Source organism: Sphaerodactylus townsendi, linkage group LG02, assembly GCF_021028975.2.
Source record: "Sphaerodactylus townsendi isolate TG3544 linkage group LG02, MPM_Stown_v2.3, whole genome shotgun sequence".
Lineage (NCBI taxonomy): Eukaryota > Metazoa > Chordata > Lepidosauria > Squamata > Sphaerodactylidae > Sphaerodactylus > Sphaerodactylus townsendi.
The window spans coordinates 102485617-103062332 of NC_059426.1; the positions used below are offsets into that span (position 1 = coordinate 102485617).

General features: G+C 42.3%; 2 protein-coding genes across 7 annotated transcripts; one reads left to right on the plus strand and one right to left on the minus strand.

Annotated features, from left to right (window-relative positions):
* Positions 1-95716: 95716 nt before the first annotated feature.
* DBX1 (developing brain homeobox 1) lies at positions 95717-103627 on the plus strand. The gene is made up of 4 exons (XM_048483377.1): positions 95717-96294; positions 96817-96918; positions 99199-99398; positions 102283-103627. The coding sequence occupies exons 1-4, from the start codon at positions 95919-95921 to the stop codon at positions 102667-102669; spliced, it is 1065 nt and encodes a 354-aa protein (XP_048339334.1). The 5' UTR covers positions 95717-95918; the 3' UTR covers positions 102670-103627.
* An 8234-nt stretch (positions 103628-111861) lies between these two features.
* NAV2 (neuron navigator 2) lies at positions 111862-436959 on the minus strand. Of its 6 annotated transcripts, XM_048486861.1 has the most exons (39): positions 435815-436959; positions 337335-337452; positions 321559-321611; positions 308144-308216; positions 297671-297956; positions 294426-294494; positions 285877-286034; positions 253458-254562; positions 251885-252003; positions 249053-249161; positions 245793-246182; positions 224806-224928; positions 183435-183573; positions 175128-175419; positions 172573-173275; positions 170943-171410; positions 168732-168797; positions 166482-166526; positions 164592-164752; positions 162153-162341; positions 159023-159075; positions 158353-158376; positions 156441-156515; positions 155486-155569; positions 153136-153247; positions 150978-151123; positions 148750-148758; positions 148140-148312; positions 144510-144663; positions 142721-142880; positions 142036-142136; positions 138024-138119; positions 136509-136677; positions 133934-134169; positions 131700-131854; positions 131028-131296; positions 130415-130533; positions 120854-121057; positions 111862-117431 (listed from the first exon to the last, which is right to left on the minus strand). In XM_048486861.1, the coding sequence occupies exons 1-39, from the start codon at positions 436070-436072 to the stop codon at positions 117306-117308; spliced, it is 7389 nt and encodes a 2462-aa protein (XP_048342818.1). In that variant the 5' UTR covers positions 436073-436959; the 3' UTR covers positions 111862-117305. The 6 variants fall into 6 exon arrangements, with proteins under 6 accessions (XP_048342818.1, XP_048342819.1, XP_048342820.1 ...); XM_048486862.1 differs by lacking the exon at positions 294426-294494 and having other exon boundaries at positions 435815-436958; XM_048486863.1 differs by lacking the exons at positions 148750-148758; positions 294426-294494 and having other exon boundaries at positions 435815-436958.
* Positions 436960-576716: the final 139757 nt, after the last annotated feature.

A 576716-nucleotide genomic window follows, 5' to 3' on the forward strand; every position in this document is an offset into this window, starting at 1 on the left:
ACTGCCTAAAACAGTCTTAAATTACTAAACTACCTAAAACCTTCTAGACCAGCAGCTGTGGAAGAGGGTTTCCAGAGAGGCTAACCAAATGCCTAGGTGAAGAGGAAGGTCTTTGCAATGCACCTAAACTCAAAAAGGATAGGCACATGGCAAAACTCCAAGGGGAGACTGTTTCAGAACCAGGGGGCAATCATGGAGAAAGCCTTCCCACATGCACCCCGCCTCTGCACCTTGATGGGAGGGTGGTACCATTAGGAATGCCTCCCTCTGTGACCTCAGTGCCCAGACAGATACATACAGGTGCAGGCATGCCTTCAGTTAGGCAGATTCCAAGTAATTTAGGGCTGTGTACATTAACGTTGATACCTTGAATTGGGTCCATATTCTAGACCAGGGGTAGGAAACCTGCGGCTCTCCAGATGTTCAGGAACTACAATTCCCATCAGCCCCTACCAGCATGGCCAATTGGCCATGCTGACAGAGGCTGATGGGAATTGTAGTTCCTGAACATCTGGAGAGCCGCAGGTTCCCTACCCCTGTTCTAGACACTGCTTATCTCTTGTATTTCTAGCAAAAAAAAATCTAAAACAAAACAAAACATGAATACTGGAAGAAGGAAACTACATAGCCTTAATTGATCTAAAAAGTATTTTGATATGATAGATGGAGATTTGCTATGGAGCAAACTGTAGAAATGGGGTATAGATCTGAGATTATTATATCTAATAAAAAATGTCATATTGATATTATATGTCAAATTAAATATACTTCCGCCAGTCATCTAACTCCCAAAATGTTAACATCAAAGGGTGTCAAGCAAGACTGTGTCCTTGTACCTCAACTTTTAACTTGTTTATAAAAGATGTTACTTCAAAATTAAACTCTGTTAATGGTCATCCTCCTAAACTAGGTCACCGCCCAACTCTCCTGTTATTCTATGAAGATGACTTAACAATTCCCTCATGTACTAGTGTTGGCCTGAAAAGAATCTAAATTCTATCCATCAATATTGCTAAGATAACAAGCTTCTAGTTAGCTATGTTAAAACCAAAGTTATGGTGTTTTTTTTTTTATAAAGGATGGCATCAACAGAAATAGTTTATTGGTAATTCAGAAATAGAACAGGTTAAAAATGTCAAATATCTGGACTCCCCCCCCCCCACACACACACACACAGAGGCGTAGCTACCATGGGGACATCCGGGGACAAGTGCCCCGGGCGCCACCTTGTGGTGGGCGCAAAAATTGCAGGTTTGTTTGTGGTTTTCTGTATTTTTTTACTGTATTTTTTTCAATTTTGGCCTGCAAGGGGCGCAGTTTTTAGGTTAGTGGCACCAAAATGTCAGGCTATCGTCAGGTGACTCTTCTGATGATACCAGCCAAGTTTGGTGAAGTTTGGTTCAGGGGGTCCAAAGTTATGGACCCCCAAAGGGAGTGACCCCATCCTCCATTGTTTCCAATGGGAGCTAATGGTAGATGGGGCTATCATTTTGAGGGTCCATAACTTTGGACCCTCTGAATCAAACTTCACTAAACTTAGATGGTATCATAAGGATAGTATCCTGCTGATAACAACCAGGTTTGGTGAAGTTTGGTTCAGGGGGTCCAAAGTTATGGACCCCCAAAAGGGGTGCTCCATCCCACATTGTTTCCAATGGGAGCTAATGGTAGATGGGGCTACCCTTTTGAAGGTCCATAACTTTGGACTCCCTGAACCAAACTTCACTAAACCTGAGTGGTATAATCAGGATAGTCTCCTAAAGATAACCTAAAATGTTGGTACTGTTAGCTTAAACATTGCTCTCCTGACAGGCACCCTCAAATTTTCCCCGGGTTCTCTCTTTAAATCCACCCCCTTTAGAGTGGATTTAAAGGGAGAATCTGGGCTCCCTAGATTAAAAAAAACATTGAAAGTATTGTTGAAGGCTTTCACAACCAGATTCAACTGCTTGTTGTGGGTTTTACAGGCTGTGTGGCCGTGGTCTGGTAGATCTTGTTCCTAACGTTTCACCTACATCTGTGGCTGGCATCTTCAGAGGTGTATCACAGAGAGAAGTCTGTTATAAGAGAAGTCTGGACACAGTGTATAACAGACTTCTCTCTGTGATACACCTCTGAAGATACCAGCCACAGATGCAGGTGAAACATTAGGAACAAGATCTACCAGACTACAGCCATGCAGCCCAGAAAACCCACAACAACCAACATTGACAATGATGCTGTTTGGGGTGGATGGGTGGGAAATCTACCCTGAAACAGCATCACTTGCAATGTTGTTTAAACTAGAGAGCCCAGAGTCTCTCTTTAAGGTGGATTTAAAAGGAGAATCTGGGCCCTGTAGTTTAAACAACATTAAAAGTGATGCTGTTTCAGGGTAGATTCCCCCCCTTCAAAAATAGCATCACTTTCAATGTTGTTTAAACTAGGGAGCCCTGGGTGTGTTCACATTTGTGTGTTGGGGAATGTTCTATAATGTGATGGTGACTTTGAGATGACCTGGTGCAAAAAAAATGTTGTTTGGTCGTGGTGGGGGAGGAACGCTGCCCATATGCGGGGGGGGGGGGCGCTCAGATTTTGTCCCGGGCTCCATTTTCTCTAGCTACGTCACTGCCCCCCCCCAACAATTTAAAATGGTCAACTCATTGACTCCATGTTATTAATTTGGCTAGATGTTCTGCAACACAAATAAAAGTTTTATTTTTGAAAGGTAATAACTCATCTCAGCTGCAATAAAAAAATTTTAATGCAAAAGTGTTATCCCAAATCTTGCATAGTATCTGTATATGGATTATGGATGATAGTAATGTTATCAGTGGCATACCGCTAATGGGGACATGAGATGCCCCATGTCCCCATTAACGGTATGCCACTGATAACATTACTATCATGCCACCAAGACCCTGCCCCACCCCATCCTTCCTGCAGGTCAGCTCCTGCCCTCCCCAGGCCCTGGGGAGGGCAGAAACCAGCCTGCAGGGAGGGTGGGAGGGCAGGGTATAAATATGAAAATAAAATAAAATAATAAAAAAGAGAGACGGGGGCTGAAAAATAGGGAAGTGCGGCCAAGTAACGCGCTTCCCAGGGCAGCTGCTCACTCGCCCAAGGCTGCAATCCACTTTAAAACAAAAGAATCACAGATAGTGCAATCCTTGAAAACCCGTGTGTGTGTGTGTGTGTGTGTGTGTGTGTGTGTGTGTGTGTGTGTGTGTGTGTGTGTGTGAAACGCAGAGCAGACCTGCATTAGGAGCGGGATTCATGCAAAGTTGCCCCCCAACATGAGTCTTATACTGTGGTTAGCCTGCGTTTAGCCAGCGTTTATTGGCCCATGAGGTGCCCAGCTGTAATTTTTGTACAGTGCCCTCAAGTCACAGCCAACCTTTGGAAGCCTCAGCAAGAGGCTTTTAATGCAAATGAAAAGCAGAGGTGGCTTGCCATCGCCTCTGTGGAGGTCTCCCTTCCCAGTATGGACCATGCTTTGCTTCTAATGAGATCAGGCTATACCATGCTGCCTTCCTACCCCACCAGCTATAATACACAACTCATTATCCATCTCTCCAAAATGGTTATTTTAGTTGGATTTTTAATTGGATTTAGATCCGTCCTTTCTCTCCTGTAGGAGACTCAAAGGGGCTTACAAACTCCTTTCCCCTTCCCCCCTCACAACAAACACCCTGTTTTTCAGCCTATAGGTTTGTTTCTAGAGCTAGGATAGCAAAAGGGATAAAACTGTAGGACCCCACATTAGTCCTAAACACATGATATTTGAAAACATGAAGGAAAGAAGCAGGATTAATTTTGTAGTACTTCTGATCTTCATTGTTTGGTTGCATAGAACCTATGCACATACAACTGCATATGCACAGGGGCAGACTTCCACAAAGTGATCAGGAACTGGTTGTTGTGGGTTTTCTGGGCTGTGTGGCTATGAAATGGTAGTTTAACTCCTAAGGTTTCACTTGCTTCTATGGCTGGCATCTTCAGAGGCAAGTCATGTTAAGACGTGTTTCTCTCTGTGGCACGTGAGAGAAACACATCTTACCATGACATGCCTCTGAAGATACCAGCCATAAATATGGACAAAACATTAGACGCTAAAACTACCAGACCTTGGTCATGCAGCCTGGAAAATCCACAACAGCCAGCTGATTCCAGCCATGCAAGCCTTTAATAATACATTGATTGGAAACCCTTGGAAAGTTCTTGTACAGAGACAACTTTATATGTTGCACACACATGAATTAATGTAAACATGCATCCATGTGTTTTAAGCTGAGCATGCTCATATTCAGAAGGATACTATGACTGATCTGAAGCTACTGAGAGGTCCAGAAGAATTAATATTTCCCAGTGCATCCACCAGGATGTCAAAGACCATTTCAATCTCACAAGTAGACCCAAAATCAGATTGGAATGGATCCAAACAATCCACTTCACTCAGGAATCTCTGAAGTATCCCAGCCACCGCTTATTCAGTATGATCCCCTGAACTCAAGATATTTTTTTTCCAACTGGAGATGGAGAAAGAAATAGCGTTACTTTCTAATGCAGCTGCAGTGTCGTTGTTGGGGTGCCTATGAGTCAAGAGGATGAAGGAAAACAAGATAAAGTTTTAGCCAAAGTGATGCTTACTGGTAAAGGGACTTTTTTTGCCAACATTGCACTGCTGACACTGTAGCTCACAGATCATGTAAAGAGTTTAAGGGTACACTTGGGTCTAATAACACATTGTGTGTTTTTGCTGAGCCAGCATAATCAGATATGGTTTGCAGATTTTTTTTAATGGGAACTCAATTACTAGATGCATGGCACCTGATCTGAACTGGGACCTGGACTGGGAGTCACTGGCCATTTACACATGCAGTACTTAATTTGTGGCTGTTTGCTTTGCAGTGTTTTTTTAATGGTTTTTTGTTTAGGCAGGGATTATCTACCTTTGAAATGTTAATGTTAGGTACTGCAACCCACAATGGTGTATTCGAAAATCACTCAAAAACTTATTGTTAGGTACTGCAACATGCTGTATATTAAGCTAGAAGTCAAATGACCAAATTAAGTGAATGCTAAATGTAGTATATCATATTTTGACTAGAAATTGCTAATTGGAACATATTTCAACAGTTTCATTGGTTATTTATTTCTAAACTCAATTAAAAACCCCTCACAACCTCAAACATTTGAAGGACCATCACTCCTGGCATTTTAGCTCTGCTCCTCCCACCTGTACTTGTTTGCTGTGTCATAGTTTTCTCAGTCATTACTAGGGAAGGTGAAAAGTGCACCTTCTTCACTGTTTAGAAGATGTTGTAAAGTGACATGGATTAAGATGATTCTAATTAAATTAGTAGTGTAGTTGATGCTCTTTTGGGTTTGGATGTTTTAGTGGCTGCAAATATTAAGCCGTTTCTGCACGGGCCAAAAAAGCTGGTAAAATGCCAATAAAAACAGCATCATAAGTAAGGTGTTCACACAGCCATGGCTGCAGAAACGACACTGCAGCAATGCAGTGATGCTCCAGTGGCCCCACAATGGTGTATTCGAAAATCACTCAAAGAGCGAGTCTTTTCAACAATGGCGCTCCGCAGCCAAAGTTGTGCAAAGCGCCCGCCAGAAATCAGTGTTGCAGAGCCCGCCCCCTACAATGGCAGCCCACACTGGCCAATCCTGGCACTGAACGCCCATGACGTCTACCCTGGGGAAAAAAGAACACCGTTAGCAAAGTGCAGCCGTGCGAAGCGCTGTGGTTCAGCCAATGCCCTACCTGTCTACCGAGATCCTGCCCATGCAAACGCTCCATTGCTGCAGCGTTGCCTATAACACCAATGGCACAATTCTGTAATTGGCTGTGCAGAAACAGTCTTAGTTTGACTATTGGTAATTTCAGAGTAGACATATGATAAGTACGATGAGATTTCTCACTTCATACATCATTGTGTGATTGAAATGTTACAACAGAACAAGTTGTGAATGCACCAAGAATATGCAGCAAGATATCTGATAGTCTCTCTTTTGCAATGTCCCATCATCTGAACATCACACATTTATATTGTGGTTAATTTGGATACAGCCAGTTGAATTAGGAAAGTTTAATCTTATTAATAAAGTCAGCAAAACTGAAAGGCTGTGATCAATCAGAATAATCAGTGGAATACTAACCTCCTGAAATCCAAATGCAACCAAGACATCTTTCATGAGTGCAGTGCAGTTCCTATGCAGTTTTTTTTACTTTGAAGTAACTTTTGCATCTTTGAAAGAAAATAACATTGTCTTCCATTAGTAGACCCACTTTCTGTTTCATTTCACTTTGCAAGAACTCTTGGCTATACAACAGAATAATTAATAAAATCACAAAATGGGTTGGTTACTGAGGACACATGGCTAGATTGTGCAGATGAGATGGATGGCACAATGGTAATAATGATACATAAGCAGTAACTCTGTGCTCAGTGCAAAGTCTGTTGCCTTCAAAATATTTTCCACCGATTGTGGTTTCTATGAAAACCTATTCACATAGTGTGGAGCTTATGCCATACATAGACTAGATAAACTCCAGCCATTGCCTCACAATACTTTTTTTAAATTAATCTTTAAAAGGACAGGCTGCTGGTTAACTGAGAAGTCCCCTGTTTGATTGACAGTATCTGTCAGAGGCAATGAACTCCACTTGAACATTGCCTTTATGTTGCTGTGTAAAGTTGTTCAACTGTGACCCTCCCATCTGTTCCAGCTAATCTGAAAGTCATTTAGACCCGCTTTACCATTCAACCTAAACATAGCACGTTCTCCTGTTAACACGCATATGCAAAGTTGGGCTGTCAGAAAATCTAAGGGATCCCCCCATAAAAGTCTCATTTATGGAATCTGTGTAAACATTTATAGTGGGATTATTATTTTTTAAAATCCTATTTACTTGAATACAAACTCTACTTAATTTTTTAAAATGTTCACATTTTCAAGCCTCAACCAGAATATTCCTTTATGAATGCATAAAATTGTTCAGATGATATTTAAAACATTTAACAAGATACCTTCTCCTATTGACATGGTATCTCCAGTTATCAGTAGCTATTCAGTTCCTTATATTACATGTGTGTACTGTTTCAAGTTGTCCAAACTAATTGTATGAATTTGCACATCAGAGGTCTTCAGATTCACAGATTTGGAGTGGCATATTCATTTATTTTGATGAACACATATACATTATTTAATGCCATGTTCACAATAAATCTTTGTCTCAGAGTTTATTTACAATTCTACACATTGCTGTCATTAAATCTGTAAATGGCTTTCTTCTCTAAGTCTTACTATAATCTCCAACTCAGTGGTAGACCATGTTTTTTACCAGCAGTACGGCCCCCCTTCAATCTCCAGCATTTCCAGTTAAAAAGGAATTTGACATAGCTGGGTTGGATAGTATCCTTACTAGAGATCCGGGAGAGTCAGTATTGGACTCAGTGGATCAAATAGCCCTGATCAGTGTAATTCAGCTTCATATATGCCATTGCCTGTTTCCAACAACTTGGCAGTAAAGAGTCTTATGCTCCAGTATCAATGAGAGGTATTCACCAAACAAGGGGATGTCTCATAATCCCACTTAGGGAGGGGCTATGCAATAGAAAGCCAACATTGCATGCAGAAGGTCCCAGTTCCAATCCTGGATCTTCAGCCAAAAGTCAGTTGGGAAACACCATTCTGCCTGATCAAGACAGACCCTGAAACACTCACACTTCCAGATTCACAAAGCAGCCTTCAAATAATCACTGCAAACAATATTTTCATAGTAAAAACTCAACAGCATTATAAATAAACAAGAAGTAGAACTACCAACCTGCACTAATCAAAGTGATCCAATAACAACCATTAAAAAACACAAGAACAGACCCATAAAAATACTGGTAAGGCCTGTTTTGCTTAGATTCTGTGGAATGACATTGGTTCTGATGGGTTTGCTACAGTATCCCTTGCTTGTTGGTTTGGCTTGGATTCTCGGGGTTAACATGGATGAGTTGGCTTGTTGGTTGTATTTGTATTTGGAGACTTTTGGCCAGTGCTTGTTCTTGGCATTTGGCTATTAACTTATTTCTTCTAAAGAAAGCATTGACTTTTTCTCCATAAGAAACAATGAAGTTTGTGAACAAGGGCACCTTGTTTAGAGGTCTTAACAATTGTACCCCTTGATCCAATTTACTTGAAATTTGGGAAATCTTTAATAGACAGGTTCCATGCAATTTTGTTGCCATTTGCTTGAAAAACTGCTACTCTCCTGATGGTGTGTCCCCCACCTGCCTTTGAATAGAAGATGACGAATAGGCTTGAAAATTTTCAGCATTTTTTAAAAAGCAAATCAGAATTCCAAAATGGTATGGAGCATAAATACTCCAGAATACTGGTATCGAACCCATTTCAAAAATCTGGGGGAGGGGGACACACCATCTTTTCCTCCTTTGAGCATATCCCTAATATTGATAGCCTGTCTTTCTCAAAAAGATTCAAAGTACAAAGAGTGCTGCTGTAAAAGCACTCTTGACTGATCACCATTAGGGTTGCTTGAAGATAGCCAAGGTGCAGGAATAATCCAAGCTACAATATATTCTTCTCCAGTTTATAGTGTCAAGACATTATTCTCTTCCTCATCTATTCTCATTGTTCCCTCACCATTACCTCCACCATTACACATGTACATTCACACTTGTTAATGGAATATACACTATGAGGATTTCATATCTGAAAATTTGGAAAGTTATCTTCTTGTCTTCTCTATTTCTACCTATATGTATTAAGATCAGAAAAGAAAGTTCACAGTGCCATCCTAAATAGTTGCATCCTTCAAAGTCAGTTGAAGTGAATGGATTTATAAGAGTGTAAATGCTTAGGATGGTACTGGTAATTGTGACAAATGCACTTATCCTGCATTCATGTTACAGGGTGGAACCGCCCCTGAAAGAGTTAAGCCCTGGCCAGCCCTGATTGGCCAGAGAAAAAATATGCAGGTAGTATAAATACAGTCAGCGGGAGTGCTGAAGGTTGCTGGGTTTCTTGGTTCTTCTTTTTGGAGTCTTCGGACTTTCTGGCTCTGACTGAGCGTATGTTCCTTCGGGTACTTTTGTGACAGAGTGAGGTGAATCCGCAAAGTTCTCTCACTGCTGTGTGGCTGGATAATAGCTGAGGAAGCTATTGAGTCCCCTAATACCCTGAGTTTGGAGGCGTGTGTCCGCCCTCAGGTGTTTTTTTTTGAGGGAAACCTCTGTAACAGTCTAAAAGTCTGTCCTCCAGTACAGTGAACATCAGTCTTAGGAGGCCCAGCTCCTGTGGCAGAGAAGCCAGATTTTGGGAGTGTGGGAGAGGGAGGCTGTTATGCCTGAATCCCACTGGGCGTAGACTGAGTGTTTGATTTTTGTGGTGAGGTGCAGCGGACTGAAGTTTTTATTTTATGAGGGAGTGTGAAACCTCCAGTAACATCAGTTAAGAAACGTCTTTTTCTGAAACACTCTGAAGTAAAGGGACACCTGCGAGTGTCCATTTAGTAACTGAAGTAAAGTGCCTGCAACCATTAAGCATTAGAACAATCTTTCTCTGTAACCGTTAAGCTTAAAACAAACTGACTCTGCAACCGTTAAGCTTAAAACAAACTCTCTCTGAAACCAACACGCTTATTTCCTCTCCAGTTTATCTGAGAAGCCTCTGTAAAGCCAGCAAATAAAAGTTTTCAGTTTCTGTTCAACTTTTAAAACCGTTCCAGTCATTATTATTTTTGTCTGTGTGTCTGTGTTCCCCAGCAAGGGGTGGTGACCGTGAAAAATCAGTTTTGTGGGGCTATATAAGAAAAGAAAAATATTTTTGGTGGCAGCGAAAAGCAGTATATATAAGCCCCTTCTACTACAGTAATCAATCAAGATAGTGGTGGATTTCTTCATGGACAAGGCATGGATAAGATGATGATAAGTTTTCAGACCAGGCTAGCAGGAAGTTGTTCTTCTCATCATGAACCTGAGTAGTATGCCATAGAAAGGGCCATATTTTTACATCCTGCAGATGAGAGAATTTGGGGAGGACAATGGAAGTTGTGTGCCTACATTGCCTGATTTTCACACAAACACATATACACCATATACACCTATGTATTCCAGGATACTTCAAACTATTGAAATATTTGTCGAAGGCTTTCACGGCCGGAATCACTGGGGTGCTGTGTGGTTTCCGGGCTGTATGGCCGGGTTCTAGCAGCATTCTCTCCTGATGTTTCGCTTGCATCTGTGGCTGGCATCTTCATGGCTGAAAGATCAAGGAAGGAACAATTAGCTAGGACTGTATGAAGGGCTTTCTTGCCAACCTTATAAATTCCTCCTGGAATTCTTTAGCTTTAAAGGATACAAATCTTTAAAACCTTGTATCCTGAACTGTAATAGAATTAAAGTCAAGAGATATACACCATAAGATGCATGACTGCCATTGCTCTCCTGCAACTTTAACTTGCTTGAAACAGAATAGACCAATTTCTCCTCTTCCTCTCAACTACCTTCCATTTGCCATGATTGCTAATCTGTCTGCTTGACTCTGCCAGTAGTAGGGATGTACTTACTGCCTTGTGGAATCAGAGCTATCTCAAAAGTGAGTCAGGATGAGTAGGCAGCAATAATAAGGTAGCCCAACTGTCTGTATCTTTTCAATTTGTAATAAAAGACTCAATCATTTAATCAAACCAATTAAATTATTATTTTCTGAACCTGGATAGACATCAAATAAGCTTTAGAAAAAGATTGATTAACTTAAAAACAGAATAATTTACTACTTTTGTGTATGTTCTTTTTAAAAACTTTAAAAATTAAACACTAGTTATTTAGTGTTTTTAAAAAGCATACCTTGACTTTGTGAAATATTGGATGGTGATATACAAATATTATGTTCAATCTTTAAAACCGCCATTGGGAAACAAATATCACTGTACTAATATCACAGTCAAGAATCTAATAATTTCACATTGTTTACTTGTTCCTGCCTATAACATAAAATAGCTACAGGGCATACAAATGAAGACATTAAAAATGCATGCTCCACAGAATAGTGAAATAATTGGCCTGTCCATTGAAAAGATTTGATCTAAAAGCCCTAAATTAGGTTTACAAAACAACAGCATTTATCACTTTTATGGCATTTCATGTATATATAGTTGCAATCCATTCAATCCATTTTTTAACTGTGTTTGCAGCTTCACCACTCATCTAAACTGCAGGTTGATCAAAATATGTGTCAGGAGTGGAATTCAGTAGAATACATCCAGTTTGTGTGCAGAAGGACCCACACACTTCAATTTTAAGGAAAGAAAAAATGGTTCTATCTATTTTCCATTTCTACATTCAAGAATATTGGCATAACATAGTTTGATACATTGGGATAAAGTTTGCATAAATCTAAAAAATAAATCCAGAAAAATTCTCAATAGCTTTCTGAAACTTGAAAGTACATCCTGATTTCAAAGCCAAATATTAATTCAGCTGTCATCTTCAAAGACATTATTAATAGTTAACTTACTATATTGTCCTAGACAGAACATCACAATGAAACTTGTAGTTAAGAACATAAGAACATAAGAACATAAGAACAAGCCAGCTGGATCAGACCAAAGTCCATCTAGTCCAGCTCTCTGCTACTCGCAGTGGCCCACCAGGTGCCTTTGGGAGCTCACATGTAGGATGTGAACGCAATGGCCTTCTGCGGCTGTTGCTCCCGATCACCTGGTCTGTTAAGGCATTTGCAATCTCAGATCAAGGAGGATCAAGATTGGTAGCCATAAATCGACTTCTCCTCCATAAATCTGTCCAAGCCCCTTTTAAAGCTATCCAGGTTAGTGGCCATCACCACCTCCTGTGGCAGCATATTCCAAACACCAATCACACGTTGCGTGAAGAAGTGTTTCCTTTTATTAGTCCTAATTCTTCCCCCCAGCATTTTCAATGAATGCCCCCTGGTTCTAGTATTGTGAGAAAGAGAGAAAAATGTCTCTCTGTCAACATTTTCTACCCCATGCATAATTTTGTAGACTTCAATCATATCCCCCCTCAGCCGCCTCCTCTCCAAACTAAAGAGTCCCAAACGCTGCAGCCTCTCCTCATAGGGAAGGTGCTCCAGTCCCTCAATCATCCTTGTTGCCCTTCTCTGTCCCTCCAGTCCCTCAATCATCCTTGTTGCCCTTCTCTGCACTTTTTCTATCTCCTCAATATCCTTTTTGAGATGCGGCGACCAGAACTGGACACAGTACTCCAAGTGCGGTCGCACCACTGCTTTATATAAGGGCATGACAATCTTTGCAGTTTGTAGTTTGTAGTTATGCCTAGTATAAGTAGTCTGGCATTTGGAAACTTGTAGTTATGCCTAGTATATGTAGCCTGGCATCTCATGCACTTGGATTTTTTAAATGGATAACCAATAGCATTTGCCTAGTATTTGTTTGTTGTGGAACTTTATGGCTGTAACACAATAAATTCCAAGAACCAAAATTGCATAGTTAGCCAAATTCTCAGTTAGAGCAAAAGGCTTCAGTGCCATTAGCAAACTTTCTGTTTACGTGGGAATTGCTATTATTCAGAAACTACCACAGTGTGAATACCACAAAGGAATGTAAAATATGTCATAGCTCATGATAAAAGTAGCAAATATAAGGAAGTATTCAAAGAAAACAATTTGGATAAAAATATAAGATTGTTTTGTTGTTGTTTTTATTCTTTCTAAACAGTTTATTTGGGAGTGAAGGTGACAGGGTCTAACCCAATCTGATACTTAGATGGGAGACCACCAAGGAAGACTCTGCAGAGGAAAACAATAGAAAATCACCTCTGCTTCTCACTTGCTTTGAAATCTCTTTGCTGGAATTGTCATGCATCAGTTGCAAAATGAAGACAATTACGTACATAAGTAGTTTGCTTGTTACTCCTCCTGCAAAAACAGCTGATAGAATCTTAATTTGGGGAACATCTTTTCATACTGGAAACTGGGAGGAGTCATGCAGTCTTACTGTTTGGCAAATTCATTATTTTCTATGAAGTATTAAAGTTTTTTCTCTTAACAGACTTTGGCTATGAAAAACTAATTCTTGGCCTGTTTTATCTCAATTTTTTTCTACAATAACAGTAACCATTATCAGTGGTTTAAAAGTCCAAGATGTAAATACTATAATGCCACAGCGAGACTTAAGTGCACATACAATTTCCAAGGGCTTCTAATTTTTCAATCACAGTGTCAAGAAAAATGGATATAAGGTTCTTATGACATCGCTCTTGGGAGGCATACTGAATAGACAAGCATTAGGGTGGGAAAAACTGAATTTCATCCATTAAAAAGTATCAAGAGGCAAATTCATTAAACCTAAAGGTTTTTTTTAGCGAGGTAACAGCTTACAGTGTCTTATAAAGAGATATGAGAAAGGCAGGTTTCTCTTATCTTTTCATATTAGAATTGACCCTTTGGATCCTTAGGCCTCAGAGAGAGCTTAAGCAAGCTTAGATCAAGGAAGGATTTTGAAATTGAATTTATTCAGATTAGCAAAACCTTCCATGACAGGATTTACTCTCAACAAGCTGTTGCCAAGTTTGAGCACATAAAGCCCAACCCATTTTTCTGGCATACAATCAACTTGTTAGAGGAAGGGAAGAAATAAATTCAATACAAATATTTTCTAAAATGTGAGTATACTGTAGAAAACTTGTTGCTAGCAGTGTGCTTGGCAAAAAAAGCAGGACTTTTATCTCGTCACATGTATCCTTAAAGGGGAGAATAGGCCAATACCACGAGATAAGGATGGAGACAGAGAACACTGCTGCTAATCATAAACATTAATTCTCACCAATTAAAATTGACCTGGCCCACATCCAATTGCATGTGTAGCTTCTACAGCTATGAGTACAGAATTCTATGTTTTCTCAGCAATCCCACCAATCAACTGCTTAGTGAGTATGGAAAAGCAGTGAAAATTAAACCAACCTCCTCATTCACCCTCCCAAATAGTTGACTGGTAATAGAACTAATTTTTTCCATGCACGCATTACTAGAAGCTGCACTGGATGCCCACAGTTCAGTTAGCATGCTATGGGTACATACACATGACGGATCAACATGCAAAACTTTATTAAGGAATCAGTTTAAATTTAAACTGACGTTCAAGATTGGGCTTCACAGAACATTCAGGGATTTCTTTTGTGTCTTATTTACATAAATTGGCCCTAACATTAGTTTCCATTTGTCAAATAACAACTGAATTTTTTTGAAATAGGAAAACCGAGAGATTTCAAACTCTCAATTGTAAAATTATCTTACATGCGCTAATATCTTTCAGTAGTTAAAATCTTTACCAAGGATAAGTAAATTGAAATATTAATATGTAATATAAAATACGAGATGTGTGCAGGTGGGTATATAAAATTACAAACGTTAAATTAATTGGAGCTTCTTTGCAATAAGAGTTTTCAGGGGAAATCCATTATCTTTTTACTAGGAATCCAAAGAGAAGTTATTTTCAAGTTTCTATTGTTTGTAGTCTTTCATGGAGAAATTTTTATCATTTTTATATTAATTAATATGTCTCAAACATTTCTTAAAATAAACCAGCATTTAAAAATATATAAAGATGGAAATCTTTTATTTCTTTCATGCACAGCTCTCTTTCATTCACAAACTGAATGCTTTAAAAACAAAATTATTCCTCTTTGAGCTCAAACAAACTTTTAAATTGGATTATGTTTATTTATATATAATTTTTTCCACATTTTTATCCTGCCCAATTCCCTACTGAGCTCAGGGTGACGTACAATCATTTAAAAAATAGAATGCATTTAAAACAAGAATAAAATAGTTAATCCAATAAATACAATAAAATACGATATAATAACCACACTCATGAAATACCTATGACTGGAATACCTCTGTTTAACGAACAAGTTAAATGGATTTAATCATTTTAATACAGAATTTCTATCATTGTACCTCTTTTAAAATAGAAACATTCCCTCTGCTTTTAAAAGGTTAGACTCAGTGCTTGGAAACAGAAACTGGAGGTAGAAAATTATAGAAGAAAAAATACAGCCAAGTGTCTTTACCACAATGACAAAATAATCAAGGAATTGCTATAATTACAGGAATGATTGTAGATACTTCACAAGATTTGTTGACATTACTATGAATACTGTGAAAAAAACTGGGGGACTTTTTTATCGATGTTTCAAGATTTGTGACTTAACATATTAACAGTTAAATTTTTGAAAGGAAACAGCTTAAGCAAAATAACTCTTCAAGAGAGCTTAATGTCCTGCTTTTCAGATTTAGAAAAAAATCTGAAAGGCACTGTTTTCAGATGTCTTAAATGAACAAAATTAAAGCTGCATAATTAAACATTAGGCAGCAAGTGATTTCAAACCTTTAATTAAATGTTGAAGCATTTTTGTAAGAAGCAAGGAAATCAGACAAATTACAATCCAAAAGTTGTAGTAGTTTTATCTGTCACTTCTATACTTTTCCAAAGTATACATAAACATGGATTACCACAGCCAGGTCTAGTGACAATTGCAAATTCTTATTTTGTATACATGCTTAGCTACAATTCCATTGTATCTGACATTAGGTCAGTTTCTTGTAAGAAAGGCCCATGGTTGTATGTACACTATCTTAAATGTGTGTTTTTTTGTGACCTGGTCCATACCCTCAAACAAATGAAGCAGGGGTTTTTTCTAATGGATGTTGGGGTGGGGGGGGGGGAATTATCATTACCCATGCAGTGCAGCAAGGCATACAAACTTCCTTGTGACCGTATTTAAAGAAATGGACACAAAGAAATAGTCATTGCAGTTACAATAGAGGAAATCTAGTATGCATTTCCAAGGAATCACATTTTGGGGAGAATTACAGAATAATTACACATATGCTTAGATCATGAGCATTCAATGAAGCGGACAATATTTTGGGGATTTAAGATGTTGGTGTTGTGGCCGTCTCTAAGAAACCAGGATAATTCAGACATTCAAATGCAAAAATGCACCATTTGGAGAGTGTAATGCGGTCTGTTCTGGTCAGTGTTACAAATTCGGAAAGGATTCCCTGGCTGTAGACATTAGCCACTTAATACTTAAATCTGTTTCCAAATGTAAAGCATAGAACAAAAGTACTTTGCATTAATGAAATGTATCCTAACACTGGTGCAGTTACACATTTCATTAATGTGTCACGCTGGTAACATAAAATATAATTAAAACAGATACATCTGTCTCATAGGCAGATAAAATGTGTAAATTGTACCTACCACAGATTAAATGTCTGAATTTTTGGAAGGAGTTGAAATAAAACCCAAGATTATACACTGTTAAAGGATATCTAGAAATGTGATTATTTGTATTGACTTTAACGTGTTAGGTAGTTATAAGATTAGTGCTTTAGGAATGAAAAACAGTTCTGATAACCAGAACAAAGCAAATAAGAAAGAGAAAAGCTCTGTATAACTTATTAATATATAGTACAGTATAACTTTTGTACATCATTCTATACACAAATTCTGCTTCTCTGAATCTAAACATCATGTCCCCATCCATGTTCCAAAAGATGATTGCACATGCACAGCCCAGAATCCTAAATCAGACTTTTCAGAAAAAAGTTTGAGTCCCGTGGCACTTTATGAACAACAAAGTTTTATTCTTGGTATAAGTTTTCATATGCATGCACATGAAAGCTTATACCAAGAATAAAACATTGTTGGTCTTAAAGGTGACACTGGACTCAAACTTCTTTCTGCTGCTTCAGACCAACAAAATTACCTAGCAGAATCAGACTTTTCAGCTAAATGTAGCAGTCACTTGCAGGTAGATTTCCTCTGTTGTGTCAGGGGCAATATTTTCAACAGATTAGAGGGTCTTCCCTAATGATAAGCAGTATTATACTACATTTTTAACTACAAAATGTGTATTTCAATTAGGCGTTACTCTGCTCCATACTGGAAGATAGTGGAATCTATGTATATCCTGGAAGACCCAGGGGTCACTGCCAGTGATGAAGGGAGGAGAAACTGCGCCTGGGACATGAACAGCCCACACGCCCCCTCCCACCCCCGCTCTGCCCCACCCCACCCCCGACATGTGATTGCAATGGTGGTGTCTGGGGAGAGCCACCCCAGATGTCCCCATTGCAGCTTTGCCTCTGGTCACTGCAATGGACAATTCATTTTTAAAGTGTCATGTGACACAAAAGCCACATTGTCCACAGTTTTTCTGTGTATTAAATAGCATAGAAGAACTCTGATAGATACAGTATGTTCCAAAGCAGAGAGAATTCCCTGGTTAAGTAAAAATTATCAGTTGACAGGCATTTAGTTGGTTTTTAGACTAAGCCCCTCATTGACTATTAAATAAATTGGATAGATTCAAAAGAACTGCAAGTATGGATCTTTCCTTCCTTCTCCTTTCCAACAATTTAAAGCATTCCTGGGAAAAATAGCCACCTAAGGGTCAGGCAATGTGATGTGGCATTTTCAGTGGGAAAGGGGAATTTTGTAGAAATTGCTTTCTTCTCTTGTGAACTCCTTTCTGTTTATGAATGGGCATGTTTGGATCCAAGTCATTGTTAGTGCTACTGTACAACAGTGACCAAGTATACCACTATCCTGAAATTGAACTTCAGTAAGTCTTCTTTTCCCATTCAGATTCAACAGATACTTTCATTTCCTTTCAAGTTCTGTCTGACTTCTGGCTAATATGCATTCATCCATTTCAAAAAGACTCTGCCTAGAACACTTCTTGATCAGTTTCCACAGTATATGAAGTTCACTGGCAATACATTCATAAGTTTTCTTTCTTCCTCCTCACAATCAACTAAGGCCATTTTCAAGATGTGTTGCTGCTAGTACCTTAAATTATTTTTTTCAAGGTGGAACTAATTCACGAAGGATAGGTTTGTCAACAGTTATTAGCCATAATAGTTAGATTAACCTCCATTTACAAGGGGAGTATATCTCTGAATATCAGTTGCTAATGAAAAACAACAATAAGTCATAATAGCCATATTCTGATCTTAAGCATTCACAGGCATCTGCTGTTGGAAATGATATATTGGAGCAAATAAGCCAGTGGTCTGACTGAGCAATACAATTTCTACACTGTTATTACACTTTGATGACATTCAGCATGTGGCAGCTCTGTAGCCAACTATCACATATTTGGAGAAAAGAAAAACCTCTTCAAACTGACAATAAAAGGAAGAGCTCTTGAATATTTGTAACCTAGGCTGTTTCCGCACGGGCCAAAAACTGCGGCCTGGGGATGGTAAAAACACTGCCCCCAGGCCGCCGTTCGCACAGGCGGCGCTGCTGAAACTCAGCAGCGCCGACCTGGCTCTCCTTCCCCTCCCTCAGGGCGGCGTCAGGCCATCCTCAAAAACACCCCTTTAAAGGGGTGTTTTTGAGAAAACAGCGTGTTCCCTACGGCGCGGTGCGAACGGCACCGCCGGGAACACTCTGTTTCCCCCTTCCCTCGCTTACTTGCCTTGTCCCCGTCGTCGGCCTGCTGTCTTCCTAAGCCCCGCCCACGCTGTCCTCCGACCCCTGCTGGGGCCGCTCGCACGCTTGCGTGCGAACGGCCTCCACCCCCACGCCGGCAGAATTCTTGCCGGCGTAAGGGCGCCCGGAGGCCTGTGCGGAAAGGGCCCTAGACTTTGACTTAATCTCAAGAATAAGCAATTGTAGAATATTTCCTCAAGTATACACTATTGGATAGAATGCACAGGAAGCCAAGCACATATCTGTGTTCTTAAACAAGCACGTTAAGGTTGTTTATACAGAGTGATAAACATAGCAATTCTCAGAATTACACATATCCCTGGGTTTTAGCTTCCTTTACATCTTAACATCCAAGTTTTCTTGTTTGCCCTGCAGATGGTTCCATGGCTACAGGCCCATATAGATCCAAACCTGTGGACTCATCAGTTCAATTGTTATTTATTTTATTTATTGTATTGAACTTATATTCCACACTCCCCCACCCCAGCCAGGACCAGGCTCAGAGTGGCATATAATCAGTGGTGTACCTAGGCAAACTGGAGCCCTGGGCAAAACCTGAGTTTGATTGCCCCCCCCATGGGCGGCCACGCTCCCTCACCATGACCAAACAATGATTTTTTACACCAGGTCATTTCAAAATTTAAAAGGTTTAAAAGGGGGGGGGGGGGTTAAAAGGAAAATCTGGGGAAATTTGGGAGGTGCCTGCTGTCAGGGATGCAATTGTTAAGCTAGCAGCACCAAACTTTCAGGGTATCTTTAGGAGACTCTCCTAATGATACCACCCAGGTTTGGTGAAGTTTGGTTCAGGGGGTTTAAAGTTATGGACCCCATCTTCTGTTAGCTCCCATTGGAAACAATGGGAGATGGGGCACCCCTTTGGGAGTCCATAGCTTTGGACCCCCTGAACCAAACTTCACAAAACCTTGGTGGTATCAGTAAGAGACTCTCCTGATGATCCCTCCCAGGTTTGGTGAAGTTTTGTTCAGGGGGTCCAAAGTTATGGACCCTCAAAGGTGTAGTCCCCATCTCCTTTTAGCTAGTATTGGAAACAAATGGGGATGGGGCACCCCCTTTGGAAATCCATAACTTTGGACTCCCTGAACCAAACCTCACCAAACCTGGGTGATAGCATCAGGAGACTCTCCAGAAACATCCCTGAAAGTTTGGTGCTGCTAGCCAAAAACTGCACCCCCTGCAGGCCAAAAATGGAAAAAACACTGAAAATACAAAAAAATCCCACAAACGAACCTGCATTTTTGGTGCCCACCACTAGGTGGCGCCCTGGGCAACTGCCCACTTTGCCCAATGGGAGGAACGCCTCTGCATATAATGATTAAAACACACAGTTAAACAGTCTCAACATCAGTAAAACAATAAACAACAAAACTATTAAAGTTTCCAAATCTAACATAGATGGCTACCATATAAATCTTAAGCTCCAAAACTCCTTACCCTTTATACCAAAAGGAAAAAGTGAGGTAAAATAAAATGCGGTGTGAGAGAGGACAAATGCAACAGATGGACAGTGTGCATGATGATGCAGCTGATAATCTGGCACCTGATGTAGTATCGGTGCAGGAGGCCAGCTAATTTGAGTGGACAGTTGACTCACGCAGTGGACTCAATCAAAGGTCTGGTGGAACATCTCTGTCCTACATGCCCTGTGGAACTGGTTAAGGTCCCACAGGGCCCTAATGTCAGCTGACAGAGAGTTCCACCAAGCTGGAGTTAGGGCTGAAAAAGCCCTGGCTCTGGTCAAGGCCAACTAGATGTCCTTTGGGCTGGGAACCACCAGGAGATTACCATTCAAGGAACAAAGCTTCCTTTGTGGTGTAGGGGTGAGCCCGCGAACCCAGCAGAACTGTAGAGAGAGCGCCTGGAATGCCGGTGCCAGCTACGGCCTTCTGGGCGCACACGCTCCCCCAACCCCCGTTCCCCCGTGAGTCACAGGTCATGAACTACCTGACTCGCGGTCACCAGGTGTCCCAGACAAAGGGACAAAAGGGCTCTCGCCCTCAGGTGGGGATTAGACCCAGACGCGGACGCTTCCTCCTGCACGTAGCAGCCCGATGAGATCATGCATCACATGATGATCTCCTGCTCTCCCGATCTCCCGCTCTCCCGTCCATCCGACCCCTTTGCACGCCCACAATGAAACCCTAATAAAAGGTGTCGGGGACTAGCGCACGGCAGAGTTGCTAGGATCACGGATCCCGCTTCCTGCTGCTGGCTCTCTCCACCAGATGATATCCCCGCGTCTCACCTCTTCCTTGCGACCCCGCGGGCACGACTTCAAGCTGGTGCCGAAACCCGGGAATCTCCAACCTCCACCCGCTTACCGTCACCTGGGAAAGGGCCTCTCGGTACCGACCGTCCGCTGTATCGGTGCATCCTCGCACCCGCGTTCTAGGACACTCTCTCGTCTGACGAACCACCGGTAAGTATGGGAGCTTGCAAAAGCACGGCTTATGACAAGCACGTTGGCGAACTGAAAACGCTGACAAAAAGCGCCAGAGTCTCAGTAAAGAAAAGGGATCTGCGCGAATTGGTTGGGGAGATTGATAGGCAATGTCCATGGTACCCATAGAGGGGGACATTGAATCTTAAGGACTGGGAAAACATCGGGCGCACTCTGCACAGAGAGCCTTGCGCGCCGATGTCGCTGCTACTGACGTGGAGGCAATGTTATGTCGCCATCAGCCTGCAGGTCCATGGTTCCTCTGCCATGGATCTCCCTCCTTTCGATCCTTCACCTACAATTTCAACCCCGGAATTTTCTCTATCCACTAAACCGGACGCCTGTCCTCCTCTTTTTTTCACTTGCTTCCTTGCCTCATTCAAACTCTCCCGCTCGCACTCTCGAGGCTCTACCGCCTCCTCCTTTCGCTCCGCCTTCTGCTCCGCTTCCCCCTTCCATTTCTGTCAACGCCACATAATGGCGCGAGTTTCAAAACTCTAGCAGAGCGTATTAACCACGATCTGCGGAGGAAGGAAACCCTGACGGAAGATGATGCCGACCTCCTCGCTATGTGCCCCGCCCACTTCACCGACCATGTGGGGGAAGATGGCGTCATCCAGCGAGTTGTCGAGTATCGCCCCATAGGTTACAACGTTCTCACCGAGCTCCGCAAGGCAATACGGGACGTGGGAATTACCAGCCCCTATGTGAGAGGCATGTTGGAGGCAGTCATGCGGAATCACGTAATGGTTCTTGAGGACTGGAAAACTACCTTCCACATGCTCTTGAACCCTGCGCAATATGTTGTCTGGGAAAGCGAGTACCGCCAGCAATGCATAAGCAGAGGAGCAGCCTCTGGCGGTGCCTATACTGCTGCGCAGCTTTATGGCTGCGAAGCTTTCGCCCTTCCCAATGCACAGATTGTCCTGCCGGAGGCCACCCTTACGGTCGCCTCTGACTGCGCCTACAAGGCGTTTCTGAAAGTGCCCACTACCGGACAGCCGACTCAAAGCTTCTCCAACATCCGGCAGAAGCCTCAGGAGCCCTATGCTGAATTCCTGAACAGGCTCCAGGAGGCCCTGCAGAGACAGGTCGAGAACGACATAGCCCAGCACGAGCTCCTCATGCGCCTCGCCAAGGAGAACGCCTCCGCCGAGTGCCGCAGAGCGATCACGGGTTTGGGGAAGAACCCTGAAATGGCCGATATGCTTAAGGCTTGCCAGGATATCGGATCTCCTGCCCATCAGGCCAGTCTCCTAGCCGCAGCACTCTCCACCGCCAGGGGGCAACCCCAAGGTGAGTGCTTCAACTGCAGCAAGCCAGGGCACTTCCGGAGGGATTGTAGGTCGCCCAGTGGGGGGGCTTACAACCCTGACGGAGGAGGGTCCTCCCCCAGGAGGCGAAGGCCCCCGGGAAGGCCCAGGACCAAATGCCCCCAGTGTTGGGAGGGCTTTCACTGGAGAAGCGGATGCCCATCAGGAAACTCGCACCCGGGCCTCTCCCCAGCCCAGGACCAAGGAGGAGAATACTGAACCGATCTCAAGAACCGAGGCCCGTTCCCAAACCACCTCCTCCCAGTGGTGTCTCTCTCACCTGCACCCAACCTCTTTCCCTCAAGTTCCCCCATGAGATCCTCGTTGCTCCGACCCAGTACAGCGATCCCATTCCCTCGGAGGCCGTCGGATTAGTCTTGCCCAAGGCCTCCGCCGCTGAGCAGGGATTGTTTGTCGTTCCAGGGGTCATTGACTCCACACATCAGGGAGCCGTTCACATTCAGGTGTGGACAAACATCCCGCAGGAATTGCCTAGCGGGATCAGCTGCGCACAGCTGATCCTCCTGCCCCACGCGCTGCCTGCCGCCGATTCAATAAAGGCCACGAGCCCAAATAGCCATCGAGGCGCAGCCGGCACCACCGTGGCGGCAGTGGAGACGCCCATCGGTAGCTCCCGCCCGTACCTGGAGCTCACCATAGAAGGGTGTCCGTTCAAGGGGCTTGTGGACACCGGCGCTGACGTAACCGTCATCAGAGCAGCCGAATGGCCTGATCAGTGGCCAACAGAGGCTTGCCCGGGCATCTGGGGGGTGGGGGAAAAGCAAACCGCGAGACGGAGCATCCGCCCGCTCACGGTCTGCAGCCCGGGGCTCGAGCCGCAACTCACAGTCCGCCCCATTGTCTTGGACATCCACGTTAACTTGTGGGGAAGGGATCTCATGAGTCAGGTCAAGACGACCTTAGTCTGGGATGGATAAACCCACTCCCACTACTTCCCCCCCCCCCACGTGGATCACCAAGACCGCCGTTTGAATGAGGTGATGGCCGCTGCCCAGAAGAAGAACAGCTAGCAGCCGGTCACATTGAGATCTCCACCTCCCAACCCCGACTGTGTTCCCCGTCTCAGCCCTAGAACTCCTGCTCAGAAGCTCTTTTCTTTTTTCTCTCCCTTTTTCTAATTTTTCAACCAGCAAAGGCGGGAGGGCCAATTGACTGACTGGCCCTCCCTGGGTTAAAATCTGGGCCCGTCCTGGTACCGCAGCACTGCCAGGACAGGCCCCAGGTTAAAAAGGGGGCTGCCGCCATCAGATCCACTCACAAACCTGTTTGGGTTGTGGTTGCCCAGTGCATGGCAACTTTACCGGCGCCTGGCAACTCTACCGATACCACGTTCGATGCCAGGCGCTTAGCCGAAACCGCCCCTTAAGGAGTGGTTTCGGCAGGCGGCATTTCCCCAAGATACTCAGGTGCGATCCCAGTTTCTAGGCGCCAGGTTTGCCTTAACCTTTGTGGTCACGGTAAGTACATCCACCCTAAGATGGAACTTCCTCCAGTCCTTTGTCCCAAAGATCAACCCCCAAGTGTGTGATTGTCCTGTTTTTCTGATGCATCCCCCTCTCTATGAATGCTCCCAGAATCCCTTTTGTTCCTCAAATTAAGTATGCATACCCACAATCCCTTAATGATCCGCTCGCCCCCCACCTCCCTGGGGGCTCGGACCCTCGCTTTGACGCATCTTGATGACATTTTTGAGGCCAACTCTCCATAGGAGTTGCCTGCCCTTCGTCCCTCCCGTCCACATCCAAACAAATTAAAGAAAGGGGAGTAGGTAGCCCCCCCTTTTTGGGTGGCCCCCCTTTTGGTCGGTCTCATCCAACTGACTATACTCACTTAAACTTTACTTAAACTTGCTCGCCCTACCCTCTGGGCAGCAGATCCACACCATGGAGAGGCGCTGCAGACGGTTCAAGCCTCTCCCTCACGCCCAAGTCTACTACCGCCAGCTCCGAGATCAAGCCTGGCGGGGCCCGCCCCCCCCTCATAACCTGGGGAAAGGGATATGCTTCAGTCCTTCTCCCTACAGGTCCCCTGTGGATTCCAGTTCGCCATGTCCGGCCAGCCCATGGAGTGGCACCAGAAGGAAACCAACCCCATCCCGGAGATGGAGCGGATCTCCCTGGAGGACCCTGCCCCGCGGCCTCGACGGAGCCACCGCCAGCGCCAGAACGGTCCTAGGACCCGGATGACCTGGGGGGACGTCAAGGCAATGACCAGCCAGGCTCGGGAGTTGCTGCAACAACGTGGCCACCCCGAGACACCCGAGGATCTGTGCGCTGCCATCTTTGCAGTTATTACTGCAAATCCCGCAGTCACCATCATCTGCTTGTTCGGTTGCCTCCTGCCGGTGGCGCTCGGTCACCCCCTCTTGGATCTTAATCAAGCCAACATCTGGGAGCGGTTCACTGCCGCTGCCAATGTCTCGTCCTTCTGCTTGGGCCAATATCTGGGGGTGGGAAGTTTGCTGAGCTCCTGCCTGCTTCCCGTCTGCAAAGCCCCTGGGGACTTCCTAGAGGAGTCTGGCCTGAGCCCCTTCATGAATGCCTCGTCTATCAGGTACTCCATGAGCGCCGACTGGGGACCCGTTGTTTAGACCCTCCCCGCTGGCGCTCTCTCCCTCATCACCAAGACTGTTGCCAACCACGAGTCCAACACTTGTGCCCGCATTGCCGATGTGGCAGGACAAGAAGCCGGCCTGAGTCCAGTCACCGGCTCGGCCAACTGGAACTGCACACACGTAGAGGACATTCCCCCTATATATGGGAACAGCCTCCTTCCCAAAGGTTGGTTCTGGACTTGCGGGGAAAGAACCTTCAACTACGTCCCCGCTCGCCTCTCCGCTGGAACTCTTTGCTGCCTTAGCCGTCTCACCATCGTCCTGCCTCAGGCTCTGCCCCGGGAGCCCAAACGCCGTCGCCGCTCCATCCTTCCCCTCGACCCTTCCTGCCGGAGCGACGCGGTTGCTCTCTCAAAGCAGAGTATGTCTCCTATAACCTCCCCTTCTGGTGGGAGTCCCAGGACTCTTTCGCTACCTACAACGCATGAGACTATTGGCCGGCTTGGCCTGTGCCCTTCGCGAGAAGTCCATTAATTGTTCCACCTCCACTGCTCTGGATGCTCTGGCCTCCGAGCAACAGGAACTTCACCAAGCGACTTTAGATAATCGTGCCGCTATTGATTACTTGCTGTTACTGCATCACCAAGGTTGTGAAAATGTACATAATATGTGTTGTTTTACTCTCTCTGACAACTCCCATTTGATTCATATGAAAGTGCATGAGTTGCAAGATATTGTATCTAATCTGAAGTATGATGTGTTGCCCCATTGGTGGTCAGCCCTTTGGAGCTGGCTGCCAGGGGGATGGTTGAGTGCTATTGTACAATTCTTCATTGGTCTGATTATTGTGTGTGCCTTGTTGTTTGGATCCTGCAACGCTTGTCCAATGTGTCTCTGCCTTTAGCTTGTATTATGTGTAAGAAACCCTTTGACTTTCCCTCATGTCGCAACCAAGGTTCTCACGTTACGCACAAAACAGCTCAACCACAGCTCGAGGAGCAAGTTCCCTGGGGGAGGCAAGTGTTCCCCTAAATTGCCCCAACTAATTCGTCTCCCTTTCTAAAACGTTAGAAACGGGGAGATGTAGGGGTGAGCCCACGAACCCAGCAGAACCATAGAGAGAGCGCCTGGAATGCCGGTGCCAGCTTCACGGCCTTCTGGGCGCACACGGCATCCCCCAACCCTCTCGTTCCACCAGGATGGAGTCACAGGTCATGAACTACCCGAGCTTCGCAAGGTCACCAGGAATGTCCCAGACAAAGGGACAAAAGGGCTCTACCAGCCTCTCAAGGTGGGGATTAGACCCAGACGCGGACGCTTCCTCCTGCACGTAGCAGCCCGATGAGATCATGCATCACATGATGATCTCCTGCTCTCCCGATCTCCCGATCTCCCGTCCATCCGACCCCTTTGCACGCCCACAATGAAACCCTAATAAAAGGTGTCGGGGACTAGCGCACGGCAGAGTTGCTAGGATCACGGATCCCGCTTCCTGCTGCTGGCTCTCTCCACCAGATGATATCCCTGCGTCTCACCTCTTCCTTGCGACCCCGCGGGCACGACTTCATTGTGGGTGCTAAGGAGAGATGCGGCTTCAAAGGTATGAGGACCCCAGACAACTCAAGGCCTTAATACCAACATCTTGAACATTGTTCAGTATTTGACTGGTAACTATTGCTGCTTGTTTAGTACTGGTGTTATATGTTCCCTTACTGGTGTCCCAGTGAGGAGTCTCACTGCTGCATTCTGGACCAGTCTTAATTTCTGGGTCAGCCTCAAAGGTAGGCTGGTGTAGAGTGAGTTACAGTAATCCAGCCTGGAGGTTACTGTTGTATGGATCACTGTGGTCAGGTTTGACTGGGACAGGCAGGGGGCCAATTGTCCGACCTGGCAAAGAGGGGGAAAAGCTACTTTCACAGTCTCTGTGAGCTGGGCCTCCATAGGACTCCAGGATTACACCCCGGTTCTTGAAGGACAAGGCAGGTGTTAAAGTCACACTGTCTAAACATGGCAGTTGGAAAACCTCCACTGCCTCCCCCTCTTGGCCCAGCCAAAGGACTTCCATCTTTGATGGATTAAGTTTCAGTCTGCTTTGTTTTATTCATATGGCCATGGCCTCCAAAATTAGGCCAGAGCAGTAGGGGCAGCTCTTGGATGACCTTCCACTAAGAGAAAAGCTGGCTGATCTGCATATTGGTGACAATCCAGCCCAAAGCTCTGAATCAGCTGTGCCAGTGGCTACATGTAGAAGTTAAATAACATCAGGGAGAGCATAGCTCCCTGCGGCACTCTGTGGATTAGGGAGTGCCACTGGGACATTTTTCCCTCCGTTGTCACCTGCTGTTCCCAGTCCTGGAGAAATGAGGCCAACCATTTCAGGGTCATCCCTTTGTTACCCAGCATCCGTGAGGCAGTGGGTGAAAAGATCGTGATTGACCACATCAAAAACTGTGAAGATCTAAAAATACCAGCAGTGCTGACTCGCTTTGTTCCAGCTGTAAGCAGAGTTCATCTGTGATGGTGATCAGTGCAGTCTCTGTCCCATGGCCTGGATGCAAACTGGGCTGGAAGGGATCCAAATGATGCATCCAGAAATGCCTACAACAGTTCCGCCACCCCTCTCTCAACTACCTTACCAGGAACGATAAGTTCAAAACTGGCTGGTAGTTGGCCAGATCTGCTGGATCCAGTGACTGTTTCCTCAAGAGGGGGAAGACTACCATCTCTTTTAGCCTCCCCTGAAACAGGGGTGGGGGTTGATAATATCCAGCAGGCTGTTCTGACAATATCTAATATCCAACTACAACATTTCAGGCATTCACTAGCAACGAGGGGAATGGATAAAGAGGGCATGTGGTAGGTCTTACCACAGCTTGTAATCTGTCAGCATCAATTTCAGAGAGTGGACTGAAATGGTCCAAGGGGCCTCCAATTCTCTTACTGTATTAACAGTGGGTGAAAGGTCGTGGCAGAGCGACAAGACTTTATCTGTAAAAACCTAACAAATGCCTCACAGCTAATAGCCAAATCATTATTTTTAGATCCCACATTATTTTTAGATCCCGGCTCTGCTGGGGCCTGGCATCACAGGGCTGGAGCCAACGTCACACCTGCACTTGCTGTTATCTGTGGCCTGAGGGCCTCTCTGTTCTATTCTTCTGTGGCTTGCTTGTAACTAGTGAATAATGCAAACCTGCCCCCATCTCCCATTTCCTGGAGAGGGAAGTATGTCTGTCACTGGCCTTGGACTAACTCATAACAATACTGTATTCACACTATCTTTTCTTATGTGGGCAATTGTGGGAATCAATGGGAGGGGGTCACATCTGAATGGGCAATTTGAAGATATATGCTAGCTGCAGAAGATTGAGCACCAGCTCTGGCTTTCTTCAGCCCAGGTCTTGACATAGTTCAATAAAGCTCTTGAACCATACCTGAGTCTTGATTATTGACTGGCGTAACAGACCCTTACAAGGTCTAAAAATTGTTAAAGACTGAGTGACCTTGAATAATTGTGCCAGGCATAGCAGATACAGTCAAGGTAGCAAAGTAAGCCTTCTTGGCCACCTTAACTGCTATCTCATAGGATTTCATAAACATCCTATAAGACGCTCTTGCAGCCTCCATGTGAGTCCTTTGCCAAACTTGCTCTAGCTGTCTCAGTTCCTGCTTCATCAATCACAGTCCCTTAGTATATCGGGGGGGGGGGGGTTTGCTGATATGGGAGTGAAGAGGGCATTGGGGAGCGATCATCTCAATAACTTCAGAGAGCTGGACATTCCAGTCCTCCACCAGCAAATCAAGGGAACTGCTAGTAGGCATCAGATCCTTAGAGCATTTCAGAAACCTATTGGATCCATCGTCTCCATGGACAGGCATAAATAAGCCTGTCACCTATGTGGTAGGGGCATTATGATCCACCCAAGCTGTCAGGGTAAAGTGATCCAACCATAGAGATTGGCACTACAACATTAATCCCCATCTCAAAAATCAAATCTAGCATGTGGCCTGCTTAATGTCATGAACAACACCAGGTCCACTGCTTTTAGTGATGAGGTCGAATCTACATGGGCATTAAAGTCACCCATAACTTTAAGCTTTGAGTACTTCAAGGTCCAATCTGAAATGACATTCAGCAGAATCAGTAGGCTGTCTGCTGTCATGCTAGATGGCTGGTACATCAGCAGAACAGCCAAACTCTTCACAGTGCCCCACACCAAGCCAAAACAATCGATGCCAGAGATCTTTGGCATGGGGATTGCCCTGAAAGGGAAAGCCTCCTGGATGAGTATCCCCACACCCCGGTCCTCTGTCCATGACTGGTAAAGGACCAAGAACTCTGGTGGAGCAAGTTCTTTTAAGGCAACAGTTTCACTAATTCAGGTCTTAGTCACACATTCCAGGTCAACCTTACACAGTACCAGATAGTCCTGTAAGGAAGCATTCTTGTTGTTTAGAGACCTGGCACTAAACAACCTCAAAGATAGAGAAGGTTATATAGTCCTAGGCCTACTGCACTCATTTCTCAAAATGAGACAAAGGTCAGAAGGAGGTTTAGATTGCCTACATCTCCACCTCCTTCTCTCATATGACCTTGTTCGACTGCTATATCTCCCCTGCCCAATCATTACTGGAATCTTCAACCCTATGCTGGCCTCCCCAATATTGTAGGTCCTCCCCCCAAACCCCTGAACAATAAATCCTCCTTAGCATGGACGAACACAATTATCCCATCCTATTTAATAATCTAATCTAGGGGCGTGTTCCTAGCCTACCCACTAGTTCCCAGAAATACTCAGCCTAACTAACACCAACTATAAAATTAATCACTGACTACAATTCACACCTAACAATCTGGGTAATTTAGGAAGTTAAAAACAAAATTCAAAGATACAGACCCCTTATGTGGCTTACTTGGCTCACCTAAGGTCTCTGGAACTCTAATACTCTAGGTCTAATGAGGGGACCTGAACACCATGAAGGACTTCTGTTGTAATAACCTTGGGGTGGGCACAGATGTTAATATGAGCTCTAATACAGTCCAAACAAGTCTAAATAACACCATCAAAACAGCAGCTCCCAGATCTCATCTATATTTTATCCTTTCAAAGAGGCCAGGCCAAAGATCTTAATCTGTTTCCGCAGCTCTATTCCAGGCTATTGCCACCAGGACACTATTCTACCACCAGCAACTCTCCTATAACCCCCTGTCTTGTAGTTCTTAATGTCCCACCAAGCAATCAACAGATCTGCTTCTTGGGAAGACAGTTGCAGTTGTTTCAAAACAAACTAGGTCCTCCTCAACTCCTCCTCAATCTCCACACTTTGTCAATATTGATATCCCCAGCTCTGCAGTTGCCACTGGCACTACAGTCGTTGACCTTCTTTGCTCGATGCAACCACTCCCTGTCATTCTTTGCTGGCTCTGTCATTTTATTTTCCGGCTCTGACTCTGACCCCACTACCTCCACTGCCATTGCAGTCATCTTGGCCCATTTAACTCTGTCAAGTCTCTGAAGTTTGGTTGGGGCTCTGCTGCTCCACTCACATCTAAAGCACAGTCATTGCCTAGCGACCTTTGCTGCATTCATTGCCTTGGGCTCTTGTAGGCACACTCCCAGTAAGCAAGTATATCCTGGGCAGCTAGCTGATATTCAGGAGAGCTCGGCATTTTCCACAGTACCTTTCCCAGTATCTGTTGTTGTTGTTGTTGTTCCAACCACATACAGGGCTGCATATCAGTTCTTAATTGTATTCCTATATTCCTATAGTAATCTGTGGTAATTAAAATGACAACATAGCCCTAATAGGCTCTAAACCAACATTTAAAATCTAGGAATCTCAGAAGCTACGCAACTATGCATCTTGCTCCAGTGTATTTTATCCATTTAATTGCATTAAACTTTATTCATTAAAAAAACACTCATTAGAAAATGAGCAAGTATTTATTTTAATGGGTCAGTTGGCTACCTGCTGCATCCTTGGTAATAAATAACCTAAGTAAGAAGCCCAGTTGATAAATCATATAAGTACAAATATAGTATGTATAGACACTATATAAAATTCTCAATATGACCAAATATACAGCTGTGCCTTCTGTCATTGAAGTTCAGTGGTAGGGAGTAGGACTGTTTTGGTTTTTGAGGGAGAACTGTTCAGGGCCATGCCAGCAGCGACTACTAGACTTGATACAATGCAACTTGCATGACTCACCTAGGCCAGCTGCTTGCTACCGTTCAACAGCCAGTGTGGTATCATAGTATAGTATTCCAGCTTCCAAACCTTGGTTTCTATCAGTAAAAGGCAAGGGGGAGGATCCTTTCCAGAACCATTTTGGTCTCCCAGTTCACCCCCCCCTCCCCTTTGCCCTACCTGGAGGGAGTATTAATCAGATCCAGCTTCATCAGCAACCACTGGGCTGGTCATAATGTTTGACTTGCATGATTCATCCAAACCTAGCAGTGGCTACTGGATGGCTTGGCCAGATCAAGACATTCACAAAAAAGATTTTCTATAAAAAGGTCATCAATAACCAATATCTTGTTTTGTTCGTAATAGACCACATACAATGCTTCCTCTCTGTACACATACAAAAGACTTTGTCTAATTATTATCAATCAATCATCCCATGCATTAGAAAATGCTGGTGCCATGTAGGATCAAATCCTTAGCTGATGGTAAATTAAATCAAAAGATAATTCAAAACTCATTTAATTATACTAGAATCCAACAAGAAGCTTGCTGTTTATTTTCCAGATGCCCAAAAGACATCATAAAGTAGTATTAAAATATAAGTAGCATTACAATATAAAATAAAATAGTATTAAAATAGTATCAAATCATAAAATAGATATAACATATAAATAAAAGATGAATCTGAAATAGAAATTTAAAAAATTCAACTTTCAAAATTCAAATTTAGAAACATAACAATAATGTAAAAAACCAATGTTTTAAAAATGACATAATTTCCATCAGGAATCTTTTCTGGTTAAGAAGAGAAACTGTAAACACTCTATATTTGGGAGCAGACTTTTGTGGCCTTCCCTATTCTCCAAGTGAAAAATTAAGCCATGAAATTTCTTTTTTGTTATCAGCAAGACATGCTAATGTCACACATTCATGCCATAAGCATGGAAAATTGATGAAATTACAGTCTGATCAGGGAAATAATACAACAATGAGAAAAGAGGACTCCAGTTGGGTCACCATCCTGGTGGCAGCCTTTCTAAACAGGTGACCATCCCTTTTTTTGAATAATCTAAGGAGGTGCTTTCTGAATAAAGGTCAGAGGACTCTCACACATAATTAAGTTACTGAAGGCCGCCTGTGAGTAGGTTGTAGTTACAAATATAGTGCTTCTCTTTAATTATTTAATGGGTCTAGACCTATATTTATGGCCTGCATGCATGCATTAATAGTTTTTTAAAAAATAAATGCAATTGTTATTACAACGGAACCAGACATCATTCCTTTGGCTAAAGCTCAATATTTAAACTATAGTATTTCATTTCTGTTAAAAAGTATCCCCTCTTCTATTAGTAAAATAAGTGCTAATGCAAAATAAGTTTGCAAATGCTAGTAGTCTCTGCTGGATAAGGTCTGCAGTATAAATGCAGAAATTTAGTAGTGAAAGCTTTTTATAGCATACAGATACATTGACAGGAAAAACTTAATCTACTACTTAGGTAGGCAATGTTAACGGCATAGAAGCCTGACCAGAAAAGTTGGCAACCCTAAAAATAATATACCTTACTATATCAGAGTCCTATCTCAGAGCTCATTCATTTTTTCAGTCCAATCCAGAGGTCACAACAGCCAGGGACAGCTCCACCACCATGCTGCCTCCAGAGGGCTTTTAGGTGCAGCAAAAATAGGAAAAAAAAACAGGCTTTGAGGTGGTGTAACTCCAAGTGCCTGGCAGCACTGTTCCCAGCTATAAAGGCCAGGTGGAGGCTGACTGCAGTCAGCTCCATCTCTGGGAATGTCTCTAGCCTGCCCCCACGGCACTGATGGGGCTGGCTGAGGCACAGGAGCACTGATGCAGTGCCCAGCCTGGGTTTGGATGTCCTGGAGGACTGCGGTGTCTGCCCACTGATGTTTTTGGCCCTTTGCCAGGGAAAGTGCCTTGGAGAGGGCAAATCTGCTGTCACAGGCCTGCACCATTCCCAGGAGTTGATTAAGAAGAATCAGGCCATTAAGGTGCATTGATTGCCTGCCTTTTTCTTGTGGCAACACTTGAGAAAGGAGCAGCAGTGGACAAGGCAATTGGGCCAGGAAGAGCAGAGTGACTCTGGTGTTCATTTTGGAGGGCTTTTCTCAAAGCCACATCTTTTAAAACAGTGTATTTTTAACAGGGGTTTGCAGGGGTTATCTCTTTTTCTCCTTAAGGCTACTAGGAGCTGAGACTGCTGGAGGTGGGGCTTAACAGGGGTTAACAGAGGTTACTCCTTGTCCTGGGCTGCTAAAGGTGAGGCTCCTGAGGTGAGTCATTCAGTCTTTAGTTCAGTCTCGGGAACCAGCAGAAAGGAGCAGCAGTGGACAAGGCAACTGGGCCAGGAAGAGCAGAGTGACTCTGGTGTTCATTTTGGAGGAGCTTTTTCTCAAAGCCACATCTTTAAAACAGTGTATTTTTTAACAGGGGTTTGCAGGGTTTATCTCTTTTTCTCCTTAAGTCTTTTAGTTCAGTCTCTGGAACCAGCAGAAAGGAGCAGCAGTGGACAAGGCAACTGGGCCAGGAAAGAGCAGAGTGACTCTGGTGTTCATTTTAGGAGGGCTTTTCTCCAAAGCCACATCTTTTAAAACAGTGTATTTTTAACAGGGGTTTTGCAGGGGTTATCTCTTTTTTCTCCTTAAGGCTACCTAGGGAGCTGAGACTGCTGGAGGTGGGGCTTAGCAGGGGTTAACAGGAGGTTACTTCTTTGTCCTGGAGCTGCTAAAGGTGGGGGTCCTGAGGTGGAGCTCATTCATCTTGGGGTCTTTAGTTCAGTCTCTGGAACCAGCAGAAAGGAGCAGCAGTGGACAAGGCAACTGGGCCAGGAAGAGCAGAGTGACTCTGGTGTTCATTTTGGAGGGCTTTTCTCAAAGCCACATCTTTTAAAACAGTGTATTTTTAACAGGGGTTTGCAGGGGTTATCTCTTTTTCTCCTTAAGTCTTTAGTTCAGTCTCTGGAACCAGCAGAAAGGAGCAGCAGTGGACAAGGCAACTGGGCCAGGAAGAGCAGAGTGACTCTGGTGTTCATTTTGGAGGGTTTTTCTCAAAGCCACATCTTTTAAAACAGTGTATTTTTAACAGGGGTTTGCAGGGGTTATCTCTTTTTCTCCTTAAGTCTTTAGTTCAGTCTCTGGAACCAGTGGCGCGCGCCTAGCGGCGCGCGCAATTTCTTTCTTTTTTCTTTTTAAAAATATATAAATTAATTAATAAGGACATTTCTTGAGGGATAGTAGGTACAGATTGCTCCAAGGGGCACTGACTAAAAGTTTAATATCTAAATATCTAAACAAAAGCAGATATGAAGGCAGGTAGCCAGCAGGGGGAGGGGGGCCTCCCAGTTTCTTGCACTGCGTGCCAGATGTATGACTATCTGCCACTAGGACAGAAGTCGTGGGTGTGCCCCTCGCTGGGTAATGAGCTCCTGGCACTCAAGAGGAACGTGTCCTGTTCTCTTGAAGCCAAGGTGGCAGACCTGGAGAAGCTGAGAGATGCACAGAGCGCAACAAACAAGGCTTTCCAGGGACCCTAGCAGCCGGGTCCCACTTCCCAAGGTGACATCTCTCTCAGATGTCATGGAGAAAGAGAGCCTGGGTGACAGAGGGTGCCAGTCTGAGGTGGGGGACGATGTTCCCTTAGATGGGGACCCCTTCCTTAGCTAGTGGTCCAGGATATCTTCTGCAAGACTGGAGGATACCCCCCTCGGGGAGGTGGGGGGGGCTCCTTGTAGTGGGTGATCTCGGGATCATCAGGAATATAAGAGAGTTGGGTCTTGTGATACAGGAGTGATGACCGCATGGTGACTTGCCTGCCTGGTCGCGAAGGTTACCCGAGGATGTCACGCTATCGTCTAGAATAGGCTGTTAGCAGACAGTGCTGGGGGTGGAGTCAGCAGTTGTGGTCCCACATTGGTACCAATGTCATTGGGAAATGTAGCCGGGAGGTTCTGGAAGCTAAATTTAGGCTGCTAGGAAAAAGGTTAAAATCCAGGACCCCCAAGGTGGCATTCTCTGAAATGCTACCTGTTCCACGCGCAGGGCGAGCTAGGCAAGCGGAGATACAGGGTCTCAAAAAGGATATTGAAGAGATAGAAAAAGTGCAGAGAAGGGCAACGAGGATGATTGAGGGACTGGAGCACCTTCCTTATGAGGAAAGGCTGTAGCGTTTGGGACTCTTTAGCTTGGAGAGGAGACGTCTGAGGGGGGATATGATTGAAGTCTATAAAATTATGCATGGGGTAGAAAATGTTGACAGAGAGAAATTTTTCTCTCTTTCTCACAATACTAGAACCAGGGGGCATTCATTGAAAATGCTGGGGGGAAGAATTAGAACTAATAAAAGGAAACACTTCTTCACGCAACGTGTGATTGGTGTTTGGAATATGCTGCCACAGGAGGTGGTGATGGCCACTAACCTGGATCGCTTTAAAAGGGGTTTGGACAGATTTATGGAGGAGAAGTCGATTTATGGCTACCAATCTTGATCCTCTTTGATCTGAGATTGCAAATGCCTTAACAGTCCAGGTGCTCGGGAGCAACAGCCGCAGAAGGCCATTGCTTTCACATCCTACATGTGAACTCCCAAAGGCACCTGGTGGGCCACTGCGAGTAGCAGAGAGCTGGACTAGATGGACTCTGGTCTGATCCAGCTGGCTTGTTCTTATGTTCTTATGTTCTTAAGGCAAAATTCAGGTTTGTTGCAGTTACTTTTTCACAATAATATCTGTTGACTTTAAAATTCTTCCTGTCTTTGTCAGGCCCCTTTCGCACATGCAGAATAATGCACTTTCAATCCGCTGGATTTTACTGTGCAGAATAGCAAAATCCAGTTTTAAACAATTGTGAAAGTGGATTGAAAGTGCATTGTTCTGCATGTGCAGAAGGGACCTCAGAGCGCCAAGAAGCACTCCTTATCTGTAACCTGTCACCTGCATATGAAATTTTGCTACAAAATTTGTATTATTTTTTCTATTTGCAATTTAGCAGAAAGGACACCTTGCATGTGAAGTACAAACCCTGACAATATTATCCCAGCTGGATGAGCAACAAAGATATTACAATCAGAAACACGTTTTGCACTTAACTGTCTATAAAACAGGAAACCTTTTTTCCATCTGGTTCTGGTGGGTTTTCCGGGCCGTGTGGCCGTGGTCTGGTGGATTTTGTTCCTAACATTTCACCTGCATCTGTGGCTGGCATCTTGAGAGGTGTATCACAGAGAAAAGTCTGTTTCACACTGTGTCTAAGTGAGAAGGGAAAGTTTAGTGGTACATTGTCCTTGTTCCAGGGTCGGGAACCAATCATTAAGTGTTTGGGTGGAACTTGCTATGCAAAGGTGTGGTTGAGTGCATTGTATTGCGGGTGGGGTTATCAGTCCATTTTTAAAGTACTGGGAGCCAGGCTTTGCTAATCTTTAACATCTCTTCTTTCTTATTGAAGTTGTCCTGGTGTTTGTGAATTTCAATGGCCTCCCTGTGCAGTCTGACATAGTAAGCTTCTGAATTGTCCAGGATTTCAGTGTTCTCAAATAAAATATTACGTCCAGTTTTGTTTAACACATGTTCTGCAACTGCAGATTTTTCCGTCTGTTTGAAATTTGGTAAGGAAGATCCCTGGGTGGAAGGCTACAATCCTTGAGAATTCCATTTTATTTCAATAGGAATCAAAACTGTTACAGACATGAACATTTTATTTTCAATTCTGTTATGTTCTCTTTTTTAAAACTACCCCCTCCCCCGAGTAGTTTCATTTCTAAACTGAAAACTCAAAGTCTTCAGATACTCCAAATCCCACATCGTCTTGGCGATCTTCTTCTGCACTCTTTCCAGTTCTGTGATGTCCTTTTAGAAATAAAGAGACAAGGACTGTACACAGTATTTCATCTATACAGGGATATTATACTATTTGTTGGGTTTATTTTAAATCATTTTCATAATAATCCTCAATCATTTTCCTAATAATTTCCCTTTTTCACTGCGGCAGCACATAGGGGTAACACTTTCATGGAGCTATTTTGTGCTCCTGACGTATCTACTAAGACCCAAGATCTTTTTCCGTCTCAGTTCAGACCTCGTTAGTTTATATTTGAAGTTTGCAATTTTGTTCCAATATGCATAACTTTGAAATTAGTATTATTAGCAATAATAGTATCACAGTAGTATCACAGTAGAAATTAGTATTATTAGCAATAATAGTATCACAGTAATCTTGTGCAAAGGTGATTTTTCTTCAAAAATAACTGCATGGGAGTGGCTTTTCTATTTGTCGTCCTTGTAAGATGAACATTTAGAAAGGTGTCAGAAAGTCTAGCTCTTCAATATTTCACCATGTCTCAAAAATATTTTCTCTAACACATCACATGAAAATCCATATGGAAAATTGAGAAGGCGTTTTATTAGGAAACAAACAGCAGAACTAATAAGTATGAAAAGGTAGTCCTGTGGCTGGGTTGGCAGGGATCAGGTGGAGTATGATAACTACTTATTCTTGATGATGCGTAATTAACACCTGCACCAGGGATGATACTTGATGCTTCCTTAACCATGGAGACTGAAGTCACCCCATGTGACCCAACAAGCCTTTTATCATCTTTGCCAAGTGAGGCTATTGGTGCCCTACCTATCCTGGCCTGATAGAATAGAATAGAATAGAATCTTTATTGGCCAAGTGTGATTGGACACACAAGGAATTTGTCTCCGGTGCATATGCTCTCAGTGTACATAAAAGAAAAATACATTTGTCAAGAATCATAAGGTACAACACTTAATGATTGTCATATAGGTCTAGTAAGCAATCAGGAAACAATCAATAGTAACGAAACCATAAAATGTAAAATCATAAAATAAAATGAATTAAAATGAAATGTCAGCACAGGCTATAGTCATACAGTCATAAGTGGGAGGAGATGGGTAATAAGAATGATGAAAAAAGTAGTGCAGTAATTATATAATAAATATATAATAAATAGTTTAACATTATCGAGGAAATTATTTGTTTAACAGAGTGATGGCATTCGGGAAAAAACTGTTCTTATGTCTAGTTGTCTTGGTGTGCAGTGCTCTGTAGCGACGTTTAGAGGGTAAGAGTTGAAACAGTTTATGACCAGGATGCGAGGGGTCAGTAAATATTTTCACAGCCCTTTTTTTTGACCCGTGCAGTATACAGGTCCTCAATGGAAGGCAGGTTAGCAGCAATTGTTTTTTCTGCAGTTCTAATTATTCTCTGAAGTCTGTGTCGATCTTGTTGGTCTAGCTACGGTGATCCATACAATGGTCACCTCCAGACTAGAATACTGCAACTATGCAGGGCCACCCTTGAGTCCGCTTGGAAGCTCCAACTCATACAAAATGCAGTAGTGCAGGTCCTTACAGAGAGCCTGTATATGAACGTATACAATTTGTGCTTCACCAGTTGCATTGGCTGCGAGTGGTATACTGAATCAGATTCAGGATTTTGGTGCTTATCTTTAAAGCCCTAAATGATCTGGGGCCATCGTATCTGCGGGACCACCTCTTCCCATATGTTTCCTGATGCTCAGTCAACAACTTGCTGGTGGTCCCTGACCTGAGAGAGATCTGGCTGGTCTCAACCAGGGCCAGGGCTTTTTCAATATTAGGCTTTGCTGATGGAACACTGAGTCTAATGAGACCAGGGCCGTGTGGCACCTGAGGCAGTTCTGCTGGACCTGCAAGATGAAGCTATTTCACCAGGCCTATGGTTGAGACAGCTAAAGGATACTCTGATTTGGTGTAAGGTCTGGTTGGCTTGCAGGGGTTAGCAGCCAGGGTGTGAGATACCAATCAGTAAGCTCTCTGATTTTATTTCCCTTCTTATTTGCTTTTTATTTGATTTTAAAACAAACTGAAAGTACTGAGCTCTCCCCCTGACTCTTTCCCCAGTTTTTATCTGGACATTATCAGTTATTTTAGAAATGTTCTTATAGTCATACAAAGCCTAACTGACCTTTCCCACTGTAAAGAGAGATATCTAGAATTGCTGTAAACTTTTTGATTCCACTTCAACAAAACAGGTTATAACTCCAGAAGGACAAAGAGGCTTTCTTCACCACTAGAATATAAGGACAATAGAAAATATCAGTGAGATTTTAAGCACATAAGAACATAAGAACAAGCCAGCTGGATCAGACCAGAGTCCATCTAGTCCAGCTCTCTGCTACTCGCAGTGGCCCACCAGGTGCCTTTGGGAGCTCACATGCAGGATGTGAAAGCAATGGCCTTCTGCGGCTGTTGCTCCCCGAAAGCACCTGGACTGTTAAGGCATTTGCAATCTCAGATCAAAGAGGATCAAGATTGGTAGCCATAAATCGACTTCTCCTCCATAAATCTGTCCAAGCCCCTTTTAAAGCTATCCAGGTTAGTGGCCATCACCACCTCCTGTGGTAGCATATTCCAAACACCAATCACACGTTGCGTGAAGAAGTGTTTCCTTTTATTAGTCCTAATTCTTCCCCCCAGCATTTTCAATGTATGCCCCCTGGTTCTAGTATTGTGAGAAAGAGAGAAAAATTTCTCTCTGTCAACATTTTCTACCCCATGCATAATTTTATAGACTTCAATCATATCTCCCCTCAGACGTCTCCTCTCCAAGCTAAAGAGTCCCAAACTCTGTAGCCTCTCCTCATAAGGGAAGGTGCTCCAGTCCCTCAATCATCCTTGTTGCCCTTTCTCTGCACTTTTTCTTTCTCTTCAATATCCTTTTTGAGATGTGGCGACCAGAACTGAACACAGTACTCCAAGTGCGGTCGCACCACGGCTTTATATAAGGGCATGACAATCTTTGCAGTTTTATTCTCAATTCCTTTCCTAATTATCCCCAACATATTTTGTCTTTTTTCTACAGCTGCCATGCATTGAGTTGACATTCCCATGGAACTATCAACTAAGACGCCCAAATCCCTTTCCTGGTCTGTGACTGATAGCACTGACCCCTGTAGCGTGTATGTGAAGTTTGGATTTTTTGCCCCTATGTGCATCACTTTGCATTTTGCTACATTGAACTGCATTTGCCCACTCACCTAATTTATAAAGGTCCGCTTGGAGCTCTTCGCAATCCTTTGCGGTTCTCACCACACTACATAATTTGGTATCATCTGCAAACTTGGCCACCACGCTACCCACCCCTACTTCCAGGTCATTTATGAATAGGTTAAAGAGCACTGGTCCCAAAATGGATCCTTGGGGGACACCACTCCCCACATCTCTCCATTGTGAGAATTTCCCATTTACACCCACTCTTTGTTTTCTGTTTCTCAACCAGTTTTAATCCATAGGAGGATTTCCCCTCTTATTCCTTCATTGCTGAGTTTTCTCAATTGTCTCTGGTGAGGAACTTTGTCAAAAGCCTTTTGGAAATCCAAGTAGACAATGTCCACTGGTTCCCCCTTATCCACATGCCTGTTTACACCCTCAAAGCACTCTAGTAAGTTTGTAAGACAGGATTTGCCTCTGCAAAAGCCATGCTGACTCTTTCTCAGCAGGTCTTGCTTTTCTACATGTTTTATAATTTTATCTTTAATGATAGATTCTACTAATTTACCAGGAACAGATGTCAAACTGACTAGCCTGTAATTTCCCGGGTCCCCCCTAGATCCTTTCTTAAAGATTGGTGTGACATTGGCCATCTTCCAGTCTTCAGGGATGGAGCCTGATTTCAGGGATAATTTGCATATTAAAGTGAGAAGATCCGCAATTTCATGCTTGAGCTCTTTAAGAACTCTTGGGTGAATGCAATCTGGGCCAGAGGATTTGGTAGCATTTAGTTTATCAATGGCTGCCAGAACTTCTTCCTTGTCTACCACTATCATTGCTAGTTCCTCAGAATCGCCTCCTAAGAAGCTTGGTTCAGGTGCAGGAATTTTCCTCACCTCCTCTTGGGTGAAGACAGATGCAAAGAATTCATTCAGCTTTTCTGCAATCTCTCTGTCATCTTTTAGCACACCCTTTGTTCCTTTGTCATCTAACGGGCCTACCGCTTCCCTTGCTGGCTTCCTGCTTTTGAAGTACTTGAAGAACTGTTTGTTGCTGGTTTTGATGTTCACACCCATGCCTTCCTCATCCTCCTTTTTCGCCTCCCCTACAGCTAACTCGCTTCTCTTGCTTACCACCATTTTGTGTTCTCTCTCTGGGTATTCCTCTTTTATCAGTTGAGTTGGACTTCCCATTTTCTAAAAGACATCTTTTTTTTCCTGACAATTTCCTCAACGCCCCTTGTTAACCATGGTGGCTTTCTTTCGGACTGGGCGCTGCTCTTTCCTAACCTGTGGAACACATTCCAGTTTATTTTTTAAGACTGTGTTTTTAAACAACCTCCCAAGCATCTTGGACATTTATGACTCTCTTGATTTTCCCTTTCAGCTTCCCAAGCACTCATCCCCCTCATCTTTGAGAAATTTCCCTTTCTCTGAAGGCAAAATGTGTAACTACATTAGTAGTTGTCACTTGTTCGCATGCAGAGATACTCGAATCTGACAGCATTGTGGTCGCTGTTCCCTATCGGCTCAACAACACTGACTTCTCCGCACCAGGTCCTGGGTCCCCCATAGAATTAGATCTAAGATCACATCTCCCCTGGTTGGTTCTACAACCATCCTGCCTTAAGTTACAGTCATTTAGCATATCCAGGGGAATGTTCTCTCCTTACTAAGGACCTGAACATGCATTTTTCCAGTTTATATGGGGATAGTTAAAATCAGCCTACTTACCACGGTATTTTTTGCTTTTGTTGGCCTCTCTAATTTCTTTTTCCATCTCAGAATCCTCAGCGCTTTGGTCAGGGGGACGTATAATATATTCCTAATGTTAACCCATGATGAACCCCTGGTAGTGATATCCACAGTGCTTCTGTAGAGGAATCAGCTCCCCCTGCATTGTCTACCAAGTGTGACACTATGTTTTCTTTGATGTAGAGGGCCACCCCACCCCCACACGCCCTGTCCTATCCTTCCTGTAGAGCTTGTAACCTGGGATAACAGCATCCCACTGGTTCTCCTCATTCCACCATGTCTCTGTAATGCCCACTATATCAAAGTCCTCCTTCAAAAACTCCTGTACTCCAGCTCCCCCCATTTTTAGGTCGAAGGCTTCTACTATTAGCATAGAGGACACCTGTATACTCCTGTCTTTGTCCTTAACCTGGGATTTATGTGCTTTACTCCTCAAGTCTTTTGTAGACACTATGTCCCTTGTCACATCTACACATTGCTATGTTCCTTGCTTGCATGTGGGTTGATTTTAGAAAAACCTCCTCCTCTCTGGTTCGTGCATCCCCATAGATACTGTCATCTCCAAAACCTAAGTCAAATTCTCAGCTCCTGGGTCGGCTTTCCCCCAGGGCTCAGTTTTAAAAGCTGTTCTGCCACCTTTTTAATGTTGGAGTGCCAGCAGCCTGGTTCCTCTTTGGTTCAGATGAAGCACGCCCCTTTTGTACAGGCCTCGCTCTTGTCCCAAAAGGTTCCCCAGTTCCTGGACAAATCTGGAAACCCTGCCTGCCTTTACACCACCTTTCATCATCCACGCATTGAGACCTCTGTATCTCCGCTTGCCTAGCCTCTCGCCTCTAAGCGCTGTGCTGAACGGGTAGCATTTCTCAGAGAATGCCACCTTGGGGGTCCTGGGACTTCAACCTGTTACCTAGCAGCAGCCTCCAAATTCTAGGCTTCCCAGAACCCTCCTGGCTACTATTTCCCAATGTCGTTGGTGCCAATGTGGACTACAAACTGCTGGACTCCACCCCAGCACTTCGTCTAAAAGCCTATCTAGATCCTAAGTGTGACATCCGCAACCTTCGCCAAGACTCAGGCAGGCAAGTCACCATGCGGTCATCACACGCCTGCAAGAACCCAACTCTCTAAGACATTTGTAATGATCGACTGCATCACTCCACTATTTAGGGAGCTCCCTCACCTCCCTGAGGGGTATCCCTCAAAGTGCGAGAGGATAATCTGATCACCAGCTAGAGGAAGGGGTCCCATCTAAGGGAGCATCTTCCCCACCTCAGACTGGCACCCCTCCGGCCCCTCAAGACCTTTCTATTCTCCATGACATCTGAATGGGATCGCCACCTTGGGAGTGGGGATCCCGGGCTGTTAGGGTCCCCTGGAAAAGCCTCTGCCTGTCACCCCTCCTCTACCTTCTTTTCAGCTTCTCTCCAGGTTCAAGCCACCTTGGTTTCAAGAGAGAACGCACACGTTCCTTTGAGAGTTGCCAGGAGCTTCATTGCAGCGAGGGCACAACTCCACGCACTTCTGTCCTAGTGGCAGATAGGGTCATACATGTGACACTCCCAGTGCAAAAACACACTGGAAAGCCCCCATCCCCCTGCTGGCTTCCCTGCCTTCATATATCTGTTTCTTGCTTAGGATATTTAAATATTAAACTTCTTTAGTCAGTGCCCCCCAGTGAGCTATCTGTACCTACTATCCCTTCTCAAGAAATGCCCTTATTAATTAAAACAAAAAGAAAAACAAGCAAGCAAAAAAATGAAATTGCGTACATGCCACTCAGGCGCCAAGTGCTTCTCACGCTTGGTTTCTAAAGACTGAACTAAAGAGTGACTCACCTCAGGAGCCCCACCTCTGAGCAGCCCAGGACAAAGAGGAACCTCTGTTAACCCCTGTTAAGCCCCACCTCCCAGCAGTCTCAGCTCCTAGTAGCCTTAAGGAGAAAAAGAGATAACCCCTGCAAACCCCTGTTAAAATACACTGTTTTAAAAGATGTGGCTATGAGAAAAGCCCTCCAAAATGAACACCAGAGCTGACTCTGCTCTTCTGGCCCAGTCCTCTTCTTCACTGCTTCTCCTCTCTGCTGGTTCCAGAGACTGAAGATTTTAGAAGAATGAAAGCACCTGGAAATTGCTATAGGGAAAATAAATGAATTACAACAAACCATCAGTAAAAAGCTGCCCCTGTAGAGAACATGCCAAATTGTGCAAAACCAACAGCCCTGGTAAGAAGAATGCATATAAACATGAGACAGCTTCTTCCATCTTAATATCAGGCACAGAACCTCCAGCCCCTAACTCTGTGAACTATTTACATCACATTCCTTTGTCTTTGGGACCAAAGATGGTTATGTCTGTGGAGTATCAGGATGATGGCCCGAAAGGAGATTTGTCATCACTGGATGATGCTCCATTAATTGACTATGAACTAGATTTGAGACCTATGAGGGTGTTAGCCCATGATCTACCTCCTGGAAAATCATGGGCAGAGGAACTTGAAGAACTAGAAATTACCCATAATACATCCAATAGCCCACAAGCTGATGTCCTGGAAATGAGCAATTTAGATCACTTAGTCCTGTCAAATAATTTTCCTTTATAATAACAAATGTATATATCCCACCAGAACTGAACTAGATACCCAATCACACACCAATGTTTGGAACAACATGGCCCTTTATGTCGAAGAGCTTAAACGACTTTATCCATCTACAGAAATTTTAATAGCTGGAGACTTCAATACACATATAGGGGTGGACTTAGTAACCGGTATGGAACATACTGGGTTAGATGAAGATCAAGTGCACTTCCTGATCTTGCCTATTTTGCATGACTCTAAAGATCAACAGTTTAATACAACTGGTTGAATTTTACTTAGGTTTGCAATTAGATGTAATAAACTCTGGCTGAATGGCCTAAAGATCTTCAAAAATGCAGGAGAACCTTTGTTTCAACCAGGGGATCCAGTGTAATTATTACATTCTGATCTCCCCTTACCTCTTAAATTTGGTTCAGATATTTATATCAGAGATTTTTTTTCTAAGTGACCACTTACTATTATGCCTTAATTTGAGGGTCACCAGTCAGGATGCTCTCAATCTAGAGACTCTTAGGTCACAGAATTGCAAAATATGGTGGTTTCATTTCATTCCAGTACAAAAATCATACGAATTCATGAGGATCCATTTAAAATCATCTGGATCTGGCTTCTACCCAGATTTGTGAGTTGGGGCATGTTCTATAATGTGATGGTGACTTTGAGATGACCTGGTGCAAAAAACCTTTGTTTGGTTGTGGTGGGGGAGGGCGGCTGCCCATATGGGGGGGGGGGGCTCAGATTTTGCCCCAGACTCCATTTTCCCTAGCTATATGCCTCTGGGAGGAAAGAGACCTTAGCAGGGTACAATGCTACTGAGTCTGCCCTCCAAAGCTTCCATTGGGAAACTGAACTCTGTAATCTGGAGATGAAGTGTAATTCCAGGAGACATCCAGCCCCCATGGGGAGGCTGGCAGCTCTAATTTTACTCAAGCTTGCATAGATACAAATATTTAAAATGTAGTGAACAGTGGTACAATATACAAGCTCCCCAGGTTTCTTCTTCTGTCCCATCCCCTCCTCTATTGAGTTTCTGTTCCTCCAAGCCTACAGATTACTTGCATAAACTTGACAGAAGAGAGAGAGAGCTCAGATTGTGAACAAGACACTTTTCTTCTTTGCCTCTATTTCCTTTTCAACCCATTCTTTATTTTCAGTGTAAGTTGTAAGCTCACTGGGGCCAATGCTGTCTTTTTCTATAAATATATGCCATGTCTAACACAATGGCCCCATGATCTCACTTGTTGCCTCTCAGACCTACAATAATACAAATAATCATGTCTTTCTGACTAGCTGTTCTAAACCCACACCCTTCACACCCTCTTACTTACGGTGTCCACTTCCATTTGTCAAGGAGTGAATGCATAGTTTTATTGATGCAGCAAATGCATGATATAGCCAGCACCATTTATGTGTTAACCTCTACCACCATTGCTTGCAGCTCATGGTTGCATGACCCAGTCAGAGAATAGATTGGTAAATATTATCATGCTTATGTGCTAAGAAGATAACTTCCTTCACATCTGCATTTTCCCAGATTTTATTATCTTTTTTGTTGCTCGTGGGACTGAAAACAGCTTTTTCTTTTTTACTGCTCTGTCATGCATATTTTGAGGCAGGGTTTGTTTGTTATTTAACATAACTATTTTGCTTAAAAAACAGCAACAGAGACCACAACTAAAACCTAATAAATAATTAAAAATAAAAATATGAATAAAGCACAATCACAGAGAGAAATCAATAAAATTAAAACATCAGATCACCTTACCATAATAAAGCATTTTTCAAAACAAAAAAATCAAGGATGTTACAAAATAGGTAAAATTGGTTTATACAGTCAGCGCAAATAGTTGTTAATGGGGACTTAACAAAACCATGTGAGATACAGACAAAGAACAAGACAAAGTATGTTCACTATCTCCCCTCTTGTTTGTACTAGCTCTTAAAGTATATAGAGATATAAGACAAGGTGAGAGGACTGGGGCCATAAAATTAAGAAAGATACTTGTAAATTTAGAGCCTTTGCAGATTATTTGATCTTGGTTTTGAAAACCCCTTAAAGGGAGTTGAATTTTTAATGTTAGAACTGAAAGAATTTGGTGTATTAGCAGGTCTAAAGTTAATGAACAAAAGATTATAACAAAAAATGAATCTACAGGAAAGGGAAGAAACTGTGGATGAAATGCAAAATTCAACCAAGATGCAAAGGAAAGAGGAGGATTCGATTTACCTGACATGAAATTAGGAACAAGATCTACCAGATCACAGCCGCACAGTCCAGAAAACCCACCACAACCAATCGAATCCAGCCATGAAAGCCTTTGACAATGCATTGAAGTCATTGGGTTTAGAAAGTTGTAACTGTGGTTAACATTACACTATTGGAAGGTCAAGTATCTACCTCTCCCTGGAACACATTCTGCAACCTTTGTTGTGTATTACCTGTTATGTGCTAGCTGTTTTCATATCATTTGAGAATTTACAGTACTGTAGTTTGTGATGTTCATTTCATATTTGTGACTGCAAATGTTCATACTTCACAGAAACTTCTCGGGGAAGATGTCATCTATGGCACAAGGCTACTCAGACATTCGATGCAGCAGTTCTTAAGTATCTCTACGGCCACCTTCCGCACATGCAAAATAATGCGTTTTCAAACCACTTTCACAACTGTTTGCAAGTGGATTTTGCCATTCCGCACAGCTTCAAAGAGCATTGAAAACAGTTTGAAAACGCATTATTCTGCATGTGCGGAATGAGACTACGTGTTTGTAAAGCTTTTGAATTAATGTAGCTTTCCTGCAAATACTACTTGATAATGGTCAGAAACTGATCTTTCCCTTTTTGGAGCCAAAACATTGCCAATATTGCTGAGAGAATTTTAATGACCTCATTTTTAATGTCTGCATTGGAGACAAATTTTGCCCCACTCGAAAGCTTTTTACAAAGCTTCTAGCTTGTCTGGGTTCATCTGGCCCTTCAGTTCCCAAAACCCTTTAAAGATAACCAAAATTGGTTTCATTTAATAGGTGATGTTAAAAGACTTTCCCCATGAGTAAGAAGGAAAGAGGGAATAGAAAAATTCAACTTTTTGCCCTCTCTGACAGAAATCATTCCAGTTTGGCCACCTGATGGGCTCTTGGGGTTAATTAGAAAATCCCCATCAAGAGCTCAGAGGCCAATATCAGCTGTCAAAATCCCACATTCCCCTTCTTTCACCTCTTTCAAGTGCAAAACAACCTGTGTCTGAAGATGTGCCAGAGTATAAAAGGGCACACCACAACCACTGTGGGCTCTGACTTAGGCCTATTCATAGCCTTGCTACTATGAATACAGCAAAATCTCAAATGAAAGTTTTAATCTCCCCACGGCATTCATCCCAAAGAGAAAAAGGTTTCCCTTTTAACAATTTCTCCCCTTAAATCTTTTGTGTTGGTCTGCTTTGGTGCCGAAGGGAGGAGGGGTCACTCTGACCCAGCAAGGGCTTTTTGCCATGGAAAGCATTGCACCTAAACCTTTTATGCTGCAATCAGAGCAAAGGTTTCCTCAGACCAACGGCAACTAATGTAAATGCAGACTGAACACAGTCAATTGTGTGTATGGGGGGCGGGGGCGGGGGCGGGGGCGGGGGCGGGGGCGGGGGGGAATAAAAGGTTCATTTCAATGTATCTAATTTACCTACTTGTGTTTGCCACATTTTTTCCAAAAGTGTATCCAAACTGCCAACACCAAGGGTGACTTGGAAATTCTTCTGTAAAGACAAATGGACAACAATCCAGCCTCCTACAGTGAACTGTTCTGACAATTCAATAGATGTTAACATCTATCAGATATAGCTATGAGTCCTCAATACTGCATTTACTAATAGGTTATTTCACCCACCCATTTCAAGTTTAGTCAAGTTAAATGGATGTTAGTGTATATTTATGAATAATTCTGAGTAAATATTTGAAATACAAAAAAAAATCAATGTACTTACGTAACTCAAATCATGCAGTGGTCAGGAAAGCTTCCGCTGAACTGACTTTCCACAAACTATGCAAAACTGAACTATCCAAAAGGGCTTTTCTGGGCATGTAAAAGGGTTGCCCTGTACAAAATGGTTTACAAACTTGCCTGGGGATTGTGGTCTATTCACTGCTGTGAATTGCTTATTGTAAGTAGGATCCTCGTTCTGTAATTTCAGTATGTCATGAGAATACTCACACTATGCTTCTGTTCTTCCTGATGGTTCCAGACTTTTAAAATCCTAATGCACTGGTTATTTTATGTCCAATTTTGTTGATTGTACTAACTCACTATGCGTTTTCTTCCTTGAATCCTTAGGAGAAAAGTGGACTATAGATACATTTTTTAAATAGCAGCTGATGAATGAACAGAGATTGTCAGCTAAGACAAGTGCAGTCTCTCTCCTGGTTCTCTCAGCTTGTTGTCTGAAAACTTTAAACACATGAAGAGAGCTCTTAAATTTTTTTGGTAATCTTCCCTATCTTTAGCAGCCAGATATATAAAGATGGTTACTCATGGAATATACTAGATAGGTTCTGAGCATTTCACAAAGACTACAGCTAGTACTGCACTTTAATTGCCAAAACTGCATTGTATTAAGAACAAGAAGAGTTTGGATTTATACACCTCTTTCTCTCCTGTAAGGAGACTCAAAGTGGCTTACAATCTCCTTTCCCTTCTCTCCCCCACCCCTCCACAAACATCCTGTGAGGCGGGTGGGACTGGGAGAGTTCCAAAGAGCTGTAACTAGCCCAAGGTGTGTTGGAGTGCACAGGCTAATCTAGTTCCCCAGATAAACCTCCACAGTTCAAGTGGCAGAGTGGGGAATCAAACCCAATTCTCCAGATTAGAGTACACCTGCTGTTAACAACTACACTACTGTAGCCACTTTAGTTGATATCTGAATCTAATGAATAGAATAAGGCATAATCAGGAAGGTCCTCCAGAAATCCAGATCCAAAGAGATAAAGAGTCTCCTCCTATTTTTTTCTTGCCATATTGCTTTACCAAGTAGAGGCAGCTGTTCAGATATCACATTAAGCAGGAGAACAATTTGCCATATGTATGAGAGCTACTTTGCCCACCTCTTCTGCAAAACAAACTTTGTATGCAGCAATAAGGTCTGTTGTAAAAGTAGTACGCTGTCCTATATAACAAGACCTCATTTTTATGTTGCTGAAGTGAAATAAGTCCTATGCCCCATTCATTACTTGAAAAGATCTGTAAAGACATTAATGGTGCTGGTCCAGGCATAAGGATGGTTTTTGTATTAAAATGCATCTTATCCATAAATCTTTAGAAGCACTGCTTGGCCTTTTTGAGGGCTACTTGGCCTGTAAAATGCCCACTGAGTGACTTACAAAACCAAGGCAGATGCTATTCCAGTCTCATTTAGAACAGCCCAGTGCTTTCAAAGGGCTCTTCTGATCCCCCAAAGTACCATTCGAAGTCACCTTTTGTACCAAGTCTCTCTTACTGATATGAAGGAGGCATGATTTTATGAGTGAGTGAGAATGCTCTCCTCCCCTCAGCAGGACTGAGCTCCCTTCAAGTGATTATTGCTTTGTTTCTTTCCCTCAGAGCAGTAACACCTACATTGTATGAGAAGAGACAGAAAGCATTCATACCCTTCAGAAAGCCATTCACTTAAAGGCAGCTGGACAGACTAAGTGTTCAGCTTGCCCTCTTCACTCTTGGATGAGTTTTGTGCAAAGCCCCGGCTTGGAGGCCTTTGCTTCACAGATCCAAGCAATTAATGAGAGAATGATTGTTTAAAAAAAGGAAAGAAAAATGTTGCAGGGTTTGGTCTGTCTCAGTTATTTGCCTATTTGGGTATGTAATTAAATTATGCCACTGAAGTTCCTTGCCATAAAGAAAAATGGCTGGTTTCCTCCCCCTCGCCCCCAAATCATTAAAATGTAAAACTGTTTATGTAATTAATAGCCATGTATGGCTTTTCTTTTATAATAAAGGGCTAATAAGGGTTTGAATATATGACCCACTGTTAATCCAACAGCAACTGGAATTAATACTTCCCTAGTCAGATTCTTAGTCAAACAAGACATTAGGGGGGAATGGCATTAATTTAGTATCACCCCTTAATTCTGCCAGGCCGGTGAATCAGTTCTTTTCAAGGAAGTTTTTTGTAGAAGGAGGAGAGTTCAAAAGGTCCTAACGGAATGTTAAGGACCTCTCTGTCTTGAGATCTGCTTTTTACAAACCAGGACCGAATTCCAAATAAGCAGTGTGGCTGTTCATTTCTTTGTCCATTAAAAAATTAACAACCTTTCCATCGCTGCACTCGCCCTCTGTCTCCTTCTTTCACTTTGTTTTATGGCAAGACATCTTCCTTGTTGACTACTTGTCCTGAAGGGTCAGTATGTAACAAATAAGCAACTGGGTGTCATACAACAATTTAGAAGTTGTTTTGTATTTTGACTTCTATTTCATTTAACAGTTACACAGTTTATTTTGGAAACCTTCATGCTATGTTAGATTGTAGGTTTGCCCTTATTCTTGCCTTCTATGGACAGCTCATATTTCATAATAAATAGAAATCTTGTTGAGTTTTTCTTTTGAAGGCTAAATTGTGAGTCTCAATCAACTTCTGCGAGTCACACTCAAAACACATGTTTGAATCTTCTGTGGGCACCAAGAGGCAATATATTATTTTAATGAATTAATTAAACTTAATACACTGCTCTTCTTGGCCTAGTGGCTAGGCTCAGAACAGCTAACAGATCAAAAATATAGCAGTAAACAATTCACAACTTAAAAACAATATCCACAATAAAAACATATCCAACTTAAAAACAATTAAAATCTTACCACAGATGGTGATTACTTCTTTACATTATGTTAAGAGCCAATAGACTTCAATATAATCAATTCGAACACTCTAATCGCACTTTAATTATATTTATATCAGATTGAGGGGGAAAAGGAGAAGGGGTAAATTTGGGAAGTCAATAGAGCTCATAAGAAAACCATTGCTGGCCTCAGCCTAATGCCTGGTAGATCATCTCTGTCTTCGGTCGAATCCCCACTACCGTCTTAGTCAGGTTTTAGAACACAAACTAACCAGGTTTGAGGGACAACCTCCCCTTGCTTGCGTGGCAGATTCCGTTTCTGACGCTCATTCTCCCTGTTAATCAGCCAATCAGGGGAGACTGGCAAAGCAAGCTCGCCTGCTAGTGGGGATTGCTAAGAGTTCTGCAACCGGGTGTGTCTGCTGTGTGCTCGCTGCGGTGGGGAGGGAGAAACTCAGATGAAGAGGACATGGTTTCACAACGAACAGGTTTGGATCTGCGTGCAAATTTCGACCTTACGGGCCCTGCGAAACTGAGCTAGGTCCTGCAGGGCCCTAGTCTCAGCTGACAGAATGTTTGTTTGTTTGTTAGATTTGATAGGCCGCACTTCCCTTCTGTTTGTTTGTTAGATTTGATAGGCTGCACTTCCCTTCCGTACAATTATGTAAATATACAAATAATGTTAATAATAAATATTAAAGCTTTTAGTAAACAACTAACGAAGAAAGAATAAAAACAATCCAAGCAAGCTAGAACTTAATATAACAATATGACCCACCCACCCTGAGGGAGATGGAAGGGGGAGGGGTGGCATGCAAGGGAAGAGAGGGTGGGAGAGGGAAGGGATGGAGGGGGAGGCAAGCAAGAGATCAGAAGTTAGGGAGGGGAGAGAGTGAGGGGTGGCATGCAAGGGAGGGGAGGGAGGGGGCACAGCATCTGGATATGACCCTCCCACTCTAGCAAAAGGAAAGGGGAGGGAGGTAGGGGGAGGGGTGCCCTTTGAAAGAGCGCCAGCAATGCCTCGCGCTGAGGGGCGCGAGAGCAGCAGCGTTGGGGCGGCTGCGCTGTCGCCGCCCCTCTCAGTGGGGAGTGCCGAGGGACCCCGCGCTACTCTCCTCGAGTAGCGCGGGGCTTAAGGTAAGTGGGGAAAGGGCCTTTGTCATCCATATTAAACACTGATTTTCAACAGACCACCATAATTTCACCTAAGGGTCTTTTGCATAGAAGACAACAATATCTTAACAGTCACTGCGATTTTGGATTTTTGGAATTTATTCTGTATACTTTTCAACCTTTGCAGCTATCTCTTCATCTTGTATCATCATACATTTATTCAAAGTCAAGGAAAATTTCTTCTTTAAGATTCTGTTTTGATGGGTCTTATTCCTCTGCAATTTTTTTCAGTCTTCATTTCTTTTTCATGTCTTCATTTCTTGAATGAGAGGTGCGTGACTTGGATGTAGTCTTCCTTAGACAAAGTGAAGACTCTGCCAGGGAATGATGGTGGTAACACAGACTAGACTTTTCTACCCCAGCAAATCACTATGGTAAGCATTCCCTTCCAGTGTGATCCCAACCAGGGGAGGTTGTCTTACGAGTCTATGTGACTTCCTCTGGCTCTCCCCTTAATCTAGGGAGGTATGCCACTCCCTTAGAATTGCTAACTAGAACTTCAGATTCTAAAGCGAATCTGAGAATGACCATCTTACGTCATTACTAGATTGGATTTCTTTAATCCTGGTTCTGTTATCAGACATCTTATTCTATGGATTGCATTGAATTATAATGTGTAATCTGCTATGAATCTCAATTAGAAATGTCTGTGCATAAATGCCACCAAATCACAACTGACTTATTGGAAGTCCAGTAAGGGCCTTTCAAGGCTAGAGGGAAGCAGATGGCAGTCTACAAATAATGTAAATAAATAAATATTATTTGACAGTCAAGTACTGTGTTACAGTCATATTTGATCCAATCCTTTAAACAGAGAATGGGATTCCTAGGATTCCCAGACTATACTCACCTAATGAAGTAAAGAAATAGGTTGGCATAGTCAGACTACTATTTTGAGACAGCCTGCTACAAGGCAGACCCAAAGGAGAAAACTACACCCCACTGGCTTTCACCTATTGCTCACAGTTCAAACCAGTTCAATGAACCATCAATGAGTTCTATCCTCTCCTAGATAAAGATCTCTGACTTATGAAAGTTTATGTTAAAATAAGCATGGTTAAGAGTACCACTTCATTCCTGTTTTATTTTGGGAAAGATAGATCATCTACATAAAAGCTTTCACATAGACTCAGTTCCTTCTAGATCTTGCTTGAGATTTTTTGCATGGAATTCCAAAAGCATAAATCAAGAGTGAAAAGGTAAAAGTATGACAAAAGCATGATATTCATTCTAAGTACAGTGAATGTCTTTGTAGGATAAGATCTCAGGGCTATAGGAATACAGGATTGCTAATTCCAGTCATATTTTAGAATTAGAATCCAATCTGGGGCTGCTTTATGGGAAAATAGGACAGTTCTTACACTCATTTCCTGTGAGTTGCTATGGATAATTCTAGCACTCTAAAAATGTTTGTTCAAAATCTTATTTATTTATTTATTTATTTATTTATTTATTTATTCTTTAATCTTATATAAATCTATAAATATAAAATATAAATAAATAAAAATAAAAAAATATACCGCCCAACCCCCGAAGGGCTCTGGGCGGTGAACAACAGAAAATTATAATTACATAATAGATTTTAAATAAGTTGAGTTGAAATGCAGCAAATAATAACAACAATGCCCGCAACAATTCCTATTAGACTCTCCCAGAAGGGGAGAAAAAGAATGGGGCCCATAGATGGCATGGCCCGAAATACAGGAGGGTGAAAGGGGCACTCATATCAGCGGCTGGACACTCCAAAGGCCCGGCAGAACAACTCCGTCTTGCAGGCCCTGCGGAACTCACCAAGATCCCGCAGGGCCCGGCAGCTGGAGGAAGAGTGTTCCACCAGGCAGGGGCCAGGGCTGTAAAAGTCCTGGCCCGCGTGGAGGCCAGCCGCATCATTGAGGGGCCAGGGACTACCAGCAAATTGGCCTCCGCTGAATGCAGAGGCCTAGTAGGGACGTATGGGGTAATGCGGTCCCGAAGGTATGAGGGCCCCAGGCCGCGTAAGGCCTTAAAGGTAAGTACCCATACCTTGAAGATGATCCGGAATTCAACCGGGAGCCAGTGCAGACGACGCAGTATTGGTTGAATATGGTCACGGAAGGCACCCCCCCGTGAGCAGCCGGGCCTCCGCATTTTGGACCAGTTGTAACCTCCGGATCAACCGCAAGGGTAGGCCCACGTAGAGCGAGTTACAATAGTCCAGCCTGGAGGTGACCGTTGCATGGATCACCGTGGCCAGGTCTGTGTGGGAGAGGAAGGGAACCAGCCGCCAGGCCTGTCGAAGATGGAAAAACGCAACCCGGGTTATATGGGCCACCTGGGTCTCCATTGAAAGAGACGAATCCAGGTGGACCCCCAGGCTGCGGACCGAGGGGGCTGGCGCCAATGAGGCCCCCTCCCACACCAGCGGCTGGAAATTCCCACCCTCCCCCCACGACCAAGCTAGAGGATCTCCGTCTTCGATGGATTAAGTTTTAACCTGCTCTGTTGCAACCAACCAGCAACCGCCTCCAAACAGTGCTGGAGAGCTGCAGGGGTGATGACCGCTCCCCCCTCCATCAACAGAATGAGCTGAGTATCATCAGCGTATCATCAGCGTACTGATGACAGATCAGCCCAAAGCTCCATACCAGCTGAGCAAGGGGTCGCATGTAGATATTAAATAACAGCGGGGACAATAGCGCCCCCTGAGGCACCCCACAATGAAGTGGGCACTGCCGGGAGGCTTGGTCCCCACACCACACTTGCTGACTCTGATCTTGGAGGAACGAGGCAATCCATTGAAGGACGATGCCCTGTACCCCGGAAGCGGCCAGGCAGTGGGTCAATAGATCGTGATCGACCATATCAAATGCTGCGGTCAGATCTAACAATACCAACAGCGCCGATCCGCTATCTATGTCCCCTAAGGTTTTTATGTAACCAGATAAAATGTTCACGAAATGGTGTCACAATTATTCCCAGAAGTCCCACCTGTTCTTCAGAGCTCTTGTGATTCATGAAAATCCAAGTGATTGTCAGCCAATCAGAGTCCATGGAACTCAACTGGATAGGAGGATGTGAGCCAAGCTTAGGAAAGGTGAAGAAAAGTTTTCTTCCTCAGATTGGATTTTGTCGATTCTAGCTAAAAATATCAGATTAGCCAGGTTTTTAGTTGATCATTTGAGGCCAGCTTCAGAAGAAAATACTTTACCCATTCTCTATCAGCAGTACAGGATATTGAGAAAAGGGCACTCAACCCTTTGTCATCCCCTAGGTAAACACATCACAAAATAAGAAGCAAAATAGCACTTAAGATGATACAGAAAGGAGGGCTTTAGGTTTATTAGGCACTGGGGGACATTGCAGGACAAGCCAAGTTGTGCAAAAGGAGTGGTCTTCATTTGAACCAGAATGGAACTAGTCTGCTAGTGCATAACATTAAAAAAAAGGTTGCAGAGCAGTTTTTAACCTGAACCAGGGGGAAAGCAGACAGGAACTGAGAAGCATCAGTTTCAGACAGATTTTTCCTTAACAAAAATAAAAGGGGGAATGCTCCCAATTGCACAAATGGGTATTGAGGAAAGTGAAGATGTAGAACAAGGTAGTCCATTAAAAAGACCAAGGGTCCAGAAAGGGAAAAGCACACAGCAGAGATGTCTAGAGAGAAATACATGTGGAGGTGTTTCTGTGCAAATACCAGAAGCCTCAAATTCAAAATGGGGTAGTTGGAATGTTTGGTTTGGAGTGATTGCTTTTAAGGGAAAACATAGATATAGGGCCTTTCCCCACTTACCTTAAGCCCCGCGCTACTCGAGGAGAGTAGCGCGGGGTCCCTCGGCACTCCCCACTGAGAGGGGCGGCGACAGCGCAGCCGCCCCAAAGCTGCAGCTGTCGCGCCCCTCAGCACGCAGCATCCCAGGCGCTCTTCTTAAGAGTAGCGCGTGGCATAGAGGGGAACAACGAGAGTGGGGAAAGGCCCATAGTGAGCATAACAGAAACCTGGTGCAAGGAAGAGATCCAATGGGAGATGGTAATCCCTGGATAGAAACTCTACAGGAATGATAGAGAGGAGCATACTGGAGGAGGTGTTGCTATGTATGTCAAGGAGACATAGTGTCTACCAATGTCCTTTATCCTGCAAACAGGACCAGTCAGGGCTCCTCAAGTGCCCTTAGACTTGGATAATGAAGCTTCAGCATCAACAGGAGCTGAAGACTGGAGACAAGAGCCCTGGAAAGGACCACAGGCTTACACCTATTGACTGATTGATCCAGCAAGCATCCCTTGGAGCCCAAGTCTTAAATAGGCTGAGAGCTCTACTTGCTGTCAAAGCAGCACCTGGAACTCATTCAGTCAGCTTCAACTGGGTTCAGGATCCTGCAAAGGATTACATCCACCATGATCTTTACTTTTCCCTGCCTCCTCCCTTCACCTGTTAAAAATTGTTTTAAAGCCTAAGCATGTCTGTCTATTCAGATATAAGCAATACTGAGCTCAATGGCAGTTACTCCCTACTAATTTCTGTATTTAAAAACTCATTTATTTATTTATGTATTTATTTATTTTAAATTTTATTAAATTTATATCCTACCCTCCCTGATTGAGAGGACAGTGTACAAACATTTTAAAACAATTTACTAATACCAAAAAATTCACTAACCATGACTATTGTTTAAAAAAACCCCTCAAGATGGTGACAATTTGGCCTTTGACAAACCACTCGACCAAGTGAGCATAACCCTCATTAAACTGTTCAAGCATGGGCAAGTCAAGGGCGGCAACACAGTAACAGCATGTTGGTTTTTGTAGGAAGGCCAGCAGGTGACAGCGGGACACATGAGTGGCCCAAACCAAAGGCCCAGTGGGTCATCTCCATCGTACAGGCCCCGCAAAACTCTTTAAGCTCTCAAAGGGCCCTGGTGTCAGTTGACAGGAAGTTCCACCAGGCTGGAGCCAGGGCAGAGAAACCCCTGGTTATGATCAAGATCAATAACATGTCCCTGAGACATGGGAATCCCAGAAGATATTTCTATCCCACCTTACCTTTTTGATTCAAGGTGGATAGAAAGCATACTGAAATGCTCAAAATCCTACTCTACTCAATGTAACTTAGTCCCAGGAAAGCATCCTTCAAAGGGAACTATAAATCTACTAAATGAAAGGAATTTTGGGACTGTAATGCAATTGGGCTTTCAGAATGATAAAAGCGTGAGGGCCTTCCAAATAGCCTGAGGGAGACTTTTCCACAATGTATGAACCACCGCAGAGAAAGCACATGAATGGAAATTTGCTGATTTTACCTATTTGCAGGTTAACACCTTCAGAAGGCTTTGTCAGATGAGCAGAGCTATCACTACGGAATTTAATAAGAGAGGCACCACTGCAGGCATGTTGGTCTAGATATTAGAGTTTTGTAGGTGACAGCTAGCATTTTGAATTGAACCCAGTAATGGATCAGTAACCAATGGAGTATCTGCAGAAAGGGAGTGATGTGCAGATTTTGATTACGGCCTGACAGTAGCCAGGTTGTAATGTTCTGTATTAACTGAGACCCATTGCAATAGTCTACCCTCAGTGTAATGAGGGTATCAATCCATATAGCCAGATCAGCAAAGTCATGGTAGGGGGCCATTTTCCAAACTAAGTTGCATTACAAGAATGCTTTTTTTTTTGCAGCTGCACCAGCTTGCTTCTCCAGCTAGATCAAATATCATCCCTACACTCTTAACCAGGTCAGCAAGAGCCAGCATCAAAAGTGGGGGATCACCATCTCCTTCAGGATCTCAGCTTTCCCAACCAATATTATCGTCATCTTGTATGGATTCATTTTCAGGTTGTTTATCCATTCCATAGCTATTTAACTATAGCAATCAGACATTGATTCAGACTGCCTACCACTTCACCAAATGATTTGGATAAAGAAATTTAGAGCTGGGTAGCATCAGCATGTTGATGACATCCTATTTCAAAATCATGAATGATTTGATCTAAAGTTTTACATAGAGATTAAATGGCATTGGGGATAAGGCTACACATTAGAAAACATTCCCAGCAGCAACCTTCTGAGTCCATCCCATAAGGAACCATTTAAATCAGCCCAAAGCACATTCAATAGTCTCTACCTCCAAGCATTTCAACCAGGTGGCTTTGTCTGCTATATCAAAGGCTGTTGATAAGTCTAAAAGCAGTAACTGAGTGGCATCACCTTTGTCTATGTTTAGACAGAGGTCATCCAAGGGTGAACTATCACAGGCCCGGTCCTGTAGCTGAAAGATGTCCAGGGCAGATGATTTATGCAAGAACGCCAAAGTTGCTCTGCAATTATTTTTTCTATCATTTTGCTCAAGAAGGGCAAATTAGACACAGGGCAACAACTGACCACATCATTCTTCTCTAGCACCAGTCTTTTTTCACTGCCACCATTTAAAACAGTCCAGTTTTAGAATTTTTCCCTGATTTGTTCTAGGGTTGCCAATTCTGGTTTGAAAAACTTCTGGAGAGTCAGCGATAGATCCTGGAGAAAGTTTGGAAAGGGGAGGAATCTCAGCAGAGTATAATGCCACAGAATCAGTCCTCCAAAACAACATTTTTCTCCAGGGATCTCTGATATGTGGAGACCAGTGGTCATTCTGAGAGATCCCCAGGGCTCACACCATGTACATTATTTATACCTAATCTTTCTCCACAATGGGAACCCAAAGCAGCTTACATTTTTCTCCTCTTCGCCCTTTTATCCTCTCAACAACCGTGTGATAGGTTAGGCTGAGAGTGGGTGACTGGCCCAAAGCTTTTATAGAAGAGGAGGGATTTGAACTGAGGTCTCCCTAACTACAGTGGCTATTGAGGCTTGAGGCTTGGCTACTGTTGAACAGTAATAAACAGCCAAGCCTGGCTGAGTCACGGAAGTTACCCATTGTTTTTTCTGTTCTGGTTGATCCTAATAAGTCTTCCTCAAAATTATTTTCTCCCTGCCTTTTCCCCCAGTTTTTTACTGACAGAAAGCAAAGCTTGAAGTCTGACAATACTGTTGTGGTGACCTGGCAAAAGCTACTGAGGGCATACATTTTAAAAAGCTTCAGGCATTTTGAAGGGTTTTAACCTGCCAATATGCCTACTTTCGGATGTTGTACTGTAGACATGGCTTGGGATCTGGATATAGGAAGCAAACATGCATTATACATAATGTTCATTATGAACACAGATATTGTGATTTATATTCTTAATAAAATGTTCATTAAGCATAGCCATACTAAGATCAGAACAAAATGTTATGGTTTGTATCCTATGTGTTGGTTCTATTTGCACTCCTCTTAATTGGATGTGGAGATTGTCTTTACTGAAGAGTGGATATCTGTCACTCAAAACACTTTTCAGTTCCTTGAAAGTCATTGGTTTTATGTGAGCAGAAGTGCCTCGCATCAAGCAACACTCATTTTTCAGCAGAGGACCACCTCTACAATGGATAAAGGGAACAGAATAAAAAAAATAAGACATAGGATCCCAGCCAATGCTTTGCATTAAGGCTGCCATACATACACAAAGATCCATGTTCTACCCTTCCAGTGCTTGTTGTGGAAAATGCTATCAAGTCACAGTTGGCTTATGTTGGGCCCACAGACTTTTCAAAACAAGAGATTAACAGAGGAAAGTTACCATTGGCTTCCACTGTACAGCAACCCTAGGCTTCCTTTCTGGTCTCCCATCTAAGTATAAAGCAAGCCAATCCTTCTTAGCTTTTGAGATCCAACGATGTTTGACATACTCAGTCATATCATCATATTATGCATTTAAGCGCCAAGTAACTTTGATTTGAAGCACAGTAAATACCTGGAGTAAGTCTAAATCTTACAGAGAGGAGTGAATTTACATGGGACTGCTTTTTAGTGACAGCCCATGCGATGGGGAAATTTATAATGTCATGTGAATTAAGATGCCACATGCCACAGACAAATATGACAAATTCTGTAACAATTTATGTACAGCATTAAGATTCCTAGGGGGGCACTTCATGTAAGCATGTTTATCTGAACATTGGAAAATGTTTATATGAATTTTGGAATTAACAGTTAATGTTATATGAATGTGTTATCTCAGATTAAAGTTATCATGAATAGTGACTAGCATTACACGGTAAATGCCGTTTATTATTATTGGTCCTGACTGAAGATGCAATTTTGGAGTGTTTGCCTCTTTGTTAAATGTCCCCTGAAAAACTGAAATGCAGCATAACATTGAGGAGCTCCCTTGCATAAAATGGATTAATTTATTTCCTCCAAGATTAAGGTCATATCGATATCATGCATGATTTCTATTGGCTTTACGGATTCCTGAACTTAATGTTCAGACTCACTGAGGCTCTTTCATACTTGGCAGGTTGATATAGGAACTGACAATTCATTTCCACCCGAGTGTATCGTAGTCTACAAAGCTCACATAAATATTGCTGAACATATCCCATTGTGGAATGGCTAGTTAGTTTATGTTGGTCATTCAGCTTCCTACAACTCTCTGTAAATGATCACTTCTTTAGTGACTCACCTAAAAGAAATAGATGCATTCTTCTTGTTATGCTGTTATATTTTTCTTGTACTCTGGGGCTTCAGAAGGTCAGTTACTTGCTGATTTTGACTGGATGTGAACATGCAAAACAGGACTCACTCCCACTGTTATGTGCATGTGGTTACCAGAAATATCATTTATGAATGATTCATAAATATCATTTATGAATCTGTCTGTATAGTCAGGAATGTTACACAGTAAGGAATAAACTTGGTTTTGCTTATCTGAATGTTTTAACACTTGTAATTAATGATGGAAGTTCATATAGAAGAAACTGGATTTCTAAACACAAGATTCCAGTTGATGGTATTCCTTTTGACTTTTTTCTTTCCAAGAACAATTGGAAATGATGGCTCTTTTCTTTAGGCCTTGAACAGTTGGTGTCCGGATTTTTTGAAAGATTGCTTTCTCCCATCCAGTGCAGCGGTGAAGATCCTCTTCCCAATCGCTATCATTACTGCTTCCCTACTTGCAAACCCAGGCTGCCTTTTTCCACCTCCGTCAGGCCCGGAGGCTGGCTCCTTTCCTCTCCCAAGCAGACCTAGCCACAGTGATCCATGCAACGGTCACCTCCAGATTAGACTATTGTAACTCGCTCTACGCGGGTCTTCCCTTGCGTTTGATCCGGAGACTAAAGCTGGTCCAGCACGCAGCGGCGCGTTTACTTACAGGCAGCGCCATTTACGATCATATTCAGCCTGTATTGCGCCAACTGCACTGGCTCCCGGTGGAGTTCCGGATCATCTTCAAGGTGTTGGTGTTGACCTTCAAGGCCTTACGCGGCCTGGGGCCCTCGTATCTTCGAGACCGCATCACCCCGTATGTCCCTGCACGGCCTCTCCGCTCAACGGAGGCTAATTTATTAGTGGTCCCTGGCCCCTCAATGATGCGGCTGGCCTCCACACGGGCCAGGGCCTTTACGGCTCTGGCCCCGGCCTGGTGGAACACCCTTCCTCCGGCTGTCCGGGCCCTGCGGGACCTTAATGAGTTCCGCAGGGCCTGTAAAACGGAGTTGTTCCGCCGGGCCTTTGGAGGGACCAGCCGCTGAAATGGTGCCCCAGGTGCCCTAGTCGGCCTGTTATTCAGGCTACCATCCAATGTGGCTCGCCTCCCTCCCCTCCCCTTCTTTTCCTCTGGGAGAATCTTAATGAAATACGGGGCTGGTCGGACGCCTCCTATTATTATTACTATTAATGTTTGTTACCGCTGTTTTAAAGATTTTAGTGACTTGTTTTACCATGTTTTTATGTTGTACACCGCCCAGAGCCTCTAGGGGATGGGGCGGTATAAAAGTTTAAAAAATAAATATAAATAAATAAATAAGGTAAGGTGAGCAGCACCCAAAAACAGGACTTCTTCAGTGGTAGCACACTACCTTTGGAGGGGAGGGGTGGAGGGCACCCATCCTCTCAAAAGCACATGGATTTCTGTTGGAGGGGAGGGGTGGAGGGCACCCACCCTCTCAAAAGCACATGGATTTCTGTTGGAGGGGAGGGGTGGAGGGCACCCACCCTCTCAAAAGCACATGGATTTCTGTTGGAGGGGAGGGGTGGAGGGCGCCTACCCTCTCAAAAGCACATGGATTTCTGATGGAGGGGAAATGTGAGGGGTGCCCCCCTTCTCAAAAGCACATGGATTTCTGACAGAGGGGAGGAGGTGGAGGGCACCAATTCTGTCAAACACCCAGTGCCTGTTGATTGGTGGGGTGGGCCAGAGCAGCGAGGCAGGAAAAATGACCCTGGTTTTGCTGCTGTGGTGTTTTTCAGTGGAGTCACACAGGGGCATTTTAAAAGAACCTCAATTTTGGTGGTTTTTGAAAGCCCCCAGGGAAAAGGAAAAAATGGTGCAACATGGAGACAGACATTTTACAGCTTCAAAAACCATGGAAAATTCTCGGCTGCCCAGGGGTGTTCCCCGTACTACAACAAAAGGAAACCATTAACCCTTTGGGTTTCCCCCCTTAACTAAGAAAGGAGTGAGAGCCAGTATAGTGGTTCTGATGTTGGACTAGGACCTGGGAAATCCAGGTTCAGATCACCACTGGTGCCATGGAAGCCTGCTAAGTGACCTTAGACCTGTCACACTTTCTCGGCCCTGATCCTGCTAGTATTTGGACGGATGAAAAGGAAGGCAATAAAGCACCTATGGATGTCTCTTGCCTTGAAAAGGGGAAATTACAACTCAAGATTGCTGAACTTGAGATAATTCACAGGTTCAGAACATTGGATCTTCTAGGACTGAATAAGAACATAGAATTCTTATCTCACTGCAGATGCTAATTTGCTGCCCCCAGCATTTTCCTTACATTCCTTACAATGCTCATTGTACCCTTGGCTCCTTTACAAGCATTCTTTACACCTCTCCTACCTTCTGACTAGGATAAAAGGACTCTGAGATGTACTTGTATCTGACAAAGAGTGGCTGCAGCTTGACCGGGGCCCACCATTGCGGGCAGGAGGGCCTCAGCACAAGCTGCGCTTGCCCGAGTGGGGGGCAGCCATGCGGCCTCACAGTCTGACCCACACATACACGGGGGGGGGGGGGGCAGACCCTGATTGGCTCTGCATTCCTATGGAGCCGAAGACGGACGTCATTTGCAGGAGCCAGCTGGCACCTGCATATAAAAAGGGACATCCATGCGGATGAGTTCATTCTCACCTGGACGCCTATGGAAGGAAGGAAGGTTGCAGGCTGTGCTCCTGGGGCTGGTCGGTAAATCAAAATGCACCTTAAAGGACGTTCAAACCATGTTGAAGCATCTGAATTTTGCCTGCCGGGTTATTTCCCCAGGTAGGCCCTTCTGCGCCCATTTACACTTTCCTGAGTGAAGAGCAGCCATAATATATAGGACATGAAAAAGTTTATAAAATCAATCATATATGGTTGGAAGATGACTTTTAAAAACAGAATTTGGGTTTAGTCAGTAATTGATTGGCAGTAGATTCAGAAAAGTCAAAAGGAAGGTGCAAAAACGATGCATAGTTAGTTTTTCAGAATTTACTGCTACAAAATATGATCATAGCTGTTGGCTTATGTGCAGTGGTGGGATTCAGCCGGTTCACGCCAGTTCGCTAGAGCTGATAGCTAATTTTTTCTCTAGTTTGCAAGAACCAGTTGTTATCCCCTAGCCTGGCCTCAGCCCCTCCCTTAAAACCCAGGTTCTTACAGGGAAAATACCTTTCCCTTTAAGAGGACCTTTGATCTTAAGAGGACCTTTTCCTTTAAAAGATGACCTTTCCCTTTAAAGAGGACCTTTCCCTTTAAGAACCCTAAGGGAGGGATGGAGGCCAGGCTGGAAAAATAGAGCTTGCCAGGCTGGACAGGGAGGGGGAAGCCAGGAGTGGAGAGAGAAAAAAGGAAGAGGCCCACCCCATCCTCCTCCTTCCTCCGCCCAACTGTTCCTTCACCCAGGCCCAGTCAGGCTGCCTGAGACCACCACAGAGTTTCCAAAAATAAGTGGGGTGTGGGTGCGGCCTGAGTCCTTGGGGACCTGGCAGAGACCTTCCCTCTCCCCCTATCCACCACAAAAGGCCAGCTGAGCCCTTAGAGCTTGGCAGAGGCCTTCCTTCCCCCCTGCCACCCCTTCTCATTTTCCCTACCCCTAGCCACCCCTTGCCACTTTCCCCCACCACTAGCTGTTATGGTATGTGAAAAAATAGAAGGTTCATCTCCTAGGTCGCAGATAGCTGAGTCAGCAACAAGGAAGGAGCCAAAGAGTCTGGAGTAACTTGTGATAGCTGACCTTTAATGTGATTGGTGCAAGAGACTGTGACACTGTTCCTATGGAAGACTGTTGCTGGACAAAGTGCTAGCTTGAACATTATAAAAGGCAGTGTATAGAACTCTGTATGTATCTTCAGGCTTCTTACTTACCTTAGTGCTTAATTCTGTGTAGCTTTAGAACTTTGTATAATGTTTGTGTGCTGAGACTATCAAGTAAAATCTTCCTGTGGAAAGAACAACTTGGGTGAAGTGTCTTATTCCAAGAAGGTGGGAGACTGCTGAGTGTAAGCAGTTGGACTACTAGACCTCCCTGTCTACTATGGGTAGCTCCGTTCTACTCCGCTGATAGGTTATGGACCCAGAATGCCAGAATGCAGGATTCCAGATGCTAGATGCCAGGTCTTCTTGTGAGTAAGACAGAAGCGGTTGCACAAATCTGAGCTATGGTGCAGCAATTTGAAACAGCAACGAAGATGGCGTTTGCAAAAGCAAGAATGCCTTTCGAAAAGCTCAATGAGACCAACTACATGTCTTGGGCTTACAAGATGAAAAGCTACCTAATAACAGAAGACTTATGGACTATTGTGGAGACAAATCCAACAGCTGGTGATGCAGCTGGTAAGAGAGCAGATGAGAAATCACAAGCCTTAATAGTTCTAGCAGTGGAGAATTCTCAGCTCCAGTATATTTGGGACTCTGGCAGTGCAAAGGAGTTCTGGGAAGCAAGAGAATTTATCAAAAGGAAAGTCAAGCCACAGAGAGAAAGCCAGTGGGAGCCAGTCCTGATAATAGACATCGCTCTGATGGGACACCTACACTGCAACGTCTGTAAAGGCATATGCAGTGAGAAGGTGTTTTTCCTGCAGATCAAGAAATCACCTAGCCCAAAATTGTCCAGATGACAACAGGAACAAGGTGATAAAAGAAGAGACGGGGCAGAAGGGGAGATTTGCAACCAACAAGAAGAATTACCAGCTTGAATCTGCTATGCTGGTGACCAAAGCTTCTGAAAAGCAAAATTCCTGGTTGATGGACAGTGCCTGTACAGCACACTGTGTCAACCAGTGGCGTAACTAGGCAAACTGGAGCCCTGGGCAAAACCACAGAGCTTCTGATGCCCCGCGTGCGGTCCAATGCAATGCGCACCCCCCCTTGTAGCTACACCCAGTGGCATATCTAGGCAAACTGGAGTTTGGCGCCCCCCATGGGCAGCCACCCTCCCCCACTGTGACCTCCCAAGCAATGATTTTTTACACGAGGTTGTTTGGAAGTCACGATCACATTAGAGAACATGGGCCAACTCACAAATCTGAGGACAGGGATAAGCCATGCCAGACAGCAAAAAATAGAAATTTTTTTTGAAAACATTTTCAAAATGCTTTCAAAATAAGTTTTTTATTACTGCTATAAAAACATTTTATGGTGGTGTTGTATCCAGTACCCCTATTTGGGTGCAACCGCATCACTTTCAATGTTTCAAAGGGAGAATCTGGGCTCCCTAGTTTAAACAAGTGATGCTGGAATCCACCCCCAAAAGCATCATTTTCAATGGTGTTTAAACTAGGGAGCCCAGATTCTCCTTTTAAATCCACCTTAAAGGGAGAATCTGGGGTTCCCAGTTTAAACAACATTGGAAGTGATGCTATTTTGGGGTTGATTCTCCCCCACCCTGAAACAGCATCACTTGCAATGTTTAAACTGGGGACCTCAGATTCTCCCTTTAAATCCATGCCAAAGGGGGTGGATTTAAAAGGAGAATCTGGGGAAATTTGGGAGGTGCCTGCTGTCAGGCATGCAATTGTTAAGCTAGCAGCACCAAACTTTCAGGGTATCTTTAGGAGACTTCCCTAATGATACCACCCAGGTTTGGTGAAGTTTGGTTCAGGGGGTCCAAAGTTATGGACCTTCAAAGGTGTAGCACCCATCTTCCTCCCTTTCTTTTTCTTTTTTTCTTTGGCCTTCGGCGGGGCGCCTGTCTTAAACAATTTTATAAATTGGGTTGTTTAACCTATAGTTTTTCGTTGTAAACTGCTGCTTAGATCTTAGGTTTTAATGATTTTAGTATTTTATACTGTTGATTGCTGCTTGATGTAACAGCCATATTGGAAGCCGCCTTGAGCCCTCCGGGGATAAGGCGGCCTATAAGTTTAATAAAATAAATAAATAAATAAATTCTGTTAGCTCCCATTGGAAACAATGGATGATGGGGCACCTCCTTTGGGAGTCCATAGCTTTGGACTCCCTGGACCAAACTTCACAAAACCTGGGTGGTATCAGTAAAAGATTCTCCTGATGATACCTCCCTGGTTTGGTGAAGTTTGGTTCAGGGGGTCCAAAGTTATTGACCCTCAAAGGTGTAGCCTTATCTCCTATTAGCTCCCATTGGAAACAATGGGGGATGGGGCACCCCCTTTGGGAGTCCATAACTTTGGACTCCCTGAACCAAACATCACCAAACCTGGGTGATAGCATCAGGAGAGTCTCCCAAAATATCCCTGGAATTTTGGTGCCGCTAGCCTAAAAACTGCTCCCTCTGCAGGCCAAAAATGGAAAAACACTGAAAATACAAAAAATCCCACAAACAAACCTGCGCCCCCCACAGGGCTGCGCCCAGGGCAACTGCCCACTTTGCCCAATGGGAGGAACGCCTCTGGTGTCAACAACAGAAGTCTACTATGGAATGTGGAGTCTGGTTTATGCTAGAGCTCCATAGCCTATTGATTGGATGTGTTGCAGTACAGACGGCTTCCACCCAATAATGAAAAGGAAGTTTAGCATCTTGAAGCATACAATCTCTCATTACCTGTAGAACCCCTAAATGTCTCTCAGAGATTTTGTTCTCCTGAGGAGTGTATTGATTTGTCAGTCTGTGCACAATCCCTTTGGTTTCCAACCAACACTGAAATTTATTGCTCATGACCCCTCCTCAATCAGTTTGTAGACTTGCCACTTAATGGGGAAAATTTCTTTTCATCATGGCAACCCAGTTTTTAAATTTCTCAAATGCCTCTGACTTGTATTTAAGCAGTAAACAATATGAGTACCTGTGTTGCAATCAAATTTGCTAGAAAAATCTATGATGCTTGGACTTGTCAGTGGCGGGAGAAGACCTGGACGCCAAAGAATACGATGGCTAGATACCATAAAAGCTGATACAGGCATGAACATCAACCAGCTCAAGGAAGCAATACTTAATCGAAAAATGTGGAAAGAGCTTGCATATCGGGTTGCCAACGGTCGAGAACGACTGAATGGATAACATCATCATCATCATAACATAATCTAGTTTTGTGTACCTCTTTTATTGTTCTTATTTAAGTATTAACTGCATGAAATAATAAACTACCTTTCAGTATATCATTTTTTATACTTAAAATGGTCATTAGGGCGTCAAACCGGTCGTTAAATTATTTGAATCCCACCACTGGTTATGTGACTATAAACTATCAAAGTCAAATGTATAGCAAATTCTGTCTGCAGTTTTTAGATCAAGAGAACATCCATGCTCAGAGGAAATATTGCCAGAGAGTGAAAATTGCTAGAGAGTGGTGATAACTGGTTTTTCTCCCAGTTTGTAAGCTACTCATGGCCAGCAGATCGGCTCTGTGAAAACAGGATGAAGGACTGGGAAAAGCTGATCCACCCAAACACTTATTATGTTGTGCAAAATTCTTTGTAGCACTAGAAAAGTACTAGAGCACCTAAGCTTCACTTTTAAAATGGTTCGTTTATATGTCCTCTTCATCAAACAAGCGTGAGTGTAAGTCAGAGATAGGTCCATTGGCAAATGTATTTTATTTATTTATTTACTTCGTTTATATCTTAGCTTTTGCCCACTTGGGTCTCAAAGTGGCTTACATCATTATCCACTTTTCCTTTCATTCTCATAAAAACCCAATGAGGCAGGTCAGGCTGAGAGTGTCTGAGTGGTCCAAATTCACCCAGCAAGCACCTGTGACAGAATAGAGACTTGAACATGGTCTCCTAGATTTGCAGTCCAAAACTATAACCCCTATATCAATCTGGCTGTCTTCAAATTTAAATTTTCCCTCTGCCAACAAATATTTCTTTGCTTTTAAGTATCACTGTTTCAATCACTGTTCTATTTATTCATCCACCAGAAAATAACTATCAAAAATTCACAATTATACACACATATATGTATGCATGTGTACAATTCCATAGTGAGTATATCATAATAAACTGCCTAATAAGTCTTCAGTCATTCTCAATACGTGATCCATAAAAACTATATGGTAGAAATGGAACACTGTTCAGAAAGCAAAAGGTTAAAGCAGACATGTGTGCTACTTTGCTTCTTCAAACAAACTGAGACACTGTCAGAATTTGGCAATTCAGACGCCTTTAAAAATAGCTTCATGAACCCTATAGAGGTATTCCAGCTTCTGTGACTTCTCACGCGGTATTCATTTAAATGAATTTAGAGCTTTTCTTGTCCAAATCTCTGCAAAATAATCACAGGGCAGTTTTACCTCCTCTATTATGCAAAGATTAATCAGCCATTGCTTGAATGAGAATTAATTTATATTTGAATCAAATGAAGCCTATCGCTTTATAACGGAACCTTTAGGCCAAGGCCTTGCCTAGGTACCAACCCCATATTATTCATTTGATGAAATGTGAGCTGACATAAATACTATGGCTAACTTTCAATCCGATTACCCCGTTACCTCACATCAATGCTATCCCAGCCATCAGACTCTGGCATCTTTCTTTCTTTTCACTAGCTTTGCTAACAACTGACAACTCCTCCCTGATAAACAAGCACCCACGCTGCCTCCTCATAACACCCTCTTTTAACCCATCATTCCTGCTCAACAGGCCCTATTCAACAAGGTACTTTATTTTGTTTGTAGGAACCACAGACTGAACAGTTTTATACACACACACACACACACACACACACACACTCGCAAATACTAGTCTCCCTGGCTATAACTCAAAATATTCCTCTGACAGTTGAGAACCATTAGAATTCTAATGCAATTCAAACACATGGTTGCTTAGCTTTTAAATTTAAAACATTTATCCAAGTTTATTATGGACCCTCTCAATTCTTTTTTCCTATTAAACCAATGTATTTTGGGTAACTATGAACAAAGGTCAGTGAAACCTGAACTCATATTTTTCCAAACACCCTTATACTAAACTCATGTTGACAGCCACTAAATTCTTTCAGCTGGTCTGTACAAGAACTTCTGTGAGTATGTTTAAGAACCCTGCCCCCTGTAAAACTGTAGGCATTTAAAGAGTTGCTAAACAGTCCACCAGGTGCAAGAAAAGCCTGTTTAGGCAGCTCTGTAGCAGAGACAATTCATAATTAGATTAGAAGGCTCTCTTTGAAACTTTTATCAAAACATTTTCCCTGCTATATTGTCTATTTCACATAATTGATAACTAAGCATCTTAAGCCCCAGTTAAAAATCTATTTTAAATTAACTGGATTTGAATGAAATAGAAAAACAACAAAACACCTCCTTTGAATAGAAAAACCTGGGGTGAACAGATATTATTTTAGGTAATGTTTTTAAAACTATGGTTTGTAATTTACAGTGCTGCCCTAGACAGAGCTGCTTCCTGTGAAGGCCATTGCAAGGTTAGTTTCCAGGGTGCCATTCTGTAATAAGGGATCATATGTAGCTCTTCAAAAAAGCTTGAAAATTATCTCTATGTTTCTGCTCAGGGGAACAGAGCACCTCTATGAACAGTGCTAAATGGAGAGGTAGCCACATTTGTTGGTGAGACCAAAGAATTCAGAATGTTCAGGTATTTTCTGAGGTCCATGAGAAGGTCCTGTGTCCATTGGACAGTGAGATTGGTGTCTGATCATTAATCTCATGTATACTCAAATACATGTAGACCAGGAGTCCCCAATCATTTTGAGCCTATAGGCACTTTAGGAATTCTGACACAACATGATAGATGCAGCAATAAAATGGCTGCTGCAAATATGGACCCAACCATAAAATGGCAGCCTCAGTTTATGCTTAGTGACCCGGTGATGAGCCTTGTGTTGAGGTGGCAGTCTCTACCAAAGCAACATTTTTCAAAAACTGCATAGCCTTTCCATTGGCAAATAGAAGCCTTGCAGGACAAAAGCCCAGCCTGGGCCCAGCCACTTCTAAAATAACTTGGTGGGAATCAGAAAAGGTGTCTTCGGTACCATGGTGCCCATGGACTCCATGTTGTAGACCTAGTGACGTAGGTATAGATTTTTAGGGGTGTTTGGGGGGGCAAAGCCATGCCCCCACCCACCCACACCTCCCTAAGCCACGCCCCTGGCCTCAGTACTTATAAAAGCAGCTCTCCGAGGCCAGAGATAGCAGACTCCCCTGCCCTGCTGGCCCCACCCCACCCCACCCCCCACCAGCTGGGCTCCCAGCTGGTAGCTGACAGTCCCTTCTCCCTCCCCTCCAAGCAGAGGGGTAGCTAGGGAAAAAGGAGCCCGGTGCAAAACCTGAGGTTGGCACACACACACACACCCCATGGGCGGCTGCTGTGATGCTGAAATCCACCCCCAAACAGCATCACTTTCAATGGTGTTTAAATTAGGGAGCCCAGATCCTCCTTTTAAATCCATCTTAAAGGGAGAATTTGGGGTCCCCAGTTAAAACAACACTGAAAGTGATGCTGTTTTCGGGTGGATTATCCCCCACCCTGAAACAGCAACACTTTCAATAAGTTTTAATCTTGGGGATTCCTCAGATTCTCCCTTTAAATCATTATGCCAAAGGGTAAAGTTGGATTCAAAAGGAGAATCTAGGGAAATTTGGAGGGCAAAATGCTGTCAGGGGTCAATTGTTAGTTTTAGCTTAGCATCACCCAAACTTTCTGAGGTATGCTTTCCAGAAGACTCTCCTGGATGATACCACTCAGGTTTCTTGGTTAGAAGTTTACTTTAGGGAGTCCAAAGTTATGGACCTTCAAAGGTGTAGCCCCATCTTCTACTAGCTCCCATTGGAAACAATGGGGGATGGGGCACCCCTTTTGGGAGTCCATAATTTTGGATCCCCAGAGCCAACCTTCACCAAACCTGGGCGGTGTCAGCAGGAGACTATCCTGATGATACCACCTAGGTTTAATGAAGTTTGGTTCAGGGGGTCCAAAGATATGGACCCCTCCAAAAGGATAGAAATCCCTATTTGACTATTGTAGTCTTCCCATTGGAAACAGAATGCTGGGGATGAGGCACCTGCAATTCCCTTTGGGGGGTCCATAACTTTGGACCCCCTTAACCAAACTTCATCAAACTGTGCCAAAGCAGATGCCTCAAGACACTTTCTGCTGATACCTTGTTTACACATATCAAACAGTCACTTCAGTTGCCCTGGTATGAAGACAATGTAGAAAACATGCACAAATTCAAGAAATACCATGTTTCCCCGAATATAAGACAGTGTCTTATATTAATTTTTGCTCCCAAAGATGCGCTATGTCTTATTTTCAGGGAATGTCTTATATTTCTGTATTCTGTTCGTCAGGCATGCTTCCAAACAAAAACTTTGCTACGTCTTACTTTTGGGGGATGCCTTATATTTTGCACTTCAGCAAAACTTCTACTACGTCTTATTTTCCGGGGATGTCTTATATTTGGGGAAACAGGGTAGCAATACTGATTGCACATCTTTCCATCTAACAAATGTCTTCATAAAAATGTACAAAGTGGAATCACGTCACCCACTTGATGGCATTTGCTATAATCACTGAAAAAATATGGCCTACTTCTTACTGAGGATCACTTCAGACTGCAGGTAAGGGCAGAAATACTGGAATGCATCTCCATTTAAAACCTTCTCTGCAATTGGAAAACTTGCCTGTTAGGGAGAAAACTAGACTAGAATTATTTGTCCTAGTTTACTATTAGCAGGGAATTCTTTGTTTCAGAAACATTCCATCATGAAGGATTCAAACTGTGACATGAAGTTGACAAGAGTACAGATTTGCAAGCTTAGGCTCCAGATAAATACTGGTTTGGGTCAGTGGTGGGATTCAGCAGATTCGCACCACTTTGGCAGAACCGGTTGTTAAAATGGTGCTTGTAAACAACCAGTTGTTTATCCCACCACCGGAACTGGTTGTTAAATTATTTGAATCCCACGACTGGTTTGGGTCCCGCCTATAATTTATGTGGTTGGGAGAGGAGGGGAAAGGAGGTGATTTTAGCTAATTCCTCCCTCCCACTAGCACCCCAAAACTTTGACTCTCCCTCCAGCTATCCCTGAAGGCCCGTATCCTGTCTTGGAAGCTTGCAAAGTGACCTTGGATCAGTCACACTCTCTCAGACTAACCTATTTCACAGAGCTGTGTTGTTTGTTTGTTAGGATAAAGGAGAAAAGAGGAGAATAATATTATACGCTGCTTTGGGGAGAAAAGTGCAATATGCATTTCTAGATAAATAAATATTATGTAGATGTTGTGTTTATCTCAGGTTTGATAAGGATGAACAGTTAGATCAGTCTATCATTTCTATCACCAAAAGCCACTTATTGTTTCAAAAGATTGCAAAAGACCACTATTTTCATGAAACTGGAGTGCCGTGTGTAATAATAAGGACAAATCTTCAATTCAGCAGGTTACTATTCTAGGCTTCACCCAAAGTCGTGCAATGATTGTGCAGCAACAGGAAGGAAGGAAGGAAGGAAGGAAGGAAGGAAGGAAGGAAGGAAGGAAGGAAGGAAGGAAGGAAGGAAGGAAGGAAGGAAGGAAGGAAGGAAGGAAGGAAGGAAGGAAGATACCATGTCCCTGTTCAACAATGAAGAGATTGATCAAGATCTCATACATGTATTATTTACCTTACACCAGCGCAGGTCAAAGGATCTTATTGCGAATTTTGCAGGCATTAATCTGGCAAAATTCTCACTATTCAATAAAGTCTGGATAAATGGGCTAACTCAATTTTCCTAATTTTGATGAGTTCACTTTCGTATCATCTAGGGGTTGCAGCATAATTGACTAAATGGTGATATCACCTTATATGAGAAATGTTCTCAATTTCTTCACAGGCAAATGACGATCTCGCTTTAATAAGCATATTTTTGCTTAAACCATCACACAGTAACAGCACAATCTAAGGTCTTTGGTACCTTATCCAAAATTAATTGGTGTCCTTGAATGGCTCAGAAAACTATAGAAATTCTTGGTAACCAAACAAGTTTAAATTACAGATCTTCCATTATTAATACAGAAAACCCTTTGGAAGGAATAAAAGGATATGAAAAATTAATTACTTACATAACTGAATCCCTCACACAGGATTCAGGAAAGAGGTCTAAATTGAAAGGGAGACATAGCAACTGGTTTGATCAAGAATGTGAAGCAATAAACAGTCACATTGGTACTATTTGCTATTATTACCAAAACTCTCATACTAAGTTTCTTCCTTTAGAGTTTTACAGAATCTTATTAAAAAGAAAAAAATGTGTACATTAAACATAATTGGGGGCCAACTTGTGTATACTACTTTATCAAATAACTCCAAACAATTCTGGCCATTAGTCAATGGTTGAATGTGGAACAATGTCCCCTTTATGGCAAGCATCCCACCTTTACTTGGTTTGGTCACTACTGAAATCTATTTTTTTAAAAGAGTTGACCTGCAAAATGGCTCATATTGATTGCCCTGTTAATGATATTCCAGACTGGTCCTGTTACTTCTCAGGAAACTAAAGAGTTAACCCAATAGCTAAAAACTGGAAAATCCCACCTTCTGATACATTTATTGCAGAAATGCTAAAGGTAGATCTTGATTGGAGGAACCTATGCTAGCTGCTCCTTTTACTATGATGAATAAGTGCGGCCAAGTGTAATAGTAATCCCCATTTCTAGAAAGGGTAACTCCTCCTTCACAGCAAATTTTTAGACTGATTAGCCTCCTGTCAGTCAGGGGAAAATTGTATGCCAACTATCTTCTTATGAGACTAAAGTCCTGGATGTCTCTCCAGGAAATCCCTGGCCCTGAACAATTGACCTTTTGACAAGATAGTTCTACCCTGGTTTTGCTACTTGATACTCTCCAACCTAGTAAAGAAATATGTCATAAGAGGTAAGACCAAACTGCCTTTCACTGCCTTTCTTGACTTGAAAGGCAAAAGGTGTCCTGTGGGGGACTAGAGTTACTAAATATTGATAATAGATTATTGTTCCTCATCAAGAAGCTGTATATTTCTACAAGCTGCCAAGTTAAGTGCTCTCTGACAGGGTCGCCTACTGGAAAGATCCCCATTAATAAAGGAGTTGAGCAGGGTTGTGTTCTATCTCCTTTTTAATTTAATCTTTTTTTAAAAAAATGACTCAGCTCCTTTTCTTTTGGAAATAGATGGACACAGCCCAAGATTAGGTTCGACCCACATACCAATTCTGCTATATGCAGATGATGCTGCATTGTTGTCATCTACGCAGGTGGGCCTGAAACACTTGATGTGATGCTGTACTGAATACTGTTCAATCAACAGATTAGACCTTAATTGTGAAAAATGTAAGGTTCTTGCTTTTGCTAAAACTTCATGTTGTTATAACTGGCAGTTGTAGCCTGACCATAGCCTGGAACAAATAAAACAATTTAGATATCTAGGGTTCCTTTTCTAGTATAATGCTTCATGGACCCCCATTGAAAATCAGCTTTAGCTATGGCCAATACGACTTCATCAGCTGTCACCCATTTTTTTCACAATAGAGGTAATCAGTTTGTTTCCGCAGCTTTAAAAATCTTCAGTGCTAAGATAGGCACTCAATTTTATACAGTGCTTCATTGTGGATTGGAGCTACCAGCTGCTTAATCAAGCTCCCACAATCCACTTTTTTAATGCAAAATCATGGGAATGCCAAAGTGTGCTTCTTATGCCGCCCTTCGTGCTGAAACTGGACAGTACAAGATGGAGACCTTAGCAAGGCTTAGAGCATTTAAGTGCTGGCTGCAGGTACACTTTAACTCCAACTCTTCAAGTCTACTTTATCAGATGCTTTCTGAATCATATTTATCTCAACGGCTAGTTATAATTGAGAAGAAAATAAACTCTATTGACTGGTTCTGGTGGGTTTTCTAGGCTGTGTGGCTGTGGTCTGGTGGATTTTGTTCCTAATGTTTTGCCTGCATCTGTGGCTGGAATCTTTTATTTATTTATTTATTTATTTATTTATTTATAATTGGTTTTATATACCGCCCCTCCCCCGAAGGGCTCTGGGCGGTGAACAACACAATAAAACAATAGTTACAATAAAAACCCCATTAAAACAACAATCAATAATGTTATATTGGCATCCAATCAGAGGTGTATCACAGAGAAAAGTCTGTTACACACTGTGTCTAGTAAGAAAGGAGTGTTTAGTTTAGTCCCCACCCTGGGACATGGACATGGACAATATATACCCCACTAAACATTCCCTTCTCACTAAACACAGTGTGTAACAGACTTCTCTCTGTGATACACCTCTGAAGATGCCAGCCACAGATGCAGGTGAAATGTTAGGAACAAAATCCACCAGACCATGGCCACACAGCCCGGAAAACCCACCAGAACTAGTTGAATCCAGCCGTGAAAGCCTTCGACAAAACTCTATTAACCTATCTATTGAGTGCTTCCTGTTCTTCTGATGCTTATAGAAGCATAAAACCCAGATTTTTGAAAACTGAGGCTCAAAACCTTATTTGTACTATCTCTAAGACATGCTCCCCATTGAGTCTGGGAATCCCAAGCATATCAGGCCATATAGCTGATTATATTTCCATCTTACAAAATCTGAAGCGGCTCAGAACTTACGCTTCACTCAGGCTGTTTCCGCATGGGTGGTAAACAGTGGCCCAGGGATGGCAAAAATGCTGTCCCTAGGGAGGCGTTCACACAGCAGGCACCATGCTCATGCTGCCCAAGCGGTGCAGAAATGCCACTTTTGAACCTCGCTCCATGAGCGAGGTTTTTCAAAAGTGGTGCCTTCCACCCGCAGCCATGCAAACAGCAGTGGGTGGAAGACGGCGTTTCCCTCCTGCCTTCCCCGACCGGCTTACCTGCTCCTGCTGTTTTCCATCACCTTGTGGAGGCCAGGTTACATGCCTCCTGGCCTCCACCTCCAGAGCCATCACTCTGGCCAGGGGTGTGTGTCTGGCCTCCACAACACAACGGAAACCAGCAGGAGCAAGTAAGCCGGTCAGGGATGGCGCAGCCTGTGCGAAGGCTGTGTCGTTGCCTGAGCCCCTACCAGGACCGTCTATGTGAATTAACCGGGGGGGGGGTGCATTGGAATAATTTATGCCGATGCACCCCCGCTCACTGGCCATGCGGAAACAGCCTCACTTTAATACTATGCCATCTGCCCTACTCTCTGGAAGATTCTGAAAGTATCATCTGCAGAAAGAATCTGCCCGAGGGAGGGAGGGAGGGAGGGAGGGAGGGAGGGAGGGAGGCCGGACGGACGGACGGACGGACGGAAGGAAGGAAGGAAGGAAGGAAGGAAGGAAGGAAGGAAGGAAGGAAGGAAGGAAGGAAGGAAGGAAGAAAGGAAGAAAGGAAGAAAGGAAGAAAGGAAGAAAGGAAGAAAGGAAGAAAGGGTGTTGACTAACCCCTAAGGAGTTTGCCTCTCAATGGAATTACTCTGGCTGCTTTCCTGATGTTCTCACTGTCACTGTGAATGCAGAGACATATGAAGTGCCCATACACGTTCCACTGCCCCATCTTGTACCTGCCACACACACCCCTTACTGGAATGCTTTTTGCTCACTTTTTAATTTAAAAAAATGCACTATAGCAGTGTGTTTACCATTTATTGTTCCGAGGCCAAAGGTCCACCAGTGGTGGAGGAACAGTGAATGTAAGGTGAAATAGACAGAAAATGGTACCAGTTGTGGAAAGTGATGGAGAAAAATTAGGGTTCAACTGAAGAAGTTCAAAGGAGGCAAATAACAATGAATTCTTCCTTGGAAGAGAAGAAGAGTTTTGATTTATACCATGCCTTTGTCTCTTATAAGGAGTCTCAAGATGGCTTACAAACTCCTTCCCCTCCCCACAGTAGAAACCTTGTAAGGTAGGTGGGGCTGATAAACTTCTGAGAGAACTGTGACTAGCCCAATGTCACCCGGCAGGAATGTAGGAGTGGGGAAACAAATCTGGTTTACCAGTTAAGAGTCCACCACTCATGTGGAGGAATGGGGAATCAAACCCAATTCTCAGATTAGAGTCCACCTGCCCTAAACAACTGCCCCTCATTGGCTCTCTGCATGCATCCACACTGTGACCAAACATACTTTTAGTACAATCTTCCTAGAAAGATCTACCAAAGCAGGTTTGGGAAATGCACTCACTATGAGAAAGGGCAAAATCCAGAATGTGGGCAACTGCACAAAGACATTATGCAGAGCTGGGGGGGGGGGGGGGATGGTATAATTGTGGGGTTTGGGGGGGGGATAGAGAGCTAATGGTATATGTAGAAGAGCGATTCAATCACCAAGGTCCAGACCTGACCCAACTCCTATCTAAATTAATGAGTTTTAAACAATTTCAACAAGTCTGGGTTGGTTGGTTTTAATGTGAATTCTTTGCTGAACCAGATAAATTGAACAGAAATAGAAACTTAAAGTAGACAAGGCAAGCACATCCGGAAGAAAAGAAGCAAATTAACCAGCCTTGCAGTTGGTCTAGAAAAGAAAGAGGGGCAAAACTCCAGTGAATTACTTTTGACCTGATCAGATCCACCGACTCTATTTGAGAATGTGGTCATTCAGGGCTGGCCAGACTGAATGGAAGGGGTGAAAGCAAGTAACTCTTGCCTCCAGCTTCCTTTGCCAAGTCTGGTCTCTGCTGCTGTATCCAAGATCCCTTCTTTCTTTGGGGGCAAGGGAGAAAAAAGCCAAAAAGGGGGGGGGGACACCACACAGTTAACCACCTGTCAGGGCTGAAGACACAATACAGCAGCCCCCAAAAGAGCTTTTCATGCATGTGTAATATATTTGTTCAGCTATTCACTTAATGAAGCTGATAAATGTGATGCAAAACAATAGTCAAGTTAATCTATTTAGTAAAATGTTTTGAGACTTTTGGGCAATGTTAAGGAGGGTAGTGTTTGCTGGGCCATTTTCATTTCAATGCACTCATCCCCCCCCCCCTTGGGGGATGGAGGGGGTAGATTTCAGACAACCTATGTGAATATAATTTCTTATAAATGTGTCTTTAATGGGTTTAATTCACCCTTGCCAGCTGTTTTTGGAGCTGTTTTGAAAGAGCAAAACAAACGTGCCAGGTTTGGAAAGCTAGTTAAAATTAGTTTCGGTCATTGGGGCCAAGCTATATTTCCTGCAAACCATCTGCTTGATTGGCACAATAGAAGGATTTTCAAGGGAAAAAAGGGGGAGAAGAAGGAGGGGGGAGAGACTAGCTTTGAACAAGCCAACAGTTACTGTTCCTTGTGCTGAGTTCTAAAGGTAAATGCCTTAGGTGTCTTAATATAACATGTCCCATTCAGGCTCTCAGCAAAGTTAGTAAGCATCAATAAGGGTGCTTAGAAAAGTATTAAACTCCAAATAGAGAACTTTTCTCATCACTTCTCTCAGGGAAGCAAAAGAAGACACACATACCCCTTGAATACACATACAAACATATTAGTGCAAAGGTTCTGAGATTATATTGCTTCACTAGAGATAAGTCCTTCAACAACAGTAAAATATAGCCAAGCCCAAAAGGCTTCCTGGTCAGTCATGCAGATCTGATGCTGTGGGCATGGAAGGCTAGGAACAGTATCCTCCCCCAAAAGCGGGAAAATAGCAAGGTCTCACATAACATTTCTACATATGTGTGTTCCACTGAGTTATGGTAACCCTATGAATTAACAACTTCCAAAACATCCTATTGTTAACAGCCTTGCTCAGGTCTTCCAAACTTGCCTTATTGAGTCAATCCATCTCATGTTGGGTCTTCCTCTTTTCCTCCTGCCTTCCATTTTTCCTAGCATTATTGTCTTTTCTAGTGACTCTTGCCTTCTTGTAATGTGACCAAAGTAAGATAGCCTCTATTTGGTCATTTTAACTTCTGGGAAGAGTGCAGGCTTGATTTGATCTAGAACCCATTAATTTGCTTTTTGGTTGTCCACAGTTGTTTTCTTTTTGGTTGTTCTCTTTTCCAGCACCGCAGTTTTTCTGGCAACAGGTATCAGGGATACATAATTTTATTAAAATTATCTTTAAGATTGCAACTTAAGGTAAATTCAGGTCCCTTTAAACACATATTTTCCCACTGTTCCATTTATGTATTGCCCCCAAAGTTGATAGTCCATTTTATCATTATTTTACATCTAAATAATTCTTCTTGCAGTGAAAACCACCTAGGCATTTTTGGACATAATCTAGGTTTAAACTTATCTGATATTCTCAGAATGGCAGTCCTAGTGACATGCCTAACACAATTATTATTAAAATCTTTATTAACTTTAACTTTATCATACCATGAATAGACATGCCACCCATATCTCAAATCATGTCTTACTAGATCAAGCAGTTTCTCTTTCTCAACATAATCCATTATTTCAATCAAATTGAACAACAAATAGCAAAATATTATTTCAAATCTCATAAACCTAAACCTATTCCCTCTTTTTCATCTTGCAACATTTTCTGTTTAATGTGAGCTTTTCCCTTTGCCAGACAAAATTTGATTTATCCTTCTGCCATTGTTTAAATGGAATATCATTTGCCAACGATGGTATTTTTGTTAGAAACAAAAATACCATTATTAGTAGTACATTCATCTTAATCACAGAAATTCTCCCCAACAACAATAAGTGGAGTTTATTCCATCTTGGCAAATCTTCTTTAACTTCATTCCATTTTTAACATAATTATTTTGAAATAACAAACATGTAACATTTTAAAATGTTGTGTGTGTGTGTTTCTTTAAATTGAGAGGTAAACTGTAGAAAGAAGGGGGTGAAAGCGGGATGAAAGAGTGAAGTGATTGGTTGACACCAGAGAGTGACTGTGGAGAGTCTGTGCTAAACTGAGAGAGAGTCAGAGCGCGTGTGTAAAACTTGGGAGAGAGACAGCATTCTTTGTTAGAGACTGAGTTACACTGAGTCAGAGTGTATAGAAACATTGGTGAATTCTGCACAGCATATTTATAATGAATTATTGAATTCTTTTATGTTCACATGTGTGTCATCTGCCAGTTCAGGAAGCAGTGAGGCAGCAGTGCAGACGATACACAAGGAATGTGAGAAAGTGGTTGGCTGTAGTTCCAGAAGAGCCAGAATCAAATATTATTAAACACACACTCCTTTTCAACTGCTGCCTTCTGCACCTTTTCCATTGCCTTTTTGATGTATGGTGGCCAGAACTACACACAGTGTTTCAGATGGGCTCTCACCATGTTTGCATACAGGGGCATTATCATGTCAGTTGCTTAATTATCATCAGTCCCCTTCCTGATAATCCCCAGCACTGAATTAGCCTTTTTAACTGCTGCTGCGCACTGAGTTGACGTTTTCATTCAACTGTCTACCTCAGCTCTACGATCTCTCTAGTGGCCAGTCACAGCCAGTTCAGATCCCAGCATTGTATAATTTATGGTTAAGATTTTTGGTCCCAACGTGCATCACTTTGCACTTGTTTATGCTGCTGCTTAATATCAAAAAGGTGGCAGATCAGTTTTTAAACTAATTCCTGGGGGAAAGCCATTATTGGAGAGTAGAAGTGTGCATTCAAAAAACCCACGAAACAACCTATCAGTATTTTTCAGGGGGGTGGTTCTTCTGAAAAAATGGTGGCAATTTAAGAGAGCTGAAAAGCAGATTCAGAATCATTGCCCAGTTCCAGCCCACTTAGACCTGCTGCCATTTAAAAAAACTCCTGCCCTCCCTCCCACTTACCTGCTGGCTAGCTTTTAAAGCCACAGGCAGAACAGAGCTGAATGCTGGGCTCCTGGAGTGCAGCATTCAGCTCTACACTGCTGCCTCCAAATTCCATGTGGGCTCAGAGGTGGCAACAGCACAGAGCTGAACTCAGCTCCTGGATCTCAACATTCAGCTCTGCATGCTGCTGCCTCCCAGCTCCCTGTGGAGCTCAGAGGTAGCAGGAATTTTTTAAGTTGAGATTTAATAGAGCTGAACATTTTTAAAAAAAAACCCAAAAGCCAATATGGGGATTCAGCTGTTGGGGGGAGGGGTTCAAAAATGCAAACCTCTAGTGGAGAGCCTCCAGTTTGGAAAGATTCATCTCTAAGGTGTGATTTGGTAAATACTTGGGGTATTATTGGTAGGAATGGGCTAGAACCTGAGAATGAGAGTAGGACATTAAGGGAGATCTGTGAGAGTAAACCTGAGCCATGGATGCCTGTACTAGAAGTCATCAAGACAAGTTAGGGAAGCTGGAGTGCTTGATGTTAAATGACAGTTTAGATATAGTGGACATCTCAGAAACCTGGTGAAACGGCAGAAGTTAATGGGAGGCAGTTATCCCTCTATGCAAACTGTAGAAACAGAACAGGGAGTGACATACCTGGGGTGATGCTGCTGTTCATATCAAAAAGGGCATGAATTTCCTCATGAAATTACTATGGGTAGAGATGCTACACCAGACTCTAAGATTTACTTCAAAAAGGCAGTGCACTATTGCCCACTTAACCAAAACAATGAGGCTGTTGCACTTAGGTCAGCTCAGCTCAGGGAAGGCCACACTGCTTCAGCTTTTTTTTTCAGAATCCTAGGCAGATTCCGCATGGGCCAAAAACAGCAGTGTGAAACCGGCGTGAAACCAGTATAAAATGGTGTAAAAGGGATTACACTGTTTTCACACCATTTTCCCACCACTGTTTTTGAGCCGTGCAGAATCTGCCCTAGTCAGAGCAAGTCCAACGCATGCACACCCAGTTAGATTTACTAATCAAAGGAGTTTATTATGCACAATAAGATACTATGCTATAGCAGTAGCAAATAATTAACTAAAATCATACAATACATGTTATATAACCTTACCTGCAGAAATTAAGGGTACCAACTGAAATGAGAGAGTGGACAGCTGGTCACTTCACTTCCCTGGCTAGAGCAACGGTCGGGAGGCCTTGACAGCCACCAGCAGGGCTGCAGTTGGCCAGCAGGGCTGCCCCCCAGTGAGGGGCTGGTCGGCCGTAGATTGGGCCATGCACCTGGGCCGGTGGAGCGGCTTGCCCTAGCCCTTCAGGGAAGGCAAGGAGATAGCAAGAACTGACAGCAGTGCCAAGCTTTACTCCTACCGCAGTTGGAGATTGCATAAACAAGCTTGATTTCTTAAGATTGTATCTTTTCAGGTTTCTCTATCCCTGGATTGCTCTTCCTCAAGATTACATTTACATGTTGCTTCAAACATTGATTTCTAGTCTAAAATATTGATTTGCATACATCCAGATATTGCAAGCCACTCTCATAGATACCTTGACCTCTTTAACCACCAATTAACTTCTATATTCCCTTGTTTCTGGATATTTACCAGAACACATTGTAACTCAGGCAGTAAACCTTAGGCTTCCCTTTTATTGTGTGATGGGTTTCTGTTTATAACACTTGTCATGAAAACAGTATTTAAGAAAAAGATACTTACCAGAGGTGTCTTTCAGTAACTGGCTATGTCCATTATTTTATCAAACAACCTTTTCTTTACAGGTGGAAATCTTCCTTTTCCTCGGCTTTTCTGAGCTTTTAATTCCTTAGCTAAATTCTGATGAGGATCTGGGGTGTGGATTCCAAATGCAAAGGTTTTTATGCTACAAGGCTGTGATTGCGATTGAGAGGGAAATTAGGGAGGTGAATAAATCAAGAAATGTTGTATTGCTGGATTTATTACTTACCATATTAATCAAGGCAGGTGTACAACAGGTACAGTCAAAAGTAATTACACCAATGCATACTCAAAACTCACTGAGTATCATTCTATCTTTCATTCACTGATAACAATTCCAAAATGTTTTTTTTAAATAATTCAACAAGTAAGTACAAAGTCTGCTTTGGCTTATAAAACCTCTAGATTAGGTTTTATTTCGGAAATCCTTTGTCAAGCCAATCTGCAATGCATAAATACAAGTGTCAGTATGAGTTAATAACATACAATCTATTCATTCTTACAGTTTTCCAAATCCCAGAAACCCCTTCCATATATATTTACATATAGTGTACATAGTTTTTTCTTTCTTTTCTCCTCTAGGAGCACACTTCTTTTTCTAAAGCTACATACTGATACCTGTATTTATGCATTGCAGATTGACTTGACTACGGATTTCCAAAATAAAACCTAATCTAGAGGTTTTATAGCCAAACCAGAATTATTTTTAAAAACATTTTGGAATTGTTATCAGTGAATGAAAGATAGAATTATATGTTATATAGTTATTATATGTTATATAGTGATTAAATGATACTCACTTCATGAGTTTGAGTATGCATTGGTGTAATTACTTTTGACAGGATTTATTACTTAAGCTGCCCTGCGTTGACTGGACAAATGGGTGATGAAATCATGTCCTAAAAACAAGGTTTCTAACTCTCATAAGTTTTATTGATAGGAACAAAACTTCCTATCAGGTTTTGTTGATAGGAACAACTGGTCAAGGAGCTTAAAAAGGTAGGTGCCTGGACTTGATTACGAGCAGGGTTGAAAACCTGATGTGAGCTATAGATTTTGTTTCAGCCATTGGACAACTGAGTTTAGCATTAATGTCAATGGAGAGTTGTTTCCAAGGTCCAAAACATTCACAGTTGATTTCAAAAAGAAGAAACTTTGCAAATGGGTGTAGTGCATTTTCTGGGCTCTGTGGCCATGGTCTGGTAGTTTTTCTCCTAAAATTTCACCTGAATACCAACCACGGATATGGACAATATGTTAGGAGCAAAAATTACCAGACCACAGCCAAAAAGCCCAGAAAACTGATAATACCCATTTGACAACACGAACTTTGCAAAACCGAGGTCACTAGTCATTAAAGCAGAATTAAGAATACCCATTTGGAAATTACTTTAAAAATCTTGGAGTTATAGTGGATAGTTGAGCAAGAATGTTTGCTTGGTGTCAGCAGCAGTGAAAAAGCAGGACATTATTCTTGAAATTATTAGAAAGGGAATTGAAAATAAAGTGGCAAGTACAATTCAATAAGCCTTTATTGGCATATACACGATAGTTCCAGTTAAAATATAGTTCCAGGAGTGGCAAGTACTATAATGCCTTTATATTATGGTTGCATTTGGAATACTGTGTATAGTTCTGAACAAAATATCCTAAAAAGGATATTATGGTACTTTGCAGAACATGGCAGGACCTTTGCCCAAAAGTATACAAGAGGGCAACCAAGATGATTATGACGTATTCTCTATGACAAAAGTTTAAAGACACTGGTTCTTTCTAATTCATAAGAAAAACCAGTGGACATGATAGAGGTTCATAAAATCATCCATGAGGGGGAGAAAGTGAATAAGGAGAACTTTTTCTTCTCACTTAATACTAGAACTTGGAGTACCCAATGTAGATGATAAGCAGTAGGTAAAGGATGGAAAAATGAAATATTTTTATATATTGTATTAACATGTGTTAATGTAGTGCTAGCCACAAGCACAGATGGCTTTAAAAGGAGAAGGGAAAGATTCATTGAAGATATGTCCAACAATGGGAACTAAAGTGAATCTTCACATTCAGAGTGAATACCAGTAGCAAGGAGCCAACTTCAGTGAAAGGCCCTTAACCAGTGGTGGAATTCAGCCGGTTCAGCCTGGTTCAGGTGAACCGGTTGTTAAAAGCCCCCTCACTCCCCCTTCCCTGGGAGAGGAAGTGACAGGGGTTTTAGCACCTTGGAGCCCAGAGTAGGGAGAAAAGCCAAGCCAGGAAGTGCGGGGGAGGAGGTGGAGCAGAGGGCTCTGGCTCGGCTCTCCTCCTCGCCCTGCGCTCTCATTTCTGGCAGGGAGGAGACTTGGCAAGCCAGGGATGGGGGTGAAGGCGGCCTGGGTAACCTCCAGCAGGGCTGCAGCCAGCCAGCAGGGCTGCCCCCCATGGTAAGCTGAATGCCCACAGATCAGGCTGCACACCTGGGCTGGCAGCACAGCCTGCCCTAGCCCAGGAAGGCTACCTGGGCAGGTTGCACTGCGGTGGCCTTCCCAGAGCAGGCTGCATGCCTAGGGGCTGGCTGCATGGCCCATGGGGGCCTTTCTCTGGCCTAGGCATGCAGCCCAATCTGCGGCCAGCCAGCCCCCACAGGGGCCTCCAGCAGTTGCCGCCCACCTGGGCCTCCAAGCCAATGCCGGAGAAAGGACCACCCAGGCCACACAGCTGGCCCCTAGGTGCATGGCCCACTTCAAGGCCAGCTGCCAGAGCCAAGCCCCTTCAGTGGCCAGGCAGCCGGCCCAGACACATACAGCCGCCACCTTCCCTCACTTTCCCCCAGCCCAACATTGAAAGGGGGGTGCAGCAACCAGGTAATCGGGCAGCAGGGGGGCATGTGCCAGGGGGCAAAAAAACTAGAATCCCACCATTGCCCTTAACCTCTGGGACTTGTTGTTAATCCTCCAAGGCAATGAGTTAGACTCTCTATTAAGTATGATTCTGGGATAGGTGGACCACTGCAATGAGCTAGCAGCCCTCTTCTTACATTCTTATCCATGTACATTTATCTCATCTTCCTCCATGCTTATACTCTGGAGTGGTCTTTCATGCCCTCAGTTTTCACACAATTTTCACACACAATTGCACTGAGAATCCACTGTTACGTTCCCATCTTTTCCCGACTGGATTTGTGACATTTTGGGCCGCAAACTGCAGTTATTGGCTGGACTGCCGCACAGTCATCCTGTGAACATTTTATTTGGCTGAATAGAGCAATTGAAGTTTCACCACTATAGGAAACATGGCCTGGCTACGTAGGACGAATTCAGGAAAAACTGAGATATGAGAGTAAACAAAACATAACTATATAAGTAATCAGCTTGACTTGAGAAGGAAAATGCAACAGGACAGTTATCCTGTTGTCTGGCAGTCCTGAATAAAAATGTCCTGCCCCTTTATTAGAGGCTTAATGGATAGAAATGGGCAGCTGAAGCTTTTCATAGTATGGGAGTTAATTATATCACGTAGTAAATAACATCCCATTACGCCTCTATTAGAGAGACAAGACATTTTTTTTCTCCAGGAAGGTGGAAACACTATGCCTAGTAGCACCTGTATGTGTGTGTGTACAAAAACATTAATTCTAAGAACTCATTGATCCTGTTGTTGCTGTTGTTGTTTTTTCTATGGTGGCTCTTCAGTTGGCTGAAAGGAAAAGTTGGGCACTTAACAAAAAGACAAAGGGAACTTCTGTAGGAAAACTATCTATTTCACAAGATTCTTTGATTGTAACCACTGCCAATAAGTTAATAGCCTTTACCCTGTACTGCATTAACAGATATCAAAAGAAAAAGGATCAGGCATTTAATCTGGAAAAAAAGATCTCAAATCCTTTTTCTTTTTTAAATTTTTTTTGATAAAATCCTACTGTTCTTGTCTTCAAACCTTGATGGTTCATGCCCCAGTTTTGTACATCAAGATCTCCCAAATCAGGAGGCACTGCTTATTCTATTTTATTGAGAGAGATTTTTTTCAAGGTCTGGATACCAATTCTGAAGTTCAAGTTAGCTTCATCCTTGTCAAGGAAGTCCCGAAGAGGAATAAAATCATTCTTTGTTCACTGTATATTATCCTCAGTATCCTATCTGTGGATACTTAAATCTGGAGACAAGGACCATGGACAGAAAAAAACCAGATCTTTCAATAAACCTGACAAAAAGTCCAGGTTTGCAGAGAAATCTGAATGGAAAAAAATGTGGTGGGATGCCCCCCCCCCAAAAAAAACCAGGAGCCATGCCTGCATCTTAAGAGCTCACTGGCCATTGGGGTGGGGGTGGGGGGGTTGTTAAGTAACCAAAACAGTATTGCCAACTTTCAATCCTCTGTTGAAGGGGGTGGGAGGGCAGATAACATGGAAAGGGAAGGGGGTGGGAGGCAGAGGGAGGGGGGCACCCTTTCCAGGACTGTTTTGGTCTCAGATGGAGAACTCATTGGGGCAAGGCCTTGTAGCAACCACTTGCTGCAATCACTGACTTATATGACTCACCCAATATTGGTTATCATAAAAGCTTGTTACTGTTCAACAGCAGCCACCCCTCCCCAGCCAGTGTGATGTAGTGGTTAGAATCTCAAATTAGGATGTGGGAGACCAAGTTTTGACTGCCATGGAAGCTCACTGGGTGACTTTTGAGTCAGGAACACATTCTCAGCCTAACCTACCTTACAGATGAGGATAAAGTGGAGTGGAAGAGAATGATGTAAACTGCATTTGGGTCTCCATTGTAGAGAAAGGTGGGGTATAAATGATGTAAAGAAATAATAAATACTGCTAAGGAGGGAAGATTAAAAATAGCTGGATAGATGGGTCGCAAGAAGGGAAGGAAGCATGGAAAGGGGCTGCCTGGGAATGGGAAAGAAAAAAAACAATGTGGAAAATGAGAAAAAGGGAAGTGAGGTCTCTCCCTGCAAGTCCTTCAGGTTCCCGAATGTACAACTAGATGTAGTAGCCAGTGCTGTACCACTGGACATAGCTTTCCTGAATAGAAACCACAGGGAAGGGGAAGGAAGTAAAACTGAAGACAGTGGAGTGGAAGATAAAGGTGTGTTGGCTGGTCGGTATCAGGGAGAGAAAGAAGCAGGAAAAGGGGAGAGCCTATGGTGGCATTCAATGGGGGAAGGAAGAAATAGTTGGGAGGGGTAAAATAAGATCTCCCCTCAAGTCCTTATGTCATGATTATAAGATACTATAGTATATCTGGGAATCAAGTATCGATTCGATTTCAAATACCTTTAATGGCATATAAATAGTTTAAGATTAACTTAGCAAGATAATAACAGCCTTTACAACTTTACAACTTCTGACAAGTTAAAATAACACCATTTAAAAATTTAGCCATCGCTAAAGTATCTTCATTCAAAAATTCCATAAATATTGCGCTTCATGCTCCCTTTTTGTACAGCTGTCCACTGGTTCTCAAAAAATATATTCTGTGTGTATGTTCTCTACATGCCGCTCTCTACATTTTTCTGTGAGAAAACTAACGTTAATATGTCAGCAAGGGTTCCGTGTGACAATCACTAAGCATCATTATCTGTCAACCAATAACATCTTTTTCCCTTTCCATCTTGTCTGCAGTGCAAAGTGACTTTTTTATTCCCAATGAAACAAAAGTAGTAGGAATAATATTTAAACCTATTATGCTTTACTTTTTACACTGGCCTCAGCCCATAAACTAGTTCCATACCCACTGCTGTTTTCATTTACATTCTAGGTAGCTAGCCAGCACATCCTAAAAGAAATCCTCATTTCCAGTCCTTCCACAACCAGGATTGTGCTGCTGAACATCTCTATTACTTGCATGAAGAAAAAAATAACAATAGAAGAGTCAAAAGATGGGGAAGAGGTAGAAGCCCCCCCCCCCTTCCTCTTTAAATCAAGGTGGGTTGTTTTTTGTTTGATTTAAAAACCTACACCAGTGGCAGAAAAAGTGAATACTAGAGAGTTCATTCCTCTGCACGTGTGCAGAATGTCATTTCTTGACTCTGTAAGTCAGGCCGAGGAGTCTAGGGGTAGAAATTAGGCATGACCCAAGCTGGGTGTTGCTGTCCCAAGCTCTCCTTTGCTCAACCCACCACCCCCTGGGCCACATGAGAACAAGGCTGGCACTGCTCTGTTCCCCCTTGTCACCCTCCCCATGCCCATGCCAAAAGCCAGGTAGGGCTCATCTACATAAGAACATAAGAACAAGCCAGCTGGATCAGACCAGAGTCCATCTAGTCCAGCTCTCTGCTACTCGCAGTGGCCCACCAGGTGCCTTTGGGAGTTCACATGTAGGATGTGAAAGCAATGGCCTTCTGTGGCTGTTGCTCCCGAGCACCTGGACTGTTAAGGCATTTGCAATCTCAGATCAAAGAGGATCAAGATTGGTAGCCATAAATTGACTTCCTCTCCACTCCATAAATCCTGTCCAAAGCCCCACTTTTAAAGCCTTCATCCAGGTTAGTTGACCCATCACCGCCTCCTGTGGCAGCATATTCCAAACACCAATCACACGTTGCGTGAAGAAGTGTTTCCTTTTATTAGTTCTAATTCTTCCCCCCAGCATTTTCAATGAATGCCCCCTGGTTCTAGTATTGTGAGAAAGAGAGAAAAATTTCTCTCTGTCAACATTTTCTACCCCATGCATAATTTTATAGACTTCAATCATATCCCCCCTCAGACGTCTCCTCTCTGAACTAAAGAGTCCCAAACGCTGGCTCTCTTGTAAAGAGATTCAAAGTGGTACAAACTCCTTCCCTTCTTCTACCCACAACAGATACCTTGTGAGGTAGGTGGGGTTGAGAGAGTTCTGAGGAACTGCCAAGGTCACCCAGGAGGCCTCATGTGTAGGAGTAGGGAAACAAATCCAGTTCACCATATAAGAGTCTGCCATTCATGTGGAGGAATGAGGAATCAAATCTAGTTCTCCAGATTAGAGTCTACTTGAATTTAACTACTCCATCCTGGCTTAACCACTTCCTTAGGATCAGCTGCAGAGTTGTTGTTGTTGTTGTTGTTTTTAATGATGATCTAATTCAGGGTTTCAAAAATAATTTTTAAAAATACCCAAATCCATTTTAAAAACTCACAGTGAAGTTGGCAGATAAGGAAAGAAACCATCCATTGGAGACCTTTCTCCACTCCACTTTCTTTGGGGAAGGACGAAGCCGGGGTGGGTCTGACCTCCGGCAGTATTCCTATCGGAAGGCCTGGGCCTTCCCAGCCTCTCCCCGCCCAAATGCTGGCCAGCCGCGCCGGAACACCGACGGCCAGTATAAGCTGCTGGCTTCAAAGCTGCGCTGGGCAGCCCGATGTGATTTCTGCTGGTTCGAAACCCGCTGGGGCTCCCTCCTGCGGCACACGCAAAAGCTCCCCCCTTTCCCCGTTCTTCTGCCCCCAAAGAGAGGGGGGGACACTACAAAGCCGGCCAGAAATCCATTCGGAGAGAAGGATATGAAAATGAATGGCAGGAAGCAGCCCCAGCCCCCTCGGAGCGGCAGAGGTCAAACGGCATTCGTCAGAGGTCTTAGAGGGGGAATCCCTTTCCCCGGACCCCCCGGGGCGCCTGAAAAGGCCTCGCGGGGCAAGAGGACCCTTTCGGTCCGGTTTCTCGGCTTCTGCGGCGGCGCCTGCCCCTTTTGAAGAGCCGCCCCGGTCGCTTTTGCCAGGGAGCTTAAGGGATTCTTTCGGAGGGCCCCAAAACAGAGCCCGAGGAAAGGGGGCCACGTGTGAACCTCAGCGGGCGCCTGACCCAGCCCACAGACCCAGGAAAGCCGCCGCCGTTCAATGGAGTTGAGCCGGGCCGCCAAAAACAGCAACCCCCCCCCCCATCCCCATCCCCCCCTCCCCCTGGCCGGACCAGACATCCGCCTGGCCTCGGCGTCTCCGGCTCTGTCCCCGGCCCCTCGGCAGCCAAAGTCGCTGCCTTTCCATTGGTCTCCCTGCGACTCGCCTGAAAGAGACCGGCCTGCCACCAGATCCCAGGCACGTTTCCTTGGGCGGGGTTGGAGTTGGCTGCCAGATATCCCCGAGGAAAATAGTTTTGGAAGTTAAAGGAAAGATGAGTTCTGCTGTCTCTGGCTCTACCGGAACAGAAGGAGAGGACGGGATCGCTCACGATCGTCGGAAATGTCCCGAGACAGTAAATGAGTGGGATTCTCGTTTGCAGCCCCGCCATGCAATCCACAGTTTAGCCTAAATGAAAAACATTCCCCCGCCCCCCTCCCCCCGCAACCTGGCTGTAAGACGATGGATCTAGCAACCCCCGTCCAAGGAACAGAACAACTGGAGTTGCTTCCAAGTTAAAAGGGGGGAAAGAAGTTTGGATTCAGGCTACCAAATCAGGTTTGTTTCTTGTAGACTGAATTTTTCTTTGCATGGATCAATGAGAGAAATTCATTCAAACAGAAGGGAAGATAAACATTCTTCATGCTTTTCAGCGGTGAGACTCCACTGCCAACCTGGGGATAGGCCCTAAACATTGGATCTGTCCTTTTCTTCACTTTCTTCATTTCATGACTGTCAGCTAAAAATTGGAACAAGTAGCTTATTCGGGATAAAAGGTCTTCCCTGTTCACTTTCAGTGACTGTAAGCAGACTGTCTCTCCAAGATGGAATGTCTCTCCAAATCCAGTGAGCATCAAATAATATGCTGGAAGCCCCTGGCGTCAGGTTGGCTCAGATCCTAAGCACTGGTGGAGTGAATCTGATCCTAATCCACTGTATATGGGGTTTATGGAAGAGTTCCGAAGAATTTAGGCCCCTTCCACACATGCAGAATAATGCACTTTCAATCCACTTTCAATGCACTTTGCAGCTGGATTTTACTGTGCGAAATAGCAACATCCACTTGCAAACAAAAGTGCATTATTCTGCATGTGCCGAAGGAGCCTTAGGCCCATATATATACCAAGGCCCATGCAAGTAAACGGCCATAGTGCAAGCCAGCCAGGCTCAGGCACAGCCAGGCAGAGTCCTGGCTGGCTGGCTGCTTCGTGGTGCTTGGGGTTACCGCTTGGTGACTTCCTGCGTCCTGGGTTAAAAGAGGGAGCCGGCCGTCGCTCTTTCGCTGCTTCTTTCAGCCCTGCTGATCTGGCGACCTGCCCTCAGACCGCGAGTCGCCCCTTCGGAGCTGGAGGAGACCCAGCAGTCCAGCCTGGCGGACGGGGAACTCGGGACAACCCCCCAGGTCTAGATACAGCCGCACGCCTTTGGCACCGCCTCCCCGCCCCCCGCAAGGGCAGGAGAGAAAATCCCCGGGAGTTCATTTGATCCTAATTCTGTCCTTTGCTACAGGTGCTGTTGTTTGTTTGGTGTGGAGTTTTTTGCTCCCCCCCCCCCCTATAAAATTAAAGATGAAATTTTAGAAAACGCCACTCAAAGGATGGGGTCTGGATCCAAGGACTTCTTTCAGGAAAGCGTTCCTTCCCCAGCCTGTCCAGCGGGGGGGTGGGGGGGTCTGGGGATTGCGACTGGGGGGGGGGGATCTATCAGCACGGCTGGCTAATTCCGACGTCTTTTGCTCCAATCACTGTTGGACTGGAATTCAGAGAGAGGGTTTTTCAGCCCTAATGTGATCTAAATCGCAGATGCCCTTTCTCTTCTCGCCCCGTCCTTTTTGGGGGGTGGGGGTGGGGGGTCTTGAATGGTTAAAGTATCGACACGGAGATCATGGGGACAAAAAAAAAGGCCGCACCAAGGGGGAAAAAAGCCACCGAGAGAAATAAAGCTGGTTAATAAGATTTTTGGAAGGGCGAACGCTTTGTGTCCCCCAAGTGAAAAAGCGGCGGAGGGAGGGAGGGAGAACAGCTGAAGCTGACAGTCCGTTCATGCTTAATAGGATCAGGGCTGCCCGCCTCGGGCTGCACGCTTCGGCCGTCGAAAGGCTGGCTGGCACCAAAGGCCTGAATTGGGGGGGTGGGGGGCATTTCAAGCGCGGGACGTTTTAACACATCTGTTAGGTTCTGCAACAGGCAGGCAGGCAGGCCCCACAAACCTCGGCCACGGCGGCTTTTGCATCGCGGACTTGACCGGTCCTCCCCATCGGAGCTGTTTATACGCCAGGTTCTTGGCCACCATCCCCGCCCCGCTTCCAGGGAGAGAGAATCCCTTGTGTGTCCCGAAAATGGACTGTTGGCGTTGGTTTGTTATGTTGAGCCTTGAGAGACAAGAAAAAAACGGCGTCTTCAACACACACACACACACACACACTGAAAATGCAGTGAAATGTAGGGGGATCTCGCTGTGGAAAAACAAAACACCCCCAAATCCCATCTCAAATCTTGCATGAGGACCAACTAATAAAGGATGGAATACCTTAATGGGTTAATAGAGCATGGGGTTGTGACGTCTGGGATTGGTCTCCTAAAGGGCCAGCCTTGCTAACTGTAGTTAAACATTGCATATGGTTTAAGATTTAGTGTTTTAGTCTTTTTAAGGTGAATGGGTGATCTGCAGACATTTAAAATAGACTGTAATTTATGTTTTCATTATCTATAATATGTTGGAAGCCGTTCCACCAGGGGAACGGCAACATAGAAGAAGAAGAAGAAGAAGAAGAAGAAGAAGAAGAAGAAGAAGAAGAAGAAGAAGAAGAAGAAGAAGAAGAAGAAGAAGAGTTCCAGTAATCCGACTCACAACCCACTACATCAGCAGCTCTGTGTCTGCTCACAATCCCTGTTTTCGAATGTTTGTTTTGCCTTCCTCTGAGGAAGAGCAGGGATCACTGGGGAGTGTGAGGGGAGGTAGTTGTGAATGTCCTGCCTTGTGGATGGGATTGGACTAGATGACCCTGGAGGATGACCCTGGAGAAGCCTTCTACCTCTGTGTTTCTGTCCCACCCAGTTAGCAGAATTTACGATCAGGACTCGAACAATCTTAAACAGTGTTATACTCTTCCAAGGCTCATTCTGCACATGCAGAATAATGCACTTTCAAACTGCTTTCAGTGCTCTTTGAAGCTGTGCGGAATGGCAAAATCCACTTGCAAACAATTGTGAAAGTGGTTTGAAAACGCATTATTTTGCGTGTGCGGAAGGGGCCCAAGTCAGTTGAAGGCAACGGGTTTAAAACGGTGTGGCTTTGTTCAGGATTGTGCTGTTGGTTTTTCCAGTGCCAGGGAACCCCCAGGAACAGCAATGCTTAAGGGGAAACAACAGCTTTCTTTCAATGAATGAAAAAGAAATAGACCAACTTCTAAAGGATGGCTTGAGGGCTGGAAGATGAGGCGGATGGTCTGTGCAAGGACTTAGTCTGCTGTGCCTGTGAGCATCAAACTAGCGGAGAGCTGTAGGACTCTTCCTGTGCCGCAGATTTGGAGAGAAAACGGATTACCAAAACAACTAATAATGTTGAAAAACTTCTCTTGTCCATGTCAAAAATAGACACTTTTTTTCCAGCTGGAATTTCCCATCACACGCAGACTCCTAATAGCTTTGACCCTTCTGAGAAACCAATTACCTTGAGGGTTGGTTTGCTGTCCCAGTTTTCCGGGGCACCTCCCTTGCCAGATGGTTGTGGTGGGTTTTCCGGGCTGTGTGGCCGTGGTCTGGTAGACCTTGTTTCGCCTGCATCTGTGGCTGTCATCTTCAGAGGTGTATTCACAGAGAGAAGTCTGTTACACACTGTGCCTAGTGAGACAATGGCTAGTGAATACACCTTTGAAGATGCCAGCCACAGATGCAGGCGAAACGGTTGGAACAAGGTCTACCAGACCACGGCCACATAGTCTGGAAAACCCACTCCAACCAGTTGAATCCGGCCGTGAAAACCTTCAACAACCTTTGGAGTGTTTAAACTTTCGAACAGGGGAACTTGTCGGGGGATGGGGTTACCGTTGGGTCTTCCCCAGCCTCTGTGTAAAGGAGGGAAAAACCCCAAGACCCTAGATACCCACTCAGTCCATCACAGCATCCCACATCAACCCCCCTTTTGATCCACATAAAACTTTTAATTCCACGTTCCCTCATTTGTAGTTGCGCCTAGATAAGTTTATGGATATTTATTGATTGATTTCCAGAAACACAAAGGGGGGGGGGGGAGCAAATAAATTTAGGGCTTTCCTTTCAATTCCATCTCCTTTACCGCCCCCCCCCCCCCCCCCCCCCCCCCCGGACGCAGGAGACGAGATGTCATCAGAAACTTTTTAAAAAGATGGGCATTTAATTAGCCGGGTGCGTGTTCTGCGGGTTGCGACGGAACAAAAACCCTGCTGGGAGCCTTTGGAGCGACGTCTTTCCAAAAGAGGCGGTCAATATGCAAAATTGATGACCACACAGCCTTTGTGGCGGCCCATTGTGCGACGCTGGCTGATGAAGTCTAATCCAATCATCAATTGCACCCCGGGACCAATCGCAGAGCCCCGGGCTGGCGGTGAATGAAACTCAAGTGGGAGACCCCCATTGTGCGAGCTGTCACTTCGCAAAGCGCTTGAGCGCCGCCGGCCCATATAAAACCCATCCGGCAGGAGGCCCGGTCAGGAGAGCCCGGCCAGACTCGCCAGGGAGACCTTTCGAGGCGGTGGCCGTGCGGAAAAGCGGCGCAGGGAGGGCGGGGGCAACTAACGCGATCTATCTATTCATATCTCTTTTGAGGGGGATCAAAGCCACCCCAAGGCGAGGTTGGTCCTTGGAAACTTCGGGAGGCGCCTGGGCTCGGGCTCTTCGCCTCTGTCATGATGTTCCCCAGCCTGATCGCTCCTCCCACGGTGTATCCGAGTCTCCTGCGTCCCACTCCCACTCTCACCTTGCCTCGCTCGCTGCAGTCCGCTTTTTCCAGCCACTCCAGCTTCTTGGTGGAAGACCTCATTCGGATCACCAGCCCGGCCGGTTACCTGCCCCGAAGCAACGCCCCTCCGCCCAGCATGTCTCCGCCCGTCTCCGGGACCAGCACCGGAGGGACTGACGCGGGGGGCGCCGAGATGGTCCCTCCTTCCACCCCTTCCGGGGCTAGGCGGGGCTGCTCCTCGCAGACCTCCGCCTCTGCCAGTAACGACGCCACTTTCCTGAAGTTTGGGGTCAACGCCATTCTGTCATCTACGCCCAGGACAGGTAAGCTGGTCCTCCACGCTTGCCTCTTCCGGAGAAGCAGCGCTCCAGGGGAGTCTGAGCGGAGGGTGGGGGGCGGGGTCGTGAAATGAAAGTCCTCCTTAGCCCACAAGTCTTCCCCAGAGCAGCACTGCAAAGGTCCTCGGCAACGGGGGTTTGGGGGAGGGGGGAGAAGAAATGGTGGAGCGTTGTTGGGCAGAACTGGTCTTATATCACACCCAGAGGGGCTTCGGAGGAAGTTGTGGCATTGGGGCACACTCCAGGTGCGCTGGCCTTTTTTAGGTCAGAGTGATAAGAGTTAATATCCCGGTGCAGGTGGTGGGCTGCCTACAGGCTTGGATTGTCTGCCTCTTCTTCTGCTCCCGGGCACTGCCACCAAGAGTTAGCAAACTTGACTTTGCAGAGAATGATTGGCATTTTCTCTCTGCTCTCCCCCCCCCCTTTTTGACCGGGGTGGTTCTGCTTCCTATTTCAGACGATCTTGGGGCCATGCACTCCTCTCTAATATGCCTTTTCTTTCCCCAGAGACTCCCCACGCATTGCTCCAGAATGTCCCTCCCAAGACCTTCTCTTTCCCCTACTTCGAAGGAACCTTCCAGCCTTTTCTCAGGTCTTCTTACTTCCCAGGTAGGTCGATGGAGCTTTCCCCGAGCCCTTCTTTTATCCCCCCCTCCCCTCCCCTCGGCCGCCCAGCCGCCGCCCCGCGCTGCTCCTGAACTGCTGTAGGCAGTTTTTAAAAAAGCGATTTATATCTCGCGGTCCAGCGCAGGGAGGGGAGTGATCCTCCAGTTCAGAGGTTGGACGGGCTACAACATTCACGAATCAGTCGCGCCAATTTGATGCCCTATTTAGCACAAGCGGTGACTTGCCTGACATGTTGGTTCCCGATTTTCTCCCTCCCTTGCTCTACAAATTAGCCGGGATTGTCATGGTCCCAATGTGAGACGGGGCCTTTTTGACAGAGGCGCTGCCGGCCTCCTCTTCTGGGCGGCGGTTTTCCCACAGGGTCGCGGCGCTCGGCTCCTGGTCGCCAACAAAAGTTTCAGCACCATGACCAATTTGGTCAGCTCCCTCCGGGCAGCCACACACAGACCGGGCCCGGGCTCGGCCTTGCCGCTGATAGACATTTACCAGCCATAGACTAATTTCCCATTAAGGGTCATTCGCTCTACCAACGTTTTCACAAGACCACATGGTGTGCTCCCTTGTTTGGGGACTTCTGTGTGGCCGGGGCCAACCTCCTCCTCTCCAGATTTTTTGCCTTTAGAAAATTTGGCTGCCCCTTGGAGAAAGGCAAAGAAGCAGGTAGGTTTGGCAGCCTCTCAGAATCATAGCCCAGAACAGTACAGACTCATGCCTGGTAACCCTTTTGCTGCCAGGTGTCCTGCTACTTAACATTACTCTATTAATCCAAACCATCTGCCCTGTACCATCAAAGTGCAATATTGTTGACACCCAATTGTGTGATTGAGAGCACCTGATGTTACAGCTGAGCAGGTGTATATTTGAAAGAGAGGCCATTGGAAGCCCCACCTGAACACCTCTGGACCCTATACAGAAAGAAAAATACAAAGGTCCTCTTGGTAGGCATTTCTTTTTCTTACATTATGAAATCTCAATTGTTTATTTTTTCTTCCTGAAGACATGCTGTGTCATTAACTTAGTGTTTTTATGCCGACACATTTGCAACTATGGAACTGTTCTTGGGTTTTTTTACATCACAAAATTATACTAGTCTTCTTCTGGTGTTCAATGGACTATATAAGAATGTTATAAAAAACAAACATCCAAATAATCAGAAATGCATCATAAAAGTAACTCCAGCTCTTAATTCTGTAGCTGTAAAGTTAAAACTAACTTTTAAAAAATAACTCCATCAACAATCTGTTCCAAAAGCCAAGAGTCTCTCCATTCAGTCTCCTGATAATGGAATTTGCTTCCTTTCTCCAGCGTTTGAATGGCCCAACAAAAACAACTTGAGCCTTATATATAGCTTTTCATGTCCATTTAATGAAAATGATTTGGGGAAAGAGAAGACTGTGTCATCAGTATTCTTCCCCAGAAGCCTGGCATGCAGTTGTGTTTAGTTTGAAAGTGTAAATCTCTTTTGTTCCAATAATATATGGCTTTAGCTGCTTGTCCTCAGTCTTTTTCTGTTAGTTCATTACTACACAATTACTATTCACGCTTCATTAGAATCTCTGTTTCTCTTTGGGAGTTTTTCTTTCTGCCTTAAAGGCAAAATTCTGCCCTTTTTATCATACCAATTCCATTGGGAACCGGTCAGTGTGCTAATTAGCTGTTACTTTTTCATGTCTTAGAGTAAATTCTGCAAGTTCTGTAAGGAAAGGCGGTGGGAGGAAAGATTTATATAAAAAAAGATGAATGCTGATTGATCAAAACTTGCATCTAAAAGAGACTTTTTGTTCAAATCAGAAAAGTCCCTCATTTTCATCTGGGACATAATAAAGTGCCTGCTATGCAAAAAAAAATCCTTCTGAAAAATCAAATAGTTGAATGAGATAAAGGTTTGTTATTATTGTTATTATTATATCTTAGTCTCCCTGGCCTTTTCTTTTCATGATCTTTGAACATGGCAACAAAACAGTCCAACTATGATGTAACTAAATCTAATCTAGTTATCATTGGCTGAAAAGAATAGTTAAGTTAAGCGTAAATTCCCTTTTATCACTTCAGGTTTATAGGTGCTGGTCTGAGACAGAAAGTGTACAGAAAGAAAAAGAGGAGGGAGGGGAAAAACCCAAGGCTTTTAAATCAAAGGGTGATTCGCCTCTGACTTCAATGGGGGATGGATCACATCCTTTGGAAGCTGAACACTCATGGCTCAAGGGCCTCCCCCCTCCTGGACTGATTCAGTCAACAGTGCCTATTCTTTCTTTTTTACAGCCTCTTCCGTGGTGCCCATCCCTGGCACATTTTCTTGGCCTTTGGCTGCCCGAGGGAAGCCACGCAGAGGAATGCTCCGCAGGGCAGTCTTCTCAGATGTGCAGCGCAAAGCTCTGGAGAAAATGTTTCAAAAACAGAAATATATCAGTAAACCAGACAGGAAGAAGCTGGCTGCCAAACTGGGCTTGAAAGACTCTCAGGTAACTAATCATCCTTGTAATCAGTCACAGATAATATGGATCAGGGTGGAAGGAAGTTTGAGTGGATATTTGCCCTTTACTTCCTGGAGGCAACAAAGACAGTTGGTCAGATGCCCAGCTGAGCGAACAAGCATGTCCTTGACCACAACCCAGTTAAGTCAGAATAGTGAGATTTAAAGCAGGCTGGTTGCATTGAAGCCAATAGAATTGGTGTCCTCTTTTGACCACATTGACCTGAAAACAATTTCCATTGGTTTTGCTGAAACATTTCCAAATAGAGATATCATCTGGACCACCTCTACAAGGAAGGCCCATTGAGTTCAGAAATATACACAAGAGACCATTCTTAGGACTGAATGGAACACAGGATTGCAGCCTTCTGCCGGTGAAAGATTACTTTCCTCAGTTTTACATGCATTTAACATGAAGAAAATCCTGCTGTTTTTGAGTTCAATGGATTTTGTTTGTTAACACAGAAACATAGAACGAAAGGATCTCAAGGGTCATCTGGTCCAATGGTAGGAACTATGAAGCTCAGGAGTCATAGCTCAATGGTACAACTCAGTGGTACAACTCAGGGGTACAACAGTTGTTTGGATGCAAAAGGTCTCGGGTTCAATCCTCAGTTAAGGGGGGAAAGGATCATGTAGTAGGTGGCATGAAATACTTTTGCCTGAGACCCTTGGAGGGCCATTGCTTGCCTGAGTAGACAGTGCTGACCTTGATGAACCAATGGTCTGGTTTAATATAAGGCAGGTTCATGCATTCACCTGTGTGCATCACTAACAGCACAATCATAAGCAGAGTCAGATACTTCTAAAGCTACTGACATCCATGGCCTTAGGTGGGTATAACTGTGCTGAGGAATTGCACTGTAAAAGGCCATATAGCATCAGCTTTAGATTTCATCACACTGACTCTTTGTGACTCTTCATAGATAGCTCCTTGCCTTGTAGATCTTCCCATTTGTCACAGCACTACAACTCACCCTATGATGAAAATGGAATTCTGCTCGGTAAACAGCTGTACAAGATTGCTGTACAGCCTTCCCATGATGGGCTTCAAAGATGACACAACACAGATAGTTGTAGCACCTTGAAAGCTTTTTAATGCTCCCTCATCTTCATGCATAGTTGGAGGGATGATACGTTTAAAGTGGCTTGCCCCTTTGAAAAGGCTTGTTGTGCACTAATTGAAGCGTCAGAATTGTCTATAAGGGCAACCCCATCAAGAGCTCATTACAGTAGTTCGTTGTATAGATTGCAGTATGGAGCAATGTGACCAGATCAGATGAATCTGGGAAAGGAGAACTTATGAGCAAAATGAACATGAAAGAAGTGCTCTTCTCTAGCCAGCTTCTCTCATAATAAGGATGAGTTCAAGGATACTCTACAAACTGTCCATGATCTGCCAATTCTTCTGTGATCTCTTGTCAGATAGATCCCTATGCAAAAACTAATTATATGCAGTGGGATACTATTTTTTGTAAGGTTCCTGGCTTGTAGATAGAGCCGTTGCATGCTCAGGATATATAATGTAGGTTGCATAAATTTGTCATATTGAATGTTCTTAGGGGGGCTTATTGGCAAATCTCATCACCCTCTGTATGCACATAGATGATATGCTAGTAAAATGCAGTTTTCAGGTAACAGTTAGGGTAGCTTAAAGCCAGTCGTGCACTTACAATATAACCTCAGGCAAGCCACTGCCTGTCATCCCGAGCTGTCCGTATGAGCCATATCAGAATAGCAGTAATAGGGCTACACTAACAGGTTTGTTATAAGGATTCTGATATCTATGTGAATCACTTAGAACATTAAAAACAGTACAGATGTTGGTTAGTGCAACCTGAAGTGTGCTTAATCCAAGCACTTTGGTTGAAATGAGTTGTGAAGTGAGTTGCAAACAGCAAGTCGAGGAGAATTGGGCAGTTCCTTGAAGATTCGTCTTGCTTCCAACCAAAGAGCACATGCATGTGAATGGAAATCCAACTCAGTGTCACTTTCTTTGGCTGCGCAACAGTTTATCTGGTGGGATTTTTAAGTTTAGTTTCAGCTGACAAACATAATTTCAGAAATGCTCACTACTGTAGGCAAGAACTACACCAACGGAAAGGTCAGCCAAGTTTTGTATTGTTACTTATTTTTATCACAGCTAATAAATCTGAATTGTTAGGGCTTTTAATATGAGACTACACCTAAAGAAAGAAACAAATTGAGCCAATAAATACCTAGCATGCTGGACGCAAAGTATAGATGACTGAGGAAGGCAATGGCAAACTGTAAGCCTAGTCTGCCTAGTAAATGTAATAATGTGAAGTCACCCCATTGGTTAGTAATGACCCAGTGTTTGCACAAGGGACTACTTTTACCTTTTCCAATAAATATAATCTTTTAACTTCAGAGAGCAGAGAAGAGATATTTACTAACAGTGTCAGAACATCCCAAGTAGAGAACTACTTATTGCTTGGAGAAGTATCAGCAAAGGGGGGAGGGTGCCATTGTAAGATGGGCTTTCCAAGGGTGTGATCTGGAATTTTAAAAAAGCAATTCTGGAAGGAAGGCATGACAGGAAGAAGAATGGAGGGAAGGGACCCAGTCTCCAAGATGACTGTTGAAAACTATCTGTAACATTTTATCCTGCTCTTCTTTCAACGAGTTCAAGGCAGAAGAAGCAGTTCTACTTTCCTACCTTTTATTTTCACAACAAAGCTGGGCAGTAGATTAGACTGAGAGAGGCTGGCCTAAGTTCACCCAGTAAGTTTTGTGGTAGAATGGGAATCTAATGGATCTATAGCTTGTGGAAATGTAGCAGAGATTCTGGACAGAACCATTTGCGAATGCAATGAATAACAACCACACTGGCATATTTTTGAAAATTCTAGGTGAAGATCTGGTTCCAAAATAGAAGAATGAAGTGGAGGAACTCCAAAGAAAGAGAGCTGCTTTCCTCTGGTGGCTGCCGGGAACAAACCTTACCCACCAAGTTTAATCCTCACCCAGACCTCAGTGATGTAGGAAAGAAAGGTTCTGGGGAGGAGGAGGAGGAGGAAACAGTATCCCACCTTTGCCCAGCCAGCCCCAGGCATACCTTAACCTATCACCACCAGGCTACAGATCATCCACACCTGAGAGAGAGGCTGGATTCCCAGATGCTTCCCTCTCCAACTCATTCCTGCAGCCCCCACAAACCATCAGACTTCTCAGACTCAGAAGAGGAGGAGGAGGAAGAGGGGGAGGAAGAGGAAGAAGAAGAGATCACAGTCTCATAGAGACATCTTTTCTTGCTATTCCAAGACTTTGCAAAGATGTAAATAATCTAAGAGCTATTTAATTGAAGAGGTGGTGTCAGCCTGCAAGTCTACGTGGTTCACATATGCAATACACTGGTAATCTAGTATCCACTTCTTTACCCTGATTAGAAAACGTTACCATTCAGAACTTCCTATGGTTATTGCTCACAAGCCGTCCTCCTTGCACTTTTCCAATGGAAGTTATAGACTTTAAGGCCAATTTTTTAAAAAAACTTTAGTTTGAAAACCTGCTTGTTAGAAAACTGATTCAGTTAGTGATTCAGTCACAGTGGAGAACAAGTGAACTTCAGGATGATTCATTTTCTCCAAAGGACACAGAGATATTCCAGTAAACCATCCTTTTGAGAGTGGCTTCTATATAACATCCACTAGGCTGCTGAATGTCAGTGTCTTGCCACTCACAGCCTATAGCAGAATACAAATAGGAAACAGGGTCTCACATTATTTCTGGCACTGCCATGACTCTAAATTTGAATGTTTTATGTTAATTTATTGATCTCTCTTGACACCATGCCAACATGCATCCCCAGCCTTTGGCCATCCTCTATTTTGTGTCTGCTGATGCTGTAATGAGGATACAGGGATATGGGCCATCTCTTTGATTTTTGACTGAACTTTGCTGGCTTTGCACAGCTTTTGTAAACTGTACATTATTTTTGTACTCTTACGCTGTATGGAGATTTTTTTTACCAAGCCTACTGTGAGTATACAGATGGACTTTGCTATATTTGGATGGAGGAGGGGATACGCAGTTGGAGCTATTTTTAAAAATTGTTTAACTCAAAGAGAAGTTTAGTGGTTTAACTGTGTAACTTATAAAACCATTGTTTATTTTTTACTGTGTACAGATTTTAAATATGTATATATAACTGATGAAAGCAAATGCCAAATAAAAAAGAGTGTGAGGCTGATAGTTTTTTTAAGTCCAATGTGATTTTATTCATGTATCGATCTAAGTTGATTTGGGTAGTGATTCTTGGAACATTTACACCCAAGCTTTATTGTTTTTAGAACTATGCATGCTTGTCCCAAGGAAACGACCCAATGCCGCTGCATTGTGAAACTACTACAATGACTTTCATCAATGAATTAGAGATTGTTTGATTTCAAAAACTGAAGAGTTTTGCCTTAGAACAGTTGGCAACATTCAGCATTTGTTAATATGATAATACATTTGTCTCTAGTTTCCTTGAGTGAAGGTCCTCATGGACAGATCATATATCATTTATAATCACCTACATTTTAAGTGTTTATACTGCCTTTGGACCTGTGGAGCCAGTGCCATTCATCAGTCTATGACATTTTTAGTATTGTTTCAGGCTCACAGCACAATTGTATTACAGTTCCCAATGGCAGTGTCAACGCTTGTGATCCAGTTTAGCACATTTGATTAACTTGAATCACTTTCAGCTTAGGAGCCGGACAGGAAAATGGCCATTGCTAGAGCACTGCAGAGAGAAGCAATGCAGTTTTGCTACTCTTCCCTTACCCAAGCTCACCATATAGCAAGCTAGAGCCAGTCAAGGAAAGTTCCTCTTTTGTAAGTTAATTTTCCCCCCTGTGAAGTATACTTGGCAAATCGCAGATGGGGAAGAGAAAGAGCCAGTTGCGGGATACCAAAATCATATATAAAAATCATTCACAGTCAAAACAGAGTTTGGAACAATTTCAATGAAAAAGTGTTTCTTGAGCATTCAAGAGTGCTGTTCATATTTGCGATCAAATTGTGATTCAGATAAATGGTTGTCCATCATGGTTTAACAAGCATGTAGAACTCACTAAATTAGTGACAGTGGAACCATAGTCGATGCTCTGCTGTTCTATCATGAGGGAATAATTTTTGAGTAATTGAAAAGAGAGAGTGTGTGTAATTCCTTGTCCCTGAAGAAGGGTTGCATATATTAGTTCTACTTGCTCCTTCTAGAGACACTCTTGGGTACCTGTTACATTCACATCAAGGTCTTTTTTCTGCCATTCCTCCTGGGAAGCATTTTTAAAATGCTGCCAGAGAAAGGGAGGTGCCAAGGGTTGTTGGTATTAACATTCAACCTTCACTGGCCTTGATTACTTTTTCAAAGACCGATTGCCATACCTTTGGGGTTAGGATGCCTTGCTTGAAGTGTGCCAGCAGATTCTGACTTAGTCTCTCGGCCCTATTCTTCTGCTTGCGAGGACAGGAAAAAAATAATGGATCACACCATCTATAGGAAAAGCCACACACAAGTGTTCCTACTTACAGGATTGACTGCTCAGAAACAGATGGTGTGTGATGGACTAATTTTCAAGCACTCAGCTGTCAATGAAGAATGTTGTTCCTGCAGATGCTTGCCAACAGAGCATCAGTTATATATAGTCTTGTGACAAATACCCCACTTTGGGTTGAATCTGCTGCAGAATTTCTGCTTACACTAGAGTCAGGGATATCAAACATGCAGTTTGCGGGCTGTATCTGGCCCCTTGAGAGGGCCTATCAGGCCCACATCAGCTGAGGCAACCCCCTTGCTCTTGATCAGGCCTGGTAAGCAACCACACATGTGCCAACCTGAGCTGGCAAACCTACTCTGGGCCCCTCCAGTGCCAGCCACCTCGCCCAGTGGTAAACCTGCTGTGGGCTTGCCAGCTGAAACAGCCACCCCTCCCCGCTGGTGCTGACCACCTCACTCAGTGCTTCTTTTGTGGGCTCACAAGGGCAGGCAGACATTCCCCTCACTCTCCATTTGACCTGGTGAACCACCTTTCCAGGCCAATCTGAGCTGGCAAGACTGCAGTGGGCTCACCAACTGAGGCAGCCACCTCCCCTCCAGTGCCAACCACCTCCCCCAGTATCAATCTGGGCTAGTAAATCTGCTACAGGTTCAACTGCTCAGGTAGCCACCCACCACAATGCTGGTCATCTCCCCTAGTGCCAGTCTGGGCTAATGAGCCTGCTGTGGGCCTTTCAACTGAGACAGCCACCTTCCCCCTCCAGTGCTGATCTAGGCTGGTGAGCCTGGTGGGGGCTCACCAGCCGAGGCAGCCACCCACCTCACAAGACTCAGTCAGACCAAGTCATAATTAAGTCATATCCAGCCTGCGTAACAAACTAGTTCAACACCCCTGCCCTAAGTCAAACTTGTGTTCCCCACTAGGGGTTTTATGTGAGCAAGATGTTGTGCAGCCAGCCTTTGGGTACTAGGACATGTAAGTATGAAAGCAATAGGTATTTCACAAGATATTTCACAAACTAAAGTGCACTGTCTGTTTATGTTTCTCATTGCACATCAATCGATACAAGCTTTTGCCAAGCATTTAGGAGAGCCTAACTTCTCTCTGCCTTTCCCTCTTCTTACCTCTTGAGTGTGCACACATATACATATGCACACACACATACATATTGCACCATTTTAAATTTCCCATGGAGTTCACCAGCTGTATGCCATTTTGTACGCAGGGCTACCAAATAGAGGCTGGGGAATTTCTGGAGATTTGGGGATGTAGTCTGGGAAAGGGGGGACAGATGTAGCCTGGGAAAGGGGGGACAGACCTCAGTGTGGTATAATGATGCCATACTGTCCATCCTTCAAGGCAGTCATTTTTTTCTGTGGAAACTAATCTCTGCAGTCCCAGAGATCAGTTATAATTCTGGGAAACCTTCAGGCTATCTGGAGGTTTGCAACTCTATGTAAGTCATGTTTGGGCTACAGCCCATATAGACTGAGCACATGCAGTGGAGGTTAATCCCTTAGGGCAAAAAGGGCAGTGTCCCACAGCCAGCCCCAACTCCTTACAGTCCTTAGCACAGGATTGCCAGGCTTGGGGTGTGGCTGCATCTGACCATAGAGAACTGGAGGATTCCTACAGAGTCTCCAAAATGCAACCTCACTTCTGATGTCAGACACTATTCCACACCCTTGTTTCTCCTGCTGCTCCCAGCAGTAGTAGACAGGTAAGCATGGTTTGTAAGTAACTGGTTAACTGACAGGTAAGCATGGTTAACTAACGAGCTGTCTATTATAATTAAAGAAGCAGACAAGGGAGGCACAATCATTATACAGAATGGGACAGATTATGTAGCAGAGATAAATAGACAGTTGAATGATGAGACTTATTACATTAAAGTACATCAGGACCCAACAGAACATATAGCTTCTTTAATTAAAATAGCCATTAATGAAGCTAATTCCATGGGCTGGATCTCTGAAAAGATAGCCAACTATTTAATTAAAAAATTCCCTAGGATACCTGGGTTTTATACACTGCCTAAAATTCATAAATCGGGATCCCCCCCACCAGGCAGACCTATAGTGTCTGCGACGGCCTCCATTTTTGAGCCGCTTGCGATTTATGTTGATAGTTTTTTGCAACCTATAGTCAAAAACATTCCATCATATATTAAGGACACATCAGATTTAATAAACAAAGTAGAGGGCATGAAATGTCCAGATGGGGCAAGGGAAGGGGAGGGAGGGGTGATATGCAAGCGGTTGCATGCAGGGGAGGAAGGGTTGGCATCCCCTTCCCTTGCATGCCACCTCTCCCCCTACCTCCTCTCCCCCTCTCTCTACTAGGGTGGGTGGGCCATGTCCAGATGCCGGGGCCCCTCCCTCCCCTCCCTTGCATGCTACCCCTCCCTCCCCCTACCTTGCATGCCACCCCCCTCACTCCTCTCCCCCTCCCTCCGCTAGGGTGGGTGGACCATGTCCAGATGCCAGGGCCCCTCCCTCCCCTCCCTTGCATGCCACTCCTCACTCCTTCCCTTGCCTTGCATGCTGCCCCTCACTCACTCCCCTCCCACCCTCCCCTTCCTTTGCACGCCACTCCTCCCTTTCCCCCTCCCTCTACTAGGGTGGGCAGGCCAGGAATTAAAGAAATAGTGTACAAACATTGGCATATTGTGAGTGATTTACCAGGATGCTCCAACCCTCCACTAATTGGCTTTAGATGGATACGAAATGTCAGACAATGCCTCATAAGATCTGATATAAAATCCCACATTAAACCCAAGCCCGTAACCATTGGACACTATAAATGTGGACATTGTTCCATGTGTAGCATGTCCATGAATACTAATGAGATACAAGATCCAATCTCTAAACGTATATGGCGAATAGAACACTTTTCGAACTGCAATACAAGTAAGTGTGTCAATATAATTATTTGTAAATCTGGATTGGTTTATATCGGCATAACTTTAAAATCTCTTAGAATGAGACTAATTGAACATACCAGTAGCGTCAGGAGACGGAAGGAAGATGCTCCATTGGTGCAACATTTCATGAATCAACAAACACAGAGAGGGACTTTAAATTTGTGGTTCTATACCACTGCACACATTTACCACCGAGTAATATTGATGTCAGAAGACATCTATTACAACGGGAAGCCTGATGGACTTTTTTATTTAATAGCCATATCAGTGGATTAAGTAAAGACCTAGACTTTGCATGTTATTTATGAGAAAAAAACCAACCATGTTTGTATGTTTTGATAAATATAATGGACCTTTCTTATATGGTTTAGATAAGTGAAATGTCTCTTTAAATGTAATAGCACATGATGGATGTGAATGTCTCAGGTGTGACACATAGTATCAATCATATATTACCATGACTGTACCTTTCTATTACACCACATGATTGGAATAGCCACTAGGGAAACATGGAAGCTTAAGCTCGATTGTGTGAGTGTGATAAAAATTATGATATTTTACAGAAACTTGTCAATTTAGATTGCATATGAACAAATATATTCTATTTATAATATAAACTTGAATTTGTATCATTTGTTAAAATACTTACAAAATACATATATTTAGACCTTGAATTGGGAATTTATAGATTAATATTAATGTATTGTAAAGTGTTTACACAAACATTATTTATATGGATTAATAAATAATATTTATTATTTATTATGTAATATAAGTATATTTATTAAAAATATTTATTAACAACATTTTAAACATATTTATTGAAGATCATGAAACACACAAATATATACAAATGGATTGGGACAATAGAAAATTGCTTATATAATATAGGACCAGTTGACAGGAATTATGAAAATGGCAACATGCTACTTATCATACTCAGATTTTATATACATTCACTTGATAGAATCCCTATGGTGGAGATATATATATGATTTTATATATATATATCATATATATCATGTATATATATGATAAATTGAGGTGTCTCTCACTAATGAAGAAGAGTTGAAAACGCAAACAAACGTGTGTCGCGTTCTGTATATTCCCGTTATGATGGTGAGATCTTTCAAGCACCTTAATGATGACTTGTAAAGTATTTTACACAGATGTCAACGTCCAGGTGTGGCTAATTATTTCTGCAGCTGTGGAGCCGGAAACATTCCATTAACCGCGGATACCTGGAACACAAGTCGTATGTTGACTTTATACAAAACTTTTTTTCTGTAACACATTTTCATGTGATAGGAAGGAAAACTTATTCCTGATGGAATTGAATCTATTTGTTATATATACTATTGAAATGTGATGTTATGTACATGTTACTAATGTTGATTGAGATTAATTAGATCATCATAATTAAACGTTGAGGTGATAACAAAAATTGGGATATTGGATAATACACTATGCCATTGCAGCACTGATATGCAGCGTTGTGTTTGTTTTGTGTTCGTTTTTCTCTGTAAGCAAATGCCTGCCTGGGAGAAGCAGTTGGCAAGTCTACCTTAGCAGATAGTTGAGACGCTGGCAGGCTGGCAGGTATGGAGTCACTCAGTCTCTGCCTTGTCTTTGTTTACTTCAGCACTCAGCATAAGAAAGTCTGCACACAGAGGACTCCCCTCCCTCTAAACCTAGTACAGCCATCTAGTACAATGAACTCATTGGGCAATTGGACAGGGAGCAGTCCATAAGACACCACTGATCAGGCCTGTCAATCCTGCTCCTTTCCTAGTGAAGTAGGGTTGCCAGTTCCAGGTTGGGAAAGTGCTGGAGATTTGTGGGGAGTCTGAGGCAAGCAAAGTATGCTGAAAAAAGGAGCTTTTTGCTCTAAGAAGTTGAAGAGTGATAGAAGGTAACATTAATGTGTGCCTGAGGAAAAAGACTGGAGTACCCTCCTCTTCCAGTATAAATTTCATTGGCCCAGAAACCCAAACTCCTTTCAGGCTTCAGTCCTATACTTGTTTGCTCAGAAGTGGAGCTTACTGAATATAAAGTGTATAGGATTGCCTCATGGAAGGCATTCTGCCCATGCTCTCAATCATTTTGTTACCAGAGCTTTTGAAAAGTATTTCCTCCAGAAAGAAAAGGTGTTGGTTGGTACTCCCGAGAGTCACTTTGATAAAACCAGCAAATATTGATCTAGTTTGGACTGGATGCATGTAGTTAATTACGCGATGAGGAAGGAAGATCTTTGACTTCTAAATGTGATAAAAGGCCTTCTGACTTTGTTACTTTTCAATGTGGAAAATGATTTGTTGAGCTGGAGATTCTGGGGACTCTTGGGTCAAAGTGAGGTCTGCTGTACTCATATCTCCCATCCACGCACATACAAACCTTACTCTTCAGACTAGTGTGCTGAGTAGTGGGTGCTAGGAAAGGGGGGGGGTGATTTCTATCCTATGGCTTCTGTAGTGTGAAGTTGACACTTGCTTCAGTGTTCCTCTTTGATACAATTGCAATTGTTTTCTTCCGCAGTATTGCAAGGAAAGATGGAGACTATTAGTTGATTTAATTTTGTTGGTTGGTTTATTTAGACTATCTTGTTATAAGGTGCAGGAGTTCAGAGTCCTTTTGGAGAGAAATGTGAGATATAAGCAAATGTGTTTGCTACTTGCCTTCAGAATTTTCTGCTACAATGTTTTTAATCTATAAAGGTATTTGTTTAAGATTTTTGCTGGTTATTTTAGTAATACTGTTTCCTGTATTTTGATATGTTGTTGATTATTACTGTTGCAAGTTGCCTGATGTCAAAATTTCATTTGAGAGGGAGGAATCTCAATATTTCAAATGAATACTTTTGAGGAATCAACAAAACATGCTGGATGGGAAATGTTTCTTTGTGGGAAATACTGTACAGATTGTATGCATACGAAAGGAAAAGCAAATCATTACAGGCAGGATTGTAATTGACTGAAAACAAACAAATTATTTTGAAAAAGAAGTGTTGGTCCAGTCTCTGTTAAAAAAGTCTCTTAGAGGCCAAACCCGTTTCAATTGACTTTGCTGTCATCTGGTGGCCATACAAATAACTACTTTCTTTTCTAAAATTTAAAGCATGATTCAACCAAAGTCCTGCTGATCTCTCTATGAGAGTTCGGTACACTATATATTAAAATCACCCTAAGTGAAATCAAAAAGGTTTCAAGGTGTTTTGATATAAAACTGAAATAACTAAGTACCTCAATGGTGCTTGCTGTGGATCCCAGTGGGAGCCACATTCAGCTATCATCAGCCATTAACCAAAAGAGCCATATGACTCCTAAATACCTTTCATATCTGTTCTACTACAAATACAATAAATATTAATATTAAATATCTAGCAATAATTGTACATGTTGGGTTTTCTCTCCTCACCACTGAAGATTAGGCTGTCTAGGAGGTGAACGGAAGGCCTTCTTCCTTTCTCCTCAGTCTGAGGCCTCACAACTCAGTGAGAGAATGACATTGCTGAGGCTCCAGGAAGAGAGTAAAACCACCACTCCACTGTATGCAGTTTATTCTTTTCCAGGGTGGCTGCGGATGGTGGTTGTACTTTCTTTTTCCTGGAGCAGCTTGCTTTTTCCCAGTCTAAAACTTGGGTACTGGGATGAGAATGCAGAGGCTGCAAAGAAGAGGAAGATGTTTGCTGGAAAGGCCTTTACTTCCATCCCTGGCATGACGACCACATCTCAGGGAGGCTCATCACGCTTACCTGTCCTGAAAATCATCTGCCAACCACAAGTCCTTGCTCTCCTGGCCCATGGAGTCAGGGCCACATTGGGCAACAGTGTCCAGAAGAACCACAGGTGGCTCCCAAGCTACTGAGTGAGCATTACTGATCTAGATACAGCACAGTGAGCCAGGATTGATCCTGTGACAACAGGTCACCACTATTTTGCCATCATTGACATAGCATAAAATTACAAAACAAGTTCCAATCTTTATGTTCGTGACAATAAAAAATGGCTCTTCAGACCAACAAATCTGAATAAATAAGCATCAAATTTATTGAATCATGAATAATTTAAGACTGGTACAATCATTAGCCTCCAGGACACAGGACAGGGGGAGTGGTGTGGGGCAAGGCAGAGGGAGACATGATCTCAAACAGACCATTTGCAAATGCCAATCCTAAATGGTAACAGAAAATTAAATAGGGAGGTGGGGAGAAATCATACTGTACACAAAATACTCAGTTCCTAGTTTTTCTCTTTAAAAATGGCTAGAAAAAAGTCATCAAAATGCAGCACTTGTAATCAAATATTTACATTTCTATGTTACAATGAAAAATGTACATCTTGGAGAACGCTTCTCATAAATGGTTCCACTGGAAACAACTAGATCAAAACAGCAACCTTCCAATTAATAGCCACAATATTTTTTTTTTGGTTTTTTTTCTTTTACTTAAAAGAGATTTGTCACATTTAGACAAAGATTCAAGACACAGAATATCAAAATTTTAAGCATCATCAATGCAATAGTGTAGGATGGGCGGGTGGGGTTCTTTTTCTTGCAAAATATTTAAAAAAGACTAGCCAAATATTCCCTGTCTCTGCACCATTGTCCTAAAAACTAAAACAAAAAAATATGTATCCATTATCTCTCTCTTATGATTTGCACAATTCTTGGTAGCTATGTTGAAAAGGAACATGTATTGTGCTTCCAATTTATAATTAAATATGAATGTTGCATAGAGTCTTGTACTTCTCTTTAAAAAGTATGTTACGCCAACTTCATAGGGGCTAAAAAGACAAACTGGAAGCATTCTGAACAAAATGGCTGGCCAACCAACAAAGAGGGTTGATTAGACTGAAAAGATGAGCTAGGTTAAAAATGTGCATAACAGGCAACCCTGCTTCCCGAAGTTTGAGAAAGGACGCTACAGTTGTGTGACAATTAAAAAGAACAAAAGTACCTCAAAGTTCAATATTTTAGTCACCCAAAAAGGGTCCAAGAGAGAATAAACTCCTTTCATGTGTACAGCAGAACAATATACGGAATTCTCATCATATAACCTCAGTTCAGTGTAGTTAATATTGCAAAATACATGGTTCAGCAATATTTCTGAATTGCAACGGAGCCTGCCGAAAGGTGATAGGACAATATAGACTTCAGTTGTTATTTCTCTGAATCATACTATTCCTGTGAATAATTCCTGTGTCTTGATATCTCTGAAAACATAATCCAGTTGTACTCTTGAGAAGAGAAAGGGCCTCCTCACAAGAAAATTTCCCCAACCATTTCTTTGGAAACGTCAGGTCTACATAGGTATCTTTTTGCATATGTTGAACTGTCAGTTCTGAAAATAACTGATAAAAGTCTTTGACCTGTCTACATAAATCAGAATGCACATATCTACAAAAAACTTCTAGATCAACTAATCTGTTTTATACGGACATCTGCGAGAATATTGCCGCATCAAGGCAAATCTGTAACATGTTTCTGGAACTCAAGGTATCAAGCTGTCAACAGTTACACATTCATGTATATTCACTTGTAGCAAGAACCATCTGTTTAGAAAATACATGCAAAGGAATTCTGATGAACTGTATCTAAACAGATACAATAAAACCTAACAACAGTGATTCAGTTGTATGATTTAGCCCTGGGGCACAAGCTTGAAAACTGCTTATCCAGTTGTTTTCTACAACCAGAATAGGGGGGAAATGTGTGTATATGTTTGGGGGTAATTTTCCTAAACCTACTGTGACTGAAAATACATGTATGCAAGCTGACAACCCCCCAGAATTACATGGGAAACACCTCGAACGGATAACTTATTTTTCTAGTCTCCAGACAACTAGAGATGGTCCTGTGGTTGTTACCAATCAGATGAGTCTGACTATACGTCCAGGCAGTCTTCAAGACTCTGAAGCTATGAAGGAGGTATTATAGCATCCTAAGACTTCCCCTGTTCCACTGACTACAGGTTTCCCACATCACAGCATCCAAAAGGTTTAAATTGCAAACCGTTAAAAACAAATAAGTTAAGAATCAGTCCCTCCAATTTCAATTCAGAGGGACTGCTCGAATGTAAATATCCTTTCTCCACTTTACTGTTTTTGGATTTTTTTTCACATGGAAAAATATATTAGAACATCAAATTTAAATAAAGGAAATTTAATGTGTATTTTAGGAAAGTTTGACAGCAGGAACCTAGTTTTGTTGGGAGAATCCAAATGTGCCCTCATGATGGAAGCATATAGTTGGATGAAGTTCAGATTTTTGTTCTAGGCTGGTGTAATAATCTAATCAAACATTTTGTTTAAAAAGTGGTGCAATTCTTCCAAAATCTATCAAATTAGAGAGCAAGTAGTGGGCGAATTTCATAATTGAATAATATCGAAGCAAACATTCCTAACCAGTAGAAATTTAGAATGCCAGGGAGAGCTAGGTTAGAATCCTTTCCCACAGCAGTTTCTCTTTCCACATGAAGAGAAATTTTGATCTGGGAAATCTTTCAAAGCTGCATTTGATGGCCAGTGCTGGGAAACAGAGTGCTGAATCCCAAATTCCTCTAGTTTCATTGCCTTGATTTGGGGTCAGTGTGGCACATTCATTGGCTTTAAATGTGGATTAGACAAATTAATGGAGGAGAGATCCCTTGACGGCTATTGGGCAAGGTACCCACATGGGACTTCCAGTCCTGAATGTCAGTTGTGGAAGGACAGCACCCAGGAAAGGTTTCAGTTTCTGAAATCCTGCTATGGGCTTTCTGGACCTCTGGATGGCTGTTTTGGAAAACAAGATGCTGGGCCTCTGTCTGATCCAAAAGGACTGTTCTTATTTTCAGTAAACAAAATAGAATGAAGATTAGTTAACCTTTTTCTATTTTATTAACAGGAAATAATCAAATATCTTTCTAATTAAAACAGTTCAATTGTTTGAGCAAACAAAAATTTTCTTTTGGACTTATTATTTTAAAAGGGCATCAAGAAGAAGAAAAAATTATGGAAGAGATTCATGACTAGCTCTTAATGGATGAAAGACAACAAACAGGTTAAATTTCACTTGTGCCACTGAAAGCAATGAGGTATTACAAACTACCCACTCAACAAATGAGTTCTGGTAGCATCACAACTATGTGTGGGTTGTGTTATCAGACCCACAAAGATGAACACCTTTTTAAAATGTGGCAGATATTCTGCCTGCACATTTAAAAATCCACTCAAAGAATCTCACTTTCTTTTCGCTTAGTAACAATATGATTCAGCATCATAGAAAGGGTTTATTTTTCTTGTTGGTTCAACAGCTGTCCAATGAGTCATTTAGCTGCAGGCTGATATGGAAATTCTTTTAAAAAGCTCTTTTTCAATCCCTTACTTTAGTTATTGTCACATTAAAAACAACAACAAAAGAAATATTTAATCTTATTACAAACAATATTCACAGCAATTCATGCTATTATATTCCAAGAGATGACATCTTTAGCCCTGTTTTGTTTAAATAAAAACCCATCACATACATTACTAATGGAATTCTAACACAATTAGTAGAAAGTAAGTAAGGCATCGCTTTAAAAAACCAGCACCCAAAGATAGGTGAAAAGGCTTGCTTGTGTGTGACACTGTTGAAGACTTCAGCTCTAGTTGAGGTACAGTTTGAGACAACTGATAGGCTGCTTTTGTATCTATTCCGTCTATCTTTTTTTTCCTAAAAAAGAGTGCAATTCTTTGTGAGGAGTCCTTGTTTCTCAACAGAAACACCAAGCCCAAAAAAATTGACCTTTATTCTGTGCATTTGGAAAGGAGAAGGGGGTGAGAAGATCAGAACCAGGTTTTGCTGCTTGGCCAGGGTTCAAAAATGGGATCTTTCAAAATGAAAAAAATTACAGACAATTCTCCTTGACTTGAAGACTGCTTTAATTCAACTATGATATCAAATCAGCCTTTTTAAAAAAAGAAAAATTGTCAGTCCTTAATTTATGTCACAAGATTAAAAGCCTAAAGTGGAGACAAGGAGACCTTATCCAAAAGGGATAACAAACCCGTCTTCGAAGATAGTAGACAATATTGGTCAAGCAAAGGAAAGATTAGATTTGTGTATATCATTTTCTAGAAAGACACAGATTTTGTTTCTGACCTGGGGAGAGAATTTCCATGGCCCGAACTACTGGTAATGCAATGATTCCAAAGGAACATTACAGTGCCATTCTAAGCAGTTATACCTCTCTACATCCATTGAAACGACAGGTTTATGTACCTGTATTTAGATTGGCACTGTTAGACTTCCCTTTCCCCCTCACAATAGCCTTATATGCCTGGTAGAAAACCATTCTTTGAAACTGAGGGAGTTTCAAAATATTATGCAACTTGGCACAAGGTTTGCTATTCAGAGGGGCAGGGGAGTGAACAATTCTATTGGAAAAGTAAATGCAGGGCCCACAAGTGTACACAGTCCTTTGGATACTGACCATCGCCACTGAAACATTTTAATTAGGTTGATTGGTTTTGTATCCCAAGAAGATACAGGAAATTATGCACTTAGTTAAAGATCTGCTTTCATTTTTTGAGGTATCTATCAGTTCCACTGCTAAGAAATTAAGCAGGCTTTTAAAGCTTACTTTCAAAGAGGCTTCTTTCTTCAGCAATGGGAGCTGCTGAAGTGAAAAATGAAAGCAGAAAGTAGGCAGCATGTCCAAATCCACAAAGTTCTGCAGTAGCTCAGCCTTCATTTTGTTTCAGTGGAGGCTGACCACTAACAGCATTTTGTAGACTGAACCTATGCTGGGTATCTAACTTAAAATGAATGCCTGAAATACAGGCAGGGCCAAAGGTGGCAAGGAGAACAGCTTCTATTTTTGTATGTACTCATGTTAGGTGTCTATTTCCCTGCTCTGCAGTTCTTTACCTTTCATTACCTGGCCAAGCAGTCCTGTTATAGCACAAGTACTATCTGTAGCTGAGGTTAGCCTGCAAAGATGGCTTACAAAAATTCAGCCATCACTGAATGAGTTTGGTCAAAAGCAGTGTCGGCAAGATCTGCCCCCTTTCCTTCCTTTCTAGACAGTACATGGCACAAATGCTGTTTTGTTTCTTAGCTCTGAAGGCAAGCATTTTCTTTCCTTCCCCCCACCCCAAACTTATTAGGACTAATATTATTTTAATGAAAAAAAATACATGTATTCAGTGTCTTAGGCATGTGAGCTCACAGCAATGTCAAAAGAACAAAAATAAAGTAGTGCAGTTCATATTATTAAGAAAAGAAACATAATAATGATAAAAGCACAATACAAAAACATCAACTGGGTTGCCTGCACCCATGTTTGAATCTGACTAGGAGTGTGGGGTGGGGTGGAATTGGTTTGTATTGTTCTTGCGGCTCTAATACTGAGATGTCCATCTGAACCAAAGACCATTTATCCTCATGAATTGGCAATCAGATTTTCTAAGGAAGGCGGGAAGCAACCATTTCTGCTGGGCTTGCATCACAATGTGGATTCCAGGGATGAGTCAAGGATGTCATCGTGATGGCTATTGCTGTTGGAGTCGCTGTCATAGCTCTGGGGGCTCGAGTAGTTGGCTGCTTCTTGCAATCTCATCAGCATGTTCATCTGAGGAAATACAGGAATGACAGAAGGGTTACACACATGCACATGCATTTCTTGGGTAGCTGAACATCTCCTGCATAAATTGCACGAAATTTGCTGTTAACATTCAGTAGCTCAAAGGAGTAAAACAACAAGGGAAGGGGTGGATTCAGCTAACAGGCCTTTCCCATATGTGCTGACTTAAGCAACTTCTGCATAGAAGGGAATGAATTGGAACTAGGTTATGTAGGAGGAGCCAGGACACAATAGCTATATCAGCCAACACAAGTTGGACCTCCTATGAAAATCCTATGGGAAGGGCAGTTCATCGTCAAAAAAGTAAATCTTACTCTAAAAAGATTCAAATCACCCATGTTGGTCCCCACTGTGGTGGTTGACTTCTCCAGGTATAATTAGTATGGAAGTGCAATGGTGACACACTGAATGTCCAGTCACTAACTGGTGGCTGCTTATAGGCAGGTAGAAAAAATGCTGCCTTGGGGAAGCTCCCTCTTAAAGAGCTGCCACAGCTGCCACTGACTGGCAGAGTCCCAAACTGGCTGAGTGAAATGAAGGGTAGAAAAAAGCTGTGATAATAGTTGGAATGGCTCCCAACCTCTTGCAAGAAGGAAATCCTTCTGGGAGACTGGAAGCAGCAAGACAGCATTCAGTTTGCCATGGAGGAGGCTGATCAGTAGGTGTAGACCAGGGTTACCCAATGTGATTCCCATGGGCCCTTTGGTGCCCATAAATACTTCTCCAAGTCAGTTGGAAAGGCAGAACTAGTGACTTGCTGCCTTCATGAAAATAAACGGCTTTTCAATTTGGACCCCCCCCCCCGCCCCCGGCCCTTCCAATGACTGGAGAAGAATCCACGATCTTGTAAACAGAATCAAATGTGAGGCAGTGGAGGCTAATGAACAGTGGAGCATCTCCCTCCCCCCATCAACAGATGTCTTCCCCCTGTGGATCTTATCCTTCCTTTCCACCATCGGTCAGTTGTCTTGTTCTGTGTGCATGTTACTCCCCCCTCGGGTTTCTCCCGTTTGTGTGTGTATGCCAATTCCCGAACTTCCCTTTTGTGCACGCGTGTGTATTTGGCATCACCTCCTGTGGCAGCCATTTTGCAGTATTCAAATCTAGATTGATCAGATCTTAGTGAAAAACTTCTGTAGCATGCTATTTCTCCGCCCATTCTCTAAATTCCAAATGTGCCTGCAAATTCAAAAAGATTGGGAAACGCTTGCTTTAAACTACCCACTCCAGTTTATGAAGGAAAGGCAGTGAGAGGATCCCCCAAGGATCCGTTTTGGGACCAGTGCTCTTTAACCTATTCATAAATGACCTGGAAGTAGGGGTGGGTAGCGTGGTGGCCAAGTTTGCAGATGATACCAAATTATGTAGTGTGGTGAGAACCACAAAGGATTGTGAAGAGCTCCAAGCGGACCTTGATAAATTAGGTGAGTGGGCTCAGAAATGGCAAATGCAGTTCAATGTAGCAAAATGTAAAGTGATGCACATAGGGGCAAAAAATCCAAACTTCACATACACGCTACAGGGGTCAGTGCTATCAGTCACAGACCAGGAAAGGGATTTAGGCGTCTTAGTTGATAGTTCCATGGGAATGTCAACTCAATGCATGGCAGCTGTGAAAAAGGCAAACTCTATGCTGGGGATCATTAGAAAAGGAATTGATAATAAAACTGCAAAGATTGTCATGCCCTTATATATAAAGCAGTGGTGCGACCGCACTTGGAGTACTGTGTCCAGTTCTGGTCGCCGCATCTCAAAAAGGATATTGAGGAGATAGAAAAAGTGCAGAGAAGGGCAACAAGGATGATTGAGGGAGTGGAGCACCTTCCCTATGAGGAGAGGCTGCAGCGTTTGGGACTCTTTAGTTTGGAGAGTGAAATGCGGCTGAGGGGGGATATGATTGAAGTCTACAAAATTATGCATGGGGTAGAAAATGTTGACAGAGAGACATTTTTCTCTCTTTCTCCCAATACTAGAACCAGGGGGCATTCATTGAAAATGCTGGGGGGAAGAATTAGGACTAATAAAAGGAAACACTTCTTCACGCAACGTGTGATTGGTGTTTGGAATATGCTGCCACAGGAGGTGGTGATGGCCACTAACCTGGATAGCTTTAAAAGGGGCTTGGACAGATTTATGGAGGAGAAGTCGATTTATGGCTACCAATCTTGATCCTCCTTGATCTGAGATTGCAAATGCCTTAACAGACCAGGTGATCGGGAGCAACAGCCGCAGAAGGCCATTGCGTTCACATCCTACATGTGAGTTCCCAAAGGCACCTGGTGGGCCACTGCGAATAGCAGAGAGCTGGACTAGATGGATTTTGGTCTGATCCAGCTGGCTTGTTCTTATGTTCTTATGTTCTTAGAGGAGTTGGAGAAGGGTGCTGATTGGACTGTGGCCAAATATGTGGGGCTAAAACACCATCCTATGGTGAATCTACTCAGTTAAGAATACTTAGCATAAACCCTTATAGGTGCCTCTGAAACATTCATTTGGTATCATGGGAACCTTTTTTTGCACAGGTTCATTTCATAGCACAGTTGCAATGTTTAAAGACTGGCAACTATTTTCTTCTTGGTTTAAAGACTGGCAACTATGTTTTTGTGTCGGTTTATCCAAAGCAGCTTCATCTTCCAAGAATGATCCGTGCAATCAGACAAAAATACATGGCAGTAAGTGTTTATGTAAATATCACAGGATGAATCTGTTGAAACCGTTTCTGCAATACTATTGCAGTGTCTTGCATTTGAAAAAGGCGTAGCCTTTCTATGCAGACCATAATGTTGTTTTTTATAGAAGTCTGTCTGCCTGATCTTACACTTTCAGTGCTAGCTAGGTTGAGTATGTTCAGTGTATGCTGTAATCAGTTACTATGGGTAGTGTCTAGAGAAATAGCATGGTACAGAAGTTTTTGACTAAGATCTGATCAATCTAGATTTGAATACCTTCTTTGCTAGAAGCTTGTTGGGTGACCCTAGGCCAGTCACACACATACCAAACCCCCCATCACTGAGTCTTTATGAGGAAACAAATGGAGTAATTGAAAATTGTAAGTCACTTTGGATCCCCATTGGAGAGAAATGTAGGGTAAAAATGAAGAATAAATAAGATTCTATGTGGCTCTGAAGTGTGGCCACTGATGTTTTCTATCCTTACTTTCCTTTTGCAATAGTGAGGCTTATTTCAAAATATGAATAAGGTGAGTATGACAGAAACAGGATGATCTGCAAGCACAGTACAGCCCAGTATAAGCACAATGTAACTCTTAGTTGTATACACAAATGCCAAAATGCATTCAGATTCATTCACAACCCAGAAATATTGCTTTTCAGTTTCACATTTAACTGTCAACTGAAAAAAACTTGCAAACAATGTTAATCAGCTGTGAGACTGTAGAAGACAAGTCTCACCAGAGGATCTCCTTCAGCATCGCTGGGTGGAACTTGCTTGCTGGTAGAACCTTCCCGTGGCATTGAGTATGCATCAAATCCAACATCTTCTGGCCGCAGCTGCAGCAAAGGAGGCCACTCATGGTGTTGTGGGGTGGCTGCCCATGGGTAGGTGTCCATTACCCATTTTGCAGGGTCCTCCCAAGGTGCTCTCCTTCCATACAACTGAAATCAAGAACAAAGTCATCCTTTAGAAAAGGTAAGAAGTTTAATGTATTACTTTATGATATTTAGGTATTTAAGTTACCGCAGTAAGTACAATGATGCTTTATGTACAGAACGTGAATAAAATTATAGACTGAACATTGTTGTATCCATCCTCTTCAATTACAACTTTCCATCTATTTTTAGAGTACCTTAACTGCAAATTAAGTGCTAAGGAATTACCAAACTTCTGGAACACATATGAAACTGCTATACACCATATCACACCACTGGTCTATCCAATATAATAATTCTGATAGCCAGCAGCTCTTCAAAATCTGAGATCCTTTAAATGGAAATGCCAGATACTCTGTTCTGAAAAAGATCACAAGAGCTCCTCAATGAGAAAAATGCCAAACAGTGGCCAAAGTTCTCTGAAAGACAGTTCCCATGCTACCCTCACACACATTCCTGATCTTCCTTTGCAATGTGCAGCTCTTGGTAAGGGAGGAGGACTAGTGTATACCAAAATGAATTCAACATATTGGATGACTGTGATGCTCAATGCTGCTGGCAGCCCGTATCGACTGGACGTGAGTACTAGACTGTCTTAGAGCCCTCTGCAATACATAGGACTAGAATAGAATAGCTTTAATGTCATTGTGCACACACATTGTGCCTTGTGTCCACACAACGAAAATACACAACAGCGAAAATACAAAAATACAAAACATCCCCCGATGAACATCTCTGCAATCCGCACGAGGCACTGGGGGGCTGCAATCCGCACACCCCCAACTTACAGCCATCTCTACACAACCATCTCTATGCAGCCACCACCACGTCAACACATCACCATGGAGTAAATCATAGCCACAGCTCTAGGATAAAAGCTGTCTCTAAGCCTAGTTGTCCTGGTCTTCATGATCCTGTATCTTCTGCCAGATGGTAATAGTTCAAAAAAAGAAAAAGCAGGGTGGACGGGTCCTTCAGGATATACCGAACTTTTTTTAAGCAGTGGAAGCTATAAAGTTCTTCTAAAGAGGGGAGAGGATCTGGAAAGCATTCTTCAATCTGAAAGTGTGTATGCTACAGTTAATACAACATGATGTAAAATTTAACGAGTAATGCGAGATGCGAAATTGAGTAGATAGAATTTAATGCACATGAAATAATTTCCTGTTGTGCTAAAAAGCCAAAAAAAAGTACATTTGTAGGTATCATATAATTGCTTCCTTCTTCCTAGGAAGACAGCAGTGCATATCTGGTTTATATCTAAAACTGCTCAGGACCAGAGTTGCCAGCTTGGTGTAGTGATGAAGAGCAGCGGACTCTAAACTGGGTTTGACTCCTGACTCCTCCACATGAGCACCGGACTCATTTCTGGTGAACCAGGTTTGTTTCCTCACTCCTCCATATGAAGCCTGCTGGGAGGCCTTTGGGTGGTCACAGTTTGTTCAGAACTCTCTCAGCCCCACCTACCTCACAAGGTGTCTGTTGTGGGAAGAGGAAGGGAAAAGAGTTTGTAAGTTGCCTTGAGTCTCCTTACAGGAGAACAATGAGGGGTATAAGTCCAAACTCTTCTTCTTAACTTCTTAACTTAACAGGTGCTTTTAGATCAGTCTCTGAATGATAGTTGGGAAGGACAATGCTTATAGTTGCCAAGCAAGCAAATTATGAACAGTGCTGGTCCAAACTTAACATTGATATGCAGAATTCAGCAGGTGAAATTATTGAACAGGAGTTTATCACCTCTTGATGTCAAGAAGCTGAAACACTAATGTTTTTCAAACAATCAGCAATCTGATGTTTAATTGGTCTCTGCAGCTATATACCCATGCCACAAATTAGGTACCACGTATCAGGACAAACACTCAAACAGAGGGGGTCTGAAAAATTTCAAAAAGGGTGTGGTGGTAGATTCTGTAAAAGACCTCTGGAGGGTCATCCTTCTCCTCACCAAGGGATGAGAGTGGGAATTAAGCGGCCGGGCAAAGCGGATAAGTTGGAAATATTGTTGTTGCTGCTTGGGGAGCCCTCCCAACCTTGTTGGGTGAGGTTCCCCTTTATTTGCAAATAAAGTACAAAAAGATCCTTTGCTTCTGAATGATTTTATTGGAAAGGGTGAATATAACAATTCTGAAGCGCACTCCTTTACATTTCTATGTTACTACTTGTGACCAAAATGATGAAGCATGAGTACATTCCCACCATATATGAAAAGAAAATACTGCTTTTGGCACGCTGCAAAACCAACAACTATTTTAATTTGTTTTGTTAATTTTTGCTAATCTTAAAGAGAAGAGATACCACTTATGTACAGTTTTCAATAGATTTTCCCTACACAAAAGGCTTATCGTGAAATTCATACCTTGCATCAATATTAATTTCTATTTCTGGTCATCTAAGGTATTTTCAATTTTATACCAGTTTTTCCCCAAAAAATTATCAAATTCAAGAAAAACATCTAATAATAGCAAAATAATTATAATCTAATATCAGAAGTTTCTCAAAATATGATAAGGATCTTAAAGCAATTTTGCCTACTTTTTAATTAAATGCTCAAGTAAATTTTGATTGGGTAATGTTCTATTAATGATATTTGGTAATGTTCTATTAAACATCAAGAATTGTTGATGTTTTTATTATTTACCTTATGTAAGGCTGAACACACTAAAACGAAGTCAGCTCTGTGAAACAGGAATAACTTTATTGATATATGTCGCCCTAGCTAAAGGGTGCTGGAACTGAGCGTTCTTGCCCTCAGCTCCAGTATATGTAGGGTGTGTAGTGGGCAGTCCTAGGTAGTGGCGGGAACGAGGGTTGTTGGGGAAAACGAAACTGAAACTTACTGGGAGTTACAGGAAATGAAAACTGGTCCTGACACCTTATTACCATAAGAAACAATTAGCTTATCATTAATACAGAATTTACAAGTACCAAAGTCATTCAAATCTAACCTTCTCAAGGGTATAAATTCATCATTTGTTGTGTCATTCAGATCAGCAATAACAGAAGCTAAAGATGAAATATCTGGGGAACATTTCAACATTTCATGTACATGATTTGACAAAAAATAGTTAGAAGTCCATACATATGTCTTAATAACAGTGTTGACTTAAGACTAGATAGGCTGGTTTTCAAATTCTTTACCTTGGCTCAGTTACTTCCTTTTATTTTAACTCATCTACCAAGGTTGTTTTGAGCATAAACTAGAGGGAAGGAGGGCTGTGTACACTGACCTGTCCTCCTTGAAGGAAGGACAGGAAATAAAAACACATCTAGGCACATATTGCTATACTGAGATATTTCTAGTTAACAGTATAATAATCCCTTCTGTGTACACTGTACACAACAAAAGTGAGAACAGAATTCTTGCCTCGTATGTCCTTTGGTGCCTTCTTCACTCATTTTCATTAATTTCATTAATAAATAAATGCAAGACTACACTCACACATCGGAAGTATGAAAGCAGAACTCATCAAGCCTGTAGTACAAGGATGAGAGTACCCTATTCAATCAACTATTCTTTCCACTCTGCCACCCAATAATTGTTGGGCAGTATGTATAACATTTTGCCTTGCTGGTGAAAATATCTACTACTATGAACATAAAACGAGACAAGATATTGCTCTGCCTTTCTTAGATACCAATCCTTCCAGTGCAGACTGTCAGAAACAAGTATTTCAGTACAGGCAAGGACATCAGAACAGGGTCTTTACATAGGCAAGGATCAATGAATGGAATAGTTGTCCCTTTGAACAGAAAACATTTCATGAACTGTCCGTTAATCCATTCAATTTCAAAAGATGTTTTCCACATGGCACTCTCTCTCTCTCTCTCTCTCTCACACACACACACACAGCAATTTAGTGTTATATATTGTTATAACATTATGACGTTATGATTATTGTTGCTTCGGTTATATGATGTTATGAAATGATGTGATGTTATGACGTCATAAAGAAGCATCAACATTATAACTTCATGATATCACATCCTGATGTTATGATGTTATAACGCTATAATATCATGACATCATGACGTTTTAACAACGTTACAAGAACGCTATAATGGAGTTATAAAAATACTATAATGGTGTTACAACGGCATTACAACGGCGTTATAACAGCACAATAACAATGCAATTTAGAATTATATATTGTTATAATATTATGACGTTATGATTATTGTTGCTTCGGTTATATGATATGAAATGATGCAATGTTATGACGTTATAAGAGAAGCATCAACATTATAACTTCATGATATCACATCCTGATGTTATGATGTTATAACGCTATAATATCATGACATCATGACGTTTTAACAACGTTACAAGAACGCTATAATGGAGTTATAAAAATACTATAATGGTGTTACAACGGCATTACAACGGCGTTATAACAGCACAATAACAATGCAATTTAGAATTATATATTGTTATAATATTATGACGTTATGATTATTGTTGCTTCGGTTATATGATATGAAATGATGCAATGTTATGACGTTATAAGAGAAGCATCAACATTATAACTTCATGATATCACATCCTGATGTTATGATGTTATAATGCTATAATATAGCATTATTATAATGCAGCAGGGTTATGCCCTCCTAAGTCCATTCACTTCAGGATGGTATTAACACTTCCTTTAGGTTCCTGTAAAAAGACCTTAGTTCTATAGCTCCAAGCAGTGGTGGGATTCAGCGGGTTCGCACCACTTTGGCAGAACTGGTTGTTAAAATGGTGCTCGTAAACAACCAGTTGTTAAATTATTTGAATCCCACCACCAGAACCGGTTGTTAAATTATTTGAATCCCACCAGTGGCTCCAAGCCATAGACTGGCTCTGAAACAAGAATACTTCGCTACAAAATTATTTATCAAATACCTTACAATAGTTCAAAATACGGAGACTGCATCCAAACATACAATTATCTTCTCCTACATCCTCCACTTCCCTCTTCTTCAGAAATGGATTTTTATCAATGGATTTTTTGCCTTGAACAGCAAATGGTCACTGGGTAAATTTGTCCACTAGATGGTGCCATGTGATTGGTGATGAATTATTCTCAATGGGGAAGACATCTCAACAATGAATTTCAAGAGTGTTCAGAATGTTGTTCTTATCTGGAGATCTAGTTCTTGGAACCGTTTTACACAGTATAGTGGGGCAATCCCAACACCAAGAGTGTGAAGAAGGGAGCAGCAGAGGAGCATACCTATACAGCATTACACTGGAGACCATGTATTTGTCATATTCATTTGACAACATTTTGCAATGTAGTGTGCACCAAAAACCCATTTCATGTGCTGTCACAACTATTAAAATAGTCTGTGCTAAAAAGTGGAGAAAAAATCCTCCTAAAGTGAAAAAGAATGGTTACACAAACTGAACAAGGTGTTCTGCAGGAACTAAGGTTGCCAATCCCCAGGTGGTGGCTGAAGATCTCCTGGAATTACAACTTGTCTCCAGGTTACAAAGACAATTCCCCCTGGAGAAAATGGCTACTTTGGAAGTTGGACTCTTTGCCAATGTACCCCACTGACGTATTTCCCCTTCCCAATCCCCATTCTCTCCGGCCTTCACCCCCAAATCTCCAGGAATTTTCCAACACAGAGCTGGCAATCCCGGATTTAAACGACTCCTTCTTTAAAAGGGAAGCCTTTAAAAACATTATCTGGCAGCTAATGATTTACCAGATGGATAATTAGCACTGCTTTCTATCCACTGTATTTCTATCCACGGTAATATAGGTTCTGGCCTTAAGACTCCCTGCAGCTATTCAGTACTTAGGGCAAGCAGCATCAAAATTAGCATCACGTTACAAAGGTGCTGAACTGGTGATTGGACCTGTGTATTGTGGTGCTTTAGAGAAAAACATGGTATAAGTATTTAGGATCGGAGTGAAATTACATAAATCTACTATATTCCTGATAGCTGAGGAAGATGCTGCTTCTAAAAACTCTGCATATTTAGAAGGTTAAATCTGATCATATATTCATATAGAACCTGTGAAATGCACAGTGTAAGGTATTTTCTCCATCAAGACACTTGAAAACCTGGCAATTGGCTTGATTTAAGCATAATGCAGGTGAGGCACAAGAACTGACCAGAGTACCCTTATGAGGATCCAGGAGCTAATTTTGGGCTGGTACTTGTTAACCCTAACACAGTTAATAACCACACAGACTAGCAATCTCTGGAGTATACACAGATGGGCAGGTGTAGCTACTGTACACATATAACCACCCAAATTAACCAAGACACTGGATAAGCTTTTTTGCCTCACACACGTTACCTGTAAACCAGGCCTTTAAGTCTTATTACACAGATGAAGTGACTACCACAAGGTGGCAGCAACCATAGCAGAAAGGTTAGCATTAAGACCTATTAAAATGCAATTGACAGGAGTCAGGGAAGGAGGGTTTGGTTTCTTTCTTTTTCTTTTAAAAAGTGGATATTTTCCCCCACTTATAATGAGAAGAGGGTGATGATTACAAAACCTGTCAACTTTCACATTTCACAAGAAATTAAAACGAAGCAACTGGACGCAAGTGCGATCTCCTGCTTGCTCTTGGCCCTAACTGATATTTAAATGGCAAAAACAACATTGAACTCATCCAAAAACTTCATGTCCCTGGAGTCTCAGGGAGTTGACCAAAGAAAGGGTGGTTTCCACTTTTCAATTTATGATTTAAAAAATGTGTAAAAATATCAGTGAATGGGTATACAAGACAGACTTGACAAAGAGCGTGTGTGTGTGAAGTGCTATCAAGAAGCTCTCGACTCCTGGGGACCCTATGAATCAGTGTCCTCCAAAACAACCTACTGTTAACAGCCTTGCTTAGGTCATGCAAAATGAAGACTGTGGCTTATCTGATTGAGCCAAGCTATCTCATATTCAGTCTTCCTTTATTCCTGCTGCCTTCAACTTTTCCTAGCATTATTGTCTTTTGCAGAGACTTTTGTCTTCTCATTATGTGACCAAAGTACAATAGCCTTAGTTTAGTCATTTTAGCTTCTAGGGACAGTTCAGAGCAGAGTAGGACTGAGTGTTAAAAGGTAGTTCTTATTCTTACAGGTAAACTCTGTACTGTCATCCCTGCTATCTCCTGCTCAGGCTTCTCTGTATCAGGGTCGCAGTGTTTGTGCAGCTGCAAACAAGCCATTGAAACATTCTTACACCAGTCCAAAGTGCACAGATATCAGATTACTACACTGTTAGCTATTCATGGCAAATTGTGTGTCTTCTCAAAAACTTCACTGGTATATCTCCATCCACATATTCTAGGATTCCTGGATCTCTTTTATCAGTCAGCATTTTAACTGATGTAGGTATATTGTGTCATGACTGTTTAACCTGTTTACTGGCATTATCTGGAGCTTTTCCTACATGCTATTCACTGCGAGCCATAATTTTGCAGCATTTTTATAGGAACATATGCAAATTCATTCCAAAGGAACACAGTCAATTCTAGGACTCCTGCAGCAATACCCTTGCATTTCATCTCTTAAAAGGTTTAATTTTGAATGCTGTGGTCCAGGAGTTGAATATGGGAATTCAACCTGCTTGTGACAGCCAAACATTTAGGAACATGCAATAAGACCCAGACCAAAAGCCACAGCTTCTGGATATATGTCTGATGTGTTCGGAGAACATTTCCCAGGTGAACCTGAGTTGTCATTTAAAATGTAAAGCAGTTCTTTGGACCCTTCCACACATGCAGAATAATGAACTTTCAATCCACTTTCAATGCACATTGCAGCTGGATTTTACTGTGTGGAATAGCAAAATCTACTTGCAAACAATTGTGAAAGTGGATTGAAAATGCATTATTCTGCATGTGCGGAAGGGGCCTTAGTCCATCTGAAGTTTAAGTGGAAGTAATTCAGATTAATCTATTTGGAAGTTAATTAAATACAAGTATTCACAATTGTACAGAGCAAAATAATTTTAACTTTCAAATTTTAACATTCAAGTAAGTTTAAAAATACTACAGCAGGCAGGTTAGGCATTTTATGAAGCAATCCCCCCTGTAACTTTTGCCACAAAAATGAGTGCCTTTTCCCTGAACCCACTTCTGTTTAATTAATTGAAGCTACAAAGTATGAATAAAGTCTATTATAACTGGAATGCCTACCAACGTGAATTAAGAAAAAATGGAGATGAGCTTGCTATATTTAGGTTTATCTGAGCCATTTCTTTTCTTCATTCTTTTGAGACACTGTAATTCTTTATTTTTTTTGAGACAGTGGAGTTTTTGAAATATCCCTTCACAATTTTTAGGTATCCAGCAGGTTGTTAGTGTACTGAAAAGCAATCAGGATTCCCTTCTCCACCCCCCTTGAATTATCCATTCATATGAGAAATGGTCAGTAGCAAAATGATAATTAAAAAAAATACTCATACAACGATGATTACAGGGAGGACAGTTTGAAAGGAACACTGCTGTCAGCTGCAACATCATGCTGTGTATTCTGTTAGCTATTCCTGTCTCTGGTACTTGACTTGGGCATGGCCAAGAATAGGGTGTCCCTAAGAATAAGCTGAAGGGTAAGTGTTCTTGGCTCCTCACAGGGACAACTCCACCCCCTTTTAGCTCTTTTAGCATATTTAAATTTTATTTCTTTTTAATTGTATGGAATAGTATTTTATTACAAGCTGCTTAGAGTCCTATTTATTATAAATTGCTTTGAGTCCTATTAAAGAGAAAACTGGCCACTATTACCAGTGGTTCCGAATGGAAGCAGGATTCAAAACCAAGATTCAGCAGCTTAATCACTGACAATTTTCTGTACAGCATCATGTTTGCACTGACGCAGCATTATTGCAGCAAAACAAAGTTGCTAACAGTTCAAAGTTGTAACAAGTCAAAATTCTCAGTTCTATTAAAGCTAGGAACTGAAATATTCCTTGCTTTTTTGTAAAAAACATGAGAAACAGCTTGATAAATTTTTAACAATTTAAACAATTGCCTTATTCTTGTGAATAATAAAGAAGAAAGCCAAGTAACTCCTCAAATTCATCTTTAAAAAGCGGGGGGTGTGTGTGTGTGTGTGTGTGTGTGTGTGTGTGTGTGTGTGTGTGTGTGTACACACACACACGTATATATGCTATTCCAGGTGAAAGAAAAGGTTCATGCAGGTCTGCACAACTTGAGATCTAATAAACCAAACTCAAGGAGTTCAATAAATATACTTGTTTTGTTTTGTGTTTGGCAGCCTGCCCAGATAGTGGTCACACACTGTCAAGCCAAATACATGACAAGTAGATTGTATTTGGCTTGGCAAGTTACACATTGGGTTAATGTGATTGTATTATCTCTTAGTTTTTCCTACTGCTCTTCGTTTACCACATAGGTCCTCACCTGCAATCCTTCTCTGACAGCCTCAAGAAGATAGGGAACAATGGAGTAGTTCCACAGGTCAGTAAACCAAACTCTAGACCCATCTACATCTATTGGACAAGAGAGGAAGAGTCGTGGCCCTATGAGAGAAAAAATTAGTGCAGATTTCACTTTAACAATATTAAAGCACAAAATTACAAGAGAGGGAGAGAAACCAGAGGGGAAATAAAAACACAAATTTCTCCAGCAGATGCTTCAGAAGGAAGAACTTGGTTCCTGGAAGGACAGATACAACACAGAGATATTTATGATATCTCTTAATTAAGGTAAATATGAACATTTATTACTTACAATGAAGGAACCCATTAAACCCACTGCATAGCAAGCAGGAATTGGTTTAGAAGTTGGTCCCTCAGTATGCCACCTTGAGGAAATAGGTATTTAAAATGAAATTATCAAAGTTCCAACTGCATTCTATTCTTACATAAAAATCATATGATACTTTCTAATTGAGTCCATGATGTGGCATAAAGCTTTCGTTTAAATATATTTTTATTGTCCCTCACTGTTGTTAAAATTATATGGCCTCTCTGAAGTGCTGGAAAATATGTCAGAGATAGTTTGGACAGCTTACCAATCGTAACATCTGAAGAACTGTGAGCTTCTAGGAACTTGTTAAGGTGTTGCCAGACTTTGGGAATCCAGTCTATGATCTTAACCAGTTCTGCATTTCTCATTCTGCCACCAATTTCTGTTTCAACAAGTTTTCTTCTCAAGAAACGGCCAAGAAAACCCTTTACTGGCTCAGTGTGGTTGGCACACAGCACCCATCTGAAGTTATGGTGTAGCTGAAGATTAGGTGTAGAGGCAGTTGCCTGGTTCATTGTTCCAATAATGTAAGGACTATGAAAAACAAAGGGACCAGTATTTTATGTCTAGAACATTTCTTAGATTTTTTTTTAAATCATGGCTATGGCTGCTACCGTTTGTTACCACCATCTATCACAAACACAGTGTTTTGGAAACGTTCAATATACTCCCCCCCCCCTTCCTTCTAATCTAGCATTGGTTAAACGGCCTTGATGTTAGGGATCATAGCATTTTATCTTCTCAGCAAACAGAGCACTGAAAGGGGAGGTCTAGAGGATAAGTGGCTGAAGAACACCTCTATAAAACAGCTTAAAGGCAGAAGAAGTCTGCAGGCAACTAGCTAAGTAGATACAGAACTGAACGTGAACAAAAACAAATAAAGGACCCAGAAACACAAAATGCTACATGCTCTTGGAAGTAACAAGATTGCTATTACCATTTATGATACTTGCAGCTCAAGAGCCCGTTGAAGATCTCTCCCAGAGAGCTAACATGATGCAAGTTGTCCAGTATGATAACAAGTGGCATCTCCACAGAATTATTCTCACTGTTGCATTGGTCAGCAAGGTTGGAAAGATACTGGCGGAGTTCCTGCAATGAAGATGAGAAAGCAGAACTTGGTTTTCAGCTGGAAATCTTGGTAGAGATGACATTGTGAAATTCAAAGGTAACAGTGGCCTGCTCTGAACTGCAGAGAGCCAAACTTTTCTCAGGGGAAGCAACTTTTGGAATATCATTTATAAAAATAAAGCATAGGTAGCTTGAGATCCAGTGTGATGTAGTGGTTAAGAGCAGTTGGACTCTAATCTGGAGAACTGGGTTTGATTTTCCACTCCTACAAATGAGTGACAGACTCTTATCTGGCGAACTGGATTTGTTTTCCTGATGCTACACTTGAAGCCTACTGGGCAACCCTGTGCTAGTCACAGTTCTGTCAAAACTCTGTCTGGCCCATCTACCTCACAAGGTGTTTATTGTGGGGAAAGGATAGGAAAAGAGTTTGTAAGCTGCCTTGAATCTCCTTACAGTAGAGAAAGGCAGAATATAAATCCAACCTATTCCTCTTCTTGACATCCTAACTGCACAGCTGTCATTTGAACATGAATGATGTTCTCATAGTGACATCAGCTCCTTGAGGGGTAGGCAATTGCCACATCGCTTAGGCAGCCTCGTGATTGGGCAAGAAGTGAAATCTTCAGAGGGAGGGTAGATTCAGAACCATGAAAAGTGGAGCTATAGGACAGGATGAGGAAGACAGAAGAAGTGAGGCAGATAGGTTCATTGGCAGACTTTGCCTGGTAAAGCAGTCAGGATACCAACTTTAGTGTCACAAGTTTTTTTTTGTGGAAGAATCCCATGTCTAAAACTGTCATTGCAAAAATAGTTTTGGTAAAAGCAGAAGTGAGCTTCAAGAGTGAGGCAAAAAGCTGTACTCCACGATGTAATTACAGCAGATGATGGAGCCTCAGCATGCAGCTTCTATGTTGATCCCACTTTCCATTAAATAGAAGAAGTATTCCCTGTCTTCGGAATCAAGGCGACTGGTGTTGGAGTCCAGCCAGGCCTTCTCTAGGAGGAGACCCTCCCTTCTGGGCCCCAGAATTGTGCCTACCTGAGGGAGTCATGCAAGGAGGTGTGGGCTCACTGGTAATAGGTCCCAGCAGGGGAACAGCTGAAGTGGTGCCTAGGAAGATGCAGGAAGTTGCAGCCATGGGGAACAAAGCACCAAATGTTCTGGTTTTGCTGCCAATGATATCATCAACCAGCAACAGCTTGCTGGAAGGCAGCACTGGCCAGGAGAAGCCTTCCCAAGATGTAGAAAAGCAGGAGTTGGTGACTTCATGGAAACAGGCAAGGAGCCCAAGCAGCCTGACAGTAACCAGTGAGGGGATGGGCTCTTATGGGAGCTTGGCTCAATCAGTCTAGAGAAAGGGTGGTGAGATAATTCCTCAAAGCCCCAAGATTGCCTATAAAGGGGCAGAGAGAGGTACTGGCCAAGGGAAGCTGGTCTCCTCCTTTAGTTACTTCAGAGGTAGGTGGAGCCAGGGCCAGTCTAGGCCCAGATCCAAGGTGGTGAACCATAGGGTTGCATAAGAGAGGGTGGGAAGAAAGGAACGACTGAATATACAAGGTGGGACAGAAAGAAACAGAGTGAGCCAATTCTAGGAAGGGAGAGGAACTGAGTGCCAGAACCTCCTCTTTTTGCCATTCTGAGGCCTGTGGGGGAGTTCATCCAACCCCAACCAGGGTGTTAGAGGACAGGAGGACACAGTAGGCATGGGAGGAGCCTCACACAAGCAGGAAGCTGTTAAGGTTAGCTGTGGAAAGAAACACTGGCTAGAAGTTATTTGTGGCTTTGGCTTTACCCTGTTCCACATAAAGACTCAAGTAAAATTATAACTTCATCCACCATTTCCTCCTCTCCGCCCCCCCCCCACGTGCTCCACACACCCACTCATCACAGCCTAGTTTGGACTAGACAACAAATGGGGGGGCATGAAGTATGTGAAGGGGAAGACTGGAGGAAATAGTGGATGAAGTTACAATTTTACTGAGGTCTTGATGTGGAACATGGCATAGAAAGCTAAGAGGATGACAACCCACACTCCAAAATGTCCTCATTTTTAAATAATAGAAATATTTCTATCCTGTCACCTTTGGTGTACTTACCTTACTGGACTTGTGATCCACATTAAACGTTGCAATAGCACCATCGGTCAGTTCTCTGCCCTCTCTAAGCACCATATATTCTGACAGTCGATTGGCCAAGTATGTTTTTCCTGTGCCACTTGGACCAGATAAGATGATTCTTCTATGTTCCATTAAGAGTGATATGTAGCGCTGCAGTATAGGCTTTGGGATGAGAGATTCAAACACCAGACTGTCCAAACTGTTCTCTGCAATGCCTGTAACAACAATGATTTTTTAAAAGTTCTAAGTGATTTACCGAGGATTTATTACATCATGCATATGAAAAAAACAGCAGTGTTTAATGTGATATATTTTATAACATCCTTTAGACCTCTCCACCATCACCCCAGCTCCATAGTGTTGTCAGTCAATTCCTACAGAAAAAAAATACTACTACTTGCAAAGACACTTTTTAAACTGAAGTAAATTGGACATGTGAAATATGTGAAACTCCTTTGATCTAATATACACCAAATTCTTGTGGCTCAGTAAGAGAAAACATGCTTTGTATGTAGACAATTAATTCTTGGCATCTGAAGGTGCTGGGAAAGACTCTCTCTGCCTAATGCTGGAGAATAAAAATTTAAAGCTAGACAGACTAACAGTCTGATATAATATGGTTTCATATGTTCATATATGTGAACATGCACAAATGCTAATGTTTAGGTACATTCTCCATTGAACATAAAATAAACAAAATAGCTCTGTCTTCCTTACAAAGCCAACCTGTTCACTCTGAATATTCATTATACAATATGATGGAAATATCTTCTGGCAGAAAAATTTACATGTGAGAGAATTTATGCAATGTCAGCAGAGAAAAACTGGCCAACTGAGAAGGAAAAGCCAGCAATTCTTGAAAGCATGCAAATGGAATTTCAGCTGCAAGATTATATAAAGACTGAATTATTTAGTGCCTGAGCCAAAAATTATCAAGATTAAATATTTGTATGAACAGCTGTATCTCTAGAGGTATAAGTATTTTACTAGCTCCCTACAAAATGGCTGAAATGACACCTTTTAATCATATAACAATATCTGTATCAAGCTCAGTAAGCTTAGCAAAGTTTTTAATTCTCGGGGTCCTAAATCAACAATTGTTACATGACCATGAATTCAAGAAAAAGGGATAACAATACTCCTAGGACGAAGGAGTACTCAAAGAAAAGATCTTTGCAGAGCTTTGTCTTTTCAATGGATTTTTATTTCTTTACACCACTTCCCTGGCCCCTCTCCACAGAAACTGCCCATAGTGACCTACAAAAATAAAGAATAATAAGAACATGTTTTGTGTGCTGTCAAGTTACAGCTGACTTATGAGGACTCTCGGGTTTTCAAGAAAAGAGACATTACTAGCTGGGGCTTGCCATTGGCTGCCTCCCATGTCATGATGCTGGCATTACTCGAAGATCACCCGTCCAAATTCTAACCAGGGCTGATCCTACTTAGCTTCTGAGTTCTGATGAGATCAGACTAGCCTGGGGCAATCCAGGCCAAGGCAAAAAACAAACAAACATAGAACATTACAAAAAGGAACAAACCCTGCATTAAAACCCCAACCAGAACATAAACCAACATAAGATTTTGAGCAGCTGAAATCCTCAAGTTAAAAACAGCCTATAATTTTTTTAATGCACCCATTTAAGATGTTAGGTGATTCTTAAGGTGTGGCATACCGTAGGTGAGGAGCCATGACTGAAAAATCCCCATCACTATAGACTGAAGCAACTCTGCATAGGATTGAATTGTCAATTACTTACGGGAAATTAGGACCACAATCCTTGTACAACTACATGAAAATAATTGAAATACTTATTTTGAAGAATGTCTCCAGTACCAATGCCTTGGTTGCTTGGAGAGAGATCCGGCTCTAGGTGCCAACAAAAATAGCCTCATGTGCAGATGTCAGTACATGTTCTGGGAGTTGCCTGCTCCTGATATAAACAGAAGGCACGCACCCCATTCTTGTAGAAATATTCCATGAGCATAACGAGAAATTCCTTTCTTAGCATGCATACAGCTTTCCACAAACATCCCCATAATCTACAGCATTAACAATATCCTTGAACTCCAGCTATGTATTTTTTGACAGAAGGCAGGCAGCTACGTTGGATAACAAGGATAGCTTCAATTTTTTTGTATATCATAAAGCATATGAAGGAAAATGCAAGCTGCATGGGCTAACAAATACACTGGTCTTCAGAACGAGAGAGTGCTCTATCATCTATTCCAATTAGGAATATATAACTCCAAGCCTACCATATGTACTATTTCACCATGAACAATGTTGTGACTGTGCAAACCAATGTGTGTTCAATGAAAGGTGCTGTACATGCATTTACCACTCCAAGGAGAATAATACACACAAAAATGTTACTGCTTCTGAAATTGCTCATGATGGAGATAACCTGAGGAAGTGTGGCATGTAAGGAGTGAAAAAACAAAAGAAAATTATTACATATTTTCTGTTCCTTTGAGGTTTCTCCAAAATTGAGGCTTGGCAAGGCCTATAATTACACAGAGATATAGAAAAAATGGATCATCTGTAACTTACTTTTGATAGTGACTGAGATGGTATTGTTTTCACCAACCAGGTAGCCACAAGGCAGCAGCTCAGGTGTCTCTGCACTATTAGTGCGTACGATTTCTCCAATGCTGTATCCCAAGACGCTGTCTGAATTTAACCCAAGTTGACTCACAGGATCCACATGAATTATGTATTCCTGTGAAGTAGAAGGGGAAAAGAAAGAAATCAAGTAATCTTCCCTTCCCATTTCTTGGCCATAATAATGAAAGTTCAAAGCTAAATAGGTTTTTTAAAAATTTTTCAAAGGGAATTAATCCATAGAAGGAAGGTGTTATTGCCAAACAATGATATGGGAAAAGAAAAAGCCAAGTCCATTTATGTCAGATCAGATATTCACACCTGTTTGGTTGAGCATTTGATTAAATTTATAGAGTTAGGCAAAATCAATCAGCAATTCAGAATTCAACAATTCTGGGAATTCAGTACTTTTTGCATTATCATGACTAATTTCCTGGAATGCTACAGATAAAGACGATAATCTATGCCATCTTATTATGTATCTATGTTTTGTATTTAAATGTCAGGAGAAAAACAAAATGATAAACTCCTGCATTCATTGTATATTAGAGGCACCCCTGAGTACCAGATGGCAGGTACAAATAACAGGGGATATGTTATGATGCTTCCAGATGCATCTAGTGGGCTACTTTTAGAGACAGTGTTAGAAGAAGCTTTGATCTAATCTACTAGCAAAGGAGTTCTTCTATATTATAATGTACAAAGATACATGTGAAAACACATTAGGATTTCATCAGAAGGGAAATGTACAAGAACTTTACAATAAAAGTGAGTGTCTTAGGATTCTCAATTGGAATTTCATTGAACATACCAAAGTGAGACGGAATGTCTTATGGTCAAAGCACCTCCCTTCCAAAGACTTTGGATCTGTGAGGCTGGTTAAAAGGTAAAGGTAAAGTTTCCCCTTCAGTTGTGTCCGACCCTGGGGCACCACTGCGAGCAGTGATTTCATAGGCAAGCCTCTTTTGTGGGGTAGTTAGCCTTTGCTTTCCCCAGCTATTCTTTACCCCCTAGCTATGAGCTAGGTATTCATTTATTAACCAAAGAATGGATGGATGGCTGAGTTGACCATGAACCGGTTGCCAGGATATCTGACCCACAGGGGGATCGAACTCCTGACCATGTGAGTGGCAGTGCAAGCACTTAACCACTATGCCACGCAGCTCCGAGGCTGGTTACATGCCACTATCTAAATCTCAGAGCTAATACCATGGGCAATAAAAATTAAATGTGATAAGAACTAATTATGATAGTAGCTTTCCCATATTATGCTGATTCAGATACAGTAGTTTGTGGATCAGGGAACTCTCAAATAAATTGCATGTCTCAATATCCTCTACATAGGACTATGAAGTATTGTTAATGCCTGTAAGTGTAACAACAAAAAATTGTTTCCTATGTGAATCAAATAAGAAGCACTGAAGCAACACTGTTAGAAATATGAACAAAATTTTCACCACTTGCCTTGAACAGTCTTCGAACAACACCATCCAATACATCCCATTTGGTCTTTCCACTAACTCCAATACAGCCAATGAGGAAGAGACGAGGCCTAGAATCCTAAATATATAACAGTGTATTAAAAGACAATGGACTTGAGAAATCTTGCTGTTCCAAAGTGAAAAGTTGCCCACATTTGAAATATTTCATCATTCTACAAGCCCTGGTACTCCAGTCCTCCCAAACCTATGTAGATTGCACATTTCCAAGTTATGTGCAAATAGGGAAATAGGGGGAAATCTACTTATTAGCACATCATTCCCTCACTAAAGGTACCACACTCTTGGGCTCTAGTGCCAATATCTTCTAGCTTATAATCGCTCAGTAATCACGGATAACCAGCCATATTTACATTGTATGCAGAACAAGGCTGTACAATTCAAACTAGCATTTTAAATTGGCTTTAGAAACATATCAGCAGCCAACACAGTTAAGGGAATCAGCTGCATGTTTCTGCCTTCCAGTTGTACTAAAATATTTGAGGCTTGATTCCAAGCAATTTAATTGACAGCCAATCTATAATAGAAAAATGTTCAAAGTGACACAGCAAACTTTCTCCAAACCTGGCAACCGAGTGTTGTTGAGAGATGGGTGCTTCTTTCATTGCCTGATCTAGATCTTGGATTACTTCCCACTAATATTAGTTACTTTAAAAGTTAATTTAAAACCAGTGAATGAGAGAAAGACCGTAGGGCATTTTTCAGGTTATACAAGATTTATCTTGACGACACCTTCTTTTAAAGTCAAGTCTGCTTGGTTCAGTTTCCCTTTTATTCATTCCAAGTTACAGACACACTAGCAGGCCTGGACTGCGTGGAACTCCACAGCTGTGGCATTGTGTGTAGACCAGATTTCCCACTGTAACATTCCCATCAAGAGCAGCAATAAAAAAAGTAGTAAGGGGGAATGTCCTAGGAGGAATCAGGACAAAATTGATCATCTGAGAGTGGAAATTCTTCAGGTAAAATGGTCTTTCCACTCCAAGTTATGAGAATATGTTCAGTATTACATCCTTCCATTTCCTTTAGCTTCAGAATGTTGCAGATAGACAGAAAGAGAAACTGTCAGAAGACACTTTAAACAGCTGGCAGAAGAAACAGGACTAGAAATGGTTAAGATTATGTTGGTTTGTCTTGAAACCAAGGCGGATTCCGCATGGGCCAAAATCAGCGGTGTGAAAACGGTGTGAAAACAGTGTAAATCCTTTTACGCCATTTTAAACCATTTTATTCCATTTTCACACCATTTTCACACCGCTGTTTTTGGCCTATGCGAAATCCACCCAACATAAATATCTGCAGAAGTGTCCTAATAGATACTTAGAGATCTTCCAAATTACTTATCATCCCTCTTCTAAACTGAGAGGCTTCTGAATTGTGAAACAGACTGACTGCTTAACACAAGAGTGTAAAGGCAGGCAGGCAAGCAGGCAATATTATAGCAGGGCAGAAGCTAAGCCATGATGCATCAAACATTAAAGTATTTTTATACATTTATATCTAAACACTCACTATATTCTATTATATCATTATCTATTATAAACTGTGTCATTTATTAATTGTTTTCTGGAAAGAATCAAGATCAAGTTCTTATTGTGGCAGCACACACCGGGTCTTGACTTTACCTGATCAAATTCTTCTCCACACACAAACAAAAATTCCCTGTGTAGAAAAAATTAGAATGATTTTGGGTGCTGTGTGGTTTCCAGGCTGCATGGCCGTGTTCTAGCAGCATTCTCTCCTGACGTTTCGCCTGCATCTGTGGCTGGCATCTTCAGAGGATCTGATGTTGGAAAAGCAAGCGGAGTATATATCTGTCCAGGGTGTGTGGGGAGTGTCCAGGGTGGGTGGGGAAACCTTGTCTATGAGTAACAAAGGCGGCAACCAGGTCAATAGTTGAGGGCATCTGAATAGAAGTATGAGTAACAATGAAGACTATAGCCTGGGAGTAACCCTGTAGATAGCAAGGTCACTGGTGGGAGCATCTGAATAGAAGTATCCTGGCCTGTTTCTTTTGTCTATGGTCATCCTGTGTTTGTGTGGAGCTGGTTTGACACAGTCTTGACCCTAGTATTTTTCAACACTGGCAGCCAAGTTCTGTTCATTTTCAGAGTTTCTTCCTTCCTGTTAAAATTGTCCATGTGCTTATGGATTTCAATTGCTTCTCTGTGTAGTCTGACGTAGTGGCTTTCAGAGTGGTCCAGAATTTCTGTTTTTTCAAATAATATTCTATGTCCAGGTTGGTTTATCATGTGTTCTGCTATTGCTGATTTTTCTGGCTGAAATAGTCTGCAGTGCTTTTCGTGTTCTTTGATACGTGTCTGTGCGCTGCGTTTGGTGGTTCCTATGTAGACTTGTCCACAGCTGCATGGTATGCGATAGACTCCTGCAGTAGCTAGAGGATCCCTCTTATCCAAGAACAAGCCACATGAACAAAGATAAAGAGCCATCTAGAGGGAAGGTGTTCTTACCATACATCAAGGGAACCACTGATCGCATAGGAAAACTGATGAAGAAGCACAACCTACAAACAATCTACAGATCCACTAAGAAAATTCAACAGATGCTACGTTCAGCAAAGGATAAGAGGGATCCTCTAGCTACTGCAGGAGTCTATCGCATACCATGCAGCTGTGGACAAGTCTACATAGGAACCACCAAACGCAGCGCACAGACACGCATCAAAGAACACGAAAGGCACTGCAGACTATTTCAGCCAGAAAAATCAGCAATAGCAGAACACATGATAAACCAACCTGGACATAGAATATTATTTGAAAAAACAGAAATTCTGGACCACTCTGAAAGCCACTACGTCAGACTACACAGAGAAGCAATTGAAATCCATAAGCACATGGACAATTTTAACAGGAAGGAAGAAACTCTGAAAATGAACAGAACTTGGCTGCCAGTGTTGAAAAATACTAGGGTCAAGACTGTGTCAAACCAGCTCCACACAAACACAGGATGACCATAGACAAAAGAAACAGGCCAGGATACTTCTATTCAGATGCTCCCACCAGTGACCTTGCTATCTACAGGGTTACTCCCAGGCTATAGTCTTCATTGTTACTCATACTTCTATTCAGATGCCCTCAACTATTGACCTGGTTGCCGCCTTTGTTACTCATAGACAAGGTTTCCCCACCCACCCTGGACACTCCCCACACACCCTGGACAGATATATACTCCACTTGCTTTTCCAACATCAGATCCTCTGAAGATGCCAGCCACAGATGCAGGCGAAACGTCAGGAGAGAATGCTGCTAGAACACGGCCATACAGCTTGGAAACCACACAGCACCCAAGTGATTCCGGCCGTGAAAGCCTTCGACAATAAATTAGAATGATCTCACACATAAAAAAACTCAACTGGAATTCTTCTCCTTGACATACTTAATTGTCAATGTGAAGGGATTTTTTTTTGTAAAGAAGCATTTGATCATGTAAGTCACACTCATAATTTGAAACAGTACAGTGTAGATAGATTTACCCTCACAATGAGCATTATGCCTCAGTTGCCTGATGTTGGGCCTTTCTCCTTACAGCAAGAGAGGTTTAGAAATGATGACTGTTCTCAGAGTACGCCTAGTAGACTCACATCTCTTTGTTGTTCCTGTTAACACAGGTTTCTTTGCACGAACTATGTTTGTCACATTCTGTCCATCTCAATTTCATTTTATTTCTTCTAAGAAGCTCAGGCGCTATTACAGCTTTCTACTCCCCCTTTTTATCCTCACAGCAACCCTTTTTGTCAGGCTGAGGCAGAAGAACTGCCCACGGTGATCCAGTAAGATTCATGGTAAAGCAAAGATTTGAACAAGGATTGCTTCCATTCTAGTGTGACACCCTACCCACTACACCATGCCAGTTTTCAAAATAGTTTCACCATAAAATATTGTACACCATGGAGCAAGCAAACAAAACTCCAGCAATGCTTGAAATATAGGTTGAAAAACCATCCGCACCCAACTTACTTCTTTCCATCTCACTTCATCCTGAAATCTGATGATTATTTTAACACGCCTGCCACCTTCTTTCCGAGAAGAACCATCACCAGGATCATCTAGCAGCATGTCTGTAATACAATACATGAACTCTCTGTTAGTTATTGAGAATCACACATGATGTTCTTGACTTATAATGCAGAGGCCCTTTCAGCCCCTAGTGAATATACACACTGGTGTATATCGGCTTGATTAGCACAATGTATTCTGCATCTGTTAGACTCAACACAGAATAGTGAAACCCTGCCACCTCATTACTGAAAATCTGTCTGAACTTCCACTTTGATTTTTGAATCTAGCTTTGCAACTGAGTGGTCTACATACTCACTTGACAGGATTCTCAAGCTACTTAAGCTTATATCCGCTTACAGAATAGCAGAATACATGTATGTTCTGATACAATGTCAAGATATCCCAAAGAAGTGCTAAAAAAGCAAAATAAATTACAACTGAGTTTTCTTTTTAAAAATATCTAGAAAATGAGTTACATGACTTTAAAAACATTTCCGAGTAGCTGAAGTCATATACAGAGTACTGCAGTCTGAAGCAAAAGAGGGCTGCTGCTGATCTTGTAATAGATGGATTTATTCCAGTGCTTTTAAATTTTTTACAGCTGCAGGATGAAACTTGCCCATTGCCCTTTACATATACTCACCAAGACTAGCTGATTCTGTGAGGTTCAGGCTGTGCTGTGAGAGGCCCATAGACTGCCTTGGAGAAGATGAAATGGACACCTGAGATTGGGCCCTGCTGCAGCTGCCTTGGTTTTCAGATTTGAGCTGGTCATTTTCTGCTTTTAGTTTCTCAATCTCACTCTGAATTAGAAAAGATAAGCTGCCATTGAAGGAAATGGAAAGCACGCACCGTTGCTGCAGTTATTAGACATAGTCACGTCCTAGCAACTCCCTCCATCAAACAAAAAGAGGCAGCCTTAGAGGCATAAAATCATGCTGCGGTTAACTGATACCAGACTGGACTGGATAACTTTAATTTAACCAGATACAGAAAAACAAGATAGAGGCCAAAGAATAAAAGTTTGTCACTTCTGACAAAGAAAGGACAGCTGTTCACTTTTAGAGTAACAGCTTTAGCCTATTCTTTGGATTATGGCTGCTGTTTCATTGCGTTCATAAGGGCCCATCCAAGTGGGAGTCTTCTCTGATCCAGATGCCAGTGGGCCAGAAGGGGAGGGGCATGAGCAAACCTGGGGTTATCATGCTGAGTCATGAGCTGACTGGCAGGAAGTGAGAACTGAAGGCTGCACGAGAAGCAAAGCCAGACACTTGTGGATGGAGAGAAATAGCTGGAAGGTGAGGTGGAAGGAAAAGATAGAAAGGGAAGAAAAACAAAGAGAGGGGGCCACAAGGGTGGAAGGAAGTAAGTGATGAAGGCAGTTAGTAAGGACAGGTAGAGCTAGCATGGTATAGTGGTTAGAACAGAAGACTCTAACCAAGTTTGACTGTCCTCTCCTCCACATGAAGTCTGCTAGGTGACCTTGGGCCAGGCACAATTCTCTCAGAACTCTCTCAGCGCATGCAGAGGCAGGCAATGGCAAACTAACTTTAAACATCTCTTGCCTTGAAAACCCTACAGGCCACCATAAGTCAGCTGTGACTTGTCAACACTTTACACACAAGGAAAGGTAGGAAGAAGAAAGCCAAAAGGAAGAAAATATGATGGAGAAGAGAATATGAGGAGAAGGGGAAAAGTTAAACAAGGGGCTAGCCTTTAGAGCAAGGCCAGTATGTTCAGGTACTGTTAACCAATGACAGTTTTTAATTGTGTGACTGACAGACAATATGTGAAGCTTCCTTTTGCATACCCAACTCATTAATGAAATAGGAACTCAATGTACCCCATAGCCCTTACGTTTGCATGGTTTTTAAAATATTTTTGCTATTTTAAAATTGTTTAATGAGTCCTTTATTAATTCTAATGCATGTTTGGATGCTGCTCTGAACTCCCATGATGGATTAAAATCTGGATTTTGAACCCCATTAATTTGATTGCTTTATTAAGTTTCTGATTTTGTTGGTAAGTTTCTATAAAACAAAAAGATCACAGAAAAGAATGGATGCACTAGAACAGGAGTAGGGAACCTGCGGCTCTCCAGATGTTCAGGAACTACAATTCCCATCAGCCTCTGTCAGCATGGCCAATTGGCCATGCTGGTAGGGGCTGATGGGAATTGTAGTTCCTGAACATCTGGAGAGCCGCAGGTTCCCTACCCCTGCACTAGAATCTGACGAAGTTTGTAGTGGCTGTTCAGCACATCCTCCAAATGTATATTTTGTTGACAAGTAGTAGCAATTTTAACATCTGTGATGGAAGAGCCTTGTCTTGGTGGAAGGATAAATATAGTCTCAGGTAAATACACTGACAGAGAAGCTCTAATTTTAGGTTGCAGGTCAGGATTTTGGTGTGCCATTTCAGTTCTTTCTTACCTGCATTCTGTTCATGGCCTCCCGAAGCTGGTCGAGTTGGTGGGCGGAGCTTAGGGCCTCCAGACGGATATCAGTCAGTTTCATCTCTTTGTCTCTTAGCTCATTTCGTAACTGCATGACTGTTTCTGCTTCACTATCAGTGCATTCTGAAATCCTGGGAGGGGGGTGTTAAAAAAATACTGAGCAATTAACTCAAGAACATTAATTCTTAATAAGTTAGCATAAATGGAAAGCTTTAATGACTCGGTTTCTATGAGGTTTTGCCTAACTCCAGTTTTGAGATAAATGGGATACAATCATTAGAAACTGTCTCAGCCTGCCTCAAGGGAAACAAAAAGAGTACCTTGGCAGTTAATAGAACCAGGACACAAAACAACCATTCTGGCTGTGAACTATACTTAGCTTCAGTAGTTAAATTGCTCCGAGGGATAGCCATTCTGTGAGAAATCTATACATCCTGGAAATCCCAAGTAAATTAAGATAGTATAGACAGTAGCAGCGACTTGAAGATTGATGGGTTTGAAAAAAAAAGATTTAGCACTCAGCAGGTGTAATGCACAGCTGGGCCTCCCTCTACAGTTCTGGCAAGGTTTGGAACTCTACACCTTCTCAGACATGAAACATTCCTGTTCATTCTAAAGTGCTCAGACTTTATTAAAAAGCTTTTATTCTTCTGGCACCAGATTTCTTTTACCCTTTTTCCTTTTTATAGAGAACTGAGTTCAGTTACTTTCTTGCAAATAAAAAAGAAGCAGTAATATAGCCAGCCATTTTCTGGGATTTGTTCGTATTGAGCACATTCTGTGAATGGCATTCTTTTCAGTGTGGTCACTTTTTGTAGAATCCTAAACCAATCATTTAGCAGTGCAAAATGACAAACCAAAGACAAATCCCAGAAGACAGGTTAAAAATCTACCAGCATGAAGTGACTGGAGACTTCCAAAAATGTTATCTTCCTTTTACTAGAGCAGAAATTCTAGATCAAAGATCTGCAACAATTCCAATTGTTTCGATACTAGCATTTTTTAGACTTAACATAAATACTGCTAGATCTGCACTGGATAATAACCTCAGGCCATTTTCATGTGAGTGATTTGCCCTTGGTTTGTTGCGGTTGAAAAGGGGTTTCCCCCCCTGCTTCACCACAGCAACCTGGTGCTTTTGTGTACCCCCTGGGTTTCCCTCAACTTTTCTGCAATCTTTCCCAAACTTACTTTAGGATTGCAACAAAACCAGGCTAACTGCTATGTGGGCAGAAAACTCTGAATTTTCTGAGTCCTGCCCACAAGCAGTCATATCCTTTGCCCCAGTCCCTTTATCAGCCTTCCCCCTTCTCACATGCCATGTGGCTTTTTGAGTTTTTTTAATGGCAATTGGCATATTGATGTAAGTCTATTACTTTTTTAAAAAACTTGGAAAAAACTGCACCCCACAGAGACAGGGAGAATGTGTGGAAAGTTGCTGCCTAAAAGCCCAGCTGCCACTGTACTGCAATGGTAAATTCAGCAGCACTATGCTGTCTACAGGAAAGAACGGCCATGTGTGAAAGGTCTCAGTTAAGTGTCAAAATTCTCAGATGATCCTCTGCCGGACGGACCAACATTAATATTCTTCCTTTACAACATTATCAGGTTCTGACAGGGATAAATATTCACAGCTCTGTGGGATGCTTGTTCAGCTAAGACATAGTATGCCAACTATTTGATGCTGCTTACAAGAATGCACACTGCTCCTAACTGCCATTGGAGATTTGCCTACTTGAAATTAGAAATTATTTAGTCCAAAGATAGCGGCTAACTAGTACCATTTGTATTTTACCTACTTTGAACTACCTTACTTAAGTGTTCATCACAACACATATAACAGAATAAGCATATGGAACTCCAACATACTTGATAACTGCTCCATTACATAAAGGGAACAACAAATGGAATTGCCCTCCATCACAACAATGCAGAATTTTCCTCGTACAGATTCCTTGTGCAGTGAAGCACTTTCACAGCATTGAACTAAGAACATAAAGTCTGCTAAGGTGGAGGAATTCCAATGTCAGAAACATAAAATGCCCAAAGAACTCTGCAGCACACAATATTCTTTCTCTTCTAGTTACAAGAGAATCAATATGTATAGACTATAGCAGAACAGAATAAGACTAAGCAAGAAATACCAACAAGAAAGTAAAGGAATCATACTTTGAGTGTTGGGATAATATAGGATTTTGCTTATGTGACTTTCAGGCTAGAGATGTTTAAGTGGGAAAAATCTGGGAACCATCCACTGTCTCTATGTATTCATTGTGCTCTTCAGTATTACAACAATAGTTACCCCTAATAAGCAAACAAATTGATACGGAAGCTCAGACAGTTAGGTGCTCTGTCTTTACCTATCAGTTCTCTGCCATCTGTTGACTCTTCAGATAGTTGTCAAGACTTGTCAGTACTCATAGTAAATTGATAAAACTGACATTAAGAGATCAGAGATGAGCGAGTGTTTTAAAAAGAGAGTTGATTAAATGAAATCTAAAATGGTGGTGCCTTTATTCTTAAGAATGCAAATATCAATGACATCTACCTCTCATGATTATAGACAGTATAAAATGTATAATATTGCCTAGGGGATGGATGTTGTATATTTATATCCACATCAGTTTCTGAACTTCTTCAGAGACATTTGACAATTTCTTTAACCCAGTGGTTCTCAACCTTCCTAATGGCGCGACCCTTTAATACAGTTCCTCATGTTGTGGTGACCCCCAACCATAACATTATTTTCATTGATAATTCATAACTGTGTTTTCCGATGGTCTTAGGCGACCCCTGTGAAAGGGTCATTCGACTCCCAAAGGGGTCGCGACTCACAGGTTGAGAACCGCTGCTTTAACCCCTCCAAATCAGTCAGCTTATAACAGTCTTTCGGAGACCTAAGATATAGATTAGCAGTTGATCTAGTAGTTTTAGATATGCCTTGAATTTGTAAGCATCACTGTATAAAGAACAGCTGGGGAAAGAAAGTTAAGAGCCAAGTCCCATTTTCAATCCAGGTATATCAATAGATATAATTGTCTAGATGGCCTCATTTATGGCTATTTAAATCTGGAGACTGATAAATAAAGAACTTTCTACAGACCTGAAAAAGCCCCAACTTTGCAGAAAAAATGTAAAATCTAACCACCCCCCTTAAGAATAGATGTGCTGGTAGCTTTAAGAAACAAAAGTCCTCTCACTGGCCACTGTGGGAATTGCTAGGCAACCACAACGGTATTACTGCTGCTGAGCCTTGGTTTCTGTCAATAAAAAGCAGGAGGAGGAGCAGGGCCTTTTTCCAGGACTGTTCTGGCCTTTGAGGAAAGTTTTTGCAGATTTCTCACAGGGTAGCTGCGTCTGGTCTACTGGTCAGAACAGGGGAATACCACCCACAGGGACAGCAGCAGCAGGGAAATTACACATGGATGTTCTCATATGGAAACCACCATAGAAACACATAGCGGAGGGAGAATAATGCAGAAGTGAAGGAGAAAAGATTTTCCAGTGAAGACGTTCTGGTCAGTTCTTAATCTCCAGGTCTCCCACAGCACCAAACAAAATGGGACCCAATTCTGGAATAAATTTTATAAATGCTAACTGAACTTACAGGGAATTGGAATGAGAGGTTCTCAGCAATGGTGTTGAAATAACTGAGCAGTTGTGAGGCAGTTTTGGTGATGAAGGCAGAGAACAATCCGTCATCTCCTCAATATCTGAATGTGAAGATGCTGACTTGGGGGATTTCTTTTTACCAAAAGCTTGTTTGAAGGAGCTACGCAACTGAAAGTACATGAAAACAAAAGAGATTATGAATAAAACAAGTAATGTTTTATGCCAAGATGTAAATACCAAAACAAGGAATATCTGACATGGAACATTTTTATAATTTGTTACTTAATTCCATTTTTTAGCAGTGCAGATTAATAACCAAGTCCAGATTTTTCTTCTCTAAAGGTTTTCGCATCCTTTTAGGAAGCAAAAGAGTTTGAGGTGCTTTAAAAGTGCTGGCTGTTGAGAAGTACTTTTTGAAGTGCATCTATTCATTGCAAGACACAGCAAATGTCTTTTCAGCTCAAGGAACATTTTATGGAAGTGTTACCATGGATTGAAGTTAGGAAGTGATATGGCTCAGACAAGGTTACTGATGTTGACAGAGTTAATTATGTAAATGGACAAGTTAGCTTGGCATTTTAGAATTTAAAATACAACTTTCTTACCTCATTGACCTGCCAGAGGAAGTGCAAGCAAAAAAAAAAGGGAAGGGGAAGGAAAAAAGACAAGTTTTAACAGATAAAGCCAATGACAGGGAAAGCGCTGGATTTCTCAGGAGAACACCACCCCCACCCCAAAGTGTGCACATACTAAATAATTTTCTAAGGGTAACTTTTTAAACAGCACAGATCCCAACCTAAATTAACATTGTACTTTACCCACTGCCTTTTGCTGCCAAACACTGAATGCTGCAGAACCAGTTGTGTCACTCAAAAATAATCAGGTCATCACCATCCCTTCCCTTGCTCAAGGAGATCCGGAGCATGCCTTAGGTTCATGCACTTCAACTCTCTCTTCACAATTGTTAAGAAGTTATTCCTGACTTCTCTGTAAACCTAGCATACTGAAATTCCTGAATCCAGCATGTATTCAGGTTTAGGGGAGATTCTACACTCTAAAAATAGGATCTTCCTGATTCATTGCTACACATTGGGATGGGACTTGTGAGCCTCTGCCACACTGTCAGGGTTGTGTGGGACCAACATGACCTTCAGTCTCTCCTCTTGGTGCTTCAACAGGTCTCAGACCAGAGAGAATTAAATATACCCTTAGTTTTCCTCTTCTCTTTCTATTGCCCTCCCCTGTAGTCAGTTGGCTGACAAGTGGGCTAACATGTCCTCCCAGGCCTGAGTCCCTGAAGAGGCAAACTCCTTGGAGTAAGCCCGTCTCTTCCTCCTCCTGTCTTTCAGACAGTTGTTCCATCCTCCTGGGTTGACTGGCAACAGCTATTGCCAATCAGGCTCCGTCAGCCTCCGTCTTTGCCCTCCATCTTACTTAAATGCCTGTTCTACTTCTTCCCATCCAGCTACTTCCAGTGCATTAAGGCTGACGGCTATCCCAAAAGGTGGCTGTTCCTCCCTTGAGAGAGCCCTGCTTCACTGGGTCTAGCACCTGGCGGGTAGACTGACCTGCTGAATTCTACTGTCTGCAGGCTGTTGCTATGTAGGCTGCTCCAGTTGGTTCTCTCCCCTTCACCTCTGATAAGTACAAGGGTTCTGGGGCTATTTGGCCTATTTGGCCTGGAAAAGACTATTTGGCCTTAATACTTTCTTTAGGAACAAAGTCATCTTGGATAGAAAACAGTGTTCACTTATCTGTATACAAAACACATCAACACCTAGGGGTTGAAGGAACTACAGGAACTAAGGTTTTCAGTTTATACTACAAGAAGAGCACCAGCACCAAGGCAGAAGTGGTCTCACAAAAATGGAGTTTTATATTGGTACCTTTCCTCCAGCACATGGGACCTTGCATATAATAAAGGGTGAAGCAATGAAGGAATAGGAAGTGAAAAATTATTATTTAAAAGCCTTGTGGATATTATTTCCAGCACAGATTAAGCTCAATAAGCAATATATTCATTTCACAATTTTCATGATAATAAAGAGAGAGCCCAAGACATAATGAACGTAATTAATACATTTGTCAGAATATTATACTTGTTGTTCTCAAGAAACCAAGGTATGTATGAAACATTCTCTTTATGAATTTTACAATACATTTCTCTCCACCAAAATTACTGCCAGCAATCTGGTAAATTTTATCAATATTTGTGTTTAAGATAAAATCTACACATCCTTTTTTTTGTAAGCAGAAAACCAGTATAAAACTACTACATAAAAGTATTTCTCCAAGAAAATATTCACTAATACTATAGTGTAATTTAAACTTCCATTTTTAGGGCCAAACTACACATTATGTAGAAGATCTGTAGTTGGATCATCTGTAACTAGATTGTAAATACACTGGATATTTGTTCATTGAAGTACAACTCCAGGTACCTACTTATGTAACCGAAGCAGTGTTTCAGGCTGCTGTTAAACTTGAAGGAGGAAAAGCAGGAAAAGTTTCCCTTTACAGAGCAAACAGCATCATGAAAATGCCACAGAGATAGGAATGAACACTATCAACTCTGCTGCTCCCAGGAAACTACTAGTTGTACATGGCTGTATTTCAGTAAACAAAAATGGCTCTCTAACATAATGTTTAGTCTGGCCCTCAGCCATTTGCACTTAAGATTTTATTAAGTCCTCAAAATAGGTACACGATTTTTAAAAAATGCCTAGAATGCCCATCATAACTAAGGGCAGGGCTTATTTGGCCCATATAACAAATTTTCGAGGATGTTGGTTAACAGTCTCAAATGTATGTGATATGCTCGATTGAAACATACCCAGTTTTTTCTTTTCTTTTTCTTGGAATCACATTCTATGTTGCTTCCCACGCTGGAATGGCTGGTGGCACTGTTAATGCTAGACACACTGTCTGAAGAATGTTGTCTTCGGATCCGTAAATCAGTGGTTTGAGCAGTCCCACTTCCTATATACCAATACAGATTTATTGTAATATACCCACTTTTCTGCATATGGCTCTCTGCACCACACACCTGGATCAGCTGAACATACACAAAATAGTTGCTTATGTGCAAGTAACATATATGAGCTTGAAAGTTATCTTTGCACAAGTTGATTTATAGAACTGGTAAAAACCGTGAAAGATTTGTAGGGCTAGAACTTTGCATTATAACAAAGTTTCTGAACAAATTGTTGCACAAAGCTGTTGCCCTTTTCTTGAACTTGTATTTACAGAGTGTATGATTGCTGTTTTATTAAATGGCATTTTCCAGAGCAGCAACATCCATGCAGACAATGGCTTAGAGGTGACCTAGAGAGCACCTCGGTTTCTCCTCTGCTTCGACATCTGTGAACAAACCTCGTGAGCAACAAGTGCAAAATTATTTGAAAAGTGTCAGCCTCAAAAGCTTGGCCTCCTTCCCTCTTACCTGAGTGAAAGCCCAATGTCTGGATACTAGCCGCATAAGCGACAGGGACCTTAGGTTTCCACCTGGCTTCTCTCTTTCTGGCATGCCAGAAGGAGCCACCTCCTCCTCGGCTAGATCCTGAGCTCTCCATTTATCCTTTGCCCAGTGCTTCTCTGAAGGACTGCTCTACCCTTCTCCTACTCCTCACCCCTGTTCCCTGTGTTCATTAACTCTCTAGGCAATTCTGCACAGGCCAATAAACACAAGTGAAGGACAATAAAACACCATTGGGGGGGGGGGGGCTTAGCACAGATCTTGCCCCTAAAAAAATCTGCCATGTGTTACTTCTCCCAAACCTGGTTTTTGGAGCATCGCGCTATCAAAAATCCTGGGTTGCAGCCACTCATGAGTGAATGGCTGGGAAGGTGCTTTACTTGCCTCCATTTTCCTTTTAAAAAAAATGTGTGGCTTCCATCTGTGTAGCTACGCAGGTGCAGATGGTTGTATAGTGAGACATCAACATGGCTGTGGAGGTTCATTTGTGCATGCCTGTGTAGCTACACATTGGCAGGAAGTAAATTAAAAGGAGACATGTCTTCATCCGAAGGCGCTACAGCAACTTGGATTGTTTCCATGGGCTCCAATCGCTGCCTGCATGGATGCATGTGAACACGAAAGCATATTACTTTATCCCGATTGCAACCTGTTACACATTTGCTGTGAGGAAGGGGCCACTGATTCTCTCCCTAGCCCTGCCTCTGAGACAGCTGGGTCTCCATACCCCTCCATTCCCTTCTCTATGCTCTCTTAATTTCGGCTCCCTGACTTCTTCCTGGTGATGTAGTGGCTGTGTCCTGCTCCCCTACTTTTCCTTTCCTGTGTTTCCCAGGCAAGAGTCAGCAGCCTTTATGTTGAGCCCAGGCTTCACAGTCGGCCTTGTCTCTCAGCAAAGAGACAGGCCTCCTTCAGGAAGTCCTCCAAAGTGTCCTCCATCAGCCTCCTACCAAGTATGCTGGTAAGGGGGGATCCTGAAGAAGGGGTCTTGTTCCTCCCAAACTCCTCATTGGGATTTCAATGGCCAACTCTGGGAGGTCAGTGACACTCTCACTTGGCCTGACCTGCCGTGTTTTGTCTGCAGTCAGGTTCTTGCTGCTGGACTGGCTCTAGCTGCCACTATGAGAGAGAGGCTTGCTGCCTTGAGGAAATGCTAGAGGGGAGAGCTGGAGCAGCTGATGACCCGGTCTATGGCCTGGTCTGAGTGAGTGGTGGGATCTGGACAGAAAGCTAAGCAAGACCCACAGCATTCTGATCCTCGTTGCCAGTAGAAGTCTGTTTAATCTGTTGTATTTTTTGAGTATAAGGAGCATACTCTACAGTAGTATTAAAGATCTGTGCCCATTCATAGTGACAATGGGCCTCCTTGTCTATGACAGGCAGTTCAAAGACAGCTTGACCATGAAACATACAGTCCATCTCTAGCACGATGTTTTGCCTCAGTTATTGCCAAAAGGATGGACATCTTCAGAGTGCTGTATTGTCATTAAAAGTGGAGTCTGCGTCTTTCCCTTACCTTTGCAGGTGAGCTCAGGTGTGTTAATTACTCCATTAATGGCAGCCTGAGCAGCAGCATTTTGTTTCTTCAGCAGCTCAATGGTTTTTCTTAACTCATTCAGTTCTGAATCCTGAAGCACCAAAAAAACCCCAAAAACAGTGTTTTCTGTGAATTCTCCAAAAAGTGGCCAAGCAGCCAGACAAACAGGGGGAGGACAGTACAGTTAATAAGATGGATAAATGTAGAATGGGTAATTTAAGGCATGTTCAAATTCAGAACCCAAGCAGTAGTCCACTGGCATTAGAAAGGCTGGATTTCTCCCAAGATTTAGGGTTTTAATGTTTTCCCCTCAAGGATAGGGTTAGGGTTAGAACACTGAACAAAATTTATATTGGAGTAGGTTTGGCTATTACTGTAATGATATAAATGAGTAGGTTTGACTATTACTATAATGATAAAATTGACCAGCACCACTTATGAGGTGTTCCTCAGTCATACTGGCTAGAGCAGGGGTCTGCAACCTGTGGCTCTCCAGATGTTCATGGGCTACATTCCCCATCAGCCCCTGCCAGCATGGCTAATTGGCCATGCTGGCAGGGGCTGATGGGAATTGTAGTCCATGATCATCTGGAGAGCCACAGGTTGCAGACCCTGGGGCTAGGGACTTGTGTGCTATATATTTTACCTCCAACTTCTGCCTACTCTGCAGCAGAAGACAAGATTCATTTCTTTCAGTCACATGGATTAACTTCACCACCCTTATTCCAAGCTCCTATGACATGCCATGCTGGCTACTCTCCCAGTGATGGCACAGTATATAGATCTCAACTAATGCACTGCAACGTATTTGTACTTAGTACTTCCATGGCCCAAACAGGGTGCTGCATGAATATGCACCCAGTCATTTAGGAAGCGTCCCAAAATGGTTGCTCTTAGGATTCAACTAATACAGGAAGCTAGTTGCATAGGGCTGCATGACTTCACAGGACCTCTGCTGCTCCATCAAAGTTATAAACCAGTAGCAAAGAAGTTGAAGCTTAAACGTGGTGGGAGTGGAGGAACTGTTGACTAGGCTAATTTTTTTCTTTTTCTTGTCAAGGCTAAGTTATTCTCACACTGCAGTCACTGGGAATGGGAACTGTAAAATATACAAGGGAATAAGGTCTGTATGGCTCTTTACTTTAAGCATCAGATATTATAATTCTATAGCATAATTTAAGATGTGCATTTGGATATTCATGAAACAAAAGTATATCCCCAAATACCTTGTTGGTATTTTCCAGATAAATTCAGTTCAACCAAATATATCTGGGATTTTTTTTTAAATACAAAAAAATGGGTCTCAGAAAAAATCCCAAAATATTTGGAATTAATGAGGAATATCATTTGCAGCCTCTCAGGACTCCCCCCCCCCCTTTATTTCTTTCTTCCTGCATCTCCTGGAACTTGATACCACCTTGCCAGACTGCTTTAGGTAAAATTCTGTGAGTTTCAAGTTCTTTTGATGTTTTTTAAAAGTTCATTCTTTGCTGGGGTTGATTTGTATCAGGTTTGCCTTTTTGGATTCTTGTATTTTGCACAGGTTAAATGTCTTGTGTTTTATATCTGTGCAGATTCTCTTGTTTTACACTGGTTAAACTTAGCAATTGCTTTTAATGGTATTCCTAAGGGGAGAGATTCTTGGGTCTTACATTTTTCCATTGTGACTTGTCCACACTTTACATACAGGGAAAGGTGGAGGAAGAAAGCTGGAAGGGAGAAAATATGATGGAGAAGAGAAGCTAAGGAGAAGGAGAAAGGTTAAACAAGGGGGTAGCCTTTAGAGCAAGGCCAGTAGGTTCAGCTTTTTATTGTGTGACTGACAGACAATACATGAAGCATATAGTAAACAATGGAGGATGGATTGGGGCACCTGTTCAGGAACCTATAGAATTGGACCCTGTGGTCCAATCAACTTGAAATTTGGTGGGTTATTTAAAGGACAGGAATCAGCAGATTCCTGGCAATCTTGGTTCCAGTACCTTTCAAAAACACCATGCCAGTCCCACAGAAAGATTCACCACAGGGAATAATGGAGCAAAAAAACAAAATCAGACCTCCCCTCTAAAAACAACAACAACAACCCTGGATTGAAATACCATATTAGTATTTGGAACTCTGGAAACTTTGAATGTTGATATTTTTTTTTTGGCTCCAGTATATCCAGATCCAAAAAATACCATTTTTTTCCCTTTTGCACACCCCTAGTATTATGCAAAACCACAATCAATGACAGTTCAAAATTGGGCAATAGATATTACTGTAATATCTAGATATTACTAGAATCTCTTCCACAGTGTTTATGAGTTCACTTGAACTTGAAACTTGCCTTCTGTTCTGCTGTCATAGTTAGGCTTTGCAGTCGAATGGTCATGTTTCCCAAGCTCTGCTCAAACGCTGCCACAAGGTGAGCCTGTAAGTTAAATTGAATTGTTTAACTGCAGGTAGTCTCTCTATTGAAATGTTTAGAAGAGGGACTGCATAATGATACAGGTGGATGCTCCATGCTAAAACATCTTTCTAAAGGGCAGGCAGGTACACCATAGCATCATCAAACCACTCTGCCAACAAGCAACGCCATGGGTGCAACTGATAGCTGTAACTCACAGCCAAGAACACAGTGACCCCACAAGTGTATGTTCTCTGACTGGAGCTGAGCCAACTGCTGTGGCCAGTATAAACACTGTTGTTTCTGATTGTCATGTACCCTTTGGGCTAACTACAGTACATTCATTCCTAGCAACTCATACCGAGGGTAGCACTTCATTTAGAACCATTTTTTCCTGAGCTCAGGAAAATTGATTGCTAGCCTCTCCCCTCTCCACATGTATATGGACTTCTGTTGGACTCCCCAGCATTGTTCCTCATCAGCACATAGCTGTCTTGTCCTAAGTAACTATTCTCACACTCCCAGTGAAAACAACTATGAAGAGTACAATAACAGTTAGATACCTGGCTCTCATTCCTTCTGTGCCCTGTAAAAACACGCCAGGCTGAGTATGTAAAGCAATTGGCAGAAAATAAAACAAGCTTAGCATTGAATTGTGGGTTGTGAAGCTGAAATGTTTACTGTAAAAATATTGAAGCAAATAATTTCTGTTTGAAAATATATGTCAAATAAAGTGCCAGCAAAGACTTCCAGGTCGATTACTAGAGAGAGGAAAAAAGTTAGTAAATCCCCAGGTAAGGATTAGAAGGAAGTGAAATATGAGTCCAAAATTATGTTTGAAATGTTCATCATTGTCCAGACCACTGTTAGTTTTCAGTTTCTGTTTTATACTCACATTGGCAGTCAATTGTGTCGTCAGAGCTGAGACTTTCTCCTGAGATGCATCCAACTCCCTCCTTAGCTTGCGAATCTGGATAGTGTATTATTGTGATAGGTTAATTTTGTTTTAACAGATGATTGCCAAAATTAAGATACAGAGAATATACATAAATAGCTGCTTTTCCCAAACAGACTGCAACAGACTGGGCACAGTTAGTTTATGTACAGGTAGCCGTGGAAAATGATTAACCAGTCTGCTGGTCCTGAATGACAAGATTTGCAGCCCGAAAGGTGCTTGCTCAGCTTTGCTCCTAGATTCTCAAGAACAGTTCACTGCCTTAGTCGTCATGCAGGATCACATAACATGGGGAGGATGCCAACTAGGCTTGGAGATATGGGTGCACCGAATCCCAGATTCGGCCTGAATCTGGATGCAATCGGGCATATTGAAACTGAGCCCTTCGGGGGAGGGCGATTTATAAACCCAATAAAAAATAATAATAATAATAATAATAATAATAATAATAATAATAATAATAATAATAATAATAATAATAATAATAATAATAATAATAATAATAATATTCAGACCAAAATCAGCCGAATATGTCCTCCCTGAATATGAATGAATATTTGGGCATTTGGGCTTGGGGGGGGGCTGGTGATTTTATGTGTTTTGGCCTGCAAGGGGGTGCATTTTTAAAACTAGCTGCACCAAAATTTTAGAGTAGCATCCGAAGACTCTCCTGATGATGTCAACCAAGTATGGTGAAGTTTGCTTCATGGGGTCCAAAGTTATGGACTTCCAAAGTAGCTGTCCCATCCCCCATTGTTTCCAATGGGGGCTACCCTTTGAGGGTCCATAACTTTGTCCCCCCTGAATCAAACTTCACCAAACACAGGTGGTATCATCAGGACAGTCTCTGGATGAGACCATGAAATTTTGGTGCCAGTAGCTTTAAAAATGTGCCCCTGACAGGCACCCCAAGAAATTTGCCCAGATTCTCTGCTCTGCAGTGCCTTGGCTCCGTTGTAGCCAATTGGAAATTACTGTGTAAGCAGGCTGCACATTTTTAAAGATAGAGGCACCAGACTTTCAAAATGGCTCCAGGAGGCCCTCCTGGTAATAGCATCCAGGCTGGGGTTTCAATTTTATGATTGAAAACATCCATCTTCAACTGATCACTGAGAGTTGTTGGCAAATAATGAGTTCATCACTGAAGATTTGTAACATAACCGTGAGTATGACACGGCCATACGTGTCACGTGATTTATATATACAGGTTTGAAAATCCATCCAGCACAAACTTTTGGAGTCATTCTCATATCCTAGTGCAAGACCTGATGATCCAAACGGACATTTTTACTTACCTATTGAAATTACAATGGGCTTACTTTAGAGGAACTAATTTGGAACCTACATAAATTCTTTCATGAACTTGCATCTTTAAATGTTATAGCAATTAGATACTAGGATAATTAGCAATGTATCACTTCTAATATGACGGTTTTGCAAATATATTGATGTACATATTGTTTTTTATAGCATAGTTGGTATATGTTGTATCTTACAAATTCAATTAAGAACAACCCTACAAGGTTGAGTTTTACAGCTTCTTCCAAGATTTTTTTTCATCCCAGGAATTAAATATAATTCAAGGCCTAATTCAAGGCCATTGAGAATGGTCAATATCAATAAACATGAATATGCAGAAAGAAAATGTAAAGCATAATCTAGTTCATGCATCATATGTGTCATGAAATACACATAGGTTATGAAGAACAGAAGTCTGCATGCCTAAAATTAAATTGGGATCTTTGATGTTTTCAAAGTTGGGAGCACTGCATCCTTAATCATTCCAAATTTTAAAATAACACTTGTCACTAAAAGTAGGCAACTTATATTATGAAAAATAATTCCTTCTTACCTCTGACTGACACTTTTCTTCAGGCTAGAAAAAATAAAAAGAGACACTGAAATCAAAGCTGAAATTAGGATTAATCATTCATTTTTTAAACTTTGCAACTTTTTATTAATGGAAAACAATGTTATACTTCTAGATATCACTAGACCGTGCACACACAGGAACTCAACATAATAGGAGGGCAGACAGCAAAATTAAATAAAACAGATCAGTGTTCAATACTTTGGCCTTTGGTTTCACAATCCTATGTCCTAATATCTGTTTCAACTATTTTGATCTAATGTGTATACTTAACACAATTAATTTTATTTTTTACCCTCTTGATAGCCATTTGGGTACAGCTGTTTACTTATGGAGCCCAACTATAGAATCAATCTCTGATTCAGTCCAGTGATCTGTAGATAACTGTTGCAAGTATGTAAAGCACACAGTTATTCTTCCAGTGAATCAATGAACAAACAGAAAGAGTGCCAGAATCACAAACGCTACATGGAAGCACCAACAAGGAAGTTTTTTTTTATACTGTTTGTCGAGAAATTGAACCCAACATTGCTTATCACTCCTTAGTGAACCATAATTCCCCTTCATGACACTCACTATGATACCAGACCCAGAGAACGTAGGTGCCCAGTGCTTAGCAACAAGATGGAGATTTCTATTCTGCAACACTCACCGTTGAATAAATAGAGGATGTGCTGGAAACCAGAGAGAGAGAGGAGCCATGCACTAAGGAAACATAAAATAAACAAATTGCTCATCTGATTGTTGTGTACATAATACACACATGACAGCAGATTATTAACTGCAGATGCTACTAGCAGGTTTAACATTTCATTAGCAGCCTATTAAAATTGCATCACCAGTCATAAACATGTTTGCTCAAAACAAATCTTTGCAGAAGTGTCAAGAAGTAAGCTGAAATAAATGGAGGCATTATACAGAATATACCCCAAAATGGTCTCAAATAATATTGCTTGATCATTTTAATGTAAACGTTTGCCTGCCCGCTATGTCTCAGACGTTACAAAAGTCATGACAGTGCATGAAAAATGAAGCAGAAGATGACTAAAAGCGGACAGAGTAAAGGTTAAACTGACCAGTCCAGTTTCACCATATGGTTGCCTGAAGCATAAACAGCAAAAGGTAGTTAAAAGGTTTTACAAATTTTGAAAGTTCAAATAGAAATACAGACAAAGACTTATAACTTTCAAGACATGCAGTGTTAGAGAAGAAACTTGAAATATATATTGACAGTTTCCCTAGGGAAGATGTAGAAAATTTTTACGGAAGGCACTTTTGAATCTAAGCAATTTCAGCTGGTTTAGCATAAACGTGCCCTTTACAAATAACTTATTCTTAACACAAAGTATAAATAAACAATGACAATGCAGAGTGCCAAATGTCAGCATCTATATCAAGATAGTCAAACAGAAGCGAAAGGGATATCAATATCGAAACCCAATTTCCCCTCCTGCCTACCCTCCTATTCTTGCTTACTATAAAGGGATGGCTAATGCTGGTGCCAAGCCTCTTCAAAGCATCAAGAAAAGCAGTCTTTCCCTAGCAAGCTTCTCTGGCTAAACCTCATTCCACATACAGAATGGAGTTCTAAACCACAGTCCATTTTTCTAATATTACATCTTGTGTGCTCAAGGTTATCAAGTTTGCCAACAGCAACTCCACTCTGGTATGCACTTCTTTAAAAGACATTCTTGTAACCTTTGAAACTAGTTTATCTTAGATATTTCCAGCTAATTTTAAAGTGACCTTTATAGGAAAATAAATTCCATGGCATTATTACAATCCCAACACAGCAAAATGATCCTAAGCAACTTAACTTTACATTCATAAAATACCAAGCATGTTTTGGTAACCCCGTAGTAGGCCAACATGCTTACATTTAAAAAAAAAATCTGAATAGAGACTAAGAAATCATTCTCACAAATAAAATGATGTAGCTCAACAGTGAATGTTGAGCTACATCTTTTATTTGCAATATTAATTTTGGAATAGAACACATTTAATTCTATATGACCTCTTATTTTCCTATTTAAAAGGTTATAATTCTCAGTGCATGCTATCCCCCCCCCCCCAAAAAAAAAGTCACCCTGGGTCCCCATTGCCACCTGGAAGTGAGGGGAAGGAGGAGGACAGGCTCCAGCACCCACCACTTGGTGCCCTATCGGCAAAGCCATTAGAGGCGTGGCTAATGCAGTTTCAGGCATCTGGACAGCAGAGCTGGAGCTGCCTGGCCATTTAAGGCCAAGTGGGGCATGGCACTTCCTTCTTGGCTCCAGCTTTCCCTGACCCTTTTCCAGCATGGTATTCGCAGTTTGGTGGGTTTGGTATGTGTCGCAGCTTGGTGGGTTGCACATGGGGACTGATCTGTTTCAGGGAGGAGGAGTCTGCGTGCCAGCCCTCCCCACTATTGGCTGCCTCCATAAGAGGCAGGGAAAGCCTCAGTGCTGCATGCCCAGGAGGGGGCTGCTAGTTGGCTCTCACTCCCAGGCAGCAAGGGGAGATCCATTCAGAGGTTAGCACCTGAATGACTTCCATGGTCATGTTGCTCCTACTTCTCCCAAGCACTTGGGCCTGGGGGAATTGGTGACCACATGTATCCTCTATGCTGCATCTCTGCTTCCTCTGACAGTAAATCAATAAACAAGCTGCGGCCTGTTTTTTATTCCACAATCAGTTGTCTTGTGTATCTTTTGGGGGCCCTTCTGCCCTTCTTGGGCAGCAATGGAGTTGCAAATGCTATCATGAATGAGACTGCAGTTTGTGGAAAGGTGAAAAAACATAGTAACTCAGTAATTATTTCATAGTTTCACACAGAACTAAAGTAGTAGCCAAAGGAAAACATTAAGTTTTAAATTATGCCATTAAATGTTCTTAATTATTGAGCTCTCTTCAGTGCCTCCACAGTAAACTTAATACTTTGCATGAGTACATACAAAGAAATAGCTAATTATCCCATAAACTTGGGCAATGTAAATTCTAATTCAGATAAGCAAATAATCAATCAACCAAATCTCATATTTTAAAGAAAACAGCTTGTTTCTGAATATCACAGCACGGATGTCCAGAAGCTTGAAAGAATCTTGCTTGAAAGACATATACTGAAAATACAATTTGATAAGTTTATTGAGGATCGTTTTTCTAATTAAATCACTGCCCAGAACCAAAGACCCCCAGGGCAGGTGACAGTATGAGGAAGAAGCCTGAAATCTGGAAGACAGAGATCTACATTTTGCAAAACAAAGTTAGGAAGTTGCCACATAGAGTTTCTGGAATTGTTAAGGCAAGAAAAGGCAAGGAGATTAAGAGGATCTAAAGGAATAAACTTTGGGAGCAAGAGGGCTTAGGAAAAATCAGAGAGGGAATCAGTAAACAATTGAAAATGGAGTCAGAGCACATAAGATATACAAAGACCAAACAGGTTACATTAAAGAGGGAACCGACTATTTATGCTGCTAGGAGTGAGACTATTTTTCCCTGGGAAAGGAAGGTTTTAACAAAGCATTTGGTGACATCTAGACTTTTGCATGGTCAACAATAATGTCATTTGACTACATGTCCTTTTTAACCATTCACTGAAATCAAAACCTGCTGAAATCAGCATCAGATTTTGGTAACAGCTCTTTTTTTAAAAAAAATACAAACAAAACCAATGTGCCATTAATGCTAAATAACTGAGTTTAATTTAGTCTTTAATTGTGGTTGGGACAATTTCTTCATCAGCTGCTTTAATTTAAACCTGGCAAATTTATTCAACTGCTGAAGAAGATCTTCATCTCACTCACCCTCTTCAAAGCCGTCCCGGAATGACCCAGAACGGCTCATTGCTCTGCTCTTTTCATCCAGCGACACTGAGCTGTTCCGGAACCGGGTGTCGCTGTAAGGATCATAAGGGCCATCCGCATTAGAAAGACTGTGTGTCCGTAGCATGGTTGGGTTAGACAAACTCATCTGGGTTGCTGTGGTGGGACTTGCTGGAAAGTGAGTCAGACAGAAAATTCACAAATCTGTTTACATCACTACCAAAAAATATTCTATTAATATAATAACCTATAATCGGTTACTATAATCGTTTTCTGAAAATAATGCATCCCTCTGAAAATTCTTTCCTGGGAAGTGCTGGATTAATCTAATGACCACACCAACAAAACTGATACCAAACTTGGTCCTGGTGAGCAAATATAAATATCTGTGCAATGTGGTCAGATAAGGAAATGGAAGCATTTTCTATAAACTGGAAGAGCTAGGGGGAAAAAGGGAAGACCTACAATAAAATTTGGTGCATATTATTCATTAGATTTAGAAAATGTAGACTCCACCTTTCTGCCCTCATCAGGGCCACCAAGGTAGCCCTGAACAACCTTGAAAAGGTAGCAGGTGACATCTGCACATGCACAGGTGTCATATGTCTAACATATTTGATTGTCTAGTAACCCAAACACTATGTAGTTTTTTTTTCCAAAACTGGCCAGGAGGAAAGAAAAAATCAAGCTGGTGGCAGATTTGGATGGGAGAAGAAATAAGTCAGGGACAGGGGGAATGGTTGAAAATGGGGAGGGGATTAAAATATCAAATTAGGAGGCAGAGCATGGGGGGAAAGGTTCAACTGACTCATGAGAGCCAGTGTGGTGTAGTGGTTAAGAGCAGATGAACTCTAATCTGGAGAATTGGGTTTCATTCCCCGCTCTGCCACTTGAGCTGTGGAAGCTTATCTGGTGAACTACATTAGCTTGTGCAACACATGCCAGAAAGGTGACCTTGAGCTAGACCAGGGGTAGGGAACCTGCGGCTCTCCAGATGTTCAGGAACTACAATTCCCATCAGCCCCAGTCTTTAGCCAATTGGCCATGCTGGCGAGCTTGATAGAAATGCTGGATTCTAATTTATCAGGCTGGGATTCCTGAGCTGGACACAGTTCTTTGGAGCTCTCTCAGCACCACCTACCTCACAGGGTGTTAGTTTTGAGAGGGGGAAGGGAAAGAAGTTTGTAAGCCCCTTTGAGTCTCCTTGCAGGACAGAACTGGGGGGGGATATAAATCCAACTCTTCTTCTTCTTCTTCAACAAAAGGAGAAGAAGTGAAAATTTGGAGAAGGGGGGGGGACATTTCTTCTTCCTTACAAGTTTCCGTCTTCTGTGTCAAGATTCTTTTGTGTGTATGTATTCTTGTCAAAAAGTTCATTTTATTTACTATTCAGGTATTCATCAGTTCCTTCAAAACATAAGATATGCTGCTCTATGAAACTACTGCTTCACTGCAGCAGTCAGCAAATTGAAATGGAGGCTGCAAGTTTCTACAAGATATACATCATAACTTGCATGCCAAGCCTATGGGTGTATTTTTTGATTTTTCATATAGTAATTATTTTTTTTCTGGTAAATTGATAAACAAGACTTAACAAATCAAACCCACACTAAGAACAAGGGGCACAAAGCGTAGATAGAGAAATCTGATATACATTTCGAATTGGCTTTCAGTGAAAGGAAACTGTGCTGTGACATCTTCAGAGGTGTCACAGCCACATCCAGTAATTCCTCCACATTCCAAATAGATAGGTAATGAATTTTCCCAGGCAGTGCAAATGGAGCTGTAGGTTAAGCATTCTGAATTGGATGAAGCTTCAGGATGTGTCAGGCCATAAAGTAAAGTAATCATCTCAAACAATTCAGCGCATTCCTTGAAAGCTCACATATAGATATGCGCTTAACGATGAGACACTGCTGCTAAATCCATTTACTCTTCCCTTCCACAATCCTTTTTCAGTTTACCAAGCTAGCACTGCCCAGTCTTTCTGATCCTTCCTCTTAACACTTTCCCTCCCACATCTTGACATTGATGTCGCTGGTTCATCTCCTTGTTTTTACACCTACCTGAAGATATAGTGGTTTGACCTAACTCTTCTTACTACATAGTTCAATGTTGCCTTCATTAATAACCACTTAATTCATCCCCCGTCCGTCCATCCCCCCCCCCCCAAAAAAAAAGCTTGGGTAGCTGTCAACATTTTATTCTGAGAAATGAACATTAAAGAGAATTGCTCATAGATGGATGAGATGAAGTGAGTTTGGACAAAAGAGCTCCTTTGTTCACTATGATATTAGAAAATACTCATGTAAGCAGAAAGAGTGTATGGTTCTTTTTTGAAGGCAGAAAACAAATTCACTGTGTTAGTTTTTTCAAAGACATCATGGACTTCTGATTATGATACACAAATAGTTTACTCACCAAGTTGGGAGAAGTTAAATCTAGTCCCAGAAGGTGAGGTTATGCTGGAACCAGAAGAAAATGGAGAGTTGGCAACAGTATCCTGAAGACCTCCCGCAGAGTGTGAACGCAGCCATTCTTTGGCCTCTTCTTGATTACGAAGTTGTGCTGATGGGGTGTACCTGTACAAACAAAGCTAGCTTTACACTTTGTTTTGACTGGATGAAACTGGACAGAAAATGACAGTCATACCTGAAGCAAGTCTCCTGCCTACTAGAGGCCTTTGCCTGAACCTTTTTTGGCTTGTACCAATACAAAGAAATGAAGGGCAGAACTTTGGGGACTGACCTCATTTTTATGAATATATAGCAGGAATATACATTTTTCGTCACATATCATTGGTTACTTTGCTTCACATGGTTATATTCACGAGTTTCCTGTAAATTTCTGCAAAATGATACCTCTCAGCATTATTTTCTATCTGATAAAAATGAACTTTTGTTTGTCAAAGCTCATAATGAAATAAATGTTACTAGTCTTTAAGGTAAAATTGAATTTTATATTATAATAAAGTTATTTCAATATTATAATAAAGTTATTTCAATATTACATATGATAACCTAGAAAGGTTGTGTCGGTTGGCTACTTTTTTCCTTTTTAGGGCTATTTTTATATTGGTATGTGCTGACAGGTTAATACATTGGAAAAATTTGTAGGTCTATTTCCAAGGCTGTGTTAAACGTCATTTGTACAAATGAATCAGAAAGTCTGGAAAACAAACAAACATATCCTTATAAATCTATGGGTTCTTGGTCATATTGTTTTGGTAAGCAACCATACAAGACCCCCCAAAAGACCTGGAAAATAACACCTTCCTCTTCAAACCATCAGCCTTGGATTCTCACTATTTGTAGTGCATGTTGATAAAATCTGGAGCCTTAAACAGGCATACAATTGTCAATCAATATGCAATAGAACAAAGTACAAATACTTACCTCTTTTGATATTCAAATGTTTCAAGTTTAAGAAATGGTATTTCTCATTAGCTGGAGACTTTAACAAGCACAGAAAACATTTCAGACCTCTCAGCTAACCTTGTTCTCCCATCCCCCCAATCTTACAAAAAGCTATGAGCTCCCAGCTCAATGCAACAATTGCAGTAGCTGCAAAGAATACATGCATAACACAGAATAAATTGCAGCTAAACTGTAAAGTACAGACTTATCCTAACAAGCTCCGCAGTTCAGCTGGAAATCAGTAGGTTTTTATGTCAGCCCAAAGTCAAAATGTTTACGTTAGCTCTCTATAGAATTGGTTGAGAACTTTGCATAGGTGTGGAGGCACACATGATTGACAGAAGGAAACATTCTCTTTTCAATTTCTCTTGAGGTCATATTACACTGCAAGTTTTATAAGCAGACGTTTATGGAGCTTCTGCTATGTTTACTGTTTTTTATTAGTTTGTTTATTTTTAAACACAGTTACAGCTCCAACTACAACTCTATAGCAAAATCTATATTCTTCTTGAACTTTCTTTTGGGACATTACACTGGGAATACTGCATCCCCTAGTTTTCCACTTTGCTCATGAAAGCTGCAAATTATTGCTTGTAAATCAAGCCCAGTGATGGCCCATGAGATGTTTTCTGAAGAGTCATCCAGCAACAGTCACAGCTCCCGCTCAAGGTCAGATGCTGTCACACGAAGAGAAGCACGTGGAGAAGGGAGGGGAGAAAGGTCCTGCTTCAGAGAGGCTGATGGGGGAAGGAGGAAAGGGAGGACATACTGCCGCCACTCACTGCAAAAGCTGAAACCACCACTATCACCAGCACTGACGGCCACAAAAGACACACAAAGCAATGCTCCAAAAACCACATGGAAAACCGCTTATGCTGTGTGGAAACACCAATACCTGAGTCCTTTCTTAGGCAAAGTGTTCCTATCAAGGTGAGGGTCACTGTAGAAAAGTTAAAAGAAAAGAACTTCAGAGAAGAACAAGAGGGGAGGATTAAAGATCAGCTTGAAAAAGAGAGTTATTTGCTATTCAAACAGCTGCATCATGGCACTTGAAAAGATAGCAAAGGCTCCTGTCAAGCCAACATGCAAAAGCCTCATAAAAGCCTGGACTGCGCTATGCAGAACATGCACAAGGGACCATGCTAAAATAAGTAAACCTATCCCCTGTGTCTTTGGACCCTTAAACCACTAAGCTGGTTGTTAGCCCTTTCCTGGTGGCAGTAAAATAATTGACGGTTGAGATCAAAGTGGTCTTGCTATTTCCATGCCAGAAAACAGCTTTTTTGCCCAAGTGTGAATGCTTCATATGAATGCTTTTAGAACATATATACATGAACAAGAGTTTGAGGCACTGTTTCTAATGACAACACTACCATGACACCTTCAAAATTCTTCATTTTGTAACTCACTGTCCTTCAGCTCCAATATAAGCACTTGAAGGTCTTCCATTTTCAAAAGGGCATAATTAGTAAAAACAATTGTTAAGCATCAAGGGCAGCCCATCTACTTTGGTGGCCCTAGAAAATCACCTGGAGTACCACAGATGGAAGAATGCTTTCTAGCACTGCTGGGAGCTGCAGTGGGCTGTTGTTTACCTCCCTTCTTGTAGGTAACTGCTTTGCTGTGGTGGTAGATTGGTCTGAAGAAGACAGAAGTTACTCTGCCATGGTGGGGGGCAGGGTGGGGGAAGAAGAATGGGAGGCAACTTCTCATGTCTGGGAGGGAGGGCCAGGGAGCCAAAAGTGTTTCGGCCACTGACAAGCATTTTGAAAGACTAAATAAAGGCTTACATCTTAAATGATTACCAAACAGAAACATGGATCATGTTAATTATGAGTAACATTTCCATTTTCAGGGAAATAAGGTACCTGATTTAGAGAAAATATTTCAAACTACAAGAGTCCCTATATTTTTCCACTATATTTTCCCCTGAAAATAAGACAGGGTCTTATTTTTGCACCGAAAGATGCATTAGGGCTTATTTTTTTTGGGGGGGGGGGCTTATTTTAGGGGAAATATGGTACCTTCACAATTCATTAAGGCGGGCTCTCGGCAGCCTCCTTGCTTCCCTGTCACGTGTGATGCAAGCTGCATCCTCATTGGCAGGGAGCACCCTGCTGATCTGTAACTACCGGTAGGGCTTATTTTTGGAGTAGGGCTTATATTTTAAACCTCCTCCAAAAATCATGGAAAATCATGATAGGGCTTATTTTCGGGGTAGGGCTAATTTTCGGGAAAACATGGTACCTCACTGATTCTGTGCATGGACTGACTATGGGTCTGGATGGGAATTAGGTATCGCTGCCAAAAGCACCAAGTACTTTGTCAAAAGCTATGTTGCTGTGTGTGATACAAGGAATGATTGATGATATCACTGCCATATATTATGAGGCATTAAAAGCTAATCATAACAAATGATCTTAAAATTCACATTTTTTTTAAACTTGATTTTCAAGTTACCAAAGTGAACGTTTAATTCTTGCTGAAGCAACCCCAATATCTTTTCACCCCTCCCCTCTGAAATACGAAATAGCACCCATGCAGGGGAAGTATGGAGTTACAGTGTTAATGTAAAGCCAAGTGTCCATGAGCAATTTCTAGATGTCAGGTAAACCTATAACAGGTGAATGAAACAGCACTTCTGATGAGTTTGCCTTTGTGCCTTCTTCCTCCTAACATCTTGCATTCATGTTTATAAGAACACACACACACAAAACCTGCAAGACACCAACAAGCCAAACTGAAGTGAGCAATTTAAAGTATAACAGGAAATATATTTCTTCAGCAACAATGGGGCTGATCAAGGAATCTAAGCATGGTGATATGACCTGAAACGGGGGTGAGGGAGCAGCATGCCATCAGAATGCTGAAATGCTAGTGAGAGTTTAAAATAACTAATACAAATGGAAAACATTGAAATCATTCATTTGTTTTTTTTTAATTTCAGAGTTTCTGTATGCCATGGTAAACTAGGATACAGTTCAGTTAAAGGGACTCTCACTGGCATGTCTTTGAGTGATAACACTCCAAGAAAACACACACACTCTTCACTGAGAACAATCTTGCACAAAACACTCTGGTGTCTAAATGTTGCCAGTGAACCCTATTGGCCCTTGCGCAGTCTACTGTCTTCAGACAGCATTACCTGTCCTGCCTCCTGGGTAAAGTATTTCGGCAGAATTTGGGACTAGCAGCAGGGGAAGAGAGAGGGCTAGAAGGATAAAGATCAACAAGACAGAAAAACAAAAAACAACAAGAAAGGAATATTAGCACAAAAGGAAGAGAGAAAGGGAAAGAGCTGTTAAAAAAGTAAAACTATCCAGAGATTTTGACAGCTGTTCTATATTATCAAGCCACAACAAATTAGAAGGTTCCAGCAGAGGAGTAACTGTATACAGTTGGGTCAGGCTAGCTTCAAAAGGTTTGAAAGGAGGTTACACTCCTGTGGTTTGCTCTCCAGTGGTTTGAGTGAGTTCCAACATTTGTTGCTGCTGTTTTATATGCAAACAGAAAGTGGCTGCCTGAGTTGAGTGAGATGGCACCACATTTCATGAGACTTTACATGCTGTCAGGGATCCTCAACAACCGGGCAGGTTGTCACTACACTGGAGTTCCATAACCACAGAACAAAGTCAGTTGATCTGATGTCCCTAAGCATGTTGAATAGCCTGAGGGTGCCATTTCAATAGCAAAACCATCACAGGAAGAACAGATACTAGGACTGAATCTTGATTTATCTGTTGAAGCATCTGTTGACATAAACATACCTAACTACTTTAAGGATAATCATGGAGGGAAGGGACCCATCACAGACCAGACAGTATAGCGGATATGCTTAGATCAAAATACCACCCTAATCCCAGTGTGAAAATGAACTAATCTGCAAGAACCATTCTGCAGATGGCCTAACGCAGGGTTAGAAACATGTTGAATGTTATACCGGGCACTAATATAACATGTGTTAAAAGAAAAAACTAGTAGTACAAGGACATGATTAAACTAAAGCCAATTAAACTAAACTAAAGAAAAGTAAAGACAATATGTTTTTACAACAGTGTTTCTTAAACATTGTATTTGTTTGGAAGCTGATAACCCTATGTAACTAGAAACTTCCCACTTGCCAAGCTCAAACTGACAAGTCAAAACTGCCAAGTAAAATTAATGTAGTTCACTTGCTCTTGCAAAAACAATACATAAAAATGATGACTGACAAAATTAAAGGGTTCTGTTCATTGAATATCAGAGGAGGAGGAAATAAATGGCAACAATTAGTACTCTGAAGTATTTCATATACTTTTCTAACTGCTCATTACAATAGTAAGTTAATATTACTGCCTTCATGTTAAAAAGGAGGATATAACTTATCTGTCTTTTTTTAGAAGTTCAACACTAATCATCAAAACAACGAAGGGATCACCCTCAAGAAAAGTGCTAAAGTCATTCAGTAAAACATTCCAGTTATCTTGCCTGATGAATTTCAAATCTTACATGTTTCATAATTTGTTCATTTCTGTCACCTAAATAAGGGTAGTTTTCTCAAAAGAAAATGGAACTCTTTGTTTAGGTGACCAATTATTTGCCTGTCAGAAGTCTCCAACAATTTACTTTGCTCAACACTTTTGGAGATTTACCTCTGTTTATTGTGCTCATCTAAGATCACCTGGAATGATCTGGTTAGCTCTTGGATAGCCTGATCTCATCAGATCTCAGAAGCTAGGCAGGGTTGGCAAGTATTTGGATAGAAGACCTCTAAGGAATACCAGGGGCTTGACATGGAGGCAGGCAATGGTGACCACCTCTGAATGTCTCTTGCCTTTAAAACCCACCTTGAAAACCCAATTAAAAATGAAAAGAAAGAGACAGACAGACAGACAGAGACAGAGAGAGAGAGAGGAAGGAAGATCTAGCTACTGATATGGAATTTAAACCACAGCATTCCCAACACAGTTTACAGTCTTGATCTCTACCTAACTACAAACTATACTGTTTCATTAGCCAAGTACTAAAAATTGTATGTATTGTTGTGATCCTGGAAGAGTTAATCAAGAGACAGAATGGCTGCTGGACATGCACATGGTGAGCTGCAGTGTTTACTATAGCTCGACAGAGAATAAACTACCCACAGTCTGTACACCTGTATATCAAAGTCATTATTCTCTGAAGTTCTCAAAAGCATCTGTGGCCAGGCACAGGATTCAAACAGTAAGAATCACTTATGTCCTTCGATTGCAGTCTTGAATATACTTGAACACAGTGAGTTTAGGATTGAGAGACTGGTTATAGAAAACACCTGTCAGTACAAAGAATATAAATATACATTATACGTTACAATTGTGTTGTGAAAAAAATTCCTTACCTTTCAGACAATGTTGTCTTAATACTGTTGGTTCTAACAAAGGGAGTCAGTGAATCATCCTTAGAAGTTGCCATCAGGCCACTGGAAGAGTTATGGCTTAGCCCACCTCCACTGCTGAGAGATATATCAATGGATTCACAACTGGTGTGCAAGCTGCTGACGGACTGGTATCCAATGCCATCCTTGCTAATGGCAGAAGAGCTACTGGCATTAGTACCCCAAGTTAAGCTTATAGAAGGAGCGGAATGAGCAGAACTGGGGCTGGATGCTAATGGAGATTGGTTTATGTCTGTGTTTTTACTGTAGAGGGGACTACTGCTGCCACTACTCAGAATGCCGCTGCCGGAAGGAGAATCTGGGTTCGCCTGCTGGTTCATGGTTGCATGTGGGTTGGAGATGACCACGGAATTTTTCATGCTTTCTGCTGTTGTGATGGGAGCTTGTTTATTCGGCTTTCCACCAAAAAGTCTGCGGGAGGAAAATCACATGCTGAAAATTGTGAAGCTGAACACAATGCAAGATTTCAAAGTTTTATAATATCATATTATCTTTAACGTATGTGACAAAAAACCATGCTGAAAAAGGATACTTGAAGTTTCAACTAAATTTATCAAAGATTATATCCTTCTGATTCGTGCTATGAACACATAACCACATACCATAATGTACATAAAAGAACTAGCTGATTGGTTTCTACATGATGAGTAAGAATGATGGACAAATTTATGTAAATGATATGTGATGAACTCTACCTGTCTGGCTTCTTGACTCAATGCTAGGGATTTTGCATAGTGATACGCCAAACCAGAAAAAGAGCTGAAAAAAGCCATTTTGACTTTTTCTGGCTTTTTTGCAACAAAAAACAAAAAAGCATCATTTAAACTCAGCTAAAAGGTCAAAATCCAAAAAAAGCGGAATGTTCAAGGGAATGGCTCCATGTTCATCAATGGAAAATCTTTGCAGGGCTCTGGGAAAGTTGCTTTTTAAATTCAAAGCATCAAACTTTCAGCATAGCTGCAGCCGCCTCTTCTTACAAGAAGGGGGTCCAATTTTATGAAAAAATGGTGCACACCTCTACTGAATGCCACCCTGATAGTCATTCAAAGAAAGAACAATCCACAGTCCCACCACTATTTCTTTTTCATTTTGGAACTGTGATAATACATAATTATTCTTATCTTTTTTTAAGGAAGCATATTATCTCCCCTCATTCGTGTTTATGACAGGTGAACCAACACCTCTCAGTATGGAAATTGGTGTCAGTACACCTACAGTGCAAATCCAGTTTTATCCTGGAACCAGCAAAAATACTCACAGACAAAACTCAGTAATGGATGTGTTTTAGTAATAGAAAAATGCAGCAGTTAACATGCTCAGACACTGTTAAGTGGTATAATTAACCATGTGTCTTTCCCCATGGTAAAATGCAAATCTGATTTTTCAGAAGATGTATTCAACCAAAAAGTAATATTTATGGATTTTTATTGGTCAAAGCCTCTCAAATCTTACAGTTTTAGATTCAAAGACTTCAAAAAGTAAAGACCTAGCTATATGTGAACTGTCCCCCCGTCCCCCCCTTGGCTTTTCAACTCCATTGGAAGCAATGTCCTGATCGATGAGCAATACGTACCTTCGCAGAGTGGGGGAGGCCACATCTGGGTATTTGACTCCTTGCTGGTGAACATTCTGGGATGCACTGGAAGCTGCCTGAGATGCGGGGTTGACTTTAACAGAGTTACAAGAGACCACACTTTCATTGTCTGACGAGATTCCTTTTTCCTTATCTGTCTGGTTGATTAAGCCAGGCAGAGCACTTCCGAGGGCAACTTTAGCTGGCTCTCTCATTTTAGGAACAGGCAAGCCTGCTAATTTGCTGCTTATGTTAGAGTCTATGCTGCTGGTGCTAGATCTGTTACCGGCTCCACTTCTACTGGTGGATTTGCTGGGCCTAGGTAAGCTTCGGTACTGGAGATTAGTTCGGGTGCTAAGGGCTAAGTAACCATCATCCTGATTCTGTGAGCCATCAATACTAGTCTTCCGACCAGTGGACCTACCCATAAGTCCAGATGACTTGGGGATTTTGCCCAGAGTAGCAGATCTACTTGTGATAGTTGCACCGCTTGCTGTTATCATGGTCATTCCTACAGCTGACACACTATGTTTTTTAAATCCGAACATATTTGTATTGGCAGCAGCTGTCCTAGAGTTGTTTGCTGGAGGTTTTTTTGATTCATCACCACTGCTACGTCCTGCATCTGATGGAGAGCGTTTAACTTGTCCTGATTTGGGAGAAACTCTACCCTTTTCTGATACCTTGGCATCGTCGGTTTTCCCTACAAAAACAAAAGAAAAGATTGCAGTATGTCACAATTTCAAATATTATAGAAAATGGCGCAAACGCTACAGAAATGGTCAGTGGCATAGCGCTAATGGGATGGGGGGCATGACGCCCTGGGTACGCGCCATGGCGGGGCATTCCGGGGTGGGTGGCTCTGCTGCAGGGGCACAGGGTGCACTTGTGCCCCGGCCGCAGTTTCCCCCTCTCTGCCCCTGGAAATGCAAAACCCCTATAAGATACTTGTGCATGAGCCATAAAAGAGCACAATATTTTAAATTCTGTCTAACTAAACTGGTCTTATAATCTGAAATAGTACTTAAGGGGGTTGAAGAAATGGATACATTTAATCCTGCAACATAAACAGGTGAACAGACTGCTATGTAACCAGTGAAAGTGCACGAGAAACAAAAACTCAGCCTTTAAAAGAAAGTTGTCATGGCTAATTAGTAGAGTGTAAATTAGGAATGCATGAGGTCCCAGGTTCAGCCTCTGACATTGCCAGTCAAAAAAATCATAGGAAGCAGCTGTTGTGGAAAACATTTCTCTTCTTGAGATCCAAGTGCCACTGCCAGTCACAGCAGAAAACAGGTGAATTTGCATGTTCTCAAAATAGGTTTTCCACCTTCAGTGTATGAATGCAAATAGAAAATTTTATTTGAAAACGCAATGCCTTTTCAGAAAGTTCCCTTAAACTGACAAATCATATCTGTTTAAAGTGGGAAAAAATAAAATAGTTCTGGGGAGCCATAGTCTGGCTAAGGAGGCGCCTCTCCTTGGCCTTCCTTCCCTCCTCACCGCACATCCGCGGAAGCGCTCCCAGCCTCAGTTTACACCTGTCCCTCCAAAACACCCACTACAGTGATTCTCTTCCTCTGCTCACCTGCCTTCCTTCCCTCACTACCTTCATCCTCCTTCTCCTCTTGTTATGATTTCCTCCACTTTATTTGCCACCTCCACTAACTCTACCACCTCCTTATCCCTCTCACGCCCCAACCCGGTGCTTATTCCCTCCACCTCTTCATCCATGTCCTTCTTCCAGCCTCCCTGCCCCCAAGCTCCTAACCAGCCCCGGCCATGCCCCCCTTTTCCTGGCTGGGCTTGGCCTCCTCCCATGCCAGCCTGGCAGGGATGAGTCTCCTCAGGGGCCTGCAACCTCATCCCTGGCCTTGCAGATGGTTCTTCCCGCTAGCCTTGCACCGGCCCGCAGTCCCCAGTTGGTGCTGCCAGCGGGTGTGTGGGGCCACTGTGAGGCAGGGGATTTCCTGCCGGTTCCGGCCTTCCAGCTGGCTTTGCACCTATTGGCGCGTTGCTGGCCCCGTCTTCAGCCTTGGCGGCTGGAGGTGATGGGCTGCTGCTGCCGCCCCCACCCCAGTTCTGGTGAGTTGGGGAGGAGTCACGGGGGGCTGGGAAGTTCAGGAAGGGTGCCCTGCCCCTGGACAATCTGCAATAGGAAATCGTGTTAAGGAAGTTATTCTTATAAGGGGTTAGTGCATATAGAGCCCTAGCCACATTTCCTAAGTAGATCTGTTTTTTTTTACTTGCTTGCTTTATCCAAGCATTATAAAGTCTCAGATTTCAATGAAGTTTCTAGAAACTACATCTACCATTTAACACATACACTAATGCAAGGGGTCTGCCAGTCACACAAGTAATATTGAGTCAATTTCACTGTTGGCAGGGACTCTTCAGTTTGGCACAGGTTCACAAAAGCAGAAATTTATTACAGTATTTACCATCAAAGTCAAACATAGATCAAAATGCAGTCGAAATTCTGACAGTTCAGAGAATTTTTTTTCTCCTAACTGCATAAACTGGGACTGCTCACCTCTTGACTGCACATTCCTCACCTGTTCCAGGTGTCTTCAAAGTACCTGAGGTGGTTGACGTTTTTGTCCTTGGTGTGGTAATGCCAACTTGAGCTGACATGCCCCGTCTCCAAGAGCCTGTCTGTGAAATGACTGTATTCTTCCTCCCAGAAGTGCTTTTATCAGATTCATCAGAAACATCAGAGGGATTCCGTCTCCATTTAGATCCAGGCTCCATTTTTATGCCGCTGTCTGAGCCCCCATCCGATTTCTTGATTTCATCACCAGACCACAAGGAATTCCGCTCCACCTGGGAATGTTTTTCAGCATCAGTCTGAGGGGAAACAGAAAACAAAAAGAAACTTCCACTGTAAACTTTCTTCCTTCCTCTAAAATTCAGAACCTAGATCCCCTTGCTAGCTTTGAAAATTTCACTGATCCTTGAATTATTAGTTTGGCACCCTTTAAAAAAAAATCCCCAAGAAAACAATGATTAAACTGAACCACACTGCCTTTATTTAATTTCCAATACTTAACAATAGTAAAACCATAACTACCCAAAGACATAAAACAGGATCAAGGCAAGGTGAAAAATAAAATGATGCATCTAGTGCTGCGTAGCTTCTTTAGCCCTCCACACAATACCTTCCTCTGTAAACCATAAAATCACTTCTGTTAGGTGGTGTGGGCTTTTCCTTTGTTCTGTCTCCCTTCCTATCTCTTTCCTGGCAATCTGATCTGTGGAGCATGAAGAGGCAGGTTGTTTTTTCTTTTTTCTTTTGCAAGACTGAAAGGTAATCAAGTGCTTTTTATTTCAGCCTCACAGTAACTTTATCATCAGTTTAGGTGAGATTTTCAGAAGTGGCAACACTTCACATGTCCTGCTGACTACATTTAAATTTGTGAGTACCTAGAATCGCTTAAAGAAAAGTCAGTTTATTTAATCATGAGGGTTCAATTTATCTCACTTTGCTCCAGATTTCTGTCACTAGTCTTGTTCTCCAAGTACTACAATGCTAATTTTTCTCCAGTGGTGACTATGTAAGGAGCTCTTGGCGGGGAAGTTTTTCTTTATCTGAACTCTTTTGTTTCACTTGTTCTGGCTTCGTGATCAATCTGAGGTGATTTGCAATTCAAATTTCACACAATGAGATTCACATTTACAAATGCCAAAAGGACCGGAAAATACTGCGAGTCTGCTATATCTATGTATCTATACACCCATCTGAGCCAAATCTGCATCATTGTGCATTATTTATTTCCTGTCCTACACTTTTCATTATTTGCTTAACCTACATTGACATAAATATTTTAAAGGACCAAACATGAAATGCTTGCTTGGATAAATTAAAAAGAATTGACTCTTTAAATGCTAATTCTTTGTCCGATTTCAAACTCAGTGAACACACATTTAGAACCCCTTGTGAGAAGGGGATGCTAGAGAGGAGTGATTTGGGGAGCATAAGGCTTAATTACTCCTTTGTCTCTGGAAACAAAAACGTCAAAAGAAACTTGGGTAAAGATATAAGAAATGCTCGGTCTGCCTAAACAATGAAACAATGCCTGTCCATGTGGATCACAGGGATCAGAGCATCCTAAAGGAATGTTCAATATGTTACCAAAGTCTGTCAACAGTTCTGGACAAGAAACAACAAATGCAAACATCACAGAACAAATAAAACAAAAAATGACAATAAGTATGAATAGGAGGGAGTGGCAAGATCCAGCAATTATGGCTGGGAGCCAGCAAAATGTAATTATTAGAGTATCAGAGCAGGATCTAATCGATCAAAGTTTGAATCTCTACTTTGGCATGGAAGCTCTTTGGGCCAGTTACACGCTTTTCGCCAAGCCTCGCTCACAGCCTACCTCAGAAGGTTGTTGTGAGGGTAAAATGGAGGCAAGGAAAACTCTTTAAGCCACTTTGAGAGTCCACTGGGGTAAGGTAGAGTAAAAGTGAAGTAAATAAATAAACATTAACCTTACTCACTAACCATTATGAATTTAATGTTGTAAGAAAATATATAGCTGAAAGTATGATACAAAATTGTTCTAGGCAGGCTTTCCTCTGGTCTCCTATGCATTATGCCCTTCCTCATCACGTCCCGACATTGACTTCTTGACCCCAATAGCGCAACCATGAAAACTATGCAAATTGAATAAATGTATGCACATTTGCTCAATTGAGGTAACATATTTTGGTTAAACTAGGTTTCAGACTACAGACTTCAGATTGTATTTTGGTAGAAAAGCCAGATGCTACCCAGCCTTATGAACACTAGCTGTAGCCTGGCTAGTCACAAGCAAAGCACTTAACAAGACTGAAAATGTTATTACGTAAATATGCTGTGCTTGTTTAATTTAACTAAAATGTTTCAGCAAATATAGAGTCTTGAGTTTTACTAGCACTTTTTGATAGATATTTCTAAAACTAGCACAGCATATTAATTAATTAATTTAAAATATTTAGCCTCATCTATTCCAGCTCAGGGTGGCTAACAAGCAGAAGTAGCTGAAAAGATACAAAAACAATTGTGTACAGTATTAGGATTGAAAACAACTGAAATACAGAGTTAAGTTTCTCTCCTTTGGTTGAAATCTCCCTTTAGCCAACTAAAGTATAATTAAATAATGTAACAGGGGATATGTGTAGGGGTGCACAATTAGGAGACAATAACTGTTTAAAGAAGATGTACAGTAAAAGTTTTGTTATCCAGCACTTGATTATCCAGAATGCTTAATCAACTGGCATAACCCAGTCAGCAAGCTCTTCCCCCTCAGTCAACATATCCCTGCCTCTTTGGACAATGTACCTCCTGCTTCTCCAGCTGGCCAGTTTAATGCTCCAGCTGTTGCAGGGCTTAAGGTACAGTTTCCACCTATATTATCTGTTTCTGTACCACCCTCCACTTATTCAGGGTGTTGCTGAGCTTCTGACTGTCAGTGCTGCCAATTGATATTCTCAGGTACCACCTATCCCCTCAGCCTGCCTCAAACTGTCAAAAGCCAGCTATGTAGGAGGGCTCCCTGACTGCTAGTGCATTTGTCTGCCTGCTGTGTATAATGGCTCCATGACTCAGGGCCAAGGGTCCTACAGAAGTGGGGTATTGCCATGGTGTTCTCAGCATGGTGGGTTTTGGTCACTGCAGAGGCCTCTAGATAGGGACAGGGCTGAGTAACAGCCTTGAGTATCCAGGACATTTGACTAACCTGCAATCCCTAATCCTCACAAGTGCCAAATAATGGAAGTTTTCAGTGTCTATAGAACTGAGGATGTTGTTAAGGAAGGAGATCATTCCTACCTTAGTACCCGCATAGTGCCCCAACTCAGAATTAGAGCCATGTTATTTTCAGTTTGTCAAATGTCATATGTATGAAGAGAAAACAGGAGCACTACACTTAGTTTTTTCAATCTTTCATTATGAAGGGCAGTTCAGAACCTTAGCGCACATCATTAAGTTCAGATCAAAGCTTGGTGCTAGCAATTTCAAACATAACATAAATAAAATCTCTGATATACAACCAGAGGCAAAACTCCTTAATGTATCCACAACTATCAACTTTATGGCAAAGGAACAAACAGTAAAAGATTCTTGCATCAGAGTACTCAAGGCAATGTAACACTTTGTGGCAAATCCACTGCTGTATTAAAAACTGCTATTAAAATTCTTGCACAGTTTTTTTAAGAGGAAGTGAAGCAAGGACTACATAGAAATATTTAGCAAGAAAATCTCTTGGAAAGCATGCACATATTTGCCTTTTGTTTATGATAGCACATCATACAAAGAAGCTACAGATGAAAGATATATCAGCTTGGTGAAACAGGGGTGGGGAGCACAGGAACATAAAAAGAAAATACACATTATTGAAAAAAATCTCCAAGGGCAGAAAATTACTCAAAGGTTCTGAGTACCGATTCCAGTTCTTTACTGTGTTTGGATCTGCTGGTAAGAATATTGAAAGCTTCCTGAATGCCACCTACAGACATCAAATACACTTTCTTGTTAAAAGCTGCCAAAAAATCCCAAACAGCTTGTAACAACATGCAGCCATGATAGACTGAAATATATATTATTAAGCAGCATGTATATCTATCTCCACTCAAAGTATAATGATCTTACACGTATGTGAACTTAATTAAAACAGACCATTGGATATTCACTATGAAGGGTCCTTCTTCTGGGGGAGAGGAAGACATCTTGATGGGTGTTTCATACCTCATTCTCTGGGAGGTAGGAACTACTTTTTTCTAACTTCCTGTGTTGCCAGCAGACTCCATTTTAAGCCAATATTCGACTGACAGAGCAGAAAAAACAAAGAACTAATAATACATGGTAACAGAGAAACATAACAATGCCTAAACAAGAAGGCTAGCCTGAACATCAACTGTATGTGACCTAGGAATGAGAGAGCACAACTGTAAAACATGTTAGACCAGGGAGGGCCAAGATGTCCTCCTATCCCCAGGAGAAGGACTCTTCACAGTGAGTATCCAATGGCCATTCTCCTGGTGGTGGAGGACATCTTGATGGGCATTCCTAGAGCAGTGCCCACCAATAAGGGAGGGTTAAACATGGTCTTCTAGTATGTGCTCTAACACTCTCTTGCTAAAGGTGGTTTTGGCAGAGGGCTGCCACCTGGCGTCTCAAGGTGGAACTCCGTAATCCAACTTCCACTCCCTCCTGGAGAAACTCCAAAACTGAAGGTAGACCTGGAGACATCAGATCTATGTGGTTCCGCCATGATCTTGCAGAGGAGCTGTGGAATTACTTGAACCGGAGGGAAGGTGTAAAGGAGAAGGGATGGCCAAGGAGTTGGGAGCATATCTGTGGCACATGCTGTTGGTTCATGATAACTTGACATGAAGGCTTCGACTCGGTTGTTTCCTGATGTTGCGAACACGTCTATTGCTGGTTTTCCGAATCTGGTCACCACCTTTTAGAACACTTGCTTGTTGAGTAACCATTCTGCTTCCCCCACGGTTTGCCGACTGAGCCAGTCTGCCATCATGTTCAATTTCCCCTGGCTGTGTTCCGCGTGTAATGACAGAAGATGTTGTTCTGCCCACTTCAGGATATAATTCCCGATATAATTGGGAGGACCTGGACCCTCCTTGATGATTGATGTAGAATTCTGCTGACACATTGTCAGTCTGTGTTAATACATGCTGTTGGCTGGAAGGTCTGAAGTGCTAGGAAGGCCTTTCAACCAAGTCTGGAAGGCCTGAAGTGCTAGGAAGATGGCCCAAGTCTCCAGATGATTAGGCAAGATTCTTCCTATGTCCACACACCCTGTGTGAACTGGGTACCAGGGTGGCACACCACCAGTGTGAACTGGGTACCCAGGGTGGCACACTAGCCTATCTCTAAGCTCGCATCAGTGAATGCCTGGGGTCGAACAGGAAACAGATAGACATTTCCTTGTCAGGTTCATCCTGGACATTCACCATCACAGATCGTTGTTCAGGTGAGATGATATGATCAGAGACAGATCTTTTTCTGTCTGAGATGTTGAAACTTTCGGACCTTTTGAAGGGGCAAAATGACCCCCTGCCACAAAAGGACTGCTGTGGCTGCCAATATGGATGCCTGTCGTCCCCGGAGGAACTTGGAAGGACTGAGGAGAAAGGAAGATCTAGGGGAGGACTGAGGAGAATTGGATCTGACAAATTTGAGCAGAGACTTTTTCCTATCTCTATTTTCTATTAGAATTTTATCCAGCTCTCAGTCAAATAACCTATCTCCTTTGAAGGAGTATCCTGCAACAACCACTTTTGAGTGGGAGTCGGACTGCCAGACTCTCAGCCAGGCATTTCTTCTTGCTACTACAGCCGAGGCCATGGAGCGAGCCGAGAGGGAGACAGCGTTGTGGAATCAGCCAAAAAGGGGTTTGCCATCAAAACTCTTTCCAGCCCTTCCCTGATACTGGAATCCTCAGGTAGGGTCATGTCCACTAGGTGCTTGATCCACACTACGGATGCCCTGGCCACCGCAGATTAACTGACTAGTGTTTTTATGAATGTTGCCAGCCACTCGTGTGCTCTCCTCAGAGCCACATCTGATCGCCTGTCTAGTGGATCTTTAGGGCTCCCCTCACCATCCCTGGAAACCAGTCCACCGGACTGTAGTCCTGCCATGGGGGCATCTACCACTGGCACACATAACATCTGTGTGAAATACTCTGGAAGCAGATATAATCTTTTGGTGGCAGCAGGTAATCGTCTGCTGCTGGCTGGATTGGTCCAATCTTTCTTAATCCTATTTTCAAAGAGTTCTGGGAAAGCACTCAGGTTGGACATTCACACTGGGAAAGTATTGTTTACTTTCTTCGGGTTTTCCCTTGATCATTAGAGTCAGGAGGATTCTCTTCAGAATCAGAAAAACAGTTTGGCCATTCTCCTCCCTCCTCTTCACTCAACTGACCTTCATCTGGGAAGTCTAAAGGATTTCAGTGAGAGGGCCTCTTTCCCTCTGAATGGTTCAGAGAGGATGACTTGGACCTCGATCTGGTAGGGGAGGGAGAGATGGTCTCCTGGCTGAAACAGTGGCTGAAACAGTGGTCAGAGTTACCCAGTTTGAGGACTCTGCAGCCTCCTTCACTTTTCTGGCCAGCAAAGCCACAAAATCGATGGGGGAAAACCCTTGCCAGCCCTGGCTGGTGGCTTTGCCAGAGCATTGAGCAACGTTACTCGTGCCCTGCCCACTCCTCCCGGGCCCAGGTGGATCTTGCCTGCGTTCCTCATATTGGTGCTCAGCTTGGGGGGAAGGAACTGCAGCCGCTGCTTGTGCTCCATCACCACTTGTTCCTGGCACATCCTCGTGGCGATGTTGCTGTTCGCACCTTTTCTTCTTCGTTGGGGTCAGGTTGCTCTGGCCTCAGTCGGCCGAGCGACCTCCAGTGCCCTGCTTACTCCATCCCCGGTTTGACTGGGGCTGGTTGCTTTGCCCTCCGCAGGTTGCAGACTGGTAGCTCTGCCCTCCTGCGGGTGGAGGATGGTTGCTCTGTCCTCGTTCATTCATGCGGCCTCCTTGGGCTCGGTTGCTCTGCCCTCCTGGGGTTCGGTTGCCCAGCCCTCGGTCAGCCAAGCGGCCTTCTCAGGAGGAATCATTGCCCTCTTCCCAGTCAGTCATGTGGCTTCCTGAGGAGGAAATTCATTTTTGGGCAGCGACTGCCCTGGTGGCTTCCGCAGTACCCCTAGAAAACTGCTCCTTCTGAGAAGAAAATGGGGCAGTCATTTTGCCTTCTCAGTAGAAAAGGCTGTCTTCTATCCCCTTAAGCAGACACCAAAAAGGGGAGGGTAGACAAGACTGGAGAAGCCACGAAGACAAAAGACAGACAGACTAAATAGGACTAGAAAAACAATATAAATCACAAAAAAGCTAGGGAGCTGCTCAAGGTCCGTGCACTCCCAAACGAGGCAGGAAAAATACTGGCTTAAAATGGAGTCCGCTGGCAAGACAAGAAGTTAGAAAAAAGTAGTTACTGTCTCCCAGATAATGGGGTATGAAACACCCAACAGGATGTCCACCGCCTCCAGGAGAACTCCATGCTTTAGTGAATGATCTATATATCTGTGGATATCTAAATCTGGGATTCGGTGCCACACTGACTACATCAGAGGTCTGCAACCTGCGGCTCTCCAGATGTTCATGGACTACAATTCCCATCAGCCCCTGCCAGCATGGCCAATTGGCCATGCTGGCAGGGGCTGATGGGAATTGTAGTCCATGAACATCTGGAGAGCCACAGGTTGCAGACTCCTGGACTATACAGTTCCTCCAAATTTGGGGGATCATCTAGGTTTTCAGAAAAAAATGAAATCTTCAAAAATAGATTGAGGGGCTAAATTCCCCTTTTTTTCTTTAGCGCTATCAGTGTTGGCATCCAGGAACTACTCCAGGTTGGGCTGCAGTGGCAACAGTAGATGCTAAGAAATCTAAGAGCTTCTCCAGGCTCAGCTGCAGCATGTCTAGGACACCAACACCACTATGGCTGGGCCCAGAGGCCTGGAGCCACATCTGGCTTGGCCTGGAGTAGTTGCCAAATATTGTAAATACTGTAGCCAGTAAAGTAATGAGGGAGAAAGAGAGATAGGGGAGTTTTCACAACAAAGGGAGGATGGAAGAAAGAGGGGGATTGTCAGAGAAGGGGTGGAGGAAAAATAGAGAGTGGGTAGGTTGACAGATGAATGAAGGGGGAGAAAAAGGAAGGATTCAATTGACAAGTGAGAGAAGGGAAAGACTGACAGAGAAGGTGTGGAGGCAAAAGAGAGAGGGATAAGTTGACAGAACATCTAATCATTAAAAACATCTAACCATTAAAAACACTGAAACACAGAAGAAACCTTACCTGGGAATCCAGATTCTTACGAGATGATGCAGGTGTGTTTGCATAAGAGCTGATAGAAGAGCTGGTGTTAATGTCATCAGTGCTGAGGTTATCTATGGTGTCACTGATTCCACTGCTGACAGAACTGCTGTCATCCCAACTAGGATGTTTAAAAAATAAAATAAAATTCATTAACCAAATAAATAATTTCTCCAGACTCCAAGCAGCCAGAAAATAGAGTGTTCTGAAATCTCATCTAATTAATTGATTTAGGTTACATATGAGAAATATCTACGCTCATACATCAGAAGGGTTTGAGCACTCACTAGAAGATGGTCCCAGGTTTAACAATGTTGTTTGAAGGTATTCAGTAGTGAGTGCAGGGCAAACCACAATATTTCCCATTACTATGTAACAGTGTGAAAGTTGGACAATGCAGAATACTGATCAGAGAAAAGTCAATTATTTTGAAATATGGTATTAGAGGAGAATTTTGCAGATACCATGGACTGCCAAAAAGATAAATAAGTGGGTTCTAGATGAAGCCTGAATTTTCCCTAGAAGCTAAGGCCGTTTCTGCACGGCCTCCTTGCGCCCCCACGCCGCCAAGAGTGCTGGTCAAGCAGGCCAAGCGGAGGCCGCCGCAGGAGAGGACAGTGTGGGCGGGGCTCCGACGGCCAGCAGGCGACGACGAGGACATCATGAGTAGAACGGAGGAGGGCGACGGCGTCTTCCCGGCGGCGCGGTTCGCACCGCGCCACCGGGAAGACGCTTCCTCCCCAACAACAACCCTTTAAAGGGTTGTTGTTTAGGGCGGCCTGACGCCGCCCTGGGGGGAGGGAAGCGCATTCAGGTCTGTGTGAACGGCGGCCTGGGGGCGGCGTTTTTACCGCCCCCAGGCCGTCGTTTATGGGCCGTGCGGAAACGGCCTAAGATGACTAAACTGATGCTATCATACTTTAGTCACATTATGAGAAGACAAGAGTCACTAGAAAAGGCAACAATGCTAAGAAAAGTTGAAGAAAGCAGGAAAAGAGGAAAACACAACATGAGATGTATTGACTCAGTCAGGGAACCCATGGCCCTCAGTTTGCAGTTAGTAAGGCTGTTAACAATTCGACATTTGGGAGGTCATTAATTCTTAGGGTTGTCATAAACTTGACGGCACTTAATACATACACATTAATTTTTTATGAATTAAACACATAAATATTATAATCGACTGTATTTTCAAGTACTCTAAAATATTTTAGTTCTGTTGCATATTACTGATACAGCATTTCTAAATTTCCAACATATTTATTTATTTTTAGATTTATATCCCACCCTTCCCAATAGGGCTCAGGGTGGCGAACATCAGTATAAACCAGTGAAAACAATGCTATAAAATCAATGTAACAAACAACCATACCAATTAAAACTTAAAACAGTAAAGCAATAGATTAACAGATTGCAATAAAACTCCATAAGAGACACCCATGGGAGGTCATGATGTTCACAATGGCTTGTTGAATTTGACCCCATTACAATCTTGTGAGGAATGTCATTGTTATTATGAGTTTAATGGAGAACAGAGAGCAAAAAGCTTGTTCCTGGTCTCATAATGCATCTGTGGTAGTGGGGACAGTCTCATACCCCGAATCAAAAAGGGGAGGGCCAATATGGAAATTTAATAAATAAAAATAAACCAGCTGCCTACCCACTATAAACACAGTTACTCATCTTCCAATTAATTTGGAAATACCTGAGAAATTACACTGAACTTTACATCTATCAGCGCAATCCTAAGCAGTTACAACCTTCTAAGCATGTTTACTTCACAGCACTTCAAAGGGTATACCTCCTCTTAGGATGGCATTGTATAGCTCTCAGGAAAATTTCCCGTAACAAGCTCTTCCTGAGAAAGAGGGTGAAACACACATGAATCTATCATGCATAAATATATTTCGTTAGCATCCATGGATTACAATACATATACATGCAACCACCTACATGAAGCTTTTATGGTTTTCCCCCCTGTATCCTTCCATAACATGTGAAGTGGTCTGAAGGAAGGCAAGAATCATGGTTCAGAAAAACATCAGCTAACATACTGAATCAAACCTTTGCTGGTTCAAAGAGAAATGTGACCTCATACATAAGACAACACCCCCCCCCTTTCAATCTCTGCAAACCACTGGTTCTCATCTTAAGCGTATCTGACAGGATAATATGCCCTTTCATCAACTCTCAACACCTAGACATGAACTATTTCTAAACCAGAGTGTGCGGAATGAGGGGTGTGTGTCTGTGGAAGGTGGAAGCAGAAATTCATTCAGGAACTGCCAGCTGGCTTTAGTTTCCAAAGTTTCACCAGTGAGTGATTATATCGTTCACCTAAGAATGAATAATCATACCAACTGTTATATCCATGGCCCTACTGAGCAGCAAATAAAAGAGGCTGCTAGGAGCATCTTCCATCAAGACACAGTATTTTAAAATCTTCTGAACATGAAACAACTACAATAGAAAAAAATAAATCCAATGTAACAGAGAAAATACTCATCAAATAAAAATTTGTAAACAAGGAGCTAATATTTACAAACTCTTCAGAGAGTCCTAGAGATGAAGTCAGGACTGAATTGGCTGTTTTGGACATATCTGGAACATACATGAGCAGATAGACACATAGTGTAATCTCACATCATTAGTTTCAATGGTACTTATACTAAGGTCTGGTTCTTATGGTTTCCTTCCATAGTTCAACAATAGTTTAGTGTTACATCCACACCATGACCATGATTAAATCTTATCAAGATGGTCATTGATCCTCTTTTGCAAGACCACTTCAAACCAGTTGCTTCTGGATCCTTGCTGACTCTTACTCAAGTATTCACTATTTATTTATTTATATTTATTTATTCAACTTATAAGCCGCCTCATCCCCGAAGGGCTCGAGGCGGCTCACAACACGGCTGTTCTTCAAGACAGCAATCAAACAACATAAAACTTAAACCTATTAACCAATTAAAACTTGAGCAGGAGTTACACACCACAAATATAAATTAAACAACAAAAGTTGTTTAACAGTTAATTAAAATTAAAATCGGCACCCGATCTAAAGGCCAAAAAGAGAGGGAGGGAGCAAGAGGTCTGGACTACCACCTCTCTTTGCTCTGGCAACTCATACCAGGTCTGGCCCCAGCTCCTCCCTTCCATTGCTATCTCTTGGTAGCATTTGCCGGCTTTCTCATATCACCGTGGATTGCAATCCGGCCGTGAAAGCCTTTGACAATACAATGTTACATGCAGTTTTAGATCCCTTATTTTAAAAAGAAGCTGGTTTACTTTTTTGCCATGCTTCACCATCTCAATGGTTAAATTCTAAAGAGAAGGAGCAGAAACAGAAATGTAACAGCCATCTTAATTACACTCCAAACCGTGAGCAATGATAGAATCTTTGCAATTTAGCTAGAACAATTAATAACTTTGGATGTAAAAAATAATAACTACTCAGCCATAACATGAAACCCTGTGTACTTCCTTTTACTAACTCGATTAATCAAGTGAAAGCCACTTTGGATACTGGAAATTGTGTGTGTCCTTTTTTTCAACTTTTTCTCATTTTGAACCCTCATATTCCTCATTAGTTAAATAATGGAAATTTCACTGAAGATTAAAGCATATTTTAAAAAACACCAAAAACAAAATTAAGGCAGATCTGTGGTCTAGCCATGGTCACCAAAGGGGGTCTATGATGGAGAAAAATAAGCAGGTGAGGGCTGTTTATTCGTGAGTTCTTTATGGGTTTCCTGGAGCATGATTTTAGCCACTGCTGGAAACAGGGTGTTGGACTGGATAGAGAAGTAGTCTGATCCAGCATGGCTTTTATGATGTCGAATTTAAAATGCAGCCTCATTAGTAAGAATGTACATTTGCCATGAAAATGTACACAGCACCACATGGTGACTATAGTGAGATCTCAAATAATACCAGATTCTGTGAAGCATCCAGCTCTTCTCCAACACATACTACAATTAATAGATAATTGCAGGTACCAATCATGACATCTCAAAAAGTAAATCAATAGTGTGGCTCATTTACCCCTCAAAAAGAAAAAGAAAGAAAGAAAATCAAGTAACTTCATATGTAGAGATTTCTAAACATCTGAAGAGTCAAAAATTTGACACCAATAGATAGTTATCTAAACCAGTACCTCACAATCAAATTATTTAAGCAACCACCATGAAGAAACAGCATCACTTCAAGGGAACATTTTGTGGAAAGCATTTTATAGTGCAGTCTTAAGCAGAATTACAGATGTCTAAGTTCACAGAACTCAACAAATTTTAAATGGGTGTAACTGCTTAGGGTTGTCATAGAAACCATTGTAACACCCAGAAGTTAAAAACAGAGGGCTTGTGAGATATCTTTAATCAGATGCCCTTACTACAATCCATCCTGTTGAAAAACTAATCTCTAAAGCACCTCTACTGTAATTATGACATCAGCAGCAACAATTTCTACTATTACTACTACTACTGATACTACCACAATAATAATTAAAAATTAATAAAATAATGATAATAAAAATAATACAATTAATATTTTCACTATCATAAGGAAGCACCTTGTGTAGTAGTGTTCACATCTTTAATGCCATTCTCCTTTTAAGGAGTTCAGAATAGCTTACAGTGGGTTCTCTCATTTTATTTTATGAATACAGTGCTTGATCTAGTAGGGATATGAACTAAGGTTCATCAGGACTTGATTATAAATCAGTTCATTGTCTTAGAACACAGGACAACAAGACTGAACTCCACACTCTTCAGTCGCTTCCCAAAGGACAGTGTCTGAAGAGGTCAAGCAATCCCAACTAAAAGGCACAACTCCCTCAGATGTACACAACAGACAGGTGAGGATAAAAACCAGCAACTTACCAAGAACATGAAGTGACAATATGAACCTGAAGTTTACTTGTGTTATAAAACATCCATTTGACCATGACTTCACACAAATTTTCTGTAGAGAAGATGACTGTTCCTTAACTTTGAATTTAATAATAGAGACCAATACTTCCAAGGCAACAGGCTACATGGGTCAACTTAACATACTGCCAATGTTGAAAGTTCACATTTGGTACAAACAGGTGCCTGGACGTATAGCTCTCCAGTAACTTGCTTAAAGTAGTGTACTATTGTAAAGGCAACCTCAGTTAAGGGTTGTTGAGCCAACTGTTCAAAAGGGTATTGTTTTCCACTTATAATATTACATTCCTCTCATGCCAAAGCTGCTGTTTCCAAATTCTGCATGCTTACTGCAGCCAACCACAGGAATTCAACCTTTTCAGAAACGCAATGTGGTAAAAACGGATGGTTTGCAAGGGCAGTGCAAGGGATATATAAACTTTATATTCCTAAAGAGTTAGGCGTTACCACCATGCAACCCCAAATTCCAACTATTTAAGGCTTTTCAAAAATAAAAACCACAGACATACAGAACTGGCAAAAGTAAGCTTCATATTGTACAGTCAATCATCTTTTTGCCAAATGTATAATTACTACTTATGGTTTTGTTGAATCTGTCTACAGGGAACAGGCAAATATACATTCGTGTTATAATACATGCTCATAGAAATGCTTCAGGCTATACAATGATGTTCCACACAAGAGCAATATGTAGCTGTTTTCAGGTAGCCTAATAACCTGGAAAGAGAGTGGGGAGGGATACCTATTTGCATACAAAGCCTATCACATGTTCAGAATTGTCTGGATTTAATGAAGAACGTCCTCTCAGCACCAAAACAAAAGCTAGTGATGCCATGTGTAAGGGGAAAGGGGAGGGAGAAAAGAAATAGTGCCTAGGGCATATGTGCGTTTCAAATAGCAACTTGGACTGGGATCCTGAACCTGGCTTCCACTTGGGTGGCAACATTTACTGTTGCAGAAGCAGTCCTCTGGTCCTATGTGGTCACACAAAGCTAGCATCCTTCAATGTATCAAAAAGCACCAATGGATGAAGAGGGGTGGAAGTGTTGGGATCCAAGTGTTGATGATTACGCCATTTATCCTAAAACGTTAAGCAGTTACTTGTTTATGAGCAAATGTAGAACTGTAATGAATAAAACACCCTACAATTCTTTTGAGCAGGGAAAAGCCATAAAGTCCATTTAATTACATTATAAAGCAAAAAAAGAATAGCTATTTCCATTACCCTGTAAGGACTCCACCAGATACTCACATAACCACAGAAAGAATTTCAGGCATTATATACAAAGATCACACAGGATTTACATTAAAAAATGTTATATTATCAATCTGTTGAATAAATGAGTACAATTTACTACATGAAGAAAATAAAATACACAGTTGGATGATTTCATCATTAAAGCTGTGTATGGGAAGACACATAACCATTTGGTTTTAAATATTTTTCCCCCAAAAGGGCAGTTTTGTCACATTCTGATATTTTCCAGAAGTATCTGTAGTATCCACCGAATTAATACTGTCTTAACAACAACAACAACAACAAAAATTGGCCTGGATATTTTCATAAGTAAAATCCAAAATGATAGCAGTTGTCAGAGTTTAAATTGGGACATCCAGCCCCATTTCAAAGTGGAAACTATCTCCCTGGTGTCCATGTATTTGTAGAATGTTCATTGCTACATTAATATGGACATATTCCATTATATTTAGCAACAGTTTCCCCTCTTTCTTGCTGTCAAGTTGAAGCTGACTTTTAGAAGTTTGTTTCAAGGCACAAGATGTTCAGAGGTGGTTTGCCATTGCCTGCATATGTGTCATTGCAGCCCTGGTATTCCTTGGTAGTCTCCCATCCAAATACTGACCAGTGTCTACTGAGATCTGACAAGATCATTTTTCTGGCTGAGACTTAAGTCCCTAATCACAGTTCGTCTATCAACTATTAAATACCGCCAGAGGATGTAGTGCTGGCCACAGGCTGAGACAGCTTTAAAAGGGGATTAGACACATTCATGATTGATAGATCCATCAGTGGCTAGTAGTCTTGGCATCTGAAGGGAACCTCCAGAGGCAGTAAACCTCTGAATCCTTTTGTCAGGAGGCAATATTAGAGGAAGGCCTCAGTCTCTGTGCCCTGTTGTTAGCCTTCCAGACTTGGCCACTGTGTGAGACATTCATTTCATAAATGACCTGGAAGTAGGGGTGGGTAGTATGGTGGCCAAGTTTGCAGATGATACCAAATTATGTAGGGTGGTAAGAACCACAAAGGATTGCGAAGAGCTCCAAGTGGACCTTGATAAATTAGGTGAGTGGGCTAAGAAATGGCAAATGCAGTTCAATGTAGCTAAATGTAAAGTGATGCACATAGGGGCAAAAAATCCAAACTTCACATACACGCTACAGGGGTCAGTGCTATCAGTCACAGACCAGGAAAGGGATTTGGGCGTCTTAGTTGATAGTTCCATGGGAATGTCAACTCAATGCAGGGCAGCTGTGAAAAAGGCAAACTCTATGCTGGGGATAATTAGGAAAGAAGTTGATAATAAAACTGCAAGGATTGTCATGCCCTTATATAAAGCAGCAGTGAAGATGCGACCGCGACTTGCGCCAGAGTACTTGTGTCCAGTTCTGGAGTCAGCCATACATCTCAAAAAAGGATACTCGAAGAGATAGAAAAGTGCAGAAGAAGGGCAATAGCGAGGATGGTTGAAGCTGGGATTGGAGCACCTTCCTTATGAGGAGAGGCTGCAGCGTTTGGGACTCTTTAGTTTGGAGAGGAGACGTCTGAGGGGGGATATGATTGAAGTCTATAAAATTATGCATGGGGTAGAAAATGTTGACAGAGAGGAATTATTCTCTCTTTCTAACAATACTAGAACCAGGGGGCATTCATTGAAAATGCTGGGGGGAAGAATTAGGACTAATAAAAGGAAACACTTCTTCACGCAACGTGTGATTGGTGTTTGGAATATGCTGCCACAGGAGGTGGTGATGGCCACTAACCTGGATAGCTTTAAAAAGGGCTTGGACAGATTTATGGAGGAGAAGTCAATCTATGGCTACCAATCTTGATCTTCCTTGATCTCAGATTGCAAATGCCTTAGCAGACCAGGTGCTCAGGAGCAGCAGCAGCAGCAGAAGGCCATTGCTTTCACATCCTGCATGTGAGCTCCCAAAGGCACCTGGTGGGCCACTGCGAGTAGCAGAATGCTGGACTAGATGGACTCTGGTCTGATCCAGCAGGTTAGTTCCTTTGTTCTTATGTTCTTATGTTCTTATGAGACAGGATGCTGGATTAGATGTACCTCAGGTCTGATCCAGAAAAGCTCTTTAATGTTCTCATATTCTTAAAATACAATTTCTCCATTCATGGGGTTTTCATTGTTTACTAAGCTTTCATACACCAACAGCTTTTTCAACTGTTCTAAATTTGTCTCCCTATAATCTACTATCCAACGAACTCTGAAAGATAATAAAAAGATTTGTATTTCTAGAGAGATTAAGACATTTCTTGAGTTGAAAATTTAAAATTAAAAGTAATACAAGATGTTTTATTAGCCTGTGCTTTATTGGTCTTCCCAGAGAATCCTTTCAGACGCTATTTATAACTACTAATATTGCTGCCAAATAGCTGTATTAAGCAAATAGCAAATAGTTAACTGGTTGAACTTGTTTTCTGGGTATTGTTCTGTACAAGTTTCCCCAAACAAATCCCACTGCCTCAAGGGATAGGAGATAAAGCAGGAAGTAGTAAACTGTCAAACCCAACGCCAGGATTAGAATTAACTGACAGAAAAAAGATCACAGGTTTCTGCCAAACTCATTACACTTCCAATTGCTAGCAAGTTATGTTTCCCTTCCAAAAAAAATGTGTGACTGTATCTCTTGGATGCCCCAAAAGCACATAGCAATGGGCTGCAATTTGGCACAATCCACCAAAATGAGTTTTCAGTCCTACAGATTTCAGTGACAGAATCCCTTGGGATTTAAAAATAATACCCTTTGGTTTGTTCCTAAATCTTATGAATACCATTGTCATACTGTCAACTGACCACATTTTTGCCATTCAGATTCTACTTGAAAGCTGGTTAAAGTCAAAGCACAGTGTATAACACTTTTATTTTCTTTACTATCATTATTTCAAAAAATTCATACTGCATGTATCCAGTCACTGATGTTAGAGCAATCATTATTTTAGGGCAACAGCAGTCAATTTTCCATCTTCATTTTGGCCCAAGCATAATTGGCCCAAGCATTTTGGCCCAAGCATAACATTGTGACTTTCTGAATATCTTCCCCACATGGTATGAACTTCAGAACTAGCATTCTCCATTGGAGGTCATGGTAAATCACTGATCTTCCAACCAATGAGGCTTTGTAAGAAATATTTACCATGAAATATGTCACACTAGGAACAAAAATAACTCTTCTTTTTCCCCTGCCTCCTTTCATGCTTTTTACACCACTCAATTTAACTTTATAATCTTAATTAGACAAAATTTTGGTTTATTTTGATTATGAATTTTAATAATGTAGTGATAAATACCTTAAGAATACAGGCTAGAGTAATGCAAAGGATCTATCACTGGAAGTTTAATATGCATCCCAAACATGAAACTACATGAAACAATATGCAAGCAGCTAAGCCTCTACTACCTGAGAATGTTTCCAATGTGGCCATCTGTGGTGATTAACCTACTCTGGTTTAACCTGAAGCACTGCATAAGATCACACAGGGTCTGTTAACATTCATGTTGACCCAGTATTCCAGCAGACAAAGAAAGACATCCTCAATTGTCCCTTTAAAATAAATGGTCTATTGAAGCCAAGATAATAAGGAAATGAGGGTTTTGCTCAAAGCTGCAGTAATCCTTGAAGTTTGCAGCACTCTTTCCAATTATACCCAGTCTCTTTCAGCGCCCTTTCTTCCTCACAGCAGACCTTTATCAGCTTGTTTCTACATTCAGGTTCTCTCTCTGAGACAGGATACAGAATTTACCCTAAGGCATTATTTAGACATCTCTACTCAAATTACAAATACTTCACAACATCCTGAAAGGGAAGAGGAGCACTGGGAGGAGAGGGTTATAAACTTCCAACCTACCTACAATCTAAGCAATATCACAGAGTGAAACATCCCAGAGATAAAAGGACAGAACTCAATATGTTGGAGTTGGTAAGATTTAAACAGAAATATCAATAAAAGACATTGCTGAAAAAAGCAAGCAACGTTTATTTCTGTATGTGCTTAAATGAGTCATCTCTGTGACTCACAGAAGATCATATTGAAATATATGTTGTTAGTCTTTAAGGTGTCACTAGCTTTTTGGTTTGTTTTGCTGTGACAGAATAATAGGTCTAGCCCTTTAAAAAAACCCTCACAGAACTGAGAACAGAGAATCCCTGGGAATTCTAACTAATATAATGCTCTTTCTAAGAAGCATACCAGGTTGTTTCGTGGATGGTTCAATATAAAGTTTTAAAAGATTAATGGTACTAGGCCATCAATTCTTAGCATACTTCAGCTGGCTCACTTGCTATATACACATGAGCAGTCCTGATTAGCCCCTTGCACAAACCAAGTATAAACAAGGGAGTTGCACGAACACAGCTACCACTGATAACAATATCTGGATAATGTACTGCTACATGCCTATAGAAGATTCTACCATATACTGACTGGCTGACCCATTTGTCTATGTCAGTGGTGGTGAACCTTTGGCACTCCAGATGTTATGGACTACGATTCCCATCAGTCCCTGCCAGCATGGTCAATTGGACATGCTGGCAGGGGCTGAAGGGAATTGTAGTCCATAACATCTGGAGTGCCAAAGGTTCGCCACCACGGGTTTATGTGATCACAGAGTTCTAGAGCTGAAACAAACATTCGACATGGGGAGAGGATTACTGTACTGTACCTCACTTAGTTTCTCAGATGAACAGCCTCCCTGGTGCTTCCCACTACTCCTTTGTAGATTTTGCCTATGTTATCTTAAATACATGTTGTTATACAGTATCATCATGTTTGTTCCTGAATATATACCATTTAAAATACAGCACACAAAACTGTACACCACATTGACATTGATAATAGAAGCATTGCAGTGCTTCGAGGCACAGCCTGCAATTTAAAGGTAGACCCAATCGAGCCCAGCCTCACACTGCGTGCCCCACCCTCAAACTCCATGTGGAGTTAGGGGGCAGAGAATGAAGTTGAATAATGGACTTGGGGCCAGCCTTGAACTGCCCTCCCCCTGAATTCCACCTAGTGTTTGGGGGCAGGGGTTCTGGGGTGGGATTCATGGCTGCCTAGTGCCCCCCTCCCCCAAGCAGCACCTAGGGCATACCCTTCTTCGCTCCCCATAGATATGCCAGTGCCGGAAGTCCCTTCTCTGGAGCAGAATTTGAGGGTATTTTGAGTTGTAGCCAGAAGGGGGAAATCATTGCACTTCTCTGATAGCAATCCATTCCATTTGCAGAAGTCTTCTGCTATGTCCAAACCAGTGGATACAGACATCATTAGAGAGACAGAAGTCAATACGGAGCTACTACAGGAGAACAGGTGGCATCCAAATCTCAAAAATATTTATTAAAAGATCACAGGATTCAGATCAGAGATCCCAATTAGCATGAATCAAGTCTGAATCTGAGCAATCTTTGAAGAAATGTGCAGAACTTCACAGTAAAGACAGACATGTGATGAAGTGAAAATGCCACCAGGAAAAACTGTTCCAGATTTTTACAACCTTTTCCTGGTCCTAATGGTCCACCCTGATCACCTTTTGACACAGAGCTTATCATAGGACAACCCAGGGCAAAATTTCCATCCTAGGAAAGTTGAACTATACTTGTTTATGTTTAATGGGAAACTGGTTTTGCAAGTTTGCTTGTGCAATTAGATTTAATATGAATAAACTGGTGCCATTTAACTGGTTTCTGCTGTGATTGAATGGTGCCTTCCTTGAAACAGATTTGTAAATGCTGCCCTGCCCAAAAGTATCTCAAGCTGTTGCAAACACACCTAACAATAATATATTTTAAGTGCAGACTAGGTACAAACCTAGATACAAAGAGTCCGATGGTGCAGAGTGGTAAGCTACAGTACTGCAGTCAAAGATCTACTCATGACCTGCGTTTGATCCTAAAGGAAGTCTTTCAAGGTTGACTCAGCCTTCCATCATTCCAAGGTTGGTAAAATGAATACCCAGCTTACTGGGGGTAAATGGCAGATGATTGGGGAAGGCAAACAAAACAAAGTCTGCCTAGTAAACATTACGAAGTGACGTCACTCCATGGGTCGGTAATGACCCAGTGCTTGCAAATAAATTACCTTTACCTTTTATCTTTAGGTACAAACCAGGCACAGGCACATGTCTCCATCTGGAAAAAATTTAAAACTGCAAGTCTGGACTTAACATAATATTCCTCCTCGGCTGTTGACTTCTTCCATTCTTTTGGTGGCAGAGACCTCTCATACACTCTTCATACTGCTGTCTAGGTCAATTCAAATTCAGAAGATAACCTTTCATGGCACATTCCTAGAATGAAAATACCTTTCACTTCATTACAGCATAATTTTTTTAAAACGCTCAACCTCCCCTCAACAATCTACCTTAAAATGGGGGAGGCATTTCTTTTAAGTGGGGCTAGTGCAGTGGTTAGAGTATCACACAGAAGAAGAGGAAGAGGAAGAATAATTTGGATTTATATCCTCCCTTTCTCAAAGGGGCTTACAATCTCCTTTCCCTTCTCCCCTCACAACAAACACCCTGTGAGGTTGGTGGGGCTGAGAGAGCTCAGAAGAACTGTGACTAGCCCAAGGTCAGCAAGCTGGTGTGTGTTGGAGAGCACAGGCTAATCTAGCTCCCCAGATAAGCCTCCACAGCTCAAGTGGCAGAGCGGGGAATCAAACCCGGTTCTCCAGATTAGAGTGCACCTGCTCTTAACCACTACGCCACTGCTGCTCTCTCAGACCCAGGCTTGAATCCACACTTCTTCCATGGAAGCTCACTGTGTGACCTTGGGCCAGTCACACACTCTCAAACTAACATACTTCACAGGGTTGTTGTGATAATAAAATGGGGGAGAGAACTATGTGAGCTGCTTTTGGTCTCTATTGGGGAGAAACATGGGTATGAATAAAGTAAATAAAATAATAGTTAGATCACCTTAAAGAGGAATGAAACAGGCAACCAAAGAGCTAGGAAAGCCTAGCCAAAATAATTTTTAGGGTGCTGGTGTACATGTAACCCTATTACAGTTTATTTCTAGTTAGCAGAGCAACTGGACATCTGGAAATTTTTCCCAGTCCAGTCATAAACTCAAAAGTCCTGGGTTCAAATCAATACTCTTTGCAATATGGAAAAGCCTGATACAGCTTTTGTTTGCCATTTGCAAAGTACAAACATATTCCTCTCAAGGTTGATGTTATTTGATCAGTGCTAGAAAGTGCCAAAAAGTCACACCCAACTTACAGTGGCCCCACAGCGCTTTCAAGGCAAGAGGATAACGTGGTTTGCCATTGCCTGCCTCTGTGTAGTAGCCCTGGACTTCCTTGTTGGTCTCCCATCTAAGAACTAACCAGGGCTAACCCTGCTTAGCTTCTGAGAACTGCAAAATTGGGTCATCCGATCAGGGTGATGTTATTTGACAAGCGATGCTCAAAACAAAATCAACTGAGCTATAGCATGGACAGGCCTAAAATGTAGCTTTTCACTGCTCATTTGCTTCATGTTTAGTGTTTTTGCACACTCCAGCATAGCCCTGCCCTTTAAATGTCTCCTGTTCTTTGGTTTGAAACTGACAATCCCAGTGTTTTCCACAAATGGTTCCATATACCTGCCTATTTCTTCCTAATTCAGAAGAGATTGTTGCTCAGTACAGAAAACATGCTTTGCATAAAGAAAGTGAAAAGTTTAAACCTTGGCATTTCAAGTGAAAGGATTTCAAGTAGCAGGTGCTGTGAAAAGCCCTTCTCTGCCTGAGATAATATACTTTTACAAATGCATTCCGCTAGTTAAGGCAGATTTCAAGGGGGGTTGGACAGTTTTATGAAGGAAATACTGTTGGCTATTAGCCATAATAGCCAAACGTGATATACAATTTCAGAGACAGAATGGAAGGGAGTAAACAGCAGATAAGTGCTATTGTCTGTGGGGCCAGCTTTGGGACAACCTTGTGGTATCTGACTGGTCAGTGTGTAGTCAGATGGTGGACTGAATGGACCATTATTCTGATCCAGTATGGTTGCTCTTTCATTCTTATTATTCACAGTTACTGTTTACAGTGTTCCACATCATAATTATCCCTAAAAGATAAGGCTTAATTCCTTTTTGGGAAAACAAAGGCTGAGACATGAATTGCCCAAGATCACATTATACATGTATGGGATGAGCCCAGGTCTGCAGGTTCAAGATCCAGTTCCTTAAATTGAATACCAGCTACCTAACAAAACAGTTGTAAAGCTACTTTCAAGATATGCTTTTTTGTAAGACTAAAAATTGAAAAAAAAACAGATGCTCAATCTACTGTTTGAAATCTGTAATCAAAGTTAAATTAGAAATGAGCTGTAACTACTTTTACAATGTTTTAAACGTTTCACAAACACATTCTGAATTGCAACAACAGAAAGCAATACTCATACAGAAAAATGAACTCATTCACATTGGTAAATTCTTAGCAACATAAAATAAACTACACTAATAGAATGGAAAGTATGTTAACCCAAAGTAGAAAGATTCAAATGGCCAAAACAAACCAAGGAGTCAATGTAAACTGGCAATGCACTGAAAATTCAGGATGAAGGAAATTACAAAGCAAACTACAGCTGCCATTTGTCAGTAATTCAAATCAGCCACCCAAAAGATATGAACAGAATTTTTAAAACCTTGAATTCACTCTGTAGTTTAGTTTCAGATCAATGCAGAAGCTCATGTAACTTCAGTTTGATATTCTCGTTTCAGTATCCAGAGGTTTTGAAATGCCAAACAGCTATTTTACTACGATCTGCAACACTCCTCTTCCCTGTTACCCTCTGCTATCCCACACCATCAATACCTTACTTCATCAAGTGCAGAACAGAGTCCTACCTTGCCAGGTCCCTAGGCCAAAGGATTTCTCCACTTTGCCGCCCATGAAGAACCCTAGAGAAAGGGGCCAGATTGATTTTATAGGTTGACACTTTCATCTGGCTGCCATGAAACCACCCTGCTAGGATGGAAAAGAAGAAATTGCGGTCTAAACATACACAGTGACAGGGAAAAAAGCAGCTGAACAAGTTCTTTCAGCTCTCTAACAGACTCTGGAAGAGACTGGGAAAGAAGCAAGCACTAGCTGGAAGGTGAACGCTATAAACTGCCCTAGAAAGTAATCTGATCCCTCCATGAAATTAACCTCAGAAATGCTGAAGGAGAATGAGAGCAAGCCACACAACTTGCCCTATGTCAGCTGTGAAATGTTGCTGGCTGTAAAAAAGGCTGCCGGGGTGGTGAGAAATCTCCAGATTTGATCCTGTAAACAGATACGGAATTAAAGCTCAAGGCAATACTCAGGCAGCTCGGTTCAGCCAGAACTTCCCTTCCTGCAAACAAACCCAATCAAATAATCCTAATCAGCTTCAGTCTGGAGCAGATTTTATACGTTTTTAAATATCCTGGTTAAATTTGTCAGGCAGATTCCGGTGTCTTTTTAGCCACGAAAAATGTTATGTTAGTATTTGAAAAGGTCTCCAGAGAACTTTCCCCTGTTTCCACTTTCACATAAACCCATCAAGGAAGGACTCCCTTTCTGAAGGGGAAACATATATCAGATCTGGCTCTCTCATACTGCAAGAAATACCTGCACAAACATTTGCATTTTAATATACTAAATTCCTTTAATACTTTCTTTTGTTAGAATAAAATGAATTGGTTTGATTCCCACATCTGTCCTATTATAGACATAACAAACATAAAATATATTCTACATTGCCTGAAATAGTTAAATTTGAGCATGAAGAATACTACGAAAGTGTCACAAAGAAGCATAGTATTAGGCCATATAGAATTAACTTGCCCCAAACCAAGCTATGTGTGATTGATTACTGGCTGACCTTTGGTTTAATTCACCTGACTGGTATTCTGGTTGCAACTCCATCAGTTACATGCTTTAAGGTCAAATACCATCTCAGTTCCAATGTATTTGTGTGTGTGTGTGTGGGGGGGGGGGGGGATGCATTTTTTGAGGACCAAATTATATATCACATTTAAAAAACAGCCACAATACCTGCCTGCAGGGTTGGATTCTCTCCCTACATTATGACCTCAGCACCACCACCACCCCTCCTACCTCCAGCAGTGATCAACCCAGGCAGGAAAAAATACATATAGTGTTATTATAGTGTTCATATCAATGTTAACAGCAGTTCAGCAGAGGATTTCTATTACATGAATGGATTGGGAGAAAAGGGTCAAAACTATTCAGTCCCAGGGTTGCAGCCCAATCCATATCAGTATTCTTCAACTGCTGTTTAAGGCTAAAATATGCAGTGGGAGAGTCAATCGTTGGGGGGAGGGGAAGATAAACAAGGGGAGGGGAAGATAAACAAAAATATTGGCATAGTGTGAGCCACTATGTAACTTTCAGAGAAAACATAAAAGTATGTAAAGTGGCTTTAAGAATCATCATAAACTGGGGTAAAATTCAAAACTTAGACCTAGTTTTTATTTTCTAATTTCAAGTAAAAGCAGAATGATTACATTGACCTAAAGTCCAAAATGTCAAGAGACCAGAATGTCTGCATTCTGCAGAGCCAGACAAATATACCCTTCCCTTTAGTGAAACAGGAAAGTCAGACTAGATAAAAGTTGCTTCAAAACACACACACACACACACACACACACACACACACACACACACACACACACACACACACACACACACACACACACACACACACACACACACACACACACACACACACACACACACACACACACACACACACACACACACACACACACACACACACCCCAGTGTGATTTTTCTATGAACAACTCCATTACAACACTTGGGCTCAAGGCTCTAGTTTTGATTCTTATATTGAACTGTATAGAAAAAGAAACTAAATCAAAATCTTATACTGAAACAAATGCATATTTTCCCTTGTTTATCTCCACCTCTGCCTCCTTCTCTGTCTTTCTAGCTTCAAGGTTTAGTCAAGAAGCTCCTCAGGGTAGTCTGTCTTGCATTTTATAAAGTACGGCAGACATTGGAACTGTTTATACAAAATACTCAAGGCAGAAGGGAAGTTTTAAACACAAATCCAACTTTAGTGGAAAGTCAATGAAAGAAATCTGGGGTACTCCACACACTATATTTTTAGGTAATTATGACTGCAATAACGGTTGCATATCTATGTCATTGATATCCAGTAGATGAAGACTTTTTTGTTCTATTTGGTATTAATTTATTCCTGCTCATTTCCTGCATTTTGTTTTGCGTGTGGGTGCGCACACTGTTTTTTTAAAAGTCGGTTTTAATAGTTTTACTTGCTTGCAACCTTGAGGGCCCTGATAGGGTGGGAATGTGGAACTGAAATTTTTAAATTAAATAAAATCACAGGATATTGCAGTATCATTGAACTATAGCAATAATTCACAACTGGATTGACTTCCCCACACACAAAAATCCAATTGTCAGTGACTTCTACCATACAAGGATATCAAACAAATATGTGGATATATTGTCGAAGGGTTTCACTGCTGGATTCAACTGGTTCTGATGGGTTTTCTGGGCTGTGTGGCCGTGGTCTGGTAGATCTTGTTCCTAACGTTTCGCCTGCATCTGTGGCTGACATCTTCAGAGGTGTATCCAGAGGCGTTCCTCCCATTGGGCAAAGTGGGCAGTTGCCCTGGGCGCAGCCCTGTGGGGGGGCGCAAGTTTGTTTGTGGGATTTTTTGTATTTTCAGTGTTTTTCCATTTGTGGCCTGCAGAGGGCGCGGTTTTTAGGCTAGCAGCACCAAAATTTCAGGGATGTTTTGGGAGACTCTCCTGATGATACTACCCAGGTTTGGTGAGGTTTGGTTCAGGGAGTCCAAAGTTATGGACTCCCAAAAGGGGTGCCCCATCCCCCATTGTTTCCAATGGGAGCTAATAGAAGATGAAGGCTACATTTTTGAGGGTTCATAACTTTTGACCCCCTGAACCAAACTTCACCAAACCTGGAAGGTATCATCAGGAGAATCTTTTACTGATACCACCCAGGTTTTGTGAAGTTTGGTCCAGGGGGTCCAAATCTATGGACTCCCAAAGGGGGTGCCCCATCATCCATTGTTTCCAATGGGAACTAACAGAAGATGGGGGCTACACCTTTGAGGGTCCATAACTTTGGACCCCCTGAACCAAACTTCACCAAACCTGGGTGGTATCATTAGGGAAGTCTCCCAAAAAGGTACCCTGAAAGTATGAAGTGCTGCTAATAACTAGTCCTGCCCTGCCCTTGAGCACCTCCCAAATTTCCCCAGATTTTCCTTTTAATCCCCCTGCCTTTGACATGGATTTAAAGGGAGAATCTGAGGTCCCCAGTTTAAACATTGAAAGTGATTCTGCTTCAGGGTGGGGGAGAATCAACCCCAAAATAGCTTCACTTCCAATGTTGCTTAAACTGGGAACCCCACATTCTCCCTTTAAGGTGGATTTAAAAGGAGAATCTGGGCTCCCTAGTTTAAACACCATTGAAAATGATGCTGTTTGGGGGTGGATTCCAGCATCACTTGTTTAAACTAGGGAGCCCAGATTCTCCTTTGAAACATTGAAAGTGATGCTGTTTCCCCCAATTGGGGGTACTGGATATAACACCATATAATGTTTTCATATCAGCAATAAAACATTTTGGAAGCATTTTGAAAATGTTTTCAAAAATTATTTCTGCTGTGTGGCATGGCTTATTGCTGTGCTCAGATTTGTGAATTGGGGAATGTTCTATAATGTGATGGTGACTTTGAAACAACCTGGTGTAAAAAATCATTGCTTGGTCACAGTGGGGGAGGGTGGCTGCCCATGGGGAAGCCAGCTTCGGATATTTTCCTAGATCAAAAGCCACTGATGACGTAACTTCAAGGGGGGGGTGCACGTTGCATTGGGCACATGCCTGGGGGGCATCAAACTCAGGTTTTGCCCAGGGCTCCAGTTTGCCTAGTTACGCCCCTGGGTGTATCACAGAGAAAGTCTGTTTCACACTGTGTCTAGTGAGAAGGGATAGTTTAGTGGGGTATATTGTCCATATATCCCAGGGTGGGGAACCAATCATTAAGTGTTTGGGTGGAACTTGCAATGCAAAGGTGTGGTTGAGTGCACTGTATTGAGGGTGGGGTTATCAGTCCAGTAGGTTGGCTACAGTTCTCTCCCTCAAGTATGTACTGGATGGTAAACTCAAGTTTGCCCCTGTGTAATGTGTTAAACTCACTAGAAAAGTAATTGGTCAAGGTCTAAATTTACTTTGCCATAAAGTAAAACACACATTCTTATTAGGAGTACAGGATGTGGTTTTTGTTTTGTTTTAATGCAAGGGGGTAAAATGCAAGTTCTTCAAAGGGTTATAAAAACACAGGAAACAAAGCAGTCCAAACCCTGCAGTGTGTAAGCCAGTTGAAGCTTGCACTTGCTGATTCCTTGCTGAAGTCTATGTTTTAGTGGCTACTGTGTCACCATAGCAACACAAGAGACTGCTTATTTAGAGGGTGGTAGATGTGACAATTTGCTATTTTTGAATTTGAAAAACATCGCAGCTGTTTCAGAAAAACCTTATTTAAAACAGATTATTCTATTTCAGAGGGAAAGAAAGACCCGTTAATGAAATTTCTTCCCACAGCTGGGTCATTATCAGCATTAAACTAGATTAGCCCTGAATATAAAAACAAAGTCTTTCATACTCTCACGACATATGTGTATAATGAGTGGGAGACTTTGTTGGTTGGGTAGGCACTAGTTGCTTCATACATTTTAGCTCCCATAGTGGAGGCCAATCTCTGTGAAGTACATTTAGTATAATTGTTAAAGAGTAGAACTAATGGGTATTTTAAAAACCAGAATGCAGCAATTGTACACACTGAATGCTTGACAAATATAATCAGAATAACAAAATAAAAATCCATATGTCATGCAATTCAGATGTTAGAGGCTGGGAACTAGAACTAACTCTAGACTGCTGAAGAATCCAACCTGCCTTCCTTACCCTGCTCCCTAAGGGCTGCTGGCAATGGAATTTGCTAGCTTTCCACTCCAGGAATGCCATTGTTTCCTCAAAATGGCCTTCCCATTAAACTTCTGTTTCTGATGTTACTGCATATGACTTTGTCAACACAGAGCATGTGCTTCATTTAGGAAGTTGTGAACTTTGAAGCAGTTGTCATACAGTGCCTAGTAACCAACAAGATGGTTGTGGGCAGGGCCATGGGGGGCTGCAGTGTAGCTTGTGGCATTGTTGTATCCCTTCCGGGGAAAAATAAGAAATGACAAAAGGTAGATCTAGGAATCACTGGAAACCATTTGGTAAAATAATTTGTAACTTCCCTTTGTTCTTTCCAGTAAGAACCTCCGGTGCTAAGGGTTTAAAAAAACACAAAACATTTCTTTTGCCACTGCTTGGAGTGGGACTTCCAAGCACAGGATCCCTTGAACCCACCAAAGGCTTGACAGTCCTATACACAATATGTGTGCAAAGATACTGCCAGATTTCAGCATGTGTCATAAAGATGCTGTCTGTAAATTATCAAACTTCTGCCATTAATGGGGCTAGCTTTTTATCTTGATTTTATTTACTCTGAGATTGGCCAAAAAAATTAACTTAGATATTAAAGTCTATGCAATAAGTCTATGCATTCACATGGGACTGTAGCAGATAAGCACTGTAATTTTAAAGTATGGTCTTTGCCCTGAAGGTTCTGAAGTTCATTTTCATAGGAAGGTGAATCTGAAATAGTATTTTGCTGAATATAAAAGATTGAATTGCCTAGCCTGTTCCTATCTCTAAAGCCCCAAACAGGACCACATCTTCAAAGAACCATCTGTAACCTTCAATGTATTCATTCACTTCTCTTGAATGTTTCTGAAAGTTGATTTTTGAAAGTTTGATTTTTTTTCTGGTGCTTGTTTAGTCAGCGGAGAGGACGAACAGGTTGCGTTTCAATACTGATTTTACACTCAATAACCACTGCTTAATGACCCATAATATCTCAGAGCTTTTGTGAGGTTAGTGCTTTACAGTTTCAGTTTAGAAAAGGCGTTTATTAGAATTTTCAAATAGCAATCTGGTGAGATAAGCTATGCAGTTTTACATTCAGGTCTGTTCCAGTAGTTAAATTTGTGTGTAGAAGTAAAGAGGCCCCAGGTATTAATTTACCTAAAGAGCAGCTGTTTGAATCACACTGCATTGTGTCACACATATCCACTGAAATGAAATCACAGATACATAAGCCAAGGAATCACTGGTTTAGGGGCATAAGCCTTCTGTTTAAGCATGTGTACAACACTTTTAAACATTAATGGAATCTGGATCCATCTGTGTGGAAAGAAGATACCTGTACATAACTTTACCATATCAATGCAAAAAGTAAACTTGATGGTTTAATTTCCCTTCCTAAAGTACAAAGTTTTAGGATCAGTATGAGGTCCATTTTCGCTCATGTGAGGATGAAAGCCCTTCTTCAGGAAGAAAAGTCACCACATTTTCTAAATTTGGTTCCTAAATGGAGAGCGAGACAATGGCCGTTTCTGCACGGTGGCAGAAACCTGCCGGTGGAGGCTTGGGACCGCTAGCACAGTATCGTGTGGGTGGCCCCAAGGCTACAGCGAACCACAGAGGGGGCTCTGCATGGAGCTGCTTCGGGTTCGTTTTGTTTACTTACCTCTCCTCCCCGCACAGCTCTGGACAGCTGGAGGGACATGTCCATGCTGCCCTCCGACCTCCGCGGGTCGGAGGGCAGCATAGGCGTGTCCCTCCAGCTGTCCAGAGCAGTGCGGGGAGGAGAGGTAAGTAAACGGGACACGGAGGGGCCAAAAGTTTGCACCGCACCGGCGGAAAGTCGCCACTTTTGAAAAACCTTGCAACCTGAGCAAGATTCAAAAGTGGCATCTTCGCGCTGCTTGGGGGGGGGGGAGTACCAACAGCTCCAGCTGTGTGAACAGCGCCCCAGGGCATTGTTTTCCACCCGTGCGGAAACAGCCATGGGAAGACAGAGAAATGGAAAAAAGAGAGAGTAAGGGAAGAACGCAGAGAAAGGGGGGAAAGAGAGACAAACAGTTAAAAGAGAAAGGGGAGAGAGAAATGGGGCAAAGATAAAGGAGGAGAGAGAAACAGAGGAAAGGGAGGAGAGAGAGAAAGAGGGAAGAAGGAGCTTCGAAGGCAGGGTTGGGGAAAATGTCACCCACGTTCCCACCATCCCCTACCGCCACACAAAAAACCCCTCTGGTTTAAAATTAAGTGTAACTTACTTTAGGCAAGAGGCACTGTGGGTGGGAAGCGCTCTTTCCCTGCCTTGTTCTTCATCAGCTACACTTTGCAAGCCAAGGATGGCTCTTGCAGCCTGGCCACAGAGGCAGAGCAAGGGTGAGGCACTGCTGCTGTAAAGTGCTTCATGGAGGAACAGGGAATGGGACCGGAGGCTCAGCAAGGGCTGGTATCCAGGCTGAGGGGTGGCTATTAACAAGTTTGCCCCACAGACTTTCTGTGTTTTTTTTATTCTTTACTGTTGGAAGTGAAGAACTCTGAGCTGCCTCTCAACCTCAGGCTCCAGAGGGAGACTAGAGACTCACAGAGGTAGAGACCTCACAGGGCATCCTTTCTCTGCTGCTCTGACACTATCCCTTTTATGAGTAGATTGCTACTCTCTGGGAAATTTCCTTTTTCCTGCTTCTTCTCCCACCTCCACTTGTACACACACACCATTTCTCTACAGGTCCTGTATCCTCCTCCATCCTAATTAGTTATACTAGATTAGGAAACTACATTTACTCTATCCTATCCAGAAATGGACTTACTACAATAATTGGAGTATATTAGAACAGATGAAAAGGTTCTAAGTTATTTGGGTGCTAGCACACACAGTAATTAGATCACCTTTGCTGTGCACACTACAGCCTTATGCAGTCTGCTAAATTACCAATTTAGAGTCTATCAGGTTGGGGAGTCCAGATTCTGAATATATCTAACATTTACAATTCCCCACTTTTATTCCCTATTGTCAGACATTGAAGTTAATGGACTAAAAAGGGTGTAACCCTGTTTAGGACTGTATTGTTAGTCTTCACCATGCCAGTTCCTAAAGATAAGAACTGGTATGATGAAAACTAGATAAGAACAGCAATCTCTTGAATATGTAATTGGCTTGCCTGCTTGTGATAGCACAAGGGCAAGTCAGTCAACTATTAGATATAGTGGAAAGCTAGTCCGATAATGCCACCAAATAATTGTCTTTGTCTTTGAGAAATGTATTTACTATTTATTTACTCTTTTTCAATGTCCTTTGACATTTGTAACACTTTTTGAAATGAGTTTAGTTTCAAGGCGCAAACAGACCTAATCTGCAGAAGGTGCATAAGGCTGAGAACCACACTATGTAGTAAGGTTTATATGTACCTTAATCCAAGTTCTTTCCCTAAACACAAATGTTCTGCATAAAAGACTAACCTTATTTTAGAACTGTCTTATAGTTATAAGGCAAACTGCAAGTAACAGATTTCCAGCGTAATTTCCTTGGCTAAGGAGGAGAATTCCATACTTCTAAATCATACAGCCAGATCAGAATATTACTCTACTTTCGGTTACTATAATACTCCCTTGTCTTCTCTGACTGTTAATATTTGACTAGAACTCCTGCACTTCCAAAGAGTTATCATAACAAGCACACTTCCCCCCTCCATTTTAGGAGTGCACAAAAATAAAAGAAGCTGTGATGAATATGGTAACATTTGAATAATGCGATGCAGCCACCAGAAGCTTCTTATTGTCAGCACTTTGGGTTTAGTATGGCTAGTTCTGAATGCCAGAGAAAACACGGTTTAGAACGGACTTTAAGGTACTTACAAACCTAGTTGTATTTAACAGAAATTATGTGGTGTCTTGAACTATGAAAAATTGAGTGGCCCACATGCTTTTGTGAAGAGTTTCCTTTCAGGGTTAGCATGTCTAGTACTTATACCCCAGCCATGAGCTATGCCAACTATTTTCCTTCAAACACATTTTATTAACTTTGTGCTAAATTGCTCTTGTTTGTATATCAACTTGATATTTTGTTCTGAGAAATAAAGGAACAATTGAGTGACATGCTGTTAAAAAACATTGCCTGAACTGGCTTATTGTACTGAAAATTCACAACTACATAAGAGTCTGAAGAGACAACAATTAATCAGGAAAAGACTTCCACTGTGGGGAAGAGTTCAGTGAAAATGCTGGCTACAACAATGAAAATAGTGAATTTTGTGCTAGGATTAAGAGTGGGATAGAAAATAAAATGGCCAGCAGGATAGAACTCACAATAATAGTTATAAATCATGGGTGGGAAGGCATCAGCTAGATACAGTGGCATAGCGCCAAGGGGGCGGGGGGACACGACGCACCAAGTGTGCCCCCTTGCGGGGGCACTCCGGGGGGGGGGTTCTGGGGCATGGTGGGGGCGAAGGGCGCGAGCATCCAATGGGTGCAGTTCCCCCTCTCTCTGCCCCTGGCTAGACATTAGGAATTTTTTTACAGTGAGGGTAGTTCAGCGGTGGAATTGGCTGCTTAGGAAGGTGGGAAGCTCCCTCTCTCTGGTAATCTTGAGGTAGCAGCTGGATGAACACTTGTCAAGAATGCTCTCGGTTGATCATGCACTGAGCTGGGAGTTGGATTAGTTGGCCTGGATTCTATTCAGGACAGACAAAAGAAAATAGCTCTTCACTCAATGCATAATTGTGGAATGTACTGACTGGATGAAAAAATGGCCGCTATCTCAGACAGCTTTTTTTAAATATTGCAAAAATTCGTGGGAGATAATTAATTATTTCTAGTTAAAGACTGCATTTTTATATCACATACTTCCCTAACAATAACAAACTTGATGGGGTTTACAAAAAATCACAATAATAATTGTAATACAAATTATAATAATGAACCATAAGTAAAAACAGACAACACCAAAAATGTCTTAAAAGACCCAGCAGTCTATTATATATTCACCAGAAATTTGCACAAAGAATGTTACTTACAAAATCTCCTAAACATAATCAGGTGAGGCAATTTGCTAACCTTCTCTAAAGCTCATTTCAAAGGACAGGGAAGCTACAAAGACAATCCATGAAAGAAGTTCAGCAACTCTTACAACCCTTCAGGAGTGTAAAGACAATAGCTAAATTTTAGTTGCTGCTTGGGAGAAATAGTTCTTCAAGTACATAGCTCCAGGGTAGCTTACAGATAAGAAATAGACCCATAAATTGAGTTTGGAAATAAAGTGGAAGGCAATGAAGATATGCTGAAACAGGTGTTATGCATTCAAACTGCCTAGTTTCAATCTACAATTAAACTGTTGTATTCTGTTCCAGTTGCATTTGCCAGATTGTCTTTAAAGGTGGCCCCATGAGGAATGTATTCATGCCAGTAGCATGTACTAGTTTAGTCCAGCAGGGAGTATAACTTCCATTGCTGATGTAACTGGAATAAAACATTATACTAACTTGTTTCTCCACTAACAGTGCTGGCTGAAGAAGATCCCAGATTCTTCACTAAGGCCCACTCCACACAGCAAATGTATAGCAGGTTGCAGTTGGGATAAAGTAACCTGTTTTCCTGTTTTCACGTTCATATGCATCCTTGCAGGCAGCAATTGGAGCCCACGAAAACCATGCAGTTTGCTGTTGTGCCTTCGCATGGAGGTGCATCTTTTTTTATTTACCTCCCACCGTTGCATAGCCACGCAGGCATGCACAAATGAACCCCCACAGTCATGCTGATGTCTCACGATACCATAATACGACCATTTGCACCTGCACAGCTATGTAGATGTAAGCTGCACATTTTTTAGAAAAAAAGAAAATAGAGGTGAATAAAGCGCCTCCTGCCCGGCTGATCGCTTGTATGCGGTTGCAACCCTGGATTTTTCAAAAGACTCGCAAATAGCATGATTCTCAAAAAAAGCCAGTTTGGGGGAAATAACACGGGGCAGACTCACTTTAGAGGCGGGATCTGTGTGAAGTGCCCCCCCCCAAATGGTTTTTTTCCATTCTAAAGCTGCGTTTATTGGTCCATGTGGAGTAGGTGTAAGTAAGGGAGAGATTCACTCCATGAAGAGTAGGCAGTGCATTGCCTTTCAGGACATCAGACTTACCACCAAGCATCATTCCCATATTTTCCATATTCAGTTACAGTCTTTTTAATTGACCATGGAACCCAAGCAAAATGGAATCTTTTAGTTCAGAGATAGCATATTTCCAAATAACGATTGTCTTTGTGGCCAGCTTGTGGGCTTTCCAGGACATCTGGTTAGCCACTGTGAGGAACAGGATATATTACATTACTGCGATGGTAAAACATCAACCCCATTAATGTAGACAGGATAAGATTCCAAATTTCCTCTCTCTTACAAATAAATCAACAAACAAATAATTCTTGCCAGTAAACAAGGACAGTTTATCATTTACTCCAGAGTTTTATACAGAATTTTTAAAAAGTTAACTACATTTTTAAAATAAATTCCTGCAAACAGTCTTTTTGTCTTTCCACACAACCAACTTGTCATACCCACTATACTATTATTTCCAATAGAACATTATAATACTTTAGATTTCAGATAACTCAAATTCCTACTTCTGCCTCTCTACCTTCAAAATGTCTTCAAAGGATGTAAGGCCTTTATATTTTCCTCACAATGTAATGTCATGAAAAGGACAACTTCTCAGAGATGTAACTATCATAATCTTCTGACATTAATTCCTTCTCAAGAACAACCTTAAAAAACTTTTTCCAATTATTGTGAGAGCTTCACCATTAAATGTAACAATACAGATTTTGTCCTCATCCTTTAGGTGGTACAAGCAATAAGAATGATTTCCTAAACTCTCCAATGAAAGAACAGCTACAAGAATTCAAGCCATTGATTTGAAATATGCCTTAAATGATGTCTGCTAGTACTTACAGTGTCACTGCCACCTACGTATTTATGTACTTCTGACAGTTACAGAGAATTATTGTGTAATAAGGATCCTGGTCAAGCCTTTTTTGCTATTTGAGAATATTAACAGTCTTACAAGGCAAGTTGTGACTAAGCGTATCAACTTCAAGGAGTTTTACTGGAAAAAAAGGTCAGCCTGCAGAACTGCTAAGATTAAACAGCTTATATTTTCATTTCAAAGCCACTAAATTTTGCATGTATAATAGAGAATCAAGAACCAACCTCTTCTCAATTTTCCACATGTATCCTTTTGGAGCTTAAACTGATATGGTTATATCACATTTAGCTGTGGTAAAAAAATCACACAATGGAAAATTCTGCAAAAGCTACAAATATCATCACAAGTCTTTTCAACCTATTTTCTTTTATGAATAATCCTGAAAAATCTCCCAATTTAGAACCTTGGGAGATACTTTGCATATTACTTCACAGATTTTACAGCTAACAAATTGCTCCATTTTGATGCCATTGGTACAGAAGGTAGCACTAAGTTTGCAATGGGAATTGAACAGAGAAAACCTGGCAAAAAGAAATGTCACAAACAGGTGTGTGTAACTGGCCAGATTAGCTACTGAATATCTTCCAGTGTATTTTATGGAAGTACCAATACTACAATGGTGTGGGCTTCCTAACTTGATGCAAAAGCAATGCACAGTCTGAATAACATGGAACAATACTGCAACAATTCCTTGCTCACAAGCACACAGGGGAATTGTGTGTAAATGGAAAATTTAGCAATGAACATTTCCACTAGAATTAAAGTAGCAGTGGCACATTTAAGACTACATTAGAAAGCAAGGTATGTTTCACTTGTGCTCCCTGACAATGACGAGAAAGACCTGATCAAAGACTGAACTCTCCGGTTTAATACAAGCAAATGGATTTGCTAAACAAAATTAGTAAAGGCATTTTGCTTCAAATTACATAATTACGGACAGTAGATATATTAATAATGTAAAGTGGATCAGTTTTCCATATCCGGCCTCCACGTGGAGAAAGGGGCAGGGCGATCCAGCTAGCCCTGTTTGTAATCTCCATTCTATTCTATAGAAATAGAATAGGAAGGAAAGTTTGTGTTACAGGAGTAGTTTATTCTCTGAAATAGTTTTTTTTCTCTCTAAATTTTTCTCCCAACCCACCTCCCATTTCTTTGACTTCAGTGGTAACAATATCAGAAGCAGGGATGATAGAATAGGAAAGAAACAAGAATGCTTGAACACAGGAAGTTCATTAGATGATGCTGGAACAGTCACATACTTTCAGCATAACCTACCTCACAGTGTTTTTGTGGGAATAAAATGGAGTAAAGGATAATGATGTAAAATGCTTTGGGCCCCACTTGGAGAATGGTGGAATATAAATGAAATAAATAATAAATATAGCTAAAGATGGGAGATGGATTAAAAGAAGGTTGGTGAATGGCTGAGAAGGAGAGCATGAGGCAGGGAAAGCATATGAAGATTGCCAGGAGGAGGGAAAGGCGAAATCATGTGGAGAGGGGGCTTAGGAGAAAGTGATGACCCCCCCCCCCCCACAAGTCCTTACAGATCTCCTACCATGCAAGTGGGGCCAGCCCAGCAGCACTGCACAACTCGGCTGTAGTTTTCCTACCCAAAAGATACCTGTGGGTGGGGGGGTGGGGAGAGAGACAGAGGGGAAGATAAAGGCAAGTTGTTTATTAGGTAGGAAGGAGAGAATGAACGAGGAAAAGGGGAGGGGTTATGGGTGCTTTCAGAAAAGGGAAAGAGGAAATAGTAGGGACAGAAGGAAATGAGACGCCTCCCACAAATCCTTGCAGTTTCCCATCTTGTATGTATGAACAGCTGTGTTTTAACCCATCTAGAAGGCTTTGTGTGCTTCACAATCTTGCTTATTCTTCCAGGCATTCCATTCTTTTAATTTTATTTACAGAATCACATCCGTGCCTTCAGTGCTCTATTTGCTAACCAGATCCAAGAAAATTACAGCTGACCAGAGTCTGTAAAATAGTTTCCTTCAAGTTGTCTATATATTTTTTTCCCATTACGTGTCATATAAAGAAAGTTAAACATTTACTTGGGAAAGCCAGAGGATAAATGTCTAAGATACTCCTCCTCTTCCCATTTGTCACACTTGTTCACTCAGGCTTTTAGAATAAGCATGAGTGTCACCACCCTGGTTAGCAAAAGCGAAACACAGTTTGGTAAATGAAAACATCAATAACCATTTAAACAAATAAATGGTCTGCTTAAATGGGAAAAAAAAGAGAGAAAGAAGTCAAATTCCAAGTTCCAACAGAATAAACTGACAGATTAAGACTCCACTAGATTGAAATTCCTCATTTGTCATACATCTCTTCACTTCACTTATATCCTACCCCACTTTTTTCCTCCATGAGAACACAAAGTGGCATACATCATTATGCTCTCTTTCATTTTATCCTCACAACAACCCTGGAATGTGGGTTAGGTTGAAAGTATGTGACTGGCCCAAGGTCACACAGTGAGCTTCCATGGGAGAGTGGTGATTTGAATCTGTGTCTTTCAGAATGTAGTCTGACGCTATAACCAGTATATGAGACTGGCTCCCAAACTTTAATAAAAGGCAGACTATAACTTTCATGCCTTGCTTGTGAGAACCTTCAGGCAGTCGCATATGGCCCTAGGGACAGGGGGTAGCCCCTGTCCCCGGGTGCCACTAATCTGGTCACATGGGGAACACAAAATTGGTCCCCCACATGACCAGAAAGATGGGTCTTCGGCCACCCTTGCCCCCGCCCATGTCATCATTGATGTGGGCATGGCCAAGGAAACCTGAGGACACCGCCGTTCCAAGTCTCTTCCCTGGTTCCCGGCTCACAGCCAGCAGCTGGCAGTCACTTCTGCCCTCCCCTTTGCGGAGAGCAGAAGTAACTGAGGCTCCGTCCTCATCTCTTTTACTTTTATAAGCACGGGGGCAAGGTTGGGGGGCGGGACCATGACCCTGAGGGGCGGAGCCCTGCCCCCGTGCTTATAAAAGCAAAGGAGATGAGGACGGAGTCTCAGTTGCTTCTGCTTTCTCCAGAGGGGAGGGCAGAAGGGACTGCTGGCTGCCAGCCAGGAGCCAGGGGTGGGGCTGGGGGCTCAGGGGCCCCATTCACCAAGCCCCGCCACCTGAGTGTAGCGGGGGGCGCCCAGAGAATGGCTGTCTCTGTGCGCCATTTTCTCACCATACGCCTCTGCCTTCAGGTATCTGGTTGGTCCACTGGTAACAAAGTGTTGGCTCAGATTAACTTCCAGTAAGGAAATTTTTGTGTTATTAATGACATTCAGATTTGTTAAGTGCATAGAAACAGAGAAGTTCAAAAGTCCAAAGTTTCATGTTATTTAGAACAAAAGGTAGTACCATTTTATATAATTGTATTTTTTTTGTTTATTTACTGGCTAATATTGTTAAGTTACCTTGATCACTGTAATAGTTGTACCCAAACCCTTAAAAAAACAAGCAAACAAACATGAATTTATGATGCTGCAATGTACTGAAACAGTCCACTATCTTTCACAATATTTAGTGTGAGCAACGTCAGCTCCCAGACAGAGAAAGATCTTCCTTTACACCTTGTGAGGTAACTGCTAAAATGGCAGTGTTGCTGGTTGCTTCTTCATTTTACCAGCCAAAATCTAAAATAGGTCATGATTGTTAAAATAGAAAGGAAACATGTTTCACTGCCCCTACTGAGCTCATTTTACATTTTTTGTGTGAATTTCTTAGTAAGTTTTGTTACCACAACAATAAGGCAAATTATTTTTCTCCGGGATCAAGGAATAAATTATGAATGCTGTCTGTACCAACCACTATCTACCCAAGTCAGAGTTGGAAGAAATTGACTCAGCAGTGAGAGCTAGGCCTTGTGCTTTCAAAATGCAACAGGAATTTCTGTGTTGAGTCCAGGGTAAGTCCATGTGAGATAAGTACTGGAGTTATTAGTATCTAGGGGCTTAATTCTGTAGTAGAATCTGCCTCATTCTGATGTGGATCCTACCTTCTGTCTTCTGCTCCAGCAACGGCCATTTCCTGCAACTACTTGCACTTCTTACAACCTCCTTCCTATTGCTCCCTCTGCTGGACCAGACATGAAAGAAGACAAAAGTGTTTTGCCTGAGTCTTAATGAAGTACTACACCTCTTATCTAGCAAATGCTATCTACTTGAACTACCTTTATCAATTTAGGGTAGGTTTAATCAACCTTCAGATTAGGTAGATTTTATATGCTTTCTTTATTAATTTTCAAATCCTCTCTATACTCTAATAAGGAATTATCTTCTGCCTTTTCTTTCTGTTTTATTAACACAAGAAGCCTGTGATATGGGTTAGGATGAGAAAGGATGACAATTCAATAATCATCTAGTAACCTACACAGCAAAGGGGATTTAAAGCTAAGTCTCTGAAGTCCTAGTCCACCATACTCATCACTAGTTCAATGAAGATAATGCATCTCACTTTGCCAATAATGGATATACTTTCAAGCAGCCAAGTGTTGCTGTATTTCATTGGTTCTTTGCAACGCCTGAAAGACTTCTGGAAGTAGCATGGCAGCAGCACCATTCTTGGCTGCCACAGCCTCTAGACTGGACTGTAAAGTAGTTATGACCACATACCCATCTTTTGATAGCATCATCCTAAAAAGATTATTGCCAGGCTGCAGCTGGCAATGCCTAGGAGAAATTGTGGGGGCTGACATCACTTCCAACAAAACCAGAAGAGCCATGGTGACTGCTGTAGCATTTTACAAAAATTCTAAGGTACTGCTGGTAGAGGTGTATCAGGGTACAATGGCACCTAGGGTAACACCTGCTCCAGGCACCCCGCTTGGCTCCACCAGGCTTCCCAGGACTGCTGCTGCCAGCTAAGGTAAGTGGGCTGCAAAGGGGGGAGGTAGGGGCATGGGGGTGGTGCCCAGAGCAGATTTTGCATCCCCTACATGACTAAATGGCCTGTGCCCAGGGGACATGTGAAGGAGCAGCTATGGGCTGCTTCTCGGCCCAGCCCCGCTGGCTGAAGGAGCAGCCTGGCGGGGCCAGGCTGAGGGGACACTGCCATGAGCCTGCTGTGGGCCCCTTGGCCTGGTCCCATCAGGCTGCTCCTTTAGCTGGCAGAGGCCAGTTAAAGGAGCAGCCCAGCTGCCACACAGGTCAGGGGCGGCTGCAGGGACGACTGGCCAGCCTTTGCCATCTGCTGGGCCCAAGGTGAGAGATGGCTGGCTGGCTGGCTGGCTGGCTGGCTGGCAGCCGAGGGGCCAAGAGGCAGGTGGTTTCCCACCCAGCTGGGCCTAGGGCAGGGGGCGCCTCCGGAAGGAGCGTGCCAGGTAGCCATGCAAGGAATGACTGCGGGAGGAAGGAGGAGGGGTGTGGGGGGAGATTTTGCACCCCCACGTGACTAATGGCAAGTGCCCGAGGACATGTCACCCCACATGTTCCCATGGCCAGCACGCCCCTGACTGCTGGTGCCTGAACTGTCAATGAGCAATGAGCTGGGATTGCTGGGCTCACGTTCCCAGTTTGCACTCAGTTAAATCCATTCACTATACTGGTTTTAGAAAACTGTAACTCTGGATTGCACTGTACATCTGCTTTCAGCAAGAGTGGATCAGCAGAGTGTAAATGTATAAGTTGTTCATTAAAAAAGAAAATGACTAACAGATTTAGGGTGCATAAACTTATCTGCATACACACCGGAGCAGAAAGAAAAAAGAATTGTGAGCAAGCAGGGTCCTGAAAGAGGTAATGCCTTGCATAGCATGTTAGAGGCAGTAGCCCTTGCATTTCATTGAAGCCCATTGTTTTCATTTTGTTTCTCTATGTCAATCTATTTGCCTCTGATGAAGTGGGCTCCAGTTCATGAAAGTTAATACCACAATAAATCTACAAGTCTTTAAAATGCCACAGGACCTTTTGTTTTGGCTCCAGCAGATTTGCTTACTTGGATAGACTGTAATCTGAAGTCTCTGATAGTTTATGCTTCAAAGGATTGTTTCACACGCCTTCTCTCCCTCCTATAGTCTACCTTTTTATCCAAACATTATACAATTTTTAAATGTCTGAAGTTACAAATATTGTGATGTGTATACACAAATACATTTTTTTAAAATGTCTTTTATGATAAAAGGTAGGGAATAAATGAAAATAAATAAATAAAATAAAAGTGCCATATACCACTAATAACATGGTCCACAAAAAAGACCACTGATCAATGTACAACATTGTATTTATTTTATTATTTCTTTTAATCATATCCACAAAATAGGAACCAGAACACAAGGATTTCTAACCAGTAAATCTTGAAATGTCAAAATGTAGCCTTGACAATAATATCTTAGTTCCCAGAAGGACACAGACAGAACTACCTCTGGTTCCATCTCTCTATCCAATAATTTTACTACTGTTTGGAAATATGAAATACAGAGGATAACTGCATTAAGAAAATAAAACTAGATTCCCAGTGCAAAGGGCTGTGAAGGGTAACCTTCCCCATAGGATTTGCAGGAATCAAGATGTATTGAGCTTAATCATTTTACATGTAAAACTTTACTAAAATATTACCTAAGAATCAGAATTTCAGAGTTCACGTTTGGCCTTTGAAGTAATTCATTGACTATTCAGGTTCTGCTACACAGCAGTGGAACCTTCGGCAGTCTGATGATTTCCAGACCAGTAGGCCTTAGTACTCTGTGCATGTAAATCAATCACATGAGAAATGATCTCCCTTGCAAAAATGAAACCACAGTCACTTTACTGACAGCTTCTAATCAGGAAGTCCAATATTCCCCAAGGAGCAGCAGTGGCGTAGTGGTTAAGAGCAGGTGTACTCTAATCTGGAGGAATCGGGTTTGATTCCCCACTCTGCCACCTGAGCTGTGGAGGCTTATCTGGGGAATTCAGATTAGCCTGTACACTCCCACACACGCCAGCTGGGTGACCTTGGGCTAGTCACAGTTCTTCTAAGCTCTCTCAGCCCCACCTACCTCACAGGGTGTTTGTTGTGAGGGGGGCAGGGAAAGGAGTTTGTAAGCCGCTTAGAGTCTCCTATAGAAGAGAAAGGGGGGATATAAATCCAACTCTTCTTCTTCCACACCACTGAGATCAGCTCTGATCATGTTGAAGCCCTCCAACCAGAGGTGTATGGGAAGGAAATGGCACCTGGAGAGAACTCCTTTTCCGGGCGCTCCCCTCACCCCAGCAGTCCCTGCCCCATGTCAGCTGGCTTTCACAAGCTCCGGCTTGCCTGCACAGAGGTAGGGGACAGGCCTGGGGGGTGGAGGCAGGGGACAGGGCCTGCAAGGAGGTCCTTTTTTTAGCAGGCCCAATCCTGCCTTGGACTATCTTTTCAAGTTATGATAAGCATTTCAACAACATACCCATGAGTCTTTGCTAAACAGAATAGATCTGAGTAGGATTTTATCCAGGAAATATGGAGTAATGTTAATGTGGAAAAATCAAAAGCTGTTTGTTTTTTGGTGGGCAGTATGTTAAGGACAGACAAAAGAAAGTACTTTGTCACATAATGCATAATTAATTTAGGGAATTCACTGCCATAAGGTATGGTCATGACTGCTAACTTAAGCAGCTTTTAAAACTGATTAAACAAATACATGCCAGATAGTATTATCACTAGATACTCATCTTGATGGCTAAATTAAATCCCATATTCACAGACAGTATACCATTGACTACCTGATAAGGAAAATACAGTGGAGGGCCATTGCTCATTGCACTGCTTATGAGACCCTGCTGGCACCTGACCGGCAGCTATGAGAGCCAAGATGCCAGATTATGCAGATCTTGCATTTGCCCCAGCAGGCCTTTTTTATGAGTAGATCTCCTTAGGATTACTCTCTCAGTCTGTATAAAGATAGCACGTTTAAACTCTCCTTGTCATTGGTGTGCACCAGATTCAGACCATTTGTGTTCCATATCAGAAGAAACAGTAAAATTCAAAATGGATGTGAATTCCCCTCCTAAAATAGAACCCATATGCTCCAATGTGCAAATGACTTTACATTTGCTCTTACAGCCATGCCAGATATCTAAGGCAGATGAAAAGTCCAAATATATGAAATCAGCTTTTGCACTTTGGAAACTGAACAGATAAACTTAACAACATGTAAATCCAAAGCTCAGAAGGTCGTGAGGCAGATCTGTTTAGACTCTGAGACATTGCTGACATTGTGGCTATTAGATGTGAAAAACCAAATAGCAGGGTCTGCTTTGTTTCAGAATGTACTTTATGTTCTCCAGTCTATCATGCAAAAAGGATTCACCAATTTTGCTTACTGCTGGAAAGCAAATCCAATTCCCTATTCACCTTGAGAGTTTTTTGTATGTAAGGAAATTAGGGTGAATACATAGGTTTAAGAAATGGGCAAAAACAGCAGACATTTCATCCTGGCTTTGAATCTGTGCATACATCACAGCTGAATTCATGATTACTGTAAAGAAAGGCATATAGGCTTATTTTAGTGGTGTGCTGCATACAACTGAACAATCTGTGTACAACAGATTGCACAAGCCACTGAGAAAAAAAGATATGTAGAAGAACTCTTTCAATATACGACAATAGGGGCTAGAATTATACTTGCAGCAAAATGGAAGCAGAATGTCCAAGTTGAGAGGATGAAGAAAGTAAATTAGTTGATTATGGAGCAATGGCAAAATAAATGAATTTGTGAATAAGAGACCAATCAAAGAATTTCAGGATAAGTGGGAAGGATACTATTTACATTATTCTTAAAAAATGACAAATTGAGACAGCATTTATTGAAATGATATACATAAACGATTAATAACCCTCATAAAATGCTATATTCATAAGTGTTTTAAAGGTCAGAAAACAGGCATCCCCCTCTACATGCTAGGCGAACAGCCACAGTGTTGCGGCCACCCCTCACCTCCCAAAGGGACTTCCTGGCACCACCATCACCAAGAAGCCTCACTGTCCCACACCAACCTTACACTGGCAGCTGAGGTCCAGTAAGTTGAGACTCCCAGCTGCTGGCGTAATGCAGCATCTGGTCAGAAGGGAACTAATGTCAGTTCTTCCCCCCGCCACACTCCAAGCCTGTCATCTTGGTGCTGGCAGCGACAGCCCCGTGATGCTGGCATGGAGTCCAGCACCTTGCTCCAGCAGTATGGAAGGGCAGCACTGCCCACATGGCAGCAGGATTGCCCTCCCATCAGCATAAGTGCCCCATGGAGGGCATTTTCACTGGCAGAAGTTCACGCTGCTTCCACCAGCAGTTTCAGCTCCACCCCACCCCGGATGGGGGTCCTATATCACATTTAAATATATGAATAGATATATATTCATATTACATATAAAGCCTTTCCTTTATTTGGTAAGCAAAAAAAATAATTTGCCATCCTCCATTCTAGAATGTGTTAAACTCAACTTTGCTTACATAGATATTTGGATGGAAACTGTGAACAACATTTGTCTCTGTCATCTCCCTCAGTCAAAAAGCTACTAGTATAGTTTACCTCCCAGCCATGTCTAGCCCCTCCCATTTTGTTCCTGGGGATCAGTAGACTCTCATAAGTCTTCATGTGGGCAAACTGAGGATCTGTGGTATGAGGAGGCAGTCAGTGGAAACTGCCCCATGCCTCTGATAATACAAGTTTCCATTGTGGGGAAACAAGCTATATGATACAAGTTAACATTTTATGCAATATGAGGCGTTATTATGATTTTTAAAATGTTATCTACAAAAAGTGTCCTATTTGTATAGTGCTTGTAATTGTAATTTAGTGATCTTTTTCTGGGATTAAAAAAATCAAATGTTATAGAAAAGCCTGATGGAAATTTCCTTTGATGTTTTTCTGGCAACTGATGTTCACGTTAAACATTATTTTTCAGAGACTGCGTAAGAATTATATACAGGAAAATTGTATACATGCTTTGAAGAATAACTAGTGTGTCTCTTTGGGAGCAGGGTTTCTCATTGAGCTGGCTGATAAGAACCAAATCAGACCACATAGCTGAGAAGTATGATTTGCTGGGGCTGAACATTTAAGTGGCCCTTTGCTTTTCCTATTACAGCAACTATAAATATTTATATAGTACAGTGTGGGTGGCTAATTTTGGATACTTGATCTGTTCTAAGAGCCTGGGTGTCAACAAATACTTGAAGACAAATGCCAGAAGAGTAACCCTGCAGAAGTCAAAATACTACAATGCTTGAAAGAGAAATTAGCCTACTGTGGCATGATGCTACTGCTTAAACGGTGTTTAAACAGGCAGAAGTTTATAAGAAAATTAATTTAATCTTACCTATATGACTCTTTTACCTCATGAAGATGACTCTGAGAACATCAAGTACACTAATCTTACTGAATTCAAATGAAGCATAACTTGTACTCCACTCTGATTGAAAGAGTATTCAATCAAAAACATGTCTGGAGCAGGATGACTCAAGCTCAACTTCATGCTCGGCTGCTGTTTCTCCCAGTCAACTGAAGCACAGAAGCACACCACCACCATTTTAAAGAGCTTTTAAAAATGTCCCAATCCTGACTGGACCTGCAGAGCAGTAGGCTGAGGTGGTCCTGTCTGCCCCCCATGCTTTTTAAAGTGCCAAAGCAGCCACATGACAGGTATGTATGGTCATTTCAGTGCCTGAAAAGGTACAGGAAGGGGTGCAAGAGAGCCTCACACTGTGCTGCAGATCCTATCAAGATCAGGCCCACACATTATTTTTAAATCTCTCTAAAATCACAGTGATTTTCATGGGGTGGACTTGGACGTTGCCACATCTAGTTTGGCATCCAGTTTCCTGGCTATGGACAGAAAACAAGCTCTCCTTGTAAGGACTACTAGACAATTACAAGCAAGCCTTTATCTTTTACTAATACAAAGGTTTTTCCTTGATATTGAAACCCCAAAGGGACCCATAGGAATAGCTGTCCTCCAATTCAGGATCAAGCATTATGTCCTGGGGAGAAGAACAGATAACAATTATATTAATTGCTTTTCAGGTAGACATTTCTCCCCAAGGCATAATTGGTGTAGAAGACTTTTTAGTCATAGTCACTTCTTTTCAAAGGTTGGCCCCTATAAATCTCTCCTGATGTCAGCTCAAAAAAGTATCATAACATTTCAAAGCTGTACTTTTTCATAATAGCATACAGACACATACATTAAAACATAGATGGCACAAAGAAGTGTTGTTTTACCACGTCTCACATATATAGCTCATGACATTTAGCCATGGATATTTTCCTGCATATTAAGTTGGAAAGCAGTTGTTCATGTACCTCCTAAACCAACAAAGCAAGTAGCTTTAAGACTAAAGTCTTAAAGACGAAAGTCTCATTTTCTTGAGGTGAACCTGGATATCAGTTGTAATTCCAAAAGATCACCAGACATCATCTGGAGGTTGACAGCCTAACTGGTGGCACGGGAAGTATGAAGATAAATTGTAATATCCCTGTGGCTGGGCTATGGTTATACTACCAATATAGCTCATGACCACAGGTGAGATGATTTTGGTATCCTATATACTGAACGTACACTTCTACGGGAAGTGAAATAGGTGTCAGTATTTCAAGAGGTATAATTTCAAAATATAGTTAAAATGTTCAAATCGTAGAAATTCATCTTGTTTACAGAAAACTTTAAAAGCAGGATTTCTGCCCTGCCTAATCAGAGCAGGTTTAGTCACCATTTCAATAAAACTTCTTATCTGGGACTACGTGCTCTACATGCTGCTGAATCAACATCACTGATCTAGACTTCAAGGTTTGTATTGTCTTTTTTCTGCTCTGTATTTGAGTTGTTACCAGAAGCAAATAACAGCCCTCCTTCTTGTCTGCTTGCATTCCAGCTGTACGGCCTGTAGAGAAATCTTTCTATACTACAATGGCCAAATTAACAAATCTTGTAAACAGATGGTCAGAACAAGAGTTTGATGAGAAATGTATTTTTGATGAAAAACAGAATTTCTTATTTGAGGCTAAGTCAATTATGCAAGAATAATAACAATAGTAAGAATATTAATTAATTATAAGTAATTGTTTACTAGATACTTATTGCTGTTTTGAAATTAAATGTTAGAAGGTAACAAATTTTAAAACTATGTAATGTTCTCTCTGAATGATATTAGTGTTATAATTTCAAGATCAAATATATTAAGAGTTTATATGTATATATAGTTTATGGGTAGCTGTATTTTTTCTTTCTTTTTCTATATTTTTTATGTTTTTGAATTATATTTGAGAAAATTAATAAAATTCTCTACGTTTCAGATTCCCGAGTCTGTGAGATCATGGGGCATCCAGTTCTTGATGGGGTTGTAATGCCTCAGAAGGACTGTGCGAGAAGTATGGGGTGCTCCTGGATTCATCACTGTACTTTGAGGTTCCACTTATGATGGTGGCAACAGGACCTTACAGTACACATGTTCCACCCATTTTTGGACAAAGGGGACCTGGCAACAATCTTACATGCTCTGGTACCCTTTTGATTGGACTACTGTAATGTGCAATACATGGGGATGCCCTTGAAGACAGTCCAGCAGCTGGAGTTGGTACAGCATGTGGTAGGTAGGCTGTTAGGTTGATACACATCATGCCATTGGAAGGAACTGTACTGGCTCCCAGTTTGCTCCCAGGTCCACTTCAAGGTACTAATGTTGACATACAAAACCCTAAATAGGCTGGGTCTGACTTGCCTGAAGGGGATTAAAGATCATTGTTCTGAATTATGAATGTTGCCCTGGTAAATTTCAATGAGTATGTTATAACAAAAATACTAGGAAACCATTTCAGTCATTGCACTATGTTGCACCTGAAAGATAATGTTGCACTATTTTGAAAGGGAACAAATATTCCAATTAAAACTCAGAGGGAGCAGTCTGAGGGTTTGTTTCCGTGTTATATAAGCAGCCTTATTGCCAGAAGAACCTCACTGAAAGCTCTCCTAGACTCCACCTAATTGTGAGTACAGTAGGGGCACCCCTCTTTTATTTATGTATTGAATTTATACTTTACACCAATGGCCTTTAGGACCACTGGCAAAAAATACAATAAAACCATTAAAAACATTTACATAAATTCTTCTCTTTCAAAAATGACATTGACAAGTCTGAAAACAGCATTTTTTAGTATAGTCAACTGCAGTGTAAAGTTTGAGTCAGTTTACAATTTGGCACCAGTTAGGAAGGCAAACAGCCACATATGAAAGAAATGTAAGTCTTGGCTCCTAAGGAGTCAATGAATTAGGATATCCCTCACATCATAGGAAAACAAAGTAAGGGTTCTTTTATCCACAGTGAGCACTATTCTATACTTCCAACTGCAGATAATTTGTTGGATTCAGCACAAAAATACATGCCCTCTTTCAAAGACTGTAGCAGCTGTTTGTGCCGAGTCAAACTTAATATATCCCCACTTGTGTTTTTATTTGCAGAAGATGATATGCAATCAATTTATGAGTAGTATTATATAGAGAGAGGACAGTGCTAGGCATCTCACAAGAGCTTGTGCAAGTGGAACTGTGCTATGTCAGATTGTATTTCCACTTGCGCACTGCTGGATCTAAGCCACTGGAAGGATGATGCTATATCATACTGCAGTGCACTGCACTCAAAGCCTGTTCCACAGCTGTTACTCAGTTGGGGTCTCATCAGCCTCAATGAAGGAGCTTTGTGAAGAGATAGGAGTACATAATAATGATCCTTTTTACAGGATAATTGTTAACAGGAATTTTATGTTACATTCTTATGTTTATTTATTCATTCACTCTTTCAATTTATTAGTCGCCCTTCCCCAATGGTCTCAGGGTGACGTACAGCAGAAATAAATATAAGAACGTTAAAAAACCTACTTACAATACTTTAAAACAAAAACACAGATGACGATAAAAATCCTCCCCTCCTCCGAGCCCACTGGAGGCCAGGATGATGTAACATATTTTCAGCCTGGCTGGCCAAATGCCTGGTGGAACAGGTCCATTTTACACGCCCTGCGAAAACTCAACAAGTCTTGCAGGGCCCTGGTCTCTCTAGCGAGCCTGTTCCACCAGAGGGGGACTTGGACTGTAAAGGTCCTAGTGGAGGCCGGACATATTTCGGGCCAGTAACCAGGAAGGTTACATTTTGAACCCAAGTGCTTTGGTTTGTCTCTTATTTTATTACCAAGTATTGGAACTATTAAAATCAGTATTCAGCTCTGGTGTCACAGCTGGTGCCCCATGGTGTCTGCAATAGAATACAAAGGTGTAAAAAGGCAAATGCAGGCTTACCTGTCAGCATCCCCCAGGCCCAGTGAGGTGTTGCGTTGCAGAGTTTCCCGTACAACAGCCATCCCATCAGGAAGTCTATTTAATCTTCTAGTGTAAAGGCCCAGACCACCATCAGTCATGTACCTTAAAAATACCAGAAAACAGCAGAACAGCCAGATTACCAAAACAACTCACGAGCACAAACATCTGACTCATGAGATGACATAGACATGTAAATTCATAATCTATATCTACCTATAATCCATGTTTAGCATGGATTAAAATTATAAAACAAAGTATTAATATTCATTCATGTCAGAATTTTAAAGTGTTTATTGCATTGGCTATATTTCTGTTCAAATTCTTTTTCTTTTTTAAATTGACATGTTGAAAGCATGGCAAAGAATGGGCTGGTGATAATTTGTTTAGTATATACACTTCTAATTCATTCTCAAGATCAGAAGGATTCAGAGAACATTTTTTATCCTGGCAAACATTATATAAAGCATGGATTTGCCAAATATCAGTGTAAATACCTACCATATATACTCGCTTGTAAGTCGAATTTTTCAGCACATTTTTTGTGCTGAAAAAGCCCCCCTCGACTTATACGCGAGTGAGGTGTATTAAAAAAAAATATTTTAGGGTTTTTACTTTGTCAGCCTCCAGGGGGCGCATTTTTTAGGCTAGCAGCACCACAATTTCAGGGATATTTCAAGAGACTCTCCTGATGTTACCACCCAAGTTTGGTAAAGTTTGGTTCAGGGGATCCAAAGTTATGGACCCCCAAAGTGCATGCCCCATCCCCCATTGTTTCCAAAGGGAGCTAATAGTAGATGGGGCTACACTTTTGAGGGTCCATAACTTTGGACCCCATGAACCAAACTTCACCAAACCTGGGTAGTATCATCAGGAGGGTCTCCTAAAGATGCTCTGAAATGTTGGTACCACTAACATAAACATTCATCCCCTGACCAAAAATCCAGTTTTGAAGAATTTTAACTCTTGTGTTTTAGCTTGGTTGCTGATTGAGCTAAGATTTTTGTACTTTTAAAGTTATTGTTGAGACCATACTGTTTTTGTTGACCCTCTTTTCCACTTACAGAGCTAGTTTACTGTTTTTCTTTTAAATAAATATTCAAAAACATTTAACCTACTGATGCCTCAATTAATGTAATTTTATTATTTTTGAAGTTTACCAGTAGTTGCTGCATTTTCCACCCTTGACTTATACGTGAGTCAATAAGTTTTCCCAGTTTTTTGTGGTAAAATTAGGTGCCTCGACTTATATGTTTGTCAACTTATACATGAGTACATACGAATTTTCCCCAATAGTCATTTTGTACCTCCTTTTGTTTAGTGCTCAGCCTTCTAGAAATGGTCATGTGTATTTAAAATATCACTTTACATATTTTTGAAACAACTTTAAAAACAATTTTTCTTGCTTTATTTATTATTTCATTTATTTATTTTCTTCATTTATAATCTGCCTTCTCCATTGAGACTCAAGGTAGATTAGAGTTATAAGAACAATGCAACAGAGACCAGTATAATACCTATAATGCTCAATGCAATACAGTTGTATCACATAATCAAAGAGCAATGATATAAAAACAGAATGGCCTAAATTAAACCAGGGATGCCAACTGTGAGTCAAATTAGTTCCATCAAGTTATTTTTCTGGTGTCCAGAACAAAATGGTGACCTGTCCTATTGCAGTCAAAGTGCAGTGGAGATTTTGCCCACAGATTCACTCATCAGGAAAATAAAGCTAATTTTCAAATTGCAATGAGAGAGGAAGAGAGACAGCTACCCTCCCAATGCCCTAGTTGATAGCTGCTCAGAGAAGCAATGTGATGCTCTGCTTGTTTCATACATTTTATTGTTCTTGTACAGTGGTTCTCAACCTTCCTAATGTCACGACCCTTTAAATACAGTTCCTCATGTTGTGGTGACCCCCCAACCCTAACATTTATCTATTTTACATATGGAGAACACTGATGCAGAGAGTCTTAGGCGACCCCTGTGAAAGGGTTGTTTGACCCCCAAAGGGGTCCCGATCCCCAGGTTGAGAACCACTGTTCTAGTACTTCATCTGTCTTCCAAGAAGTCATACAACAATAGCCAAACAGCTACACTGAGATAGTGTTCTGGAAAGCATTTTCATTCTTTGTCCTGCCACCCACAACATAATGTTTCCCTAGTTCACGTACTTCATAACTATGAATCCCTTGTTGCTTAGTAGCATTGACTTCATTGAGTCACCAGGGAGTTGGGCTATGCTGCAAAATGCAGTTTGGCTCCCAAACTACTTCTGACATATTGAGAATTCCTGAGAATACAGAACTAGGATATTCTTGCTTTAGGACTCACAACATTCCAAAACAACTAAATAGTAAGTTGCTCAGCCTTGGCAAAACTGGGGCTCAGTTCTGGCCTTCAAGAAGAAAACTGTTCTCTTCAAAGAGCCATAGTTTAATCTCTTGGGTGAAGATAGCAGTTTATCATAATTCCCAAAGAATATGAGAGACTGGAGGGTAAACAAAGCCTTTTACTGACAGGTGTGCATAACAGGGTATCTGATGAAGGCAGCTTTAACTCTGGCAAGCTAATATCCCCAAAATCTTGTTGGTATCTAAGGTGCTACTAGGCTCAAATCTAGCTGTTCTACTGAGACCAACACACCTACTCTTGGAAATTACGGTAAGTTTCCTAATTATTATTTATTGCTAACCAATAGGTACTCTGTGAACCAAATAGATTATGACTAAGGCTGACGTTGAATCCTGGAATTATCTGGAATTTGGTAGTTGATTGCAAAGTTAATTGAAGAACTCATGGGAAAATTATAGATGGCATGAAATAAATGGGAGAGGGGCTGTCAGGAAGTACTAGGATTCACTAGATAGGCTGAGGCCTGCTGCACTGGACACTGACACCACTGTTTGGGCATCTGACCCTCCTGCTATCAGTCACAAGGATTGTTCTCCCCATCCACTCACCACCTGAGGGATTAGTAGCCAGATCTCAGTCAGTCAGGACCCACCACACATCAACAGATCAATTGACTCATGACCAAAACCAAGGATATGCCTAGGAACTGAAATGTGCTATTGGAATTAAAAATAATGTATTGACCATAGTCACATGATTTCAGGAAGATCTTCAGTAGATCCAATCTTCAATTCTTGGGCAAGTCACTAGAGTGGATTGTGGCCTCTCAGCTCCAGGGGTTCTTGGAAGAAACTGAATTTCTGGACCATTCTAACCTGGCTTCAAGCCAGGCTTGGGAATAGAGACTTTGGCTGCCCTGGTTGATGACCTCTATTGAGAACTAGACAGGGGAAATGCTAGTTCTGCTGATTTCTCTGAGGCTTTTGATACTATCAGTCATAGTACCATAGTATGCTGCCTCTCAGCACTGGGATTAAGGGGTACCATATTATGGTGGTTCAAATCCTATTGGGTGATTGGTCTCAGAAGATAGTATTGGGAGATTCCTGCTCTGCCCCATCAACTGTGGGATGCTGTAGGGTTTCATCTTATCCTCCATGCTATTTAATATCTATAGGAAGCCACTGGGAAACATCAGCAGGAGATATGGACTGTGATGTCACCAATATGCAGGTGATATCCAGCTCTACTTTTTTTCCACCCAATTCTGAGGATGATGTAAATGTTCTGCACTGGTGCTTAGAGTTAGTAATGGGCTGCATGAAGGTGAACAAGCTGAAACTTAATCCTGATAAGAAAGAGTTTTTCTAGATTAGGAGCAAAAGGTTCAAGTTATTACTGCAAGTTTTCACTCGTCATAAATGTGAGAATGTATAGATGGCATAAACCTGCACTCATTTATGCATATTCTCATCCACAAATGTGCTGCAACATGCTATGCTGCAAAATGCAGTTTGGCTCCCAAACGACTTCTGACATATCGAGAATTCCTGAGAATACAGAACTAGGATATTCTTGCTTTAGGACTCACAACATTCCAAAACAACTAAATAGTGATTAGTTGTGATTAGAGGAGCTAATCCAAACTAAAACTGCCATATTAGCAGTACAATTCTATGCAGGCTTACTACCACCTGAGTCCACTGAAATCAATGGGCTTAGACTGGAGTAACTCTACATTAGTCTCAGAGTTCTTTGGGGATAAGGCAGGATATACATACATACATACATACATACATACATACATACATACATACATACATACATACATACATACATACATACATACATACATACATAGTAGCAGCACAAGCCAAAGCAGAATTATACTCTCTATGTCAATTGAAGTCAATAATAGTTGGGTTTTAGTGATTTTATGACTCATGGAGCTTATTATTTATTTATAATTTTTATTTTATTTTGTGCTCTATTTGTCTGTTGTTTATTTTGTTGTTCACCGCCCAGAGCCCTTTGGGGGAAGGGCAGTATACAAATCTGAAAATAAATGAATGAATGAATGAATGAATGAATGAATGAATGAATGAATGAATGAATGAATGAATGAATGAATGAATGAATGAATAATATGCTACACTGTTCAGAATTGAACTGAAAATGACAGATAACTGATTGGAATTTTCATCAGAGTACCTCCTTTTAAAAACAACATCAAATAAAACAACCAGTTCAGCTCAGTAAAGGAACTATGATACATTCAACTGCTTTTATTAAAATGCCACAGTACATTGTCCTGTTTGGATTACTTTAATGTAGCAAATTATTAATATTGTTCTTTATTTATACACACTAAAAGAATTCATGATAAACCGGTTATTCTGAGAACAATGCCTGTTTGCTTTAAATTAAATTTTAAATTGCAGACAACAAAAAATCTTATACACATACACATACAAATTAAGTATAAGTGTTCAAAATCACTGACCTTATTATTTCATCTAAACTATAGATTGAACGTACAATCCTATAAATGTACATTTAAAAAATACTCTTGATAGTTTTCAAACCCAATATGGATAGAATATCAGTCTTCCCCCACCCCAAAGCCTGCACTTATCTCCTAGTTTCTCTATAGTTTCAATACTTAATTCAACTGAGCAACAAATTAATAAAATTTTAACAAGTAGACAGCTTTGATCAAAGATCAGTAAAATACCATGCTTTACTTAGCTGTGAACAGAAAAGCTATTCCTTTCCACTCTTCTGTTGCAGTTGTAAAACAGACTGAAAATGCCCTTCAGCGTTACAAAGTTCATTGCCATTCACTGACTTTCCTTCCCAAGAATCATCTTTGCTGAGGAGAAGAGACAAAGCCTTCCCATCACGTGGGTCATTCAAATGTTATTACACTTTAATTGATAATCTGCCAATGGCTGAGAAAAACACTTCTTAGACCAGAGAAGCACTACGCCCATTTCTGACTTTCTGAATGACTCTGGTTACACTGTCAGCAGAAACAGATAAAACCTGACTGTGAAGCCTGACTTAATTATTAAATTTCACATGCAACAGGATGGAAAAGGAAAAAGTGTAATGGATGTAAGTTAGCTTTGTTAGTCTCTACTGGGATCAAGAACAATAGCCAATTGCCCCTTGGGGATTTCACAAAGAGGTTGCTAAGCTAGTTAAAACTAGGGACAGGGCTATTCTCAGTGCTTTGTCCCCAGGGACAGGACACAATACTTTTCTCTCAACTGCATAAACAAGGAATGGAACAGTTTCAATGGAACTGCTAGAAGCAAACTTGCCTGAAGTATTTCTTTGTACAAAAAAAATCACCCTCAAAGTAGAAGAGTACAGAAATAATGTAAGAAAGTACAAGGATAAGGACAGATAATTAAATTGGTGAGACAGCTTAAATCAGAATGACATTTTAGAATAAAGAGAGTTCAAAATTGAAATTTGGATTGATTTCAAATCCTAACTTTACAGGAAGTCCATATATTCTACAGCAACAAACCTGAGTTTTGCCACTGAGGGTATGTGCACCAAGAAACCCCTGCCAACTCCAGATCTCTAATGTGGATTGACACATGTGTTTCAAACATATGTTTGTTGAATTCACACTTTGCAATTTTTTAGATGGAAACTTCAAAAATCCTAAGTATACACTTCATGAAGCCCACCCCAATCAAAGTTAAGCCTGTTCAGGTCCTATCAGTGTCAGTGGGGTAACTAAACACATGCTTAAGATCTAAACCAGAAGCGGGAGGGGGCATGCATATCTTCTCTTGCTAGGAGGATTTTTTAAGTAAGGTTTTTGCGGGATGCCAATTTAATGCAGCAATCGCTGTTTTAAATTAAATTAATATTTTAGAGTTTATGGGGCTGAGTTTTTCAAGTTATGTATTATTTATTGGTTGTTATTTACTCACCCCTCTTGTTATTGTATTTTATGTTGATGTTGTACATTGCCCAGAGCCCTCCATGGATGGGGCAGTATACCAAATTGAATGAATGAATGAATGAATGAATGAATGAATGAATGAATGAATGAATGAATGAATGAATGAATGAAGGTATTAGAACTGGGCTGGAAGACAATTGCTTAAAACCAAGCTAAGAGCTAAGCAGGGTAACAACACAAGGGAGTGGTAAATCTTTAGCTCCCCTAGCCTGTATGTTAATTTTAATTTTTTTAAAAAAAACACAGACCCCCACTAGATTTAAGATGTGAATTGGTCAGCCTGGGTAGAAATATATATGGATTTCTCCCACACATACACTTTGTCTCCAATTTGGTTCTAAACCACTGAAATCAACGGGTCTTCAAAGTGATTCATGTTGGTTCAATCATGCTTGTAATGAAAAGGATAGTCTTTCACCAGTCAGAACCACTTTATACATTACAGGGAACAGGGTAAGAAAAAGGATGGCTGAATAGCCTTTCAAGCGTCTGTGGGTTTTTCTGAGTCAACTACCCATGTCTAATAGGCAGATATTCTTCTATCGGTTGGAAAAAATAAATACCAAATACATTCTGACCTACCCACATGTCACAATGCCTCTTCTTTTACTCTTTTTGATTAGTGGAGAACTTTATGACTCTTCATTGTAACCTTTCTGGACATCACTGACAATTCCATTCAGCAAGATCAACCTTAACCAAGAACCACCTTAACTAGTACTGATGAAATAATGACCAGAAATTGTTGATCTTGCCTTTCTTGTACCCAGCATTTGGTTTTGGTCTGGTTTGGGTCTAGTTCCAGCAGTTTAAGCAACTTCTGGCAATTGAATTGAATTAGTCCCACAAGGGTTCAAAGAACCAACTGGGATAAAAAGAACTGCATCCCTTACCGAAGGCAACATCTGTGCCAAATTTCAAGCAGATTGGAGAAAAAGTCCCAGTTTTTGATGCCAACCTGTCCTTCTCCACCTGCAGCATGAACACGAAACATATTTTCCCACTTAAGGCTACATAAATGGTGCACTAATTGGAAGAAAATGGAAATGTTGTGCCTCCTCCTTGCACTGTTTCCTCAACCTGAAATGGCTGTACAAAAATGTTCTTTGCTCCACTGAGAAAACATACATGTAGGCATTAGTAAAGGTAGTGGACAAATACTGGCTCCCATTTTAGGTTAAAAAAAAAGTCCCGGTGGCCAGGGGTGGGGGTGGGGGAGCATTAAAGCACCTTTACAGTGTACAGTTCTCATCTGAATGGGGCTCACCTGTACCTTGGCAATTAAATTCTCAGAAGGGAACTATCTGAACCTGTCTGAGCAGCAGTGGCGTAGGAGGTTAAGAGCTCGTGTATCTAATCTGGAGGAACCGGGTTTGATTCCCAGCTCTGCCGCCTGAGCTGTGGAGGCTTATCTGGGGAATTCAGATTAGCCTGTGCACTCCCACACATGCCAGCTGGGTGACCTTGGGCTAGTCACAGCTTCTCGGAGCTCTCTCAGCCCCACCTACCTCACAGGGTGTTTGTTGTGAGGGAGGAAGGGCAAGGAGATTGTAAGCCCCTTTGAGTCTCCTGCAGGAGAGAAAGGGGGGATATAAATCCAAACTCCTCCTCCTCCTCCTACATAGAAGATCCATGGACTTTATCATATATAAATCACAGTAAAGCCACTCTCAGAGAATTGCTGTAAGAATAGTAGAAATGGAGATGCTGAGCAGCAGAAATTAGCCCAGTTTATTTTGCTAAATCTCTAGGGCCATAACAATAGTAATTGCCTGCCTCCCTATTAGCAGATTTCTCTCTAAACGTGTCCTGGTTTATCAGCAAAAAACTATTAGCAACCATTGTGCTAACAGGAAATTAAAAATGTAGAGGTCTTACAGTGATTCTGAACAAGTCTACTTAGAATTCTTCTAAGGTGTAATAAATGGAGCTTTCAGGAAAACGTGTTTAGAATTATACTGCAAGTATCCTATGATATGCACTGTGTCTAATGTAGCAACATAGCCAGTGGTGGGATTCAGCAGGTTTGAACCACTTCGGCAGAACCGGTTGTTAAAATGGTGCTTGTAAACAACCAGTTGTTGAATTATTTGAATCCCACCACTGAATATAGCCATGTAGCCACTGTGGAGAAACATACAGATTTTCCAATATAACCAAAGGCCAATAAAGGCCAATGTATACAGTACAGGTCTCCATTCAGACACTTTGGGGGATGTCTGGGACTGCTCATAGCAAAATACTTGCATGGAGATGCCATTCAATCACAGCTTCAACATCAGGACTGATTCATGATCCCTGTGATTTGGTGGCCATAATGGCTTGACAGGGAGTCACTGAGATTCCTACAAATCATGTCAGGAATGCATACAGCCCCAAGGTGAAGACAGGACATTATGCTAGCTAAACCACTGATCTAACAAATGGTTTTAATAACATCAAAACAGCTTTTTCTATAGTCATTGAATAGTGTGAGGTTTCCAATTCCTTATCTAGAATTAAAAGCCTTGACTTGTTTCCCTACTAAAACACAATTTTTTTAATTGGATATGATGTCCTTGGAGTTAAGCAAACATGCATATTCTTAAGGCTACATAGTTTACTAGGTTAGAAATAAATTCAAGCATTAACATCCATAATTCCTCTGCAGCTACTGGAACATGAAGCAGTGGTTTCCAATAGATGTATTTCCCCTTCATTTAATTCTTTCCCAGCTAAATGTTGCTCCAAACCATATTTTTATCCTCACATTCTGCTACACACACACACACACACACCCCAATTCTTGGCTGACCACCATCTCCTGGCCAACTCCATACTTCTGGTCTAATGCTGGAACTTGAGGTCTGACCACAAGCTCTGCCTTCTAGTGAAAAACAAAGAAATGAATAACTAGCCAGCTAAGGTCATTTCAAGTTTCAGCCTGTTCAAAATGGAATGAATTGGTGAAGGGCAGAAATAAGTATCATTCAGTTATGAACCTTTTTGTATGATAAGCCCAAAAGACAAAGAAAAGCAAGAGTACTGGGGAGAGGGAAAATGTGAAAAAGAAACAAGAATCTCACACATAGGAACTTCTGCTTGCACATTACTTGAACAGACACAGAGCAACATATATAGAAAAGCCAAGCTATAACAAAATGTATGTTCTGTTGGAGTCTACTGACTTTGATATTACATTTCCCTCTAGTGGGCAGTTCTGATGTGGAAGAAAGAAAATTAGATTGAAAATGCATTATGTTGTTTCTTCCATTCAAAATGATCTTACCACAAATGGCAACAGCATATGTTGCATTTATTTCTTTTTAGCATCTTGCTGGTACCGAAGGAAACTCTCCTTCTGGTATTTTATAGGCCATCCTTACCATCTTTTTGTGTATGTGAATGCAATGCAAATAGTGGAGCAATGGAAACAAGCTCTGTGGAGCAATGGAAACAAGCTCTTTACTACAAGTGACAAAATCATTTTGGTGTAGAAACAGTATCAGTAATATGAGACCTGCACAAACTCTTTTTTAGGTGGGGGGAGGGTGCTTGGTCTGTGAAGTGATTAAAATGATGGTTTAGCAGTAACTTAAAATAAATTGGGTTCCAGTTCTCTTCTGGACTATTTGCATTGCTTCAACATTCAAAGCAATGGGACTGTTCCAATATGACAGAGAGCAATTCAAACAAACAGCACATCCAGGAAGATAAAATAGATGACATTCAAATTTTTATTAGTCAGCCTGGAATAATGCAGCCTTATATGGCATATAACTATAGTTTTAAACTCTCTTCATCATTTACAGTTAAACTTTTTCTGTTACTCTGAGCCAAGCTGTTTGAATACTCTTACTGTGCCTTTTGAACTCACCAAATAGCATTCATTTATTTTTAACCTTGTTGAGGGCCCCTGGAATAAACACTAAAACTGTTACAAAGTTTACATTTGAATTGGGCTACAGTGCAGTTTCGTTTTCATCAAGTAACATTTGTTAGCATTTGTAAGTATGCTTTTAGACATCTAGTTCCTGAATGGCTCCTGGATTTTCAAGATGAACAGAAAAGAGGTTATGGAACTACAGTGTTGGGGGCCAAGGATTTGTCATCTTTGCTTTTGTTAATCTATAATATAGAATTTCTTGTGATTTTTACAGATGTGTGATGTCACATCTATGATTTCCTGGAGGTGATGCCATGCTATTTCTGATGGCTGCAGCCATCTCGCTAATGCCCCACCCCCCCAGTCTCCTTCTGGTTGCAAGGCCATACCTGTTAACCCGATATATCTGATGAAGTGAGTTGTGATTCATGAAATAAATCTTGGAATATATTTTGTTAGTTTTTAAGATACTACCATACTCCTCTTTATTTTGTGTCTACAGACTAACAAAGCTTCCCATATAAAATAATCATGTATAGTAATGGTGTGATACTGGCTATTATTATACCCCTTCTCCTTATAATCCCTTAAAGGCCACTCAAGCTTTTTGTAGGGTGGGCCAAGATGTCAATATTTAAGAATATAATCCTCAGTACACTATATCTAATTTAGAATTGCTCCACAGAGGATATGATTAACAGATACAGACAGATGAGTGGATTTCTCCAAACTTAAGGCCCAGGTTTGAAGAAAAATCATATCTATCTATCTGATCTCCACTTGTACATAAAAAGAGTTGCTAGGAACCCACAATGTTGTTAGCTGCTCTGAGCCCTTCGGGGATAGGGCAGGGTATAAATATAATTGAAATGAAATGAAATGAAATAATATTGCTGAGCCTTTCAAGCCTTGACTTCCTAAAGTAAAGTCATGGGGTGGAGGGAGGAGGGGTGGACTTGGAAATCAATATGGCTTTGGAAAATATTCCTTATATACTGTGCAGGGCTCACTAAAGACAAGCCCAGTGTCTACCACTGAAAAATCCATACCCATACAACTGGGCCTGGCCCCAGCAACCACAGTGCAGCTGAGCCCAGTGGCAGTACAAACTGGCCTAGTCTGTTGGCAGCAACCACATGATTGGGTTCATCTATAGCCATCATACAACTGGGCCTGGGCTGGTAATTGTCATTGAACAACTTGGTCGAGTCTGGCACCAGCAGCCATTGTACAGCTAATTCTGATCTGATGCAAGCTGCCACTGTGCAACTTGGCGTGGGCATTTTCCTAGAAGAAGCTGGCAAGGATGTAGGTACGAGGGGGGGGGGGTTCACGGGTTCAAACTCCCCCATTACATGTCCAAAGCTCCGCCCCTGCCCCACCCCCTGTAACAAGTGGAGGTTGGGGAGGCATGACCCCAGGGATGGGTGGGGGTGTGGCCCGATAAAAAAATATATAGCTACATCCCTGCAAGGATAGGAAGGAGAGAAAACTGAAGATGGGGAAGCAGATGAAGGTAGGCTGGCTGGTGGATGGGTGGGAAGGAAAGAAGGAAGCCGGAAACTGGGAAAGGCTTTGTGGGGTGCCAAGGAAGGGAAAGAGGAAACGGTTCGGGGGGGGGGGGGGGTCAGGAAAAAACAAGATGCTGCCTGCAAGTCCTTGTGGGGGCCCCACTTGCAAAATATAATCCTCAATATAGAATGTCAGGTAGGAAATATACAAGTTATGATTTCCAGACACTATTGTCATGAGTAATAAGATCAGCCTTGCAGCATCCGTCAACATAGGGAACAGTCACACATCAGTATCTTGCCCATGTTCCTAACACTCAAGCAAATTCATTCTTTATCTTGCTTCACTAGTCCAGATGCATTCTTATCTTTTGCTGAACACACCTAGCTTATTCAAAGTGAACCTGTGAGTGGCTATCAATCTTCAGATTTCTGTGACAAAAGAGAACACCACAGCTTCAACAGTGAATGGGACAAAAACCAGAACCAGTATAAGAACTAGGTCACTCTCATTTATGACCCTCCTGTGACCCTTTAAGAATGTATTGGTCTCTAATTGAACATTTAAAAGAGAAACTGATTTCTAATCACTGATCCCTCATAATTTTGATAGATGAAAGGACAATGAATACCCGTCTACCTGAAATTAACTGTACTTTGCAGAAAATTAAATATATATATATATATTGAAACTACTAAGAAGTCTTATTAAGGAGCTTCTCTTCCCATCACTAGCACATATAAGATGCTCTCTGGGCCAATAAACTCCCAATGAACACTGCTTAAAGATTCAACTAGACTAACTACTGATAAAGTACATCATTAAAAAAAACTTTAACTCCATCTGTGATTCCCTTTTTGTTACACAATACTCTGTTTTAACCAAAATCTGTTGTTGCCAGCCTTTTGAGTAATGTGTGACATATTTTATGACCAACCTCTGGTTTCTTCTTTGATTTTGCACGGCTATAAGAACTTTTTAATTTTTGTGAAAACTATTTTCTCCCTTGTGTTAGTTATAATCTCCTCTATCTAGGCCAACAGGGCAGTTACATGAAGAGATTATGTACACAGTGATTATGTTCCAGTTTGGACTGAGTTTTTTTAAGTTTTCATGCTATCATTTTAGATTACTATTTTATGTTTAATTTCCATTAGATTACTATTTTTTGTTTTACTTTACAGAAAGGATGTTTGAGCCTTTTTGGGAAAAGTGGAATATATTTTAATTTACATGCAATAAACAGAGGAACCATCCACACTTCAGAGCCAGTGTTCATATTCAAAATGCTATCCTTTCACCTCATAGTGGCATGGTGAACTGATATACTTTCCACCATCTAAGGAATCTGATATTTACATACACTTTAATGTCCAGCAAGTTTGGGATAAGATTAAGAAAGCTGCAAAACTGATTTGATAAATTCATTGAAAAAGAATAATTAATATAGAACATGAACAGTCAAGCATTCTGAGCCAAGGAGAGTACTGCACATGAATGGACTTATCACTGAATGAATTGGTAACCATAGCCCATAATTGGATGCATATTCAGATTTGCGTCTGGAGGATATTCCATCAATCAGAATGCCATGCACATTTCAACATGCATTCAGATACACATCTTGCTCCACATTTTTCACCTTTGCCATTAAATGGCAGCTGATTTTTTGGAACCCAAAGGGCAGAGGTTTCCAAACTTTTTCAGCCTGTGGGCATCTTTAGAATTCTGACATAGTATGATGGGCACAGCCACCAGATTGGGGGGGGGGGGTACAGGAAGTGGAATCAGCTGCCAAATGGCTGTCGCCACAGCTTACTTTCAGTGAAGATCTTTATAATGTGGTGGCAGCTGCTGCCAAAGCAATGTTTTTTTTTTTTAAAAAAAAAATCTGCATAGACAACCGAATCTCCAATGCCTAATGAGAAGCCTTGCTAGGCAAAAGTCTCACTTGACCCCCCAAAACTTTCTGAAAACACTTGGCATGTGCCAAGAAAGGTGCCAGCAGATACTACGGCACCCATAGGCACCACATTAGGAACCCTTGCTATGGGGTTTTCAAGGCAACAGATATTCATAGGGGGTTTGCCACTACCTTTCTCTGCACCCCTAGACTCCCCTGGCAGTCTCCCATTCAATTACTAATCAGGACTGATTTGCTTTTGAGGTCTAATGAGATCAGCTTAGCACTTAGCCTATCAAGGTTACTCACATTGTGGCTTGTTAACAGCTTGTTTTATGTCTGGCTAGAGCTGGTTTCTAATATTCTTTACTGAAAAGACTAGGCACTTGTTTATACTTTCCCTCAAGAATGCTAGCTGTGTTGATTTTGGGTATCCATAGCAAGATAGCTCCCTTGGGTGAGTCCGTCTATTTCAGAACAAGCACCTGTGGCAGAGGAAGACAAGGTGGTAGATATTTTCAGATGTTTATAAGCCAAGAGGCAGTTAATTCCTTGTAATCTCCAGATACCATAGCTACTGTTTGCCAGAACTTTGCATGGACAAACTTGGGAGTTAGGTTGCACAAAATTCCCACGACCCAAAACAGATCAGGGGAAGATCAGGGAATATGAGCTCATAATGGTCTATCTTGGCCACGGAACTTATTTTAACTTTAATAAGTATTTTGGCTCCCTTTTCTATTTGGTTGCCAGTAAAGACACAGATACTTAGCATGCTGGAAATGACATTGCAGCACGTGCCAACTAATAAAAGGGAATTCATACTGTAAACATATTTTAAGCTCTTTTTAAAGGCTCTTCACTCTCAAGACATGGCAAAGAATTAGTAAACATTTGTCCTCCTGCTAACTTCAAGTTATATTCATTCTAACACTTCTCTGTTTTAAAGTACTCATCACAACAATGGAAACCATCATGAAGCCCTATTTAATTAATGCTGGAATAAACTGTGGCTTTTATTTACTACTTGCTGTAAATGTACATAAAATGCATCTACAAAGTCCCCTAGGCCAGGGAGTAATTTCTTTTTTTCTGCCTGATCCATCTGTGATTGTTGATCTTCCCTTTCTTCATCAGATTTCTTGCAAAGTCACATATCTTCCCTGCAAAGAGAGCACATGGGAATCAAGCAAATGAAAGTCTGACATGGTGGCCATTTCAGTAAGGCCATGGGTGCTACATTTATTTGAAGCAATTAAGGACCACTTATCAGTTTTTTTCCAAGAATTTCTTGCTTAGTGCTGCTCTACATTTTATGCTTCGGGTCATTTCAGTTTGCTCGCCATGTGCTGAAGACTGTAATGCTTGAAAGGAGATGCATCTGCCAGCATGCAATTGACATGCCTTGGGGAATCACTGTTTAGGAATACTTTGCCATATTAGAATGAATGTCCATCATTTTGTCTACAACAATGACCAGTCAGGTGTTTTTGGGTGGTCACAAAAACAGAATGATAGCAATAGATTTATCTTACTATTTAATCTGTGCATTTGATACTCAGAAACAAGGTGTTTTTGAAACACAGGAGTTCACCATTAACTGCAGCTCCCAAGTACAGGTCCACTGTGTGTTTATTGGCATGGTGCCCTTTCCCCCAAGCACATGTATTTCTCACATATATTCTAAAATATACTTAGAATACATCTAATTATATGGATAACTAGAACCTAAATCATTTCCCAGTGAGAAAGAAAGCATTCCCATTTTCTCTTATGAATTATGGACATCCAGAAAGCATGACTCATGAAGCTGATATTACAAAAACATCTGTTTACACTGTAGACACTAGTCCAGGAGAATTAGGTGGCTACCCTGTTCAGCAAAGCAACACCCTTACCCCAGAGACAGAAAATTTTATGTCCCACAATAAATTTGGAAGATTATCCAATGTTGAGAGATTGTCCAATACTCTTACTTCAATATAGTACCGGAACATTGACATCCTTTGGAACAAACATTGATCCTCTGATTAATACTCTGAATTTTACTGGTTCTAGAGTCCAAAACCAACACTGCCGAGATCTAGTTTCTGTATTCCACCAGACTTATCTTGATTCAAATGCTTCTGAAGCAAGTATTGTGCTGTATTTGTTCCTAAGCTCCAAGGGCCTCAAATTCAATCATTAATCTGACCCCAGTGGTAATCTTAGTTGCCAAAAAAGATCTTATAGGGTGTTTTCCTCCTGAAATAATGCTGGCAATTTAAAGGGAGTTGAAAAGAGGATCTTGAATAATGCCTTTTTTTTCCAGAATTTTTCAGGCTGCTTCAGTTCTGATGCAATTTACATTTTAAAAAATAAGACAGGATAATCCCCTCTCCCCTTCTTTCTCTCTTCCCCTCGTTTACCCGTTGGCCAGTTAGGCCGGTGCAGAACTCTGCCTTCAGGCTCCACGTGGGGCTCAGAGCTGTAAGCAGCCGGCCACTACTACTTCTGGGCTCTGTTTGGAAGCAGCAGGCAGCACAGATGTGGCCCCTTCCTTTCTCTCCTTTCTTATGTTTGCCATTTTAATTTTGCATACTAGTGTCAGGAAAGGCATGAGTAGTTTTAATAAAATATCAGGAGCTGTCTTTCCAGAACGCCTTTCTGGAATGATTATAATATTTCCAATATTCAAAAATGATGCCCTTCCCAGTTTTCTGATTTGGAATTAACACAGTATTTTTTCACATGCACACTTCTAGTTTCAACTTGGACAAGAGCTCTAGCACATTTGGAAATTTTACCCAGGACTCAACCCCATGAATTTAGCAGTTAGTGGACTTGTTTTGGTAAGTATATGCCAAAGTAAAATACAATTTCAGTTAGGAAGGACATCATATGACCTGCCAAAGATCCTCTCCTCCCACCACCCTTAGCCTCTGAATGCAAGTTTCACTCATGTTAAATGTGACCTACTCCAACACGCTGTTGCATCCTCTGTACTTTCAGCCTCTATTCTGTCATTTTTCAATTTGCTATCCAGTAATGTTTGCTAGTGGCATTCTGCAATTCTTATCTTTTTGATATCCCAGCACTGTGGGAAACCAGTGTTGAGCAGTGAAATATCCCGGTTTGTGCAAGATTTTTGCCTGGTTCCCAGTCCGAAATTGGGTCTGTTCTGTGATTTTTTCTTTATCCCGTGATTTTCAAAAATTGCCAAATTGGAGGTGCTTTTTAAAAACCCTGGGGTGAGCCTACTAGAGCCTGCTACTGTGCAAAAACCAATCAGCAGATCCGGGGGGTTTCCCATACAGCTGCCTGATCTCCCCACCTGACATTCATTCAAGCTGCCACTCAAAAACAACAGTCAATTACAATGTGGGACACTGAGCATGCTGATAGGTGCTTGCAGTTGCCACTCAAAAACAACAGTCAATCAGAATGTGTGACACCAAGAATACTCATTACTGAACTTTTTACATGTTTACAAAATGTGGCTAACACAGTATTTCAGTCAGTATTAATGCTTTGCCTATCCATAAATTTCTTACACAAATAAATACAGTGTGAGTGGATGTACACGTAAATACTTGATTGAGGCTATCCCTTTGATCAAAAGATTCAAAACCTTTTTAAAAGGCTTTTTTTGGGGAAATGATCCAAGTGTAGTTTCAAATGAAGGTAAATATTAACACAAGAAACACTGCAAAACAAAGTCTTATACTGTATTTGTGGAAACACAGGACAGACTAGTAATGTGTTTGGTATAGTACTGAATGTTAAAGAGTTCTTTTCATAATAATGTCCTAAGGTTTTCTTAAAATAGCCTTCCAGACAATGGCTTGGATCCTAAACTCCCTTTTTGCTCATAGAAGGCACTGCTGTTTCAGGAAGAGGAGGGCCTTTTTGTAGATCACCCCATCTCACTGTAGCTACCGCTACTATGATTTCATAAAGTTCCTAGGGTCCTATGGGGACATAATATTAGAGGGGAAAAATCTTCACAGTGGAAGGGTAAAGGCAACAAAATCTCAGTACATGCAGTTTAGTTCTGCTTGTGTTACACAGGAACCAAGCCCATTATTATTTTGAACAAGAGTCACGGTATCTGTAGTGGACATGAGGAGTCCCAGCCATGCAGACAAGTTCATCAGGAATTGCAGTCATCCATTATTTTTTTGTGCATGTCCACTACCAGGTAGACTTGGCCCTGGTGGAATTTATTTGGGCACCCAAATGTATCAGCTCTCTTTGAGGGGGAAAGACTGTTTTTCTCCTTATTTACAAGGAATCCATCTTCACCCAAAACCTATTTAGTATCCTGTGTATAATTGGACAATGCTTCCTCCAATGATGCCTCAGTAAATAAAAGTGGGTTACCACCCCAACAAACATCTGAGTAAAGATAGTCACTTTCTGGTCCAATTTTGGCATGGGTGATTTGTGAAAGTAGTGAGGTGGAGGGGAGGAGACTTCTATCTGGCATATAGTGGGTCCTGTGGGCCTGACCAGACTAGAGATTAAGGTCCTTCCAGGAGATCCTCTCTCAGACCCAGTCTTTCTGGATGAGGAGATTTCTCCCTCAAAATCTCCTTCCCTTTCTTTGTTCCAGATCCCAAGAAACTGGAGGAGGCTGATGAAGAGGACTTCTTGGAAGACTTTTCCAGATCAAGTATTTACTGCTAACATGTGGAGTTAGGGAACTAGCTAACTGCCCAAACAGCAAGGCTATTTAGTTTGGATAGTATGCAAATAATTTACATAGCCCTGCCTAAAAGGTTGGAGGTGTGACCTAACCAGCCTGGATGACTTTGCCCCACTGTTGGAGAATACATTAATTACAAAGCAGTAGTCACTTCCATGTATGAATGTGGCAACATGCAAATCCAGCATATGGGATGTGCTGCATAACGTAGATCCAGCTTATTGCTAGATATGATACCAGAAATTTCATTCCAGATGACACTGGCTAGGGATCATGATTCAGCTTTGCATGCTTTGTAGTTTGGTTCACTAATTTAAACAAGATGAACTGCAACATTTGGCTACTCTTTAAATTGTCAAATATACAGGTATCTACCACAAATCAGCATACTCCTCTAAGTTACATTTCTTCACATAAAGTCTATTTGTGTGCCAACAGGTACATTTCGTTTCTACATCTATATCATAGGAAAACCTGTCTACGTCTTTTATCTAAGGAAAAAATAGGAGCACAACCAAATGCATGTATGCTACATTACTAAATTTGTGCAAGTTTGGCACATTCTACACTCAATTTTTATTCATCAAAGCAATTTAAATTGAAATAATGAAATTTGCCACAGTAACACATTTCTACAGTTCTGTCAGAGTAGACATACTTCTAAACATGAGTCTAAATAAGCTGTGTGTTGTCTTTTTCTGCGTGTTTTCTGTCCAGTCAGGAGCCAAAAAAAAGCAAAACAGAAAATAAGCAGAAAGATATAGTATTTAAAGAGACAACACACAGCATATTGAGACTCATGTTTAGATGTATGTCTACTCTGACAGAACTGTAAAAATGTGTTAGTTACTACTGTGGCAAATTTCATTAGTATAAATTGCTTTAATGAATAAAAATGTACATCTGTTTTATTGCTGCCTCAGTCTCTAGTGCAGTGTTCAGAATACAACAGGATAAAGACATACCTTGTAGAAAGCTGCCATTTTCCAATCAATAGCTATCTCTTCTAAACAATCAATATTTTTGACAAAACTTTTTACTGTTAGATTTGCAAATTTTATTTGGAAACTTGGCAGTACAAACTATATCTTCTGTACGAAAGCTCCTTTCTGTATGAAAGCTCCTCCCATAATTTTCAGCATTAAACTGAAAGAAAGTTTACATTGTGAACATGGTCTGACAAAATTGTTTCTGTACCAAGAGATGAAATGTGCACCCCCTTGTGGGTTGAGGGACCAATGCAGCAATTCTTGGAGAAGAGAAGGTAATGCAATTGGAATTTGTTTAATCTTTACTCCCCATACTGTATTTCAGATTTCAGCCGAACATTCAAGAATGTAATCCAAAGAATAAAGAGTTCACAGAAACTCAAAAAGGAATAATTTCAAAACTACCTTTCTGCATGTTGAGGAAACAAATTATTTTACAAACTATTTTTCAGTTACTATAGAGTTAATTTAAGGTCCTTCCTTCCTTCCTTCCTTCCTTCCTTCCTTCCTTCCTTCCTTCCTCCCTCCCTCCCTCCCTTCCGATCCAGAACAATAGAATCATATTCCTGTGTCTCACAGAAATAAAAAGAAAAGAAAGAGGAAGCCCTTTCAAGCTTGCACTCCATAATATGCCAAAAATTAAAGAAAAACATGAAAAAAGAAACATGTTTTCAGAACACAAAGAGCTAGTTTTGAACATTTTGTGGTTTTCATACAAACATATGCCTCAATATCAGGATTGCTAGAAGTGAACATAAACAAGATATTTTTGAGAAAAAAAACTTCCCCTAAGGATTTGTAATCACTGCAAACACTGGACAAAAATGGGGGTGTGCCCCCCTTCTAAGTACAATTTTCTCTTGGTTTGCTCCCTATATCTCCCAAAGAGGTTAGGTTTTGATCAAAAAGATACCTTGTGGAACAGCACCATGATTCAGTCTTGGCTCTGTGCACTGGTGCATGTGAAATAAGCTGAATTAGTAAGCAGGATACACATTGTCATAGGTCCTGACTGGAGCACAAAGAAAAGAAGCAAGAATACCTACTCAACTTAAAACAGAACCTCGCGGTAATTATAAATCAGCACTAGTATGCTGGCTAAAAGTTGCCATGTTCCCAATAATGGGTGGAGATGGAACAAATTGTATGCCACTGTGCTTCCCAAAGATCCAATGCACAGGAGAACCTGCCCTAATATGAGAAAACTGGGAAATGGTTCTTTAAAGCTGCACATGAAATACTTCAACAGAACAATATCTCTGTCAGCCACTGTCAGTAGATTTTTCATTAACCATTTCCATGAGATGGTCATTGCAGAAATAAAAATCATAATGACAATGACTGGATATATTATTTAGCAGCCTAAAGATTATAGCACACTATAGCACACCAATGAGTTAGCTTGGCTCATTGGAACAGAACAATATTAGTCTTGCCACATGATCTTTATAACCACCAAGATTCTTTCTGTCCCTTCCTCTGGATGGATGAGCCTATAACCTGGACTATATCATCAGCTGTGAGACACTAAAAGAGCCCATTGTACATATGATTCCAAACATCATCTACTGTATCTACAAGAGATTTTGCTATTTGTTGTAAGCCAATCTGGACTGTAAAATGGGATATAAATGTAACAATAAATCTAAATGGTAAATCTGGAATGTACTTACCCACTTGTAATGTCATCAGTTCTTATGTTCTTGGCCAGAACATCTCCATCGCTCATATAGCCTGTAGCATCCATGGTGATGCCTTCTAAATCAATTTCATCTCCTCCTTTGTCTGAGATGTCCACATGACAAACATTACTACCTCGTGTTGCTAGTTGTCTTCTCAAAGGAGCTGAATACATGTAACGTCCTGATTCTGCACTGATGAACCGGCTGGCATTGGCTCTTGGGGGATATCCATTACCCACTGATGGAGCATCACCAGCTTGAAGACGGGGACTGGACTGCCCAAGTCTCCAAGATAAGGGTGTTGGCCTTCCTGTCAAGCTGAGAATACTGCGGCCACTTATTTCAGTAGTGACGTTCGTATCAAAGGTGGTCTCCAAGGTGCTGGAAAGAATAAAAGAGTGATAATATATATTAATCATGCATACGCGCTTTCTCTCTATAGCATTCTATGAAAAGTCATAATCAAGCCACAGGGGTGTGACCACAGCTCTAGCTGCTGATAGCATCCTACAAACAAGCTTTCCCACCCTCTGCCTGTCACATGCCTCCACTCAGCAAATTTGAAGCAATGGGCATTTTTAAGGCATGATTTCAAGTTATATAATTGTTTAATGTAAATAGTTACACACTGCTCTTTTAAAAACAGGACAGGTTTCTTTCAACTCCATTTGAGCTGCATGAACAGCAGGTGTCACATCTTCCCCACTCCTGAGGCAGTCTTCTATGAACACAGATTCTGCCTCAGGAGGAGGGATTGCAGTGAGGTGGTGGGAGGGAGGAGGAGAGAAATCCATGAAAATCATTTGTTATAAAAGCAGGGCATGCATCCAAGTTCCAAGCCACTGTTCATGACTGTACTGAATGGTAGCACAATCCCTTGCCTATTTTGTTCTAATAAACAGAAAGAAAAAAGACAAGCCTAATAGGAGAGGAAAAGCATTGATCCTAGGCCTCATGCTTAAGGTGGGCCTCCTATTGTTGCTACTTGATAAGTTTTACAACTTGTTTTAATGCGCATTGTGTGTCATCATTTTTTGGTGTTATCATAACTAGGAACCTCAAAATCTGGAAGTGGCCAGGACCTATCTGCAATTCGGAGAGTACCTGAAATAGAGACCTACCGGTATTTTATGTGGCTCTGGACAAAATCAGTTAACAGTATCAAGGCTAGTCTTCCCTATAACAGTGTCATCCCACAGTGTTAATTTGTTATATAGCCAACAGTCTCCAGTACTGTGGAAACAGAAATATACATTAATGCACTAACTGAAATATTACAAGTAGGGGCCCATGGAACTTGGGGGGAGGGGGAGGAAATCCACCCTTCCTCCCCACTCTCTGGTTGGTCTGACCAGTTGAAGCAACACCACCTCTTCTGCTTGTCTCATAAAACTTTAGTCTTGGCAGGGGATCCCATTTCCCACCCTCCTGCCTACTCACTTGTAGCCCTGCCACTTTTGCTCAACTCACTGATGTGGTGAGAGGGGGGGAGCAGAGGCTCCTGCTCCTTCTCTTTGCCTGCCTTTCTACAAGTCCAGCATCAGGGGGCATCAACAGCTGCTCCTTTTCTGCCACATGCTCACTCACCCACTCAGCTTATGGTGGTGACGGAGGGGCGTAGTGACTCCCGTTGTTCCACCCTCACCTGCTTGGTCTGCTCCTGCCTTCTCTAAAATAGCATCTGAGAGACCTTACAATGTAGCTCATGTGATCTGAGATTTTTTTTCCAACCAAACCATTTAATTAAAAAAAATCTTTTGGGGATTTTTCTGCAAACCTGGGATTTGAAGAAAGTTTTCTCACATGTGCACCTGGCCCCATTCTTCAGGGGATTTTTTTTGTCTGCATGGAGGTCAAATTCAAAGTTAAATATATGATTACTGAGATGTGGAGACTCAGTTAAATCTTCATCCTTACTGCAAAAATCTTGCAGAGCAAGATGTGGTTTACCACTAAGCTGGGTATTTTTAGTTTACGACATGTGACACACCAAGATATTTTAGGTTTATCCACTAATGTGTTTTCTTTTCAGCAAGTCAAGATGGAAGCTTGCGTTCCACTTGTTATAACCTGTTATGCTACTTAACTTCTACAAATCTCATAGTGTCACATAGAGATAATATATTAGGATTTAGAATAAATACTATTTTTGTTAGCAAGTTGGATTACATCTGGACAGCTTTTTAAGGGTTTTAGCAACAAGATCCAAGCATATCTGAATGGTGCGTGTCTCTATGGAGAGCTAACATACATGTCTCTGTCAAAAGTTTCTGCTTCTCTCAGTCAAAAATCTTTGCTACTTATTTAGTGACTCAGTTTACTTCCTGGTTCCATAACAGTAATTTGACTGAAGCATTCCAAGTGGGTTTATTCAAACTGTTTGGCTCAAAAATAAGCTTTTTGCAGAATTTTGGGCATCTCTAATGACCCCATGGTTACTGTCAGCAAATCTTCCTTGAAAAGAAAAATTGATGTTCTGCAAGTTCTTAAGCACAGAAGCTGATTTAATTGAATTTGCCACATAGACCTGGAAGTGGTGAATTGATTTGGGGTCCAATTCTGACAGGCATCCAGACATTTTATAATTATGCCAGGTTACCTTCTTTATGTGATCACCTACTTTTTATAAATAAACCCCGAATATGCAATTAGAACTGCAAACTCATTAAAGGCTAAAATGTAACAAATGGGCTTTTTTGTGCATCCCTGAAAATTTCCTTGTAATTCCTAACAGCTGCCTTTCTTTTCAAAATCATACCTGTGTATATTACTAATAAAATTATAAGTCTGTCCAAAGAGTAGATAGGAATTCAAGTTATGTGCTTTATCAGGTAAGTCAAATACAGTTCAACTGGTTGTTTAAACACAGTGTTATAGTTCTGTTTAAAATGCATTGAAATCTCTCATGAGGAAACTTAAATTTTGGGGGTAACCTTTGTACATTTTGATTCAAGCACTACCTACAGCATTTAACAAGCACTCTTCTGGGTCTAGGGTTCAAACAATGTTCTTTCTCTGTTTCTTTCCACTACTAAAATTACTCTTCATCAAGCTTGACAATATTTCATCAGAAACTGGGCTTTCAGTTTAAAAAAAAAGAATAAAGCACAATATACACTTAGTCAAGTTAATGTCCGTCATATCACTCTTAATCATTTCTCAGAAGCAAACAGAGTCAGAGTCAAGGACAGGGAAAAGGGCAACACAAAGTTCTGCCTCTGTCTGAATAAAGAATCAATTCATGCTGCTACCTGTGAGAGACCTGAGTTCCCCGTAAGCTAGACATGGTTTCCTCTAGGTTTTGCCGGAGATCAGCTATATTCCTGACAGTTCGCAATCGGCGGGTTTCTGGATCTTCCCCTATGGAACAATATACATTTAGACAAAAACATAAACTATATGTCATTACCAACCAAAAGAGTTGTACAGCCATTCCTCGTTGTGGTTCCAAGTCAAATGCAATTTCCTGCTTTTACATTATTTAATACCCTCTCATGCTGGATTCAGTTTATAAGCAGACATTGCCTAGTGCAGCTGTGTCTACAGTGAGGCACAGTAGTATAGTATTAACTTCACTGACATGAGCTTCGTTTGTACTAACCTTTAGATAATAAAATATTATTCTTGTTTATGTTTATGTTTTAGTTTCTTGGTCATATTGTTAGCAGGGAATGTTGTCATGGACAATGCTAGGGCCAATATCTACTTGATAAGATCTGCAAGTTTGTATTTGCTGTTTACTCCTACCTTTTGCTCATTATGAATAGCTGGATTTCACTGTTCCCCGAGGAAGAGACTTCTCATTTTATTGATAGTATGATGACAAAAACATTCTTACAGACATAAGCTAGCTTTCAGCAGCCTTAATGGATTTTAAATTCAAAAAATTATTGCCAAGGAAGAATTAAACCAAAAAAGGATTTGTCTTTTCTGGTAGCACAAAAGATTTAAAAAATCACAAACAGCAGCTTAATTGAGGTTGTAATTGGAAGGAGAACTGGGGGTACAACATGTCCTGGACTCAGTTTGCCCCAGAAGCCAGGCAGTGTACCTGCCTCAGGTTTTTTCATGTTAAAAAGAGAGAATCTGATTTTTCTCTGCTGTATCCTAAAAGGAATGATGAAGGAGAAGTGTATGCATCTGATGGCAGGACTGAGTACTGATTGAAGAAGGAATTCCAACAAAAATAGCAGGCTCATTTCATCCCTTTTTTCTTTCTCCATTTCTTTCTTAATTTTGCATTTATTTAATGTTACAGTCAAAAAACTGCCTGCTACATGGTCAAACTGCCTGCTACAGTCAAAAAACTGCCTGCTTAATAATATAGTCAAAAAACTGCCTGCTACATGGCAATAATCATTGGCCAGGTGAGGTGGGGGGAAGGGGTGTGTGGGGTGATTTTCCACCCCACGTGACCCCAATAGTGCGCACCTGGGGCGTGGCACCCCTGCCCTGTGGCAGTTATGCGACTGTCTCTATGTAACATCTATTTTGCCAATGAATTAAAAGACCATTGTTTATTGACTGATTTTGAATTTTTGATGGAACATGACAAAGAAGTCAATCTCTAAAGTGTGGTAGGCATAAGCTCTTTAGGGCTAGATAGGTCAAAACCAACTTAAGTAGGTGCTAAGAAAACTATCCATTTTCAAAATGTGAGCAAAGACATCATACTTCTAGCAGAGTCCACCAGTAATAGTTAACTATTTTGAAAAGTACATGTAAACAAGTATTATTCTGAGCTATTTTTCCAAAATGAATCTAAGTCACTTTTGACATATAGGTACTAGTTTGAATAAGGTGACAGCCAGTGCAATCTTAAGCAGTTATTCCCTGTGAAGCCCACAGAAATCATAGCTCTGTTATACCTCTGTTTAGGACTGCACTGTCAGTCAAAAGGGGGGCAGACGATACTCAGGAAATTCAGGTATTCTCTATAACAGAAACCACATCAGGAGGCAAGGGATACTTAAGGTAATTCTATGATCATTTGCCAAAGTTGGAGGAAGTGGGTAATTTGTTCCCACAGTGATAGACTTACATTCATGAAAAAAATTACACAGGACCTTATGCCTTTTTATAAACATTACATAATTAACTAATTTTAGAGTTTGATTACTCAAGATGCAAATTGTCCATTTTGATTTTAGTTCATATCGTCAAACCTCTGAGTGAATGTGAATAAGGTAGAAAAATCAGAACAGTCAAAACTCTAACTTTAAATCTATGAAACATTGCCACATGTAAATAAGCAGGGTTCAATCAGTGGCCAATTATATACTGCTATTCTGCCCCACAGCAAAGGAATATTTCCTTTATGGCAGATCCTGAAAAGCCCCAAAGTTAGTGAGAGAGGGAAAACACCATTGTTTTCCGATGCTTTCAGGTTTTCACTCGTTCTACTCTTCCCCCAGTCCCTCCATGCATTTCCAGGGGATCTATGGCAAGCTTTTGTGAAAAGCACAAAACTATCAATGTAACACAGAAATACAAAAATAACACAAAAATATCAATATACCATAAAATACCAATAAAATTTGTTAAGGTTTTTAAAAACAAAACCAGCAATTTTGTGACAACCGGGAGTGATCCAGAAGTGGGGGCAGGCAAAGCAGGCAGTGGGACACCTCCTTGTGCGTAAAAAGAGCAATGCAAGAAAATAATGAGCCAGTGATTAAATTAGTGCCCCAGATCAAAAAAATTAAATTAATTTTGTTCCCTAATTTAGCTGGAGTAAAACTTAGAGAATGTACAGTGAATGTACATTGCCATTTCCCAAAACTTAAACACAAATGAACATTTGCCTATACTATGATTGTTTTGAAAAGCTAACAAAAGCCTTAATCAAACAGTAACCAATGCAAAACACAATGCTTGGTTCTTTAGGCTGCATCTTATAAGATTCCAAGCAGTTTGAAGGTGATCAGACTGCCAAGCTTGGGTTACCAAAATGAAAACCAAAGAAGCATTTTAAGCCCCTTCCATCACAGAGGAGATAGTGAACGCTTCTGCAATTAGCCCCATCTTTCTTTCTTTGCAGAGGATTAAGGGAATTAGGAAATTCACTGCCTTTTGAGTCCTACCTGAAAGATCTTCTAGAATAGGCTGTCCAGTTTTTGTGTATAGAGCAGAATCCATGTGCACGCTCACCCCTCCAGTGCTGGGTTCGGCTGTTACATTTCCTTCATTATCTGTCTGTGATCTAAAGTGCAAAACAGAGAGACAGAAAGAGAGATATAATCCCTCATTACACCAAATTCTCCCAGCACCATGACTTGCCATCTCTCATTTGTGCCCTCTCCCCATTATACGCCAGCAGACTGACTTTACATAATTCATTAGTCCCATGTTGAGCTATGTCCTAGAAAGGGAAACAAGCAATGAACTGAAAAAATCAGTCGAATACAGGTTTCTCAGGGCCTCATACAAGCCTTGCAAAAACCTTTAGGCTTATGTTAAGTCTTCAATCTGGCCAACAACCTGTACTAATGGCTCAGGCCCAAGAGTCACTGATAACAGTGTTCAAATTATGGAACCGAATGCAAACTACTGCTGTCATTTATTTGCTTCGCTGTTATATCTACATCATGCCTCACATCAAGGAATTCAAAGTGATGTCTGAGCCACACAACAAGTGGTGAAGCAGTTTGACTCAAGGCCACCCAAAGACCTTCAGAGTCTTGCCTGTTTGAATTGTATTTTGTTTGTTTAAATTAGTTATTTAAATTGCACTCAGGTAACACACCCACACCCTCTTTGAGTCACTGTTGAGAAGAAAAATGGGAGGATAAATTGCCTAAAGCAGGTGCCCCCAACATTTTTGATCCTGTGGGCTTATCTGGAATTCTGACATGGCATGGGGAACGCAGCAACAAAATGGCTTCCACGGGCCACAGAGTCAGCCACTAAACAATTGCCATAGCTTAACTTCAGTAACACAGTGTAGATCCTCATGTTGTGATGGCAGCTGCTGCCAAAACAACATTTTAAAAAATCTACGCAGCCAATCAATCACCAATAGTCAATCAGAAAGCTTGCTGGACAAATGCCACCTGCTTCCTAAAAGCACCTGGTGGGCACCAGAAAAGGAGTTGGCTGGCACAATGGAGACCTTGGGCAGCACATTAGGGACCCTTGGATTAGACAAACAACCCAATCAGGACAGCAGTTCAGTAGCAAGGTGCAGGATAATTGCAATTGACGGACTGCTGTAAGAGCCATTCTCTCCTTGTGAGTGCCTACTTGATGGTTCATGCCATTCTTCCACTCTGCTAATACAGCAATAGCAATGTACACATGACATATGGGTGCACAGAGGGAGATTAAGACTGCCTATTCTACACTAGCCAGTAGCATGTGACATCCCCATCTACAGGCACTAACCCTCTACCCATTTCAGGCATTAGCCTCAAGTGAGCCCAGTGCCTTTGCACATATGAAATGTATATTTGTATGATTCATCTCTAGGAATAGGTACACTTTTTAAAAAGGTTTTCATTTATGCACAAAAAGCCTAATGAAGTTTAGGATTAGGCTATGCAGTTCATTCCCCCCATAGAGTGCACAGAGCCCAAGAAGAAACATATACTTTAAAAACTCCTTCCTTCATACAGGATATATATTTAAAAAGAAACATGTTTAAAAGTGTACTCGTACCTGTACATAAATGGTGCTACTGTGGCAGTGTTTGGGTGGCTGTATTGCTGTTGTGGATGAGGTAGCTGAACACTCACAGTATTGCTTCCTATGGTCTGTGTGGTGCTTGTTGGCCCACTTGCAGCTGGGATGCTACTGCTGGTAATCATAGGCACCCCTGCAGCCCCTTTCCCTTCAGAAGAAGCCAAACTGGATGTAGAGCTGGAATTCTGACCATCTAGCTGGGTCTTCTGATGAGAAGGGCCTAAAGCAGACTTCCCACTGCGGCCTCTCTCACCTTCCTTAGCTGAACTGGGGGCACTTGAGGATTTCCCTGTGGTGGTTTTCACTCCTGGTTTTGGTATTCCACTTTGTGAAGGGGCAGCAGCCTCCTTCTTGGCACTGTGCAGCTTTCCGCCTTTAGGAATAAAGCTTGCAATCTTGGAGGACTTTTTTGGCATCTCTGTTGCGGCTGGTGGGGTCTGTTCTTCCTTCGGCTCCTCTTTGATCTCAGTTTTTTCTGTTACCGATGTTCTCTTTGCAGTGTTTTTTTCCTTTTCTTTATCTTTCTGTTTTTCTTTTTCTTTCTCACTGCCCTTTGGGGAACTCTTCTTATTGGTCAGTGCCCGGCTAAAAGTTCTTTGTGCAATTCCCTTGAGTGCAATTTTGGGACTATTAGATGTTGGCCCTGGGTTGTTCACATTCCGATTTGTGGCATCCATCTCTTCACTTTCCTCAAAGCTAGGAAGGATTTCGAGTCGTTCGCAACTAGTTTCCCGAGATCCTGGACATTCAAGGGATGACCCTCCTGCTTTGGAGACACCTTTTGTGTTAAAAAGTTTGAGTTTCTCCAGCATGGATTTCTGGCCATTGGCAGTTGTTTTCACCATCTCTGGCGGGGGTTTTGGAGTCTCTTGAATTGGCTGCTTTACTGACAATGTGGAAGACGTGGTTGTGTGCTTAGCACTAAGTGACTTACTACGCCAGGGTTTAACAGCAGTGCCGGGCTGAGGGATGGCAGAGGGGTTATTGCAACTGGAAGCATTGTTGCTACTGCTGCTTTGAACTGAAGATGGTGCATTTTCATTCATTCCTGTGGACTGGGAGGCTAAATTGTCTGCTGGCTCTGGGGAAAAATGTGACAAGATATCTGATTATTCAATTTTGCATTCAGAAAATTTCCAGTTTGTTTTTCTAGTAAAAGAAAGTGGTACTTAGTAGCAGCAAAAACATTAACTTTTTATATTATGTGGCAATTAAAACAAGATTACCAATAACTAAAGGCGTTCAGGTTTTCTTTTCTGTTTTAACATAAGCCTGCTAGCAGGGAACATCTGTTTCTTATTGCTGCACACTGCCTAGTTAACTTTTAGACTCTTACCAAATAATTAACATAGATGTCTTTTGGAACCTAACAGCATTTGAAGACATGCACAAGCAAAAATGCTCAATCAGTATCAGACATCTATTATCTAGAACACACAAACTCTTTGACCCTTTATACGGAACAAAATTATTTCTGCTAAAGCTCGTTTTTGAGAAGGTTCCCAGATGTAACACGAAGCAAAGAATTTAAAGGAATGGAGGATAAAATAAAACAGAAATCCTTTCGATAACAGCATAGCCAGTTCCTGATTCCAGTTCAAAACTGGCTTGTACCCAATCCACAAAACTTAAGCTGATCATATTCTCCCTCAGGCAGCAATCACAAATGATACATGTTTATCTCATAATTGAAACTAGATGCAATAAGAAGAGCTGCCTGAAAAATTATTCTTGGATGGGTGAGTCAAACTGTTCATTAACGTCATTTGCTAGCATGCTTCCAGAGAACGGAGCTCAGCACCAAATGGAGTTTAAGAATCACGTTCTCTTACTCACCTAGTGATGGCAAGTCTTTGCTAAAAGTCAGTCCTTGTGAATTTTCTCTTGTAGAGACGTTACATCCCAATTACTGTAAGCATTGCTTCTGTTACGCCCCTCATGTTTCCAATTAACGTTTGTCATCTCTGACTGTTAGCCTGCCCAGCAGCTTGCTGAGGATTAACGCCTTTTTTACCTGCAGTTCCCTATGCTCTAGCAAGAAACAGCATACAGAGCTTCTTGTTTTTCTTTTTTTTTTAAATTTAAAAATAAACAGCAACTCAGAGCAAGCAGTTTGGAACAGAACTGTGAATGCAGTTCTGTGAATCACAAACGGCTGCAGCCACACACAGAGGCTGTTTTATTTCAATTTTGGTTGCTTGCTGAAGATACAGCTCTGCTAACCTAACTCTTGTGATCCACACCAGACCACTTCAGATTTCCAAGCACTCCCATCTTCCTTGCATAGCAGAGATTTTAGTTCCTAGGAGATTCCTCTTGTAATAAGTCCAGTGGGTTCACACTCTTACGTCTTAACTGAAATAGCAGTTGCCAACGGTTGTTTTATGGAGGGTAGGCGGAGGGTAGACATTGCTATGATGGGAAGATTTCCAGAATGCTGGGTTATTAAGCACAAAGTGTTATGCCAGGAGACAGGGAAACACATGAACCTGAGTCTGAATTCTTCAGTTTTAGCCAGCTTTGTAAGAGCTGACAAATAGGTCTGCATTTCACCTAGTGTCAAAAGTAACACTCAAACAACTCCTTTCTCCTCTGTCAGTTGGTATGAGAACCTTCCTAACTCTTCAAGGTTCAATTAGTAAGTTTTTCTACACCTCAGAGTGATGAGATGTTTCAGTTACAGTGGAACCTCGAATTTCGTTGACTTTGAATTTCGTCGGTTTTGAATTTCATCGATTTTTTTCACTGAAAATTTGTCTCGAATTTCGTCGATCGCCTCAAATTTCATCTTTGAGGTGCTTTCAGGTGATATCAGACACAGAACTGTCCCTTGGAGAGTTCTGGAGAAATCACTACAACATTCTTAACTGCATCAGCCTCATAGATAAGGCTTGGCAGGGAGTGACAACCAGGACCCTGAATGCTGGCTGGAAGAAACTGCGGCCAGGATGTGTCCATGAGAGAGATTTTATTTATTTATTCAATTTGGTAAACCGCCCTACCCCCAAAGGCCCCAAATTTTGAAGGATTCCAGCTGTCCCCTGATGACTCCACACATGTGGTGCAGTCAGTTGTTGAACTGGGGAAGTCCTTGGGGTTGGAGATGACTGGTGAGGATGTTGAAGAGTTGGTGGATGACCACAGTGAAGAGCTCACCACTGCGGAGCTTCAAGATCTTCAACTTGAGGTGCAACACACAGGAAGAGACAGGGGAAAATGTGCCTTCTTCAGAAATTAAGGTACTGTTATGCATGTGAGGTAAGATGCAGGAGTTTGTGGAGAAAAAGCACCCGACAAAGCTGTGGCAAGTTGTGTGTGAAACTTGTTCACTGACAATGTCTTGACCCACTTTAGAAAAATCTTGAAGAGGCGGCAGAAACAAACCTCTTTGGACACCTTTTTTGCCCGCCGTGGGTCTGAATGTGACCCTGGTCCTAGAGCCAAAAGATCAAGAAGGGAAGAAGGGAAGTGACCTCAGAATGTGTGCATAAGACAGAATTTCCTTCCATAGAATAAGTTTCTGCAGGTTAAATGTTCATGTTCAGGTTGAATGTTCATCTTACATGTTTGAAATGGTCTTTTCATCATGTGAAGTTGCCTTTTATTTTCAGTAAACACTGTATTTTTACTCAAAAATGTTTTTGCCATTATTTTTGGATGCTCAGAACGAATTAACTGGTTTTGAATTGATTCCTATGGAAAACTTCGCCTCGAATTTCATTGATTTCAAATTTCGTTGATGGCTTTCAGACGGATTATCGATGAAATTTGAGGTTCCACTGTATTACTGGAAAAGGCAGCCGTCTCATTTTCAGTTCGTTGACTGTGTCTGTTCTGTAATATAATCACTCATCTGGTGGCCTGTGGTAATTAAGCATCATCTTCAGATGGCCTTATTTGCTTTCCAGCCCACATAACAAACAGGGTTGGACCATGCTACTCCCTTCTACTACGTGATGATTCTTGCTCCTGAAGAACTGGAACTCAGTGAAAGGAAAGTGTAGCATCTGCCCTCTTGTGGACAGCAAGCTTCTAAAGTGAAATTCGGTGGACCTGTTTGCTAGACTGCTGCACTGTTTCAAGGGAAAACATGTAGATACACATGGAGACTTTAAAATATGTGAAAACACTGAATTGCTTTGCAAAGCTTTTCTTCACCCCCAACTCTTACTTCACCACATGTTGATTCTTCCTTGGTCCATCTCACTTCTCAAGAGTCAGCTCTGACCTCTTCCCCATTTCCCCATTTCTTGTCCACCTAGTCTTCTCTCTTCTGAAATTCTGAACACCTCATATTCTTCTTTGTCCCTCCTTTCCTTTATTTAACCCGATGTAAAAACTTCCAATTTCTAACTTTAGAAGCCCCTAATTTTTTTCATTTTTCCCTACACAGGGGTTTGTTCTCATTCATTATTTATTTTGACTATTACTTCTCTTTGTTCCTAACCTTCCATATTTCCTCCATTCTGATCTATGCTTCCCATTTGTTCCACACCACCGTTACTGAATATTCTCTTCTGTTGCAATGCCTTTAATGGTTTCTGTTTTCTTATCAGATTCTTTTAAATCTCCAGCATTTGTTTGTTTTTTATTAAATCTATCCTTTCAACACTTCTTCCTCTTTATTTCTTGTCATCTTTATTCTGCTAGTATTCTCTTCTCAACTAACCCTTGACTACTACAATTTTTCATGTTTCATTTTCTCTCTCATTGTACCTTTTCTCTCAAACATCATTCCTTCCAGCGGTTTGAAGCCATGCCCCCCAGCCCCTAAGTGTAGGATCTCTAATCACTGCCTTGTCTCCTTTTCCCATCTTTGATGTGTCTTTGCCTCTCTTTATGATGTAGCCTTTTTGACTGTAAGCCAAACATGGCTTATTCCTTTTTAATGCAACCACTGTACAGTCCTAGATCCAAAGGTACTTACAACAAAATTATCGCTACTACAATTGTTACCACATCAACAACACCTAACACAGACTGAAGCATCTGGACATCTATATTTTGTATATTTTGCATTTGCTGATATGTAGATGTCTTGTTTAAAAGTAGCAGAGAGGGCATACAGGAATAAAAGGTAAGTGCCCATCTACAGTTGGCATACACAGGATTATCTTGGATCCAGACATACTGGGAGGAAAATGAAGTCTCTAAATATGCATAGTAATGTAGTTAACTTTACAAAAGCGGTATATTAAGTGAATGTCAATAGATGGGAAGAACGGTTGCATTTTCACTTTATCTAGTACAGTTCTACTCTCCTACTCCATGTGAATTTACATTGACTTCTTAGGGTCAGATTAAATTGTACACACTAATGAACTTGAAGGTATCCAAAATGGACAGAAAGACTTAAATCACCCTTTTTGTCACTTCTCCAGTGATTCCTCATGAAGTAGCTTTTCTTGTTAAAATATAGTCACTGGGGTAATGGAACATACATTTATACCCAAATTCAGCTTTTCTGCCAGTGAAATACTTGCTACCACTAACCCTAACCTGGTTGATGAAAGAAACCATAGTTATTCATGTCAGACATTCCTGTTTGTTCTGGTACATGCTGTTAGAACTGGAAAAACCAAACTGAAGACCCCATCATTTGCCATCGTCCCACAGCATGACCTTGAGGCAAGTCCCTCCACCTCAGTTCCCCATCTGCCTTTGCTGGGAGGACGGCATCATATAGTAAGTCAATTCTGACTTACTAACCTTTCTTCAACTTAAAAAGGTAAATAATTTTGGCTCTACCTCAGTGGTATGTTATGATATGCTTACATTGTAAATCCTGTGCAGTTACTTCAGTCTAAGCGCGTTGATTTGCATAAGCTTGTACTGTCAGTCTTCTAAAGAAGCTTCATTTGACATACCATAGAATTTCTTCCACTGAACACTCAACTAGTTTGTAATAAGTTAATTAATCTGTTTGCTTCCCTGAGGCAGTTTTCTTTTCTGCAGGAACCTGTGCTGACTTCAATGGACAATGTGAAATATGCTCACATTCAAAATATAGCAATCAAAAAAAATTTTTTTTTCCTTTCACAGACCAGTGTTGGACCTGGAGTTTATTTTATTCCAGTGTTTCTATTACAAAGATGTTGGTGGTCCTGTTTGAATGCCAATATACATTGTAATACAGTTAGATTGGATTTCATCGGCTCCTGTAACATCTTGACAGTAAATGAAAGCCTAGCCACTTGCAATGAGAGATGCTTATGGTTTAAATTTTTCAGTGAAATGTTTGAGACCATGCAGTATAATAAGTGCCAGAGAAAATTTATGCAGTTTCCCTTCATTTGTCAAGCTAAGCTTAAACACAGGCTCTTATGGTTATACTGTGATCTGTACAGCTGTGCTAGAAATAACCAAAAATAGTTCTCAATAAAGCTGAAAATAGATCAAGGCACAATCATATAATTAGCCAAAAAGAAGAATATAAACATCAGAGATTTTCAAAAGGAAAATATAGGTAAATGGCAACTTGAGTTCATAGACATAGGAAAGATTTCACTAAATTCAGATACCGTATATACTCGCGTATAAGTTGACTTTTTCAGCACTTTTTGCCTCAATTAATGTAATGTTATTGGTATCTATTTTTACTTTTGGAATTTACCACCCTAGACTTATACACATCTCAATAAGTTTTCCCAGTTTTTGGTGGTAAAATTAGGTGCCTCGACTTATATGCGGGTCGACTTATACACGAGAATATACGGGTAATTTAAAAATGAATTAAATAGCAATAGTTCCAATTTGGATGGTTAGGTGACCCAACTCTATTTCCTTCATTGCCTTCATTACAAGAGCTACCTGTTCATTCTTACCATCATGTTTTCAAAGTTGTTACGTCTGTTCTGTGATTGTGTATTCAGGAACTTTTAACTTAACTAGGAGATCTGTGATCAAGATCTCCTGTGGATTTTTTTTTTGGGGGGGGGGTTAAAACAGCTTCCAGAAACTGTAAATTTGATCAAGAAAGGGGCACTACAGGATAAGGTGTTTATCTAAATCTAAGTCTGCACCCAAAGCTGATATGAGTTCCTTAGAACTAACCATCAGAAATATAGCAAGAATCATAACTTAGAAGGGTAACCATCTAACTGTGTGTCTGGGGAAGGGGTTGGTGTGATGGTCGAATTCTGTCTGAGTAAAGGGGTTTGCTGTGCTATGGTTGCCAACTCTGGATTGGGAAATTCTTGGAGATTTGGGGGTAGAGCCCGGGACGAACCTCAATGGGGAATATTATCATAGAGTTTACCCTCCAAAGTTGTCATTCCTACCAGGGGAACTGGTCAGGAGATTAGTGGCAATTCTGGGAGATCTCTGGCCTATAACTGAAGGCTAGCAACTCTGTACTATGCAGAAATAATTATGTAAAGCATCTAATCTGCTGAAAGAGAATGCTGCTGGGGCTAGTCCAAAAGTTTGAATGGTTGTTTCATACAAGTGCGGGACAAAGAAACCAGAGCTGGCACTAGATTGGGTGGGGGTAGAATAAATGTCCTCCCATGAGACCACATGGCTCACAGATTCATGGCTAGTTCACAGTACCTGGAGGGGGAGCAAGAAATAACCAAAAATAGTTCTCAATATAACTGAAAATAGATCAAGGCACAATCATATAATTAGCCAAAAAGAAGCACTCATGGCGGAGTGTGCTGGCACTGATTTCCACCTCCAGGCCTTTCCCAAAATGTACCCACAGCATCATATTCATTTTCAAAATTTATACAATGGAGCACACATTCTGTAAGAATATTGATTTTGCAACATTCCAGTCATGTAGAGGGTACCTATCTCTGTACGGGTTTTATGTGTGTAAAAATAATGTGCCTGTATTTAGGTAAATGCATGTAGAAACGGGTGGGCCAGCACATTCAGTTTCTTTTTCTGCAGTGTTCCATGTACAATGTATGAAACATTATAGGGTTTGTGTCTCTACTATGAATGCATAATAAACCCATGCTGGTGGTGAGCCCTGGACAACTACCTCTTTTGCCCATTGGACACAGTAGTCATAGTTCAAGAACACACACTAATAAGTATGATCATGTAAAGCAACTGTTTATGATCATGTAAAGCAACAATGTTAAAGCAACTGAATGTAATTTTGGTTAACTGACAGTGTAAAGCAGGGGTCTTCAAACTATGGCCCTCCAGATGTTCATGGACTACAATTCTCATCAGCCCCTCCCAGCATGGCCAAGTGGTAGGGCTCATGGGAATTGTAGTCTATGAACATCTGGAGGGCCATAGTTTGAAGATCCCTGGTGTAAAGGGTAAAGTTGAATAAACTGTCAAAGTAGATTTTGGAAAGGGAGTCAGGACTTGACATTTAGATCAGCAAAATCTATATGAGAGGTAGGCTGATGCAATCCTCTACCTAGATGTAACCTTTCACCTAGTTACAGGAGGAGGATGCAACCCATGACTAAGGAAGTCAGCACATCTGGTGTGATAAGATGTAGCTTGCTGATTGGGTGTATATATGTATATATGTAAAGAGAACTGTGTGTTGAATGCGTACTTTGGTTATTCTGTTGCTGCACTGCACTCTGTCAGACCGTTCAGTGATTTTGGAAACAAGGAATAAAACCCTTCTATTCTTTGAAGTGAACAATGCCTGGGTTCCTGTGTTTTTCATTCCTTTACTGCTTCTGCTAATACCATGACCGCTGCCGGATGGATCCTTCACAGAGTCTTTGCGTGGTGCTCTCACAAAGATTCTCTATGCAAATGGTGCTGTATGTAGCAAAGAAGTTATAAAAATATGAAGCCAGCGGAGCAACTCAATTGGCTCCTGAGCAAAGAGCAGCTCAGAAGGAAGTTGTTTTAGTGGGCCAGTTGCAATTCTACTTGATTTTATCTGTTATCTCATTCCTGCTGGTCTGGAAGGTACTACATCAATTGCTCGCTTCTAGCTGCACTGCATCACAATTGCAATGAGGCCAGTAGTTCCTGCCCCTTGAGGGTATTACATGGTGTAGGAACATGAAACAGCCAGGCACTGCTGCCAGAGTCCCCTGATCAAGGCCTTGGCATTTTACATAGTGAGGCTGATCTATGTACTACACCCCTTTTGACTGTTACAGCTCTGGCCAGAGTTGTCATGGCACATCAATATTTTTTGTGCCTTCCACACAGAACCAACTAGACCATATGAATCCCACTATGAACATCTGGTTCTGCATTGGTCTTTATGGATTTTTAAAAAGTTGTTAAAATAGATAGATAGATAGATTAAGAAAATGGCACTCTCGGGATTTCTTGACTATTGTCACTTGTTTGTTGAACAATTCTATTTAAATATAGGTTTATTTCACTCTAATATTCCCAAAAGTTTATACCAAGTATGGCAAAGGTTCCACAATTTCAGTTGCTATTGAAACTCAAGCCTTAGTGTGTTTAGAAAGAAATCTGGGCATGATTCAAAATGCCTAAAAGAAGTGCCAAATGTAGCCTATTAAAGGAAACAAAAGATTAAACACTGCCATGATTTACTACAAACTTGTATCTTGTCCTCTAACTGCATTGGACCTCTGGATTTACTGTGCCCCATGGCATATCCCCAATATAAACAAGCAGTCAAGACTGGCTCAGAAAGGCCAATTGTGCTCTTAAGACATTGTTAATAAGCCACATAAAATAAAAATAGCATAAAGGCTGCTAAAAAACTGACCATTGGCAATATTCAGACAAACTCACTCAACAAAAAAAGCAACTTTAACATATAGAGATGTCTCACCAAGAAGGTCATAGCCAGAGTTGAATCAGTAGCTACAACCCCTAGTTTGGATAATTGGTTCACTACACCCTCTCCCCCCCTCAAAAAAAACCCAAGGCTTTTAAATCTGTGACAAGTAATTTTATTTAGGAAAAGTCCAGGTTACAGTGGCTGCAATTGCACCACCTAATAGGAATAAATTGACTGTTTTTATAATGAAGGGAAGTAAGCAATGAAATTCCACAAGGATTGGTACTGGGGCCAACACTACTTAATTGGTTCATAAATGATCTGGAACTAGGGATGAGTAATGTAGTGGCCAAGTTTGCAGGTGAAACAAAATTATTCAGGATGGTGAAAACCACTGATAATTGTTGAAGGGCTCCAGGAGGATCTCCACAAATTGGGTGAGTGGGCAACAGTGTGACAAATGAAGTTCAATGCTGGTAAGCGTGAGATAATTTTTTCGCATTCTCCAAAAATATTAGCACTCAAGGGCAGCCAATGAAGCTGTTAGGTGGTAGATTCAAGACAAAGAGAAACACATTTTACACAATGGCTTTAAAAAGGGGTTCGAAAGATCCATGGAGGATAGGTCTATCAGCAGCTACTATCTATGGTGACTAAAGTGAAAACCTCCACATGCAGAAACAGCAAACCTCTATGCCAGTGTCAGAAGGCAAAAACAGGGGAAGGCCTCAGCCTCTATTCCAGAGGAACTGGTTGACCACTGTGAGAGACTGGATTAGATGGACCACTGGTCTGATCCAGCAGGGCTCTTCTCATGTTCTGGAGGTATAAGAAGTAACTTAAGCATGTTTTTTAAGGTATTTATTATAAGAGGTGTCCAGGGACAGAGGTGGGTGCCACCCCGGACTCTGCCACACTCCCAGGACCCAATGCCTCCATCACCGCTGCCCTGTGCTCCTTCCCCTCCCCTGATGCTAAAAGCTTTAAGGCCAGAAAAAAGGTTATAACTTTCCTAGTGGTCACAATGGAATAATTTAAAGTCCCCAAGGAAGATACTTAGCAAGAAAGGCAGCCAATGACCATGGTCTCAAAATATCTAATTTGTCTACAGCAGTTTTTCTGCAACTTGTATGTCATATGCAAAACCATGACAAAGTGTGGGGCAGGGGGGCAATACTGTTGGGTACATCTCCATTTTATAGTTTGAGTCAATCTTAATATGCTTTGAAAGAAGTGTTCTGAAGATGTAGAACCAAATTACACAAAACTCCATGAGATTTGACAGTGGTGTCACACTGAGGTATTTTCCACCTCCCCACAGGCTGAAATGTTCCCATGTTCTTCTGAACTTCACTTCTGATCTTCTCATTGGTCATCTTTACTATATAAAATCTTCTGGGGGGGGGAGTTATCCAATTGTCCCACTCTGTACCTCCCCAAAGTAAATGTATAACTAAATTGGCTTAAAGAACTGTTGTGTTTGATTTCAGAGATTATCATGCTAGAGGCTTTTCATGGTCTGCTGAGGTGGCCCTTCCAATCGTGCAGCCCAATTTGCGACCAGGAGGCCTAGGTGACCTCCAGCAGGGCCTCCAGCAGCCATAGCCCTACTGGAGGTCTCCCAGACCTCCGGGCCGCTGCCCTAGCCCAAAAAGGGGTGGAGGTGGCTAGGAAGTGCTGAGGGGGCTGGCCAGCACTCCACAGAGGCCACCGAAACCTCGCGGCCTCTGCCCTAGCCCACTGGAGGGCCGCACAGCAATGGCCTTCCTGGGCTAGGGAAGTGGCCAGGAGGCCTGGGCGACCTTTACAGGGGCCTGGCCAGCCACAGATCAGGCCACACGCCTGGGCACCGAAGTGTTAATCAGAGCGCCACCTGATTGACTGACTGAAATGTAATAGCCAGAAGCCACAGACAGGGGCACTGTCTAAGGGCAGAGAAAGACAGAGACAAAGGGAGAACCAGCAAAGAGGGCCTGTATTCTCAAAGAGATCTCAGACTGAAAGGCAGAGGCGTAGCTGGACCAAACTGAGCCCGGTGCGCATTCTATATTTTCTGGGGCCCTCATTCCCCCCGTGGTGCCCCCCTTTCCCCTTCCCCCTTCCCACACTTACCTTAGTTCCTTTCCATTTTCTAGAACTTTTTCAGGCTGCAAAAGGCCTGTTCATAAGAACATAAGATCATAAGAACTAGCCTGCTGGATCAGGCCAGAGTCCATCTAGTCCAGCACTCTGCTACTCGCAGTGGCCCACCAGGTGCCTTTGGGAGCTCACATGCAGGATGTGCAAGCAATGGCCTTCTGCTGCTGCTGCTGCTCCTGAGCACCTGGTCTTCTAAGGCATTTGCAATCTGAGATCAAAGAGGATCAAGATTGGTAGCCATAGATCAACTTCTCCTCCATAAATCTGTCCAAGCCCTTTTTAAAGCTATCCAGGTTAGTGGCCATCACCGCCTCCTGTGACAGCATATTCCAAACACCAATCACACGTTGCGTGAAGAAGTGTTTCCTTTTATTAGTCCTAATTCTTCCCCCCCAGCATTTTCAATGAATGCCCCCTGGTTCTAGTATTGTGAGAAAGAGAGAAAAATTTCTCTTTGTCAGCATTTTCTACCCCATGCATAATTTTATAGACTTCAATCATATCCCCCCTCAGATGTCTCCTCTCCAAACTAAAGAGTCCCAAACACTGCAGCCTCTCTTCATAAGGAAGGTGCTCCAATCCTTCAATCATCCTCGTTGCCCTTCTCTGCACTTTTTCTATCTCTTTGATATCCTTTCTGAGATGTGGTGACCAGAACTGAACACAGTACTCCAAGTGCGGTCGCACCACGGCTTTATATAAGGACATGACAATCCTTGCAGTTTTATTATCAACTCCTTTCCTAATTATCCCCAGCACAGAGTTTGCCTTTTTCACAGCTGCCATGCATTGAGTTGACATTCCCATGGAACTATCAACTAAGATGCCCAAATCCCTTTCCTGGTCTGTGACTGATAGCGTGTATGTGAAGTTTGATTTTTTGCCCCTATGTGCAGTAAAAATGGCCTGATGATAACTATACTTCCCAGGAGACCTTGTGAGCTCCAAGGTCTCCTGGGAACTGTAGTTCCTCAGGCTGTTTTTACTGCGAACAGGCCTTTTGCAGCCTAAAAAAGTTCAAGAAAAAGGAAAGGAACTAAGGTAAGTTTAGAAGGGGGGCGCCACGGGGGGAAGGATCCATTGGATACTCACCGTGAAGGGTCTTTCTACTGTAGGTAAGTGGGGCATCTTGTGTGGGTGTGATCTCGACCAATTGCAGAGAGGCAGGAAATGATGAAATTCTTCCATGTACTTCCTGTGAGGTCTTGGGGTCACCTTCTTCAGTACCCCCGCCTGGCATAGTAGTATAGCACTTAAGTAACAGGAACATATAACCAAAAACACGGAAGGAAAAACAACGGCTCGGCAATAACTAGGATCACTAGAACAGTGACAACAACAACGACAACCCTAAACGTTGAACAGTCTGAAAACATGAATTTAGTTGATAACTGAGAGAGTAACATCGGGAAACAAATGGAACTAGGGAGGGCCAAGATGCCCCACTTACCTACAGTAGAAAGACCCTTCACGGTGAGTATCCAATGGATCCTTCTACTGTAGGAGTGGGGCATCTTGTGTGGGACCTCGAATTCGGGTGGGTTTCATTAGTCCCCGATGATACTTTCCAGTACCCTTTTGCCAAAGGCTGATTCTGCCGAGGCCAGGGACCGAATTTTATAATGACGTATGAAGGTGGAAATGGAAGACCAGGTGGCAGCTTTGCAGATGTCTTCCACCGATGCATGATTTCGGAAGGCTGCGTTGGTCGCAGCATTGCAAACTGAGTGAGCTGTGACTCCCCGAGGGACCGGTAAGTCAGAAGCTTTGTATGCTTCGCATATACAGGCTTTCAGGGTACTACTGATTGCTGCCTTGGACATTTGCGCTCCCAAGTTGGGCGGGCTAATGTTGATGAACATACTCTCTGATTTGAGTAACACCTCCGTTCTTATTATGTATGCTTTTAAGGCCCGTCGCACGTCCAATGTGTGCCACGATTTCTCTTTGGGATGAGAGGGGTTAGGCATGAAGTTGGGAACGACGATCTCCTGGCGCACGTGGAAAGGGGAGTTAACCTTCGGAATGAAAGTTGGATCTGTACGAAGACATACTCTATCCTTATGGAACACGCAGAATTTTGAGTTTATTGAAAGGGCGCGAAGTTCAGCCACTCTTCTGGCCGATGTTATTGCAATTAAGAATAAAGTTTTCATTCTTACCCATTTGATGTGTACAGTTTGAATGGGTTCGAACGGGGACCTAGTGAGTGCCGACAGGACAGCGTTCAGGCGCCAAGAGGGGAACCTGTGGACTACCGCAGGTTGGGACAATTTTACCCCTCTTAGGAAGTTCAGAACGTCCGGATGTCTGGTAATGGGGGTGTCGCCCACACAAGGGATGACGGTAGCAAGAGCTGCCAATTGTCTGCGTAAGGTGGAACACTTGAGTCCCATTGAGTAGCCCTGTTGCAGGAACTCCAAGATAACGGTGATGGATGGTTCCGTGGGGTCGAGTCGTTTGCGATGGCACCACCTGACGTAGGCCTTCCATGAACAGTTGTAGATATTGACCGTCGACCTGCGTCTGGCTGTTAAGATTGTAGATGTGACTTCTTCCGAGTACCCCTTTATCCTGAGGTTTGCCCGTTCAAGAGCCATGTGGTCAGCTTGAACCAAGCGGGATCGGGATGTATGATGGGGCCCTGCGTCAGGAAGTCGGAAGTGATTGGCAGAGTCAGTGGTTCTGCGATGGCCAGTTCCAGGATGGTGGTGAACCAGGGTCTCCTGGGCCATCTGGGGGCTACAAGGATCACCAAGGCGCCTGTGCAGGAGCCGAGGGATCAGGGGAAAAGGAGGGAATGCATAGAGAAGATTTGGAGGCCATATCGCGTTCAGGGCGTCCGTTGCTACTGCCTGTGGATGGTAGTGTCGGGTCATGAACTTTGGAAGTTGATGGTTCTTCTGAGAGGCGAACAGGTCTACCTCCGGAGTGCCGAAGGTGTTGCATATCTTGAAGAAGACCCGTGGATCGAGTCGCCATTCGGTTTCGCACAGATTCTGTCTGCTGAGCCAATCCGCCTCTAGATTCTGGACTCCTCTGATGTGTAGGGCTTCTAGCGATACCAAGTTCTCCTCGGCCCATCGGAGGATTTTTGTTGCTTCCGAGTGGAGCCTTGCTGATCTGGAGCCGCCCTGGTTGTTGATGTACATCTTCGCGGCAACATTGTCTGTTCTTATGATGACATGTTGGTGACGAATTTGTGGCCGGAAATGTTGAAGGGCAAGGAAGATCGCTCGAGTTTCGAACACATTGATGTGGAGCCGAGATTCTTCCGGAGACCAAGTTCCCTGGACATACATTTGACTGAGTGTGGCCCCCCAGCCCTGAAGGCTGACGTCTGTGAAGACTTGAGCTCGATGAGCATGTAGATAACGTTTTCCCCGTCTGAGGTTGGAGCGGTTCGTCCACCAGAGAAGGCTGAGACGGACTCTTATTGGAGTTGAAGGACTTGCCCGGCTTGTTGTATTGTTTGAAGGACTGTTTGTAGTTCCGAAAGGAATGTTGATTCTGCCAGTGTGGTCTTTGCCCGTCTCGTTGCGTGCGGGGTAAGGATTTGTGGGACCGGAAGGTAAACTTGCTGTTGGTAGAGGACCTGTCGGGTGCCCGGACAGATTCTGGCATCGTCTTTTTGTTGTCCTTGGTTTGGACAAGGACTTCGTCCAATTCTTTGCCAAATAGGGCCCCTCCATAGTATGAATAACCAGCCACTACGTGTTTAGATTGTATGTCCGCTTGCCATGGGCGAATCCAGGCGTTGCGTCTTGCTATCATGTTAGAGGCTAAGGATCTCGCTACCAGTGACATGGCGTCGAAGGTGGCATCTGCTATGAAGGAATTGGCAGAAAGGACCCTTTCGATGCCTTCTCTGATGCCTTTTGCTTCAACTGGAATCATCTCCAGGAGACGTTTGAGCCACACCATGGAGGCTCTGGCCACTGTGGAGGAGGGCGTAAGAGTTTTGATGGCTGCCGCCAACCACTCATGGGATCTACGCGCTGCTTCAGACCTCCCATCAAGCGGGTTCCTGATATTGCCCTCCCCTCTTGGGCTACCAGTGCCCCTGAATGTAGGGACTCTGGACACAGGGGCATCAACTGGAGGATTCTGGAGGAGGACGTGAAACTGCTGAGGCATCAGATATTTTTTCTTAAAATTAGGGGGCAAGCCCTTTGTGGGCAGTGGGATTGGAGTTATTCCCTATGAATCCTTTTAACAAAGCATTCAGGAACAGGGAAATACTTGTCGCCCTCCCTATCAGCGGGGAAGTAGGATGATGTGCCTTTTGGATAGCCCTTGATTGGCTTGTTGGAAGCGTTAATGGAAGGCTGGGGAATTTGTTCTTCCGCGTCCTCAGGGTCGCGTAAATCCAGAGCGGAGATAGTTTTAGAAATTAAGGATTGGATTTCTTCCAGTTTAAAGAACTGTATGGATTGTTCTACAGCTGGCTCAGGGGTTTCCTCTGTGTCAGAGAATTTTTCTCCCCCATCAGAGCCGTCTAAACTGGATAATTCTTCTTCCTCCTCATTAGGTAGGGCTAAGGGGTCCCTTCTGTAGGAGCCGGAGTCCTCTCAGTGGGGACTGCAGGATCTATCGGACCGAGTAAAGGAGCGGGCATTAGCTGTTCTTTGATCTCTTGCATCAAGAGCTTTGTCTATCTCCCTTCTAAGGAACTCAGCGAAAACTGCAGGGGGCGCGTTCATCCAGGAGGAGGCTGGAGTTAACTGCCCAGTGTTAGAATCTCCCCGTTCAGGATCCTGTGGGTCTTGCCTGTTAGGGGCACAGGGAAGAACCAGTTGATCGAGGGGCCCGCTTGAGGTGTAGCACGACTGCTCCGAGGCCCTGGGAAGGCCGGAGGAGTCGGCTATGGAGTCTCCGGTTAAGGACGCACCCTGGGAAGGCGCTAGACTCCCGGCCGTTTTAGTCTTTTTCTTTTTCTTGGTGGGTTGGAATGACTGCGCATGCTCGGAGGCGCCAGATTTTCCCGCGCGCTGCGTTGCGGCGTCCGTTTGAGTGGAGCTTCTCCCCCCTTCTTTATGGCCGCCTGACTTTGCGGAGCGTGTGCGCTCCACTGGGAGCCAACAAAGGTTTCGCGTTCAGGTGAAAAGGACCTCGCGTCCATGATTAACTGTCTATTTGCCAACGTTCTATTTGCCAAGGGGTGGGGGAGGGGTGGGTGGGAAGGAAAGCGGTTGCTTTCAGCGGCGGTTAGACTACTCTTCCCCAAGCCGGATCGCGCTTACTCACCCCTCTAAGGACTTCAGACAAACACAGACTGACACAAACAGACTACGAATAGGGTTTTTTGCCAGAGCCAAAAAACGCGTCTGCTCTCTGCAGAGGCAGGAAAATACTATGCTAGGTGGGGGTACTGAAGAAGGTGACCCCAAGACCTCACAGGAAGTACATGGAAGAATTTCATCATTTCCTGCCTCTCTGCAATTGGTCGAGATCACACCCACACAAGATGCCCCACTCCTACAGTAGAAAGGGGAGGGCCCTGGGGCGATTTTCTGCGCCCCTCAGGCATGCGCCAGGTGCACGGCACGCACACCCTGTCCCCTTGTAGCTTCACCACTGCTGAGAGGAAACATCCTTGTTTCCACGAGAGGCTAGAGACCTGGTTGGTGGGAAATAACAGGGAAACTGATCTCACAGGACCGCTCCTAAGCCCACACAGACCAGTGCTTGACCAGTGTCTCATGAGGAGACCACACCTAGATACTTATTTTATTTATTTATTTTTATTTATTTATTATTCTACTTTTATACCGCCCTCCCCCGGAGGGCTCAGGGCGGTTCACAACAGTAATAGGACAATAAATATGTTAAACATTAAAACAGTTTAAAAGCAATCCAATCATTCGCCAACGTCTCTGCAAATCTGAAGCTCACCCTCCTAGACTCTATGGACTCCCAAAAATCCACAAGGACTCCACTCCACTCAGACCTATTGTGAGTGCAATTGGATCTCCTACATATGATTTGGCAAAGTTTCTGGCCACACAACTGCAAATCCATATTGGACTTACTACACATTACATTAAGGACTCAACTCACTTCATTGAAAAAATCAGCAAACTCAAACTCAACCCCAATGACAAACTGATCAGTTTTGATGTGGTGTCCCTATTCACCAAGGTCCCCATAGTAGACACCATGACACTCATTAACCAGAAATTCCCAAAAGACATCACAGCCCTGTTTCAACATTGTCTCACTACTAGCTACTTCCAGTGGGATAATGAATACTATGAACAGAAAGATGGGGTAGCCATAGGTAGCCCTCTTAACCCTGTAATAGCTAATTTTTATATGGAACATTTTGAGAAACAAGCCCTGAAAACAGCACCAAAAAAGCCCACCATATGGTTCTGTTATGTGGATGACACATTCACCATTTGGAGCCACGGAGAAGAAGAACTAAACAAGTTCCTGGACCATATCAACAAGATCCACCCAAACATTCAATTTACTATGGAAAAAGAAAATGAAGGAAAACTGCCATTTTTAGATGTTTTAGTCATCCGCAAACCAAACCAGCAATTGGGACACACAGTATACAGAAAACCTACACACACAGACCGATATCTACACAAAAACTCCAATCACCATCCAGGGCAAAAAAGGAGCACCATAAAAACTTTGGTACATCGCACAAACAGAATCTGTGAACCTCACCTCCTACAAGATGAATTGAATCACCTAAACAGGGCTCTACAGGCTAATGGTTATTCTAATACAGAAATCAGAAGGGCTGCAAGACCAAGAACAAGCCACATGAACAAAGATAAAGAGCCATCTAGAGGGAAAGTGTTCTTACCATACATCAAGGGAACCACTGATCGCATAGGAAAACTGATGAAGAAGCACAACCTACAAACAATCTACAGACCCACTAAGAAAATTCAACAGATGCTACATTCAGCAAAGGATAAGAGGGATCCTTTGGCTACTGCAGGAGTATATTGCATACCATGCAGCTGTGGACAAGTCTACATAGGAACCACCAAACGCAGCGCACAGACACGTATCAAAGAACACAAAAGGCACTGCAGACTATTTCAGCCAGAAAAATCAGCAATAGCAGAACACATGATAAACCAACCTGGACATAGAATATTATTTGAAAAAACAGAAATTCTGGACCACTCTGGAAGCCACTACGTCAGACTACACAGAGAAGCAATTGAAATCCATAAGCACATGGACAATTTTAACAGGAAGGAAGAAACTATGAAAATGAACAGAACTTGGCTGCCAGTGTTGAAAAATACTAGAGTCAAGACAGTGTCAAACCAGCTCCACACAAACACAGGATGACCATAGACAAAAGAAACAAAGGCCAGGATACTTCTATTCAGATGCTCCCACCAGTGACCTTGCTATCTCCAGTGTCACGCCCATGCTATAGTCTTCATTGTTACTCATACTTCTATTCAGACGCCCTCAACTATTGACCTGGTTGCCTTCTTTGTTACTCACAGACAAGGTTTCTCCACCCACCCTGGACACTCCAACAGATATATACTCCACTTGCTTTCCCAACATCAGATCCTCTGAAGATGCCAGCCACAGATGCAGGCGAAACGTCAGGAGAATGCTGCTAGAACACGGCCATACAGCCCGGAAACCACACAGCACCCAAGTTTAAAAGCAGCATTCAGTTTCTATATCAGTTAAAATAAAGATGGCATCCAGCTATTAAAACTCCTACAAAGGGAACAGCGAGTTTTAGCTGTTTCCAGGCATACTGGTGCCTTCCAGGCATACTGGTGCCTTTGAGCCCATGAGGATGTGTTTAGCTTAACTGGCAGAGTTAAGAGTGGGTTTAGTGAAACCCCAGAGCTTACTCTGTCCCAAGCCAGTGTGAGACCCTTTCAGAACCATGTGGAGAAGGCTTACACTAAGCTGAAACACCTGTGCGTGTGAAACTATAATGGAATGTATCTGTAAACTGTATAATGGAATGTATCTGTAAACTGAAGCAGCCATCTTTAAGCGAAGCAAACTCTTGTAAGTGAAACAGCTATTTAAGTGAACCTGCATTTGCCCTGTAACCTCTAAGAGATATCTGCTAAAGAAACCAGAAACCTTACCGGTAAGTACCTCTCTGTAGCAACAGCCTCAGAAGAGAAGTTTGTAAAATAAAATCTAGTTTTTGTGTTAAACTGTCAAAAGCCACTCTCTAAGTTATATTTTTCACCTCAGTTTCTGCTGGCAGCATTTCTATATGAATTTCCCTGATAGGATTTTTGACAGAAAAGGCCTGTGAGTTTGTGCGTGACTGGGGGAGTACCAAGGTCAAAACAGCTATCAAACTAACCACCCTCCAGCCACATGCATCTCTCCCTGCTGGGCCTGTGTTTCTCTTCAGGGAGTGGGTGCTGTACCATTATATATGCAATAAAAACTTTTTGAGGGTTGGTAAGGCTGAGAGATTGTGATGGATCCAAGGTCACCAGCCAAGCTTGCATGTTCAAGCTTGGGATTCATAGCCGGTTGTCCACTTTGCCACACCAGCTCTCTTTGATGAATTGTAGATGAAAGCCTGATATGGCCTAGTGGAGGCTTCATTGCCTGCTTCCCAAGTCATGCATCACCCTACAACTGCTACACTTTCCCTTTAGTGCAGTTGGGGATCTGAATACCCATTGTAGCAAATAAACTTGTATTACTTAGACATCAGAGTGACCTCCATAATAAGTAATATTTTACACAGCATACAAAATGTATATGGTAGTCAGTTTTCAACCTTTTTATTTTCCTGTAAAGGAAAAGAAATCCACAAGTAAGCAGCTGAAGGTGCAAGTAACAGCTACTCTAAATTGCTCTGATATTTCTTACTTGTGTTCAAATATCATGTTGAAGACAAACACAACTTTTATCAAAATGCAAATCTCATACAAAATTATTTTTTCTAAAAAAAAACTGTCTTCATAATGAAATAGTGCATACAGCTGTAATTGTGGATTGTTATGTCAGTTGCGAATAGCTTCTTCATCAGTCTAACAGCTCCTTCAACAACTGATAGGTACACAGATTTTGTGCAGTTCTATATCATTATTTGAAACAAGAAATGGAAATGCTCCCTCATGCCCAAGATGTGTAATGCAAAAGGATGAGCTTCCCAGAAGGATGAGAACAGAATGCATTAACTTTTTAAATGTGTTTCCCTGAGAGTTCCCTTTATGATTTCCTATCCTAAAATCCTGAATTTCTATAGCTGTTGCACCTGGGATACTTTTAATAAATACTAACTATTCCTTATTTGGAAATGGTCCACTTTGCTAGATTTGCAGCTCATACAAGTTTTTTTTTCCTTTGCTGTGTCTCTATCAATGTTTGGCAATGATAATGTAAAACTTGCTCAGCACCCACCAGGGATATAACACTTTTGACAGGTTTTTTTTTTTACTGAGGAAGAGCTAAAAACATAACTGCAATACCAATTTGATGCTGCTTAAATACATCTTAACTAGGTGGAAACCTCAGAACGATCTCAAAATTGACAGTAGTTTAAAGCACAACAATCTTGATTGAAACAAAGAACAAATGTTCAGTTTAGCTAGCATTACTTATTGGCCTTGAGTTTTATTGGCAGTTACACACTGGATACTTAAAACATTTATATGTGGTTGAATGACCTTAAAAGTCAAGCACATGATAACAAGAAAACAAAGCTCTGCGAATGAAAATCAAGAATATAATCAACAGGATCCTGCTAACGAGTAGTATAATAAAGATATGTTAATAAAAATAATAAACTCACCAGAGCGCATTTAGTAGTAAGCATCCAGATATATCAGGTTAAAAGTCCATTATTTTCCCAGTGACTGAAAAAGTAAATCTTTCATTCCTTATCATGTAGGAATGGGACAATATTTAACTTTCTGCTTTGAGCTGTGTGAGCCAAACTATTACTGTCTAATTGCTTTTGCTAACTTTCTCTTGCATACACATAAGCAACCCTTGCTGACAACAGAGATGCCCTCTACCTCAAAACTTCCACTTAGTTTTGACAGTTGGACAAACTCTTCTGAATCCTATTCAGTCATAGACACTTTCCCAGCTCACTCCACCCCCATCCCCTTGTCCAGCTAACACACTTGGATTCAACACTACAGAATTTGGCACAGTCAAAAAAATGTACTGATGATCTGGCAGTCTGGGCAGAAAGGGTCACTGGTTTTTCAAGATCAATTAAATTATTTTGGATTTCTCATTTGGAAATCACACTAATATGTACATGACACAGGAGGGGTTGGTGGAGGTTTCTGTCACCACAACAGATTTCTAGTGCATATTAAAAACAGTGAATTTATTTACACTTAAGAGTGTCAAAACTACATTATGTAAAATACAAGATAAAAACATCAACACAAACTTCAATAATTAGGTAGAAACAATGAATTGAATACATCAGAACATGATCAAGTAAACTGGTTACATTTATGTTAACAAAGCATGGGAAGTAATGCAATCTGTAGCAATGCATAGTTTTCTCTTTCTCACACTAATCAGCATTATCACTTTAGCAGTGAATCTAGATGAATTTCAACCAAAATAGTGCTTAGACATAAAATAGCGAATGCATATTTTAAATATTATAACAGTTCTATTATTAAATATTATTATTTAAATATTATTAAATATTAATGAAAAACCTGCTTGAAAAACACAGATCCTCATGATTTTTGCACTGTCATCCCAAAATCAACAGCACATCACAATTCCAGCCATTAGCCATGTGTCTGAACACAACAATCACATATCCCACTCTTTGTAGTGCCGCAGTGGCGCAAAAACCTGCTTCAAAAACATGGATCCTTGTGGATCATCATGATTTTTGCACTAAGTCACTCCCAAATCAACATCAAATCATAGCCCAAGTCCCTGGCCACATGTCTGAACACAACAATCACACATCCCATGCTCTGGTGCCACAGTGCCACAAAAATCTGCTGGGAAACATGGATCCTCATGGATCCTAATGATTTTTGCATGAGGTCACCCCAAAGTCACCACCTATCAGAACAATGGCAGCTGAGCTAGGGGTGGTGGGATTCAAATAATTTAACAACCAGTTCCGGTGATGGGATTCAAATAATTTAACAACTGGTTATTTACAAGCACCATTTTAACAATCGGTTCTGCCAAAGTGGTGTGAACATGCTGAATCCCACCACTGGTTAAGGTGGCAAGGGATGGCTAGGGTTGGGGGAGATGGGAAGGGATGGCTAGGGGTGGGGAAAATGGGAAGGGGTAGCTAGAGGTGGGGGGAGGGTGGGAAGAGGTGGGAAGGAGTTGGAGAGGGTGTCAACGGGTGGGTAGGGGTTGGAGAGGGTGGCAAGGTGTGGCTGGGGTGGGGGAAATGGGAATGGGTGGTAGGGGGAGGGAAGGCTGCTGCCAGGCCACCACGAGGAGAGAGGGAAGGCCTCTGCTGGACTCTCAAGGACCCAGCTGGCCTTTTTGGGTGGGGGGGAGGGAATACCTTTGCTGGGCCTCAAGGGTCCAGCTGGTCTTTTGGGTGGGGGAGAGGGAAAGCCTCTTCCAGGTCCCCTAGGACCCAGGCTGCGCCTCCACCCCTCACCCTACTTACTTTTGGAGGCTTGGCAGAGGTCTCGGGCAGCCTGGCCGGGCCTGGGGGGTCCACTGGCTGAAGGAGAAGTGTGATGGGGTGGAGCTGGGGGGGGGGAAGGAGGAGAGGTGATGTGAGCCTCCTCCTCCTCCTCATCTCCACTCCTCACTTCGCCTGGTAAGCTCTCCTTTACAGCCTGGCTTCTGTCCCTCCCTTAAAACTCGGCCCTTAAAGGGAAAGATCCTCTTAAAGGGAATGGTCCTTTCCCTTTAAGAGCCCAGGTTGTAAGGGAGGGGTAGAGGCCAGGCTGGGGATAACAACCGGTTCTTCAAACTAGGCAAAAAAATTAGATATCGGTTATAGAGAACCAGTGCGAACTGGTTGAATTCCACCACTGATCCCACCTCACTGTTTCAGAGACTTTCAAAACACAGGACAGATCACCTATCACAACAGTACTCATAGCTGCTAAATCCAAGCTCAAATTGGTCTCTCTTTTTTGTCATGTAATAGAACAGGTTTTAAGCTTTTCTGGAAATAATTTTGTTCCCATTTTTGTATTAGACTTCTACTGCCATCTTCAGGATTATTCTGAAGGAATACTTCGTAAGGAATACTTTGTAATGAAAACATTGTTCCTCTGATGCAGTGCATTACAGGCAAATTAACAGAGACTTACCCCCTCCCCCCAAAATGGTTTTTGGTCAAGATAATTCATAGGTCCAAGATCCAGAAAACTAAATAATGCAATTAAGGACGTGAAAGGCCTGAGGTCAATTAGAAATTAAGGACAGTAGAAGCTGACCAAGAAGCAGAAAAAGCTTCTAATGCCTTTTGATTTGAAAACTGAAGTTGCTGGCCTTTATAAACAAGGGGTGAACTAAGTGTGATGCTGTGGTTTCAAGACTGGAATTTCTAGACATATAACTTTTTAAAAGCAGCACTCCAGCTTGAACTGTGCTGTGGAAAGAAGTACATTTTAGTACCTTTTGATGCCACCTATCCTCTGAAGACTTCAGAGTGACTAATGTGGTTCTCCTTTCCTCAATTTTATCCTTACAACAACCCTGTGAAGTAGAGTTAGGCTAAGAGAAAATAACTGGCACAAAGTCAACCCCACCAAGTTCCATGACTATCGGGGATCTGAACTGGGCACAGGGTCCCTTCAGGCTTAGCCTGACACTCTAGCTATAGCATGGTGCTCTTCCTTGAAACAGTTTCCCCTATCAGAAATGGCTCACTCCCAGCTGTTCTAATTTCTTGTAATAAAAAAAAGACAAATACCCATATTATTCCTTCTTCTGATCACCACTTGAGATTTAAAACCACCCATTTTTTAAAATCATGGATAGGATACACTATCCTATCCTATTAAGTCCACTCCCTCCCTCCCTTATCCCGTGGCCCCAATCCATCATGCATCCTCCATGGCTGCCTTTAGAGCCAAATCACACACGTGGAGTCATGCAATCCTGGCTTGGTCCTCTAGACAGGTAACCCAACAGTATCTTGCTCCTTTGCTAGATTTTAATGTTGATAGTATGCCTGAAAAAGTGGTTTTGTTCCTACTCTAACTGTGAAATAACTGTCCGGTTTTCACAGGAGTGAACCTCTAAATTTGGATACACTAAATTTGGATGAAGACAATGGCGGTTTACTTAAATAACAATACCTAAGGAGAAATATCTAGGGAGATTCAAAAGATAAGGAGACTCTGTGAAACATATGCCTCAGGGACAAAGCACACAGCAATGAATGGGCAGCTCCCCCACAGATAATGCATTTGCTATTTGTCTAGATTGCACAGAAATGTCTTGAGTAATTAAGAGCAGCTCAGCAATGACCTAGTCCAGAAGCAGATGTTTCTTCCACTGCAGCTCATTCACAGGCCCTCTTGTAAAGAAAACCAAAAGTACACCAGACAGGAGATAAATTGATATAAGCAATAACGTAAGTGACAGTGACAATTCATATGTGAATTACAAGGTTTTAATTATACAGAGGCAAGCAGGTGACAACAGAAATCACAAGCTTCAGTGCTTCATCATTTCCCTTCTAATCCTACAATGTAATTAATGTTCTGTTCCCTTGCTCAAGCACAAGAAAGAAAGAAAGAAAGAAAGAAAGAAAGAAAGAAAGAAAGAAAGAAAGAAAGAAAGAAAGAAAGAAAGCCACAATTCACATCAAAATACACTATGTGTGATTATAAAGAAGGATTATGTTGTGTAAGAAATTTATGCATTGAATTGTTTGACTAGAAATGTGGGCATTAAGCTTTACACAGGGTGCTCCGAAATAATGTACTGAGCACATAAGACATTTTGTAAGGCTTTTTTTTCTAGAGATATGTAAATTGCTGAAAAATGTTGGAGATCGGGTATTTTTTCTTACTTGATCTATGAAGTTAGTCACTGAAAAGTTTTTTCTGAAAGACATTATAAAATATAATACTTTGGCCATGGAGTTCAGTATATCTTGCATGCAGTTGTATAATATTTGCCCTTCTTTTTGGGAATGGCCTACCCAAATAGCATAGGCAGTCTGCAAATGGTCTTATAGCTATAAAGGTTTCTCTTGCTCCAGTGGACATTTTCTAGACTTAAATGATTAGTCATAGCACTGGGGTGACACACAAAAGCTCAGTGTATTGAAAACTGTAGAAAGACAGAAATATTTGAACAAATACATTCCCCTTTAATGTTTTACACTGTAATAATGAACTCCTCCTCTAGCTACTGGTACTTTCACTGGTTGCCTTTGTATTAAATATTAACAACATAATTAATATGGAAATCAACAAAAATCCTTTCATATTAATTGCAGCCATCAACTCAGGCAAGAGCTTTAATTTATTCTACAGGTTTTGAAAAAACCAATAAACGGTTTATAGCAATAAATTTAATCAAAAGTTTTTAAACATACAAGGCAGTAGATTAAAAATATTAGGGGGGAAAAAGAGGGAGGGGAGATAAGAAATGACTAGAAGACTAAATATACAGCGGCTGAAAGATGATTCAGCCCTTTTTTCTTTAGGGTGCTCACTATTGCAATCAAAATATTCTAGAGATGCATTTCATGTGTTTTATATTAAGTTAAAACAAAGAATGACTATACATTGATTGTAAAAGGATGGAATATTTATATTCTTTTGTACTACAATTTTAAGAAAAATAATAATAAAAAGTAGTAAGAAAAAGAAAGAATTTATCCTAGATTTTTTGAACCACTATTGAATTTTTTATTGCTAAGAATTAGGGTACTGAGCTCCAGTTTCTTACAAGTCAGACTAGACAAGATGCTGATATATCTCTGAAAGTACTAAATAGAAGCTTTGGGGACCCAGTTTGAATTAGGAGCACAGTGAAGGGTTTAACCCATTCTCCTCATAACACTTGTACAATCTCAATCCCTCCTTTTCACCAGCAATTTGTTTATCTCTTAGTGCAGCAAACAATAACCTTCTCCATGGGAGCACTTTGACATTGCAAAAATGTTCCTGAAACTTTCTGTGCATTCAATACTGATCATTTTAATCCAAAATTTAAACAGACAATGCTTGCAAATTCCAGTGGAAAATGTCTGTGTGCAACAGAAGTAATCCCTAGGCCAATTATAGGGTTGCCAGTCAGTGACAATGGGCAGGTGTACATGAGGGAGGGGAGGAGACATTGGAGGGCACCACTGAGTAACAACACTGCAACTTTCAGGAAAACTACCCTCAATGGTAAAATAATAGTTTCTGGTAATTCATAGATAATCATGATGTCACTTCTGGTTATTTCCCAGAGGTGAGGTAAGGTCACTTCCTAATGCTGATTTTAATTTATTTTCCTGCTGCTGGCTACCAGTGCTGATAGGCACGGGAGCTAGGGGCAGATCTCCCTGCCCCCCAGCAGGCAAACAGCAAGCCTAGCCAAAGATAAAAGCTGCCCCCAGCCCTGACGCACGAGGCAGAGTGCCATTGTAATGAACATGATATGTGCTTGAACATCTCTACACAGTCAGCTTTTTCTTTCAGCTCTCCCAAACTGGTGCTGTAAGATAAGGGGAAGAGCAGTGATGACAAGAGCCTGGAAAAAGGGCAGCAACGATGTCAGCAAAAATCAAGTGAGAACTGTGCACTTGCATTTGGAGCGTAAGAGAAAGGGCAAAAGAGGCAAAGAAAGCGCAGAGAAGGGCCAGAGACACAGAGATATAAGCAGCTCTAAAAACAGGGGAGCCAAAGCATTCCATGATTTATAACGATAGCGTAAAACTACCACCAACTCAACATTACATAAAGGTTAACAAATGGAATTCACACATGCAAATAAACCAAAAGCAGATATCTACAGACACTGGGATTCTAGGATAACTATATTGGCTAAGAAACCCTCCCTGTCAGGATGTACATTAAATGTCTTGAAAAAATGCAAATTCAATTTTGAAATACTAAATTATATTAAATCAGTGGCTTGCATCTATTTCTCCACAAAGCAAAGTTTGAAGTCTTCATCCAAGTTAAGTAGCCTTCTTTGATAGAAGCTGAAGTTTACAAGAATGTGTAAACAGCTGAAATGTTTTGATGTCATGGTGGCAACCAGGCCAGGGTCAGTGCTGAAGTGGCTGCCACTACTGGGCTTGGCTCAGAGGTGAGGTAGCCTCCAGTGCTGGTCAGGTTGGGCACAGTGACCATCAGTTGACTGGGCCCAGCAACGGACACTGCTGGCCCTGCATCCTTCTCTCCTTCCCATCTACCAGCCAGTCAACCAACCTTTATGACTTCCTTTGTTTTCAGCTCTCCCTTCTTCCCTAGCCCTATAACTGCCAATGCTGGGGACAACTGTGCTATAGCTGGGTCAAGTTATGGTTGGTTGCCACTACTGGACCAAGTAGAGTTGCGTCAGTAGTACGTGTCCAGTGCTCACCTCCAAGACTGTCCATGGCGAATCCTCCTATATGGCATGACGTATTGGGGACAGGACAATAGAAGGGGACACAGAGCTGCCAACCTCCAGGTAGGGGCTGAAGATCTCCTGGGATTACAATTGCTCTCTAAGGCCGTTTCCGCACGGCCAGGATGCGCCCCCACGCTGCCAAGAGTTCTGGCGTATTGAAGCAATTCGCTCGCATGAACGTTCGGCGTTCAGGCCGGAAGGGCGTTCAAGACGAGCCGCTGTGCTCGCCTATCGGTGCCGTGCCAGTTGGTTTATGCCTGCGCCCACGCTGCCCTCCGACTTCTGGAGGTCGGAGGACAGTGTGGGCGGGGCTGCGCATTTCCAGCAGGCTACCAATTTGTGACACCGCGGAGTGGGCGGGACAGGAGGACAGTTCTCCCCGGCGGCGCGGTTCGCGACCGGGCCGCTGGAAGACGCCTTCCCCAACAACAACCCTTTAAAGGGTTAGTTGTTTAGGCGCCTGACGCTCTGGGGGGGAGGGAAGCTTAGTTGTCACCGCCGCTGCTGCAGCAGCGGCGCTTCTGCATAACGCCTTGGGTCGGGTGCATCGCCTCTTGTACATTTCCACGGGCCATGAAACGCCTAAGTAACAGAGCTCAGTTCACCTGGAGAAAATGGCTGCTTTGGAAGTTAGAGACTATGGAATTATAGCTCATTGAAATCCCTCCCCTTCCCAAACCCTGCCCTCCTCAGCCTCCACTCCCAACATTTCCAGGTATTTCCCAACTCAGAGCTAGGAACCCTAGGGCAGAGCATCTTTTCCAGGGCTGTTTTGACTTCCCAAACCACTCTGGTTTTACTTTATAAAGACCAAGGCCTGGAAGGATTGGCAAAATTGTTGTGGTTGCCTAGAAACCCCCAACAGTCTCTAAGTGTTCCATTCCTCTTCTCTCAAAGTTATGGACATAGTTTCTGTTATTTTGGGAGATTTTTAATCCCATATTTTATTTATTTATTTTAGATTTCAGATTTTTTTTTGCAGTTCTGAGACTTTCTTCAAGTTTGTTGAGAAATCCCTCCAGCCTGCTCTTAGCTCCATTTGACAACTTTATTATATTCTGCATGGTGTGGTTCAGAAATAGATATATTAAAACTGCATCCACATGGTTAGGATTCCCCATTTGACTGTCATCATTGCTATTTATTTATTTATTACATTTATACCCTGCCATATCTCAGCGACTCAAGGCAGCTTACAATAAAAACAATCCAAAAATACAATAAATAAGTATAAATATAGACATTTTAAAAGCAGATATGTATAACTTAAAAAAAACAAATACGAAGACAGTTTAAAAACAATCCAACATGGGAACATATAAAAACAAAACCAGAGTGCACATGCCCTGTTGAACGAGGACCAGAGATTATTTTTAAAAAGAAAGGACCAGCTGTACGCACTAGCCCAGCAAGGCTCCAGCAAGCACAGCAGCATGGAATCTCCAGGAGACACAGTCCCAGCAGCCCAGTCCCAAGCAGTCCTTCAAGGTCTTATATTATTATTTATTAATACTTAGTTTGTAGTTCCGACTTGTTCCTATTCTTAGTCTAAGTTTTAGTCTAAGTTTTGTTTAAATTGCTTAAGTTGTCTTAAATTTACTGAAGAAAGAGTAATCTGTGAGGGAGCAGAAACAAGCATTCCCACCCTGAAACCATCTTGTTACCTGAATTCGTGCAGCGGCATTAACACTGGAAACACAGAACCCCAGGGACGTAGTGAGGGGGAACTCCGCCCGGGGTGCGTGCGCACCCTGCACCCCTGCCACAGCACTATCTGCCCCTGCCCCAAACACCCCTGGAACACCACGCCCTCAGAATGCCCCCAGAATGCCCTGGCCACACCCATGCCACGCCATGTGCCCAGGGCGTCACGCCCCACCTGGCCCCGTTGGCGCTATGCGTCTGCAGAACCTACATAGGAGTTTTGTACACATTTCTTCAGTCAGATGCCAATTTACCTGTACTTCATACACATACACATAGGTGCATACACACCCATACGCAGAATACCATCAAGGAATTTTCCCAAACTTTTTTTTAAGCAAAGCTAAGACAAGGAACATGTGGTAAATCTGAGCAGTATCTTTAAAAATGTTCCCTTCTGTCCACACAGTGTGCAAATATACTGACTGTGATCTTTCAATAAAATATATATCAAACCAGGTTGGAAAAGACTGAAACAAAAATGGAGAAAACAGAAAATATGGATGATTTTGGGTGCTGGTGCCAAAAAATCTACTCAAGTTTATATGGCAAAGACCACCATATGGAATCAGCCTATGACTTCAAATAAAATGCTGTGTATTAAAAAAGAAGAAGCTAGAAGTGTCAAATGACTACTGTAGTAACTAAAGGAGTCTCTCACTAGAGGGCAGCAACATTTCAGATAGGTCTGTTTCTCAATTTCACCTATGCCTGGTGACTTGTTAGTTCATCTGCACGTATATCATGTAGATGTAGACTGCAGTGGTCTCTATCCAAACATCTGTGACTTTTTTCTTACTTTTATTGCTACTGTGTACCTTATATTTAGTTCACAATTCTCCATTTATTTGCTTTTAATGGTGAGGGAAAGAAAGAAAGAAAGAAAGAAAGAAAGAAAGAAAGAAAGAAAGAAAGAAAGAAAGAAAGAAAGAAAGAAAGAAAGAAAGAAAGAAAGAAAGAAAGAAAGAAAGGGTTGTTCTTGCCTTACCCCACCTGCATGAGAAATTTATTATTACACTACTATTAGGAAAATTAACCTGACAGTGACTGCCAAAGTCACTCATTAAATTTCAGTAGGGATCATTATGTAACATTACAGTTATCTGAGAATTAACCAGAGAGTAGCACTGATACACAAATACCTAAACTGAATACAATTAGATATAATAGTTAGCAAGAATATAATATGATATAATTATACTATCAAGAATCATTAAATCACAAAAACATAAATAATAATGTTTAAAAGATTCCTCAGAGGGTTGTAATTCCACATTTTGCATTGCTCACACTATGGCTACTCACATTGTCTTTTAATTTTCTATTCCTAGTCTTATTAATTTGTTCAGTTAAACTGTTTATTATATCTTTTACTGTACAGTCTCATTTGATGCTTGCTTTGTTCAGTTTTATACTCCTAGTCCTATCTATCCAACGTTCCACATTGTACAATTACAGCTCTGTCTCTCGTTCTCTGTCTGGAGTTTCAGTGAGAAAACTATAAATTAGCTACCGTAAATAAATAAACTGTGCCCAGAGTGCAGCTCTGCAGGGTGATCAAGCTGGATTGTGTCCATCTTGGCTAATGAAACCCTGACAAGAGAATTAGGAAATATTACTGGCTTGAAAGGATGCATCAGACACAATCTGATTCACCAGCATAACATGTCATATGTGAAAAATCAGTAAAAGCACAGTATAGTTGTTCATCCTGTCTCAAATGGGGTTAGAAGGCAACTGGAATTACTAGCCTGGGCCTGGGGCAAGTGCTTTGCTCATCCTAAACACTGCGATGAGCATGAGACTGGAGCCAAACTGCTCCAAAGACCTTCTCTCAAAGCAGATTTTACTGGGATGAGGTGATTTCCAGACATTCTTTTCCGGATATTCCAGTATTTGTGCAACTCCATCTGTTCTTTTCCTCCACATGCAAAGAACGTTACAATGTACATATCAAATATGCACTTGTTCGGCCCAAGTTCACTTCATATTTTATATGTAGCATATTTTGTGTCCTCTACTTGCTTATGGAAATTTATGGAAACTCTCTAAACAGGATACAAGATAGACCACAAGATCATACTAGGGATATAGGAGCACATGCAAAAATTTATGGAACCCATAAAGTAATCACTCTGCAATTTCTGTGGAGGCATTAGGCTAGAAATGTTTTATAGGAAATATTATGGGCCTGATGCTGTCAAAGTGAACAACGTTTAAGCTGTTTTGATTTCAGGGGCAGATTTAAGCAAATACCTTAAAACGCTTGACTGTCTAGGTCCACGCAACATTTAAACAAAACCAGCTTTTCCGAATTTGCCCATGTGTCAGTTTACTTACCTTTCTCACTGCTGTTTGATGGAAGGGATGGTGAGCTTGTGGGTTTGGATTTGTCATAGTTGTTAAAGCTCTGGCTGCGTCGGTTGTTGGCACTAACTGAACCACGAGTTTTTGCCTCGCTGCCTGCAGCTGAAACCCTCGTGGTCGGACCTGGAAGTCTGTTTTGAAGTAAAAATAAATTAACAAATTGATCCCAAAAGCCCTTATAGATTATCAGAATGAACTTAAGTTCACATGGAATCAGGTGAAGACGGCTCAGCAAGACCTAAATATTTCAGAAATGAATGTCAACTCAAAACATTTCATGAAGAACAACTGGTCCAGTCTTGGGTTCCGAGTATGCTCTGATCATCAAATGGATACTCTTGTATGTACAAGGGCTTCCTAGTTTGCTTAAATGGAAGGAATAGCTCTATTCAAGCAAATGATCCGTAACATGCAGCCACATTCTCTAGAGTGAACATCAGCCTTTTCAGGCTCTTCAGCACTGGATAGTTCACATCTTTGGTGAATTATTTAATTAGGGCATATAAACAAATTACTGAACAAGGAAATCTAGAAGGATGTCACATTGGAAACATTTTAATCTGGTTATTAGGTACCTGCATATATAATGTTGAACAAAAAATTGAGGCTTTTGTGCTCAAGAGACCCTAAAGGATTCCAGTACTCAAGCAGAATTCCAAGAGATGCCATTCTTGAAAGGGGTTGCTGAATCTGTGGTCATCAAACTTGTTTCATTAATAACTGTCACCCAGAAAGATACCAATCAGAAATGGCATCCCAAAGCTGACTGTTTCCTATCAACCATAGCAATAGCATGCACTCTTTTACAAGAGGTAGGAGAAATACAGTTTCTTAATGGAGCCCCACAAAAGAAGAAAGGGAAAGCATCCGGGTATATAAATGTCTGCTATAAAACAGCTCACAGTTGCAAATAAAATCCCATTAGTTCAAGTGATTTAGTGTGCTGGATTACAGCCAAGGGGTATAAATCCACAGAATCAAATTCTCACGACACTTACTGACAATTACAGACATGAAATGTACACGTGCCCTGACTCCGCCAAGACTAAGAGCAGAGGTAATGTCCATTGTCAGTTTTTGGTTGTTACTTAAACTTCATTCCAAAAGCCAATCATTTAGAATCATCATGCAGCGCCTCAAGTTGTGGCATTAATGGCCACTTGTAATCACTTTAGTCAACAGTCATATTTCTAAATCAAAACATTCTGACTGCAATAGAACCAGCAGTTGGAAGCATTGTTCTATATCAAATTGGAATTTATCTAAGGTTTAAAATTCCAAGTAGCTCACACACAAACCACCTAGAATTTCATCTGCATCGGCCTATTGTACAATTTTTGTTCATTCCTTAGTGACTTCTATCAAATTCCTCAAGGGCTGGTGATACTTAATGTAAAACAATTGATATGATTTATGTCTGCGTTCTCAGAAATATTACTGCATAATATTTGCTTCTTAACCATTCAGTGACAGGAGTATTTATTCTTAATAGTAGTATTTATTCTTCTATAGTTTCCCATTGACAAAATTACCATATGGTTAGTAACCATATGGTTACAAACCTTTTTTCACTCCAAAAGCACCTTTAGAGCTGTGAAGAAGAAAGAGTTAACGATACCGTTTCCCCCAATAGTTTAAACAAGAGAAAGAAGGGAAGATGAGGAAAAGAATGGAACCATCAGCAGATTCATGCACATGCTTTCAATGCTCAATTCAACATTCTTATATTCCAATTGCTGTGTCTCTAAAACACAAATAAATGAGGCCAGTCTCTCCAAAGATAAATATTTTACTTTTCTAAAGCAAAAAGAGGTAATAATGAAAAAGGAAAATTCCAGGAAGTTTCATATGATAGTCATCACAAGTGTGGACCTGCACACAAATACAGTATTGGATTCAAATATGTCCTTCTACTCACAGAAAGAGCCCATGAAAAGAAAGCACGCTTCATGAACTGAAGGAGTCCTTCTGTGAGTAGAAAGGTACTTTTGAAACACAAATTCATGACCTGGATCCAGCCTATGGCTCTGGTTAGGGAAACAACCTGAAGAGAGTCCTACCAGGAAAGGGTTAGGAAGAATCAAGGGAAAGATCAGGGAAATCCTTTTCATGCTTTTTATAAGAGACCTGACAAAGACATGGTACAAATCTTCATGCAAAGCGCATGCTGGTTGAAACGTAAAGAGAAACACCTGCAACAATTAGGGTGTGGATAGGCTGAATATAACTGCCTTTTCGAGTTGAAGTACATTATTACTAGCTTTCGTCTCCTACCCACACCTCTTTTTTCGGCTTCTGGAAGACTCGTAAATTCCTTTCCTATTTCTGGTAAGAAGGATGAAAAGAAGCCATGTAAATCATCATTTCAAACCCAGGCATATAAACCTTCAATAGTTGCTAGCAGATGGATAAATAAATTTCATAGGGATTTAAAAATTCAGGCATTTCAAGAGTTTAGGTCCTAGGTGAGCACAATATCTTACAGAAATGAAAATAATGAGAATTCTAATATATTGATATGAAAAAACTACATTAAAAAAACCATTGGTTTCATTTTGAAATTGTACTCAGTTTTGCTTGACAGTTTTCCCAAGCATATCCTCATTTAATGTTTCATAGGAAGAAGAATCTCATTCTACCTAGTGATAATCGTAATTAGTAATTTTTATCATTCCAGCTAACATTAGAGAATATTGAGCTGGCTTCATTGCTCCAGTAATAAATCAAGTTCATTGATTAGATTTTAGTGCCTTCCCCTTCTTACAGAACTGCTTTGCGTCCCCCCACCCCCACCCCCCACTGCCATGCTATTCATAGGATCAGAGAACCTGCTGAGCAATTTGGGATATAGTATGGAGAATGCGGCAAAAATGAAGAATTTAGAGAAGCTGTTTTTCCTTTTCTTTGTATTAGCACAGAAAACTTTGTAAATAGATCCACAACTCAACGAGAGCATGGAGGGGCCATTTCTGTCTCCCTCCCACATTCCACTGTGCTCCAAAGGATTCAATAGTGGCTTGGGGAAAAGGCACATGAAACTACTATAAGAAAAGGAAGCTAGCAACAATCTCTGTTGTGAAGTTGCTTCACTGGTGTAAGGTGAGCCTTCTGAAAGCAGACAGCAACTTGTGCAGCATGTAAATATAGTGCACAAACAGAGAGAGGTAACTGTGTGCATTTAGTGGGGAAAGTGTGTGGGGAAGCAAGAGATGACCATAGAGGCAAATCTTCTTTAAACAATAGAAAAATAAAGCTGCTGTCCAGAGTTTGGTGAGGAAGTTTAAATATGCTGCATTAACATTTTTTTTGGTTCAGGATTCTCCATAGCTTCAGGCAAGAACCCTTTTTTTATTCTTCACATCCTTAAATTACGAAAACTATGATGTTAGAATGGCAGCAGTGGGGTGCCATACATACAATTATCTGCCCATGGGACAGAAATTGTGGGTGTGTGTTTGATATGTGGCACTCTTGGCTCTCAGGCAAAAGGGTAATTCCCTTAAGGATATGGTTACCAACTTGGACAGAAGGAGAGGTGCATGGAAGAGACTGTTCGAAGCATCCTGCTCCTGTGCTGATAGCTCCTATACTGTGATGGAAACTGAGAGTCTCAAGATTCAAGGGTATCAAGCCGAGGAAGGCAGAAATAATCTATTAGAAGGTGATTATTGTCCTCTTGTACCAGGAATATTCTTCACAGGTGTGGGGGAGGTGACCTTTTGGTAGTTGAAAATTTGATCGTTAGGAATAATAGAGTAAGGTCTGTGACAGGTGTTTGACCACATGTCTAAATAAGTTGATAACTAGTGCAGGACAGGAATCACCAGTCATAATGTATGTTGACACCAATGACATTGAGAAATGGTCCTGGAGAATCAATTTAGGTTATTAGGCAATAGGGTAAAGGTCAGGGCCTCCAAGACAGCATTCTCAAAATTCTGTTCTATGTGCTGGAGCAGCTAGACAGGTACAGATTAGGGGTTATAATGCACAGATTAGAAAGTAGTGCAGGGAACAAGGGTTTAGATTTTTTTTTTAGGCACTGAGGAACTTTCTGGGACAAGCTGAACCTTGTTTATTTAAACCAAAAGGAAACCAAACTGCTGGCACTTAACATCCAAAAGGTATCACAGCAAAGTTCTGGGGGAAAGCTGACAGGAGTGAGGCAGTCTCTGTCCTCAAATGGGCTATCCCAAAGGGATAAAAGTAAACCGCCGGGTACCATTGATGGGAGAGGACTATACCTAACCACGAGATGGCAGGCAAGAAGATAAAACCGGGAGGGCCAAGGGAGATGGGGAACTTTAGAATGGAAAATAAGGTACAGTTGCCTATATGATAATGCTAGAAGCCTATGAGCCAAAATCAGGGAGCTAGAATACCTGGTGCTAAATGACAATGTAAATATAGTGAGTATTTCAGCAATCTGTTGGAATGGGGAGAATCAATGGGACTCTGTTATCCCTAAATATAACCTCTATGGTTATAAGACAGAAAGGAATGTGTTGGGGGTGGTGTCAAGTAAGCTAGAAAGTAGGGCAAGAACACCCCCCATGAAATCACTCTGGGTGGAGATGCCAAGCCCTATGTAGATATGTACCATTGTCCTCATGACCAAAACCAGGAGGCAGACATCAAGATGCAGAGAGACATAGTGGTAGTGATTAAAGGGAGAATGTTGTAATACTAGCTGTCAACTACCCTAAAATTGATTGGGCAATTATGTGCTTGTGTCATGCCATAGAAACAAGCTTTTTATACATCATAAATGATTTTGTACTAAAGCAGTTGGTCAGAGAGAAAACTAGAGGAACAGGGACTCTGGACTTGGTTCTGAGAAGGGCTTGGGACCTAGTGCAAGATATAAATGTTGTCTCACCAGCTGGGAATAGTGTCCACAATGCTGTCAAGTTAACACTCATGATACTCATTAATTTGTTCTAAAACTATCACCTTTTATTTGAAAAGGGGGGACTTCTTTAAAATGAGGTGATTAGTCAGAAGAACATTAAGATGGGGAATTGTTTGCAGAGAAGAGTTTGGATTTATACCCCCCTTTCTCTCCTGTAAGGAAACCAAGGGGCTTACATACTACCATCCCTTCCTCTTCCCAAAAGACACCTTGTGAGGTGAGTGAGACTGAGAGAGTTCTGAAGAACTGTGACTAGCCCAAGGTCACCCAGCAGGACTGAAGGAGTGGGGAAACCAGAGTCCACTGCTCATGTGGAGGAATGAGGAATCAAAGTTAGTTTTCCAGATTAGAGTCCAGCTGCTCTTAACCACTGCAACACACTGGCTCTCTCTTTTAAGTGTCAGATCCCTTCAGAGAAAGTATCAACAACACTAACAGGATGCCTACATGATTAACAGCTCAAGTCAAGGAAGCCATGCAAGAAGGCTTCTTTCAAACAATGCAACATTTCCTTGATCAAGGTGTATTGAAAGGAGCACAAGTTCTAGCAAACAAATGTTAATAGACAATATGGTGAACAAAGAGAATTTGAGCAGTGGATCCTCAAACTCATTAAGACAAACAATAAACATTTCTTCAAATACATCAAGAGCAGGAAACTGGATAGGGAGGCAGTTTTGCCTTTGGATGGCCAAAGAGTGAAAGGATTGCTAAGGAATATGGAAAGATGGCAGAGAAATTAAATTAAAGCCTTTGCATCTCTTGTAATTGAGGAAAATGTTGGGCACATATCCATGACAGAGCCACAATTTTAAAGAAGGGTGATGACTCATATCGAGGTGATAAGATGAAGTTCTATGACTACTAAGCATATTGAATACCCCAAAATCTGCTGGTCCAGATGGCATACATCCAAATGTTTTTAACTGAAATTTAAACTTGCTCTATTAACTAGTATATGTAACTTGCAACTAAAATCAGCATTTGTGTCAGATGACTGGAAAAGAGCAAATATCGCCCCAACTTTTAAAAAAGGGTTCCAGGGGGATCCAGGAAATTACAGGCTAGTTAGCCTACCATTTGTTCCAGGTAAATTAGGAGAAACTGTTATTCAAAAGAGAATTATTAACCACATAGAGGAACAAAGTCTGCAGAGGGAAAATCACCATAACTTCTGTAATGGAAAGTTCAGCCTCACTAACCTCTGGGCAACCACACAGCAAATGACATTTACAAGGATAAGTGCAAGGTGATGCATACTGGAACATAAAATCCTAATTTGAAGTATATGCTGATAGGGTACAAACAGATTTTGGGGCTACTAATGATAGCTCAATGAAAATGTCATCCCATAGTATTGCAGCAGTGAAAAAGGCCACTTCCATGGAAATTGATTAAAAATAAAACAGTCAGTATTGTAAAGCTCTTGTATATGTTGTATACCTCATTTGAAATGCTGTGTGCAGGTGTGGCTGCCATATCTCAAAAAGGGCATTGAACAACTGGGAAAAGTACAAAGGAGAGAAACCAAGATGGTTAGAGGGCATTTCTATGAGGAAAGACTGGGACTTTTCAGTCCAGAAAAAAGACAACCAAGGGAAGACATAAGAAGAAATTTCTAAAATAATGCAAGGAGTGGAGAAAGTGGCTAGAAGAAGCTTCCCCCCGCCAATGCTAGAACTTGGGGATACCCAGTGTAATTATTAGAAAATAGTTTCTGAACAAACAAAAGAAACTGTGAAATTCACTGCTAGGGGAGGTAGCAATGGCCACACGAATAGCCACATTTAAAGGAGATTAGAAAAAGAGAGCAGGACGAGGAGCAGCAGTTTGGATTTATACAGTGGTGTACTCTTGTGGAGATATGGGGTATCCCATGTCCTTGGGCAAATGCCATTTCATCACCAAGCACCCCACCAAGTGATGAAATGGTGTGCGCCCGAGCTGCCTGCCGTGGCGCCATGTCCCCCTTCCCAGTTCCCTGTAGGCCAGCTTCTGTCCTCCCCAGGCCCTGGGGAGAGCAGGAGACAACCTGCAGGGACATGGGGGCGGGCTCTGCGGCAGGTGGGGCCTTGCCCACCTGGGCTCCCTGCAGGCTGGCCTCTTATAAATCTTTTCTGTTCTTGATTTTCACTTCATTTTTTAATTATTCTTCACTATCTGATAGTTCTTTTATAGGTACTGATGGCAAAAATAAAAGTTGCAGGTAATCTCTAAAATTATGATCAGAATTTGAGGTCAAGAAAAATAAAGCACCTTTCCAAAGAAAGTGACCTATCTGCCAAGGAGTCCTCCTATGTAAACCCCAATAAAAAAGAATGCAGGCAGCATAAGCTCTTGCACAGCTCTCATGCTTGTCCACAAGGTTTTTGCAGGAGTCTGGCCAAACTGATCAGCAGTTCAGAATCAACCAACCTTGTAAAAGTCTCCATAACAAGACCCGGCAATCTTTCTCTGCATTTGTCATTGTATACGTGGCCCTTGGAGAAAGGGCCCTCACATGCAGCTGATTCCCCATCCCCGCATGTCAGTTATTAAAAAAAAATCAGGATCTCCCTTAACTTCTCTACTTTGATCTAAAACAGAGCATAAATATATTGATTTGCACAGGTGAACAGGCCTGAGGACATGGATATGTAAAAGACTGCAGTACTAAAATGAAGCAAGATTGAGAAAGCAGATGATAAGGGCCTCTAATTTATGATGTCTTAGTATTTCCTGTAAAAAAAGACTACAATGTCTGGAGGAGCATGTCCAAATACGAAAATGTGTTTTCTACAGTTTCTGCACAATAAGGGTAAACATTGACGTCTTATACAATGCAGTGCTTATAAATTATTTCTAATCAAGTAAATATGACAGCGTGGTAAGAGTAACATTCATCATAAATAAATCTAGGATAAATACCACAGGTATTCATGAAGATTAGATTAGGATTTTAAAGCACTGCAGTGAGGTGCTCATAGTGGTCAGAACTCATGTCAGTCTGTGACTTGGAAGGAAATGAATGAATTGGAACACCCATTATTTATCCTCTGGGAGATTAGATGTTCCCCATTACCAGACACTGAGGAATCCAAAATAAAGAAGACACGTATATCTATGCTGCTGTGTTCTCTCATCTGATACAGAGTACTGCCACTCTTTATTATCCAAGAGGAAACAAGTTGTACTTTAGAAGTAGCAAATCTGGAATGAAGTTAAGATGGGGCAGAGGACAGAAAAGATTCCCAAATTATTCAGCGTTAGTTTGTTTGAGGTACACTGTCACACAATGTTTGATTACCCTTATAATTTTTTCCAATTTTTTCCCAAACCACCTCTCCCACCAGATAAAAATAATTAGTGTATAAGCCCTTTAAAAACAGAGGGATACAGATGAAATTCTTGCAAACTTCACTGTATCCTTAGAATAGGCTTCAGTATCAATATATTGCATAAATGAAAATTATATTAATAACCAATAGTTCTCACTCCCCTTTGACTATTCTAAAATATTTGGTTTGAAAATGACAAGTGCACACCAGTAAGGTGAATCCTAAGCCATGCAAACCAGGGTTCTTGCAAGGAGGGATATCCATGCTTGGCATTGAGAGGAATAAGTGCTAACCTAGAAATCTTTTTCTGACCGAGAGTGAATCGGATGATTTTGCTTTGAGATGAGTCCCTGGGTGATGCACTGTACAAGAAGAAAGAAAAAAAAGTGGTAGATGTGAGTGAGCAAAGAAGAATAATTCACACACGCTGATGAAGGTTTTTGAAAAGAGGTTTATCGGGGTACTTGTGAAGAGAAAAAAAGAATTCTACTTGCACCAACATCCACATTTCAGATATGCGACCGTTTAAAATTTTTTAATCATTTCAGTCATAACAATAGAAACCCAGTATTCAGTAAATGTACTTCTGGTTTACTTTGCAGACAAGAAAAATCTCTTACTACACATTTCAAAATTGATAAAGAATTTAGTTTGCCAAAGCATGATTATTCTTAGCCTGATTCTTATGCACATTTCTGAAGTGGCAAAATTTCCACAGGATGTCAATTACTACATCAGTTGTCAATGATTTCAGTGATATAGTTTTCAATTACTCTTTCAGTTGACTTTCTTTTTCTTGGGTTAAATACCAGATCTTACCACATGAGGGAAAATAATAATAAAAACTCTGGCATGTAAAAGCAACGGCATATGAAAAAACATCAAGCAGTGTTTTAAATGTTACATTTATATTCAGTAAATATAATTTGCACATTTGAAATGTAGAAATAAAAGTTTAATTATCACGTTGATCTCAATTTTAAGACAGAAGAAGTAGGATCTAACTCTCCTAAAATACATTTGTAAAATAATTTGTAGCCTATAAACTAATTATTCAACAGGGTTATATCTATATTTTTAAAAACTATTGAAAACTTTGAGGTGATAAAAGTATTTTACTGATGGTCAGTTAATATATTTATGTCTCAGACTAGGATCTGGGAGACTAAGGTTCAAATCTCTACTCTCCTATGGAAATTTGATGTGACTTAGGGCTAATCATACACTTTCAGCTTAGCATATCAATCAAAGTTGTTGTGAGGAAAAAATGGAGAAGAGGAAGACATTGTAAGCAACTTTGGGTGACCGCTGAGGAGAAGTACAAAGTACATATTTAAAACAATTAAATTAAACACATACAAGCAGGGAGGAACGCCAATAAGAGTTGGTGAGGGAATGACAAACAAAATGAAACAAAATAAAATCTTCATCTGTGAAACAGAACAAGAGGGAGACAAATGAATCTCCCTGGGGAAGAACTTTCAGAGTTTTGGCACCGCAACTGAGAAGCCCCTGATTCAGGTTGTCACTTGTCTAGTTTTAGACAATGGGGAAACCCGAAGCAGGGTTTCTAAAGATGACTGGAGGGGCCACGCAGATTCATATGGAAGTAGAAGGTTCTTAAGGTATGCAAGGGCTTTAAAGTGACTTGAATTGGACCTGGAAGCAAATTGGTAGCCAGTGTATGTGAAACAAGATAGGATTGATATGGTTATTGTGATCTGCTCCAGTCACGGTTCTGGCCACAGAATTATAAACCAATTGGAGCTCTCAGATGCTTTTCAAGAGAAGCCCCTGAACTATATCACAGTTTTTGTGAGAATTTTTCATTTGCAAAAATAATTGTACCATATTCTGAAAATTATGTGTCCCACAACTCACTATATTCATCCAAAAGAGAAATATGGAAAACGCTGAAGTTTCATCAGCTCAAACATTAATTGGTTCATCTACTGGAAGCAGCACCCTTTACTAATTTTGGCACATAATCATTCTAGCATTACCCTTACTTTTTATAAATTACACTCCTGTTTTTTAAATTTCTGGCAATCAGAGAATATGACAGATTTTTTTAAAAAAAACTGAACTGAAGATAGCAGGTTGTGCAGGTTTAGTATTGACACATAAACTTGTGTAATGATGCATTTAAATTGCAAAGAGAAAGAAATGTTCAGGTGCAAGGGAGCTTTCTTGAAAATACACCAGTCCTTTACGAGCTGGGCAAATTCATATATCGAACTAGGGCTGCCATGCATAGCCTGATGACTTGCAGGACTGCAGAAGGACCAGAGGTAGCAGGAAAGTACAGACATTAAGGCTACAACATGTCATCAGAAATTTTTTAAAAAATTCTTCTGTCACTCTGAGTGACAGCAGAAAACAAAAGCTGAGGGTGATGGATCTGCTAGTGGGGTGATGATAGTGGTGGCAACCATTTTCATAGTTCAGTGACATCACACGGTATAGGATATGTGTCCTACATCTCCATTCTGCTGGTGGCAGAGCAGCAGTAGAACCATTACTATGGAAAAGGCACTGCACATCAGCAGAAAGTTTCTCCCTCAAAGCTGTATGATACAACCCCAAGGCTAGGTTATTCATTTGAATATTTATTTTCTGCTTTACTATCCAATGGAGATGCAAAGTAGTTTACCTCATTCTCCTTTCCTCCATCATATCCTCATGTGAACAACCATATAATGTACATTAGATTGAAACAGTTACATGCCCTAAGTAACTCAGCAAGATTCCACAGCAGAGTAGGAATTGAAACCTGGGTCTCCCAGCTTCTAGCTTGATATCTAACTATTGCCAAACAAGGAAAAAGATAAGAAAGAAAGATCACTGCATCTAAACAGGTCACATATCCATAAAATTTGAAAAAGATAATGAGTCAGTAAGGGAAGGTATAAATTTAACAAATTCAACACCATTAAAATATATATTAACAAAGCGTCCTTAAATAATTAACAACACACTAAATCATTATTCAACTGACTAACTAACATGTTTCGAGAAAGTTGCCATCATCAATGGAGAAAGATTTTTTCAGGAGAACTATATGCCCAATCTTATAAAAAGACAGGATAAGCATACGTATCCTGCTGATCAGTTAAAGCACTTCAGCACACCACTGCACAATTGGTACCTGATTTCAGGGAATTTAGTATCAACTGGGTGGACTCATTCCAAATACTTTGATTTATAAGAATCAATTATACACATGACCTCCTGTCAACAGAAATCATTTTCCCTGGAGAAAATGGCAACTTTGGAGTGTGGGTTCTATGACATTATATCCTGCTGAAATCCTTCCCTTCCTCAAATCCTGTCCTCCCCAAGTTCTAACTTGAAATCTTCAGGAATACTTCAGCCAGAAGGTGGCAATGCTAGGTCAGGTATTCAGATTTTTTTTATTTTTCTTCTTAGCTATAAACTTATATTTCCAGGTACAAAAGTATCCTCATAAGTTGCTATTTGGGCAGTCTGTGAATTTCCTAACATGGAAAAAAAGAAAATACTGGAAAAAGTAACCTACCTGGACTGCATTTCTGGTTGTGCTTTCAAGTGAAGAAGAGGAATTTGCTGGGCTTGTTGGCACTGCATCTGGGGTGAATTCAGCACCTGATGTGGTGGCTGTAGCTGCTGCTCCTGCAATCCAAGCTGGCACTGGGATAGAGGCCCTACTTGCTGGGGTGACGTGGGAGGTTGCTGGGATGGATGCTGCTGTGATTGCTGCTTGGGGGACTGCTGTTGCTGTTGCTTGTATCGCGACAGACTAAAGAAAAGGCCTAAGATGGCCTTTAAATTCCCATTCCTGATTTCTGCAAAGCAATTTTTAAAAAGGCATTTACATCAGCAACTAATTCATTTCAGCATGTTAGTAGAAATATATGTTTATTTCTGCCACTATTTGTAATTCTCTTGATCTCTATATCCCTTTAGGTTACAACAAATGTTCTACATAGGTAATTTATAAAACATTGGAGTTTGATGGAATATTTGGCATTAGAACTTTTTATATATGGAGTGGTGATAATCCAGGTGATTTTAACTACATACTAGTGATTGTTCCCAAAATGGGAATTGGACCATGCACACAGTTACTTGAAGTAAAGGTTTTGTCAGATGGATATTAGTTATCTGAACTGGGAACTAATGCTGGGGGGTAGGGCTGCAAGTCACTAGAAGGCCTAGAGATCTCCTAGGGTGGGATGAGGGAACACAAAATCTCCAGATGTTCCGGAACCTGAATTCCATCAGCCTCTGTCAGGCATGGCCAATTGGCCATGCTGGTGAAGAGTTGATGGGAAGTGATTCCTGAACATCTGGAAAGAAGCCCGCATCTATCTGAATTATCTTTGTTCTCCAGACAACAGAGATCTGCTCCCCTGGGGAAAAAATAGTTGCTTTGGAGGGTGATCTCTATGGTATTATACCCTGCTGAGGCCACTCCTCTTCCCAAAACCTGCTTATCGCAACATTCCCCTCACCCCCAAATCTCCAGGAATTTCCCAACCCTGGAAACCCTGCACAGTGAACTACTATGAAGCTTCATTTCATTATCACAGCAAATGCTTTCATGTTCCACAGCAGCACAATTGGGGAAAAAATGAAAAAGGAATTGCTTGGGAGCAGCCCAACAACTGGGAATTTTTTCCTTATCCCTTTAGAATACAATAACTTCTTAAGGAACCAATCTGGCCAATTTCCAGTAACCCATGCTTGTCATGTGCACCTATTTTAGTAACCAAAAAAAATGACAATACTAGCAAAAATCTCACATTTGTTAGGAAGCTATTTATTTTATTCATTTTTTTTCTGATTGATACATAACATTTGTTTTCCATTATGCCTGAGACTATACAGAACATTCCAATATTAAGGCTACCTGAATTCCATTACAAGATTCTGCCTTCTGGCTGCTTGATAAACTGGATCAATGTAAAGAAAATATACCGTATATACTCGCATATAAGTTGAATTTTTCAGCACATTTTTTGTGCTGAAAAAGCCCCCCTCGACTTATACGCGAGTCAGGTGTATTTCTAAAAATATTCTAGGATTTTTACTTTGTCATCCACCAGGGGGCGCAGTTTTTAGGCTAGCAGCGCCAAAATTTCAGGGATTTTTCAGGAGATTCTCCCAATGATACCACCCAAGTTTGGTAAAGTTTGGTTTGGGGGGCCCAAAGCTATGGACCCCCAAAGGGGATGCTCCATCCCCCCTTGTTTCCAATGGAAGCTAATAGTAGATGAAGCTACATTTTGAGGGTCCATAAATTTGGACCCCTTGAACTAAACTTCACCAAACCTGGGTGGTATCATCAGGATAATCTCTTGCTGATACCAGCCAGGTTTGATGATGTTTGGTTTAGGGGGTCCAAATTTATGGACCCCCAAAGGAGGTGCCCCATCCCCCATTGTTTCCAATGGGAACTAATAGTAGATGGGGTTACATTTTGAGGATCCATAACTTTGGACCCCCTGAACCAAACTTCACCAAACCCGAGTGGTATCATCAGGAGGGTCTCCTAAAGATACTCTGAAATGTTGGTACTGCTAACATAAACATTCCTCCCCTGACCAAAAATCCAGTTTTGAAGGATTTTAACTCTTGTGTTTTAGCTTGGTTGCTGGTTGAGCTGAGGTTTTTGTACTTTTAAAGTTATTGTTGAGACCATATTGTTTTTGTTGACCCTCTTTTCCACTTACACAGCTAGTTTACTGTTTTTCTTTGAAATAAATATTCAAAAACATTTAACCTACTGATGCCTCAATTAATGTAATTTTATTGTTATTTTTGAAGATTACCAGTAGTTGCTGCATTTCCCACCCTTGACTTATACGCGAGTCAATAAGTTTTCCCAGTTTTTTGTGGTAAAATTAGGTGCCTCGACTTATATGCGGGTCGACTTATACACGAGCATATACAGGGTAGATAAAACTGATACTTCACAACATTTAGATGTATGTCAGTGAAGGTTACGGGAAAGCCTTACTGGATTTTATAGGGTGCTGGTGTTAGACCTTAAAAAGCAAGCCATAAACTGTTTCAACTAAGCCCTGCAAATGCATTGCTCTCTCTCTCTCTTATCTCAGGAGATGGACTGAGGTAATTCACCTGGCACCTTGCCACTGGACTTTGTACACAGAGAGTACCTCTACGGCTCTGAGTTTTGCCGACTTGCACAGTCTGAATTACTTCCTGTTACCACTCCCTTCTGTCTTGTGTTTCTCTTTAAATACTTACATGTACTCTGAGTTTCAACAAAATGAGGGAATAACCCAGTCATTTTCATTTTGGCCACAACAACAACAGCAGCACTTTTTTAAAGCTAAGGAAAAAACTGCCAGATGTTCTAGGTTTTTAGACCAGTGAGGATAACTTTTTTCAGTGTAGTGCTTGGAAGCTTCCATACTGTGAGTTTTCTGTTTTCTTGGTTGCTTCAACTCCCTTTAGCTCCATTTTCTTTTATTAATCTACACTTTTTGTTTGAGGTACAAATCACTCAATTTTCAAATGGTAGCAAAGCTGCTGGGGAAAAAAAAGCAACCAAGAAGCTGAGTAAGAGAGGTTGTGTAAAGAAATAAATCAGTGACTTGCATGTGTGAATGGGCTATTGCAGATCAAAAATTTCCAGGTAAAACTTTCATATAACTGTATATCAATCACAAACCCAGTGCACTGGCTCCAATGCTACTTACATACTGGGAAGGCTTTCTTTATCAAAAGACTCCTTCAGTCAAAGGAAGAAGACTATACACTTAGCAGAACAAAATCACAGGTTCAAATCCAGTGCTATCCAATGGAGTTTGCAACCCATTCAGCTGTGGGTCAACACTTGATTTCTTTCAGTCACTCAGTTACTCAGTGATATAACAGTACATGTGAGTCATGGCATAATTAGCAGCAGTTGCTCAGCTTTAAAAAGAGTGATCTCTCATATAGAGAAAAATGGAAAATATCCTTGCATTTCTAAGCTCCTTTGTTTTCAGACCTTCGGGAATCAGATGGCAGAGAATCAATGACAGATTTAGTCTGTCTGCCACTTAGTGCTCTCACATTGAGCATAAATATAATCAGCCTAAGAGCAGAAAACAGCTAGGAACACCATACAATTATTGCATTGGAGTAAGAAACCAGTACACTTAGAGTCAGGAGATTTCGGTTGCTTTTTACTTCTAAAAAAGAAAACCTTTCCTAAGTCATCTGGGGATGATTTACTGATATGTTGATCATCCTTTTAAGCATTCTGGCAGCTGTCATGTACACTATTCACTATGATATTCAAGCAGTTGTATGAACTCAGAGAAAACAGCTTCTAGTGTCAAGGTAACCAAACTATCAACTAAAATTGTGTAACTTTCAGAGAACCAAACTCACAACCCATCCTACAAACAAATGGCACAGCAAAGAAAACCATCTCACCTGTCCTTGAAAATCCAACTGCTAACTCTGAGATAAAGGGAGAGGTAAGAAGAAATTTGAGAAACAGATTTAACTGCCATGTCATGATAGGGTTTGTTCCTGTTTCCTCTTGCAAGCACACAAGTGAAAGTAGGTGAACTTGGAACTAAGATTGGCATGCAAATACGTTCCAGTATCAATCCAATCAAGAATATCCCTCTATGTGTACAACTTCTGTGACGAAAACACAAACTTCTTCATTGACTTCACAATATCTGGTACGGATCCAAGTGTCCAACCCAACTGTGTGACAGAATGCTTACAGACCTTGGATCCAAGTCATAGTACTTTGCAGACAAAAAACATACAGAGTTTATTATGGCATGAAGGATCATATATATTTTGAGAGTGCTCAAAATACAGGAAAGGGGGACTGGGGACTTATTTTTTGATAAGTCCCCCCTTCCACCCCAATACTGCATACATTATAGGTCTGGGTGGTGAAGCATTTTACACAGTCTTGGGAACAGTCTGAGTGACTGAACTGAACAGCAAAATCAGCCTTCTTGTAGCTTACCCCTCATATGGGGAACAAACTAGCTCCTAGTACTTTTATTATTAAGTGAGAGTTCAAAAGGGTATACAAGAACAGGAGCAACAGTTCCTCAGAAAAACAGTATGTAAGAAAGGAAAGAGCAGGGATCAACTGTTCTACTGGACACTCCCATTAAAGGCAGAATTACGTGTTACATTTTCTAATGAGTTGGGTTGGGGTTTGCCTAACAACTCTCATTCCACTCAGTCAGGTGGCAGCAGCTGAGAGCTTCGTTTTGAAGTCATACAGAAGACTGATTCAGTTTTGGACTGAGGTGTAGGGAACAGGGGCTTCAGCCTCCCCCCACACTGTTTTCCCAACCTGAAACAAATGGGATAAACCATTCAGTAAGTCTCATGGCCTTTTCCCTGGAATGATGCTGCATTTTTGGTTGTTGCCTGGAATCAGAAGGATCCATTGGATACTCACCGTGAAGGGTCTTTCTACTGTAGGTAAGTGGGGCATCTTGTGTGGGTGTGATCTCGACCAATTGCAGAGAGGCAGGAAATGATGAAATTCTTTCATGTACTTCCTGTGAGGTCTTGGGGTCACCTTCTTCAGTACCCCCGCCTGGCATAGTAGTATAGCACTTAAGTAACAGGAACATATAACCAAAAACACGGAAGGAAAAACAACGGCTCGGCAATAACTAGGATCACTAGAACAGTGACAACAACAACGACAACCCTAAACGTTGAACAGTCTGAAAACATGAATTTAGTTGATAACTGAGAGAGTAACGAAACAAATGGAACTAGGGAGGCCAAGATGCCCCTTACCTACAGTAGAAAGACCCTTCACGGTGAGTATCCAATGGATCCTTCTACTGTAGGAGTGGGAGCATCTTATTAAGTTTTCGAGCAGTGTCCCGAATTCGATTAGGTTCATTAGTCCCTGATGATACTTTCCAGTACCCTTTGCCAAAGGCTGATTCTGCCGAGGCCAGGGACCGGAATTTTATAATGGCGTATGAAGGTGGAAATGGAAGACCAGGTGGCAGCTTTGCAGATGTCTTCCACCCGATGCATGATTCGGAAGAGCTGCGTTGAGTCATGGCATTGCGAGGCTGAGTGAGCTGTGACTCCCTGAGGGACCCGGTAAGTCAGAAGCTTTGTATGCTTCGCATATACAGGCTTTCAGGGTACTACTGATTGCTGCCTTGGACATTTCTGCTCCCAAGTTGGAAGGGCTAATGTTGATGAACCTCTCTCTGATTTCGTAACTCCTCTGTTCTTATCATGTATGCTTTTAAGGCCATTAGCGTCCAATGTGTGCCACACGATTTCTCTTTGGGATGAGAGGATGCGGCGCTGAAGTTGGGAACGTGACGATCTCCTGGCTGCGATGGAAGGGGAGTTAACCCGGAATGAAAGTTGGATCACAATGCGAAGACATACTCTATCCTTATGGAACCGCAGAATTTTGAGTTTATTGAAAGAGCGCTGAGAAGTTCAGCCACTCTTCTGGCCGATGTTATTGCAATTAAGAATAGCGTTTCATTCTTACCCATTTGATGTGTACAGTTTGAGAATGGGTTGAGCAGGGACCTAGTGAGTGCCGACAGGACAGCGTTCAGGCACCAAGAGGAACCTGTGGACTACACGCCAGGTTGGGACAATTTACCCTCTTAGGAAGTTCAGAGCGTCCGGATGTCTGGTGATGGGGTGTAAGCCCACGCAAGGGATAATGACAAGAGCTGCCAATTGTCTGCGTGGAGTGGAACACTTGAGTCCCATTAGGTAGCCTTGTTGCAGGAACTCCAGGATAACGGTGATGGATGGTTCAGTAGGAGGTCCATTCGTTCGCGATGGCACCACCTGGCATCAAACCTTCCATGAACGGTTGTAGATATTGACCGTCGACCTCGTCTGGCTGTTAAGATTGTAGATGTGACTTCTTCCGAGTACCCCTTTATCCTGAGGTTTGCCCGTTCAAGAGCCATCGCGGTCAGCTTGAACCAAGCGGGGATGTCGGGATGTATGATGGGAGCCCTCGTCAGGAAGTCGGAAGTGATTAGCAGAGTCAGTGGTTCTCACGATGGCCAGTTCCAGGATGGTGGTGAACCAGGGTCTCCCTGGGCCATCTAGGGAGCTACAAGGATCACCAAAGAGCCACCAATGCAGGAGCCGAGGGATCAAGAGGAAAGGAGAATGCATAGAAGATTTGGAATATATATGTCGGCGTTCAAGTCGTTGCTACTGCCTGTGGATGGTAGTGTGGTCATGAACTGGAAGTTGATGGTTCTTCTGAGAGGCGAACAGGTCTACCTCCGGAGTGCGAGAAGGTGTTGCATATCTTGAAGAAGACCCGTGGATCAAATTAAGCCATTGGTTTCGCACAGATTCTGTCTGCTGAGCCAATCCGCCTCTAGATTCTGGACTCCTCTGATGTGTAGGGCTTCTAGCGACAAGTTCTCCTCTGACCCCATCGGTTTTATTTGCTTCGAGTGGAGCCTTGCTGATCTGGAGCTCTGGTTGTTGATGTACATCTTCGGCTTAACATTGTCTGTTCTTATGATGACATGTTGGTGACGAATTTGTGGCGGAAATGTTGAAGGGCAAGGAGAGTCGCTTCGAGTTTCCAACACATTGATGTGGAGCCGATTTGTGATTCTTCGGAGACCAAGTTCCCTGGACATACATTTGACTGGTGTGGTCCCCAGCCCTGAAGGCGGCTGGTGTCTGTGAAAGACTTGAGCTCGATGAGCATGTAGATAACATTTTCCCGTCTGAGGTTGGGCCGATTCGTCCACCAGAAGAAGGCTGGGAGGCGGACTCTGGGGGTATGGTCAATTTTCTGTCTTTCTTGGCAATAATGTCCAGCTGGTATGCACGGAGGAATCGTTGGGCGGTCACCGCGGAAAACGCCCACTGGGTCAGGTGGAATTACTGAGATGAAGGTTCCAGACTTGCCAGTTTTAGCAAAGAGACGATCTTCTGTTGGACATGACTAGTAATGTCGTTTCCTGATTCTTTCTACCTTCTCTTCTGGTATGAAAAGAGTCTTGTACGTGTCCAGCACTGCGCTAGGTGTTCTTGTGGAGAGGAATGAAAAGAGCTTTCTTCTGTTTTACGATAAAGCCATGCTGTGCTAGGAGTTTCTTGAACTACCTTTGATGTCGGCGATGGCAGAGGGGCCGGGCGTGAAGCGAATCAACAGATGCGATAGAGGTAGGGGGGGGTAGGCGTGTATCCCCTGTTCCCTCAACATGATGACTGGAGCCAATAGTACGCCTTGGAGAAGGTTCAGGGGCCGTGGCTAGTCGAATGGCAACGTCTTGAATTGATAATGTTGATCCTGTATGGCGAATCTCAGGTACTTTCTGTGAGAGTTGTGAACAGGGATGTGCAAATAAGCTTCGGTCAGATCTAATGAAGTCAGCAGATCTTGATGGTGAAGAGTTGCCGTGATAGACCGAAGGGTTTCCATCCTGAATTTGGGGACCCGAATGAATTTGTTGATGCGCTTCAGGTTGAGGATTGCTCTCCAGTCCCCATTTCTTTTGGGGACTGTAAAGAAATGTGAATATGTCCTGAAACGTTCCGCCGTGGTACAAGTTCGATGGCTTGGATCTTGGTTAGGTGGGGAAACGCCTCCAGAGTTCTACTGCTGGCTTTGGCCAGATCCTTTGAGAGCGTGAAATAGACAGGTGGTGATGTGGAATAGCGTTGAATTCTATCCCACATAACCTGTAAAGGAATGACTTCCTTTGTCCACCTGTCCACGTGGTTTCCCTGCCAACGGTGCTGAAAGTGTTGGAGAGCTGACCTCCCACGGGATGCTTTGATCGTCATTGCTTGTTCTTATTGGAGTTGAAGGACTTGCCCGGCTTGTTGTATTGTTTGAAGGACTGTTTGTAGTTCGAAAGGAATGTTGATTCTGCCAGTGTGGTCTTTGCCCGTCTCGTTGCGTCTTGAGGGTAAGGATTTAATGGGACGGAAAGGTAAACTTGCTGTTGGAAGAAGGACCTGTCGGGTGCGGACGAATTTTGGCATCGTCTTTTTGTTGTCCTTGGTTTGGACAAGGACTTAGTCCAATTCTTTGCCAAATAGGGCCCCTCCATAGTATGAATAACCAGCCTACGTGTTTTAGATTGTATGTCCCTAAGCTTGCCATGGCCGAATCCAGGCGTTGCGTCTTGCTATCATGTTAGAGGCTAAGGATCTCACTACCAGTGACATGGCGTCGAAGGTGGCATCTGCTATGAAGGAATTGTGAAAGGACCCTTTAGATGCCTTCTCTGATCTGCCTACCCAGGCTGGAATCATCTCAGGAGGCGTTTGAGCCACACCTCATGGAGGCTCTGGCCACTGTGGAGGGGCAGAGTTTGATGGCTGCCGCCAACCACTCATGGGATCTCTGGCTGCTTCAGACCTCCTATCAAAGCTGGTTCTTGATATTGCCCTCCCCTCTTTGGCTACCAGTGCCCGGAATGTAGGGCCGGACACAGGGCATCAACTGGAGGATTCTGAGGAGGGCGTGCAAGAAACTGCTGAGGCATCAGATATTTTTTCTTAAGAGTGGGGCAGAAGAAGCCCTTGTGGGCAGTGGGATTAGGCCATTCCCTATGAATCCACTTTTAACAAAGCATTCCAGGAACAGGGGAAATACTTGTCGCCCTCCTATCAGCTGAGGAAGTAGGATGATGTGCCTTTGGATAGCCCTTGATTGGCATTTGGGCGTTAATGGAAGGCTGGGAATTTGTTCTTCAGCGTCCTCAGAGTCGCGCAATAAATCAGAAGCGAGGAGGAATAGTTTTGAAATTAAAGTTGGATTTCTTCCAGTTTAAAGAACTGTATGGATTGTTCTACAGCTGGCTCAGGGTTTCCTCTGTGTCAGAGAATTTTTCTCCCCCATCAGAGCCGTCTAAACTGGATAATTCTTCTTCCTCCTCATTAGGTAGGGCTAAGGGGTCCTTCTCTGTAGGAGCCGAGGAGTCCTCGGTGGGGACTCTTGGGGATCTATCCGGACCGAGTAGAGGAAGGGCATTAAGCTGTTCTTTGATCTCTTGCATCAAGAGCTTTGTCTATCTCCCTTCTAAGGAACTCAGCGAAAACTGCGGTAGCGTTCATCCAGGAGGAGGCTGAGTTAACTGCCCAGTGTTAGAATCTCCCCGTTCAGGATCATGTGGGTCTTGCCTGTTAGGGGCACAGGGAAGAACCAGTTGATGCGAGAGGCCGAGGTGTAGCACGACTGCTCCGAGGCCTGGGAAGGCGGAGTCGGCTATGGAAGTCTCCGGTTAAGGAAGCACCCTGGGAAGAAGCTAGACTCCCGGCCCGTTTTAGTCTTTCTTTTTTTTTCTTGGCCGAGGTTGGAATGATTTCATGCTTTCGGAGGCACCAGATTTTCCGGCGGCTGCGTTCTGCGGCGTCCGTTTGATGGAGCTTCTCCCCCCTTCTTTATGGCCGCCTGACTGCGGTAATGCGCTCAGCAGCGGGCTTTTAACAAAGGTTTAGCGTTCAGGCGAAAAGTTCAGCGTCCATGATTAACTGTCTATTTGCCAACGTTCTATTTGCCAAGGGGTAGAGGGTGGGTGGGAAGGAAAGCGGTTGCTTTCAGCGGCGGCTAGACTACTCTTCCCCAAGCCGGATCGCGCTTACTCATCCCTCTAAGGACTTCAGACAAACACAGACTGACACAAACAGACTACGAATAGGGTTTTTTTTTTGCCAGAGCCAAAAAACGCGTCTGCTCTCTGCAGAGGCAGGAAAATACTGAAGAAGGTGACCCCAAGACCTCACAGGAAGTACATGGAAGAATTTCATCATTTCCTGCCTCTCTGCAATTGGTCGAGATCACACCCACACAAGATGCCCCACTCCTACAGTAGAAGGGGAGAGTTCCCTTGTAAAAGAGTGAGCATCCTATTTATCGCTTGGTCCTCTTGCTCCATTAGTTTTATTACTCATGAAATTACCACTGCATGTTTTCATTTTTCCAAGCAAAGACACTGCCAATACAAAATTTCTCAAGGCAAAATAAAATATGTAATGAATGGAGACTTACCTTCTGCTGACAGTCCCTGTATGTTTATTCCTTTGGCAGCCAAAAAACTCAGGCAAGCATCTATGTTTTCAATCTAAAAAAAGAAAAGAAACAAAATGACTAAATAAAAAGAAATGTACTGCAATACTATTTTGACCATTCTACACTGATTCATTCATTAGGCTTTAATACCTAGGTGACCTGGGAAGCTCATTGTTCCTTGAATACATATTGCCCTCCAACAATGAATAGAAATGACATTATTCTAAGACATTATTCTAAACTCCCCACAATTGCAGACTACGATTGCAAATGGGACCAAATATTGCCAAATACTGTAAAACACTAGTCAAGCATTTTAAGGCACTAACTTAATTAGAATTTTTTAAAAAAAACTTTAATAATCAACAGTCTTAATTCTTATGCTAATTAGACAAAGCAAAATAGTTAAGTGTTGTTTTGAAACAACAAACATAACATTGATGAAAACTATAAGAAACTGTAACTTTCAGTAATGTTACACAAGATGCTCATAATTGTGAATGATTAACTGTGTACCATACATAAAACAGTATTCTTGGCAAAAAAAGAGAGAATATTTGTGGTCAAATAATATGCAGTTAATTGACATCTGAATGGTCAGTTGTTCATCATACCAACCTACAGCAGAAATCACTTTTCAGACTGCTGTATGCTATATTCTTTGGCTTCTTTGCGATGGCTTCCAAAACAGTTTTGTTTTGTTGTTTTTAAACTTACCTCCATACTCCCCCAAACAGCCAGAGACTTGGCTCCTGGGATTCTATACCTTCTTTCTGCTTCTAGTTCTTGTTGTCGTGGGGCAGTTTTCCACTGTGCAGCACACATTCCTTTGGAGCTAGGTACTTCTGCACATAGAAAACTAAAATCTTTCAAGGAGCTCAAAAGCAACTAGCATGAGAGGAATGTGTTCCACAATCAAGGGCCACTGTTGCAATGGACAAATAGAAGCTCAAACAGAAGCAACTTATAGAATCCAAAACATACTGATTTATCAAGGAAACAGAAATGGTAAGTGCCCTCAGTAAGTATGGACAATTAAGGCACATGTTGTATAGACACATTTACCCAGTACTTTTTGCACTGATGTAAAAGGGACTGGGCTCCTCAGGTGGTCTAACCAATCTATATCATGACAGCAAATCTATTTTTCAGGCTATTTTGCTGAACCCTATAGGAAGCCTCTTTGCAAAATGGATTCCCACTCCCAATTAAAATCTTTTTACTGAGTGCTAAAAATAAATGTAGGGAACTACATATGCTTAATGTAGGAAAGTCACATTTACTCTTCAGAAAGACAGCTGACATGAATTTCCAGTCATGTAGGCAGTAAAATTCAGTTAAGAAAACTAGATACCTCAGCTGGAATCTGAAGCATGTTTACACACAAAACTCTTAAGATGTTATAAATAGCAGCAGATTCTACTGTTACACTCGGTCTCCTATATGACCAAGGGAAATAAACAGAAACATGTAGTTTCAGATGATCGTGTAAGCTAGGGATTCCCAAAGTGGGCAGTAGTGCCCCCCTGGGAGCAGTGGAAACATCAAAGGGGACAGTGAGGAAAGTGAAAGTATCTGTAGTTATCTACAACCCATTTGTTAGTTATGAATCAGTGACAGTTGGTGTATTAGTAAGAGGGCTCAACATAAGTTCCTACAGTTTGATGAACAGTGGCTAGTTTGACCGCATGCCCATTTTTTTGTGATGCTGAAAGATGCCATTTCCATATTAAAGTGCAAGCAGAATTGAAACGAGGACTTCACACAGCATTGCATTGCCATTAAAAGTATGGCAATACTTGCCTTTCAAGGGCAAGATCCTACTATTCAAAACCTTTACTGAAACACCACCATATTTGGATAAGGAGGTTTAGAGCAGGGTGTCATCAAAACATTGATGACAACCAACCCCATGCACCATCTGTCCTAAGGGTTCTAAATAGGGATTGAAAAGCATGGGAGATAGAATTGTGTCCAGTGAAAATCCACAGAATAGCTCCCACACTGATGATAAATTGCCAATGGCAACTTGCCAATGGCAACTTTTTGCGTCCAGTCTATGAAGAATGGTTTGAGTTAGACCAAAGAATGAGTTAACCAAGATTATCTGGAGCTAGTGTGCTACTGCTCTCTCAATCACTCTGCCTAGAAAAGGCAGATTATAGACTGGTTGATAACAGGCCACATCATTTTTCTGTAAGGATGGTTTTTAACTTACCAGGCAGACAACTGCCTTTGTGAGAAGTACAGGGAAGATGCTCTGAGTTTGTGATTGATTTATGACAGACCTCAGGGGCTTATTGAAGTAGTCCATACATGATGTTAGCAGTTAGGCTAGGCAATGATCTAGGACACAAGCAGTGGCCTCCACAGATCCCAGGATTTTGTCAATTCATCATAGCAACTGGGTCAAAATGATACATAAACCATCCAGAATAATGTATTAGACATTTCTTCTGACTGACCTATGTTACAATGTACAATGGCATAATATCTGTTTCTGAGATCATAAAGGCTCGGATTTCAGAGCAACTAGATGCGGAACTACCTGAAAAAGATAGGATGGTCATGACCTAGCTGAAGCAGAGAAATAATATTTCTTTTCTACTTTCACTATCACTTCATAGGTCTCCCAAGCGTGGTGCAGTAGTTAGGAGCTATGGACTCTAATCTGGAGAACCAGGTTTGTGTCCCACTCCTCCACATGAGTGCAGGACTCTTATCTGGTGAACTGGATTTTTTGCCCATTCCTACACATGAAGCTTGCTGGGTGACCTTGGGCTAGTCACACTCTTGATCTGGTGTTTGGTTTTGGGCAGGAAGATCTGAAGGTGGGTGGATTGAAGAAAGTCTCCTTGAGATCATTACTTGCTGAGGTTTAGATTTACAGGGGTATCAAAACTCCAAGGTTGGGGGAGGATTGATGAAGATAACCTGGCCCATAGCCTGCAGGATCCAATAGGTTTTCAGATGGAATTGGGTTTTTTTTTCTGCTGATATAGTTGTTGTACCCGTTGATGCCCTGGTTGACTTCTGAAATGGAGAAATGACTTGGGCAATTGACACAATTGAACCTAGGTGCCCTCTCAAGTCAGAGAGCCCTGGGGCAGTCCATTGGTTTACTGAGTGGCTGCAAACAATGAAAAGACAGGAGAGATGGCTAGAGCCATGCTGAATAAAGTCTTGGGATGAATCTGACAAGGCTTGGCCTAGAGCTCATTTGACAGCCTACTTTATGGTGGCAGGAAACCCATGCTTTCCCACCACCATTTCATCCACACAGTGTAGACCTACAAAATTCTTCTAGGTAGTCAGAGGCCTATTAGGTTCTGGCCAGCAGAGAAGGTGGACTCCTTTGCAGCCCACTGCAATTATTTCACTAAGCACTTTGCAGATAAAATCTCTTTCATCCATTCCAACTTCAAGTCGTTATTTCTTTATTTATTTATTTATACTTTGGGCTTCTATACCGCCCCATCCCCGAAGGGCTCTGGGCAGTGTACAACATATAATAAATACAATCATAAAATCATCATAAATTGGCTAAAACTTATAAAAGCAGCAGAGGCTATCTAAACATTAGCACTTAAAATAAAGCATGAATATAAGCATGGGTGGCGCCCGATAACCTAATATCAAATCCTTCCCCCAAGGGAGGAACGGCAGAGCTCATCAGATGTTATAGGCCCAGATGTAGGAGCCAGAAGAAGTGGGGGGCACTATCAGCGGCTGGTTCCTCCAAAGGCCCGGCGGAACAGCTCTGTCTTACAGGCCCTGTGGAACTCACCAAGGTCCCGCAGGGCCCGGACAGCTGGTGGGAGAGCGTTCCACCAGGCCGGGCCTGTGTGGAGGCCAGCCGCATCATCGAGGGGCCGGGGACCACTAGTAAGTTGGCCTCTGCTGAACGAAGAGGCCGTGTGGGAACATATGGGGTGATGCGGTCTCGAAGATAGCAGCGACAGGATCCAGTGGTCACAGGGTAAAAGTATGCCTGGTTCTGTGGGATACCTTTCAGCTTGTGCAGTCTTAGGGTATGAACAAGATTCTGAGAACTTTGAGACATACCACCTGTTTATACAACCCTTGCTGCTCCTGGCAGCTTAAATCTACATGGAGGGCTGATGGACTGGATCCCAGAGACAGTAGATGCCTCCCTGTGAGATGAGGTGGTTGCTCTTGACTTGAAGTGGAAAGTGCATCCACTCTTAAAGAACCTCATCTGGACACAAGTGAGTTGAATAACTACCATTCCGGCTCAAATGTACAATACTGAACAAGTGGTGGATGGGCAAATTCAGACATTCCTGAATGAAACAGATTGTTTAGGCTTTGAGTGTCTGATTTCAGATCCCGTTATGGGACTGAAAAAGCCTTGGTAGCCCTAGTAGATGACTTATACTGGAAAATGTAGAGGGCAAGTTCAACTCTATTCAGTTCTTTTCTTATGGTACCAACAGATTCCAGGCAGCTGAGGAAAATGAAAAAGTGCCTGAGAAGTGCCTGAGAAGGCACTTTTAGAATGAATGAAGATGAACTGACGTAATCCAGATAAAATGGAGGTGCTACTGGCAGAGGAAAGTCTCACCCAGAAAACGGGCTATTCCCAGTTCTTGAGGGGGTTGCACTCCTGCTAAAGGAGCAGGTTTGTACCTTGGGGATGTTCCTGGACCTGGAACTCCTACTGGATAAAGAGGGGACAAAGGTGGCCAGGGATGTCTTTCACCAGCTTTGGCTGATGCATGCCCAAGTCTAAGTTAAATTACTGTACTTCTGTCTACATAATGCACTTCTGTCTACATAATGCAGCCCTTAAAGACTGTCCAGAAGCTACTGCCATTGAAGAATGATGGCTAGAGTGCTGACTAGAGTGAATCCTAGGAACTGTATCACTCTTGTTCTATATATACTGACTAAAAATTGGCTCCCATGTATAATTCAAGGTATTGATCTTTAAAGCCCTCTATGGCTTGTAACGAACATACTTTAAGGCCTGCCTTCTTGCAAACAAATATATCTGTTAACTCCAGTCATACTTGGAGGCCCTGCTTTGATTGCCCCCACTATTTAGGGCTAGATCGATGGTGACCCAAGAAAGGGCCTTCTCTGTAGTGGCATCAAAACTTTGGAACTCCCTACTCAGGAAGATTCATCTGACTCTTTTATCAGTACCTTTCACCAGCAGGAGAAACATTTTCGTTTCATCTGGCATACTCCTAAATAGAAGTTTTTGGCTCTCTTCTAAAGTTGTTTATGTTTTTTTCTTTTATATTTTTATGAGCTTTACATAGTCACAACCCAATTGCACCCCTGTTGTATTCAGGGAACTTTATCCAAAGAAGGATCCACATATGAACATTGCTTCTGAGGCCACAATACTGAATCAGAGAGATTGTTTTGGAAATGTGTATATAAAAGTATTTCCAGGTTATACATGAAATTGACATATATTTATATTTCCAACCATTTTAAAATTATAATTAAAATTCAGGAGTCTACTAGCTGGGCACTCACTTCAAGGGACAGATTGTAGGTGGGTGACAACTGCCCATCCTGCTCACTTGCTTCTGCTACCTCTACTTGGAAGATGAACCAGTTGACTTTCTTGCCTCCTTGTTCCCCCCATTCTATTTAAAAAGTGAATCAAGTCACATACAGGGTATCTATTCTTACAATAATTTAGTCATTGAGCAATGTTGCTTGCTTTGACAACTAACAGAAACTTGGGGGAGGGCGGTCTATAAGCCCAATAAATAAAGCTCCGAATCTGGCAAGTCTGGGAGGTTTGGCTGGGCATGCATGACTTGTCACAGTTGGACTTGAGAGCAAGCAAGGAGCTGCTCTGTCACCCAAGTAAACAGGGGTGGAAGGCAGCAAGGACAAAGATGTGGCAGGGAAAGTACAGAAATGTCTGCAAGGTAGAAGCAGAAGCAGCTCCAGTGGCAAAACATCTTGAGCTGCCACTGTATACTAGGACTAACACTGCAGATATTTCTTAAATTTCAGTTAACATATAAACTGAAGCTCAATTTATTGTCGAAGGCTTTCATGGCCGGAATCACTTGGGTGCTGTGTGGTTTCCGGGCTGTATGGCCGTGTTCTAGCAGCATTCTCTCCTGACGTTTCGCCTGCATCTGTGGCTGGCATCCTCTGAAGATGCCAGCCACAGGTGCAGGCGAAACGTCAGGCGAGACTGCTGCTAGAACACGGCCATACAGCCCTGAAGCTCAATTACTGAGAATTTCAGTGAGCTTTCAAAACTGAATAAGGTCCATGAGATTCTGTGCAATTCTATTTTTGTATCTCTTTTCAGTAACATACCCTCTGACTAATTATTGATTTTGCCAATGTTTTATTTTGGTTCATAACATCTGAGTGAAGTCTCAAAATATTTTACAAATTACAAGAGGCCAGGACATCAGCAAATGTTTGCTCTATACCTTAAACAAAGAGAAAAAACACACCCTATGTTGTGGCAGTTGGCATGGTATCATTTTCCTAGGAATACTTCACATGACAACTTCATGTAAATTATCCACAGAAGAGGAAGGAAAAAACCACCAAACTCAGTCAAATCCACACCACTTCATATAGTAAATATGTTAAAAATAGAGCAACAGTAGTGCTAAGGCATAAGGTACCACCAAGAAAGCCATATCCCTGAAACTGATCACAAGGTTGGCAAGGGGGGGGGGGGCTGAACCAGTCTCTTCAGATGTTAACAGATGGGCACAGTTATTCAGGAGGAAATGCTCCTCTAGATATCCTGGCCCAGACTGTATAGTGCTTTCACATGGTCTAGCACTCCACCTGTCCTAGAGGCAGAGGTAGAAAACACAGCAATTTATAACTGCCCACTTCCCATTCCAACCTCCCTCTTGCAATGGTGTGCATAAAAGGGAAATGCTATAAGGGAGCAAACCTCCTTAGTTTCCTGCTACCAATGATACCAGCAAACAAATTCTATTTTTTGGAATTTGCAACATCCACAGCTGAACATGGTGTATGACAGAAGGTCTTATTTTGAATAATAAAGTGTTAAGAAATATATGGCACTGGAGAGGCTTTTTGAAATTCAACTTGAAAATTGTCTTATTTGTCTCTTTTGGAGGTATTTAAAAGCCAGGTTGCAAACAACTTGAAGAAGACTTTCTGAAAGGCCACACAAGGGGCCTCTTCTTGCAGACGAAGAAGACACGAAAACCTTTCGTGGCCCGTAAAGGAAACATTGAAGACAAGAATGGAAAGAAACTAATTGACCTTACTAGTATCAAGGAAAGGTGGAAAGAATACACAGAAGAGTTATATTCTTGCAGGCAGAAATCCAGACCAACACATGAGGCAGGCAACCTGGATTTGGAGCCCCCGATCCTGGAGTCAGAAGTCGCTAAGGCGATGAAGCAACAAGCTAAAACAAAGCACCTGGTATAGATAACATCCCGGCACAGTTAAAACAGCCAGTACCAGTTAAAACCATCATGGCCCTGTGCCAGGCAATATGGGGATCCACTGAGTGGCCTCAGGACTGGAAAAGATCAGTCTTCATCCCTTTACCAAAGAAAGGTGATTACCGCGTTTGTTCCAATTATCGCACAATAGCCCTCATCCCACATGCAAGTAAGATCCTTCTCAAGATAATACAAGAAAGGCTAAGACCAATCGTCAAAGCCCAACTCCCTGATGTACAAGCAGGCTTTCGATGTAGTCGGGGCAATCACATTGCAAACTTGCGATGGATCATGGAGAAAACTCAAGAATACCAGAAGAACATCTACATGTGCTTCATTGATTATCGCAAGGTCTTTGACTGTGTTGAGAATGATAAGCTATGGCAAGCCCTGCAAGATCTAGGTGTGTCGCCACATCTAATCAAGCTGATACAGACACTCTGCACCAACCAGGAAGCCACAGTGAGAACAGCACATGGGGACACAGACTGGTTCCGAATCGGCAAAGGTATCTGACAGGACTGCATTCTCTCACCCTTCTTGTTCAACCTCTATGCTGAAATGATGATGTGAAAATGAAGTGAAGACTAAAAACAGGAGTGAAAATTGGCAGCAGAAACATCAACAATCTTCATTATGCAGATGACACAACACTGCTTGCAGAGACCGAGAACGAGCTGAGACAGTTGACAGTGAAGATCAAAGCTGAAAGCGAAAAAATGGGCCTCCATCTCAATGTGAAGAAGACAAACATCATGACGACAGCTAGCATAGATCGGGCCCAAATTAGCATTTACAATGAGGTCATTGAGTGTGTCCAAGACTTCATCTTCCTGGGCTCAAAAATTGACTGTAATGGAGAAGTAACCCCTGAGATAAAGCGGAGAATAGAATTAGGACAAAGTGCAATGCTGAGCATGGATAAAATTTGGAAAAGAAGACATCAGCATCAAAACCAAGCACAGGCTAGTCCAAGCCATCATCTTCGCCATAGCCATGTATGGGTGTGAAAGCTGGACTACAAAGAAAGCCAACAGAAGAAGTATAGACGCATTCGAGTTGTAGTGTTGGCAAAAGCTACTGCGCATACCATGGACAGCTAAGGTGACAGCCGCATAAAACCAGACACATCACTAGAAGGGGAAATAACCAGGCTCAGACTTACATACTTTAGTCATGTGATGTGATCAAATTCGCTAGAAAAATCTATGATGTTCGGACTTGTCAATGGCGGGAGAAGACCTGGACACCAAAGAATACGATGGCTAGATACCATAAAAGCTGATACAGGAATGAACATCAACCAACTGAAGGAAGCAGTACTTAATCGAAAAATGTGGAAAGAGCTTGCATATTGGGTTGCCAATGGTCAAGAACTACTGAATGGATAACATCATCATCACTAGCCTTATGAACGGGCTAATGAATGGGTTAGCAATCTTTCTAAAGGTTCTGCGCAGCCCAAGGCACAGTAGGATCTGAAACAAACTCAAGGAAGCTTGTTGGTTTGCAAAAGGAGACTGCGCTTTCTTCCTTTCTTTTAACAAGTCTGGCAGTCGGTCGATTTTTCTACAGTCCTGTTTCTACTTGAGGCAACTTCATAAGGGAAAAGGAGAGGCATGAGTGCAGAAAGCCAGCATTTACTCCATCGGTAAAATGGACTTAGTGAATATAGATCACCCAAAGCGACATCATCAATGATCAACATGCTGTTTTTCAATTTCATCTCAGGATTAATCATCCTACTGTACATCTGCAGAAATGCACACAATATAAGCAAAACAAAATTAGGGATAATGGAAGTTTATTATTGACAAATGCTTCTTTGTGAAATATAGTTCAATGGTTTTGTTTGTTTGTTTTGATCCCGGACTGCCTCTGTTTCTTTTTTATAATTGCTGTAATATTTGTTGTTGCAGTAGTTATAACGCTATTTATCAAGCCCAATCCAGAGTTTCAAAGTAGTTGTTAGCACATGCATTAAAAATAAAATATAATAACTTCAATAAATTTCTAGGTTAAAATTCAAAGTGAATTATTCTTCCACAATCCTGTCTGAAAGTAATGAGAGCTGTACAAGAGCACCATTTTCTTTTGCAGATGGCATTGATTTCAATAGTGCTTATGAAAGAGGTCTTTTCACTGTATTATGTCCCTTTGTATAACAAAGATTATAACAAAAAACCAATCTTCCTTGATGTATTGTTGAAGGCTTTCACAGATTAATTCAACTGGTTGTGGTGGGTTTTCCAGGCTATGTGGTCATGGTCTGGTAGATCTTGTTCCTAACATTTTGCCTGCATCTGTGGCTGGCATCTTCAGAAGTGTGTCACAGAGGGAAGTCTGTTAACACATTGTGTCCTGTGAGATGGGAATGTTTTAGTGGGTTATATATTGTCCATGTCCCAGGGTGGGGAACCAATCAGTAAGTGTTTGGGTGGAACTTGCTATGCAAAGGTGTGGTTGATAGTATTGTATTACGGGTGGGGGTTTTCAGTCCAGGGAGTGATTCACATTTGCATTCCCTGCAGCAGCAGCAGTATTGGTGAATGCAAATCCTGTGTCTGGGTGGAGTCCATTGTCCATGAATTTAGCATGCCCTTGGCCTTTGATTCTGGTGTTTTTAAGTACTGGTAGCCAAGCTTTGTTAAATTCTCAGAGTCTCTTCTTTCTTGTTGAAGTTTTCTTGGTGGTTGTGGATTTCAATGGCCTCCTTGTGCAATCTGACATAGTACAATTCTGGACAATTCGGAAGGTTACTATATCAGACTGCACAGGGAGGCCATTGAAATTCACAAACACCCAGACAACTTCAACAAGAAAGAAGAGACTCTGAGAATTAACAAAGCTTGGCTACAAGTATTTAAAGTACCAGTAGGCAAAATAATGATCATTCCTATGCATCTTCAAAACAACCACAGTACAGCATGTGAGACATACTGAGGAGATATTACAGTCATACTAAGCTAGGTTTCCAAATATCATTGCCAAGGCATTTTGTGTTAGGAAGATGTACTTTATTCACTATGAATTTTTTTTAAGAATGTACATTATAAAGGTTAATTCAGCTGCCTACATTCCTTCAAGCTGATTGGTGGATATATTTTGATGTGCTATTGCAACATATCCAGGAAAATAATAAAGAAAACAAATAGAACAAAGAACGAGTGTGAAACCGAAGGCACTTACTCTCTGACCACCAAGAATGTCCACTTCACCACAAGCATGAAATAGCAACCGCAGTTATTTCTTGTTCTTCCACAGTTATGTCCTGAGACCCATTGTGGTGTAGCAGTTAAGAGTGGTGAATTCTAATATGGAAAACCAGATTGGAATCCCTACTTCTCAATATGAAGCCTGCTGGGTGACCTTGGGCTAGTCACAGTTCTCTCAGAACTCTGACAGCCTCACCAAGCTCATAAGATGCCTGAGGGGTGTGTGTATGTGCGCGCACACACATGTGTGTGTGGAGATGCAGCAACATAAGCCACTGAGACTCTTTTCAGTAAAGATAAGTGGGTTATAAAAACCAACTCTTCTCCTTATTATATGTGGTCCATTTGTCAAGACAACTTTTCTTCCTGTCTGCCTAATATTGTTGCTTGGATGTTCTCAATCATCCAAATGACACCAACCCTGGAAACCTTACCAGTACTCAAAACATCAGCTGCCATTGCTCAGAATGTGCAATTTTTGTACTAGCAACTACTACTGCCAGCATGAGGTTGGCAACCAGTGGAAGACTGAAGAAATAGTGTGACCCCACCAGTGATGATATGACTACACTGGCAATGCACTATGGTGCTGTTATATGGTGCTGTTATAGCATTTGAGTCAATTTAGGCTGGAAGAACAGTCTAATTGAGCTAGAAGGCGTTACAGAAATGACAATTAAATTACAAAATAAGAATAAAGCAAAGAATAAATTGGAGAGCATATTGGCACGAAAAATCCTAAAGCTCTGACATACAGAGAAGTCCATGAACTGATATTAAATGTGAGGAATCTCATTTAAATAGCACCTGTTGATTTCTATGAGAAATATGTTAAGAACTTCTCAAGCTATGTTCATCTATGCCGAGCTGCCAATAATAGAGTTTTCATGTAACTAAGATATGCATCTGATGCAATCCATATGAATGAAGTGATATGGAGATGGAATGTATACAGAGCATTGATGAAAAAATAAAATAAATGGACTTTAAGGAACCAACAAAAAAGGCATTAAAAGAAAACATTTCAGTGTTTTAAGGACTACATTATATCACATAATCTCGAACCCAAAAGCAGGCTACTGGGCAAAAACCATGTAGAAAAAGACTATAGATTTGGGAAGAAGTACAGAAGATTAAACTCATGGTGAAGCTCTATCTGTCCCATGAGAAAATAAGGTGTCCTTACCTAAAGCTTGGGAATGTGTGTGGGATGGTAGGGTAGAGCCCAATCTTGTCAGATGTCAGAAGCTAAGCTGTGTCAGTATTTTGAGGGGGGGGGGCGGCATCAAGAAAGACTCTGCAAATGAAGGCAATGCAAGAACCACTTCTGCTTCTCACCTGCCTTGAAAGCCTCTTGTGGGAGTCGCCATGAGTCATTGCAACTTGACAGCAGATACATACATCATTTTATATATTAATATGTATTCTACCTGTGGTGGATTCTTGGAACCTCTCTAGGTGTAGGAGTTGTCAGGAGGAAGGGAAACGGAAACAATGTGGGGGAAGGTGAAAAAGGGAAATGAGATCTCCCCTCACAAGTTCTTACAGACTGCCCACTGTGCAACTGGGTTCAGTCTGCAATTTATTAGGAAAACACCACAGGCAACATTACAAAGGCCTTAAAAGGTGCAGTCCAGTAAATTTCTTTATCTTGAAAGGCACCGCTTTTTAAAACAGTCTATCTCCTATTCCCACCATTATATGAAAAAATCATTTGCAACAGGCCAGAAAGAAGAAAAATCAGTTATTTTACTAGAAAATTAGGCAGCTGGCAAAGCTACTAGGAGCCTCAGTAATAAGAGCCTCACTACATAAACTCAGGGGTAAACTAGATGCCCCCAAAACTAGTTTTCCATAGCATCAGTCTTTCCAATCATTCCCACAAAATTAAATGCCTTGCAAGCATTTGTGAAAATGCAGTGCTGTTAATTCTTAAGACAAGATAATTTAATTTTGAACTGAGGTAGAATTGATAGTTTGATGTCAAATTCAAACTGAGTTAACACCGTTTGTAAAGAATTATTGTCATGGCCTCAAAGCATCTACTGGTTGTGTCCAAGTTTGTGATTTTGACACTCCTGTCTTTTCTCCTATCCTATGTCACCTATCCTGAAGAATTAAATGAACACCTCCCCCCAAGAGTAGAGCATACTCTGACTCTCTAAGGATAACAGGACAGTAATAAATTAAACCAACAACTAAGGAAACAAAGGAAATAAAAAGAACTGAAACCACCGTAAAAACTATGACTTCTACCTGTAGTATAATTTCTGAGCACTTTAACATTAATATCATAAATTGGGGAGAAAGTCTTTAATTGACCCTTCAACTTCTTCTACAAAATTTAAAATGCTTATTGTCTGACATTCTTCCTTCATTGTTAGTTACTCCTATACTTTGTACTGTGAAATTAAAATAAAATGCCTTATTTTCTTAAGGACTAAAGGTATTTGACTAAACATACAAAGCAATCAAATATCAACATAAAAACTGCATACAAAAACAAACTTTTATATACGTTTGCCCTTATTTTCAGGATTTCACTAAGTGAATTTAAAAGATGAGCTTCCATATACTCACATGAATGTTCCAAATTTATCTAGCCATGAAACTTGTAAAATTATGTTTAAAAGGCTAGTTCAGAAGCAGTTCATAGAAACATTGTTTTTGGCAAGAATGCATAGGTCAGTCCATCTTAAATAGAAAAAACAGAATATATTGAATTTTTACTTACCATTTGAGATTTATTCTTTGGGCAGCCATTGATGTCTTCAATCTTCTCATTTGCTGAAAATGAACAGAAAAAGTAATTGGAAAAAAATCTTAAGATCTGTTGAAAAGACACCTGGCACAGTTATCCCGAGAGCACTTGTTGCAACTAAATCAAACAGCCTAAAGCTGTAGTTGCCCAATCAAAGCAAATGTGTGAAACACCAAGAGCCATCCAGCGGAATTCTTCCCCTGAGCCATTCCTTCAGAGACAGCTGGAGAAGGTCACCACCATTTCAAAAGGAGACAACTGGGCTGACAGCATTTCTAAAAGTGATAGGTAATCTTTACCAAACTGATTGTTGTGAATCTGGAAGACTTCAATTACTCTGTGTGCACGAGTGTACCATTGCACTGTTTAACGACACTACATATGTACAAGTCAGAAGTAAATATAGTATAAAAGAAAATCTTCATTCACTTTACAACATAGCAGGCAATGAGTCTTATGAATCACTCCCAAGAACCGATCTGCATTCATAAGCATGAAAGCTCATGGAGCCAATACTGTTTATTCAGGCTAAAATCACTGAAGGTACTCAGCATTTAGCTTCAAAGACGTCTACATCTTGTCAAAAATATCACAGTTCTCTAGGTTTTAAACACAACATTCAGCTTAGAATCATTCGGCATATATTATTTTGATATAAGCAACATCACAGAAAACCTGACATAGTATAAGGAGCTGTGTTAGCTGGGCTTTACCCCTATGCCTTCTGAAGTCATAGAGAGTCATGTAAGCTGAGGCCCCTTCCGCACAAGCAAAATAATGCGTTTTCAAACCACTTTCACAACTGTTTGCAAGTGGATTTTGCTATTCCGCACAGCTTCAAAGAGCACTGAAAGCAGTTTGAAAGTGCATTATTCTACATGTGCGGAATGAGCCCGAGATAGGTAGCTAATTCCCTGAAAGGTTTGCTTGCTCTGGGTTAGGAAATAACTGGAGATTTGAGGGGGAGGAGATTAAACAGGGACGAGTTTGGGGAGAGAAGGGACTTCAATGGGACACAATATCATAAAGTCCACCTTTCAAAGCAGCTGTTTTATCCAGGTGAAGTGATCTCTGTCACCTAGGGATTAATTGTAAGCCCAGGAGACCTCCAGCCTCAACCTGGAGGTTGGCAATCCTAGTTGAGACATCAGAGCTGTTGAACCAATAAAACAAGAAGCAGAAAACCTTGATGTACAGAGAAAGCAACCAAATTAAGCTGCATAGTATGTGGTAGACATGGTTTTAAGCAGATCTCATTGCAACCAGATTTGCAGCACAAGAAGATGAAATTGTATAGCAACAAAATGCAACTTTTCAAATATCATTTCCTCCTTCTGTAGCTGCTGTTACACTAATACTGCAAATACACAAAATAATGTATCTGAGTAAAAGCATGAATTGTCTTGTAAATGTTAATTCCATACTTTCTCAGGAAATGATTTATGGTTTCTCCATGTCAAGGAACACATTAAAATTCCCCAATAATTCCGTATTAAAGAACTATATCGACTGGCACAACTTTTTCTTTTTCTTTTACATGGGAAAACATCCAGTTTAAAAATGGAAAGATATATTAAAGGAATGCCTAGCTTCAGCTTTTCAGTGGCAGATACATTCCAAATCTGTCTATGAAGACATGGAATATTAGAGTCAAATGTATAAAATATTGCAAGAGCAGGTTTTCTCCAGTGTGGTATAGTGGGTAAGAATGTCAGACTAGTATCTGGGAAACCTAGGTTCAAATCTCCACTACTGTTATTGAAACTCATGAGGTGACTTTGGGCCAGTCATAACCTTTCAACCTAACATACCTTACAAGGTTGTCATGAGAATGGAATGGAGGTGAGGAGAATGATATAAGCTGCTTTGGATCTCCACTGGGGGAAAAGGCAGGGTACATATAATTAAATTAATAAATTCAGATGCTGGTTTCCCAAGTCTGATATCAGAAGTGAAAATCCTCAGTAAATGAAACTTTTTACATCAAATTGAATGTTCTGAAATCAGATTTTAGCTATATTCTCTAACTGAAAGCCAGTGTGATGTAGCGGATTATGGTGCTCAGCTAGGATCAGGGAAACTCATGGAAACTTGCTGGGTGACCTTGGGCCGGTCACACACTCTCAGCTGTGATACTGGCTAGCAAAAACGTAGCTAAGGGGTAGGTTCATGGGTTCAACACCCTCCATTACATGTCCAAAGCAAACTGTCTCCGGGCGCGCCCCCCGCCACCTGGGGGCAGGGCAGGGCGGGGCGGGGCTCTGCTGCTCTGCCCTCCACCCCCTGGGCTCCCAGCCAGCAACTGGCAGTCTCTTCTGCCCTCCCCTCCAGGGATACCAGAAGAGACTGCCGTCCCCGGCTTCAGAGATCTGCTTTTATAAGCACTGAGGCTGGGGTGGGGCTCAGGGGGTGGGGCCATGCCCCACATACCCCTGGGGGTGTAGCCACGCATCCCCAAGCCACATCTACCCAAGCCACACTGCCCAGCCTCAGTGCTTATAAAAGCAGTTCTCCGAGATTGGGACGGCAGTCTCTTCTGGCCTCCCCAGAGGGGACGGCAAAAGGGACTGCCGGCTGCCAGCTGGGAGCCCAGCCAGTGGGGGGGGGGAAATGGGGAGAGCCAGTGGGGGGAAAGTGGGGGCAGGGGGCTTCATGGACTTGAAAGGAATTCTGCTTACACATGCACTGTAAATCACAAGCCTAAGGCCTACAACTAATTAAAACTATCTTTTCATGCTGACATCACTGATTGTAGCTATTTCATGATGATGGATGTTCCACATCACAGCTAATTTTGCTATAAAATTGCTCAATTCCATGTTAAAGCAATTCCGCCCTATCTTTACCATAAGATAGTGGAGAGGGGGCAGTGACTATTTGTACTATAGTAAGTAATAAGAGTGAAGCCACTCTTATCTGAAAGGCAAATAAAAATAGAATGCTAATTGCAGATTTTCATGTGTACAGGGTAATATAGGAGAAAATATAAACGAGAAAGAAGACTTAATACACTAGTGCTACTGGCATAAAAGAATTAGAAGTGTCAAAATGTAATGTGCTGAACATAATATCTCTAAGTGCAATAGCGTACAATAACAATAATCTATAAAGCCACATTCACAATATACAAAGCCACATTCAACGGGATTGACAACTTCACATAACAATTCTTCCCTCTTTGTCAGCTTATTTAATTACAATCTCAGAATCTTCAGATAGTTTCTTTATAATTTCTTTGTCTTTTAAATGCATTTTAGGAGGTATCCTGTTAGAGTATCCCCGTGGTTTCAATTTTCTGAAAGTCTCCAAGTACCATTTTTTCAAAGGTATTAACCCTGTCATCTCTGGTAGGCGGAACAAAGGTAAATTTGGGCTTAAAAGGATCCATTGGATACTCACCGTGAAGGGTCTTTCTACTGTAGGTAAGTGGGGCATCTTGTGTGGGTGTGATCTCGACCAATTGCAGAGAGGCAGGAAATGATGAAATTCTTCCATGTACTTCCTGTGAGGTCTTGGGGTCACCTTCTTCAGTACCCCCGCCTGGCATAGTAGTATAGCACTTAAGTAACAGGAACATATAACCAAAAACACGGAAGGAAAAACAACGGCTCGGCAATAACTAGGATCACTAGAACAGTGACAACAACAACGACAACCCTAAACGTTGAACAGTCTGAAAACATGAATTTGGTTGATAACTGAGGAGGAGTAACATCCCGAGAACAAATGGAACAGGATTAAGATGCCCCAACACCTACAGTAGAAAGACCCTTCACGGTGAGTATCCAATGGATCCTTCTACTGTAGGAGTGGGGCATCTTGTGGAAGGATTTCCCGAGCAGTGTCCCAGACCGGTGGGTTTCATTAGTCCCCGATGATACTTTCCAGTACCCTTTTGCCAAAGGCTGATTCTGCCAAGGCCAGGGACGGTATAATGACGATATGAAGGTGGAAATGGAAGACCAGGTGGCAGCTTTGCAGATGTCTTCCACCGATGCATGATTTGGAGAGAACTCGTTGAGTCGCAGCATTCGCGAACTGAGTGAGCTGTGACTCTGAGGGACCAGTAAGTCAGAAGCTTTGTATGCCCATATACAGGCTTTCAGGGTACTACTGATTGCTGCCTTGGTCATTTAAGCTCTAAGTTGGAAGCGGGCTAATGTTGATGAACATACTCTCTGATTTGCTTATTAACTCCTCTGTTCTTATCATGTATGTTTAAAGGCCGTCGCGGTAATGATAATACCACAATTTCTCTTTGGGATGAGAGGGGTTCGGCATGAAGTTAGAACGGCGATCTCCTGGCGCGATGGAAAGGGAAGTTAACGCCGAATGAAAAGTTGGATCTGCGAAGACATACTCTATCCTTATGGAACCATGAAATTTTGAGTTTATTGAAAGGTAGCAGTTCAATACACTCTTCTGGCGATGTTATTGGCCAATTAAGAATAACGCTTTCATTCTTACCCGACACAGTGTGTACAGTTTAGATAGGTTGACGAGTCTAGTGAGTGCCGACAGGACCTTGGCGTTCAGAAGCGCCAAGAGAGGAACCTGTGGACTACCGCAGGTTGGGACAATTTTACCCCTCTTAGGAAGTTCAGAACGTCCTGACGTCTGGTGTGGGGTGTGTCGCCCTGGGGATGACGGTAGCAAGAGCTGCCAATTGTCTAGCGTAGGTGGAACACTTGAGTCCCATTGAGTAGCCCTGTTGCAGGAACTCAAGATAGCGATGGATGGTTCCGTGGGGTGAAATTAAGATTTCGCGATGGCACCACCTGGCCGTAGGCAACTTCCATGAACAGTTGTAGATATTGACCCGTCGACTATAGCGCCTGGCTGTTAAGATTGTAGATGAGCTTCTTCCAGTACCCCTTTATCCTGAGGTTTGCCGCTCAAGAGCCATGCGGTCAGCTTGAACCAAGCGGGATGGGATGAATGTTGGAGCCCGCGTCCAGGAAGTCGGAAGTGATTAGTAGAGTCAGTGGTTCTGTGATGGCCAGTTCCAGGATGGTGGTGAACCAGGGTCTCCTAGGGCCATCTGGGGCTACAAGGATCCTGAAAATAGGATATGATCCCTACTTGGCAGGAGCCGAGGGATCAGGGAAAAGGAGGGAATGCATAGAGAAGATTTGGAGGCCATATCATGTTCAGGGCATCCCGTTGCTACTGCCTGTGGATGGTGAGTGTTGGGTCATGAACTTTGGAAGTTGATGGTTCTTCTGAGAGGCGAACAGGTCTACCTCGGAGTGCCGAAGGTGTTGCATATCTTGAAGAAGACCCGTGGATCGAAGTCGCCATTCGGTTCGCTACAGATTCTGTCTGCTGAGCCAATCCGCCTCTAGATTCTGGACTCCTCTGATGTGTAGGGCTTCTAGCGATACCAAGTTCTCCTCGGCCCATTGGAGGATTTTTTGTTGCTTCCGAGTGGAGCCTTGCTGATCTGGAGCCTCCCTGGTTGTTGATATATTATCTTCAAGGCAACATTGTCTGTTCTTATGATGACATGTTGGTGGCAGGTACAATGACGGAAATGTTGAAGGAGCAAGGAAGATACATTTCAGTTTCCAACACATTGATGTGGAGCCGAGATTCTTCCGGAGACCAAGTTCCCTGGACATACATTTGACTGAGTGTGGCCCCAACCCTGGAAGGCTGGCGTCTGTGAAGACTTGAGCTTTCGATGGAGCATGTAGATAACGCTTTCCCGGTCTGAGGTTGGAGCGGTTCGGTCCACCAGAGAAGGCTGAGAAGGACTCTTGGGGGCATGGTCAATTTTCTCTGTCTTTCTTGGCAATAATGTCCAGCTGGTATGCACGGAGGAATGCGTTGGAAGCTGATTACCAGTGACGTGCCACTGGGTCAGGTCGATTACTGAGATGAAGGTTCCCAGCAGACTTACCAGTTTAGCAAGGACGATCTTCTGTTGGACATGACTAGTAAATGTTGTTTTCCTGATTCTTTCTACCTTCTCTTCTGGTATGAAAAGGGAGTCTTGCGTGTCCAGCACTGCGCTAGGTGTTCTAACCCGTGGAGGAATGAAAGAGCTTTCTTGTTTGTTTTACGATAAAAGCCATGCTGTGGGGTTTCTTGAACACCTACGATATGGCGATGGCCTTGGGAATGAGGCGTGTGACGAATCAGCAGATCGTCGAGGTAGGTAGAGCGTGTATCCCCTGTTCCCTCAACATGATGACTGGAGCCAGTAGTGCCTTGGAGAAGGTTCTGGGGGCCGTGGCTCGTCCGAATGGCGACGTCTTGAATTGATGAAGTTGAAACTGTATGGGGAATCTCAGGTAGTTCCTGGGAGGGTTGTGAAGAGGGATGTGCAAATAAACTTCGGTCAGATCCCTAATGAAGTCAGCAGATCTTGATGGTGAAGAGTTGCAGTGATAGACCGGCGGGTTTCCATCCTGAATTTGGGACGAATGAATTTGTTGATGCGCTTCAGGTTGAGGTGCCCTCCAGTCCCCATTTCTTTTGGGGACTGGCAAATGAATATGTCCCTGAGAAAGCGTTCGCTGTCGGTACAGGTTCAATGGCTTGATCTTGGTTAGGTGGGAAGCAGCCTCCAGAGTTCTGCTGGCTTTGGCGGATCCGCTTTGAGAGCAGAAAATGAACAGGTGGTGATGTGGAATAATGTTGAATTCTATTACGCAGCCTGTGGGGATGACTTCCTTTGTCCACCTGTCCATTGGTTTCCCTGCCAACGGTGCTGAAAGTGTTGGAGACGGCCTCCCACGGGATGCCTTTGATCGTCATTGCTTGTTCTTATTGGAGTTGAAGGGACTTACCCGGCTTGTTGTATTATTTGAAGGACTGTTTGTAGTTCGAAAGGAATGTTGATTCTGACAGTGTGGTCTTTGCCCACGTCTCGTTGTGTGTCGGTAAGGGATTTCTGTGGGACCGAAGGTAAACTTGTTGTTGGTAGAGGACCTGTCGGGTGCGGACAGATTTTGGCATCGCCTTTTGTTGTCTTTGGTTTGGACAAGGACTTACGTCCAATTCTTTGCCAAATAGGGCCTCTACAGTATGAATAACCAGCCACTACGTGTTTAGATTGTATGTCCGGCTTTGCCATGGGCTTAATCCAGGCGTTCGCCTTGCTATCATGTTAGAGGCTAAGGATCTCACTACCAGTGACATGGCGTCGAAGGTGGCATCTGCTATGAAGGAATTGGCAGAAAGGACCCTTCGATGCACCTTCTGATGCCTCTTTGCTTCGACTGGAATCATCTCCAGGAGACGCTTGAGCCACACCATGGAGGCTCTGGCCACTGTGGAGGGAGAGGCGTAAGAGTTTTGATGGCTGCCGCCAACCACTCATGGGATCTCTGATACTTCGACCTCTCTATCAAAGCGGGTCCTTGATATTGCCCTCCCCTCTTTGGCTACCAGTGCCCGAATATGCAGGGACAGGACACAGGGGCATCAACTGGAGGATTCTGGAGGAAGGACGGTAAAACTGCTGAGGCATCAGATATTTTTCTTAAAATTAGGGGCAAGTCCTTGTGGGCAGTGGGATTGAGCCATTTCCCTATGAATCCCGCACAACAAAGCATTCAGGAACAGGGGGAAATACTTGTCGCCTCCTATCCAATGAGAGTAGGATGATGTGCCTTTTGGATACAATATGATTGGCTTGTTGGGCGTTAATGGAAGGCTGGGAATTTGTTCTTCCAGCGTCCTCAGGGTGGCGATAAATCCAGCGGAGATAGTTTGAGGTAGAGTTGGTTCTTCCGGTTTAAAGAACTGTATGTAGTTGTTCTACAGCTGGCTCAGGGTTTCCTCTGTGTCGAAATTTTCTCCCCATCAGAGCCGCCTAAACTGGATAATTCTTCTTCCTCCTCATTAGGTAGGGCTAAGGGGTCCCTTCTGTAGGAGCGAGTCCTCGATTGGGGACCGCGGGATCCTATGGGACCGAGTAGAGGAGCTGGCATTAGCTGTTCTTTGATCTCGTGCAGCAAGAGCGTTGTCTATCTCCCTTCTAAGGAACTCGGCGAAAACTGCGGGGGGCGCGTTCATCCGGGAGGGGGCTGGAGTTAACTGCTCCAGTGTTAGAATCTCGTTCAGGATCATGTGGGTCTTGCCTGTTAGGGCTGGGGAAGAACCAGTTGATCGGGGCCCGCTTGAGGTGTAGCTCGACTGCTCGAGGTCCTGGGAAGGCCGAGTCGGCTATGGAGTCTCCTCGTTGGGACGCACCCTGGGAGGCGCTGAACTCCGCCGCGTTTAGTCTTTTCTTTTCTTGGTGGGTTGGGATGATTTCGCATGCCCGAATGCGCCAAGATTTTCCGATGCGCTTCGTTGCAAGGCGTCCGTTGAGTGGAGCCCCCTTCTTTATAGCCGCCTTGACTTTGCGGGTGATATTGTGCTCCGCCCAGCCGAATTAACAAAGGTTTTATGCTCAGGCGAAAGGACCTCGGCCCATGATTAACTGTCTATTTGCCAACGTTCTATTTATGCCAAGGGGTGGGGAGGTGGGTGGGAAGGAAAGCGGTTGCTTTCAGCGATGCCAGACTACTCTCCCCAAGCCGGATCGCGCTTACTCACCCCTCTAAGGACTTCAGACAAACACAGACTGACACAAACTGACACAAACAGACTACGAATAGGGTTTTTTGCCAGAGCCAAAAAACGCGTCTGCTCTCTGCAGAGGCAGGAAAATACTGAAGAAGGTGACCCCAAGACCTCACAGGAAGTACATGGAAGAATTTCATCATTTCCTGCCTCTCTGCAATTGGTCGAGATCACACCCACACAAGATGCCCCACTCCTACAGTAGAAGGGTTATTTAGCATTTGAGAATCTGAGTCAACATGACAGTAGTTAGGACTCAGTTCATTCTTTAAGAGACTTGTTTATCATGGTGACACTATTAATTGTTTGTATGTATTGTGCTGTTTATGTGGAACTGTTCATCCTGTCAAATGTGGCTTTATATATTGTGAATGTGGCTTTATATATTTTTGTAATTGTACACTACTACACTTAAGAGATATTACTTTCAGCACTTATTACATTTTGACACTTCTAATTCTTTTATGGCAGCAGCATTGGTGTAGAGGGTCTTTTTTTCTAGTTTATGCCTTGGTTCTACTACACCTTTACTTGAATCATTTGTACTTTAACATAGGAGAAAGGCATACACCAACCCCTCTGTCATGATTAATGCTACCCTGCTAGTCTTGGCAAAGTCTGACACTAATGCAGGCTGATGGCCATGAGACATGGTAGCAGCTGACTGCTGTCTTCTGGGTGTCCTCAGTTTGAGAAGATAATCACACTAATAGGAAATTTTAAGGGGTTTTTAAACATCCATCCTCAGAAAAATTGTTGACATTACTGCAACTATGGCAAGGCCTCGATATGATAGAAAATACATGCACACATGCATAAATTGACTACTGACAAACTGTTATTATAAATACATGGGGATTCTCATTCAGCTAAGCCACTGATCTGCTTTTAAAAGTCATTTAAAGTGCCATCCTAAAGTGCAACTGTATTATAAGCCAATTTACTTCAATGGCCAGTTTTCTTACCCACGCTATATATATTGTCTGGTGTATTATTCTGTGAACTAGGTTTTACTGAGCAGGAAGGGCCACACCTCTACCCGCAATGGTGGGCACAGCAACAAGATGACTGATACAAAATGGCTGCTGCAGGTGGTGGAGCCAGCAACAAAATTATTGCCTCAGTTTAACTTTAAAAATACAGTGTAGATCCATATGCTGTTGTGGTAACTGCCACAAAAGCAGCATTTTAAAAAATGGAAACAGCAAATCAAATCTCCAATAATCTGTCAGAAGTCTTGCTGGGCTTTCTTAAATTAAAAATCTGAGTGGTGATAACGCCACATAGATATCTTCTGAATTTAATCATTACGTATTCTGGGCTAATTTTGTAAAAGTAATATACCAGTAATATACCTGTACTAGTTGAAACAGCTAAGTAAATTTAGAACTGAGTGCAGAATTTTGTGAGTCTTTGCTTAGTATCCTTCCATATCTATTTTTTTAAGGTAAAGCCAGAAAAATGTTTTAGGTTTAAGGTCATAGAAATTGTTTATCTTTTTTTGTTCCCTGTACAATGTTCGTATGAAGAGAAATGTAGTATTAATGATTGTAGCAGATCCTGTGGTTGGACTTTTATTTAAAGTAGCTGTACCAACTTTCTTGGACCTTGTATCAATGTCTTAATAAATATCTTCTATTTTTTAAAAAGGTGGGTAAAAGCACTACCTGGTCTCACTCACTTTCTAAAAACACTTGGCAGCCCCAATAAAGGAGTTGGTTTGGCACCATGTTGTTGGTCATTGAGTTGGTCATTCTCTCTTATCCTAACTCATCCCTTAGAGTTCCTATGAAGTTTAAAGGAACCTGTTGGAAAAAGGGCTGTTAAAAAGTGATAGACAATCTGGCCTTGTGATACGGAAGCTACCTTCAGCCATGAGGAAAAGTTGGATGTAACTGTCATTATAAATAAATAATAATTCCAGATATTGTGCAATTTAAGAGAAATTAGGGTGCAAAGTATCTCTCTTCTTATAAGGGACCTCTTAGTTATTGTTTCTATGAGGGCTACAGAAAAGGATGTGATTTGATCAGAATTCATTAACATGCCCTCACCTCTGCTTAATTTCCCCCCATAATTCAGACACAGAAGAGTCATTCTATTTGTCAGTGGAAATCAATAGCCAAACAAGTTGTGGCACATTCACATGATGAAATAATTTATAAAATCTAATTCTCTTTAACTCCTGCACTGTTCTCATTGATGCCTGGATCTCCTAACAATTACGTTTACATGCTCTAGCTATGTGTACAGCATCTCTTTTACAGACTGTCCTGTATACAGTGACACAATCATTCTTTTTTGAGGAGGAACAACCTTGTGCTTATGACATGCATCATGCATTCAATTGTGGGCATGGTGGGAGCATTCATGGGATCATTCCAGTAAGATTGAAGATAAAATACTGCAAACTCTTTTCTTATTAACAACAGAGTACCAGTAAACCTCACCTAGATGTGCAAAAATTAATACTGTCACCTTCTCTGTCTGGGCAACAATAGCACCTCACTCAATGTCTGAGACTGGATGAGCCATCAGAAGAACACACTTTCCCAGACTGAGGAAGTGACAGCCAAGTGAGTAGAGAGGCAAGACTGACAGGGAAGCATGTATGTCTGAGTCAGATATCTATATGGACGCATTCCAAGCCCAGTGATTTATTTTTATATGGACATCTTCAGAGAAGAGGAGATGAAAAAAGAAGGAATATAAACATGAACTCCTACTCTTCAACTGCTTCTCTGCGCTCAGTATTTCCTGAGCAGGAATTGTTCTTCCCCATCCTGCTGGGGGGGGGGGGGGGGCACGGAGCTCCCTATACCTGTAAAGAATGGCTACTGAAAATGATCCTAAGGGAATGTAAAGCTTGACTCTTACAATTCTTAAGTCTTCTTAACTCTTACAATTAAGGTATCCTTTTCAAAATAACTTATCTGATATAATTATTTTCATAGCTTTATGTGGCCTTAGGCATTAATCGGTTTAGTGGGGAATAAGATTTTGTAGGTATAAGTTTACGTCATTATTCTTCTGAATGAAGTCTGTTGAGAAAGTAAGGGGCATTTATACATAGGGTTTGGTCCTTCCCCAAGGTACTCATCTAAACAAGCTTGTTAGATTTAGAGAACTGTCCAGGGTCATTACAGTATCCAAGAAGTAGATCTGGAGTTACAGCTAGTTTTTCTACATTCCCTTTTATATTCAGAGATACTGCTGAAGCCTTTACCAAGAACAAAAACCTTGAACAAGGAGAATGAACACGTGTCTATTTATGAAAAGAATGACAGTCATAATGAAGAAACATTCCTCGTAACTACCCTGCTCTTTCCAGTTTGCTCCTATGAACAGAACAAACTGCAGCAACTGGAAGAGAAAATAATATTAAATTGCCCTTCTAAAACTTCCAAAACTTCTTAAAGACCAAATTTCATCTACCCGTACGAGCTAAGATGTTGTAGTTTGCATTTCATCAATTTTCCCAAAGCTACTGCCACTGCTGTCATCAATAATGTGCATCTTCACCTCAGAAGACACAATGAGATCTTCCCCCAGGCTGATGTTTGGGGGATGGAAATGACAGCAGCTCTTTCAGAGCTGGCTTGGAAAACTAAAACAGGAGGGGAGTTTAAGCCTGTGTTTCCTTTTAAGTAAAAGCAATATCTTCACTTCATGCATTGACTATTCATAATGTTCTTAAATAACTGAACATAAACACTAACATATTAAGTGGGAATAAACAAAGGATGATCAAGTCACATTTTATGACCACTGAAAATACTGTTTTTCATCACTTTCATCCTCCATGTTCTGCACATGGGGAACTGTTTAGAAAAAATAATATTTAGGGGGGAAATCCCTATGCATAGAATTCTTGTTTTATACTGCAGTGGCTCCATTTTGCTTTGGTATCTACATAGAAAATGAATAAAATATGCTTTTATAAAAACTGTACTTTATTTTATATGTCCCTTGTAAGCACTGTTAATTTTTTGATGGGGCTGTATAGATTTAGGTCGCATATTTATGCACACTGCACAGGGAGGGACCACTCACCCTGCCTGTGTAAACAACTGCACCCGAGGATTTGTTTCCCTAAAAGAAAGTGTTGCTTTCCCTATGCAAGCAAGTGAAATATTAGAAATTAAAATCTCTCTTAAGATTATTCCTCAGTCAGCTACTAAATGCCATGGATTTTACAGGTATAACCAAACAAAGCATTTCATTAACTTGGGGTGAGAAAGTATGGGAAAGTATCCACATTGCTCCGCGTACTTCAAGTGAGAACAATTTCCTTAGATAAATCAGTGGGTTCAGCTGCTCCTTAGAAAACTAAAAGGCAGTGGACATACTTAAATTTATCAGAATCAGCATGAGGGTAACTTAGTTCCTAATTAATCACCCCTCTATCATCTGCTTTGTGGGGAGTGAAAGAGAATGAAAGGGGAGCTAACACCATTTCAGTGATTCTGAGAGCTAAATTAGACATGACAGGGGACTTATAGCTCTGTATCCAAGAGTATATATTAATGTCTAAAGTGCAAATGTGCAAGAATAAGGGGAGCTAAACAATACCTGCCATATACTAGTTTATTGTGTTTCATTATTCTCAGCCTGGCTCTGGTTCTGGAAGTGAGCTGGACCAGAAAACAAGTGTTGAAAGAAATGGAATGTGAGAAGGGAAGGTGGTAGAAGGGCCAGGGTTAAACCTCTCCAGCCCATGCATTCCAATTTGGCAAAGCCAGACAATCCTTAGCTCTGCTTTACATTTAATGGGTAGAAAAATATGTGGACTCTCCAACAATCTTGTGATATCCAATTTGATCCTAACTCAGGTATGTGTTTGACAAGTCAGAGATTCTTCTGTTTGAAAATGTTATTTGTGAATAAATGCTTGTGCTAACATTGTTGTTTTCATATGTGCATTAATCAAAAACTTAGTGATGAGAGAGGGGGCAAATGTTTAAACCACAAGAAGTGCCAATTAAATTACTTGTTTCTTCTACGTGTATTAAGCAATGACACAGAAGGGAAAAAAACCAAGAGCAAGATGAGTAAGTATGTTCCTCCAGCACTTTCAAAAAATACCAAGTGCCAAAGTTTTCCCACAGTTCTGTCTAGTTGACTTTTCAAATGTGCAGCTTTCTACTATTCCATCCATGTGCATGACAACAGCATATGGCTGAATTGCTAAAGGAAACAATTAATATGACAAACAAAGCTGGCAGAAGTAGTTACAAGAAGAGTAGCTGCAGAGCATCCATAATTTCCAAAGATGTCATCAGGAATTGAAGATGCCAGTAACATGAGACTGGATATTTTCTGATTACAATGAAGATGGGCCTATATTCCTATATTTTGATTTAACATTTTTCAAGATTGGCTACAATCAGTTCCATATGAATGAGAGCTGATTCATATATGCAGGTCCATCACTTGATCTCTCTAGGACTGATTATTCATTCTTTCACTACAGGCAGTTATATGTGTGTAAAGTAGGATTACCAGACCCAGCCAAGTGGAGTAGGAAAGGTACCAGATGGGGCTGAATGGGTTGCCAGCAGCAAACATATGGCACAATTTTTGGTTTACCCAGTTGTTATGTCCTTCTATGTATTGCTGGAAACTCTATCATATAGTTTACTATACTCTGGCTTTCAGCCATTCCTCCAGAGGATTCACAATCCTCTGAACCATTGAGTTTATAGCAATTCCAAGAGAGACATGAAATCACATTTGGGTTTTCCTGGACCCAATGACAACTTTTTAAAAACTATATTTTCTTTCTCCTGCTGGCCACAGATCTGCTGAAGGGTACACGGCAATCCTAATGTGAACCAGAGTCAAGAATGCAGACAATGCCTTTGAACTATCAAATTCTTCAAATCTAGGGGTATGTATTACTTTAAGAATTCTTTATTTGCAATCACACTCTGAACCCAAACTTTACCAAGAACCTCAAACTGTTTGTTCCATTGGTGACAGCCAACATTTTGTAAGATACCATTGGGAGTCTGGGGGCAGGGACATGGGGTGCACTGTTGTTGCAATGGTGTGCCATCACTTCAAGGGAGGGAGGAATGAAATTATGTCAGTCTGCTCCAAAAATTCATCGGAAACTCCAGGAAGTGAAGTGGCACCATCAGGTCAGTGGTGATTATATTTCCCATCAGCCAACAGAGAGATGGTGGGAAACAGAAGGTGGGGGATGGGAATCCCCGCCCAAGACAAGAACCTGGCAAGTCTAATAGACATGGACACTGGAACCTCCTCCTGTGGAACTTGCAGCCCATTTCTGCTTTGTTTTTGAGACACAATCAGACAGCTTTTGGTGTACCACCAACTAAACCAGCCATCCTGAGCCTATTATATGAAGTGACTCCATTAAAAGCTTCGCATTTCAGGTGATATAAGATGATATGAAGGTTAACATCAGATGCCTTATACTGAATAAGGCCTATTAAGGTCAGTACTGTCTGTTCAACTGGCAGTGGCTCTCCAGGGTCTCAAGAGGAGATCTTTCACATCATCTGCTATAATTTTAATTGGAGATGTCAAGGATAGAACTAGAGATCTTCTATCTGTGATGTTGTTCACACATGTAAGCATGAAACAATTCTTCAAAACTGTGTTTTTTTCAAATTATACAACAAAGGCATGCTAGCATTTAAACAAAGACCTCTACCCTTGACATTGACTCCTATTGCGTCTGAGCATTATTGCGTTATGAGCATTAACACAGAACCCAATTTGGTTTAGAAAACCTTTTTTTAAAAATTCAACCATTCACTAAAAATTTTCCTAGAGGGGTATTTGCCTCTATTGTTTATTTGCATATAGAGGTTTCTCAAGCCAAGACGAGGACATCGTTTTGCAAATTTGTGAATTATTGGGGGGAAAACATGACACACACAAATGGGGAAAAGCCAAAGTCAGTTTGACTAGCAGAAACTTGTCATCAGACCTTTGCTGCGCTTTGCTGTACTCAGTGATACTGGTTTTATCAGACTGTTTCCAAAACTTTCCTATAAGGGCTTATGAAATTAATCGCTACTGCCCATGTGCCACAATCATCAATGCTGCAAATGTCTCATTTCTAATCTTTTAAAATATTAAAAACATACTCTTAACTAAGCCATTAGGATTGTGAAACAAAAAACGGCAAACTTCCTTACCTACAACCTGGATGATTTCAGCCAGTAAAACTCCATCAGTCACATCTTGCTGCAGGTCCTTTATCAAACGCTTATGGCCAGATTTTGCTAGGTAGTGATTGGCCCAGTCTGTATAAATCTGTAGAAGAAAGTGGCAATTAGTTCTTGTTCTATTTTACTTTCTTAAACCATAACTTTCTCACTTAAACTTGTTAAAATGACCACCAAAAGTTTACAATCCCTGGAACAGACTGCCATTCTTTTCTTTAAAAAAAAAACAAAGTTAGCAACATTAAAATTCAAGGCATTGTGCTGATGAAGTATTCAGCTTATTATAACAGGCCTTTCTTGTATAGTGCAAATTTGACATCAGAGCTGGGGAAAACTAAAGAAAGTTTCTAAACATGCTACAGCCTGAATGGACCATCAGACATGGAACTAAACAGTCTACAACAGAGACTGGGCTGAATTTCTCTATTTAAACTGAAGAATTCAACATTTCCTTTTCGTTCCAGTACTGAGAACCTGCAAAGGACATTTCAGGAATAATTTTATTTTTTTAAAAATAAAGAATAGCCTTCACTTTTAACATAGAGGTTTTTTTTAAAAAAATTAATAATTCTTCATGGGTGAAATCAGCTAGGTATATTTGAACAGATACATTTGTTTAGAACATTGGGAAAACTGCATTATACTGTCATTCACTTTGTGAATGTTACATTTGTCTTACTACATACCGCTAATAACTGTTCTAAAATGGATATCCAAAATTAGATTTGTGAAACATATATGCCTTCTATCCAAAAATATCCTGACATACAAATATCTACCAAGAATTTTTCTGCTGCTGATTCTACTCTGATTTTTTTAAAATCCAGCATTAAGAATGAGAACAGCCTTTTTGTTCTGTGCGACATCACACACAAACTAGAAATTTACCTCCATAATAAATCCATACTCAAGTTTAGATTTTATAAAACTTACAGCAAAGTTACATTCTTTTTCTGATACAAATTAAATATAGCTTTTTAGGTTCAGTGTTTCTGAAAGTATTAAATTCATAGATGTGTTCTATGTTCTGGCTGCTCTTTAAGAGTGTTATCTAGGACAGTATATGTATGCTTACATATTTTAAAAGACGCTGATTCTCACATTGTTTTATTAAATCTTGTACAAATGTTTAATAGAAGCAACTCTTTAGATGAAAAAAGCTTATTTTTCAAAATTGATTTTTTGTTATTTTTGTATGAGAATTATATATTATAAGCGAGAATGTCCAAGCACTTTCATTTCTTCCTCCCCTTTCCTGAAAGTGCAATAGCCTTTACCCTTTTCCTGCTTCCGTCTCTTCTCAGACATTCACTAACTAACTTTATTTGCCTTTCACCTTTACCTATATTCAGGGGCATACCTAGGCAGAGGCTGTTCAGTCACGTGGGGGGTGGAAAATCCTCCCTCCTCCCCCCCATGGGCTGCTAACGCTAACAAAGTGTCCAAGACCGGAGACAGCCCCACCTTGGACTCACCTGCCCACCCCCACCCTGACCCCATGGCAACCTACTCGAAGCTGGAACCAAGGCCAGGAAAACAGCCGGTGAGCGGGGGAAACAGGGGCCACAGGAGGCCCATGTCTGCAAGCATGCCAATGGACGACCCGGCTGTGGGGGTCTCAGCAGCAGGTGTCATATGGGTGGGTGGCTCAAACAAGAGCCACAGGAGCCCCTTGGCCTCGAGCTGTGCAGTGAGCCTGAAGTGAGCCCCCCCCCCGCCTGAGCCAAAAGCTACGGGGGGAGGACAGGCAAAAGTGGGTCAGCACGAATGCAGGATGGGCTAAGAAGGGGTGGGGCACAAATTGGCTAGAGGGGGTGGCATGAATGTGAGAAGATGGGGAAGGGCAGCCGCCCTACCCCCCATTGGGGTGGAAAACTCAGTTCTTGTCCAAGGCTCCATTTTCTGTTGATACACCACTACCTATATTTATTATTTATTTGATTCATTTATACCACACTTTTTTCCACAGTAGTGGAGACTACAGCAATTTATATTCGTCTTTTCTTTTTATCCTCACAACAACCCTGTGAAGTAAGTGAGGCTGAAAGTACTCTGAAACTTAAACTGTTAGAACATAGGATGGCTTTCATAGGGTGGCTGCTATTGAACAGTGGCAAGCAACCAGGCTGTGCTGAAGTCATGAAATTGAGTGGTATCCCACGCTGACTTGGCTCATCTGAGACGGGTTGACGTGGGGGAGGAGGAGATGGCCTCTCTTAGCAGGGGAACTGGGGAAAGGAAGCAGCCATCCTGGGGCTGCTAATCATGTAAAATAGAATTAACTCATACCCAAGTTAAGAAAAGTGATATGCTTCCAATAGACATGCCAAAGCTGACCATACTCCAATGTCTCTGACTACATTACTGCTGATCCACATTCCTTGGTAATCTCCCCTCCAAATATTGACAGGGGGCAAACAGGCTTAGTTTCTGGGATCTGATGAGATCAGGCTAGCCTGGGCTATTAATGTCATTATTAATTATTAATGTCAGAGCCAGACTGCCCTAGACATTAATAATCCTAAATAATCTTTAAAAGCTTCAGCGAAGTCATGTTTGTGTACTGACAGGATATAAGGAGCGCTTTTATTTAACCAGAATCTCCAAACAAATTTCTTCAGACTTCGCAACAATGCTCTTGAACATATGAAGAAGCCTTATGCAGAATCAAAATTTTGGCCTATTTGGCCTTATCCCTGAGGCTTAAGCAGGTTTCCCCATCCCTGATACATAAGATCTCTTAGGTTGCTAGAAGTCTCTTCTAGCAACTTGTGTGGTCTGCCCCCAACCATGTAGAAAGAGCAGGGGTGAACGAAGAGGCACCAGCGAAAACACAAAAAGAATGCTAAGGAGGAGGAGCCCTTTCCTCCCTTATGCCTTCCATCCCAAGTACTATTCTCTTCAACCAAGTTTTGATATTAGAAATTATTCTAGCTGGGTAGCAAATATTTGAGGAAAGGCAGTGTTGTGAGTTAAGCTGCAAGCAGTATTAATTTTTGCATTAAAATTCCCAACCTCTTTTGACGTGATCACTGCTGTCACGTCTGGTTTGGCTCTGAGCTGAGCTCTTTCCTCTCCTTCAGATAAAAAAAAAAACATTTTAATAATGTTGGTAATATACTTGTATCTGAAGAATTGCTTTCAAATCATAACCATAGTCTCTCATTTATCCTTGAGGAGAAGGATCTACATGAAAAAAGATTTACGTACACCACTTTCCTACTCTGTACTTGAAATAGGGGTGTGACAGGTCAATATTGTTCCTGCAAATATACATCCAGCGTTTTTCAGTTCACTGCTGAAATACATAACATGAGACCATCATGGCTTTGACAGATGACAGATGACCTCATAAAGTCAATATGAACAGGATATTGCCTGTAGAAAAACAAGAGTAAGGCCTAATGGAACAACTATATTCTAATATTTCAAAGCTAAAGAACACAAGTAGTGAGAAAAATATGTGAATGTGTCCATCAAAAAGTATAGTCTTGTCAAAAATCTCAATCATCACACACCCATAACTTTTTAGAAGGTCAATTTGCCTTACAACAAATTAAAGCCCCTTCAACAGAGTTAAAACAAGAAAAAAAATGTTTGAACTCAGTTACAAACAGGCTTCTGAATTATAGTGACCTAATGCATTAATATCCCCCCAAATCTCCTATCAATAACAGCCTTGCTCGGGTCTTTTGGACTGACAACCATGGCTTCCTCCACTGAGTTGATCTATATCATGTTGTGTCTTTCTCTTTCCCTGCTGCCTTCATGTTTTCCTAGCATTATTGTCTTTTCCAGTGACACCTGCCTTCTCATAATGTGATCAAAGTACCATTACCTCAGTTTAGTCATTTTAGCTTCTAGGGGAAGTTCATGTTTGATTTAATCTGGAATCCATTGATTTGGGGAGTGGGAGGAGGTTGGCAGTCCACAGTATCTATAAAACTCTCCACATCGCAAAGGAACCACTTTTCTTCCTGTCAGTTTTCTTCACCACCCAACTTTTACATCTGTATATAGTAATCAGGAATACTATGGTATTACCTTTCTTAAATTATTGTTCAGAATTAAAACAATAATTTTCCAGTATGCACCTAGCTGCTTAACTATGGTATTGACACAAACCTCAACCCATTAATCCTGAGTTAGACAGAACCCCTGGTTGGGCCTAGCCATAATTATCACTGTTGCTAATTTAATGGTTAGCCCACAGTTAGATTTGGCAGGAAGAATCACTCCTGAATGAGGAATGGGGTGGATGGGCAAGAGAATATCATAACTAATCATGAACATTCTATGTGCACCAGCCTAATATAGTGTTTTATGGAACATAGTTTTATTTAGACAAATGCAATTAATAGCCATGATAGCTAAAAGGAATTTCCATGTATAGAAGCAGGAAAAGCTTGAGAGCAAGTGCCAAGAGACAACATCAGTGGAATGTCTCAGCTTCTAGAGAAACTGGTTGGCCACTGTGTAAGATAGGATACCGGACTAGATGGACCACTTGTCTGATCCAGAAGGCATTTTATAAGATGTTAAGTAATAAGTGTGGATAAATTAATCTATAAGTATAACTAATTGGAGAATACATTAAAAATGAAGAATTATGAAGATGGTAAAGATCTGTATAAATAAATGCAGAATAAAAGTGCTCTAAAAATTTCTGTAGGACAATACAGTACAAAACCAGTATCTGGAATAAAATGTCAATGCACCTCATTCCTCTTTAATCCTTTTTCGTTACTAACAAAGTAGTAATTTGCTGCAGTGCCCTCTGAAGATTTTCTTTTGAAGACATATGCATGAATCAGTCTCTCATGAGTATGACTCAAGGGGACACCACTGCAACAGCTGAACACTATCTTTTTGACAGCAAACCCCACAATTAGCACTAACCAAAGAGTATGTGAGAGTCCTCTTGTTGGCTTGCAGAGTTAGTCAGAGAAAAAAGCCCCACAAAAAAAGCATGCATTAAAATACCAGGCCTTTCCCAGTGCTAATCTAAAACCACATCGACTACTGAAATTCATGCTGTACTTTAATTAGAATCAGTACACTAAAATTAAACCCACTGGAATGTTCATATTTATTATTTATTGCAAGCAATGCACCATCCCACCGATTACAAAATAGACCCATGTCCAAAACCTGGTTTTCTAGAGGGCATTTTCAAAGAGAACAGTAGGGTTGCCATCTTTTAAACTGGTCCCTCTCGCTGTCCATTTAATTTCAGTTTGATTTAGAGGAATTTACCAGGTGATGTTTAATTTCATGCCATGAAAAGCTTCAGCTGCCCATTTCTACTCATGAAACCTCTGTTAAACAGGCAAGACATTCCCCACCTCCCTGCCGGTTAGCAAACATTGTGGGAAGTAGTGGACTATACTCTTTCACCAAAAGATAAAAGTGCAACTGTGAATTAATCCGCTATATCCTTTCTTTGTAGTAGAATGCTCCATAGGGGTCCTAGTGCCTACCTCGTTCTGTGCCCCTGCATTCATATGCAGAAATAAAGAATAAAATAAAGCTGCCTTCATGATTTTTTTAGGAGATTGAGGAGTAGCCCAAAAAGAGGCACACAAAGTTCCATTTTATGTTTCCTGCCTATCTCCCTCTCCCTCAATCACGTTTATGAATCCACCCCTCCAGTACAACAGGTCACTGGGAAAGTATGCTTTCTGTTTGCAAAGTATTACTGTGAAGCGTGAGGGGTTGTGCAAATTGTGGGCCCCCCCCCCCCCCCAAGAGGTTACAGTCCATTTTACCAACCCAGCTCTACCCTCCACTTTTTCTGCAGGCCTAGATCCAGCCTTTCATAAATGTGCTAAGAAAGTCACAACCACTCTGGAAAGTAGGCCAGGAAGAGTGTACTGCAGCCACCTCCACAGCAAACTCCCCATCCTGCCCATAGGCAACTTTGGGTCTGTGCCTGCAGCCATTTGAAAAAGGCAAGTTTTGCCAATCGTCATTGGAGGCACTATAAATATTTTTTAAAATTGTAGCATGTTTAATAATGCAAAGAATGATGATTTTGATGAAGGCTGCGTTTAAAAATGAATTTGATTGTTCATAAACATTCAGGACTACGGTATTTTTTACTGCAGAAGTCTGCTACTTTCTCTTCCACCGCAGCACTACAAACCACACTTTTATCCTTTGGTGGAAAAGAGTATAGCATTTAACACCCTCTTCCTGAAGTGACCACAAATGCTATTCCTATTGCAACTCTTTTACACCCGGGGTCCAAGTTAGGGATCTGAAGTCATATGGGAATTAACAGTCTGTTCCGCACAGCACAACTAAGACCTAAAAAAGGTGTCTTGGGAAGGAAATCCACACAGTTTTTCCCCCCAAGAAAACCTCAGGACGCCTTATTTCAGCCCAAGGTGTCTTTTTTGAAAACTCTTCAAAGTGCATCTTTTTTCCTTAAGGTTCCTGCAAGATGTCCTCTGCCTGTCTGTGTGGAATGCAGAGCTCAGGAGGCATCCTGTTTTTCCTGCCCAAACATTGGGTTCTCTGGTCAGTTTCACCCTCCACTTGCACCCAACATTTTATGTGCTGGTGAAGGGATTCTGTCTGCTTCCATTTGCAGAAGGTTGCCTCAGTACATTTGCTCGGCATGCTCTCATCCTGGGTGCCTTTTAAACCCAAAAAGTACATCGTTGTACTCAGCTGGTCTTGTCAATTCTGGCAAAATATAGTTTTCCAATTTTTTTTTAATGTGGAGGAGCTATATTCGAAGATACGCAGACACGATTAAGAGAATCTCTCTGCACATCCAAAATGAGACGACCGGGGATAAGAATCTCTCTTACATGTGTCTGCCTATCTTCAAAGATAGATCCTCCAAAAATTTTTTTTTAAAGGCGAGGGGCTATATATTGCCAGAATCGGTAGGACCAGCTGAGAAACAACTACGTAATGTTCTGAGGCAACCTTCAGCAAATGGCAGCAGACAGAATCCCTTTGCCAGCAAACAAATTGTTGGGCACAAGAGGAGGATGAAACTGGCCAGAGAGCTCACTGGTTGGGCAGGAAGAAGCCTCTTTTCCCCTCTGACGCCTTTGCTGTCCAGAACCAAACCAGCAGCCATCTCTTTTTAAGATGACCCACAGATGTCTTTTTTTTTTGTGCTGTGTGGAATCAATCAATGAAAACCAAACCCACACAAACCATTCTTTAACATAGTGTCCTAACTATTTTAATCATTAAGTGAATAGCATTTAATAATATTAGTAAATACTAGAATTGGGCCATTATTCTAGTGGTGGTCTGGCCTGCAGTCAAGAAGATTCAGGAAGGGGGAGATGAAGAGAGAAGAAGACTTAGCAGGTAAATAATTATCAGGAACATTTCACAACTCACAGAAGGACTTGGTGTACAGGCTTCTAAATCAGCAATGTTAGAATATGAATCAGGTCCTTATTTAGTCATTTTAACTTTTAAGTCCCACTTTCTGGCCTTCCACAAGTTTAAATCTTAAGAATGTTTACTAGCTAATCTCATTTATACTGGCTGCATTTATTACAGAAAACTGCATGTTGTATATTCAATAATACCTACCCCCTGCATGAGCAGAAATGGCGTTATGTAGCAGGAAAAGCTAGTTTTTGAAAATTTAAAGGCAATTTGTAAGTAGCAAAATGGGGAAGATTTCCCAGAAATAAGTAGCATGGGAAACAAGAGCTTGTCTTGAAACAAGCAGAATATTTCAAACATATGTCTTAGAGTGGCCAACCTGCAGGCAAGGTCTGGTGCTCCCCCAGAATTACAACTGATCTCTGGACTAGACAAAACAGCTTCAGAGGGCAGACCTTTATGGAATCAAATTCCTGTTGAACTCTCTTGGTTCACCAAACTATGCCCTCTCCAGGCACCACCCCCAAATCTACAGGAGTATCTCAAGATGGAGTTGGCAACCCTAGCTTAGTCCAGCAGCAACAATACAAGTAACTGAAAGACATTTCTAACCTTCTCCAGTTATTTTTTTTTATAGTGCGGCTTATTTGCTTTCAGTGGTATTCTAATCCCTGAATATTGCTCCTTTAACAAATGCAGAAAGCCACAACAACAGAAGCAGATTCCAAAAACACCAAGACCATCACCCCCAGTGGTAGAACCACTGTCAACAAGAAACCGAGTGGATTACTGTTTCATATAGATCACAGGAAAATTTACTGCACCCATGAGCTTTGAGTTCATACTTTTTCAGCATGATCCTAAAAATGAAGACAGAAATGAAGCTTACTCCTCTTTGTCAGAGGATGTACAGAGGTAAGTGAAATATATACTGGCATGTGAAGCCTTGGTAGCTAATTTTAGTGGAGGCCATTCATGCACTCCAGTCAGATTCGGTTACCCAGCACTGTCTTGCTGCATTAGCACACCCTCCCTACAAGATTCTCTGCCCCCTCCTCTTATCCTTTCCAGTCATCATCTTTTAAAACTGAAGTAACAGTTATTGTCTTGAGAGGAAGAATATTTTGAAGCCAGGAAACATTTCACAGCCATATTTAAAACAAAACAAACAACCAAAGTACTAGTCAAAAGTATGTATGGAATTGCAACTCCACAGTGTTTCCAAGTTCCCCATCTGATGGGGCATGAGAACTGCATCTATAGTTATCAGGCATATTTACTCAAAATAAGTTCCAACCAGAACAAATAAAGATTCAGAGCTTGATATACTTTATTATGTAAATCTTATGTTTTAAATCTCTCTCTCTTTTTTTAATGAGCAAGTTCCTTCATAAGAACATAAGAAAGAAAGAGCCTGCTGGATCAGACCAGAGTCCATCTAGTCCAGCACTCTGCTACTCGCAGTGGCCCACCAGGTGCCTTTGAGAGCTTCAGTTTGCAGCTGGATTTTGGAAGCCCAAGTCAATTTCTAAAACATTTCTGTACTAAAAGGCAATAATTTGGGTTTTTTACAGGTTGCAATGGACCCTTCTCCTCTTCAGCCTGTGTTAGACAGGAGATACATGTAATGTTGGTTCACTAAACCAAATATGACAGTTTCTTTAAAACAATTTTAAAGAAAACAGTAATATGCAGCACTGGCCCATATTTTTAAAAAGTTTGCAATCTATGGGCAGAGGAAACAGCGGGTAAAAGCTCTGCCAATTTCAAGGCAAATAATTAACATTATTTGCACCTTGATCCCTTTATAACTGTTCACAGTTAATAGAACAATCCCCCTCTGAATAAGGGCAACAGCAGTTTTAACAAATAATTGTACTGGTCTTGCATTGTGCCTTTAATCACTATAATGATTAATGTAATAGAACATGGGAGGGAAAGAAGTATGGTACAGTCCAACCATACCATATCTCAGAAGCTAAGTAGGGTCAGTACTTGGAGAGGAAACCTCCATGAAAGACTGCAGAGGAAGACAATGGCAAACCACCTCAGCTTCTCACTTGCCTAGAAAGCCCCTTGCCGGGTCACCATAAGTTGGCTGCAATTTCATACATATATGTAGCAAATTCAACACATTCAATACACAAACAGTTTAATGAATGGAGGTCCATTATTGATTCAATAGCAAGCAAGAGGAAACTTACAGAAGCACTGTCTCAAATATCCAAGGATGACACTTGTAAAGGATTTGCAGATAATCGCCACAGTCCTAAATGTAGCTCAGAAGCAAACTGGCAACCAACACAACTCATAAAGAACAGGTGCTCTGTGGACTAAATCCAGAAATGAACCTGAAGCTTCTAACCACCCTTAGACATCAACCCTGTGACAATAATCCACAGGAGAGTTTATGATTGCATTGTAGAGACCAAGACATAGTCTGGAAGGTGGCATAGCTGGTGGATCAAGTGATACTGATAAAATCTGCTCTTGGCCACAGCTTCTATGTAGTGCTATAGAAGACACATGCTCCCAGATTGTAATCATGATTTGGGGGGCTGGGAGGCATGACATGCCATTTCCCCCATTTTATAGGATTTTATATTTCCCCATTTTATAGGATTTAGGACCATCCACTATGAGTAACTCCGTTTGGGACTCATTTTTAACTTAAAGATTCTTATCCAATCCATTAATTTGTATAACGTTTCTGACCACAGAAATGCCTCAGTCTTTGTGCCCTGTTGTAGGACCTCCAAAGTAGCTGGTTGACTACTCTGTGAGACAGAATGCTGGACTAGACAGATCACTGTTCTGATCCAGCAGTGCTTTTCTTATGTTCATATTTGCAATTGCAGTGCTAGGGAGGCTTTTAATTGAAATGAGCTAACTTCAAAACATGTTCAGTGAAGAGGAACACATGTATTGGTTCATTTTGCCTCAGAGTCTGGACTACATGTCATGGACCTGCTAGCTGTAAGATTTCATATATTCTACAACTATAACTAGGTTAATGTATTTTAACTTCCAAAATGTACTCCCCACACACACTTTGCTCTAGTCTTTCCCCTTATACACTTCACACTATCATCAGAATGCCAGAACATTTTGCTTAGAAATCAAGTATTCCTCAGTGATGAAGGAGTTATAGTACTTAGCATTAAGAAGTCACTTCACTTGTTGATAGCATCATGTCCTCTAGAAAATTCATGTTTCTATAACATTCTCTCCTTGCTATTACAAAATGGTAATGAAACAAACTTTTAGAACTCATGATGCTCAAATTATTTGCTTTTCATGAATTATTCTGGGAAAGGTTTTTCCCCCTTTTTTAAAAAAACTAACAGATTAGATTATTCAGCTTGACAAGTGGAGATTGTTAGTGTTCATGTATCACTGAAATAAATAGTAAAAGCAACACAGACTTAATATTTTCTTGTATCACTCTATACTGCAATTACAAGACAGTTGCCTAAGAATGATGCCTGAAAAAGTTCCATTCCAGTGGACTTGACAAGGAACAGGTTTTGCAGCCATAGACAAGTTAATATAGAAATGATGGTCATTGGCTTTATTCCTATTCCTTTTTCCACTGAAAGATCGAAGTGAGGTCAATAGTGCTTTGGCAGAAGAGAGAAAGTAGCGTGCTTCCACAGTAGAAAATAGTCCCTTGGTGTTTGGAGAGGGGGATTGTTGGAGGGGGCTTGGGAGAGCTAGTGCCGGGCCTGTTTGGTTTTTGGGGTAGGGGGAGAACTGGAGGGGGAGGGTGGCAGATGAATTCACAATTCCACTTAAGATCTGTCAGTGGAAAAGAGTATAGCATAACTTGAAAACCTGATTCCAACCTCCTTGGACATTTTTGCCCCTATCAACAACCAAGGATGCTTGACCAACTACCAGTTTTGTTCATGTTCTGTCTGCAGACCCAAATCAACACAGCCAAACATTCAACAAACTATTCACTTGTACCCAAACAGTTTACATATAGATCATGCTATTCCACACTCCATGTATATTCATCCCTTGATAGAGAGGTTAAATATTGACATGTCATCATCTGTTATGAACTTTCTACTCAATGGTTCTTGTGATCTTATCTGTGAAAATGGTGCGAGCTTTCTGAAGCATTACCTGGCTAAGCGTAATTATTTTCCACAAAACAGTCATGGTTAATTTAGCTCTCTTTGTGTTCTGTATACAGGGTCTGTATGTAGATATTTAATGCATATTTTAATGTATTTTAATGGGCTCAGTTAATAGATAAACATTCCCTTTTTGTTTTTAATATTGTAATATTGTAATTTATAATGTCAATAAAGGCTTCTGTCTGTATGTAAAATATAGATAATGCCAAAAAAGGAAGTTAATTACAAAATGATTGCCCGCAAAACTCTGTCAATTAATCCTGCTTTCCAGTGTATTTCTTTAACTGCTGGGTTGCCAGGCCCCAACAGCAGACCCATGAACACTATCGAACACTGTGGGTCAACACTATCGAATAAAAGCCTTCCAGGAGGCATTGTATATGCACTGTATAGATAGAAGGTCTCCTGCATGTGTTCATGTTCACTATCACTGCTGGCTTGTAACCAAAGGCTGCTAACCTGTTCAACAGCCAGGTGGTCAGATGGAACCAGCCAAGTTCTGGATGCCATATGGGACCCTGCTGAAGGACGTCTGGATAAAAAGACAACCTCCATGTTTGAAGATAGGTCTAAGCACATTTGCCACATACATACAATAGTTAATTTCATTTGCAAGTCTGACCTACAGGTTTTCAAAGAGAAGCAACAAAGTGTATAATAATGACAGATTAGATTACAAAAATAAACAAATGACTAAAAAATTGCCCCCATATGTCAATACATGACAGCATTTACACTGGTACATTGTCACAGAGCATACTCTACCATATGTACAATTTGATTTATTATGGACTTTTCCTAATTGTTCATCAAAGAATAATGTCACTGTGCCATAAATCTCTTCAGTTAAATTGCGTTAAGTATATAACATGGCGTTCAAAATAAAGTGCTGAATTCATTTTCCCCACACACAACAGACCTAATCAAATAATTTTATCTGTTTCACAGATGTAAACCAAGCAAAATTTTCTATTGACTGATGACTTTCTAAAGTAATTGTCTATTGTGTCCCATTGTCAGTCCAGTTGCCCCTAGCTTCTATTTAGAGGTTCTTGAAGCATGTATTAGAAGTGTCAAATATGTTCTGCTGTTATCAAAAGGTGCCTCCATCTGAATCAACAGCTACAAATGTCCTCAGTCAAAGGAGATCCAGTGTAGTCTGAAGATGTGGTTTGGGTTCTTTGCAAATCCCCTTTGGGGATTCATTAGGCATAAATATAACTGATGACAACACTAAAGGGTTTTTTGCTGGTACTTTGTATTAGGGTGTAATTCATTTTGAATGAACAGGGCTCTGCATACATTAGATGGTGCTTGAAACCAAGTTGGTTATATGTAAAGTGCATCTGTAACAAATGGCTGTGATCCAGACATGAAATACTACAGTGACATTAACAACAATCCAAGCTATTTCAGTGTGTGTTTTGCATGTCTCCACCGAACAGTTTCTAAATGGACAGGTGCTTGGGCTCAAATTAAACCCAGCATACAGTTCATACAAAAAAAATCATACAAGTATCAGTTTCCTTGCTCTAAAAAAGGAATAGCCAATAATGGCTCTCAGCACTCAGTTTTGCCATTTGGAGCTACATGAACACTGTCAGAAGAATACTCACATCTGCACAAAAAACACTGTAGCATACTGTGATCTGGTGACTGTTCTGTCAAACAAATCATATAATCTGATCATATGCGCATACACAATCACATAAACGATAAATATAACCTGAAGCACAGTTGGGCTGATGGGTCACTAGACAGAAGTGAAAAGAGCTCCTGTTTGCAATGGTGCTTTCCAAGGAGGAGGAGTGGGGACTCAGACAAATGCAAGGTGCTTTTATTGTTTAAGATGAGACAAAGGATTGCTACAAGTTGTATTGCTTCCCTGATTAGGAGCCTTTCATGGCTTTTGTGCACAACTGTCTTTGTAGCTTAAAAATACCCTACAAAGGGAAGGATGAGTAATGTGCAGAAATGAGGACTATTTAAATTTACCTCATCATAGTTTTTAGTGCAGCTTCATCATTATCACCGTCACCAGGAATATCCAGAACCTGGAATTTTGTGCTACAGCAACTTTTTAGTTTTTACCAGTTTGCCAGTAGTGACATGTGACAAAAAAATCCTTTACATTTCTGTCCTTTGAATAATTGTGGTGACATGTGGTGTCTTGACATATGCTCCAATATGCAGATGCTTCTTATGCATGGGAAAATTACAGTATGGGAACACTGTCTCATTTGCAAATACAGTCATGGCAATTTACTGGTAATTACTCAAAATAGTAGACAGCTTTGTCTAGGTTTCAACAAGGCCCAAGAAAGAGGGGGTGGGAGGGTAGGATGATGCTAAAATCCTTGTGTTTTTTAAAGCTAAGTTTTGAATTCAAAGAGTAAATAAAATACAAAGCACTTATCTATACTTCACTTATTCATAGATTTACCGATATCAAGTTTAGCTTACAGTTCAATATCGACCTTCACCTTTTTGTCAAAATTATTTATCTGGAAAAAGTTACAGTTATGTTAGAGTATGAAGGTCCCATTCTTTTAAAATCTGACTGCCTTGTTTCAGTTGCAGTCATTCCTGGAGAAGCTTAATATTTTGTTTTTGATCATTGGTATTGATGCAAAAATTGAGCTTCTGTTTAGTGAAACATCCTTAATCAATGTGTGAAATCTTTAGAACAATCTGCTTTCACTTTTTATCCTGAAATTGAACTTGTGGAAACTAAGGGGTTTCCTCCAGCATAAAACTCTCCAGCGTAAAACCAGCCAACAGCATAGCGAAACCAAAATTTCCATTTCTAAAATTCAGCTTTTTGAAAACAGAAAGGATAACATTGTTGAAGTCAGTTTTAATTAAAATATGTGAGATTATATAAAAATGAGAGCGGGCAAACAGAATGTTACGTCACGTGATCATACATTTTTTAAGATTTGGTATGAATGTATAACTTTTACCAATGGCAGCACGCCCTAACCATTGATCTATCACAGATTCTACAAAGTGTACTATATTAGCATGGATTTCAAGCCAACTTTACATTAAGGGATTGGGACACAAAACAAGTATTTACTATTTCAAACTAAAAATGTAGAAAAATGTATTCTGCCTCATCTAATTTATCAAAAGAAAATCTAAAAAACATTTAGAGGCAACAAAACCAAAAGGGCTCTTTCAAGTCACAAATTAAAATCCTTTCTACGTTTATTTCCCATAAATTGTTTAGCTGCAGATGTCAGGGACTGAACATTGAAACTTTGGCATGCAAGTATGCCCTCTCTCACTGAGCTATGAGCCCATTCATTGTTTTGTGACATGAGTCTTGTACACATGTCATTTTCTAATATGTGGCCACTTTCACACATAATGCAAACAGAGAAAAGCAATTATTAGTAGAAATCCTCATCTGCATTTTGAAACTGAACAATTAATTCAAACATTCATTTCCATATTAATTTTAAATATTCCTCTATAAGAACTTGGAAAGAGCTGATTCATTCTTTGTCTTGTGCACTGTCAAGGAACCAAATAGAGGATTAAATTAACTCAAACTTATTGCTATGCATCTAACTAAGATGACAGACCTCATAAACAGTGCTGATTGGCAGTTGGGCAAACTGATTCCTTATAAGAGGATTATGTACAATTAACATTTGTTGTCTCTAAATGGGCAAGACAGCTGTCTGACAACCACCAATTTCACAGTGGCAAATTGGCCCAGCATCCCTGCACATTGTAAACAAACCCTCATAGTTCACAGTAGCTATTTGCCTGTTCTCTGATCAGCCTGATTGCCTGAGATCAGTTACCAGCAATAAATGAGTCTTTTACTAAATGTGGGCAGTGCAATTCTGAGTGCACTGACTTCAGAAAAAGTGTAACAGTTTAAGGATGGCAGTGTAAATGAACTATTTTAAGATCAAGTTGGACAGCTGATACCCCCCCCCCCCCCATCACATTTCCATTTCATACAGGACATGAAGCCCCTTCAAAGAAACTCCAATTTAGGCTTTAAAAGAGCTTGGTGGCAATATCTGCTGCCTCTGTTCTGCATTTAGGATATCAAAAGATTATCCTCAAGAAATGAAAGTCAGCCTAGTATTTGGAACTATTTATAAAGGCTAAAGTCACAAAAGCTGCATTTTATGACATGATGATTTAAAGTGCTATTAATATAAGCAAAATCTCTACTGAATAACTACCAATATTCCCATTTCTACTCATGTCTGACAAAGGGAGCTTTGATTCTCGAAAGCTTATATCTCAAAAACACTCCTTGGTCTTGAAGGTGCTACTGGACTCAAATCTAACTATTCTACTGCAGACCAACATGGCTACTACTCTCATGAAATTACCAATATGCTATATACATGTGTTTAAAGGAAGTGTAATGTAAATTACACTAGCAGCTCCATGGGGTATATGACATACCATGACTTGTGATATTAATTTATTTTGATGAATCAAGACTTACTCTCTACCTCTTAAAAATCTGAACTGACAGCAAGAAAAGACACTCCGTCCTTCACTACCAGTCTAGATTCTTGGTCATCAACCAGTTTTCAAGGAAGGCAGTTTTTACAGGCAAGCTCAAACTTCTGCCTCTAAGTGGCTAACAGGCAACTCATTTATTCCACAGAGACCATTCTCCTTTTAGATCTTTGGGTTGGCAGCTCCAGGTGACATCTCTTGAGAACCAACTTAGCCGATAGGCAGATTAATTAGTTACTACATAGGACAGTATACAACATAGCATACCTGAATGCAAGGTAACAGAATGTCTCCCTCAAATAATCCACTAGTGGAAGTGTTAAATAGCCCAAGAGAGATTATCTGGAAATTGATGACAATATACTATGAGAAATTTGTACAGAGAAAGACAGATGGTCTCTCTTACAAAGGCACATCTGTAATAAAAGGAGAAGTGGCTGGAGATAGAGTTACAGTAAAAAAAAAGCAGATGAAAAATGCATCACCATCTCACTGACCCACCTGCTGAAACCAGCCCCCCCCCACTTTGTTTCTCACTAAAATTAGCAGCCTTTAGGGAGGGATACATGGATTTGCTGGTAACATGTAGTTTGACCCTCAATGATTAAAAAAGGGCAGGGCATCATAGCTCTTTTATCTGGAAAGCATTCAAAGTTGTTGCCCATACTTTTATGGCTTCCTGTATGGTGTGGTGATCACTCAAAATAGCTGTTTACATTAGAGGTGACTACCATTATTACCTTGGCAGCAACACTATTTTTGTTCAGCAATGAAGAGAGTGAATTAACCTCATGATTAAGAATAACTGTAATTTATCACAAAAGAAGAGCAAATTACATTAGGGAAAGGGCTGGACTATGTGACAGAGCATCTGCTTTGCAGGCAGAAACCCCAGGTTCAATCCCTGGCATCTCCTATTAAAAGGATAAGGTGATGTGAAAGTCTTCTGACTGAGTCCCTGGGCAACAGCAGGCTTCATGAATAGACATTAACGACTGTGATGGACCAATGATTGATTCAAAATAGGGCAGTTTCATGGGTTCATTAAAGACATAAAGTGAGTCAAACAAAGGGGTAAATAAACCCCAAGCACGAGCAATCTGTTTTTACTAAAAAAAACTATTGTGGGGTCAGTGCTGATCTGTATGGATTTATTTTTCTGTTAATATTTTTAATATATATTTTAAAAATCTAAACTTTAATGAATGCAGAACAAAATCACTATAAACTGTATCCAACCATCCTGACTTGTTCTTTCTAAGAGCGAACAATCCCCTGTGAATTCTCAAGAGTTCTTAATCCCATCTCTACCCTCCCCTGAGTTTCCTACATAAGACGATTTTAAGAATTGCTTAAAGGACTGTAGGGAAAAGCTCAAGTTGGATCATTTATCTGTTTGGAATATTTTCACACCATTTCATCAAAATGAAAATAATAAAATGCATAAAAATATATGAATTAAAACTCATCATTAATCAATCATAATTGTTTTGTTGCATCTGTTCAAAGCCATTGCAAAATTATAAAAACAAAACAATACGATTATACTATCAAGTACGATCAAGGAAGGCAGTTTTCACAGGCAGGACAACTGTCTGACAAACCCATAAAATATCCATTAAAAGATGAAAAAACACAATAAGGATTAAAAATATATAAGCATTTAAATTTAGTATTTATAGCTAAAAGAGATAGAATTAACAATGTTTACTGTTACTATAATGAGTAATCCAAGATAAACCAGTGAATTATTAACTAACCAAACTTCCATGAGAGAATCTTGACTGAATCTTTGGTGGAATCCCCACTGCCAATTAATCACACAATACGCAAAATATCCAAGTTTCACGACGAACTCCCCACAGCTGAACCGCTGAACATGGATTCATCCCAGTTCTGGTGCTCCCTCTGCTCCTTATCATGAGTTTTTTAAGAACCTGCATGGAAGTGCACCTTTTAAAAAAAACATGTGCCCAATCCAGATCAGTGAGGAGGTTCGGGGGTCTAATGTGGATTCAAATTTCCCACCGGAGAGAGGCCTTCCAGCCAATCAGAGTACGGCGGGCTGTGCTTGATGCACGCGCAGCCTTTTTTTGTTTCGCACCGGCTGAGGCTAACGTTAAACCATGGGCATGAGGGAACAAGGGAGATGAAGGTTGCGAAACTGTGTTCAGTACATTCTGTGCCAACGTGCCAACACAGCCATGCAGGAAAAAAATAAAATGCCGAAACGACGCAGTAACAAAATTGAGCAGTACGGTTCCCGCTATAACATGATAGCCAATTAGAAGAAAGCTGCATAGGCGGGGATATTGTGCATATGCGCTTATGTGCTCACGTTACCATGTATTTTTGCAACAAAAAAGTTCCTGCCCCAACACAACACAACAGTCAATCAGAACAGATCTGCCAAGCCAATCATGTGTGCGTGGGGATTGTCACATTGTTTGAATCTGTGATAGACATAAATGTCTTCAGTAGAAACATGCGGCAGTGGGAAGGGAGAACCTCGATGAAAAGGTTCCATTTCTTTTGAATTCTGGTTATATCCATCTTTAATTCTCAGTGGGGATCAGATCTTTATAATTTGGGCCACAAACTTTGCCAATTGTAATGTTCCTCATTTATCTCTATCTGCAAGTAATATGACCAATTTATTCTCATCTGACCTCCCTGAGCATCATGATAAATATATCCAACATCCCAATATATCTTCCACAATCTATTAAAAATTTCAGTACCAAAGAATCACACGACACAGATCCTCAATGGGTATATGGTTGCAAAAGCAGACTTGCTCATTAAATGTGGTCTCATTATAATGACCTTTTAACATTGCCAATTGTAAATGATCCAGTTATGCCTTAGTAAAGGCTTTCTATATTAAAAATTTGATAAAGCAGCAGAATCAGCTGGGAAGGTTCAACAGAGTGTGGGAGTGTTGCTTATAAAGAGAGGCAGCCCTCACAGTATTTAATAATCCAAAATCTACTTGGACATTTTTACCCAACTATATTGGTTTTATTGAATGTTAGCTACAAAAACCCAAACTTTCTTAGATATTTCTCTGATAATTCAGGTTTGGCCACTACATTTTGTATAGTAGTCCTTCATTAGTTAACTTTGACATCATAAGCCAAAGTTAAGACAAAAGTTAAGACAAAGGTAGACAAAACAGAATTTTCAACCAATAACTGATACCAAATTAATGGAGTAGAACCAATACTGGGAGCAAGGACAACTTGGATCTAACTATGGCAGATGCTGTTGAATTAGGAACTTTCAAGTACCCAGCTTGCTAAAGATAAAGTGTAGATGACCAGGGAAGGCAATGGCAAACCAACCATAGACTTCCTAGAACAAAATCCAGCATTAAGAAGTTCCAGCTCAGCATAAAAACACAGATAATAAATGTAGACTACTGCTAGTTTAAAATTATTTGTAACAAAGTTCCTTAATTAAAAGCCCAAGTAAACAGAAACAGTTTGACCTGGCATCTCAAATAAAGCAACATGGCTACTGGGTGAGCTTCAAGGGAAAGAGCATTCCACAGACAAGCTGCCACCAATGAAAAAAACCTTCTCAATGATTGCCACCCACTTTATCTTTAAAAGTGGAACTTAGAGAGCAGGGCTTATGGGGCAGATCTTAACTGGCATTCAGACAATACTTCAAGTACCAGGTCCCAAGCCTTTTAGGGCTTTAAATATAAGAACCAGCACTTTAAATTGTGTCCAGAAACAAACTGGCCGCCACAGCAGATCCTTCAGCACTGGAATGACACAGTCCCTGTATCCTGCCCCTGACAATAGTCTGAATTACATTTTGAACAAGCTGAAATTTCTAGATAAAAACAGCCCCACCTAAAGCATATTATAACAATCAATGCTTTTGTGTATTAAAGAAGGGCTGGTACTCATATATAAGGTTGCACTATTTTCCACCAACCTCACCCTTCTCAGGACCAGAAAAAGTGCTGGTACTTGGTTCCAGTGAGTACCATTACAAAAAAAGCCCTGATAGTAATATTTGAAGCTGTTAAAAGACACTATGTGTTACAGAGAAGATCTGGGTCTCCAACTGTAGGCCAGGATCTGGCAATGCCCCCAATCTACAAGCCTGCTCCTTCAGGAGTGGGCAACAACTCCAGGACAGCCTGACTCCTCAGTCCTCAAGCAGCTTTGTCACTGACCAGCAGCACCTCAGCCTTGTCTGAATTAAGCTTCAGTTTATTGGCATTCATCCATCCCATTATTTTGTCCAGGCACCTTTTCAGGAGTTCAACAGACTCATCTGGCTCAGCTGTTAAGGCAAAATAGAGCTGGGTGCTGTCCACATGTAGACAGCACTTAACCCCAAATACCCTAATTATCTCTCTCAACAGTTTCATGTAGATGTTGAACAGCACAAGGAACAAAATGAAACTTTGTGGGACTGCCAGCACCATCTTTTGAAATCAATCTGTCTAGCAAAAAGATGGATCCATCAAAGTACAGTACCCATATCTCAACTCTACCAGCTTCTCCAGAAGAAATCCGTGGGTATTGGTATCAAATGCCACAGAGTTGTCCAGGAGAATCAAACGGGCACACTTTTCATTATTCCAAAACTCTGATGCCACTACTAAAAGACTCTAGACCTTGATGTAGATAATGTCACATTCCAAGTAATGGCAACATCAAGAGGTAGGTAGGCCGAGTCTCACGCTGAGACTCATTAAGGCACAATAGCATGGTGATCCATTCAGAGCCAGTGTGTGCAGTAGTTACTATACTGAACTAGAAGTGGGGATCACAAGTTAAAATCCATCCTCAACTATGAAACGCACTGCTTCACCACAATCACTCTTGCAGTCAAGCCTATTTCAAAAGGATGTACCAAGGATAAACAAAAGATGTAGGGAGAACTATCTGAAAAGGAAGGTGGCATAAAAATGTAACTGATAGGGATAGTACTTTTATAGTATCCTTCATACAGAAAGAACAAGTTTTTAAAGTTATAAATATTTTCTCTTCTTGAAAGTACAGGTGAAATTCTACACATACGTTCATGAGTTAAATCTCATGGAGGCCAGCAGAGCTAATCCCCTCAGAAATGTGTGTAAGACTGTGGTCTCTACCAACCCAATAACAGGTTCATCAAATCCTAATTCTCCAACTCCATAATCTCTTATCCTCTTCAATCAGTTCCTCTCTTGCAGTTTTAAACTTTAGCATGCAAGATCCCTTCAGAAATATAATTACTGTCCCAAAATAAGCATTCCTTCTTTGGCAAATTCTTCACATTCAGCCAGAAGGCATACAGAGATAAGAGCATTAAGGACATATTTTGAGCAGCAAGTGAAGTCATGTATAACAGATATCTTCAGTGCCGCAATATAAACCTTTTTGCACTCTTCACCGGGAGCGTTCTAAATTAGTTCAAAATTTACATGAATATGACTCCAACTTTGCAATACACCCACCTACTGCCTAAATCCACTGCTAAGGAGACCTGGTTTCAGAGTCACTTCAGACAAAACTTTTCTTCATGTAAAAGACACATGTTGAACATTTGAATTTGGACTCCTCACATGTGTATTTGTAGCTGCTTCTTTCTGTAAAATACATCCAAATAGAGTCCCAATTCTTCCCCCAGTTGCTCTTCAAGTATAGTTTGAAACAAGTAGATGAAGAAAGTATTCCACAATTCGAGATGTTCTGTGTGTGAATTTTGTTACAACAGAATCCAAAAAGGTCTTATATGAAGCAATCCAAAGGCCGGTCTCATACATACTCAGGTATCTACCTGAAACAGCAGGAAAAAAGTTTGTCCAGAGGCTCCCTTAAAACAAACAAAGTTTCATTCTTGGCATAAGCTTTGGTGTGCATGCACACATCTTCAGATGTATTTATGCTATAACACAAGTGTTTCTCCCCTGTATGAAAAAAAGAATGAGGCCAGTTATTGGCTGGCTCATGCATGCCCTTCAATCGCCCAATTTCTTAGCAGTTGGTTACTGTCTACATGATTCCTGGCACAGGAAATATGCTCCCAATTCACTGAGAAGCATTGCCCATTATATGATGTGATAACATTTGACAGTTCTGTTCATGGTATTCTATGTATAATCTATGTATTCTATGTATCGGGTCAGTTTCAGAGGGTAGGCACCTTGATATGTAGTAGGGAAGTTAGAAACCAACAAGATTTTTGCAGCATGTGAGAATTGGCCCTCAGAGTGGATATACAAAGTTACTTTTTCTAGGGCAAAGCAATTCTTTGCAAGCCCTTTATAGTGAAGGTGCACACAGAATCCAAAACTCTTTAGAGGAGTGCAGTCACCTCATGCCCAATCAAAATCTGATCCTGAACAAAGAGGGAAGAACAGAAGAGATTGGGGATCCTGCCACTGCACAGAATTGTTCTGACTGATGTTACTGTGTACAATGTTTCTGTCAATCAATTTTATTTATTAAAATTTGATCACTCAACTGAAAGTAAACTATACTGTGGAAGACTCTCAATTCTAAAGTAAGTATACTTTAATTAAGTATACATGAGTATAGATGATTTCTGTATCAGCAGTTCTGTTCTCATTGGCAGTCCCTCATAGTCTTAGAGGCAAACATTACTTGTACATGCTGGAAGGCACAAGCGTAGACTGGTGGGGGAGGTAGAAGCAGAGGGTTCAGAGGTTCCTCCATCCCAATGCTGGGAAGCATGCCTGCTTTGCAGACCGGGGGGGGGGGGGGGGGGGGGACAGGGACAGAAACAGGGCTTTTGTCACTGGAGTGGACTTTGCCTACCTATCACTCAGCAGTAAATGTGTGCACATTTGCATGAGATTTTATAACGGAGGACCTGAGATCTATCAACATCTTTGATTTTACTGAAAAGCAGTGGTAGGGGAACCCAACATCTGAACACTGAATCACCAATCTTTTAAAAAATAAAAAGCGGGGAGGGGGGGCAAGGGGCACTAAACTTTTTCTTTTCCCACCTCATTGTAGTTAGCTGTGCAAAACATTTTTCCCAGTGTATTGTCGAAGGCTTTCACGGCCGGATTCAACTGGTTCTGGTGGGTTTTCCGGGCTGTGTGGCCGTGGTCTGGTGGATCTTGTTCCTAACATTTTGCCTGCTTCTGTGGCTGGCATCTTCAGAGGTGTATCACAGAGGGAAGTCTCTGTGTAATACACCTCTGAAGATGCCAGCCACAGATGCAGGTGAAACATTAGGAACAACATCCACCAGACCATGGCCACACAGCCCAGAAAACCCACCAGAACCAATTTTTCCCATCTTGTTCTAATACTGGAGGACAGATGGGCTGCAAGAAAAATGCTGAAATACTGTAAAGAGTCCCAAAGCAAGGTAGGAAAGGGACAGTTTAGTTCTCTTGTCCACATGGCCCACTGTTGTTAACAAATACATTCTACCCCACCATTCCTCCTATGGCTATCCCAGTGAGACAGGATAAAAAGCTCATCTCCCAATATTATCATACATTCCTGTGCTGGCTTCTGAAGGAAAAATTTAACTGTCTATAAAGCAAAGCATGTTCTCTTATCTGCTTGAGATTTTGCAGGGTGTAGCTTACAGTTCCCAAAGAATTTTATCCCAACAAGTTGGAGAAAAAATGGTTGCACCAGAAAATATGTTTGGAGCAGAATATTGGATATAATAATGACACAAAATAATCAAGGAAACAAACAGTGGACAAAACAGCCCACATTTGTTGGAAATTATTTTATACATCCTTACACTGAAGTTACTCCGGTTATCCCTTTTTTGTCTGACAAGCCTGCATTGCTGAGCACCTGTTGAACCAAATCAGAAGGCCAGGCTTTACAGAAAACTCTGAAGATGGAAAAGAATCCACCTGTTTGTGCCACTGGAAACAAGAAATGCTTCTACAATCTAAAGGAAAACAATTCACTCATATTTAAAAAGCAGAAACCACAGCTAGATAGATTAGCTGTAGGAGGATGAAAGCTCTGTATCCTTGTTGCTGATTTACATTTCCAGCAGTAGCATTGCCTTGAGTCAAGAAATAGCTTTTCTTGTACACAGAACGTCTATCCTATGAGAGATTTTCACTGTCAGGATATCTACAAAAATATGGTTATATCATCAAAAATGCTTATTTCTGCTTTCAGGATGTTTTTGCTTTGAAAATATAGCCAAATGTTTATTTATTTAGATATATACTAAGCTAGGGGCAAAATAGGTAATTGTCAGAAATCTAAAAGCAATCAGATACTAACCTGGTGATCAGGCTGAGAAGCAGGTGGACCACTTTAAAAGTGGCTTATGGCAAAGAATTAGGTCAGAGTAACAAATTCTAAAAGAGTATGTGGAATCCTACTGCGGCATCTTATGGCATCTGATCCCTCCTGAACTAGCACCTTCTAAACTTCTTCAATGGAGAATAGAACAGACCAACTACAGTGGTGCTTGTGTACCTGGACATGTCCTTAAGTGGTGCAGAGCCAAGGTATCTTAATTCTCCTTCAAGGTGCATTCAGATTCACAGACCACATTCTTATAGCTTTCAGAATGAATTTAGTCATATCTTTCCAGGATGAAACGTTTAATGAATCCATATATAATACTTCTCGTTTTTGGAAATATTAACATTGTGTTAAACACGATGTTATTTGACAGAAAGAAACTGAGGTTGAGGGTCTAAACTGATAATCAGTTCATGGATGAAACTTCCCTACATGCTAAATGTCATCTGCTTGAATAGCCAATTAAGACTGGGTGTAGAAAAGATGTGGGTGTGTATGGGGGGGGGGGGTATATTTCCATGGTGCAAAGTTTCCACTCTACATTATCCTCAGAAGGGAAAAAAACACAAGTATCTGTCTTTCTTGTCTTCCCAATGCCAATAATATTGTAGCAGGGAATATTAAACTCTTTTCCATTCATTATGTATTCCCAATGTAAATCAGATTTAACTTTTAATATATTGCCTGGCATCTCACCTGTTTTGATCCTAAAAGAGTACCTTGTCTAAGACATCAGAGGTGCAATAAAATTTGAACTCAGTTTCCTAAGGTTCACTTTCAGTTATCTGGGCTTCATCTACATTGCCATATAACAGGTAATGTAGAATACAAAAATCTATGTTTATATTGAAGTACACCTTTGCTTGTAAAAACTATTTTTCTTGACCCCTAACTCATGATAGTCCAGTTTAGTTTGTGTAAAATGTACTTTCTTCTTTACTTCAAAGGCTACCTGATCTAGTTATTGGTAATTTACTGGACTAGAATGGGCACATTGAGAATAATGTCACATCCATAAGGCTATCTATGCTCCTAAATAAAGCCACACAGCTACAGAATGTGGATCAAAGGAGGAAAGGTAAACAAAGCTGACTCCTCCACCTCTAATCTTCACATAGGCTGAGAGTCAACAGCCTCAGAGGTTCTGTTTGCACAGAGTGGAAGAAGTGAGCAACTACTAAAGTAGTTTTAAGCAAATAAACACTGTAAAGAAAAATATGACCAGGGCAAGAATGCTTCCATTTGGCAAGTGTTCATAAAAATGTGCCAGCGCTGGCAATCCTTGCAGCAATGATGAAATTCCAACTTTGTGCCCATTAATCTTCACATCTAAACATGTTTAAACTTATCTTTGGAAAGAATAAAGATCAACAGCAAATGTACTATTTTCCGGAACCCAGCTCAGTAACCGCCTTTATTGAAGGAGCATGTTAAGTACAAGGCTAAACTGCTGAAAGCCATCATGGCCCATCAGAGAAAGTCCCCCCCCCCCTTTCAACCTGATCTAAACCAAATATCATAACAAAACAAATCACAGGGCCTGCTTTTACCATGAATCTATAGTAAAAAAAAAAAATCAGCATGTCCATCCATCTGTCCTTTTATGGCAGCAATAAATCATCAGAGAATAATGTTCTTTTATTTCCCCGTTTATTCTATTCTTTTCTTGGTAGTGTGTATGAGAGGTAAGGCAAAGGGATGGTATTCATGTTACTAAGGCAAATCAAGTGGGAGTTCCAATATTTCATTGAACCAAAATAAGATTTTATTTATAACTGGTAGGTAACTTCAAGGTTCCAAACAAATTATTTTTAAAAGTTAAAATAAAATGGCACCAACTATTTTATATAACTTCCAGTCAGCTTGAAGTCATTCTGACCCTTTTCACTCTTATAATGAAGCTATGTCACCTTCACACAGCTTGTTCTTTTCTGATAGATTTTCCTCAGAGAGATTTAACATTCTAACTCTGAGTTCTCTCTCTGTAAAAACCACACAGCCAAAATTCTTCTCACACAGATCTTCTGCTTCCACACAGATATGACACATATCTCATGCCCTCACACTAATCTCTCCATCTCTATCAGAACTCTTTTTCACACACACGGAACTCTACTCTCTGTGTTCAGCACTGACTCTCAATCTCACACTGAGCTCTCGCTCTGTTTCAGAACAGACCCTCAATCTCACAGAGCTCTCCATCTCTCAAACTGACACACACCCTTTTATATTCTTTCTTCCATCTCTCCCTCTGTTAGTGATGAGAGTAGAAGATGATTATAACAGCGTTGTTGGACCATACTGAAAAGACCACCTTGTCCAAGATACTACTTCTCACAGTGAATAATGACTGCAGAACACTGACAAGCGAGACATAGAGGTTCTATTTACTAATTAATATTCATTAATACCTCTCAACATGGTTGTTTAATATCAATATTATGGCTAGTAACAGTTGATGGACCTATCCTCTGTGAATTGATTTAATCCACTTTTAAAGCTCCCAGTTATGGCCGTTTGTTATTAACCTCTCATGGAAGCAAGCTTCGTGAGTTAATTTGTCCATGATGGAACTGTGTGAAAAAGTATTTCCTTTTGTCTGTCCTGCATCTACTGCTCTCATCAATTTTATTGAGCTTTCCTGAATTATAGTATTATGGGGGACAGAGCAATCTATCCACCGAGCATAATTCATGGCTATGAATTCATGGCCATAAATTCATGATTCATGGCCACACCATGAATGTTTCTTTATCACATTCCCCATCAACAGTCATTTTTTTCAAGCCCCAAAAACTCAGGGCCTTCCTCCCCAGAGAAAAAGTTCCCACTCCATCATTCTGCTCCTCTTGTCTACTGAACCTTTTCCACCTTTACTGAACCACTTCTTAGACAAGGTGATAAAATATATACATAGTATATAGATGGATTTCCCTCTCCCTTGCCAACAGCAGGTGTCAGTCTCCCTTCTCAGGGCCTTTTCCCAGAAGTGAACCCCATAGGGAATGAGTACTTGTTCCAGCAGTGCTCCCAGATATATGCAGTGGTGGGATCCAAAAATTTTAATAACAGGTTCTGATGGTGGTGGGATTTAAACAGTGGCGCCGCCGCACACACGCACCTCCAGTCCCTATTGGGCAGGGAGGTTGCTTTAGTAACCCCTTCTCGGCACTCAGAAAAAAATTAGTAACCACTTCTAGAGAAGTGGTGAGAACTGGTTGGATCCCACCTCTGGATATATGGCTATAGAAAGTGATTCCCACCGAGGGATGCTTTTCTGCCCAAGCAGCTGCTTGTGGCAGCACAATGCAAAAAGAAAACATATGTCATGGCTGTTCGGCTTGCTCCAGTCATGACTGCCAGTGAACATGGGAGAAGCCAACATGCTGGCATGTATGTGACAAAATGCCTTAAACCATTCCTTTCCCCATACCTTTAATGTATTGTACACAGGATACTACAATCCGACTCATTTCAGTGTAGTTGAGTAAACTGGTTTGGGATTTGGCTGCTTACTTGTTGAAATGTTCCAAGTTTCTTCACTGTTCCTTTGCAGATTCAAACAGATTAGAAAAACAAAGCCAGAAGGGTTATCTGATGCCTACTATATCCAGTTACATTAGTCATCACTCTTTTACTGATGTAATGGCAAAGGTTAATCTAAAAAGGCACAGAATAAGTCTCAGATTTCATCAACATACTAGGTTGGCTTCTATGAGCACTAAACCTTGTATCAAGGGAAAACATTACAAGTTTACAACAATATTGAGCCTCCGGGAGTTTGATAAAAACCTACCCTTAACAACACTGCAAATATACAAAGCAGGACTAGTGAGGAGGTCAGAGCAGTCTTGCTATGGGTATGTTAAGAACATTCTAGGTGTTGCCAGGAGACATGATATTGCCTGCAATGGAAGTTCCCATGAGGAAAGTAGCAGACCTGGAGTTGCCGGAATCCAAGGTTGCTGATCTTCCTCTCAGCAGTCACAAAGAACTGCTGACTTTCTGCAGTAGTACTGACAGCCTCTCCAGCACACACTCAAGGGTCAGGCCCATGCACTGACACCTGCATAAACAGACTATCGGAAGGGGAACATAAAAATATAATCCTGTGCTGGCTGTACTCCAGTAACAGAGTACTTCTTAAGGAAAAATGAACACTGTTATGCAATTTCACAAACAGCATTATCTTGAGTGTAAAAAATGACAACATCAGTCTTATGCTAGTCAAACAAGAGGGGATACTGTGGCAATTAAAATTGCTAAGAACATGACAAATCCAGTAAAAATAGAAGTATAAGCCTCACAGTCTTCTGGAAGTACTGTGTCCTTTGGTAAAGAAAGGATACACTGTAGGAAGACAGCATGAGGGGTAGGAATCTTGAGAAAAATGGCACTGGGGAAAAATTTAACATCCCTTCCCATCAGCTGGTGCCACAATCAAACATCAGATGCCTTACAGTTGATATCTGTAGAAGTTCAAACAAGATGTACATGCAAGCATTCGTTTGACCTTAATCCTACTCTTTCCCAACCAAAGTCAGGCTCAGAGAAGCTAACAATATTATACATAATTAAGAAAAAAACAAGAACATACAAACCAATATAAAACCTGAATTATTTGTCTAAAATACTTAAAAGATGGTATCCTTGGTTATCTCCTTAACAGAAGGTGAACAGATGACAGCAGTGGTCAAAATAACAACAACAGGGGCACAGAGGTAAGAAGGAATATTTGTGTCTTGTAAAGTCAGGGATCAGCTGCTGGCACAAAGAGGGAACTCAGAGAACTCTACATTACTCCAGGAAAAACCTGGAGTCTGGGCAGGATGTTTGGGGGTGGTCCAAGAGAATCACATGGGTCAGAAGAGGTAGGCAGCCAGCCCCTGAAGAAAGGTATATAAACACAATGTAAACTTGTATCAGCTTGCACTATGTCTGTTTCTGTTTTGCTATCTGTAAGGGTAATGATTTGGTTTTCCATGGCTTTGTGTGATTACTAGCAAAACAGACCCATTGGCTTGGGGGACTGTCAACCTGGCAGTAACCGTGACCTTTACCTCCAGTGAAAGGAGGTATTCAGGACTATTCCTGGGCTCCTGACAGAGGAGGTTGATACAAGCTGAACCTCATTAAGGGTCAACAACTGAAGCCCATGATCTGGGATCTCCGTCTTCAATGGATTTAGTTTCAGTCAACTCTGCTGAAACTGAAAGAACCCTAAGAGTACTTTCCTAGAAGTAAATTCCACTCAATACAATAGGACTTACTTGTGAAGGATTGCTCATTCATTCTTGAATCTCCAGTATCTCCAATATTTCCACATGGATCACCAATATCTCCACACAAGCCTTCCCCCAGATGGTTAAGTCCTATCTGCCAGTTGCAGGGGAGGGGGGACCTGGCAACTTTGTTTCTTGTTACTGATGTCACAACAAAGGTGCCAATGCCTGCCCCATTCTTAATAACAGCAATTCTTTTCCCATGCCTGGAGACCTTCTCCTGACCTTAACTGTTCCACGGTAAGGTGAGAAGAACTATGGAACAATTCTTCCTTTATATATTGAATCTTATTTAAAAACTGTCAAAGTAAAAAAAAATACCTAGGTAAATGTACATATGAAAAATTCTGCACATATCCAACTCAAATATCGCAAAAAGTCTCAGAAATTAGCAATACCGTATTTACCTAGGGGACATGGGGTATCCTATGTCCCCGGGCACCCCCAACTGGTTCATTTGTGTGTGTTTTGTATTTTTAGTGTTTTTTTTTCAGTTTTCAGCCTGCAGAGGGCACAGTTTTTAGGCTAGCAGCACCAAAATTTCAGGGATTTTTCAGGAAACCCTCCTGATGATACCATCCAAGTTAGGTGAGGTTTGGTTCAGGGGTCCAAAATTATGGACTCCCAAAGGAGGTGCCCCATCCCCCATTGTTTCCATTAGGAGCTAATATGAGATGGGGCTACACCTTTGAGGTTCCATAACTTTGGACCCCCTGAACCAAACTTCACCAAACCTGGGTGGTATCATCAGGAGAGTCTCCTAAAGATACCCTGAAATTTTGGTGTTGTTAGCTTAATAATTGCACCCCTGACAGCAGGCACCCTCCAAATTTCCCCAGATTCTCCTTTTAAACCCACCCCCTTTGGCATGGACTTAAAGGGAGAATGTGAGGTCCCCAGTTTAAACATTGAAAGTGATGCTGTTTGGGGGTGGATTCCACTGGAGGTATTTGGTGAGAGATGATGCTGACATTTGTTTGGTAAATGTTTTGCTGGGGGTGATTTGTGAGAGATTTACATGCTTAATACCCACTTGCACAGGCTTGGAGCTGTTTCTTAGAATAATAACCTACCTCATAGGATTGGTGTGAGGACAAAATTAGGAAAGAGAATTAGTGAGGAGAGGGAATCCGTGTATGTTTTGCTTGGGGTGGGAGGTGTTTTGTGAGCTGGTGAAAAAATCATTGTTTGGTCGTGGTGGCAGAGGGTGGCCACCCATATGGGGGAGGGGGTGCCAAACTCAGGTTTTGTCCCAGGCTCCAGTTTGCCTAGATATGCCTCTGGAAATTGAAGGTCATGTACCAAGGCATCAACAATGAAGTACAAAATGTAAACTGAGACCTGACTATCAGAAGAAGTTTCAGGTGCAAAAACTGAAGTAATACACTATAAGGATGAGATTTTCTAACTGCTCCCCATGTTAAAGGGAAACAATCCAGTTGGGAAGCAACCTCAGATGGTGGCCAATGAGAAAATTGAGGGAAGCCCAAACTTCATTTCCTTAGATCAGGGGTAGGGAACCTTTAACACTCAAAGAGCCATTTGGACCCGTTTTCCACGGGTCCAAGAAAACACTTGGAGCCGCAAATAATTTTTGACATTTAAAATAAAGATAGCACTGTATATATTGGGGTTTTTTACCTTTTATTCGCTCATTCTGAGAAGCGCATGGATGCGTCCGCCCTGCTGCTTGCAGGGCGGGCAAGGATGGGGCCAGCAGCTTGGCCTCACCGGCCGCCGGGAAAGCGCCCACCCCGCTCAAACGGGGCAGGCAAGAGGGGAAGCCCGCGGTGCGGCCCAGCTGGCCGTGGGCAGTTGGTGTGCCTGCCCTGCTGCCTGCAGGGTGGGCAAGGATGGGGCCAGCGGCTCGGCTCGTGGAGCCGCAGTGCAAGGGCAGAAGAGCCGCATGCGGCTCTCAAGCTGCAGGTTCCCTACCCCTGCCCTAGATGTAGGGAAATAGTCTTTCACAAAAGTTAATCTAATGAAAGAAGCTTTGATTCTCAAAACTTTATACCCCCAAAATCTTGCTGGACTCCAAGATGCTACTGGACTTTAATCTAGCTCTTCCACCGCAGACCAACACAGCTTCCCTTTGAAACTTAATCTTGTAGATGCTGTGATTATCACATGATAGGCTGAATATTAGTATCAGCCGCCAATGTTTAATCATGTGGGAAGTTCAAATTACAAATTCCATTTAAGTCTAGGGAAATGCATTTCAGACTTCAACAAATATATCAAATGGATGCTAAAACAAAGAAAAGAATACTCCATGATTATGGTGTCTCACCATGGAGACTGTTGCAGAGTGTTGGACAGTGTGAATTTACTCTTTGTCTGGGGGTACAAACTCAAAATGAGTCCATATTAGTTCATTTACTCAATTCATTTATAGACCATCTTTATCACTGAGACTCAAAGGGGAGTGCAAAATATTTTAAAGAATTCAATCAGATATCATGAGGCATCTTCTAAATGCAACATAAGTAAGAGTAGTGATTCAGAGAATAATGCAAACAGAAAACTGCCAAAGGCACAGTAAATCATAAATAATGTTCAGAGTGAATTCTACAGGTAGAAAACCATTCAGAAAAAGCAGTAAGATACAGGCAGACTACAATCTTATGTCCATGATTTCTTCTCTATTCTTCCTGACAGCTGACTAGTTGGTCCAGTATGGGAAGACTTACTTGTGTATGTCTTATAAATCACTAATTGATTCACATTGTTCCAGTTTGATCCTGCACTGGCATCCAGGTTATCCCTTTCCTTTGAGGACTTAGTCCTTTAGGTCATATTTTAAACTGGCCAATCCTCAATATTTGGCACATTTTGTAAATTAGAAATAATAATTAATTTTCCTATCCACTAGTATGGAAGAAAACAGAAAGCCATGACATCTATTTGGCACAGGGTTAACAAAGCTACAGAGTATGTGTCAGAAACTTAACACTAGAGTGGCAGTTATCAACAGAAGTCATATAGATGGAAGCCACCTGTCCAATTCCGCTGGACCTGCTTCCCAAATCTGAACAGCAATTCTAGACCATGTGCCAGTATTTAATGAAACATTTCTAGAAATGAAAGAAAGCTTGGCATGCACACTGGCATGTCAATAAATGAACACACACACCCGCTCCAGCTCACAACAAGGTGAGCGTCTTAGAAACAAACAAAAGGGGCTGGTTTCAAAATGCAGGTGCCTTCATCTTCCCTAGAGTGAAGTTTTAATGGCTAATAACAGACCAGTTTGTACACATTTCCATCATCCTATTTTGAATACACAGAAATATTTGTGTTTCAGAATAAAATCCAAGGAGCTGCAACTGCATTTCAGAGGAAAACAAATCAGTACTGGCTCACAAAATACAAGGTTATCAGTATGATTAAAGGTCAGATCCACTTTTAAAGGCATTTATAGGCACAAAGGGATTATTAAGTTTGTCTTGTCTAGAATTTCACATAAACTGTTTTTTTATAAAGGATTATCTTCTTGCATGTAAACTGATAGTATGTGATAACATAAACTTTGATCATATTTCAAAGGAAGCATAGTCCTCCCACACAGGAATCGAATAAATGACTTCTGCATTTAATTATCAGATAGGTGATTTCAATACAGATTTTTTTAAAGCCAGACTTGCACTAGGATATCAATATATCATTAGATATAATATGAACATAATTAATAATAGCGTATTTTAACTCCTAGCACCTGTATGGAAGAAAATTACATGGTCTTAATCAACTTAGATACTGATACAACAACAAATGTTTGCACCTCAATTTTCACAACTGTGCATTGCACTTTTATCTAAACCCTTTTATCTCTTAATTCAGCATTATGATAAATTAATTCACCTCTCTGTCAAATTTGCAAGCTCCTCCTATCCAATACATCACAAACTGATAAACTAGTTCAACACAGAATGCTTGAACACAAAAATTTCACTTTGCAGACTTTTCAATGCTGCCCAAGTGGATGTTTGATAAAAAAAAATATTTAATGCCCAAATGTGAATTCAGTTATCAGATTTCAACCATAAAAAGAAACTTCTTCCATGGGAAAATCTACTAAACTGATTCCACCCATGGGAAAAACCTTTGGTCAACTGTCGATAGATCTTACATGAAAATCAGCCACCTATTAAGATTACCATTCCTGAACAAACATGGGTTAAACACTTTAGAAGCTTATTCAAATCACATACAAGTCATCACTCTCCCCCAGTCTCCATAACTTTAACTTGGCTTCCATCTTGGCTGATAAAGCTGATAAAGCTGATAAAGGGGCTTAAACCCAGAAAATAAACCGGTCCAAATGGAATTCCACGAAAATTATTAAAAAATGTTTCCAACTGGTAAATTCCAACATTAGCAAATCTTTATACCTACATTGACAACTCCTGGACAAACACAGTCATAACTGATATATTAAAAAGTGGGACTCAAACATACCCTCCAACTACCATCCTATAAGTTTGCTTTCTATTTTTTGCAAGCTGTATACCAAGCACCTTGAATCAAAATTGCTTGACTGGATGTCTACTAACCACATCTTTGGCCCAGAACAAACTGGTTTTCACAAGGGCATGTCAACCACCAACCATTGTGCCAGTCTGTTATTTGTGGCCAAAAAATATTCTACATTAGAGAGGAAGAAACTTTATGCTGCATTTATTGAATTATCATCAGCTTTCAACTCCATTTCCCATAATCTCCTTTGGTCCAAACTAACCAACAACTTTACGGCTCCAACTCTTGCCAAGTCAAATTTACTCCACGAAGTCATCTAACTTCAAAAACAGTAGTCAGCAAAGGAATAAAGCAAGTCTGCATTCTTGCCCTGCACTTATTTAATTTATCAGTGACATGCCTCACCCCCTTTCCCAAACAGAGGGACACTCCCAAACTGGGCTCTCTCCCACCACTATTAGTCTGAGGTCAGTACAGTTATACTATCCCACACTCACATTGGTCTCTGCCATTATCTCCAAAGTTCTCACTGCTACTGCATCAGTAATTCCGTAATGATCAACTATGCAAGAACAAAAATCATTCTTTCTTGTCAAAACCTGGCACAACCATCCCATTGACCAAGTCAAGCAGTTCAAATATGTAGGCCTCACCTTGAACTTTAATACCAAATGGACTGCTCATCAAACTAGGACAATCACTGTGTCCAAACGTCAACTTGCACAATAAAAATGCTTTTCCTTCCTAAAAGGCAATCAGTCAGTCCCTGCCATGCTTTGGATTCACAAGTGCCCAAATCTTATATGCCACACCTATATGGATAAGAGCTTTTAATACTGCCACTGAGAGATTGCAAACCTTTCAACAACTGCTGCACATCCTGAGGTTTGTCAGTCAATCAGCAATCTACAACAAACATGGACATCTATGGTGAGGGAGAAAGACATCCATGTCTGTAATTCCTTTCATTTTTAAGTTTAAAAAATTGAAAAGGAGGTATTAATCAGCTTCACAGAACCATTTGAAACAAGAAGTACAGACCATGATGCTTTATAATTTCTTTCAGCCAGCAATATGCAAATATGTACTTTTGGATGACAATCATGCTTGGTCTACCAAAGGAAAACATTGTTTTAAACAGAAGATCAGCAAAACAGATACCGGTAAATGAATTCCACTTCTTAAAACACCATGACAAAAAAAAATCTTCATAAGTAGCACTGTCTATTTTTGATCCCATCCTACATTTTCTTCCTCCTTTTCCAAAACCACGGGAGCTAATTCAGGGAGTATGTTATTGGTGGTACTTTTGTTAACATTAATACACATGTAAACAATAAAAAATCACAGTATGTAACATTATTCCTCTCTCCCAATATACGTGAATGAATTGCAAAGTTTGTTTGCTATGTGATAACTAAGCTCCTGTTTTAAGCAAGGCAAGCCGTACATTCATTGCTAGATAGTATTTGGGTGGGAGAACATCAAGCAAGTCCAGGCCCACAACATAAAGGCAGACAATAGCAAACAGTCTCTGAACTTGTCTTGCCTGAAAACCCTACAGGGTCACCATAAGGCAGCTGCAACTTTACAGCACTTTACAGACAGAGAGAAAGAATGAAAAACCCCAGAGACTTTCCCCATAATCACAAAGGTATAATTTTACTAGCAAGTGGGGCTACAAAAATGGACACAGGGAAAACTCCCCAAGGATTCCTGCCAATGACAGCCACCAAAATACTTAGCCACTTAGTAAATCACACACACCAGGTGCAACAAATTATAGGAAGCATTTCTATGCATCTCTAGCTTCTATTCTATGGCTAATAAAATTAGAGAAAGGTAACTGCAGCATACAGAATGTGCTGAAGATAAAAGAAATGAGAGGAAGGATTTTGTAGAAGCCAGGGCAAACAAGGAGAATGGGAACATGCTCAACACATGGCACAAACAGTTGTAAATTACTCCTAAAGAATAAACTTCTATGAACTGGAACTATTTTTACTAAAAGAAAAAAGGAGTGTCATTCTTAATGAAGTGCAACAGGATTACCTCAGACACTTTTAACCTGTGCTGATATGAGCTAATTCATGATAAAGGGTGTAATAACTGAACATGCATTGGGAAAGCATGATCATGGGAAAAGCAATCACCTCTGACTTCATACCATGTTCAGCATAGTCTACCATCGGCACATAGCACATACACAAACATATGGAGTCTGAAAACCAGAGTGATTGTAATAGGCTTTTCTGTACACAGTTTGTATGTACATTGGGTCTGCATGGATGATAACATGAACAGGTATATGTTGAAATAGGGTCTGCTGCTGCAATCCAGCTTTCCCCTTCCACACATATTCAGTCAAGGCAAGTTCCAGAGTTCCATGGCTTCCAAAGAATCTACTATCTGAACAAAGCATCCAAGAAGGAATGCTAAGGTTGGGCACCAGCTTCATCTATATTACAAGGATTCACTGAGCATGCCTAAAGGCCATCAGCTCCACCATATGAGAGTCCTCCTATAGTTCTGAGGCACATCAGGAATAGTTCCTTCCATGATTGCTACACAACAGCCCAGTTAGAGATGACAATGATGTGAGCAAATATGTATGGAAGGGAGCTACATTTTGATGGATGCTACTCATAGAACCTATAAACAAACAAAAAAATTAAAAAATGCAAGTTACAGACCAAACAGAAAGCAACATACAGCTTGTAAATTCCAAGTGGAATAATCCATCAGATCACGGGATGAAGCTAGTACCGGTAGATGCAATTCTACTCCCTCTTGATATACCCACGATGTCTGTTTTCATTAAGGAAAGGACAAATTTGGGAAACTTTTCATTTCTGTGCAAGTCTTATAAATAATGCAGGATCCCTCTCATGATCTGGATCTGACAACTCTCAAGGACATCAAGAAGAAGACACATTTCTGACACTGGTCTGAACTCTGACACTGGCCAGCCTCCTGGAGGTGCCCGCTTCAGTGCGGAGTACCGCAGGGAGCGCTGCTATCCCCGCTATTATTTAACATCTATATGCGACCACTTGCTCAGTTGGTGCGGAGCTTTGGGCTGATCTGTCATCAATATGCTGATGACACTCAGCTCATTCTGTTGATGGAGGGGGGAGCGGTTGCCGCCCCTGCGGCTCTCCAGCATTGTTTGGAGGCGGTAGCTGGTTGGTTGCGGCAGAGCAGGTTGCAACTGAATCCATCGAAGACGGAGATCCTCTGGCTAGACAGCAGGGGTGAGGTTAGGGATTTCCAGCCGCCGGTGTGGGAGGGGGTCTCATTGGCGCCGACCCCCTCTGTTCGCAGTCTGGGGGTCCACCTGGATTCGTCTCTCTCAATGGAGACCCAGGTGGCCCATACAACCCGGACTGCATTTTTCCATCTTCGCCAGGCCCGGCGGTTGGCTCCCTTCCTCTCCCAGGCGGATCTGGCCACTGTGATCCATGCAACGGTCACCTCCAGGCTGGACTATTGTAACTTCGCTGTCGCCGGCCTTCCCTTGCGTTTGATTCGGAAGTTAAAACTGGTCCAACATGCGACATCGCAACACGCCTGCTCTGAGGAGGCGCCTTCAGAGAACAACATCCAGCCTGTGTTGCGACAGCTGCATTGCAGCTCCCGGTTGAATTCGAATCATCTTCAAGGTGTGGGTTTTGACCTTTAAGGCTTTCTGCGCGGCCTGGGACCCTCGTACCGCCGGGACGCATCACCCCATATGTCCCAACTTCGGCCTCTGCGGCTCTGCAGAGGCCAACTTACTGGTGGCCCCGGCCCCTCTATGATGCGACTGGCCTCCACGCGGGCCAGGACCTTCACGGCACTGGCGGCCTGGTGGAACACCCTTCCTCCAGCTGTCCGGGCCCTGCGGGACCTGGGTGAGTTCCGCGGGGCCTGTAAGACTGTGTTGTTCCACCGGGCCTTTGGAGTGTCCAGCTGCTGACATGGTGCCCCCTTACTGCCCTGCCCCTAGGGCAGTTACATCAGGGTCCCCTCATATTGAGGGGTCCTGCCATCCCATGGGGGTGGGTTTTAAATTGGGGTCGGACGCCTTTTATTATGTATTATGGTTTTTTGCTGTTTTATGAGTTTTAAGCTATTTTATGGGATGGAGCCTATGTGTTTATATTTGTACGACCGCTCCTGTTGATGTTGTAGTGAATGTTGTTCACCGCCCGGAGCCCTTCGGGGATCGGGCGGTATACAAATTAAATAAATAAATAAATAAATAAATAAATAAATAAATAAATAAATAAATAATAATAATAATAATAATAATAATAATAATAATAATAATAATAACAACTTAGAAGCAAATTTATTTTGGAAAAAGAAAGCCTACTCCAGCCACCTTCCTTTTGCTGGACATGCGAGACTCCCTGGCTTAGTCCAGGTCTCATCTCCTCTCCTCTTCCTGGGTGGGCAGGAGTACACTTTCACTGCTAGATGACTGACATATTATTTAGTGACAAAAATATTAAACAGTATTATTAGTACCTGTTTATCACAAAGGCCCAGATCAAGCCCATTCTACCTCTAGGATTTTCAAAAGTCCACACTTAGGGACAATCAGTGCCTCTTACAGGTCCTATGAAGACGGGTTATGTAGCACTGCAGCTTGATAAGCTTCCAAGGAGAAAACACAAGAAATATCGAGGCAGAAGAACATCAATGGATTGCCTAATATATTGCATCTACCTATCTGAGGATCTTTCCGCACGTGCAGAAAAATGGACTTTCAATCCACTTTCAATGCACTTTGAAGATGGATTTTATTGTGCGGAACAGCAAAATCCACTTTCAAACAATTGTGAATGTGGATTGAATGTGCATTATTCTGCATGTGCGAAAAGGGCCTGATAAATACAACGGAGACACAAATATAATGGAAGAATTTTTCTTGCTTTTGTCATAAGATCTATTCCTGTAAAAAAAAACCCTCCTGCTATACTCCAGGCTTTGCTAACGTCACAGCCCTGACCCCATGAAACGAGAGCCAAATTGTTTGCTTATAAAACCAAGCACCCCAGTTATTCATCATGAAAAGAAGCATAAAACACACTGATACATCTTCCTACCACCATCCTTGACTTATTTAAACTGGCTCTGTTCCTCCCATGGACTAAATAAAAATTGATCTTTATTTGGGAAACCCATTCAAAAAGACTCACTGTTCTCCCCATACACCTACAAGGTCTATTCTCTCTACTGCCTGATTTCCATAGCGTAAAGAAGCAGATTTCTGGAACAGCAATCACTTCCCATCTTAGAGAGCCTGGCAACAGCTCACTCTATGCTTGGGCAACCTCCACCCCCTCCAATGCTTGAAGTACACCCTTTCCTGCCAACTCAAAAATTCAATTTTCTAAAAGGCAGTCATGCATGAAGAATCAGAAACAGTCATGATCTCCCCATAAGGAACAGTTTTTGTATTCAGCAGGATCATCCATAAACTGATTATGTCTGTCCAAACAGTGCTTCAAAAGGAAACATTTTATACAAGGAGGCAATTTTGAATGACAGCCGTATCAGTACAAATTTCAATTAATATTTGGCATGAATGATGTTCTTAAGGTGCTGAGTGTTTTCCAATCTCAAAATGATTTTCCTGGCACACTTGTTTGGGGGCCTCTGACACTTGGAATAAACCCCTAGCATAGAATTCTAAACTTCATAAGAAACAGATTGAAAGTGAAATGTGCACGGGAGTGCAATTTTCATTGTTTAAAATAATCCATAGATGGATAAAGAATAACACTCTTTAAAAAGCACAGATGCTGGCTCAGGTTTGGATGGAGATTTCCAAAATCCACTAATGTGCAGACTCCCTAAGTTTTTTTTACCCGCAGTTTCAATCTTGGCATGGACAGTAATTTGAAAAGACAGGCAGATGTGTGGTTTTCCTGATCTCATTTGTGTTGGGGGAAATGGGAAAGCCACACACTTTCCCTTTACGTACAAGGAACCAGGGTTTCTTTTAAACTCTCCGAAGAAAATTAACAGGGGGGTTAAAAAACACTCTGATCAGCAAACCCAGCACCCAAATGTTTGTGCCTAAGGAATTATCAGTACAGCCAGGTTGAAAGCAGCTGGAAACAATACGGGGGGGGGGGGGGGAGAGAGAAGGAAGAGGAGACCAAAGAACAAAGTAAGCACAATCAATTGCTTTTGCTTTGAAATAAGCTAAGCCGGGAAAGATCAAACCACAGGCACAGCCATGCGGCTGCAATATAAGCACTGGGAAGTCAGTTTCTGTTCCCAGACACTTCTGCCTTGCTTCACCACTTTACAAGCTCTCAGTTACGATGCACATCACACAGCCCATGACACGGCAATTCACACCAGAAGGTGTAAACGCAGATTTCCTTTCCAAGCCCCCCTGGAAACCCTTACCAACTTCATGGTGGTGTTGTTCTGCTCCCAGCGCCACAGCATCACGCTCATTTTCCTCAGCCAGAGTTCCCGGCAAGCACCTGCCAGCAAGAGCCGGGACCGGCCAGGCGGCGAGCGCACCTCACGCGTCTTTCCAGCGCCTTCGGATCCAGCGGCTGCAGAGCCCCGTCCCCGCCGTTTGCTCAGGACAAATCTCCCGCATGGTGACCGAGTCCTGCCAACTCACAGCCGCCGCTCACAGGAGCCACCCGAGCGCATGAGAGGCAAGCGCCCTTCTCTTGCTGCCTCCCCCGAGCCAAACCAAATAACTCCTGAAAGGAGTCCCGAGGAGGCAGCTGGGGCTGCAGGAGTGAAAGCAGGACAAGGCAGCCTCCCCTCCCCCGGCAGCCACAAGCACTTCCCAGATTGGGCATTCGGGGCTCAATGGGCCGTTCATCTTTCCTGAAAGAGAATCGCGTTTAACTCCTTCGGGGTCAGCGTTTGATCTGTGAACCGGGCGAAGCAATTTTTTTTTTCTTCAAGAAAAGCACCTCTTTGGAAGGAAGCGACGGCAGGTGGGGAGTTAAACACTTCCTTATTCCACGTGGAAGATTTCAAAATCCAGCCACTGCTTTCAACAGCAGCCAAGATATGCTGAGCTGAAGCATTTGATTAAAGCAAAGGAATGGTAAAAAAAAGGATGGTGGGGCTCCAAAAAAAGATGGGCCGATCTGTAGGGTGGGACAAAGTTGGGCAGGTGCAGTTTGTCATGCAAGGAGGAGAAACGGTGTAGCTACTCAAATTTCTTCTTCTACTCGCCTATTAAAATTGTAGGATTCTAACACTATGCACCCAAACCTGTCCTCTTATACTGCCAGTCTATTGTTCCTTCTAGGCCAGGTTGTCTCTCCTGGCTGCCCAAGGCTCTCTAAATAGTCAGGGATACCATCCTTATCTTCTCCTTCTCTGCATCTATTGCCCCTAGTGCTCTGTAAAACATCGGGGGAAATATTGAAATCCTGTGATGCATACTAGTGACCATGTTTCCCCACTGTGGAGAAAAGTTCTTTGTCCATGCTCAGCGGCAGCCTTGGTCCAGAAATCTGGGTTCCGAAGAAAACTTGGGAAATGGTGGTAAGGAGTTCCCTCTGCAATTCAGGCAGATGGAAAAGAATTTCTTAATCCTTTTCCCACCCACCATGCCATTTTTACCATCTTGCACCCAATTAATGGGCAGGGAAGCAGGAGCTAAGGGGACGGACAGGCATTCTAATCCAAGAGAAAGGGGCCACCAGGGGAGGGAGGCCTCTTCCACTTGCTCTTTGCTACTAGAAAGTCACCACTAGCGATTCCCCAACATTGGAGGTGACCTGAAAAATAGGTTAAGATTGTTATCCCTAAATGGATTATATGAAATTTGAACCAGTGACCTCCTAAATCACAGCTCAGTCTGTTGGTCACTATGTTAAGCCAGTTAATTCAAGACTAGTAATAAAGACAAAATGTTTCCTCGGTAATATACCTTCTAAGCCAATAATACTAAATTCCTGCACAGAGATATTAAAGTTTAAATACGACAAATTACAGCAGAACATTATAGGACAAATTTTTAATCTGTTCTCAAGAATAAAGAATGCTTGTTCCTTTCCTTTTCTGGCTGCAAAACCCTTGCTCTCCCAAATCTTCACAGCCAGTTAACTACCCAAGCGTTCTGCTAAAAGGTCACTTCTAAGATTTTCAAAATCCAAAGGAGGGGATCACAGTCTGCTGGTGTGCTTGAAAATGAGATGCATTTTCTTTAGCAGAGTCAAAAGCAGCTACAATAAACCACTGGCAAATGAACAGATAAATGGATACAGGCATGAGAGAGAAGTTGAATGCAAGGCCAAAGGGATTTTAAAGAGAATTATGTAAGCAGTTGCTCGCGCAAACTGCCAGTGCCTTTAGAGCTTTCCTTGGAGTGTACTTTGTGTCCCTGTTGTACTGCTGCTGACCCAGTGAACACATGAAACAGTCTGCCTGATAGACCACTGTTGATACAGTACGTTAGTGGCTCAGGACCCCAAAGACCCTGATTCCAGAAAATCTCTTCCCTGCCAGTTTTCAACAGCTTTTGCTTGTACAGCAGTACTTCCAACTGTCACTTTTCTTGATATTGTGCTGTGGCTTCCCAGTTTGCTTCGACAGAAAACTTGAAGAGAAGAGAAGCCCTTAGCCGCTATATATATAGTCTTTTCAGGTGGACATGTCTTTCTGTAAACTAGCTGCTAGCCCCAATTCACGAAGACAATGAATCTTAAATGGGCTCTTTGGCTCTCAGCATTCCAAGCATCTGTTCTTTTGATGGATTACAGATTAAAATCAACCAAATGTGTTAGGTTACAATAATATCTATTTGCTTTCTCAAACCTTTTAGCATTTATTACAACTTTTACTCCAAACTTTTAACAGTTTCTTGATTTTTATTGGCTCTTCACCACATTTTCTTCTTCTCTTCATTACATTCTCTCTTCATTTACTCTGTTGCTCCTATAGCCCACTCACTAGTGACTGCTCCCTGCCACGCCCACAGTGACCCTGGGCTCCCTTCTCCAGGACCTCCCCCATTCATGACCTCTGCCCTTCCTTCCTTTGCAAGGGTTACACTATGGTGGGATTCAGAGCTTACCTGCTGCTGTTGCTGCCGCTGCCTTCTGTCTTAGCAAAACTTCACCAAGGCTTTGCTCATATATTTCCATAGGGCACAGAAGTGAATGGTATAGCATGATTGAACTCAGACATTTGTTTTAATGTAATTTGTTGGAGTTTTTTACCCACTAGTTCCAGCCAAAGGCTTCCAAGTGCAAATGCCAAACATACTACTATCAATCTTGACATTGTTTGAAAGGCTAGTTCACATACCTCTTCATCCCTGATCACTGGGACAAACGCATGAACTTTAAAAATGCTTCGTGTTTGATTAGATGATGTTCCATCTGTGATTATTAACTTTTGAAAGCTCAATAACAAATGTGGGTCATGGATTCACACCACAACTGAGAAGCAGTGAAGAAACAAGAACTTTTTCACTTCATTATATGTGGGCTCCTGAAGGGCTTGTTCAGATGTTAGAGTTGCTTCATAGGGCTGCTTTTCCTCCCTTTGCATAATGGCTGTCACCATAAAATGTTTAAAGCGTAAATTTTAAATTGTTACACATTTAAAAATGTGGTTGTAAGGCATGTGGTTGTAAGGCATGCCGTTTGTGGCAGTCAGTTGCATGATTAATGAAGCCATCTCTCCCCTGGACTCTACCATAAATGGCAACCACACTTACTGGAAAAAAGATAACATATAATTGGCACCCATGTATATCTCCTTTCAGTTATATATGGCTCATGTAGAATGTGCATTAGGTTCTGTGCTTCCTAACAGCCAAATATTCCAAATGAAAGCCTTTCAGCAATATAGGAAACAAAATTGTTTGATCTATGCTGAGAAGACCATTCGTTCACTGCTTACTTTTCATTTGTGGAAATATTATTTGCCTGTCCAGTTTGAATATTGTGGGAGCGTGGTTCCAAATTACTATCTGGTCCAATGTACAGTTTTCAAAAACTGTTTCACCACAGTTCATCTTACTATAGATGGAATAAGTCCTTCCTTGGGAGTCAGTTCAAACACTCTGCTGCAATCAAGTGATCTGTTGATTGCTCCACAGTGTGTATCTGGCAAAAATCCAAGGCTGCTGCTTCAACTATTGAGTGAGTGCTATACTCATGTCACAGACCATACAAGTATCCTGAAAACACAGGCCTTCCATCATCCCCAATATGTATTTGGATACAGTGACACTAGGAAAGATTAAGCTATAAATCCTAGTCTAGTATCCCACAGGCACTCAGCTTGAGGTACTTTATTTAGGCATTTTAGACATAGATTTAAGGGACTATTCTGAAATCCCATGTGGAAGGCTTTAACCCAGAATCATGATAACTGTTGCTAAGTGTAATTGATACATGTTTCTCTCTACAAAAAGAAGAACAAGCTTGACTTGAGGGTGCCTTTCATCCTCTTGCAGAGCCTCCCTCTTAAGGAACTGCTTGAACAAACTGGAAGAGATAAGATTGGAAGTGGTGCTGGTAAAATTATTTCTTTAATCTTTTTACTACTCCTCAGCAAACCCTAGGACAGCTCTTCCTTCAATGCTGTGTCCTGATTGCAGCAGAACTGCTCACTTGCAACTTCCATCTTCATTAAACACCAAGTGACAAAGTGACATTCATGCCATTCCTGTGAAAACAACATGTATCAGGATTTCATAAAGCCTTATAATCACTGGCACTTAGCAAGTGATGACAGAGGTGGTAGTGAAGGGAACTGAAAGGCACAGTGGACTAAAAAGCTTGTTAACAGCTCTAATGGGATGTTAATGGACACTTTGTCCCAATTAATGTGCAAAACAATGCTTTTGTTATTCATTGACAAGTCTTCAATGATACAGAAAACAGGTATGGCTCCTACACTCAGCACCCTAATTAATATAATTGTAGTTCCCAGGACACAAATAATACTGTTGGGAAAACAGGAAGAAACAGATGTTGGGGGAAATTATGGATGAATTCAGAGAGCACAAACATACATCAGTTGCTACAGGGAAAGCTCAGGAAAATGTTAGCTAGTAATCAATTTTGTTGTCATGCATATTTTTAATAGCAATTGCTGACTCTTCAGCATTTTCATTGTTCCATCAAATTGGATTCATCACAGTTAGCCTTTTGATCACTGATTGCAATTCATCAGTACATGGAATTGCATACTTTGCTGTATTCTCTGTTGAAGCCACCCACCAATTAACCTTTGATCCAACCTCTTAATATGTGCTTCTCAATGGGTCTTGGCTCTTACCTATGAAAGCTTGAGCCAGACCCACAAGACCCTTTGTCATTTTAGCCACAAGAGACCAACACAATCACTCTTTTAGACTCAACCAAGGATTATAGTTGGTTCTCACACTACAAGAAATTAAATTGTTTCCCAGATGAATGTGTACCTGGTTCACAATATACTGAATGGCAGAGGAGTGCCATGTTCAGAGTTGGCTATATTTTCTGTCCTGGCACGATTCTTTTGCTTTTAACAAATGCATGAGAAAATCAACCAGTATAGTTTAGATAATTAATATACTAGTATGCTATGGGACTGACAGTCTAAGGATCAATGGCTTGGTGGTAGAGCACATGGTTTGTGTACAAAAGGCCCCATTTTGCACATCTAGCATATGTGATTAATGGATTTTATATAGCAGTTACCCACTACTACTACTACTAATCAGAGTATACAATATGGAGTTAGAGGGACCAATAGTATGATTCAGTGTTAGGCAGCTTCATACAACAGCTATCTGGCTTAATGTTTTCATGCTTTCACACAAGGAGACTACTTCTACTAAGATAAATTTAAAGCTATTTGCAGTCTGCAGTTCAGTTTATATCAGTCTACATGCTTGGCAAGTACAGAACCATGAAGATCAGAGTGCAGCTATTAATTCCCACAGGCTTTCTGTGAAAACATGCTGACTACATAATTGTATCTTACTTATATGTCTGAATGGTTTTCATTTGAGAATCTGATTGTTAGATATTCAGAGTAACAGTCTTGCACACATATACTTGGAATGAAAGGACACTGGTTTCACAAATATTAAAGCACAGTATTTCCCCTGTAATATAAGGACCCTAATAACCAATTTGTCATGTTGAGCCAGCTAGATTCATTAGCCTTGTTTAAAAAAAATAATAGCAAAAACGGGCATACATACAAAACTGGGCAATATATCTAATTTTCAACATGGACCCATCAGTGGATACTTACATCCAGAAACTGGGGTCATAGTCATGACAAATCTTTCTGCAAACCTGGGAAAAGCCTCAGGGTTGCAGAAAAATGTAAAGTCGAAGAAAAATACATGGGGAAAATTCCTTCCAATGATATAAGGAGCAACTGTGTGGCTCAGTGGCCATTGTTAGGCAACCACAACAGTTTTGCCAGCCTTCAAGCCTTGCTTTCTGTCAGGAAATGGCAGGAGGAGGGATCTTTCTAGCACTGTTTCGGTCTTTGAGAGAGGACCTATGTAGGTTGGCTGGTAGGTGGGAAAGAGAGTAGAGGCAGAAAATGGTTGAGTGACTATAGGACTTTCAGGGAAGGGAAAGAGAAAATATTGGGAGAGGGAATATTAAGATGCCTTCTGCAAGACTTGTAGGCCCTCCTACAAGGTCCAATAAATCTCAGCATGGCCAAATCTGTGCATTCTTAAATCCAGATATTATAGCCATGAACAGACAAGACAGATTTTTCTACACACCTGAAAAATCTCCCTCGTTTGAACTGTATGGAAAAAGTGAAAACTGTGAAAGTCTTTCTCCAAAGAAGAAACAAACATGATCTCATCACGATTCCAGTAAAAATTGCAAGTCCTTCTATCTACCAGGATAGTATTTTCAGGCACAAACAGTAGTGAAATTCAGCAGGTTCGCACCGCCAGTTGTTAAAATGGTTCTTGTAAACAACCAGTTGTTAAATTATTTGAATCCCACTACTGGGCACAAATATAAATAAACCTAAAGTTAAGACCCACACTCCTTAGTTGAAAGTGTGTTCCAATTTTTCCTATTACAATTTTGAAAGTATTGAACAATATATGCTTTGATTTTTGCTAAATATCCGTGTGAGTCCTTTAACGAGCTTGCCCTACAGCAATGAGATAAGGTGGATTATAAATAGTTTAATAAATAAGTAAATAAATAAATCATCCAAGGTTTTGGAGTAGGTTGTCATCAGTATGCTGATGACACCCAGCTATACAGTATCCTGAAAAAGCCAGCAGAAGCTGTTTTTTCTGTTTTAGGCCAGTATCTGGTCAAGCAGCTGAGAAAGAGCAAAGTGAAGCTGAATCAATAACAGGGAGAGGATACTGGCTCGAAGAGTTACAAGTTTAAATGGGATTGTTCTTTCTGTAATCAGTACTATAAGTTTTTGCTGAAAGAAGCATAGGACTTTGTTGAAGAAATAGATGTCCATGACACCAAAAATTCTGTTTTCCAACTACAGTTAATTAGGAAGTTGACTTCTAATTTGCAAATTTCTGATCTGGCCATGATGATCTATGCTTCAATGACTTTGAGCCTATATTACTATCACCCACTTTATGTATAGCTGCACTAGAGGACAATCTGGAAGCTGCATCTGGTGCAAACGCAGCAGCTCATCTTTATCAGGTGCTATCTAGACCATATCCTATTATGAAATTATTTCAATGGCAGCCAACTAGTTTCTGCATCTAATTCAACATGTTGCTTCTCACATTGAAAGTCCTGAATGACTTGAGGCCCAAATACTTGGAGGGCTGCCTGTTCCTTGCAAGTTCCCAAATAGCTGCTCTGTTCCTCCCAGCAAAGTCTGTTATCAGACTGTTATCAGTTACGTTTGTGAAACTCCACATGGGCACATGCAAATGTGTCTCACCCTGCAGCCCACCTGCGAGGTAGACAAAACATATACCCCACCAAACAATTACTCCATACTGTGCCATGGAGAGAAACACATCTTATCATGACATGCCTCTGAAGATCCCAGTCATAGATGTGAGTGAAACATTAGGAGCAAAAACTATCAGAACATGGCCATACCATCCAGAAAGTCATTTGATTCTTTCTGTGAAAGCATTCGACAATGCACAGTTTTTAAATTTTGCTTTTAATATATTGTTTTAATATTTTTATCAAATTGTTTTATGTTTGTTTACATTGTTGTTAGCTATCTTTGGACCTGGGATGCCTGTGAGAGGGGATGGAATATCAATATTTTAAATTAATAAATAATTAAATATTTTAATCTCATAAACTTGAATTCCCTCAAGTCCCACTGAGTTCAGTAGGCAGTGAGATCATATATGGCCCATATGTTACAGCTGAATATTGTCCTTACCTATAAATAGCATGCAAAAACTCCTAGACAGAAATATACAAGAATGTGATATCTTAACTTGAACTGAACATGCTAAGCTAATGATGCATGTATAACAATGAACATATTGTCCGCATATTCTGTTTGGCACAGGAGAAAACTAAACTGAAAATCCAACTGTATTGATTTTTACTATAGGAGTGGCTAAGTGCTACTTGCTAATACTTACAGGAAGTCCGGAGAACATATCATTAAGAGGACTCCTGATAGCAATACAATCAGAAGCTAAACTGCAATAAATATCCATCTATTCTATGAACACTTATAGTCAGAATATGGATTTCTGTGTGCAATAAGAGCAAAAGCATAGTAACCTTTTTAATCAAAATATTGTGTTTCATTGAAGATATAAACAAATTAAAAAATTCTGCTTCCCAAACATTTCAAAATTCAACACTGGAAACTAGTTTGCAGGATGTTTTGAAACAATGGAAAGGGGGGATCCTCCCAGAAATATTTTTCAGCTACCCTTAAAACAAGTTACAACGCATTCCTCACAATCTAGAATCTGTTCAGAATGTAGAGTGATTTTAGTAAGAGTAACTTTGAACTGTAAAAGCTTTAATGAATGTATTATTGGTTTTAAGATGACAGTACACCAGCTGGGAAAACAGATGCCCTTATTAACAGTTAACAGTTTTTGTGGCTGCTCCACCAACCTATAAAACTTCAGGCCCATTCTAATAATGGGTCAGAAGGATTCTTTTGTTGTTATGCTTCATCTTGTCTGCATCATCAGCATGTGTTGCTTTGGAATATGGAAAGGCACACCCATTTATTTTAGGTTGTTTATTAGGATGCTATCTTTGAAAGCATTCAGTGTTCTCTTGGCCTTTATATTATGCAGCACTGACTCATCAGGTTTATCAGTCAGTGATCCATTGGATGACATCAGCATCCCCCAAGCTGGACAGTTCCATTCATTCCACTTCAAAGATTTTCTTTGCTGTTACTCCACCTCTTCCCATGCTCAGAGATTACTCAGAGCTACAGATAACGCACACTTTGCTCACAGTTTTCTTACACAGTTTAAAGGAGATTTTGACTGAGATGAATATTTGCTTTCCCAAATCATAATCAGAACCAGACTTTAATAATAGGCTCAGTCTGGCAAACGAAGAGCTAGTTTTAGGAGATCTAATCTTAATTACTAGTAAAATGGTAGGCCTATTTATTTCAAAGGGGATTACTGAGAAATACTGGCCTAGTTGTTAGTGGGCAGATGAGAACTAACAGTGCCACATTAAAGAACACGAATGGATAGCGGGAAATCTTGAACTGGATTCCAGGGTCACAAGTCTTTTAAATTTTATTAAGACTTTGACAACATACAAAAAGAAGAAAATTGGAAATTCCTGATAAACTTTTTGTATAAAGCAAAACTGAATTGAAGATCCATTGGGGGATGTTTGTGTTTTGTTTGTATTTGTATTTTGTTTGTATTTGTATTTTTGTTGTGCGTGCACAATTACATTAAAGTTTATTTTATCTTATCTAAGATTTATGGATTTTAAGAATAGAAGAACAAGAAAATAGATACAATAGAGAAAAGTGTAAACCTTATTAGTAAGAATAATTAAGCATTAATTTTACAAGTGTAATTAGGGAGCAAGTAGTAAATGTTTAAATTGGGAGCATACCATTCCCCTTGTAGGTTGATTTTATGTACTTTTTATGTACTTTTTTGTACTTTTCATGTACTTTTTTGTTTGGCTGGGTTTTGGTATGTTTGGGGCCATTTAAGCACTTGTGATCTACCATGCAATGAGTGTACCTTCTCTTGGGTCAGATTATTGTTTGCACACGTTTCCCCACCCCCCTCCTGAACTCATCATGCCACAGATCAGATAATCCCCGTGATTTGTGAAACCTCTGAAACTGTGACTTTTCCTTTTCCTTTGCAGGCAAAGCAAACAGAATCAGCATATGGTTGTTTTCGTCACTCTTCCCTGCCTTCCCCCCGCCCACACAACAAGTTTTGCTCACTTTTCTGAGATTTAAAAGTCTGTTTTTTCCCCCACACTGAAATTGACAAAAACTTGAATGGTCTAGCAAATTAAAAGGGCTGCAGGAAACTTCACGACAGACATTGCCCAAAGAACAAGGAAGTGGGTGAGCAAAATGGCAGATTGGCTCAGCTCAGCTCAGGATGCTTCACAGAAGGGTAATCTGCTAAGGACAGAAAACCATGGGGAAACCTCACTGCAAAGAAGAGAGCTACTGAGTAAGCCCTGCGTGTGAAATAGGCCTGGGTTTTCACCTTTCTGTACATGTTCCAAGAATTTAAGAAATTAAAGTCTTTTTTATGATTATATCATAGTTTGTACTTACCAAAAACCACAGAATTGAGCTAAGGTTTAATTATCATTTTTAATAAACTGTTGGATTTAATTTTACACCTTTCACCAGGAATCTTTGGGAGACCAAAATACTGTAACTTAGGTTTTATGAAAACAAGCTTATTTATTCAACATAGAGTTTTCTGGGATGCCTTCATTAATTCTCTTCTCCAACCACCTGCAGTAAAACCAACAATGTCATGTAAATTCTCAACACAATTAAACAGCCTTTTAATTCTTCCAAACCCTAAAAGCCAGTTGCATTTTCATTGGCCTCAATTACAGAGACTCATGTTAAAATCATCTTGAATGTATAATCAACTTTCTTTTTCTCTGAGACTGTTCGCTCAATTACCAGATTATCACCTCCTCTGTGTTTTTCTTTCTTTTGATTATACTCTTACATGGTAAAGCAATTAAGTTCTGGCAAGACCAGCAAAGTTTGGGGTTACATTGTTAAAGCAATTTCAAACAGTTTAAGCTGCCAATGACCCCTCCCCCTTGCCAGAAACTCTCACAAATAAACCAACTCAGTAAATAAGTGTTTAGAGTGAAATGGACAAGAATTTTTTTTTTTTATGAGCAAGATTCAGCATGGGCAGAGCCCAGCAACCCGTATTGTGAGCTCTTTGTACTGGAGAAGTTGCAAGTTCTCCATACAGTTTATGCTACAGCTAGCATAATCAAAATAGCTTTTCCAGTTATAAGAAGAGAAGACCAGTGCTCTTTAACCTATTCATAAATGACCTGGAAGTAGGGGTGGGTAGCGTGGTGGCCAAGTTTGCAGATGATACCAAATTATGTAGGGTGGTGAGAACCACAAAGGATTGCGAGGAGCTCCAAGCGGACCTTGATAAATTAGGTGAGTGGGCTAAGAAATGGCAAATGCAGTTCAATGTAGCAAAATGCAAAGTGATGCACATAGGGGCAAAAAATCCAAACTTCACATACACGCTACAGGGGTCAGTGCTATCAGTCACAGACCAGGAAAGGGATTTGGGCGTCTTAGTTGATAGTTCCATGGGAATGTCAACTCAATGTATGGCAGCTGTGAAAAAGGCAAACTCTATGCTGGGAATAATTAGGAAAGGAATTGATAATAAAACTGCAAGGATTGTCATGCCCTTATATAAAGCCGTTAGTGCTGACCGCACTGGAGTACTGTGTTCAGGATTCTGGTCCTGCCCACATCTCAAAAAAAGGATATTGAAGAGATAGAAAAGAAAGTGCAGAGAAAGGGCAACGAGGGATGATTGAGGACTGGAGCACCTTCCTTATGAGGAAAGGCTGCAGCGTTTGGGACTCTTTAGTTTGGAGAGGAGACGTCTGAGGGGGGATATGATTGAAGTCTATAAAATTATGCATGGGGTAGAAAATGTGGACAGAGAGAAATTTTTCTCTCTTTCTCACAATACTAGAACCAGGGGGCATTCATTGAAAATGCTGGGGGGAAGAATTAGAACTAATAAAAGGAAACACTTCTTCACGCAACGTGTGATTGGTGTTTGGAATATGCTGCCACAGGAGGTGGTGATGGCCACTAACCTGGATAGCTTTAAAAGGGGCTTGGACAGATTTATGGAGGAGAAGTCAATTTATGGCTACCAATCTTGATCCTCTTTGATCTGAGATTGCAAATGCCTTAACAGTCCAGGTGCTCGGGAGCAACAGCCGCAGAAGGCCATTGCTTTCACATCCTACATGTGAACTCCCCAAAGGCACCTGGTGGGCCACTGCGAGTAGCAGAGAGCTGGACTAGATGGACTCTGGTCTGATCCAGCTGGCTTGTTCTTATGTTCTTAAGACAAGAGAAAACAGTAGCCTGCATATTCTATTTCTCCTAAGAGTCCATTTTAAGTTTTGATGAAATCTTTACATGTAATAATTGGCAGTTCAAAAGAGAAGGGGGAAATAAGTATAGTTACCAAATTCCACACAGGCACGGTTCTTTTACTGGATGGTGAGGAAGGAGAATATTGGTACATCCACCTTCTCTTCTAATGTAATGCAACTGCCTTTCAGCCCTGCCTGGGACAGATCCTCCTGTTGGTCTGCCTGCCTGCCAGCCGAGCGGAAGTCCACCGGGTGGAGCTCCTGTTGTAGCTGCCAGGCCCCACCCCCTGCCACAGATCCTCCTGTTGGTCTGCCTGCCTGCCAGCCGAGCGGAAGTCCACCGGGTGAGCTGCCGCCTGCTGCCACTGGGAAGGAGTGAGAGTCCTTCCCCACCCACCCCATTGGAAACACCTGCAGGGGGTGGGGCCTGGCAGCTACAACAGGAGCTCCACCAGCAGCCCAAGGCAGCCAAGCCTTTCCAGCCCTGCCTGGGACAGATGCTCCTGTTGGTCTGCCCTTGCCTGCCAGCTTGGCCGTGGAAGATCCACCCGGGTGAGCTGCAGCCTGCTGCCACTGGGGAAGGAGTGAGAGTCCTTCCCCACCCACCCCATTGGGGGAAACACCTGCAAGAGGGTGGGGGGGGCCTGGCAGCTAACAGGAGTTCCACCAGCAGCAGCCCAAGGCAGCCCAGCCTTTCAAGCCCTGCCTGGGACAGATCCTCCCTGTTGGGTCTGCCTGCCTGCCAACCGAGCGGGGAAGTCAGCGGGTGAGGCCTGCCGCCTGCTGCCACACTGGGAAGGAGTCTGACTCCTTCCCCACCCACCCCATTGGAAGCACCTGCGGAGGTGGGGCCTGGCAGCTACAACCCAGGAGCTCCACCAGCAGCCCAAGGCTTGTCATAGAGCTGTCTTGTTTGTATTAGTGTTGAATTAGTGGGTGGGTTATGGTTAAGCTTGCCCAGCTCAGTGGTAGTTTAGGCTTTGTTTTAAGCTGGTGATATTTTATTAGCAGAGCTGGGCCCACCTTTAGTGGGGGGGTTATTTCAGTCAGGCTCTGGGTGGAGGGAATTTAGCTGAGTCATGGGGGCACCAACTTTGGGAGACTAGGGATCCCAGTGCTGATGGGACCGAGGGAAGATATTGCGGTGGCTGGCTGACCATATGATAGAAGAAGCGCACAAGATATGGCTATGCTTCGTTAGCCTTCCTGACCCTCCGACCTATCCCGAAAGAGCGATGGTGGATTTGGGATCAGGGACACTCTGCTTCGATCCTTGGTGTTGATTAATGCCAGGTCCATTAACAATAAGACCAAGGTTGCTCCAGGATTTTCTCGGGGAGCCCAGCAGGTGGATATCCACTGGCGTGTGTCACTGAAACCTGGAGTGCTTGGCGAGCGGTGAGACCGTTAAGCCCATGCTTGTCGCGAGGTCTAGCCACCAGGTTTAGTGTAATGTCTCCCACCAACCAGCGAACACAGGGCCGGGGGTGGCGGGGTGGCATTGTTAGATCCAGGAGTCCTATTCCCTTCAGAGGCTCCCGGTCCCAGAGATCCACCCGGCATGGAGTGTGTCGGCCCTAGAGTGGCTTCAGCCCTGGAGAGGTTGGCTGTTCTCCTGGTGTACCCGGTTAAGCCTAAGCGGCAGCCCGGGAAGCAGCCTGCAGCGGCTGCTGGAGGTGGTGTCGGACTGGGCGCTCTGCGGTTCCCCAGGCTTATTGTCTTGGGGGACTTCAAGCGTCCATGCCCGATGCACGCCTCTCATGCTACAGCAGCTGGCGGACCTGAGTGTCATCCATGGCGGCAGCTAAGGCCTCTCCTTGAAGTAAATTCCGGGCCCACTCACGAGGCCGGAGCACCAGCTGGATTTGGTCTTTGGGTGGGGATTGATTTGAGTGCAGTGTCCTCTGTCAACAGAGTGCCATGAGTCCGAGCCATTCACGCGCCCTGTCGGTCTGGATGGACATGCTTCCCACACGCCCCTGTCTAGGCGGCCGGGCTGGTTATGCCACGCCCAGCGGAGACTTATGGATCCCACTTGGTTTCCTGAATGCTCCTGCGGGACCCTGAACCCGGCCGGCACACTCGATGAGCAGGTAGAGGACTGGAATTCCCGGCTCTCTGATGCCATCCCGAGTTCGTTGCCCCGGCCTCTATGCCAGCTCTCGGCGTGCTCCATGGTACACAGAAGCGTTACAGCCCATTATAGAAGCGGGGCAGAGCAGCCTAGAAGGCGAATATGGAAGGAAATCTTCCATTGGCGAAGCTCGCGGCCGAACATCTTATAGGGCGTTTATGAGAGAAGCCCTGTAAGGATATGGCGGCTGAAGGAAGCGAAGAAGAACTTTCTTCTCCTCCTCTCTGCATCCGCTGGCTCTGCGCCCGGCACAATTGTTTTAGGATATAATTACGGTCTTTAACCTCCTTATCGGAGGGTTCTTCCAAAATTCCCAATTGAGCATGGCTGCTTAGCCAGTGGGGCGATTTTATGAGCTTTTTTTGGGGATAAGGTCGGCGATAAGCTCTCGCCGGGACCTTCCTCCTCGTTGGATACAATTAGTGAACTGGAGGCTCCTTGCCGTCTTCAGGCCCTTGTATGGCCAGCTGAGATTTTCCCTGCTCTCCTGAAGCCGCTGTTGACGGGGCCTTAGCTGCTGTTAGACCTACTGCACCCTGTCCTCTGGATCCGTTACCCCTCCCTGGCTTGTAAAAACTTGCGGGGAGGAGCTACTGAATACCACATCTGTTGAGAGTATCATCAAATGCCTCCCTTGAGCAAGGAGTGCTTTCGGATGGGTTGGAAAGGGAGGCAGTGGTCCCTCACTCTTAAAAAGACCATCATTAGATCCGAGGGATCCTGGCCAATTACATACGCCCGTCGAATCTTTCGTTTCTGGGAAAGGTAATTGAGAGAGTGATGCTGGAGCAGCTTCAAGGCTTTCTGGATGACACATCGACTTTGACCCCTTCCAGTCCGGCTTCCGTGCTGGGCATGGGGCCGATGAGACTGTTCTCGTCGCCGTCCACAGATACACTCGTTATGCAACTTGGCCGAAGGGTGGATCGGCGCTGCTGGTATTGTTAGATCTTACACTTGGCGTTTGATATGGTCGATCATGACCTTTTGACCCACCCGCCCTAGCGCCTCCGGATGCACGGGGCATAGTCCCTTCAATGGATTGTCACCGTTTCTCGGGGCGGAATCCAGCAAAGTGAAGCGAGAGGATCAAGCCTTCCCAAGTGCCAGCTTTCTTGCGGTGTACCCCAGAAGGCGCTATTATCCCGCTATTATTTAGCAACATCTATATGCACGACCCCTTGCTCCAGCTGTGGAATGCGGAGTTTTGGGCTGAGTCATATTATCCAGTATCGCGGATGACACCCAGCTCATTCTGTCGATGGAGAACATGCGCCGCCCCTGCTTGGCTCTACAGCATCGTCTGGAAGGCGGTTGCTGGTTGGTTTGCGACAGAGCAGGTTAAAGCTGAATCCATCGAAGGCGGAAATCCTTTGGCTTGGCGCTGAGGCGGGACTTTTTCAGCCGCCCCGGTGTGGGAGGGTCACATTGGCGCCCGACCCTCTCTGTGCGCATTAACCTGGGGAGTCCACCTGGATTAAATCTCTTTCTATGGAGACCCAGGTGTTGCCCATATAACCCGGGTTGCCTTTTTTCCACCGCCATAAGGCCCGGCGGCTGGCCCCTTCCTCTCCCAAAGCCGGACCTAGCCACTGCTTGATCCGCATAGCGGTCACCTCCAGGAACTGAACTATTGTAGCCAATTACCGGCTCTGGGCTGGCCTTCCCTTGGCTTTCGATCCGGAGATTAGAAACTGGTCCAAGCATCTTGTCGTACGGCGCGCCTGCTCACAGAGCAGCGCCAGTTGGGACTCATATTCAGCCTGTAACTCTTGCCGACTACATTGGCTCCCGGTAGAGTTCGGATGCGTTTTCCAAAGGTGTTGAGGTGTTGACCTTTAAAAGGCCTTCACAGGCGGCCTGGGACCCCTACGATATCTTAGAGACCGCATCACCCCATATGTTCCCACACCGCGGCCTCTTAACCGTTAGGTAGAAGGGGCCAATCTACTAGTGGTCCCCGGCCCCTGCGATGATCGCGGCTGGCCTCCCCACACCGGGCCAGGGCCTTTACAGCCCTGGCTGGCCTGGTAGGAGGCAGCTCTCCCACCAGCTGTTCGGGCCCTGCTGGGGACCTTGGTGAGGATTCCCTTAGGGCCTGCAAAGGCCATGAGCTGTTCCGCCCGGGCGCTTTGGAGAGTCAGCCGCTGATGGTACTTGCCCCTCCGGCTGGCCCCTTCCGGCTAGCCCCCCTTCCGGCTGGCCCTTTAAGCTGGCCCTTCCGCCGGCCTCTACATCTGGGCCTATAACATCTATCTAGACCTACCGTTCTCCCTGGGGGTGGAAGAATTTAATATTAGGCACCGGGCGCCACCTACACCTATGCCTATATTTATTTTACATTTAAATGCTAATGTTTAGCTAGTTTTCGCTGCTTTTATAAGTTTTAGCCTATTTATGATGTTTTAAAATTGTATTTATTATCTGCTGTACACCGCCCAGAGCCCCTCGGGGATGGGGCGGTCTAGAAGCCCAAAGTATAAATAAAATAAATAAAACTGCTAAAATCTATGTTGTTCATAAAGACAGCAAAACTCCCTCCCACATGCAGTTGGACAGCTCTTGGGTTCAAGGTTTGGATATAACAGCTGGGATCCAAATAGAATTGTATCACATTTTTGCCCTGTCCTCTTTCTGAAGAGCCTACAGTAACATTAATTCTTTATTACCTTTTGATTTATTATTTATTGCTGGACTATTGCAATGTGTTCTACTTCACGCTGCCCTTGAGGAGCGTTTGAGAGCTAGGGCAGAATGCCTTGGCAAGGCTGTGGGTTGGGGCCAGCTATTGGGAGCTTATAAATCCAATATTACAGGATTACACTGGCTATGGATCCACTCCTGGTTTTGACTTTTAAAGCCCAAAGAACTAGGGACTATTTGAAGGATCATCTTCTCCCATAAATTGCTGCTAGGAATTAAGAGTGCAAGGAGAAGCTCTCCTGACTGTCCCATGAATCAAAGACCGGGCATTTTCAGTGGCAGCCTCATAATTATGGAACTTCCTCCCCAGGGAAGTACACCTAGTACTTTTACTTTCAATCTTTAGGAGGCAGCTGAAGATGGTTTTCTTTAGGACTGCATTTGATTAAAGCAGTCCTAAACCATGACTTTAAATTTTGATTTTATGCTTTTATGTAATCTGTGTTATTAATTTTATTAATATTGTAAGCTGCCTGAATTCCATAAGAAGGAAAGGTAGCAAATAAATATTTTAAATATATAATTAAGTATTTTATCCTCAGCACAATGATCCCATTTGACTGAGACGGAATCAGACTAAGTGTCTGGCATATGGCTAACCAGAGAACACAAAGGCAGAGTGGGGATTTAAACTCACAACTCCCCAATATTAGTCTGAAACGCTAATCGATATACCTTAGCTTTAAAAAGGGCTTGGAGGAGAAGTTGATCTATGGCTACCAATCTTGATCCTCCTTGACCTCAGATTGCAAATGCCTTAACAGACCAGGTGCTCAGGAGCAACAGCCGCAGAAGGCCATTGCTTTCACATCCTGCATGTTAGATGCCCAAAGGCACCAGGTGGGCCACTGAGAGTAGCAGAGAGCTGGACTAGATGGACTCTGGTCTGATCCAGCTGGCTTGTTCTTATGTTCTTACCTCACTGGCTGTGCAAATGTTGTACAATGTTTGTATAACAGGACTTTTGTGGATTCTGATTGCAACTCTTCTTGCCATATGAGAAGCCATTTGTGAAACTCAGGGGACCTTTGCGGAACCTTCAGTGGAGTAGTCAGACATTGAGAAAATGTGAACAAGCCAATGGGGAAATCCTCTCATATACACAGTGCTTATGGAATATCTTGGATACATGCAACTTCTTGGGTGCACCATTACTAGATTGTGTGTGTGTGTGTGTGTGTGTTCGTGTGTGTGTGTGTGTGTGTGTGTGTGTTCTCCTCTGCCTCTAAATACTAGTCAGATTCAGAGAGATCTTTATTAGGCATATACAGCATGGGGACAAAAGGAAAAGATAAATCCAATAGAGAACAGTGAAAATAGTGTGAACAGAAACCAAGGGAACCTAGTTCAAAGTGTGCAGCAAAAATTTGGCTATGATTTCCATTATTTCAGCCTCAGGATTGTTGAGCAGAAGAATCATCTTTGTGTTGGTAGAGAGATCCATGTACCCAACCAAGGTTAAGACAGAGAAATCGGGCCTAAAGCTGTTATACTTTGGGCAGGAGAGCAAGATGTGTTCAAGAGAGTCAGTATAGGAAAGATCAATGTCGATCATGCCAAGAAATGTTTAAGAACCAACCTTGAAGTAAAGACGATGGAAAGGAATTGCATGTTGCTCTTGAAAGTGCCCATCTAAGTTTATGGTTTAGATAGTTGGCAACACAGAGCTTTCAGGGAGTGATCCCAAAGTACAAGGGAGAACAAAAACTCTGTGCCTTGCTCAGAAGGTATTGAAATTCCTGATCAAATAATTTATTTTTTAGTTGGTAAAAAATCTTGTTAGCAGTGAGCATGAGCAGGGAGTCCCAGACAGGGCCCAATGAGGAGATCTTAGCCCCGATTAATAACCACCAGTCAGAGGTCTGGAGCTCATGCATCACTAGTTGGACCAAGCTGTGCGAGTCAGAGTGGAACCAGAGACATACCCTGAATTTGAAAGTGGCAGCCCATGCCCTGGTTTCCAGAAGGTGCTGACCTGCCTCAAGGCAAAGGACTTCATAGGGGGCACAATGTGGGAGTCCAAAGATTTTATATAGGAAGCTGGACTGCAGCTGTTCAAGCTTGGATTTCCATGCGTGGATCCATATAGGAACCCCATACAATAGATGTTGAACCACTTTTGTGTCTAAATACTACATGAGGAAATTTATAGTATTGACCCTTCAGAATAATACTGTGAAGGGAAATGCTTGTTGTTGCAGAATTTTCTGCGTTGGGCGTGTCTTAAAGGTACACCAGTCTTTACAGGGTAAGGATAATTATTCATTGTTATTTCTAATCTTAAAAATATTTTGGAAGTGATAATATGTTCTAATATTGGATTTCCATGTTATTCTAAATATAACATCTTTCAACAGTACCTACTGTAAATGTTTAAACTTTCTATTATTACAACAGATGTGGCTGTACAGTGCCAGTCAATTCTCAAAGGTTTACGATTCTAATTCTGAATAGAAATGAATAACTGATTTTCTGGTTCTAATGAAGTCTCCACAACTTTTCTCATTATTCAACTGGTACAACCAGGATTTTGCCTATGAGCAAAGCAAGGAACATATTGTCTACAAGTCCAAGGGGACTTATAACATCAGTTAGATATGATTTATTTAAAGTACTTCTCAGCCATGTTTCCAGAGACGACTTGAAGCAGCTTATAAAAAATGTAAAACATAAAAATACAAACTTTACCAAGATGAAAAACTAATATAAAACCCAACTAAAATCAGCATAAGTAATATTAGCCTCCATGGTGGGTGGTGGGTGGTGGAATTCCAGACATCTCTGGATTATAAAATAAAAGTCTCACAAAGGTCACAGGATGCCTTAGCAAAAGGAAATATCTCCTTGCAGAGCAGAGAATGCAATATATGCATTCCCTGTAATAAAACAAGGACATTGAACAGAGATACAAAATTAAGATAAATGACTTCCCTGGGTTATGCCTTGAAGCATAGGTAGTTCTCCCTCAATGACAAAGCAGGTTTGGATGCTGCAATCAACTTTTCACTCAAAGATACAGTGGGGAATAACCTTAGGTTTTTAGCTGAGTTTGACAAAAGCACACATATTAGTTTTGTTCAATAAGCTATGCAAAGGAACAATAATAAATATTCTAAATCCACATTATTTTGCATCTCCCTTTCTTGAATTGTGTTGCCCAGAACTGGACACAGTATTCCAGGTGAAGTCTGACCAATGCAGAATAGGGTGGTATTATTACTTCCCTTGATCTAGACACTGTACTCCTGAAATGGGGAGAATTGGGCAAGAGAATAGAAATTTAGCTGGTAATCTGCAACAAATGTCCTGTTGTTGTTGTTTAAAAAAAAAAAACTTCCTCTGACATGATCTCCATAATTAATTTCCCCTAAGAACTCTTGAATCAAGAAACATAGGCTCATTCCGCACATGCGGAATAATGCACTTTCAAACTGCTTTCAGTGCTCTTTGAAGCTGTGTGGAATGGCAAAATCCACTTGCAAACAGTTGTGAAAGTAGTTTGAAAACGCATTATTTTACGTATGCAGAAGGGGCCATAGAGTTGGAAGAGACCATAAGGGCAATCAAGTCCAATCCCCTGCAATGCAAGAACACACAATCAAAGCACTCCCAACATATGTTCATCCAGCCTCTGTTTAAAAACCTCCAAAGAAGGAGACTCCACAACTTTTCGAGGCAGTGAAATAGTTCTTGTTTTTAACATTCTAGCTATTCACTGCAGTTAACTACTACATTTCACTTTTACAAATGGTTTGTGGGACATAAAGGATGAAAACCTCTGAATTATTATTTTATACACTTGATCTGTGGTAAAGTCTTATGTCTAAAAATTCATAAGAGGCAAATTTTGGTTTTCCAAAACTTGCTCCCTTTTGATTCAGTTTAATGGTCTGGCAAAGCAACAAAGTAAAAAGTTTGAAATGCTATGGATTTTAGTGCTTTCAGCTTCAAAACAAATGTGCATCTTGCTGATATATCACAGCATCACACTGTCCAAAGCTTCCAGCTGGAAATGATTAATTTGCCCTATTATCAGAGTCTTTTTCCATTACAAAGCATGTACAAACTTCTAATTTAAACTGCAATGAGAAAAATCTAAAGCTATAATCTTGAACTTATAAAATTATATTCATCTGATACAAATACATCTGCTTGATATAATACAAATCAATTCAATGGAATTAATTCTGTAGAATCCAACATAAACACCACACAGCAATGATGCTCAGTTCATGGGGAACTATCCTTATATTTTCAAATATACATATGAATTGTTTTGCTCTGGCAAAAGCAAATATCAATTAATATTTTTCCTTTCATGGCATACACACATTTAAAAGGACATTTTCAATTATTATCTGTTAATATTGTTGGGGCGCACTATCATGAAAAATTGATGAAAAACATTAAAAATACTGTTTTGAAGATGAAAGTGTCAAGATTATGCCAAAAGGCTTCCATTATCTTTTTGTTTGATCATTATTTGCTAAGGGGATTGCATGCTGGTGGACAAATTATACAACAGATCCTGGTGATTCCAAGAAGCGAGGGGGACTGGGAAAGCCCAATCACTGACACTGCTGCAACGCTGAAATGACAAGCTTCACCAGATGATAGGCATGGTCCCCCACTTCAAACAAAACTGTGGCCCCCATGTTCACAGAGAAGTTGGGTATAGTACCATTGCATAAACTCAAATCTTGCACAGTTATTTAGATTAATTAGCTGATAGCTCCCAGTGGTAAATTTCTAAACACTAGTATTTAGTTTTTAGATTAATGCTGTGACATTTTTGTGAAGGTTTTTTTTTTTTTGCTAATAAAGTCTTTTAGATCTATTCCAAATTAGATGCTGAGATAATTGGTACAGGCTATAGAAGTCTGTTGTTCTAGCTAATCACTGCTGCTTGAATCAGTTCAGGCTGGATTCCCTGAGTGATGGTGAGAACATCCTGGGGAATTTGAGGTCCGCTGCTTGTAATCTAGATTTTATGTCCTGATTGGTTTGTACAACAAACTTAAGCTGAACTCAAATAAAATGGAGCAGTGGTGTACCTACAGAAAATGGAGCCTGAGGCAAGGACTGATTTTGCCCCCACCCTGGCTGTCCAAGCATCCGCGGAAGTAGTGGTCTTTCTGGCTGATCCTCTGCATGTTTCAATAATTTCCATTTGTTTGCAGTTTTCATATATGACACAGCTGCAGGAAGAGATTAAAAGGGATGGGGGGAGGGGCATAGTAAAGACAAACTCCACGACTGATTGGCTATTTGAATATGGGTCCTCCAGACCCTTTAACTAACCACTACATTATACTGACTATTATATTGGAAACAAGATACAAGTTTACTATAAACTTGCGATATATACACAGTTTTCAAAAAATTAACAAAGAATAGTACCTGGGGGAGGGGGGGAACTCATGCACAATCCAAAAATGGCCAGTTTCCTGCAGTAGCTGTGGAATCTTGACAGCCAGCGATCTCTCCCTGTTGACAGGTCTCTATCCTCTGGACACACACAATACTGCAACACTGATATAGGTGCATACCTGCTTTCAGGGAAATGATGAGCCAACAAAAAGAATAGATCTGGCCCTTACTTCCTAAGCAGACATTGCCCAAGCCAGCAGCCTCTTAAAGCCACAAGCAAAGGCAGAATACACACATGGCATCTGTAGAACTAACATCTCTCTAAATGTCTCAAGCCAGCCAGCCAAAACATGTCTCAGCAAACATCTTCCAAGATTTATTACCATTTTTCTCAGATCCCATTTCTTATACTCATTTAGCGACCCCTTCCAATGGAGATTTTAAAATCATACAATCCCATGCCACTCCTGTGGCACTGTTATCCTTGATTCCTCATAGGGCAGAAAAAGTGGGAAGGAACAGATAGGGAGGAGTCAAGATCCTACATGAAAAAAACCAAGCACCTGATTCCAATTATTCACAACTATGGTGCAAGAACAGAAATTGTACCTTTTATTTCAGTGATATATTGGACAGTTATTGGAATTACCCCGTCTTACCCCATATGTCCCTACATGACCTTTGTCATGTAGGACCGTCTTACCCCATATGTCCCTACACGATCTCTATGTCCGGCAGAGGCCAATCTACTGGTGGTCCCCGGCCCCTTGATGATGCGGCTGGCCTCCACCTGGGCCAGGGCTTTTACAGCCCTGGCCCCTGCCTGGTGGACACTCTTCCTCCAACTGTCTGGGCCTGCAGGATCTCGGTGAGTTCTGCAGGCCTGTAAGACTGAGTTGTTCCACTAGGCTTTTGAGGGGGCTGGCCACTGATGTGTGTCCCCTTCCTGTTCTCCTTTACATCTTGGGTCCCTTCACAACTATGGGGCCCACTGTTCCCTCTCTTGGGAGGGTTTTTACAAGGGTTTTAAATGTTGGACGCCGCTAATTTTGTATTGCTGTATTTTAATGGGGTTTTAATTTATGGCTGATGGAGCCTATATTATTTATATGTGTAATTGCCTAAGTGCTCCACTTGTCTTTTTGTTATTATGTTGTGCACCACCCAAAGACCTTTGGGGGAGGGGCGGTATATAAAATTAATAATAAATAAATAAAATAAAATTATTGCCTATTATGAGTCTGTAATAATTTTACTTCTTGATTTTTATTAGGTTAAATAAAATACTTTTTGTATCTTTTCTTAATATATTACTTCAGTAACAGTAACAGTAAATCTTTATTAGGCATAAAATATATCACTTCAGTAAACACAGACCTGTTTGAATGAGGAGAGGAAGCACCAGCTTTCGATCTCTATATAGCTCTTCAATTTCAGACTCTTACTGATCCTACCTTTTATTTTATTTGCTGGTTTATTGCATATTTTCACAAAGGCTATCAAATTCTCCACAACTGGTTGACTCATTGCAATTAAATGTCTGCTTCCCTTTTTAAGTAACTAAGCTAATGCTTGTCTTTTCTCTGTCTTTCATAGACCTAAAAAATCATAAATTGCAATGAACACATTTCATTAGAAATGCTGTCAAATGGAATTGTAACAGAAAATATTTGGATCCATGCATATTCTTATGCCAAGAATAGTGGCTATTAGTATTCAGACAATTATCTTTACCACTAAAGACTGGTAATAAAAGTTTGTCATTACAAAAAGATTTAATTTCAGGATGAAATGTCACTGCATCTTCAAAAATGGTTTTATAACTCAGGGAGCAGAGGTGGTTTCCCCTACCCTAACGATATCTATTACTCTATTATATGAAGAAGATCTGTTAATAAAGATACATCTGTTGAACAAAGAATAGGATTATAGTCTTTTGGGACATCATCACGACAAGAGTTCAAGGGGAATTAATTGTGTCTATTCCAATTCCAAGCAGTGCCTATTCAATTTTTCTGATTCTGCTAGCATTTGCCTATGTTTCCATTGTCAGCTAAAAGATTTCCATGATTCACGTGTTATATAGCAGCATTAATTATTTCTTTGTGTGCAACTGAACTTATATGGAGACCTGCATAATGGTAGTACACCCTGGGAGAAAAATCAGGAAAGATACTTTATCTGAATATAATGCTTAATTCTTCAAAAAGATCATAGTTGTAGTCCATACATAGTTAGGCTACATATCTGCCAGTAAATGAATTTTCTTGAAGTTTATTAATATATAAAATATACAATATTTAAGAACACAGCAATTAAAAATGGCAAAAGAATCTTTTCAGTATCAAGCATACCAAAGTGATCTATAAGATGCATATTAAAATGAATAATCAATTAGATTAATGAAAATGTATTTATTTATATGCCACCTTTCTCATCAGTGGGAACCCAAAGCCGTTTGCATTGTTCTCCTGTCCTCCATTTTATCCTCACAACAATCCTGTGAGGTAGGTTAGTCTATAAGTGCATGACTGGCCCAAGGTCACCCAGCAAGCTTTCATGGCAGCATGCAGATTTGAAATTGGGTTTCCCAGTTCCTAGTCCAACTCTTGAATCTTTACACCATTGATACCAAACCCGCAGGAAGATTTTACAGAGCTGCTCTTAATTCTTAACTACAGTTAATCAGTAACTTTAGCCATTTCACTTATTTTTTAAGACTTACTTAATAATTTCAAATTAGAGAGAATGGTCAATTGACACCAATATTTAATAATATTTTCATGTGGTAAGAAGATTTAAGATCACAGGAAAATGTATTGGCTAAGCTACATATCCAACATTGACAATTAATTCTGATATCAGCAAACAATAATGATCTAATAAACAAATAGCAATAGAAACAACTAACAAGAGAAACAACTAACAACGAAGAAGCAGAAGAGTTTGGATTTATATCCTACCTTTTTCTCTTATAATCACTCTCAAAGCAGCTTACAAACTCCTTCCCTTCCTCTACCCACAACTGACACCTTGTGGGGTAGGTGGGGCTGAGAGAGTTCTGAGGAAACTGTGGACTACCCAAGGTCACCCAGTGGGCTTCATGTGGAGGAGTAGGGAATCGAACCAGATGAGTGTCCACCACTCTTCACCACAATGCCATGCTGGCTCTCACACAGCATGTTATCCACTAACACCACTATACTAAAACCCTGGCCTTTTTCCAGTCTGCCAGATTCTCCTCTCTAGCTAACTGATGCCAGTCTCCCCTAAATGGTGAAGAGATGGCAGTGGGAGATTCTGAGTGTCCCCTGCTTCCATTACCAGAGTGGCTGCTGTCTGTGCACATACATATCAGCAAAGGCAACAGAGGAAAGGGATTTAGAGTGCTGTAAATCCATCGCATCAGGAGCTATGTTGACTTATTTATATAAAATTTTCTGTTAGGCATCAGGAGGTATGAAAGTACTACAAGACATCTATGGGGAAGAATAATCACTACTATCAACCTCCCATATACTGTGGACAGATACTGAATATGTAAATAGCAGTAACATTTGACAAGTATAACTTAATTTGTCCTAAGGATAAACAGTTCTTCTGCGGGCTTATTTGTTCATGCTCACCAACTCACTGAAAATGTTTCCGACAGGATATAACATGATTCCTTCAAAGCCACAGCTATGTAGAAAACATTCCTTCAAACAGAACTCACTATAATACATGCAAGGTTTCTGCAACCCCTTTTTTTGTAATTCAGAAAAAGTCAAAAGGGTGAGGGTGATGAAAATACAACATGAAATGACTGACAATATTATTTACAAAAATTATTAACTGTAATAATAAAAGTACCGTATTTACTTTACCCTTGGAATAAAAAGTCAGGGCTTATTTTGGTTTTAAAGTTTGGAACCTGTATGAAAAGCTGCACAAACTGGGATCACAGCATGCCACCATAACTTACCACAGTCTTCATTTGAAACATTTAGGTCAGATATTGTTCTTGTGAGATAATTAAATTGTGGAGCTTGAAATCTAAGACACAGCTACAACAGAAAGGATGCTTATGTTCAATTTATCCCATTCTGCTTCCACCTGTGACAGGAAGATAGTTGAGCTAAATACTTAATCCCAAGGTTTAAACATTTATGATGAACAGAGAGAGACCAATGCAGGCCTCACTCTGCACTCTCTGAGGTTCCAACTCCACTGCCTGCCACTTGGCATCAGCTTCGAAGTAGCCTCCTCACCCACTGGGGATTCTGGCACATCTACAATGCCACTTTTTCACTAGTCTGTCCTAAGCGAAGAGAGACCACCACAAGAACTGAATAAGAGAGCTTGTGCGTATCAGCAGGCTTAGGGTTCAATGGCGTTCCTGACTTTAAGACAAACAATTGTTACTGTGGCAACATTTCATGCCTTCAGCCACTACCCAATGAACATTTACTCGTGTAAGACGCCTTTGATCATGACAGTAACCATTTGTCTCACAGAAGAGTTGTTCCAACTGTAGCAAGTTTACACAATTGTTGAGTAGGATTAGTTTTTCAGAAATATAACCTTTCACAGCTCCTTCAGCATTCTTGCCAACTTCCATCCTTGCCTGTGCTGAACTTTCTGTACACCTTTAAAGAGCACATACCAGTCACCCTCAGCCACAGCTTCTGCTGAGATAAATATGTGCTGAGAGTACCATGTGTTTGCTTTTGTTCTTTCTAAATTGTACAGGAGTGGGGTTGAATAGCATTGGTTATATGATCCCTGTGCCATTATTTTTCAAGGCTTCAGAGAACAAACAAGTTGACGACGGAAGGAAGCAAGGAAGGTCAGCAATGAAAAAAATACCGTTGGCTTTCATTTCAGGAAATATTACTAATAGATGTGGTGCACACATGCACAGCTGACTGTTCTGTTTCCTGCTAGTATGACTCTCCCCACCCCTTGCTGGTAAAAATTATTAAGTTCGGGAATAACTACATTTTCCAGTCAAAATACTCTCATGCATTAATGATCTAAGAAACTGTCTAGGTTGGACAACACCAGAAGGCAAGTTCTAAGGAGAATAGTCATGGAGGAAATATTCAGATATTGTTTCTTTCCTTTTGGAAATACTTCAGAGCTTCTCAAAGTGCCTCTGTGTCAGGTTATAGTTCATGCCAGAGAAAATTATAGAAATCAATGGAGGAAAGAAAAGCCTGGTGAAAAGAAGATAAGAACCCTCAAAGAAAGTTTTGGACTTTCAAAATATCATTTTCTTCCCAACTTGAAATTTGATGGACAAGTGGATACCCAGTCACCCTTTTCCAGCAATGCCATGCAGCACAGACAGTGGTTTAGGTTAGGTATGATGTGAATTTTGCAGTGAGAAAGGAAAAACAAACATGTTTGTCAGTGACAATCAAACATGAGCAGAGTTGCTAATCACTGGGCCTGTTTGGTAAGGTGCCAAATGACTCAGTCACCTTCTGAACAGGGTTTCTTATCCTCCAAAATAACACACGTCCAAGAACTTTGTTGATGCAAATAGATCAGCAGTCATTAATCATGGAATCATAGAGTAGGAAGAGACCACAAGGGCTATCAAGTCCAACCCGCTGCAATGCAGGAACACACAATCAAATAATATTCCTAACAATGGACAAACAACACATGGTGGGATTATTTTAAAAACAGCATTTATTTATGATTGATTTCTATTATGTGTGACTAATTTAACTGCTCATTTAAATAACTGCTTGCCAAATAACACAGCAAGGATGGGTGGAAGCAGAACTCGGGCTGTGTGAGAACATGCATGGGCAAAAAAGCCAACTGTGCTGCACTGCACTGCTGGAAAAAATTACAGTGAATCTACTTGCTGAACAGGCATGAAATTATCTCCATGTTCACAACCGGTGAACAGAGCATGCACTGAACCAATGGCTGTTCAAGCTTCTCTAGCTGGGTATCCTGAGTTGGGATTCAATTCCTTGTTCAAGAGAAGAAAATTAGATCATATTTATTCTTCAGTTTTGTCAGTTTAGTGGTAGGGGGATTAAATTACTCAGCTCTCTCTATAAGATTCACAGGCTTGGATCCACAGGAGTATTTCCATGGATGAAAGGGATTTCTTTCCACAGAGCATGACTTTCTTGTCTCCCCTTGCTGTTGTAGCCCAAAATGTCCAAATTGCTGAATTTTGGGAGGCATTGGGAGGAGAAACCAAAAAAGTCCAGTTCTGTTGGTACAAATCCTTCCATCTGTGAAAATGTTCAAGTGAATCCAATCCATGATTTAAAGCCTAGTATGTGAGGCTAATCTAATTCCTTGAATTCTATGTGAGGGAATGGAATACATATTATATGTGATCTGGGCAACGAGATGTGCTATTATAATAATGACTATCAATGGCATGATTGAAAGGCATATGATACAACCTTCATCCTGAAGTTAAGAAGTGCCTGATGGAATATTTCCTTGGTTTCTTGTGAATATCACTTTGAGCTCCATAATATAGGAAAAGTAAAATGTCAATGAATAGAAGGATAATTTATAAATAATACTCCACGATGTGAAATTGCAGTCTAACTCACAATTTACAAAGGTAGATATGATCTACCTTAACTAGTTCCCTACCAAAAAGACTGGAGTTGCCCGGGCTGTGTTAGTCCTCATCTAATGTACACTGAGGGTCCCAAAAATGTGTTGGAAGCTTCTGGGCTTCTTGGATTCATGCTCTGAATATTATTGCCTCTGTAACTGTCTGGATTTTTCTCCAAGAGTTTAAGTTGTGTGGATAAAATAGATTGCTTTATTTCATCTTCTCAGCAACTCTGGAGTTGCTTAAACTGAGAGACGGTAACTTGCTCAAGACCACCCACTAAGCTTCACAGATGAGTAGGGACTTAAACCTAGGTCTTCCTGGCCTAAATCCAACATGTTATCCACTACACTATAGTGGCACTCTCTAATTCAAGTTCAATGAGGAGTAGTACAGATATCTTTCCCCCCAGACTAGGTTTTCTCCACCCAGTTACTTTAATTGTTGAGAAGTAGCTGGCTTTTAACACTTATTTACATCAACTTTCAAACCTTTCCTGGCATTTTCTACCAAAATGCTTTTTCTCTCTAAAGTTGTCTGATGGCAGCTTTACAGGTGAGTATGTTTTACCCAGGAGGAGTAAAAGTGTGGGTGGTCCAGGATCTGAAAGTTTTATATGGATCTTGAGAAATTCAGCTTTCAAGATTCCCCCTTCCCCAAAGGATACGATTTATCTCCTCAGATACTGGGGCAGGGGTATGCAGGGGTATGAGAGTATGGAATTTTCCCACTCTGTCTTATTACTTTCTAGAGATTCACTTCTTGTTTTCTTCTACCTTATCCTGCCATATCCATACACAGGATTTTTGCTATAAAATTGAGATGCCAAATTTACCTTATTTTTTTACATTTGGCATATAACACTTAGCAAATGTATGCTTTTTTAATGAAAAGCTGATATTCAGCCTTTGAAATCACTGTTAAAACAACTTCAAAGGAAAATGCATCCAGCAGAACGGACTTTGTGCATTTTCTCTTAAACCCACAAGGTGGCAACCAAGCTACTCAAAGAACTGGTGATCTCTTCCTTTAACTCCCTGAACATGCAGGATAAGGTGAAGTTTAATTTTTTAGCCGTTAAACTTGCTGTCAGCCTAATCATGTGTAAAAAAGGAAACCATATGGCTTCTTTCTCCGCACTTGGAATTCCAGTGATACTGGCTAACGGCAAATGTATCCTCACCAATAGCAATTATCTTTGAAATACAATACTGAGTTTTGTAAGTCTCCCTATTTGCTTCTGAGTTCATGGAAGGATGACAAATCAAGTTCAGGTACTAAATGAAGTCACAGTCTTCTTAAAGATCTGCAGCTTGGCAAAGTGTGCACCTAGCCTAATGCTGAACCCTGGCAAAAAGAGGCTGCCTTCTTCAAGTTAAGTCAAGTCAAGCTACCCTACCAGTATTGGAATGTAGTGACATGTTTCCCAGGCACTCAGTCACTCACACATACAGTCCAGTTTTATTTATTTATTGATTGATTGATTGATTGATTGATTGATTGAATTTTTATACGGCCCTCCCCCGAAGGGCTCAGGGCGGTGTACAACACTAACAAACAGACAATAAAACAAGATAAAAATAAATTAAGACTTAAAATGCAGCATTCAAATATCAAACCTTATTTAAGTTTAAAAATAGATGGTATCCGACTATTAAAACCTCCTCTTAAGAGAGGGACAGTGGGTCTAGAGTGTTTCTCAGCATGTTTGTTTCGGGCACCCACATCAGCGGCTGGTCTCCCCAAAGGCCCGGTGGAAAAGCTCAGTCTTACAGGCCCTGCAGAACTCATTGAGGTCCCGCAGGACCCGGACAGCTGGAGGGAGAGCATTCCACCAGGCAGGGGCCAGGGCCGTGAAAGCATCATAGAGGGGGCGGGGATCACCAGCAGATTGGCCTCCGCAGAACGCAGAGACCGGCGTGAGACATATGGGGCCAGACGGTCTCGTAGGCACGAGGGTCCCAAGCCACGCAAGGCCTTAAAGGTTAAAACCAATACCTTGAAGACGATCCGGAACTCAACTGGGAGCCAGTGCAGGCGACGCAACACGGGCATGATATGGTCTCTAAAGGCACCGCCCGTGAGCAGACGTGCCGCCGCATGCTTCGAGTTGCAATAGTCTAATCTGGAGGTGACTGTTGCATGGACCACTGTGGCCAGATCCGCCTGGGAGAGGAAGGGGGCCAGTCGCCGGGCCTGGCGAAGATGGAAAAACGCAACCCGGGTTGTATGGGCCACCTGGGTCTCCATTGAAAGAGACGAATCCAGGTGGACCCCCAGGCTGCGAACTGAGGGGTTCGGTGCCAATGAGACCCCCTCCCACACCGGCGGCTGAAAGTCCCCCGCTCCCCCCTCGGCCTAGCCAAAGGATCTCCGTCTTTGTTGGATTCAGCTTTAGCCTGCTCTGCTTCAACCAACCAGCAACCGCCTCCAAACAGTGCTGCAGAGCTGCAGGGGTGGTGACGGCTCCCACCTCCATCGACAGAATGAGCTGGGTGTCATCAGCATACTGGTGACAGACCAGCCCAAAGCTCCATACCAGCTGAGCAAGGGGTCGCATATAGATGTTGAATAACAGCGGGGACAACAGCGCTCCCTGAGGTACACCGCAATAAAGTGGGCACCCTCGGGAGGCCTTGTCCCCGCACCACACTTGCTGACTCCGGTCCCGGAGAAACAAGGCAATCCATTGAAGGACAGTGCCCCGCACCCCGGAAGCGGCCAGGTGGTGGGTCAAAAGATCGTGATCGACCACATCAAACGCTGCGGTAAGATCCAATAATACCAGCAGCGCCGATCCGCCTTGGTCAAGCTGCATACGGAGCGTGTCTGTGACGGCGACGAGAACAGTCTTCGTCCCATGCCCAGCATGGAAGCCGGACTGGAAGGGATCGAAGGCCGATGTGTCCTCCAGAAAACCTTGAAGCTGCTCCAACACCACTCTCTCAATTACCTTCCCCAGAAACGAAAGATTCGAAACTGGGCGGTAATTGGCTGGATCACTAGGATCTAATGACGGTCTTTTTAAGAGTGGGCGGACCACTGCCTCCTTCAACCCACCAGGAAAGACTCCTTGCTCAAGGGAGCTATTGATAATATTCAACAGGTGGGGTCGTAACTCCTCTCGGCATGTTTTAATAAGCCAAGAGGGGCACGGATCCAGAGGACAGGTAGTTGGTCTAACAGAGGCCAAGGCTCTGTCAACAGCGGCTTCAGAGAGCAAGGGCCAGAGAGCAAGGGCCAGAAGACGGCAAGGGAGCCTCCAGTTCGCAAATTGTCTCCAAAGTGGCAGGAAGGTCCTGGCGGAGCAACGCGACTTTATCTGCGAAATAGCTCATAAATGCCTCACAGCTAATAGCCAATTGATCATTTTTTGAACCCTCCGATAATGAGGTAAGCGACCAAATAGTTCGAAACAGTTGTGCTGGGCGGGAGCTAGCAGATGCGAGAGAGGAGAAGAAGAATACTCTCTTCGCCTCCTTCATCGCCATCTCATAGGCCTTCATAAACGTCCTATAAGATGTTCGCGCAGCCTCGTCACGAGACTTCCTCCACACTCGCTCTAGCCATCTAAGCTCCCGTTTCAAACAGCGTAGCTCCTCGGTATACCAAGGAGCCAGCCGAGACCGGGGTCATAGAGGGCGCCGGGGAGCAACAACCTCGATGGCATTAAAGAGGCGGGTGTTCCAATCCGCCACTGGTCCATCGAGGGTGCTGGTGGGTTCAGGATCCCATAGAGCATTCAGGAATCCAACAGGATCCATAAGTCTCCGCGGGCGAGCAAAAATCCGCTCGTCGCCTAGACGGGGGTGTTGTGGCATGTTCAACCGAACCTTCAGGGCATAGTGATCAGACCATGTTTACACCCGACCCAAAGATCAAATCCAGAGTGCGACCAGCCTCATGAGTGGGGCCAGAATTTACCAAGGAGAGACCCAGCGTCGCCATGGATGACACCAGGTCTGCGGCTACCACGCATGAGGCGTCATCGACATGGACGTTGAAGTCCCGCGGCGCCCAGTCTGCCACCACCTCCCCTAGGCGACCGGTACACCAGAAGGACAGCCAACCTCTCCGATGCCAACCACTCCAGGCCGACACACTCCATACCAGTGATCTCCGGGGCCGGGATAGCCCTAAAAGGGTTGGAATCACGGATGAACATAGCCACGCCTCCCCCCGGCCCTGTGTTCGTGATTGGTGGAGACATGCGAAACCCGGTGGCGCGACCTCGCCCAAGGCGACAGTCTCGCCTTCTCGCACCCAGGTTTCGGTGACACATGCCAGGTCCATCTGCTGAACTCTGAGAAAATCTCGGAGGACTGCGGTCTTGTTATTTATGGACCTGGCCTTTATCAACACCAAGGACGAAGCAGAGTGTCTCTGAACCCAACCACCATCGTCCCTCGGGATAGGACGGAGGTCAGAAGGTCAACGAGCATAGCCGTATCTCACCCACCTTCTCTCATATGGCCGCCACCTACCGTCATACATGCCCCGTCCCATCAATACTGGTATCCCCAGCCCCAAAGGGGGTGCCCCCATGTCCCACTGTCCCCTCTAACTCAACCCCGGCAAAACTCTCCACTTAAGGTGGACTCGGCTTGCCACTAACTAACCTAACTATGCTTAACCAGCTGACACTAAACAATAGGCAAGCTACTACACAGTAAATTCACGGGCCACCCACTAATTAATCTAAACTATCCCTACTACTAAATACCCCACTATTGAATTCATTCATGATCTAATTAATTCAATTAATTACAATTCAATCAATTACAATTAAATTAATTACAACTAATCCAATTAACTACGAGTTTTAGTTGTCAAGGCCCAGTTCCAGAGGTCAAGCACAAAAAGTTCCAAGAACTCACAGTGGCCAGTCCATGGGTAAACTGAAAGCACAAGTCCAGAGATCCAAGTCAAGGTCAGAACAACAAGCCTTCCAGGCAGTGAACCTCATTGTGTTCCCCACGGGCAAATGGAGGAAATTTAAGTGCTTTAAGTTATGGGGTAGTCCACTTCATACTGAAGAGAAAGTCTTATGGAGAAAGTCCTATTCTGGCCTCACTTTTTAATAGATGTCTCGGGACACATAGGCCATTTCTGCACAGCCAATTACAGTGTTGTGCCGTCAGTGTTATTGGCAACACTGCAGCAACAGAGCATTCGCATGGGCGGGCACTCCGTAGACAGGTAGCGCACTGGCTGAACCCCGGCACTTTTCATGGCTGCGCTTTACAAATGACATCCCCCCCCCGGAGTAAATGTCACAGGCGTTCCGTACCAGGATTAACCAGTGTGAGCTGCCATTGTGGGAGGCGGGCTCTGAAGCACCAATTCCTGGTGGGTGCTTCACATGACGCTGACTGTAGAGCACCATTGTTGAAAAAACACGTTTGGTGAGTGATTTTCGAATAAATCATTGTGGGCCAGCTGGAGCATTGCTGCATCGCTGCAGCGTCGTTTCTGCAGCAACGGCTATGCGAACTCCCCACCTATAACACTGTTTTTACTGGCTTTTACCTGCTTTTTTGGTCTGTGCTGAAACAGCCTTAGTAAACCTGACTTTTTAAAGCCCCTCCCTGGCTCTGAGCTTTGCCAGCTGACAGTTGTGATAACCATGCCATAATGATCAACCAATGCCTATGCCTAGTCTGGGGAAGGCTGTTCACTGGCCCTACATAAGCCAGAATAAAGACACAAGATCATTATATTAGATGAGCAGTGGACCATGCTTTATTAATTACAAGTCCTAACTACATAATCCGAATAACTAAATGAGACCAATTGAGCTGAAAAGTCAAGATTTTTCTCTAGAAAAAATGACTTATCTAAGATTAGATACTGAATTTGTGGAAAAGAGAAATTTGAATATGATAAGAGTTAATTTTGTTAGCCACCATGCTATGCCAGTTCCCATTTATTCGTATGAGATAAAATATTGCTCGCTTGTTGATTTATAACACAATGACCTTAAAAATAGAAACGTAAAATAACTGAATTTGAAAAACATGCATTTTAGATTAGTAGGGGATTTTACACACATGAATAATAATGCACACTTACCTTTGACTGGATCCAGCCTGCTGTTTTCCCACTCTGATCACTCTGACCCTGTTCCCCTATCTGTAGCCCCTGTCCCACTGGGCTCTTGTAAACGTAGACATAGTCATTTTGGGTGATTAGATATCTTTTGTCATCTGCAGGAAAGTGAGTTGGATCCAACCCAACATATCATCAATTTTCTATCATAATGAAATCCTCTGTTCCCTTAATATAAAATTGGAGAATTCCTAGATTCTTCTAACAAATATTCAAAAATACAATTTTAATCAAAGCATGATCACAGCTTACTTATAAGCCTACCTGTTACTTTTATTCTGATTTAGATTAATGTCCATGAACACAGGAAATTCATCCCCAACAAAGAAAACCAAACCTTTTTATCACAACAAAGCCATGTATATTTTTTCCTTTCTGAATACTTCCAGCCTTCACTGCTGTTAAAAACTATTGTGTGTGGGATAGCAGAACACATATCAAATTTCCTTTTAGCGCTACTATAGGGAGATTGATTGACATATATCAAACACTATACTATAACATTAAATCTGACCTAGAGGGGAAAAAACTCCACCTGCCTAACCTCTTTCCTCCACTAAACCTACCGATTGATTCACTACTGCAATATTAGTGACAGCAGCCACTAATATACCCCTATTCTTTTCCAAAGTGCAAGAAAAAGGAATTTATTTTAAGCTCTTGAGTGGAAATCATAAGCTGCACAATGCTGCTCAGTTGGACCTGCATGGAAATAGCTCACATAATTGGAGCGTCACTTGGTGTTCAATCAGTTAGCATGTGAAAATGCTACACATTCCAAGTCAACCTGCAGAGCACAGATATATGCAGTAGCAGTACCAGTTTGCTAGGAATGAAGTTATTTTTAAACGGTCCCAGCAGTAGGAACTGCATAAAATTACCATAATTTCTGTCTTTGCCAACAGTTTTTAGTTTACAGCACTATATGGTATAAATTAATGGCTGGCATGCACACTCTTTCCATTATTGTGGTGAACCAAATAAGTCATGCAGCAGTTTCTGGAACCCACCCCTCAGCCACCACAAAGAATGTCAAGGATTCCCCTCCCACATGCACACTATTTTCCACCTCCCTTCCTTTATCCAAACAGATTGTATCAAAGGTTTAGATTTCCTTACAAATCCTAGAAAGTCTTCATGCATATTGGTGGTTATGTGGTTTGATAATTTCAGGACATCCTGCTATTTCCCCCTATGGTGATATTCTGCTTCTGGGCAGATGGCATCAAAGAGGAGTGCAGATGGTAACCCACAGCCCACAGACTCTCGTTACTGTTTGAATTTCTGTATACAGGCCATTTGGATCCCTATCTTTTCCTTACATTATTTTTAGGATTTAAGGGATTCCACTGTGGGTTTTCATACAAGAACGACAAAAATAACAATGCATATTCTTTTCAAAGTGGGTACCTTCAGTAGGAAAGTGATTTGAAGCACCCCTCGTATGTCCAATTAATAGACAATCCTAAATAGAATTACATCCTTCGAAGTCCACTGACTTCAGTGGACTTAATGTATCTTTGCACTGTACGTTTCATAAATTATTGGAGCAAAGCTGTGTTTGTGTCAGCATGTGTGTGTTTAACAATACGTTCCTTTCAATGAACAACAAATGGTACTTTTGTTTATGGGACATTACTAAAACATCTCCCAATAAATCTGTGCAACTTTAGGAGAGACGCTGCAAATGGTTTTTCCTTAGTCTATACATATTTAGTGCAGTGCCCAAATCTAAGGACACTTAAATCCAATTACTGGAGCTGGGAACAGGCAGAACAGATTTTTCTACAAACCTAAACAATATTCCAGGTTTGCAGAAAAATCTGAAACTTTAAAAATATTTAAGTGATTGGCACCAAACAAACTGTACCATAGTCTTCCTAGGTAGAAATGGCTCCCACAAGTCCTTGAGGGTTTCCACTTGTACCACATAATTCAGTCACTTAGCTAACAAAGATTAATTTCATCAAATGCAGCCCTGCAGTGTGTGTGAACAGTACCAACCAAAATAAAGTAATTTATTCATGCATGCAAGCTAAGATTTAATGACAGTCTGACTCATCCATGAAGGGCAATTTATCTTAGTGCCACTCATGAGGGATTTTTTTTTTACCACTAATGTCTTCAGAAGTTTTATTCATGGGAAGAGCACACAACTGTCAGGCTTCCCAAGGAAGTATCCACACTGAATGGGGGCATGATAGCAGCTTTTAAGATATTGAAGCTTTATAATAATGAGACCCAATAATAGTTTATCAAGACTAGTGAGGGAAAGGCAAGCACACAGGTTAAAATGGTAGATGCTATTTCTGTGGCACAATGAGCGTATTTAGCTCAGATAATTGCTGCAGAATATATGCTACTTGAGATATCCTTCCTAGTTGTGGATCTAAGAAGAGAGTTATACATAGGTTGTGGTCATTTCTGAGCTGTTCAATTCATTTCAGAACATATGAAAAGGTGAGAAAGTAAAGAGCACTGATGGAGGAGAAACAGAATGGTGTTGTGGTTAGCATAGAAGAGTAGGACCTGGGAGATCCTATGCATTGCTTGATCTTGGAATGCATTGCTTGATCTTGGAACAACCATGGTCTCTCAGCCTAAACTACCTCACAGAGTCACTACAAGGGAAAAACTGAAGAAATTTGTACACTGTCCAAAGCTTCCTAAAGAAAGGATAAGATAAAAATGTGTTAGATAGGAGAGGGTATGTTTTGGATTGAAGACAAAAGAGGAGCGAGAGGACAGAGAACCAGAACATGCAACTGGGAGTGGGAGCAGATGAACAATGGGAGGGGGGGGGAATCTTAAAAATTATTTACAAGGCTGTTCGAGCTGGATGTTAATAAAATCATTCTAACAGCAAGAATTATTTTGTAAGGTAAAAAAATTTTAAAGAGAGAATGTATTTACTGAGAATTCTTGAGAGCTTCCATGGATTCATCAATACATAAACAAACAACAGAAAAGACCTTATATGCCTCAGTACAAGATGATGGAACAAACAGTACACATTAAAGTTCTTCCCTTCCATTTCTACTGCCCTAAATTTAGGTAGATTAAACATAGTCATTGTGTCAAGACTATCACAATCACAAAGCCACTAGGCCACATGAATGATTCCATAATTTCCAGATCTCCTGGTGATAGTGAATCAATGACCTTGACCATGAGAACTGACAAGAGCTGACACCTTGAGTATATTATTATAGTGGGTAATTCTGACCACTTAAACTTACGGGGAGCAACTTTGGGGCAGGTGTATTGCAAGAAAAATCCAAAGCCTGAAATAATGCCATTCTCTCTCTGGGTCTTTATTTTACTAAGCCAGTCAACAAGGAGGCTTGGCAGATGGAGGAGGCTTGGATGCAGACCTGATTACACGCCATGGACAAATTTCTGGATCCTCTTGGGTTACCCATACACCACATCTGTAGCAACAGTGACATCAAAGTTGGAGACATGGTGAAAGTTATCATATAAGAAATCCTTCCCTAAATATTATTTGATCTCTATGACACTCAAACTAAAGCATTTTAAGGAACCCAGAGATAAATTAAATCCATACAAACATGTAGTCATCCCCGCAGGGTCGTCGCTAAGGAAGAGGCGAGACGCGGAGGTTTCATCTGGTGGAGATCGCCAGCAGCGGGAGCGCGGGGGTCCGTGTTCCTAGCGAGTCTCCCGCATGCTGGTTCCTGGCACCTTTTATTATGATTCTCATGGGAGTGTAGAAGGCGGGCAGGAGAGTCGGAAATGGGAGGAGAACATCATGTGATGCATGATCCCACCTGGCTGCACTACGTCTTGAGGAAGGGGCGTGGCATCCTGGGCCTAATCCTCACCTGGGGAGGCAAGACCATTGTCCCTTTGTCCGGAGCGCCGGTGACTGAAACCCAGATAGTTCATGACCTGTGACTCACTTAGGGGATGAGGTAGAGTGCGGGAGGGTGCGACCAGAAGGCAGTAAAGGCTGGTGTGCCAACGTTCCTACCCAGTGCTGCTGGAGTCAGCAGTGCATTACTACATCTCCTCTTTTTTACATTTTAGAAGGAAGGCGAGAAATGCTAGAGGCGATTTAAAGGGGCGCTTGTCCCCTCCGCCCGTTTAGTCAAGCTGGCCGAGCTGCTTGTGTAACATTAGAACTTGGTTCACGAGGTAAAGGAATTTCGAGGGGGCTTCTTACACCGTTACAGGCAATATTAGATACACATTGAATAAAACAAGATCCGGCCTTGAGGCATACAATCAAACCAATGCAGAGCTGTACAATAGCACTTAACCATCCCCGGTAGCCAGCCCCAGAGGACTGACCACCAATGGGGCAACCGTCATATTTCAGATTGGATACAACTTCTTGCAACTCACGCACGCTTTCATATATGAATCAACTGGGAATTATCAGAGATTGAAGCAGCACATGTTATGTACATTTTCACAACCTTGGTGATGCAATAATAGCAAGTAATCAATAGCGGCCGCGATTATCTAGAGTAAGCTTGGCCAGTTCCTGCTGCTCGAGGCCAGGGCATGGAAGGTGGAAGTGGAGATTGATAGACCATGAGGCACAGGCCAGCCGGCCAATAGTCTTAAGCGTTGTAGGAGAGGCCCGAGTCCAGGGACTCCCACCAGAGAACTCACCCGAGGGGAGACAAATTCCGCCTTGGAGGAGGCCGCCATGTCGCTCCGGCAAGCTGGATTCAAGGGAGAGGGAGGCTTGGCAGGTTCCGTGGGTGGAGCGGGGCAGGGCGATGGTGAGTGAAGCGGCAGCAGAGAGTCGAGCAGGCGGATAGGCCGAGGGGGCGCAACAAATGCAAATAGTGTAATTTCTAAATTCAAGGCATGCAACAATTTCAACAGTCAGTTGGGTCACAGTATTCAACCATCATATACATGAAGATAATGAACATTGATAAACAATACATAAGCTAGATGAATATAGGGACGGGAGGCAGCCCATGGCTGCATAATTGTTCAATGTGTGGCTCTTGCTGTTTGACCACCAAAGCTACGGAGCAATGGCGTTAGAGTCCATGGATTTCTCAAGGGTGTAGGGAGAGCTACTGATAGTCTTTAGCATTGCTAGTCCAGTGACTCTCACGAGCAGAGCTGTGAGAGAAGGCATGTTCCAACATCATTCAAGCGGCTGAAAACAGCGAGGAGTTCAAGGGTTAATCTATCAGGAATGTCCCTGGCTGCAACTCCAAGCTTCAGCCAGAGGCGGCAGAGAGAGGGAGAGAGAATAGCGATTGTAGATGAGGCAGCAACCCATGACATCAACCTCTGAGCCACAGCTGGCCCAGGCTGCCGTTCCCCAGGGGGAGCCCCAGCGAAGCTGTGATTCTTGTGGAAGAATAGGTGTGCTTGCTCCAGAGATCCTTCCTGTCACCGGCCCAGGCTGGGGAACTGTCGTGCCCTCTCAATAGGGCCCGGCTTTCCCTTGTCCCAGGGATTGAGTTGGCCCCATCGAGTTGGGAAATCTGTGTGGGAGAGAAAAGACAAAAGCGGCTTTTCCCCAGGGGTTTGTCGCTGGCTGAGTTAGTTTAGAGAGAATAGTACTTTGGATATGATCTGCTGGATGAGACCTTGATTGGGTGCGATAGATGAGGGGGGGAACCCACTCCCTTTCTTTTAGTTTGTTTTGGCCAAGCTTTCCTTGGGTGCAGTTGGCCCATTCCGACAGCGATCACTTGCAACATTCAAGGTGTTAAGAGACACAAGGCAGAGAATTGCCCGAAGGCTTAGGAGAGGAGGAGTCACATCCAGGTGGGATGTTTGTTTGTAAAACAATCCCAATCACCGTCCTAAAGTGTGGGTTTTGCAAAGCAACTTAAACAATTCACAATTATATAGTCATATCGTAATATAGCATCCATAGGAAAGATGTAGAGAAGATGCAAAGAAAACAGTTCCTGGGCTTGAGGTTTGATCACAGGAGCAAATTGAGAGGGGTTTGCAAAACCCTTTATCAGATCCTAGATCTAGAGGTGGGGTGCGTCAGCCCATTAGAAAGAGGGTGTGCAGAAAGGAAGGCAGGGGAAGGGTTTGGAAGTCAGCTCTACCTTCCCCTCCTGTAAGGGGACTTTGGCAGTTTTATTTCGCTTCCTACCTTCTAGCCCGGAGGCTGTGTAAGATAGGTGTGGCTGAGACCCCTTGGCACTGTGACTAGCCAGGGAGCGCTCAGCAGAGAATGTGGGAGCATGAAAATGATTTTGGCTTCATATGTAAACTTGCGCCACGCCAATGTGGCAGTGTAGGCTCAGATGGACGAAGGGAAAAGAGTTCTCAAGGAAAGGTTTGAAGAAAGAGTTTTGAGGTTTAAACTAAGATGGAAGCTGACCTGAAGCAGGTCCCATCGGCCTCCTAGGGAGCATGCACGAGCTGCGTCCTGTTTAAGGTTGATGCTGTAATGGGTGAAGCCTTTCAAGGCATTGGCACACATAATCAAAGGAGAGACTTTAATTGAAGCATAAGAGCATAGCTTAGAAGCAATGGACAAATCCCTCTGATGAAGGGAAAATTTTAGGGGTCTCTTGAGAAAGGGGTAAGACATACAGAGCATATATAGGCATACAGAGCTATAAAGTAATGAGGAGGATTGCAACTCTGATTTGAGATCTTGCTCTCTCTGGATCTTGCAGTGGTTCCTTTGCAGGCTGCTGATCCTGCTCTCTCTGAGGTACTGTGATTTTGCTGCCACTGGGAGACTTTGAGCTTAGGGCTTTGCACAGGCTCAGAGGCTACGAGATCCTGATTTGATCCTTACAGCTGCTTGTAGTTCAGTGATTGTGGACTCTGCAGAGATTTTTTGAAATCGTGCCACTCTCTGTGGCACTTCCAAGTGAGAACATGGTGACTTTGGAAATAGAAGGGGCTAGCAGAGCAGGAAGTATAGGCGTAGAGGGAATGAGAACAGATTTAGAATTAGCTGAACTTAGATTAGACTTCGAGTGAGAGCATAGAGGCAGGGTGTTCAGATGAACTTGGCAGTTTCTACTTGGGATGTTTGTCCATACCTGGATGTGGATGGCTCCTGGTGCATGGAGTCGATGACCCCTGGGATGATGAGACAACCCCTGTTCAGTGGCCCGGAAGCTTTTGGCAAGACCAGCCTAATGGTCTCCGTGGGGATGGGATCACTATACTGAGCTGGAGCGAAGATCCTACCGTGGGGAACTCGGGGGGAAGGGTTTGAGAGTCTGGGCCTTGGTTTCGGGCTGGGGAGATGCCCGGGTCACGGGCAACCCAGTAGGCTTTAGGGATAAGGCACCAGGTCTTAGAACCTCCTGGGAGTCTTAGCCCCTCTGGGGGAGACCCCCCCTCCCGTTCCAGGCTGTAGAGCTTCGCCCATGACCGGCAGTACCTACAGGTCACTTACGGAGGTGTCCCTGGCTTGTTGCCAATTGGAAACACTACGTCTCGGGGGCTGTCTCAGGGCAGGCGGAGAGGGCTGCAGCTAGAAGGCTGGCTTGATGGAAGCGAAAGAACCCGGCAGGTCCTGGCAAGCTTTGAGCATGTCGGCCAGCGTTCAGGAGTTCCCTACTCTAAGCCTTCCGTGACTGCTTCACCCGGCACTCAGCGAGGAAGCCCCGTTCTCTTTAAGGCTTAAGGAGCTTAAGGAGTTCGCCTTCCTGGAGGCCTCCCTCGTTGTCAACCTTGCCTTTTGAGAGCTTTCCTGGAGCCTGTTCACAAGCTTCGGCATATGGGGGCTCTTGGGGTTTTTGCCGGATGGTGGGAGAAACTCTGGGTTAGCTGGCGGCATTGGGATAAACGCCTTGATCGCATGTAGAGAGCACTAATTCAGAAGCGACCGTAGGGAGTGGCCTCAAGAGCAGGACAATCTGATGTCGTTAGGGTTGGTGAGAGGCATCGAAGCCACACGTGAAAGCTGCTTGCTGGCCCGGTGTAGAGGCGCCGCCAGAGGTGGCTGCCCTGTTGAAGCACTGCTGGCGGAGTTCGCTTTCCCAGATCACAAATTGTGCCAGGGCTCAGGAGCATGCGAAGGTGGTCTTCCAGTCGTCCGGAACCATTAGGTGATTCCTTGCGATTGCCTCCAGCATGCCTCTCACGTAGGGGCTAGTGGCTCCCTACGTCCACGCATCGCTCGCGGAGCTCAGTGAGGATGTTATAGCTTAAGGGGCGGTACTCGACAACCCGCGAACAATGCACATCCCCACCAGAGGTATCTGTAAGGAAATGGATGAGGGGCACAATGCGAGAATGTCGACGCCGTCTTCCGTCAGGGTTTTTCTTTCCTTTGCAGATCGTGGCTATCTGGCTCTGCAGTTTGAAACCAGCGCCATTAAATGGCTAGCTGTGAATGTGATGGCCGAGGAAAATGAAAGCCGAACAAGGGGCTGAGCGTGGGAGAATTTGAAATGGGCGGAGGTAAAGGGGGCAGAAGGAGGACAGGCGTCCAATTTAGCGGATAGAAATTCTGGGGTTGAAATTGAAGGTGAAAGATCGAAGGAGGCGGCCTACAGCAAGGGAGCCGCCGTCTGCAGGCTGATGGCGACATAACATTGTCTCCGTCAGTAGCAGTGACATCGGTAGCGCGGGCTCTGGTAATGCGAGAAGTCGCCCGATGTTTTCCCAGTCCTTAAGATTCAATGTCCCCCCCTCTGGGTACCATGGACATTGACTTCAATCTCCTCAACCAATTTGCGCCAGCTCCCCTCTCTTTACGGGACCCTGCAGCATTCGCTAAGCTTTCAGTTAGTTAGCGTGCTTGTCATAAGCCCTGCTTTGCAAGCTCCCATACTCCTACCCGGTGTTCCGTCGGACGAGAGTGTCCCTAGGGCCTTGAGAGTCTCTGGATCGCGCCGATCCAGAGGACAGGCGATACAGCGGTGGTGGTCCTGGATCGCCCGATCCAGCGGACTTCGTGCAGCGGCCCTTTCAAGCGGCGGTGAGCAGGGTGGAGGATTCGAAAATTCGAGGTTTGGCACCAGCTTGTAGTCATCCCGCCAGGGTCGTGCAGCTAAGGAAAGAGGCGAGGCAGCCCGGAGGTTTCATCTGGTGGAGATCGCCAGCAGCGGGAGCGCGGGGGTCCGTGTTCCTAGCGAGTCTCCCGCATGCTGGTTCCTGGCACCTTTTATTATGATTCTCGTAGAGCGTGTAGAAGGCGGAGCGGGAGAGTCGGGAGGCGGAGATCATCATGTGATGCATGATCTCACCCTGGCTGCTTCACGTCTTGAGGAGAGGGCGTAAGCGTCTGGGCCTAATCCTCACCTGGGGGCAAGACCATTGTCCCTTTGTCCGGGACGCCCGGTGACTGAGCCAGATAGTTCATGACCTGTGACTCATAGGGGGATGAGGAGTGGGGGTGCAGTGGAGCCAGAAGGCCGTGGCGCTGGTGTGCCAACGTTCTACCACGGTGCTGCTGGGTCAGCAGTGCATTACTACAAAACACACATTCTGTGGGATCTGCACATGTACAGCAAGTGGTCACAGGTGTCTTTTCAAGATGTGTCACCTTCCTGAAACATTATGAGTTTCTAAGAAAATATGTATTAACAGATTATATTTGAACAGTGCAGTCGTCTGTATTAATTAACTGGGGCAGAAACAAAATTCTTTGATCTAACTTCTCACTCCTTTAACTTCTCACTCCTTTACTATTACTATCATCAATAGTAAAATTCATAGATTCCATGACAGCGATATTACTTAATATCATCTTTCAAACATAATTAAAGGATACAGAAAGTACATTCTACATTACAAACAATGAGGATTACCCTGGAAGGATTCTGCAGGCTTTTGAATACTAGAATAACTGCTTAATCAGTTAAATATTAAAAGCACTGACAAAGCATGGGGAAAATACTCAGGAAAAGTCAGTCATTTGACACTGAAAAGTGTTCTCAGATAGTTAAGAATGTATCAGAAGGTCATTGTACAAAATAATTGGCATTTTAAGAGTGGAACTTATCTGTTGCCAAAAAAGACTTCCAAGTGAAGGGCAACATGTAGGGGTCATTTACCATGTTGAGATACCATAAAGTGTTGATGTTTTCTCATGCTTGCGCCATATAATTGGCTGCCACTGGTGTTGGTGGAGAAATGCACAGCATCCTTATGTTATGACATGGGAGAAGTGATGCTACTTATTGTGCTTATTAGTGCCATCAAGTCACAGTTGACTTATGGCAACCCCAGCAAACTTTCAAGGAAAGTAAGACTGATTCCGCATGGGCCGAAAACAGTGGTGTGAAAACGGTGTGAAAACAGTATAAACCCTTTTACACTGGCCCTGCACCGTTTCCATGTTATAGCCCATCTTGAGAATGAACAAGTGACAGAGGTGGATTGCTGTTCAGTTGCTGTTTTGGGTTAAAGTTTGTAAGGAGATCTTTCCCCAGTTTCTTCTCTTTTCCCCCACTGTGTCCTCTTTTCCCCCACTGTGTCCTTATGAAAGGGATATTAATCTTCCTAAAGTGAACTAAAAATTTATTTGCCATTCAACTGGTCTATCTTATAAAAACCATTTCATCATTCATTTCGGAGCTGCTCATTCAAACTCCTGATTGTGGCAGTCCACTCTAAGCAGTGATTATGGGTCAGGAGCAAATCAACTGAAAAACAAATGGGAGTCTGGCAAATACCTGATTTTATTCCAGCACCTGTGGCCTATGACCCACCTTGGTGCATGTGGGTTGTTACTAAGCAGGCACTTATATAGTCACATAGGAAAAGGCATCATAAGCAGCAAAGAAAAAAGCCATGAAATGCTGGACATCTAAAGTAAGTAATTATGCAAAAGTCAAATGTGATCTGGAAGACTGTTCCACCTTTCCCCCCATCAGTTGCATAGTTTCAGAGCAAATCTCACTCTCTAGGCTACTAGGGAATTCAAAGGGTGAGCAAAATGTTGCATGTTAATGCAGAAACATTAAGGTGCACTTTGAAACTTTGCTTGGTTACTTTGCTCATCTAATAACATTAAACGAGAATGTCAGTATAGGCACATATGCAAAACACAAATAGAATATACACTCCATTAAAAGGAGAACAATCCACCATAAATAATGTCCATTTTGAACACAATTTCATAGATCCTTTCACCATAACAACACACCCAGGGTAGTAGCACAATATACTGCAGCAAAATGGTCACGAAGTATTAACCAATAATACCGGTAGTAATATTCTGGGGTTTTTTTTCAAACTACCTGCATTTTGCAGATGCTTGAATTTCTAGCTTCTCATATTTACCACATGTAGCACTTTAGGCTGAAGACAGTGGGAAGATGCTATTTTGGCCTATTTATAATAAACAAATTAATTGAAAAAGAGTAATTAATTGTATTTTTCTATAAGATTTTATTTAGTTAAGTGTGTGTAGTGCAAACAGGACACAAGGTCTTGTTACTAACTACTTCATCAGGCAGTGTGGCTTACTATATTGTAATTTTTTAAAAAACACTGAGCAGCAGACCCTTCATTAGTGAGACAATGCTAGGAAGAAGATCTTACTGTTTGGGACTGCATACTGCAGATACTGTCAGAAACCACCAGAGGGTGCAGCAAACTATTAGCAAATCTACTTGTCCTCTGCCCTGAAATGAGGAAGCACACTGAAGCTTGCCAAGTGCTTCTGGTCATGGGCCAGAATCCTCAACAGTGATCTTTGGCATACTAGTGCTGGTATATTTCCAGGATACACTGATAGCAGGTTCTTCTTTCCGTTAGGGTAAACCTAAGCAATATGCTGCATCCACAGGAACAAATCTATCTCCTTCTAATAAAAAATACTGTGCCTTAGACAAGGTTTTGAGATGAAAAAGAAGGCAGGCTCCCCCATGCAAGCATCCTATAGGAACAGAGGAGACACTATTACGAAGTGGTATCATTTTTCATCCTGTATGACATGCCAATAGGATATGTAAGGCCCCACTTTCTCCTGTATGAGTCACATATTAAAATCATCCTTGGGGGCTCTTCTGCCTGTGAATACTCCTTTCAGGGTTTACAGCATGCTGGGCCTTCTCAATGGTGGTGCCAAAAGTATGGAACTAGTTTCCCACTTGCCTTGTAGCATCCTTAATGACATTTCACTTCAATGATAGAATAGTGCTTTAAAGTGAGTTTTTGGGACTCTCATATAGTTTTAAGAATTGTTTTCTTTTTTATCTTTATGGTGTTCCTTATTTCTATTGTTTGATGACTTAGGCTCATTCCGCACATGCAGAATAATGCACTTTCAAACTGCTTTCAGTGCTCTTTGAAGCTGTGCGGAATAGCAAAATCCTCTTGCAAACAGTTGTGAAAGTGGTTTGAAAACGCATTATTTTGCGTGTGCGGAAGGGGCCTTACATTGTATCTCTCCTACTGTTCGTGTCTAAGTAGCTTTATCAGTCATCACATATTGGGTGCTGTGTGGTTTCCGGGCTGTATGGCCGTGTTCTAGCAGCATTCTCTCCTGACGTTTCGCCTGCATCTGTGGCTGGCATCTTCAGATCCTCTGAAGATGCCAGCCACAGATGCAGGCGAAACGTCAGGAGAGAATGCTGCTAGAACACGGCCATACAGCCCGGAAACCACACAGCACCCAAGTGATTCCGGCCGTGAAAGCCTTCGACAATACAGTCATCACATAATTTTTAAATTGAAGTTAAATCAATTTGTGAGCTACCTAAGTCAAAAGATGGGATATAAGTATCTTAATAAATAAATGATAACTTATCAAAATCCAAGTTACTGTAACTACAAAGCAAAACCAAGCAACCAGTGGTGTAGCGCCCAGGGAGTGGGGGGGGGGGGGCGTCTTGCACCAGGCGTGCGCCAGTGCAGGGGCATGGCAGGGGTGTTCCGTGGCAGTACGAGGGCGGGCGGGGGCATGGCAGGGGCGCAGGGCACACACGTGCCCCAGGTGCAGTTCCCCCACTCTACGGCTCTGCAAGCAACCCACACTAAATGGTTACCACTTACAAATAAAAATGTAATTTTAATAAATGCTATAACTATAGCAAACACAGGAACTGGAATAATACAATATGGGGGAAATAGGCTACATTCAGCCAGTCACTGTCTGTTCTAAACTATTTAATGTGTACAAACTAATTTTGCAGTAGATGCCTGCCAGTTTAAGCAACGAGTGTTTGACTATGTTCCAGTTCTTGGTGAATGGAAAACCAACAGCTTCCTGTTACAAAATGTACCAACATTTCTTGCCTAATAATACACATTGACATTGGCAATTTATATGCTTGATATATACAGGTTTCTAAAAATAGTGTTAGACTAGTGTATTTTTAGCTAGATAAACAGTTCTGAGTAAGATTGCTTTCTTCTTTGGTTCACTCCCAAAGAAGACATCGTAAAGGTTAGGTTTTGCACGTATATCCAAAATACTAGACATTGAGGGGTACCTAATTAAAGTGACAACCCCTTATTTTGGTGGTCTTCAAAAATGGTATTCAACAAATTCATGGGGGCATCAGTGGCTATTAGCCATGTTGATTAAATAAAAACTTAATCTTCAGAAGTAGTATATTTCTGAATACCAGTTGCTGAGGAAAACAGGAGGAGAAAATTTTGGTCTCTGTGGCCCTTCAAAGGCATCTGGTCACTGTGGGTAACAGGATGCTAAATTTCATAGACCGTTGGTCTGAGCCAGCAAAGTTCTTAAATGCAAATTTTAGTAGCTGTGAGAGCAATCCAGGTCTCAAGTAACCCTGCTCTATAAAAAGGTATGCCTTGTTCTGAGCTACTAAGTTGAAGGTACAGAGAAAATGGAAAGGTGGCAGCATTGTGACCCCAAGGCCAAGCACAATTCAACCTCACACCCACTCCCCTAGAAAGCATGCTGACTCCTCTTGACATGTGTTGACTATAATGCTTTCAGGAAGGCCTTGACTGTTTACATGGGGAACTGCTGACTCTGGCTTTTATTGGATGAGTCCCTAGCTGTGTTCTACGTATGCCTACACGTATTTTCCTCCTGGCGCACTCTCCTCCCAGTTTGGAAACAGCTTTCCAAATTATTCACATGACCTTCTCCTCTATGCCTATCTTCATCCTCTGTGAAGCTGAGATCACAGCCTTCAGCTGACTCTCCCTCTGGATTGATCCATCCATGAATCTGCCCCAACACTCAGCTTAACGGTAGTCCCAATGCTGTTGGGAACTGCATTTCAACTGTCACACCCTTGGCATCTTCTGGCTCACTGATGACAGTAACCACATCAAAATCACTCAATATGCTGAATTTGGGTCACTCCTTTGGCCAATCCACATCACTATGTGACAGCATGGGGACCATGAAGAACTCGAATTATTCAGATGTCATGCTGGGCTGAACAAACTCTCAAATCAATACTTACTGAAGAATCCCAAAAATTCAACATGGAAAAACAGAAATGAAAATGTAATTATATCATAAAGCTAATAATTCAAAAGATGTTGTACAATCTAAACTAATGTGACTAGTACAAAAAGTCTGAGTCCCTCCCCACCTCTGCGTTTCTAAATGTCCTGTGAAATACTGTTCCTGGGTAAGGATACACTCAGGAACAGCATGAGATGAGTCAGAAGCCTGTCATGGACAGGGGAATCAGTGAATAATCACTCCCTCTTCTATCTACAGATATGTTCAATTAGATCCAACTGTAAACCCCTATAAAATATTAAGGTTTGCACTTAACACCAGAAGAATCAAGAACACATACTGCTTACTGAAATAAGTGCCACTTGTGAAGTACATAGGGAGATACTGTGACTTTTGCAGAATTATAGACTCATGGAATCATAAAATCATAGAGTTGGAAGAGACCCGAAGGACCATTAAGTACAATGCAGGAACACACAAAGAAAGGAAGAGTATCGTTATATATAAAGCCTTAAACATTGTCATTCCACATAAGCTTTTATATAATATGAAGCTTCTTCATACCAAGCTAAAAAACTAAAAATTGCAATGCTGCATTAGACTAATGATCCACCTATTCCAACATCCTGTTTACAGCAGATAAATGCTACAGGCAGGGATGTCAAACCACAACCCTTATCTACTGCTACTCCCCACCATCTGATAAAAAAAATATTTGCCCCTGGATCTTGAGACCCAATTTATCGATCACAGCCAATATCTACAATAGACCCTATCCTCTATAGATCTATCCAACCACTTTCAAAATCTATTCTAAGCCAGCTGCTGACAACTTATCTTATGGCAGTGAACTCCAGAAGTCAGCTACCCATTCTCTGAAGTATCAATTCCTTCAGTCTGTCTCGACAACCAGTTTCATGTGTTATGGAACAACAACAGATAGCAAATATGTTATAACTGAAGGTGCAAAATTGCAATAAATGTTCTGGATGTCAAATGTGTGGATTTCCACTGAACCACACACTCACAAATGGCAGATTTCTGAGGCCCAAGAAATACTGGAGACAGCATACTTGGGGATTTAAGACACATTCCCACTTGTAGTTTAATATCAGAGAGGGGAATAGGAAGTTAAATATATGCTGCTGGTTGTATGTCCATCTCTCACTTAGCAATCCTGTCACAGCAGGCACTTCCCCTCCTTGGGCCTTTCCCCAATTACCTTAAGCCCCGCGCTACTCTCCTCAAATAGCGCGGGGTCCCGGGGCACTCCCCATGACAGGGGCAGCGACAGCACAACCGCCCTGAAGCTGCCGCTGTTGCGCCCCCTCATCGCGCGGCATCCCTGGCGCTGGAGAAAACGTCGCCTTTTGATGACCCCGTGCAGAGCACGGGGTCGTGGGGATGCCCGGGTGCACGCCAGGAATGCCGCATGCTGAGAGGAGCACGCGGCATAAGGGGTATCCTCGAGAGTGGGGAAACGCCCCTTGTCTCTCCAACTGTTAGTCCTCCCCCATTTTTTTCCAGCCCCATTCTACCCTTGCTCTTATAGTCTATATTTTTCTGGGAATCTTTATGAGTGGATTCTAGAGGGACTAGTTGTAGGTGGGGTTGATCTGGGTATTGAAATTGCTTCCCTTGTCTTTTCTATTATTTGCAGTCTATAAAGTCAACCTTATACCTGGAAAAATCTCCTCTCCTTTTTGTAAATATCAAACTTGTCTGTTTATATACAGATTGAAAGGATCCCAATATCAAGGTTGCCAGAGAGGAACTGTGTTTACACCTGAAGTCCTTGTTTTCCGGGTATCAATGCACTAGGTTCTGCTTTTTAATCCTACTAGACATGCACAGCTAGCATCTTTTTTGCCTTTCAGCAATTTTCAACTCAGCCTAGACCTTACAGTATTCTACACACTCCAGTAGAAACAAATAAGAATTAACAAGGAATTTACTTCTATAGGGTAGTATTTAGGTATCATCTTGCTATATACCGAGGTCTAATTAATACAACAGTATAACACTGTAACAGGTTGTACTCTTGAAGCTGATTTTGCATTACAGACCAATCTTCTGCAATACTTTTTTTTTCTCTTACAGGCTTTTAATTTGCACTGTTTTCTTTCTTAAAATGTCAACATAAAGCCAATAGCAGTTCACAAAAGTACAGATGATGTGTATAACAGTACAGCACCCACTCCCTGAAGAGAAACAGAAGCCCAGCGGGGGGGGGGGGTGTGCATGTGGCTGGAGGGTGGTCGTTTGATAGCTGTTTTTGGTCTAGGCACCCCTCCCATGCACGCTCACTTGCGTGCGTGCGCACACACACAGCGCTTTAAACAAAAATCCTGCCAGGGAAATTGATATATAAATGCTGCCACCAGAAACTGAAGTGAAAAATATAACTTATAAGCTTAATACAGCTTTAGAAAGATAAAACTCAAAAACTAGATTTTATTTTACAAATTTCTCTTCTCAGGTTGTTGCTACAGAGAAGTACTTAAGTGTTAGTGGTTTCTTTGGGCAGATATTCCTTAGAGGTTACAGAGCAAATACAGGTTCACTTAAATAGCTGTTTCAGTTACAAGAGTTTGCTTCACTTAAAGATGGCTGTTTCAGCTTCACAGATTACTTCACTTGTAGTTTCTCACACACACAGGGTGTCTCAGTTTAGGGTATACCTTCTTCACATGGTTCTGAACACTTTCCTAAAAACTCCCACCCTTAAACTCCAAAGGGTCTCACACTGGCTTGGGACAGATTAAACTCTGGGGTTTCACTAAACCCATTCTTAACACTGCCAGTTAAGCTAAACACACCGTCATGGGCTCAAAGGCACCAGTATCTAGGTGTGGTCTTCTCATGAGACACTAGCCAAGCCTAGGAGCCATGTGGGCCTAGGAGCGTTCCTGTGAGATCAGGATCCCTCTTATTTCCCACCAACCAGGTCTCTAGCCTCTCATGGAAATAAGGCTGTTTCCTTTCAATCTGAGATCTCTTTGAGAATACAGCCCCCCTTAGCCATTTCTCCCTTTGTCTCTGGCTCTCTCTGCCCTTACATACGATCTCCCCTGGCTGAATCTGAGGACTGGCAAGATTTGTGTGTCACCCAAGCTCTTGAGCTGCTTTCAAGACTTTAAAATCTTCCTATCATTCTTCCCACTGTCTTTCTAACATGGTTTTCCTGCTTTTATATCAGCCAGTACACCCTATTTGTGGCTCCGGTCTACTGCATTTCAGCCAACCAATCAGGTTACACTCTGGTTAACATTTTGGTGCTCTTGCCCTGGCTAAACTGCACCTTTTAAAATTAACCATTATAAAGCCTAATCTGTCACAATGTGACAAAAATAACCAGAGAATTCCATTTTGGGTGTTCAAATCATGCAATCTATTGAATGGGGTTTTTTGTAGAAACAATTTAAATATTTCCAAAACAATGCTCTCTAAACTGCAGTATAACCTATTTCTGCCTGCTTGTAGAGCTAACAATTTAAATATCAAAATATCAGTTAATAAAGAGGTGGAAGTTGTAAGCCATTGGAAAAATTCAGTACAGACACTAGATGCGAAAATACACTTTACTAGAATGGCAACTAGAATGAGACTGCTAGGACTGATGAGCAGTGGAAGGATCCAATTGGAGTGATTTCAGAAGGCATTTCAGAAGGTGAGTCAATGACCAACAGGTACAATTGGGGGTAATTTCAGGTGGAGAAGAGGCAGGTGTTGTGGATGTGATTGATTCTTCTCTTACCCATGCTTATCCCTGAAACCTCTTATAACAGTTGCTTTTATCTCACAGGTAAGCCCAAGTGGGAGAAGAACAGTTGGGGGATGTAGTCTGGGGAGCTAAGCAAAAGGGGGGAAAGACTGTAACATCCTAAAAAGTTTTTACCCCCAACTTTAAATTGCCTTCACTTTTTGAACTTGTCTATTCAAACTACATTCTAACATATTGATTGCACTGCTATTTGTTATAGCTAGACCCTGAGGTTTCCTCATTTTTAATACAACTGCAATTCTGCAACCAGACAGCTTTAACCCCACCACCTGCTTCCTTTGTAAACAAGTTTGAGATGTTCTGACAGTAGAAATGGTCTCAAACAAAAAAATGCCTTTACAAATAATGCAGTGTTGCAACCACTTAGAGCCAAAGCAATTTCAGCATTAGTATTAAAACTGAACGAAAGATTTACAAAGGCTGTGGCTAAACTGCATACTGAGTACGGTAAAGTGGTAAGTCTAGTAATTGTGGGCTTTCCTCAGGCTTCATGAGTTTTTGCTGTTCATATGAGGAAAAGTTCCAGTACATTGATCAACTACCCAAATTGCTGCATAATGTGCAATGATGCCTTTGATGTATCATATAGGACAGTGTGTTAATGCTGTCATTGACTGAGCAGTGTTCCGGTGACTTCAGAACATGCAAACTCAATGGATTCCAAAATCCAGTCTGGCACTTTCAGTGGAATATGTAGTTTTACTACAAAGTCTCCAGTGATTACTAGAGAACTAAACATCACTTTCAGAATAAACCCAGAAGTGATGTCACACCATCAGTCCAACTTATATTTTTTAAATTTTCCCCACTGCTCCTCTGAGTGGTTCTGCCAAACTTTGATGAAGAAAGTGTGTAAATATTACTGCTGCCAAAAACGACACTGGATGCTGCACATCCAGCCCTAGATCCTCAGTCTCTATCTTGGAAGTGGTACCCCACTCTTATTAAACATTTAGTCACACCTTTCTAGGAACTGTCAAGGAGTCCTTGTTAAACCAGAGTTTTTAAAGCTTCCTAGAGTGAACTGACATTACTTCTGGCTTCCCTCTGGAAATGGCATCATTCCTCTCTAGGAATCTCTAAAAAGTCTATGGTTTTACCATGGAATCCCCAGCAATTACTTGAGAGGTGTGACATTGCTTTCAGGGTAAATCCAGAAGCGATATCACACCATCAGTCCAATTGCCATTTTAAAAATTTTCCCCATCACTTGCCTGAGTGGTGCCAAAAACATAAAGTGAGACATGAGAGGTCAGAGCAGGGAATAGTGGCTCACCCTTACCAGGTAACTGGCAACTCTATCTGCATCTCCCAGAATTACAACTGATCCCTAGATGACAAAAATCAGTTCCCTTTGAGAAAATGGCTGCTTTGGAGAGCAAGATGACAAAAAATCAGTTCCCTTGAAGAAAATGGCTGCAGTGGCTGCTTTGGCTGCTTTGGAGAGCATTATACCTTACAGAGGTCCCTACTCTCCCCACCCCCACCCCCTCTGCAGGCTCCAACTCCAAATCATCAGGAATTTCCCAATCCTAAGTTGGCAACTGTTGGAGACAGAGGAAGTATGTATGCACTGTCTCCTTCCTACACCAGTGAAAAAGGCAATAATGTACTCACTCTGACCACTTTAGGTCAGTAACACAGTGCCATCTAGAGGGTTTTTTCCCCTTGAGGAAGAGATCAATTGTAGTTGAGCTCTCTTCCCATATCTGTGTAGAAGAGTCTTTATTCCCTGTGCTATTTTCCTTTACCCTCACTGTCACAGCCCAAAATTTAGCATTTTAAGGGGTTCCCGGTTGCACAAACAAAAACTATGGTCTTATGTTTGAACATGTATAGGCTATATTCCACCTTTGCAACTGATGCTTGGAGGTCAAAATGGTACATGTGGACAAGGCATGTGATTCCACTCCTCCCTCCAAATTCTGGATAGACTGAAGGTCAGAAAGGGTTTTAGATGTTTTTAATCTGTAAACTAGACTGCCTGTCTGCTGACAGTTTCCAGAATACCCTGGTCCTCAAACTAAGGGTCAAGATGCAAAAGTGGGTTTTCACTTCTTGCTAGTAGATTACAAATGGGGGAGCTGAGAGAGAAGATCAGTGGTGAGGTTATATCTCTCTGAGGTAACTCCACTATCCCAAATTTAAATGTTCAGAAATAAGAAAGAACATATTGACTGTTCACGAAAATAGGAGAAGAATACATTTGAACTCATACTTTGTGTTCATGGTCCAATGAGGCACTGAGCTGACCGAACAGCACAGAATGCTCAATGAACACATTACTGACCTTAACTCTGTTTTTTTCCATTCAAATTTTTGAATTTGGTTGGCACAGGATGCAATAGAAAGGAACAGTAGCTTTAATAAACAATGATAGCTCTTTCCCCAATGACTCTTAATTGTGTTGCCTGTACTTTCCCAAACAGACCGTGCAATAACAATTGATTCGTTGCTTTGAGTATGAAGCATTTTAGGAGTTGTAAAAGGGAACTTGCTTAGCACTGCAGGGTTCTAGCATCAAACAAGCCAATAGCATGATAATCCTGTAGGCCAATAAGATGGCCCCAGCTCTCTGTGCAGCCACAGGCCTTTTGTGTTTTGCAAGGGAGCAGGGAGTGTGATGAATGACTCTGCTCCACGTGTCAACTGCTTGAGCTGCTACTATATGCTAACAGGACGAGTCTGCCAGCAAAACATCAGTGTTGCTTTGTTTTATACACAGAAGATCCACCAACCATCAGAGCATTGTTCTTCTCAGAATCATGTCCATCAGTTCAATCAGCCATCTTAGATGTTCTCCACTGCTTCAAGGAACCATTACAACATCCCAACCCATATTACAGGAATCCCTTTCTGCAAGACATCCTCTGCCAAACCCTCTAGTTTTTTTAGACAACTCAGAAGGGAACAGGTGATAGTCCATAACAGAACCTGTAGAAGAAGTCTCAGAGTTTCAAATAAGTGCTAAAGCCAAGCTTTCATGATTACCAACACTAAAGGCACAAAGAGATAACTCCAGAGGCAAGCTGAACTCCTGCTGAGTCTTGTGTCCTATTACAGCTATTGGTATTTGCAAATGAAAAACACTTCCTCAGGCTTTCAACTATAGATTGGGTACATGGGTTATCTTGCCTCTCTGCCTGTACTGAAAGAGAAATCCAATTAATCGTAATTGATTCATTTTTGAGTTCCCAAAATACATAGCATACATTGATGCAGTATAGATAGTGAATTTAACTTTAAATAAGCCACAGACAGATGCTACATAGTTTAAACTTTCTCAGGAGTTGTAAAATTACGTTTTTCCTACCCCTATTCCCCATTTCCATAACATTTCATTTTCATATCACCATTTTAAACACGAGACTCTTTTTGTAAAACTTGAGTGTTTGCTAATGAAATATAGAAAATCGAAAGTGCATTTGTGCTTTCCTCCAGAGTGTGATGTGATATAAAGGTCAGTCTGTCTGCTGCCACTACCATGACACCAGTGCTATCATGTCACCCCCAGGAACTGGTACAGCTGCACGCGTCAGGCTTGATACGTCACTCTGTCTGCCAGGAAAGTGCAGCATCTCCTAAAATGCAGGGCAGGAGGCCAAATGTACTCAATCGGCAGCCATGCTATTTCTCAGCAGAGTAGGTTATGAGGCCACAGACTGTAAAGGCTAGAATGGCAAGAATGACCCAGTATTCCCCAGCAGACTAAGGAAATAAACCCCATAGCATTTTTCTTTAACAGTATAACTTCAACATGGCTGAACCACTTGCTACTCAGTTTAAGCAGCTGTAGAAGGGGCTTGCAGCAGGCAAAGCTGTTTCCAGAATGCAAGATCTGGTCAAAAGGCAACCTTTAGCTAATGTTAATTAGTCCTGTTTACAGCAGCAGACCATCTGCTTTGCGCACCCGGTAGTATGCTAGCATTTACTATCTGCTTACATTGCTGTTGAGCGCATTAGGGCACTGGCAAGACAGAGGCAATCTGATCCATGCTGAAAATACTAATATGCTCACAAAAATAAAACAAGTCAGCACATAGACAGACTTGCAGTCTCTTGCCAAATAAAGCAGCATCATTTAAAGAAGCCTCCAAAGACACCTTCTAATGAAATCTGTACATAGGATATTAAAAATAAATTGCTATATCCAGGATAACAGCAACACAGAGAGGAAATTTCAGTTAATTTTTAATCCCCAGGCATGCAACTGAAGTATGGACAATGTCATTATCTTGTTTTTACACTGTGCAAATGCTGAGTATGCCTTCGTGCCTTGCTTGTAGAGCTTAATACTGAACATGCTTCAACATCGCCTCACACATGGTTGCTACACACCCTCCCACATACCCAGCCATATACAGCAGGACAACTACAACATCAGCCTTCGCAACCATCTTCTCTTGAGCTTCCAGCAACATGAACAAACACCCCAGTGCAATCAGTAACACAACAGATCCACACAACTGTAATCTTACTCACACCATCATAACACAAAAAGAATCATAAAGTCCATGCCCCTCACCAAAGGCCATATCAAATACACATAATGGCACTGCCAATCAAGCAACATCCCCCCACCACTCTATTAATAGTCTAATCCTTGCTAACATATTCATGCAATCACAAACAAGAACAAACTGATACACCCACACATGTGTAGGAGCTGCTAATTCCCCTTAGAATACATTTGCAAAAAATATTATTTCCTTTACAATATATGGATCTATCAGAAATACAGCACCCCCCATCAGTCTGACAATATCATCCTGATGCCAGCACTGCACCCAGTAAAACACAGTCCATACCCCCACCACTCTAACACCATTGTTGCTAACCTGTGTGTCAAAGCCATTTTCTAGGGAGGTGGTCGTCTTTGGAGGGAACTCATCCCCAGCATTCTCAGATCCAGCAGATGATTTGAGGGGGATCTGGCTAGAATAGGATGGCTTGTTCACCTCCACCTTGCTTCCAAACTTCAGGTAACAGGGCTGTGGGAGGGTCCTCGCAGTTGGGACATGGACGATGGGCGTAGCACTGTGGACAGGCTTGGGGAGTCCGGATTTCATTTTGGAGGCTACCAGGATGGCTGGCATTTTTTCTTCTTCTGCTTTGTTCACACTTTTCTTCTACCAGCAAGAGCAACAGCGCCAGCAGCACACAGCAGCTGGGAAAGGTGGTTGGAGGCAGCTTGTAGAAGCAGGTCTTGTTGAATTATTAAAGCCGAAAGGAGCAGAGAAAAATGGAGGGGGAATCCCCACTTTAAAATCTAGTCTGGCTTTGGCAAACCTTCCACCTGGTTTCTTTTTCTGTTTGTTTTTGTTCTTAATTCTCAGCCACTATCCTTCCTCCCCTTCTTCTCCTGCTGTTGACTTGCTCTTCAGTAGCCAATTCCTGCGATTTTCTTCCACAGAGACAGCAGACTTTTAGTTCATCATCTTGTCACTGGATCTGAGAAAATGAAGCAGCCTTTTGGAATCAGAAAAAGAACCTGCTGCCGCATATGCCTCTCGTGCTGCCTGTGTGAGAGAGAGAGAGTGAGTGAGTGAGTGGGAGTGCGCTAGAGAGCAAGAACAGGCAGGATTTCCAGGCTTAAGACGTCTTTCTTCAGCCTTAGCCAAGAAGCAGATGTAGCTCAGTACGTTAACAGCCAGTGCCCTTGGATGTGAGCCTTTGAGAATCCAAGCTCCTTAATCTCACTATCTGTGAACAGGACCGACGATGCTGGAGCAGAGGGAGAAAAGTCCATGGATGACATTGAAATCGCAAGGCTGCTGGTGGCAAAGAAATTCCCCAGCCCTGCTGCTGCTGCTGCTGCTGCTGAAACCCCGAGTGAGAACTGAGGTGTGAAAGCTGGAGAAAAAAGCAGCCTCCACCTGATTTGAAACATCAGCAGTGAAACAGGTTTCAGGGCCGGATGGCTAACCAAGCGTGGGTGTGCATGAAAGAGTGTGTGAGAGTGTAGAGGCAGCCTGCTGAGGTCTACACCAAAGAAGGCTACACAGATGAGCAGGAACGGGAGAAGGTTGCAATCTGACAGAACAGTAAAACGGCTGCGAGCCCCCTGATTGGTCCTCCCAACTCAAATCAGAAACAAAAATCTCCCTGCAAAAGAGGAGTGGCTTCAACTCCAGTGACTGGCAGGAAACTCTTTTGCCTCTGCTGCTTCATACAAAGCACAATCTGTAGCAGCTCTGCGGCAACATGGGTGTCTGCCATGGACGCATCTGAAGAGATGCTAGGGAAGGGGAAATTCCTACCTATTTATTTTTAAATGGGAGGCACGTTCAAATAAAAGCACATGAGGGTGAATCATTTTTTTCAGTTCTTATGCACTACTCATACAGGAAATCTCCTGCTGAAAATGCCAGCTGTCTGTGTGAATAAGGGCTAAGCAATTTAACCCCAGCAAGTCAGAACTAATGATTTTCAGAAGCTTTGCACTGACCACCTAATCTAGTGTTCTCAGGAGGTTTTTACCATACCCACCTAAGATGTTCTAGGTGTGCCCCTAAAAGGTAATTTTATTTGCTGCAAACACATTAACAATATGAATTTATTAAATATTTCCAGTTCCAAGCAACCATAACTGCCCATTACTCAGTCTGCTGCTGAATAATGAGTAAAGGATTGGCCAGATATGTGGAGATAAGTTATATTAACAGAGATATGGTATATTAACAGCTATTAGCTATGGCAGCTAAATGGAAACTCCATGTTCAGAGGCAGTACGTGCTGGGATCAAAGGACGGCCATCAATTTCTTGTGAGTTAACTGCTGTTGGAAAGAAGGTGCTGGGGTTGCTGGACCTTGGTCTGATCCCTCCATTCTTATTATGTAGTTTCAATCATTTTAAAATCTGAGAATCATCTCTCACAGAATGCTAAGGAGGGAAGATGAATATGATCTTGTATGACAATGTCCCCTTGTCCATTTTCGCTTCCAATCACACTCCCTTGCATACTCCAATGGGTCAGCTTGCAGTAGCAAAAATGACAGGTTCTAATGTGCCAAGAAGACTAATGCATTTTCTTCTGAAGTTAATGTACACAGGCCTTGGATAAGATTGCCCGCAAGAAATCTCAAATTCCAGGTGGGGTTTTGAGAGCTCTTCAAATTACAACAGATCTTCAAGTGATAGAGATCAGTATCCCTGGAGAAAATAGCTGTTTTGGAGGGGGGGTTATGGCATCATTATACCCTGCTAAGGGCCCTCCCCTATCCAGACTCTACCCCGCAAACTCCAACAATTTCCCAACCAGGAGCTGGCAACCATGGAATTAATGCTATTCACACTGTGTGTTGTGTTATGGGATAGTAAAAGCTTAATTCTATTTATATTCCAATTTTTCCAAATATTCCTGGGGATGCATTGTTGAAGGCTTTCACGGCCGGAATCACTTGGGTGCTGTGTGGTTTCCGGGCTGTATGGCCGTGTTCTAGCAGCATTCTCTCCTGACTTTTCGCCTGCATCTGTGGCTGGCATCTTCAGAGGATCTGATGTTGGGAAAGCAAGTGGAGTATAAATCTGTTGGAGTGTCCAGGGTGGGTGGAGAAACCTTGTCTGTGAGTAACAAAGAAGGCAACCAGGTCAATAGTTGAGGGCATCTGAATAGAAGTATGAGTAACAATGAAGACTATAGCAAGGGAGTAACAGTGGAGATAGCAAGGTCACTGGTGGGAGCATCTGAATAGAAGTATCCTGGCCTTTGTTTCTTTTGTCTATGGTCATCCTGTGTTTGTGTGGAGCTAGTTAGACACTGTCTTGACTCTAGTATTTTTCAACACTGGCAGCCAAGTTCTGTTCATTTTCAGAGTTTCTTCCTTCCTGTTAAAATTGTCCATGTGCTTAGGGATTTCAATTGCTTCTCTGTGTAGTCTGACGTAGTGGCTTCCAGAGTGGTCCAGAATTTCTGTTTTTTCAAATAATATTCTATGTCCAGGTTGGTTTATCATGTGTTCTGCTATTGCTGATTTTTCTGGCTGAAATAGTCTGCAGTGCCTTTCGTGTTCTTTGATCACGTGTCACCAATGCTGCATTTGGTGGTTCCTATGTAGACTTGTCCACAGCTGCATGGTATGCGATAGACTCCTGCAGTAGCTAAAGGATCCCTCTTATCCTTTGCTGAACGTAGCATCTGTTGAATTTTCTTAGTGGGTCTGTAGATTGTTTGTAGGTTGTGCTTCTTCATCAGTTTTCCTACGCGATCAGTGGTTCCCTTGATGTATGGTAAGAACACTTTCCCTCTAGATGGCTCTTTATCTTTGTTCATGTGGCTTGTTCTTGGTCTTGCAGCCCTTCTGATTTCTGTATTAGAGTAACCATTAGCCTGTAGAGCCCTGTTTAGGTGATTCAATTCATCTTGTAGGAGGTGAGGTTCACAGATTCTGTTTGCGCGATGTACCAAAGTTTTTATGGTGCTCCTTTTTTGCCCTGGATGGTGATTGGAGTTTTTGTGTAGATATCTGTCTGTGTGCGTAGGTTTTCTGTATACTGTGTGTCCCAATTGCTGGTTTGGTCTGCGGATGACTAAAACATCTAAAAATTGCAGTTTTCCTTCATTTTCTTTTTCCATAGTAAATTGGATGTTTGGGTGGATCTTATTGATATGGTCCAGAATGGTCCAATATGCTCTGGACCATATCAATAAGATCCACCCAAACATCCAGATATGGCAATCAATCTTAAGTAAACCTACTAGGCTGATGCTCAACTGGCAACATACTCCCTGAAAATAATACATTTATAGGTATGTCTTTTATGCATGTTTCATATATTCACCTTGAGTCTGTGGACATGAGGTGAGATTTAAAAAGTTTAAAATAAACAAACATTTTAATATAACCTACGTTATTTATAGCCAAATACGTACTTTGGATAGTTTACTGTGGCATTCCACTGCTCAGCCTAGAGGCACTCAAAGACTTTCTTCAGGAGAATTTAAGATGAGATTATAAAGGCCTGTGATGGCATCAGTGGCAAGAAGCCTTAATGGCAAAGCAACAAGTGGTGTGTGTGTGTGTTGTTTTGTTGTGAAGTCACATCTGACTTATGACAATCCTTGGTGGAGTTTTCAAATCAAGAAAGGTGGTTTGCCATTGTCTGCCTCTGCATCACGACCCTGGTATTCCTTCGAGGTGTCCCATCCAAACACTTCTCAGGGTCAACCCTCCTTAGCCTCTGGGATCTGATGAGATCAGGCCAGCCTGGGCTGTCCAGGTCAGGGACATATATATATTGTGAAAGTATGATGTCATCTCAGGTCTCTAGACTCTCCATAGAATAATTATTCATGTAAAGGTTGTCGAGAGGCAATACATACTCTTCCTTTTCATTTTATGCACCCAGGTCTTTAATCCAGATCTCTACATAGAGCAGTGGGTTGTCATGCATTAACTAAGTGGGTAATTTTTTTAAAGACAGGAAATGTGTTTTCCCTCTAGTCTCCTTTATCCACTAATCTCAGATTACAAAGTGCTCATCTCTATTCTTCCATACTGTTGAAACAGATCTTCCAATGTTTTCTCTGTTGCCACAGCATGAAGTACGGCTTTTTAGCTGCAAATTGTTGTGAAGAAGGATTTCAAAGTCTTAATAAGTCTGACAAGGCAGTATCAGATTTTACCGGAGAAAAAGACCAGTAGTTAGAATTAACATGTAATATTTAATTACTGAACTATACCTACAATTTAGTTTTGAAACTTTTTTTGAAAAAATGGGTATTGTAATATAGAAAATGAGAATATGAAGGCCATGACCATCAATTTAATAACATTCAGTGTATACATAGGGATGCCAACAACTGGCTGGGAAATTCCTGGTGGTTTGGCTGGCTCAACCTAAGGAAGGTTATATTAGGGGTGGGGAGGGAACTCAGAAGAATGTAATACCATAGAGTCCACACTCAAAAGAAACCATTTTTTCCAGGGGAACTGACCTCTGTAGTCTGAAGATCAATTGTAATTACAGAAGATTTGCAGGCCTGGAGGTTGGTAACCTTGGATGTTTCCACACAGCCAGAGCAGCGGGGCTGCATCAGCATAGTTCATGCCACTGCAAGCCCTGGGGCCATTCGCACGAACGGCCCCACTGGCTGCGTAGCTGGCGGAGCAGTCTCCGCATGGCCGCACAGCCCCACAAACGGCTCCTTACCTCCTCCTGGCTTCCATTGCTCTGTGGAGGCCAGGGGACATGCCCCCATGACTAGAGCGACAACTACAGGGACAGAGGCCAGGAAGTGTGTCCCCTGGCCTCCACAGAGTAACGGAAGCCAGGAGAAGGTAAGGAGCCATTTCGGGTCGGAGCAGGGAAAATGCCGCCTTTCACCTGCTGCCATTTGCACAGCAGTAGGTGGAAGACACCAGTTTTGAAAAACATCGCTTCCCAAGCAAGGTTCAAAAGTGGCATTTTTGAACATTGCCTGCTGTGCGAATATCGCCCCAGAGCCGGTGTTTTTACCGTCCCTAGGATGCTGTTATTATGCGGAAACAGCCAAAGTCACATCATTTTGCAAAAGTTAGTGAATGCCACACCTGAAAGACAATGTGGCTTATATACATCTTCCCTCCTTACATGCCCATGTACCTACCTGTAATTTTTACATTGTAAGGCAGAATGTTATTTTTGTATTGTAAACAGCTTTGGCGCTTTCAGTCAAAAAGCCAGATACAAATCTAAAATGAAATTAAAACTGAATGGGACATATCCCTTCCATAATAACATTTTGTGCTATGTCTACTACAGAATCATAGGATGATTTGCTATCATCACTTAAATAAGACAAAATATGTTTAAGAGTAGGAAAACAGTTAATAAACAAAAATAGAAGTTAAGAAGCATACTGTACATGTTATAGTTTGTACAAAGTCATGGGTCTAGAATATGGTAGACCAATACGTGCTCTTTGTCTTGGATAAATGTAAGTGATGGAAACCTGTTGACTTTGAAAAGAATTCTTCCTTTCCTTTCCATTATTCTGGGCTGAACTGCATATTACATCACAGCATTTATTTATTTCCTTTGCTTCATTTATATCCCACCTTTCTCCTCACTGGGGACTCAAAGCTGCTGACATCCTTCTCTTCTCCTTCATTTTATCCTCAGAACAAAACTGAAAGGCAGATTAGGCTGATAGTGTGTTAGGATTAGGATTAGGGTCACCCTGAGAACTTCCATGGCAGAGTGAGGATTTGAACCTGAGTCTTCCATATCCTAGTCTGACACTGGATTTAACAGCTTACTTGCTGTGAGAATCCCGCTGCTGCACCCCTCTGCCCTCACTCAATGAAGTGGGGGATGCAAAACTGGGGAGACATCAAAAGATATCAACGTCCTAGGCTCCAGACCCCCAAAGGTATCCCAGCTGGCAATTTTATCCAACACTAACCGCTACACAACACTGGTTCTACGTGTTTCTTAACATATTTGCTTCTGTACTGAAAAGCAGCCTCACAGCCTGCACCTGAAAATAAAGAACGGCAGGGAGAGGGGTGGCTTCGAGCTGCCTTTTGTCTGCTCAAGATCAATTTGTCTACACTACTTTTCCATCAGTGAAGCAAAAAAAAGCCTACAGGAAGGGGGAAAGCAGCTTGGAGCTAAAGGGCTTCTTTTCTGATAAACAATCTATCATTGGGGGGAAGATACTGATCTTCATACTTATCAATGTACCCAATATACCTAATGCATATTCCTATAAAGTGTGAATGTGAAAAAAAGAAGAAGCAATGAGCAAACACATGTATTGCATGAGTACACTTATTCGGGAGCAGTGTTGAGTTTTGGTTCCCTGATAAGTGGCAAATCTAAACTTATGTCTATGCTATGTTTGAAATAGTCCTCATTCACCCAGTAGCAGCATTTTGCAATGGCAGTAAGGAGTATTTGCAATCCTGCATTTGTTTTCAAGAACTAGGGCTATAATCCTGTGTTAGAAAGTACATCCCTTTCAACTCAGTTGACCCTATGGCCAGGTCAAAAATGTTTTTAGGGTCCATTCAGGTGTCTTCCTGCATCTAACCTAGTTTGTCCCTTTTTTTCTTAGTTGAGCCCTGTACATGAAACGTGACAGTACAAATTATGTTTCCTATGTAGGGCTTAAGAAGTGAAGGTGAGTTGGGAAAAGTGCTTGGAACCATGCAAAGGGAAAGAAGAGTTAATTTGCTACTTACTATATAGAGCCAAGTTTAGAGCTAAAAGAAAGAGTCCCCTTCCGATGTGAAATTCAACTGTAAGCACTTCCTTCCTTTGCCAAATGTAATTTTTTTCCTGGTAGACTTCCACTGACTAGAAATTCAGTAGCATTTTGGGGTGAGGAAAATTATACAGATTCATATTTGTATATCACAAAATGTAAAAAATCCTGTCCCTGTTCCTCTCTTCTTTTAATAACGAAAGGTCAAACCAGGCTAGATGGAGGTTATCAATCTTTTCCATCTTTAAAAAAAAGTGATTGCAGTCGAATGTGCCCCTAGTTTGGATTGAGATCACACAAGATGGGGAGAGGGAATTTAATTCTCCCCCTCCCCCTTCTTTTATTGTTCTAGAATGGGAAAAAAAGACTGGCCCCTGAGAGCAGTACCAAGAGGTATCTTCTCTCTTCCCAGCCTTGTATTCAGCTGGGGCCTTGAGCCTCTGAAAAAGCTCCTTAAAAATCACTGAGAAGATCCAATCACATACCATATATACTAAGGTGATCAGATGTCCCGCTTTTGGCGGGACAGTCCCGCCTTACACCCATCTGTCCCGTGTCCCGCAGGGTTTTGTACCTTTCCCGATTTTGCCTTCTGGGGCGCTCCCAGTTCCCGCCCTGTCACAGGGCGGGAAACAGGGTAGCGCCCCAGAAGGCAGTGTGGCAGCCTCCCGCGCATGCGGCCGCAGAAGCACATTGCCTTTTGGGGCGCTCCCCGGTTTCCCGCCCTGTCACAGGGTGGGAAACAGGGTAGCGCCCCAGAAGGCAGGGCAGCAGCCTCCCACAGCCGCATGCGCACGCGGGCACCCACCCTGTCCCGGTTTTAAAAGGCGACAATCTGGTCACCTTATTATATACTCGCATATAAGTCTACTTTTTCAGCACATTTTTTGTGCTGAAAGAAGCCCCCCTTGACTTATACATGAGTGAATGGGTGGCGAGCGAATGGGGGGAATGGGTGGCAAGCGAAAAAAGGCTGGAAGCTGAGGGAGTTTTTCTGCACCTGCTCCCTTCTATGTGGACACAAAGGTAGCTCTCAGGAAAGCCTTGGGTTGTTGCTTCGCTGCACTACAGGTGGCCAGTAGCTTCATTCACAGTGAATATTCAGTGAATAGGTGTGAATATTAAATATTAAATTTATATGTTACAGAATTTCAGGCCAGGAAGCTCCATGAATGCTCGGGAAATCCGCACCATTGGAGCCCATGGTGGCAGGAATCCCCCTCACACACACAACACACACAGGGTACCCTGGGGTGCAGCCACTGCCAGCACCTTTCTCGGCCCCCACCCAGTGTTTTTGGAAAGCAGGTGGGACTTCTGTCCAGCTGAGCTTACAGACCTGCAAAAAAAGACTTGCTTTGGGGCAGCGGCTGCCATCACCACGCAAGCATCTTCACTGTGTAATGGTAAGCTATTCATGTTGAAGGAGAACCTGTAGGGACTTTTTAAAGGGGGGATCTTGTTGAGCATATGCCCTATGAAACTCTGAAGAGATACTGTCTGTGAGAGTTATATATTCCACTTCAGAACTTTTAAAGTTATTGTTGATACCATACTGTTTTTCTTTGAAATAAATATTTTAAAACATTTTTATTGGTATCTATTTTTATTTTTGAAATTTGCCAGTAGCTGCTGCATTTCCCACTCTAGACTTATACATGAGTCAATACGTTTTCCCAGTTTTTTGTGGTAAAATTAGGTGCCTCGACTTATACGAGGGTCGACTTATACACGAGTATATACGGTATGTCCCAAAGTCTTATGTGTTTTGAACCATACCTGGTAGTAAATATGAAATAATGGTGCACATGCCCATATTTGCTTCCTAGTCCCTTCCTTTGCACAGACTCCATTGCTGGGGTCAAGCCATACCAGAAAGAGAGTCAAGAGAGTAACACCATCTTAATCAAAGCTTCCCATGAATGACTCTGGCAGAAGTTCAAAGAACATCTCCTTGCAACTAGATGCAGAGTCTAATAATTAACAAGTGCTATATTACTGTTCTTAATGAGAGCTTAGCCGTACCTTGAGACCCAAGTATAGCCATTAACTATTAATAAAATCACGATTCTTGCTGCCCACGAGTTAAACCATTGTTTATGCTTAAGCAATTGCTCTTCACTCTGCTTTTGTTCTTGCCCACTGACAGCATGGTCAAGCGTCCCTGAGCCCCACATCTGTAGTCTGCACACCTTCATTGGCTCTCCATGTGTTACCTTTTTATAGAATGAAAGAAGATTAAATGTCTTTTTAAAAGATCCTGCATAGCATTTCCTGGTAGTTTAAGCTTTAATAATTAGCTTTACCTCTTACAGCAGCTATGACATGTAACTACTTTCAATTAAGTGATTTTATTACTAGAGTCAGTTTCAGCTTCGGTTTCATAAGGACTGACCATAGCAAAACTGCTCTCAGTGTTTTTACTATGCTCTTTTCAGAAGCCCCTGCACCAGCTATCAACATTTGACCTATGCTCTTCCAACAAATGGGCAATTTCTTAGTGCTTCATGATACCTAACATGTTGTCATTGCCACAATGGCATCACTGCACATTATCATATTTTACAAACAGCCAGAGCAACCAGAGGGCCTTGCTCTATCCTTCTGACTTCCACTCAGGTTTTGGTGTGGTTTCAGAAAAGAGCAGGAGCAAACCCTGACACGAGCGAAGAGTCCAGTAAAAAAAAAATTCCTGTTTGGGAGGGGGAATATGCTTGATTTGGCATAATTAACAATGTGCATAACATGAAGATTATATTACTTGGATCTGGGGAACTTGGATATGCTGCCTTAATTTACACTGGCTCATGTAATAGATGTGATAAATAAATATGTGATACATAAATTTGGAGAACTGTAAATAATAGAAAATGTAAATTTTGCAGCAACACAGACAGAAGTCAAGAGCTTCAGTGTTTCACTAGAATTTTTAAAAGTTTACAGATCACTTCCTTCGCCCGCCCCCCAATACTTTCTGTGCCCAAACCCAGTTGTGTAGTATGCAATCATTAAAAAGTGTCATCTTGACCATGCACAGAGTGTTTTCAATTCCAAAACTGAAACACAACAACAGGATTAGGGTCTAGAATAGACCTCTGGAATTAGAACTTCTATGTCAGCCAGCGAAATTTGCAAGTATTTCTCTTTGAGAAAATCAACACCCACCTATAGTGTGTGTGTGTTTAGCACGTAATGATAACCAACTTGAGTCCTTATGACTCACATCTCTGGAGAATTAGTAAGGGCGGAAGACTTCTATTTTCAGAATAACACGAGGAGAGGGGAAAAAACAATGATCCAAAGAGGGGCTGCTATTGCCAGACTCTCATACTCTGCACTTCATTCTGGCTCATATTAAAAAAATACCAATACTCAGATAAGGACAGAATTCTTCCAAAGATTAGGACATCAACCCAACTTAAACCACAAAAGGTAAAATAGTGCTTCTACAACTTGTTGTGCCATCAGCCCAAGTAGAATGAAGACTGCCAATTTTTGCTCTGCTCTTGAGTCAGCACGACTAGCACTCTTTTAAAAAGTCCCCAAACCTTCCATCTGCAGCCAGTCCAGCAGGGAGCACACACAGCAGCTCAAAAGTGGGGACAACATTCTGGTGAACCCAGGGTCATTCTGGGGACCCACAGGATTAATATCATTTTATTTATTTAATATGGAGAGGGAATCTTTGTCAGGCGCCAAGAGGGCCTCTCAGCAGCTCTAAATACATCTGACCTGATCACTATGCCACTAGAACTGACTCCGGTGTTTGCAAAAGTCAACCCAGACAAGTTTAAGTTCTACCACTTTTTTCCTGTGGGTTCACAGATTCTCAACAACTGTACTGAAGGCTATCAGAGAAGAGAACTTTTGTGAAGAGCTATCAGTGAGACTGGTGACAGCTTGTTTCAGGCATAAGATGGTCTTTAATAGGAAGTTATTAAACAGAAACAGCTGTGTTGATTTCAGCTCTATTCAAAACACAAGGAAGGGAAAACAATCAAAGTCTGAATAATAGAAGCACACAATGTGCAGAGACCTAAGAGGATTTTTTTTCATATTTTTTTCTATTTTACAATTAGAAGTCTTGATTGGCCTTTTACCTACATTCTGGTAATCTGGTACAGATCCAACATCATGTTTTCTTAGAAACTGACCAGAATTTGTTCTGCCATTTACCTTGAGAAAGCCACAACTCTGCATTTGTCCAGAATCCATCAGATGTCCAGGGCTTTTTATTAGCACCTCAGTCTCCCAGTGTGTAAAATGAGGTAATCCAGAAGACGGTTTGTCAGATGTTACTCATTTCTTGTTTGTGAGAATTTGTGAAATCATACAATAGAAGATGCCATTGAAGCATAAAGAACTTGATGCCAAGTTCTCTGCGCTGCTTATCTCACTCATTCTCACAGCTCCTTCAGAGATGTTTCATGACAACTCCTATTCATTCCTTTGACAAAATAAGACTTAAACATTCTGCCTGGCTTAGTGCCATTCAGCAACTTCAAGACTGAGATCTGATATTAGCAAAAGGTTCCCAAATCTAAAGCCAGTCATCTATCAACTGAATCTCTTAGTCCAGTATCTGTTGAATTTGTTCATTTATTTGCCATTTTAAAGTCCAGTACAAACTGTAAAGCTGAAACCTGTTTTGGCAGATGAAATACTACACTCTTCTGATATTTTCCCCATGTTCTGGGGAAAATATCATTTGGCATGTCCTCATCTCTCCCATTCTCCCATAAGAGAATCTTCAAAGGCAGCCCCTCATATCTTTGCCCGCAAAGCAGTGTCCTAATATGGATCTAGCTATGACTAATTACATGATGGGGACTTGATTTTAAGAGGCATTTGAATGCTTAACCTCTTTATATCAGGAAACCCTTGAAGGGCACTCCTGTGGATGAAGGGATGCATAGAAATTATACTTCCAGATGTAAGTCACCAAAACCTTGCTTAACATTCACTCTATACTCTGTCCTTGAGATAACAGAAGGTAATTAGGAAAATAGACAGTTGGTAATAAATAGCCACTAAAGGAGATAGATACAATTGAACCTACAGAGCATCTAATGTCTTTTTATACAGCATCCATTCCATAAAACAGAACACTCTATGTTCACATCCAGAAGAAAATATAAATCATTATTCTAACTTGTATTATGGACTATGCCTTTTACAATTTGAATATTTAGAATTAATCTAGAATTTATGGAACATTGTAAAATAAATTTGCCCATGAATATTTAGAAAACTAAGAATCATGTTTACTGTTTATTGTTGAATCCAGATTAAATTTTCTACCAGCAGTATAGAATGCAACTGCAGCCCACTGACCTCTACAAAATGCTGGTCCAGATTGAAAAGAAGTCCTGAGCAATGACGTGGGGTGGGGGTGGGGGTGGGGAATGACATCTGCAACAGGAAAGGGGAAATGCCAATTTTGTCTGGATTCAACCTTCAGAATGCACCACAGAGCCATGGAAGCCATCATCATGAACCAAGTGCAATCAACTTCCCTTAACCCAGAAAATCCCCAGAAAAAGATCATCTGAATGAAACTTGACTGCTGATTCTCCTCTCTCTTTTCCAGCAACAACAATGCAATTTCCGCCACATTCTGCTGTTTCCATTTAACCAGGTCTTGTGAGATGTTTTGCAGGAGGATGTCTATGACACTGAAAAATGGAGCCATGCTTAATGGCATTCAGCAAATCTATGCTGACCCATTATGTTAATTCTTTGTTCTTTTTTCCAGGTCCCCTCATGCTCGCCTCCTTATCAGACAACTGGAAAATAGCAAATGCCTCACTAATTTTTATGAAGGACTTTAGCGGGATAGGGAGAAAGAAGGAAATGACAATCTTGCTTCCCTATTCTTCCTGGTGAATTAATGGGAAATGGTATTAAATATATATTTTTAAAAAACTAAAAGATCTCTCAAAACAAGACAAATTGGAAAATTAAATTTAAGGTGCTGCACCCTGGGGCAAAAAAGCAAACAGATAATAGATCTAACTTCACATTTGCTGTTTGATTCAAAAGCCATATTGAGCCCTTCGGGGATAAGGCGGCCTATAAGTTCAATAAAATAAATAAATAAATAAATAAACATGTATTAATACTGTGGCAACTGACCAGGGGAGGGATCTTGGAGTGATAGTGGATGGATCAATGAAAGTATCTACCCAGTGTACAGAGGAGATTCTAGGAATTATTAGAAAATGTGGCTGCGTTCGGAACACTATGCACAGTTTTGGTCACACATATCAAAAATGGCATTTTCTGAGTACAGAAAAGGGCAGCTAAAATAAGAAAGGAAATAGACCACCTTCCCTGATGAGGGAAGCCGAAGTGTTTGGGAATTTTTTAACTTAAGAAACAAAGAAAGCTTAGTATGGGTCATAGGAATGTAATGATATGATACAGGTTTATAAAATGATTTGTGGTATGAGGAAATAAAAATAGACAGGTTTTTTTTATTGCTGTCCAATAATAACAAAATTTGGAGTCACTCAATGAAGTCTATTTCAAAACAGAAACAAGAAAATATTTCTTGACACAATTCATAATTAACTTATGGAATACATTGCCACAAGATGTAGTGATGGTCACTGACTTAGATTTAAAAGCGAAATTCATGAAGGATGTCTGTCTGTCAATCACTACTAATCATGTTGGCTAAATGAAACTTCTATGCTTTGATGCGGCATTCCCCTGAGCACCAGTTGCAGAGAGCAGCAATCAGCAACTTCTAATATCATAATTCTTTGATTATGGGATTCCTAGAAGTATCTGGTTAGTCACTGTGTGAAACAGGATGCTGAACTATATGGATCTTTGGTCTGCATGAGGAGGGCTCTCGTTATGTTCTCCATGGTTGCTACATCTTGCTGTGCCATCAGCCCAAGTAGAATGAAGACTGCCAATTTTTGCTCTGCTCTTGAGTCAGCACGACTAGCACTCTTTTAAAAAGTCCTCAAATCTTCCATCTGCAACCAGTCCAGCAGAGAGCATACACAGCTGCTCAAAAGTGGGGACAACATTCTAGTGAGCCCAGGATCATTCTGGGGACCCACAGGATTAATATCATTTTATTTATTTAATATGGAGAGGGAATCTTTGTCAGGCGCCAAGGGGGCCTCTCAGCAGCTCTAAAAACACCTGACCTGATCACGATGTCACTAGAACCGACTCCGATGTTTGCAAAAATCAACCCAGACAAGCTTAAGTTTTGCCACTTTTTTCCTGTGGGTTCACAGATTCTCAACAACTGTACTGAAGGCTAAAATCACATTACTTTAATGCTGTAGAAACAACAGGCAAGAACAAGACATATGTATGGTTTAGAGAAGCTATTTACACCTTATTTATAGACTTGTTTAAGGGCTGGCTGATTTAGATATTGCAGCAGAAGAGTGTTATTTCCTTATGTCTCTGCCTGGGGTTGTTAGCACCTCTTCCTCACATTTAACCTGCTCCAGTGGGGCCCAATAGCCATTCACAGTTTCCCTTGAGACCAGGTGGTCCCCCATGGGCTCTGCCTCGAAGCTTGCATGGTCTCTGCACCAGGCAGCTTCACTTGAGTGGTGGACTCCTTGGGCAAACTTCCTTAGTTGCCAGTGGGTGAGCAGGGGTGGGTGGGTGGGAAAGGAGGCACAATGCTATCAGTGTGTGGTCTGGAAGTGATGGAAAGGCCAGAGAATGAAAGATGGGTCACAGGAATATCCAGGGTAGGTGAGAGGCTTAGCAGGCTGGAGAAAGCTCTGGACCATAAGAAGAGCTTTAGCCCTGAGTTGAAGGAAAATGCTGCTGAAACCTTGGAGAAGGGTGGCATCTCCTTCCTGCTTCTCATGAGAGATCAAGATATTGAGAGATCAAGATATCAATCTTTTGATACAAAGTAACAACAAAGAGGGCTTTTGCAAGGAACAGTACAAGCAGGCATCTTTTGGGCTCCACTCCACCTCACCTGCATTGCTTGCGCCCTCTCCGATGGGTGAGAGGGCCTTTAAAACTTTATTTCAGGCAAGACTCTGTTTTAAAACAAGTTTCTCATTTCCCTTGCAATGGTAGCAGAGAGTATGCGTGTGTGTATGTGTGTGTGAAGAGGAAGGGAGTGGGGAAGATAATATCAGCTCTGCACCTTTAAGGCTGTTGACAAGTGGAGTTAAGAGAATCAGGCGAAGCAGAGACTCAGAAAAATTCAGAAGACAAACTGTACTGTAGGTTGTGGGCTGCCTCCTCATGTGTAAACAGAGAAATTCATGGAGAGCCCACTGCACAGAGAACAGGCTCGAGGTAAGCATTCCAAGTGTAATGGGCCGGTGTTTCTTATATGGGATTTATACAGAAGTAGCCAAACAGTAAACGTGGAGAGTTATGTATGTTTATTTTAAAGAGAATGAAAATGTGATTGATACAGAGTTATATTTAAGAAAACAAGAAGAGTATTTCTGCATAAGTGGGAAAAGCTTGGAGGCAATTCACAACATCACAATGTCATTTCAGCTTTTTCTTTCACTGTGCTGAACAAGCATTTCCAAATCAAAAGAGTAATTAACATTCTGTACAAAAATTAGACTACTAGCAAATTCCAAGCTTTAACCCTGCATTAGGAAAGATCAATGAGAAAACAGGACTCTAAGCCTACCACTGGCACTTGCTATTCCAACATATTGAGAGCTTGGGGAGCTCAGTTGTGATACCTACAAAACAATGTTGCTGAGTAGAAAATCCAAGATTAGCTGGTTATGTTTAGTTTGAGAAACCTCAGTAATTACCTGTTACTAATGATGACCTTTTTATAGTATTACACACTATCATTTAATGTCACATGATAGGCTTCAAATATTTGTTAGTGCCAAGACTTCTGTGTGCTCTTTTTCTCCATCTATGTGCATGAAACTCCCTTGCATTTTCCCTATGTCAAATGGTTCCTCAGGCCCATTAGGATACATGCTAGTATCTTACTGGTCACTTGACTGTTTTCCCCTAATGGGATAAACAGAAGTTCCAGGGAACCATTTGAACACATGAACACACATGAATTGGCCTTATGCTGAGTCAGACCATTATAATCTCAAAGTTAGTAATGTTTACTCTGACTGGCAGTAGCTCTCCAGCATCTTGGGTCAGAGTCTTTCATATATACTAATAGCCGATTCTTTTAAAATGTGATACAGTGGTTAGAACTCATACGAAGATCTGAGAGGCCCAGTTTCACACCTGTAATGTGCCATGGAAGGTTGCTGGGTAACCTTGGGTAAGCCATACATGCTCAGTCTATCCTAAGCAAAGAAGATACTCTGCCTCTGACCCATGATCCCTCTCTTAATATCAGTAAAAAAGACTGAGGAAAAATGGTTGCTGCCTTCCTGAGTCAAAGTTTAATCTGAATTGGGCCTCCCAACTGAATGTTTATGAAACTAATCATGGATCTTCCCACATTCATGATATTAAAATATATGAACTTATATATGAAATGTTGTCAGTATGAATGTATGTGACTCAAATAATCATAAGCTTGTAACAGGATAACTTGGAATTAATTGGAAGAGACAGTATTTCCATCGAATAGTGCTTGCGCCATTTCTCACTGCAGTAGAAATTTCAATCTGATTCTGTTGCCACTTAAATACCTGCTTGACTCATAATTTTCTCACATTTTTCTACAAAACAGTTTTTTAAATTACTTTTGATGAAGCTTCTGCCTCTGTTGCACCCTGTGTCCCTTTTTCTCTTTCATTTCTGTATCCTCCATGGTTGGACAACACCATTGGCATCCTCAGTGTACTTGCGCTGAATATAACCATATCAAAGGCCTATTCCTTCTAGTGGTCAAATTCATAATCTCCATCCATAAGATCCATTGTGAATGGAGTGTTCCCCGCACTGCTCTTTGCCCTACAATGCCTTAGCAGTGGGGTCTCCTCACGTTTCCTTGTGAGGAATGCCCCACGGCTTGTTGCGTGGCTTCCTTGCCTCCACTTCTGGGTCCCAATCCAACACAAGATTGAAGATTGCTGGCTTTTTTTAAAGCCTTTCCAATGTAATATCAATATTCCTTATATCAATATTGTTCAGGCTGCTATCATTGTTTTTGTTTTTTGGGGGGAAATGGCAGTTGTCAATCCCTGCAAGGAGTGTACAGGAGAGATATTACATTTAAAGGGCTCAAAACAAATAAAAACCTGGCAATCTTCAGTTATGTGTTCAACAGGGGAGCAACTTGGAAGGAGCAAAATCCTGAAGCAAGGAAGAAAAATTGGGGTCTTCTCACTCTCACTAACAGCATGGCTTCTGGGATCATTGGCACCACAGGTGGGATGCCATCAGTACAAAAATCTCTGCCCTGAAGGAACCTTACCCTCACTGCAGGGCAGAGCACCAGTGAATAATCGGCCTCAGAGGAACTAGGGTGAGTACAGAAACCTACTTGCTTCTTTTGGACATGCAGTAAATCTATCAGGCTATATGGTCAGAGGAAAGTAATGCCGTCCCTCAAAGGATCCAGGGGAACAGTGATAGGAAGCTGAACAAGTACCAACTCAACAATAATCTAAGGTCAATTCTTAAGGCAACAGCTTGAAGTTTCTAGACACAAATGGAGCTGACAAACTGAAAGAGAATTCTGCTGGTCCAACCTTCCTTCATTCTCTTTTATGACTATCTTGGAGTGCTTTGAAATTGAACCTCCCTCCTCCAGAATTGCAGCAAGATTCTCCAGAACAAGAGAAACACAAGAACCCATAAAACTGAAGTTTCCTTCCAGAGCTTAACAGCCCAGTCTAAAGGATGGGGGGGAGGGAGAGAATTGCTGCTCAGATATACATGGGTTCACACGGGTGTCTTTGCCCATTCACCAGCATAAGGGGCACCCCCTGCCAGTGGAGAAGGCAAGGGCGCCAGTGTCTGGCCACCCCACAGCTCCGTGACAGCAAAACCCAGAAGGGGGTGCCACTGTGGTGTCCAGTTGAATGCCAGCATGGGGGGTGGGGGCATTCTAAGGCGTGGAGCTGACTTTAGTGCTGGGGATGCCATAACCAAGTGGCTGGGGGATTTTTCTTTCTTTGTTTGAGTCCTTGTGTCACCAGAAAGCTGTTTGGAGGCAGTATGGTAGCAGCACCTCACTAGCTGCCTCGAGCTTTGGATGAGAATAATAATAATCATCATCATCATCATCATCATCATCATCATCATCATCATCATCATCATCATCATCATCCATGCCCTATAAAGAGAAGCTTAGGGAGCTGGGGGGTTTTGGTCTGGAGAAGCGAAGGTTAAGGGGGGACATGACAGCTATGTTTAAATATTTGAAGGGATGGCATGTTGAAGAGGGAGCAAGTTTGTTTTCTGCTGCCTCAGAGATTAGGACACAGAGTAATGAGTTCAAGGTGAAGAAAAAGAGATTCCACTTAAACAAGAGATAAGGTTAGTCTGGCATTACTTGTTTTTGAGAAATCCATGTTGATATTCAGTGATCACATTATTCCCTTCTAAGCAGTTACTTGGAATCAGAGGACAGATAAGAAAGTGGATGAAGTATGGTGTTCACTAACCTACCTATCAATTTTGGAATGAAATTAAACCTGTGTTTTGTAACTAACACTCAAGCTTGCATGTTTATTTTATTTAAAATGGGATTTGGGGTATACATGGCAACACAGCTGAAATGTATTTGGGAGATTTGGTGATTTCGGCTTGGTGGGGAGCACATAAAGGCAACTGCAAATGTGCAGGTATAGCCTCATAAGCATAACCAGGCACAAGCGCTTCCTGGAGATAGCATTCATTAATATATAAAAAGAAACCTCGCCTTGAAGTTTTATCATACTCTTGCACAGATGGGTAGTTTTTCCCACAGGAACTGTTTGGCCTGTTTGTTTGTTTTTATCCACTCCAAAATTTCAGGTTCATAAAGTATGTTAATCTAGCTAGGCATTTTAACAAAGAAACAAAATAATAAGTCTCTTATGTTTTTGAACAGCTATTGCATCAAGACGCTAGGAACACCTGATCATGGGCAGATTTTTAAAAAGGGGACTAATATCAACACAGTTAAAGGTTTGAGCTCATTTTCTCCAAGTTGACATTAATCCTCCCATGCCATGCTGACATCCATGTCCAGCAAAGAGGGAATTCTTTTACTTTAAGTATGTTTGGCAAGGGTCACAGATATGTTGCAATTCTCTGGTCATCTCCATGAGCTAAACATGATTTTTTTTAAAAAAAATCACTCAAACCATTTCAAAGGATCTGTAGTTAAGCCCCCAGTATGTTCTCCTAAAAATAACCTGAGTGTGGTTTAAGAAATGGAACAGTTTTAAAAATTCATTACGTGTACTTCTACAAAATTGAACTGTTATTTCTAAACATTTTCCACATTTGACCTGAACATCACATTATTTGTCAGAGTGGAATGCGGTAAGATAAAAACAGCAAGCCTCAAATCATGGTAGTGCTGAAAAGTCAAATAAATAAGATTTCTGTTTACATAAGGTTTATAGTCCAGCTTTTGAAAAATACAGGCCATTCAGAAGCTATTGTGTCAGTAAAAACACAGATGTTACTTTTTACAAAATTATGAGCTAAGGAAGCAAGGAAGTTCCATTAAAATAAAGACAGCCAGAGCACATTCTTAGAATTACCACCAAGCCTTCAGAAATAGAGTACATATCAAACTAGGGAGGATAAATGGAAAGTGCACTTGGTTAGCAAATCAAGTGTTTGATTTCAATGGGACTGAACTCTACATATCTCTGAATTAGTCAATGTTTTTGAACATCTCCATTATTTCCTTTCCCACTGCATTACGACAGGCAATCACAACACAAATAGGTTTGGGGACAACAAAATTCCAGGTAGGGAATGAGACTTGATACATCACACTCTGCAAATTAAGACCTATGTATTAGGGAGGTGTGCAGAAAAAAGTTTGCTATAATTTTGGATCTGGGATTTGGGGGAATTTTTTTTAATCATAATGGCTTATTTTTGGGTAAGACATTATCAGTTAGGGATTCAAATCCATGTGGTTCCAGAGTTTAAGACCATTATTTTCATTATTACAAGGTTCTGGGGCAGATGCTGCTGAAGATAGTGGCACGAAATGTGCACGGAATGTAGTCATCCCTGTAATCTAAAGACCCCTTACTTTTCAAGCATATTGAACACACGAGTTTGATTTTACAGACTCTCCTCTGGGCACCTGCACTTCTCTCTACTGATTCCTAAAATGGAGGTCAAGCAACTTAGTGGGAGAGCTCCGGTTGGTCATAGCATTAAAAAAACCCCTTCTACATTTTCCTACTCCTACAGTGCCAGCATCATCATCATCCTCATCATCCTCATCATCCTCATCATCATGTTTGTATGTACGTTTGTTTGTTTAATATACCGCCCACCAAGGATGTAGGTAGGGGGGGGTTCTCGGGTTCAAACCCCCCATTCATGTCCGAAGCTCCGCCCCCCTCCGTTTGTGGGGTTTAAAAACATTTTTAGTGTTTTTTGAGTTTTGGCCTGCAGGGCGTGCATTGTTTAGGCTAGCACCACCAAACTTTCAGGGATTGTTTGGGGGAATCTCCTGATGGTACTACCCAGGTTTGGTGAGGTTTGGTTCAGGGAGTCCAAAGTTATGGACTCCCAAAGGGGGTGCCCCCATTCTCCATTGTTTCCAATGGGAGCTAACAGAAAATGGGGGCTACACCTTTGAGGGTCCATAACTTTGGACCCACTGAACCAAACGTCACCAAACCTGGGAGGTATCATCAGGACAGTCTCTTACTGAGACCCCACCCCCCGGTTTTGTGAAGTTTGGTCCAGGGGGTCCAAAGCTATGGACTCCCAAAGGGGGTGCCCCATCCCCCATTGTTTCCAATGGGAGCTAATAGGAGATGAGGGCTACACCTTTGAGGGTCCATAACTTTGGATCCCCTGAAACAAACTTCACCAAACCTGGGTGGTATCATTAGGAGAGTCTCCTAAAGATACCCTGAAAGTTTGGTGCTTCTAGCTTAACAATTGCACCCCTGACAGCAGGCACCCCCCCAATTTCCCCAGATTTTCCTTTTAAATCCACCCCCTTCAAAAATAGCATCACTTTCAATGTTGTTTAAACTAGGGAGCACTGGGTGTGTTCAGATTCATGTGTTGGGGCATGTTCTATAATGTGATGGTGTTTGGTCATGGTGGGGAAGGGGGAGGGGCGCTGCCCATATGCTGGGGGGGGGGGCGCAAAACTCAGATTTTGTCCCGGGCTCAATTTTCCCTAGCTACGCCACTGGATGGGGGCTACACCTTAGAGGGTCCATAACTTTGGACCCCCTGAACCAAACTTCAGTAAACCTGGGTGGTATCCGAAAGCTTATCAATTACACCCCTGACAGCAGGCACCCCCCAAATTTCCCCAGATTCTCCTTTTAAATGTACCCCCTTCGGCATGGATTTAAAGGGAGAATCTGAGGTCCTCAGTTTAGAAGAAGAAGAGTTTGGGTTTATATCCCCCCTTTATCTCCTGTAGGAGACTCAAAGGGGCTTACAATCTCCTTGCCCTTGCTTCCTCACAACAAACACCCTGTGAGGTGGGTGGGGCTGAGAGAGCTCCGAAAAGCTGTGACTAGCCGAAGGTCACCCAGCTGGCATGTGTGGGAGTGCACAGGCTAATCTGAATTCCCCAGATAAGCCTCCACAGCTCAAGCGGCAGAGCAGGGAATCAAACCCAGTTCCTCCAGATTAGAATGCACCTGCTCTTAACCACTACGCCACATTGAAAGTGATGCTGTTTCAGGGTGGGGAATAATCCACCCCAAAACAGCATCACTTTCAATGTTGTTTAACTGGGGACCCTAGATTCTCCCTTTAAGGTGGATTTAAAAGGAGAATTTGAGCTCTCTAGTTTAAACTCCATTGAAAGTGATGCTGTTTGGGGTGGATTCCAGCATCACAGCGGCTGCCTGGGGGGGGGGGGCAAAACTCAGATTTTGCACTGGGCCCCATTTTCCCTCTATGCCTCTGCCCAGAGGGGAGGGCAGAAGGAACTGCTGGCTGGGAGCCCAGCTGGTGGGGGGCAGGGCAGGGCAGGGCAGGCAGGGGAGTCTGCTGTCCCCAGCCTTGGAGATTTTATAAGCGCTAGGCTGGGGCGGAGCTTGGGGAGGCATGGCCATGCCCTAGGGGCGGGTGGGGGTGTGGCCCCACCCCCGAACCCCCCCATAAAAAATCTATACCTATGTCCCTGCTGCCCACCCTCAAAAGGCTCTGGGCGGTGTACAGCATAAAAACATAACTGAGCAGGAAGAGTACAATCATAATCACAAATATAAATATGGTTCTATACATTAAAAAAGCTAAACCTATTTAAATACAGGATAGTATTAAATAATTAAAACCAATTTAATACACCGTATAATATATAGCGTCCATCAAACTAAAAACCTCTCCTGAGGGGGAAACAGAAGGCCCCACAGATGTAAAGAGACCCTCTAAGAATAAGGGGGGGCACCATCAGCGGCCGTCCTCTCCAAAAGTCCAGTGGAATAACTCAGTCTTACAGGCCCTGCGGAACGCTTACCTTTCTACTGAAAATTCTGCATTTGCCATTCTTTCTTGTTGTGGACTCTTTGTTTCCTTTTACAAAATGAAAGTGGCTTCCTTCACAGACTCCCATCTGTAGTCGACCCACGTGGTCAGCGTAAGAACGAGACGAGACGCGGAGATAACATCTGGTGGAGATCGGCAGCAGCGGGAGACCGGAGGTCCGTGTTCCTAGCGAGTCTCCCGTCTGCCGGTTCCTGGCACCTTTTATTGTTATTCTATCGGGGGCGTGTAGGAGGGAGGACCGGGGGGAGTTCCGGGAGAGCGGGAGGTCGGAGATCATCATGTGATGCATGATCTCATCTGGCTTCTACGGCGGAGAGGAGCTGCAGGCTGCCTAGAGCCTAATCCTCACCTGGGGCAAAGCATTCATTGTCCTGCTCGCCCATTGGTAAAGCCAGGCAGTTCATGACCCGCGGATCATGGGGGGGGATGAGGAGTGGGGCGCGCTTGAGATGCTGACCAGCAAGGTCAGAGGAGTCCGCTGGCGCCCCAACGTTTCTACCACCCAGGGCTGCTGGGTCCAGCAGTGCATCACTACATCTCCTCCTTTTTTTACATTTTAGAAAAAGGTGACCCGAAATGCCCAAAGAGGCCGATTTAAAGGGACCAGCTTTGCTTCCTCCTCCGCCGTCTCGTCAAGCTGACCAAGCTGCTTGTGTAACATTAGAACTTGGCTGCGGGGTATGTCCCCAGAGGCTTCGCTATTCACCGTTACAAGGCAATATTAGACACGCATTGAACGTAAAACAAGATCCGGATAATTCCAGGCACTACAATTAAACTAATGCAGAGCTGTACTAATAGCACTCAACCATTCTCCCGACAGCCAGCTCCAGAGGGCCCCACGACCACCAATGGGAGCGTCATCATGCACTTCAGATTAGATACAACTTCTTGCAGCTCAACGTGGTTTCATTATGAATCAATTCAGAATTATCAGAAAGATTAAAACAACACATATTATGTACACATTCTCACAACCTTGGTGATGTAATAACAACAAGTAATCAATAAGCCCGGCACGATTGTTCAGGGTCGCTTGATCTAAGTTCCACTGCTGCCTGGAGGCCAGGGCATCCAGAACGGTGGAGGTAGAGCTGATGGACCCTTCTGCATAAGCACAGGCCAGCCCGGCCAATAGTCTTAGCATTGCAAGAGGCGCAGTCCGGGACTCCCACCAGGAAGTCCTTGAGCCGCAGGAGACGAACTCCGGCTTGGGAGAGAGAAGCTGATCGCTACGCTCCGGCTGTGAGGGGTCGAAGGCAGAAGCTGAGCTGGCGGCGGCCGGCGGCCCGGGCTCCCGAGGTGGAGCCTGGGGTAGGAGCGATGGTGAGGCTGACTGAGAGCAACAAAGAGTTCCGGCAGGGAGTCGGGCGGGAATGTAATTAACGCGTTCTCTCCCGCGAGGTCCAGAACCAGCCCCTGGGGAGCAGGATGCTTCCGAACATGGGGAATGTCCTCGATGTGTGTGCAGAAGTTCCAACTGCCGAGCCGATGAATGGGCCCGGTTGGTTCTCTGCAGCTGCGCGCCAGAGTGATGCGGCGAGCAGATGTTGGGCTCCGTGGTTAATGCGACAGTCTTGGTGACAAGGAGAGAGCGCCAACCCGCAGTTTGGACGACAGTCCCCAGTCGGCGCCATAGAGTACCTGATGGATGAGGGCATTCATGAAGGGCTGGCCCGACTCCTCAAAGCGGAAGTCTCCGGCGCTTTGCAGACGGGGAGCAGGCAGGAGCCTTTAGCAGGCTCCCACGACTCCCAGAGTACCGGCCCAGGCAGAAGGGATGACGCGTTGGCAGCGGCAGCAGACCGCCTCCTTAGATGTTAGTCTGGTGAAAGCTTCGTCAGGGTGGGCCGATGCAGCCATGCGGCCTTGGGAGGCAGCAGAGCAGGCAAAGGACGGTGGCCGAAAGCTGGAAGTGTGATGATCGCAAAGAGAGCTGCACAGAGGTTCTCCGAGGTGTCTCAGGGGTGGTCTTGCTTACGAAAGGTGACTCTAGGAGCTTGGCTGGTGGTCACTTTGACGCCTCCCCAGGTCATTCGGTCTTTGGGCATTACGACGGCGCTCCTGTTGAGATCGCTGGGCGGGATCCTTCTAGAGAGATGTGTTCCATCTCCGGGATAGGGTTGGTTTTCTCCCGGCTTACATTCCATGGGTTGGCCTGTCATGGCCGAATCGGAGTCCACAGGGACCACCTGTAGGGAAGAGGGACTGGATCGAAACACACCCCCCCTTTCCCCAGGTTACTACCGGGTCCCGGAGTCCATGAGCTCAGTTCTAGAAGCCGATATGGCGGAGATCGGATCCCGAAGCTTAGTGTTTAGAATTTAATATAAGAAGCTGAAGAAGGCTTGTTTTGCAGCCTGTGAAGAGTTGCTTTGGCGTAATCCCTCCTGGGAGCCGCCTTTACCTCTTTCTTTGGTTGTTTGACAGGGGAGTGGCAGGAGGTAGAAGCGACCCTGGTGGGAATTGGGCTTCAGGCGTCATCCAAGTGCTGCCAGGCGAGTAGTCCGGAGCCCCCAGAGAGGAGGAGGGAACAGGCCCGGGGTCCTGGGGGAGGATTGTGGCAGTATGCATGTTTAATCAGCAACACAAAGGGGGGGCTTTGGGAAGCACCTTTTGGGGGGGATGGATAAGCGTGCATCCGAGGGAATGAAGCAATCCAGGCAATTAGAGGCAAATTCCCTGGCGCACAATAACACAGGAAAAAAGGGGGGCCTAGCTGCAAGGGAGTTGCACTTCACGTGACCTTGGTGGCTAATGCAGGAAGCTGGATGGTGCTAAAATTTTGGCCGAATTATCTTGGGGAATTGCCGTCCCGCCGAGACCCGGCTTCCTTAAGAGGCGGCGCTTTCGCCGAAGCCAGGAGCCTGCAAGCTGAATTCATACAGCGCTGCCTCTGCGCTTTGTGGCAAACACCACCCACCCAAATCACTTGGGAGTGGATCTGTGTTTGCAGCTTAACCCCTTAGGATTGGGGTCTGTCCCTGGGCAGTGCTGCTTGGGTACCAGGGCCAGGGCCCAGATTTTTAATCCAGGGAGGGCTAGCCAACCAATGGTCGCCCCTCCCGCCTACTACAGTCGAAAAAAAGAAACAGAAAGAGAAAGGAGGGGAGAGGGAAACAGTTTCCCTTCTACGAGGAGATAGAGAGTGAACTTCTGAAGTCACAGTTGGGATCAATGATCTGTGATGTGCCTTACCCATCCCAGACCAAAAGTCGCTTTGACCTGACTCGCATGAGGTCCCCTTCCCCAGAGATTGACCGTGGATGTCCTACAAGACTGATGGGGGCCCGGACTGCATTGAGGCACTACGCTCGAGCCCTGGAGCTGTTGACCGTGGCCAGGCCGGATGCTCCGTCTCGGCTGGTTTGCTCTCCCCCACCCCCCCCCAGATGTGAGGCGGGCAGAAAGCCTCGATGCGATTCGGCCACTCGTGTGAGACCCACTCGGCTGCTCTGATAGCCCGGTAACATCAAGGCCGGTGTCCACCAGGCTCTTGAGACTTACATCCCTTCTATGGCGCAGCTCCAGGTATGGCCGGGAGCCTCCCGATAGAAAGCGTCTCCACCCTTTCTCTTTGACGGCCTTGGTGGTGTAGGCTTTTACATGTTGGCTGCTAGGGGCTCAGAGCTCCTTATTGGGTCGAAGCAGCGGGCAGCGATGGGAGCAAGAGAATCAGCTGAGCGCCAGCTGGCTCCGACAGGCAACTCCTGTGGGATGTTTGTCCAGACCTGGAGATGGATGGGTCCCTTGGTGCAATTAGCGTGGAGTCCCGATCACTCCCGGGGGGCGATGAACAGTCCCTGTTCAGCGGCTTAGAGGCCTTTAGCAGCACCAGCCCAATAGTCCCGTGGATTAGGGATGGGCTCGATCACTACTGGGTTGGAGGCTGGACAAGAACCTACGTGGGGGAACTTTAAAGGAGATGCCGGGCTGGGTGCATGCGAAATGCGAGATGCCACCCCGAGAGGGGGGGTGGCTTTGGCAGGGCCTTGGCGTTTTGGGTCTGCTCTAGTACTCTCTCCTCCTTGGTCCCTGGGCTACAGAGGGAGACAGCCTCGGCCGGTGAAGGGAGTTTCCCGACGGGCAGTGGTTTCTCCAGTGGGAAGCCTTTCACAGCTTGGCAATGCGGGCACGGGTCTTTAGGTGGCCTTCTCCTCCTGAGGGGGGAGGACCCTCCCTCCATCGGGGGGCTCCGGGGTTGTAAGGCCCCCACCCACTGGGCTGCCTACACTCCGCTTCGAAGCAACCGGTGTCGGGGTCTGCCTTAGTTAAAGCAGTCATCTGGAGGGCTGCCTCCCGCCCGGTGGAGAGTGCTGCTGTGACGGCGAGGCCAGGAGCGCTTGGTGGGCGGAGGATCCGATGTCCTGGCAAGCCTTTAAGCTTTATGTCGGCCAGTTCAGGATTTTTTACCCCAGGCCATTGATTGAGACTCCTCGCGGCACTCCGATGAAGCGTTCTCTTTTGCTAGGCGGCATGAGGAGCCTCGCTTTTGAGCCTCCCTCAAGCTATCTTTCACCTGCCTCTTGAGCTTCCCTGGAGCCTGTTCACAAACTTCGGCACTTAGGGCTCTTGGGGGGTTTTTTGGGCGGATGGAGGGAGAAACTCTGGGTTGGCTGGCCGGCGTTGGGGACCTTGACAAATGCCTTATAGAGGCGCACTCCAGAGGCGACCGTAATCGCGTGGCCTCAGGCAGGACAATCTGATCGTTGGGGTTGGCTGAAAGCATCGAAGCCGTGAAAAGCTGTGCTTGGCCCGGTGGTATAAGAAGGCGCCCGCCAGAGGTGGCTGCTCTTGTTGAAGCACTGCTGGCGGAACTTCGCTTTCCCAGACCACAAATTGTTGCAGGGACTCAGAAGACATCACGAAGGTGGTCTTCCATTAGCCGTCTGGAAACCATTAGGTGGTTCCTTGGCGATATTTCCAGCATGCCTCTCTACCGTAGGGGCTAGTGACTCCCTACGTCCCGCGTAAATCGCTTTATGGAGCTCAGTGTAGGAGATGTTATAGCTTATAGCGGTACTTTCGACAACCTGATCGAATGACGCATACACCCTCCCCTCCCGGTATCTGTGGCCAAGATGGGCCGGGGCATCAATGCAAGAATCTACGGCATCGCTCGTCTTTCCGTCAGGGTTTCTTTCTTCTGCAGATCGCATTGGCTAATACACGCTTCTCATGCAGATTTTGAAACCAGCGCCATTAAGTACGCGTGGCGCTGACGGAGGTGCGAGTGGCTTCTGAAAATGAAGAGCGAACGAGGAGCAGGGGAGGCTGACTGAGCCGCTGAGAGTTTGAATTGGGTGAAGAGAGCTTGTGGGGCAGAAGGAGGACAGGCGTCCAATTTAGCGGATAGAGAAAATTCCGGGGTTGAAATTGAAGGTGAAAGATCGAGAAAGGAGGGCTGACCTACACAGCAAAGGGAGCCATAGAGTCTGCAGGCTGATGGCGACAAAATGTTGTCTCCATCCGCGTCACGTATTGCTTAGCGAAGCGTCAGTATCGGCGCTACAGGCTCTGTGCTTGAAAGAAGTGCTACTCGATGTTTTCCCAGTCCTTAAGATTCAATGTCCTCCCCTCTGGGTACCATGGACACTGAGCTTCAATCCTCCTCCTCGAAACCAATTTGGCGCAGCTCCCTTCTGCTCACTACGGGGACTCCTGCCGCGATTTCGCTTAACGCTTTCAGTTCGATCCAGCGTGCTTGTCATAGAAAGCCCTGCTTTGCAAGCTCCCATACTCAACCGGTGTTCCGTCCGGACCGAGAGAGTGTCCTAGGGCCGTGGTTCTGGATGCGCCGATCCAAGAGGGACAAGCGATATCGAAACGGGTGGTGGTCCCTGGATCGCCCGCGATCCAGCGGACTTCGGTATCGCCGACCCTTCCCCAAGCGTATGACAGTGAAGCAGGGTGGGAGGTTCCCGAGGATTCCCGAGGTTTCCGGGCACCAGCTTGTAGTCGCCCACGGGTCCAGCGCCGTGAAGAACGAGCGACGCCGAGATAACATCTGGTGGAGATGTCGCCAGCAGCAGGAGACCGGAGGTCCGTGTTCCTAGCGAGTCTCCCGTCTGCCGGTTCCTGGCACCTTTTATTGTTATTCTATCGGGGGCGTGTAGGAGGGAGGACCGGGGAGTTCCGGAGAGCGGGAGGACGGGAGATCATCATGTGATGCATGATCTCATCTGGCTACGTGCGGAGAGGAAGCGTAAGCGTCTGAGCCTAATCCTCACCTGGGGGCAAGACCATTGTCCCTGCGCCCGGTGATTGAGCCAGGCAGTTCATGACCCGTGACTCATGGGGGGATGAGAATTAGAGGGGTGCTGCATTCAGCAAGGCCGTGAGGTCGTCCGCTATCCCCAACGTTCTACCACGGTGCTGCTGGGTCAGCAGTGCATCACTACACCCATCCCTTTCTGTTATTATAAGAATGACCTAAAACTAATGACAGGAGTGCACATTGGGAACAATGGCAGAAGGCTGAAGGCCCACTGAATATGAGAGCCAACTATAGTAGACTTATATAGGCACCCCTGAAATATGTGAAAGCACACAAAAGGTACAATGAAATGCAGAATGGATTTCAAGAAGGCTGCCTGGACCAAGAATTATCAAACTACATGAGACACTAGGAGTTCTGTGGATGGAGTTCCCAGTGTTGTTGGTCTGTAAAAATTAGGCATGAGAGGAGGGCCTAATCCTAAATGCAGTAGTGTTAACACAACTCTTTCTGCTGTCCCAAGTGGCAGGAGCATAGCTTGGTATAAGGCTAGAGTTGCCAGCTCTGAGTTTCGAAATACCTGGAGATTTGGGGGGTGAAGCCTGAGGAGGAAAGTGTTTGGGGAGGGAAGTGATGTCAATGGAGGATAATATCCATAGCAGCCATTTTCTCCAGGTGAACTGATCTCTGTCCCCTGGAGATCAGGGGATAAGAGGAAGTCTTCAGCCATAATCTGAAGATTGGCAACCCTAAAGGAGGCATACCCCCCCACACACTCATGCCAGATGGTACTGGCAGAAAAGTAGGGTTGAACTCCAACCATGTAAATCTTCATCTGTAGAAGAAAAAAAATGGATGGCTCTCAGAAACAGGGCCTTCTCTCCTGAAGTATTTTATCTGAGGTATTCTTTCCCAGCACCTGTTCATCTGGCATATCCATTTGGATTTCAGGCATCAGGTGAAAATAGTCTTATGTTCTCAGGCCTTTGACGGAAGGCAAGAATGTTTGTGCTTTTCCTCTGATCTTCCTTTTTAAAAAATGTGCTATTTTTATTGTTTCCTGCTGTTTTGTTGTTTTCATTGTGTTTTACATAGTGTATTACATTGGTTGAGTTTTAATTGTTGTTCTCTGAAAGCTTTTGTTCAGAGGTGAAATACAATTTTTTAAAAATTAAATAAATCAAAATACTGATTGTCAAACAGCATTAATAGTCTGGAGATTGAAAAACACTTTGATCATACATACTCATCTGCTCCAAGATAGCACAGGTATTCAGCTACCAAAGTTGTTCAAATCATGCAGAGAATACATACAAAATTTATGTTAAATTTATGTTTGTAACATTGTGCTCACATTTGCACATGTTCAACTTACTGTGATAAAAATAACCTGTGAAGCTAGTGTTGTTTTTTATATGTGCCACAAAAAATATGTGTATCAGCAGAAGCTTATGCTGTATGCTTAATATAAATCCTCAGAACTGGTACATAAACAAAGGTGACTAGATATCCCAAAGGGAACTATGCAAAATGATGTGGTGGTAGTTAAACAAACAACACTATTAATATCAGATCTGTACAAAAACACAGCAGGGAAAAAGGGTGGAGAATTAAGGTCTGCCAAATGGAAAGAGACAGAAGTCATTAGGGAGAAAAAATATGGCCCAGCTTCTGAGAGGGTGCTATAGCCAATAAAAAGAAAAACAAATGTATAAAAGCTACATAAAACAGCTTTAACAGCTGCCTCTTTTCATGTGGAAATCTGTACTGAAAGGGCGCTTAATGTTTAAAGGGAAATTGAGTCGCAGGCAAACATGTTGAAAACAAGGAAACATCGTAAAAGTAGACCTGCTGAAAACAAATGGAAATTATTTGTTTTTAACTTTCAACCTCCCTGTGTTTTCAGTCCCTACCCCCAAAATAGGGCAGTAGGAAAGATTGAAATATCATCGAACAATCCACCCAGTTGCCCGTCCAAAACAAAGCTTAGTGATATGCCCTTATTTTCTCTTTAAACATGTCAACAGGTATCAGTCAAGCTGAGAAAAATGGTTTCAAATAGTATCTAAAGATGTGTTTCCCAGCGATATAGAAGAAGCAGACATGTGATGTGAAGCCAAGGAAAAGTAATCTGTGACTAGAATGAAGCATTAAAAAAATGTAATGGTGAAAAATATTACCTGAGTAGTGAAACAGAAACAGGGATTCCGGACATTAAAACCATCATTCATTCTCGCACAAACCCAGCCACACAACAAAATGAATGCAGAACATCTTGGGGCATAAAGGTTTATACTAAGGCACAATTCTATGCTATTCCAGAAAGGCCTTGTGTTCTAATGCCCTCATTATGAAGAAGAGAATTCTAATGCCCTCATTATGAAAAATGTTTTACACTCACAAAGGTCCAAACATGGCTCTAAAATAGTTTATTACAATGTAATCAAAAGTGCAACTTAACTGAAACCTAGTAAGGGAACAGCAACACCTCCTGTACCAAGCATGATAAGAGCCTTGCTTCATACGGTGCCACTGTGAAGCTGCTCCTCCACTGTGGCCAAAGGCTAGCAAGAGGGGGCACTTGAGGGAAAGTGTTTAATACTATAAATACACAAAAATAAGATTAGAGGCAATTGTTACGACAGCAGTCAACTTCCCCTGTCAATACAAGAACAGATAAACTGTGCTCAAGGAGTTCAGAGTAAGCTCTGAATCTGAATCATCACTGCAGTAATAATGCTTTGTACTCACATTACATCTTTCATCATGGGATCTCAGAAGAGCTTGGGGGACATTAACTCATTAAAGTCTCTCAGAATCACACCTCTCTCATTGAAAGGCAGGCACATCAGTGGCTCAGCTCAGAAGTGGCTTAAAAGAGCACAGCCATCTTTTGAGTTATGAAATATAGACAGTTGATCCAATAGATTGGTTGTTAACAGATGTTGCTTCATTTAGTGCTAACATAAGTCTGGAGAATCAAGATGTAAACTAAATTGCAAGTTTCAACTGTACACCCTCCCTCAGCATCGGAACCCCCTCTTTGAGCAGTGCTTACATGCATTTTTTAAGTTTGGCCTATCAAACTTGAGGTGAATATGCATGTGCATAGGATTAACTTAGAATGTATAAGTAATTTCAATAAAGTTTATTACATTCTAAAGGATCTTTACCTGTGGCTGTCTGTCTGGCCATTGCTGGTTTTGAACACACTGGCCTACAGCTCTGCTCTTAGGCCTGATCAGGCTCAGAGTAGACAGCAAAGGGTCACAGGTGTTATTCTGCAACTAATAATCTTAACAAAGTTGTCAAAATGTCATGGACTAAAGTACAATCTTTCGAGAAGAAGAGTTTGTTTTAATACTTTGCTTTTCTCAATCTTAAGGAGTCTCAAAGTCAACTTACTTTTAAGAACAAGGCATGGGGAATTATGATGTTACCATAAGAAGCAAAGTTTAAAAACTTAACTGCCAATTTACATCTTCTCCGAGGATCTGATCTTACTATATTAGTCGTAAGAAAAAGAAATTAAAAGAGCTCCAGGATTCGACCAGAGAATAGGCAGTCTCTGCTATGTTGATAGGAACTACAATGCTGTAATGATCTTAAGGCAATGTGGTATGAAGATGAGGAGACTACAGGGGGGATCTGCTTGTGTAAATAAGTATCTTAAAAGGGATCACAAGGATTTAGGAATGGATAAATTTGAACTAAGCAGGCAAAGTAAAACATGTGGACAGTCAAGGAAATTAAAACTAACACATAGCTCAGCAAAGGAAGTCTTCTCTCCAGAGAACATTATACTATATGAAATGTTTTAACCAGAGGAAAAAATGGCGAAGTGGAATGGCAAATAATCTAGAAATGAAAGTGTACAATTACAAAGATACCAATGATATCTCATTGTATAAATAGGATTATATGCTTAACCATGATTGTTTGCACGCACAGGATTAAAGTGATGGCTAAATTTAGAGTTTGAAAGGAATTGCTTCTGTAGTCCAAATGTACAATCCATAGTATTATATTATTAGAGCCCCCTCCTAAGCACGTTTACTTTTAAACTCAATTGAATTAAATGGGACTTGCTTTCTAGGGAGGATGCTTTCACCTGAAGCCTTAATTGGATAAGTAATATTGTACAGAGATCATTTGGTAGACTAAAGTAGGAGCAACTGAATATCTTATTTGACATCCTAAGCAGCAACTAAATTGCAAAAGATTTTTGTCTTTGTATTGGGAAGGAAAGGAGAAAAAATCTACTCACACTCAATGCATGTCTCAGATAGCCACAGAAAAACAAGGTACCCAACACCAGCCAGACAAACAAAGAAAAAATGCAGAAATCTTAAGATTGCTCCCAACAACAAACCTTGCAATCAGCTCTTCTTGCTGCTCATCAGCTCTTGGAATACTACATGTATTACCAGGGGCATCTCTACCAGAGGGACATGGGGTATCACATGTCCCTGGGCGCACGCCATTTAATCACATGGAGGGGGGCACTGGGCTCGGGCCATGCTAGCTGGCTCTGGGCGGTAGACCTGGGCACCAGGGGAGGGGAGTACTATTCAGATTTTGCCCCTGGGCTCTGTTTTCCCTAGATACACCTCTGTATATTACTATTATCTCTTTCTATTAACAGCAGACTTTCCAAGATCTTACCATGGCTGCTTCTAAGTAAGGTCTTCTCTCATACACTGAAATGAGGTGGTAATGTGGTGACAAAGTGCATAAGGCAGCAGGGGAGACTGGGCCACTTCAGATTACTGGTGAAGCATTAATTTTCCCTATGTTCACTTCCTTAAAATTCTTCTGTCACTTAGCACAGCATGCAAGGAGCTAGGGTAAAACTTGTTTTATATGCAGATCTGCAGTGATATTGTCTACTTTACCAACTTGGCTCTTTCCACATAAACATTTTAAAATATTTTGAGGCAGGAAGTAAAATGTTCCTCCATGGAGTTCTGCATTATTTTTACCCCCAAATGTTTTATTTCCAATCTCAAAATATTTTAAATGAATCTTTTAAAAATTATCTGGCTGAAACATTTTGAAAACGTCTTCAGTTGCGGTGTGATCTATTACATTTCCCATGCTTCCCTGAACTTGCTTGTCAGTGCCGTTTTCTGAGCTCACTCAGTCCCCCCTTGCCTGCTTATCTGCAGCATTTCTCTGTTCTTTTATTGGGGAGCAATCTGTGAAGCATTGAGTATATGAGGAGTATAGCATGCATCACAAGGCTGTTAAGCATTTAAGAACTGAATCAACACAGAACTAAAAGGGGGGGGAATCACATAATGGTTGCTAGGAATCCTTTTAAGAGTGTGAGTGCAGACATACATCACTGTAAAGGGAAGAACTGAAAAGGTTTTAGAAACATTTTAGGGGATTTGTGCAGAAAGGGGCACCCACTCACCCACCAATACTGGATTAGGAATGTAGAAAAAATTCAGTCCTAATTGCACCCCTCAAGTCTTCTTATACTAGGAAAGGACTTGAATCCCTGAAAAGTTATAGCATTACTAGTGGGGCCCGGCCATGCGTTGCTGTGGCAATTGTCCTTCTCATCACAGTCCGCAACCCACACAGATGTCCATGCTGGTCCAATGATCCCCAGCATAGCCTTTTGGGGTGGTCAAATGGAATCCCTCTTTCCCTTTTCAATTCACATTATTATATGGTGGTGTCTTTTTTTTTAGTATAAGGTAATCCTTGCCATTCCACAACGGAACTGTCCAGAGTGTGAATCCCGCTGTCCATGAGGCTGGTTGACACGCACAGTCCTGGCTTGGGTAAGGCAGAACTGGGGCAAGGAGGCTATCCCAGTCAGGCAGCAGAGGCAGGGTGGTGAGGCGCTCAGATAGAGGCCAGCTCCCTGGGTTCTTAAAGGGCCATGTGCAAAAGAAGCGGAGCCAGTAGTGTTGGTTCACCCCAACCCCGCGGATTTTCGTAGAAGAAAAAGGCACACTCCAATAAACTTTTAGTAAAAAAAAAGGCTGTGAGAAATATGGGTGAGGAAGTGGGTAAGTGGTGGTTGGATGTGAGGGAGGGCAGAGTGAGGTGTGTAAGGATGAGCTGGATGTATATGAGAGTATGTGTGTTGTGTGGTAGCAGTGGGTGAGGCACAGAGAGTGAAAGTTACCTGCGTGTGAGGGGGGGGAACCCCACGTGACGTCTCACACAGCAAAGTGTGTATGTGTTTCACTTCCACTCGTATTACCCAACAGTACTGTTTTCACTGCTCATCTGTGGCCATCTGTGCGAACATTCTAAGGGCATACCAAGCCCTCAGGCCACAGACAGACTGCACGAACATTCTAAGGGTGGCAGTTAAACGCAGCCAGCTTCATGGCCTGGTGCGCCAGGAAAAAGATATTTTACCTGGCTCATGTGAAAATTTGGGGGCAATCTGTCCAGCCATTTCCACATTAGGGCACGACTAACAAAGTCATTGCTAGCTTTTTATAAATATAGATTCATGGAGAGAGTATTAGAATTGGAGAAGTATCCTATCCTATCCTGGTTAAAAAGAGGGCCCTGCTGATGGCAGCAAAAGGTAATTTAGGGGCCAAATGTTGAACAGATTAAGTTCAGAGGTCCTTGAAATAAATTAAGGTGGGTCAGAGAAGGAGAAGTCTCCTCTCAATGTGAACTGGTCATTACTTCATTTCACTACAGGGGAATAGGTGAATGTGAGTTGCAGAATGAGCCACCCCTTCCAGGCAGATGAGACTCCCACTTGCAGCCCCCTCTCCACCTGCAACCAGGAGCACCTGGCCCCATTTGTAGATCCCGAGCCACTGTGAATGGAGAGTTTGTATGTGCACACAAAAGTCAGCCAATGTTGTGTAGTGAATAGTGTCAGACTAGAATCTGGGATACACAGCAGGATCTGAGAAATAGCCAGTGTGGTATAGTGAGAGGATATGGGATTTGAGAGAGCCAGGTTTGAACCCATACTCTGCTTTGGAAGTTTGCTAGATTATTATTGCTTTTATTATTATTTATTAGATTTAGTAGACCACCCTACCCCTGGAGGGAGTACATGACCTTGGACAAGGCACATAACCTCAGCCTAACTTACCCTAGGTAGGATTGCCAGCTCCACATTAAAAAAGATTTTGGGGGTGGAGCTTGATGAAAATGAGGTTTGGCATGGCCTTCACTGGTGTATAATTCCATACAGTCCACCTCCAAAGTAGATATTTTCTCCATTGTTGTCACTTGGAGATCAGCTGTAATCCCAGGCCATCTCCAGCCACCACCTGGAGGTTGGCTATCCTACCTACAGGGTTCTTGGGAGGATAAAATGGAGGAAAAAAGAATTATGTAAGCTTGCTTTGGATGTTTTCAAAAACACGGTTTAGGTAGGTTAGGCAAACACAGTGGAATCTATGGAAAATTAATTAGTCACATCATACATGTTAATTTTTCTGAAAGATGTGGACTACTTCATGACAGCTCTTTGATGTTGACTATGAACTATAAAGTAGCTGTTTGTAGAATAAACATGTATCTTCTAATACCGATCCTAATCAAATAATTATAAATTAAATTGCCTCAAGTCTCTTTTGCTAACTATCCAGTAAAGGCAATAATCTCCTATTTGGTGATGGAACATGCTATTCAAATCAGTTCACCTGGTTTATGCAGTGCAACATCACACCAACGGAGGAGAGGATTTTGTATGCGAGAAACGTGCTGCAAGATCATATGACCACAAATCAGCAAATGAACATTTTTTACTAAATTCAAAGAGTCTTAGGCCTTAACAAAATGAGAAATATTTTCTCCAGTCTTCTTGTTTTCCCATCTGTCATATGACAATGATTTATTGGATCTGATGGAAGAATGAGCAGACTCATAGTGAGCCTTGGGGCCACCCACCTTCAGTAACCTCAAGTACAGATCGCCAGATGAGTCCTTGAAAAGCTTATTTCCCCCACATTTCAGGTTTGTTATTATAAACAGAAATCTATGAAAGAAGAGAGTCAGTAAAGGACCAAGAGCAAATGATTTACCCTCACCCTGTGCAGCCTAGTTTCAAGGCCTAGTCACATCTGGGCAAAAAGCAAACCATATCCAGTTCTCTTAACTCCTTTCAAAGAGGCCATCAGAAGCTATTGAGCTGCTAATTAAAACACTGGCTCTTGACCTGTTCTGTAGGCTTGAAATCTTAAATGCAAGGTTATATATGAGAGGAAATGAGAAGAAATCTTTCTAAAGATTGTTTTAGGGAGTATGTAACAAGTATATCATTATTATATCAATCCTAAAGGGAGTGGAGTTAATGAAAATAGTACCATGAAAATACACAAAGCAAAGATTATATATTTGGTTGTTGCGGGTTTTTGGGCTGTGTGGCCGTGGTCTGGTAGATCTTGTTCCTAATGTTTCACCTGCATCTGTGACTGTCATCTTCAGAGGTGTAACACAGAGAAAAGTGTGTTACACTCTGTGTCCAGTGAGGAGGGAATTAACAAAACTTGGCTACCAGTATTAAAAACACCAGAATCAAAGGCCAAGGGCATGCTAGGTTCATGGACAATGGACTCCAACCAGACACAGGATTTGTGTTCACTACTGATACTACTGCAGGGAATGCAAATACAAATGTAAATGGACTGACAACCCCACCCACAATACAATGGACTGACAACCCCACCCACAATACAACCACACCTTTGCATAGCAAGTTCCACCCAAAACACTTACTGATTGGTTCCCCACCCTGGGACATGGACAATATATACCCCACTAAACATTCCCTTCTCACTGGACACAGTGTATAACACACTTCTCTCTGTGATACACCTCTGAAGATGCCAGCCACAGATGCAGGTGAAACATTAGGAACAAGACCTACCAGACCACGGCCACACAGCCAGTTGAATCTGGCTGTGAAAGCTGTGGACAATACACAGCATGTATTTGTTTTCCACTTTAGCCTCCTTCCTCTGGATTAATTTCCCAAACAAAGTAATGGCTTGCAGCACTGAAGCATAATTAAAACAAAATGAAAAAAAAAAAAAAAAAAAAAAAAAAAAAAAAAAAAAAAAAAAAAAAAAAAAAAAAAAGAAAAAAAAAAAAAAAAAAAAAAAAAAAAAAAAAAAAAAAAAAAAAAAAAAAAAAAAAAAAAAAAAAAAAAAAAAAAAAAAAAAAAAAAAAAAAAAAAAAAATATATCAACTGGACATAATAGTCAAATATAAAGCTTGGTTATTCTTGAACTCAGTTAGGAAAAGGAAACAAATATCCGAATTTGGATATCTCTTTTCATGTGTCACTGGGGTTGCAGCTGCTGTATACCAGGAAGCCCAAATATTATAAACACAGTTGCCATGAAATGCTCTCTTACGTCAAACAGTGATTTTAAAATGAATTTTAATGAGAACAAAGCCTTGTCAATGCCAAACATCACTAACACTTTAAATTGCTTCAGTTATCAAAATGGGTCCACCTAGCCATTCGGGATCCTCTAGCACAGCTGGAACTAGTCCCAGGCTACATAAAGGCCTTTCTGGCATGGTTTCTTTGTCCTAAACAGCTGCTCAGTAAACATGTACTTATCAAGCCAAACTTTTTGAGTATCAACTATAATTGGACTGGAAAGAGTTAAGTTCAAATCCTTGCTCATCTATAAAGTTCACTTAGTTGTCCTGGGCAAGTTGGTGAAGACTTACCCCATGGAATAGTTGTGAGGACTGCCATATAGATCATAGTATATGCAAGTTTTCCCAAAAAACAACAGCTCACTGGGAAAATAAAATGGGAGTCAGTTTTAAACTACCTCTCACCACACACTGTAGTTTTCCAGTGAGCTGATGTCTATCGGGAAAACATGCATATACTGTTATCTATGTGTGGGTTTCCTCAGTAAAGCAAATAAGCAGCTCCCTTGAGCTGTTTCTGGTCAGAAAAAAAATCTTAAGCTTCCTCTCTCTGGTCTGTGTCTCAATTTGAACTGGGCTTAAGTATGCTTGGGAATTACGTTCTCAGCATGGAACTCCCAGTACTCATTTGTTAACAGTTCACCAATGAATTTCTAATGTATGAACAGACTCCAGGGCTGTTTTGGGAGGTTGTAATCATCCTCATCATCATGGAGAACCAGTATGTTGTATGAATACCAAAGTAATGCTAAAATGCCTATAGTATGCAAGCTTCTATTTAGAGTTTTGTAAAATTATTCAGTGCTCACTTCTTGATAGTATACTTCTTTTGTGCAGTTTGGTGCAGTAATTAAGAGCAATGGACTCTAATCTGGAGAACCAGGTTTGATTCCCTACTCCTCCGCATGGGTGGGGGACTCTAATCTGGTGAATTCGGTTTATTTTCCCACTCCAACACATGAAGCCTACTGAGTGATCTTGGGCCAGTTACAGTTCTCTTCAAACTCTCAGCTCCCTCTACCTTACAGGGTATCTGTTTTAGGAAGGGGAAGGGAATGTACACTGCTTTGAGACTCCTGAAAGGTAGAGAAAAGTGGGATAGAAAAACCAAGTCCTGTTCTTCTTCAATTTTGGTTAACAGTTTTTGGTTAGTCAATTGAAGCAATAGCAAAATATTCTGTAGTTAGTATACAATTCGTTTTGCACTATCAGCATTCAAATGAGCTGTACAAATATTTTTAGAATGTGGCTTTACAGTTCTGCTCTTTAGGCATTTTACCCATAAATAGCTCTTGCTTAATGAGACTGCACCCTGCTTCAGAGTTTTAACTGCAGCATCTAGTACAGCTGTAAAATTCTTAAAAATAGTCCATGCCATTAAATCCACCCCACTGAGTAACTTGGCACCATTGCTGACACATTGTATACATAGGAAAAGGAGAGCCTGCTTTGAGGAGAAACCACAGTGTATCCTGTAGTTCAAATCATACTAGCTGAAATCTTTCAGAATGCAAGCTGCAGGTTTCTAAAAACCATATTTAATTCCATACCAAACTAACTGTCTGATCATAAGACCAAAAAGAAAAGCCTCTGGTTTTATTTGTATATTAGTCTTTAAAATTTTCTGAATTAGTAAATGTATTTGTGTCCAATTTTTTTTAGCTTTCTTACAAGTCCACCATAAAGGGTAAAATGTCCCTTCATGTATTGTCAAAGACTTTCACAGCCGGATTCAACTGGTTGCTGTGGTTTTTTGGGCTGTGTGGCCATGGTCTGGTAGATCTTGTTCCTAACGTTTCGCCTGCATATGTGGCTGGCATCTTCAGAGGTGTATCACAGAGAGAAGTCTGTAACACTGTGTCCAGTAACCCTTCATGATTTTTGCATTTTTAGCACACATTTGAAACATTTTTACAGATTTTTTTTTCTATTTTTGGGGTGGCAGATGCCAACTATACATCATGTTATAAAAATTCTCTTTGAGGCTGAAACTTAATATAAATTTAACCATATATATTTCAACTGATCCATTTCAACATTGTACCCAAAGTTAATGGCTCGTTTTATCATGCACTATTTCATTCATTCTTCCTCTGTTTCAAATTTCAACAGAAACTTATACATTTTGGCAATAACATTATCATCATTTTACATAGTCCTATGTGCTGCTGGAAGGTGCTAACTAGGACGTGGCCGGACAGATCAGAGTTCAGGAGGACAGCAAGCAAGGCATAGTCAAGTCAGACCAGAGTCAGGGCAGGTGGCAGGCAAAGGCGTAGTACAAATCAGTCCAGAATTAAGGCACAGGCAGGAGGTCAGGCAGGCAGGAAGACCAAACATGTGGAATTAATACATTTAGAATTAACTCTGTAAACCTTGTCAACTTCCTTCTCCATGTCTTCCTCTGCAAACTCAGAAAGACTAACAAAGCTTATAAGCCTTTGTCTCATATTTAACCTGATATTCCAGGGCTAACTCTAAATCTCAAATAAAATTATCTCTCAATTCCAGTAAAGTTAAATTGTCCAATTCTCTTTCTGGCTCTTTATTTAACGGCTCTGCTTAATTTCTCCAGATATTCACAAAATAGACCTTTGCATTTTATTTACTTTGTCATCTGCTTTTCCATTTTTGAGAATCTTTGTTCTATTTTTGCAAACTTATCAATTTTTTTCAAATGCTTCCCATTTATTAGTCATCTGTATTTTAGTAATGTATCAGAGATAACAGGTTTTTCTGGATTATGTCCAATATCCCAGAGGACAGAGTCAGAATTCAAAATGACCTGGACAGATTAGAGAGCTGGGTCAAAACAAACAAAATGAATTTCAACAGAGATAAATGTAAGATACTACACTTAGACAGAAAAAATGACATGCACAGACATAGGATGGGTGACACCTGGCTTGACAACACTACGTGTGAAAGGGATCTGGGAGTCTTGGTAGACCACAAACTGAACATGAGTCAGCAGTCTGATGTGGCAGCCAAGAAAGCCAATTCAATTTTGGGTTGTATGGATAGGAATATAGTGTCAAGATCGAGGGATGTAATTGCACCTCTCTATTCTGCATTGGTTAAACCTCACCTAGAATATTGTGTACAGTTCTGGGAACCGCAATTCAAGAAGGATATTGACAAGATGGAACAGGTCCAAAGGAGGGCAACAAAAATGATAAAAGGGTCTACAAAGAGATGCTTAGGGAGCTGGGGATGTTTAGTTTGGAGAAGCGAAGGTTAAGGGGGAACATGAGAGCAATGTTTACATATCTGAAGGGATGTCATGTCGAAGAGGGAGCAAGCTTGTTTTCTGCTGCATCACAGACTAGGACACAGAGTAATAGATTCAAAGTGCAGGAAAAGAAATTCCACCTAAACAGGAAGAACTTCCTGACCCTCAGGACTGTTCCGACAGTGGAATTCACTGCCTTGCAAAGTTGTGGAGTCTCCTTTGGAGGTTTTTAAACAGAGGCTGGATGAACATATGTCGGGAGTGCTTTGATTGTGTGTTCCTACATGGCAGGGGGTTGGACTTGATGGCCCTTGTGGTCTCTTCCAACTTGTATGATTATATGATTAGATTTTTTTCTCATTGATATCATATTAATTTAACTTACAAAAATTAGTAGTCTTTATAATCATAAGACTTGTCAGTTTCCTGGAGTGAGATATAAACAGTTCTATGGCTTAGTGTTTATATTCCAGCAGTCACTATAGCAACAAATACTTGGCTCTGAGCCTTTGTTTTTCGCAATGTGTCTTTACACCAGACTTATATTGCAATCCAGTATGGGACTGGGCCAAAATGCCTAAAAATTATATTTGATATCAAGGAATATGAGTTTGTATGAACCAAGGATTTGTAAAAATCAAAATGGGGTTTCTAAGTATAGAGGCCTGCATGTCATAAGATGGTCAAACTGCACATAGTGGTTATGCAGGCAAGCAAAGATAAATATCTTAAAGATCTTGTCACTAAGGGCCAGTGACAGAAGAATACATTTATAACTTTGTTTTTGTCAGAACTAGCTATATGGGTTGCCTAAGGGAAATAAAGAAATCAGAGGTGAACATAGAAATGAATGTGATTAACGGAAAAAGTGTGGGAAAAGTGTGTGTGTATATATATGTATATGTGTATATATATGTGTGTGTGTGCGTGCGTGCGTGCGTGCGTGCAAGCGTGCGTGTATGTATGTATGTATGTATGTATGTATGTATGTATGTATGTATGTATGTAAAATGAACACAGAAATGATAATGAGAGATAATGAGAGATTTCTATTTACTGGTATTTTACTATAATTCTAGTAGAATCAATGTTTGTATAATCTGTTAAAGTAAAATCATTCTTAACATGGGAAAAGGGAAGTTTTATGATTCTAAGGAATGTATGTAAAACCTTTTTAGCCTGGAGAGATTCCTCTCTTTGGGAGCAAACTTAGAAAAGTAGGAAAACTGGTTATCCTTGAAAACCAGAAAGGTAGAATTTAGTTTGCATATGGGCAGAGGGACATGAGCAGACGACTCGCAGCATTTGTGACAACGTTTTAGTCAGAGAAGCAATTTGATTCAGAGGCTGTCTTAATGTGACAAGGAGACAGAATCAAGCCAATAGGATTTTAAGGTTCATGCAGAAAGCACGTGAAAGGGGTATGATCTTATGGGACACATTTACAGGTATGATTATATGACGTATGTATTCTCTGTATCTATAAAAATGAAGTCTTTATCTGGTTAAGGCGTGACTCTTTTAGGGAGTTACCTTGGTCAGATGCCTATGTTGTCCAGTAAAATGTATCTTTTTGTTTCAAATCTGTTTCTTGGTATTTTCTAACTTAGTCTTAAAACAACTAAACTGTGCAGGACCAGAGACACAGTCCTGGCCCCACACCAGCATCACTCTCACTCTGCTCCTCTGCTTTCAGGAGCTTTCAGGTGGCACGAGGAGGCAGAAGAATCAAAAAGCCTTCCTAGTCACACGAAAGCCTTCCATAGGAGAAAACCTTTTGGTCCTCCCCACAACTGGCATTCCTAGGGCAAACATCTGGTGGGAGCTGACTAATGTCAGTCCTTTCTCCAGGAAAGCCCCCAGGACAACCTCAGTTTCACCAGCTTACAAGTTAGGCTGACACAACTCTGGAAGCTGCGGCCGGAGATGTGTTGGGTGCCACAGAACTCCATGGCACCCATCTGTCTCCCTATTTGCCCTCCTGGCCAGTGGCCACTTATGCTGGCGGAAAGGGCAAACACATCGGCACAAGGCCATGGTGCCTTCTGTGGCCATTCTGCCCGCCCTCACTTTGGATTAGGCTGCCCATAATCTATGCATGCATCCCCATATTAGTTTTTACAAGTAGCAAATATCTTCCAAATGAACTTAGGCTGAAAATGAATATATATGTCTTATTGCACAGCATTGGCATCCACTCTGAGCTTGCTATGTAGAGGAGAGTGGGACAGAAATCTAATAAATAAATTTAAAAATCCAAGTATAATAACTGTTCTCTCTTTTCTTTACTTATTCCACAAATCAGCAACAAAAACATTTATGTTTTCTCACATCTCCCCTTTAATCAACGTTACGGCAAATTTTCTTATTAAGTTCTTTAAGATTCCACTCTATTTTCAATGGTTCCCCAGAAAAAAAAAGTCTCACCGCAAGGCTATTTCTCTTTGGCACAGGTGAAATCTCTATTTGTAAAGAAGATTAATTATCCTTCAACTGTGAAGAAATGAGAGTTGGTTATACTTAAAGACAAAGGGTGTTCCATCACAGTTGCAAGCAAGCAATCTTTTTTCCCTGCTTCTGACTCTCAACTCTAGGGTGAACCACAAGAGTTTCCAATCTATAGTAATCCATTACCACAGAAGAGAGCTTCTTGAAGCAATGTGGATTATCTTCCAAGCTCTTTTTAATCCAGAATGATTTGCTCACCTGAAGTTACCTTTGAGCTGGTTTTTCCAGCTAAAATGTTCCTGTGCAGCTTGCAGAGCTTGCAAAGTCATCACCATAAATTCTTCATCAGGAGCCACAATTCTGTACTTTGGTGGTGGTATCCCAACCAAATGCTAACCAGGGCCAACCCTGTTTTGCTTTTGAGAGCTGACGAGGTTGGACTAGACTGGGTCATCCAGGTCAGTGGAGAAAAACAACAGAAACAAAAAACAACATAACTAGCAGGGGCCCTGACCTGGATGTCCCAGGCTACTCAGATCTTGTCCAGTCTCAGAAGCTGAGTGAAACAGGTCTTAGTATTTGGATTATCAAGGACCTCCAGCATTGGAAGGCAATGGCAAACCATCCTGAACATCTCTTGTCTTGAAAACTCTGCACGGTCATCATAAATCAGCTGCAACATGACAGCACTTTAAAAACACACATAAATAACAGGGGGAAAAATAAGAAATAAGTAGCTTCAAATGTAATAATATTACACATGCTTGGATGTTGCCCAATGACTTCATGACCATACTCACTTACATTTTGGAGTCAATATTATATTTCTGACATTTCTAAAATTTAAATAAAAACAAATTATCCAGGAAGGGTGCTTAAGCTAAAGTGTGCTGGAAACATCTGAGAAAACAGGCACTGCATTAATCAGTTAAACTGTAAATCTCAAATGAGTCACTGCAGTGCTAGGCAGAGTATTGCTTAATTTTTATTATTTTTTTGGTAAAGATGCTTTAAGGAAAGGAATCTGATGTTTGATGTTCAAAGGGATTAAGGTTGACATGACTAGCAGCTTAGTAACACTTGAAGGGTAGTTCTGAGATAGCCCCAACTAATGAGCTAATGAGAACCACCCACCACCCTCTATTCTGGGAAACAGAAAATAACACGGTTGTGGTGGAATGTGCCATCCAAGGATTCTGCATTCTCTGATGCATTTAGTCATATTCAAACTGGATTTTTCTACATCCTCAGAAAACTTCATGTAAAGCTTGGGATTACTTTGTAATTACACTTGCAATGTACATCTTCAGACAATGAAAGATATGAACGTGACACACTTCTAACATATGCATCATGTTAAGTACATCCCTACAGAAAGTCAGCATTAGCAGCTGCTTAATGTTGAATGTACTGCACATTTAGAGGCAACCACAGATTTGCCCAGAATAATGTGTGAAGTGTCCAGGATACAAAGTAATCTTTAGTATGATGGTTTGAATTAGGATGGCCTGAATGATCACTTTGCATTCTTATTGTGAATCTCATTATGTAGAGCGAAATAAGGGTTTTTGGGGGCGAGTTGTGTAAGATTTGTGAGGATGGCAGTAAAACTTTAATACTGCTTAAGGAATAATTATGGGCTAAATCAGAAGATATTTCACTAGGCACCTCATTGGGCACAGTTTTTGTAAAAACATACCAAAAAGGTTTCAGATTTCTGCAAGGTTTCAGATTTCCTCTGATTTCTGTAATCCTATTACATTCCTTACTGGAATGTCCCACCATGTTGATTGTATTGATTTAAACTGTGTAATCTGCCTTCAGGTAATGGGATAGTAGGGTATAGCTCAATCTCATCACATCTTGGAAGCTCAACAGGCCCAGCATTTGGATGGGAGGTCACCAAGGAAGACTTTGCAGAGAAAGGCAATGGCAAACCATCTCTGCTTCTAATTTGCCTTGGAAGCCCCTTGCTGGGGTCACCATAAAGTGGCTGTCAGTAGATGGCACATACATAAATCTGCTTTGACTCTCAGCGAAAAAGGTGGACAATAAATAATTAAAAAATTTCAAAGCCTAGTACTATACCACAAACTTTATATCTGTGCTTATGGTGATTCTCAGTGAAGCATGTGTCAAAACTACTGAAAATTCACACACAGCCTCCCCAAAAAAGAGGCTGTTTCAAAGATCAAGAATAGATTTTATCTATGTATTACAATTCTGATATCTGCATAGCCTTTGGCTGTATTGGCAATCTTTTGGCAAGTGTGCTATAATCATGTACAAAACATAAGATAGTAATAACTTTACATTGTATGTAATCCCCCTTAATTCATAGAATCATAGAGATAGAAAGAACTATACAAACAATTTAGCCCAACCCCTTGCTAAATGCTGGATCAGCCTAAAACAACCCAGATAAGTGTTAGTTCAGCTGCTGCTTGAAGACTGCCAGTAAGGGGAAGCTCATCTCTAGGCAGCCAATTCTTACGATGAACAAAAAAAAATCCTAATATCCAGCTGGTACTTTTCCACCCATAAATTCTACACATTATTGCAAGTCCTATCCTCTGCTGCCAACAAAAACAGTTCTCTGCCCTCCTTCAAGTGACAGCCCTTCAAATATTTCAAGACAGCAATCATATCCCACCCCAGTTTCCTCTTTTTCAGCCTGAACATTTCCAAGTCCCTCACCTTTCCTTGTAGGGCTTGGTCTCCAGGCCCCCGATCATACTGATTTGGTTTGGCTTTGCCTCTTATCTATCTGGCTAGGGAACTAGTAGCAAAGTAGGGTAGGAGAAGGTTGTAGCCATGGGGCTTTGACTCCATGCTGCAGCCAAACCCATAGGGCCTATATTCAGGTGTATTACCTACTTCCCTGGTACTTCTACAATGTGTGATACAAGTTGGTCACCTGTATTCTACAGAGATCTACCACCATTACCATTATCATGTTGTTACAGCTGCTTCAATATATTGAAGAAACATGATGAGAGTGCTCATTTTTGTAAGATGGAGAACACATAAAGGAAGAACATAAGATAAAAAATTAACTATAAGAAGATTGTATTCAAGAGATTAGACTACAGTGGTTCCAAAAAAACCCTTCCACTTTACTAAATACCTCATTGTTTTATTTTATTTATTCAATTTATACCCCCCCTCCCCCTCAAAGCCAGGCTAAGGGCAGCTTCCAGCATATTACAGTATTACAGTATTACAGTATAATATAGTCAATAATAATAAAACCTTTCCTTTCACATGGGACTTATTTTTTCTGCAGGGTCCCCAGACAGTCAACATGGCATAAACTCATCTGGCTATTTCCTTCTAGATCACAAATATTGTGCAAAAATTTCCAAAGGAAGCTCAATTAGTTACAAGAACAACTGGAAAGGATTTTCAGGGCAGGGATGGTCATGAAAATCCATGGGGTCAGCTTCATGGCAATTCACATCTTCTAGATAAGACTTCATCAACACACAGCTGTAGCACAGGAGATCATACAGGTCTATTAAATGGCCAGGTCAAACCACCAAGGCATGCAGAAGTAATGAGCCCCAAAGGCATCTGGAAACAGCCAAGGCAGCATAATTAAGGACAGAATGGACTATTGTATCAGCATCAGTTTCTGAACAGAAATGAATGAAAAGGCCAAGCACAGTTTAAGCCTGAACATTAAGCCTGAACTTCAGAATAATCAGGATCCAATTACACTAACTGTTGTTTTTGTTTTTATATGTAAGGTCAGGAACTAGCCATGGCCATCTGATTGTTCCCTAGGAAAATAACTGCTCCCTGGACAGTAAGATAGGTTTTTTCCTTAGTGTCCTAACATCTAAATATACTTCTCATACATCAAGCTCAGAAAGTCAAGCTTCATGCAGGAAGAAGGAAGCCCCAACTTTCAGAATGAGCTATTACAGTTGACTGCAGCAATCTATTATGATGCTTCGTTAACCAGTGTTGTTTCTGGATTGCACAACTATAATTAAATGTTTGGAAAGATGCGGGTGACTCAGCTAATAAATGGCTACCAAACTGGCTGCCAGAGATCTTCTGTCACCTGATTCGAGAACTGGCCAATGTCCAGCTATTACCTGCGAATCATTACTCTATGCCTGCCCATTGTTCAAGCACGTAGTTCCCTTTTTTAAAGCTAGCAGTTATAATTCCCTTGAGTAGCAAGCTAGCCTGGACAGTGATTTAGCACATTCTGACAAAACAGCGCTGGCTGGCTGCTACTAGCAGCCACACTGGAAATCAATGCAATGAAATGCAACTTCCTAAAATTAATGATGTCAGGGGGAAAGGAGGAAGCTTACCTTCTGAGCAATGCCCATGTGAATGGCAGAGAGAAGCCATTAGCGCGACTACAGAAAACCACTAAGGACCCAAATTGCTTGTGTTCAGTACCAGAGGGATCTTGTGTTTATTGGATGTTCCAATTTTTATTGTATGCAACATTATGGAATAAGTGGAGAATAAGTGAGTAAATAAGCACATGGGTTCAATTCCAGTAAAAGCTGTGTTAACTGGGACTATTATTATTATTATTATTATTATTATTATTTATTATATTTATAAACCGCCCTCCCCCGAAGGGCTCAGGACAACTATGTGATCTGGACAACTTGGTTAACAGGCAAGTGCCATGACGAGAATTATTGTTTGCTTCTAACCATGGCCTTATTACAGCTCTTCAAAATCCAAGCCATGTATTACATCCAATTTGGGAAACTCAGCAGTTTCTCCCAAACACTTTAGAGAATGGCAAACTGTCATCAACTGACATGATAGAAAATCACTTCAGGCACTGAAACTGTTTTCCCTGCCATATTTACTGCATCACAGTTGCCTGTTTGGCACAGCAACTGCATGTTTATGATCAGGCCAGATCAAGACAATGTATCTAAAACAGATACTGAAATACTGATAAAATCATTCCTGTTTTTCGGATGGAGGTCAATCTGTCTCATCCTGATATCTTCCTGAAACTGGGAATTCCAAATAAACGTAAGAAATTGTCCTGCACTTAGCAAGATCATTGATTCACAGCACATAATAGTGTACTCAGACTGTCCATGGCTGTCCACAGCCTTAGGTCTTTCCAGTCCTGACACCTTAAAAAACCCCTACAGGTGAAAACTCAATGAATTAATATTCCACAGATGTAGCAGTTTTTCCACCTTTATATATTAAGAGAACTAATTCCCTAATCCTATTGATCCAGCTCAGACTCTCTCTCTCTCTCTCTCTCTCTCTCATGCGCGCGCGCGCGCACACACACACACACAGGTTTAGCATTTTTATGCGGTATATTTACATTGACTGCTTCATTCTTCTGTGTCTTGTATTTAAGGAAAGCTGTAAATAAAAGAAAGGCAAGGTTCAGGGCATACAACCCAATCTCTCTCCTGCTTTAGAACAAGTAAATGGCAGACTAAGTAAAATGTGTCTGACAGCCTTCTTTTCCTACCTTGTCTCTGCTGTCTAGTCTAGTGAGCTGCTCACAGAAACTTACTGACCTGTACCCTAATGGCAGTCTGTCTTAATTCACATTTTCAGAGAAATCTGCTTGACAGACAAGTAAGACATCAGTCTTGAAGCAGAAGATGGCCTACAACCCACTGTCTGTGCCCTTGGGTTATAGGTGGACACAGCAAGATCCTGACCAATCGTCAGGCATGTCAAGCAAGCCCACCCACTGCTGCCCTAATTTGTATCCTGAGGTAGAATACTAATATCTTTTCCTTCACCAACACATCTTAAGGAAAGAAAGTCTATTGGAGAGAAAGCATTAAAATGTAAGAAAAAAATATATGATAAATGGAGCTCTTGGTTCACCAAAATTGTTTCTACAACTGATTGATTAATTAGTTAAGCGAATTAAATTTTTATCAAACTATTCACAAGGCAGAAAATTGTACAATAGTAAATAATACTGATAATAAATAATAAAACAATGCAGCAACACAAACAACAAAGAAAATGAATAATTTAAACAGCAGTGGCACACAATGACTACAGAGTCTGTGATGTCCAGTAGTTTAGGGGTCCCTCTCTTGGCATCTTCCAACACCTTTACTGGCAACTGCTGAGTGTTTTTACAAAGTGGAGCCCCAAAGTAAAGCTTTTACCCAGCAGGCCTTCTGACTGACCATTGGTGATCTGATTTGCTGTGCAGATTTTTTAAATTAAAGAGAGCCTGAGATGAAGTATGCGTAGCAAAGCACGGTGCCCTGCTAGTATATCATATAGTAAATATCAGATATACACTTCTCCTTGAAACAGTACAACTCTGTCACAGTTCAAATGGAAGAATCTTATACAAAACTTCTTTGCTGCACAGAAACAAACATACAAAATGTAATCTAGCCATGAGATTCCAAATGCAGCTAAGCACAAACTTTAAAGGTGAGTCATGGATTTTCAAATCCTTAATTCCAGGCTATTTAAATGGGCAAACAGATAAGGTATGACTTCGATGGAATACTTCTGTAAGGCCTGATATATACAGAAGTGTGTGTGTGTGTGTGTGTGTGTGTGTGTGTGTGTGTGTGTGTGTGTGTATGTGTCCAGACTAAACCAGGAAGTGCAACAAGGCCAAAAAAGAAAAGAAAAGAAACAGTGTACGGGTTGCCTTTCTTGCATGTGGGGCAGATGGGTCAATGAAAAAAAGCCAGTTAAGCAGTGCACCCCTCCACAAACACACGCCCCATTCCTCCTCGCCATGCAAGCTTCTCCCAAAGAAGCTTTATGATGTAAGAAGTGGCTGTAGATGTTGGATGCATGCAACTACACACAGATCACAGTTTCTCTTGCACACCCTGCATTATTCTCCAGAACAACACAGTTTTTAACTGCTGGAAATCAAATCACCACAACGCCTTTTTTGACAGCAGCTCCAGTAAAAAGGCCCTGGGCTGTGAGCAGGTGCAGCAACATTGATTGGACTCCAAAGGAAAGAGTGGCACCGAATGAACGACTGATGCCGCTTTTCCTACCACCCAACTGCCTCTTTGAGATTTCCAAGTCACTTACTAAGCAGTCTTGATCCTGTTCAGCTTGTTGGATCTGACAAGAACAAAGCCGTTTGTTGTTATGGCTGCAGGCACAATTTGAACTTGGACTATTAAAAATTAAAAACCTTCCATTCAGCATTATTGTTCATTGGCCCATTTCTACTGGAAACCTGTTGCACAGCATATACTGAGCGATTCCCTAGAAAGCTTCCACAAGAAGTCAAGAGTGCTGCATTTCATGTTCTAAGAAGAGCATGATCACATGGAGATGACTCACTGACTTGAAATCATGGTAATCGGTCATGTTTGTCTGAGGAACCCTGGTAGGTAGGAATCACCTGCCTGAAGCCTACATGTAAATGCAAGCAGAATATAGAATCAGAACTAGTTGAGAGCAAGTTTTGGTCTGAGTTAACATATGAATGGTAAAGGACAAAAATAGCTGAAATCTGCTTGTTATTCTCAGCATGAGAGGAAATCCTCTCTCCAAACTTGCAAAACCTGTCATTTCAGGTCGGAGGTTTTAAATGTCACCTGCTACATGGAAGAGGCTTTTGTAACTGAGATACAGCTAGAGAAGGAATACTTTTCAGAAAACCCCAATCTGTGTCCCTGTTTTCAGATATGGTTCCTACACTGCTTTCACTGCTCAAAGGGATACAAACAATAGCTCCTTTGTAGTGTATTGCACTGTACATCAGGTGAAAACTTGCCCATCTATAAGGCAGATGGCTGGATCAAAGGTAACAGCCATCTGGAGGGAATGCCAACAACAGTTCAAGCTTAATAGCTTGCCTCCATATTGAACATTGAGATAAGGCAGAGTTAAACTCACAAATGATGGTTATTGTCATTCAATTGTGCTTGGTTTCATGTTTTTTCTGTTCAAGAGACCATGCAACATAGAGACTGCTCTTCTAGACCAACAGAAAATTAACCTGTCAGGTAATGAATGCAAGTGTTTAATGAAAACTTGATTACAGCTTACATCTGAGCATGAGTTTTCTTGATTCAGAAAACAAATACAGATAGCTATAGACAACTCTAATGCAGCATCATTGATTATAGATTTTTGTTAGAGATGCTCCCTGCAGAATTTTAGAATTAATCTTTGTATCTGACAGGGTATTTACTACAGCCTGGGGCAGTTCTATTTCCGCCTGGAGCCTCCTACTAAAAATACACCTGCACCCATATAAACATGTCCAAGAATTTATGCAAATTAATTTTATGTATCCATGGTACATGCAGATGGGACAGGGTTTTCTCAGCTGCTGCTTCCAAGCTATACAGTGTCTTACTACCTGAAGTTCACTTGGATGTCACTCCTGTCTGTCAACAAAAAGTAAATACCTGTCAGTTATATACAACACATCTGCTGTGTTATGGGGGCACATGTGTGTTGCTGCAAGATTTCATGTATGGATGTATTTCCTCAAGCTCCACTTGCACTGATTATTCTCCACACAGCAAGTGAGACCACTTCTAGCATGAATTTAATATTGCTTTGCAGCCAAAGCGAGCAGAGTTGTCAGAGAGCACAGCTTTGCCCCAGACCTCTTCCCTTTGCCCACCACCAGCCCACTTAGTTTCACCTCCACTCCCTCATGCTGCTTTGCATGCTCTTCCCCCTCTGCCTCTCCAAATGCTTGTATTAATATATTGATAAAAACAACACAATACAAGCAGGGTCTCTTTTTGGCTCCACCCCACCTCCCCTGCTCTGCTTCTGCCCTCTCAGATAATCAGGAGGACATTTTTTTAAAATTTCAGACAAACTTCTATTTTAAAAACAAGTTTCTCTCTTTTCCTTTTGCACCCCATCTCCCCTGCTCTGCTTCCATCCTCCCTGATGATTGGGGGGGCTTTTTACAACTTTATTTAAAACAAGATTGTATTTTAAAACAGTTTTCCAGGCTTCAGCAGCAGCAGGAAGGAAAAAAGAGAAAAAGTTTGGGGGGGAGGGAAGGGAGGGGGATCTAGCACATGGTCCCCTTCTTTAGCAGCATGTGGTCCAGGGAATGCCTGTTTCTTTTGGGAGGGGGAGTTATGTTGGGAAAGGGGTTACAATATACTTGCTATACTTGCTATCACAGGCATATTGATACAAATGCAATTTAAAGGGCTTTAACAAAGGCTTTTTATCTTGTAACTATGGGTGTGATTAGATATTTGCCTTTAAGTGGAGTTGATGGGTAGAGTTAAGAGAACCAGGAAAAACTGCAGAAGCCCATTGAGACCAGCAAGCTACTTTTGAGGCAGGCAGAGAATGGCTTCTCACATGTAAACAGAAAAAGCACAAGGAGACCCCACTGCAAACCCACTGTGCAGTGAAGAGCCCCAGAAGAACCCCGAGGTAAGCATCCTATGTATAATGGGCCACCTATTTGTTTTAAAGCACTTTTAATGTGGGGAGAGCTTGTAATGTGCACTGGTATTTTTATTTTGTTAATTTGAGATTTGATTGTTACTGCTGCCTGATGAAATTTATTTCATGGCATATGGCATTTATTTCATGGCATATGGCATTTATTTCATGGCAAATTTATGGCCCCTTGGGGAAGAGGCGGCCTATAAGTTTGAAATATAAATAAAAATAAATAAATAAAAAATATCAAGTAGCAGATATGATAAAATTCTTCTAAATGTTTGCTGACTGTGGAGGCATGGCTTTTGCACAGGATGCTGCAGAATCCCAAAATATGGAATTTCTCCCCTGCTGAGTGCTAAAAATAGGAGCTATGAGCTCACGTGCAGGATGTGAAAGCAATGGCTTGCTGCTGCTGCTGCTGCTGCTGCTGCTCCTGAGCACCTGTTCTGCTAAGGCATTTGCAATCTCAGATCAAGGAGGATCAAGATTGGTAGCCATAGATCAACTTCTCCATAAATCTGTCCAAGCTCCTTTTAAAACTATCCAGGTTAGTGGACATCACCACCTCCTGGCAGCATATTCCAAACACCAATCACACGTTGTGTGAAGAAGTGGTTCCTTTTATTAGTCCTCATTCTTCCCCCCAGCACTTTCAATGTATGCCCCCTGGTTTTAGTATTGTGTGAGAGAGAAAATTATCTCTGTCGACATTTTCTACCCCATGCATAATTTTATAGAATTCAATCATATCCCCCCTCAGACGTCTCCTCTCCAAACTAAAGAGTCCCAAACGCTGCAGCCTCTCCTCATAGGGAAGGTGCTCCAGTCCCTCAATCATCCTCGTTGCCCTTCTCTGCACTTTTTCTATCTCTTCAATATCCTTTTTGAGATGTGACGACCAGAACTGAACACAGTATTCCAAGTGCAGTCACACCATTGCTTTATATAAGGGTATGACCATTTTTTGCAGTGTTATTATCATTCCTTTCCTAATTAGCCCCAGCATAGAGTTTGCCTTTTTCACAGCTGCTATGCATTGAGTTGACATTCCCATGGAACTATCAACTGAAACGCCCAAATCCCTTTCCTGGTCTGTGACTGATAGCATTGACCCCTGTAGCATGTATGTGAAGTTTGGATTTTCTGCCCCTATGTGCATCACTTTACATTTTGCTACATTGAACTGTATCTGCCATTTCTTAGCCCACTCACCTAATTTATAAAGGTCTGCTTGGAGCTCTTCGCAATCCTTTGCGGTTCTCAGCACCCTACATAATTTGGTATCATCTGCAAACTTGGCCACCACGCTACCCACCCCTGCTTCCAGGTCATTTATGAATAGATCAAAGAGCACTGGTCCCAAAACGGATCCTTGGGGGACACAACTCCCCACATCTCTCCATTGTGAGAACTTACCATTTACACCCACCCTTTGCTTCCTGTTTCTCAACCAGTTTTGAATCCATAGGAGGTCTTCCCCTCTTATTCCTTGATTGCTGACTTTTCCCAATAGTCTCTGGTGAGGAACTTTGTCAAAAGCCTTTTGGAAATCCAAGTAGACAATGTCCACTGGTTCCCCCTTATCCACATGCCTGTTTACATCCTCAAAGAACTCTAGTAAGTTTGTAAGGCAGGACTTGCCTCTGCAAAAACCATGCTGACTCTTCCTCATCAGGTCTTGCTTTTCTACAAGTTTTATAATTTTATCTTTAACGATAGATTCTACTAATTTACCAGGAACAGATGTCAAGCTGACTGGCCTATAATTTCCTGGGTCCCCCCTAGATCCTTTCTTAAAGATTGGTGTGACATTGGCCATCCTCCAGTCTTCAGGGATGGAGGCTGATTTCAGGGATAAGTTGCATATTAAAGTGAGAAGATCAGCAATTTCATGCTTGAGCTCTTTAAGAACTCTTGGGTGAATGCAATCTGGGCCAGCGGATTTGGTAGCATTTAGTTTATCAATGGCTGCCAGGATTTCTTCCTTGTCTACCACTATCTTCCCTAGTTCCTCGAATTTGCCTCCTAAGAAGCATGGTTCAGGCACAGGAATTTTCCTCACCTCCTCTTGGGTGAAGACAGATGCAAAGAATTCATGCAGCTTCTATGCAATCTCCCTGTCATCCTTTAGCACACCTTTTGTTCCTTTGTCATCTAACGGGCCTACCGCTTCCCTTGCTGGCTTCCTGCTTTTGATGTACTTGAAGAACTGTTTGTTACTGGTCTTGATGTTCACAGCAATGTCAGGTTTGCCATTTGCAGTGGATTCTTAAGATATTGACATTGTTGCGGATTCTTGAATTTTATATTGGCTGGATTTCACATTTCACATAATTTCACATTTGCCAGGCTTGCAACAATGCTCTTATTCGCTTTGTTTGAGGCAATGCTCAAGTTGTACATTGGTGTGAATATCAAGATTTCAACTTTTTAAAAAATAAATTGCCCCTATAGGAAACAATGGAAGATGGCTGGGAGCACCTTACTTGGAACCCATGAAAATGGACCTCTTGGTCCAATTCATGTGAAAGTTGGGTGTTATTTAAAGGATAATCACCAGCAGTTTCATGGCAATTTTGGTGTGAGTCCCCCACCCCAAAAGACTTCTCTTAGGAAATGATAAAGCTTAAAATATTGAAATCCTGGGCGGGGGGCGGGAAGGGGCTCAGATTCAAAAACCAGATTTATAACCCAGGAAATTAGGAATATCAATATTTTTGGCTCCCTGTTATCCAGATGTGAAAAACAGCAATGGCAGTTTTTTAGTTGCATATCCCTAATAAGAATAATACTGTGATAATTCATATGATGTGCTCTGAAAACTTAAAGCACTATATGAATGCTAAGTAACATTTTTAAATTGCACTTCAATTGTCTATAAAAACATCAGTTCTTCTGTCTATAAGATTGTTCTGGCATTCACTACATTTATAACTACTGGTATTTGTCCAAAGCCACCTGAGACATATATTATATAAGCTTTTCACTTAATAGATAAACATACTACTACTTCTGAAAAAAAAATCAGGACCAGAGTCTACAAAAGAGATGTTATAGGGTTATAATGTAGTTTTCAGTTCTTTTTAGAGACTTTTAGTAGGCTACACCAGACTTTCAGCGATTGCTTCTTCAACTGGCATACTGTGTGGGATAAAAAGCTTTCAAACGAACAGGGCAGGGTTGCCAAATCAGAGCTGGAAAATACTTGGAGATTTGGGACTAGTGGCTGGGGAAGGCAAGGGGGGAGGGATCTTCGCAGGGTATAATGTCATAGACCCACCACCATTTTCTTTAGAGGAACTGATCTCTTTAGTATGGAGATAGTTGTAATTCTAGGAAATCTCTAGGTCCCACTTGGAGGTTGGTTTTCCCCTCCCCCCACCAAATACTTTCAGAATTACCCAGATTTAATTTAAAGTAAGCCCCCTAGGTTCCAGACACTGAGATCTTTACCACACAAATACAGAAATATCTTAGGAATGAAAAACTGAAGTTGACAGTCAGTCAGACTCTTCCTACATTCAGCTGCATGAGCCTTCCAATTTGATATTGTTTCTGCAGCAGAAATGCAACTACAGGGCTATTCACTCTGTCTTGAAAAACAATCCTTCAGAGTATTTTCCTTGGCCTCAAGGTCTGCCCTGTATTGTTTGTTACAATGCCACTCACAGCCTTTCCAGTGTAGTCCTCAGATCTGTTAAAAATACCTTGGACTACATAGAAATCACAGCTTCAGCTTTTGCAGTCGTGAGGCTGTGTCATTTGTTAATAATAACACTATGTGAAAATATACCATTTTGGTTCTTTTGTATGTGATAATTAATAATTATCACTTAGTTACTCTTCAAGGCCATTGAGAGAGTTGTGATTGATGAAGGGAAGATTTCTGCATCCTGCCAGCATTTTCTTGGTCTTCATACATGAGGTATCCCATGGCCAACACAGGCAGCAAAACAATGTTGTGCACTGATGTCAAGCCCTTGGTACCGAGAAACATGCAACCAGCATGTCAAACTCCCTGGGAAAGAAATAGCTGAACTAACTATTGATGAAGCCACAATACAGAGCTACAGAAGAAACTGAGACAATGGAGAAGGTGGTTCCCACGGTCAATTTATTGCGTGATACTCACATGAAAAAACACAGTTTGAGCAAGAATCCCCACCACCTAAGTGCCGAACACGGATTCATCCCGGTTCTGGCATGCGCTCCCCCCCTTAAATAAGAAGCTACAGTGCAATGATTTTGATGAATTGTTTATGCGTGACTATGTTTGAACATAAAAAACGAGAAGAAGAATAACATGAATTTTCAATCAGGGGTGGAGTAGTGTTCCCGCTCTAGCACAATACCAATCAGAAGGCGGGGAAACTCTGCCTATGCATCTATGTAGCGACATAGCTTTCCGAAAAAAAGTTTTAAAAATTTCCCACCCCAACACAACAGCCAATCAGGACGAGGAAGAACAGATCTGCCAAGCAGATCATGTGTTCGTGGGGAGTGTTACATTGCTTGAATCTGCGATAGACATTGAGGTCTTCACTAGACATGCTGCAGTGGGGAGGAGAAACAGCGATGAAAAGGTACTGTTTCTTTTGAAACCTGGTTGTATCCGGCTTTAATTTCTCAGTGGGGAAATGGTCATTGAAGAAGAAGAAGAGTTTGGATTTATACCCTACCTTTCTCTCGTGTAAGGAGACTTAAGGTGGCTTACAAGGTTCTTTTCCTTCCTCTCCCCACAACAGACACCTTGTGAGGTAGGTGGGGCTGAGAGAGTTCCGAAGATCTCTGACTAGTCCAAAGTCACCCAGCAGGAATCCATCTGCTCTTAACCACTACACCACGCTGGCTCTGAAGAACTGGGGCAAAATGGAAATCCATTGTTAAGCTGTGCAGCTGTGATTGACGGTTATGACATTTAAGAAGATGCAGCAAAGATGGTCACGCAATAGTTTATTGCTTTGATGCTTTTGAGAAGCATTTAAACACAAGAAACCCGCAAACAGTTAAGCAGATTAATTTGAGAATTAATAATGGCTCTAAAGCAGCCCAGTAGAGACCCCAGCAACACAAATCCTGCTGCTAGGAGACAACGTGCATTTACTGTATACTTAAACAGCAGAAAGAGAAGGCTGGAGGCAGAAACCTTCACTTCATCAAACATAGCCCTCTCAATGCTGCTAAGCAAAAATGAAGTGATAATTAATAACTATCCCACTCACAGAGAACAGAAGTTATTTGCATGGGGATGTGTGGAGACTCATTCCAATCAAGACACTAACACCTACTTGTTGGAAATAAATCGGCCGCAGCCCAAATTTTATTTAACATAACCAAAACCTTGAAGCTGGGCGAGCATAACAGAGCACATCCTGGCCCCCAGGCAGCAAACCGCTGAACCTGGTTATAGGGCAGCCCAAGCTGACCCCTTAGGCCCTTCGGACAGAACCCCTGTCCGGCATATCCCGAGGGACTGGAACAGGAAGTTGCTAAGATGCCACATGGGCCGCCTTAAAATCCAATTTGTGACACACCCCTCCCCTGCCCGAGACGGCGAGCTCTCAGCACGGCCCAAAGTGCGTTCTAACACCAGAGCTCTATAAGCACCCGCGGACGGCCTCATATGGAGGCCCCACGGGGTAGGGAAAGTCGAATGCATAAGCTACTGCCTTCCCCGTAGGATGTGCTCTTATGCCCTCCGCCACCGAGCTGTTGAACCAACAGCTCGCTTCAACTTCAGCAGCCCAGAAGTCCCGCACACCCGGCTCAGTCGCGTGCCGCGAAAGCACTGCATCAAAGCAAAGCAGTTTAGCCAGCTCAGTCGCGAGGCAGACGCCCGAAGCCCACTGCAGCAGAGGCATGGCCGGACATCATGCAACCAGATGTCCTGGCCCCAATCCGATAAGTTGGACTCCGCCGGGCAAAAACAATGCTGGCAGAGCATGGAGTTAGATCAACATGGGGAATGTATCCCCATGCTCACCAGCGGGCGGACAGCGGGACCCGACTACAGTTTGAACCTGGTTTTGTTCACCCTGGCGGGAACCTGGCGTTCCTCCGAAGTCCTGCGCTCTAGTAAACCGCGACCAGAACAGTTTGGTCGCCCGGCATCTTCACGGTGGAAGGAGCAGCATCCAGGTGCGTCCCTCATCGGAAGTTCTGCAAGCGCCACCTTTAGAGGCGGAATGTCATTTTCCCCAAGTTGAATCAGGAGGACTGCATCCAGGGGAAGCCAAATTACTGGGGCCGATGAGTTCATAACCGGAGAAGCAGAGCAGGCCACATCGTACCTGCGTCTACGCCAGCCAGCGAATATCCACAGAGTGTCCAGAGCCCAGATGTTCTCCCCAGCCAAGAGATTTCTTGGCATGGCGGTAGCCGCCCAGTGGACAATACTGTGACCAACCAGCCAAACTTGGTACCCGGCGGGCCACGGAACTATAAAAAAGAACAAAGTTACAGCGAGAGGTGAGGCCGGACGCATAAACCGCGATAGGCTAGAGACCTCCAGCGACCTAAAGCCTGAATCCTCCAGTTGCAGAGTGTCCTTCCTGAGAGGCCCGTGGTTGCAGCTCTGATTCGAAGAATTGAGAACCAAACTGTTCAGCCCGGGGAGGCCCTGGAAACTGTAGACAATGCATAGGGTAACAGCTGTAAGTTGGTATCTGGACACCTTGCCAATCCATTTACTATGGATGAACAGTGGACCCTGCCAGCACCGAGGAATGAGCGGCCAAAAAATTGCAGCCATGTGTGCCACCACCCGGGCAGAGGGACCCTGTTGGGGAAGGGAGCCAAAAGTCACTCCTGAAGTTCCTCAGCGCCGCTGGTCAGTCTTAGACCCGCCAACCCTTATAAGTAAGAGGCTCCATTACATTGTGGAAACATCGCCTCTTTGTAAAGCCTTAGGGGCCGATGATGGTGGAATGAGCGAACCACTAATTAAGCTACACCCGAAGGCCCGCATAAAGGGACCAAAAGTAAATAAAAGGCTTGAAATAAGTGCAGCCTCGCCGCTTCAGAATCACATACTGTTTCTGTAGCCTTGGTGGAGTCCCTAAGAGCTCCCTGGTGATGGGAGCCTACTGTCCTGTGGCCTAGGGGAAGCCGCTGCACCACCCGGCCACGCTCGTCTAGCTTCAAAGGACCCGGGGTGGTTACGGTGATCCCCAGAGCCTGGCTGAAAAAAGAAATAGCAGTAAATGGACCTTAATAGTCCACCAGCAGCCGATTCGGCGGTCCCTCAATTCCACCAGATGCAGGAGAACCAAATCCTTAGCAAACCCTGTCGCTGGGTTAAGCCCGATGGAAGCTGCAAATGCAAAAGGTGCTCAGACGCCCTTCACTGCAGCGGCAGCGTGTAGCTGGGGACCAGTGACTGCATAAAGACGCAACTTCGATATGGACTGGCTGTCTCCAAGGCATACAGATGGTCTGGACACTTCTCCGGAGAAACTGGCTGGCGGGGCTAGGGGTAGCGGCTGACCTGATAGCCCGAGACAAAGGCGTCAGCAATATTTGATTATTTATACCTGGCAGAAAAAGCAGCTTTAAAAGAGATGTTGTTAGACAGGCAAACCAACCATGAATTCCCGTACTAGCCGCATTACCTGCGCTCTGACCGGCTGGACTGCGGTTTACCTGCCTACGACAACAGCCTGGATTTGTCACGCAGGAACAACTGCATTGGTCGCTAGAAACACACCCTTCCAGATGTGAACCCGCCAGCCACCGAAGAGAACTAACTCCAAGAAAGTCATATCCGCAAAATTCCAGTCTGATTCACGCTGATGGCCATTTTTCCTGCGCACCACTGGCAAAAATAAATACCACCAAAACCTATAGAGCCAGCTGCATCCGGTGTGAACTTGAAAACTATCTTGCAGCTCCCAAGGTACCACCTGCCAAAATTAAGAAACCCCATTGTAGCAGTTTTCAAGAAAACTTAACCAAACCCGCCCAGGTCTTGGCGCCAAACCCGAAGTCACCCCCCCTGATGATGTGATGGTGGGGAACTGGAAGTAGCCTGCCATGGACCTGGCAAGGCGGAACAAAAGGCCCTTCCGGGGGAGACCACCCACACTGCATGCAAAATTAAGGTGCCCAAGCAGGGGACTGTATTTCCCTTGATCGGCGCTTCCTTTTGCAGAGAGATTTCGCCTAATCAATGGTAATGCTTAGCGCCGTCAGCTTATCAGGGGCAGGGGAAAGATGTTTCGCTATTGTAATCCAACTGAATTCTAAGTAGGTTAAGCAAGACACCGGCCGCCCGGTCTTGTCGGCCGCCAAAGGAACTCCCAGCTCTGCCGCTAAAGTCCTGAAATGCTGACAACATGGCTGCACTGTGATCATCAGTGCGAGATTGCACCTACAAATAAAAAAATCATCAAAGATAATGTGAGTGACTTTTTGCGATGGCATCTCGCGATCTTTGATTGCCCATTCCAAAAAAGGTGCTGCTAAATTTACTTTCGAAAGCCACGCGCAAACTATAAGAGCGTCCATGGGCATGCATTTATCAACATACCACTGTCCCTCAAATTGAAAACCCTAAGAGTTCAAATCCCGGGGTGTATGGGCAACAGCCGAAAAGCTGACTGTATGTCACATTTGGCTAACAGCCCGGAGGCTGCTCCCACCTCGAATGATACTCACTGCCTCATCCAATGTGGCATGCCGAACTGAGCAGATGCGAGTGGGTAGAGTCGTTCACCCGACCTGCAGGGATTAGGACAAGTGTTGTATCCATTCTATACTCCCCGAGGGGTGCTTTTAGGAACCGCCCGATGGAAACCGCAAGGGATTAGGTAAGCGGAGGGGCTCAGCAAAGGGACCGCCGCAATCCTACCCGCTTCGAGAGCATTCAGCGCTTTTACCATTTTGAAGGCCATTTTACATGAAACAGCAATTCCCTGGCTGATTTTAAGTTGGGAGCTGATGTTGCGCCTCCCTGTTCTAAAAAAAAGGGGATGTGGAAACCCCATTGGAATCCCTCCTTCAAGTATATCGTCTTCCCGGCGAATTACCCTCATCAACCACTGGGTATAATAAGGCGCTGCGCACCGGGGAGAGGCTGAGACTCTGCACTGGGACCTCCGGGACGCTAAAGCCTTCATGGGGCGGGGAAGGATCCTCCACTGGCCACCACGTCCCTTCCTTGGCGGGGCCGCTTGAGCCAGGGTTCGGCCAGTTTGAAGGCGGCGCCAGTTAGGGGCACTGTATCGGGCTGGAGTGTGAGCCCGAAGCATCTAGAACAAAGTGCTCAAACCTGCACTTGTATCTTTCCTACAAGAGCCGTTGATTAAAAGGCCAACAGAGCGTGTGGCGTGGCGGGTCTTGCTGTTTAAATCAGGCTTTCTTCTTGACCTTTCCCCACTAGCGGGGTGACCTTGACCCATTTGTCGTCCGTTTGATGCGTGGATTATGTCCCACCACCTGCGGTATAGGCAGTGTGAAGCTCTTTTGAGAATGCTTCATCATATTTCATTTAATGCTGCTGCATCCCGAGAGGGATGCGGGCTTTCAAAGCGTTGGCCCAGTGAGCAGCCGGTGCCAGGCCCTTAGGGTGGCGAGGCTCCAATAAGTGCCATGTACTCCATAAAACCGCTTTTGATGATTGTCAAAAGAGCGTTTCGACTCTTTCGAGCGTTCCCTTTCCTTCTGGCCGAACGGAACCAGACTCTTCAGCTGGGATCCTCTTCCGGCGCAGGCAAAAGCGATGAAGAGGTCCACATAGTACCCGATCCAGGAGCTCTCTCTCTCAGTTTTCACCGGCAAATGGGAACCCGAGGAGGAGGATCTCCAGGATCCCATGCTGAGCAGAAAGCTGCCAACTCTGGATTCCCTGCGCCATACGCTACCGCCAAGGTCCCCACCCTCCCTTTGAATGATCCCACTGAGGAAGAGCTGGCACCTTTTCCTAAGCTCCCAATAATCCCAGCTGCCTGGGCGGACTCACTCATCCGATGCGACTCTCACCCGATGAGGATGAACTAAGAGAGGAAGCGATGGGAGCGGCCGAGGAGCCTTCTTCCCCTTCGCGTCTGGATCACGGCTCGTGCCCTCACAGTCTGGCTGGAAGAGCACTGCCGACTCTGGAGCCCTGCATTACACAGGACCCACAGCCACTGGAAGGAGCGAAACTTCCTGGAGGTGCCTGGTAACCCTAAGCCCTGCTGGACCTGAGCCCCACAAAAGGAGGGACAGAGGAACCCAAGCTCTGTTGAGGCTTGAGTCCCCTGGCAAAGCGGGGGGGATGGGGAGGCACCCAGTTCTGCTGTACCTGAGACCCTCAAAAGAGGTACTGGGGGGGGAACCCGTGCCCATGAGGAGGGAGCCACAGACAGGGATGCACCTGCTGGTTTCCAATAATAAAGCCTCCTGGCCATTGCCAAAGCCAGGGGTGGGGTTAGAATTGGCCTGGCCAGCCATGCCTGGACTCCGCGTTCAATACCCATATAGGGAGAATATGGGTATGAGAATATGGCATGAAAGAAGAACTTGTAGGTGTGGGCCCACCTTGAGCCATAGAGACCCCGCAGGAAACCCTGTAGGATTGGCTAACCCACTCACGAGCGAAGGAGGCCGAGGCGGTCCTGGAGTTACCAGGCACTGGTTGCACCAGGGACTCCATGCTGAACTCTCGCCCTGTCCTTATTAGGTCTGGCGGGATTACGTAGGTGTGCCATGTACCCCGAACTGCCCGAGAATTAAGCTGGCGCCCCCTTTGCTCAACAGCGGGGGCAACTCCCTGTCAGGCTGGGAGTTGCCCCCAGCGCCAGCACCCTGGGTGACCTTGGATGACCCCTGGAGGGCACTGCCTGCCCAGAGCTCTGGAGCCTTTCTTTTTTTCTGGAGCCCTTTTTCTTTCCACCGGTTGGCGCTTTGAAGCCATAGCCCTGAATGCCCGACTAACAATTACCCGTTGACAGCTAACTTGCCTGCGCAGCAAAGGGTTGGTTTTTTTTAATTGCTACTGAGGAATTAGGAAAATGCAGCGTGGCGCAGATTGGTGGCCCTGGTGCATGCACCTCTGATAACTGCCGCTGCAATCCGCCGAAAAGCAAGCCTTTGAATGGGCCGCCGGCCAGCAAGCCCGACAAAGAAATGTGCCCGCATGAAATGGCCGTTGGTCTTCTAACCCCACCCGTCTAGAATGGCGTGCAGTTGAGGCGTTAATGCTCCAGGAAGCCCAATCTCCAACTAATGCCTAGCTCCAAACACCCCAGGCCACAGCCGGGAAGGATTCCGGGGAGCCTCATCCCTTCAGCCCGTTTTCCCGCTTCCCGAAGAACAGAAGAAGGAGAGTGTCGCCAGGAGCAGGCCGTCGTTACAAAAATGGCGCCAGCCGCCTTCTTCAGGGGCAGAAATAGGCCCGCCCCAAGCGGCTCAAGATCCGTCCCTTCTGAAGCCCGCTCCATGAGTATTACGCTAAAAGGTAGAATCGCATAAAATAAAAGGCAATGAGGCGGCCATACCAGCGCCATCCAGTGGATCGAAGCCCAGCAGCGCGCTGGTCAGTGTGGCGCGAAAGCAAGGCAGCTCTCCCGACTCTTAAATGCCCTAAAAGGCAATCGAGGCAGCCCGGCAGTACGCGGCAGCCCACGTATGCCGACACAAGCAGTGATGGAGCAAGCCTGCCCAGCGACTTCGGCGTAAGCGAGCAATCGCCTGCAAATGAAGCTCTCTATGGCCCGGCCTCAGCAGGACCCGGCCAGCGATCTGCTTCCGAGCCAGGCACGTCGAGGTAAGGTCTGGCAATGTCGAACCCGGGGGGGGTGAGGGGAGAGTAATGCTTTCGCTGGCTGAGAGTCTCAGCCAAGCCAAGAATCAGCTCTGTCGGGGCCGCCCATTGGAAGCTCAAAGAAGCTGTCCCTCCCACATTCAAACCTGCAGAGAGGCCACCGAGGAAGGGCGGGCCCGCAACGCAGCCCTTTTATAGGCTGCTCTGAAGCCTGTCACGTGCGGTACCCGGCCACGTGACAGAGCTCAATCGACGGCGGGGAAGAGTTTCCATTCCTTCCTCCCCTGCAATATCGTCCCAGGCTGAAGCCTGGGGGGGCGATTATTCATATCGCGGATATCAGCCAAATGACATAATGTGGTGTCATTTGGGCCCTTGAAAAAAACTGTGATTTATAACGCATTTACACACGCAAAATCTGTAACTGTTGGTATATCAATACATATCAAAATGTAACTTATTTCCTTCTTGGTCAGCTCTACATTATAGATGTGTTGAACCAAAATAGGTTCTTATTACCACGTTACTATGGAGATTTAGTTTTAAATGTTTCTGCTGTTTGCTATTGTATTAACCATTTCCTATTTAGTTACATTTAATTTACTGACATACCTATTCATCTTCTCTGCAGTATTACTTTTCCTGTCACTGTCCTGCTATTGACAGATGTCAAAGAATACCAGTTAATATTGATATTGGCAAGACATTATTTTAGTGTTCATAAGTGATCCTTTTTATTGGACAATACAACATTTTTTCCATACATAGTTATAAATACCAATTATCACATATTTATTCATTAGTATGCAAAATTGGCCATAGTTAAAATTTTTTAGCTACATGGTATCGCGTCACTGTTCTAGTGACGCTTTTTTTTATCACTTGAGTATTTTAATCAACAACATGCACAATGAAACAATACACTGACAATTCAAAGAGTATTGTTGGGAATGAAGTAATATAAAATTTAATAGATGACACAAACAGCTGTAAAAGTTATATTGAATAAACAGGCATTAACCAGGAGACACAGCGAGTATGCGGGCGATCTTGGATCACGATCCAGCTCAGCTCAGGACTCATTTTGTTCCTTTGAAGTTTCAATTCACCTTTCTGTAAAAGGAAATGAAATATTTTGCAGGATTTTCCTCCACAGGGTTGTTTTTTTGGATGAATGAGATTTATGGTGTATTAAAAGCCAACATTGATTATGGCATCAGCTTTTGAGGGGCCAGGAGCCCTTTTTTAGGCATCAGAACCTGATGTTAGAGTGGTGTACAATCTTATTTATTAAAGAAAGAACAATAAGAAGAGGGAAAAAAAAAAGCTGTGTTACCGTTTTCACAAGTCCAAGGCAAGGATGCATACAGGAGGCAGCTGCATTAATCCGCAAGCATGAATTAACATAAAATCTACCAATGTTGTTGAAAGGGAAAACAAAAGCAAAAGAAAAGAAAAAAAGGGAAAGAGTTCATTTTATACCCCTGCTTTTATTGTACCATAAAAGAGTTTTTTTAAAAGGAGCTTACAATTCCATTCTCTTCCTCTCCCCCAAAACAGACAGACGCAACACCTTTTGATGTAGCTGGTGCTGAAAAAACTGTGATTACCCAAAGTTCACTAAAGCAGGCTTCCATGTGGAGGAGAGAGAGAAACTAACTCAGTTCATAGCAGATTAGAAGTCTGCTGCCCATAACCACTACATCACATCCATTACAATGGTCTTGAGAGATAGGTAAGATACTGGTCTGACCTACAATAGAAAGGGCTTATGTCAAACTTAAGAACACATCAAAAAGAAATACAAATAAAGGAAACAATCAATAAATTTACTCACCCAGGCAAGAAAGGAATGATGCAGGAACACCTCAGATTTATCCTCTAAAACCTGGGCAAGCAGCTTGCTTCATTCCTCATATATCCTTAGGAAATTCATTCCTCTGCATTTGCTATAACCACCAAGAAGTACAAGAAGCCCAAACAAAGAAAATTCCTGCTGAACTGTGTGGGGAAATCACTAATAATGAGAATCCTATATGTGTAGAAAGGTGGCATCAAAATGTTTAAGAGCTAGAAAAAAAAACCAACAACCCTGGTCTGATAATCAGGGCTGTCTTGTGTTGGAAGCATTTCTGCAGATAGGAAAGTCCAAGTTGCAAAGGAGTTTTAAGATTAATACCTGCACCCCTGAATCCCAGAGTGCCACCAGGTGGCTGAAGTGGCCCGAGGGGAGTTCCAAAACCTGAGTTTGCCCCGACCCGGCCATTGGTGGCCCACCCTCTGCCATGACCAAACAATGATTTTTGTACCAGCTCTGAAAACACCTCCCTCTCCATCAAAACATACATGGCTGTCTCCCCACCAGCTCTTTTCCTAATTTCCCTAATCACAACAACCCTATAGGGTAGGTTGTTAGCCTGAAAACAACAAAGCCAGTGCAAGAGTGGGTATTAAGCATGCACAAATCTCTCACAAATCACCCCCTCAAAACATTTATCAAAGCAAATGTCAGCATCATCTCTCACAAGAGAAACACCTCCAGTGGAATCCCGCCCCCAAACAGCACGACTTTCAATGGTGTTTTAAAACTAGGGAGACTCAAGATTCTTCTTTTTTTAAATCTACCTTAAAAGTGAGAATCTAGGGTTATTCGCTTTATATTCTTTGGGGTGGATTCTCTAACTCTGAAACAACATCACTTTTTTTTTGAGGGTTGGAGATTCAAATGAGGAAACAAATACCAGATTCAGCGGCTGGAATCTGGGTAAATTCAGGCACATTCCGACAAAAATTGTACTGATTATGTCCCTGCCCAAGAATATGAACGAATATTAATGAATGCAAGGTATTGGGGGGTTTTGGAGGGTATTTTTTGATTGTTTTAGGTACCTGCAAGGAGTGCATTTTAAAATGAAGTGGCACCAAAATTTCAAGGCATCATTCAGAGACTGCCCTAATGATACCACCCGAGTTTAGCGATGTTTGGTTCAGGGTCCAGCAAAGAGTTATGGGCAGCCCAAATGGAATGCCCCCATCCCCATTGTTTTCAATAGGAGCTAACCCTGAGATGGGGGCTACCCATTTTGAGGACCATAACTTTAGTCCCCCGAACATAACTTCACCAAACGGGGTGGCATCTATAGAAATGGTTAACAGGAATGATACCCTGAAGATTTGGTTGTCATTAGCGGCTTTAAAAAATACAACTCCCTTCAGGCACTTCCAGGCACCATTATTCTTTTCTGAACTTGTGGGCCAAAGACTCTGGGAGTGGGCGAAAAAAAATGAGTAGCCTGATCCTCCTAGGGAAAGAGATGGAGGAGATCCCTTTAGAGGGCGGCCATTAATGGGCTTGGACGTGGCTGGGATCATTGGGAGCCGACCTCCTCAGTTCCCACTCGGTTCCGGTAGCGAGAAATTGTTTTAGCTAAAGAGGTGAATAGAATTTGTTCCACCTTAAAATAGTCTGCCAATGGCTCTGGCCGTGGGGTGAGCTCTCCCCTCCAGAAAAAAGTGGTGGGAGTCGAGGTCTACCTCCCCTTCACTCAAAGAACTTGCATCCAGAATCATACATTGAGAGCCAATCCTGGTGCAGATTCTCCTGGGAATAGAGCGGGATCCCTGGAAGGGGATCTGCGTCTGCTTGACTCTGAGGGAAGGCACGAGCATCTAAATGTCTACTAACTGACTGGTCTATGGGCTCTGTAGTAAGGAGACCAGTTGCTGAGGAAGAAGCGTTTCCCAGTCTGAAGAGCAGAGATACTCCCAAGGCCGCCTCCCCCACCATCATAGCACCAGCATGACTGACCTGCAGCAAAGTTCCCTTGGACCCTCTAACACGAGCGGGAGGTGAGGAAAAGGCTCGTGAAGCAGCAGACATCAATGGCTGGCGAGGCAGGGCAATGAAGGAAGGAATAAGCTCAGAAATTCAGCCTTTGACTATAAAATGGAGATCAAGTGGAAGCGGGTAGCTAGTTTTAAATTTCTAGGCGTTATGATTAAAGAAAGGACTTGACCCACCATTATGAACTGCGGTGGTTAAGAAAGCCCAGCAAAAGACTGTACTTTCAGGGGCTTCTAAGGAAACCTTAACAAGCTAGATGAGAGAAACTTCTGGTGTCCTTTTACACGCTGTGCTATAGAAGTGTGCTTAACCTACTGCATCTGTGTATGGTTCTCCAGTTGCACAGTGGCGAATAGAAAGCTCCAAAAGGGTGATCACTACTGCACAAAGGATTATCGGCTGCCCTCTTCCCTCCTTGGAAGAAATCTATAATTCCCGAAGCCCTAGAAATAAAGGCACCGAAATATTCTGAGGGACCAGTCTCATCCAGCACACTCTCTTTTCAAACTGTTACCATCAGCCAGGCGATACAGGGGCTCTCAGAACTAGGACAAAGAGGAAGCAGAGACAGCTTCCTACTCTAGAGCGCTGTGGCTATGCTAAACTCAGCTGCTTCATATTGATGTATGTTGGGGCTGTGTGTAAGGGATGGGTGGAGGAAGGGGAAGTGAGGATGATGTATGAGTCTGAAATTGTGCATCGAGGAATGCTGCTGTAAATTTCGTTGTGCGTGCACAATGACAATAAAATGCTTATGCTTATGCTTATGCTTATGCCCTCGGTGCCGCCTGAACGGTCGCCCTTGACGATCCGTCTCCCTGTCTGCTTGATTAAAGCGGTCGATCCGCTTCCAGCTGTCTTTGTGGAGGCCCCTCGGAGTCTTGTGCGTCTTCTTGCAGCGGGTCTGGGAATTGCCCGGCGAGCCGTAGCCAGCTACGGCTGTTCGCGCAGCTCCTGAAGAAGTCTCACACTCACTTATCAGCCCAGCGGCTGTGTGTAGGAAGACAGTTGGAGTCGAATGACCTGGACCTGAATTGTTTTTTTTTCTACTGCCCGAGGATGTCCGGTGAAAGGACTCCCCTTGGTGGAGAAAATGGCAAGCGGCAGCGTAAAGCTCCCTCCTTCCTCAAGCCGAAAAGCGGGAACACAAAGGGAAGGAGAGCTCAGTCAACGCATAGACAAAAGGTGGAAAAGCGATCCAAAGCATTACACTGCACACAAAGGGAATCACAAAGAAACAACAACACAAGGGAAGAAAGGTGGCTTTGTGAAATCCAGCTTCTAGAGGCCTGTGGATAGTTGCTGCCTACTCTGACCGAGAACCCGGAAGGAATACTGCAGGGTGGCACCACCGCGGACACCTGACAGGAAGTCACCAAAGAGCCTTTCCTGCCTACTCGCCGCATGAGTAGCCCGAACAACCCAACCAGATGGCCTGCTACCACCACCAGGAGAACTATGTCTATACCATATGAAGGGGGGCTGGTCAAAGGCACTTTCCACCATATTGTTTAACGATAAATTAATTAAATGTTTCAAGGAAAACATATTGTAGGAGTTAAATGTCAATCTGCACTTTTAAAGAGTATATTATGGAGCTTAGAGGAACATACAAGGTGGGTGTCAAAGATTTTTTTTTTGTCTTAGTTAAGTATTTGGTGGTATGAATATTTAAGCCCAATTAATGTGTTGCCCAGATGGCATAATCAGAATCCCAGAAGCTCCTGGGGTTTAGCTCTTACAGCTTAAATGGTTTCACCATCATAAGGCGGGGGTAGAGTGAAGGTGTAGCCAAAGAAGAAAATCGATTTAAGGTACAATGAAAGCTGAATAGCGATCCTTTGTATGGGGGGGTCAACTTGCACTCCAGGCCATGACTCCAAAGGACCCCCCTGGTAAGAAAGCGGCATGACTAATTTCTACTTTTAGAAATGCTGCCTTTAACATCCCTAATGTATTCTGTTTTTCACAAGGCAAGAAGTACAAATAATATTCAGTTTAGCACATGTTAGAAGCTCTGCAGCAACAAAAAATGCCTCCAGTTAAAAAAAGTCACTACAAAATGGTACCAAAGAAGCCCTTGGCTAAGCAGATTAAGTATCCATGTAAAAGAAAATACATGCTGCAACTGGTACTCTGAAGAAGGTTGTTGTAAACTTAAGTCAGGATCCCCTTTAAATTCCTTTCAGTCCATTCACAGATTTCAATTTAAGAATTGAAGCTTGTAGTACACCCAAGACTCTGACAGCCAGGTTGCCCGAGTACAAAGCAAAGGGGGGTATGGCAAGAGGCTTTTAAAGCAGAGAAAGTAACAACTGAATAAGATCTGGGCTGAGCTATTGTTTCCCTTCCTGTTATAAGTGTTTCGCATGAAGAGGTTGCCAGAGATGTGAGACTTTTGAAGTAAGAACCAAAGGTTCTTTTAGCAAGAACAGAATTTGCCCAAAGGAGTTAGGAATTGTACTGTATATTCTGTTTTGCCAAGTTCCTAATGTTTCCTTAGTAAAGCTGATTTGGCGAGGTTTCAACTGAGGAAAGAGAAGTAGGAGAGAAAGAAAGGTAATCAATGTGGTTCTATATGGAAAAAGCACAGGGGTAAAATCCTCTTTAAGAAAGTATATTCTGGCCCGATTAACAGAAGATTTCTCTGTGAGCCTAAAGGGTACCTTTGGATTCCATTCTTTCTGAACCTTTATTTAATAGGCAAGAGCACTTTCAGCTAATCTGAAAAGCTTGGGTTACTTCACACATGTGCTCCATTTTCTCATCTCTTAATGTTTTGCTTGCTAAATGTATGACCTTGACTCTTTTGAAAAGTGGTAGGAGTTGAGTAGAAGCACTTTTTCTGCGAAATTAAAGCCTGTCTCCATTTCTACAGATCACTAAGCAAGGAATTCCCCACACAAAATATAAAGGGAATGGCAAGATGATAGACTAAAGAGGCACTAACACCAGTCGGTAAAATGAAGCAAAACAAACATAAGAAACACCACAAAGCGGGGAAATGAAAACTGAACAGATGGAGAACAGCAGCGGAGGAGGAGAAACAGTGAATGGCCATCCAGTAGACAACAGCGAAGCCATCCGAGAAAATACAAAAATTAAAATAAATACCCTTCCTTCACTTTCTTAATAAATTGCGTCCCAGGCTTCAGCCTGGAGACGGCGATACAGGGGGGGAGGAAGGAATGAAACCTACTCTCCCCGCCCGGCCCGGCTGGGCCTGTCCGCGTGGCGGGTGCGGCAACGTGGCGGGGCTTCCAGAGCCGAGAAGCCTATATAAAGGAGCTCGCGTCGGCGGGAATCCGTATCTTTTCGAGGCGGCAGGTTTCAGAAAGGAGATTGCTGCGTGGGTAGCTTTGTTCCTTTGGCGGCCTGGATTGAGAGGGGATGGGCCACTGCCCGATACCCTGGGTCATTCGAAGATCCCTCTCCGCAGCCCTGAAGAATGGCTCGACCAGTGCGAGTTTAGCCAGTTCTTGAGGCGAAGCGGGGGGGTAGTGCTGGGACATTCTTCCCCTCTCCCTCCCCGCTCTTTATAGCGGCGAGCGAGAAGTTACGTTTGACCGTATTATTATTGGGAGGGAACACGTTGAGGAGCGGCTGGAGCGGCGCTGGAGCTCATCCGGCTCGCTAAGCGAGTGTTCGCCGAAACCCCTTCCTTTTGTTTACGCGATGACCAGATCAGCGGCCGGAATGGCGGTGCGCCAGCGGTATGAGCACGCATGTCGACCCCGTCCTGTTGTTTACTGCGCCGGGCGCGGCTGCTCGCGAGCTTATCGGCCCTCGTCCTTTTGTTTACAGCTGGGCCAGCGGTATTCGCGCTTCGGCTTGCGAGAGCGCTGATAGAGCGGTTGTATTGCTAAGCCCTGGCGCTTAAGGCAGCCAGGTTAGTGCGTGGGGAGAAGCGGCAGCAACCATTTGCGCCTAAACTGCGGCGGCCATTTAGCCTTTCTGAAGCGGCCAGTTCCGCCACAACCTTCCCAGTACAGTTTTTCTGGGGATTTTCCAGTGCTTGCCAGTTCGAGTAGCCTGGCAACAGAATAAGAGCCATTTCTTTTGTGGAGGGGCCTACTGATTTGAAGTCCTTTTTCTTAAGTCCCCTTTCTCAATCTAATAAGTTTACTGGGTAAGAAATTATAATAAGTTTCTCCTACTTTGGACCTCCTGTAGAGTATAATAGAGTTTACTTTGGATTTTATAAGGGTGGGAGAGCAGTGTGCAGTTACCACATTCTGTGCCATGGCTGCCGGCGAAGAGTAAAGGTAAAAAAAGAGAGACGCGGAATGTTAGCAGATGAGCGCGGCCGATGCAGAACTTTTCGCGCGGCAGCAACGAGGACCGGCATCAATAGTGGCCAAGGAGGCTGTCGCGGGGAGCACCCGCAGCAATCTGGAGATGCCCGTCACTCCTGCTCAATCTGGGGTTCTTGCCTCCCCTGTCAAACCGGTACGGCATGTGCCACGCACGTCCGCCCGATGGGCCTACCCGACACAAATTCAGCCGAGGCAGAGCCCAACCTATGGCGGCGCCGATGCACTCCAGTGCCTGGTACCCCAGGTACACTCATGCCTCCTTCCACTTGTGGTGACCAAACAGCATCCTGCAGAGTTCATGGCTCCGATTGCTCAAAGTGGGTTGCCTACAAATTCAAAGTCGGTTTTCATGTCGTAATGTCTCCTCACCCATATGCTCCATGCGTGGGCATGGGGCATGAATGTGAATCCTGGCATGGTTTGGTCAGGCCAGGTAACCCGGCCCCTGGCTATGGACAATGGAGTAGGTGGTTTTTTGGGGGAAGCCAACCGGTGCATCCCAGGTCTTTGGCCGCCTCAGGGACACGGTTCTCACCAGCCCCACTTTTAGGGGGGCCTCAGATTCAACGGAGAATGGCAGGTTCCACTGTTCCCCTTTTGCAGGGAACTCAGGTCCAGCAGGGTTTGGGTTCGCTGTTCCCCCTGCCCCTGGCGGGGACTCAGTTACAGCAGAGCCTGGAGTACCTCCATTACCTCACGGTGGCAGGGGAAATTCTCTGTTCCCCGCCATGGGGGCCTTAAGAACGGGTCAGCAGAGGCTTGAGTTCCTCTGTTTCACTCGCTTTGGCTGGGACTCAGGCCCAAAGCAGAGCTTGGGTTACCAGCCGCCTTCCCAAGGCCAGCTCCTTCACTCAGCAGTGCCGGGTCCGGCGGTTCAGGGTCAAGAGTTGGCAGGCTCTTCCGGCCCGGTGGCCCAGAGTACCAGCCAGAGCAAGGCCTTGCAGAGGGAAGCAAAGGCCCTCGTGCGTTCTCATTCTCAGCTCCCTAGTTCATCCCTCGTCAGGTGATGCGGCCGGATGGGGATTCCGCTTGGAGCAGCGGGGAGTTACTTCTGGGAGCGAGGGAAAAGATGCCAGCTCTTCCTCAGTGGATAATGCAAAGGAGAAAAGGGACTCCTTGCTGGCTGGGACAGTGCCCGGTAATCTAAGGTTGGCAGCTTTCTGCTCAGCGCATGGGATCGAGGAGATCCTCGGGCTCCCATTTGCCGAAAAAAACTGAGGAAAGAGCCTGGGCCGGGTACTATGTGGACCTCTTCCGCGATTTGTCGCGGCCGGAAGAGGGATCCCCAAGAGTCTGGAACCGTTAGGCCAGGTGAAAGAGAGAGCGCCGAGGAAAGAGCGGCGAGCGTTCTTTTGACAACTGGTTGAAAGCGGTTTTGCAGAGTATATGGCACTTATTGGAGCCAGCCACCACCAGAGTGGCACCTGGCTGCTCATTGGGCCAATGTTTTGAAAGCCCGATCCCTCTCGAGAGGATGCAGCGGCAACTTGGAAGTATGATGAAGCATTTGAAGAGTGCTTCAAGCATCGTCCAGGCACACAGGTGGGACATAATCCGCGATCAGGACGTGGATGACTAATGTGGTTAAGGTCACCACTACTGAGTGGGGAAGGGCTGAGAAGAAAAAGTGGGTTAGCCAGCCCGAGACCATGCATGCGCCTGCTTCAAGTTGGCCTTTAATCCAGGGCTCTTGTAGAAAGACAGACAAGTGTAGGTTCGGGAGCACTCTTGCTCTAGATGCTTTGGGGCCCACACCGGGATACGGGTGCCCTCAACTGGCTCCGGCCTCCCTTTCGGCGTGGCGGGAACCCTGGCTCGGCAGCTCTAAGAAGGATGAGCGGGGGCCAGGGAGGATCCTTCCCATCCCCAGAAGGCCTGGGGGGTCCGAGGAGGTCCTGTGCAGAAAGTCACCAGCCTTCGGTCAGCGTGTGCAGCCTTTAGGCCAGTGGGCTGGGCCAGGTATCCGGCGTCGGGAAGGTGCATTGTACTTGAGGAGGAGGGATTTCAATGGGGTTTTTTCGATCCCATTTTTTAGGGAACAGGGTGGCAAACATCAGCTCCCAAACTTAAAAAATCAGCCAGGGGAATTGCCTGCGGTGGTGGCTGCCAAAGGTACTGAAAAGAATGCCTGGCGGGTAGAATTGCAGGCCCCTTGGCTGAGCCTCCGTTGTCTAACCTCAGGAGGTTTCCCCATTGGGAGTGGTCCCTAAAAAAGACCCCCCCGTGAGTACAGAATGATACAACACTTCTGTCCCTATTCCCTGCAGGGGGGGTGGGTGAACCGGCTTCATCGACCGGGCATCTCAATTCTGGTTCGATACGCCATACATTAGACCGAAGCAGTGAGAGTCTCATCCGGAGGGTAGGGAACAGCCTGGGAATGTGCCAGCGAAATGTGATATACAGTCAGCTTTTTTAGGCTGCTGCCTATACACCCGGGCGACTCGAACTCTTAGGTTTTCAATTTGAGGGGGCTAAAGGTGGTATGTCGATAAATGCATGCCCATGGGCTGTTCTATAGCTTGGCGCAGCTTTGAGAATTTAGCACCTTCTTGGAATGGGCAATCAGAGATCGCATGCCATCAGCAAAAGTCACTCATTACCTTGATGATTTTTTTATTTTGTAAGAGGCTTAGCCGACACTGATGACTGTGCAGCGATGCTGTCGGCGCTTTCCAAGATTTACATGGCAAGGAGTTAGGAGTTCCTTTGGCTGACCAGAGCTAAGACTGAAGAACCTGTGTCTTGCTTAACCTACTTAGGGAATTCAGTTGGGACACAATAGCAGGAACATCTTCCCTGCCCCTTGATAAGCTGACAGCGTTAGCACATTGGATTAGTGAAGAATCTCTGCTAAAAAAAGAAGTGCAGACTGCGGGAAATACAGTCCCCTGCTTGCTAAGCACCTTAATTTTGCCTGTAGGGTGGTCTCGGGGAAGGGCCTTTTGTCTCGCGTCTGGTTGCCAGGTCCATGGCAGGCTAGCAGTTCCCCACCATCATGTCAGGGAGTGACTTGAGGGTTTGCTAGTCAAGACCTAAGGGTTTGGTTAAGTTCTTTTGAAGACTATAATGGGGTTTCCAGTTTGGCAAGTGCCTTGGGAGCTTCAAGACAGTTTTCAAGTTCACAACTGATGCAGCTGGCTCTATAGGTTTTGGTATTTATTTTGAAGGGGGCCAGTGGAAAGCGCGGGAATATTACATAACGGCATGTGGGAATCAGAACCCGAATTTCGCGGGACCTTGACTTTCTTGAGTTGTTCCCGCTGGTGGCTGCAGTGCATCTGGGAAGGGGATGTGTTTTGCAACCACTTAGCCAGTTAAGTTCTGGTGTGACAAATCCAGGCTGTTGTCAGGGTGGTAAACCGGGCAGTCCAGCCGGGTCGGAAGCGAAAGGGTCGCGGCTATTAAGGGGAATTCTGTGATGGTTTGCCTGTCTAGCAACATCTCTTTTTAAAGCTGTTTTTCTGCCAGGAATAAATAACAATATAGCTGGCGATGCCGTCTCAATCCCAGGTCAGCCGCTTTGCGGCTCCCTGGCTCCGAAGCCAGCCAGTTTCCTCGGAGAAGTGTCCAGACCAAAATACCAATGGCGTCTTGGGAGACAGTCCATAAGCCGAAGGTGTCTTGCAGTCACTGGCCCCAGCTGCACGTCATGCAAGGTTATGAAGGGGCCCTGAGCGCACCTTTTTTTGCATTTGCAGTGTATTTCCATCGTGGCAACCTTACCAATGCGACAAGGGTTTTGCTAAGGACTTGGTTCTCCGGTTATCTGGTGGAATTGAGGGGACCGTCGAGATGGCTGCCAGGACTATTAAGGTCCATTTGGCGGCCATTTCCTTTTCTCAGCCAGGCTCTGGGGATGTGACCGACCGGTCTCGGCCCTTTGGGCTAGAAGAGCTGTGGCTGCAGGTGGCGGCGGCGCTTCCCCAGGCTGACAAGATAAGCGTGCCCCATCGCCAGAATGCTCTTTGGGGAATAATTAATCGCTACAGACACGGTTGTGCGACTCTGCTTATGAGGCTGCTCTATTCAAGCCCTTATTTACTTTGGCCTTTTATGAAGACTTCGTGTAATGAATTAGTTGCACCTGTCCAATTGCCATCATCGCCCTGTTGTAAGGCTTGCAAAAAAAAATGCGCATATGTCCATAACGGGTCATGGGAACTTTACTATATGGGTTGGCGAGGTCCAAGAACACTGACCAGGCCGGCGTCGGTGAACCAAAGTGACTTTGGCCCTAACCCGTCTATAAAGGGAGTTCCCTGCCGGTGGCTTTTATAATACATTTTAACGTTAATTTCGTCTCGAAACGGCAGGGCTCACTCTTTTCATCCATAGGGATATAGTTGGCGATTGTCCAGATACTAATTCTACAGCGATTTTCGCGGCATTACTTCCGCGAATTTGGGCCTCCCGGCTGAACAGTTTGATTTCTCACTCCCTTTTCGAATCGGAGCAGTGACCACGGACACTCAGGAAGGACGCTTGCAACTGAGATTCAGGCTTTGAGGTCAACTGGAAGTCTCTAACCTATAGACATCAATCCGGACCTCACCTTTCCGCTTCAACTTGTTCCTTCTTTACTAGTTCGATTGATCCGTCATTACTGAACTAACTGATTGGTCACGGTATTCGTCCACTGGAAGGGCTTATGCTAAGAGAATCTGGCTGGGGAGCAGAAACATCTGGGCCTGGACACCTCTGTGGATATTCGCTGGCTGGCTAGGATCGAGGCATGATGTGGCCTGCTCTGTTCCTCCGATTAGCGAACCTCAAAATCCTGCAATTTGGCTTCCCTGATGCAGTTTTGATTCAACTGGGTGAAAATGACATTCTGCCTTCAGCTAGAAATTGGTGTTATGAACTCCATGACGGACTTAATTTTCTGCCTGTTCATCATCACCGATGTCCGGAAGACTTCAAACTGTTCTGGTCGCGTGCTTTACAGAGCGCCCGGGACTTGGAGGAACGCTATTGGCTCTCGCCAGGGTGAACAAAACCAGGTCTAAACTGTGTCGGTCCGGTCCGGGTTGGTACCCGTGGAGCATCGGGGATGTTATTCCCTCATGTTATTCTATCTTATGCTCTACCAGCATTGTTTTTTGCCCGATGAAATCCACTTATCGAGATTGGGGCTGTAAGAACATCTGGTTACATGATGTCCGCCATTAACTTCTGCAGTAACTCTCGACCATACTGGAGCCGCTGGCTTCAATCTACGTTTAGCGATAATTAAGTGCTTTAACGTGCACGCTTACTGAGCTGTGTCTGACTCTGGCTGCTGGCTGGAAGTTGGGCCATGGAGAACTAACAGTTTAACAGCTTTCGGTATGAGGCGGTATAAGAGCACATCCTATTTGAAGAAGGCGACTAACAGCTATGGGTTAACTTCCTCACCTCGAGGAATTCCTCCATAAGGAGGTCCGGTGAAGCGATGGTTTCGGGTAAACTCTGGTAACAAAGCATGAGGGCGGCGCTGGCTGAGAGCTTCTCGCAGCGGAAAGAAGTGACCCTGAATTGGATTTCCTGGTTCATGTGGCACCTAGTAACTTTCTGTTCCAGTTCCCTCAGAGGGGATAATGCCAGACAGGGGTTGTTCTGTCGAGCCAAGGGCACTAAAGGTCAGCTTGACGCTGCCCCTATAACCAGGGCTTCAGCGGTTTGCTGCGCTGAGAACCAGGATGTGCTTCCTGATAATATAAGCTTCCGGCTTGCCAAGGTTTTGGTTATGATGCAAATAAGAGCTGGGCTGTGGCAACCATTGGCCCTAACAAGTAGGTATGTGTTAGTAACGTTGATTGGAATGAGTCTTCACACGGCCTCTATGCAAATCAGCGATCTGAGCTTCAGCCTGGGACGGCGTTACAGGGGAGGAAGGGATGGAACGAGCCTCTCCCGGCCCGGCCGAAAGCTGAGCCTGGTCACGCGTGGCCGGTGTACCGGCACGTGACGTAGGGCTTCCAGAGCAGCCTATATAGGGGCTGCGTCGGCGAGGGTCCGGGACTCTTTTGAGGCTGGCAGGTTTTGGAAAGGCCCTCCCCTCCGGCTCCCAGTTTTTCTTTCAGGGATTTGGGGTTTTACTTATGGCTGTTGTTTGTCTGTCGAAGTTCTACTGCCAGGCGGTAGGGGCATAAGAGAGCACATCCTATTTGGGGAAGGCAGTAGCTTGGCGTGCATGACCTTCCCCACCTCGGGGGCCTCCATATGAGGTCGTCCGCGGGTGGCCGATAGAGCTCTGGTAAGCGTTAAAGCCTTGCAAGGCAGCTGAGAGCTCGGGCTGCCCGGCAGGGAGGGGTGTCACAAATTGGATTTAAGGGCCCATGTGGCACCTAGTAACTTTCTGTTCCAGTTCCCTCGGGGGATGTGCCGGACAGGGGTTCTGTCCGGAAGGGCTAAGGTTTGTCGCTTGGGCTGCCCTATAACTAGGTTCAGCGGTTTGCTGCCTGGGGGCCAGGATGTGCTCTGATATGCTCGCCCAGCTTCAAGGTTTTGGTTATGTTAAATAAAATTTGGGCTGCGGCCGATTTATTTCCAACAAGTAGGTGTTAGTGTCTTGATTGGAATGAGTCTCCACACATCCTCAACTTTATAAATCTAAGAGCACCAGGTGTAAATGGGAAGTTATCACAATATAGAGATGTAGGGAGTGGTGTCCCCCAAGGATGTTGGGAGCAGTGCCCCCTAAAGATAGTGTGGTGGCCAAGGGTGCGGATGATACCAAATTAGGTAGGGTGGTGAAAACCGCAAAGGATTGCGAAGAGCTCCAAGCAGACCTTTATAAATTAGGTGAGTGGGCTAAGAAATGGCAGATGCAGTTCAATGTAGCAAAATGTAAAGTGATGCACATAGGGGCAGAAAATCCAAACTTCACATACAGTGAAGTCATACAGAGGGGTCAGTGCTATCAGTCACAGACCAGGAAAGGGATTTGGGCATCTCAGTTGATAGTTCCATGGGAATGTCAACTCAGTGCATGGCAGCTGTGAAAAAGGCAAACTCTATGCTGGGGATCATTAGGAAAGGAATTGAGAATAAAACTGCAAAAATTGTCATGCCCTTATATAAAGCAGTGGAGTACTCTGTTCAGTTCTGGTTGCCACATCTCAAAAAGGATATTGAAGAGATAGAAAAAGTGCAGAGAAGGGCAATGAGGATGATTGAGGGACTGGAACACCTTCCCTATGAGGAGAGGCTGCAGCGTTTGGGACTCTTTAGTTTGGAGAGGAGACGTCTGAGGGGGGATATGACTGAAGTCTATAAAATTATGCATGGGGTAGAAAATGTCGACAGAGATAATTTTTTCTCTCTCACAATACTAAAACTAAAATACTAAAACCAGGGGGCATACATTGAAAGTGCTGGGGGGAAGAATTAGGACTAATAAAAGGAAACATTTCTTCACGCAACACGTGATTGGTATTTGGAATATGCTGCCACAGGAGGTGGTGATGGCCACTAACCTGGATAGCTTTAAAAGGGGCTTGGACAGATTTATGGAGAAGTCGATCTATGGCTACCAATCTTGATCCTCCTTGATCTGAGATTGCAAATGTCTTAGCAGACCAGGTGCTTGGGATCAGCAGCAGAAGACCATTGCTTTCACATCCTGTATGTGAGCTCCCAAAGGCATCTGATGGGCCTCAGCAAGTAGCAGAGTGCTGAACTAGATGGACTCTGGTCTGATCCAGCAGGCTCTTTCTTATGTTCTTACTGGTCTGCAGTAAGGCTCTTTTGTTCTGTAAGTTACATGGCTGTTTGAACAAGTTCCTCAACATGTTTTCGATATTTTGTGATTAAGACATGTATTTATTAAATATTATAAAATTGTTATGCAAACAAATAACATAAATATACAAGCAAAGAAATGTGCAAAAGAACCGAATGGCTCATTTAAGGCTTCAATTAATAGTGCTATTTTTGAGCACTCTCTTATAGTGCAGTTCAGACAGGTTTCAAGCCTCGGAAGCAAAGAAGCAGTGAAATGCCTGAGAATTTCCCCAGCAGGATCTTATATACTTTCTATGATCTCTCAACTTGCTGATGTAATTGAGAGTACAGTTGTATTCAATGATAAAGTGTCCTCTTTAACTGTAATAAGATTCAGGTTTAATATGGGGAAGGACCATTGCTCAGTGGAAAAGCCTTTGCTTTTTATGCAGGGTTTCAGGTTCAATCCCTGGCATCTCCAGTTAAAGGATCTGGCAGTAGGTGATGTGATAAACTACTGCATGAAATCCTGGAAGTTCACTGCCAGTTGAGTAGACAATACTGACTTTGATGGACCAAGCATCCAATTCAGTATAAAGGATCTTCATATGTTCAACACCTTGACACCTTCACGTTAAAGGGATCAGGTAGTAGATGATGCAAAAGACCTGAGAACTTGAGATGTGCTGACGGACAGGACAGATAATACTGACCCTGGAATATCTGATCCAAATTAGCAGCCCACATTTTCTAAATTATTTCACAGGTACCACCATTGTGTTATTCTTTTCTTTGAGGAACTTCTGATAAATCTATAAGCAACACATAAACCGAGAACACAAGTTTGAAAATCATAGCCTCTGTTAAGGAAGTGTCACATATCCTCGCCTCAAGGTTCTTCTGACCAATCCTACTACTCCATTAGGGAATAATTAGCTTTATTTATGTTTTAGAGCTGCAAAACAGGGTAGAGTTGTTTGTGCTGTAGGTAATTCTGCAATTAGAAAAAAATGCAAATCCTGTTTCAAGAAAATGTGGCACCATTAAATTTCCCACAGAAATGGTTGTACACAGTCAATTTCCAAGACTGTTAAAGCCACTTATCAAGTAAAGTCTATCTCACCTACAGTTTCAACTATAAATCATTTTAAAAGAATGAGAAAAACAGAACACAGGAAAGCTATGGAAATTATCTTTCTAAGTATTCAGAAGCTTCTACCACAGTATAATAAAATTGTATTTTAAGCATACCTTAGAGTAATTCCCACTTTTCATTGCCAGTTGTTAATTCACTAAACGATTTTACCTTTTTTGTGAAATTCAAACATCCTGTTGGCATTTAAACTGTGTTTTGATCAATTTAATCCTACACAACTGAAGAGAATAAAGAACAAAATTGAATAATTATTTTAATGAGTGTATTAAAATATTCTATAGTTCTTTTAAAGTTCCAATGTATGTTTTTCATGAACATATTTTCTATTTGACACTTTTTAAATTTTTACATCCCAGCAGAATTTAATTGTCTTTGCTACTTAAGAATTTTCAAAAATGTACTATGTACCCAAGCACAACAAAATGAATTACTAAGTATATTACTCTAGGCATTTAAAGTAAGTGACAGCTGCATGCAGCTAGATTTGGAAATGGCAGGAAGGGGATTGTGCACAAAATCATTAACATGCCATCACTACCCATAAAACAATTATTAATGTTTTCTGCCTACTGTGAGATAAATGGGGGGAGGGGGCAAATGTAAAGGTAGTTCTCTCATGTAATTATAACATTAAATGAAAAGGAGAAAACAAGTCATTGGTTTTATATTTGTGTTTCTTTATTTTTTGTTCTTAAAGAAGAAGAATATTTAGCTTTTATACAGACCAGAATTGAAAGAACTAATTTAGGTATGTATGCCCAGTCATTTTGGCAGCCAAATTGACTTTTTTTTTTTGCTTTCTTGCTTTGAATTATAAACTCTAAGCCAACTCACAAACAACTTCTGAAATTCCTTTCCATTTTAAAAGAGATTTGTTAGTCAATATGCTGATCAAGAAGTATAAATCCAAAATCTGCTTTGGTACACTTGTTCTTTGAATCCTCCTACCTTTTTGATAATCAAAGCCCTTGATCAAAGTCATGATCAAAGGGACAGGAGAAAGAAATTATTTTATTTAGTATATTTTCAAATTTCTTTCCTTCTGTGTGGTCCCTATAAGCCCCAAAACTAACAAAATTACAGCTATTAAAACAGATAAAACCACTTGAAATAATTATATTTCATTCAACAGAGCACCACAGCATAATTTTCTAAATTAATCTTTAAAACACAACACAGCTGAAGAACAAATGGCCAATCTGATGAAAATCTGATCAAAACAAATGTCACCTCACTCCTCAAACTCCCCCAAAACTGAAAGGTCTTCATTGAAAAATAGGACGATATGATAACGATATTTTATGAGTCTGCCCCTTGAAGATGACACACAGGGTTCAGCTGGTGCTGAATCCAACAGTTATTTATTAATAGGGTAGTGGCATCACTGCTATTCTACTATCACTTCACTGCTTGCCTTATGTTCCCAGGTCCACTTCAAGTTGCTGGTGCTTACCTTTAAAATCATTCATGAGCTGGGACTTGCATGCAAGAAGGACTGCTTCTCTTTTTATGAGCCTAGATGGCAACTAAACTGTGCACAAAACAATGTGTTGATCGTTCCAACCCCTGCAAAGGTATGCTCTGCTGCTCTTGATCAATGGCTTTTTTTAATGGCCTCCCAAATCCCCTTGCAGCAAACCTTTGGACATTGATGCTAAGAGGCGCCATCAGGAGGAGAACTTAGAGCAGCGGTCCTCAACCTGTGGGTCGTGAACCCTTTGTGGATCGAACAACCCTTTCACAGGGGTCGCCTAAGACTCTCTGCATCAGTGTTCTCCATCTGTAAAATGGATAAATGTTAGGATTGGGGGTCACCACAACATGAGGAACTGTATTAAAGGGTCGCGGCATTAGGAGGGTTGAGAACCACTGCCTTAGAGTCTATGCTCTGGGTGCTACCCCCATGGGGCAAAGTGGTGGCCATTATATAAAACAGCAATTAGTGAGATGCAGTGACATCAATTTCATCTCTATTATGCTTTCAGAAGAGCTGTACAAACTCTTCAAGAGAGCGTTGTATATTATAGTTGGTCAGAATAAGATGGGCAGAACTTTTTTTTAATGAGCATTACTTTTACTGAGTTTTTTTTTATTTTTTAACATTTTATTTTATTACCACCCTGGTTTCCATTTCTTTAAGAGAAAAAGGGTCTATAAATATTTTAAACAAACAAACAAACCCAAGCAAATCCAGGCCTGAATACACATTACAGATTTAGATTGCCTGTTTCTTCCAGAAATTCCTGGAGCTGTCTGTCGAAAACCAAGACAGCAGAACTGAATGAAGCATTGTTTGAAACTATAGCCTATTATTTTGCATTAGAACTCTGTTGAGTAAGTGTTCTGCCTTCCTTAGCCTTTTCTGTACTTCGTAGAATTGCCCAACTGAAAAAAAGTCTTTCATAATTGATCTTCTGCCTTCTTGAATGAAACACAGATTGCAGCCTTGCCCTTCTCTAAAATGCCTTTGTTAACTTTAACAGTTTTCAATATGGGAGTATTAATTTATGCATCCAAACTCAAATTCCTTGGGAGCCACAGTATGACTGGAGCTTTTTATTTCGACTGAATTATATTCATAAATAGTAATTTAATTGATCTAGGAGCACTATCTTATTTTTTCAAAAATAATTTTACATGTACAGTTACTACAAGTACTTTTTGTTACACTCTATAAGAGGACAGAATAAAACTATGTAAGATGATGTCACTGTTCATGTCAATGGAAATTTTCTGGGTCAAGATTCTGGAGAATTTATCATCTGCATAAGGTAGCCAGATATTTGTCAGTTAAATGTTAGGGCATCAGATTGCTTTAAGGAAGATATTGGGACTTACGCCAAAACTACAGCAAGTATCCTACATTTTGTAGTCTGCATGAAATTGAGAACATTCACTACGCACATCAGTATGGACACATTATGGAACATGTTTATCCATCTGCATTCATTTTACATAGTATGTAATACTTGACCACTGCGAAGGGCAGAGGGTAAAGAGAAAACATGCACAATATAATCCTATGCAAATCTACAGTATCTCATAGGGAAGCCTGGACACCAACCTCTGCAGCAAACACCATAATCTGTTGGGTAAGTGTATAGAGAATCATACAAATACTGCTATCATTATGTACCAAAGTGGAAACAACAAAGCCATTAAAAAGGGGTCCATTCCCCAATGCAAGAGATGGATAAGGAAGTAGATAACAAAAGTAATGAACAGTGAAGAAAAACAGTTGGATTTTATATCCCCCCCTTTCTCTCCTATAGGAGACTCAAAGGGGCTTACAAACTCCTTTCCCTTCCCCCCTCACAACAAACACCCTGTGAGGTGGGTGGTGCTGAGAGAGCTCAGAAGAACTGCGACTAGCCCAAGGTCACCCAGCTGGTGTGTGTTGGAGTGTACAGGCTAACCTGAATTCCCCAAATAAGCCTCCACAGCTCAGGTGGAAGAGGGGAATCAAACCCAGTTCCTCCGGATTAGAGTACACCTGCTCTTAACCACTAAGCCACTGCTGCAGTGGTATATAGTGGTATGTAATTGGGTATGTAACCGGATATAGCTGACCCATCAAAAATGCCTGACATTTCCAGCATTGGGTCAACAATATCTGCTAGAAAAAAACCCTGCCTCCACAACTATTTAAAATTTCAGTAGTTCCACTCCAGAAAATACTGGAATCAAAAATATCTGGGATGCCAGTAGGAGCAGTGTGTGTGTGTCTGTGTGTGTCTGTGTGTGTCTGTGTGGCCTAGCTGATCTGTGCTGTTTAGACTCCCTGAAACTTAAATTGCTAAAGCGCCATGAACCAGCTGTTTTGCTGAAAACAGGACCCAAACAGAGCATTCAAAAACAAAAACGGTCCAGCACGTGGCAGATGAAGTTGGTTATTTTTGTCAAAAAGGGTATAACGGGTACTATTTTGAAGTTCAGATGTGTTCCATTGAATATTTATTGTGGAATATTTTGTTGTAAACCACTCCAAGATCACACACAAGATGATGTGATATAAAAATGTAAAATAAATAAATAACAATAACAGAACTTATTCAACACTCCATTTGATACACCTTAAGCATCTACATAGTATGTCAATTTGAACTGGGGTTAGGTACATAGAGAAAATGGATGTCATGGCAGCAAATGAATACATTTATTTACTGCATTTACAATCTGCTTTTCTAACTGAGACCAAAGATGGAATACAAAATATGTACATGAGTGCTCCTTTGAAGACTGTGGCCCTTTCTGCATAAGTCAACTAAAACATTCACAACATGTTTTCAACATGTTTACCTTTACCACAATGTTTGTCCACATTCACTGTCTCAAAATGATCCATGGACACCATGACGTTTTTCCATGGGGGGGGGGGAGGTATTTGTAGAATTGATGCTTTATTGCTTCAGTGCTTCCTAGCTGTGATTCTCTGTGGCTACGTACATTCAATGGAAATGAAGAGGTGATAGGTAACTGAGCCCACCACCACTTCTACAAGGTCTACTGGACATTTAAGTGGTGCAGCCCCTTCGCTATCATCTAGCGCCCTTTAACCTCAGTTTTCCCAACCCTATATTACACTTCCCTCAGGTAGAGGATATTGTTGTAATAGGAATGTTTTTGTAGTTATTACTGTTGTATTATAGGCATTAGTCGTAGGTAGTTAGTTGATCAGCCTGGTTTTATACCAGGGTTGGTTAGAAGCTGAGACTAGTTAGGTTTTGGAAGATAAAGGGAAGTTGCATAATTATGGGGGCACCAACTTTGGGGCTGGGGATCCCCGTTTTATTTGATGGAGAATGAGGGGCAGATACTGGGCGGTAGGCGGCGGCCATATGCGATAGAAGATAATGCACGAGATACAGTTATGCTCTCGCCCACCTTCTGACCTCCGACCTATCCCAAGAAACTTGATGACTGTGGTTGGGATCGAGGGATACTCTGCTTACGATCATTGGGTGCTAATCAATGCCAGGTTGTCCATCAACAACAAGACCATGGTACTTGAGATTTTGCCGGTGCCCAGCAGGTGGACCTGGCAGGTGTCACCGAAACCTGGAGTCTTGTGAAGGTGAGAGCCGTCACCTTAGGCGAAGTCAGCGCGCCCCGGGTTTCAGCGTGCCTGCTCACCGACATCCGCCGAACAACACAGGGCCGAGGGGTTGGGGTGGCATTGTTCATCCGTGAGTCTATCCCCTTTAGTGGGCAGTCCCTGTCCCGGAGATCGCACTGGCATGGAGTGTGTGCGGCCTAGAGTGCGTTGGCCCGCCGGGAGAGGTTGGCTGTTTACTCCTGGTGTACCGGTGGCGCTACCCGGAGGCCAGCTCTGGTCGCGGCTGCTGGGAGGGGTGAGTGTCGGACTGGGCGTTCGCCGGTTCCCCAAACTTATTGTTTCTGGGGGACTTCAACATCCAACGTCGACGCTTGCGCCTCATGTTCTGGCGACCGCTTTGGACCCTAGTGTCATCCATGGCGGCGCTTAGGCCTCTCCTTAATCAACTTTGGCCCCACCCATGAGGCCGGTCACACGCTGGGATTTGGTCTTCGGGTCAGGGATGAACCTGGTCATTATCCTCTATCAAATAGAGTGCCATGGTCGACCACGCACTACTGCCTTTGAAGGTCCGGATATGGACTTGCCGCAATGCTTACCCCGGTCTAGAAGCTGACGGGCCGATTTTTTGCCGCCCAGCGAGGAGACTCTATGGATCCATCTTTGGTTTCCGTTGGAATGCTCTTTCGGGACCCTGAACCCTCCGGCACCTCGATGAGCAGGTGGAGGACTGGAATGCCCGACTCTCTGATGCCATCGATGTTGTTGCCCCCCGGCGTCCCTCCATCGCCACTCGTTTCGATTGCAGCTCCATGGTATAAATGGAGGAGTTGCGTCAAATGAAGCGGGTCTTAGGCGATCTAGAGCCGCAGTGTGGAGGAAATCTCACGCACGAATGGCTTCTGGCGAACATCTTATAGGACCGCTTTATGAAAGCCTATGATGATTATGGCGGCCGAAGAAGCGGAAAGAGGGTCTTCTTCTCCTCCTCCATCGAGCGTCAGCTAGCTCATTCGCCCAACTCAATTGTTTAGCATATTCTAGGTCCATTGACCTCCTTGTCCAGAGAAGGTCATCAAACTCTCAATTGGATATCAGCTGTGAGGCATTTATGAGGCTTCTTTTGCGGATAAGGTTGCGTCGGCTCCGCTCATGACCTCCCACCCACTTTGGCATAAGCACAATTAGGTGAACTGGAGACTCCTTTGCCGTCTTCTGGCCCGTGTTTCTGGCCCAGCTTTCCGGCCTACTCTATGAAGCCGCTGTAGACAGGACCTTAGCTGCTGTTAGACCTACTACCTGTCCTCTGGATCCGTGCCCGTCTTGGCTTGTGAAAGCCTGCCAGGCGAGGGCTTCTGCACCCCATCCTGTTGAGTATCATCAATAACTAACTCTCCCTTGAGCAAGCGCGCGAGTTTTCCCAGATGGGTTGTGAAGGGAGGCAGTGGTCCACCCACTCTTAAAGAAGACCATCCCATTTAAGATCCCACAAGGGATCCCTGGCCGAAATTACCGCTTCCGTTTGAATCTGTTACGATTTCCTGGGGAAGGTAATTGAGAGAGTGGTGCTGGAGCAGCTTCAAGGCTTCCCTGGATGACACATCGGCTTTTCGACCCCTTCCAGTCCGGCTTCCGTGCTGGGCATGGAGACGAGAGACTGTTCTGCATTAAGCCGTCCACAGATACACCACTCCGTATGCAGCTTTGACCAAGAAGCGGATCGGCGCCAGCTGCTGGTATTGCTAGGATCTTACCGCAGCGTTTGATGTGGCTTCGACCATGACCTTTTGACCCGGTACCCGCCTGGCTGCCTCTGGAGTCGCGGGGCACCGTCCTTCAGTGGATTACCCTACGTTTCTCGAAGTGGGCGGACTCAGCAAGTGAGAGGTGCAGGGATGAGGCTCTCCCGGAAGTGCCAGCTTGATTGCGGTGTACCCCAGGGGGGCATTATTATCCCAGCTGTTGCGTTTTAACACATCTACGAAATGCGAGCCCCTTGCACTCAGCTGAATGCGGTACGAGTTTTGGGCTGTCTTGTCATCAGTATGCGCAGTATGACACTCAGCTCATTCGCTGCTGATGGATAGACAGCCACCGCCCCTGCAGCTGGTGCAGCCTACAGCATTGTTTGGAAGGCGGATTCGCTTGGTTGAATTCGCGAAACAGAGTAGGTTAAAACTGAATCCATCGGAAGAGCGGAGATCACTCTGGCTGGGCCGTGAGGAGAGGGGGATGTTTCAGCCGCCGGTGTGGGAGGGGGGGTCACATTGGCACCGACCCCCCCTCCACGTCACGCTTAACCTGGGGGGTCCACCTGGATTACGTCTCTATCAATATGTGGAGATCCAGGTGGCCCATATAACCAGCAGGTTGCTTTCTTCCCACGCTTCGCCAGGCCCTCGGGCGGCTACTTCTCTCCCAGACCCGATCTGGCCACAGTGATCCATGCAAACGGTCATCTCCAGACTAGACTATTGTAACTTCGCTCTACTAGCGGAGCCTCCCCTTGCGTCTGATTCGAGGAGGAGTTAAAACTGGTCCAAAAATGCAGCTGCTTGGCGATCTGCTTACAGGTGAGCAGGTGCCACCTGGGGATCATATCCAGCCTGTGCTGCGCCAGCTGCATTGGCTCCCAGTAGGAAAGTTCCGAATCAATCTTCAAGGTGTTGGTGCTGACCTTTAAGGCCTTACTGGCGGCCTGGGACCTTCAGTTATCTTCGGGACCGTGCGCATCTAAGCGCCTACACATGTCCCTATACGGCACGCTCTTAAGCTCTGCGCGAGGAGCCAATCTACTGAGTGGCTGGTCCCTGGCTCTCGATGATACGGCTGTAGCCTTCCAACGTGGCCAGAGGCTTTTACAGCTCTGGGTCTCCAGCCCTGAGAATGGAACACTCTCCCACCGAAGCTGTCCGGGCCCTCTTGGGACCTTTACACTGAATTCCGCAAGAGAGGCCTGTAAGACCCGGAGTTGTTCCTCCGGCCCAGGCCTTTGGAGGATCCAGGCCGTTGATGAGTGCCCCATGGCCTTTACATCAGTGTTTTCGCTTAATCTGGGGGGTTTGCTGATCTTCCCCTGAAAGAGGGTTTGGAAATGGATCTGTCGGACGCCATTGTGTGTTAGTTTTAATCTTTCTACTAGTTTTTATTTTACTGCTGCTTTTAATGGTTTTAGTTATTTTACTTGTATACGTGCATTTTTATCTGTATATGTGCATTGTATTGTACACCGCCCAGAGCCCTACGGGGATGGGGCGGTATAATAAATCGAAATAAATAAATAAATAAATAAATAAAACATTTTAAGTATGCCTGCAAAGCAAGCTTGAATGCTTTTCAAACTGAAGAATCATTTTAAAAGGGAATTCTGATAAAATGTTTCCAGAATGGAAATAAAACATTTTTAGAACCATGACAGAAAACATGCAGAACTCCATGACGGAAATGTTTTATTTCCTGCCTGGAAACATTTTAAAAGGCTTGTGTGGAAAGGGCTTGTGCCAGAAAAAAGAAGTCTGGTGTTTAGTTCCAAAAACCCACCATATCGAGATGCCATGTTTTCTGAGTGCTACAACCCAAAGTTACCATTTTCAGTTACTGAAATGGCAAAACATGTTTAGGCTGAGCTAATAGATTCAGCTAGTTGGAATCTATGCATCTTGCTAGAGCTCTCCACTTCCTAACAGTCCTAACAGACACAGATATGCAAAGCTCAGTGCAGACTCCTATCACCCCAGATTTGTCCCTTCAGTGTGATGATAACTATTATTATTGTCAGAGCTGGGATTCCTAGTGTGTGCACACAACTCACTAGGTCTTACTGCAAGGCTTATTTATAGTCAGACTGTTAGCACTATAGGGAACAAACAACATTACAGATATACATGTAGAATGATAGTATTTCATCCCTCATGTCTCTATACATAAATTTCAAAAGCAGTAGGTTTCCTCACACGAGGTCTTATACAAGCAAATCACTTTCCGTTTTATGGAAAATATTAAGATTGATGGCAGGCAGTCGTGTAGTGCCCACAGGGTGGGGTGCGAAGCCCCGGGCAGAGCAGTGGCGAAGTCGTGACCAGGCCGCCAAGGGGGTGTGGCATGGCGTTCCAGGGCAGGGATGGACAATGCAGGGGCAGGGGTACAGAGAGCATGCGTGCCCCTGGCACTGTTTTCCCTCACTCTGCCTCTGATGGCAAGCATTTTGAATGTTGTCTTTATCAAAAGCTTTCAGTAAATAAAGCTTCTCCCCACACCAAAAAAAGCTACCAGTGAAGGCTTAGGCAGATTGTAGGAACAAGAAATTTCTGAATATACAATTTATAGTTTCTTTTAGAAAAGATTCATAATATTACATTCCATCAGGATGAGTAAAAGGAGAGCTATGTACAAAATAAGTGTAATAGTTTTCTATGAATTTTGGGATTTTTCCAGATGGTTTTCATTGTAAAAGAAAAAAAACAAATAAACAGATTATGATTAGAGGTGTGGCAGTATAAGCATAGACCATTTGATATGCAAGCAGGCCTATATGCTTATTGCTAGAACCTGTGCTACTCTGCCAGGTGCCCAGGAAATGCAAACCGCAAATACAATTTATGCTATGATCATAGAACTGACTGGAAAATAACTGCACAGGATCCAACCCAGAAAGTTGGATCCAACCATTCTGCTAAGCTAAGCATGCTGTTTGCCTCCATGAAAGGTTTCTTATGCTGGAGAAAAACACAGAGCTTAGCAGAGTGGTAAAATCCAGCTCAAAGTAAACCACATGTACATGATGGAAGCAGTCCTCTCAGCTAGGTGTACACACAAAAATCACAGGTGTACATGGTGAGGGAAGGGCTCAATTTGTCTTCAGAACATGATCTGCATTGGTGTAACCCTGTATAACAGAAATATACAATCTCTTAATTTCCCCTATAGATAGCATAATGATTTATAAAGTAAACAAATGCATTTATACACACACACACACTCAAGCAGCAAAGCCCACTGCAGGGGAAAATGCAATGGGCTCTAAGAAAGGGGGCAAGCAAGCATCTTCCCCCTCAATGGGCTTTATTGGTTCTTTACCTGCCTCCCCCCCATCCCCTGCCTGGCTGCTTCCTGCCTATCTGTCAATAATCATCTAGTCCCAGGAGTCCAGTAAGTGTGGGGGGCTGGTGGGGGGAAGGAATGATGTTGCTTTGGATAGTGAAAGGGTGGGTGAGGATAGAATTGTTTGGGGTGCTGGGAGTGGGAATGGTGTTTCGGGTGGGGGTGGGCAGAAAGGGGAAACTTGGGGTGGGAGGAGGGTGGAATGGGGAGGCGTGGGCCTGGCCAGCTGCCCTGGCAGGTCGGCTTGCTGCTTGGGGGCTGGGAGAGTATGGTCAGGTCAGTGGCAAGGCTCTGGGTTTGGGGCTGGGAGAGGGCAGGCAGGGGAGTGGGGAGGCTTGGGCTGGGTTGGGGGGGCAGCAGGCAGGAAGGTGCAGCTGCCCACCTTGCTGTTTTGGTTGTGGGAGTGGGCAGGCAGAGGAATGGGGGCTTCTGCTGGACCATGTAGAGCAAGACGGTGGAAGTGGAAATGAGGAGGCTGTGGAGCATCGGTGGCTTACTGCTGTTGCTCAGCAGGGTCCTGCTTAGTGTTTGGGAGGTGGGAGATGATGGGTGGGGGAATGGGGGCTTCTGGCAGGCCCTGCGGAGCACTGGCAGGGATGGGAGATAGTGTTGAGGTGGGTAGGTTGGGAGGCATCAGGTGGGGAGGGGCAGCATTACAATGCCATGAGAGAGTTGGTCAACCACTGTGCAGGACTCACAGTGCTTGGCTGCAAATGAGGCCTGCGTGGTGATTTGCTGGGGGTTTGTTGTCAGAACATTTGAAGGCTTAGACAGTTATAGGTTAGGATTTAAATCAGTTGCACATTTGTGAGAAGGAGTAAAAGAGCAGTAGAATTTGAGAAGCACGTTATAAAAGGAAGTACCCTGATGAAGAATTAGACTGTTTGGTTCATGTTAAAATTCCCAGGGAGGGAATTTCCAGAAATTGAATCAGACAGAATGTGTCACTAGAACAAGAAATCCATTAATTCAAAAGATAGTGGAGGAGACTTTAAATTTTCAAACTAAAATCCCAAGTGTACTTGCTAAGAAGTTTTATTGACCTTGCTTCTGAGTTAACATGTTTGATTACACTAAAAAAAAGTCTTAGGCAATTACATTATCAGATACCAGAGCTGAAAAGTAAAGTGACTGAAAGAAGCACCATAAAGATGAAGACAAGAAGATGGTTCTGCACTAGATAACACAGAAGCTGGTTGAGAAATCTGTGGGAAACCTGACCTAGTCAAAATGACAATATGTGAAACTGTAGAATCCAGTTAAATTCACAAAATGAAGAGAAACAGATGAATATGCTCATGTTCTAACAAAATATATTCCAGAATATATTCTTGATCAACAATTCCCTTAAAGTATCAAAGTATCTAATTCAAGATTAGACAAGAAGATAAGGAATTTTATACCCCACTTTTCTCAACAGTAAAGAGCCTCAAAGCAGCTGAAACACCTTTCCTTTCCCTCCCCACAACAGACACCTTGTGAGGTAGGTGGGGCTGAGATAGTTCTGAAAGACCTGTTACCAGCCCAAGGTTACCCAGCTGGCTTCATGTGTAGGAATGGGGAAAGAAACTTGGTTCACCAGATTAGAGTCTACTGATCGTAACCACTATACCATGCTGGTGTAAATTCCACACACTCAAGGAAAATTACAAATAAATTATAATAGTACTTATGCACTTCCAAATCAGTCCACACTATATCAGTAATCTTTGCAGCACTCTTATTCATTAAGGTTGAAGAGAAGTAAGTAGGGTTGCTAAAATTCAAGTTGGACCTGGTATTCTCCTAAGACTACAGTTAGAGTTGCCAGTTCTGGGTTGGGAAATACCTGGATATTTTGGAGGTGGAGCTGAGTAGGATGGGTTTGGGGGAGGAGCGAGACTTCAACAGTGTATAATGCCATATACCCCACCTTTCAAAGCTGTCAACTTTCAAAGTTGGAGATCAACTGTAATATGAGGAGATCTTCAGCCACCTCTTGAAGGTTGAAAACACTAGTTATAGCTGATCTCCAGTCTACAGGTATCAAATCCCCTTCAGAAAAGGGCAGCTTCCAAGGATGGACTCAGTGACATCACATCTTTGCTGAGCTTCCCCCTCCACACTCTGCCTTCTGTGGATACTACCTCCAGTCTCCAGAGATTCCCCAAGCTGGCGGTGCAATATTAACCCATGGCCAGGCCCGTAGGCTTTCAGGTACTTTGGCCAGGCCCCTCTAGCATTTCACTCTGTAAACCACTGCAGCTGGCCCCAATGGCTCATGGGAACATTCGAGCAGATGCAATAAAGGTCATGACAAGACTGTATCGCTCATGAAAGTGTAATAAGGGAGGCAGTGACATAGGTATAGATTTTTTTATGGGGTGGGCATGGTCATGCCTCCCCAAACCCCGTCCCTGACCTTGGTGCTTATAAAAGCAGCTCTCCAAGGCCAGAGATGGCAGACTCTCCTGCCCCCCCCACACCAGCTGGGCTCCCAGACGGCAGTCAGCAGTCCCTTCTTGTCAGAACATCCCGAAACCAGTCAATTGAAACAGTTGTTGATGAACAATGGTTCCTTTATTGCAGGTCAGAATAGTTCAGAACAGTACAGAGTACAAAGACGCTTCTGGCTTCCCCCAGCCAGAATATATCTGCTTGAATGTAACTAACAAGCCCTATTCCCCCGCCCAACATACAATCACACAGCTGCACTACAGACCAAACTATTTGGCCTTCACTAGCTGAGCAGAGGAGAGATAAGCAGTTAGAAGAATAGTTTCACACAGCACAGTTCACAGGTCCCATCCCCCAGTACTCAGACCATCCCTACACTTCTGCCCTCCCCTCCAGGCAGAGGCGTAGCTAGGGAAATTGGAGCCCGGTGCAAAACATGAGTTTTGTGGGGGGGACCCATGGACAGCTGCTGGGATGCTGGAATCCACCCCCAAACAGCATCACTTTCAATGGTGTTTAAACTAGGGTGTCCAGATTCTCCTTTTAAATTCATCTTAAAGGGAGAATCTGGGGTCCGCAGTTAAAACAACATTGAAAGTGATGCTGTTTTGGGGTGGATTATCCCCCACCCTGAAACAGCATGACTTTCAATGTTTAAACTGGGCACCTCAGATTCTCCCTTTAAATCCATGCCGAAGTGAGCAGATTTAAAAGGAGAATCTGGGGAAATGGGGGGGGGTGCCTGCTGTCAGGGGTGCAATTGTTAAGCTAGCAGCACCAAACTTTCAGGGTATCTTTAGGAGACTCTCCTGATGATACCACCCAGGTTTGGGTGAATTTTGGTTCAGGGGGTTCAAAGTTATGGACCCTCAAAGTGGACCCTCAGAGTTATGGACCCTCAAACTATTAGCTCCCATTGGAAACAATGGGGGATAGGGCATCCCCTTTGGGAGTCCATAACTTTGGACCCCCTGAACCAAACCTCACCAAACCTGGGTGGTATCAGCAGGAAAGTCTCCCAGAAAATCCCTGAAATTTTGGTGCTGCTAGCCCAGGGGTAGGGAACCTGCGGCTCTCCAGATGTTCAGGAACTACAATTCCCATCAGCCCCTCGCTGTACAATTGGCCGTGGGGCTGACAGGGGCTGATGAGTATTGTGAATTCTGAACATCTGGAAAACATAAATTCTACCCCTGTGCTAGCCTAAAAACTGTGCCCCTGAAGGTCAAAAACTGAGAAAACACTAAAAATACAAAAACCCACAAACGGGGGGTGGAGCTTCAGGCATGAATGGGGAGGTTTGAACCTGAGAAACCCCCCCTTGCCTACATCCTTGAAGGGAGGAGGCAGCATGCTATCACAACCCTGACACTAGTATGCTACTGGCCCACCACCACCATTGACTCAAACCTCAGCTGACTACAAGTGTGCCTTGCAACTTCTCAGTTTTTATAAAAAGAGTTCACATGAATTTTATAATATTCCACAGGTAAGTGGATAAGTTTACAACAATAAATATTTCATACAAATTGATTAAAATAGGTGGAAGAGTAGATATGAACTGAAACTAAGCATCTCCTGCCTTTTATTGCTCTCACCTGAATATTGGAATAGAGATATTGACAAAAAGGAACCCATAAGCAATATGACATTAAAGATAGGTAGGTGTGTGTGTGTGTGTGTGTGTGTGTGTGTGTGTGTGTGTGTGTGTGTGTGTAGTATACTTATAAGAATAGATATGTGGATAAATAGATATGTACAAGTATTGCTATGGCGCAATGTGCCTTTAACCACTGGAGCCCCCTAAGGTGCTGATAACAGTGCCTCAGTAAAAAAAAAATAATAATGATGGGCTTCTAGTCCCAGTGGGGCCCCTAGGCTTCAGCCAATCAACCATATGATAATACATCCTGCAAGCTGGAGCTAGCCACCATGATAGAAGTAGTGAAGTACTCCCCAAGTACTGCAATTTTTTTTCATCTTCAGAACTGTTTGTATTACACTGTCTTTCTAGTTTAGTTCCACTGATCCTGATTTTGTGTGGTTCAACTGAGATGTATGTTATGGGTGGTAATCTTGTGCTAAACACATCACAGCCAAAACAAAACAGTTCATTCTTCCAGTGATGCATATAGATACGCTGTGTGTGTTATTTTTGATCACTCTGATGGTTTTTAAGGATTGTTTGTGGCTGTGTTTTTGTATGTGGTAGAGTTCTTTTTAACTTAAACAAAAAATAGAAAGAAAATGTTCCCTAAAGGTCCACATAGTTTGCCATTTCATAATATTTTTGTTTATAACAAAACTATACTTTATGAGTGCAAGAATGACATGTAAAGGAACTACACATAATAAACTCCGGATAATATCAATTTAGGCAGGAATATTAATAGTTTGTTTTATTTTTTTAAAAAAACCCTTCTCCATCTTACAAGCATTAGTGACTAAAGACCCAGGGAAAGGAAACATCTTCTAGGATGCCTTTGTTTTCCATAAGCAACAGAACTTAATAATGCTCCAAACTTAAGCCATATGTTCCTATTATGGATAGCTCTATCTAGTAGACAAAAAATGGATTTGTTGTAAAAGGAAATGGAAAGGGTTATTGTGTCAGGGAGAAGCTTTGAAAATAGAACCTTGGGTCACTCTGTGCTGTGATTCAGTCGATCAGGTGTCCCTTGGTTTTGCCATGACTGCAAACTCCCCTCGGCACCTCTGCACAAAACCACCTATGATGCTCCTCTGTGCACCTAATCCTTCGCCCGTCAATGGAGTGCTTTAAAACCGGCCAAGACCACCGGGGTGGAGTGGGGACAAAGCCAGGGATGGTGTACTCCTTTCCCAGCCTTGTCTCTGCCCCCAGTGTCTTGTAGGCCTCCGTGTTGCTTGGATGGATGGAGAAAGGTTAGATGCATTTTAAAAAAAAGTTCCTTTAAAATGTAGCTAGCTTTCCTCCATCTGAGAGGTGTTAAGGTCAGCAAGATAAGGCGGGTGGGCTCCTTCCCTGACCTTGTTTCTGCCCCCAGTGTCTTGCCAGCCTTGCCTTGGCACACTTGAATAGAAGGAAATTTGGCAGCATATTAAAGGTGTTCATTTAAAATGCAGCTAAGTTTCCTTCTATCCAAGTGCCCTGAGATCAAGAAGACACTGGGAGCAGAGACAAGGCCAGGAAGCATATGCACCTTCCCTGGCCTTTTCTGCATCCCCAGTGTCTTGCTGACGCCGCTCAGAGATGGAGAAAAGGTGGTGAATAATACAAATATTAAAAGAAGTTTAGAACACATATAGTTATATAAAACGTATCAAATAGAATCAGCAAGGAAATTTAGATTTAGATGGTAAGGACACCAAAACAATGCCTCCAAACAGTACCGTAGTGTAGCACCATCCACCTCCAGGTGAGACCTTAAGATCTCCTAGAATTACAACTAATGACCAAACTACAGGTATCTGTTTCCCTAGAAAAATTGCAGTTTAAAAGAATGAACTTTATAGAATTATGCCCTACTGATATTCCCCCTCCCCCAACATTCCCACACACGCAAGCTGGGTGACCTTGGGCTAGTCACAGCTTTTGAGACTCTATTAGGCCCCCCACCTACCTCACAGGGTGTTTGTTGTGAGGGGGGAAGGGCGAGGAGATTGTGGGCCCCTTTGAGTTTCCTTACAGGAGAGAAAGGGGGGGATATAAATCCAAACTACTACTACTACTACTACTACTACTACTACTCTCCTCCTCCTCCTCCTCCTCCTCCTCCTCCTCCTCCTCCTCCTCCTCCTCTCCCAGCCCCAGACTATACCCCTTCCAAATATCCAGTAATTTCTCAGTCAGGAGTTGACATCCCAAGGGGTCAGTTAGACAGTGGCATTTCTAGCTAAAAAGATGCTGATGCCTGGGCACTGCACCTGTCCCCAGCTGTGTCTCTTGGCTCCCAACGAGGTCCTTTGTGGTGGGCCAGCAAGCAAGTGGACAAACATTCTGGTGCAGCCTTTCTTAGTAGGCCTTCCCAGGGGAGGCTGCGAGCCCATGCTCCATGGCCTTGTGCAGCCATTCACCTGGACACACTTCCCAGGCGAGGGGCAGGGGCTAGCCCCTCACAGGCATTGGGAAGGCTCTGGAAAAGAAGCTGGAGAAAGAGTGGGTGCCATGGAAGGAGGCAGAATCCAAGTCCTGTTCTACCCTAAAGCTGCCTGGGGAATCGGAGCTTAGGTCAGTCTCATCTTCTTTCAGTGCAGTTGTCAGGAGAGTTGGGTGGAGCACCCTGAGCTCCCTAGAGGAAAAGCGGGGACACCACAGGCGCCACTCCTATATCTGTGGGAAAACACCTGGATTCCTTCTCAGAGTTGCCTCCTTGGTGGCAGCTGGTGGAGACAGGGGATTCATGGTGGGGAACCTGCCTGGTATGCAGGGGAGAGGTTATTGGCATAGTTCTGCCTTCCTCCCACCTGCCCAGCCTTCTTCTTACTTTGCATGTTTTCTGGCATCTGCTTGTGTTCCTGATTTTTTCCAGCCAGTTCCAGGGCTTCCATTTCCACTTTGGGCAGCATGACAAGGCAGCCACTGGCCTGGTTGGGAGGCACGTCAGGTCTGTCCTGCCACAGCAGAATAGCACATGGATGCAGCAGCAGTGCATGGTAGAGGAATCTGCTGTGGAGGTTGCATGCTGGTTACCAACCCCTGTGCCCCTTTCCCTGGTTCCCCACACTCGGAGTGCTTTGGGGTGCCTTCTGGACCTGCAGGTGGGGAGTGAGGTGGCGGATGTACCCCCCACATGAAGCAGGTGAGTGGCACCTGGTTTTCGAGCCCCCTCATGCCCCCCTAGGTTCACATGGGAATCAGTGGTCATGGTCCATAAGATATGCTGGCCTCAAGTTTGATTAGAATAATAACAAAGAATGGTACAAATGAGGAACACAACAGAAAAGATGAAAGATCATTTAAATGAAAACCTATTTGGATATTAGCCATGATAGCTGAATGGAACTTCAGTGTTCAAAGGAAGTGTGTTTACCAGATGCTGGGAACAAACAATAGGATAGGGCCCTGGGTACCAGTTTCCCAGAGTAACTGGATGGCGAATGTTAAAATGGAAACACAACGCTGAGCTACGTGGACTTCTGGTCTGATTTGGGAGACTAAGTTTTATTCTTGAAATAATCAAACAGAATTAATCATCAGCTTTGAAAACAACCAACTGCTGTGAACTTGAGACAGAGGCCACTTACGCATGTGTGGTCTCCTTGCCTTTCAGCATGCAGTCTCCTTGGGTTTAATTCTCAGTCATGCACATCTTTTCCCCTCTCACACAGCTCTCAGATCAATACATCCCTGCAGTTTCCAAAACCTCTTTAAGTGCAACCCTTTTTTTGGAAGGAGATCCATATGCATTAGCAATTTTCTGGGTTTTCTCACTTTTCCTCACTTTCCCCCTGCCCACCCTACACTACCTGCCACTCTGCCAGTCATCATTTGAGTTCATGTGATCAGTTGCCCTGCTGCCTTCTTTTTTCTATCAAAGGTCTATCGCTGGATTTATATTTTTATATTAAAGGTCTATCGCTGGATTGATGGACCTGGTCAAATTGAAAAGGCTGGGCTTGCTCTTGCCTGCCTTCCTTTCCTCATCTCTCCCCCCACCCCTACAGCTGCCACCACCTTTCCCCCTCTCTCCATCCTCCCCTCCTGCAAGATTTTGTTGCTGTGTATACTGTTCAGCATGGCAGATCTTGATAATGAAACAAGCTATTTCAATAAATTATTGATAGATAAAGATGGCTCCAAAAAAGGGAGAGCAGGCAACCTCCCAAACTCCATTTTGCAATGTGGTGAAAAAAAGAGTAGCGCAAAATGGTAGATCAGCCTAGATAGAGACACTTGGGGGGGGGGTTAACACCAAATGGAAACAAAAAGATGCAGGGACACCCCCCCCCCCTTTGAAGCAAAGATTGCTTCTCAGTTGCACAATAAGTGATACATGCACAAAGAGTCTTACTTTGATATGCTTCAAAAGTTGTATCTCAACAAAATAAATGCCATACTTCTCTTAGTCAAGGAAAATGTACATATTTATCAAGTGGATACTATAAGACTTATTAAGGTCTTTAAGGAACTACTCCTTTCGATTTTGAACGACTGGACTGCTGCAGATAATGTACCAAGAAAGTATATTGTTATTGCTTGAACTGTATAATAAGTTTAAAGTTTGGTTGGTTGGTGGATTTCAGTATAATTGCCTATCAACATCAGTTTCATGTGGCAAAAGAAAGTAAATTTGCAAGCTGATTTGGAAATTGCCCTGGATTAATTTACTTTAAAGCCTTAAGTGGAGCGAATTGGCAGAATAATGTTAGAGAGTCGCCACAATACTTGAATTATTGAAAGCCTAAATTCAAAACACTAGTGACCTACTTTTTTCTGTCTTGAAAAGAATTCTCTATCAGTCAAATAATTAGTCCCCAGCATTGATTCAGGTCATCAGTCACCTCAGCAACAAGAATACATTTTGGACTACAGATTCTGTTTCATCTTACCATGAAGGATACTAAATGGGACTACTTTATGGCCTTAACAAAAACAAATTAATAGTCTTTTCCTTTATTGTTGTACTGGAGATGTGGTTTTTTTAAATCAACAACAACAGCATCAACAACAACAATAATAAAAACCATATAATGAATTACCAGAGAGAATATGGGACAACTAAGTTGCTTTAAACCTTGTGAATTAACTTTAAAAATAGGTAACAACCTTACAGATTTGCACAAGATCTTGAAACTATAATTTATTTCATAGTAAGCCTAAACAACATTTCCAGATTCAAAATGCAGTTCCATGATCCAAGAAGTTCAAAATTAATTCCCAGATTAGTTGAAGAGATTCACATTTTTTCGGGTGCCCAGCGCCATAGATAGGATAACATCTGTGAAACTTTAGTTCAAATTTTTGCTATACCATGAAGTTGTGGTGTTGAGAAAGACACCCTTCGCCTAACCTACCTGACATGGTTGTTGTAGGAATACAACAAACATGAGATCTTTGGAGTAAGGAGGTGATACAATTATGAAATATACAAGCATGAATTTTATAAGAAACTCACAGAATATTTTTTCTCCATCCTCCCACTGCTGCCTCCTCTTTCCTTCTATGCCCTCTTCCTTGTGCCCCTCTACCCACTGTTTCCCACTCCCCTCCTACTGTCTCCTTTTTTTCCATCTCCACCCCGCCCCCCAGTCAAAACTACTTCCTCCTGTTTATCATATCATTACCAGCTCTGGGTTGGGAAATCTGAATATTGGGGTTTGTAACAGTATCCTACCATGTCTGTAAACAGCCCTGTTGTGTGAGTGTTTGATCCATTTTTTGTTAGATATGTTGACACATATTATGGCTGGCTGTAAAGTCTTTCACTCTCAATACAATTTGAATCAAAGTCTGGTCCTTAGAAGTCAATCACAGTAAAATAAATAAAACTTTCATAAGAAGTAAATCACAGTGGCATGCCTCCAACATTAATAAGGCATTTAATATTTCCTGTTTAACCATACAGATGTCAATTATTTCCCCATCTTTGTGTCATTTTCTTGTAAATGCATACGTTTGACTATTACAAAGAAAACTGATGAGGAACCATCCATTCAATCTAAGAAAAACATTAACAAAGACACACAATGTTTGTGTCACTTGTTTGCGGTCAGATGTAGCCAAAATAAGAAACATTTTGCAACCTTGCTGTGTGTATTAAAACTAATTAAAAATATTTCAGCACACATGGGGTTCTGTCTTTAGGGTGATTATATGACGGGTTTGTTCCAAAAAGCAGAGAATGCAAAATACAATTGCAGCTCTAATTAAACATGTTTTATTTTTCTTCAGTCTAATATTTGGCAATGAAAGCTATTTTGCTGTAGGTTGAACTGTACAAATGGATGCCAAGCTCAATAATTACTTTCTTAGTGAATTCCACTTGGACTGTCTATGAAATGAAGAGGCTAAAAGAAACAACGGAAATTGGGGCATTCTATTTATTATTGTGTTTGTTGTGTTTATCTTGAGAAGTATTTAAAATTCTCTTTCTTAGTCCAACTCCCTGAGAGCCAGGGGCATAACGAGGCAGCCCTGGGCAGGCTGGCAGCCCTGGGCAAAGACGCCTGGGTTAGTTGATGCCCCATGACCCTACACGTCACCGACTCTAATTAATTCCTCCTTTTTTTTTGGCACCAGGGACACATTGGTGCTTGTTACCGTGCAGGTCAGTACATTTTTAGACATATCAGCAATTCACAATTTCAGCATATCATCAGGGAGACTGTCCTTACATGCTGCTCAGGTTTGGTGAGGGGTTTGGTTCAGGGGAGTCCAAAGTTATGGGACCTCCCCAAAGAAGGTGCCTTATCCCCCATTGTTTTAACAATGGGAGCTTTCATAGTGAGATGGGGGGCTACAGTTTGAGGTCCATGGTCTTTGGCCCTCTGGTCAAACTGCACCAAACCTGGGGGGTATCATCAGGCCAGTCTCATGATGAGATCCTGAAAGCTTTGAGGCTGTGCCTTCAGAAATGCCCCCCCCCCCCGCCTGCAACCCCCATGGACAGCAATATAGAAAACTCAATGCAGAACAAAGATTCTTGGGCAAATTTCTGGGATGTTCCTGCAGGGGGTGCATTTTTTGATGTATTGGGACCAAAATTTTAGGGTATCATCTGGAAACTGTCCTTATGGTACTCCCAAAGTTTGGTGCAGTTTGGTTTAGGGGGTCCAACGTTATGGACCCTCAAAGGGAGTTCCACATCCCCCATTCTTTGCTAAGGAGATGGGGGCTACCGTTTGAGGGTCCATAACGTTGGACTAATTGCCTGAAACAGAGATATACCATCATCTCCAGATGATACCCTGAAATTGTGGTGCCGATACATCAAAAATGCACCCCCTGCTGGAACATCCTAGAAATTTGCCCAAGAATCTTTGTTCTGCATTGAGTTTTCTGCATTCCTGTCAATGGAGGTTGCAGGCTGTGGGGGGCACAATTCTGAAGGCACAGTCTCAAAGCTTTCAGGGTCTCATCAGGAGACTTCCCTAATGATACCCCCAAAGTTTGGTGCAGTTTGGTTCAGGGGGGCCAAAGTTATGGACCCTCAAAACTGTAGCCCCCATCTCCTATTAGCTCCCATTGGAAACAATGGGGGATGGGGCACCCTCTTTGGGAATCCATAACTTTGGACTCCCTGAACCAAACCTCACCAAACCTGGGGGGTAGCATAATGACAGTCTCCTGATGATATGCTGAAATTTTGGTGCCACTAGACTTAAAACTGCACCCCCTGCAGGCCAAATATGGAAAACCACTAAAATACCCAAAAACGAACCCAGCATTTTGATGTCCCCCACAAGGTGATGCCCTGGGCAGCTGCCCACCTTGCCCAATGGGCATTACGCCAGTGCTGAGAGCTGTAGTAACCTGCAATATCCCTAAAAATGCTTAGACAAACAAAATTCAGTATTTGGGCAAGAGTTTTCACAAATCTCCCCTGCTCACTTAGAAAAAAAGGTGTGTTAAGAACACAGTTTAAAGTAACTCAATTAGAAAAAAGGGTGCAAAGAACACAGTTTAAAGTAAAAAGGACACATGGGCAAAATCTTCCCTGCTGACTGTTTGCAGATTGCCCCCTAAGCACTCCAGGAGACAAACTGTAGGGAAATAAACAAGCAGGTTCCGTTTCTCTCAACTAATGGGCTCTTTCTTAAGTCAGATCCCTATTCCCCACTCCTTCCTATGTGACTGGGGCAGCCCCAGATCCAAGAAGATGGAAATACTGCCATCACATCTAACTTACCCTTAGGAATGAAGTCCGCTCCCCAAAAGAAAGGGTTGGGGTAACCTGCTCTGCTATTTCTTGATCACTGCACAATTGTCTATTCAGGTTAGCATTTAGGCTGAGTGTGGTCCATGATGCAGCTCCAAGGAGATACAAAACCTCTAACAGAAGATGCTGTGAGATAGGATCCAGTTACAGGTTACCAACAGTCTGGTACAGTTAAAATACAAGAGCAAGGGAGCTCATCCAGTCTCAGACAGAGACTCTACAGACAATCCTCATCCAGGAATGATCACAATGTCCAGTCCTGGTGGCTGCTGGCACATTCAGATGGGAGCGAAGATGACTAACACCTATGAGAAGACAGTCCCTCAGGATCTAAGGCCTCCCATGCAAATGCAGTAATGACCGTTCTTCATAAACCTGGCAAAGAAACAGAGCGAATGGAGAAAGCAGAAAGAAAAGAGGACACCAAACACAAAGTGTGCCCAAAGTGGAAAGAGCCATTACAGTGGCCAGCTGGTTAATGAGAATTAGATTAAGGTAAATCCAACCTGTTTTAAGACCAAGGCCATGTGTTGCCCCCTTTACCTCACCCACAAGCAATGCATAAACAGATTTATATTCATAAAACAACTACAGATTCATAAAACCAATGCAACAGTGCATTCTAAATATTACTTCAGATTTTTCTCCTATGCTTAATATCTAGCTTTTGTTATCAAACAATGAATTATTGCAGCTGATTTGACAAAAACAGATTTTACCATGCATCTGCATTAGAAGCTTTATCATTGACAAACACATATCACCTGGAGTCAAGTGCAGGTAAAGAGAATATGCTGACTTAGAGCTCTGCAAGAACTGCTATTTGATTAAGAGGCTCTAGCTGTGAATCCTCAGGTTTCACTGGCAGTGAGCCAGATGGTGAAAAATGCCAAATATCTTTAAGGTCATTTTACTGGAAGCAATTAATTATAATGTGAAATGAATTCAAACTAGAAAATATAAATCCTGATTTAAATGTATGTGTGTTCTTCTGTGCCACCAGCATAGCATTTAGAACTCATAGAACCTCTATGAGTTCTAAATGTTATGCTGGTGGCACAGAAGAACATACCCATATGGAGACAGCGTGTCATTTAAACTGGGCCACTATGCATAATACTAACACAACACCCAGACCCAGGCTGGTATGCTAACACTGTACTCATAATAACTGAGGGTCTAGTTTGACAGTGGGCACAGAAAGTTCTTTTATCCTGTCAATGCTGTGTTTAAATCACATCAAACTAGGATTGCTAACCTCCAGGTGGTACCTGGAAATCTCCTGCTATTACAGTTGATTTCCAGACAACTCAGATCAATTCCTCTAGAGAAAATGGAGGGAGTCTATGACATGTGCCCTGCTGAGGTCCCTCCAGTGGTGGGATTCAGCAGATTTGTACCACTTCAGTAGAACCGGTTGTTAAAATGCCTCTTGTAAACAACTGCTTGTTAAAATATTTAAATCCCACCACCGGAACCGGTTGTTAAATTATTTGAATCCCACCAATGTGTCCCTCCCCTCCTCAAACTCCATCCTGACTAAGCTCCACATCTAAAATCATCATGAATTTCCCAACCCAGAGACAGACCAAACCTTTATCAAAATTTGACCACTTATGGATATAACAGTTGACTTGAGTATTTCCCATATTTATTTATTTTTAAAATCCTCATCTGTAAATTTCAGCTCTAGTTCTGAAACTAATCTCTGTAAAAGTTTGATTTTTCCAAATGCAGGATGGTATGGCAGGCTGGTAATTAGTGTTGCGAGTAACACTAAGCCTTATAAAAGTGCATAAACACTTAAACAAATTTGACTGCTCCCTTAACTATTACAAAATCAACTGGATTAGTTTAGTGTCGGGTCAACAGTTTAACTGTACTCTTTGAAAATTCAATTGAAAATTGTTATAAAATGTTATAAAACCATAATAATGAACTATTAATGTACCTTAATCACCTATATAAAGTATAATTTGTCACTCAAAATTGGGCAAAGAGTGGTATTTCATTTACGTGAGTTATGAGCACTTCCATAAACTGAAACAAAACCTCTAGTTTTGCTTTGTTTTTAAATATGAAGGCTGTCTTATTGGTCTAGAATACATTTAATATGATCATAAACCAGAGGTATCCAGTTGATTTAATAATTTAGTCACAAACAAGGGTTAACCAACAAAGGAAGGAACTGCATCACTCTGAAAATTCTCACTTGCTGGCATGAAATAATCTACCATGCAATCACGGGAATCTCTAGTCTTTGAGTTTCCCAGTGAACATGAAGAGAGACAAAACTTTCTTTTGCACCTCAGTAAACCTAACTCATGCGACAGTTACCAACGTGTAACAATAGAGTTCCTCCATACCCCACACATTATGCATCTCCTGGAAACTATCTGTAAATGTTTCCACTGTGCATTGCTTGTAAAACTTTGCAGCCTGGAAAGGTGCCCTGAATGTTGTGTCATTCTGTGTGTAGCCAGAGATGGAAAAAAGAAGAAGGGCTAATAAAATCACCATTAACAGAGGAACGCAATGTGAGAAGGAAGGTCTCAACTAGGAGGCCTTTCTTTTCACAACTAAGAAGAAGAGAACAAAGCCTGCTGTTTTGAATGTCATGCTGTAGGTGGGGAGGGATGAGAGAGAGAGAGAGAGAGAGAATGGACCCTTCAAGCAATCTTCTAAACCATTTTATACATTCCTTGAACCAGTGAAACTGCCTTACAGTGGTCACTGACAGCCAAACAAGTGGGCAGCAAGAGACCCAGGCTTTTACTGGCCATGAATACTCAGGGCAGGGCATGAACTGATGAAGATAACCTACAGAAGATGCTCTCCATGAGGGTCTATTTTTAAAGACTCTTTAAAAGCTTCAATTGCTGCAAAACTCTTCAGTAAGACTGCTGATGAACATTAGCTATGGGGAATATCTCCCCACAGTTCTTAACAAGCTACAATGGTTGGCTCTTTGCTTTCATTGCACAATTCAAAACACGAGTCACTATCTTTAGAAGGTGAAACCATCTGGGACCTCACTACTTAAAGGGATGCATGATCCTGCATGAGTCCACTCATCGATCATGATCCACCATGGGGACCCCGCTTTTTAGACATGAGGAGGATGGTTATGAGAGGTCAAGCTTTTCTCTGACACCACCTTGATTTTGGAACTCCATCCTCTCAGCTAATTGTCTGTTGCACATTTCACCTGGCTAGAAGTACTGAAATAAAATATTTTTGTTCCCCTGGACTATTAAGGTTATGTGAGTGAAAACTTTGTATACCACTGTCACTTAATGGGAATTAATTTGTAATCTGCTCAGCTGTTAAATGTATGGTATGTACTGACATTAATTTTCAGTGGTAAGATGTTTTTGGCTTAATTCATAATTATTTCTATTAGCTGCCTCTGAAACTATATGGCTAAAAGCAGAATAAAATATATGCAATAAACTAAATAATAAATATTATCTTGTGTTCTGCAGGACATTCCTATGAGAACACATAGAAATTTCTGTTGCTAGCCTTGATGCAGTGACACTTTTCTAAAACTTCTGAGCAGTTCAAATATTCATGAACATTTTAAAACACTTAAACAGCTGAATCATTGGTTAAGGAGAATTTGTTTCAATGAACCAAAACCAGAGATTGCAGCCAGCAGTTGAGTTTTCAAAGAAAAATAGATTATGGTTACTTCAATTCTCAATGAGAATTTTTTTCAAGTTGATTGATATTTTAAATTACGGTCTTAGACCAGTATAAGGTCAATACAGTATAGCCAATTAAAATAAAGCAAAAGTAGTGGTGGGATTCAAATAATTTAACAACCGGTTCCAGTGATGGGATTGAAATAATTTAATTAATTTAATTAATGGATAGGGTTGCCAACCTCCAGGGGCACCTGGGGATATACATATACTCTTTAATTTCTATTCTCTCTTGTTCTTATTTACTCTTTTTCTGCTTATATATTAGTCAATATTATTTACTGCTATACCTTGTACTTTGTAATAACCATTTGATTTTAAATGCAATTTTGTAATAAATCTCATTAAAGTTAAAGAAAAGATCATGTGGTACTTACCAAACTTACCTCTTCTTAACCCGAGAGAGGAGAAATGCAAAAGTCAGGGGCAAGGCCCAAGTCAGGACTCAGAGAGCTCCTCTGGCAGGAACCAGCATGCCATGTCCACCAGCACTCAGGCGCCCCAGCTCACCGGCTGAAGTCAGGACAAAGGCCAGCCGACGGGGCGCATGTGCAGTGCCAACCCTGACATCCTTGACTTACGAGGAAACCTGAATGGTGGGATTTATTTAACAACCGGTTCACTGAACTCTACAAAAAAATAGGTACTGCTTCTAGCGAACCAGTGTGAACTGGCTGAATCCCACCACTGAGTGAAAGGTTTAAACCAAAAAAAAGAATAGGCACAGGGGGACAATGAAATTAACAGATGATGTACAGTAACTATAACTTTCACAACTGATGCAGTAATCCAGAGATATGATCAGAAAATTGATAGATTATCTGAGTCTAGGGATTGCTTGCATGCCTACTGAATGTGGTTAAAAGCAGCATGTTCTATCAATATGAAGTTTGAAGAAAATAAGGGGACATACATTCATACTTTAACCAATGGGAGATATGTACAAAAGTACAAAAAGTCAAGCATACCACAGTTGCTAATACTTATACCAGTGCCAATGGTGTGTCTGGTGCTTTATAGTAAATGAACCAAAAAGAAACACATACAGAGTTGCTGTCTTCAGATGTCTGAGTAGTAAAAACAGCCAGTCCTCCAAAGTATGAATGAAATCATTTGTGTCAATAATGATTGCATGTGCTCTTTCACGGGACTTGCAACTGATCACAAATCTTATTCACCCTAGGTATGATCACCCCTGAAGGGCTGCAAACCTCTATTCAACATTACAGCACTATTTTTAGAAAGCCGCCTGGTGTTCTATAATTAATGTGACATGACACCTGTCTTCACAATTCACATCGGAACCTGATACATAGAGTAAAACAGCACACACAGAGAGAGATAATTTAGCTTTCAACAGTTCAAGCAGCTTTCGCTGTTAGTCCAGTATCTTATTCCTTAGACTAAATGGGTTTTAAAACTCCAGTGCAATATCATTCTAACCTTAACATTCAGCTGCTGGCAAATGAGATATTGTAGCTGATCAAATGCTGAAATTTGGAAAGGCTGGAAAAAGAGTAGGAACTACTAGGAAAGGTTCTGTTGTAAACCACACTGCTCATCCCTGTGCTTTCGCCTCAGAAAGCTTTTAGAGCTCCCAGCCCTTGTGCAATTCTAATGTTTACTGTGCTGCCAAAAACATTAACCTCTCTCACTGAACAAACCCTTCTTGACCAGATACCTATAGTGGTTCCTTTACAACCAGCACTAGTGCTTTTATCCTTATCTTTTAAAAGCACCACAACTTTGGCTACCCTATATTCTACTGTAATTTCTCCTTTCATCATTGGGTAAGAGAGACCTGCACTCCCATCACCATCACACACTCCAAGATCTCCTATTCCAGTGATGGCAAACCTTTTTAAGACCGAGTGCCCAAATTGCAACCCAAGCCCCACTTATTTATCGCAAAGTGCCAACCCGGCAATTTAACCTAAATGCTGAGGTTTTAGTTTTGAAAAAACTGGTTGGCTCCTTCTTCCTACGCCCCACCCGCTCGAGCAGGGGCCAGCCTGCTCCAGCCTCTAGCAAGTCCTGCACACACCGCTCTGTGCCTCTCTAGGGCCGTATCTGCACGGCCCTTTTACGACGGCCTGGGGGCGCCAAAAAAGGCGCCCCCAGGCCGCCGTTCGCACAGGCGCCGCTGCTGCAACGCAGCAGCGGCGACCTGACGCCTCTTCCCTCCTCCCAGGGCGGCGTCAAGCCGCCCTAAACAACAACCCTTTAAAGGGTTGTTGTTGGGGAGGGATCGTCTTCCCTGCGGCGCGGTGCGAACCTCCAGGGGTCGGAGGGCAGCGTGGGCGGGGCTGCGACGCCCCGCAGGCGACGAGGGGGACGCCGTAAGTGGGGCGGGGGAGGGCGCAGAGGCGGCTCCGTGCGGAGCCGCCCTGCCTTCTGCCGGCCTCCCCGTTGCCTGCTCGCACGCTTGCGTGCGAGCAGGCTCCCGCCCCCATGCCGACAGAACTCCTGCCGGCGTGGGGGCGCGAGGGGGCCGTGCAGAAACGGCCTAGCATATCTGCCTCCTCTGTGTCCCCCCACCCTCGGGCAGCAGCCACCCAGAGCACAGGCACCAGGCCCACCAGCCGAGTCCTCCCTGCTCACCGCGGTGCGCGCACATTGTGCTCAGTGGCCCAGGCGAGCCTAGGGGTGTGTGTGTGTGTGTGTCTGTGTCTGTGTGTGTGAGAGAGAGTGTGATTTTCAGCCCCCCCTGATGACCTCTGTGTTTGTGTGCCCACAGAGAGGGCTCTGAGTGCCACCTCTGGCACCCGTGCCATAGGTTCACCATCAGTGTCCTATTCTCTTGCGCACCATCTCTGCCCTTTTCCTCTTGTTGATCTTTACCCCTGCAATTAAAAAAAACAATAAAGTATTACTTATATCTCTGTTCTTCAAAATGCATCATTGGACCCCATCTTTTCCCTGCCATTTTCAGCTTTGCATCTTATTCAAAGCAAAGCTGCAGAGTATGTGACTGCACTTTCTTTTATTCATCCCTTGTTTTACCTGTCCTTTTTCTTTTCCTATCCCCTTCCTGCCTTTGGCATCTTACTGTCACAATTTAGATTGTAAACATTTAGGGCTTATCACTATGGACCCTGACCTAGAGGGTCCAGGCTCACCTGAACTTGGAAGCTAAGCAGAGTCAGCCCTTGTTAGTACTTGAACGGGTTCAAGTTGTACAGAATTGCTGTACAGAAGCAATGGTAAACAATCACCTCTTTCCTTGAAAGCATTATGGGGTCACCATTCATTCAGCTGCAACTTGATACCAGGGAGCTATATATTGATTATTTATCCAACTGATAAAGTTGAGTATCTACCAACAGCAAACAGCCCATAAAGTGTGAAGTATAAATTACTTTTTAGAAATAGGGACTAGAAAACAGGGAACAGTGCAGTGTTTCCTTTCTCACTGACAATGTGAAAAGCAGTATAGTTTACAAGTGATCTAGGGTCAGAGGGAGAAGCAGAGCCAAGAGGTGAAGGATTCAGAATTACAATGGATGTGACCAAAATAGCACCACTTCTTTATGGGCTTCTATTACAACTTTCTAATGCAGCAGTGTAGTGTAGTGGACAGTACACTGGCTTTGGATCAGGAAAACCTGGGTTCAAAGCGGTGAAGTTTACTGGATTGTCTTTGCCAAGTTATTATACCTTAGTATCTACTACCTTATACAGTCCTTGTGAGGATATATTGTATTCTCGGAGGAAGGATGGGATTCAAATGGGATAAACCCACTGCCATGTCTGTTAAAGGGCTGAAAGTCATGAAAAAGTACCATTTCTAAATAGCATTATATTATTAGGATATATTTCACACACCCATTTATTCTTTCTCCTGACACAAAAGGCTACTGACATGTCAACATTGTGTTATGAACATAACCACAATTTTCAGACAGGCACATTCACTGTATCACAATATCATCAGCTCCACTGGGAGTATAAAAAAGAGTCTGTCAGCATTTTAATAAAATGTAGTCTTTAATCAAGAAAATGTTCCTCAGCAAGTAAGCTAAGGCAGCTTTTTTCCCCCTTATAGCACTATTGGGACATAATTTCAAAAACAACGTTAAAGTATATTAAGGGCAGTGGTTGTGTCTATGGAGTTCTAGGAAGCTTTGCTGTTCTGACGCAACAAGAGACATTTTCCACTACAGGAAAATGTAATGAATCAACAACATCTAGCAAGCCTAATTCTCATTTCAGAGAGGGAAGACTAGTAAATACCAGAAATAAAGTTTAAATGAATGCAGTCAATTTATATGTTAGGCACTTAGTGGAGCATTACACTTTACAAGCCGGAAAAATAAACACTATATCTTCTTGAATTCTCCTATGCTGATAATGTAGGTGGACCACAAGGTTCAAAATGTGATTCTTAAAACAACCATATCATTTTTAAAATGAAGCATGGATCATGCAAGTTTCACATTCTCTCTGGAATGTCTCTTTCAAACATTAATCACTTTACCTGAGAAGGTAGGAGGGATTTTCTTATATAATGACGGGAAAAGACTCGGATTCAGCACTACTTTAGGGATGGCCATACTGCTCAGTTGTCCAGGTTTTACCTAGGATCTGAACATGCCATTTGATACCTGTTTAGCCCATTAGGTGATCCAGATTACCAAGTTTCATTTCAGACAAAAAGCAATCCCAAGCCTATCACAATATTAATTGTAACTATAAGATAATTCCTAAATGGGCTTAATATTAACTGTGCTAACAGGTGGGGCTGTGACTTTATATGGGAAGCACATCAAAAATCATATTATAAACAGGGTCAACTACTCCTATGCCAGATTCTCAGTGGTTTTGAAAAGCCACCCACACACTGAGAAATGCCAGTGGCATGGAGTGGGTGGGGGGAGACACAATAAAAAAGGGAGAGGGGAAAAGTAAAAAAATAGGAGGAGTGTCCCTTCCAATCAGGAACACACTCATAGAAGGGCTGGATCTACCACTGGATCTTGATGGCAAGAGGGCTGCCATTAATCCCATGACAAAGGGGTTAATGGCATAGAAGTTGTAATGGCATAGAGGTTTTCTTGTGGTTTGGGTGTTGGACTGCAGCAGTTTTCACTGAATTTTATGACATCCTCTCTGTTGCATTTCACTTGTTTCCATGTAATTTCTCTATGTTTTTTTTTTCAAAATTGGATCAAAGGGGATTTTTAAAAAACGGAGGAAGACACAGAAAGCTGCAAATTGGAATTTTCTCAGTAACCTTGAGCTAGCCATTTTCTCTCAGCCAGGCAATTTGACAGTGTGCTGTGAGGTAGCTGGGAGTACGGGTCCTCTCAATGGGCAATTCCTACACAGGCCAGGGGGTGGCAGCAGTTGACCAAAGTGGGGGGAAAACCCCTCCCAAGTGTTGGGAACAATGTTGCAAGGTGTCGCAGTATTATCTAGTACTGACCCAGTAGTTTAACTTACTGTCCAGCAATATGTTTCCAAAAAAAATTCCAGGTATTTTTTCATGCTGAGGCTTCAGGGCAGTCCTTGTTACCTGTAAATAGGTGTTGGATCCAGTTTGCAGCACCCATACTTACTGTTTTTTCCTTTGTTATATTATTGCTTTGTTTGAGTTTAGCAATTTTGTGAAAGATAAACAGATTTCAGATGGCTCAAATGCATAAGTCCAGAGGTGGGATGCAGCCTATTCGCAACTATTTGGTAGAACCGGTTACTAAAATTTTCTCAGTTCGAAGAACCGGTTATTAATGATTAACTCCACTAGGGACAAAGGGGTAATCTCTGTCCCTGGGTACAACAAATCTCATCAAGTGGGGGATGCAAAATCACCCCCCAGGGCCCCTGCAGCCCCCTGCCCCCCATGGCACCCCCCAAATGTGTGTATGAACTATATGAAATAATACAATATATAGTAATTTTATTTTTTGTTCATTGGTATAAAGGTTGGGAAAGTATTATCGGTAAAGATTTTTCATTTTCTTTTTTCCCCTTGAAATCTATATTGGAAAGGGAGGAGTTTGAACTACTCTTTTAGATTAAGGATTTTGGATCTCTCCCTCTGTTAGTTTTCTTGGAATAGATAAAGTAGTTATAGGAATCTGAAGGGGAAGTAGAAAGTAGGGAGGGAAGGAAATCTGGGAAGGAGGGAGGCAATATAGGATGCTTTAGTTGAGGGGGGGGTTGAGAGAGATAGACAATTAGATATGTTTGTAATATGTTAACAATTGTAAACAGTTTTTGGTTTCTCTCCTTACTTATGTTATTATTTAAAATCAATCAATATAATTATATAAAGAAGAAATAATACTCCACCATACGGTATATTGCTTTTTAAATACTTTAAACAGTTATTATTTGAATCTAGAGGCAGGGCGAAGGGGAACTGCACCTGGGGCATGCGCGCCCTGCATCCTTGCCACAGCCCTGCCCAGGAATGCCCCACCCCTGGAATTCCTGGCCATGTCCCGTCATGCCCCGCCCAGCCCCATTGGTGCTACGCCACTGTTTGAATCCCACCACCATCGGAACCTGTTACTAAAATTTTTGAATCCCACCACTGCACAAGTCACAGCAAATGTCATCATGACAGATGGCTGCTGTGCTGCATTCTGAGCCATTTGTGAGTGGATGCTACATTTAAGGTTCCTTAGATTCGGGATACATTTTGAAATTTAGAACACTGTATTTTGAAATTCAGCATACAATATTTAATGTGAATACTGATTCCAGTTTTAAATCTTGGAGGTTGAAAGCCTCATTCATGGTACCAAATGTGAGTGTAACTTCTATTTTAAAATGTTGATGTTGAGATTTTAGAAATTAAATGCATATTTCTATAGTTAAAATTATTCTTTTAATTTAGCTTTTTTTCACAGGCACAATTCTTATGGACTTTAAAAGCCACATATGTTAATTTCTGTTATTTAAGAAACAATTCACAATCAAAAGGTATGAAACAGTTAGAATTAATGGTTAAATGATAATCAAATCCTGTTGGCAAGGAAGATCACAAGCTTTTAAATCTTCACAAGGCTCTTGAGTCCACCTTCCAGTAAAAATGAGAAGACTGTGGATATGACGCCAGATGTTGAAAACACTGCTCCTCTGAAGACATGTTAACCCTGAAAACAGCTGAAGAACAGAACACTCCAAACATTCATACTTCCTGCCTTCTATTGCTTTAATGTTTCAGAAGTACCATCTTGCTGCAAAATGCTGGACTGAATCTTACTTCATGTAAATGGCCAGTTGTGATAAAACAAATGGGGACTTCTTGCTTCCCATGCTTTCCTCAGAAACCCGTTCTTCTCTGGGTTTGGGGAAGGCCAGGGACCTTAATTTCTATCCATTCCATATTCCTGTTGTAGGCTTTATTTTAATGGCCAAGAATGATAGTTTGAACTAGTGCTTATCTTCCTGGCACATATGTAGTTCATTCTCTTTCTGTTCGGGGGAAGAACACACACACACACACACACACACACACACCGCATATATATATAGCATACACACACACAATATGTGTGTGTGCGTGTGTGTGTGTGTGTGTGTGTGTGATCCAATTTGCAGCATACTGATGGTGAACCTGTAAAGTTTTCAAGGCAAGAGATGTTCAGAGGTGGTTTGCCATTGCCTCCAAATATCAATAATGGCTTTCCTTGGTGGTCTTCCATCCAAGTATTAACCAGGGTGAGCCTGCTTAGCTCAAGAGCTGATGAGATCAGGTTAGCCAGGCTTATCCAGATCAGGACTTTTCTGCCACACCAGCACACTTTTCTCTGATCTGGAGATTGGAATGTAGCCACCTATTATACTATTAGAAGGAATAATGGAACATAATACAATTGAATACTCCATATCTAAATTGAATCTGACAAGGACTGTTCAAGGGCTACCAGTTAATTTGAATAAAATGGTGGTGGCAAAACAGAGGTCCTGATTTTACCACTCATGTATAATTTTTCTGGAGAAGATACAGAAAGTTTCACTTCTGAATTTCCACAGAGATATAAGATCTTTCTCTTTCAACTGGCATTTAACTATTTAATCCCTGATAAATTATAACTGAGCATGAGGTTTTGTCTGCTTTTACAGTTGTGCTGAATGATTTAGTGTTTTGAGCATAGGTTAAAGTAGTATAAAATATTTTCAATTAATAAATGAATGAATATGTGCTGAAGAAATATCCAAGATATGACTAATGAATGGGCTGTTCCTGAACGATCCTGCCACCTGATCATTTCATGCCTCCTATCCTTGCAGTTCCATGCTGGAACACAAAGTGATTTAATGAACATCAAGGACTATACTCTGCCCACATGAGGATAATTTTCTAGTGATTTAAAACAATTTGAAAAGACTTCGAATGATTTGGTGATTTTTTAGAGTGGTACAAATTTAGACTACTTATTTGAAAACCTGTGATTAGGGAGACCTGTAATCATATTTGACTATCTAGTTGTTTTTTCAAGTGTGTTACAGTCTATTGTTCCATGTACAAGGCATTCTTCTTGAAGTCTCAGTCATCCTGAGTATTAATTACTGCTTAGAATAAAAATGCCACAGGAAACAATAGTGATGAGAGAGAGAAAAAACTTAATCAATGTAACAGGCAAAGTGGATACACTTTAGTATGCTATTTTTAACGCCTGCACACGGCAGTGGTTTCTAATTCACAGATCTGAGTTGAAAGCTAAGAGTCATTCTTAGCTGAATCTTTCACCATCTGTGAGAAGAACCTTTTCTTTTTCATATTTTGGGGGAAAGTTTCAGACAACATTGCAAGCTTTCCCTTATTCTAAATGAAAACAGGAATTGTTTCCTCATTCTGAATTGTTCTTGAGATATTGTACAGCCATATCTGATTTACTATCCACTGACACTGTACCATCATTCAATGGACCCTGTGAGTCTCAGCTGATGGAACTCAAATAACCAAACATCTTTAAATAATAAGAAGTATGCTGAAGAAGCTGTTGATGGAGCAGCAAACAGACTTCCAAGGGCAAAAATGAGAAAAGGGGAGGTTTCCCACAAGTGACACATTCACATCAAAAGCATTCACACATGAACATCTGATGCTACCCCAATAGTGTGCAATTATGCCAAAATGCACTAATCTCAACTACGATCCTGCTACTCTGCATGCAGTGAGCATGTGTGGAGAGGATTCCTGTTGCAAGGAGACACAACCGCATCTCTCATCATATTGTATACTACACATGGAGGAAACAGTGCAGCAAGTCAGGCACACTGAGACCTTTGACAACTCCCTTTGGGACAGCTTATGGTTCACTCTTGTGCAGGCTTTAGTGCATACTGCTTACTTTTGCTCCTGAGGCAACTAGCCTATGCACAAGAGTGCACAGAAAAAATGATGATGTATCTATTTACCTTCCACTATTTTTGTCACTAGTGATTATGTTATATTTTTTCCTACAGCAAAAACAATTCACATACAGTAATTATTCTACCTGTCAATGAATCCTGGTCCATGGATTTATGAATTCAGCTTTTATTAAATCAATGCTTCTCAGTCTTCACAACTGGCCTCTGGTGTCCAGAGGTGAGATTAACTGTCCAATGACAAAGTGGCTTTTAAAAGTTCAAATAGCCCATGTGCTGGGGGAACTTACTCTCTCTCCATCTCTCCCTGCTGCCTTTGGGTGGGGGTACAAAATTATAGTGTTAATTTCCTTTTGAAAGTTCAGAGGATGCATAGTTATTGTTTTCCCTAGATTGGGGAGTATTTTCTGATATTTGTTAGAACAGAGATTTCTCCCAACATGACTTTCTGGAACAATAACTATACTGCCAATATGCCATGAAAATGACAATCATGCCTTTCTTAACTTTCCAACACAGAATTAAAACAATTTAAAGAGTTTTTCAATTGAGGATAAACACTGGCTTGCTTTCCAGCTCCTGAAATTTAAACTCATCATGATCTCATCATCATGATCTTGAATTTATATCTACAGTTCTGGTTAAAAAAAGAAAGCACCTGCAGTTCCTGTCCAGTATGTCAATAAATAACAGTGCTGAATTCCAGAAAGAGAAGGAAGCAAATGCAAAAACGTCTAATTCACTCTTCCCATATCTATTTGAAATCGAAGACCAGTTTGGAACAGACAATTGTTCAGATGTTAAAGGTGGGGAGATTTTGTCTGAGATAGGAAGAACTCTAGCAAATGCTGGGTTTCTGTTGTATGTACAAGACTTATACATATACCCTTATACATAGAGATAGATATACTCTTGTTCCCAAGTTATGCCTGACCTGCATAAGTGGTGATGTTCTCTTTTCTTTCTATGTACAAACACTCTTCAGATTGTTCAGGACAAAAAGTACAGGACACCTTCAGATTGTTTTACTTGGGGAACAGAACAGGCGGGGTGGGCACTTACGCTGGCACGGGGCTCCAGAGACAGGTCCAACCCCCACCCCACACACACATTCTGGATTGGGCTGTTATTTACCAACTTGCTTCCAAATTGCCAGCCACCAGTGAAAAGGAAACTCAAAGTTCTGAGAGGGAGAAGAAGGTTTATGTGAGTTCTGTAGCATAATATTGGGCAAGTGATAATGGCATGATGTTGGGTAGAATGATATTGAGAGCCAATGTGGTATAGTGGTTAAGAGAAGGTGGACTCTAATCTGGAGAACTGGATTTGATTCCTTACTCCTACATTCCTTCCGGGCTACCTTGGACTAGTAACAGTTCTCAGAGCTCTATCAACCCCAGCTACCTCACAAGGTGTCTGTTGTGGAAGAAAACAGAGATTATAAGATCCTGTGAATCTCCTTACAGGAGAGAAGGCGGGGGGTATAAATCCAAACTGTTCTTCCGGAAGGGAGGATCACCATGGGGTTTCTGGTCCCAGTCAGTGTTTCATACATCAAATTCTTTGTTTCATATACTATGCATTCCAGAATCATAAAAAACTATAATAGTAGACATTACCATGCTTTAGCAAATAAATTAATAAGACAATTTCAAATTAATAAGACAATCTTGTCAATATTTTTGGGGAGAGGGTGTTCTCCCATTTATAAGGTGGCAAAAGATGGAGCCAAAATAGCAGATCCTAAAAACTGTGGGTTTTTAAAAAGCATTTTCAGGCCTGTTCCGCCCACCAGCTCATTTCTTTCACTTCAGCACTTACAGTTCAACACTGGGTCTGGCCAGGCTGCATGGAAACAAGGGAGGGAGTGGGGGGGGGGAAGGTTTTTTGCCACTGCCTCAAAACTCCACATGCGTCTCGTAGGCAGAAGGCACCACAGGCTCTATGCCACTGCTGTCTCCCAGATTGATGTGGAGTTTGGAGGCAGGTGAATTTTTCAGGTTCAGGTTTAATAATCCATATATTTTTTTAAAAAACCCAAAAGCCCATATAGAATATCTGTTTGGGGGAGGGGAGTTTAAAAAAATTCTGGGTCTACTAAATCCAGACATGAAAAATACCAATAATATTTTTTTTGCCCACCCCTAGATCAAATGGGTGGCAAAGTCCGTACAGGACATGCTAGGGAGGATATTAGCAGTAGTCTGGAGCTAAAAGTGTGCACTGCCTGCAGGAGAGCTGATCAGTGGTGGCTTGAGGCTGAAAGCATTTGACAGTGTCCCAATATATAGAGCAGGGGTAGGGAACCTTTAACACTCAAAGAGCCATTTGGACCCGTTTTCCACGGGAAAAGAAAACACTTGGAGCCGCAAATAATTTTTGACATTTAAAATAAAGATAACACTGTATATATTGGGGTTTTTTTACCTTTTACTTCACTCATTCTGAGAAGACGGCCGTGGGCAATTGGTGCACTCGCCCTGCTACCTGCAGGGCGGGCAAGGATGAAGCCGGCGGCTCAGCCTCGCCGGTGACCGCCCGGAAAGCGCCCGCCCCACTCCAGCGGAGGCGGGGCGGCCCAGCGATCCGTGGGCAATTAGTGCGCCCGCCCTGCTGCCTGCAGGGCGGGCAAGGATGAAGCCGGCGGCTGGGCCTCGCTGTCTGCTGGGGAAGCAGAAGGAAACCCGCAGACTTTGAGAGGGAAGCCAGCGGCCTACAGCCGTCATGCGTGAAGGCGGTTAATGCGCCCGCCCTGCTGCCTGCAGGGCAGGCAAGGATGAAGCCGGCAGCTCGGCTTGTGGAGCCGCAGTGTAAGGGCAGAAGAGCCGTATGCGGCTCTCGAGCCGCAGGTTCCCTACCCCTGATATAGAGGATGCACTGGTTGGTGGGGGTCTATTCATAGCCTGCTAGCCAAATGATCAGTGATGGTTTAGGAATGGGAATCTCACAATAATAAGAGAGGTGGTAGAGCTTACCGCAGGCCCCATCCCTCCCCTGAACATTCTGAGCTCACTACTGTCAAATCTGACTAGCAGCCACTCTCCAGGATCCTTTAACAGCAGATGCTGGGAACCTTCTACTTTCAAAAGCATGTGCTGTACCATTGAACTACAATCCCTCATAGAAACACTGTTCTCTCAAACACTGAATGTGGCTGTTAGTGAATAAATGGCAAGCCTCTCAGATGAACAGCAGACTTATAAGATAAATGTTCACTTTGCATTCTCCGTGTTTTGCTATAAACCATATATTCAGGAACGTTATTGTTAAGCCCAGGTTGAACAAACTAATCACAGATAAACTGAACCAGCACAATATTGATATTTGTTCCTTGCTGTATCAAGCAACATTTGAGAATGTTTGTCTGGGAGATGGAAGATCTGAGAATTAACAACACATCCCCAAAATAAATGTCCTTAATATAAATTCAAAGAAAGTGAACAAAAGCCTTTTCTTTGAAAGTGACCTTTGTTGAATGTTTCTAAGTACAGAGGATGTCGCATCTAATCCATTTACATCTACACCTACCCAAAGTGCCTATACCTACAGAGGAGAACACCTGCTCCCACTGCTAAATGACCTGTACATGGTTTTCATGTGAAATTTAATTTGTTCACAGCCTTACATCAGCACAGCCTCCTTTAATAGATTTAAAGCCTCCCTAATCACAGCCATCCACTTATTGCACAGAAATTCAATAAAAGGGACATGTGTATGTGCTATATATGCTTCCTGTTCCAATTCACAAGCCAAACAACTTATCCATTAGGGCGAGCCTGTAGAATGATTTCGGCTCATGAGGTCCCACAATATGACAACACGCCAGAAATAACTCTTGAAAGAATGGGAGGGGGGAAATCTGAGGTAAAACATTCCCCTGATTTATTTTTATTGTCATTTTTTTCAAAATGTAATGTAATTTTGAGGGGTTTTTTTATAGTTTGAGAACATAAATGCAACAATAATGACAAATGGAATGTTTATATCCCTGCAGGTCTGTTTCCTTCTAATTTGATTTTTTTTAAAAAGCATTTGAACACTGCTTATAGCTGGAAACACTGACATCAACATGAGAGAATATTCTCTTTTTGAAAGGAGAAAGTTTGCTTATAAAAACAGAATGAAAAACAACAAAAATTAGAAATAAACTTGCAAAGCCTTCACAAAATCTAGGCTTTATTTTTTCAGCTATGAAACTGTAACCATGAGATATTGCTACATAGTTTCTAAATTTCAGCTTCTTACTATTATGCTCCATATTACAGAAAAAAATTGAAAATATCCAAAAGAAACTTCAGGAAACTGTTTCCATTAAGTTATTTAACGTTCCTATCCTTTTAGACCCCTCTGAAATCCAATTTACTCTCAGCTGCCAATATCGGTAATAATCTTATATTATGATAACTCATATGGGAAAGCTTCATATTCTAAAAACATTTCTTCCTTATTATGTAGCCCACTGAGATAATGCTTATTTCCAGGTCATCCATGTGACCATGTGGTGTTATCTACTCCTCTGTATAAGATGTAACATAAAGCAAACATATATACAGAGAATCTTTTACTATGCTTTTTAATTTATGTACTGAACGTTAACAAATCTATATTAAGCAAGCGTAACATCCAAGTTGTATGTTACCATAGCAATTTATATGTTACCATGGTTGCCACTGAAAAACTACCTCCACTCTTTTGGGGCTTAATTTCACCACTACACCAACAAAATCTATAATATAGAAACAACCAGAGCAATCCTAAAAATACTTTCCTCAGAATAAGTCCCATTTACTAGACCAGTAGAATTCTGAGTAGACCTACTGAAGATTCTACTGAATATCATTCAGAAGAAGGTTTTGCTGGCTACTGTGAGCTTACAGTACACCCTGAACAAAACAATATAAGCCTAACCTATGGGGGAGGGGGAATGTTAAAAAGTGTACTCTGCCACAACACAAAAAATGCTCATATAACCTACATTCCCTTCAAATTCACACAACATTTGAAAGATTAATTAAACATGGAGAAATATAAACCAAGGATGTTTCAAAAATTGGCAGCAGTGACTTCATTTTCCTTAAACATAGATTTCTGCATTAATTCTATATTTGCTTTAGGGAGAATTTAGACAGCAAACTGTCTTTAGTTAAAGCCCCTGAGTATAATACAGGGTAGTATTCTTAAATATGATTATTTTATTGTAGATTATTAAATCTGGAACAAGTGTCATAAACTGACAACCTCAGAAAGTTCCTTCTGTGTTATGTCACTGAACCTTTGGAACTGTCTCCTATGGGGATTCATTTGTCTCCTGCCATTATCTTCCTCACAGCAGTTACTGATGTAGCCTCAGTAACTCTTGCAGACCCTCCTTCTGGTTGTGTTGGTATACATTTGTATGTCTATATGTTTTTACATATGTACCTCATTTTAAATGCTGCTTTAATTATTTAAATGCTTGGGTATTATCTGCCTTGGGAATCCTATTTGGGTGGAAAGGTGCCATAAATAATAAAATAATTAATAAACTTTGTTGGGTCTATGTTAGCATCTAAAGTACATACACTTCACTGATTGATGCTTAGAAGAACATGCAGTGAAGCTATGAGTAAGGGAAGAGTTAAAAAGCATTACAGCTGCACCACCTGCATGAAATCAGAACAGAAGGGTAGTAAATATTCTGCATTGATTCTGATAGTAGGTGGGTTCTAAAGAGCAAGGAGAAATAATCACTACTACCTATTTTACTACCTATTTCACACTTCACAGTTTCAGATCTTCTGAAATCTGAGATTTAAGGAAGAGGTAGAGAAAAGGAGAACATTTGAGTAGGACTTAACTGGAGTACTGAGATAACACTGAAAATAATTATCAGTGAACTACAAAAGCATCAACTAGGTTCAAGAACAAGTCTTACATTCTCCTGTGGGATAACCAGTGATATTAGGAATCTGATTCTATATGCTGTCAGACATTTTTATCCTAAAATATGGGAATGAAGAGGTAGACATGATGCTGTATTTGGATAGCAGAACCCATACATATGAACTGAACTGGCCACAAGAATGTCTATAAGTCATTGTCTGATAGATCATATGTAGTAAGAAATATTGTAAGGAGGACAGTTACCACCCAAGTTGAATTTGTGTTAGTTTCTCAACATCTACACATCTACTTATGGAAATTGTCTTGCATATAGTGCTGGCAGATATTATACACTTGCATACAGTGTTGGCAGATATTATATATTTACATAAAATATAACAGTACCATAAAAATAACATTTTGTCACATGCTAACTTGAAATGTATAAAATGCACAAGACAGACCACAATCATCCTTGCAATGCACATACCAACTGGCAGTTAAACACTACATACCACCATCTGTAACTACTTTTTGAACTAATTTGAAACAAATTGAGACTTACAGTTATCATAAACGGTTCTTCAGGCAGCAGTTTAAAATACAGCTGGCAATATTCTTGTCTTTAGCTTGCAAGCAATGACTGCCTTCATGTGTTTTCAAATCTAAGACTCTAATATCCAAGATTATACAGGGCTTCTTTATAGTTCTCCAACAGATATTTGTCATGTTTGAGATTTCTGTTTAAATCTCTCATACATTATTCAAGACATTCTAGTAATAAAACTATGGGGCCAAGACCATGCACAAGCATTTCCACAATGCAAAATACAGCTATAATTTCTGTGTAGCATGAGATGAACGCAGTAGTTCTCACTTCGTTTGTGATCTAAAGTTATGATTTGCACTCTGTATTTTTTAGCCTAGAGTTAGTTAGGACGGAATCACACAATAACACTTTTAAATTGATGATATATAGTGCTAGCTTGTCCGTGAACTGTAGTATGTGGGTTCCAAGTGCTGAGATGCTTCAGAGGTTTTAAAAAATATTTTTTAAAAAAGTTTTAAAAATATTTTAAATACTAAATTAAAAATATTAAAAATATTTTTAAAACCTGTAGCTCACCAGAAACTGAAATATGGTGTTGTATGCACATCATGCCATGTTTTCTGCAAGGTAAAATTTCTCAGTTACTTTCAAAAACAATCCCACATAGACTGTGCTGCACTAATTCAGTCCAAAGGTTACAGAAGAAGAAAGAGCTTTCAAATTAGATGCAAACAACTGGGGACCTGCAACAAAAAATGTTACAGAATCTACTGTGGTTTTCTGCCCCCTACCCATCACTTTTTCTCTCTATTTCTGTCTCCCAAACCCCATGACACTCTCTTTCTCCATTCTGCTACTGCTTCTCATACACTTTCCACCATGCCTATCACTCTGTGTGTTTGTGTGCATGCCCCCATGTTCCTCTCCATCCCATCACCTTTCTTCTCCTGCCCACTCTACCACATCATTTTTTTGGTCTCTCATTTCAACACTGACTCTTTCTGTTCTTCTACCCCATCAATCTCTTTCTCTCTTTTTCTGCCTCCCAACTCCAGCACTCTCTCTCTCTCCACCTAGTGCCTCATCACACTCTCCCAAGTTGACTTTCAGAAGGGAGGTACACAAAATGATTTCCCCAGCCCTCAGTTATGCCAAATTTTACGGAGCGCCTAAGCAATGACCCACTCCAGGTGCCATCTTTGATTTCTTATCTCTTATTTATACACTACCAAGTCAGCGACTGATTACCCATGGTAAAAACTGAGAGTTCCAGAGAAAGCAAACTTCAATATATAGGTTTATGTTCATTCTCATAGTCCACAGAAACAATTGTATGTGGATTGTCAAAGCCTTCATGACTGGAATCAACAGGCTTTTAGGACTGCAAACAGCTGGCTGTTGTGGGTTTTCCAGGCAGTGTGGCTGTGTGCTGATAGTTTTAACTCCTAAAGTTTCAGCTGCATCTATGGTTGGCATCTTCAAAGGCATATCACAGTAAGATGTGTTTCTCTCTGAAGCACAACATGCAGCAGCCAATTACCTGTGAATTACAGTTTATACTTGAAGATCGTTTAAATTTCTGTATTCTGTGTCAATGTTCCAGTTTTTAACGACACTGGCTGAAACCCCCTGTGCTGCCTGAAAGGCACATAGAGAATTCTACAAACAAGATCACCCTGTTCTCTTCATTTTCAAAGAGCAGTCTGCTGATGTGATGGAAGTGTTCATGCTAAAAACTGAAGACAATTGGCAGCTAAATTCTACAATTGAATTCTACAAGCATACCAGAGACTCACTTGTGCCACAGCATCAGATTACTCATACATAGTAAATTTCATTGAAATCTAGGGAACATATATCCACATGTGCTTTTAGAGTCTAAAGGCCATTCTTATCATACAGGGTGTGTTGCCATGCCATTTTGTTCTCATAACACAAGAATGAACATATGTGGGAGAGGTTGTGATTATACAGGGAGAACGATATGAGTGTTGGGGGCCAGGTTACAGGAATGGCATTAGCTTCTCATATTGACCTCCCACATACTCATTCCCATGCCATTTTATTATATTCCTACAATACAAGAATGGCATAACATGGAGCTAAAGAAGAACAACAACCATGCTGCTTCAATAACATATGAATTGGCTTAAGAATTTAGTACTAGCTCCCAGCCTGTTGGCTGAGAAACCATTGTCTAAAGAAAATAGAATTATATATTGACTCAATAAGAGCATGTTCCTCATCTCAAGTTTGCCAAAACATTGGGGGTAAAGAGGGAAAAACTGGGATGGTAGACAGAAAAGACAGCTTGTAACATTTAGTTCCACTACGATAAGTTCTCTTAAAGAATGATGGCTTCCCATCCATTAATAGGATATCATTATTTTCTCAGTGTAAGAATCCTTTGCACAGGACCTAAAGTATGTAAGATGTCATCAACTATTTTAAATTACCAAAGATACAGGTCAGCGTGATGATATTCATAACTGTAATAACACACACACCAGTTTAATTTTCCATAGAATATATTTGCCTTTCTTAAACAGTACTGTCGTACAGAGCATAGAAAAATATGCAAAACTTGTTTCTTAATTTTTTAAAGTATTGACATCTAACCAATGAAGTATTTTGTGTTGCAAGGTAAGCACCACTCCTAGCTTCATCTTGGATACATGATGTATAACACTGAAAGCTACACGGTGCATGCTAGCAGCAACTTACCTGTGTACATCCACTGATCTGGCAAGCAGAAAGGCTATGACAAAACAGGGAACTGGGTGCTGACAGGAACAAAAGCATTCTCAACACTTCAGAATGCTCCTGCCCTGTCATAAGTCACAAACACAATACTCACTCTTTCTTCTTCCTCCAATTACAGTGAAGGTAAAACCACTCTTTAAAAATTTGGCATTGATCAATTCCCCATCACAAGAACCCTGGACTGGAAAGCACTGTTAAACTGGACTGCAACAGTGGTACTTTTTGTTAAAGATAACAAATAGATTTGCAATGCCTGATGGAACCAGTTCTTACAGTTGACCTCTCTTATATGGATTCTCTCTTTTGCTGAATGTGGGAAATATTGCTGCACTCAACACTCAGTAAATTAAACAGCAAAAAGTTTTCCATAAACATTTGGGAAGCGTGGGTTCTACATTTTGAATTTCATTACATATGCCCTCCATTTCATTCTGAGAGGGAAAATGTACTAGGGAATCTAATGAGATATCTAGAGATTTTCTTGATGCATAAATATTCTTTTGATTTAGATTCATTCCTCATTTTGGATTGATTTGTGAGACCTCGTGAGCAGTGGTGGCATTCAAATACTTTAACAGCCGTTTCCGCTTTGCCACCTGGCTGCTGCGGGCACTAAAAGTCCCGTAGCCCTCTCTCCCAGGGGAGTGGGAGCATGGGGCTTTCAGAGTCCCGGAGCACCCAGCCAACTTGGCTTCTGAGTTTTCCACACAGCTCTGAGTTTTCCATCCCTGCCTGGGTGGATGCCCTCCCCCACCTTCTCACGCTGCCCCCCTCATCTCCACCTCTGGGCAGGGAGGAGAGCTGAGCAGGGAAACGCTGGGGAGGTGGAGCAGAGGGCTCCAGCTCATGTGTCCTCCCCACTTTGAGCTCCCAGGGCAGAAAGCAGAGCCAAGCCGGGCAGAACTGGGGTGTGTGTGTGGAGCAGAGGGCTCCGGCTCATCTCTCCTTCCAAGCTGGAGCCCTCTGCTTCACCACCATCTCAGCGCTGCCCGACTCAGCTCTCCTCCCTGCTCTGAGGTGCTAAAAGCCCTGTCAATTCCTCTCCCAGGGGAGGGGGAGCGAGGGGGCTTTTAACAACTGGTTCGCCCGAACTGGGGCGAACCAGCTGAATTCCACCACTGCTCATCTATATATTACTAGCGGGGCCTGGCCACGCATTGCTGTGGCTTATTGTCAGTGGTGGGATTCAAAAATTTTAGTAACAGGTTCTGATGGTGGTGGGATTCAAACAGTGGTGTAGCGCCAATGGGATTGGGTGGGGCATGATGGGGCGTGGCCAGGCATTCTGGGGTGGGGCATTCCTGGGCGGGGCTGTGGCAAGGATGCAGGTGCAGTTCCCCTTTGCCCCGCTTCTAGATTCAAATAATGACTGTTTAAAGTATTAAAAAAGCAATATACCGTATGGTGGTGTATTATTTCTTCTTTATATAATTATGTTGATTGATTTTAAATAATAACATAAGTAAGGAGAGAAACCAAAAACTGTTTACAATTGTTAACATATTACAAACATATCTAATTGTCTATCTCTCTCACCCCCCCCAACTAAAACATCCTATATTGCCTCCCTCCTTCCCATATTTCCCTCCCTCCCTACTTTCTACTTCCCCTTCAGATTCCTATAACTACTTTATCTATTCCGCTTGAAAGAAAACTAACAGAGGGAGAGATCCAAAATCCTTAATCTAAAAGAGTAGTTTAAACTCCTCTCTTTCCAATATAAATTTCAAGGGAAAAAAAGAAAATGAAAAATCTTTACCTATAATACTTTCCCAACCTTTATATCAATGAACAAAAAAAATAGAATTACTATATATTGTATTATTTCATACAGTTCATACACACATTTGGGGGGTGCCATGGGGGGCAGGGGGCCGCAGGGGGCCCTGGGGGGCAATTTTGCATCTCCCAGTTGACAAGATTTGCTGTACCCAGGGACAAAGATTACCCCCTTGTCCCTAGTAGAGTTAATAATTAATAACCGGTTCTCCGAACTGAGAAAATTTTAGTAACCGGTTCTACCGAATAGGTGCAAATAGGCTGCATTCCACCTCTGCTTATTGTCAATTGCAGAGGCCAGCAGTACGTGCTCATGGAAAACGTGCAGGCTGATACTATGCGATGTCATTGATGTGTGTGACCGCATCCTCCCTCACTTCTCTTCCCTTGCATGGCACCCCTCCCCTATCTCCCTCCCCTTTCCCTTTGCTAGAATGGGTGGGTCATATCCAGATGCTGTGGCCCCTCCCTCACCTCCCTTGCATGCCACCCCTCACTCTCTCCCCTCCCTAACTTCTCTTCCCTTGCATGTCTCCCCCTCTGTCCCTTCCCTCTCCCTTTGCTGAATGTGTATGAGAGTAGGTGTGTTGTGTGGTAGTAGTGGGTGAGGCATAGAGAGTGAAAGGTAACTGCGTGTGAGGGGGGGAACCCCACCTGACGTCTCACATGGCAACGTGTGTATGTGTTTCACGTCCACGTGAGTTATTGCCTATGTACTGTTTTCACTGCTCATATCTGGCCATCTGAGCGAACATTCTAAGGGCACAAACATTCTAAGGGTGACAGTTACACACAGGCAGCTTCATGGCCTGGTGTGCCAGGAAAAAGATCTTTTACCTGGCTCAGGTGTGTTGTCTGACAGCAGGAGGAGTGCCGATAGAACACAGTCGAGGGAAGTGGCCTCAGTCAAGTGTCTGTGAAATTTTCAGAGCGTTTGGGCCAGCAGGTGCGGGGTTATTCTCGAAGCAACAAACGCATGGTTCCATTTTTATATATATAGATTGGTCTGTGTCAGTAGGTTACCTCAACCTCTTGCTCTGATTTTACTACTGATAGTGGAAAGCAGGCCTAATCATGGCATCCTAACTCTAGGTTTTCCACCCAAAATGACAAGTAATGCAATACCATTTTCAGGTAAAAACCCAGACAAGACATCAGTACATCATGCAATGATCTAGAATTCCCCCCAGAATGTTCTGGAATTACTACAGAGTTTGGGGAGAATACCAGAATGTCACCAGACAAACTGACATTCATCCAGATTTCTACCCCTTGCCACACCTTCAAAGATCCTAGGAGTTCCAGATAATTTTTATTTATTTATTTTATTTATTATCATATTTATATACTGCCCCATCCCCTGAGGGCTCTGGGCGGTGGACAACAAAATAATATTACATAAACAGTAATAATGGTTTGCAACCCTAGTTAGAAGTTATAATTTGCGCTTTGGTCTCAGGACTAACTGTATCATCTGATTGTGGATTGATTCTACATATTTAGTTTGTGTGAAAAAGGGGAAGAGCTATATGGTATATATAACACTAGGTCCTCACACCGTTATTAAGAAACATGTATAAAACAAATGATGTGATGGACATGACTTTATCAGAGTATTTGTTTTCCAAAGTCCCCAAAATAATCATTAAATTCAATAGCAAGACCATTAGCTTACATTTTAGAACATAATAAACAACATTTTTCCTAACAGATACTTTAGTTTTTCAATTAACTTGATTATTTCTTTCATGGCTTGTTTTCTGAATTAATTCTAGTTTGGCTTTTAACTACAATATAATGGCTAATTAAACCAAGGGGCATAATAAAATGTTAATATCTAAGAAGAAGTATCATAATAACACTAATTATTCTGGATTATTGTGATATTATAATATGGCTCTAAGGCTGCAGTCCAAAATAATCTTGATTTACAAACATTTTTCTCTAACTTCTTTTTCCATCTCAGAATCCTACTGTGCACTTTGGTCAGGGGGATGATGATATATTTCTAATATTAGACTATCCTTCACACCTGGTAATGATATCCATAGTGCTTCTGTAAGGGAATCAGCTCCCCTTACATTGTCTATTTTATGTGACACTATGCTTTCCTTGATGTAGAGGGCAACACCACCCCCGATATGCCCTGTCCTATCCTTCCTGTAGAGCCTGCAACCTGGGATAACAGCATCCCAATGGTTCTCCTCATTCCACCACGTCTCTGTGATGCCCACTATGCCAAAGTCCTCCTTCAAAATCCTGTACTCCAGCTCCCCCATTTTAGGTCGAAGGCTTCTACTATTAGCATAGAGACACCTGTATATTCTGTCTCTGTCCCTAACCTGGGATTTATGTGCTTTGCCCTCTAGCCCTTTGTAGACACTATCACTTATTACATGTTTTGAATGTGTAAACTATAAAGACTGTTCCTTGAGGATAGATAAAGCCATTTAAAGAATGTCTCTTTAATGCATCTTCGAACTGTTTTTAAAATGCCATTGGGATGTGCAACTTCTGCAGAGAAAAAACATATTTAGCAAAATACAATGATGATCAAAATCAGCTCTTCTTGTTTTGGAAAAAGCAGGGGTGACATACCTAGAACAATCTCCACAGGCAGGATTCACACAAGAGTCAATTAATTCAATAGGCCCAAGTGTACCAACCACCACTATCCCATGTACCACACAGGGAAGTGCCTATATAACAAAGGAGGATTAAAAGCAATCTGTAACACGGCATAGGACTCTGATGTTCAAAATCAAAATCCAAGATCTTGAGTAAACCACTCGCTCTTTGACTTTCTCAGAAGCAGCAGCACAGACTACTCTCTGAGAACAGGGAAAAAGACAGTGAGAAAAAGACAAGTTCTGTTTTTTTGTGGGGGTTATCCTTAAAGTTCCATCCTTATCTGGTGTGTGTGTTTTTGAGGGCTTATGTGTTTGTTTTTTGAGGGCTTAGGGAAGCTTTGTCTGTGTGGGACCCTATCCTGAACCCCCCCCCCTTCTGCAGTGCAGGTGAATTGTTTATCACTGGGGGGAGAAAGTGAGCCTGGACCTTTACCTTGATTCTGAACCTATATCTGTCGCCTTGTCTACTATGCCTGCCTCCCAGCTAGCATGTACAGGCAAAGCCTGCCTGACACTGTGTGCAAACAAGGTCATTGCCCCAGATAACAAAATAGCTTACAAAACCAAGTTCCATGCTCATATAGAATCAAAAACCTACCAAAGGCTGAGTGCAATAACTGGCAGAAAGTAGAAATGCCACACTGGATGATCCTGTCTGAAACTATAACAGTCAGGCACAAATCTGTGTAATCAGTCTCTCCCTTCACTTCCTCTCTTGCTGCCTGATAGATAATACCTATTAGTAACATTCCATATTGGAAAATTTCTGACAGGAAATATGTGGGGGGGGGGGGGCGGGATTGTGAATGCCTTGCTTAGAAAATATTCAAGCACACATAATTATATTCTGGCAGCATCTTTCCCATCCTTATAGCTACAGAATATGCAGTGGCGCAGCACCCACAGGATGGGTGGAAGTGGCAGGGGCATCGTGGTGGGGGTGGCACCATGGCAGAGGCATAGGGTGCGTGTGCGCCCCAGGCACAGTTCCCCCTCACTCCGCCCCTGAGAATATGCACGCTTGATTAAGAAAGCTAGGCAACAAGCATCCAATGAAACCATATTCTAAGACTCAGTTCATCAAGAAAGTTTTCGGCATAAACCCCAGTGGAATTTATGGCAGCACTGCAGCACGGTAATAGGAATTGAACTTTACATTTTTATCTACTATAGCAATGCAGTTAGTCATAAGAAACAAAACCCCAAAGGGATTGTTAATACAAGCCAATTCAGTCTTTCTTTCACTTAAGCTGTGCTTGCTTACACAAGAGAAAGATCAATAGAAAGAGACAGAGACTTAACCCCTGCCCACCTGCTGAGATTTTCTGAATAGGACATTATTCTATGAAGTGGGGCCCCTCAATAGAAGTATTCATCCTGCTACTGTTATCTGTCACTAACTGCCAATTATAATAGAGACATATTTTGTAAAACATGATCCATCAAAGCATCAACTGTGTTGTAATTGAAAATGTCAGGGTAGTATTAAGGCATATGTATTTAACACATTTATACATTGCAAATCACGAAACTGCAGTAGCTAAGAAAACAGTCAGAAGACATGGCACTAAAAATGCATTTGCAAAGTATTTATCAAATATCACTGTGGTATTGTGCTTCACAATTTAAAAATATAAACAAACATAGGACTAGGAGAACATTTGTGTAAGTTTGAAACAAAGAGTTCAACTTTAAATAGGTCTGCGTTGAATTTCTTTTGAGTGTCTTTTCCAAATGTGTGTTCTGTAAATCTGCTGTAACAACATGCAGTCTGTTCTATATGATCCTTTTCAGTGGTTCTGGGAAATCAGTATTCTCTGGTGCATTTTCCCACTATAGACAAAAGGCAAGTTGTATAGAGCAGTCCAGCTTGCCCTGTGCAGGATACCAGCAGTTCTAGTACAAGAAGAGGCTGAAGCAAAGGAGTTAATTGATTTTGTGGGTTCTCCATCATTGTCCATTTTCAAAAACATTTTAGGAAAGGGTATGTAGACTACCAATAATGGATAGGGCTATATGATCCACTGGAGCTCTTCCAGTTCTATGCTTATGCAATATGAACATACTAGAGCTGGTTGACACAAACATATTCATTATATGTGGATCATTATGACTAAGGCAATAACATTAATTCACATATTGATCTGTAAGGTTTTCAGTAATCAAATAAAAAGAAATCCCTGTCCTCTAACTTTATCTCGGAGGGAAGGGGCTAAAATTGTTCTTGAAACACACGTATTTTAGTTCGCCACCAACAAAGATATATGCATTGAGTCAGCCTCTTGTAAACATAAGTATAAACAAAATCAATGACTGGTCTCACACTGAGTGTCAGACATAAAAGAAATGAATCACATTAGGGTCTAAACTCAGTCAAAAACCTTGAGTCAAGGCATATTAGCAATGCAACCCAGGAAAAGGAAAGGTCACAATTTCTCTGAAGGGACTGTTTTGGAGGCAGAACATTTTGCATCCTAGTAGTGAAAATCTGGTGGTGTGATCAGCATTAACTCCACTTTAAGTTTTAAAAAACCAATTGAAACAGCTCATTAAAAAGGAGTACTCTTGAGGCCAGAAGTCAGAAACAGAATAAATACCTTTTAAAAGAGAAGCCACCAACAATCATTGTTGTATTTAAAGCCAACTGCACATAAATGCTTAGAGGTGCCCCTTCCCCAAAAACACTTATCTGGTTTAGAAAAAATCCTCCCCCCAATATATACACTAGGCAACTTCATACTTAGAAACTGTAGGAAATATTAGATTTTAAGGTGAAATGGCCAGGGTCTAAGTGTCAATGTCTAGAAGGAACAACCACAAGTCTGAAGTGAGAGCTGTCATGTACATATTGTTGATATGAACTATTGTTTTGAACTAACAAGTGTACTATCAAGGAAAACAGGGAATATGTGACATGCTGTTTAACATTAGTCTGCTGTTCTGCCCTGCTACAGGCTCTGGTGAGTCATACCTGGATCCACTGATACTTTAACAAGCTACAGACAGACTCTTTGCTCAGTGAGAGATAGGGGGTCCCACCCCTCTGCTGGCCCGGGCAGTGGTCAATTCTGACACCAGACCAATCACCTTCGGACAATTGTGTGGTGGCAAAATGTAACCAATCAGGTATTTACAAAGTTAAATTGCTGCTTGAAAGACTGTATAAAATAATGTCTTTGAAATGTGTTCTTTGGACATTGTTTTCTGGCTGACTACAGCACATTGTCCCGATATTATTGCAAAAAAGCTTATCTGCTTCTTTGAACTAATCTACGTGTCTCTGTGTAACTGGGAGACCCTTGCAATTTTCCAACAAAATCATAAGAAAAGTCAGGAGTGGTAAAGTCCTAATTGTGGAGGCAGGTATGAAGCAAGTTGTAGCTCTGGAGTCAGGGAGGATTTACCCCAAGTTTTTGTAGGCCACTTGCTTCAAATTAGGGCTGCTGTTTGAAAATAGATTAGTAAAAAGTTGTGGTTTTGCATGATTACATAAATAAAGGTTTTTTTAAAAAAAATAGATAGGCAAGAAAACTTGGTAAGCATTTTGAAGCCTCTATTTTGGAAGGGAATTTACCAAAGCCAGCTACTTACTGGTGCAGTGGGTGAGTGGGTGGGGGGTGGAGGGACATGTTGGAGAATGTTCCCTCAGTACAGAGAATTCAACTGAACCCTAGCAGTTGTAAGGAATGGGGCGGGGGCGGGGACGTTGGTGGGGCTCAGCACTTCTCAATAGAATTCTATGGAGAATGTTTGTTAAAGCCCTAAATGTCTGAGACTAACCTAACATAAGGGTACTGCCTGATAAATTTCTCCCCATCAGCAGAAGTCATTATTTTCATCTCCAGGAATTACTTTTTTAAAGGGGTAAAAAGAAAGAAGGGAGCAGGGGAAATCCTGGTTTCATTTAACTCAAGAATTGCATAGGCTTTTTTCCCCCTTTTAAAGCATCTTTACAGAGTAAGGGGGTGATGGGTAGATGTCCCTTTCTGGTAAAAAATCTGAGAGAAACTAAAAACATTTTTAAAGAAAAATTTTAAGTCAGAAAGCTACCAATGTAATAAATCTTGTTCTGTTTTACTATTGTAGACTGACTGCTTGAAATAATCAAACTAAAAGAAATGGGAATATACCATCCTCCCCCATGACCTAGTACGTTACCTACCTATACATTCTCTTAATCCAGTAATTAGACAGTACTGAATTAATTTATAGACTGATATCAGAACCAGCTACAAACCCTGTGGCACAGAGTGGTAAGCTGCAGCACTGCAGTCCAAGCTCTGCCCACAACCTGAGTTCAATTCTGATGGAAGTCAGTTTCAGGTAACTGGCTGAATTTGGACTCAGCCTTCCATCCTTCCAAGGTCAGTAAAATAAGTACTGGGGGTAAAGTGCAGACAACTGGGGAAGACAGTGGCAAACCATCCCATGAACATAGTCTGCCTAGTAAATTCCATGATGCAACATCTCCTCATGGGTCAGTATTGACCCAGGGCTTGCACAGGGAACTACCATTACCTTTCATCATAACCAGCAACATTACTTAGGTCGATCTTGCTGAACAAGACTAGAGCAACAGTCCTTGTCTTACATAGGAAGTAAAGGGTGAATTATTTCCCCTAAAGCTAAACCTGTAAATCCTCTTTGAAAACTAACTTTGAAACAGTGCTTTGAAACAGAACTTTGAAACAGAAAACTAACTTTGAAACACTGCTAAATGGAGCACTGAAATCAGTATTTTCCATTGTGTAAGGTAGGGGTCAAATAGTAGGGGCTACACAGAGATTTGACCTTGTGTAAGGTCAAATAGTAGGGGCTACACAGAGATCCTAGAGCACACTCAATCTCCTTTTGCCCTCCTTCCCCAGATGAGGTAAGGTTTACAATATCTGGTTTATTCTTTGAAACTAAATCAGTTACCACCCTTGTTTTAATTGTCACGGTTCCTAACAAAGGAACCCGGGAAATTGTACATCCAAGAAGGGACTAAGGGTTCTAAAGTACTCTCACCATGTTAACAAAATTTCCAGTGTTCTTTTGGAAAAAAGCAAGCATGGATAAAGTATTATATTTCTGGTGCTCCACATCTCTAGCATAGACAAACACCAGTAGTCAAATTTTGCACTGAATGTCAGGAGATAACCATGTGCTTTTTCTTTCCAAAAGTGTCTTTCTCTCCACTGTAAGAAACTCTGTCATATATACCTCATGTGATCAAGCTGGTCTTCTCCCTCTGATTTTATTTTCCTCAGCTCATTTCTAGGCTGAGATCAAGGTCAAACACACCTATTTGTTAGCCTTGCTTGCATTTGATGATGCTTTAAACTTGGAGAGCAGCTCATTTATCACAACGCTAATCTAATCCTTGTAAAAATAGATGCAATTTCATGTTAATCATTTGCCCTATTTTAAAAAAATTGTGTTCTTCATATATAAGCAGTATATTTCAAGAAGACAGCAATAGATAGCAGCAAGACCACCCACTGAATGCCAGAGAACAGGGAACTGAGATTACAGCACAAGACAGTACGTGGCAATCAACAGAATTTGTACTTAGCCTGGATGGAGACCAAGATTCGGGTACTCTATACATACTGCATGGCAAGTATTCATAAATCTAGCAAAAGAGCTTACCCAGAGATTCCAAAATAATGCATAAGCAGAATCATGAATTTGTCTACATTTTTTTTTCTGGAAACAATTAAAGTATGGAGGGCACGGTGGCTCATAACTGGGAGATGAACAATTTATGAATATACCCCTCCCACCCTCAGAAATTCTGTTGGCTGTGCCTACTACTATGCCATGCTTTCCAATAGCATTGATTTTGTAGAAAAATTGCTGATCTACTAAAATGTGATCTGCCTGAAGGTAGTTGCAAACATCCATTTATTTGGGTGCTGTGTGGTTTCCGGGCTGTATGGCCGTGTTCTAGCAGCATTCTCTCCTGACGTTTCGCCTGCATCTGTGGCTGGCATCTTCAGAGGATCTGAAAATCTGAGATGCCAGCCACAGATGCACCAGCCACAGATGCTGCTAGAACATCCATAAACTCTGATGCCAGCCATATGTGCTAATGATTCCGGCTTAAATGAAAGCCTTCGACAATACATCCATTTATTCATCCGTTGTGCTTGTTTCAGTTGATCAATGTACCATCATCAACAGCAATGGTTCAACAATTCCCCCTTTGCTTTCTTCCTTTCACCTTAAGAATATACATTTGACAGACTGACATTCTGAGATTTCTAATTGCCCTTTCATCCCTTTTCATGCGCTGGAATCACCTTCTCCCTCCCCTGCTGCCCCAACAAGTGTTTTTGGCAAGGGGCATTCCCTTGATAAAATAATGAGAAAGCCTTGAGAAAACAAAACAAAAATCTCATTTTCAAAGCCTCTTAGTCGCCCTGGGAGGAATGACTCTGTATATTATGTTCTAAAAGACTAGTGTTTGGAGTGGGGGGGGGGGGGTAGGAAATGGCAGTATCCTGGCACTGCTCCTGAAGCAGTTTCCTTGAAGCAGCCAAAAAGCAAAGCCACACTAGCTCTAGCTCTCACCAGATCTGCAGCTTCCTCCTCCATACGGATGCAGGCACACTCACAATCACACACACACACACACACACACACAGAGAGAGAGAGAGAGAGAGAGAGAGAGAGAGAGAGCACCTACTGTGCAACAAGGCACTTTCCAGTCCCTAGCATTGGTACACTCCAGCAGTAATGCCAGGAAACTATTTACTGCAGGAAATAACTGTGATAAGAGACTAAAAATAGCCTGACGGGGGGGAAAGGATGGAATGCATTTTGTTGAAAGATACACTCAAAAGAAAGGAAATGAAGCTGTTAAAAAGATAGTATGTGAAGCATTACTCATGCATACACGCACACAGAGAAAAATATCCCTTTGTTTACTGGCAAAAACGAAGCGGGGCTTATTGAGAGTTTTCCTCCCTCAATGTCTAGGTTCAAGGCTGATGAAGCCACAAAGCAGGCTTGCCTGTTTTTGACAGCAGGCCAATGTTACTTTAAGGTAGCTTATCCTTTCCTCTCTTCCTGTCCTTTCACTATACAGCAAAATGCTCATTGAAAGAATTACTTGAGATACTTAGTAAAATACTTTACTCTGCATCTCAAAACCTTTACCATCTTACTGGGATTGAATGGGAGATAGCTCTTCCAGAGACAGATTTCAAAAACAATTTGTGTGATGGCTTACTGTGACAGCATGACTTCTTACACAAAGCTAAATCAGCAACTCAAAAGGACTTCTTCAATACTATGCAGAGAAGATACACTATATGTACTTTGCTAGTGTGTTGAACTACCTGGGAGAAACTGGTTACTACCAGCATATGATGCTGCGGGATGCATACATGGCCAAGACACACGACATAGATGGGAGGCCAATCCACATTCTTTTCCACAAGAAAGTGTTTCATTAGAGATTGTATCACATATGAATTTTTAAGATTCTGATAATATTATTTAAAACATTATACCTTTCCACCCAATTCAAGGTTCATAAGGTGGGGGAAAACTCTATTCCATATGCTAAAACAAGACCAGGAGCTGACTGTGGTACAGACCATGACTTGTTTGAAAATTAGACTAAAGCTGAAGAAAAATATCAGAACATTCATAGTGCCAAAATACAATCTAAGCAACGTTCCTGACGAGTTTAAAGATCATGTAAAAACACATTTGTACGACTCAAGGCAAACCAGAAGGACTATGGGTTGAAACTAGAGATACCAAGAAATAATGCACTAAGACTATTCCTGTAGCCAAAAAAAATGAAAATCCTCAATGGGTGACTGAGGAAACTTTTAAAATGGCTAAAGTTAGATGAGAAGCAAAAGTAAAAAGGGACAGAAACAGAATCAAAAGTCTACATGCAACATTCCAGAGACAAGGAAAACTATTATAACCAGTGTAAAGAAGTAGAAGAGAACAACAAAAAAGAGTACTGTTCCACAAGATCCAGAGAAATCAAGAGGAAATTTAAAGCATGGTAGGCATGCTGAAAAATCAACATGGAAATACATTGACCGAACAGGACAAAATAAAGAAGAGGTGGGAACACTAAACTGAAGAACTATACATAAGAGATGAAACAATGACAAATTTCATCCAAAAAGAGTCCTTTAAAGAGCCTACAGTTTTAGAAAGTGGAGTGAAAGCTGCACTGAGAGCAACTGGGGAAAAACAAATCACCAGAAGCAGATAGGATATCAATAGAGCTATTCCAAACCACAAAAACAGAGTCTATCAAAATCTTGACAAGAATATGCCAATACATATGGGAAACAAAACAATGGCCCCTAGACTGGAAATGGTCAATTTACATTCCAGTTTCCAAAAAAGAAGACATCAAAGATTGCAGCAACTATCACATTAATTTCTCATGCAAATAAAGTGATGTTCAAAACCTTATAAGACTATTACCATATACGGAACAAGAAGTGCCTGATGTTCAAACTGGATTCAGAAAAAGAAGAGGCACTAGAGATCATATTGCAAATTTACATTGATTACTTGAGCATAAGAGAGAATTTCAGAAGAAAATAAACTTGTATTTCATAGATTACAGTAAGCTATGGCTGATTTTAAAGAAAACAGCATCTGATGGTTTTGATGTGCAACCTGAACTCTGGACAAGAGACTACTATTAGGACAGAATATTGAGAAACAATGGTTTCCAATTGGTAAAGGTGTTATGATGTATTTTATCTCCCTGCCTCTTCAATCTGTATGCAGAATATATCAAAGGAAAGCTAGATTAGTGTTAGGTGAAGATAGAGTGAAAATTTGAAGGAGGAACATTAACAAGCAGAAGGAGATAGAGATTAGAAAAGGCAGTCATGAGGAGAAGAAGAAGAAGAAGAAGAAGAAGAAGAGCAGTAGTAGTAGTTTGGATTTATACCCCCACCTTTCTCTCCTATAAGACTCAAGGAGTTTACAAACTCATTTCCCTTCTTCTCTCCACAACAGACACCCTGTGAAATAGGTGGAGCTGAGAAAATTCTGAAGAACTGTATCTAGCCCAAGGTCATCTGGCAGGCATTATATGTAGGAACAGGAAAACAAATCTAGTTCACCAGATAAGAGGCTGCTGCTCATTTGGAGGTAGAGGTGTAGAGCCAATGGGGCAGGGTGGGGCATGACTCCACGGGTGGAGTTGCAGTGGAGGCATGGTCAGGTCATGGAGGGGGCATTCCGGGGACATTCCAGGGTGGGGTGGGGTGGTGGCAGTGGTGGGATCCAAAAATTTTAATAACAGGTTCCGATGGTGGTGGGATTCAAACAGTGGCGCTGCCGCACACACGCACCTCCAATCACTATTGGGCAGGGAGGTTGCTTTAGTAACCCCTTCTCGGCACTCAGAAAAAATTAGTAACCACTTCTAGAGAAGTGGTGAGAACTG

Bases quoted from the DNA above. Each gene is read 5' to 3' on its own strand.
- DBX1 (XM_048483377.1), top strand. From the start codon at position 95,919: ATGATGTTCCCCAGCCTGATCGCTCCTCCCACGGTGTATCCGAGTCTC. The intron at 96,295-96,816 runs GTAAGCTGGTCC...TTCTTTCCCCAG, and splicing joins GTCATCTACGCCCAGGACAG to AGACTCCCCACGCATTGCTC. The intron at 96,919-99,198 runs GTAGGTCGATGG...TCTTTTTTACAG, and splicing joins CAGGTCTTCTTACTTCCCAG to CCTCTTCCGTGGTGCCCATC.
- NAV2 (XM_048486861.1), bottom strand. From the start codon at position 436,072: ATGCCAGCCATCCTGGTAGCCTCCAAAATGAAATCCGGACTCCCCAAG. The intron at 254,563-285,876 runs GTAAGTAAACTG...ATTTTTCCCCAG, and splicing joins ATCAAACAGCAGTGAGAAAG to AGCCAGCAGACAATTTAGCC. The intron at 153,248-155,485 runs GCAAGTTTCAAG...TTGGTGCTTCAG, and splicing joins CTATGACAGCAGAACAGAAG to GATTCAGAACTGAATGAGTT.